Genomic DNA, 570,876 nt, shown 5'->3' with positions numbered 1-570,876 from the left:
AAATTTTTAACCTTGGCTGGATTCCTCCACAACTAAAGCTGGCAGCAACTAGGAGCTTGCAAGTCCTTAGAGGCCCAAAAGCCACCTTTCATTGATACCCAGACCCTGGGGACATGACTTCATTTTCCCCATGGAAAATTGGTTCAGTTTGAGGACACTCGGCCTGGCCATCGGCATCGTTCCCTGTGTGAAATTTGCAAACTTGGCTGATTTTCTCCAAAACTAAAGCTGCTGGCAACGAGGACCCTGCAAGTCCTTAAGGTCCCAGATGCCACCTTTCATCTGATACCCAGACCCTGGGCCAATGACTTCATTTTCCCCATGGAAAATGGCCTCCATTTCTGGCCTCTCGCCCTGAGCAATAGTGTCGGGTCCAGCAAGAAATTTGAAATCTTTGCTGCATTTCTCAAAATATAAAGCTCCCAGTGAGAAGTAATCTGCAAGTCCTTTGAGCTCCAAAAGCCACCTTTCATTGATTCCTAGACCCTGGAGACGTGACTTCATTTTCCCCATGGAAAATGGGGTCAGTTTGAGGCCACTTGCCCTGGCCATCTGCATCGTTCCCTGTGGGAAATTGGCAAACTTGGCTGATTTTCTCCAAAACTACAGCTGCTGGCAACGAGGACCCTGCAAGTCCTTCGTGCTCCAAAAGCCACCTTTCATTGATACCCAGACCCTGGGGACATGACTTCATTTTCCCCATGGAAAATTGGTTCAGTTTTAGGACACTCGGCCTGGCCATCGGCATCGTTCCCTGTGTGAAATTTGCAAACTTGGCTGATTTTCTCCAAAACTAAAGCTGCTGGCAACGAGGACCCTACAACTCCTTAGGGTCCCAGATGCCACCTTTCATCTGATACCCAGACCCTGGGCCAATGACTTCATTTTCCCCATGGAAAATGGCCTCCATTTCTGGCCTCTCGCCCTGAGCAATAGTGTCGGGTCCAGCAAGAAATTTGAAATCTTTGCTGCATTTCTCAAAATATAAAGCTCCCAGTGAGAAGTAATCTACAAGTCCTTTGAGCTCCAAAAGCCACCTTTCATTGATTCCTAGACCCTGGAGACGTGACTTCATTTTCCCCATGGAAAATGGGGTCAGTTTGAGGTTGCTCGACCTGGCCATCTGCATCGTTCCCTGTGGGAAAGTGGCAAACTTGGCTGATTTTCTCCAAAACTACAGCTGCTGGCAACGAGGACCCTCCAAGTCCTTAGGGCTCCAGATGCCACCTTTCATCTGATTCCCAGACCCTGGGCCAATGACTTCATTTTCCCCATGGAAAATGGCCTCCATTTTACGCCTCTCGCCCTAACCAAGAGGGTGGGGCCCAGCAATATATTTGCAATCTTTGCTGGATTTCTCCAAATCTAAAGGTGCCAGTAAGAAGTACCCTGCAAGTCCTTAAAGCCCCAAAGGCCACCTTTCATCTGACACCCAGACCCTGGGGATAGGACTTCTTCTTCCCATGGGAAATGGCCTCCGTTTGCAGCCCCTCACCCTGGCAGAAAGTGGGGAGCCAAGCTAGAATGACGCAATCTCTGCCGGATTTTTTCAAAAGAAAAGCTGGAAGCAACCTGGACCCTGTAAATACTTAGAGCCTCAAAGGCCACCTTGAACATATTACTGAGACCCTGGGTGAAGGACATTTTTCCCATGGAAAATGGCCTTCAATTTTGGCCATTTGGCCTGTCAGGCAGGGCAGTGTCAAGCGAGAAATTTGCAAACTGTGCTGGATTCTTCCAAAAGGAAAGCTGCCAGCAATGAGGATGCTGCCAGTCCTTAGAGCCCCAAAAGCCACCTTTCACCTGATACCCAGACCCTGGGCCAATGACTTCATTTTGCCCATGGAAAATGGCCTCCATTTCTGGCCTCTCACCCTGACCAATAGGGTGGGGCCCAGCAAGAAATTTGCAATCGTTGCTGGATTTCTCCAAATCTAAAGCTGCTGCCACTTGTTATTGTTCTATTTCTCTAGAGTCCCATAATGCTGTTATCAGATTTCTAAAGTCCATACCTCCTCGGTGTGTTCTTATGGCTGCAGATCTTCACAGCACAGACGCTTTCTTCTGCATGCTGTTCTTTCCCAGTTCAGGGCTCCTTCAAGGCTCTCCCTGAATGGCTAACCCGCCCCCTTTTATCCCAGTTCTCTTCAATGGTCCCAGCTTCAGTCCAACAAGGACAACCGGGAGCTCTGGGGCAAAGCCTCTATACAGATATTCAAATACAATACATTTCCTCTACTATAGCCACTAAGTACCCTGCAAGTCCTTTTAGCCTAAATGGCAACTCTTTCTTCTAGGGGGTAGGAAAATCAAACCAAAACTGAAAAGAAAAGGTCGAGCTACCTGCAGAATTCCTTGAGCCCAGATCCTTCTTCTCTCCCTTATCCTTTAAGGCAGTGAAACTACAGCATTTTCTTGGTCCATTCTAAGACGAAAAGCCCTGTGTCATTAGTGGAACAAGACCTCACCTCAGGGGAGGAAAAATCATCTCTCTGAAGGTCAATCTGTCTCTACAGGCAGGCTGACCAAAAAGTCCTTTGCCTTTTGTCAGAATGGGCAGAACTGCCTTGGGAGCACCTTTTATGTCCCAGTCATGTGGAACACCTTTGATGCTGAGGTGATAAGTGGATATGGTCAAGGTGCCTCTTCTCTCCCTTGTCTTAGAAGGCAGTGAAAGAGCAGCATCTTCTTGGTCCTTTTGAAGAGGAAAGCTCTGTGCCGTTAGTGCTACAGGACCTCAGCTCAAGGCAGAAAAAATCCTTGTCCCAGTGACACCAGGAAGGACAGTGGAGGCAAATGTCACAGGTTCTGTGAGGATGATAAACCTCTCTAGTTCATTCAATGATTTCCCTAATGAAACGAAAGATTGTTCTATTTCTTGATTTCCAATTTGTTCCTTGGATCCAGAGAAAGCTGCAACAGGATATGGTTTCCCCAGACACCAACTCATTCAGGCTCACTTTCAGATTAGTTTCAGGTTGTGTTTTAATTTGTAACAAAGCTAATGATAAGACCCGTGGCCATTTCCTGACAGTTTCCTGACATATTATGCCAATTTGTCTCTTTAAGTTTGATTCATTCACTCAAGCTTTCTGCTAGACTGAGGTCTCAATAGAGGTATAAACTGGGATATAAATCCCAATTAATACCCAACTGTTTACTAATTGCTGTAATACTTCAGATATAAAGTTGGGTCCTCTATAAGATGGCATCCCTAAAGGCACCCCAAACCTGGGCATGATTTCTTTGAGAAGTGTCTTGGTTACTTCCCTAGCCTTGCTGGTGTGGCATGGGAAAGCTGCCAGATCAGAATCTGGCAGATATCAGAAAAGATATCCACTAATACCAGGAGATGCCTGAATCCGTGTTGGCATGGTGACTCAAAAATCAATTTACCAGTGACCTCTGGGAGTGTTTCCTCTTTTAGTGATATCTGAAGGTGGCCTTTACAAGTTCAAAGGATTATTTTAAAGACATATCAGGTATTTTTCTGTAACAGACTTGACCATTTTTGTCATAAGAGCACTGGGTGTCTAAGCCCGCAGACTACTCACCATAGCATTGAAATCCCAGTGGGTTTGCTGGTGTTTCTCTTGAGAATTTGCAACACCAGTTGCGGTGGGACTCTGACAGGATTGTTGGGAGTTACCAGCCATTCTGCTCTTTATTCTGGGCTTTTAGAGAAGTAGCTAATTTTAAATCTGCTTGACAATATCCAGGGCTAACTTCTGGAAGAGAAATGGCTTTCTCAGGTATTAACACCAGGTTGTACAACCTCTTATGCAGCTTTATCTGCACATCTGTTCCCTGTAGGAATTTGGGAATCCCCTTGTTGGTGTTGTGCTTTGTGGTGTAGTGCAGCCACTTCTCTGGGCAGTTGAATGGCATCAAGGAGGAACAATATTTCTTTTTTATATTTAATTGTAAATCCAACTACGCACCCATAATCCCAGTGCTATTAATCAATTTTGGAAGCTTTCTCCACAGCCCCAGGTCAAATGCAGTGTTCTCTTGTGAGTCTGTGCCTTTCAGCACAGAAAGTTTAAAATTCTCAGCATTCAGGATTCCAACAGCCAGGTGTTGTCATGCCACCCCTCCTGGTAACAGTTTTGCCTCCTCCCAAATGCCCCATGCCAGGGGTACAGGCACTCACCCTCCCTCCACCTGTCCTGGCTAGCAAGATCCTCCCTGGGCAACAATTTGGGAGGGAAGGGGACTGTGGAGAGAAGAGAAGACATCTAAACAACAAATCACAAGAACATAACCAGAAATCAATAAAACTTCTCTTAACATTCACATAATATCCATCCTTTAATTGCAAGAGCCAGCTGTGGCATTACCCATTGAAAACAGCAATTCATTCCATTTCCCTCCTCTTCTACAAAACAACATCAGCTGTAAAAAGTTGTTATAAACTAAGGTACCATTCTCTGGCCACTTAGCCTGGGAGTTTAGCTTGTATGCTGACCAGCACTGATTACAATATTGGATTAGGTTTAGTTAGTGGGTCTGTTTCCAGTTTTTCAACAAACGTTTCAATGGAGAATTTGGAATATCATCTCCCACTTTAGCTTGAGAAGAAACTGGCCCCATATTCAATAATTACAGATATACAAGCTATTACCTCTGAAAGTCGTAATGGTATTTCCAGCTTTGTCATGGAGGGGGGAGAGGGGAAGAGGAAGGGGACTGCCAAACCTGCAATCACTCAAACTGACAAAAGAGGGGGCTTCAAGCCCACAAATGCCATCTCAGCCAGGCACACAAAAATAAAGCAACTCCAAACCACCAGCAAACATTCAGTCACGCTCCAACACTCTCAACACTCTGCAAATGAATTTTTGTATCAAGGACATCCCCATGTTGATATGCTGGCAAACTCACATCAAGGTACCACTCTCACATGAACATGCTCTCAGAGTTCAAGAAGAATGCAGAGAATGTGAGGAATGCAAAGGAATTAACCAATCTCCACCACAAAAGTGGCTCCAGATGAAGCTGTGGCCAGGCTTCAGTTGTAAATGAAGAATGTGGTTTTCTTTTTTCTTCTTTCCTTCATCCAAGTTAAGATGATTGCAGCCTATGCTACAAGACAGCAGAACAATGATTTTTCTTGAAACTATGATCTTGGTCTGATACAACAATTCCTGATACTGTTAGTGTTCAGGAACACATAATCACAGTATGATTATATGCAGGTGCTTTTATTAAGAGCTCTGGGTGTCAGGGGACACTACCCCAAATCTGACTCTGACATGCTTTGGGACTGAACATGTTTTATATTCTCTCATTATATAACTTACATATTAATTATTAAACGTACATTGTTCTATTGTATACATTGATATCATCCAAGCATGGATTCCTCGTGATTCCCTCAAACCTCTAACATAGTTTCTCATGATTCTTTACCAATAATTATATCTAATCTCATCTAACAATTGTATCATTTATCATATACTGACTACATGGCTGCAGTTTCACATGATCTAGCAAATACAAGGTCTAACATTTCCCAGGGCCTACCTTTAACATATTCCCAGGGCCTACTAAGCCTAACTTTATTTCTTGCTCCCCAAATTTTGTGATTTTAAAATCTTTTACTGTCAATACCTGCCGAAGACAACCTCTAATATTTCCTAGGGAACTCGAACTCCTGATAGTTCTTGGGGACCTGAACTCCAGAGAGGGGAAACTCTGACTCCCTGAGGTCAGGAACTCAAACTTCTCCCTGATAAGCTTACCCCGGGGCTCAAACCCCCCTTAGCTCTCAGAGTCTCTGCTGGTCAGAGTGACCCCGAGATAGGTTAGAAAGTCTCTTTTCCCAGCCTGGTGGTCGAAGAAGGAGTCAGAACTCTTCAGTTCTTATTCTCAAGGTAGTTCATTGTTTCTTATCTATAAAATTGTTTTTCCTGGCCTGCTGAAGTCTGCTCAGCAGGACAGACAGAGGCACTCTGGCCGCCCCTGGAGAGGTGTTATCTTTTATACTAAAAACTATGTGTACAATATTTACCATAATTTCCCAATACCTATCATCTACGTTAGACAGTGAGTTTCTACTCTAAACCAATCTAAAAATGACAACATCACCCAGAAGATGGAGGCTAGGAAGAAAAAGGAAAAAAGACAAGGCACACCCAAATTCCTCCATCTTGGGACCCCGAGCCCCCATCCTAAAATCCTCAAAAATCTATTTTTCACCCCTTGATGAATTCACTATCATTCTACTTAAACTTTCTTGACTAATAATTCTTCATATAAAGGTTGGTAATTTTTTCCATGGGTCAAAATCAAAGTCACAGGGGTCTTGGGCTCTGTGCCAAGGTCTCTGAGCCCCCTGGGCAGGGGCTGGAGCCCTCCAGGGCAGCCAGAGGAATTTCCTGGGTTCTGACACTTACCAGTAACTCTGTGTGGGGATTTGCATCCCTTGTCAATAACCCAAAGGAAAATAATTATAATGATGCCTTCACTTACGCCAGGGATCTTACCTTGAGTTCCTGAAGTTCTAAAATTGAGTTTCTCCCTGAAAATTCCTCAGTGCTGGCTGGAGATCTGTGGATTCATTGAAGCTCTAGGCTGATCTTCTGGCTGGCTCTCCAATTTACTGCCACAAAATCTCCAAAATATTGGAACAAGACCCCTTAACACTAATTTGGTTTAAAAAGACATAATTTATTCAGGCCTGAGGTCACACAAAGGATACTCCTAACCATTTGGGCACACATGATTTTACAAGTAAGCAATTTACATATTACAATTTACCCATTACCTTCAAGCCCAGATTCAGTCCTTGTTTTGTCTATTCCTACATTCTTGAGCCGGATATCTTCTTCTTCTCTTCCAACTGTTCTTGCTGGGAAAAGCAGTTTTTGGGTGCCTTGTTTCACTGTTCACAGGCCCAGTAAAAACTAAATTAATCCCTTTGCTGTCACATAGCATGGAAGCCTCTCTCCAGCTTCCTTCCCTGAGCCCTCCTGCTCCTGCAGAACCACCCTGATAATGGATCTGCGTGTGTTGGACATGGTGGCTGTCACCTTGACGTGGCCAACACTCACCTGGATGGGCTCCTGGCAGGTGTCCAGGGTGACGTGGCAGCACGCAGTGGTCCCGTTGGTGGTGAAGGATATCCTCATCTGGGACATGCGGTGGTAGGTGTCCTCCAACCTGCCCAGGTGAGCTCTGAGCAGGGACAGCTGCAGGCCCAGCTCCATGGCAAAGCGGTTGTAGTCCAGGGGGTTGGAGAAGAAGATGGCCACGGTGAAGGTGGGGGCCTCATAGACCAGGACTCCACAAGAGCCGCGGAACAGGGGGCTGGAGAACTGGCAGGTGTCAGAGGAGCCTGGGGGCACGGAGGGGCTGGGGGGGATGGAGCTGTGCCCGCTGTAGAAGTAGGTCCTGGTGAGGAGAAGTGGGGGTGTGCCATCAGGGGAGGATGGTGAGACCACCAGTGTCACAGACATCTTTTATGAAAAATCCTTTCCTTGGGATTTTTCCTCCTGAGAAGCTGAGAGGCCTCAGGAACAAAATGGAAACATTGATTATCTGCTGCTGTGGAATGCAACAGGTGCATCTGTGATTGGTCTCACAGTGTTATTTCTTATTCATGGCCAATCACAGTCAGCTGGCTCAGACTCTCTGTCTGAGACACAAGCTTTTGTTATTCATTCTTTCTTTTTCTATTCGTAGCTATCCTATTTATGAAATCCTTTCTTCTATTCTTTTAGCATAATTTTAATGTAATATATATCATAAAATAATAAATCAAGCCTTCTGAACCATGGAGTCAGATCCTTGTCTCTTCCCTCATCCTTGCACCCCTGTAAACACAGTCACACACCAGGAGATCATCGTGGAGCAAGTGGTAGGTGGTGGAACCAGCAGGAGACAGTCTCAGCACCACTGGGAGGTGCTGGGAGCACTGGGAGACAAGTAGGAGATTGACCAAGCCCTAGGAGATGCTCCCACCGTGGGATGATGACCCCACCCTGTGGTGGTGTTCACAGGGGTCTCAGGATGAGGCAAGAAATGATAATGTTGACTTTATGTTTCAGAAGGCTGATTTATTATTTTATGATATATTTTATATTAAACGAAAATGATATATTAAAACTTACTAAAAGAATAGAAGAAAAGATTTCATCAGAAAGCTCACAAAGAATAGAAAAGAATAGAATGATAATAAAATCTTGTGACTGACTAGAGTCTGAGACAGCTGGACTGTGATTAGCTATTAATTAAAAACAATTACATGAGACCAATCAAAGATGCACTTGTTGCATTCTAGAGCAGCAAATAATCATTGTTTACATTTTGTTTTTGAATTCTCTCAACTTCTAAAGAGAAAAAATCTTAACAAAAAGATTTTTCATTAAATATGTCTGCGACACCACCCTGTCCTGGTTTGGAATGGGAGGAAAATTCAGGGAAGTGATTAAAAGCTTTTTGTGTAACTGACGGGCTGCTGAACCACTGAGAAGCTGGGCACAACTCTGTGAAACACACACGTTAGAAACCAAAACCCTCAAAAACTCTCTCTTTCCTTTCCAATCAACAAAAAAGCAGCAAACCCCAACCTCAACCCCCATCTCAACCAAACCAAGCCAAACAGTGTCACCGTGATATTTTATGGAAAATTCCTTCACCAGGATTTCTTCTCCTGGGAAGCTGGGAAGCTTCAGGTTCTCCCTGTTTTGCTGCTTTGGAATGTGATTTGGAGAATTGTTTACCCAGCATGTGAATTGTTTTTAATTAATGACCAATCCCAGTCCAGCTGTGTCAGGACTCTGGTCAGTCATGGGTTTTTATTATTAATGCTTTTCCAGCCTTCTGATATATCCTTTCTCTTTCTTTAGTATAGTTTTAGCATATAATTTCTTTTAATATAATATTGAGGGAACCCAGGACATTCCTCTGGCTGCCCTGGAGGGCTCCAGCCCCTGCCCAGGGGGCTCAGAGACCTTGGCACAGAGCCCAAGACCCCTGTGCCTTTGATTTAGCCCTTGGAAAAAACAATTACCAACCTTTATAGGAAGAATTATTAGTCAAGAAAGTTTAAGTAGAATAATAGTTAGTTTGTCACAGGGGGAAAAATAGATTTTTGAGATTTTTAGAATGGGGGCTCGAAGTCCCAAGATAGAAGAATTTAAGTGTACCTTGTCCTTCCTTCCTTCCTTCCTTCCTTCCTTCCTTCCTTCCTTCCTTCCTTCCTTCCTTCCTTCCTTCCTTCCTTCCTTCCCTCCCTCCCTTCCTTCCCTCCCTCCTTTCCCTCCCTTCCCTTCTTCCTCCATCTTTTAAGTGATGTTGGCATTTCTAGATTAGTTTAGAGTAAAAACTCACTGTCTAACATAGGTGATAAGTATTGAGAAGTTATTGTAAATAGTGTACATGTAGTTTTTAGTATAAAAAGACAACACCACCCCAAGAATGGGCCGGGTGCCCCAACCTGACCTGCCAGACAGAGCTCAGCGAGGCAAAAAAAAATTTATAGATAAAAACACCAATAAACAACCTTAAGAACAAGAATAGAAGAGTTCTGACTCCTTCTTCAACTGCCGGGCTGGGAAAAGAGACTTTCTAACACATCTCGGGGTCACTGTGACCAGCAGAGATTCTGAGATAATATAATATAATATCATAAAGTCATTAATCAGCCTTCTGAGGACATGGAGTCAAATTCAAGTGTAATGTTAACCCTTTCAGTGCGTCAATCCTCCCTCAAATGAGAAGAAAAACCAAAATACAAACATGTAAAAGAACAGCAAAAAGACATCAAAGTCAGTGTAGAAGAAGTTAAGTTCCAAATAAGAAAGAAAAAGAAATGCCTTGTTTTTTAGAGCTAAAATCCTCTAATAAGCAATAGAGAAAAGGCTCTTTTTCCTTATAGCACATTGAACTATAAAGAGATAAAAGTGTTCAAATTGATATCAAACAAGAGCCTCCATACTAAAATAAACAAACGTTTATGGAGCTAAAATCCTCTTATAAGCTATAGAGAAAAGACTCTTTTTCCTTATAACACATAAAGCTATAAAGACATAAACGTGTTCAAATTGATAGCAAAGAAAAGCCTCCATACTAAAATAAAAAAATGTTAAAATAGCTGTAATCCCATAAAAAGTAAACAGAAAAAAAGAAAAAAAGAGTAGCCTTATGCTTCCAAAAAAAAAAGAAAATCTCTATTCCCAAAAATAAAAAAAAAATTAAAAATAGACAATAAAGAGAATTTTTGCCTTAGACAACTCATCTTTAAACAATACCCCAAAAACCAACATAACCCATCAGCAAGCTATAAAAATGCTTATAACAATAAGGAAAACTTCATCATAGCAAAATTCCCCAAACAACTCCTGTTCATAACAAATTAAGAACCACAAAAAGCCCTGTTTCCTTTCCTCTTATAAAAAAGTCTCCATAACCTTAACAAAAAAGACTTCTCTCCCTCAATAAACTAAAGAAAAACTATTTTAAAAGTCGTAAACTAACTAAAAATCTTAAATGCATTTTCTTTACATTTTCAGTGAGAAAGAAAAGTTGTGAGAAGCAAAGTGCTCTAAAAGGTTTGTTTTAATTCTTACTACTTTTTTCCTTATAATTACTTTAAATAAAATTTTCTTTATACCCTCTTAAAGTTTTAAACCTGCTTTACCTTTCTCCCAATCCTATCTCACAACAAAAACTAAATGTATCAGTAATTAGCCAACACCAAACCTACCACATTCTTTAGTATATCAGCCAAAAAAACTTCCAATTAAAAAAATCCTTAATTAGCAACCCTAAACCACAACACACAATTAGCTTTTCCACCCAATTTCAAACTAAAACCACCACATACCCAGGGGTCCTCCCACGGCTTCCCCTCACCTGGGGTTCTCCAGGGTGACATTCCCGCTGCTGTTGGATATCTGGATCTCCACAGCCCTCTCCAGGAAATTCCACATCTTGGCACGCGATTGGCTGCTCCAGGGGGACAGAATCTACTCCTCCAGTCTGGGGTTTCCTCAGATCTGGGATCGTGACCTTGGAGACAGAATTTTCTCAGCTCTGGGGTCTCCTTGAATCCGTAATCTTCTCACTCCAAGGTCTCCTCCTCAGCTCCAAATTCTCTCTGTTCCAGAATCTTCTTCCTGAATCCAGGATCTTTTCCGCAGCTCTGGGGTCTCCTTGGATTCAGAATCTTCTCAACTCTGGAATACTCTGGAATCTTGTTCCTGTCTCTGGAAATTTCTTGGATCCGGAATCTCTTTGGATCTGGAATCTCCTCAGATTCGGTGTCTCTTTGGATCCAGGGTCCCCGCAGCACCGAAATCTTCTCCTCAGCTCTGGGGTTTCCTCAGTCGCAGGCTCTTCTCAGCATTGGGGTCTCCCTGGATCCAGAATCTCCACCCCAGCTCCTGACCTTCCCTGTGGTCTCCCCCTCTGAGCACCTTCTGGGTCTCCACTGGCGTTGGGAATGTCCTGGGGCAGGGAAATCCCTCCCCTGGCTGGAAAAATCCTAAATTACAACTTCCTGGTGATAAAATGGAATCAACTTCCTGGTGGTGAAACTCCCCTGGGCCTGGCACCTGATGATATGGCACATACACTCTCTGGCCAAGGCTGGGGCTGGAACAAGACTTTCCCCTTACAATTTAAAGGAATTTTTTTTTTCCTTCTGGAGAAAATTAAGCCTTGACCCGAATTCCTGGCTGCCTCACAGCATCTCTCTTGTACCTCGGCTTTGGCTGCTCTTGGCTGGGAGCCTGGCTGGAAAACAAAGATCCTCTCTGCCCCCAGCCCCTGGGCTTTGGGACCGCTGGCGGTGGACATGCCGCCCCTCGCCAATCAGTGCTTGCAATAATATTTTTTTGGCGGATCTGCTGGAGGACAGGGAGGCTGCAGAGGGCCCTGGACAGGCTGGATCCATGGGCTGAGACCACTGGCATGAGGTTAAACAGCACCAAGTGCCAGGTCGGACACTTTGGCCACACGAACCCTCTGCAGCTCCCAGCTGTGGAAAGAGTGGCTGTGAAGCCGATTGACAACAACTGAACCTGAGCCCAGGTGTGCCCTGGCGGGCAAGAAGGCCAGTAGCACCAGGCCTGTATCAGCAATAGTGTAGCCATCAGGACCAGGGCAGTGATTGTCCTTCTGTGCTGGGCACTGGTGAGGCCACATCTCGAGTGCTGTGTCCCTTTCTGGGCCCTCAATAATAATTGAAGTTTCTCTAGCAATCACTTTATTCATTATTTGTCTCCCTTCCCTGCCTGGCTGTGGTGGGAACGACACCAAAGGGAAAGTGCTTGCAGCTGAGGGAAGGCTGTGCTTGGGTATCTGGTTCTGTTTGTTGTTGCTGCCAGTGGTGTTGTTTATTTGCCTTGTTGTACTGGCAAAGAACTGTTACTCCTTTTCCCATATCTTTGCCTGAAAGCCCCTTAATTTCAAAGTTATATTAATTTGGAGGGAAGGGGGTCACATTCTCCATTCCAGAGAGGTCCAGCAGACACCTGTCTTTCAAACCAAGACAAGCTGACAATTAACAATTTATTACAACTCTTTATTAACAATTAATTGACAATTATCAACTCCTTATCAATCTAACAAACAGTTAATTAACTTAGCTAACTAAAAGGTAAGCTAGAGCTTGGGAGGTCGCTGGTGAAGGGTGGGAGCCCATCAGCAGCAGAGGGCACGATGTCTCCGGCTCCTGCCGGATGCTCCAGCTGACACAAACGCTGTCCCTCGGGTGCTTGTCTCCAGAGCACCTCCTTCTTGGCTCCCTGGCCTTTCTCCCTCTACTCTAATGGTTCACCAAGATTCTTCCACTCCTGGACTCTGCCATCCACAGTCACCTGCCCTATCTTCTGAGTCGGCTCCAGGTTAGGAATCCTGGGAAGAAAGGGACTGCTATGAGCCAGACGAACATTTCCAGCCAGCCCCTTCTCTGTCTATTTGCAGAGCACACAGTGTTGCATCCTCTCTCTGTGCAAGCAGCGAGCAGCAAATTCAACAACTGCCCTCACTGCATGGAGGCTGCAGAGGTGCAAGGGCAGGAACATGACCAGTTAAATGCCTGGGGTGCAACTACAGCATGTGGGGTTCTATGTAGAGAAGCCTTGCTTGTCCCAAAAGGAAGCAGAGCTAGGGACTGGCTGGTTCCTGGATCTCTCATTCCAGATTTTGCAACTGTGGAAACCCAGGACAGAGGGAATATTTCTCTGTCTGTTCTGGGGTGTCCTGACCCCCAGGGGAGCACTGACTTTGTCCCTCATGCATAGAGAAAGTTTCCTAGACTTCAGGATAGACTAGAATCCACAAAAGTGTGCAGTAGATTATAGGGAGTAGTGTAGGTGTATCACTTGGTGAGAAATTTAGGTTTTGGGATTTTAGCATGTTGTGGATGGAAGCAGGATGGAGGGCACAGGGTGTCATCCTGAGTTTCTTCTTCGTGCTTCTTCTTCCTTCTTCTTCATGGGTTTGGGTGGCATTTTGTAATTGGACAGAAAAGTCTGCATTGCAGGCTCTTTGGGATCAGTTCTTGGGTTAAAAGGGAAAATAATCTAAGTGTTAGTTCTTAACTGGATAGTTTAGTCTTAAAAGACCTTGTAACAAGAGACAATCCGCTATTTTGTGCCTTGCTAATTAAAAGCTGCTGAACTCATGGTTGTAAGACTGCTTTACTAATAAAAAATAATAAACACCTGAGTCTGAACATGAACTACCATCTCAAGTGCCTTCAATCCAGACCCAGAGAAACCAACAGCAATCCTCCAGGAGCTTACTGTTCCATGCAGTGTCTTTTCCCAGTGCCTCCCTACCAAGGCCAGATGATCTTTCTGTGCTCCTCCTCTGCTGCCTCTCTGGGGCTGCCTGTCCCCCACCTCCCCATGCCAGTCAGAGGGACTGAAGGGAGGGTGTTAGGGGATGAACGAGGCTCTGCTTGGTGATGCCCAGCACTAGGATGAGAGGCAATGGGCAGAACCTGAACAGGAAATTCCACCTGAACCTGAGGAAGAACTTCTTTCCTGTGCAGGTGACGAGTTGCCCAGAGAGGGTGTGGAGTGTCCCTCACTGAAATTATTGCAGAGCCCTGTGGACACAACCCTGTGCCATGTGCTCTGGGATGAGCCCACCTGAGCAGGGAGGTGGGACCAGATGACCTACTGTGCTCCCTTCTCCCCTGTCCCACCCTGTGATTCAGTGACACCCATCAGAAGCAGGAGTTGGCAAGTGTGTCGACGTTTCCCACCTGCACAGCAGGGTGGTCTTAAACTTCCCCGCGTGCCTTGGGGAGAACTGCAGGTGAAAGGTCTCCTTCTGGCCAGGAGCAATGGTGCCACGGTAGGGGTTGATGGAGAACAGGTCATGGAAAGCATCTGGGAAGGCTTCCAGGGAGGAGCTGACACGCTTTGGAGAGAGGTTCTTTTGTTTTGAGCAGTGCAGCTTCTTGGAGCACTCCTGCTGCTCCGGCTGCTCCTGCTTCTGCTTGGAAACCTGCTCCTCCTGCTCCTCCTGCTGCTCAGAATCCTGCTCCTGCTCCTTCCCAGAATCCTGCTGCTGCTTGGCAGGCCGCCCCAGCTGCCACACTTTAGGAGGCCTCTCAGCAGGATGGTCCTGCTCCAACCAGAAAAGACACAGCAGCTTTTTCTGCTGCTTCACGGGATTGTAGGAGAGGAACCGACCTGTAGGGAGGAAGAGGACACCTTTCAAAGACAAAATCCTGTGTTCCCAGCAGCTCTGCCTCCTGCTGCAGGTCGGTGGAAGAGAGCTGGGATGCACTTGGAGCATCTCTGGCCAAGTCCTTTATTCTAGCAGGAAATAGAGCATCTGGGAGCAGGGTCTCTGCCTGCAGCACACACTCCTGTGCCAAAGCAGGAGAGTTGGTTTTAGACACTGACTTTGCATTTGCCCTGGAGTGCAGAACTGCACACAGACACTGGCTGCAGGGCAGCTCACTCCTTACACCACTGTTTTTCCCAGTGTCAGACTTCTCCAAGAGATGACCTGATGTCCCCCTTCCCAGTCCTGACCCAGCACGTGGCTGTCCCCAGAGCCTGGCTCAGCTCCTTTGCAGAGCAGAAGTGGCAGGCCAAGAACAGAAGGGGTTGAAAGGCAGAGGGGGACAAAGAGAAAACTCTCCAGAGCTGCAGCTGGGAAGATGCTGATGAGGGTGGATGTGTGGACAAGGATGAAAAAGCAATTCATGTTTGGCAGTGAAGTGGCAGGCTCTTCTCCCCAGGCCCTCAGCTACCAAGTGAAATGCTCTTATGCATCAGAGTGGTTGAGAATGGCTTCTTCACGGGTTCACTCTCTTCCACTTTCTCCCAGGAGTATTTCAGGGCTACCTCCCCTGTGTTGTGCATTATGAAACTGAAAAGCAAGGAGGAGGAATTAAAAAAAAAAGTCCAGTAAGTATAAAGGAAATAGTACAGTAATGTTGTCTGATGGACTCCTGGTACCACTTTCTGCTGAGGAGCATCTTCTTCCCCAGGCAACCCTGCCATGCTCAGACTGCTGTCCTGGGTGGCCCAGGAGAGCAAGAGAGTATTTCAAAGTCTGGAAGTTTAGGAGAAAAGGGACAACATGGTGCTCAGGACACTGAAGCTAAGGAGCTTCCTCTGGGCTTTAGGTCTTGGTTTGACTGCAAACTTCTTCTTGAGCAGATGAGGACAGGTGACATGCAGTGAAAGCCAAGCCATGGCTGTTCTCAGCACAAAGGTACGGCAGCATTGAGCCTCTCCTGACCACCATCTCCTGCTCGGCCTTGTGTGCACATAAAGGGACCTGTGCTGGTTTTGGTGGGAACCCTTAAAATCAGAGGGTTTTGGGAAAGCTACAAAAGGCAAGCCTCAGAGACAGCAGAACTGTGATTAGAGCTAAGCAGTAGCCATAAGATTTGCCACCAGAAAAATTATAGAATAAGTGGAAAGTAAATAGAGACAAATAGAAGAATGGTCTGTGTATTAACACTTGTCTAGAATAACTCCCTAAGCTACAGAAAAGTATAACTAGTGAGATATTAGAAAGTTCTAAGCTTAATCATGGAGCTCTGTGCATTGGGTTTTAAGGCTTACGAGCAGGTATTGTACTCAAAATAAGCAAGCATTATTTATACCAAAGGTACGTGTGCTTATAGTGGTTGGATGGAACTACTGTCAATGTGCTTTTGCTTTCTGTGATTGGTCACAAAACTTTGAAAGTGAGTTGTAACATGAAGTTCTTTCTCTACTGCTGGGGATGTGAGCTGCTGGCATCTTCCCATCGTCAGAACCATGTAATGGGGCTGATGCTGGAAATGAAGCAGCTCGAGGTGTGTTCCCCAGCATTCCCGTCCCGTTTGTGATTTGTACATAGAGCCTCAGGCAATGATAGTTTGGGCTGGGGGAGAGTTCTGGGAAGCAGGCACTGGGCCAGCCCTGGGCAAAGGCAGCTCCTGCTCCCAGGAGGAGCTGTGCCTGGCCTCCAGCACTCACGTGGCTGTCCTTGTCTGGAAGGGCAAGGTGTCCTTGAACTGAACCCTGATGGTGCTCAGTTGGAACTGGGCGTAGGCAACAACGGCATTGAGGTACACCTCGACCTCCTGGCTGCTCTCCTCCTGCACAGTGTGAGCTGGTTCTGGCACTGTCTTGACCACCTGCAAACACACGAGGGAGGAATCACTGAGCAGAGCCCACAAAGTCAGGCTCAGAAGGGCAATCTTCTGGCCTCCAGGATCAGCCTCATAGAGGGACTAGAAAGGACCATTCACTTTTACTTCCCTGCAAAGATGACACAATTGGGACTGTTCTGCTACAGTAGCTGTTTCTAGCCACTGATCCAAGCAGTCACTACCACAGCTGTTAATATCCCCATGGAGACTACAGCTGCATTCCAGTCCCTGTCCTTCAACCTTGTAGAGGGACTGGCGTTTTTCCTGCTCCCCTATACATCCAGCAGGTCTCAAAATTAGGTTTAAGTTCCCCTGCTGGAGCTCTGTGAATGGAGAAGGCCAAGACTGAAGAGTTCCAGAAAGCACCTTGTTCTTCTTGTCTTAGGAGAAAGTGCTCTCCAGATGTCATGTCTGGAGCAACAGCCACACTGCTGGGAGCTGGAGATGGGCATTTTGGGATGGGAAAGGTCTCACTGGGAAAGTCTCCAGCTGCAGATGTTCTGATAGAAAAGGGGATGGTTTAGAGGCCGAAAAATGGTCCAGAAACTCAGAAAGAACCTTCACCCAAGATGAGTGTGTTTGGCAATAATGACAATAAAAGCAAGAGTCTCTGGAGATGATCCTTCTCCAGACTCCTCCATAGAGTCATGCAGTGCCTGGGCTACTCCATGATGAGATATCCCACACAATACAGAGACCACAACCAAATCCTCATGCAGACAAAACTTGCAGTTCACCAGCATATGCAGGAGAAGTGGATTTCCCTCCATTTCAAAAGAAGAGACAGAGTGCAGCAGAATTAGCTCCTTGTTGGTGAGAAGGTACCAATGAGATGAAGAGATTTCTAACACCATAAAATGGGATAAAATCATAAAGCATTGCCTTCCATTCAACATGGGCTGCAGCACTTGTGCTTGTGGCCCAGACTGACAGCTGTGTGTGCCTAAAGGTCTCTTGTCAAAAGGCTTCCCCATCTTGTGTGAGTGTATCTGGTCACTGGGCATCCACCTCTCCCCTGGAATGCACTGCTGGTGAAGCTCACGGCTGTGCAATGCCAGAGGAAGCAGGAGCTGCTCAGCCAGCAGGGATGGTGTTATGGTGGTTCTTTTACAAAAAGCTGGGTTGGCTTTTTTTGCCATTCTGCTTCTTACCCTCTCTATTTTTGGCCACTTGGCTCCCGGCTCTTTCCTGGTGGTATTCTTCCACATGGTGATGGTCATTTGGTCATCCCAGTCCTGAACCTTCCTTTGTGGCTGCTCCAAGCTGATGGTGGTCACCTTACATTTCACCAGGTGCCTTCTGAAGGTGGCTGGGACATCTGATCGCAAGGTCACTGTGATGTCCTTGGCACAGCCAGGATGGAGGTGTCCCACCTAGGGAGAATCAGGGAGTCAAGACCAAACTGGAATCACTGCCAAGGGCAGGACTGATACCAGAAGGGACAGATGTGGTGAACAGCTGTGCCAGGAATCTGCACCTCAGAGTGGATTTACATGAAGTTTGATAGACAAAAGTGTGAACAGAAGGTGCCACCTGCCATAGCATGAAGCTTTTTCTGCATGGCTGGCAGCCTTGGCCCAGCCAAGCCAGGGACTGCATCTCCTACATGGCACTGGAATGGGCTGTCAGGGGCATGTGAGGACTCCCTGCCAGCTCCCAGGCACACCAGGGCAGGGCTTGAGCAATGGGGAGAGGCAGAGCAGTCCACGCTCACCTTGGGGGAGAACCGGAATGGGGCGTCTGCCTCCCACTCAAAGCGCATGACCTTGGTCTGCGTGTGGTTGGTGATGGTCAAGGCCCTCCAGCAGGGCTCCCCGACAGGACAGTGCCCAGACTCGATCTGATTGACTCTGACAGCTGTTAAGGAGGAGAGCAAGGGATCTCAGCATGCAGGGAGCTCCACCTGCCCCCCTCACATGCACAGACACCTGCATGTTCAAGGCTTCCTAGCTCCAAGCCTTCCTCCCTCTGCAGGGAGTTCCCCAAGCAGTTCCCCATCCCACCACTTCCAGGGAAACACCCTGACACATCCCTAAGCACAGCACACACTGCTCTGCAAGCATAGCTGCCATGCCCACAGGCCACCACGTCCCAAGGGTGACAGCCCAGGCCTGGCTAGAGGGAGGACACACATGATCAGACATTTTCCTCTTCCTTGCTCCACCTTGGCAGCCTCTCCTCTCTTACCATCAATGATGTTTTTCTTGGCAGTCCTCTCCTCTGTGTCTTCCTGCAGTCCATTGAGGGTGAATTCATCCTTGTGTCCTTCACCCACCAGCTCTATGAGGGCCCTGTCAGAGTAGGTGTCCCCCACCAACCCCCAAATCTTCCCTTCCACACATTGAGCCACATTTCCCCTCTTGCTCTGAGCACTCAGGCACACGACTGTCAGCTGTGGCTCGTGCCCCTCCCCACTGATTTTTCCCAGAGAAAGCAGTGAGAAAGCTCAGAGAAAGAAGAAGAAAAACAATTCTTATCTCTACTTGCTGCACCTGTTTTTTGGCACATGTGGAATGTGTTATGGAGATTGTTTAGCCAGAGTGATTTGTTAATTGGACTCTGCCGATGGTTGTTTGGATTGATTGGCCAATTAGGTCAAAGCTGTGTCCTGACTGTCTGGAGATAGTCACGGGTTTTTCTTTATTATCTTTTTAGTATAGTATCTCTTTAATATAGTACAGTATTAGTGTAATATAACATTGCTTAATAAAGCAATTGTTCCGCCTTCTGAAATCATGGAGTCAGAGCACATGATTCCCTGGCTGGGGTCTGCCCTTCATTGCTACCCTTTCTCTTCTGACTCAAAATATCTGCAGCCTTAGTAGGTAAGCTCAGCTCCCATTCCTCACTTCCAAGCACAAATCCAGTTCCTTTATATGCTGTGCTGAACCTGTGGGGGTTGCCAACTGCCTGTTCACATCACTGTTGTTTCAAACCCCCAGATCCAAACTGCACATGAAGCTGCACACTTTGAAGTTCAGAGGGGATAGACTTAAGGCTGTCAGAGCCCTGACAATGCTTTATTCCACACAGCTTGCAGGGTATGTGCTTTATGTATCTATCCTATCCCATCCCATCCCATCCCATCCCATCCCATGGTAATGCAGTACACTTGGACTGCTTTGTTTGGGAGGCACTCACTGACCTTCAGGCATGTCGATGCTCAGAGAAACATCACAGACCTCTGCAGAGATTTTGATGTTTTCAGCCTGAACAATCCCCAGGATGTTTTCTGTGTCTGAAACCTGAGGCAACAAGAAACAAACACTGTTCAGATTATTCTTTGGTAGACAGCCTGTAAGTCCTTGTCTCTCTGGCTGCTTCCCCTTTTGCCTTCCCAGCTTCACAAGCATTGGTGAACTCCCAAGCTTTGCTAACCTGTTCCTCTCATGGGCTGCCCCAGTGGGATCCTGCTGCAGTAAAAACCCTATCAGCCCAACTTTGCACTCCTACAGCAGGGAACGCTGTCTTGGAGAGGTACAGAGATGTAAGACCAACCACAAGAAGTGTGGGGTGTCTCAGAGCAGGTGGCATGGACAGCCCTCTCCAATCACCTAGCACCCTCTCTGAAATGCAGCCCCTAAACCATGGGGGACAAAATCCCAGGGGGAGAGTTTGTTGCACTATGCAAGAGCTTCAGACAAAGTCCAGTGTAGAGATCACGCTGCAGTCTGTGCAAGCAAACAACAACCTTCAGCCATGCACAGGGACAAGGCTGTGGCACAGGCTCAGGCTGCAGTGTCTGCTTGTCTGGGGGGATGTGGATGCACTGCGCGTTCTGGCAAACGCTGTGTAGAGGCAGAAGTTGGGGTCACAGCACCCTTGTGTCTGGCAGGTGCAGCTCTTCCTGACTCTGCCCCTGTGCTCACTGTGCCCTGCTGGGCCAGGCAGGACACAGCCCCTCTCACCTCTAGTCGGAGCATCCTCTCAATGCTCCCAATCTGCCTGGCCTGGAAACGCAGAGTCACTTCAAACTCCATGTGGGGATCAATGGTGCCATTATCTTGTGATAAGGACAAGTCCTCAGAGAGGTCATCCAGCCCTCTGAGCTGCCAAGCCATGGGCAGCAGGGTGTTGTTTTTCAGGACCAAGGTCCTGCTGTCAGTCCTGCAGAGACAGGAAGGCACTTGGCATCAGCTGCTGGGTGCCCACACCAGCCTGGCCACTGAATGCAACTTGGAGCAGCTCCATCCATGCCCTGGAAACCAGAGTGGGGCCACAGCTCTCTGCACAGAGAGCAGCAAGCACAAGTTCCCAAGGGTTTTTCCTGGAGAAGGCAGTGAGAACCTCAGAGAAGAAGAGAAAACAATTCTTATCTCTATTCACTACTCCTGCTGTTTTACACCTATCAAATGTGTTCTGGAAATTGTTTACCAAAAGTGGTTTAGTTATTAGACACAGGTAAAAGTTGTTTTGAGTGATTAACCAATCACTCAAAGCTGTGTCTAACTGTCTGAAGATAGTCACGAGTTTTTCTTTAATATAGTATAATATCTCTTTTGTTGCAGACATCTTTTATGAAAAATCCTTTCCTTGGGATTTTTCCTCCTGAGAAGCTGAGAGGCCCAGGAACAAAATGTAAGCATTGATTATCTGCTGCTGTGGAATGCAACAGGTGGATCTGTGATTGGTCCATGTTGGATGTTTCGAATTAATGGCCAATCACAGCCCAGCTGGCTCAGACAGAGTCCGAGTAGCTGCCTTTGTTATCATTCTTTCTTATTCTATTCTTAGCTAGCCTTCTGAGGAAATCCTTTCTTCTATTCTTTTAGTATAGTTTTAATGTAATATATATCATAAAATAATAAATCAAGCCTTCTGAAACATGGAGTCAGATGCTTGTCTCTTCCCTCATCCTAAGACCCCTGTGAACACCGTCACACTCTTTCATATAATTTTAATATAAAATTAGTGTAATATAATTTTAATAAAACAATTGTTCAACCTTCTAAATCATAAAATCAGAGCACATTATTCCCAGCATCAGGAGCTCCCTACAACACTGGAGTCAAACTTTTCCTCTTTGTCACAAGTCTTGGAGTGCTTGTGGGATGTGACTGACCTGTGCAGGAGCAGTTTGTCAAAGGACAGCTCCAGGGTGCTGACCTCCAGCTTCACGTCCACCCCATGGCAGCACAGGCTGAAGACCGCTGGCTCAGGGTTCTTCCCAATGCTGCAGATGAGTTTGTCTTCCAGGAAGCCAGGGCAAGTGGGGAATGCCCAAATGGTCAGCTCCTGGACACAGCCCCAGAGCAAGAAATAGAAAGAAGAAATAGAAAGAAATAGAAAGAATAGGAAGAAATAGAAAGAGCTCTGTATGTGAGCAGCAGGAGCAGCCCCTGGGCACTTCTATGGTGCCTGCTCTACCTGCCCTTCTCCCACCTGCTTCTCCTTTGGTTTCAGGCTCATGTTGGGAGGGTCCAGAAGGAATGTCTCTGCTTCCCCAGCACTCTCAAAGGAGAACTGGACCTCCACGTCCCTGGGGCAGTTGTTGAGGATGGTCAGATTCTCCGAGTTGCGGGGACAGTTCTGGGCCTTGTACCTGTCCACAAAAGGGAAAAAGGCTGCAGAGCAGACTCTTGCCTTTGCCACACACCCAGGAGAGCACTGTGTGCACCCAAGGAAGTGGTGCTGGAAGACCCTGCTCTAACAAACGAGTGAGGAAAATGGATCCCAGTCAGGGCCATGGGCCTGTGCTCATCCCTGCCTTACTCTGAGGCCTTCCCTGGACTTGGTGCCTCCAGCCCAGAAGTCTGATGATGCTCAGGCCACTTCCAGAGTTTTTAAGACAATGTAAATTCAAAGGTGCCTAGAAAAATAACAGTACACCAGGCACATGGGTTCTTTCCCCTTCTTTCTTGGGGTGCTTCCCTGCAGGCCATAAAGAAAGGCTTTTGGAAAAGGAGTTTAGCTCATTTCTTTCATAAAAGTCATGAAACTGCTTTGGATTTTATGGGTTAGCTCAAAGTCTGAGAAAGAAATATAAAGCATCAATTCCCAAGAGGAATGCAAACAAGATAACAAATGACCCTTCTCTCAGGCATGGAGATGACTTTGGAGTGAAAGGGTTAAAGAGGAAAACAGAAATCCCAGCCCATCCATCAGTCTGGCTAAAGATTGTTTGTTTTTTAAACTGCTTTGATTTCATTAAATTGGGTTGACAAAATAGCCGTAGCCCTCCAGAGCTCCCATGGAGACAAGAACTTAAATGGCATTAAAAATAAGTGACAGTAAAAGCAAAAATACACAATAGCTTCAATGACAAAGTGTTTAGGCAGACTTGATCCAGCAGTGAGGACGCAATGTCAGGAAAATACAGGAAAATGTAATTCCTGCTGTACGTTGCCCCAAACACCCACTGGCAGGTCAATCATAAAATCTTATTAATAATTACCGATTAATGAAAGGTTTACAAAATAATTTCTCAATCAGGCTACCTGCAGAACTCAAAGCACTTCAAAAACCACCATAAAGTTCATTTCCTAAGGGCTGAAGCTGAGATGTGGAGGGGGACACAGAAATTGCTCCCCCCGGTCACCTCTGGACTGGCAGCAGCACAGGGCTCTGGCCACCAAGGTGGCACAAAGGCACCCACTGGGCAGGCAGAGCAGCTCCTGCAAGGCTCGTTTGCCTCTTATCTGCTCAAGTTCACACATCTGTGGCCCTTCCAACCCATGTGTGTCCCAGGACAGTGCCCTGGATTGTGCCACCAGGACAGCCTGTCTCTCCAGGGCCAGCAGGGAGCACCTGCCACTCTCTTGATTTCCCACACAGCAGCGGTCCAAAGTGGAATTGCTTTGTGCTCTCAACATACTCCTTGAAGATGACTTCATCTTCCTTCATGGCTTTCCTCCACTGTGGAAACACCACTCTGGGCAGAGAAAGGGGGGAAGGAGGAGCTATGAGATGCTCCAACTAGGAAATGTGGTCAGAAAACCAAAAACCACCTTCCTGGTGGCTGAGGTACTGTGATGGTGTTCACAGGGGTGCTTGGATGAGGGAAGAGATGAGCATCTGACTCTATGTTTCAGAGGGCTTGATTTATTATTTTATGATATATATTATATTAAAACGATATTAAAAGAATAGAAGAAAAGGTTCTCATCAGAAGGCTAGCTAAGCTAAGAATAGAAAGAATGATAACAAAGCTTGGGCCTCGGACAGAGAGTCCAAGCCAGCTGACTGTGATTGGCCATTAATTACAAACAAGCCAACATGAGCCAATCACAGATCCACCTGTTGCATTCCACAGCAGCAGATAATCATTGTTTACAATTTGTTCCTGAGGCCTCTCAGATTCTCAGGAGGAAAAATCCTAAAGAAAAGCTTTTTTATAAAAGTTGTCTGCGACAAGGTACCATCTGCCTTCCCAGCTTCCAGCACAGGAAGAGATGCTGTGTGAGCCCAGGCAGCACGATGTGCCCAGGCCAGAAGCCCCAAGGGGCAGCCCTGGCTGTGAGTTCAGGGGCAGCTGTGGTGTGGGAGGCTGCCAGGGCCCAGCCTTATCGCTGGCAAGGGGGTTATTTACAGACCACAAACGGGACAGGGCTGCTGTGGAACTGCCTTGAGCTGTTTCATTTTTCAGCATCACTCTCATTACATGGTTATGACAATGGGAAGATGCCAGCAGCTCACATCCCAGGCAGCAGACCAAGAACTTAATGTTGCAACTTCCTTTATAAGTTTCTTGATCAATCACACAAAGCAAAAGCACATTGACAGTAGTTCTATCCAAGCACTACAAGCACACGTACCTTTGGTTAAAACAATGCTTGCTTATTTTGAATACAAGACCTACTTCTAAGCCTTAAAGCACAATGCACAGAGCTCCATTATTAAGCTTTAACCCTCCTAATATCTTGCTAGATAAAACTTTTCTGTAGCTTGGGGAGTTATTCTAGACAAGCGTTAATACACAGACCATTGTTCTATTTGTCCTTGCTTTTCTACTTTTTAAATAATTTTTCTGCTGACCTATCTCATGGCTGCTGCTTAGCTCTAATCACAGTTCTGCTGTCTCTGGGGCCTGCCTTTTGCAGCCTTCCCAAAACCTCTGATTTTGTGGATTCCCACAATTCCCCATCTCCTTCACCTAAAAAAGAAACCTTCATAATCGCGTTGTTTATTACTTGCGTTTCGTAGCCTTACTATAATATTTCTGCTTATTACCTGCTTAAAGCATATTCTTGCTTGCACTAAGCATTGCTATATTACAACACAGCAATTTAATGCTGTGAAAGTCTAATTGTTTCAATGCCATTGTTGAAGCCAGTTGGGGTAAAAACAAACCTGCTGAAACCCTTTTCACAGCCTTCCAAGGCATGAAATCACTTTTACAGTTCTCATCATAATGACGAGCAGATCTCGTTCTTCTTTGTTTCTTTTTAATGACTGCCTTGGCAGTAGGTGCAAACACAGTGAGCATTCCAATGCTACATTTTGTACATTTTGTAGATTCCCATAAGCCTTACCGAGGGTTCTGGGTGATGCTGGGGTACAGGCCGGTGGCACTGCAGGGCAGCTCGTACTGGCGCTTTGTCTGCACCAGCTCAAACCTCAAGGTCTGCTCAAACCTCCCCGGCTTTTTGGTGGAGAAGTGGCTCTTCAGTTCCACCTCACCCTGGGCAGGCACCATCCACCGGTGCTGTTTCAGCCTGGCAGGTAAAGAGGAGGCTTCAGACAAGGAGCAGATGAAGCAGGGAGGGTGCACTGGCCATCCCATGGAGGCACTGGCACGGGGTCACTGTGGAGCTGGGGACGATGGACCTTGTTTGGCAAGAGCAGCAAGAAGCTGAGGCATCACCTCCTCCCGGGCAGCTCACCTGAAGAATTCTGTGGGGACTGAGGCACTTTTCAGCATACTTTTGGATCTTGTTGTGGAGGAATCCTGGGGATTTTCTGTTCTCTGTGTGGACATCTGGTTGTCCTTTGAAGAGCTGTCTCCCCTGGCCGCTTTACCCGTCTTTGGTTGGCCCTTGGCAGAACTGCCCTTCACATCTGGAGCCTTGGCCTAAGGGCAGAGAGAAAAGGGAGGGAGAGCTGAGCCCTGAGACAACATCCTGGAAAGCAAAATGGGGCTTTGTTCACCAGCAGAAGAGAGAATAAAGAAAGAAGTCCACCTGCCCATGGACTTGGTCTTCCTTATTGGTGTTTGCTTTGCCTAGGACACCCCTGCTCCCTCAGGACCCTCTCCTCAAAGGAAGTTGAGGGTTTAAGGGGTTTTTTTCCCTCTTGTCTTACAGAACTGCTCTGTCTCCAGCTGAGCTGTCTCTTTTGTCCCAGCCCTGACAGAAAGGAGACCTGCAGACACGGGGCCCCATCACATCTTCACTACCTCTCCACAATGATCCTTTTCCACCCAGCCTGTCCCCCATGCCCCCATCCAGCCTGATCCCTGCCCTGGCACCTTCTGGAGCACACACCAGATTGTGTCCCATGGCAGCACCTCCTGGTGCCACAATGGTGAAGGGCTCCACACGCTCTGCAGGGCCCAGCCTCTCCTCTGGGTACTCAAATGTGGAGAGCACAGCAGTGGGGGGAAGGGGAGGCCCTTTGGGATGCAGTCCCAGATGTTCCAGCAGCTAAAACAGAAGAGAAAATCCTGCTCATCCTTCTGTCACCTTCATCCTCACAACTCCTTCTTTAAAGGCACTGAGCTTTTGGGCATGGGGTTTTTCACTTCTATGAAGTACAAGTGCTTTGTTATGCCCAGTGGGGTGAGCAGTGTGATAAACACCAATCACTTGTTTTTAAAATTTTAAAAGTTTAATAATAATAAAATGGTTATAAAAAAATAGTAATACAATTAGAGTAATATTAATTTGGACAAATTGAATTAGGACAATATGAGACAATAAATACAAAGAGTTATGGACATCCGGGTACCTTTTTCTGGGCAGCACGAGCCCAAAAATAGGACCCCCGTTAACAGAGGATTAACCCTTAAGAACAATAGCCTGTTGCATATTCATACACTTCATACATGATGCATAAATTCCATTCAAATACAGGATTCTGTCTGGTCATTGTCACCTTCTTCCTCGGCAAGAAGTTTGTTTCTTCTGATAAGAGGGCAATAAATTCTTTTTCTCTGAAAGATTTAGGTGTCCTGTGGCTGCTATCTTCCTGCAAGTCCTTTCTTTTTAAAAAAATATCCTACATAGCACAGTTTCTATTTTAACATTTTTTATAACCTAAAACTATATTTAACACACTACTTAGGAGAATTAATACAGCATTACTTTCTAACACAACACATATAATATTCATTTTAATATTTGCAAAAAGCCAATCATAAAATATGCATTTTTCACAGCAGGCTCCAGAGCAGAGGCAAGAGCTACAAGCAGGAGCAGGAGAGAAACCTCTCCCCGAGTGACTCAGCTGAAGGAAACAATGGCCATGAGCTGCCCTGTCCTGGACTGTTTATAATGATTTCCAGGCTGGGAAGCTCTGAACAGACTTGGACATAGAGCACTCCCACTTTCTGCCCATCTGAGGGATGGTGGTAACCTCGCCATCCACACAGATGATACAGAGTCATTGTGGAACATCATCAGGGGCCTGGACAAGGCTCTGTGCCATTATCACCTGTGGGGACACAATGCTCCCGGGCCCACGACCACGGCAAGCTCAGGATCTGAGCCTTGCAGGTTTTACCTGCTCTTTCGTTGGCAGCTTCCCATCCCTCAGGATGTCCCAGATTGTGGCCTTTGGATGGGTGACCTGCATGTCCAGGCCCTGCACCCTGACATGCTCATCTCTGACTGCCCCTTCTGCACCCTGGCTTTGTGTCTCCAGCTGAGATGACTGAAAACTCCTTTGGCTTCCATGTTTTTGTTTAGCCTTCTCCACCTTCTCCTTAGGCTCCTGACCTTTGTTTTCAGCTGAAGGCCGGGCCTCTGGCCTGGCCTTGAGCTTTGCCTGTTGAGTCTTCAGCCTCTTCTGTGCTTCATAGTCCTCCAGCACCTGTGGGGGCAGCGTCCCACCCACGGCACGTGGAGGCATCAAAAAGCTCTTTTGGTGCCCAGACCCCAGAGCCATCCACGGGATCTTTGTGTGTGTAGGGAAGAGAAACCACGGCAAGATTCCTTTTCTCATCTCACACACTCAACAAACTCCATTTCTGTCCTCTCCCTCCCTCCCAACAACACCAACTATTTAAGTCTTCCCACAGCGTGTCAGCAGAGATGGCCTTGCCCTGGGGATTGCCTCCATCTCCCTGGCACAAGCCTGGCAATGCTGGAGTGCTGTGAAGCTTGGGCAGCGTGTCCATGGGGACCAGACCTGCCTTCTCACCTTCTCCTCCTCAAGGTACTGCTCATCAAAGTCCAGGCAGTAAAACTCAATGGGGAAGGTGCATGGGTTCTTCACCACCACTGTGGCCTCCACGCCATCGCTGCCCACCAGCACCTGTCCCATCTTTAGTGCTGGGGGGTTGAACTCCAACCGTGGCTCCAGACCCTGTCCTGAGAGGTGCAGCTTTAAGCAATTGCTGCTCCCACAAATGTTGAGCTTCAGCTCATTCTTGTAAGATCTCTGAAAAGAGAAAAGTGCAGAAGAGTCGTCCATGAAGTCCCAGGTGACAGGACCCCAAATACAAAGCTTGCCCCAAGGTCAGGGTGTTATCAGTCCCTCCAAGGCGAACGGAAGCCAGATATTTATTTATGCTAGGGACTACATAAATTATAATTACCAAATATTTATTTATGCCTGGGACTACAGTGTCTGTGCCCTGGGTCTGAGTAACTGGCATGAACCCTGGTGTGCACTGAAACTGGGTATTTGGGTATCAGATGGATGTACAATGGACTGTCAGGCGTTTTCACCTAGTCATGCAGGAGTGCAGTGCTCATGGGAAGGGCCCTCGGGGCTGCAGTGTCCAGGCACAGTCCTGGCACTGCCGCATCAGGCAAATGCCAGCTCCAGCAGAGAGGCAAAGAGCTCTTGCTGGCCAGAAAAAAGGGTCATCTTCCTGCTTAGTGTTGAGCTCTGGCCCAAGCCAGACACAAGATGGTTATACCTCTCGAGCAATTAAAAGATCCCTGGGACTGTTTGTAGGCACAGAAGCACTTGTGTCCATGCTGGGACACGCTGCCAGTTTCTGAGACCCAGCAGACACAGGCAAACCACTTTTGGGAATGCTCCATCCTTTCAGCTGAATCCCCAGATGCACGGGAATGTGCAGGCAGGCCAGAGCCCCAGGGACTGCTGGCAGCACATCACTACAGGTGACTGTCCTGCCGTGCTCAGGAAGGTGTCTGGGGGCTGTTTTGTCTGTCAGTCCTGCAGCAGGATGAGCCTAGACTGGCCATTCCAGGATTATCCTCTGCAAGTGGGCAGCTGCTCTGCACCGAGTGCTGCAGCTGCAAATACAGCCAGGCAAGGGGGAGGCTGAGGGGAATTGGGCACATCCCCCCATGTGCCAAGAGGCAGCCTCAGAGCCCTGATGCTCTCTGTGCTCTTTGCTGTGGTCTTACACCACCTGTAATATGATACCCAGACCCTGGGGAAATGACTTCTTTTTCCATGGAAAATGGCCTCTGTTTGGGGCCACTCGCCACGGCCGACAATGCTGTGCCAAGGGAGAAATTAGCAAACTTTGCTGGATTTCTCCAAAACTAAAGCTGCCAGCAACTAGAATCCTGCAAGTCCTTAGAGCCCCAAAAACCTCTGAGCTGATACCCAGACCCTGGGGAAATAACTTCTTTTTCCCATGGAAAATGGGCATTTCAAAAGCACATCTCATGGGAGAGCTCTGTGGAGTGAACCGAGCCACGCTGAGTACAGGGCCTGCAGAAAACGCCCTGTGAAGGCAGAGCTCGCACCACACTCTCTGCACCAGGCCCTCAGTTCCAGATAGCCCTGACAGCCTCCCGGGCTGACACCTGCCAATCTCACCTCCTTCTTGGGTGTAAACTGGATTTGTAAATTCTGCCACCGTCCTGGATCAAGGGTTCCTTGGCAGGGTGTCACTTCAAAGGGACAGGGCTCATCCTCCAGCACCTGCTGCTTCTGATGTACATTTTTGTTCTGGGCACAGAAACCAATTGTGTGAGGTCTCCTCGTGCTCTGAGACACTGACACGGTGCTGAGAGCACCCACAGTCAAACCAAGTGTGGCCCCCTTAGCGTAGAGCTGAAGGAAAAACCTCAGCCAGGGCAGGCAGATAGGGAGCCACTGTCCTCAGAGGAGGAGGAATGGGTGAAGATGGCAGAAAAGCAAAGCATCTGCTAATGGAACAGCTCCAGGCAAACCAGCCTTGATCTAGACCCTCAGAAGCTTCCTCAAACACAATGTAGACCCAAGTGCTCAGGCAGCCACAGGAGCAGAAAGGGCAAGAGACACAAAGAAAACCCAACCCAGAAGTTATGTGTTCAATGTCCCCTGTGCTTTACCTCCAGAACAGGCTTGCTGGCAGTAATGAACCATGTGCAGGGCACTGGGAACCAGTTGTAGAGCTGGATGGTCTCAACCTGGTGCTGCCCAACGAGGATGTCAGAGAACTGCAGGGTTTTCTTGGAGAGCTCGAGCGACACTTCCAACACAGTGGCGCGGAGGCGGATGTGAGACGTGGGGCCTTTTATCACCTGGAGAAGGACAGAGAGTTCAGCAGAGGGTGCAGGTGACATCTGCTGCTGTGCCCAGCCTGCTGCCTGCCCCAGGAGCTGTGGTACCTCTATGGGCAGCAGCACATCCACGTCACCCTGGGGCTGCTGGGCGCTTTCAAAGCGCACATCAAATGCCACGCTGTGGCTGGGGGACAGGCACTTCATCAGGCCCAGGTCCACGCTGAAACCTGGAAGAGATGAGCATAAAGCAGCTGAGATATACTGTGGGAATCCACAAAATTATGAGGGTTTTGGGAAAGCTGCAAAAGGCAGCCTCAGAGACAGCAGAACTGTGATTAGAGCTAAGCAGTAGCCATGAGATAGGTCAGCAGAAAAAGTATTTAAAAAGTAGAAAAGCAAGGACAAATAGAACAATGGTCTGTGTATTAATGCTTGTTCTAGAATAACTCTCTAAGCTACAGAAAGTTTATCTAGCAAGATATTAGAAAGTTTGAAGCTTAATAATGGAGCTCTGTGCATTGTGTTTTAAGGCATACAAGCAGGTATTGTATTCAAAATAAGCAAGCAGCATTTTAACCAAAGGAATGTGTGCTTATAGTGGTTGGATAGAACTACTGTCAATATGCTTTTGCTTTGTGTGATTGGTCAAAAAACTTCTAAAGTGAGTTGTAACATTAAGTTCTTTGTCTGCTGCCTGGGATGTGAGCTGCTGGCATCTTCCCATTGTCATAACCATGTAATGAGAGTGATGCCGGAAAATAAAACAGCTCAAGGCAGTTCCACAGCAGTCCCATCCCGTTTGTGATTTGTACAGAGCCCCTGGCCGGCAATAGTTCCCAAGGCCCAGCTTGCACCTGGGAAAGGATCCCACCCTGCTCTTGTTGGGAGGGGGTGTGGGCTCCTCCTGTCTGGCTGCTCAGTGTCTGTGATACCTCTTGCTCTCTTAGCCAGGACCTCATCTCCAGGGAAGTAACTCCAGCATCTTTGCCTGCCCAGACACTGTTAGCAAAGCTGCTCTGGCCAGGCAGACAGACAAGCCAGGAACCCTCCAGAGCTCCAGATACTTGCCTGCCCCAGCCTGTACCAAGGCAGCTTGGACAAAAATTGTCCTGAAAGGGAACCAGCACCAAGCCTCTGGAGATGAGCAGGGCCAGCACAGACCCAGGGCACAATCAAGCAGGTGCTGTTAAGGTCCGTAAACCTGGCAGGGCTTGGGTTGGGACCAACAAACTGCCCAGCAATGACCTGCATCTCCTTCAGAGCACCATCAACTCCATCCCTGGAGCATGGCCTTCAGCATCTCTCCCTGGGGTAGCCAGCAAGCTGCTGCAGCCCAGAGGAGACCATGAGCAGAGGGGCAGCCCTAGGGCCAATGCTGAGGTGACACCTGGTTGTCAGTGGGCAGGGAGGTCCCAGGTGCCATCAGGGCACCAGGAAGCTGCTGTGGGCTGCAAGGGGCTCAGGTGACATGGGAGGGTGCCATGTGCCAAACGGGGCTGCAGCTGTTCTTACTGCAATGCCAGAGCCAAGCAAGTGGGGCTGCAGGTCCTGAGTCTTCAGATTCCAAGTCTCTGAGATCTGAGTCTCTGGTGTCTGAGTTTTCAGGCTCTGAGACTTCAAGGTCTCACTCTTCAGGCTCTGAGTCTTCTGCACAACTTGTAATTTACTCCTCTGCTTGTACTGTTGCAGGTGTTTTATGGGCTGTTTCAGTGGCTTCTCATCTTTTTCATTTTCTGAAGGAAGAAAACATCCACAAAGAGAAGTAAGAGCAAAGTGCCAGTCCCATTGAAGCTGGGAAGTCCCCACCTGCCAACGTTGGTTCCTTCCAGAAAGAAATCCCTCAAGCCATCTATGGGAAGTGGATGCTGCTGCTCCTCTCTGAATCCTCGTGTTCGCTCCCACCCACCTTCCTCCCCACAGAGAAGCATCTCATCCCCTGCAATGTCACACAAATCCAAGCCTGCCAGAAGCCTGCCAGCCTCTCTTACAGCCTTCCCAAGCCTGTCAGTCCAGCCATCACCCTTCAGGACCCTGCCAGATGTGCTGGCAAGCTGGTTCCTGGGACAAAGCTCACATGGGATCCTCTGCTCAAGACTCATGAAGCAACCAGGGGGCTTGACTTGGTCTGGGAGTCCTGCAACCCTCCAGGCTTGGTGGAGGTGAGCATGAGCTGCCCTATGGGCATCTGGTAGGGAACAAAAACAGAGGGGCCCTTCCTGAGGGCAGACAGGCAGTGCCCACCTTTGATGTTCCAGGGCAGGTTCACAGTGATCATGGGGCAGGTCGCTTCTCCTTTCAGGCAGATATTTTCTGCTTCCAGGTCACCCACTTGAAGCTGGTAAATCCTGCTGAAAGCTCCTGGTAATGCTGGCAGGTAAGAGAATTTCAGCACTTGCTTCTGGCCAGGTGCAAGGGAGCCCTGCAGGGACAGGAGGAGAGGGAGGGAATGCATCAGAGTGTTTGATGGGGATGGCTCAGGGGACAGACAGGCTGAGCAGACAGGTTCTCATCTAGAAAGAACCATCAGACCACATCACCTTTGTGATAAAGATATTACAGTGTTGGCTTTCACAACTGTTAGAGTAAATACTGTGTGGTTTATAATGTTGACTTTTGTAAAAGAAGTTTCACTAAAGTTTAAAGTTCTTTTATTGCAAATGTTGTGTTGTGATACCAATGTTGGTGAAGAGTTGTTGTAATATTAACATTTAACCAGTGAAGGAGTGGAAACCTGCTGAATGTGTTGAAAAGTAACAAATGACCACCACTAGGACAACTACACATGCTCCAAAAAGGTGGGACAGAGGAGGAACTAGGTTAAAATGTTTGACTATGTATAACCATTTGTAAATATGTATTAGGCTGATACAATGCCCAGGGTATATAAATGGTGTTGCTGTGTTGACTGCTGTGCCTCTGGCTGCAGCCAAGCACCCAGCACTGTTACTTCTGCTTTATTGACTTTGTCCTCTATTTTCTCTTCTTAAATTTTCTTTAAATTTTAACTGAGGAGTGGCCTTCCCTTCTCACACCTTCTGCCTTCCTTGTGCCCAAAAGGTCGAGCCTCTGACCCCAGGGTGCAGTGTGTCCTCCCCAGGGCTCACGAGGCTGCAGCCCCAGCACAGCCTGATGTGAGCACAGCTCTGCTGCTCATGGGGTTTGCCCTCTGCCAGCAAGAGCCTGCCTCAACCAAAAAAGGCTCTTCTGCTGCTGCTGCTGCTGTGGGAGGGAAGCTCCTGCTCTCAGCAGGGCCAGAAGCTCCTCTCATCTCCTGCAGGGGATGATTTATTAAAAATATGGATATTGATCCAGTAACGATATCCAACTGTGACAGACAAAGACTCTCTAACAGTTTAAAGTTACAAAGTGGATGTTTAGTGTGGGATAGCTCCCAAATACACACTGTGATTTACAGGTGACTACAGAGTGCTTTTATCTGCACAAGTATTGAATACCCAAAATACAAATGCATATTCATAACTTTGGTACATCCCAGTCCCTGCTTTGTATGGTAATTAGTTCAAAAGCTATTAAGCATGCATAGTTTGTTCCTTGAAATGGGTCGGTGGTCCCTTTCATGGGCAGGGGTGCCAAAATGAGGAAGTAAATGAAGTCTTCCTCATTCTGACCTTTCCACCTTTTCTTCAACTTTTCTTCAACTTCATCAAGGCCTACCCATTTATTTTGATTAACTCCAATAAAGCTTATCTCTAACTAAAACCTCAGCTCCTATAAAATCCCTAAATTCTTTAAAATTTATGTCTCAGGGACAGGCATGAAGAAATGGGAAAGCCAATTGCTTCCTATTCCCACTGCAAGGAGAGACAAAGGCAGGAGCACTGCTTTGGCTCCCTTCGTTTCAAAGACATCCAGGCAGGGCTAGCAAGCTTGGACGGTGGTGGGATGCTGCTAATACTTGGGTTTGTGCCTTATTTTTGTCTGAGAAATCCATCAAAAAGAATTCTCCTCTGGTCCCCTTACAGCAGGACAGGGCAATGACCAACACCCTTGTGCCTCCTGCTGGAGTCTGCCCTGTGACAGCAGAGCCACCCACCAGCCAAGGCCGTGGGGGAGTCTGTTAGGAGGGTGTGGGAATCTATAAAATCAGAGGGTTTTGGGAAAGCTGCAAAAGGCAGGCCTCAGAGACAGCAGAACTGTGATTAGAGCTAAGCAGCTGCCATGAGATAGGTCAGCAGAAAAATTATTTAAAAAGTAGAAAAGCAAGGACAAATAGAACAATGGTCTGTGTATTCACGTTTGTCTGAGTAGCTCTCTAAGCTGCAGAAAGTTTATCTAGCAAGATATTAGGAAGGTGAAAGCTTAATAATGGAGCTCTGTGCATTGTGTTTTAAGGCATACAAGCAGGTATTGTATTCAAAATAAGCAAGCAGCGTTTTAACCAAAGGTACCTGTGCTTATGGTGATTGGATAGACTACTGTCAATGTGCTTTTGCTTTGTGTGATTGGTCAAGAAACTTATAAAGGAAGTTGTAACATTAAGTTTTTCAACCTGCTGCCTAGATTGTGAGCTGGTGGCATCTTCCCATTGTCATAATCATGTAATGAGACTGATGCTGAAAAAATAAAACAGCTCGAAGCAGTTTCCATAGCAGCCCCATCTCGTTCGTGGTCTGTAAATAACCCCCCTTGCTGGCGTCAGAGGGCACTTGTTTGACCTCCTCTGCCCCCAGCAGAAATTGCTTATACCCCTCTCTCTCTCATGATTGGGTTTGGGTTTTCCCCTCTGACTTTTTTCTCCCTTTCCCCCCCACTCTTTGTTCCCTTTAACACTCTCCTGGGCCACCTGGCACAGGGCTGGGGTCATCACTTGTGCTACTTACCGTGGTGGGCTTGACCAGAAACACACCAGGCAGATGCTGGTCTGCAGAGCAAGGCTTTAGCACCCAGCTGAATTCACTCCTGCCAGTGTTCTCCAGGCTGATCTTGCTGTGACCAACTTCATTAAACATCTGGAGAGAAGGCACAGGAGAGGGAAGTTACAGACCCAGGCCTGCTGCTGGGAATCTCCTTCCTCTCTCCTGGGCTTGAAAGCAGACACATTGTGGGAGCTGGGAGCAGGGAGGAGATAGGGGCACTTGGGAACCTGGGGAACCCCCAGGCACAGGGCACCTGCACAGCACCAGGCAGCTCTGGCAGCACACAGAGGTGTGGTAACAACCATGTGAGGGCCAGCAATAAATGAACCAGGGGACACAGGCCCTCTGCACTCTGAGGGGTCACCAACAGCCAGGAGAAACAGAGACAGCACTGAGGCATTCCAGGAGAAAAGGCACCTGCGTGCAAGTCTTGGCAAGCAACATGCATGAAACAAGGGACTCACACAGGGCAACACAGACAGGGCCAGCAGCTGGAGATATCTGTGGGCTTTCAACTGGAAGAGAGTGAAGTGGGGATTATTCTGGGACAGTCTCTCCAACTAGAGTGACTGGAAGCCCAACTTCTTCCCTTGATTATTTGTGGATTAAGCAAGAGCTTTAGGCAAGAGCATCTCCTTGGAGGTCAGGCTTTAGGCGTGGATCAGCAGAAGGATGTCTCAGAGACATGGCTCTCAGAGCATCCCCACTGGGACCCTGCCTGGCCCAGGAGGCAGTGTCAGGTACCCTGAAGAAGAGGCATTCCCAACATTTTTGTGTGGGAATTCACAAAATCATGAGGGTTTTGGGAAAGCTGCAAAAGGCAGGCCTCAGAGAAAGCAGAACTGTGATTAGAGCTAAGCAGCAGCCATGAGATAGGTCAGCAGAAAAATTATTTAAAAAGTAGAAAATCAAGGGCAAATAGAACAATGGTCTGTGTATTAACGCTTGTCTAGAATAACTCCCTAAGCTACAGAAAAGTTTATCTAGCAAGATATTAGGAAGTTTGAAGCTTAATAATGGACCTCTGTGCGTTGTGTTTTAAGGCATACAAGCAGGTATTGTATTCAAAATAAGCAAGCATTGTTTTAACCAAAGGTACGTGTGCTTGTAGTGCTTGGATAGAACTACTGTCAATGTGCTTTTGCTTTGTGTGATTGGTCAAGAAACTTATAAAGGAAGTTGTAACATTAAGTTCTTTGTCTGCTGCCTGGGATGTGAGCTGCTGGCATCTTCCCATTGTCATAACCATGTAATGAGAGTGATCCTGAAAAATAAAACAGCTCGAGGCACTTTCCACAGCAGTCCTGTCCCGTTTGTGATTTGTATAGAGCCCCCGGCCGGTGATATTTTTGGAGATGGCCATTTCAAACCTGCTTGGATGCTGGGTGTGTCCTGTCGCTAAAGAGGGCAACACGGCCCAAAGCACCAAGACTCCATCAGAAGGGTGCACAAGAGGGATTTATTACAGCAACATGTTGCTTTCATAGTTTTTCAGGAGATTTACATTTACTGAACAGACACGTTCACTGCCCATTGGTCATAAGAAAGAAACAAAGTCCTCAATAGGTGAGCAAGGAGCCACGTCATTCTGGGAGCCAGCTAAAGTCCGCATCTTTTAACTTTCTCTCTTCCATCACCTTGTCATAGGGACAGCCTCAGTGTCTTCCTCAAGAGAGATACGAGGCTTTCCTTATCTTTAGGAAGCCTTCGCTGGCTCACAAGAACAGCACAAAAGGCCTTTCCTACATGTCCCTCAAAGGTTGTACTTCCAAGCCCCAGAGCCAACAAAGGGGCTGGGTGTGGGAGTGTCGGGGGGTAGCACGGTCAGGACGGACGGAGACAAGAGATCTCTAAAGCCAGGTCATGGAACTTGTGGCTTATTGCAGAGGGCCTGGGTGCAGGGGCCTTTTGGAACCTGTGGTTTATTGCAAAGGGCCTGGGTGCAGGGTCCTGCTGGGAGCTGCCAGCCACAGCTCAGAGCAGGCCCAAGAGAAGAGAGGGGTAGAGAGGATGAGAGGGTAAGAGAGTAAGAGGGTAAGAGAGCAAAAGCATAAGAGAGTAAAAGGGGTAAGAGAGCAAAAGGCAAGAGCGCAAAGTTCCTGTTACAATACAATAAATCATCTTCTGTGTTGAATATTCTGATTCTCACTAACCAATCTAGTACAATATACAAATCCTATAGCATTTCCATACAGCCTATAAGAATCACTACATTACCATACTGTGTTACATTTTAAACCTTAAAAACTACTCTTTGGACACCAAGCTGGCAGGGTCTGCTCTGACGCTTGGACCTGCGTGCAAGCAGAGGGTGTTGTTTCATCAATAGGGGATCACCTTCAGCTGGCCCTGCCATTGTTTTCCCGTTGTTCAGTAACTAAGGGATCTCAAAGCTTGCTTTCATTTCAATCTTGCTTATAGTTTCTATATTCTCAAAATCTTTTGCCAGACAATCATATTTATAAGGCTTTCCTGTTTCATCTTCCCCAACAACTGGGAAGAGGAGCCAGCCCTGGACTGAGGTGGGCATGAACCCGCTGGCCCTGGTTCTGAGGCAAGGAGCTGTGCCAGGGGCCGTGTGTGGTACCTGTAGGCCACAGTTGATCTCCCGGAGGCTCAGGGAGTAGCTGACCTGTGAGGCAATCAGCTTCACCTCGTAGCTGGGGCCTCCCTCCACGCAGCACAGCGCCCTTGCACCGGCCATGGTGTCCTGGTGGCCAGAGAAGCTGAAGGAGACCTGCTGTCTCTCTCCTGGCTGCAGCACACCCGACTGTGGCACGATGCTGAAAGCCTGCAGGGAGGACAGGAGAGATGGAGGTGTTGAGCGTGGAAATGTGTCAGGATCATTCGCTTGTCAGAGTGAACCCGAGAAAACTTCGAAAGTTTCTTTTCCCAGCCCGGCGCTTGAAGGAGTCAGAGCTCTTGACTTCTTGGTCTCAAGGTTGTTTATTGCGTCTTATCTATAAAAAATTTTCTCCTGCCCTGCCGAGGTCAGCTCAGCAAGACAGTTCCAGGCACTCTGCCTGCCCCCAGGGCGGTGTTATGTCTTTATACTAAAAACTACGTATACAATGTTTACAATTACTTCCCAATACCTATCACCTATGTTAGACAGTGAGCTTCTACTCGAAACCAATCTGAAAGTGCCACCATCACAGCAGAAGATGGAGGCCAGAAGAAGAAGGAGAAAGGCTGGACATGCCCAGTTCCCTCCATCCTGCCTCCTGGACCCCCATACCAGAAACTCTAAAATCTACTTTTCCACCCCATGATAACTTCACTATTATTCTACCTAAACTGTTGTGGCTTGCTGGTCTTCATATAAGGTTGGTAATTTGCTCCATGGGTCATAATCAAAACCACAGGCATTTTGGGCTCTGTGCCAGGGTCCCTGAGACCCCTGGCAGGGGTCTGGGCTGCTCAGGACAGCCAGAGGGATGTCCTGGGTCCTGACAGAAATGGATGCAGATGAGCATCTTGGAGCAAAGGGCAGCTGTAGCTGCAGGGGCTGTAAGACACGATCTGAAGTTTCCCTCATTTGCCTCACGACCATCTCAAGGACAGAGACCAAGACCCTGAAGAGCCTGACTGGAGTTCTGGCCTGCTTGGGGTGGATGCTCAGCAAGGGATTGTTTGCAGCTGTGTTTGCTGTGTCACCATGGTACACTGCTTCCAGCAGGGCTGGCCAGGAGCAGCTTGCTCTGTACACTTATACCTGCTTCACGATCCCCACTCATCACAACAGCCCAGGGATTTCCCTACCTCTGGGCCAGATGAACTTTCTGGGGTAACTTTGGTGATCCCCCACGGAAAATCCCTCATCTGCTCTAAGAGCCTGAATGAGGGATGAGGGACTCCAGGCAGCTCTCCAAAATGCAGTTTATTGTATCCAAGAGGTTACTGCAGTCCAGGGTCGTGGGTGACAGAGCCTGTGCCTACAGCTGTCAGCCCCAGCTGCAGGCAAGCCTGGAGACCCTTTAATTTTGGTTACAATGCATTATATACTTTTCTTTGCTCAGCATCTTCATACAGTAGAACCAATCTGTACCTTAACTATTATCTATAGCCTATCATAACTACTGTAATTACCATATTCATGTTACTATTCTCCAATCCCTAAAAGTTAGTACATTACAGTTTAAGCTAGAAGTTGTTTTTCAGTTTTCTTGCAGTGGAAAATTCTGAGACCTTTTTTCTACTTGCAACTTTGCTGACTTGTTTGCCTGTGCTATTTCCCTGCTGGGTAAAAACATTTTCTGTTTGGGGTGGATTTATCCTTTGCTCTAAGCCATAAAAACCCCTTGTAAGTAACATATCCTTTGCCTTCGTGGTTATCCAGTAAAACTGGCTCAGCAATTCTTTTCCATCTCTATTCCTTCATCAGTCTCTACATTTAAAAAATCTTTCTGATAAGCACACATATCTGTGAGAATTTCTTGTCAAACTTTCATCCTTCCCAACAATCTGCCTCACAACCCCTGTGACAGAGGGAGATTGAAGCCCCCTCCCAAGGACTGAGACTGAGACCCCTATAATTCTAACACAGGGGGTGCTGGCCTGACTGAAGTGGGATTTCTGCCAAGTGTTGCCTGCAGATGTGTTTGCTGGACCAAGACTGGTTTCTCATGGGAACCAGTCCTGAAACAATGGGTCCCACTCACTGCTGAGACTGACTTATCCTGTTTGGGAACATGGACTGTCTGCACCCGTTTTCAACAAACTTATTCTCCATTGTCTTTTACCTCTTCCCCCCTTGGCAGAGGACTATAAAAGACTCCTGAGTTAACCAAGACTTTGAGATTCTCCCTGCTGTGACAAGACAGATCTATAGGCCAGACCACAAGGATTTCATCTCTCCATTGGTAGCTATTCCCCCCTTCTCTCTCTCTCTCTATCCTTTATCTCCTTTCTAATCCTTCTATCACATTTGCTGTGGGCACTCAATAAAAGGTGCATTTGTTTTGATTAATACTGAAATCCCCTCTGTGTTGTTTTTTGCACTCTGAGATCAGTTAATGAACCATCACAACCCCCAGTTTGTACGAGTGGATTGTGACAGGGGCCAATTCCCCAAACACAGCCAGAATCACCCTAATCTCATCCTGCATCTGTGCCACTGACCAATGGAGGGACCATGGGGAAAATCTCCCATACTCAGGAATCAATGCATTAATTAATACACTACATTAAATGAACTGGGATGTCTCCTGGCAGTAGAAATTCTCTCTGATTCACAGATTGCCTTTAAAAAGCATTTCTTACTGCTTTTAGGAAAGGAGGAGACTCAGAGTGAGAGCTCTTGGAGCTCAGGGAAGGAGTCCAGCCCAGCTCATCTGACTCCTGAGACTTTTCCCCTCTCTCTCTCATTTATAGCCTCCTTTCTCAAGGTGCCTCAGCCAAAGCTCCCGCAAAAATTTCCTATGAACCACCTGATGAGGTCCAGTGTGGGAATCTACAAAATTATGAGGGTTTTGGGAAAGCTGCAAAAGGCAGGCCTCAGAGACAGTAAAACTATGATTAGAGCTAAGCAGCAGCCATGAGATAGGTCAGCAGAAAAAGTATTTAAAAAGTAGAAAATCAAGGACAAATAGAACAATGGTTTGTGTATTAACGCTTGTCTAGAATAACTCCCTAAGCTACAGAAAAGTTTATCTAGCAAGATATTAGGAAGTTTGAAGCTTAATAATGGAGCTCTGTGCATTGTGTTTTAAGGCATACAAGCAGGTATTGTATTCAAAATAAGCAAGCATTGTTTTAACCAAAGGAATGTGTGCTTATAGTGGGTTGGATAGAACTACTGTCAACATGCTTTTGCTTTGTGTGATTGGTCAAAAAACTTCTAAAGTGAGTTGTAACATTAAGTTCTTTGTCTGCTGCCTGGGATGTGAGCTGCTGGCATCTTCCCATTGTCATAACCATGTAATGAGAGTGATGCTGAAAAATAAAACAGCTCAAGGCACATTCCACAGCAGTGCCATCCCGTTTGTGATTTGTACAGAGCCCCCGGCTGGTGATAGTCCAGGGGGAGCAGTGCCCTCCACAGGTGCTGCACAGCGTCCTTGGGCAGCCCTGCAACGTGTCCTGCACGGCCTCTCCAACAAGCAGCTGCTTCAGCAGCTCTTTATGATGGGCCTGGAGGGACATGAGGCCCCTCTGTGGCCAATGCTGAGGGCCCCCAGTGGCCCTGGGAGTGCCAGCCCTGCCACACTGACCATGTGCAAGTGAGACAGATTCCCTCTTACCTTCTCCGCTTCCAGGGGAGTGTGCGGCACATCCAGGGAGGACGAGATTTCTGCCAACCCTGCTGGCAGCTGAGGGTGCTCAGGAGTTTCTGGAGGCACCTGAAAAACAAGCCATTTTCTGTGCCAGGAGGAAGAGACAACCAATTTGCAAAGTCTCAGTTTATGAGACAGCTTCAGTGTCACCCTGGTTTTTTAAGATTTTCTAAGCCTTCTGATGTTGACATTCTTGTAGTGAACTTTCTCACACACTTTTCTGTAAATAACTCATTGTTTTGCATTCCTTTATGGAGAAGGAGAAAGTTGATAGACTGTTAATTTGACCAGTGTCATTGGAGAGGTGGCACTGTCACCCTCCAATCCACTGTCACTCTTGGAAAACTGTAAATGTTTGAGTCAGAAAATAAACTTCCCTTTTCCTTCACCTTGAGAACAGCGGTGTGTGCTTGTGTTCTTTTGTGTCCTATAGAGACACTTCAGGGCCACCAGTGCAATGCCAGCCCTTGGGTGACAGCAGAGCCCTGCAAACAGGGAGTCTGGCTGCCTTGGGAAGAGGCTCCATGGAGATCAGGACTCATCCCAGCTTGCTCTGGGAAGGAAGCTGGAGGTGTTACCATCATGATGCAGATAAAAGCCTCATCTTACATTGTGAAGAAAACCAGATTAAAAAAAAATCCTCCACTCAGCACAGGTCTGTAGGATCTGAGTCAGCTTCTCCAAGGAAAACTCTCCTATTTCTCCCTCCCACACAGCCCATACCCAGCCACTGGCCCTGCTGCCCAGCTGTCAGGGCACAGCAGAGCAGGGCAGCAAAAAGGGAGCTCAGCACGAGCAGGACTTGGTGCTGGCAGGCTGGGGAGGCAACACAAGCAGTAGGGGTACAAGAAAATCTACCTCTGCTCCTGGAGATTGGGCAAAACCCCACGATTCTTTCAGGGCTGTGGCTGCCTCCTCCACATTTCTAATCCTCAAGCGTCTCCTTAGAGATGCTGAGGTATCCAAACAGGGTCTCTTCCCCTTTGGTGGTTGGGGTTTGAATTTAGATGCGTAAGGCTCACATCTGGAAAAGAACACAACTATGAACAGGGACCTGCAGTGGGAGGGAGGGACACCTGCACGAGCAGCTCCTGGTCAGGATGCAGCCCCTGGGTGGGACCGGATGCATTGACCTGAGAAATGGTTTGATCCAGCCCTTCCCAATCCAGGCTGGAGCAGGTCTGTTCTAAAGGCAGCCCAGGGATGACACTGAGGTGCTGCAGCAGCTGCAACTGCTTGCACTGAGCAACTGCAGAGGACAGGCATGAATGTCACAGACATCTTTTATGAAAAATCCTTCCCTTAGGATTTTTCCTCCTGAGAAGCTGAGAGGCCCCAGGAACAAAATGTAAGCATTGATTATCTGCTGCTGTGGAATGCAACAGGTGGATCTGTGATTGGCCCATGTTGGATGTTTCTAATTAATGGCCAATCAGAGCCCAGCTGGCTCGGACAGAGAGTCTGAGCCACAAACCTTTGTTATCATTCTTTCTTATTCTATTCCTAGCTAGCCTTCTGAGGAAATCCTTTCTTCTATTCTTTTAGTATAGTTTTAATGTATTATCTATCATAAAATAATAAATCAAGCCTTCTGAAACATGGAGCCAGATCCTCCTCTCTTCCCTCATCCTAAGACCCCTGTGAACACAGTCACAGATGAACACCTTGTGGGGATGCAAAAAGCACACTGGGAGAGGGAAAGACAGAGAAAGCAAGCAAAAAGGTGAGATTTGAGGCAAAAAGGTGAGATTTGAGGCACCAAGGGGCAGACCCAGCCAGTGGCGAGCCAGCACAGCAAATCCCAGTGCCCAACACCAGAAACTCTGCAGCTCCACTAGGGATTTATCAGGAATGTTCCCCTGACAGTGTTGGGGGGTTGGTTGACATTGTCCAACACTCCCAGGTGACTCAGGTCACATTCCCCATTTTAAATTGAAGCAGGTGCTCAGGGTAACTCTGTGTTTCTAATGCCACGCGAGGGACACAGCTGAGCCGTGCCTGCCTGTCACCCTGCTGAGCTGCAAGTGCTCCCCACAGTCAAACATGACCTGGATGCTCCATTTCCAGACAGGCATTCAGGGCCTGCAATGACCTGCTCCCCAAAGAACCACTGTCTTTAGCTCTAAGGCTGGGTTTCATTTCTGGATGAGGGTCAGTCTCATGATAACCCCCAAGAGATCCCCAATCATCCATCCCACTGTCTTTAGTTTTAATGAACGGTTTGAGGCAACTTCCCAGGACCATGGTACCCAGACAATGCCATTTTTCACTCTAAAGCAGAAACTCTCTGGGAGGCAGGGAGAGGAGATGATGTGATGAACAAGTCCTGCTGTCCAGCAGTACAGAACCCATAAGGGACATGTTGCAGGGGAAAAGTCAAAAAGAGCAACAAGTGTCACAAAAAAAGGAAGTGAAGAATCCAAGGTGTCCACTGAAAGCTGATCCCTGGGAAAGAAATCATCCTGGCACTAAAGGAGTTGTCTCAGAAAAGGAGGAAAGGGAAGGGAACAAGATGTTCAGCATCAGCCCAGGCACTGGGTAGCTCTCCCTCTGGTGTTGGGACTTTCTGGGCATCCTCCAGCACAATGCCAGGGAGGAAGGTGAGGAGCAGAGAGCAGCTCCTGCAGAGAGGACCCATCCCAAAGCAGAGGGGCCAGAAGGGTCTCCAGCAGCACTGTGGGAGCTGGGACTAGGAGCCCTTCATCAAAATGGACATTGCCTCAGGCCACAGAGGTCTGAGAAAGCAGCTTTCAGCCCAGCTTTCCTTCCCAGGGTAACCATTATGGGGACTGTGCACCACCAAACTGGTGGGAGACCTATTCCCTGAGCATCCAGCCTGAGCACAGCTGCTCAGTGTTATTGGTCAGATCCCAGGCAAACAGCTTTGTTCTTTGCCAAGCACATACAGGGCACCAGTGTAAGAGCCTGAATGAGGGATGTGGGACTCCAGGCAGCTCTCCAAAAATGCAGTTTATTCCATCCAAGCCCCAGCTGCAGGCAAGCCTGGAGACCCTTTAATTTTGGTTACAATGCATTATATACTTTTCTTTGCTCAGCATCTTCATACAGAAGAACTAATCTATATCTTAAGTATTATCTATAGCCTATCATAACTACTGTAATTACCATATTCATGTTACTATTCTCCAGTCACTAAAAGTTAGTACATTACAGTTTAAGCTAGAAATTGGTTTTCAGTTTTCTTGTAGTGGAAAATTCTGAGACCTTTTTTCTACTTGCCACATCAGCAGGCTTGTTTGCCTGTGCTATTTTCCTGCTTGGTAAAAACATCTTCTTGTTTGAGGTGGGTTTATCCTTTGTTCTAAGTCATAAAAACCCCTTCTAACTAACACACCCTTTGGCTCCTTGGTTAGCCAGTAAGACTGGCTCAGCAATTCTTTTCTTCTATATCAAAACTTGCTTTCATCTCTATTCCTTCAACAGCCGCTGATGGGCTTTGGGCACAGGGCAGGCAGGAAAAGCCCCTGAGCTGCTGGTGGTCCCATGAAGGACTCTGAACAAACACCCACTGAGGCTCCATGCCTCAGTTTCCCCAGCTGTAATGTGATGGACATAGAGGTGTCCCCACAAACTTCTGTAAGCAGCCTTTCCTGTTTGCTCCTTCTTAGCTGGAACTGCTGTTGCCATGGAGGAGCTTTCTCAGGAGAGTTTGACCCACACAATCATTACAGAGTTCTGAGACGTGAAGCCAGGGGAGCCCTAAACATCCTCTGAGCAGAGCAGCAACAGTTCTACCCAGGGGACAGATAAATCCTAGAGGAAAGGACCAGCCTGTCAGCAGTGCCCCAGCTGGCACAGCCAAGAGCAATAGCCTAAACAACCAAACAAGGCTGTCCTGAATCTAGCACAGCACCTCACCTGGCCTTGAGCTCAGTCTCCAAAAGTCAACAACATCCTCTGAAATCAGCACTTGAAGCTGCACAACACTCACCAGTTGATTTCATGGTTGATGCCAATCAGTGCCCACTCTGCCTTTTGGTTCAAAACCTAGGAGCAGTGACCTGGGCCTTGTGTTGTATTCACAGGACTGGCCCTGGCTCTGCTCTGCACATCTCAACAAGAGACACCTGCCCTCGCTCCAGGAGAAAGCTGCTTATGCACAAACACCCCATGACCACTTTGCGGGAGGGACAGAGGAGAATCAATTCTTTGATGGTGAAAGGTTCCCTCTTGATTTCCAAAGTAAAAAAGTAGCACTTTTCCTCCAAAAACAAAGCCAGCATCATTGTTTCTCCACTATGGGCAGACCTACTCACCACTTTTCTCTTGCCTAGTAATAACTTTCTTGCTGTTTTTAATCCATCTCCCTCATCTCATTGGTATAATCGACTGCAGTTTGCTTTCATTCCTTCACTGCCTTGAGCCAGTGCCTGCCAAGGGCAGCAGCCCAGCTCCAAAGCTGCAGAGCAGCCAGCATCAGCTCTCCTGCTCACACTGCATTATCCTCCCAGCACATGGCTCAGGCTGGCAGGGCCAAGCCCAGTGCTGCTGTGGTGCTGAGGATTGAGCTCTGCCTCCCCTATGACCACCCCTTCTCCCTTTTGCTGGGCCAGGACTGTCTCTTGCCATGTGTTCCAGATTGCAATGCAAGATGTTTTCCATTACCATCTGTATGGCAGATTACCTTTGTCAAGTGGGCAGTTTGCTTTATCTCTCTCTTTGAGCGACCACAATCACTCCTTCCTGGGGAGGGGACATCTGCTGATAACAGACTATTGAATGTCACTGCATGACTGATAAGAACTATAACATCCCATTGGGAGATGCTCCGCCCAGAGGGAGGAGCCAAGCATTGCTACCCAGATAGAATCCAGAGGTTTTGAAACACCAGCACAGCTTTCTCCACTGGATTCCCCAGAGGAACAGCAGCTGTCTCTTCTTCCACTGGATCTTCAGAGGAAGACTATACCCTTTTCTACAGAAGCCCTGCTGCAACAGACCCACATCTGACACTCCAGGAGGACTGCAGCCACATTTCCAATTGGATTGCTACCAACAATCTGACCAACAGGGTGTCAGGTTGTGTTCTGACTCTGTAAGTGTTGTTTTAGTTTACTGCATTGTTGATTTTATCCTTTTATTTTTTTCTTCCCTATGAAAGAAATGTTATTTCCTGCTCCCATATTTTTGCCTGAGAGCCCCTTAATTTAAAATTTATAGCAATTTGGAGGGGTGGGGAGGATTTACATTCTCCATTTCAGGAGAGGCTCCTGCCTTCCTTAGCAGACTCCTGTCTTTCCAAACCAAGACACCATGGCACCAGCCCACAGGATGATGCCCAAGTCCTTGGGACAGTTCCTGCTGCACAGTTCCTTGACTCCCACATCAGCCCTTTGCTGGCTGTGCAAAGGAGGCACCAGAGCACTCTGTGCCTGGTGTTCATGTGAGCCACTCTCAGCCACCCTGTTTATGTGGCTAAAACAACATCCTAGATATCTGTCTGTGTGTTCTTGTCAATCTGTATTCCACTATATTTTAGTAATGTTCTTGAAGTTTTTTAACTTCATAATCATCACCACTTTTACTACACTATGCTAACTATACAAATATTACTTGAGAAGTTTACATTTTAGAAATGAAAAACATGTGAATTTTTAATCAAATTACTTACTCTCATCTTGATAAACCATAACACCAGAATACTAGCAAAAACTACTCATGGGGATTTTTTTTTCCAAAATAAAACAACCTAAAAGTGAATAATTAAAGTATAAAGCTAAATGCTCTTAAGAGCTGAAGTTATGTCCTCAGGGGACATTTTGCTTCCATCAGCAAGACCTGGAACCAATTTTAGGTTTTTTTCAAGTGCATCTCAATGCATAATGACACATTTTAGTAACTGCTGAACACAATATGTAACAGAGGCCTGATTCCTAAATCATGTTCCTTGCAATACTTCTTATCTGGAAGCCTTCTTCTACTTTGTAACAGTATTGCTGCAGTGGAATTTTCTTGACGTATTTAAAATTACCAAACAGACACTAAGAATCTGTGAACACCCAAAGATAACTGCATGCATTGTTGACACGGTTTGCAATACACAGAATTTACTAAAATGTACTTGGTCATTTGTCTTCACTTTTTTTGATAGAGCACTTTTACAAGAACAACTTTTTAAATAAGTTTTTAATTTTGAGTACTTCCTATTGTTTGTAATAATCTTTTAGAAGTTTGGAAATAAAACACTGTGCACAGGAGCTGAGAGCACAGCTTGTGCCCCACAGCATGGCTGAGAGAGGTGAGGTGAGCTGAGGCTGCTGCTGCCCATCTGCCATGGATTGTTCACAGGAGATTTTACAAACACTGCTGCTGCCCATCTGCCATGGATTGTTCACAGGAGATTTTACAAACACTGCTGCTGCCCATCTGCCATGGATTATTCACACAAGTTTTTACAAACACTGCTGCTGCCCATCTGCCATGGATTATTCACACAAGTTTTTACAAACACTGCTGCTGGGGCAGAATCAGCCAGGCTGGCCCATCTGCAAAGCCCTGGGGGCCTTGCTGGGTGTTCAGCTGGGACATCCCAGAGCAGCTGCTGCCCAAAGCTGATCCATCCCACTGCCTGCCATGGCCCAAGGCACAGGGAGATCCCTGCAGGGAGGAGTCATTCCAGCTCCCAGGTACCACCAGGGCAGCAGGCATCCTCACACTAAGGCAATGCCAGGATCAGAGCAGACATTCAGACCTCAGGAAACACCTCTTTTCTCTGCTCAACCCCAAAAGGAGGTAGGTGGGGGATGTCCCAGAGACAGCCATAGATGCACCCACCAAGCTCCCAGGGTCCTTACCTGACAGCCAGGATTGCAGACATAGGAGATCCAGCCACACTGAACTGGAATTCTTCCTGAAACCTCCCAACTACAGTGGCACTGAAGAAGATGTGAACAGTCTGGCTCCCACCTGCTGCAATGATGCCCTGCTCGGGTGCAAACTTGAAGCAGAAGCCCACATTTGCAGCTGAAGGGATATAGGTGAAGGCAGCATCAATAGCTCCTAGGTTAATCAGTTCCACCTGCAGCAGCAAGAGAGCAAAGTGGAAATAAATGTGGAATCTTCCCTCCTTGTGAGTTATTGTCTAATGATGCAATTAATACCCAGAAGTGGCAGACGATGCTTTGAATGGCAGAAGTCAAAAAAATACAACAGGACAAGTTCTGCCTTTGAGCTTTCATGCAAAGCAGTGGTAACTCCACAGAACTGGAGCCCACAAGCCTGGGCTTATCCCATGGATACAGAGCAGTGCACCTCTGCTCAGCAGCACCAAGCTCATTGGGAGCTGGCCCTGAGAGCAACGTGGGCTGATTGCAGCTGCGGAGTGAATCACCCGGAGCTGCTGCTGCCCCACTGAGCACAGCTCCAACAGCACCATCTACTCATTCACCTTTTCCCATACCATGAAAACAATACTTTGATTATGAGGCATCAGCATCAAAATGTACAGACAGTACCATCTTTTGGTAAGAAAACTCAGGGTGTCTTTCCCTCCCACAGCCAAGCTTTTGGAAATGTCTGGCATGAGGTAGTGCCTCATTTTCTACCTCTTTCAGCTGCTCTCTCTTTGGCGCTTTTTTTTTTTTTTTTTGCAAACTTGACACTACTGGGGAGGAGGCAAATAGGTAGAAAAATCCTTTGCTTTATTCCCAGGAATACTTTTCTCTTTCTAGAGCCAGAGATGCACCAAGGCTGAAGTCTGGTGTGGGACTGCTCAGCAAGGGAGAGAACTCCCAAGGCTTTCCTGTGACTTGCAGCAATAAGCAGGAGACACTTTACTGGGAGCTGTTGGCAGTGGGCTGAAGCTCAAAGGCCAGTTTGTTGCAGCTGCTTCTGAACAGCCCAGTCCAAAGGTGCCTTGGGTCTGGCACTGCCACAAAAGCCTCTGAACATCCCTTTTTGACTCAGTGTTGGTTTCATGTGCCAAGGGGTTGTTTTTGCAGGAAGCCTCCTAGCTGATCCCCATAGAAGGGACTGGGGCTTCATGAACGACACACACACCTTTCACACTCCCCAGATTTCACCAGTATATCAAATATTCCCTGCTCACAACTGCCCATGTTGGCAGCAATTCCACAGCTCCACCAGGCTTGCTGCTGCCTCAGGAGCCATCAGGATCCATCCCAAGCCCTGCTGCTCACCTCATAGACATAGGAGTTGTCGATAGAAATGTTCCCAAGGTCCAGTCTAGGAGAGCTGAAGTCAATCAAGGGTCCTTGGCCTTCCCCTGAGAGGCGCAGGGGCAGCCTGCTCTCACGGCCTGGGGAGAGATGTCCATTGCAGTACAATCATTCCCTCTGTTACTCTGTATTTTCCAGGTTGCCTCAGCGCTAGTCCCTGACTCTGAGCTGGATGCAAGCAGCTCCTGATGCTGCAGGAGAAGATATGCACCCTTCTCTTCCCTCAGCCTTGGGGCTGACTTGCAATTTCTAACCCATTCCTTGGGCTGGTTTCCAACTCCAGCCACCAGTTTGCTGAGTTTAAAACATCTCTGGTGTCCTGTAGTGACAGGCCAAGGACTAATGGGTAGAAATTGAAAGAAAAGAAATTTAGGTTAGATATTAGGGAAGAAATTTTTACTGTGAGGGTAGTGAGTGTTCCAAGCCAGGCTGGATGGGGCTTGGAGCTACCTGCTCTAGGGGAAGGTGTCCCTGCCCATGGCAGGGGCCTTGGCACTAGATGATCTTTAAGGTCCATTCCATCCTTAACACACTGTGATTCTGTGGTTTCCTTCCCATGCACTTAGGGGAGCTTTGAAATCCATTCAGTGCAGGCACAAAGCTCATACAGAGTTTGGCAATTACCAAACTCCCTGGCCCAGGAGCACAGGACTTTGTTGCCCAAGTGCTCCCCTTCTGACACTCAGCCCTGTGTTCTATTTGCACAGACTGGGAGCTGCAAGGGGACAACTCCACACAGGGAAAGAGGCAAGGTGCTGGCCAAGGCCGCTCCTTCTACCAACACCCTGGGCTCAGGGGGCTCAGCCACCTCTGCTCTGCTGCTGTCTGGGCACTGGGAGGTGATCCAGGCTCAGGGAACACATTTCTAACTCAGTTCCTGCTGCCTGATGATGGATCCATGTCAAATGGACCCATCCTGGAGGCCAGGGGCCTGGAGGTGTAGCCATGATATTCTCTGAAAAATCCTTTCCTTAAGATTTTTCCTCCTGAGAAGCTGAGAGGCCTCAGGAATAAAATGCAAACAATGGTTATCTGCTGCTGTGGAATGCAACAGGTGCCTCTGTGATTGGTCTCCTAGAGTTGTTTCTAATTAATGGCCACTCACAGTCAGCTGGCTCAGACTCTCTGAGACACAAGCTTTTGTTATTCATTCTTTCTTTTTCTATTCTTAGCTAGCCTTCTGATGAAATCCTTTCTTCTATTCTTTTAGAATAGTTTTAATAGAATATATATCATAAAATAATAAATCAAGCCTTCTGAAACATGGAGTCAGACCCTTGTCTCTTCCCTCATCCTCAAACCCCTGTGAACACCATCACATGGAGGGGCTTAGTGCTTGTTCACTAAAGCTGTTCTGCTCTGGAGCTCTCTGGCCTTTGAGGGAATGCTGGCAAAGCCAAGGCATGAAAACCTCTTCCTGCACTGCCTGGGCTGTTCTGGGATCAGTAACCCACACACAGCATTCTGAGCCCTGGCCTGGCACAGGAGACTCCCTGGAAGCTGCAGGGCCAGGGGGGATGTGCCAGCACTGCCCTGCTGACCAGGGACTCTTCCCAGCACTTCCATGGGAGCCCAGTGGGCTCAGGCTTCCCCCATGGCTTCACTGAGGGGGAGAGAAGCAGGGCAGAGGAGCTGCACCTGAGATGCTGCAGTAAGCCACACTTAGATACTCCAGTCCTTCCAGAGGTTTGAAGGTCACCTTGATTTCGGCCGAACAATTCGGTCCAATTTCTCCCTCCTACAACAGAAAGAGACAGCAAAACTTTAAACTTCAAACTTCACATTGCTTGTTTTCAACCACAGTCCTGTAAGCCTTTGTTTAGAGCATCAGTGATGAGTGAACAACACAAGGAGCCAAGGAAACACTCCAAACCCAGCTCAACACAGCGCTGGAAGCTCTCAGTGCTCAGCTGATCAGCTCCCACTCTCCACAATATTCCTGCTGCTCTGACACAAGCTCTTGGCCACATCATGCTGCTGTCAGCTACAGTGGGATGCAACTGCCACTGTGCACTGCTGGCTCTTCACAAGAAGAGAACATGATCCTCTTCCTTGGGGATTCACCCAAATAAAAACATTACTTTAACCTCCTTTGAAAGAAAGCAGAGGTTGGCATTATTCTAGGGTTTATTCCAAGATGAGAAGGGATTTTGCACTGTCCAGACACCAGGCATTCATTGTCTCTCACAATGCCAGTACTCAGAATCAGGGCTCTGGTTGATGGGAGCACGTGGTGGTTTGCTTGCACAAACAGAAAAGGAAAAGGTTTTCTGTCCCTGTGTGTAGGAGAACTCCAAAGGCCCATTTCAACCTTGCACCCTCGTGTCCAGGTTCACAGAGGACACTGGAAGGGACACTCAGAAATAGTGCAAGGTGTGGTTACAGGAGGGGATTGGCATTTCTGTGATTAACCTTGGGCCGAATTTGGCCTCCTCCTTTTCCCAGCAAACCATTGCAAGCTTCAGGTCAGTGTGTGAGCTGGCAGTGCTCCAACAGTCTCTGCTGTACCCCACACACCACGTTTTGGGAGATCCCCTACCTACAATAGCTGCTCCCTGTGGACACTGCAAGGACATGCACAGAGTGCCCTTGAGCTCCAGCCTGGCAGCAGAGCTGGGCTTTGTCAGGCTCCCAGCCCTGCCTTGAGCCTGCAGGGCACAAATGCTTTGAGCAGGGAGCTCTGCAGCTGCTCCAGAAACTCCATGTCCTCTCTGCCAGCACATGGGGCCAGCTGAGGATCTGCCCAGTGACCGCAGCTGGGGGAAGGGGTGGGTGTAGGGAGTAGGGTGGGTGGGAGGAGGAGGAGGAGGAGGAAGAGAATGTTCTCAGCTATCACTTACCATTGGCTCAATGACAAAAACGTCATCAGAGAACAGCATGGGGTCTTCTGGCAACTTTGCCATCTCCTCGTGGACCATGTTGCTCAGGAGGGCACTGCGATCTTCACAAGATCTCTTATCCTTCTCTGTTTCTTTCTCCTTTGGGAAGTTTTCCTGGGACACCTCTTTCAGCAGCCTCAGCAAACACTGCCTGCAGCCCCAGGGAGAGACAAGGCCAGCAGATGGTTTCATGAGCCACAGATTTGCAGAGAGAAGTGGGAGCACAGGAGAGCAAAGCACCTGGGGAGGAGCAGCAGCAGCAGCTCTCCAGAAAGGGCTGACCCCAAGCCATGGGGATCCCAAATAGATCAGAGGATAACTTGCTGTTCACTGGCACAGCAGGGAGTTTTACTCCACACTTGCAAGCTCAGCAGAGGTTTCCAAAGCCAGCAGCCCTCTGGCAGAACCTGCTGGCTCAAAGCCCCTGCCAAAACTGAGGGAGAATCAACCAGCCACTTCAAGGGGCTTTTCCTACCACTGAGCTGCTCGGGGGAGGCAGATAAAGGTCATGGAGTAGGACTTCCCTGAGAAGGGGAGACCAAGCTGGCTTGCAGCTATGTGTTACCAGCATCACTCTTTGTTTCTTCCATTTTGGACCTGCCCTGTTCCCTGCTCTGCCTTTCACAAGAGCATCCCAGAGCACTTCCAAAGGAAATTGATTAATTCAGGCACCAAATCCCTTCAGTGACATTCAAGGTTTTATATGCAATATACATGAAAACAGAGGCTCTGAGAGGCAAAGGGACTTTGTTGTGCAGGAGGGAGACAGCAAACTCCTGGAGAGACCTTTTCATGAGCCAGAGCTTTTTGGGTCCCACCCCAGTGCATTGCAGTAGAATGTCCTGAGAGGGAACGTATCCTGCACTATCTCCTCTCATTAAAAATGTCCTGTCTGCTCTGAGATCTCAAAAGCTTCTCTGGCAGCAGGACAGTGGCCTTGGAGCTACAACTATGCCTAAGATTGGAAGTAAGGAAGAATAAAATGTTCTGGTGACAGTCTAGGACACAAACTGGCATGAAAACAGATGTAATTGGAAGAAACCCCACAAAACCAAAACCAGGTTGAATTTACTTTGGGGAAACCTAGTTGCTTCTGAGGGGAAAGAGGATCACTTGGGGTCCAGGCTGAGGCAGGAACGTGGGAAAAAATGGAAATAAACAGCCCAGGGAAGTAACCAGAGAAGGTCAAGGGATTTTTCTTTTGACACACAGAGCTTGTATGGAAGTCACACACTGTGTGAGTAGATGGAGAACAATGGAAAACCAAGAAGCCCAGGGCACTAAAGGACCCTCTCGCCAGCCATTCAAGCAGGCAAGGGTCAATCTCCTGGTCTTTTGCAGGCCATTTAAAATGGCTCTGGGGAGTGTAAGCAGCCTGACCCTCAGCAAACAGGGGCTTGCCATGGCAATTTGGGCATGGCAGTTCCAGTATGGAAGTTTGCGTGGCATTTTTTCAGGTTTTGCATTGCAGCTGGCGCAAGCAGGCTGAGCAGGAAGGGTGCAGCGACCCACCCTCCTTGTGTAGTGGGTTGTGTCTTTTGGCTGGTTGTGAGGTTCTTGCCTTTTTTTTTTCTTTCTTCTTTCTGCCTTTCTTTTTCCCCAGCTATGGTTTACGAATGATGAAAAGCCATTGCTGCTGCTACTGCCAGCAGGAGTGCACTAACTCAAAGAGAACCCCCCAGGAAGGATGCAGCTGTCCAGGCCCCTGGCTGCAGGGAGGGTCTGAGCCTGGTGTTAATATCAGAGGATATGCAAAAGACACCTGCGTGTGGTGGGAGCAGCTGAATGATCTGCTCTGCCCTGTGGCAGAGCCTATGGAAGAAGTAGAAAAGCTGAGGAGCATTAGGGAGAGTGAAACAGAAATAAACTGGTGAAGTTGCATCTGTCCAGCTCTGAGAGAAGCTCAGCAGGAGTCAAAGGAGCCCTGCCCTTCTTGTGAGCAGGCAGAAGGAGGAGACCTAGGAGACAGTGGGGAATGGAAATGGGTCTCTACTGGGGAGGCAGTAAAATTCCATCCTGACACCCACACCTATCCAGGTGCCCTAACAGAATATGTATGAGGCCCTGGCTCTAGAGGGCCAGGCAGATGACACTAAAGAAGAAACTCTGTCTGGAGAGTCTCCCAGTTGCACTTCATCTGTCAGACAGATCACAGCCTCAAGTGTTAAGAAGAAAAGAAGGGGAGTGGTAGTAGGTGACTCCCTTCTGAGGGGAACTGAGGGCCCTGGGTGTCAACTGGATCCATTCCACAGGGCAGCCTGCTGCCTCCCTGGGATCCAGGCACTGGATATCACCATGAGATTCCCTAAAGACTAAATGAACTTCATCTGTTCACCATTGTCTGGGGTACAGTGACTGTGAAATAATAGAGTTCTCAATATTTGGTGAAACGAGGGGCATCAACAAAACTTCCACTCTGGACTTCTGGAGGGCAGATTCGGCCTGAGATTCAAGGGCAGATTCAAGAGACTGATTTGGAGAGTACCCTGGGAAACAGCCTTAAAAACAAAGGGGTCCAGGAGGGATGGACATAATTCAAGAAAGAAGTCCTGAAGGCATAGGAACAAACTGTCCCTGTGTGTGGAAAGACAAGCTGACAGGGAAGACAACCAGCCTGGATGGGCAAGGAACTTTTGAAGGAACTAAGGGAAGAAAAGAAGGTGTACCACCTCTGGAAAGAGGGACTGGCAACTCAGGAAATGTTTAAGGATGTTGCCAGCTCAGGTAGGAAGAAGATTAGAGAGGCAAAAGCCCAATTAGAACTTGAGGAAATCAAGTCATTGCAATCAACCTTTCCTTCCCAAAATGCCATCCTTGGCTGGAGTTTAAATGGAACTGAAATGCTGAGTGCTGAGCTCCTGAAGCCCAGGGACACACACCCCAGTGCCAGGCATGGTTTACTTGGCCTAAACCATTCCAAAGCACCAACACCCCCTGAGGCCCAGTTTTAGTCTTGGGCCATGCATCTCACGGAAATGTATCTTTCAAACCAACCTCCTATTCTCTTTATTCTTGTCTTCCTCAGTAGGAAAAGCCTTCCACTGGAAGTGGGCTGTGATGTTACTCCTGTTTTCGATGAACAGGGTTCTGTGGCTTGACATGGTGATGAAAGTCTTGTCAACCTCCACGGAATTTGTGCTCAACCCAATGTTGACATCTACAGCTTCTCCATGGAGCTTTGTGTGGATTCTCTCTTCACCTGGAACAAAGCAAAGGGGAGTCTTTGCTCAGCTCACTGGCTGATGGAAGCACAAGGAACGGAGCAAACCACAGGGCACAGAAGAAAGTGTCACAGTTTTGAGCTGAATGAGCCATTCTGTGGATCAGTATGCTCATCACATCCTTCAGCTCTGTGTGTACAGCGTGAGGATGTCCTGGGCAGCTCCTAAAACATCTTATTTCTGAGGGTGTTTGTAGAGATTTGGCCCCAAGGTGACAGTGTGGGCTAGGAGATTGGTCCATGTGCTCTGGTGACCCACTCAGATCACCGGGATTTCTGCATCCAAGTCCTTCAGGTGACAGGGCTGAGGAGCCCAGTTCAGTCCTGGCTTGGAGACCCTGGAGGACCCTGGGTGTCCCACGAGACTCCTGTCTCTCCTGATCCCTTGGATCCCTTCTTGCTGACCCGCAAATATGCCTGGGGGCAGGTGGGCAGCAAAAGGAGGCCCAGAGGAACAAGTGAAGTGACAGCCCAGAGCAGGAGGGGACACAGGCGAGGAAACACAACCAGCCTGGCTCTGCAATGTGACAAACCACTACAAAATGAACACTGTGAAAATCATCATCATCATCATCTCCCTGTCCAAACCCACAGCCACATCAGTCTTGAAATATTTTATATTGTTCTGATCTCAAAAACCAAGCTGCAGCATTTCAAATTAAATAAAAAAGGGACAAAGGAAAGATTAGTAGATACAGAGCAGCTTCTATATGAAGACTGAATGGGATTCCTTAGTCTAGAAATCAAATAGGAGACAGATGTGAGAGGTCTGCAACAGCATGGATGGCCTGGAAAACAGGGATGAGGACAAATTTGTCTTGATTTGTCACCAAGCAGGAACTTGAGGGCCTGAAAACATTATTAGACAGAAACTAAATATATGTGTAGAGGGCAACATAAAAAAAGGATCTGTGACAAGCCAATGCAGAAGCAGCATATGGAACAGAGGTGTGCAAGAAATCCATTGCATTGGAGAGAATCTGATGGAGACCTCACACCTCACATACAGCACTGCCCAGGAATAAAAGAAAACTTCACCCAGGCATAGCCATACGGTAGTGGAGAATCAGGGTTCCTCCTTCCTCCACTCAGCAACTCCCAGCAAAACAGGATTCAAAAAATATTAGCCCTATCAGAAGGGATCCATTTTATCAATGCCCTAGAGATCAACGAGTTCTCAGTTGTTTTAGGGGTAAAGCTGAGCAGGGGAGGCACCTCTGGAGGGAATGCAGGGGATGGGACAGCAGGGAGCCATGTGGAGAACTGTCCTGTGCCCTGCAGGGCCCAGCACTCACCTGAGCTGCAGCGCACGGCCAGGGAGCCGCAATGGGCACCGCTGGCCAGCGGGTGAAATGCCACTGTCACCTGCACGGTGTCACCAGCGCCCAGAGCTCCTGTGGCCGGCACCACGGAGAAAGGACTGCAACACAAAGAGAGGCATCAGGGCTGGGGGACACCTGGCCATGAGATTCCTGCTGCACTGCAGCTCCCTGCAGCTCCCTTGGGCAAGCAGGGAGCAAACCAAGCACAGGCAGCAGAAGACAGCCAGAACAGACAGGATCAGAAACAGCTGCTGACCAGCTTCTGAGGAGATCCAGCCCGCAGAAGATCCTGTGGGATAAAATGACCTCAGCTCCCCCATACTCTGCATCCAGCCCTCTGCAATGAGGCTCAAGGGTCCCACTGCCAGCAATCCCATCAGAGAATGGTTTGTGAAGAGCACAGAAGGTTCAGAGCTATCTGCATGCACAACTTGACACTGACTGCTTCAGGAATTTCTCTTTTCCTGCTGCCTATAAACCTCATCTCAAGAGATGCAAATGTTAGGGCACTACCTGTCCTGGGAGATTACAGCCTAGGAATCAGACAGGGAGAAGGAACTTTTCCTTGAAGACCAAGGAATAGTTACTGTTGAATTTGCAGTGTGGTTCTTTCGTTTATTTTACCTTGAAAACATCCTGATTTAGCCTAAAAAGGGCAACTTTTATAAGCATTTCAATGAAAGCTGCTCTAAGAAAAGGAGCAATCAAAACTCTGAAATTCAGAGTGCAAATGCAGATTAGAGCGGTACAGTGACACAGAAACCCAAAAGGGGGATGCCATTTACAGTCTGAAGGGTCCAATCCCAGCTAAATGAAGCACCATGAGCAGGAGCACATCAAGGAAGCAGAACAGGAGGTTTCTTTGTATTTACCAGCAATGCAGTCTGTGACTCTGGGCTGTCATGCAGGCTGGTAACTGCTTGGCCCACCAGACAAACTCTGTGTAATGTGTTGGAAATAATGATGCAGATGTGTTGGTGCACTTTGGATTTACCAGGAGCAATCAGGATTGGCCACCAGGTAAACAGCTCTTGCCTGACAAACACAAGACTCTGTGCTTTCATGCTCAGGGACAGCTCAGGGGAAATGTGCTTGTGCCCAGCAGCTGCTGGGCTTTGTGCTCTTCTACAGCCCCAGGGAGGAAACAAAAGTTCCTGGCCTTGGTGCTTTGCTGCTGGTCAATCTGTCACTTCAAAGTGTCTTCTGGGGACTTTGGTGATGAATGCATCACACACAAAAACAAAGAGAGCATCTGGCAAGCTGAACTTTGTTCATGTCAGTAGTGACAGCTGATGAACTGGCTTGGCTCATTAAGGACCTATTGCTGTAATTATGGGCTGAGCTGTTCCCATTCCCACTGGTGAGAACATCACTGCTGGCTGATGGAGAAGCCTTGGGCCAGCAATGTTCATGTGCTGGACGTGAGACTTTGGAGGGAGGGGAGGAAAGACAAGGCCCCAGCAGCCCCAGAGCCAGATCAGTGCATGGGCTCCTGCACCTGCCCCGGGGCTGATGCCAGCACTGCTGCAGCTCTGCTGGGGCTCAGGGGCATCAGGGCCTGCTGGGGGCAAGGCACAGCATTCTTCTCTTAGTCTTCTGCCAGAAATTTCATCAGAACAGAGAAGCTGCCAGTAAGGGGAGTCCCTGGCCAGGCTTCAGCACTACCTTCCATTCCATTCCATTCCATTCCATTCCATTCCATTCCATTCCATTCCATTCCATTCCATTCCCACTCCTGCCCCATGTTACATGCTCCCATGCTCCTGCCCTCAGATGGCAGGATGGGAATAACATTCCTGGGGGTGACTTCAGGGGTTGCCTGAGAAAGAAGGTGTCTTCTTCTTTTCAAATTATCAGGAGAAGAGGATCCAGCCAAATTCAGGACTCAGTTGTCAGGACTGAAAAACTGAGTGCAAATCAGCCCCTGCATCTCCCACATCCCTGGGCTGTACCCACCAGACTCCTCTGTTCCTGCTGTAGCAGTCATCTCTCACACAGACCTGGCTCCCCAAGACCCAAGGACACAAGCTCTACAGCTAAACTTGACTCCTCTGAATGTCAGCCAACGTCACTAAGCTGCACCCTGAGCCCACAAATAGAAGAGCTGTGAAGGAGACATGCCTGACACTGTAAGAACCAAATGAAAACCACTGCCCCAAGAGATGGGGCTGGCAGGCTAAATTTTGGCCTTTTCTCTGTTAATTGTGAGCTGTTCCTTAAGATAGCTCTCATCCTTTAGATCTACCCTTTCAATGAATCACTACTGCACCCAATAGGCAGAAAAGATAAGGTATGGAGGGAGTTTTAATAGGTCGTTTTCTTCTGCTTTTTAACTAGGTCCATTTGTATGTTTGTTTTCTTGTATGGCATCTAAAGACAGGTCCAGATCTCCCAATGGCACCTTGCAATCCCCAGACACTGGTCTTGCTTTGAGCAGTGTGTGTGCTCAGATGATTTCCAGAGGTCCCCTCCAGCAGAAGTTATTCTATACTTTTCTCTTCTAAATCAGCCCAACTGCTTTTCACATATTCACTAAATGTCTCATATTTCCTACACACCTGTGCAGGTACCTATGGCCATGTGGTATATTGATAGGCATTAGAGGAGCTCGACCTTCATGAAAGTTCCCAATGAACAATTCATGATCTTTTGACAAACATTTAACACAAACCAAAATGAAAAAACAGCAGAAACACAGGAACTTCAGAGTATTTAAAAAGAAATCTCAATGAAAGGGGGCACGGCCTTATTCACAGATTTAAATCATCTGTTTGAAATTTTAAACTGCCTTTCAAAGGTTCACCATGGAATAGAAGAGGTGACTGAGGCCCTCAGCCAACAAGGGAAATCAGATCAGCTTTAAGTAACAGGAACTGCAGCAGCTGCCTGCAGCACAGCTCAGGTTGGGCATCTGATGCAGGGACCACTGCAAAACCACATGCTTGTGTTCTCCCAGAGAATGGCTCTGTTTGGCTGACAGTGCTGAGGAAGCATTTCAGAAGCTGCTTGTGCTCAGGAGGGTGCAATCTAGCTACCAGCATGTTTCAGCAGCCTCCAGGAAATCTAGGACGGAGAAAGCTCCAAGGCCACTGAAAGCAAGAGCAGATGCCATCCATGCTGCTCACTTCCAGCCAGGCTGCAGGGCAGCAGCTGCAATGCTCTGGCTCCTTTTGCTGCTCTTTCCCAACCCTGCTCTCTCCCAAAGGTGTTTTGCACAGGGACAGATGAGCTGCCTCGCCTCTGGGTGCTCAGCTGGTACTGAGCTGCCCGGGCACCGACATTGCGCACCAGCAGAGTCTGCTGGGTGCTGACCTTGACTGGACACTTGGAGAAGTCCAGCTGGGCAGGGAAGTCCAGCACAGCTCGGGCACCGATGGCCCGAATTGGCACAACTATCCTTTCCCTGGCAGTGATGCAGACCAGCTCGTGGCAATAATCCTGCAGGAAAAGAAACCGGCTCAGCACAGGGCATTTAGTGCCATCCCCATGGCAGAAGAAAAACCATTTCCTATAACCCTTCAAGGGCATCAATTTAGCTATTCCACCCCAAAATGAACACTAAGTTCTACTGATATGTCACATTTTAAAGGCAGCAGTGCACTTTGCAAAATCTATCTCAGTGGCATTAAGCTGTTGTGTCACTTGGGTTATACAGATAACAGCCCTAAGCCACCATAATTTTTACTCTAAATTTTAATGATGTTAAATAATTCCTAAGCCCCTTCTAAGGAACATGGAGCTGGGGAACACAGGACATTCCTCTTTAGGTTTCTATATTCCCACTGTCTGAGAATAGGACAAAGCGTTCAACTGACTCTAAGCAGCAAAAGGAAGATGAGAAAACAGCTGCACCCAAAGAGATCCTGCACCTCTGGCCTGGTGCAGAAACATCAGTTGGCTCAGAACTCCCCTCTAACTTTGCCTGTCCAGCCAAGTCAGGAGAAGAACAGTGCCAAGAGGCAGCAGCATGCTGTTGGAAAGGGCCTCTCTTTGTTTGCCTGCAAGGCTTCCTCCCTTCCATGCCATGTCCTAAACCCTTCTGTATGAACAAGCTTCCAGATCAGAACATGAACCCTCCAGATGCCAGCACTGAGATCAGACTTGCCAGGGCCTCAGCACTGCTGTTTAAACTTGCCCACAAAAGCACCTTTGGCACGGAATGGGTGCCAGCTGACAGAGCAAGCACAGTGACAGGCATGAAGACAGAGCCCCAGCAGTGTCACTGCCACGGGCTCTGGGCTCACAGCTCTGCCTGCAGCTTGTACCTGCCCTGCAGCAGCTCCTGCAGGCAGGTGTCCAAGTCCCCTGCAACTCAGCAACCTCCTGCTGACCAAGGGCACCCAGAGCCCAGTGTGCCTGTGCCAGGCTGGGCTCACGGGCACAGCACATCCTCTGCCCTGGCCCTGCAGCTGTGCCATGGTCACCTGTGCTCTGGGACAGCACAGCTGCAAGGCTGCAGAACAGAGGGGCTGAAAAAGCACCGTCTTTGCTCCAGCCCAGGGGCAGGCAGGGAAGCTGTTGCCAGTCAGCAAGGAGGAAAGCTCTCTGACCTCTTTGTTCCTCTGCTGTTTTCCATCATAATGATGGAACCCCTTCCACTGGACCTAGGGATGGCCCAACATCTATCAACAGCCCTCTGTCATTTTCATCCTGTTCCCTGTGCATCTTCCCTTGGCAATGCTCAGGGATGTGCAGGGAGGGGAAGCAGAGCCTGTCAGGCCTGGCTGCAGTGCCCTCATTTTCACTGTTCCCTGTGCATCTTCCCCTGGCAATGCTCAGGGATGTGCAGGGAGCGAAGCAGAGCCTGTCAGGCCTGGCTGCAGTGCCTGCCAGCAGTGCCAAGGTGTGACTGGCTGCAGGCTGCCTACCCACGGCCTGGAGCCCAGCTCACAGCATGCAATGGGCTGGAGCCAGAGTGCAGGGAAAACAATGGCTGTGGAGATCATTGTGTGCTTTGGCTCCTCCAGCCTCACCTTGTTCTCGTCGGGGCTGAAGCGGATGCGCACAGGGGCAGAGGCGCCTGGCGGCACGGCACGGTACGCATCGTTGGGGCTCACGAGCTGGAAGTAAGGTGAGCTCTCCATGGAGACCTTCACCACCTGAGGAACCTGCAGCAAAGACATGAAATGATGATTTTGCCACTTGTGGAAACAGGATGAGAGGAGATCTGTCCATGCCCTGCTGACATCCCTGCCTGGCCCCTTTCCCAAAGCACTTTCAGCTGTGCAGGCACAGGCACATCATTCACATGGCTGAACTTGAATCCCTTCTGTCTGGCTCCAGCATTTTGGCCAGGGCCAGCAGGGCAGTGCCTGCTGGGAAGGAAGGGTCCAGCAGCTCAGCACCAGCAGGATGGAGACAGAGCACCTGAACCAAGTCATCTGCATATTCAACAAGGCCAAAAAACCTGCTGGCTTCTGCCTGCACACAGCCATGAAGTTGTCATGGTCCAGAGGGGGAATGTGCTACCTGAAAGCAAACCAGCACATTATCCTGGGGGAAGGAAGAAATTCCCTTCTAGCAGATCAGGTTGAGGTAGGGACATTCTGGGGATAGAGTCAGGCAGGCAGAGCAGCAAGAGAGGACACCAAACCCTGTGGCCTTACTGGGAAGAAAAGCAAACCTGAAAAACCAAAGAAGGAACACAGCAAGACAATCCCTAAAACACGGAGATGGCAAAGAGAATTTAAATGGGCAGTAAAGCAGCAAGGAAGATTCATAAAACCATGAAAGCAATCAGCTGGCCAAAAGTGACAGAAACACTGACAGGCTGTGACTATGGACTCTGGGCTTCAAAGGCATTTTCTGCCTGGAGAACATGACCAGCACTGAGTGACAGTGTGGTTCCAGTATGAAAAGCCAATCTTGGCTCTCCAGGGCTTCCTGCTGCCTGTGCAGGCAAGCTGGGCTGCTGCATTCCTGCCTGCAGCCAGCAGGCCAGGTGCTGCCCTCTGGGATTCACAGACACAGCACACATGCATTTTCTAGCACACTGATATCGTCAACCCCTGAGCACCAAAATGCTCTCCAAAAGTCTAAATGATTTTTAGTCCCTCCTGTCTCTTCACACCAGCCCACTCTTGGCAAAAGCCTCACTTGAGAAAATGTTTCCCTGACTGAAATTCCAATGGTCTCAGTTCTCCTCTTTACAGTGGAACACAACTGCTGACATTTTTCAACTTTTTCCCTCTCAGCTCTCTTGAGAAACTGCAAAACACTCACAATTTCTTCAAGTGAAGGTAAAAACCTCCAGGAGCACATGGCTTTGGATGTGCTGTGGTTCTCCAAAGGGAAAGCAGAGCACTGTGTTGCTTTTGGAAAAGCTGAGCAGAGCTGGATGAAGCTGAGCAGGAGCCTCAAGTGGCACCTAAAGGCCTCTCAGTGCTTCTGCTCCATCAGTCTGATTGCAGGGCTCTTTCAGAACACGGTTCCTGCAGTGCCAATGCCATGAATGAGAAGCGATTCCAGCATAAAGTGGAGAAGGCTCAGCCCCTGAGCTCTGACTGTGAGCTGCACAAAGGGAGACAAACTGGCTGAGAGAGGCAGAGATTCCTACCAGGAGCCAAGATTAACCAAGGAGACACAGGGTATGCTATAGACTCAAGGCAAAGCATGAGAGCAGGTAAAAACTGTACAGCCCTCAACAATTCGTATCAATCCAGAGCTTGCAAGAGAAGGAAACTCCTTTTGGATAGACACCATCAATGCATGGCCAAAATCAGGGGACAATTCTCAGCACAGGAAGATTTCCACCATCTTGCAGAACAAAGGTGCTGAGACATTTTCTCCTGCATGTGCTGCAGCAGATAACTTGCTTTGCTGTACACTGGGGGAATGACAGCACTCTCCTCTTCCAGCCCAGTGTTAAAGCTCCATGTCCCAACACTTACCTTGTCTTTATTCATGAGAGACAGTGTCATTTCACAGACATCACAAGTGTCGAAGTTCTGAAACACCACCTCTGGTGGGGAAATCTGGAACGAGCTCTGCTTTGGGGGAACTGAGGGCAGCTGGAGAGGAGAGAGCAGGGAGAGCTTCAGCTGCTGGGAGGAAGGTTCATGCAGGAGAATCTTCCACTGATCCCCAGTGAAGTACAGACTCTGGGGGAGCATGTCTGCCCAACCCACACTGGGCAAACAGTGGCTCACCCACCTCTGCTCTGAACTGATCCAGAGCTGCTGGGCCACACAGAGCAGGCTCAAGCCAAGCTGCTCTTTTGGCATGGATTTCTCCAGGTTTCCTTCTCCAGAATGCCAGGCAGCACTTTCCTTAAGCACAGCCCTGTGCCCATGTGGTCACAGAGCTCTGGGGCACTGACTGTGCACTTATGAAGTACAACCCATGAATTTACATTAGACTCCATGGGAAATGATTTTGGGATGTCCTTTACTCTGAGACAGGGAAACCGAGGCCCACACAACTGCAAATATCTTTTTTGCTCTAGAATTTAGACATCAGTAAGAAGAGCACAGGACCAGAGGAGGTGTGAGAGATGAGGCGATATTTTGCTGAAGCTAAAAGGTTATTAAGTTAAAGAATGAAAGTTGTTGGTTCTGTGTGGTGTTGTTTGGATTGTTTGGAATTGTTCAGGTTTGCTTGTTGGGTGTCGCTGTGAGCTGGCAGAGGGACGGGGTTGAAGACCTGACCAAAAAGAAGCAGGATGAGAGGGGAGGGGACAGAAAGGCTGGCAATCTGAGAGAATGGAAGTTTCCGAGTACCCATCCAAGGGGAAAGGGGACAGGGACCACCCCGGCCGGGTACAAAGGGGATACAAAGATTGCCATTTTGTTGGAGGCTGTGTTTGTTCATCTCCGGAGGGGAGGGAGACACACCCAGCTCAGCTGAATCATTACTAATAAACAGTTTTCTTTTGCTTTAATGACTTTGTCCCCTTTAATTGTATTTAATAGTGCATTTCTAACAGAGGTAAAGGCAAAAATAAAGTAACACTGAAATTAGGAAAAAGACAAATGAGGTGAAAATAAAAAGACAAATGAGGTGAATGCTGAATGAGGATAAGGTTCAGTTATTTTCTCAGCAACTTGGGTAAAAATAGAGTTGGTATCTCCTTTTTCCATGGGCTTTAAATGGGTGCTTTCTTGTCATTATTGCTATCCTATTGAATGCCATTGTAGAGGCATGTCTGGAATGACACAATAACAGCAAATGCTTCTGGAGCAGAGACATTGCTTGGAGAAAACCCTGCCCTGCTTTGTCTGCCTTCTCCAGCCACACTGCTGTCACTGCAGAGACGCAAGCAGGTCTCCTCTGTGACTTCACAGCAGACACATTCTGCTGAAGGGAGTGGCTGCAGCACACTGTCCCTGAGCTGTGCCCTTCCCTGAGGTGTTCCCAAGGCCCCTCTCCAGGGCAATCCTTAACCAGTGTGTTCTGTGTCTCTTACTGACAATTTCCTGCTCAACAGCCCACCTCGGTCACCTACCCCTTTGGACTGTGCTTTATATCGAGCTAGTCCTGCCAGAAAAGCAGCTTTAAACACACCTCTGAGTAGGCACTGATCCAGATAAAGCACATCCATTCCCCTCTGCCCAGGGCCAGTCCCCTGTACATCTGGCAGCCTGCAAAATCTAACATCCCTCCAGAGTCCCAACACATTGTTCCAGCCCAAAGCAGTAATGCAATTTGTTTGGTTAAATCTGAAGTAATTCCTGCAGATCCTTGGCCTTCAAAGGCCAACGCTGCCACTCCGGAGGGAATCCTGTGACCCCAAGCATTTGATGGTGACCACACCAAAGCAAGAGGGGGCTCCTTCAGCAGGAGAATGGCAAATGGCAATGTTGTGCCTTTGTGTCCCCAGCCTTCCTCCCATTGTTTTAGCAATGGCAACTACCCTCCAGCACAGCCCAGCAGCTTCAGCAGAGGTTATTTGTGTTGGCTTAGTGCAGATCAGGACTCCCAGTCTACCACTCCCATCAGTTTGCAATAACAACAGGACCTGGACACTAAGGTACTTTGCTGGAGGCAAGCCTGTCACAAGCACACACCCACCTTCAAACTTCACATCAAACAGAAAGGAAAAGAGCAGGAAAAAGATACCTTTGGACCAGTCTCACTCCTGTCTATACATGGGCCAATTCTGGGCAGAATACTCCCCCCAGTGCTGGCCTTCTTCTTCATGTTGAGAAGCTTCTCCCACAGGAACTTAGGGGGAAGCAGCTGAAAGGCAAAAATAAACCAGCTAGAGCCTCAGAGATGTGCTTGTTCAGAAATGCTTTTCTTGAACAAGTGGCACTGGTGAACAATTTGTGATGATATTGTCTAGGACAGTTCTGGAAGCCCTGGAAGTTTCCTGCTGAAGTACTTAGCATCAGTGAATTAAAAATACAGAGTGCAATACACATACTCCAGCCACAAGGCTCTGTCCCATGAGCTTCTCTGTGATTTGATGTGACATGGTTGGGGATTTCTGCTCTTTGGGCATTTGTTTCCTCTTTAGTTCCATTGGACTGAGGCAGTGACCTTTTCAGAGAGTGGGGAGGAGCTCTCAGAACTCCCCTAACTCCATCCCTGCACAACACTCAGAACTCACAGCAAGGAGATATCGCTGCTGGCTGAGTCCAAGAGACGCAAGAAAGGAACGCTGTGCCAAGAGTGAGGAGCACAGGGATGTGTCCAAGTTTTCATTCTCTCTGTTAATTAACATGGGTTTTCTCTGTCTGGGCTCACAGAACCCTCCACAGAAGAAAACAGAGGCATCTCCTGGACAGAGCCTCAGCAGTGGGGCATCTTTAGTCAAGTGAGCTGCAGACAGCAAGGGACCTTTGTGGCCCTGGCCCCAGTGCTGCCTGCAGGGCTGGATCTGTGCCCACCCAGGAGCTGGGAGAGAACAGCTGCTTTGGAAGCTCTTCCAGCTGGGACCAGCCGTGGCTCTCAAGGCTTTGGGCAGAGTTTGAGCTTCCCCCCCACATGCCCGGGTGCCCAAGGGCAGGATGGTCAGAGCAGCATAGGTGAGTGCCCAGCCTGACAGAAGGAATTCCTGTGGCAAAGGGAAAGGGACACAACACATGCTCAGGGCTTCAGCTGTGCATTGGTGTTGCTATAGGACACAAAAGAACACACGCTCACAGCGTTCTCAAGGTGAAAGAGAAAAAAGGGCCGTTTATTTTCTGACTCCAACATTTATAGTTTTCCAAAAGTGACAGTGGATTGGAGGGTGACAGTGGCACCTCTCCAATGCCACTGGTTAAACCAACAGTCCATCAACTCTCTCCTCTTCCATAAAGGAATGCAAAACAATGAGTTATTTACAGAAAGTGTGTGAGAAAATTGACTACAAGAATGTCAACATCAGAAGGCTTAGAAAATCTTAAAAAACCAGGGTGACATCTCACCCTTTTTCCATTTAAAAAGAAAAAGAAAAGAAAATGAACAATGTAAAAAGGAAAAACATGAACAATGCTCAGTGTCCACTTGCGGACGAATCATCAGAGCGATCACTCCTGTCATCTGCATCTGAGTCATCACTCAATCATCTGCCCGCTTGATCCCTTTCAGGTTGGTCACGGTCTCCGTCTTGCTCATCGGCTGGATTCTGCCTCTGCGGTCGCAGGTCAGGGCAAACACATTTCGAAGGTACCCAGCGTACCCTAGTATCTGTGGATACACAAGCATACCCGTGCCCCGAAGCGATAAGGTCGTAGGGACCTTCCCACTGTTTGGTGACTAAATTCCGCACCCGAACCTTCGCTCGAGACTGATGTGCCTCGTCCGCAGCCTGCAACGAGAGATGGTGATTCAAAATGACAGGGTTATTTGAGTTCTGTGGCACAGTGAGATGATTGATTGTGTACAAAGCTTTTGCCAACCGACTGTGCGGGGTTTCACCCTGCATTCCCCGTTTTTGTTTTTGAAGAACCTGCTTCAGAGTACCATGAGCGCGTTCTACAATAGTTTGACCAGTCGGGGAATGAGGGATCCCGAACTTGTGCGAAACACCCCACAACTGCAGGAACTGCCGCGCCTTTTGCGATGCGTAAGCAGGACCATTGTCGGTTTTCACCGCAGAAGTTATGCCCAAAACGGCAAAGGCCTGCCTCCAGTGGGCAAGGACATCGCGGGCCTTCTCCCCAGTGTGAGCCGAAGCCCACATCGCAGAGGAGAACGTGTCCACAGTGAGATGCACATACTTGAGCCGGCCAAACTCAGCAACCAGGGTGACATCGGTCTGCCAAAGCTCCAAGGCCCTAAGGCCTCTGGGGTTCACCCCTGCCGGCAAAGGCGGAGCAAGTGCATGGCAGTCATCACATGACTCAACAATGTCACGAGCCTCAGTTGGCGTCAGCTGAAACTGTTTCTGCAGGGTATGTGCGTTTTGGTGGAAAAACCCATGCAATGCCTTGGCCTGCGCGAGTGTATCAGGCTGAGGCGCTACCCACGCTGGGTTAGCCAGCTTGTCAGCCCTCGCGTTACCTTCCACTATAAAGCCCGGCAAAGTGGTGTGACTCCTCACATGCAGAACATAGAATGGATGAACCCGGGCCTGAATGGCACACCACAAGGTCTTCAGTAAGTGAAACAAGGCAGGATTACTGACCTCCTTCAAGACCGAGTGACCCAACCGCTGTGCGATATCAGCCACATAGGCGGAATCCGTGACCAAGTTGAAAGGCTCCTGGGAGAATCTTTCAAATGCCATGACAGCAGCCCTCAGTTCAACCAACTGGGCTGACCCATCCTCGTGGCCTTCCAGAACCTGCCACTCAGATCCGTCCCTCCAGGTAACAATGGCCTTCCCAGTCCTCCCTGAACCATCAGTGAAGACAATGGGTCCTTGCACGGGTTCCTGGCTATTTTTGGGCCGCAAAGAGATTTTTGTGGATTTTGCCATATGCAGTAGCCTATGGCTGGGCAGATGATAAGTGATCTGCCCGGAGAAATTTTCCAGAGCACTCTGCAGGGACACACTGTTTGCAAAGCTCCAGTCAAAATCCTCCCATTGCATCGGGAGTATGATCTTTGCGGGATCCGCACCCATCAATTGCAAACACCGTTGCCGGCATTTGATTATCAAGCAAGCGATCAATTCAAACAATGCAGTTGCCGTCTTCTGTGGCTGATGGGGCAGGAAAACCCATTCCAAAATGTGCAAGGAATCAGACCAATTGTCACTCCACTGGCCAATGATATCCGTGGGATACGAATCTGGAGTGGTGACGAACACAGTGACATCAACGGAGGGATCAATGCGATAAACTTGGCAAGCCGAAACAGCTCGCTGAACCACCTCCAACGCCTTATGCGCCTCAGGGGTCAGTGTGCGAGGTGATTTTAGATCAGCGTCTCCTTTCAACAAATCATACAGAGGAGACAGCTGCGCATCGGTTACTCCCAAATACGGACGCAACCAAGTGATGACACCCACCAATTTCTGAACATCATTCAGTGTCCTCACAGGATGCACAAATTGCACCTCCTGGTGACGGATCGTCCGTTCCAGAATTTTGACCCCCAAATACTTCCAAGGTGGTTGCTGTTGGACCTTCTCCGGAGCCACCTGTGCAGTCCCTGAGCATGCAAAGCATCAAGCAACCGAGGCTGAATCCTCAGCAGCTCATCCTGGGTGGACGCGGCCACCAAAATGTCGTCCATATAATGATACAGACGTGCATCAGGAAACTGCCTGCGAACTCCAGACAAGGCACGGGCCACATACCACTGGCATATGGCCGGAGAATTGCGCATGCCCGGAGGCAATGTCCTCCATTGATACCTCTGTGCAGGCTCAGCCTCGTTAATTGCTGGCACTGAGAAGGCAAACTTCAGTCTGTCATCGGGATGCAAAGGAATTGCAAAGAAACAATCCTTCAGATCCACAATGAGGACCGGCCAGTCTGCAGGAAGCATGGTAGGCGATGGCATGCCCGCCTGCAATGTTCCCATGCTTTCCATCACGGCATTAACCTTTCAGAGGTCTTGCAACAACCTCCATTTCCCAGACTTCTTTTTGATGCAGAAGACAGGGGTGTTCCAGGGGCTGGTGGAAGGCTCCAGATGACCCTGGTCCAACTGCTCCTGCACCAGATTCCGAAGGGCATTCAACTTCTCTTGAGGGAGGGGCCACTGCTTTTCCCATACAGGTTTGTCAACCAGGCACCGTATAGGAGGCGTCGGACACTCTGTGCCCTTCACTGCAGTGGCCCCCATCAAAAATCCGTCCCAATGCGCACCCCCCAAGCAGACAGAACATCCCTCCCCCAAAGGTTGGCAGGAGTAGAAGTAACATGAGGCCTAACCCAGGCCACCTGTCCCTCTGGGTTCGTGACCAGGCCTTTGGCTCACATAACATTGCGCCGTCCCTCCCAGGCCAGCGACAGATGTCCCCACCAGATCCAAGGGCCACTCTGAGGGCCAGGTCACAAGGGAGAGAACCATGATGTCAGCACCACTGTCGAGAAGCCCACGAACGCGGACTTCTGGCGGCATCGCACCAGGAACAGACAGGGTGCACAGCATCTCGGGGAAGTCCTTGGTCAGGACAGCAGTCCAGTGAACTTGAGGCGGCCCAGTGGAGCCAAAACCGCCAGCTCCACGCGACTGATCAGCTGACCTGCAAACAGAGGACTTGAAAGGCACAAGTTGAGCAAGCCGCGTCCCTTTCGGGATCGTGACGGGGGGGTGGGTGTGGAGACCATGGCACAAATCTGCCCCGTGAAATCCGCATCGATGAGCCCCAGGTGCACAATGATGCCCTGAAGGGTGGCACTAGACCTCCCCATAAGGAGAGCACTCATGCCCCCACCCAAGGGACCAAAGGCATCCAGGGGAACCTTGCATATCTGAGAAGACTCTAACACAACTGTTGCTGCGGTGCAGACATCCACTGCTGCTGATCCACGGGTGCTGGCTGCAAGCCGGCAAAGGAGACCTCCATCGGCACCAGGGTCTGGAGAGAAGCTTGTGTCCGCACGCGTCCCCCCTGCGCGCTCCGCTTGCCGTTTCCCGAGCCTGGCAAAGCTTGGCCATTAGCATGAACAGTCGCCTTGCACACATCAGACATATGATTCGGCCTACCACACTGACCACACAAGAACATGGGGAACTTCACCTTCTGCGCTTTCTTCCCCTGCTTCTTGCCAGCCTGTGCAATCCCCCGCTGCGGCCGCTTGCCCTGCGGCACCGCCCAAACCAGCTGCACAGCGGCAGCCACGGCAGCCAACTTCCAATCCAGGGGGACGATGTCCGCACAGGCCTCCGCCATCTCAGAGACAGTAGGATCACCAGGCAGAGCCACTATGACTTTCCTACAAGCAGCATTGCAATTGCACTTGACAAGGTTCGTAATCGTAACGCTCCTTGCCACAGGATCAGGCACCTGCCTCTCCACGGATGCAATCAGCCTTTCCGCAAACGTCATGAAAGGCTCGTCATCCCCCTGGACAGTGGTCGGGAACGGCGGCCTCGGAGCAGCCATTTCCAGGGTCAGAACAATCGCAGCCATGCCCAGCAAGTGACACTGTTCAAGCACAAGGGGATCAAATCCAACCTGCCCTTGAACATCCTCATAAAGCCCTGTTCCCAGCAGCATGTCAGCGACAACCCCACGCCTGGGGTCCTGCGGACCCAGCGTAGCATTCCGCGACACTGCGTGGGCTGCCAACCGAGCCCACTTGGTTTCAAAGACACCATACTGCACAGGGTCAAAAAGAGAACGTGCCACACGACGGAGATCGTAAGGCGTCAGCCTATCTGAATCAACCCTCCGGAGAGTCCGCATAACCTCAGCGGACCCCAAACCATGCTGAGCAACTGCCTCACGGAGCTCCTTCTCCAGCTTATATGAAAGGGGTTCATGGGTGTTATGAGCAACACCCCTGAGCACAGGGAAAACCTGAGGATCCCCTGGCAAAGCCACCGCACCTGACGCTCCCTGGTCCTCAGGCCCAACAGGGGCAAAAGACGAAAATCGCCTGGGAGCCAGGCCAACACCACTCGGCCCTGTGCCCCCCGCAGCACCGGCAGAGCCAAAGGAGCCCGCCCCGCGACCCTGCAGGTGCCGCGAGGAAACAGGCTCATTCATCTCGTCAGTCTTGGTTTTCGCCTCTCGCCAAAAACGTTCGGGATGCCTGGGACGCACGGTCACCTGACAGGCAGGAAGCATCCACAAATTCGACGAGGAAGTGCCGTGGCCCCAGGCACCCACCGGCCTCCCGCTGGCCGTGTCAACAGGTGCGCTAAAGGTAAACACCCCAGTGCCCTGTCGTGTTACAGCTCCAGCAGGGGGCGCCCCGGCAGACGCAGGTACCGTCCCGGCCCGCAAATCCGGCGCGGGCCAGGACGAGACCGGCGCGGGGCCCCCGGCCCCCGACACAGGGGAGGGACGGGATGCCGAGAGAGACGCAGTCCGCGCAGCTGCGTCGCTGCGGGATGGCACCAGGGAGCCCGGCAAGCCCCCTATGAGGGTCCGTCCCAAACCACAAGACTGCCCAGCGGGTACCGCCCCCACCGAGCAGAGAGGGATGGGCTGCCCGCCCACCGGAGCGGGACCAGACAGAACGCCGACCGACGCCCCGCCCCCGGCTGCGTCCACCGACTGCGCACGCTCAGCAGGCTGCGCAGGCCCAGGGACGGGGGAAGTCGTTCCCCCCGCTGAGGAGCCCGGCTCGGAGGTGGGCGACCCCGCCACCGCCGTGGCCAGGGGGAACTTCGTGGAAACACCGCAATTCAGACACCAGGTCGTCACCGAACCAGACTCAAGCCGAGGCGGAGGCTGGCCCTCAAGAACCGGAAAGGCACAAAGAAAAGGCAACCCGTCCCCCACCCCACCGCCCACGCCGGGCGAAGCAGGACGAGGACGGCCCGCCGAATCCACAGAGCCCCCAGAAACCCACAGGGCTCTGCCCCCCAGCACACCGTCCGGAGGCGGGGAGGGGGACTCCACATCAGACAAAAACTCAAACTCCTAACCCTAACCCTCAAACTCCCCCTCCTACACGTCCGAGGCAGAAGAGCTTCCCCGGGAACTCTGAGGGGTACAAGAGCCAGACCCCTCCCAAAGCTCCACACATCTCTTCCACTGCACCAGCAGCGGTCCCGCATCTAGAGTCCAATCGTCAAAAAGGGCCTCCATGAGGCGGGTCCCCACACGAGACCACTCCTCCCTGGAGAACACCCTTTCAGGACCTGGAAGAAACCCTCGCTCCCGGGCCCACAGAAACAATCTCTCGAAGTCATCCCAGGAAACAGAAATCTGTTTCCACTCCAGGATCCCCCTCCAAAGATCCAAAAGGAGGAGATCCTCCTCAAAACCCACAGCGCTCGCCATTACCCCAAGAACCGCAGGCAAAGCACCAAAGGGGGGGGGGGGGAAACCTCACCGCAATCTGCTGCAATACACACGTCAGGGTCACCAAATGTCGCTATAGGACACAAAAGAACACACGCTCACAGCGTTCTCAAGGTGAAAGAGAAAAAAGGGCCGTTTATTTTCTGACTCCAACATTTATAGCTTTCCAAAAGTGACAGTGGATTGGAGGGTGACAGTGGCACCTCTCCAATGCCACTGGTTAAACCAACAGTCCATCAACTCTCTCCTCCTCCATAAAGGAATGCAAAACAATGAGTTATTTACAGAAAGAGTGTGAGAAAATTGACTACAAGAATGTCAACATCAGAAGGCTTAGAAAATCTTAAAAACCCAGGGTGACACATTGGTTTCACTTGGCTCCGCTGGCACAGCCAGGCAAGGCACAACTGAAACATCCCACAGTGTTCCCTACTGCACCAGGACAGCCCCAGCAGCAGGAGCACGGCACAAAGGGCTGGGGAGGGGCTCTGCAGCTTCACAGCACTGCCGGACAACAGGGGCAGGGAGAGCAGGGACACCAGGGCAGTGCCAGCCTGAACACAGCCCCAGTGGGTACTCACAGTAAAAGACTTCAGTCCTTCCCTGGACAAAAGACGAGGTGTTGTGGTCTTTTCTGGGAACCCAGAAGCCATTTTGAAGGAGGACGTCGCAGATGAGTGACAATGCCTCAACAAAACTGGAAGAAGCAACAATGGAATTCTGAAAATCCAGTACCCAGTTCATTGCAGATTCAAGAGATATACTGGTGCTAAAAATGTTATATTATTTGAAAGTAGCTAAGTGCTTGTTTGGTGTAAGTAGCTAGTATAGTTAGGCCTCTAGTTGGACTTTATTTGCTACCTTGTGCAATTCAAAGATGGATTGTACTGAAACCTGGAGCTAAAAATCTGAACATTAATAATAGTTCGAACAGGCAAAGCTGCAGCTTAAATATTACTTAAAGATAGCTAGAGTGGGCCTCCTCTTCTTTAGGCTAAAGCACCCCTGCTCTCTCAGCTGTTCCTCACAGCTGAGAGACTCGTGAGAGACTGGAATGTTATGGCTAATGGCTTAAATATCATCAGAAAGGACTTTCTGCCCATTGTGACAAAACTGTATAAAGAAGCTGCGACCACCGAAGTCCACCCCTCCCTGAAAATGCCTCCTGAGTGGAACTTGGCACTGTGAGTTAAGCTGCCTAAGGGAACTTGAGACAAGACAAAGGTAACACTATTGTCCCATTAGCTCAGGGCTGGGGAGAAGTAAACAAGGCTGAGGAGAAAAACCTATCCACAACAAAGCCAAACCCAGCAGCTGTCCTGAAAATCAGCTCTGTCTGGGTTCAGGCTGGGGAAGCCACAGCCACAGACTCGTCTGCTGAGGCCAGGTTTGCACACAAACCTCCCATCAAAGACCTCCACAGTGCCCCCAGACCCATTCCTGAGGCCTTGCACCACATGACTGCAGGGCATGCGAAGTAACACAACAAACCTGAAAATCCAGAACCCAACTCATGGCAGGCTCGAAGGATATACGGGTGCTAAAGATTTTGTATTATTTGAAAGTAGCAAGAGACAGAGTCAAACTTGCCCCACCCCAGGGAGGTACCTGGGCAGTCCCACCTTGCCCAAATCTGCATGAATCCATTGGAGTCTTACGTTTTGCCAGACCTCACCACAGAGAAGACCAGAAGAGGATTTAATGGTATGCCAATGGAATCCATGGAATGGTGATATTTTCTACTAAATCTGTTTCTGTCTCTTTCTCTCCCCTCCTTCCCAACCCCCATCCCCCTCCCACTTTTTCTTTTCTTTCTCTCTTTCTTCCTCACATTTACTGTTACATAAAATCCAGACTATTGACTTTGGCATATGGTCTCATTTGCACCTCAATACAGAGGCATCTCCCTAATAATTTTAATAACCAGATGATAACAACCCACTGAAACTTGAACAGAACTCATTCACCTTTAAGCAGTTTAAGCAGTTACTATTGGAAAAAAATGTATAGACTAGTATATTTAGAAAATGTTGCATTTCTTCAGTGAAAAAAAAGCACAATCAGTAGACCATTTATTGTTCATCCTCTCAGGTGTACATGTCACTGAACTACTGCGCCAGAAGACTGGCATGATCACATCCTCTATTTCCCTTTGGCATTCACATTCAGAGCACAGATGAAACAAAACCAAAAAGTTCAACTTTAGTCGGTCTTTACCTTCAAATGAAATTCAGGACTCCCTAGCAGAGACCAATGTTCTGCACGCTGAGGAACTTTTCGCAGAGGCCAATGCTCTGCACCTTTAGGAATTCTCTGCGCAGACCAATGCTCCGCCAACAATTCCCTTGGCGAATGGCCCGGAGCAGCCGCCTGCAGGAGCCCAGGCTGCGCACACCCAGCCAGGGCCGCGCTCTCAGGCGGCTGAGGCCGCGCCGCTGTCACAGACGCTGAGGGCCCGGGCGCGGTTACCGGGCAACCGCGGCACCGAGTGCGGGGCCGGGCCGGGCCGGGCCAGGCTGGGCCGCGGGGATTTCCAAAGGAGATTGTCACTCGAGCCACTGACTTCAGTTTGGTGCTTCCCGAGAATCTTTCTGTAAGCAATGAAAGGTTAAAATGTGGTGATAAAGGCACCCGTGTCAGGTCTATACATTGCTCTTTGCAGCACTAGCATTCTACCCTGGCTGGAACAGCAGGAGGGGCTGAGGAGCTGGGAAGGGGCTCAGCCTGGAGAAAAGGAGGCTCGGGGGGGACCTTCTGGCTCTGCACAATTCCCTGACAGGAGGGGACAAGAGGCTGCTTCAAGCTCAGGCAGCGCCGGAGCCGCGTGGTTCCCCCTCTCCTCCTCCGCTCCGCCTCTTCCTCCCTCCCTCCTCCTCCTCCCCCTCTCCCGGAGCCCTCGCAGCCCGCGGGAGGGGCGGGGATGGAGCCGGGACAGGTCGGAACGCAGAGAGGGCTGGTGGGGATGCCAGCAGTGGGAGTGACTGGGCTGTACTGGGATCATTCTGGGAGCAGCTCCTGGGAGACTGAGTTCTACTGGGATCATCCTGGGATCACACTGGCAGTGAGGAGGAGCAGCGCGATGGCTCCAGCGCTGGGGCTGGGGGCGCTCCTGGGGGGCCAGGGGGGAGTGGGACCCCCGGCACCGGGACTCTGAACCGCCACTGCCGGCACCGGGACCCCCCTGCTCCCCTTATCCTGCACAGAGACCCCCCCCTGGATCCCCCATTCCGGTCATCAGGAGCCCCTGCTCCCCTTTTCCCGGCCATCCCATGGCTCCCAGCCTCCAGACTTGGCGTAGGCTTGACTCTGGGACAACCTGGAACGCCTTGATCCCCCATTCCTGCCTTTCCGAGTCCCCAGCCCCACCTTTCTGCAAAACTAGAGACCCCCTGAACTCCTCGTTCTGGAACATCCTGGGTGTCCCCACCCTGGTACTCCCTTTTTGGGAAACCCTGGACTCCCCTTTCCTGGGCTCAAGGACCCCTGGAACTCCCTTCTACCTCTCCACGTCCCTGTCCCCAGTCCCTCAGCTGTCCCCTGTCCCTTGGCTCTGTGGGGCCAGGGGTGGCAGCAGAACCCGGGGCAGCCCTGGGGGAGAACAACCCTGAGCCCCAGCTGGGCCAGTTCCCCCAGTTCTCCCCAGGTCACTCCCAGCATGGGCCCTGTGGCTCCCAGTCATCCTCAGGATGGTCCCAGTCACTTCCAGTTACACTCAGTACGTTCCTAGTATCATCCCAGTCACTCCCACTATGATCCCTATGATCCCAGTATGATCCCAGGTGTTTCTATTCACCCCTACTGTAGTTCCAGGCACTCCCAGTATGGTTCCAGTCCTTCCCAGTATGATTCCAGTATGAACCCAGGCACTCTCAGTATGGTGCCATTTGCCCCCAGTATGGTCCCAGTCACTCCCAGACACACCCAGTATGATTCCAGTCACTCCCAGTAGGATTCCAGTCCCTCACAGATGCTGCCAGTATTATTCCAGTAACTTCCTTTATGGTTCTTTTGTGATTCCAGTCACTCCTGGTCTCTCCCAGTATATCCCAGTTGTCCCTAATGTGTTTCCACTCACTCCCAGTAGCTCCCAGTAGCTTCCAGTATGATTCCAGTTGCTCATAGCCACTCCCAGTCACCTCCAGCATGATTCCAGCTACTCAGTTACTTCCTGTATATCCCAGTTGCCCCAGCATGGTCCCAGTTGCCCTCAGCCTGCTCCCAGTCACTTCCAGTATGATTCCAGAATGACCCCAGTCACCCTCAGTGTGGTGCCAGTTGCTCCCAGTATGATCCCATTTGTCCCAGCATGGTTCCACTTCCTCCCAGTGTGATCCCAGTTGCCTCTAGCACAGACCCAGTCCCTCCAAGTATGATCCTACTCTGATGCCATGATGATCCCAGTTGCTCCCAGCATGGTCCCAGTTGCTCCCAGTCTGATCCCAGTTGCTCCCAGTGGCCCCTGTGTTATGTTTTGGAATGGGAGGAAATTTAGGGAAGTGATGCAAAGTTTTTTGTGTATCTGACAGTCTGTTGAGCTGCTGAAAAGCTAGACACGCTTTTGTGAAACACACATGGTAAAGACCAAAAAATTCGGAAACTTTTTTTCTTTGTTGGTCGGCAGGGAGGTGCTGGGATTTGGACTGGACTCTGTGTCTCGGCTGGACTGGGCTGGGCTGGGCTGGGCTGGGCTGGGCTGGGCTGGGCTGGGCTGGGCTGGGCTGGGCTGGGCAGTCTTGCTGCGGGCTGGGCTTCTTTTCTATGTTCTGGGCTGGTGCTGGCTTCTCTCTCCATGGGCTCTGGTTTGGCCAGGCTGGGCTTCAGCAGCTGCCGGGCAAGGAGCCAGGGGAGGCTGCGGAGCTTTAGCCAGAGCAAGGCTGGCTGTGCCTGGGAAGATCTCGCTCTCAGGCTGCTGCTGCTTCTTCTTAGCGTGGCTGAGACCAGAGACTCCTGTAGCTGGTGTAGAAAACTAAACACTAACTATAAAGCTGATCTGAACACAACTGAGCTGCAGTTTTCTGTTCTAAGTTATTGGTGGGTTAGGTAGGCTTCAGGCATGATGTTAACTTTTTCAGTACTTCAATCTTCTTTTGAGTGAGAGAAAAGAACAAAATGCAAGTATATTTAAAAACAACATGAAGACATTCAAGTTAATAAAGAAGGGGAGGGAGGGGTGAGAAGATGCTTTGGTTTTAGAGCTGAAATCCTCTTGTAAGATATAAAGACTCTTTTTCTTTATAACGCATAAAACTATAAGGAGATGAAAGTGTTTGAATTGATATTAGGTAAAGGCTTCTATGTTAAAGTAAGCAGATGTTAAAATAGCTGTAATCCCATGAGAAGTTTGTACAGAGAGAGTAGTCCTGTGCTTCTAAAAAAAGATCTCTGTTCCCAGAAATGAAGATGATTTTAGAGATAGATAATGAGAACTTTTGCCTTTGAACAGCTCATCTTTAAAACAATACCCCATAAATCAACATAGCCCATCTCCAAGCTGTGGGAAGGCTTGTAGAAAAAAGAAAGATTTCAGGATAGCAAGGTTCCCCTGGCGGTTGTTATTCATGACAAAATTGAGAACCATGAGAAATCTGTTTTTTCCTTTTGTAGAAAAGTCTCCATAACTTTAACAAGAGGGACTTCTCTCCCTAAGTGAACTAAAAAACTGACTATTTTACAGGTAGTAAACTGACTAGAAATCTTAAGTTTAGTTACTTTACACTGTCAGTGAGAAAGAAAAAGTTGTGGGGAGAAGTATTTTGAAAAGTTTGCTTTGATTCTTACCACCTTTTTTTTTTTCCTTTTAGTTACTAGTAATAATTTTTTTTATACCCATTTAAAGTTTTGAGCCTGCTTTACCTTTCTCCTAATCCTATCTCACAACAAAACATAAGTGTATTAGTAATTAACCAACACCAAACCCACCACATTCTTTAGTGCATTAGCCAAAAAAATCTCAAAATGAAAGAAATCTTAAATTAGCAAACCAAAACCACGACACCCTAGCACAGACCCAGTCACTCCCAGTATGATCCCAGTATGAATCCACTGTGATCCCAGTCTTCCCCAGCATAGTCCCAGTCAATCCCAGTTGCCCCCAGTGTAGACTCAGCGACTCCAGTCGCTCTCAGTGTGTTCCCAGTCACCCCCAGTATGGTTACAGTCACTCCCAGTCAATCCCAGTTGGTCCCACTGTGATCCCTGTTGCCCCAGTTCTGGCCCTGCTGGGTCCCAGTGTGCTCTGATCCTGCTCCCAGTGGGTCCCAGTGCTGGGTGGGGTGTATCCCAGCGTATCCTGGTGTATCCCAGAGTGTCCCGGTGTATCCTGATGTATCCCAGTGTATCCCAGTGTATTCCAGAGTGTCCCGATGTATCCTGGTGTATCCCAGTGTCCCAGTCCATCCCAGCCTGTCCCAGCCTGTCCCAGTCCCCTCCCTTCACTGGGAGTGACTGGGATCATACTGGTGGAAAGTGGAACCTTACTGGGCCAAGTGGATGTTATTGGGAATGACTGTGAGTGTGCTGAGGGCAACTGGGATATACTGGGAGTGTCTGTGACCATACTGGGGGTGACTGGGAACACACTGAGAGTCCCAGCGGGTGCAAGGACACCGTGGTGACACTGTGGAACCTCATGGAACCAAGGGGATCATTGTGGCACCACTGGAGCCCATGGAACCAAGGGGCCATCGTGACACAGCGGGTCTTCATGGAACCCAGAGACCATTATGGCTCTGTGGGGCCTGATGGAACCATGGAGACCATTGGGACCCTCCAGGGCCTGGTGTCACCAAGGGGGCATTATGGCACCTCAGGGACATATGGAAGCAAGGGACCATTGGGATACTGTGGGGCCCCATGGAACTGAGGGAACATGGAACAGGTCTGGCTGGTTTGGCCTCCCAGGGGCCACCTGACAGGTCTGGCTGATGTTGGGATGTCAAGAGCTGCCTCTCATCAGCTCCTGGAGCACTGGGGTCTGTGCTTTCCTTGCTGTGAAAAGAACTGTCCCCCTTTTCAGATGCCCATTGCCAAAATTGGTACTCTCCCTAAAACAATTCCTGAATGCAAGGGTACCTCTCAAAACAAAACCTGCCAGATCTTGCTGGCCTTGGCCTCTGGTGGTCGCCTCTCATCTGCCCCTGAAACACTGGGGCTCTGTTCCTTCCTTCCTATGGAAAGGAACTGGTTTTCATGTCCAGGGGCCATGGCGAAAATTAGAATTTGGCCTGCCAAATTCCGTATATCCAAGGATTGCTCCCAGACAAAAGTAGCCAGGACAGACAGGTCAGGCTGGCTGTGTCCTCTGGTGATTTTCTTAGAGTATGAGATGAATGTTTTCATATGAAAACACTTTGGAGACGGCCCAGAGATCTCTCAATGTGGGGTTTTGAGGCCTTGGGCACATGAGCACTACATATGGACAAAGGAGTGTGAAATACAAAGCTGTGTTTCATGTCAGGTACAAACAGGCGACGTATTTGTGAATGCGAAATGTGTGGACCCCGACAATGGGAGAGCTGTGAATTCTAATAATAACTAAGGAAAATAAAGCATGGAAAAAGGCCTTTGAACCTACCTTTTGTTTGCAATTAACCCTGGTTGATTTAGGAGCATTGGAATTAAGGTGTTAAGGATGTTGCTTTTTGCTTGCATTTAATCCATAAAGAGCTCTGCAATAATAACCTTTTGAAGTATAATTTTAGAATATTACTTGTATCCTTGAAACTATAGCTTTGGAATATATATAAAGGAAACATGCTTATCTCACGCCGTATGGAAGCAGAGAAAAACAGCTTGAGAAAGGAAGATGACCATCACCTCAAGGATTTATGGTTTTGACCAAAGGGAAGCTGGACATCACTGTTGTTAGATTTATAGTCTCTGCAATTAAAAGGTGGACCTACATCTGGGGAGCTGGACTCCACCAGATGGGATTCGTCTTTCTTCTTTCGGAAACTGGACAATCACCATCTGGGAATACTCCTTTTGAGATACATCCTGAGAAACTAAGATCACAATAGTGTATAGAATTGTGATGTAATAATTTGGAATAAAAATTGCTGATGAGTGAAAAAATTGGAAATAGAAACTGCTGAAAAAAGCTGATGAGTACCCCTATAAATACCTGTAACCCTCAATTATCGGTGTGTAGTTGGAGGGAAAACTTCCCCCACTGTAGCCAGTGCTGTATTGCTCATACTTTACCATATTAAATAATAAATTGATTGCTGCTTGAATATTGGCCTAGTCAAGCTTCTTATTCATAACACCCCCGAGCCCCGCCAGGCCCCGCAGGGCCACGGCCGGGCCGGGCCGCTCCCCTCGGAGCCCGCTGCGGACACGGCTGGGCCGGCCCGGCCACACGGACCCGCCTGCGCCGGGGGCCCACGGGCCGCCGAGCGTTGCCCGGGCCGCCCGGGCCTCGGCCCCGACCACAGAGCTCTGCCCGGGGGCTCCCCGCCCGAGGGGTGGCTCCGGGCCCGCCCGGCCGCTCCTGGCTCCCACAGCCCGCCCGGGGCCGCCAACAAAACATCCCAGCAACAAACCCACAAACCAACCACTGCCACCCCGTCCTGCTGCGCCTTCCCAGGGAGCCCAAGCCCGCGGCAATGTCCCCAGTGCAGCGGGACAAAAAGCTGCTCCAACCGAGCCCCTTGGAGCCCCCAGCTGCGGCCCGGCCCTGGCACAGCGATCTCGGCAGCTGCCCCCGGTGCTGCCGCAGCTGCGGCTCTGGAGCAGGGAGGCTCTGCGGGACCCCCGGGCTGGGCCCCCTCCCAGCCCCTGCCCGCCCCGCACCTTCAGCCCGGCCTCTCTCGCTGCTCCGGCTCCTGCACAGTGCCCGCTCTCCATTCCTTGGCCCCGGGCTCTCCTCGGGGTTCCTGGAACAGCCGGCAATGGAAAACCATCGATTTTGGTGCTCCCTGGCCAGGCCACAACTGAAACTTTGTTCCTTTAGCCTGGCTGCACAGACCCCCAGGGCGTTTTCTGCACCCAGTTTTCTGCACCCCAGGCTTGCTGAAGGCTCTCCCTGCAAATGTCCTGGAGCTGCCATAGCCCTGTCCTTGCTGTCACCTGCTGGGGCTGGCCACGGACAGAGCTCCTGGACTTGCATTTCCAGCTGCTGGGCAGCCAAAGCCGAGGGATCTGCAGCTGCCTACAATAAGAGCCTCTCTCCGGAGGAAATCTCCCCTCCTGTGCCAGCTCGTGGCAATGCTGAATATTAATCCATTTTTACGATCTTTTTAAATATTTACCTCAAATAGAAGAAGAAAGGCTCCAGAATAGACACCAAATGTTTAAAAAAGGATTAATTCTTGTGATAAATGAATTCACTGGATTCAAGGATCATACAATTATAAATTTATTATTATTATTATTATTATTATTATTATTATTATTATGCAAGCAAGAATAAGCAAAGTTCAGCGCTGGGCGGCCGGGAGTCTCTGCTCCTCTAGGCTCTCACTGTTCTGTCGCTGTCGAGGCGGTCACGACATAAAGCAGAGACCACAAGCAGTCTCAGTTGGCAACACTTTATTATTGAATATGGCTGATTTTTATACACTTTCCAGTTGTTTATCCTTCTTCTATCTTTACTATTGGCCACAATAGATCAACATAATACTATTGGTGAAAAAGTTATGGTGACTTAATTAACTTTCTAAAAATGTTTCATCCAGCTGCAAAGTTCTTCTATCTTTCTTCTCTCGGTCTCCTTGGTTACAGCCTTGGAGAGAGCTCCTTATCAGTTTCTTCTTACTTCTCAGCTTCTTCTCGCTCCTTTAGCTAACAGGCCCGCTGTTAGCCCCTTCCACAATTCCCCCTTTTTGTTTTTGGACTGTAAATACAGCTGCTATGGATTTTTGCAGGGCCCTTTGCAAAAATCCCAGCAGAGAGGGGACACACAAAACCCACAATCACAACCATCAACAAAATTCCCACTCAATACAATCATTCCTGTCCTTCATCCATCTTTGAGTACTGATATATGGTCTTAGCCGGTGTCATCCGCATGTTCTGCTTCAACTGCGGAACCATCCATCCTGTCCTTTCCTGCACGTTCTAGGTAAGGTTTAACACAGCGAGCAGGAACCCATCGAGGACCATTATCTGTCAAAACACAAGCATAACCCCTCCCCCAGGTTATCAGTTCCACTGGGCCAGACCATATACCAGTAATCAAATCCTTAACCCATATCTTAACATTTCTACGGAAATCTGGTTGCTTAGAATTCAAAGAGGAAAAATGGTAAAAGATTGGAGATAACTGTGAATCAGGTAGGGGACGCAAAAAGTTTAACACATAAACAGCTTTATCTAATCTCACTTGAGGTGACTCCTGTTGCATTCCCCCTTTTTGTTTTTGAACCTGACGTTTAAGAAGTCCGTGAGCTCTTTCAATAATTGCTTGGCCCGTGGGGACATGTGGAATGCCTGTAGAATGCTCAATGCCCCAAGCACGAAAGAATGCTTGCATTTTCTGCAAAGCATATGCTGGGCCGTTATCTGTTTTTACGTGACATGGAACACCTAGAATAGAAAAGGCATGATAAAAATGATGAATAGCATCACGAGTTTTTTCTCCTGTGAATGCTGAAGCAACCATTGCATGAGAAAAAGTATCAACTGTAACATGAACATACTTAAAGCGACCAAATTCTGGTATTTTAGTAACATCAGTTTGCCATTCTTCTAACGCCGAAAGGCCCCTAGGGTTGGTACCATAATACTGAGTGACATGAGTCATGTGACAGTCAGGACAAGAAGAAAGGATTGATTTTGCTTCACCAGAAGACAATTTGAATTGCTGCTGTAAAGCTTGAGCACTCTGATGAAAAAATTGATGAGATAAAATTGCCTGCTGCAACACATTGGGTACAGTTTTGATTGCAGCAGCAGCTACTAGATATTTACAAGACCAGGAAACAAAGTAAAAGCCAAAAGAACAGCAGAAAGTTCAACCAGTTGAGGAGATCCCTGCTGAATCATTGTCTCATATTCCCAGTGATCATCCTTTCTCCAAGCCACAGCTGCTTTTCCGGTTTTCCCGGATCCATCTGTAAAAACCGTTATACCTTCCACTGGAACAGGAGAACAAATTTGTTTCCCCTCAAAAGGAATCTCTTTAGTCAGGGTTAGAACAGGATGAGAAGGCAAATGGTATGCGATCTGGCCTGTAAAACAAGATAAGGCAGACTGCAATTCGTGATTATTTTGAAAGCACCATTCAAAATACCACTATTGTACAGGTATCACAATGGTCACAGGGTCATGTCCCAAAATCTCATGACATCGCCTGCAGCCCTTGATGATAATGTCTGCAAAAAGCTCATAAAGTCCTGGAGCTGTTTTCCGAGATCTGAAAGATAAAAATATCCATTCCAGAATATGCAGTTGATCTTCCCAATTATCATTCCATTGACACAGTATCCCACATGGTATTTCATGGTCTTTCAAAATAAACAATTGAACACCAACAGAGATATCTATCCTGTTAACAAATTTGTGTGCTAGGGCTAATTCTATTTCTTCTAGGGTCTTTTTTGCCGCTGAGGTCAATTGCCTCCTATCAGTAGAGGAGGTGATGCCTGACAGCAAATCAAACAATGGCTGCATCTGATGATTAGTTATACCTAAATATGATCGAATCCAACCTATCAAACCAACCAATTTCTGTACATCAGTAGCAGTTTTAACATCAATGTCTAACTTTACAGGTTGAGGCATAATTTGAGTGTTGGTCACCAACATACCTAGATATTTCCAAGGCATGTGTTCCTGCACCTTCTCTGGAGCAATGATCAGGCCAAAAGCCTTCAAATTTGTCACAGCACATTGTTTAAGAGCTGATAACTGTTGTTTGTTGTCAGATGCCAACAAGATATCATCCATGTAGTGATAACAGTAGCAATTTTTAAATTGCTCCCGCACTTTTGACAAGGCCTGTGCCACAAACCATTGACAAATAGTTGGCGAATTTTTCATGCCTTGGGGAAGTACCTTCCATTGATATCTTTTATCAGGTTCCGCATGATTTATAGAAGGCACAGTGAAAGCGAACTTTTCTTTGTCCTGCTCAGCCAATGGAATAGTGAAGAAACAATCTTTCAGATCAATGACAACTATTTGCCATTCCTGTGGAATCATTGTGGGTGTAGGAAGGCCTGGCTGTAAAGCTCCCATTGTTGCCATTACAGCATTTATCTGCCGTAAATCATGTAAAAGTCTCCATTTTCTCGATTTCTTTTTTATTACATGGGTATGGTATAAAAACATGGGTATTCCAGGGACTGAATGATTCCTCAATATGTCCTGCTTGCAATTTTTCTGTGACTAATTCTTGCAGGGCAGTAAGCTTTTCAGTAGTAAGGGGCCACTGGCGAACCCAGACAGGCTTATCTGTCAACCACGTCAGGGCTACAACTGGACGTTCATTGCCCTGCATCACAGTGGCCCCCATTAAAAATCCGTAGTAATTTTAACACCCCATTGAGATAAGCAATCTCATCCCCACAAACTCTGAGGAGCATCGGCAACATAGGGTCTGATGTTAGCTTGTTGGCCATCAGGATGTTTCACATTAATTACAATGGCTGACAGGCCACCTGTTGTAGCACCACCCAACCCCAGGAGTCCAAAACTTGCATGAGTGAGAGGCCACGATTGAGGCCAGCAAAGTCGCGAGAGTATTGTGACATCTGCTCCAGTGTCAATCAAACCTGTTACTGATATAGTTCCTGGATGACATCCACTGGCAGTGAGAGTGCATGTCTTTTCTGGACGGCTCTCCGTTACTTTCTCAGTCCAGAACACTTGAGGTACTCCTGTTAATCCAAAACTTCCTGCGCCGCGACTTCGGTCCACTGTATTTGAAACAAAACTTACAAAAGGTACAATTTGAGCAATGCAGGTTCCTTTCTGAATAGTGACAGGAGGGTCATCGATGGATACCATGGCATGAATCTGTCCTAAATAATCGGCATCAATAAACCCTAGATGCACATGAATACCTCTAAGTGTAGTACTTGACCTCCCTATTAAAAATGCACTCAATCCCCGTCCTATTGGACCATAGGCATTGAGGGGCACTTTACATATTTCTTTTGTCAGAATGGTTACTGTGTCAGTGGTGGGTATATCAATCCCTGCGGACCCGCTTGTTGCCCCTGAGTATTGCTCGCAAATGGGTAGCTTTGCAGTGCTGGGAAGGCCCGCATTTGCTGTTGTGGTAGTTGTTGTTGTTGGGGTATTTGTTTCCCCACGCGCCCCTTCGCGCTCCTCTTTGGGTTTCCCGGCAATAGCTGACCATTTGCGTGATATTTACTCCTGCAGTGTTTAGCATAGTGCCCAAGTTTAGCACAGCGATTGCACACAACATCGTTGCTTGCACTTGGCTTAAATGTTGTTTTCTGGACAGCATTTGACACTGTGGTACACTGTGATCTTACATGCCCTTGTTGTCCACAATTATAACATTTTGCTGAAGGTCTTAGCACTGCAGCAAGAGCTGCCATTTTATGCTCGACTGAACCAACTTTTGAGCAAGCAGTAACCATTTCAGACAAGGTGGGTTCCCCAGGTAAAGTATCAATAATCTTTCTGCAATCTGGGTTTGCATTTTCTTTAGCCAATTGTACACACAATTTGTCTCGCAAGGTTTCATCTTCTACCTGTTTCTCAATAGCTGCAGCAAGTTTTTCTGCAAATTGCAAAAATGGTTCTCTCGTCCCTTGCTGTATAGTGACATATTTCTGTTTTGGAGCTGCCATTTCCATTGTTTTAGTTAAGGCACTCATGCCAATTTGTTGAGCTTGTGCCAAAATCAAAGGATCCCACCTTGCCTGTAAATCTGGATTGGCAAAAGGCCCAGTGCCCAGTAGGGCATCAACACCCACAGCATGACGAGGGTCGTGTTGAGGCAACTGCATGTTTGTTAAAGCAGTGCGTTCAGCCGCTCGCCTCTAAGTTTCTTGAAATACACCGTATTGTACTGGCTGGAATAGAATTGTAGCAAGATGTGCGATGTCATAAGGTGAAAGCAAATCTGCATTAATCACACGTATTAATTGCATTACCTCTGAGGAATTAATACCATACTGAGCCACTTTCGATTGGAGGTCTTGCACAACCCTCCAGGCAAAGACGTGATGACTGTCATCCTGCCCTGTTCCAGGAGCTGCTTTAAAGACTGGAAAAGCCATAGGGTTATCACAAGCAACATTTGCATTGGCACTGTTCTCCTGAGGTACTCTTGGAGCACCTAACCTTTCTATGGTGTCCCAATTCTTTTCTTCAACTGCTTTCCTCCTAACAAATTCCCAAAACTCCTGAGGGTGTCGAGGAAGCACAGTTACTTGACATGGAGGCAAAGTCCATGGGGCAGCAAGGCTAGAGCTCTTTGGAGGTAAAGAGACCAGAGCTCCTTGCCCCAACTCAGGTGTTACTGCAGGCGACTCATCACTTGCTTCGCTGCTGCTGTCACTGTCAGGTAACGGAGGATACGGCCTCGCAGGTTGTTCAAGCCGCTCAGACGGGAGCGGGGGGGCGGACGGCTGGACTAGAGCGGAGGGAAGAGGGGGGGCAGATGGCTGGGTTTGTCTCTCTGCTAAAGACATTTCAGCTAACTGGCATAGCGGTGTAGTATATACAGGCACCCTTGCGAGCTGCTGTGCAGGTGTGAGATAGAGAGGTTTAGGGGTCTGATAAGAGGATGCTACGGCAGGTTGCCCAGAAGTTTTGGCAGCTTTCCCAGAAGCCTTGGCAGCTTTCCCGGAAGCTTTGGCAGCTTGCCCAGAAGCTCTGGCAGCTTTCCCGGAAGCTTTGGCAGCTTGCCAGGTAACTTGCATGGCACCCGGACTTTCTTCAAGTTCCCCATCAGAGGCCCCCTCTGCCTCATCCCCCCCATCAGGTTCTGTTATCAGCCCCAACTCTTCATCCGCATCCCGCTCTGCTTGTTCTCGCTCTGTTTTCCATTCCTTTAATGCCTCAAAGAGCAATTCCCAAGTAACTGCTAGATCGACAACCATTTTATCTCCCTTTCGGATGACTTCCCACAGTCTGTCCCCGACTTTTTTCCATGCCTTAACACTAAAAGCTGTGTGGGGATCAGTGCCAAAATTCTGTGATTTAGCCCACAGCAGTATATTTCGAAGGGCATAGTCTGACGTATTAATTCCCTTATTTCTTAACAAAACTTTCCATGTAGCCAGAACATTTTCTTCCTCTTTAGTTAAGTTATGTCCCATTATTACTAGTTGGTGGCTCACCTTCTTCCAGGTGTCTTGATTGGAGAAAATCAGATCCAGACCTCCCTGTGGCTTCCACCTGCCACTCTCAGCTGCACCAACGCCGCCTCCCCCACTACGTCCCAGTGGGTCACGGTTGCCAGTTGCTAGGACCTCGTATGGGCCCCCACCAACTTCTTATCACGTCGGGGATCACCAAATGTCGCTGTCGAGGCGGTCACGACATAAAGCAGAGACCGCAAGCAGTCTCAGTTGGCAACACTTTATTATTGAATATGGCTGATTTTTATACACTTTCCAGTTGTTTATCCTTCTTCTATCTTTACTATTGGCCACAATAGATCAACATAATACTATTGGTGAAAAAGTTATGGTGACTTAATTAACTTTCTAAAAATGTTTCATCCAGCTGCAAAGTTCTTCTATCTTTCTTCTCTCGGTCTCCTTGGTTACAGCCTTGGAGAGAGCTCCTTATCAGTTTCTTCTTACTTCTCAGCTTCTTCTCGCTCCTTTAGCTAACAGGCCCGCTGTTAGCCCCTTCCACACCGTTCCTATCACCAAAGTCCACCTTTTATTGCCTTTTTCTCCCGGGTCCAGGGATGACGTGGTCTGTCTTTTGCGCTTGCTCATTCAGTTGCTAGGGGGTCTTTTTCTGCCTTCTGGTGGTCGTGGGATGAAGGCTCCAAGTCTTCCTCTTTTAACCGCTGAGTGAACTTTCCCTTATAAGGCATACCTATACAGTGGAATTTCCAGAACACGATACGATTCCTGCAAGCCTAAGCAATTCTTGCGAGTTTAGGGATTGTTATTACAGCTCTCCTCTGTGATCTCTAGGTGAACTTTTCTTTACCATGGAACTCCCAAAGCACTTTACGATTCCTGCAAGCCAAGCAACAATATGTGAACCATATGTGGCTATACATTTAAAAATCAAGTGGTTTTAGCTATTTAGTTATTGCTTTGATATTGTATAATTATTTAGCTATTAATTAAATTAATGAATAAACGTATTGCACTTATTACAATCCCCCCCATTTTTTTTTACCCATTTTGTTCATTAAATCTTTTTAGTTCCTTCCTAGCAAGCGTTAACTCAGTTTCCTCATCAGTTAAGCTATGTGCACTAATTATAGATGCTAATTTCCTTAGCTTTTTCATCATATTCCAATTCATAACGAATAGAACTGCTGACAAAATAAAACCAAGCACAATCAGAATCAAAAGAACAACAATGGGATGGCATATACTGTTTAGGACACCTGTGGTAGTAGGAGACCACCCGAACAGGGTATCCCACCACCTGTGCTTGCCATCTTGCTTTACCCTCTCTATAACCCAGTGTATTTTTCCTACGTCATGATGAACAGTCACTAGGGTTTTCTGTCTGCTTTCCTTGATTTTCTCGAGGATTTGGATCAGGTCTTGATGGACCATCAGTTGTCTCACTAGAGTGAAGTCCATCCCAGTCAGGGTGGGCATTAGCTTGTGAAGCAGTGTGTAGTTGGATTGTAATAGGTGGTGAGAGGTGACTTTAGCTTCATAAGTGATATCACACCCTGCAATCTTAGTGAAGTTACAAGCACAGAAGTTTGAGTGATTCTTTGTATCCACCACAACATCATCTACAAGCACAGAATCACAAATAGTTCTAAAACACGCACATCCATTGCCTATGTATATAAGAACTGTTTTAGAAGTCTCGTTAGGACGAATCTCAAAATGACAAATGTTTTGCTCCGTGTCTAAACAGATATCTTGAGCTATAATTACATTGCCTTCACAGATGAACCCCAGTTGTTCTCGGATAATACAAGATTCCAAATCAACAGTTTGCCATTTGTCATCAAACTGATGGGCCCATCCCCTATGTTCTATAGGATAGAGAACAGCTCCGTCATGGTTTATTCCTAATGCAATAACAGGAAAAACTAGATGTACAGAGGCATTGTGTATGGTCAAGACAAAAGCAGTAGCTGTATTTGAAATAGCATTATAGGTAAAATTTACCCGTTTCCACCAGGATTGGAATTCTCTTTCAAAATCGTTGGCATTGTCCCAGATTATTTTCTGAATTTCTGTGGGGAAAGTGCCTTCCTCACCTTCTCTTATAATCAAGGCAGAAACTGACTGCATCCACAATTGTGCCTGGATACAGCTGAGGGCTAAGGAAACATTATTTTGTGCAGCACTGAGTGCATCTATCACCAATTTGTGATCGTTCACATTCACTCTTTCCCACTTTGGCAAAATGTTTGACAGCATCCACTGGTGTGTCCCCAAAGCTAACAGAGATGACTTCAGTGGTTGCTGTAATTTGGACAGATCTCTAGTCGTAGCAGCCAATTTGTTCATTAGTACTTCCGAATCAATGCTATTCAGGATTCCCAATCCTGTACCTAGAACACTGGTCACATCTCTAGGTTTCCTTGCTTTAATAGAGCTGCGTTTCCGGAGCCAAATGGTCAAGCCTTCAAAGGATGTTTGCAAAAACGGAGAACAAGCTGACTGGATGCCTGAAACATTGGTCTGCATCAGCAGTTGGACCTGTTTGAGAGACCATGCTGGATTGAATAATATTTGTTGTTGACCAGTTTTCCTGATTATATAAGGTCCAATTTTGAAAATTTTTGGGGTGAGTATAACTGGTGGTGCAGATGGAGTGATGATATTATGAGGTTCAGCAGTGGTAGAGTGCGTTTTAGTATCTATTATAAATTTAAAAGAAAGGCCCTGTGTATCTTTCGACCAGAGACAGACTACCTCTGTGGAGCAGTGGCTGGATGATAAGAATGCCCAGGCTAGAGAAGCAATGTCCAGCCAGCCTCCAGCCAGTCGAGCACTGCCTAGGCGCGAAACCCAGGCCCTGTGCCCAAGCGGTGTTGTGCTTGCGGGCAAGTGGCCGCAGGTAGAAAACTCCAAAGCTGCAGGGTGCTGAAGAAAGGGCGACTCAGAGCTTCTCGGGAAGGGAGCTTTATTGGAAGGGGAAGGTAACGGGTCGGGGAGCTGAAGTCTGAGCCCCGAGGCAAGGAAAAGCCTCAGGTTTTATAGGGAATGAGCGGGGTTGGGAACAACAAATCAGGAGAGGGGTACAAAAGATACATTGGAGACTGACAACAGTAAAGAGCCAACGGGGGTCAGTTGCGGGTGGGGCCCTGGCCCCTGAACCAATCACCCAACACCCCAGCCAGAAGCTTCTGGAAAAAGAGGCAGGGGTGCTGGGTGACAGGCAGGCGGCCAGGGGAGGGGAACAGACGAGATACATTGGGGTAACCAGGACAACGTGGGAGGGGTACAGAGATTGACACTTACTGGAACATTCGGGCAGAACCATTAATACAACAGTGGGGGGAAAACCAAACAAACACAAATGTAGTACAAACCACAACACCTCTGCAATGAGTTAATGTGAAGTTTTGCCAGCAGTCTCGTGTTATTGGGTATGCACAAGCTGCTATTTGTTTATCCTCCTGACCCATGGAAACACTGATTGCAATTGCATTAGTATGGTCAGACCCATTAGCCATTCGACATCCAATATTAATTTGTTCTCCCACTACTCCTTGAGGCTGCCAGGTTTTCTGCTTCTTCCATTCGTGTCTAGCGTACGGCAGCCTGTCATGCAGTACTGATGTTAGTAAACTTAAACCTGTGGTATTCCCCATAGATCCGGTAGATTGCAAAAAGGCCTGAGACCAGTCAGGGGTCAGGGTCCCTTTATTTAGGGGGATCATGTTCTCTTTGTAAGGCTGATGAGGGTTTCCCCAGGCAGCCGGGAGGCTCAGGGTTATAATAATTAAGGTAGCTCACCAAGCAGGGCAGGGTCCTAGCAACAAATTTCTTTCTCCTTTTGTACTCATATCTCTTTTACCTGGGGCTTTCCTGTGCGCTGTTCCTGTGGTCCGTTGCTCTCCCCCACTACTCCTTACCTCTCTGCCTCGCCTGCCAGCCCGGGTGCGTCGGTCTGCAGGGATCATTATCTTCTCGGCAGCAGGTGTAGTCTTCAGGGGGTGCATTATTTGGGCTTTCTCCTTAACTCCTGCCCCCACTCCTAAGGGCAGGCTGTCAGGCCTCCAGGCAAAGGGTCTCCTGTAAAGGATTTCTTTGATTTTACGACAGACTCACTGCCGTCCCTAGCGAGCTTTACAGGGCCTGAGTCCCACACCTATTTAGGGTCCACCCTCTGCCTTTTATTCCCTTTCTCCTGTCTTCCTAGAGTTACGTCGTTCTTCCCTACGTTCTCTACGTTTTTGTTGTTTATAGACTCGGGAATAGCGGCAAATCGTGCTATTCCACTCATCAGGCCTCTCTTGCCACCCCAGAGGAACCTGGATTCCCTTCTTACACAAGGTAGTTAATATGACTGTCTGGTTTTGGCATGTGATCCTATGCAATTGGTGTTGGAATTCCCATGCCAGGGCCCAATCTCTTCTCTGTTCTAGATTTTCAACTAGTGACGCTGCTTCTCTGTCAGGGATCTCCCACTCTCCAGGGATCCTTATAAATTCTCTTAAGGCCCTTAATGGATTTGCTCTGCTCCAATCCCAATCACAAGTAAGACACCCATGTACTCCCCACCAAATGTGACCGGAAAATCCACCATTTGTCTTTACAGCCACCGCAAAAGATTTTTACCCATGCCCAACAAGAAGATTCCCGACATTTAAGATACTCGGTGTAATTTAATAATTCTCGCCTCACTTCAGCCACTACTGAAAGAGCAAGCATCAGTTCAGTCCAGGTTTTCCACGGCAGAGGGCACTTTAACTCCTGTTCCAGTTCCTGTAGGGGTTTTCTTACCAAGAGTCTCAATCGGTATAGTTCTCTGTCCCCTAATTCAGTCATTCACGTTACCAGCTGGCGCAGGTTCCTGTGCCTTCCGAAGGGTTGGCCGTAGATCTCCAGGGTGACTGGTCACCTCCCAGGGGATGTCTGCAGGGATGGGTCCTTTCGCTCGACTGGCATGTGTCCAGCCTTTTTCAGCAGTTGGGATGGCTGTTTCTGTGGTAAACAGGACAACATAGGGACCTTCCCATTGGGGTGTTAGGGATGTCTCTTTCCAAGTCTTAATTAGGACCTATCTCTGGGTTTAAGCTTATGCATTATTATATCCAAAGGGGGTCTTTGTACCAACAGCCCTTTTCATCTTAATTCCTCTCTCTGTTTCATTAACTGTTGTATGTAACCCTGAATTTGACTATCTTGGATGCAAGGATGGTTCCCCGGGAGTTCTAAGTCGTAAGGCATTCCATAAAGCATTTCAAAAGAAGAGATTCCCACATCCGTCCTAGGTTGGGTTCTAATGTTTAGCAATGCCATGGGTAAACATCTGACCCAAGACATTTTAGTTTCTACCATGAGCTTGGTGAGTTGCTTCTTGATTTCTCCATTTGCCCTTTCCACCCTCCCTGAGCTTTGAGGGTGCCAAGGGGTGTGATATTGCCATTTAGTGCCTAAGGCCCTGGTTACCTCTCTCAGTACTTTGTTTGCAAAATGGGGACCTCTATCAGAGTCTAATATTTCTACTAGTCCATACCTAGGGATTATTTCTTCCAGCAGGGTTTTAATCACCACATTTGCAGCAGCCCACAATGTAGGATATGCTTCTACAAAGTGGGTTAGATGATCTACCAGTACCAATAAGTACTTGTATCTCCCTACTTTCGGTAGCTCGGTGAAATCTATTTGTACATGTGAAAAAGGTCGGTGTGCTAATTCCCTTCCTCCTGGAATCCTTTCTCGAGCCTGATGTCTGTTAACTCTTTGGCATGTTATACATCCCCTAACTACTTGTTTTGCTATATCGTAAATTCCTATACACATGTACTTAATAGTAATCTGGTCTACTAAGGCTTGGGTTCCCCAATGAGTCTGGTCATGCAGCTGCTGCACTATTCTTCGGGCTATAGATTTTGGCAGTACCTCCCTATCGCCTGGCAATTTTCAAATACCCCCATTCTCTTTTCTTCCCATTTTGTCTAATTTCTCCTTTTCCTGGGCTGTAAAGCTCAGGACTCGAACTTTCTCATCATCTCGCGTTCTCCTTATCCCCTGATCCTGGAATTTTCTGAGAGCAGCTTCCTTTGCCTCTCTGTCTGCTGTGTTGTTTCCTCTGATCAAATGGGAGAGAACCTTTTGATGTCCTTTAACATGTACTATTGCTATTTTCTTTGGGCCTCTTAAAGCTTGTAGTACCTGAGTAATTAGTTCCTGATGTATTAATTCTCTTCCTCAGGAGTTTATTAACCCTCTTTCTTCCCAAATTTTCCCAAAGGTATGTACCACTCTAAAGGCGTATTTTGAGTCTGTGTAGATGGTCCCAACCTTAGCTTCCAAGAATTTTAGAGCCCGCACTACTGCATACAGCTCACAGGCCTGGGCTGACCAACTAGGACTCAAAGATCCAGATTCTATTATTTCCAAATTTTCATCTCCTACAATCGCATACCCAGAGATTCGCTTTCCCTCAACAACTCTAGAGGACCCATCCATAAATAATCTTTCTCCCTCTTCCAGTTCTTCCTCTTCGAGGTCCGGCCTAATTTTTGTTTGTTTTTCTATGCTATGTAAGCAGTCATGAGTTAAATTCCCCTATGGATCTCCAAACAAGAATTCAGCGGGGTTTTGCAGAGAGGTGGTTTCAAGTATCAACCGAGGGGATGACAGTAAAATGCCCTCGTATTTCAAAAGTCTTGAGTCTGTTATCCATTTTTCTGCCTTTTGTTGCAATACTGCCCGTATGTTATGGGGGGTAAAGACTTTCAGTTCTCCTCCATAGGTAATTTTGAGAGCTTCTTCCACTAAGAGGGCTGTTGCCACTATAATCTGCAAACATGTTGGCCATCCTCTACTTACAGGATCTAGTATTTTAGAAATAAATGCTACTGGTTTTCGACTGCCGGCCCATTCCTGAGCCAGTACCCCAAATGCTACTCCTGCCTCAGTGTTAACAAACAAATAAAACGGTCTCCTAACATCTGGGAGGCTTAGCACCGGGGCATTAGCCAATTCCTCTTTTAATTGTTTTAATGATTCATCATCCTTCTCAGTCCATTTCATCAAACCTTCAGCAGTTAGTTTTTCATACAAAAATTTTACTTTACCACTAAAGTTTTCAATCCATTGTCTGCAGTATCCTACAAGACGCAATAGCTGCCTGATTTGTCTCTTATTTCTTGGGGGAGGAAGGGAGAGGATTCCCTTAACCCTCCCTGGGTCTAGTGTTTTAGTTCCTTTACTAAGTCGGTGTCCTAGGTACTTCACTTCTTCTTCTACAAATTGCAATTTACTTTTGGACACCTTCAGCCCCTGGATGCTTAAAAAGTTCAGAAGCTTAATGCTTTCTTCTTTAACTGATTCCTCGCTTTTTCCAGCAATTAAAAGGTCATCTACATATTGAACAATGGTTATTCCTTGGTTTGGGGTATAGGATTTCATTATTTACTCTAGTGCCTGCCCAAACAAATTCGGGGATTCTCTGAATCCCTGTGGGAGCACTGTCTACCTTAGTTGTTGCTTTCGGTGGGTATCGTGATCTTCCCATTCAAATGCAAAATAATCTCTACATTCTTCTTTCAAGGGGCACGCCCAAAAGGCGTCTTTCAAATCTATACCACTATACCAGTGATCATCTGGTTTCAATTGACTGAGCAATGTGTGGGGGTTTGCTACTACAGGGAACCGGGCAATGGTTCTCTTCTTTATTTCCCTTAGATCATGTACTAATCGGTATTTTCCGTCTGGTTTCTTTACAGGTAAGATGGGGGTGTCGAAGGGAGACATGCAAGGTTCCAAGAGCCCTTGTTGTATTAACCGTTCTACCTCTGGTTTTAGTCCCCTTCGCCCCTCATCTGACATCAGATATTGTTTTATCCTTACTGGGATTTCTGGGTTTTGAATGTTGACTGTGAAGGGCTCTATATTCAATCTTCCTGCTGTATCAGGGGTATGCCAGACTTCTGGGTTGATTTTCTCTTTGTCAGTGACCCGTAAGGGGCACAACCTGACTTTCAGCTGTTTTTCTTCAACATTTATGTTTATCCCTAATTCCACCATCTCTTCCTAATAAATTGTAATTGGCTTCGGGGACCAGTAGCAGTGATCCTACCCCTATTTTCTTCTCTGATTCTATTAAAACATCTTTAATTACAGGAGCCTTGAAGGGTTCTCCTTTTGCCCCAATAACCTGTACTGTGAAAGGTGAAATCTTACATCCCGGGGGCAAAGATTGAACTGTTGATCTCTTGGCCCCTGTATCTACAAGGAAGGTTGTGGGGGTTTGCTGGGCACCCACCTTAAGTTTTACCAAGGGCTCCGATGACATTTGCGTCCCCAATAGATAGAGCCCTTGACCCCCCTAATCCTCTTGGAACATTTTCTCATCCCTAAGCCTCTTTCGGCATTCCCTCTTTATGTGCCCTTTTCCACCACAATAGTAGCACACTACTCCTTCTCTCTCTCCAGTTGGGGGTCCTCCTAAGTCCTGGGGACTCTCCTCATGCCACTTCTTTCTCGTGGTGGAAGGTTGTTTCGCTGTCCCTCCCTGACTGCCGCCACCATCATCCGAACTTGTCTTTTGTGTGCCTCATCCTCCCGTCTAACATATACCTTCTGAGCCTCCCTGAGCAATTCATCAAGTCCTCTGTCCTGCCAATCCTTTAACTTTTCTAATTTCTTTCAAACATCCTCCCATGATTTGGCTACAAACTGTGTTTTAAGGAGTGCTTGCCCCATTGGCATCTCTGGGTCCACCCCTGAGTATAACTGAAAACTTATCCTATATCTTTCCAACCATTTAGTAGGGGGTCTCATCTTTTCCTTGGCACTCTTTGAATGCCTTGCTTATATTTTGTCCCTGGGGCACAGCCTCTCGTATGCCCTAGATTATGATGGTTCTTAAGTCCTGCATATGACCACGATGGTTGGGGTCCTGATTGTTCCAGTTGGGGTTTTGCAAGGGCCATTTCACATCAGCTGTGGGACCTTGAACATGTTGGGTGTCCGAAATCTTCATTCCTGCCCTTCTAATCATCCCTCTCTCCTCTGCTGTAAATAGGATGCCTAGAATGGATTGCATCTCCATCCAAGTATATATGTTTGGCCCTAGGAACTGATCCACTCTTTCTGCTACTCCTATAGGGTCTTCTAATAATTTTCTCATCTCTTTCTTAAACTCACGGACATCTCCCGAGTTCAAGGGGACAGTGACAAACCCCATCCCAGCTTGAGGTCCTCCTAATGCTATTTCTCTGAGAGGGAACAACCCACTGCTCTCTCCTTCCTCAATTACTGTTCTCATCTGACTCCGAGTACGCCTCCTGCAATCCGGGGAGTCCGTGACCTGCTGTCTATTAGGGGCCGATGCCGGGGGTGCGTTTAGGGGGGGTTCAGGGGGAGCTGGTGGTATATACGGGGGAGGATAAATAGGAACATATTCCTCCCGTCGAGACGTTTTCTTTTTTTCCTCCTCCCCTTGACTTCCCTTAAGGGGGAACAGCCTAGCTGTTTGCTCATTACTTTCTACCAACCATAATTTAGCATATGCACTCTCCTCTGAGTTCACCGGCTCTTTAGAATTCACATAAATGTTCAGGGCTTGACAGACCCAATCCTCGAAGGATCCGAAAACGGGCCAGTATATACTTCCTGAATCCAGATTCTTGCCTCCCCACACTACCATACAATAATTTATCATTTTTGCCTTATCCTTCCCCTTTCTGGAGGGAAAGTCATCCCAATACTTAATCATTAATCCTAACAGACTGTCCTTAGGTATTGGGGGTAACTGGGGACCCTCCCCCATGGGATCAGAAGGCTTGCTTTTCTTCTGCCCCATCTTCCAAGGCACCTCCACACACGCACACACACAAAACCCCTCGGTCGTGGCTCGCTCCCTCGCGGGCTACGAGAACCGCACTACTAGAGGGTCCCTCTCACGTCGTCCGGAGTTGGACGTCTCATTCACCCTGCCCCGGGATCCCAACCCCAACCGAGCGGTTCACCTCGTATACTCACGCGTCCTGCGTCATCACTCGGATCTTCGTGCACAAAGTTTACAGGGTTACCGGTGTTTTCCTTGCTTATTCTCGAATTTAGGTTCGTCAGTCCAGATGGGGGGTTAGGTGAGAAGGCCAGGGCCACCAGGTGGTGGGGCACCCCCGCAGGATTCTCAAACCAACCTGTTTTCTGGATCCGAGTCACAGCACCAAATTGTGATAAATGAATTCACTGGATTCAAGGATCATACAGTTATATTTTCTTTTATTATTATTATTATGCAAGCAAGAATAAGCAAAGTTCAGCGCTGGGCAGCCGGGAGTCTCCGCTGCTCTAGGCTCACACCGTTCCTATCCCCAAAGTCCACCTTTTATTGCCTTTTTCTCCCGGGTCCAGGGATGATGTGGTCTGGCTTTTGCGCTTGCTCATTCAGTTGCTAGGGGGTCTTTTTCTGCCTTCTTGTGGTTGTGGGATGAAGGCTCCAAGTCTTCCTCTTTTGACCGCTGAGTGAACTTTCCCTTATAAGGCATACCTATACAGTGGAATTTCCAGAACACGATACGATTCCTGCAAGCCTGGGATTTAGGGATTGACATTTACCCCTGAGAGGATGAACAATAGATGGTCTACTGATTGTAAGAAGTAGCAATACATTTGTTCATTAATTAAATCAATAGCTAAATAATTATACAATATCAAAGCAATAACTAAATAGCTAAAACCACTTGATTTTTAAATGTATAGCCACATATTGTTGCTTGGCTTGCAGGAATCGTATAGTGCTTTGGGAATTCCATGGTAAAGATATACCTTATAAGGAAAAGTTCACCCAGAGGTCACAGAGGAAGGCTGTAACAACAATCCCTAAACTCGCAAGAATTGCTTAGGCTTGCAGGAATCATATCGTGTTCTGGACATTCCACTGTATAGGTATGCCTTATAAGGGAAAGTTCACTCAGCGGTTAAAAGAGGAAGACTTGGAGCCTTCATCCCATGACCACCAGAAGGCAGAAAAAGACCCCCTAGCAACTGAACGAGCAAGCGCAAAAGACAGACCATGTCATCCCTGAACCCGGGAGAAAAAGGCAATAAAAGGCGAACTTTGGGGATAGGAATGGTGAGCCTAGAGCAGCGGAGACTCCCGGCTGCCCAGCGCTGAACTTTGCTTATTCTTGCTTGCATAATAATAATAATAAAAGAAAATATAACTGTATGATCCTTGAATCCAGTGAATTCATTTATCACAATTTGGTGCTGTGACTCGGATCCAGAAAACAGGTTGGTTTGAGAATCCTGCGGGGGTGCCCCACCACCTGGTGGCCCTGGCCTTCTCACCTAACCCCCCATCTGGACTGACGAACCTAAATTCGAGAATAAGCAAGGAAAACACCGGTAACCCTGTAAACTTTGTGCACGAAGATCCGAGTGATGACGCAGGACGCGTGAGTATACGAGGTGAACCGCTCGGTTGGGGTTGGGATCCCGGGGCAGGGTGAATGAGACGTCCAACTCCGGACGACGTGAGAGGGACCCTCTAGTAGTGCGGTTCTCGTAGCCCGCGAGGGAGCGAGCCACGACCGAGGGGTTTTGTGTGTGTGCGTGTGTGGAGGTGCCTTGGAAGATGGGGCAGAAGAAAAGCAAGCCTTCTGATCCCATGGGGGAGGGTCCCCAGTTACCCCCAATACCTAAGGACAGTCTGTTAGGATTAATGATTAAGTATTGGGATGACTTTCCCTCCAGAAAGGGGAAGGATAAGGCAAAAATGATAAATTATTGTATGGTAGTGTGGGGAGGCAAGAATCTGGATTCAGGAAGTATATACTGGCCCGTTTTCGGATCCTTCGAGGATTGGGTCTGTCAAGCCCTGAACATTTATGTGAATTCTAAAGAGCCGGTGAACTCAGAGGAGAGTGCATATGCTAAATTATGGTTGGTAGAAAGTAATGAGCAAACAGCTAGGCTGTTCCCCCTTAAGGGAAGTCAAGGGGAGGAGGAAAAAAAGAAAACGTCTCGACGGGAGGAATATGTTCCTATTTATCCTCCCCCGTATATACCACCAGCTCCCCCTGAACCCCCCCTAAACGCACCCCCGGCATCGGCCCCTAATAGACAGCAGGTCACGGACTCCCCGGATTGCAGGAGGCGTACTCGGAGTCAGATGAGAACAGTAATTGAGGAAGGAGAGAGCAGTGGGTTGTTCCCTCTCAGAGAAATAGCATTAGGAGGACCTCAAGCTGGGATGGGGTTTGTCACTGTCCCCTTGAACTCGGGAGATGTCCGTGAGTTTAAGAAAGAGATGAGAAAATTATTAGAAGACCCTATAGGAGTAGCAGAAAGAGTGGATCAGTTCCTAGGGCCAAACATATATACTTGGATGGAGATGCAATCCATTCTAGGCATCCTATTTACAGCAGAGGAGAGAGGGATGATTAGAAGGGCAGGAATGAAGATTTCGGACACCCAACATGTTCAAGGTCCCACAGCTGATGTGAAATGGCCCTTGCAAAACCCCAACTGGAACAATCAGGACCCCAACCATCGTGGTCATATGCAGGACTTAAGAACCATCATAATCTAGGGCATACGAGAGGCTGTGCCCCAGGGACAAAATATAAGCAAGGCATTCAAAGAGTGCCAAGGAAAAGATGAGACCCCCTACTAAATGGTTGGAAAGATATAGGATAAGTTTTCAGTTATACTCAGGGGTGGACCCAGAGATGCCAATGGGGCAAGCACTCCTTAAAACACAGTTTGTAGCCAAATCATGGGAGGATGTTTGAAAGAAATTAGAAAAGTTAAAGGATTGGCAGGACAGAGGACTTGATGAATTGCTCAGGGAGGCTCAGAAGGTATATGTTAGACGGGAGGATGAGGCACACAAAAGACAAGTTCGGATGATGGTGGCGGCAGTCAGGGAGGGACAGCGAAACAACCTTCCACCACGAGAAAGAAGTGGCATGAGAAGAGTCCCCAGGACTTAGGAGGACCCCCAACTGGAGAGAGAGAAGGAGTAGTGTGCTACTATTGTGGTGGAAAAGGGCACATAAAGAGGGAATGCCGAAAGAGGCTTAGGGATGAGAAAATGTTCCAAGAGGATTAGGGGGGTCAAGGGCTCTATCTATTGGGGACGCAAATGTCATCGGAGCCCTTGGTAAAACTTAAGGTGGGTGCCCAGCAAACCCCCACAACCTTCCTTGTAGATACAGGGGCCAAGAGATCAACAGTTCAATCTTTGCCCCCGGGATGTAAGATTTCACCTTTCACAGTACAGGTTATTGGGGCAAAAGGAGAACCCTTCAAGGCTCCTGTAATTAAAGATGTTTTAATAGAATCAGAGAAGAAAATAGGGGTAGGATCACTGCTACTGGTCCCCGAAGCCAATTACAATTTATTAGGAAGAGATGGTGGAATTAGGGATAAACATAAATGTTGAAGAAAAACAGCTGAAAGTCAGGTTGTGCCCCTTACGGGTCACTGACAAAGAGAAAATCAACCCAGAAGTCTGGCATACCCCTGATACAGCAGGAAGATTGAATATAGAGCCCTTCACAGTCAACATTCAAAACCCAGAAATCCCAGTAAGGATAAAACAATATCTGATGTCAGATGAGGGGCGAAGGGGACTAAAACCAGAGGTAGAACGGTTAATACAACAAGGGCTCTTGGAACCTTGCATGTCTCCCTTCGACACCCCCATCTTACCTGTAAAGAAACCAGACGGAAAATACCGATTAGTACATGATCTAAGGGAAATAAAGAAGAGAACCATTGCCCGGTTCCCTGTAGTAGCAAACCCCCACACATTGCTCAGTCAATTGAAACCAGATGATCACTGGTATAGTGGTATAGATTTGAAAGACGCCTTTTGGGCGTGCCCCTTGAAAGAAGAATGTAGAGATTATTTTGCATTTGAATGGGAAGATCACGATACCCACCGAAAGCAACAACTAAGGTAGACAGTGCTCCCACAGGGATTCAGAGAATCCCCGAATTTGTTTGGGCAGGCACTAGAGTAAATAATGAAATCCTATACCCCAAACCAAGGAATAACCATTGTTCAATATGTAGATGACCTTTTAATTGCTGGAAAAAGCGAGGAATCAGTTAAAGAAGAAAGCATTAAGCTTCTGAACTTTTTAAGCATCCAGGGGCTGAAGGTGTCCAAAAGTAAATTGCAATTTGTAGAAGAAGAAGTGAAGTACCTAGGACACCGACTTAGTAAAGGAACTAAAACACTAGACCCAGGGAGGGTTAAGGGAATCCTCTCCCTTCCTCCCCCAAGAAATAAGAGACAAATCAGGCAGCTATTGCGTCTTGTAGGATACTGCAGACAATGGATTGAAAACTTTAGTGGTAAAGTAAAATTTTTGTATGAAAAACTAACTGCTGAAGGTTTGATGAAATGGACTGAGAAGGATGATGAATCATTAAAACAATTAAAAGAGGAATTGGCTAATGCCCCGGTGCTAAGCCTCCCAGATGTTAGGAGACCGTTTTATTTGTTTGTTAACACTGAGGCAGGAGTAGCATTTGGGGTACTGGCTCAGGAATGGGCCGGCAGTCGAAAACCAGTAGCATTTATTTCTAAAATACTAGATCCTGTAAGTAGAGGATGGCCAACATGTTTGCAGATTATAGTGGCAACAGCCCTCTTAGTGGAAGAAGCTCTCAAAATTACCTATGGAGGAGAACTGAAAGTCTTTACCCCCCATAACATACGGGCAGTATTGCAACAAAAGGCAGAAAAATGGATAACAGACTCAAGACTTTTGAAATACGAGGGCATTTTACTGTCATCCCCTCGGTTGATACTTGAAACCACCTCTCTGCAAAACCCCGCTGAATTCTTGTTTGGAGATCCATAGGGGAATTTAACTCATGACTGCTTACATAGCATAGAAAAACAAACAAAAATTAGGCCGGACCTCGAAGAGGAAGAACTGGAAGAGGGAGAAAGATTATTTATGGATGGGTCCTCTAGAGTTGTTGAGGGAAAGCGAATCTCTGGGTATGCGATTGTAGGAGATGAAAATTTGGAAATAATAGAATCTGGATCTTTGAGTCCTAGTTGGTCAGCCCAGGCCTGTGAGCTGTATGCAGTAGTGCGGGCTCTAAAATTCTTGGAAGCTAAGGTTGGGACCATCTACACAGACTCAAAATACGCCTTTAGAGTGGTACATACCTTTGGGAAAATTTGGGAAGAAAGAGGGTTAATAAACTCCTGAGGAAGAGAATTAATACATCAGGAACTAATTACTCAGGTACTACAAGCTTTAAGAGGCCCAAAGAAAATAGCAATAGTACATGTTAAAGGACATCAAAAGGTTCTCTCCCATTTGATCAGAGGAAACAACACAGCAGACAGAGAGGCAAAGGAAGCTGCTCTCAGAAAATTCCAGGATCAGGGGATAAGGAGAACGCGAGATGATGAGAAAGTTCGAGTCCTGAGCTTTACAGCCCAGGAAAAGGAGAAATTAGACAAAATGGGAAGAAAAGAGAATGGGGGTATTTGAAAATTGCCAGGCGATAGGGAGGTACTGCCAAAATCTATAGCCCGAAGAATAGTGCAGCAGCTGCATGACCAGACTCATTGGGGAACCCAAGCCTTAGTAGACCAGATTACTATTAAGTACATGTGTATAGGAATTTACGATATAGCAAAACAAGTAGTTAGGGGATGTATAACATGCCAAAGAGTTAACAGACATCAGGCTCGAGAAAGGATTCCAGGAGGAAGGGAATTAGCACACCGACCTTTTTCACATGTACAAATAGATTTCACCGAGCTACCGAAAGTAGGGAGATACAAGTACTTATTGGTACTGGTAGATCATCTAACCCACTTTGTAGAAGCATATCCTACATTGTGGGCTGCTGCAAATGTGGTGATTAAAACCCTGCTGGAAGAAATAATCCCTAGGTATGGACTAGTAGAAATATTAGACTCTGATAGAGGTCCCCATTTTGCAAACAAAGTACTGAGAGAGGTAACCAGGGCCTTAGGCACTAAATGGCAATATCACACCCCTTGGCACCCTCAAAGCTCAGGGAGGGTGGAAAGGGCAAATGGAGAAATCAAGAAGCAACTCACCAAGCTCATGGTAGAAACTAAAATGTCTTGGGTCAGATGTTTACCCATGGCATTGCTAAACATTAGAACCCAACCTAGGACGGATGTGGGAATCTCTTCTTTTGAAATGCTTTATGGAATGCCTTACGACTTAGAACTCCCGGGGAACCATCCTTGCATCCAAGATAGTCAAATTCAGGGTTACATACAACAGTTAATGAAACAGAGAGAGGAATTAAGATGAAAAGGGCTGTTGGTACAAAGACCCCCTTTGGATATAATAATGCATAAGCTTAAACCCAGAGATAGGTCCTAATTAAGACTTGGAAAGAGACATCCCTAACACCCCAATGGGAAGGTCCCTATGTTGTCCTGTTTACCACAGAAACAGCCATCCCAACTGCTGAAAAAGGCTGGACACATGCCAGTCGAGCGAAAGGACCCATCCCTGCAGACATCCCCTGGGAGGTGACCAGTCACCCTGGAGATCTACGGCCAACCCTTCGGAAGGCACAGGAACCTGCGCCAGCTGGTAACGTGAATGACTGAATTAGGGGACAGAGAACTATACCGATTGAGACTCTTGGTAAGAAAACCCCTACAGGAACTGGAACAGGAGTTAAAGTGCCCTCTGCCGTGGAAAACCTGGACTGAACTGATGCTTGCTCTTTCAGTAGTGGCTGAAGTGAGGCGAGAATTATTAAATTACACCGAGTATCTTAAATGTCGGGAATCTTCTTGTTGGGCATGGGTAAAAATCTTTTGCGGTGGCTGTAAAGACAAATGGTGGATTTTCCGGTCACATTTGGTGGGGAGTACATGGGTGTCTTACTTGTGATTGGGATTGGAGCAGAGCAAATCCATTAAGGGCCTTAAGAGAATTTATAAGGATCCCTGGAGAGTGGGAGATCCCTGACAGAGAAGCAGCGTCACTAGTTGAAAATCTAGAACAGAGAAGAGATTGGGCCCTGGCATGGGAATTCCAACACCAATTGCATAGGATCACATGCCAAAACCAGACAGTCATATTAACTACCTTGTGTAAGAAGGGAATCCAGGTTCCTCTGGGGTGGCAAGAGAGGCCTGATGAGTGGAATAGCACGATTTGCCGCTATTCCCGAGTCTATAAACAACAAAAACGTAGAGAACGTAGGGAAGAACGACGTAACTCTAGGAAGACAGGAGAAAGGGAATAAAAGGCAGAGGGTGGACCCTAAATAGGTGTGGGACTCAGGCCCTGTAAAGCTCGCTAGGGACGGCAGTGAGTCTGTCGTAAAATCAAAGAAATCCTTTACAGGAGACCCTTTGCCTGGAGGCCTGACAGCCTGCCCTTAGGAGTGGGGGCAGGAGTTAAGGAGAAAGCCCAAATAATGCACCCCCTGAAGACTACCCCTGCTGCCGAGAAGAGAATGATCCCTGCAGAGCAACGCACCCGGGCTGGCAGGCGAGGCAGAGAGGTAAGGAGTAGTGGGGGAGAGCAACGGACCACAGGAACAGCGCACAGGAAAGCCCCAGGTAAAAGAGATATGAGTACAAAAGGAGAAAGAAATTTGTTGCTAGGACCCTGCCCTGCTTGGTGAGCTACCTTAATTATTATAACCCTGAGCCTCCCGGCTGCCTGGGGAAACCCTCATCAGCCTTACAAAGAGAACATGATCCCCCTAAATAAAGGGACCCTGACCCCTGACTGGTCTCAGGCCTTTTTGCAATCTACCGGATCTATGGGGAATACCACAGGTTTAAGTTTACTAACATCAGTACTGCATGACAGGCTGCCGTACGCTAGACACGAATGGAAGAAGCAGAAAACCTGGCAGCCTCAAGGAGTAGTGGGAGAACAAATTAATATTGGATGTCGAATGGCTAATGGGTCTGACCATACTAATGCAATTGCAATCAGTGTTTCCATGGGTCAGGAGGATAAACAAATAGCAGCTTGTGCATACCCAATAACACGAGACTGCTGGCAAAACTTCACATTAACTCATTGCAGAGGTGTTGTGGTTTGTACTACATTTGTGTTTGTTTGGTTTTCCCCCCACTGTTGTATTAATGGTTCTGCCCGAATGTTCCAGTAAGTGTCAATCTCTGTACCCCTCCCACGTTGTCCTGGTTACCCCAATGTATCTCGTCTGTTCCCCTCCCCTGGCCGCCTGCCTGTCACCCAGCACCCCTGCCTCTTTTTCCAGAAGCTTCTGGCTGGGGTGTTGGGTGATTGGTTCAGGGGCCAGGGCCCCACCCGCAACTGACCCCCGTTGGCTCTTTACTGTTGTCAGTCTCCAATGTATCTTTTGTACCCCTCTCCTGATTTGTTGTTCCCAACCCCGCTCATTCCCTATAAAACCTGAGGCTTTTCCTTGCCTCGGGGCTCAGACTTCAGCTCCCCGACCCGTTACCTTCCCCTTCCAATAAAGCTCCCTTCCCGAGAAGCTCTGAGTCGCCCTTTCTTCAGCACCCTGCAGCTTTGGAGTTTTCTACCTGCGGCCACTTGCCCGCAAGCACAACACCGCTTGGGCACAGGGCCTGGGTTTCGCGCCTAGGCAGTGCTCGACTGGCTGGAGGCTGGCTGGACATTGCTTCTCTAGCCTGGGCATTCTTATCATCCAGCCACTGCTCCACAGAGGTAGTCTGTCTCTGGTCGAAAGATACACAGGGCCTTTCTTTTAAATTTATAATAGATACTAAAACGCACTCTACCACTGCTGAACCTCATAATATCATCACTCCATCTGCACCACCAGTTATACTCACCCCAAAAATTTTCAAAATTGGACCTTATATAATCAGGAAAACTGGTCAACAACAAATATTATTCAATCCAGCATGGTCTCTCAAACAGGTCCAACTGCTGATGCAGACCAATGTTTCAGGCATCCAGTCAGCTTGTTCTCCGTTTTTGCAAACATCCTTTGAAGGCTTGACCATTTGGCTCCGGAAACGCAGCTCTATTAAAGCAAGGAAACCTAGAGATGTGACCAGTGTTCTAGGTACAGGATTGGGAATCCTGAATAGCATTGATTCGGAAGTACTAATGAACAAATTGGCTGCTACGACTAGAGATCTGTCCAAATTACAGCAACCACTGAAGTCATCTCTGTTAGCTTTGGGGACACACCAGTGGATGCTGTCAAACATTTTGCCAAAGTGGGAAAGAGTGAATGTGAACGATCACAAATTGGTGATAGATGCACTCAGTGCTGCACAAAATAATGTTTCCTTAGCCCTCAGCTGTATCCAGGCACAATTGTGGATGCAGTCAGTTTCTGCCTTGATTATAAGAGAAGGTGAGGAAGGCACTTTCCCCACAGAAATTCAGAAAATAATCTGGGACAATGCCAACGATTTTGAAAGAGAATTCCAATCCTGGTGGAAACGGGTAAATTTTACCTATAATGCTATTTCAAATACAGCTACTGCTTTTGTCTTGACCATACACAATGCCTCTGTACATCTAGTTTTTCCTGTTATTGCATTAGGAATAAACCATGACGGAGCTGTTCTCTATCCTATAGAACATAGGGGATGGGCCCATCAGTTTGATGACAAATGGCAAACTGTTGATTTGGAATCTTGTATTATCCGAGAACAACTGGGGTTCATCTGTGAAGGCAATGTAATTATAGCTCAAGATATCTGTTTAGACACGGAGCAAAACATTTGTCATTTTGAGATTCGTCCTAACGAGACTTCTAAAACAGTTCTTATATACATAGGCAATGGATGTGCGTGTTTTAGAACTATTTGTGATTCTGTGCTTGTAGATGATGTTGTGGTGGATACAAAGAATCACTCAAACTTCTGTGCTTGTAACTTCACTAAGATTGCAGGGTGTGATATCACTTATGAAGCTAAAGTCACCTCTCACCACCTATTACAATCCAACTACACACTGCTTCACAAGCTAATGCCCACCCTGACTGGGATGGACTTCACTCTAGTGAGACAACTGATGGTCCATCAAGACCTGATCCAAATCCTCGAGAAAATCAAGGAAAGCAGACAGAAAACCCTAGTGACTGTTCATCATGACGTAGGAAAAATACACTGGGTTATAGAGAGGGTAAAGCAAGATGGCAAGCACAGGTGGTGGGATACCCTGTTCGGGTGGTCTCCTACTACCACAGGTGTCCTAAACAGTATATGCCATCCCATTGTTGTTCTTTTGATTCTGATTGTGCTTGGTTTTATTTTGTCAGCAGTTCTATTCGTTATGAATTGGAATATGATGAAAAAGCTAAGGAAATTAGCATCTATAATTAGTGCACATAGCTTAACTGATGAGGAAACTGAGTTAACGCTTGCTAGGAAGGAACTAAAAAGATTTAATGAACAAAATGGGTAAAAAAAAATGGGGGGGATTGTAATAAGTGCAATACGTTTATTCATTAATTTAATTAATAGCTAAATAATTATACAATATCAAAGCAATAACTAAATAGCTAAAACCACTTGATTTTTAAATGTATAGCCACATATGGTTCACATATTGTTGCTTGGCTTGCAGGAATCGTAAAGTGCTTTGGGAGTTCCATGGTAAAGAAAAGTTCACCTAGAGATCACAGAGGAGAGCTGTAATAACAATCCCTAAACTCGCAAGAATTGCTTAGGCTTGCAGGAATCGTATCGTGTTCTGGAAATTCCACTGTATAGGTATGCCTTATAAGGGAAAGTTCACTCAGCGGTTAAAAGAGGAAGACTTGGAGCCTTCATCCCACGACCACCAGAAGGCAGAAAAAGACCCCCTAGCAACTGAATGAGCAAGCGCAAAAGACAGACCACGTCATCCCTGGACCCGGGAGAAAAAGGCAATAAAAGGTGGACTTTGGTGATAGGAACGGTGAGAGCCTAGAGGAGCGGAGACTCCCGGCCGCCCAGTGCTGAACTTCGCTTATTCTTGCTTGCATCATAATAATAATAGTAATAGTAATAGTAATAGTAATAATAATAATAATAATAATAATAATAATAATAGTAATAAATTTGTAATTGTATGATCCTTGAATCCAGTGAATTCATTTATCACAAGGCCAGCAAAGGCCAGTTGCAGAAACTCACAGCCAGGCCAAAGACACCCGTTTTGTCCCCATCAGAGGTGCACATGCTGTGCTCTGGCCAGCTCCCCAGCACATCCAGGAGAATCAGCTGCACTGGCTCCGCAGTCCTGAGCGAGCACATGATGGTCTTCCACATGGTGATGGCATCTTTTTGGGGTTAGAGCTCTGTCTCAGTGGGGTCTCAGACACGGTACCGTGGCCTGGGCATCCCTAGGGGCCCGGGCTGACGGCCGGCTCTGCCTCTGCCCACTGGCCCTCGCCAGCAGCAGCCAGGCAGCCCAGCCCTGTGGGGACAGAGCCCTGAGGGGCGGCAAGGGAGCATGGCATCAGGCTCGGGGGCTGACGTGCCAGGGCTGGGAAAGGCAGCAGCCAGAGGGCCCTGGAACTCTCTGTTGCTCAGACACCTGGGCCAGGCGGTACAGGCTGATGGGCTGGGGAGGCCTGAGCCCTCTGGGCAGGTGGGCCCCATACCTGTCACAGGACAGGGCCACACGCAGCAATGTCACCACTGCGTCACCCAGGTGTGCTTTGGTGAGATTCAGCAGGGCCTTGTCCAGCCTGTGCTGGGCAGAATCATTGGCCAGGAGCCATCAGTGAATGTACCTCACCATGGCGGGCACCTGGAGAAGGCACGGGGAGACTTGGAAAGCTGCCAGAGGGAGCAATGTCCCCAGGGTCCCCAGAGAATGCTTCCCTTCCCAACGCACTGCCATGGCCTCAAAGGCTCCCAGGGACTAGCAGGCCTGGCTGGAGAAGCCACGGGACTCATGGGGGAATTGAAGCCTGGCCCCAGGCTGCTTACTTGTTCTGGCCTGGCAGCACCCTTCTCCAGGAGCAAATCCAGCAGGGCGGCACTGGTCTCATGACTGAGGAGCTGGGAGTGAGCTCTGAGCCCAGTGCCCATGGTGCTGGTCTCTTCCCGCCGAATGCTCTGGATGAAGTCGCAAACGAGCTGTAGGAGAAGGGCAAGAAGCTGGGGATGTTGCATGGAGTGCTGCACACACGGTGCTGGGCTGAGCAGGGACAGCAGGCCCAGCCCAGGTGGGGATGGCTGCAGGTACCTGCGCTGTGCTGCGGAAGCAGCCACGGCTGGATTCCTGCTCTTGTGTGCGCTCCAGGGCTGCATCTGGCAAAGAGCAAGCGCAGCCAGAGCTGAGGGGCTGCGGGAGAGGATGGAGAACACGGCCCAGCCCTGCGCTGCCCAGGCAGGGAGAGCCCCCGGATGCTCCAAGGGGATGGAGCACGGCCACTGCCAAGTGTCTGCCCGGCCCCTCTTCCGTCCTGTCCGTGGGCATTTCCCCAGGGGACGGGATGGGATGGGATGGGATGGGATGGGATGGGATGGGATGGGATGGGATGGGATGGGAGGGATGGGGCCAAGTTGGCTGCAGGCTGCTCTGCCACTCACCCTCCTGCGGTGGATGGAAGGGCACCGCCTCTTCGGTCTCCTGTGCTGGGCCAACTCCAGGGCCTTCTTCCTCCTCCTCCTCCAGCCTGACCAGCTTGCACACTCTCGGCGCTCTTTGCTCCATGTCTGTGACTGGAGCGCGGCCCAGCAGCGAACCCAGCCGGTGCCGCTCCTGCAGGGCCTCGTGCGCCTTCCCTGCGGGCGGGACGCGGCTGTCAGTGCTCGGGCCGGGGCCAGCAACGGCCCCCGAGCGCCCCTCAGCCGCCCCGGGCTGGCCATGCCCAGGCGTTCGCTCTTTGGGAGGCTCGGGGCCGGCGGCCGCGCTGCCGAGCGGCGGAGCTCGGGCCGGGGAAGCCGCAGCAGAGGCGGCGGGAGTGGCCGCGACGCCTGTGTCCTCCGCGGGCCCCGGGAGCAGCCGGGGACGGGGCCGGGGCCGAGGCCGGGGCCGGGGCCGAGCTCGGGACTGGACCCTGTGTCGGGTCCGGGGCCGGGCTCGGGCCAGGCGGAGCCGAAGGGCGGCGATGCCGCCCCCGCACCAGGCACTGACACCCGCCCAGCAGCGCCACCACCAGTACGGCCAGAGCCGGGCGGAGGCGAGAGCGCGGCGGGACGGCCGGGGTCGGGCACGGGGCAGCCCCGCCCGGGGCTGGGGGCGGGCCGGGGGCATGGCCCGGCCCGGCAGGGGAGAGGGAGGCGGGGAGAGGAGAGGGACGCCGGGCAAGGGACCCCGAGAGAAGGGTGCCCGACCGCGGGAAAGGGAGAGAAAGAGAAACAAAAAGATAAAGAGAAAGAAAGAAAGAGTGCTCTAAAATATCTGTTTTTCTGCTGCCGCTGCTGCTGCTGCTGCTGCCGCTGCTGCTGCCGCTGCTGCTGCCGCCGCTGCCGCCACTGCAACTGAAGCACCGGGGCCGTTCGTCCCCGTGTCCGTTCCCCGCTCGCCCCACGAGCCCCACGTTCGAGCCCCGCGCGCCCCGGGCACAGCCCCTGAGTCTGTCCAAACACGGGAACTTTGCAGCGGTGAGCCCAGATGCAGAGCCCTGACTCCTGCACACCGGCACAGCAATCCCCTCGCTTGCTGCTCTGCATTGGCCTGGCTGAGGGTCAAACACTGTCGGGCCACCTTCCCTTGCTGTAGGATTCCTACCTGACCCAAGCACTGCACTTGTCGTAACGGCGGGAGAGATGCGACACACCATATGCGATGAATAGCAAATCTCGAAGTTTATTGAAAGCTTACACATTTTTATATTAGTGTTAATGAAGCTTATGCATATTGCAAAATCTAAGCTCATTATTGGTTAAAGCACACTATAATCAAACACACCTACTTCTATCTCTTAACAATTATTTTGCTTCTATGTGTACATTCTTCTAATTTCTCTACCTTGGGATAACTACATTTTCTGGCAAGCAATTTTCTCCCCCGTCTTCCCGTTTTAGAGAAGGTCACTGTGACCTTCGTCACTAATTGGGCACTGGTTGCTCAGTTCCCAGCTTGTTTCTCTTACCCTTATCCATCGGTATCACATCGGAATGTCCTTTCTCAGCTAACCAATTATCCAAAAAGCTCTCTACATCTCCCCTGTTTTTCTGTTGAACAAGCATAGTTTGATTAAATGCAGTAGTTATCATCTTTCTCACCATATTCTGTAAGCATATACAAAAACAAGGCAAGACTAATACTAACAGCAAAACTACAATAGCTACTACAATGCTAACCTTAATAAGTGAACGTAACCATGATCCTAAGTTTAAAGATTTGAGCCATCCATCAATACCAAGGCCTGATTCCACCTGTAAGTTCCCAGTTAACCTCCGTAACTCAGAGAGCTGTGAGTGTACAGACTGTGCATGATCAGAGAGATTCATGCAACACATGCCTTCAAATTCATCACAACCATGGCCTTGTGCAAGTAAGAGAAAATCAATCGCAGCTCTATTTTGAAGCGTTGCATGGCGAATAGAATCTACATCAAGCAAAAGACTGGAAATTGCTAAGGAAGTTGCATTTGTTTGTTTAGCAAGCCAACATCCTAACTTATTTAAAATAGCATGAGCACCTGCTGCTGATACCCCTGGAGTTAAGAAAGATGCTGCAACTATGGCTGCTGGGGACCAAAACTTTACATCGTCCTGGCAGTCAGCTGCAAATGCATACCACACAAGTGGAAAAAATATACTGTAGCCAAAATACCACTTTTGAAATGAACAAATAGTTTAGATGCCTGATCTGTGTGAAGCCTTTGTTTCAGTGAAGTCTGACGTATCAACAAAGTCTTTCAGCATCTTGGTTAAACACAGGAAACAGAGAAAAATAACTCAGAACTAACTCACCTATAAAATATTAAGAAATACAAATCAGATGATGTGTTTTAGATCGGATATTTGAGACAAATAAGCAGTGTAGAATAACTCATGTGCTTGTGAATCTCCTTATGCAAAGCCAGTGAAGAACTTAACACATGTGAGACAAGCTACAGCTCACACTGGTTATTTTCAGAGGGAAAAAAATATAAGAAGTGATGGAGAAGTTACAAGTTGAGTCAGGTGCTTAGAGTATTGCAGGTTTGCTTTAAATTGAACAGGTACAAGAAATATGTTTCTAAGTACAAAGGGACGTTAATGCTGTGGTATGATTTTTTAAACTCATATTCTCTTTCAGATTAAAATGTTAATTAAATGAGAGAATATTTTAAATGACATATTGTGTTCTCACTTGGACAAAGAAAAAGGATAACAACTAAGTACAAAATACTCTTTGTTCGATGTTACAGGAAAAGCTAAGCAACAGTTTTCCTGTAGACTGAAATCATTATTCAAACAATAGAATGAATGTTTTCTAGGCCTCAAACATCAGTGTTTATGCTTTATGTTTTAAAAGTCAATTGATGCTTAAACAGTAGGGATGAATATATTCTTTTTGGTAATTATTTATCAAAATTGTCCACAATAATAATAATAATAATATTAATATTATGGTTGGAAGTCTATTATATATTTTAGTATCTGTTTTGAGTGAGAATTTTGTTGTTTTTGTGCAAACTAACATTCAGATTAAATTATAATTCTAAATGTTACATGACATCCAGTCCAGTTTTCTAAACATATAAATATGTACAATGAGTAACAGTTGTTTGGATTTTCTTCTTGCATCTGTGTAAGCAGTTATAGCATCCGATAAGGGCTTTAGTGATCTTTTTGGGCATTAAATCTAACTCCACTGTCCTATCACGACCCTTTTGTGGTAGGCCAGGGACAGGCGCTCGGAAGATTTCGGGCTGTAACGGAAAGTTACAGGAATCCTTCTACCCCCCTCCCCATAGATAAGGATCACCCTTGGAATGTAGCCAGACGTGTAGCCCCCCTAACCTATGCATGCCAGTAACTTTCCACTCCATACTAACCCTAGAAAGTATAGCCAAACCCCTGTCTGACGTAGAGAGACCCCTTAGTCCATAAATACCCTTAAGACCCCTCAATAAACGCCTTTAACCGTCCACCACATTGGTGTCAGCGTCCGTTATTGGCCACAAGGGATCCCACAAAGGAGATCGAAGTGCTGGACCCCTGAAACCAGGTCGCCGTGGCCTTCACAAGAAGGCAACATAGTGGTGCCGAAACCCGGGATCGGGACGGAGGGACGAGTCCGGGCGACGGGAGTACTCCTGGCCAGGGGACAGCACTCAACGCCGGAACGGCCATAACGAAGAAGGGGGACACCCCAGAGACCCGCGATTCGTATGGAAGCGATAGCGAAGGTCGTAAGTTTGATACATATGCAATGGGGAATCGAATGTGAACTCAGGAATTTTAATCTCGCTTTGACGAGACTCCTAGAGATTGGGGTCATTTCTCGACCCATAGATATATTACACCCTGGGGTGTGGCAGAAATGTACTGTCGCGCTAGCAGAGGACACAAAAGCCACAGGCAGCAGCAAAAGCCTGAAAGCGTGGGGGAAGGCAGAAGCCGCCCTACGCAAAGCATTAGAAGAACAGGAGACGTGGAACGTTGCGCGCTCCTGTTTGTTAATCGCGCCACAGCTGGGGGAGGGGGCGGGAACGCGAAACCCCCCTGGTGGCGACTCGATTGAGAGCGGGGAGACGGGGGGGCCGGGCGCGACCCATCCCTCCTCCAGCCCAAAGCCCCCGGAGCCCTCGGAGCCCCCGGGGGACCCCCTGACCATTTCGGGGGACCCGCCGGGGCCCACACCACCTCCGGAGCCCCCCGGGGTGCCCGCGGACCCCTCGCCCAACCCTTCCCCGCCGCTAGCCGACTTAGCGCAAGAAGCGGAGGGACTCGCGCGGTCCTTTTGGGAGGGGTTGGCGACAGAAGCCCGAAATATCGAGAGGGCTAGCGCGCGGGCGAGCGGCGGAGGGGATCCGCCGCCCTACCCGTTTGAATATGGCGCGGGTGGCCGGGGAGAGGGGTGGAGCCCGCCGCCTCACGGCGGGAAGAACCCAGAACCGCGGCCAGCCGCGAACACGCATGCGCGGGAAACCAGCGCTGAGCCCATGCCCGGCCGAGAGCCGTGGGTCCCAGCAGACGCGCATGCGTGGGGGTGCAACAGAGGGCAGGCACTCGCTCGGGAGCCGCGCCCACTGATGCCACCATATATGGGAGAGATCCCTCCCTGCGGGAGGCAGGGCGAGCCCAGGGGGCGGCACCGCCAGCAACATCAGCACCGCCCCCGAGGGGAGGAGCGGGGCCGTAGCCGGACAAAACGGCAGCAGAGACCGGAAGTATATTGGCAGTCGACTTCCGACTCTGAAGGGAGCCACAGCTCCCCAGATCACTCTGCGGAGCCCACCGAGTCCAGCAGCGACTCGGAAGCAGAGAAAACAGAATCAATGCGGTTTCGGACGAAACCAATTAAAACTTTTAACACAACCGGGAACCAGCCCCAATACGAACTCACCGACTGGGGTAAAATCAAAATCGAATGCGCGGAATGGGCATCCGCAGCATCGGTGCATGCCTTCCCGGTGAGAATTACGGGACCCCAAGGAAACCAGCAAAGAACGTATACTCCCGTTAATTCCAAAGACGTTCAAACAATAGTAAAAGCCATTTCAGAAAAAGGAATTAACTCAGGGGTGGTTTCCACTCTCGTGGATGGTCTTTTTAGCAATGATGATTTACTCCCTTTCGATATAGTGCAAATAAGCCATATGCTTTTTGATGGGGCGGGTTTGATAATATTTAAACAGGAATGGACGGACCAATGTGCAACCATGCTCGCTCAGACGGCGGGGGAAGGGCAGCCACTCCACGGGTCGAGTTTATCTAGGTTGTTGGGGAAGCACGACGAAGTGGCCACACCCCAGCAACAAGCTGCCCAGCTCCGGATCGAGGAAGTCAGGGCGACTTCCCGGGCGGCCAGAGAAGCTATACGCGCCGCATCCAGGGTGGTGGCCAGACCGACGCCATGGTCGACCATCAAACAGGGGGAGAGTGAAAGCTTTACACAATTTGTTGACCGCCTTCAGGCTGCCGTGGACTCTTCTAGTCTACCCGCTGTCGCAAAAGGCCCGGTGGTAACTGACTGCCTTCGGCAACAATGTAACACCGTAACCAAAGATATATTGCGTTCCTTACCAGCCGGGGCCAGCCTGGCTGACATGATTAAGCATGTTGTGAGGGAAGAGCAGCTGACCCCACTTCAGGCAACCGTGCACACCCTAACCAGTGTGATGGCCTGCTTCAAATGTGGTCAGTCAGGTCATGTTGCGGCTAACTGCCCCCAGCCGGCACAGCGTCCCCAGGCAACACCCTCGCCCCAACAGCGCCCCAGAGGGACCTGCTGGAGCTGTGGGAAGAGAGGTCACCTCGCTAGGGACTGTAGATCCCGGCCTCGGGGAAACGGGAGAGGGGGGGGGCATGCGGGCCATATTCAGCCCCCTCCCACTATGGATGCGAGACGGCCCATCTATGCCAACCCACAGTGGGGCAGGGGATCCTCATACCCTATGCTCCCACAGGAGACAGTCAGTATTGCACCCCCGCCAGCGATACAATGGCAGAGCTATGCAGTACCGCCGACTGCACCCTCGCACCCCCCATCATCACAAGCCACGCAAGCGCTACAGGACCAGCAGGGGACGCCCCAAACCGGGACCCCTGGGTGGCCCTGGCCATGAGAATAGGGAAGGAACCCCCGAGGGTGTGGGGGACATGCCGCCTCTATGGCAGTCAGGACCCCCACATTGTAGGACTTCAGTTTTGGGTAGACACGGGATCAGACTGCACGATTCTCCCTCAGCGGCATTGGCCCAGACATTGGCGGTTTAAGGAAGTCCCCCCAGTGAACGGGGTGGGGGGACAAACCCGGGCGTGGAAAAGCACCCAGTTGGTGGCTATCACACTCCACACAAACAAGGGACCAGAACAGACAGTAGCAATTTACCCCTACATTTTGCAAAACTCTCCGCCACTAATAGGAAGGGATGTCCTTGCTATGCTAGGAGTCAAGATTACAAATTTATCATAGGGGCCACTGCTGTACACCCTCAGCTGCCGATCAAATTGACTTGGAAATCATCAGATCCTGTTTGGAGGGAGCAGTGGCCTTTGTCAGAGCCTCGAGTGGCAGTTTTGCTGGAACTGGTCAACCGTGAACTGCAAAAGGGTCACATAGAACCCTCCACCAGTCCATGGAACACCCCTGTGTTTGTAATCCCCAAAAGGTCCGGAGAGGGTTATCGTCTCGTCCACGACCTGAGAGAAGTGAACAAGACGATTCGACCCATGGGTCCGGTCCAGACACTGCTACCCATGAATTCAGCCATCCCTGAAGGACAGCCATGCGCAGTACTGGACATCAAAGACTGTTTCTTCTCGATACCCCTGCATCCGGACGACAGAGAACGCTTTGCCTTTTCCGTCGCGTTTCCAAACGGTAATCGGCCTAACCTCCGTTTCCAATGGAGGGTACTTCCCCAGGGCCTAGTGGACAGTCCGGTTATCTGCCAGATCACCGTGGACAGAGCACTGATGCCAGTCCGACATTCCTACCCTGCCGCAACCATCATCCAATACATGGACGACATCCTAGTCGCTGCACCATCGACGAGCCAGGTGGACCACCTGGTGTCTGCGATCACAGAAACCCTCCGGGCCAACGGCTTCGAGATCGCAAGCGCAAAGGTCAAGAGAGGACCCTGCGTGACCTTCCTGGGAGTGGGAATCACAAGCTCCTACGTGACTCCTCCCAAGGTAAGGATCAACCGGGACATCAGGACACTTCACGATGTGCAATGCCTGGTGGGATCGCTGCAGTGGGTCCGCAATGTCGTCCTGATCCCCCCCGAGGTCATGGATCCTTTATATGACCTCCTGAAGGGACAACACCCCTGGGAACCCAAGGAGCTGACACCACAAGCGGCGAGCTCCCTCGATTTCATCGATCAGCAGATGTCCACTGGCACGCTAGCCCGGTGGAACCCGGCCATGCCCCTGGACTTATACATACACTTCACGCCAAAGGGCAGAGTGGGGGCACTGGCACAAGGGCCTTCCGAAAAGGCCCGGCCGATCCAATGGGTGGTCCTCGGGAGACCTGCCCGTGCATTCTCCCCAGGAGTCGAATGCGTCGCTAACCTCATCAGGAAAGGCAGGAAACTCGCCCTGAGACACCTAGGAACTGAGCCGACAAGAATACACCTTCCCTTTCGCAAGCAACCGTCTGCAGAGTCACCCGCAATTTCAGAGCACCTAGCCCTTGCTCTCACCGGCTTCGGAGGAGAAATCTCCTACTCAGCAAAACCGCCCTGGACTCGGCTGCTGACCATCGTCGACATAGACATACTGCCAAAGGTCAAGGACCGACCGCAGCCAGGACCGACAGTCTTCACAGACGCTTCCTCCACGACTTCTACGGCAACGGCAGTGTGGCAGGCAGGAGAGCAATGGCATTGCATCAAAGCATGTGACCCCACACTGTCAGTGCAGCAACTGGAAGCAGCAGCAGTGGTCTTAGCGTGCGGACTTTTCAAAGATGAACACCTCAATATAGTAACAGACTCTATATTCGTGGCAAGGCTTTGCCTAGCCATGGCAGGACCAGGTGTGTCAACATCTACAGCAGCCCTAATGCTGGAAGAAGCGCTCTCTTCACGACAGGGCACCGTATCCATCATTCACGCCAACAGCCACGACCCAATCAAAGGTTACTTCCAGATAGGTAACGACAAGGCGGACGCCGCAGCAAAAGGCGTATGGACGTTGCAGGAAGCTCGCCAGCTGCATGAATCACTCCACATTGGGGCCAAGGCCCTGGCGAAGAGGTGTGGGATTTCAACAGCAGACGCAAGGCATGTGGTGGCTACCTGTCCCCACTGCCAGAAGTCACCCCTGTGGACCAGTGGGATCAACCCGAGAGGTCTCAAGCCTTCACAAATCTGGCAGTCGGACTTCACCTTGTGTCAACTGCTGAAGCCCCGAGCGTGGCTTGCCGTGACGGTGGACACTTTCAGCGGGATGATCGTGGCCACACAACACCCCAAAACTAACTCTAAAGCCACAATTCAGCACTGGCTGACAGCCATGGCGTGGCTTGGCATCCCCAGGCAGATAAAAACTGATAACGGTTCCAATTTCACCTCCAAACCAGTGCAAGAATTCGCCTCGAAATGGGGCATCACACTAGTACAGGGTATCCCATATAACAGTACTGGGCAGGCCATAGTAGAGCGGGCGAATCAGACCCTGAAAACCAGGCTGGAGGTGTTGGCAAAAGCAGAGGGTTTTGCCCATTCTATTCCCCCGGGAGATCAGGCACGCATACTAGCAACTGCTTTGCTAGCACTGAATCAGTTTCCCGGGGGGATGAGACAAACAGCCCTGTCCAAAAACACTGGGCCACCAGAGCTCTAGAGGAAGGCCCACAGGTTGCAATTAGAAATGAGCTAGGTGAATGGGAACAGGGCTGGAGGTTGATGCTCACGGGACGAGGGTACGCAGCTGTCAAAAAGGACGGCGAAATTAGGTGGTGTCCACTTAGGTCAATCAAGCCTGACCTTCATAGTGGGCGGGACAAGACTGATGAGAACTGTGAGTTTCTATTTACAGGACATGCTTATCGGCCGTCCCCGGGATGCGTACGTTCCCCTCCCAGAGGAAAGTGACAGCCCACCGAGCCACCGGACAGCACCTGAGAGACCCACACGGGCAAGACCCAAGCAAGCGCGGTGTTTCTGCGTGATCATGCTATTGGGGCTTGTCACCGGAGGACAAGCCAGCCCAGACTACTACCCTCATCAGCCCTTCAGGTGGGTCATGCAACATGTTGCTGGTGACAAGGTGCTCAGAGTCATCACCACGCCGAACGCCCCGTCCTTCATGCTTCACATCACCGACCTGTTTCCGGAACAACCAAAGGTAGACCCCCATTCTTCACACGCCACGCACATGTACCTATCTTACTGGTGCCCAGCCTCAAACCCAGGAAAAAGTTATTGCAATCGCCCAGGGTGGGGATACTGTGGACACTGGGGCTGCGAAACAATAGTTACAGACGCCAGGCCGTCAGGACCTGGGTGGGACCCACAAGAGCCCGACAGATTCCTACAGTTCACCTGGGCACCCGCAGGTTGCAAAACACCCGTCTTCCTCCAGGGAAGTTTCTATCGAAACCAACATAAAGTCCCCAAATTTCGGAAATGCACTCACTATAACATGACAGTTCTGCAGCCGAATCACCCTAGCTGGGCCGTGGGCAAAGCATGGACAGTAGTCCTTCAAGGGTCAGAAAAGTGGGTGAATGTGCGAATTACCAGATTCCCACCGTCAGCGCCCAGAGCAGTCGGGCCCAACAAAGTGATCAAAAGCACACAGAAAGGGAAAAATATGACCTACCCCAAACCCTTACCCACAAGGGTCACCGACGTCCTGACTGGCGATGAGGAAGCCTTCCAGATAGGCCAATCAGCCAGCTCAGGCTCGAACCCAATCCTTCGCATGTTAGAAGCTACCTTTCTATCCCTGAATGAATCTAACCCTAACCTAACCGATTCCTGCTGGCTTTGTTACGATGTTAAACCCCCCTTTTACGAAGGAGTCGCTTTAGATACCCCCTTTAGCTATTCCACAGCCGATGCCCCTCGCCAGTGCAGATGGGACACACCCCGCAAAGGAATTACCCTGAGTCAAGTCACAGGTCAGGGCAGATGCTTCGGCAATGCAACCCTAGCTAAGCGGAAAGGCGATGTCTGCACTGAAGTAGTTGAGCCCGACAGGAAGAATAACAAGTGGGTAGTCCCATCCGCATCTGGGATGTGGGTTTGCCAGAGATCTGGAGTAAGTCCCTGTGTGTCTCTTGCCAAATTCGATAACTCTAACGACTTTTGTGTTCAAGTTCTGATCATCCCTAGGATCCTGTACCACTCAGACGAAGAGGTGTATCACCTTTCCGAAAATAACAACCGGCTCCACAAGAGAGAAATATTAACAGGTATAACTATCGCAATGCTGCTCGGCCTAGGAGCAGCTGGAACGGCAACAGGTGTCTCAGCCCTAGCAACTCAACACCAAGGATTGTCCCAGCTGCAGATGACCATCGATGAGGACCTGCAGAGAATCGAGAAATCCATTTCCTTTCTAGAAAAGTCAGTCTCTTCACTCTCAGAAGTGGTCCTGCAGAACAGGCGAGGACTGGATCTCCTGTTCATGCAGCAAGGGGGCCTGTGTGCTGCCTTGAAAGAGGAATGCTGTTTCTACGCTGACCATACAGGAGTCGTTAGAGACTCCATGGCAGAACTCCGAAACAGACTGGCTCAGAGACAGAAAGACAGGGAAGCCCAACAGAACTGGTTCGAATCCTGGTTCAACCAATCACCATGGCTAACCACCCTGATTTCTACCCTAATAGGTCCATTGGCAATACTGCTTTTAGCTATTACCTTCGGGCCATGTCTGCTGAACAAGCTAGTCTCATTCGTTCAGGCCCGCATAGAACGGGCTAACATCCTGTTCCTGGGGCAGCCACAATTCCTGTGAATTCAACAGGGAACGCTGCCAGTCACGAGAGACTTGCCTGGCAGAAACTTACTCAGGTTTCCCAAGACCCTTTTCCCCTAATCAGATCTCAACTTCCTACCTCATTTTAGTGCCTAAGTATAAGACTACCTCGTTCATTTGTGAAAGAGGGGGGGGAAGTGTGGTAGGCCAGGGACAGGCGCTCGGAAGATTTCGGGCTGTAACAGAAAGTTACAGGAATCCTTCTACCCCCCTCCCCATAGATAAGGATCACCCTTGGAATGTAGCCAGACGTGTAGCCCCCCTAACCTATGCATGCCAGTAACTTTCCACTCCATACTAACCCTAGAAAGTATAGCCAAACCCCTGTCTGACGTAGAGAGACCCCTTAGTCCATAAATACCCTTAAGACCCCTCAATAAACGCCTTTAACCGTCCACCACATTGGTGTCAGCGTCCGTTATTGGCCACAAGGGATCCCACAAAGGAGATCGAAGTGCTGGACCCCTGAAACCAGGTCGCCGTGGCCTTCACAAGAAGGCAACACCCTTTTTGAGCAAATCAGCTAAAATTTCAATTTTCTGAAAAAGAGTTTTATGTTGTTGAAGTGGAGGAGATATCCATTCCAAGGCCCATATCTCCCCCGTTTTTCTGTTATGCTAAGTAAGTGCACCCAGTAAAAAATTTTTGTCCACACCAAACTGTCAGCTGTACAGGGAGATCAAGATCACGTCTCCGAACACTGCCTTGTGTAACACAGTCTAATATCTGCTGCAGTGTTCCAGCCCGTTCAGGGGTTATACGAACAGGCTGTGCTGGATTAGTTCCCTTTAACAAAGGTCAAAGTTCATCTAACAGTTCATTGTTCGATTCGCATAGGTGGAAAAAGAATATACAGCATAATAGAACTCTCCCCTACATAGCCAGCGTCCATTATTCTAGATAAAACAAACAATCCCAACACTGTAGCCGAGAAATGTCCTAAAAGCAAAACTCTCACAGATAATCCATCAATAATGAGTGGTCTCTTTACTCCCGTTGGGACTTTTGTGGGTGAATAGTCACCAAAGTTACTGTTTGCTGCTGCTGCTAGGTCCACTCCGAGGCTCCCGGCGGTTGCGGGCTGAAGGCAGGTTTAGCCGAAGTGGTGATAGCTGCTATCTGTGTCCGGGCGCGGAGAGCTGGTGGCCGGGAAGCAGAACTGCGCTGGGCAGCCGCGGGGCGGGCGGACTCACCGGAGCCCGCTTCCGCACGGGGGGCGGGAGGCCCGTCCTGCCGTCCCCCCCTCGGCTCGGGGACGGGGCGGCTGCGGAGCGGTGCTGGCGGCTGCGGAGCGGGAGGCGGCCATGCTGCAGCTGCTGAGTCGCCCAGGGCCGGGGCCGGCACGAGCCTCTCCGGCGGGGCGGCTGCAGGCTGTGCGCTGCGGCAGGGCGGCGGAGGGTGCGGGTCCGGAGCGGGAGGAGGCGGAGGCGGTGCAGGGTTTAACACCGGGGCAGGCGGCGCGGACGGCACGGCTGGAGTACGCGCGGGGGGGCTGCTGCCCGCGGCAGAAGCCGATAGCTGCAGGGAGCTGCTGTTTAGAGCAGGAGCTTGTATCGGCGGGGACCCAAACCAGTCTCTGCAACTCCTGTTGCTTTCACGGGCTGCACTAGTCTGCTGGGCAGCTCTTTCCTCTGCCTTGTATTTCAAGAATTCAGCATGCACGACCCGTCATAAATTTCCCAACTTTTTCGCGGCTTTATCAGCATCTATGACTGTCTGCCACAACTAATCCCCAAATATACGGCACTCTGATAACTTATGCACTGTGCAAGGAGTCCGAAAAAGTCTTTGAGCATACGCACGAGCTAACAACCCATGAAGCTCTTCCTACAAATCTATACCCATAACCGTACGCTTTCATAAAAAGCTAGGAAATAAATTATATGCTGCTTGCCTGACTTTATCCGTGTTGAACGATAATAGCGTGCTTCTTGCAGCCCTTTTCCAGCTTCGGCAGCACGTATCAGCCGGGCCCTGCTATCAGGTCGCCCGGGGCCTTCGCACCTTCCCTTTTTCAGCGGTGCTTTTGCCGTCCTCGGCTGCAGATAGGACCTGAACTTGACTTTTACGCCTCCGACCGTGGCTAGTCCCGAAGGAACATGTCCGGGGTCACCATTTGTCGTAACGGCGGGAGAGATGCGACACACCATATGTGATGAATAGCAAATCTCGAAGTTTATTGAAAGCTTACACATTTTTATATTAGTGTTAATGAAGCTTATGCATATTGCAAAATCTGAGCTCATTACTGGTTAAAGCACACTTAGATCAAACACACCTACTTCTATCTCTTAACAATTATTTTGCTTCTATGTGTACATTCTTCTACATTTTCTGGCAAGCAATTTTCTCCCCCGTCTTCCCGTTTTAGAGAAGGTCACTGTGACCTTCGTCACTAATTGGGCACTGGTTGCTCAGTTCCCAGCTTGTTTCTCTTACCCTTATCCATCGGTATCACATCAGAATGTCCTTTCTCAGCTAACCAATTATCCAAAAAGCTCTCTACATGCACTTACATCTCCAGTGTTGCCTTCCAGTAAAACCAGGGGAAGGAAAACTCTGTGTGGCTCATGGTATTTTCGAGTGTCTAAAAATCACTAAGTCACCGATCTTAGAGGTGCGGTGCATCTGGAATTCCTGGGATGGAGAAGTAGTGCAACATGGAAAAGGGGAGCATAGAAATAAATAGAGGAAAAGATCTTGGATTGTTTCTTTCATTTTCATTTCCCTTCTGGAAAGCTGTTTCAGTTTTCCAGGAATCTTCTCCTGTCTGCTCTTCCCAAGAATGTCTCATGGAGAACAAGGTCAAGCTTCTGTCACAAGATTTGCCAGCAGGAAATTATGCCACTGGTGAAATTTTCATTGTGACTGTTTGTGCTGGCTTAGGGCAAATTTTGGGAGGAAACCTCCAAAAGGGGTCTGCTTTGCAGAGATAGCCAAAAACTCCACAACTTTGTGTAAGTTGTAAAGCCGGTATGTTTATTATTACAGTGCCAGATGCATGCAGAGATTACTCTCCTTAAAAGGCATGCGTACCTCTGGGAACTTCAGGTCCCTTTTTATCCTCCTCTCAAATACATATCCATACAATTTCACAATAGGTTCATACATATTCATTTTTACAAATTTTGCATGACATTTGCCACTAGTTCTTCCTTATCAGAAAGAATTCTTAGGTCAGGTTGATTTGCTTTCACAGCAGTCTCTCTGTCTCTCTTTATCACCCTCTGTCCTGTCCCCCCCCTTATCTCTGTCCTTCACTGAATCAGTTTCCCTGAGCCTAGGCTTTGCAGTCAGGCTACATAGCTATGTTTTCTAACCACAGACTCAATGATATACATTTCACCTAAATCAAAATGGATTTCTACTCTGGAGAATTTCTACTCTGTCTCAGAAGCACTCCTCCCTCTGTCCCTCACACGCTGGCCCTTGTCTGGTGTTCCTCATCCCTTTCCCCACCGCTCTCCTGCCCTTCCCCTCTGCTAGAAGGCGGACAAAGCTGCCTTGGACAGCAAAGTCGATTGCAGCCAGTGTGAAGAGAACATGGAGGAGCTGGATGAGAGGATGCAGGAGTTGCAGAGCCAGATTTCAGGCCAGGAGCAGCACTGGAACAGTACCCAGCAGCAGTTCAGCGATGCAATTGAAGACAAGGTGAGGGGTACCTCGTCCCCACCACGAGGAACTGGCACCTTTGGGACTTGACAGCCTGAGGCAGCATCCCTCTGAGGATCCCCCTCCAGGCTTTTCCCTGGAGAGCTCCATGCCACATCCTGGAGCAGCTGGCTGAGGCTGTGCACCTGTTCACAGCTGGATCACCTGGAGCTGAAGACTTTCTGTAAACACCTGGAGGACTCCTGGAACAGGAACATGGAGGAACTTGAGGATAGGCTGTTGCGTGAAAACGCTGCTGGGATTAAGAAGTGAGTGCAATGGAGATTCTGATGGCTTTGGGGACAGCGATGGCAACTGCTCCTGCCAGGCAGGGCTGTCACACACCATGCCCCTGAGCTGGGTTGTGCCCTGCCCTCCTGGCCGTGCACACGGGGGAGCTTTGGTGCCAGAGAGGGGCTGAAAGCACTGCAGGGGCTGCTTGGGATGGTGGCATGGGTGCCTGGGCCCTTCATCTGGCATCAGCCAGCACCTTGGGGATGGGGAGAAACAGGCTCAAGAGCCCACGGTTCACCCTGCAATGGCCGTGACCCTGTGCAGTGAGCTGCCCAGCAGCTGGCTGCTGCAGGGAGCTGCTGCCTGTGTACTGCAGGGCTGTGGGCCCAGGATCTCAGCCAGCCCTCTTCCCTCCCCCTCCTTAGGCAGCTGCCAGTCCCTTTCTCGTGCCTGTCCTGTGACCGCATGCTCAGCGTGCAGGTTCCTGGCCAGTGAGTAGCACCAGTGCCTCGGGGGCAGCGGGGCTGGCATGGGGGGAGATGGGTGCCAGCAGTGACCCGCTGTGCTGGCACAGGGGGACAGTGTCTGCTTGGGAGGGGCTGATGTGGGGAGCCCCCTCGGCAGCCCTGCCCATCAGCAGGGGCTGTGGGGCTCATCCCAAGGGCTACAGGCTACAGGATGCCATGGGCTACAATCCCATGGTTTTGGGGGGGCTGCCTCCAACAGGAACAGGTTCTTTGTCCCCTGTCACACACCTGTGACTCCTGCCCTCCCCAGGTACCCCGAGACACTCCCGTATTTGCAGCCCATGCCCCCCAGCAAGGAGCCACCGCCCAGCCAAAGGTGAGGGCCCTGAGGACACAGCCCCAGCGCCTGGGGTGCAGAGCAGCCCTGACACAGCAAGGAGGGCTCTGCACCTGGGCTGGGGCAGAGCAGCCTGGGGGGACGGGGCAGGGCAGGGGAGCAGAGGGCAGCTGTGGAGGGCCAGTGCTTGCCCCAGGGCTGGGGGCTTTTGCATTCCTTGCCTTGCACTGCCCTGTCTGGCCCATCTCTCTGTCCCAAGGCTGCTGAAAGCACATCTGATGAGCTGCGTCTGTTTGCAGTCTGAGCTCAGGCTTGGAGGGCTTTTGGGGAATATGAAACAGGAAAGCCTTATAAATATGATTGCCTGGCAAAAGATTTTGAGAATATGGAAACTATAAGCGGGATTGAAATGAAAGCAAGCTTCGAGATCCCTTAGTTACTAAACAATGGGAAAACAACGGTGTGGCCAGCTGAAGGTAATCCCCTTTTGATGAAACAAGACCCTTTGCTTGCAGGCAGGTCCAAGAGTCAGAGCAGACCCTGCCAGCTTGGCAGAAAGGGTCCAAAGAGGAGTTTTTAGGGTTTAAAATGTAGCACAGTATGGTAATGTAGTGATTCTTATAGGCTGTATGGAAATGCTATAGGATTTGTATCTGGTACTAGATTGGTTAAGTGAGAATCAGAATATTCAACACAGAAGATGATTTATTGTCTTGTAAGGGGAACCTAGCTCTTACTTTTCTATGCTCTTAGCTCTTAGCTCTTACTCTTACCTCTTGTCTCTTAGCTCTTGCCTTTTATCCTCATACCCCTTTTACTCTCTTATGCTTTTACTCTCTTACCCTCTCATCCTCTCTACCCCTCTCTTCTCTCAGGCCTGCTCCGAGCTGTGGCTGGCAGCTCCAAGCAGGGCCCTGCACCCACGCCCTTTGCAATAAACCGTCCACGACCTGGCTTCAGAGATCTCTCGTCTCCGTTCGTCCCGACCGTGCTACCCCCGTCAATCCTACAGACGGGGATTGGGTGCCTCCTGTGAAAGGAGTTCCCAAAATCAATCCCAGCAGCTGGGACAGCCCAGCTCCTGCCAGTTGGTGTCCTGTGCACAGGGACCTGCCTGGTGCCATGGCCAGCACACGTGGCCATGGGGACAGAGCCAGCAGATGCAGCCTGGTGGGATGGGCTTGGGGCTCCTGCAGCAGGTGGACAGGAGCTGGCAGGGACATGCACCTGCAGGCAGCACTGCCAGTGCCCTCCCTGGCACAGCAGGGTGATGCCCTGCATGCCACAGGGCTGGGCACTGATTGTCCTGTGCCCCATCCCACAGGAGGCCACTGGTCCATGCCAGTGTCCCCGTGTGCCGCAGAGCTCTGGGGACCATCAGAGCAGCAGCTCCACGATGCAGAACATCAAGGCTTCCCCACATACAAGTGCACAGCTGCAGTGTCTCCTGGTACACAACAAGGTAGGTGTGATGAAGGTGGGGACACAGAATGGTGACTGAGGCTTGATGGCATTGCTGACTATCCAGGGGGAATCTGTGCCTTCAGTCTCCAGAGAGACCTGAGTTGGATTATTGGGGTGTGCTGGATTGGGCCCTGCATTGCAGCCAGCTGCCTTCTCCTCCTCAGCCCAGTGTGACCCTGCTACACGGTGATGGACACATCTCGAGGGGCCGTAATGACCAGCATCGTACGGTGATCAGGACACAGGATGCGTCAGGTATGGCCCTGTCAGGGCAAGGGGGTCAATGACGACAGGGGCTGATTATCTGCAGGGTGCCAGCTGGGGGATGAGTAGGGCTCTGTGTACAGAGCTGGGTAATGTGGCATGGGTATTTTGTGTCTGGGGTAAGAAGGAAGGGGCAGAATAGAGCAGGAGGACTGGCACATGGGGCAACTGAGCTTGGAGCTGGAGTAACGTGGGAGAATGGCCATGCCCAGTGTGGGACAAGAGCTTGAGTCCTGGTGCGCTGGGGCCAGCACCTTTGGCAGCTCACCCTTGCCCTTCACGCCCAGGCCCTGCCGCCTCAGGAGAGCACGGCCAGGCACAGCTCCTCGACAGGTCTCATGGGCCCCAGGGCTCGAGCAGCCTCTGCAGCCCCGCCAGACATCAACAGCCCCCGGCCAGCTGGAAAGGACTCAGCGCCCAGTGCTCGACCTGGGACATCTTGTCCAAAGCGAGAAACGCCTGTGACAATTGTCATAAGAAACTTGACTTTTTACTTGTATATAGTTATTAAGTTAGTTGTATATAGTTATTAGGTTAATAAAACCTGTTAAAATTATAGGCAGAGCCTTGTCTCACAGCCTGTCTCTCCCCGGGCTCCCTGGTGCTCCTTCAGCCCCTTCCCCCCTGCTGTGGCTCTGCCCCCGGGCTGAGCAGATGGAGCCCCGGGCCGGGCCCTGAGGCCGCTGCTGCTGCCGCGGCGCCTGCGGGGCAGCCCTGAGGCTGTGGGCCGGCTGTGGGAGCAGGAGCGGCGCTGCAGAGCCCGCGGCCCTCACGGGCTGCGAAGGCACGGGCAGGTGGCCGTGGGGCCCGGCTGGCACTGCCGGCGCTGCTGCTCTCGGCTGCCGCCTGCAATCCTTACAGGCAGCCCTTAGGCCGGCTCAGGAGCCGCTCGGAGCCGTGCCCGAGGGCTGGCCCCGACCCCCGGCCCCCAAGGGCACTTGTCCCTTCATCTCTGCACTGCCACATTCCGAGCTCATTTGTCAGCTTCCTCCTGCCCTTCCTTTCTGCGGGGCAGCGTTAGGGGCTGGCCCAGCGGCTTTCCTCCAGCACGGCTGCAGCCCCTTGCCCACAGCTCCCTGGCGGGAGCCAGAGCTGCTTTGCAGCCGGGCACCCCCGCCGTGTCCCGCAGCCCGCGCCGGCTCCTGCCCGCTGCCGGCGAGGCCCCGCGGCTGGGCCCGGCCATCCCGGGCCAGAGCAGCTCCCTGCCCGGGGGAACAGAGGGGGACACGGGGGGATGTGAAATACAAAGCTGTGTGTCGTGTCAGGTACACACAGGCAATGTGTGTATTTGTGATTGCGACATGTGTGGAGACCGACAATGGGACAGTTGTGAATTCTAATAATAACTGAAGAAAGTAAAGCATGGAAGAAGTCCTTTGAACCCATCTTTTGTTTGCAATTAACTCTGGTTGATTTAGAAGCATTGGCATTAAAGCATTAAGAATGTTGCTTCTTGCTTGTAGTTAATCCTTAAAGAGTTCTGCAATAATAACCTTTTGAAGTATAATTTTAGAATATTGCTTGTATCCTTGAAACTATAGCTTTGGAATATATATAAAGGAAACATGCTTATCTCATGCCTTAATAAAGCAGAGAAAAACAGCTTGAGAAAGGAAGATGAACATGACATCAAGGATTTATAGTTTCAACCAAGGGAAGCTGGACATCACTGTTGTTAGATTTATAGTCTTTGCAATTAAAAGCTGGACCCACATCTGGAGAGGCAGACCTCACCAGATGGGATTCGTCTTTCTTCTTTTGGAAACCAGACCACCACCATCTGGGGATACTCCTTTTGGGATACATCCTGAGAAAAGCTAAATCACAATAGTACATAGAATTGTGATGTAAAAATTTGGAATAGAAACTGATGATGAGTGAGAATTGGAATAGAAACTGCTGAGAAAGCTGGTGAGTACCCCTATAAATACCTGTAACCCTCAATTATCGGTGTGCAGTTGGAGGAAAAACCTCCCGCACTGTAGCCAGTGCTGTATTGCTCATACTTTACCATATTAAATGATAAATTGATTGCTGCTTGAATATTGGCCTAGTCAAGCTTCTCATTTATACCATCCATAACTGTAAAAGGAAAACTTCCCGCTGAACTCAACAAGACTAGAGGGAAAACAAGGCAGAGCCATGGTTTGTCAGGACTTGCTTGATCCTCATGAGCCCTGTGGTGCATTTGGAGCTGAGCCCTGGAACCTCAGGGCCTGAGAGGAGATTGCACAAACCATTCCAGGAGTCAAAGCCAGAAGAAAACCCCAAAATGTCTCAAAGCATGAATGGGTCCAACTGAGGTCCATCCCAACACAGGCCGCTCATGCACTCCTTGGAGGAGAGAACTGGAGGCCAGGATGGCACAAAAACTTCTCAGAGACTCAGTGTGGAAAGGAGAATCCAAAACACCTTAAAAAACCTTGAGTATATCAAAGCATTAATGAGCCCCACTGAGTGTCAGTGCAAAACCCACAAGGGACTCATTAAAGCAGATAATTGAAGGCCATGATTGCACAAACCTCTCAGAGACTCCAAGGCTAAAGCCAAAGCCAAAGTCCTTTGAAAAACCTGAAGTCCCTGCAGGGAGCATGAAGGAGCCCCCAGGGCCATTGCTGAGCAAGGCTCCCCAGGGACTCCTTGCAGCAGATCCTTGAGGCCACTGGGATGTGGGCTAGGGGGGGATGCTGAGGGCAGCACAAGGGGCTGACAGTGCCCAGCCTGGCTGGAGCTGTGCCAGGAGGCCCCAGGGCCTCAGGACAAGGTGTCTCCTCCCAGCCCTTGGTGGCACAGACCCTGCTGAGCCCTAGGGCACCAAGACTTGGCTTTCATTTTCATTTCCCTTCTGGAAAGCTGTTTCAGTTTTCCAGGAATCTTCTCCTGTCTGCTCTTCCCAAGAATGTCTCATGGAGAACAAGGTCAAGCTTCTGTCACAAGATTTGCCAGCAGGAAATTATGCCACTGGTGAAATTTTCATTGTGACTGTTTGTGCTGGCTTAGGGCAAATTTTGGGAGGAAACCTCCAAAAGGGGTCTGTCTAGAAAGCAAGTTCAAGCAGCCCCTCCCCCTACTAGTTCAGGAAAAGACTTCCCTCGAGAAAAGTGAAAAAACCCCAGTTTATTTAACAAGTAAAGTATTCAGAAGCATGGAAAATGAATAATATTGAATAAAACCTCTGACAGTGCTGAAGAGATGGCAAATTCAGAAAGTCCTTTTTGTGGGTTGTAGTTGGCTCACTCGGTCTCTTCTAAGTCCCTCAGGCGCTGGAATGCAGTGTCCCAGAGCTCGGTGGGCCACAGGTGTGAGCTGACGGTGTTTTTCTGGGTTTTCAGTCCAGAGGAGGTTTAAGCAGTTCCAAGAAAAAAGAAAGTCACAGTCCAAGGAACTTCTCTGCCTAAGCTAGCTAAAACCAAATTGCTGGACCTGGGCTGTGAAGGCATTGGGAAATTTCCAAATCTGGGCACTGGCGGTCCCAGCAAACACCAGATCTGGATGGTGCTGGAGCCAGAACCTGGAAATTTCCAAATTTTGGCTTTCTGTGCCAGCAAATCACTGGACTTGGGCTGTGCCAGCACCAGGAAGTTTTCAGATCTGGGCACTGGCGCTGCCAGCAAACACCAGATCTGGGTGGTGTCGTTGCCAGTGACAGAAATCTGCCGGATTTGGGCTCTGCTGGCACCGGGAAATTTCCAAATCTGGGCACTGGCGCAGCAAACACAGGATGTGGGCGGTGCCAGAGCCAGTAGCAGAAAGTTGCCGGGTTTTGGATTTCTGTGCCAGTAAATTGCTGCTGCACTTGGGCTGTGTCAGAATAGGGAAATTTCCAGATGTGGGCACTGGCGGTGCCAGCAAACACCAATGAAACCTTCTGGTCCTCATCCGGACCATTGGCCAGTGATTTCCCTGAGAACCAGCTCTGGCCACTTTACAGACAGAGACTGCTTTCATCTGGTGCTCTGGAAACAGAACTTTAATGAAGGCAAACACAACAAACAGGACGGTGTGCACAGTAGAGAGAGCAAAGCAGAAAAAAGCCTGGGTCCAGGGTGTAGCAGGGATATTTATCCATTTATTTATGGGGAGGGGTTAAGGTGGGATCTGAGGCAAGGATCCAAGAGGAAGGAAGGATTAAGAATATTACAATTTTTGCAGTGTAAAGTAACCAATGGTAGCAAAGAGAACTCAGAACTTTCTAGTAACAATCTGCATAACTGAACAAGAGGATTATGGGCGGGAGCTCCTGCTGACCCTGACTAAAGAGGGTTTTCCCATGGCCTTAAACCGAGGTGTCCCTCTTCTTTTAAACCAACCCCAACACACCAGATCTGGGCAGTGCTGGGTTGTGGCTTTCTTTGCCAGAAAATTGCTGGACTTGGCTCTGCCAGAACAGGGAAATATCCAGATCTGGGCACTGGCAGTGGCAGCAAACACCAGGTCTGGGCACCTGTATTGGCATCAGGAAATTGCCAGATTTTAGCTTTCTGTGCCAGCAAATTGCTGGACTTGGGCTATGCCAGCCCTGGGAAATTTCCGGATCGGGGCACTTGCGCAGCAAACACCAGATCTGGGTGGTGTGTTGTAGTGTGTTTTTATACTTTGAAATATTTGGTAGTGGTTTTGTTTTTGAATACCCACATTTTTCCCAAATGGTTAATCCCCGATGGTACCCCCCTCCCTTTACCTGTGTAATCCCTTTCCCTTGCTGAGATCATTCTGCCTTGGAGTTCTGGAGAGGTTTCTTCAGCTCCCTCTCAGGGACTGATGTCCAGGGCCTGAGCACAAAGCCCCAGAGGCTGATTAAAGTCCTTGTGCTGTGTCTGTGCTGCTGAGCTGGGCTGGGCTCCTGGCCCAGAGGCAGCTCCTGGTCACCAAGAAGAGCTTCAAAAGCACATTTCTCTGGATGAGCAGTTCTTGTGCCAGCCCAGCAGGGCTGAGGCACTGCCTGCAGCCAGCCCGGGCACAGCCCAGAGGCACAGAGAGCTTCAATCAGTCAGGGCTGGGAAGGGGCTGAGAAGTGCCTGGGGCACAATCACTGCCAGCCCTTGGCACAGGAACCTCTGGCTGCAGGACAATGCAGCTGCAGCTCCTGGAGCCATCTCCTCAAGCTGGAACATGCCAATGCCTGCAGAGCCTGTGAGTGCATTCTCTGCTTGTCTCTTGTGCAGAGCAGCCAGGGGTGCCCAGGGCTGTCCTGCAGAGCAGGGTCCTGCAGCCCAGGGCACTGTGCTGGGGCAGGGACTCTGCTGCCTGCCAGGGACAGCTCTCAGCCAGCCCTGGCAGCTGCTCCCAGCACTGGGGGACAAGATCTGGGTGGCAGGAGACAGCTGGTGAGGCTTGGAAGTGTTCTCCTTGTGTGGGGAGGATGCTGCATTGTTCAGGACTGCTCCCAGCATGACATTTAACTGCAGAATTTAGATTATATAGGGAGCACAGCAAGGCAGGGGATGCATAAAAGGGGAAATCCTGCTTTTCATTCTACTGCTCTGTGTTGCCTGGATGGGAAATTGTACATAGATATTCATCCCTCAGGTAAGGCTGAGGAAAGATAATAAATTATCTGAGATCTGAATAAAGCATGCAGTGAAAGAAATCAGTCCTTTGATGCAGCATCAGTGTCGCTTTTCCAGCCTCCTCAGGGTTGTTCTGATGTTTCCATCAGAGCCTGCAGAGCCAGAGCTGCCCCTGGGCAGTGCCTGAGCTGAGAGGGCTCTGCAGGGCAGAGCTGAGCCCCCAGGGCTGGGCTGGGCTTTGGCAGCACTGGCAGGGCCCAGCCCTGGGCACAGGGAAGCAGCTGCTGGCAGGGACAGCTCCAGGCAGCAGAGCCCTGGGCAGGCAGTGGGGGGAAATTGCCCCCAGGCTCTGCTGGGATATTTCAAGGCCTCTCCAAACCCAACTATTCCATGATTACTTTTTTTACAGATCCCCCTGCCAAGGCACAGCAAATGTCCAATAGCAGCTCCATCAGACACTTCCTCCTGCTGGCATTGGCAGACACGTGGCAGCTGCAGCTCCTGCACTTCTGCCTCTTGCTGGGCATCTCCCTGGCTGCCCTCCTGGGCAACGGCCTCATCATCAGCGCCGTAGCCTGCGGCCACCACCTGCACACGCCCATGTTCTTCTTCCTGCTCAACCTGGCCCTCAGCGACCTGGGCTCCATCTGCACCACTGTCCCCAAAGCCATGCACAATTCCCTCTGGGACACCAGCAACATCTCCTACACAGGATGTGCTGCACAGGGTTTTTTCTTTCTCTTCTTCATCTCAGCAGAGCTTTCCCTCCTGACCATCATGTGCTACGACCGCTACGTGTCCATCTGCAAACCCCTGCACTACGGGACCCTCCTGGGCAGCAGAGCTTGTGCCCACATGGCAGCAGCTGCCTGGGCCAGTGCCTTTCTCAATGCTCTCATGCACACGGCCAATACATTTTCCCTGCCCCTGTGCCATGGCAATGCCCTGGGCCAGTTCTTCTGTGAAATCCCACAGATCCTCAAGCTCTCCTGCTCGAATTCTTCCCTCAGGGAATTGGGGCCCATTGCGGTTAGTTCATCGTTAGCACTTGGATTTTTTGTGTTCATTGTTTTCTCCTATGTGCAGATCTTCAGGGCTGTGCTGAGGATCCCCTCTGAGCAGGGACGGCACAAAGCCTTTTCCACCTGCCTCCCTCACCTGGCCGTGGTCTCTTTGTTTCTCAGCACTGGCATATTTTCTTACCTAAAGCCCCCCTCCATGTCCTCCCCATCCCTGAATCTGGCCCTGTCAGTTCTGTACTCGGTGGTGCCTCCAGCTGTGAACCCTCTCATCTACAGCCTGAGGAACCAGGAGCTCAAGGCTGCAGTGTGGAGACTGATGACTGGATGGTTTTGGAAACATTAAACTGCTGGAAAAATACTGCATATCACTTGTAATAAAAGTCATCTTTGATACTTCTTGTTTGTTTCATTTTGAAAGTTCTTTGTATTTGTTTTAGTTTTTTAATTTTGTCCACAAATGAAGGTCATTGTGTCATTTTTCATTTTGTTTCTCTCCACTTTCCCTGTGGCCACAGACTGTGTCAATGAGGGTCTATGCTGTTGGTGCCCTTAAAGGAACGAAAGGATCTCCCAGCAGAGTTTTCTGCAGAGATGCCCTTTTGTTGCCTTCTCTGGAGCTGCAGCAGCAATGTCTGTGTGCAGAGCTGGGGCAGATCAGTGCTGGCCCAGCAGCTGTGCCCAGCAGCAGCAGCAGCAGCAGCACTTGGTGTTGCCAGTGCTGCTGCCGTGGCCCTGCCCCGCTGCCCTGGTGGCCCTGGTGTTGCTGCAGGGCCTGAGTGCTCTCGGGGCCAGGCACAGCCCTGGGGGTGGCAGTGCCGGGGCTGCAGCAGGGACAGGCCATGGGCACTGCTGGGGCAGCGCTGACGCCTCAGGCCAGGCCCTGGGGGCTCCAGGCTCCTTGCCCAGGCTCTCTCAAGAACACGGCCAGGCCAATGCTCAGCACAGAAACCCCCGTCAGCAGCCCCAGGCTGGCCGTGGGCAGGCTGGGGGCAAACAGCATGGCTGGGGCTCTGCAAGGGCCCTGGGCCAGACGGGAAGGAGCAGCAGAGCAGGGGCTGATCCATGCCCAGTGCGCTGCACAGCCCAGGGCAGCGTCCCAGAGCGTCCTCATGCAGCTGCCAACAACATCCCCCCTCTGCAGCCCTGGCCTCTCCCCCAGCTCACACAGGTGCCCCATCCTTGCAGGCACAGACACGGCAGCACTGCCTCAGCAGCCCCTGTTTGCATTGCACACAGCAGGGGCAGCACCCCCTTGCTGTTGCTGTGGGGACATGAACCTGAGGGAGCACAAATTCCATCAGCCCCTGGGGCCAGCAAGGCCTGGGGGACACCAGGGAAACCACTCAGCTTTGTCCTGGCCTCTGCACTCAGCCAGAAAGTTTGTTCCCATCAGCTGGGAGTTTCCTGTGCCACTGCAGACGCTGTTGCTCAGAGCCAGGGCTGCCTGGCAGCCACCCCCACACTGCCCTGAGCATTTCCTCTGCTTCACCTTTGCTTTCTTTACTTTTTCTTGGTACAAATTTCTTCCTCTGGCCCACCCCTGTTCCCTCCCCTGCAAACAGCCCATCCCTGCCCTGCTCCTGCTGGCCACCCTATTCCTGATCCAGGCCAGGAGCCATTGGCCTTCTTGCCCACCTGGGCACACTGCTGGCTCATGTCCAGCCTGCTGTCCATCAGTCCCTGCAGGTCCCTTTCTGCCTGGTTGACCCTGAGCTGTGAGGAATGCCCGGAGTCTAAGGTGCATCTCTCCAGGGGATTGTTGTTGATGTCTCCCCAGTAAGCTCACAGGCCTACACAAACACACACTGGAGTTCTCTGGGGCCGTTCATCATTTCTCTGCTCTTCAGCACCGAGGCAACGGACCCTGGCTACAGCTCTGAGCTCGTGCCCAAGCCAACCACCCCTGGCAATGGGGCTCCATGGAGCTGCTCTCAGGAAACCCCCCAAGAGCTGGGGAGTGCTCCAAAACTGCCTTGGAAACATGAGATACCTCAAAATCTCTTCATGAACATGGAATTTCCAAAAACTCACTCAGTAACAGGCTTCCCTTCCCTTCATCATCCCCAAACTTTGGCTGTCTCATTCCAGACCCCAGCCCACATCCCCAGTCCCAACCCCAACCCTTCCCACCCCTCCTGGACATCAAGACCCCCTTCCCAAGCTGTATTTCCCCCATTTTCCACCTCCCAAACCCCATCCTACCCATCCCGCCCCACCCAATGCTCATCTGCCACCCCTCCTGATTTGCATTCCACTTTGCCCAATCTCCTTCCAACCCCATTTCATCCTGAGGGGCTGTGGAATCAAGGAATTATGGGGTGGGATTGAGTAGCTTTCAGTGGCATTGAGTGGTTTTGAGTTGACAGATCAATCCCTCTCATCTTTTGGAGTGCCAAGAAATAAAGACAACTAAACCAAATACCCCCCAAACCCCCCCATATCCTCCCAGATATCTCCCAGAATGCAAGATTCCCCCAAAACACAAGTAAAATGTGATGCTTTAGATGCCTTTGATGAATTTGTTGATTTTTACCCTGGTTTTTTGTGTTTTGAAGGGAGGAAGATAAATCAAAAGATAATGAGAGGCAAAGAAAAAGGAATACCAGCCACTTCTGACTGTGTATCAGAGGGAATGTGGCTCACCAGGGCTCTGAGCAATGTGGGTCCTCTGATGGGGATGCAGTTGGAGCAGTGCATGAAGCTCCTCCTGCAGCCGGGGCTCTCGCAGGGCTTCCCTTACCGGTGCCTCCGTTGGTGTCGGGTGAAGAACGAGCGGTCTGAGAAGCTCTTCCCACACTGGGGACACTCGTAGGGCCTCTCCCCGGTGTGGATGCGCCGGTGGGTGATGAGGGTGGAGTTGTGCTTGAAGCCCATCCCGCAGTCGGGGCAGCAGAAGGGCCTCTCATCCGTGTGAATGCGCTCATGTACAAGGAGGTGGGAGCTGGTGTGAAACCTCTTCTGACACTGGGGACACTCGTAGGGCCTCTCCCCGGTGTGGAACCTCTGGTGGACAACCAGGTCGGACCTGTGGCTGAAGCTCATCCCACATTCCAAGCACTCATAGGGCCGTTCCCCAGTGTGGATCCTCTGGTGGCAGATCAGGTTGAATCTCTTCCTGAAGCTCTTCCCACACTCCAAGCACTCATAGGGCCTCTCGCTGTCATGAATCTGCTCATGGACCACCAGCTTGGAGCTCTGGCTGAAGCTCTGTCCACCTTCCTGGCTCAGGGTGGGTCTTTCCTCCTCAGAGTACCCTGGGCTGGGTTTTGAGCCCCTCCTCCTGCGGGATCTTTTGGGATTTTCCTCCCCATTGGATTCCTGTGCCATGGAGTCACTCAAAATGGCCTCTTCCATGAGGTTCTGCCAAGGAGATTTTTCCTCCCTGGTCTCCATCCTCAGCTCCTTCCCTGGGGGAGGAAGGCCAAGGAGAGGATGGGATTTGCCTCCGTGCCACAGGGAAGGGGAAGGAGATCCCCCCAGTGCATCCCCGGCAGGACGGGGTTGGCAGCAGGGTTGTCCTGCAGCCGGGGGCCGTGCTGGGCTGGGAGATGGAGCAGGAGAGAGGGGGAAAGGGGCACTGACTTCATCCTCACCTGCCTGTGTGTCCTGGGACATCTTCCTCTTCCTCGCAGCCTTTTCTTCCATTCAGCCAAGGTTTGGGAATGGGAAATCCTGGTTTGGGGAAAAACAAGGTGTGAGTAGCTTGGGTTGGGGCTTCCTCCCGCCCAAGTCCATCTCTACAAGTTGCTTGATGTCCATAAAAACCTCCAAAAATCAAGAGTGAATCAAAAAAAGCCACCAGGAGTGTCCCATTTCCAGTCTCATCCCCCTGGGGTTCTGGTGGTCCCCCATCTCAGGGCTGCTGGCGATCCCATGGGTCCTGGGGATCCCCCCTCTCCAGGGTCCTGCTTAGGGATTCTGGGGGGTTTTGGGGTCCCAGGGTTCCCTTCTCCAGCCTCCCCCCAGTCCAGTCACTTGGGGCTCCCCCCTCTTCCCACTGCCTTGTCCTGGTTTAGGGCAAATTTGGGAGAAAACTTCCAAAGGGGTTTCCTCTAAAAAGCAGATTCAAGCAGCCCTAACCTCCAGCCAGATCAGGAAAAGATTTCCATGGAGAAAAGGGGAAAAAAACTGTTTATTTAACAGGCAAAGCATTCACCAGCACAAAAATGAACAATACTAAACAATAAAATCTCTTGCCACTCCAAAAGAGATGACAAACTCAGAAAGTCCCTCCGTGGGCTGTAGCTAGGCTTACTCAGTCTCTTATCAGTCTCTCCAGCGCTGGAAATGCCGTGGCCCAGGCCAGGCCCAGTGGGCCACAGGTGGGAGCTGCCGGTGGTGTTCTGGTTGTTCAGTCCAGAGCAGGTTCAAACAGCTCCAAAGAAAAAGAAAAACCACAGTCCAGGTTCAACTTCTCTGCCTCAGCGAGCTAAAACTAACTAAAAGCAAAGGAGAGCTCTGTCCTGCTGTTTGTCTGTCCATAGACAACTGATACCTTAGGGTTTAAGTTTTTCTGCTCTGTTTTGGTGTGCAGCTTTAGCTTTATATTAAGTGTTACTGGGATCTTTTCACAGGGTGGTGTAGACAAAACAATCCTGTTCTAGCTGGAGACTCAAGGACAATCTCTTCAAATTTCAGGCCCAAAGCATAAACAATGTGAAAAGAGGAGGGCGGGCAAGGAAGCAAGGAGGATTAAAGTTCATAATTTGAAGCTATTAATCGGGCAGTTAACTCCTATATGGAAATGGGCTAAAACTTATAAAAATGAGAGATCTCGTGACCAAGCCCTCTTTTGCTCCCATCTCGGAGCCATCCAGGCAGAGCCACAGCTGTGGCTCCGGTACTGCCAGGGTGTGGCCTTTGAAGGCACTTCAGCAAAAATCCCCTTCATTCCTCTTAGCTCCGTGTGGCCTCTGTTCCAGCTCCTTAAGGCATCACAACAGCCCAGGAGCCGGAATGTGGAGGAGTGAGAGCAGTGTCTGAAAACAAACTGCAGCTTCTTCCTCCTCCCCTTGGCTCTCAGAACCAGCCTTAAAGGTGCAGAACTCATTTCTGGGCTAAAGGGACCGATGGGGCACGAGCATCATGAAGTCACCCCAGGACGCGCCCCTGTCAGGGTCAGGGGGTCCCGTCCCCGCCTCATCTCCGGGCTGCCGGGGGTGCCCCAGCTCCGGTATCGCCCCTTCCCCTCTCCCCGCCCCGGGGGTCCCCCGTTCCACAGCCCCGGCTCTCACGGGGATCCCCAAAACCAATGTCCCGCCCCGTCGGTACCGGGCCATCCCCACGTGGACCCCCCGGGACCCTCCCGAGGGGCGATGGCGGCTCCTCTGCCCCCGAAAAAGCTCCTCTTAGGGAGCCCGGAGATACCCGGGGCTCGAGTCCGGGATCTGCCGGCTCCGAACACGCTCCAAAAAAATCCTCCCGGACACCCCTGGCTGGAGCCGGGGCGAGCTCGGCCTCGCCCTCACCTGCGGCTCGGGGCTGGGGGCGATGCTCCCGGGGCAGGGGCTGCTGCAGGCTCAGCGTGCGGGCGCTGCGAGCGCCGGGATTCTCCCGCTCCCGCTCCTGCTCCTCCTCTCCCTCCTCTTCCTCCCGCATTTCCTCCGCTGCCAGCCCGGACCCCCCTTTCCCACCCCTCTGCCCCGCGGCCTCGCAGCCCCGGCTGCTGGGTGGGGGAGCCCCCGATCGGCCCCAGGGGTGGGCAGGGGGCTCGGGGACCCCCCCCGGGGCGGATCCGTGCCCCCGGCCCGAGCCCCAAACTCCGCTCCGGGGCCGCTGGGCTCTGCGGGTCCGCCTGGCAACCGGTGAGTCATCGGCGAGAAAAGCTCTGGTTGGCTGGAAATTGTTCAGCGCCTCCTCTGATTGGCTGGAATTGTGAAAGGCGCTGCGCCCTGCGGGTGTCCCCGGGAGCTGCGGAGTCCGGGCCGGAGCCTTTTCCTCTTTCTTTCTCCCCCTCTGAGAACTCTTTCCTATTTCTTTCTCTCTCTGAGATCTCTTCCCGATTTCTTTCTCTCCCTCTCTCCTCCCCATTTCTTGTTCAGTTCAATCCAAGTTCGAGCAGATCCACAGGTTGCGTTCCCATGGTTCTCATTCGCACCTTCCCTGGGGCAGAGGCGTCTCTCCCTCGCGAAATCGTAACCCATGGGCAGGGTCCCTTCCCAGCCCAATCCTTCCAAGATTTTGTTGGGGACTCGCTTCCATCTCCTCCCTCCCTCTGCTTCCAGCGAGGAAGGTGCTGGGAAATGTCCATCAAAGCCACCTTTGCCGTGTGCTCTGGGAGCCCACAGAGCTGCTGGACCTTGTCCCCTGGCCCTGCACAGCTCCTTGGGAGGCACGGCAGGAGCAGCACCCTGGGAACCTCGGGAATGCCCCTCTCGGATCCATGGCACACACTGCCAGGGGCTGGAATTCCAGTTCCCAGACAGGAAAAGATGTTCCTGCCCTTGAAGGCAAAGCTCTCAAGAAGGAGCCAAAAGCCAAGTGGAGCAAGATCTTACAGTGACATTTCACTGCCAGCCTTCATAACTTCACCCATGGTTGTTGTAGCTCCTGAATGGGGAATTAAATCAGGGCAGGGTCTTTGGTGGGAGCTGCCCTGGGTCAAGGGAGACACTGAGAGAGAAACAGAGCAGGCAAAGAGAGGCAGGAGAGAAAGGGGGACACAAACACAATCAGCTGAGAAGGTGGCACTCTGAAAATAGACCAGAACTGATGGAAAAGGAATATGACAGAAAGAAAACATTTTGCCCCTTTTATTTCCTATCAAAATACAATTTCTTCCCCTTCTCAGAAACCTCCTCCCGGTGTCATTCAGCAGGGCTGTCAGAAAGTCCTTCATTCTGGGTGGATGTTCCAGGCTGCAGCCACAAGCAAACAGGGAATGGGGATTTTCCTGCTCCTGGGGAGTTTGACATCCTCAGCTGAGGAGAGGAGGAGACACCAGAAGAAAAGGGCAGCCGGGCTTCATCCTCCCACAGGAAAGAGAGGGGGGAAATCTCTCAGCCTGTCTGCAGCTGCTCCCACAGGGATGTGAGGGCTGATCCCAGAGCCCCAAGGGTCACAGTCAGGGCTGCCATCAGGGAATGCTCACCTGGTATTGAGGGGCAGTGTGGGAGCACCTGGATCTTGGGGCACCCAGCTGTCCTCCATGTTTGGAGGTGCCTGAGGAGGGCTGGGACAATGCCAGGGACATCCTGCAGTGACATCCCCCCTGTCCTGCTCTGGGCGAGCTCAGTCCCAAACCTGACCCTGATCCTGGTCTCAATCTCACTCCATGTTTAGACACACTCACAGTTCTGTATTTAATCTCATCCCAGTCCCAGACTCGTCTAGCCCTCAGACCCAATCCCAAGCCCAGCCCTAAAGCCAATCCCGTGTCTAGCCTTAACCCCAATCCCAGCTCTAATCCAAATCTCAGCCCCAACTCCAAGCCCAGCCCCAATTCCAGCCCCTTCCTAAATCCTCAGCCCCAAACCAAATCCCAGGTTCAGCCCTTCTGGGGCTTTGGGGGTGTCTCTGTCCCTGTGACCCCGATGATGTTTGGGTGGGGTCCCAGCAGGGCTGAGAGGGACAGAGACCCCCCCGGCCTCGCCAGGGGTGAGAAGGTGGCAGAGCCCCCCCAGCCCCAAGCAGCCTCAGCGGTGAGAGGGACACAGAGCCCCTGGTGCCCAGCCCTGCACAGGCATTGCCTGAGGCCAGAGGGATGGAGACCCCCCGAGCATCCCCCAGGGCCAGGGGACAGAGAGCCCCGAGCATCCCCTGGGCTGAGAGGGACAGAGACTGCCCCAAGCACCCCCTGGCACAGGGGTGAGAGGGAGGGAGACCCCCCAGGCATTCCCTGGGGTGAGAATGATGGAGACCCCTGGGGAATGGCCTGGGGTGACAGGGACAGGGACACCCCTGGGGAATGGCCTGGGGTGACAGGGACAGGGACACCCCTAGGGAATGGCCTGGGGTGACAGGGACAGGGACACCCCTGGGGAATGGCCTGGGGTGACAGGGACAGGAACAACCCTCCCAAGCCCCTCCCACGCATTCCCAGGGCATGACATACAGAGATCCCTCGAGCATCCACTGAGCACTGTGTTATAAATGAGAAGCTTGACTAGGCCAATATTCAAGCAACAATCAATTTATTATTTAATATGGTAAAGCATGAGCAATACAGCACTGGGTACAGTGGGGGAAGTTTTCCCTCCAACTGCACATCCATAGTTGAGGCTTACAGGTATTTATAGGGGTACTCATCAGCTTTCTCAGCAGTTTCTATTCCCAATTTTTACTCATTAGCAGTTTCTATTTCCAATTTTTATATCACAATTCTATACACTATTGTGATTTAGTTTTTCTCAGGATATATCCCAGAAAGGAGTATCCCCAGATGGTGGTGTTTCGGTTTCCAAAAGAAGGAAGAAGTCTCCCAGATGGTGAGGTCTGGCTCTCCAGATGTGGGTCCACCTTTTAATTGCAAGGACTATAAATCTCATCTAATTCCATGAGCCCCTGCAATGTCAAAATGGACCTTTGGATCCCTGGGGGCCTGCAGTGTCACAATGGGCTCTTTTGGTTCTACAGCTTCCCTATGGCCCCTCGGTTCCATGTGTCCTGCACTGTTCCATGAATCCTTAGTTCTATGGGGTCCTGTAGGGTCACAATGGTCTCCTTGGTTTCATGGTGTCCCAGTTGCCATAATTTCCATGGTATCACAACTGCCCTTGGATCCCAAGAGGCCCCATCGTGTGACAATGGCCCCTTGCTTCCATGGCGCCCTGCAGTGTCACAATGGTGCCCATGATTCCATCAGGCCCTGCAGTGTCACCATGGACAGTTGGTCCAATGACACTCCACAATGTCACCACGGCCCCTTGGTTCCACAGAGCCCCACTGTGTCACTGTGGTCCCTTTGGTTCCAAGACTCAGAAGTGCCAGAATGACCCTTTGGTTCCATCAGGCCTTGAAGGTTCAAAATGGTCTCCATGGTTTCATGAGTACCCCCTGTGTCACAAGAGACTCTTGGGTCCCTGAAGTTCTTCAGTGTCACAATGGGCCCTTGGTTCCATGAGGTTTGGCAGAGTCCCAGTTGACTCCTTGGTTCCATGAAGCCCTGCTGTGTCACAATGCCCACGGTTCCATGAGTTTCCATGGTGTCACCACGGTCTCCTTGGATCCCCAGTATCACCATGGTCTCCTTGGTACCATCCAGGCCTTGTAACAAGAGACACTGAGCCATTTTGTGCCTTAGATGAAAGGCTGCAGAACTCACGGTTGTGAGGCTGTGTCACTGATAAGAAACAAAAACCACCTGAATCTGAATGCAAAATATCATCTCAAGTACCTTCAATCCAGGCCTCGACAGAGGTAGAAAACACAAACAGAGATTCCACAGTAAATCAAAAACAGGGACTGTACTTTGAATGCAGGCAAAATGCATTCAAGTGCATTCCAATGCACTCGATATGATGGGGAGGTGATGATCCCCTATTCCAAGAGTGAACTTAAGAAGGGCTGACTATTGAAGGAACCACAGAGAACCACAATATAAGAAAAGCAGGCGGCGTAGGTAATTCTGGGATAGGCAGACCAGAAAGCAAGAGCAGATGAGCCAGTGTAGTCGCCACCAAGAAGATCACGTTCACATGCTGTGGGCAGCAACCCCATCAGGCCGTGTCACCATCCCCTGGCACAAGGGGGGTCACGATGGTTCGTTTTACTGATCTCAGAGCCCAAAGACTCACAGCAGGGGACCTTCAGTATTAACCAAAACAAACGCACCTTTCATTGAGTGCCCACAGCAGATGCAACACAAGGATTAGAAAGCAGATAAAGGATAGAGAGACAGAGAAAAGGAGGGGGGGAATAGCTGCCATGAGAGAGATGAAATCCTCGTGGTCCGGCCAATAGATCTGTCTTGTCACATCGGGGAGAGTCTCAAAGCCTTTGGTTAACTCAGGGGTGTTTTATAATCTACCACCAGGAGGGGAGCAGGATGGCACATGGAGGGAACAGTGGAGAATAAATCCATTGAGAACAGGTACAGACAGCCCAGTTCTGAACAGCACAAACCGGTGCCAGCAGTGAGCGGGGCCCATTGTTTCAGGACTGGTTCCTATGGGAAACACCCCGCTCCCCATGGCAGACATCCCGCTCCAGTCCGGCCAGCACCCCTGGGTTAGAATTTGAAGGGTCTCAGTCTCAGTCCTTGGGGAGGGCTTCAAGCTCCGTCCTTGACAGCGGTTGTGAGGCACCTGAGGGATCTTTGGACCGTCTCTTACAGACAGACATCCCAACACATAAAAATAATCATGCATTTCCCCTTAAAAATAAAATTTACTGAATTAATAAAATTATAATTATTTTTCCTATACATAAAATAATTATTCTGTATTTGTACTACCAAATTTGAATATTTATATTAAAAAATCCATACCTTTTTAGCAAGCAAAAAATTTATTGGTCATTGGTTCTAAGTAACACAATTTCCTTCATTGATTTATTGACCAATGTGGCTGTTGATTTCTCCTTCTTTATGCTAATTAGTCCTATTTTAAATCTTTTGGTCATCTTTTTTATCATTTTCACAGACAGGATAAAAGGGGCCACTTTGGGGTCCAGGGAGAACTTTCTGGGGTACATTTGGGGCAGTTCTGGGTCTGGGGAGGGAATTCAGAGAAAATTTGAGGGTCTGGAGGACACTTAGGGGAGCCGGGTGGGCACTTGGAGGGGCACTCAGGGATTCCGAGGGACAGCTCGGGGTCCGGGGCAGCACTTGGGGGTCCCCGGGGGCCCTTGAAGGTCAGGGAGGGGAATTTGGGGCCCTTCGGGGTCCGGGGCAGCACTTGGGGGGCCCTGATGGGGCTCTCTGGGGCGCGGGGGGTGATGGGAGCTGTAGGCACGGGTCTAATACGGTTTAACGGGGCCGGGGAGCATCACGGGAGTTCAAAGCGCAGCTGCAATGGCTCTCGGTGGAAGCGCGGGGCATGATGGGAGATGAAGTCCTGGCTGGAAGATCGCTGGACGTGCGCCGCTGAGCATGATGGGAGCCGCAGTCCCGGAAGTGGTTCGAACGCTTTGTTTAGGGGTCTGGGAAGGTACTTGGGGGACACTTTTGCGTCCGAGCCGCGACTTGAGATCCTCGTGGTAACGTAAACGGTTCGAGAGAACTTGCGGGGATCTCGGGGAGCTCTAACCGGGCTCTTTAGGGCGTGGGGCACAGCAGGAGCTTTCGGCGCGGGACTGTGTTCTGAGGGGCTCTGGGGCCGCGGGGGAAGAGAGGAGATGAATTCCCAGAAGTGGCTGTACCGGCCATCTGTGGGGTTGGGAGCACTGGGGGGTCCGGGGACGCTTCTGGGGGGCCCCGAATGGGCGCTGGGGGGGCACTGAGGGATCCTGGAGGGTCTGAGGGACACTTAAGGGACAAAGAGGGGGCGGATCCCGGGTTTCTGTGAAGCGCGGGGCATGACGGGCGTTGTAGTCCCGGCTCCAATGGGGCTCAATCGGCCCGCGGGGCATGACGGGAGTTGTAAGCACAATGAAAATATGTCGCCCACCGTAGGCACTGCCCCCGAGGCCCCGCTCCCGGCGCTGATTGGCTGTGGGTGGTGATGGGCGGAAGCCTCGGCAAATGGGATGCGGAGGAGACCGGAACAGCCCATTCAACCTCTCCAGTCCCTCTCAGTACAGCGCAGTTCATCCCAAGTACAGCTCAGTTCATCCCCAGTACAACCCCATTGCCCCTCCAATCCCTCCCAGGACAGCCCAGTAAAACCCCAGTTCCTCCCCAGTCCCTCCCAGTACACCTGAGTGTACATTCCCTGTCCCTTCCAGTTCCCACCCAATGTCATCCACAGGATGCCCCAGTGTCTCCCAGTGTTCCCCCAATGTTCCCAGTGTCCCCAGTATGTCCTAGTCCTCCCCAGTGTCACTCACAGTATGTCCCAGTGTCTCCCACAGCGTTCCCAGTGTTCCCCAGTATGTCCCAGTCCTCCCCAGTGTTTCCAAGGACAGTTTAATTTCTCTCGGTGCCCATAGCAGCCAAACCCAGCAGTGGGGTCAGTGCAGTGCCCATGGCCACAGCCCCTTGCAGTGGCCCAGCTTGGGCTTCTGCAGCTTGGGCTGATGATCCACCCTCACAGCCGGCTCAGGGCAGCTCTGCAGTGGCTTTGGTGGCACCTGGGGCTGGCACACACCTGAGCAGTGTGTCTGTTTGCAGTGGGGAAACTCAGGAGTTTGAGATTGCTGCAAAAAGCACAAAAAAAAAAAAAAAAGCACCCTCTTAGGCTGGGTGCAGCCAGCTCTCCAAGCACAGCAGCTCCCAGGGCAGTGAGGACAGACAGGATGGGGCTGGGCAATGTGGAGCAAGGTTGTCCACACTGGGTCAGAGCTCCAGGCACAGCTTCTGTGAGCAGGCCAGAGCTGCTGAGGAGAGACCCTGGGTCAATATCAATCACAGAATGCTGCAATCACCTCTGCCCTAAAGAGAAATAAAAGACACCCTTTAAAATAGGAATGTGTATTTCTTACAAGTTCTTTCAAATCTTTTTCCATAACTGGACTAGGAAAACTTTAATGACCCTCTCGGGGCTTTGGTGTTGTTTACATCAGACTCAGTGCCTGAGAGTGTCTTGAAAAAACTTCTCAAGAACTCAAAGTTAAATTTAGACTCCAAATTTTCTTGAAGTTTTAATGGGTCCCACTGAGGGACACGACTGGGAAAGTGTCCCCAGGTTCCACTACGAGCAGAACACGGGAGGCAGTGATGGCAGCTGGGCACAAGCAAGGCAAAGGTGTCTCTGTTGCTGAGCAAACCTGGATGTGGTTCAGGAATGCAAAGGACCAAGGCCTGAGCCCCAGCCCCTGGCCAGGCAGATCCTGTCCCTCCCTCATTGCTCAGGGCCGACAGCCTGCAGGGACAGAGGCACAGGGCAGGGACACCGTAGGACAGCCTGGGCTGCACAGGGCACAGGGATGGGCAGCAGCTGCAAGACAGCCCTGACAGAGCCAACTTGGGCAGCACTTTGACCATGGCTGCTGGCCCTGGGCCTGAGGCCACGAGGGGACAAGTGACCCTTGCAGGCCTGGGGCCTCATTGCCTCCTTGTTCCTGCTCAGCAGCCTGGCAGGGGCCGCCCCATGCTCCTGCCCTTGGCCTTGCCCATCCCCACATGCCAGTGCCCATCCCGGGAAGAGCCCTGAGCAATGAGGGAGAGACAGGATCTGCCTGGCCAGGGGCTGGGGCTCAGGCCTTGGCCCTTTGCATTCCTGAAACACATCCAGGTTTGCTCAGCACCAGAGATGTTAGCATTCAAAAACACATAATCACATCAGCGATTATATGCGGTGCTTTTTATTCAAGAGCTCTGGGAATCGGGGTAGTTTCCACCCAGATCTGATTCCGACCATACATTCGAGGTGAACGTGTTTTATACTCTATCATTACATAACTTTCATGTTAATTATTAAACTTATATTGTTCTATTGTATACACAGATTTCAGCTAAACATAGCCCCCTTTAAATTTCCAACATAGTTTCTCACGATTCTTCTTATGGTTATATAATAATTATATTTAATTACTAAACAATCACCACATCTAACAATTATATCTTTTATCATACTGCTTATGCAGGTGCAGTGATCTGAGAAAACACAAAGCCCAATATTTTCAAAGACTATTTTTAACATTTTCCAGGGCTCCACTATCAGAGACACCTTTGCCTTGCTTGTCCCCAGCTGCCATCACTGCCTCCCGTGTTCTGCTCGTAGTGGAACCTGGGGACACTTTCCCAGTCGTGTCCCTCAGTGGGACCCATTAAAACTTCAAGAAAATTTGGAGTCTAAATTTAACTTTGAGTTCTTGAGAAGTTTTTTCAAGACACTCTCAGGCACTGAGTCTGATGTAAACAACACCAAAGCCCCGAGAGGGTCATTAAAGTTTTCCTAGTCCAGTTATGGAAAAAGATTTGAAAGAACTTGTAAGAAATACACATTCCTATTTTAAAGGGTGTCTTTTATTTCTCTTTAGGGCAGAGGTGATTGCAGCATTCTGTGATTGATATTGACCCAGGGTCTCTCCTCAGCAGCTCTGGCCTGCTCACAGAAGCTGTGCCTGGAGCTCTGACCCAGTGTGGACAACCTTGCTCCACATTGCCCAGCCCCATCCTGTCTGTCCTCACTGCCCTGGGAGCTGCTGTGCTTGGAGAGCTGGCTGCACCCAGCCTAAGAGGGTGCTTTTTTTTTTTTTTTTTGTGCTTTTTGCAGCAATCTCAAACTCCTGAGTTTCCCCACTGCAAACAGACACACTGCTCAGGTGTGTGCCAGCCCCAGGTGCCACCAAAGCCACTGCAGAGCTGCCCTGAGCCGGCTGTGAGGGTGGATCATCAGCCCAAGCTGCAGAAGCCCAAGCTGGGCCACTGCAAGGGGCTGTGGCCATGGGCACTGCACTGACCCCACTGCTGGGTTTGGCTGCTATGGGCACCGAGAGAAATTAAACTGTCCTTGGAAACACTGGGGAGGACTGGGACATACTGGGGAACACTGGGAACGCTGTGGGAGACACTGGGACATACTGTGAGTGACACTGGGGAGGACTAGGACATACTGGGGACACTGGGAACATTGGGGGAACACTGGGAGACACTGGGGCATCCTGTGGATGACATTGGGTGGGAACTGGAAGGGACAGGGAATGTACACTCAGGTGTACTGGGAGGGACTGGGGAGGAACTGGGGTTTTACTGGGCTGTCCTGGGAGGGATTGGAGGGGCAATGGGGTTGTACTGGGGATGAACTGAGCTGTACTTGGGATGAACTGCGCTGTACTGAGAGGGACTGGAGAGGTTGAATGGGCTGTTCCGGTCTCCTCCGCATCCCATTTGCCGAGGCTTCCGCCCATCACCACCCACAGCCAATCAGCGCCGGGAGCGGGGCCTCGGGGGCAGTGCCTACGGTGGGCGACATATTTTCATTGTGCTTACAACTCCCGTCATGCCCCGCGGGCCGATTGAGCCCCATTGGAGCCGGGACTACAACGCCCGTCATGCCCCGCGCTTCACAGAAACCCGGGATCCGCCCCCTCTTTGTCCCTTAAGTGTCCCTCAGACCCTCCAGGATCCCTCAGTGCCCCCCCAGCGCCCATTCGGGGCCCCCCAGAAGCGTCCCCGGACCCCCCAGTGCTCCCAACCCCACAGATGGCCGGTACAGCCACTTCTGGGAATTCATCTCCTCTCTTCCCCCGCGGCCCCAGAGCCCCTCAGAACACAGTCCCGCGCCGAAAGCTCCTGCTGTGCCCCACGCCCTAAAGAGCCCGGTTAGAGCTCCCCGAGATCCCCGCAAGTTCTCTCGAACCGTTTACGTTACCACGAGGATCTCAAGTCGCGGCTCGGACGCAAAAGTGTCCCCCAAGTACCTTCCCAGACCCCTAAACAAAGCGTTCGAACCACTTCCGGGACTGCGGCTCCCATCATGCTCAGCGGCGCACGTCCAGCGATCTTCCAGCCAGGACTTCATCTCCCATCATGCCCCGCGCTTCCACCGAGAGCCATTGCAGCTGCGCTTTGAACTCCCGTGATGCTCCCCGGCCCCGTTAAACCGTATTAGACCCGTGCCTACAGCTCCCATCACCCCCCGCGCCCCAGAGAGCCCCATCAGGGCCCCCCAAGTGCTGCCCCGGACCCCGAAGGGCCCCAAATTCCCCTCCCTGACCTTCAAGGGCCCCCGGGGACCCCCAAGTGCTGCCCCGGACCCCGAGCTGTCCCTCGGAATCCCTGAGTGCCCCTCCAAGTGCCCACCCGGCTCCCCTAAGTGTCCTCCAGACCCTCAAATTTTCTCTGAATTCCCTCCCCAGACCCAGAACTGCCCCAAATGTACCCCAGAAAGTTCTCCCTGGACCCCAAAGTGGCCCTTTTTATCCTGTCTGTGAAAATGATAAAAAAGATGACCAAAAGATTTAAAATAGGACTAATTAGCATAAAGAAGGAGAAATCAACAGCCACATTGGTCAATAAATCAATGAAGGAAATTGTGTTACTTAGAACCAATGACCAATAAATTTTTTGCTTGCTAAAAAGGTATGGATTTTTTAATATAAATATTCAAATTTGGTAGTACAAATACAGAATAATTATTTTATGTATAGGAAAAATAATTATAATTTTATTAATTCAGTAAATTTTATTTTTAAGGGGAAATGCATGATTATTTTTATGTGTTGGGATGTCTGTCTGTAAGAGACGGTCCAAAGATCCCTCAGGTGCCTCACAACCGCTGTCAGGGACGGAGCTTGAAGCCCTCCCCAAGGACTGAGACTGAGACCCTTCAAATTCTAACCCAGGGGTGCTGGCCGGACTGGAGCGGGATGTCTGCCATGGGAAGCAGGATTGTGATAAATGAATTCACTGGATTCAGGCATCATACAATTATAAATTTATTATTATTATTATGGAAGCAAGACTAAGCAAAGTTCAGCGCTGGGTGGCCGGGAGTCTCTGCTGCTCTAGGCTCACACCGTTCCTATCCCCAAAGTCCACCTTTTATTGCCTTTTTCTCCCGGGTCCAGGGATGACATGGTCTGGCTTTTGCGCTTGCTCGTTCAGTTGCTAGCGGGTCTTTTTCTGCCTTCTGGTGGTCATGGGATGAAGGCTCCCAAGTCTTCCTCTTTTAACCGCTGAGTGAACTTTCCCTTATAAGGCATACCTATACAGTGGAATTTCCAGAACACGATACGATTCCTGCAAGCCTAAGCAATTCTTGCGAGTTTAGGGATTGTTATTACAGCTCTCCTCTGTGACATCTAAGTGAACTTTTCTTTACCATGGAATTCGCAAAGCACTATACGATTCCTGCAAGCCAAGCAACCATATGTGAACCATAAGTGGCTATACATTTAAAAATCAAGTGGTTTTAGCTATTTAGTTATTGCTTTGATATTGTATAATTAATTAGCTATTGATTAAATTAATGAACAAACGTATTGCTACTTATTACAAGAATGCCAAAGGGAAATAGAGAATGTGATCATGCCAGTCTTCTGGTGCAGTAGTTCAGTGACATGTACCCCTGAGAGGATGAACAATAAATTGTCTACTGATTGTAATAAGTAGCAATACGTTTGTTCATTAATTTAATTAATAGCTAAATAATTATACAATATCAGAGCAATAACTAAATAGCTAAAACCGCCTGATTTTAAATGTATAGCCACATATGGTTCACATATGGTTGCTTGGCTTGCAGGAATCGTACAGTGCTTTGGGAATTCCATGGTAAAGAAAAGTTCACCTAGAGGTCACAGAAGAGAGCTGTAATAACAATCCCTAAACTCGCAAGAATTGCTTAGGCTTGCAGGAATTGTATCGTGTTCTGGAAATTCCACTGTAGAGGTATGCCTTATAAGGGAAAGTTCACTCAGTGGTTAAAAGAGGAAGACTTGGAGCCTTCATCCCACAACCACAAGAAGGCAGAAAAAGACCCCCTAGCAACTGAACGAGCAAGCGCAAAAGCCAGACCACATCATCCCTGGACCCGGGAGAAAAAGGCAATAAAAGGCGAACTTTGGGGATAGGAACGGTGTGAGCCTAGAGCAGCGGAGACTCCCGGCTGCCCAGCGCTGAACTTTGCTTATTCTTGCTTGCATAATAATGATAATAATAATAAATTTATAATTGTATGATCCTTAAATCCAGTGAATTCATTTATCACAATTTGGTGCTGTGACTCGGATCCAGAAAACAGGTTGGTTTGAGAATCCTGCGGGGGTGCCCCACCACCTGGTGGCCCTGGCCTTCTCACCCAACCCCCCATCTGGACTGACAAACCTAAATTCGAGAATAAGCAAGGAAAACACCGGTAACCCTGTAAACTTTGTGCACGAAGATCCGAGTGATGACGCAGGACGCGTGAGTATACGAGGTGAACCGCTCGGTTGGGGTTGGGATCCCGGGGCAGGGTGAATGAGACGTCCAACTCCGGACGACGTGAGAGGGACCCTCTAGTAGTGCGGTTCTCATAGCCCGCGAGGGAGCGAGCCACGACCGAGGGGTTTTGTGTGTGTGCGTGTGTGGAGGTGCCTTGGAAGATGGGGCAGAAGAAAAGCAAGCCTTCTGATCCCATGGGGGAGTTACCCCCAATACCTAAGGACAGTCTGTTAGGATTAATGATTAAGTATTGGGATGACTTTCCCTCCAGAAAGGGGAAGGATAAGGCAAAAATGATAAATTATTGTATGGTAGTGTGGGGAGGCAAGAATCTGGATTCAGGAAGTATATACTGGCCCGTTTTCGGATCCTTCGAGGATTGGGTCTGTCAAGCCCTGAACATTTATGTGAATTCTAAAGAGCCGGTGAACTCAGAGGAGAGTGCATATGCTAAATTATGGTTGGTAGAAAGTAATGAGCAAACAGCTAGGCTGTTCCCCCTTAAGGGAAGTCAAGGGGAGGAGGAAAAAAAGAAAACGTCTCGACGGGAGGAATATGTTCCTATTTATCCTCCCCCGTATATACCACCAGCTCCCCCTGAACCCCCCCTAAACGCACCCCCGGCATCGGCCCCTAATAGACAGCAGGTCACGGACTCCCCGGATTGCAGGAGGCGTACTCGGAGTCAGATGAGAACAGTAATTGAGGAAGGAGAGAGCAGTGGGTTGTTCCCTCTCAGAGAAATAGCATTAGGAGGACCTCAAGCTGGGATGGGGTTTGTCACTGTCCCCTTGAACTCGGGAGATGTCCGTGAGTTTAAGAAAGAGATGGGAAAATTATTAGAAGACCCTACAGGAGTAGCAGAAAGAGTGGATCAGTTCCTAGGGCCAAACATATATACTTGGGTGGAGATGCAATCCATTCTAGGCATCCTATTTACAGCAGAGGAGAGAGGGATGATTAGAAGGGCAGGAATGAAGATTTCGGACACCCAACATGTTCAAGGTCCCACAGCTGATGTGAAATGGCCCTTGCAAAACCCCAACTGGAACAATCAGGACCCCAACCATCGTGGTCATATGCAGGACTTAAGAACCATCATAATCTAGGGCATACGAGAGGCTGTGCCCCAGGGACAAAATATAAGCAAGGCATTCAAAGAGTGCCAAGGAAAAGATGAGACCCCCTACTAAATGGTTGGAAAGATATAGGATAAGTTTTCAGTTATACTCAGGGGTGGACCCAGAGATGCCAATGGGGCAAGCACTCCTTAAAACACAGTTTGTAGCCAAATCATGGGAGGATGTTTGAAAGAAATTAGAAAAGTTAAAGGATTGGCAAGACAGAGGACTTGATGAATTGCTCAGGGAGGCTCAGAAGGTATATGTTAGACGGGAGGATGAGGCACACAAAAGACAAGTTCGGATGATGGTGGCGGCAGTCAGGGAGGGACAGCGAAACAACCTTCCACCACGAGAAAGAAGTGGCATGAGGAGAGTCCCCAGGACTTAGGAGGACCCCCAACTGGAGAGAGAGAAGGAGTAGTGTGCTACTATTGTGGTGGAAAAGGGCACATAAAGAGGGAATGCCGAAAGAGGCTTAGGGATGAGAAAATGTTCCAAGAGGATTAGGGGGGTCAAGGGCTCTATCTATTGGGGACGCAAATGTCATCGGAGCCCTTGGTAAAACTTAAGGTGGGTGCCCAGCAAACCCCCACAACCTTCCTTGTAGATACAGGGGCCAAGAGATCAACAGTTCAATCTTTGCCCCCGGGATGTAAGATTTCACCTTTCACAGTACAGGTTATTGGGGCAAAAGGAGAACCCTTCAAGGCTCCTGTAATTAAAGATGTTTTAATAGAATCAGAGAAGAAAATAGGGGTAGGATCACTGCTACTGGTCCCCGAAGCCAATTACAATTTATTAGGAAGAGATGGTGGAATTAGGGATAAACATAAATGTTGAAGAAAAACAGCTGAAAGTCAGGTTGTGCCCCTTACGGGTCACTGACAAAGAGAAAATCAACCCAGAAGTCTGGCATACCCCTGATACAGCAGGAAGATTGAATATAGAGCCCTTCACAGTCAACATTCAAAACCCAGAAATCCCAGTAAGGATAAAACAATATCTGATGTCAGATGAGGGGCGAAGGGGACTAAAACCAGAGGTAGAACGGTTAATACAACAAGGGCTCTTGGAACCTTGCATGTCTCCCTTCGACACCCCCATCTTACCTGTAAAGAAACCAGACGGAAAATACCGATTAGTACATGATCTAAGGGAAATAAAGAAGAGAACCATTGCCCGGTTCCCTGTAGTAGCAAACCCCCACACATTGCTCAGTCAATTGAAACCAGATGATCACTGGTATAGTGGTATAGATTTGAAAGACGCCTTTTGGGCGTGCCCCTTGAAAGAAGAATGTAGAGATTATTTTGCATTTGAATGGGAAGATCACGATACCCACCGAAAGCAACAACTAAGGTAGACAGTGCTCCCACAGGGATTCAGAGAATCCCCGAATTTGTTTGGGCAGGCACTAGAGTAAATAATGAAATCCTATACCCCAAACCAAGGAATAACCATTGTTCAATATGTAGATGACCTTTTAATTGCTGGAAAAAGTGAGGAATCAGTTAAAGAAGAAAGCATTAAGCTTCTGAACTTTTTAAGCATCCAGGGGCTGAAGGTGTCCAAAAGTAAATTGCAATTTGTAGAAGAAGAAGTGAAGTACCTAGGACACCGACTTAGTAAAGGAACTAAAACACTAGACCCAGGGAGGGTTAAGGGAATCCTCTCCCTTCCTCCCCCAAGAAATAAGAGACAAATCAGGCAGCTATTGCGTCTTGTAGGATACTGCAGACAATGGATTGAAAACTTTAGTGGTAAAGTAAAATTTTTGTATGAAAAACTAACTGCTGAAGGTTTGATGAAATGGACTGAGAAGGATGATGAATCATTAAAACAATTAAAAGAGGAATTGGCTAATGCCCCGGTGCTAAGCCTCCCAGATGTTAGGAGACCGTTTTATTTGTTTGTTAACACTGAGGCAGGAGTAGCATTTGGGGTACTGGCTCAGGAATGGGCCGGCAGTCGAAAACCAGTAGCATTTATTTCTAAAATACTAGATCCTGTAAGTAGAGGATGGCCAACATGTTTGCAGATTATAGTGGCAACAGCCCTCTTAGTGGAAGAAGCTCTCAAAATTACCTATGGAGGAGAACTGAAAGTCTTTACCCCCCATAACATACAGGAAGTATTGCAACAAAAGGCAGAAAAATGGATAACAGACTCAAGACTTTTGAAATACGAGGGCATTTTACTGTCATCCCCTCGGTTGATACTTGAAACCACCTCTCTGCAAAACCCCGCTGAATTCTTGTTTGGAGATCCACAGGAGGATTTAACTCATGACTGCTTACATAGCATAGAAAAACAAACAAAAATTAGGCCGGACCTCGAAGAGGAAGAACTGGAAGAGAGAGAAAAGTTATTTGTGGATGGGTCCTCTAGAGTTGTTGAGGGAAAGCGAATCTCTGGGTATGCGATTGTAGGAGGTAAAAATTTGGAAATAGAATCCGGACCTTTGAGTCCTAGTTGGTCAGCCCAGGCCTGTGAGCTGTATGCAGTAGTGCGGGCTCTAAAATTCTTGGAAGCTAAGGTTGGGACCATCTACACAGACTCAAAATACGCCTTTAGAGTGGTACATACCTTTGGGAAAATTTGGGAAGAAAGAGGGTTAATAAACTCCTGAGGAAGAGAATTAATACATCAGGAACTAATTACTCAGGTACTACAAGCATTAAGAGGCCCAAAGAAAATAGCAATAGTACATGTTAAAGGACATCAAAAGGTTCTCTCCCATTTGATCAGAGGAAACAACACAGCAGACAGAGAGGCAAAGGAAGCTGCTCTCAGAAAATTCCAGGATCAGGGGATAAGGAGAACGCGAGATGATGAGAAAGTTCGTGTCCTGAGCTTTACAGCCCAGGAAAAGGAGAAATTAGACAAAATGGGAAGAAAAGAGAATGGGGGTATTCGAACATTGCCAGACGATAGGGAGGTACTGCCAAAATCTATAGCCCGAAGAATAGTGCAGCAGCTGCATGACCAGACTCATTGGGGAACCCAAGCCTTAGTAGACCAGATTACTATTAAGTACGTGTGTATAGGAATTTACGATATAGCAAAACAAGTAGTTAGGGGATGTATAACATGCCAAAGAGTTAACAGACATCAGGCTCGAGAAAGGATTCCAGGAGGAAGGGAATTAGCACACCGACCTTTTTCACATGTACAAATAGATTTCACCGAGCTACCGAAAGTAGGGAGATACAAGTACTTATTGGTACTGGTAGATCATCTAACCCACTTTGTAGAAGCATATCCTACATTGTGGGCTGCTGCAAATGTGGTGATTAAAACCCTGCTGGAAGAAATAATCCCTAGGTATGGACTAGTAGAAATATTAGACTCTGATAGAGGTCCCCATTTTGCAAACAAAGTACTGAGAGAGGTAACCAGGGCCTTAGGCACTAAATGGCAATATCACACCCCTTGGCACCCTCAAAGCTCAGGGAGGGTGGAAAGGGCAAATGGAGAAATCAAGAAGCAACTCACCAAGCTCATGGTAGAAACTAAAATGTCTTGGGTCAGATGTTTACCCATGGCATTGCTAAACATTAGAACCCAACCTAGGACGGATGTGGGAATCTCTTCTTTTGAAATGCTTTATGGAATGCCTTACGACTTAGAACTCCCGGGGAACCATCCTTGCATCCAAGATAGTCAAATTCAGGGTTACATACAACAGTTAATGAAACAGAGAGAGGAATTAAGATGAAAAGGGCTATTGGTACAAAGACCCCCTTTGGATATAATAATGCATAAGCTTAAACCCGGAGATAGGTCCTAATTAAGACTTGGAAAGAGACATCCCTAACACCCCAATGGGAAGGTCCCTATGTTGTCCTGTTTACCACAGAAACAGCCATCCCAACTGCTGAAAAAGGCTGGACACATGCCAGTCGAGCGAAAGGACCCATCCCTGCAGACATCCCCTGGGAGGTGACCAGTCACCCTGGAGATCTACGGCCAACCCTTCGGAAGGCACAGGAACCTGCGCCAGCTGGTAACGTGAATGACTGAATTAGGGGACAGAGAACTATACCGATTGAGACTCTTGGTAAGAAAACCCCTACAGGAACTGGAACAGGAGTTAAAGTGCCCTCTGCCGTGGAAAACCTGGACTGAACTGATGCTTGCTCTTTCAGTAGTGGCTGAAGTGAGGCGAGAATTATTAAATTACACCGAGTATCTTAAATGTCGGGAATCTTCTTGTTGGGCATGGGTAAAAATCTTTTGCGGTGGCTGTAAAGACAAATGGTGGATTTTCCGGTCACATTTGGTGGGGAGTACATGGGTGTCTTACTTGTGATTGGGATTGGAGCAGAGCAAATCCATTAAGGGCCTTAAGAGAATTTATAAGGATCCCTGGAGAGTGGGAGATCCCTGACAGAGAAGCAGCGTCACTAGTTGAAAATCTAGAACAGAGAAGAGATTGGGCCCTGGCATGGGAATTCCAACACCAATTGCATAGGATCACATGCCAAAACCAGACAGTCATATTAACTACCTTGTGTAAGAAGGGAATCCAGGTTCCTCTGGGGTGGCAAGAGAGGCCTGATGAGTGGAATAGCACGATTTGCCGCTATTCCCGAGTCTATAAACAACAAAAACGTAGAGAACGTAGGGAAGAACGACGTAACTCTAGGAAGACAGGAGAAAGGGAATAAAAGGCAGAGGGTGGACCCTAAATAGGTGTGGGACTCAGGCCCTGTAAAGCTCGCTAGGGACGGCAGTGAGTCTGTCGTAAAATCAAAGAAATCCTTTACAGGAGACCCTTTGCCTGGAGGCCTGACAGCCTGCCCTTAGGAGTGGGGGCAGGAGTTAAGGAGAAAGCCCAAATAATGCACCCCCTGAAGACTACACCTGCTGCCGAGAAGATAATGATCCCTGCAGACCGACGCACCCGGGCTGGCAGGCGAGGCAGAGAGGTAAGGAGTAGTGGGGGAGAGCAACGGACCACAGGAACAGCGCACAGGAAAGCCCCAGGTAAAAGAGATATGAGTACAAAAGGAGAAAGAAATTTGTTGCTAGGACCCTGCCCTGCTTGGTGAGCTACCTTAATTATTATAACCCTGAGCCTCCCGGCTGCCTGGGGAAACCCTCATCAGCCTTACAAAGAGAACATGATCCCCCTAAATAAAGGGACCCTGACCCCTGACTGGTCTCAGGCCTTTTTGCAATCTACCGGATCTATGGGGAATACCACAGGTTTAAGTTTACTAACATCAGTACTGCATGACAGGCTGCCGTACGCTAGACACGAATGGAAGAAGCAGAAAACCTGGCAGCCTCAAGGAGTAGTGGGAGAACAAATTAATATTGGATGTCGAATGGCTAATGGGTCTGACCATACTAATGCAATTGCAATCAGTGTTTCCATGGGTCAGGAGGATAAACAAATAGCAGCTTGTGCATACCCAATAACACGAGACTGCTGGCAAAACTTCACATTAACTCATTGCAGAGGTGTTGTGGTTTGTACTACATTTGTGTTTGTTTGGTTTTCCCCCCACTGTTGTATTAATGGTTCTGCCCGAATGTTCCAGTAAGTGTCAATCTCTGTACCCCTCCCACGTTGTCCTGGTTACCCCAATGTATCTCGTCTGTTCCCCTCCCCTGGCCGCCTGCCTGTCACCCAGCACCCCTGCCTCTTTTTCCAGAAGCTTCTGGCTGGGGTGTTGGGTGATTGGTTCAGGGGCCAGGGCCCCACCCGCAACTGACCCCCGTTGGCTCTTTACTGTTGTCAGTCTCCAATGTATCTTTTGTACCCCTCTCCTGATTTGTTGTTCCCAACCCCGCTCATTCCCTATAAAACCTGAGGCTTTTCCTTGCCTCGGGGCTCAGACTTCAGCTCCCCGACCCGTTACCTTCCCCTTCCAATAAAGCTCCCTTCCCGAGAAGCTCTGAGTCGCCCTTTCTTCAGCACCCTGCAGCTTTGGAGTTTTCTACCTGCGGCCACTTGCCCGCAAGCACAACACCGCTTGGGCACAGGGCCTGGGTTTCGCGCCTAGGCAGTGCTCGACTGGCTGGAGGCTGGCTGGACATTGCTTCTCTAGCCTGGGCATTCTTATCATCCAGCCACTGCTCCACAGAGGTAGTCTGTCTCTGGTCGAAAGATACACAGGGCCTTTCTTTTAAATTTATAATAGATACTAAAACGCACTCTTCCACTGCTGAACCTCATAATATCATCACTCCATCTGCACCACCAGTTATACTCACCCCAAAAATTTTCAAAATTGGACCTTATATAATCAGGAAAACTGGTCAACAACAAATATTATTCAATCCAGCATGGTCTCTCAAACAGGTCCAACTGCTGATGCAGACCAATGTTTCAGACATCCAGTCAGCTTGCTCTCCGTTTTTGCAAACATCCTTTGAAGGCTTGACCATTTGGCTCCGGAAACACAGCTCTATTAAAGCAAGGAAACCTAGAGATGTGACCGGTGTTCTAGGTACAGGATTGGGAATCCTGAATAGCATTGTTTCGGAAGTACTAATGAACAAATTGGCTGCTACGACTAGAGATCTGTCCAAATTACAGCAACCACTGAAGTCATCTCTGTTAGCTTTGGGGACACACCAGTGGATGCTGTCAAACATTTTGCCAAAGTGGGAAAGAGTGAATGTGAACGATCACAAATTGGTGATAGATGCACTCAGTGCTGCACAAAATAATGTTTCCTTAGCCCTCAGCTGTATCCAGGCACAATTGTGGATGCAGTCAGTTTCTGCCTTGATTATAAGAGAAGGTGAGGAAGGCACTTTCCCCACAGAAATTCAGAAAATAATCTGGGACAATGCCAACGATTTTGAAAGAGAATTCCAATCCTGGTGGAAACAGGTAAATTTTACCTATAATGCTATTTCAAATACAGCTACTGCTTTTGTCTTGACCATACACAATGCCTCTGTACATCTAGTTTTTCCTGTTATTGCATTAGGAATAAACCATGACGGAGCTGTTCTCTATCCTATAGAACATAGGGGATGGGCCCATCAGTTTGATGACAAATGGCAAACTGTTGATTTGGAATCTTGTATTATCCGAGAACAACTGGGGTTCATCTGTGAAGGCAATGTAATTATAGCTCAAGATATCTGTTTAGACACGGAGCAAAACACTTGTCATTTTGAGATTCGTCCTAATGAGACTTCTAAAACAGTTCTTATATACATAGGCAATGGATGTGCGTGTTTTAGAACTATTTGTACTTCTGTGCTTGTAGATGATATTGTGGTGGATACAAAGAATCACTCAAACTTCTGTGCTTGTAACTTCACTAAGATTACAGTGTGTGATATCACTTATGAAGCTAAAGTCACCTCTCACCACCTATTACAATCCAACTACACACTGCTTCACAAGCTAATGCCCACCCTGATTGGGATGGACTTCACTCTAGTGAGACAACTGATGGTCCATCAAGACCTGATCCAAATCCTTGAGAAAATCAAGGAAAGCAGACAGAAAACCCTAGTGACTGTTCATCATGACATAGGAAAAATACACTGGGTTATAGAGAGGGTAAAGCAAGATGGCAAGCACAGGTGGTGGGATACCCTGTTCGGGTGGTCTCCTACTACCACAGGTGTCCTAAACAGTATATGCCATCCCATTGTTGTTCTTTTGATTCTGATTGTGCTTGGTTTTATTTTGTCAGCAGTTCTATTCGTTATGAATTGGAATATGATGAAAAAGCTAAGGAAATTAGCATCTATAATTAGTGCACATAGCTTAACTGATGAGGAAACTGAGTTAACGCTTGCTAGGAAGGAACTAAAAAGATTTAATGAACAAAATGGGTAAAAAAAAAATGGGGGGGATTGTAATAAGTAGCAATACGTTTGTTCATTAATTTAATCAATCGCTAAATAATTATACAATATCAAAGCAATAACTAAATAGCTAAAACCGCTTGATTTTTAAATGTATAGCCACATATGGTTCACATATTGTTGCTTGGCTTGCAGGAATCGTATAGTGCTTTGGGAATTCCATGGTAAAGATATACCTTATAAGGAAAAGTTCACTCAGAGGTCAGAGAAGAAAGCTGTAATAACAATCCCTAAACTCGAAAGAATTGCTTAGGCTTGCAGGAATCGTATCACGTTCTGAAAATTCCACTGTATAGGTATGCCTTATAAGGGAAAGTTCACTCAGCGGTTAAAGAGGAAAACTTGGACCCTTCATCCCACGACCACCAGAAGGCAGAAAAAGACCCCCTAGCAACTGAATGAGCAAGCGCAAAAGACAGACCACGTCATCCCTGGACCTGGGAGAAGAAAGCAATAAAAGGCGAACCTTGGGGATAGGAACAGTGTGAGCCTAGAGGAGCGGAGACTCCCGGCCACCCAGCGCTGAACTTCGCTTATTCTTGCTTGCATTATAATAATAATAATAAAAAAAAATTGTATGATCCTTAAATCCAGTGAACTCGTTTATCACACTAATGATGATGTACATTGCTGAGCTTTTCCTTTTGTAATTCTTTGCAGATGTGCATGATATAAATGACACAATTCCTTAAGTTGATGTCTGTGTCTTTGATAGTGACCCTGCCCACTGGAGAAACAGGGCCCCCTCTTGCCTAATTTTTTGCTGGCAAGGGAGAAACCCTCCCTCCAAAATTCCCCCCTTCCTCCTTGTTCCCCCCTTCATACCCTGAGCATGATGTGCTCTGGTCTGGGCTGTGCCCGGGGTCAGTTGGGGTCACCTGTCCTGGCTGTGTCCCCTGCCAAGCTCCCCCGCAGCCCCAGCCCCTCCCCAGCGTGGCTGGACGAGGGGCAGGACAGGCCTTGGCTGTGCTGCAGCTCAGCAAGAACAAAACCATCTCTGCGTGCTCAGCGCTGTGCTCAGCACCCGGCCCAGCAGTGTCTCAGTGCCAGGGGCTGTGCCCTCAGTGCCTGCCAGGGCTTTCCATGGCAACTGCCAGGCCAGGTGACCCAGGTGTCCCCCCCCAGTGCCGGTTGCCATGGAAACAGTGCCCAGCGCTGCCCCTTTCTGTCTGGCTGACCTGGCCTTTGGCCCTGGCAGTGCCCTTGGCTGCTGGTTCCTGGTGCCCGAGCGGCCAGCGCGGCACAGAGCAGGTGGCCATGGCACAGCCCCAGCAAGGGATCCCCTCTGCCTCTGGGCACTGACACCAGCCCTGAGCAAGGGGCCCAGGGCAGCTTTCCATGGCCACCAACCACCACAACAGCTCTGGGCATTGGTTGCCATGGCACCAAACCAAGGAACGGGTCCCTGTGGCCGTTGCCATGGCACCTGGTGGCACCAACGAGTGTCACTGCAATTGTACCTGGAACAGCCCCGGCACCGCTTTGTCCTCAGGGTTGCCATGGCTGCCGAGGGCAGCAACAGCTCTGCAGGCAAGTGGCCATGGAACCTGGCTGCAGAAATGGCTCCTTGGGCTGGTTTCCAAGGAAACCTGAACTGATGGGGGTTGCCATGGCACCCAAAGCCAGCAGTGGGGTCCCTGCAGTGTCCATGGCAACAGTCCCTTGCAATGGCCCGGTGCAGGTTGGGATGATGATCCACCCTCACAGCTGGCCCAGAGCAGGTCTGCAAGTGCCCCTTCCCATAGCCTGTTTGCACAGAAACACTTCCAGGGATCTCTGCATTTCCCTTCCCTCACTCTTGGGTCACTCACACACCTCCCAGCCACCCACTTGGTGCTTTGAGCTGCAAAGAGTTCAAAGCTGGTCTGTCCTTCAGGAGCTGGTCTAATTCTGCTTTCAGCCAAGTTTGGATTAATGTTTATATTAGAACTTCCTTTGTGTCTGTGATAGATGAGTAATATGATGATTGCCTCTCACAATTAATGGACTAATATAATGTGTATATGTATATATAATATAATATAATATAATATAATATAATATAATATAATATAATATAATGTTATATTATATATAATGTATATATAAGAAAAGTTTTATAGATTTATAGTTGTACCTGCTCACGTGGTTATCAAGGGACAATGGGAGTTGGGACATCTGGGAGGGCTGGCTTGTCACTATGGCAACATCTGACCTCTAATCAGGATTTGAGGAAGAGATCTCCACCACTGGGCAGCGAAGAAGAGGTTGATGGACACAACTTTGGGAGGGGTTAAAGGGTTAAAAAGGGTAAAACCTCCATTGTGAGGGGGCTGAGCACATGGCGGGGAAAATCTTTTGCTCCCAGCGCCATAACCTTTTTTCTTTACTCAGTCTTCTGTTGTATTTTTGATAAGGTTTAATCAACCTTCCTAAACTATGGAAAGTGAATAGCTATTTCTCACAATTTTTGGGGGCTCTCCTGGGATAGACACCTCTCCCCGGTGGTGCTAGGAGTTTGCAAAAAGAAGTGCACCCACGCCACAAATTTGGTGGAGTCTTCAGATACTCCTGGGGCCACCGGTGGTTGCAGGCTGATGCTCAGAGACAGCAGGAGGCTGGATAAAGAAAAGAGAAAAGGGGTGAGCACTATTTTTTAGCCAGATAATTACTCTGTAATTCCAGTATAGGAAAGCAAACTCCAGCCAGTACTCCATACCAGACCCGTCCTGGTCCATTGGAGTTTTAGGATGCTGGGCAGTTGGAGGAAAAGGCAGGAATCATTATAAAGAGGAAAGCAGAGGTGTTTTTCCTCTGTGGACGGCGGGACACGTAGGACAGAGAAGTTTGAGAAGGGTTTTGTGGCACCGAGCCAGCGGTGGTCTCGGGGAGGCACAGCCAGCGCTGGGCTATTCTGGTAGGGAATGGCAGCACACGTAGTGGAGAGGAAAGCGGGGATTTTCCCCTGTGGCCAGTGGGACACGTGAGATGGGTTTGTGTAGGGTTTTGCAGCACTGAGCCAGCGGTGGTGTCGGGGGAGGCACGGCCAGGGCTGTGGTATCCCAGGCTGGCTGAGCAGCGATAGCCGGCAGCAGTTTTGGGGGAAGCGCCAGCGGCCAGGCACTGGTGGCACTGGCAGTGGCCGAGCTCAGTGGGGATGGCTCTTGGGCAAAACCAGCTCCAGGGTTCCTGGAGCCAGCTGAGATTGGGCTGGAAACAGGACAACCGCCGAGAGGTTTGCTGAGGTGGGGTTACCCTGTAGTAGGCGTAACACTTCACATGCCATGGCGAGTCGGGGCGGAGCTGCTGAGCCAGGGTGGGCTGGGGACGGAAGCCCCTGGACCATAGAGTTTTTTTCGGAGGAGAGGTAAAGCTTTGTTCTAGTTTTTTCTCTCTCTTCCCCTTTTCTTCCTCTCTCCCCTTTTTCCTCTCTCTCTTCCCTTCTCCTTCCTCCTTTCCAGGTTTCCTTTTTTTTCCCCTCTCCCTTCTTAGGGAGCTGGGCTCAGTTGGGAGGGCCTGTGCTTGGAAAGGCAGGCTCTGTCGGGGGCAGACCTGTTATAGGCTGGTCATGATGGGATCATGGGTGAGTAGTGAATCCCCAAAGGAAGACGCAGAGATTGAAGAGGAACCAATGGGCATCCCTCCAGACAGCCCACTAGGAAGGAAGCTAGCCCGGTGGAAATATGACCCCAACACCAAAGATAAGGACGAGAGCAAAATGGTTCAGTACTGCATGTTGGAATGGACCAGAAGGGAAATCAGGAGAGATCATGTCTACTGGCCGAGATATGGATCAGACAAAGGATGGATATGCCGAGCATTAAACATGTATGCAAGAGCTAAGGAACCATTCAATCAGGAGGAGAGTGACTGTGCTGCTTGCTGGGAAGGGGAAACCTCACCCTCGAAGGTGAGCATGTTTAAGGTAGCAGAACATACAGAGTGGGACCCGTTAGACCTGTTACCCCTCCCACTTCCAGCAGTCCCAACTGCACCTCCCCTACCCCCGATGGGCCTAGCCAGAACACCAGGAGCAGGGTAGCACAAAGAGAGGAAAGCAGATCAGAGGATGGGAGCCAAGCATTGGGACTGTACCCCCTGAGGGAGGAAGCCCTGGGGGGATACAGGGACAAATTGGATTTGTAACTGTACCTCTCAGTTCTTCTGACATGGGAATGTTCAAGAAATAATTGAAAGGATTACTAGAGGACATCACTGGATTAGTGGAACAGTTAGATCAATTTCTGGGGCCCAATATTGATATGTGGGAAGAGATGCAATCGTTAATGATTATGTTGTTCATACCAGAAGAAAGACAGATGATCCGAGCAGCTGAGATATGGATATGGGAAAGGAAGCATGTGCAAGGACCTCCTGGGGATCTGAAAATGCCCATAGTGCGCCCCACCAGGACCACAACAGCACTGGGGGGAGGCAAGACATGGAAGAAGAGAGAACACTGATTACAAAAGTCATCAAAGAAGCAGCTCCCTGTAACCAAAATGCCTGTAAGGCTTTCAATGAGCAGCAAAAGAGGGAAGAAACCCCAACAGAGCGGTTAGAAAAGCTGAGGAAAAATATAAGGCAATATTCAGGAGTTGACCCTGACACAGTGACTGGACTGATCTTACTGCACAGATAAATTTTGTCATTCATGCCTGGCCAGATATACGGAGAAAATTAGAGAAGTTAGATGGTTGGCTAGAAAAGAGGTTGGAAGATCTCTTAAGGGAAGTACAGAAGGTGTATGTAAAAAGGGATGAAGAGAAGGCCAAGACAAAAGCCACGGTAATGGCAACTGCCATTAGGGAAGGGAACCAGCATGCAAAGAACAACCCAGGTAAGGGAGGGGGATTCCAAGTACGGGAAGATAGAGGGGAGATGCATCTCCTTGGGACTGGGCAGAAAAAGGAGAGTTTGGGAAACAGGGGAACTTAGGACCAGTCTGCTTTTATTGTAAAGAGAGTGGGAATATTAGAAGGAATTGCCCCCAGAAGGAAAAGGATCTGAGGGTCTATGAGACTCAGCAAAAAGAAGTAGATTAGCGGTGTCAGGGGCTCTACCTCCTGGAATACCACCAGGAGCCCTTGATAACTTTAAAAATAGATCCCCAGGAGGAAGAATTTGAATTCTTAGTAGACAAGGGGTCTGAAAGAACTTGTGTTTGTAGAATCCCAAAGGGGTGCAAAAAGGGTCAAGATACCATGCGGGTAGTAGGTGCAAAAGGGGAGGGGTTCAAGGTCTCAGTTGTAAAGGAAGTAAAGTTTGAAGGGGCAAATAATGTAGGAATTGGAGATGTTCTATTAGTTCAAGAAGCAGGATGCAATCTATTAGATTGAGATTTACAAGTGCAGTTAAGCATTCGAGTAGTCCCAGAGGAAGGAAAAATGGTGGTTAAACTTCTCGAATTAGGAGAAGAGGATGAGGGCAACATTCATGAGATGGTGTGGGCAAAACCAAAAAATTGAGGCAAATTAAACATGAAACCTATAGTAATAAAATTACTTGATGACAGCTATCCAGTCCAGGTATGACAATATCCACTCTCCCTGGAGGGGAGACGAGGACTGCAGCTGGTGATCCAGGACCTACTTGAGGACAGGACCTTAGAACCATGTATGTCCCCCCATAATACACCCATATTACCAGTAAAGAAGTCAGATGGGACTTATAGGCTTGTCCAAGATTTGAGAGAAGTGAACAAAAGAACAGTGAATCGGTACCCAGTAGTGCTTAACCCCTCAACACGACTGAGTAATATCCCCCCAGCACACCACTGGTTTATCGTTATACACCTAAAAGATATTTTTTGGGCATGTCCACTGGCAGGGGAAAGTAGGGATATATTTACTTTTGAATGGGAGGACCCTGATTCTGGGAGGAGGCAACAGCTTTGGTGGACTGGGTTACCCCAAAGGTTTTCCGAATCCCCAAACCTCTTCAGTCAAGCCCTAGGAGAAGTACTACAACTCTTCTCCATTAAACCTGAGATGAAGCTCATCCAATATGTAAATGATTTCCTTTTCTCAGGACAGGAAGAAAAAGAAGTTTGGGAATCTTCCATAGCATTGTTAAATTTTCTGGGGGACCAAGGACTTCAGGTATCAAAAGGGAAACTCAAATTTGTAGAGAGAGAAGTAAAATATCAAGGATATGTGATTTGTCAAGGGAGCTGGCGGCTGAACCCTGAGAGAATCATGGGCATAGTCTCACTCCCATGGCCAAAAACTAAGAGGGAAGTCAGAAGGTTTTTAGGCCTGTTGGGATACTGTAGGCTATGGATTGAAGGATACACGCAGGCCATCCAGTTCTTGTATGAAAAGTTAGCAGAAGAAGAGATTAGGTGGGAAAAAGACGATGAACAAAAGTTTGAAGCTTTAAAGCAAAAATCAGTCAGTGCATTGGCACAGAGTCTTCCTGCCTTAGACAAACCCTTCTGTCTGTTTGTGGATATAGAAAAAGGAGTAGCACATGGAGTGTTAGCCCAGGACTGGGGAGGATCCAGGAAACCAGTGGCCTATTTATCAAAACTGCTAGACCCTGTCAGCCAGGGGTGGCCAACCTGCATTCAGGCTGTGGCAGTGACTGCCCTACTCATAGCAGAAAGCAAAAAATTACCCTTTGGGGGAAAATTGAAGATATATATCCCAAACTCAGTAAGGAGTATCCTGAGCCAAAAGGCTGAGAAATGGCTCACTGATTCCCGAGTGCTAAAGCATGAAGCGATCTTAATAGATAATGGTTTAGAGCTGATCATGAGTAACCAACTCAACCCTGCCCAGTTTTTGTATGGAGAACGAGATAAGGAACTAATACATAATTGCCTAGAGGTTATAAACTACCAAACTAAAGGAAGAGAGGACCTAACAGATCAACCACTCCAAGGTGGAAAACGATTGTACATCGATGGATCTTCACGGGTAATAAAGGGGCACAGGGTATTGGGGTATGGTATAGTGTGTGAAGGGTTGGTGGCCACAGAAGAGGGAAAGTTACCTTCCAACTGGTCAGCCCAAGGTGTGAGTTGTATGCCCTAAAATGAGCTCTGGAAATATTGGCACAGAAAAGGAGAACAATATATACAGGAATCAAAATGCACTTTTGGAGTAGTGCATACCTTTGGAAAAATTTGGGAAGAGAGGGGGCTAATAAATTCAAAGGGAAAGTGACTAATTCATGAAAAATTTGTCTTAGAAGAGTTAGAAACCTTACCATTACCAGAGGAAGTAGTGGTGGTATATGTTAAAGGACATCAAAAAGGGAACAAGGGAAAAATTTAGCCAATTTAGAAGCTAAAAATGCAACTGAATCAGAGACAGATAATTAATAATAATATTAACTCCCATGAGAGAAATGCAAAAAGTCCCTGTATTCAGTGGGACAGAAGAGGAAGAACACCTTAAAATAGGAGCCAAGAAAGATAACAAAGGGAAATGAGCAGATGGAAGGAAATAATAATAAACCCCTTGCCAAGAAAATGCTAGAAGGCATACATGGAACAACACATTGGGGTACACAAGTGCTCAGTGATCAATTTCTAAGGGACTGGGGATGCACAGGAATTTTCAGAATAGCTAAGCAAGTAACTGAACAGGGTGTGATATGTCAACAAGTGAATAAGAAGATCATGAGGAAAACACCCAGAGGAGGGCGAGAACTAACCTTACAGCCCTTCCAAAACATCCAAGGAGACTTTACTGAGCTTCCCCAGGTACAACGGTGGAAGTTTTTGCCAGTGATAGTAGATCACTTGACTCATTGGGTAGAGGTGGTACCCACTGTGAAAGCCAATGCCAGTGTTGTGAGTAAAACACTTCTAGAATCAATCATTCCCTGATATGGGATAGCAAACAGGATTGATTTAGACTGGGGAACTCATTTCACATCGAAGATGTTGCAGAAAATTTTTCAGGCCCTGGGAGTAAAATGGGAATTACATACTCCATGGCATCCACAGAGTTCCAGTCAGGTTGAGAGAATGAATCAAACTCTTAAAAGAGCTCAAGTTAACATAATGATTGAAACCTGAATGTCACGGATAAAATGTCTCCCTTTGGCCTTATTAAGAATTAGAACCAAACCCCAGTCAGATCTGGGGGTCTCACCCTATGAAATGATGTTTGGGTTTCCCTTCCTGACCTCACCCCAGAAGGCTGCCACCTATGAGGAAGGGGAAGCCAATGCCAAGAAATAAGTGATGTCTATAGCACAAACTTTAAAAGGGCTAAGACATAAAGGGGCAATTCCTCAAACTACCACTCTGGATTTCAGAATCCATAATATTAATCCTGGGGATTGGGTGATGATTAAGCCATGGAGAGATCAGCCTCTAACTCCTCAGTGGGAAGGTCCCTTTCAGGCACTGCTCACCACCGAATCGGCCGTGCAAGCTGCAGAGTGGGGATGGACTCATGGCAACAGAGTCAAAAGCCCAGGAGAAGAACCCAAAGAGTGGACTGTAACATCCAGGCTGGGTGAAACAAGATTGACTCTCAAGCAGAGACTGAGAGACAACCAGAAAAACACCAAGATGCCCAAAAAGAAGAGTCAAGCCTCCACCAACCAGCTCGAGAACTGTCTTCCTGTTTTCATGGGTGAGAATTACCAGCATCTGTTGAGGGGAAACACACAAGGGACTGTAAAAGGTAATGGGACAGCTTCTTTAAGAAAATAAAACAAAGGAAGGAGGGCAAGGCCGGGTTGGCCCCTTTGTTTGCTACCAAGAAGGCTCCATAGCCCTGCTGTGGATAGCAACCCCGTAGGCATGGTAAGATAGGGACAAAAGGCCATACCAGACCTCTGTAATTCCTCAGTTGTCTTTTAATTCAACAGGGACTGGAGGGCAGGACCGAGTTGGCCTCTGTACTCACCCCTAAGATGCACCAACTATGGGTAGCAGCCACATAGGCACAGTAGATGGGAGTCAAAACCATACTGGACCTCTGGGATGCCCTTTTGTCCATTCCAAATAAGTGTGTCTAAGGAAAACCTGAGATTTTGTCTTTTGTTCCCACTGTCCTTGTCCACATCAACAGATGCTGGTATGATTCATTCAAGAGACAAAGAAAATTTTTTACTTAACTGTTTGAGCAAAATGACTTATAGAAAAAGAAAAAGGGGGCTTGTTATAGATGAGTAATCCTATGGTTAACTCTCACAATTAAGGGCTGGATATTAAATACAAGTTAGGAGAAGTTTTGTAGCTGTATAGTTATCCTTCCCCTCCCCCTTGCATTGCTATCAGAGGATGGCCTCAGTAGTTGGGGCATTTGGGAGGGTTGGCTTGTTCCTATGGCAGCACCTGACTGTGGTGTTTGGGTTTGGGTTCTAATTCTGATGTTCACAAGGGTTCTTGGATGAGGGAAGAGATGAGAATGTTGACTCCATTTTTCAGAAAGTTTATTTATTATTTTATGATATATATTACATTAAAACTATACTAAAAGAATAGAAGAAAAGATTTCATCAGAAGGCTAGCTAAGCTAAGAATAGAACGGAATGATAACAAAAGCTTCTGTCTCAGACAGAGTCCAAGCCAGCTGACCATGATTGGCCATTAATTAGAAAGAACTCTATGAGACCAATCACAGATCCACCTGTTGCATTCCACAGCAGCAGATAACCATTGTTTACATTTTGTTCCTGAGGCCTCTCAGCTTCTCAGGAGGAAAAATCCTAAAGAAAGGATTTTTCATGAAAAGATGTCTGTGACACCTGACCTCCAATCAAGGTGTGAGACAGTGATCTCCACCACTGGACAGTGAAGAAGGAGTCGATTGACAAGACTTTGGGAGGGGCCAGAGGTATAAAAGACAGAACATCTATTTTGTAAATGAGCACACCCTGACTGAATCCTTTGCTCCTGGTACTGTGTTATTTTCTTTATTCAGTCTTCTGTTGTATTTTGATAAGATCTTAATATTTAAAATTTTTGAAAGTGAAAATTGTTTCTCACATGAGGTTGGGGAATGTGGGGCAAGGTTGTCCACACTGGGTCAACTCTCAAGGTAAAACTTCTCTGACATGGTGAGACCTCCTTAGGAGCGGCCCTACATCAATATAAATCACAGAAAGCTGCAATCAGCTCTTCTCTAAAGAGAATAGTAATAAAATACACTGTTTAAAATAGGATTACTTATTTCTTAGAAGCTCATTGAAATATTTCTTCACAACTGTAAAAGGAAATCTGCCTAATAAACACTCCAGAGCTGAGGGAAATCAAGGCAGAGCCATGGTGTGTCAGGACTTGCTTGACCCTAATGAGCCCCGTGGTGCATTTGGAGCTGAGCCCTGGAACCTCAGGGCCTGAGATTGCACAAACCTTTCCAGGAGTCAAAGTCAGAGGAAAAACTCAGAGTATCTCAAAGCATGAATGGGTCCCTCTGAGGTCCATCCCCAATACAACCTCCTCCTGGACTCCTTGGAGGGGAGAACTGGAGGCCAGAATTGGAAAAAACACCTCTCAGAGATTCAGAGTGGAAAGGAACATCCAAAGAACCTTAAAAACCTTGAGTATCTGAAAGTATTAATGAGCCCCACTGAGTGTCAGTACAAAGCTCTCAGGGGACTCGTTAAAGCAGATAATTGATACCATGATTACACAAACCTCTCACAGAGTCTGTATCAAAAGGGCAACACCAAATACTTTAAAATAACTGAAGTACCTTGAAGCACTAATGAGCCCACTGAGTGTCATTACTGAAAAAGGCTCTCAAGGGACTAATTAACGTAGATAACTGGGGGCTGTGACTGCACAATCTTTCTCATAGAGTCTGTATCAAAAGGGAAACACCAAGTACCTTAAAAACTGGAGTACCCTGAAGCATTAATGAGCCCCACTGAGTGTTGTTACTGACAAAGCCTCTCCAGGGACTAATTACAGCAGATAATTGGAGGCCATCATTGCAGGAACCTCTCAGAGACTCCAAGGCAAAAGCCAAACCCAAAGCCCTTTGAAAAACCTGCAGTCCCTGCAGGGAGCATGAAGGAGCCCCCAGGGCCATTGCTGAGCAAGGCTCCCCAGGGACTCCTTGCAGCAGATCCTTGAGGCCACTGGGATGTGGGCTAGGGGGGGATGCTGAGGGCAGCACAAGGGGCTGACAGTGCCCAGCCTGGCTGGGGCTGTGCCAGGAGGCCCCAGGGCCTCAGGACAAGGTGTCTCCTCCCAGCCCTTGGTGGCACAGACCCTGCTGAGCCCCAGGGCACCAAGACTTGGCTTCTCTTTGTCCCCACCTGTCATCACTGCCTGCAGTTCTCTGCTCTGCCTGGGGCCTGGGGACACTTGCTCAGTTGTGTCCCTCTCTGGGACCCATTAAAAGTCCAAGAAAGTTTGGAGTTGGATTCTGCCTTGGAGTTCTGGACAGGTTTCTTCAGCTCCCTCTCAGGGACTGATGTTCAGGGCCTGAGCACAAAGCCCCAGAGGCTGATTAAAGTCCTTGTGCTGTGTCTGTGCTGCTGAGCTGGGCTGGGCTCCTGGCACAGAGGCAGCTCCTGCTCACCAAGAAGAGCTTCAAAAGCACATTTCTCTGGATGAGCAGCTCTTGTGCCAGCCCAGCAGGGCTGGGGCACTGCCTGCAGGCAGCCTGGGCACAGCCCAGAGGCACAGAGAGCTTCAATCAGTCAGGGCTGGGCAGGGGCTGAGAAGGGCCTGGGGCACAATCACTGCCAGCCCTTGGCACAGGAACCTCTGGCTGCAGGACAATGCAGCTGCAGCTCCTGGAGCCATCTCCTCAAGCTGGAACATGCCAATGCCTGCAGAGCCTGTGAGTGCATTCTCTGCTTGTCTCTTGTGCAGAGCAGCCAGGGGTGCCCAGGGCTGTCCTGCAGAGCAGGGTCCTGCAGCCCAGGGCACTGTGCTGGGGCAGGGACTCTGCTGCCTGCCAGGGACAGCTCTCAGCCAGCCCTGGCAGCTGCTCCCAGCACTGGGGGACAAGATCTGGGTGGCAGGAGACAGCTGGTGAGGCTTGGAAGTGTTCTCCTTGTGTGGGGAGGATGCTGCATTGGTCAGGACTGCTCCCAGCATGACATTTAACTGCAGAATTTAGATTATATAGGGAGCACAGCGAGTCAGGGGCTGCATAAAAGGGGATATCCTGCTTTTTTATTCTGCTCTGGCTTGGAAATTGCACATAGATATTCATCTCTCAGATCAGGTTGAGAAAAATAAAAAACATTCTCTCGGATCTGAATAAACAAGGCAGCAACAGCAATCACCACAGGACCCCTTAGAGGCTGCATCAGTGACGCTTTTCCAGCCTCCTCAGGGTTCCTCTGACATTGCCATCAGAACCTGCAGAGCCAGAGCTGCTCCTGGGCAGTGCCTGAGCTGAGAGGGCTCTGCAGGGCAGAGCTGAGCCCCCAGGGCTGGGCTGGGCTCTGGCAGCACTGGCAGGGCCCAGTCCTGGGCACAGGGAAGCAGCTGCTGGCAGGGACAGCTCCAGGCAGCAGAGCCCTGGGCAGGCAGTGGGGGGAAAGTGCCCCCAAGCTGTGCTGGGATATTTCAAGTCCTCTCCAAACTCAACTATTCCATAATTACTTTTTTACAGATCCCCGTGCATAGACAGCACAAATGTCCAACAGCAGCTCCATCAGACACTTCCTCCTGCTGGCATTGGCAGACACGCGGCAGCTGCAGCTCCTGCACTTCTGCCTCTTGCTGGGCATCTCCCTGGCTGCCCTCCTGGGCAACGGCCTCATCATCAGCGCCGTAGCCTGCGGCCACCACCTGCACACGCCCATGTTCTTCTTCCTGCTCAACCTGGCCCTCGCTGACCTGGGCTCCATCTGCACCACTGTCCCCAAAGCCATGCACAATTCCCTCTGGGATACCAGCAACATCTCCTACACTGGATGTGCTGCACAGGGCTTTTTCTTTCTCTTCTTCATCTCAGCAGAGCTTTCCCTCCTGACCATCATGTGCTACGACCGCTACGTGTCCATCTGCAAACCCCTGCACTACGGGACCCTCCTGGGCAGCAGAGCTTGTGCCCACATGGCAGCAGCTGCCTGGGCCAGTGCCTTTCTCAATGCTCTCATGCACACGGCCAATACATTTTCCCTGCCCCTGAGCCATGGCAATGCCCTGGGCCAGTTCTTCTGTGAAATCCCCAAGATCCTCAAGCTCTCCTGCTCCAAATCCTATCTCAGGGAACTGGGGCTTCTTGCTGTTACTGTGTGTTTAAATTTCGGTTGTTTTGTGTTCATTGTTTTCTCCTATGTGCAGATCTTCAGGGCTGTGCTGAGGATCCCCTCTGAGCAGGGACGGCACAAAGCCTTTTCCACCTGCCTTCCTCACCTGGCCGTGGTCTCTTTGTTTCTCAGCACTGGCATATTTTCCTACCTGAAGCCCCCCTCCATGTCCTCCCCATCCCTGAATCTGGCCCTGTCAGTTCTGTACTCGGTGGTGCCTCCAGCCCTGAACCCCCTCATCTACAGCCTGAGGAACCAGGAGCTCAAGGCTGAAGTGAGGAGACTGATGACTGGATGCTTTCAGGAACATTAAACTTCTGGAGAATTTCTGCAAATCATTTGTAATAAAGTTATCTGTGATCCTTCTTGTTGATTTAATTTTGGAGGTTCTTTTCCTTTGTTTTAGTATTATTGTCCACAAAGAAATGTCATTGTTTGTGCCATTTCTCATTTTGTTTCTCTCCACCTTCCCTGGGGCCACAGACTGTGTCAATGAGGGGCTGTGCTCTTTGTGACTTTAAAGGAACTAAAAGATCTCCCAGCAGAGTTTTCTGCAGAGATGCCCTTTTGTTGCCTTCTCTGGAGCTGCGGCAGCAATGTCTGTGTGCAGAGCTGGGGCAGATCAGTGCTGGCCCAGCAGCTGTGCCCAGCAGCAGCAGCAGCAGCACTTGGTGTTGCCAGTGCTGCTGCCGTGGCCCTGCCCCGCTGCCCTGTTGGCCCTGGTGTTGCTGCAGGGCCTGAGTGCTCTCGGGGCCGGGCACAGCCCTGGGGGTGGCAGTGCCGGGGCTGCAGCAGGGACAGGCCATGGGCACTGCTGGGGCAGCGCTGACGCCTCAGGCCAGGCCCTGGGGGCTCCAGGCTCCTTGCCCAGGCTCTCTCAAGAACACGGCCAGGCCAATGCTCAGCACAGAAACCCCCGTGAGCAGCCCCAGGCTGGCCGTGGGCAGGCTGGGGGCAAACAACATGGCTGGGGCTCTGCAAGGGCCCTGGGCCAGACGGGAAGGAGCAGCAGAGCAGGGGCTGATCCATGCCCCGTGCGCTGCACAGCCCAGGGCAGCGTCCCAGAGCGTCCTCATGCAGCTGCCAACAACATCCCCCCTCTGCAGCCCTGGCCTCTCCCCCAGCTCACACAGGTGCCCCATCCTTGCAGGCACAGACACGGCAGCACTGCCTCAGCAGCCCCTGTTTGCATTGCACACAGCAGGGCCAGCACCCCCATGCTGTTGCTGTGGGGACATGAACCTGAGGGAGCACAAATGCCATCAGCCCCTGGGGCCAGCAAGGCATGGGGGACACCAGGGAAACCACTCAGCTTTGTCCTGGCCTCTGCACTCAGCCAGAAAGTTTGTTCCCATCAGCTGGGAGTTCCCTGTGCCACTGCAGATGCTGTTGCTCAGAGCCAGGGCTGCTGGGTACCCACCCCCAAACTGCCCTGAGTATTTCCTTGGCTTCACCTTTGCTTTCTCCACTCTTCCTGCTTCAAAAGTTTTCCAATTGCCCAGCCCTCTTCCCTGCCCTGCAAACAGCCCATCCCTGTTTGACCTTTCCTCTCTGGCCCCACTCCCCATTGCAGTTCCTGACTTGGCACCATGGGAACGTCCCTTGGGCAGCAGGATCATCCTACAAGAGCTGCAGGAATTGTCTGCAGGCTCCTGCAGTGCCTGCTGCTGCTCCCTTGCCAGGTGCACCCCAGGCCAGGGGGGCACATCTGGGCTGCTGTGTCTGGCTCTGGGGCTCCCTGTTCTGGGCAATGAGGAGGAGCTGCAGAGGCTCTGCAGGACTGACAGGATGGGCTTTGGGGCTGCCAGGAGAAGCTGAGGGACCTGGGCTGCTGGAGCTTCTGAAGAGGAGGCCCAGGGCTCATCCCGCAACTGCTCCAAGGTGGTTTCAGAGAATCCCAGAATCTGCAAGGTTGGTAAAGACCTTGGAGATCATCAAGTCCAACCTGTGCCCTGACACTGCCTTTTGTCCCCTGAGCCTCCTCTTCTCCAGGATAAACAACCCCAGAAGTTCCCTCAGCCACTCCTCACAGGTCTTGTGCTCCAGACCCCTCCCAGCCTTGTTGCTCTTCTCTGGACACGCTCCAGCCCTTCCAAGTCCTTCCTAAATTGGGGGGCCCAGAACTGGACACAGCACTCGAAGTGCTGCCCAACCAGTGCTGAGCACAGGGGAAGAATCCCTGCCCTGCTCCTGCTGGCCACACCATTCCTGATCCAGGTCAGGAGCCATTGGCCTTCTTGGCCACCTGGGCACACTGCTGCCTCATGTCCAGCCTGCTGTCCATCAGTCCCTGCAGGTCCCTTTCTGCCTGGCTGCTCTCCAGCCACTCTGTCCCCAGCCTGTAGAGCTGCAGGGGTTGTTGTGTCCAAAGTTTAGGACCCGGCCCTTGGACTTGTTAAACCTCACCTTGTTGGATTTGGGCCCTGGATCCAGCCTTTCCAGGACCCTGTGCAGAGCCCTCCTACCCTCCAGCAGATCCACCACCCAACTTGATGTCACCCCAGTTCCATGAGGCCCCAGAGTGTCCCATTGCTCTCCATCACTCCATGAGGCCTCCCAGTGTCACAATGTCCCTTTGGTTCCACTGGACCCCCTTGGTGTCACAAAGTCCCTTGGATCCTTGGGCCCTGCAGTGTCACAATGGCACCGTGGTCCCCCAAGGCCCTGCAGAGTCACAGTGGATCCTTGGTTCCATGAGGTCTGGCAGTGCAGCAATGCTCTCCTCGGTTCCACAGTGTCACAATGGCTTCTTGGTCCCAAGGCCCACCACAGTGTCAAACATGTTTCCTTCATTTCAGGAGTACCTGAGGAGCAGCCCTGGCCCCTTTGTTCCATGGGTCCCTGCAGTGTCACAATGGCCCCATCGTGACACCAGGTCCTGCTCTGTCACAATGCTTTGCATGGTTCTACAAGGCCCTGCAGGGTCACAGTGGCCTCTTGGTTCCAGGAGGCCTCAGAGTGCCACCATGAATTCCTTGGTGCTGCAGTGTCACAATGGAGCCCTGGTGACACAAGATCCTGCTGTGTCCCCAGGAACCCTTGGTTCCATGTGGCACCACAGTGTCACAATTGTTCCCTCGGTTTCCAGAGTCCTTGCAATGGAGCAATGGCCCCTTGATTCCATTGTCCCCAGGCTCTCCCAAGGGTCTCCTTGGTTCCACAGTGGCACAATGGCCCCTTGCTTCCCCATGGCCCTGCAGGGTCACAATCATCAGAGAATCAACCAGGCTGGAAAAGACCTTGGAGAGCATTAAGTCCAGCCTGGGACCCAACACCACCTTGTCACCCAAGCCATGGCCATGAGTGCCACATCCAGTCTTTCCTTAAACACTTCCAGGGATGGTGACTCACCCACCTCCCTGGACAGCCCATTCCAATGCCCAATCACCCTTGGTGTGACGAATATTTCCTAATGTCCAGCCTAAACTTTACCTGGTGCAGCTGAAGGCTGTGTCCTCTTCTCCTGTCACTGTTCCCTGGGAAAAGAGCCTGACCCACACCTGGCTGCACCCTCCTGTCAGGGAGTTGTAGAGAGTGATGAGGTCTCCCCTGAGCCTCCTCTTCTCCAGGATAAGCAACCCCAGCTCCCTCAGCTGCTCCTCACAGGACTTCTGCTTCAGACCACTGACCAGCCTTGTTGCCCTTCTCTGGACATGCTCCAGCCCCTCTGTGTCCTTCCTAAATTGGGGGGCCCAGAACTGGACACAGCACTCGAGGTGCTGCCCAACCAGTGCTGAGCACAGGGGAAGAATCATTGCCCTGCTCCTGCTGGCCACACCATTCCTGATCCATACGAGTGCCAGGGGTTGGATGAGGGAAATGGTGGAGAGGGGGTGGGGACAAAGTGTGATTGATTGTCAGCCATAAAGGGTCTTGATTTTCATATCTATTCAGACTGAATTAAGAGGTACTGGGTGTCAATATCAATTAGACATTGCTGATATCAAACTATAAACAGGAAAAGAAAACAGGACAAAGCAGTTGTCTCTGTTTTTTTCTTTCCAATATAGCAGATTCACATTGAAAACACTTCTGAAATTTGTCTAATTAACCAGAGAAGAATTGAAAACTTCAATTATTCCTAAGGGTTTGTGTTGTTTGGGTGTTTCGAACAAATATTTTTGATCCTTTTTCACTGAATTCCTGAACTGAAGGACTCAAGAAAGAAGAGGCCTCTGAAGTAGTAGAATTCATGATCAGCAACCTCCAAGTGGCTGAGGATCCATCCCCATCAGAGCATCAATGAACAGAAATGAGCACAGCTTTGTGGCTGCCCCAGCTTTGGCATGGGCCCTGGGCCTGGAGCAGGAGCAGCTCTTGAGGGCCCCAAGGCCGGGGCTCTTGTGCTGCTCTGGGCAGATGGGATGGCAGCAGGGGCTGCAGAGCTCTCAGCACCTCAGGCCGAGGGGAGCAGGGCAGCCAGGGAGCCTCCTTTGGCCTTGGCCAAGCACCTTCCCCCATGGCTGGGGCTGAGTCCTGTGGCAGCTGCAGCTGCTGCTGTGCCCTTGGCAGGGGCTGAGCCCTGGGGCCAGTGCCCAGAGCAGCCTGGCCTGAGCAGAGCTGTGGGGCCAGAGCCGGCTGGGCTGGGCTGGGCTCAGAGAGGCCCTTGCTGCTGCCCAGAGCTCAGGGCAGCTGGCAGAGCTTGCAGGGAGCTGGGCTGGGCTCCGAGAGCCTGGCCCAGAAACCATCAGTGTCCATCTCAGCCTGGCTGAGCGTGCAGGGGCAGGACTCAGGCCAGGCCTTGTGGGGCAGGGCCAGTGCCTGTGCAAGGCATTGCAAACAGGCAAGTGGCCCAGAGAGGAGGCTGCTCTGTGCCCTTGGTGGCAGGGACAGAGCAGGGAGGGGGCCCAGGACATTTGTCAGTGCCAGCCTCTGTGCCCAGCCCTCGGCAGCCCTGGCTGCTGAGCCCAGCTTTGGCCTGGGCTGGGTTTGGCTGTGGCCCAGCTCCATCCTCCTGCGGGGCTCAGGGCCTGTTCCCGGCCATGGCCAGCCCTGGCTGCCTCTCTGCTGGCCCAGAGGCCGGCAGAGCCCGGGGCAGGGCTGTCTGTGCAGCCCCACAGGTGCCAGGGGCTCTGCAGGAGCTGGCAGAGGCTGCCCAGCAGGGAGGCCATGGGGCACAGAGCCTGAAGGCTGCTGTGGGCACCACGGCACAGGGGCCGTTCCCAGCCGCAATGCTCCTGGCCTGGGCTGGGCCTGCACAGGGGCTGGGCCACCATGGCTGGGCCAGCACAGGACCACAAAGGGGCCACGCAGCCGCTGCCGGGGCTGACAGCAAGGCCAGGCACACACAAGCAATTGCTGAGCATGGCCTGCGCTGGCCAGGCCTGACTGTGCCAAAGGCAGAGCTCAGCTGCCCTTGGGGGCTGCAGCAACACTCCAGAGCCCAAAGAGCCTCCATGGCTGGGCTGGAGACCAAGGCTGCAGGAGGGAAATGCAGGGCTGCTGCGGGATGGGGAGGCCATTGAATTCCAGCACACACCTCAGCTCTCTGATGATCCCAGCACCATGCTGGGCCCTGTTTCAGACTGGAGCAGAGCAGATGTTGATGGCACAGGAGCCCTGCGGGGCTGTCAGGGACCTGCAGCTTGCAAGGTGCTCTGCTCTCCCTCAGGTGCTCTCAGAGAGATCCAATCCCATCTGGGCACCTCATGGCACAAGTGGCACTGCCTGTTCATGAGCACACAACTCATGTCTGCCTAGAAAGGGGCACAGGTTTTAATTCCTTTAAGTTTCATAATAAAAAAGCAAATCTTTATTATCTGGGTCACTTCAGTATTTTAAGAAATGGCAATGTTTTCCCACCAGGAACAGGAATTTCCTGGATCTACTGGATCCTTCTACTGATGGCAAGGGAAGAAATACAGATCTTCCCCTCTTCCTTTGCCACTGACATTCACTCTAATATTTAATGACCCCCTTCCTTGAGGTGTTTCCAACTTTCCTGTTTAAATGGCCGTGTCTAAGGACATCTCTTCACTGGATCAGCTTCCTTCTGCTCTCAGATTTCCTCCTCCAGATGCTCTCTGGTCATTTGAGCGCCTCTCAGCTGACTGGTTTCATGCTTTGAACTTCGGGGAGTGGCCAAATCTTTCAAGTTAAAAAAAACCCCATGAATTGAGTATCTCACTGTGGTTATACCTATCACAGAATTTCCATTTCTTATGGTTTTGCTTAAAAACTATTCCTGTTCAGAAAGCCGTTGGGGATGGTGGACATGTCAGATGCTGCTGGGACATCCCAGAGAGCTGAGGGAAGAGCTGTGATGGTTATTAAACTGTTCAAATGTTCAACTTGTCTTTGTTGGCAAGAAACCTTTCTGTGCCTCTGAGTGTCACCAGGCCCTGAGCCCAAAGGACACAAACCTGATGAGTTGTGGCTCTCACTGCAGGGGCTGCACTTGGACCTTGGCTCTGCACAGGAGAGCTCTTCATGCCCTTTCTCTCTTTTCCTCCCTCTGGGCATGGAGGGAGCTCCTGACTTCAGCGTGTGACTCGTGTGTGCAAAGAGCAAATCTGGGCAGAATCGGGGCAGGGAGGGCTTGGGGGGACCTTGGGATCTGTGCTGGGCACAGAAGGTGTTTTCCATTGCTCTGAGACTGTCTGCAGTGCAAAGTGGATTTAATATCCAGCAGAGGAATGACTTTTGCATTTGATGGAGCTGTGCCTTCCCTTGGCTTTGTTGGATGACAAGAAATGAACATCCCTCTGTGTCTCAGGCAGCTCCTTCTCCAAGGAAAGCAGGTGGGAGTAGAAGCCAAGGAGCTGAAAGCTGCAGGTGCAGCCTGGGCTGGAGGGAGCTGAGATTTGCACAAGGCTGCTCTGAGTGCCAGGGCTTGGATGGGGGAAATGGTGCGGTGGGGGTAGGGACAGAGTCTGATTGATTTTCAGCCATGAAGGGTCTTGATTTTCATATCTATTCAAACAGGAGGAGGTACTTGGATTCAGTATCAATTGGAGACTGCACATATCGATTTATAAAAGGAAAAAATCCTTAACAGGACTTAAAAATGTTTTCTCACTGTCTTTTTAAATATCATGTATTCAATTTGAATACACTACTGAGATCTACTTAACCACAAAGGATTTGAAAATTAAAATCAAATGATTCCCAGAGGCTTGGCTTGTTCAGGTGTTCTGAATGTTCATGAGCCCTGGGACACTGAATTCCTGCACTGAAGAGCTGAAGGCTGAACAAGCCTCTGGAGCAGTGAAATTCAGCAGCAGCCTCCAAGTTGCTGAGGATGTCAGCAGCCCCCAGTGAGGCCATCCCTGCCCAGAGACCGTGGGGGAATGGGCAGACAAGGAGAGCGTCCCTGGGGCTGGGGCAGCACAACTCAGAGGCACCAGCAGCTCCAGCTGGGCAATGGAGTGTGGAATGTGGCTGGGAAAGCCCTGCCTGGGCTGGGCCAAGCACAGACAAGCCCTGACCCCCATCCCCCAAACAATTCTCTCAAGAAGACCTTTAAAAGGAATTACAATTGTTTTTGTCCTCTGAGTTGGACGCACTGGAGAAATCCTGACAAGAAATCTTCAAGAGGTCAAAACAACAATACAGTCTTTACTGGCAACTTCAGAAAATCAGAGAAACTTTGGCAAATGGTTTAATGCCACATTCAATCAGCAGAAAACACTTCTCAAAGCATTAACTTGGCCCATTCAATTTCATAAACTCCAAGCCTGTTCAATTTTAAGATACTCAAAATTTGCAAGACGACAGAAATAGAAGAAGACACAGAGACAGCCAAAGACAGAAAAGATACAGAGAAGCACACACAGCGCTACCAACTCCTGGATTCCAGCAGTGTTCAGATTGAAATTCCAAGAGGAGGTAGGGTCAAGATGTGTGCTTGCCTTGTGGTCAGCCTTCAATAACCCTTGGTCTCCCTGGGCCATTCCCCCAGGTGGGGCTTGGGCTCATTTGGTCCCTCAGGAGCTGGGCTGGGGGCTGCAGAGGTGGCTGTGGAGCATTGCCTGTGCTGTGCCAGGGACTGGCAGCCACTGCTGGGCTGGGATAGAGGCTCTGGGGGGATTGGGGTTCCAGGGCAGGGCAGGGCTGGGCTTCCAGGGCAGGGCAAGGCTGGACCTGCCCCTTCCTCCCCCACACATGAAATGTTTCCAGCCAACAATCTCCTTCAGTCTCTCACAACAGAGAATGTTGGATGTGGAACCCCATTTCTGGCCATGGACACCTGGATGAGAAGGACAGTTCTTTTCTATAGGAAGGAAAGCACAGAGCTCCAGTGTTTGGAAGGCAGGTGAGAGCCTCTCTAGTCCAAGGCCAGCCAGACTTGTCAGGAATGGCAGATTTTGTCTGGGAGCAGTCTTTGGATATAGCGAATTTGGAGGTGGAAACCCAATCTTGGCGATGGGAACCTGGAGAAGCAGGAGAGTTCTTTCCTATAGAAAGGAAAACATGGAGCCTTCCCCAGAGTTTTTGGGACAGATGAGAGGTGACCCTTTTGAAACCATTGCCAGCCAGTCTTGTCCTGGCAATATTCCTATGTGAACAATCCTTGGATATAAGGAAATTTGGAGGTGAAACTCGAATTGTGGCCATGCGTGCCTGGAGGAGAAGGACAATTCTTTTCCATATGAAGGAATGCATGGAGCCTCAGTGTTTCATTAGCAGATGAGAAGAGACCCTCAACATGCCAAGGTCAGCTGGACCAGTCATGTGGCCCCTGGGAGGCCAAACCAGCCAGACCTGTTCTGTGTTCCCTTGCTTTTATGGGGCCCAATATTTTCACAATGGCCCCAACAATTTCATGGGGCCCCTCAATGTTATCATGGTTCCAATGATTCCATGTGCCCTTGCAGTGTCACAATGGTCTCCGTGCTTCCCCAGGCCCCACAATGTCACGGGACTCCTCTGTTCCATGAGCCCTTCAATGTCTCAATGGACCTTTGGACCCTGGGGTTTTGCTGTGTCACAATGGTCTCCTTTGGCTCCGCAGTGTGACAATGGACCCCTGATGACACAAGGCCCTGCAATGTCACCCTGGACCTTTGGTTCCACACAGCCCTGCAGTGTCACAAAGGCCCCTAGGTTTCACAAGGCCCCACAGTATCAAAATGATCCTTTTGGATCTATGGGGATCCCCAGGGTCACAATGGTCTCACTGGTTCCATGAGGCCTCACAGTCTCACAATGCTTTGCTTATTCCATGGAGATTCATAGTGTCACAATGGTCTCCGTGATTCCATGAGTCCCCACAGTGTCACAATGGCCCCTTGGTTCCATGAGGCTGTCGCCTCTTAATGGTGCCTCCATTGTTACATGAGGCCTTGTAATATCAAAATGGACCTTTGGCTCCATTAAGTCTCACCGTGTCACAATGGTCCCTTGGTTCCACGAAACCCCAAAGTGTTACAATGGTCTCCACAGTTCCATGAGGCCCTGTGGTGTCACAAATGGACCCTTGGTTTGATGGGGCCTCTCAGTGTTACAATAATGCCTAAATTCCATGGAGTCACACAGTGTCAGTACGGTCCCCATGGTTCCATGAGGCCCAGTAATGTCACAGTGCTCTCCATGATTCCGTGAGGCCCCACAGTGTCACAATGGTCCCTTGGTTCCATGGGCCCTGTGCTGCTGCATTCCCCCCTGCCCTTCTCAGGCCGCCCTGCCAGATGAGAAATGCTCCTTGGGGCTTGGCCAACAGCCCCTGGGCTCAGCTCCTCTGCAGCTCATCACAAACACTGTCTGTTCCAGGCACTGCTGCTGCCCAACCAGCTCCTGCTTTCTGGAGGAGCAGCCCTGGGAACTGGTTTTGTTCCCTCAGTGGCACAACATCCCTGTTCTCACCCTGCCAAAGAAAGCTGTTGGTGCCAAGTGTGGTCAGGATGAACCATTGCTGGCACTGAAGCCCCTCTCTTGGGGCCCTACAAACAGCGCTCCAAAAGGAGCCCTTGGAGCTCTCCTGGGCCAGTGACTCCCTCTGAGTGGGGCCTCTCCCAGCCGGGAACTCTCCCATTTGCTGCACTCGGGGATCCCCAACAATGATGGAGCCTGGGCCGATCCCCCCACTCCTCCAGGCTCAACCCTTCACCCGCTGGGGAGATGCCAAAAGATCCACAGGAAGCATTTCCCACCTTCAGGGGAATTTCTCCCAGGTGCCTTGCACTGACTCTGTGTCTGTGTGCATACAGGAGTGCCTGTGCTGGGGAAATATGGCAGAAATGCTGCTCTCTGAGGGGCTTGAGTGCCTTGGATAGCTGAGTCAGTCAGGCCTGTAGGTAAGGTTAAATCACAAGGTCTAAGTGATGTTAAATGCTGGTAAGATTTGCTCTTTTGCTAAGTTGTTATGTTTAATATAAGTTATAAGCTGAGTTAAATTCTGTTAAATGTTAATCCTCTGTTAAATTGCAAAGTCATAGGTTATGAGTTAGGTTAAATACTGTTAGTTGCTGGTTTTGGTTCATTGTGACATTTAAGGTACCAGTTAAGGTGTTAGTTAAGTCCAGTTAAGTTTGAGCTCAAGACTTAGGCCATATTCCTTTTATCCTTGCCCTCACTGTCCTTGTGTCACACACACACACAGGGACAGTTCTCTGTTCATTTCTGGTTTGATTGCCTGGATTCTGTTTGGTTTTGTTTTTGCTTTGTTTCCCTGGTGTGCCTGAAGTGTCCAGTCAGGAGCAGAGTGACTCTTGCCAAGGAACTTTGTGCTGCTGTCCCTTAATATTAAATCTGGTTTTTGCTGATCCCTTGCTGGGGATTTTTTCAGCGCTCTCAAGGCCTCGTTCGTACCAGGGTGAAGGAGCCCTGGCCCAGGCTCTGGCCCTGGGGGACACTGGGACGCTGCCGGGGGGTCCCTGTCCCCCTGTGCCACCCCCAGGCCCCAGCCCCCCGTCCCCGTGTCAGGCTCTGGGGTCGATCTCGTGGAACATCCTCTGGGGGAGGCTGCGGGGCCGGGGGCGGGGGGACCCGGGGGGACAGGGGACCCCGCTGTGCACGAGCAGGGTTGGACTGCTCTGGGGGGAACTGTGAGGGGGGCCGGGGCAGAGTGACCTCCCCAGTGACCTCATACAGCCCACTCTGTGCTGTCACACAGCCCCTTGCTGACATCACAGCTGCTCTGTGCCTCCATGACACAGGCACAGAGGAGCTGCTGTGACACAGCCCCCTCTGGGACATGCCACAGCCCCTGCCAGTGCTGAGCCCCTGTGAGCTCTGTCTGTGCCCTGCTGGTGTCCCTGAGGGGCCCCGGCAGTGCCCCAGCCCTGCTGGGCTGTGCACAGGAGCTGCTCCTGGCCAGAGCTGTCTCTCTGCAGCTCTGCTGCCCTTGCCAGGAGCTGCCTCTGGGCCAGGAGCCCGGCCCAGCTCAGCAGCACAGACACAGCACAGGGACTGTAATGACCCTTGTTGCAGTGTGTCGCCATTTCCTGTCTCACCTATCCCATCCCCCTCAGGTATGCCAACATTTCCCCCTCGCCTTTTGCCCTCCTGTCTGGGAGCTGTCCATCAATCTTCACCTTCCAGCAAGGCGTCGTGTGATTGGCAGATGCCCCCCAGGCCTGGGCTCATTGGTTTGTCCTAGCGTCCACATCCCCTGACCCTTCCCCTGCTCACACCTGGTTGGCCCTCACCTGTCCCTCCCCTCCCCCTGTCCCCGGGGTTTAAAAGAACACGAGACCACGCGGCCGGGTTGTCTGTCTGAGAGCTGTTACCACGTTCAGAGGCCTACCATGATGAAATAAAACTGGATTTAAGCTCCACGGCAGAACCCTCTCCTTTTCTCTTCACCGTCATCTGAACCTTTTCCACCAGAGGTAAACTGAGTTCCTATTTTACCTGGATTTGTTCTGAGCGCCCAGCTGCAGCACCCAGCCAGCCAAAGGTATCTCTGTGGTGAAAACACTACAGCTGCAGCCTTTGGTCCATCAGCGAGGCCAGACGAAGCCAGGCAGGACACACCCCGAAACATTCGGGGTCTAATATTTAATATATTGGCGCCCAACGTCGGGCTGCACGGACCTGCAGCCTCAGAAGGAATCTCAGAACCTTGGAAAAGCGTTACAGCAGCTTTGCTTCCACTGGAAAGAGCTGTGGTTGCACAGCTCTCCGGAGAGACTTGGGACTGATCCCACAAAAAGCCTCGAGGAACGCATTGCGCCTCTGGAAAGTGAAGCTCATTTCTGGTTAGTGAATTTTCCAGGGGAGAATAGGGGAGTCCCTCCTGCCCAAGGGGTCCTATTCAGTGAAGACCAGCCTGTGCCAGCAACAGCTTTGATTTCGGTGAGTATTTCTGCTCCTTCAGGGGGTAGTAGCTCAAAAATCCATCTTTACCGTGAGACGGGTTCCTTTTTGCTCTTTGCATTTTAGGCTGCGTAGCCCTGCGGAGCTAAGGTGGTTCCCTGTAAAGCTTTAACTCTGCGTCGTGTTCTCGCCGTTTTTAGAATTCGCGCGGTCAGTCGGAGGAGCGGGACGGCTCTGCCTGCCCCTCCCCCAGCTCGGCGTGGCGTGCCTGGCTTTCGGTGCAGGGGAGCTGCATTCTCGCGCAGGGGAGGCTTTGTCTGTCTCCACGCGGCCGGGGCGGGTCCTGATCCCCTGCTGCTGCGGCAATTTTAAAAGCAGTGTATACAGCTGATTGTGAAAGCTTTCGTCTGTTATCGCCTTTTAACCGTATTTTTTTTTTTAAATCGGTAACTGATTTTGGTTTTGTATTCGGTCGGTGGGAATTTGTTCTGTGCCATTTACATCTAACATGGGCTCGAAATTAAGCACAGCACAAAAAGGAGTGTATTATCATATTATTGGAATTTTAGTTAATGCAAACGTAAAATTCTCTAAAGGAAAATTGAAACAGTTTATAAGGTGGCTTTTTCTGCACTTCCCACAAACTTCTCCTGAAGAAGTCCACAATATTCAATTTTGGGATAAAGTAGGGCATGAATTGATAACCTTGGGACAGTCTGGGAACACATCCTCAGCTAAATTTGTGTTCTGGAGCTTACAAATTCGGACTGCTTTGCTCAAAGAAATGGAATTGGAGAAAAAGCCAAATATTAAGCCATGTACCTCTGCTCTCCCTATGTCCCCCCCTTCCAGCCCTGAACCTCCTACCCCAAAACTTGGTATTTTAAAGAGAGCAAATCCTGCTCATGCACTGGGAAGTCGACTCCCAGTGCAGGTTAAAATGCCTGAGTCCCCTTGTCCACAAAGCCCTGGCCAGGTCTCGTGGAAAACTTCCCAAAACCCTCTTTCCCCGGCTCTGAATCCCAGAGCACGTGTTAGCTTTTCAGAGAGCAGTGATCCCCAAAATGGCCCCCAGTGCCTAGGGGGTACCCAAGATGGAGGATGCCACGTGGCACCTTCCCAAACCTGGTCATCTTCTTCCCAAGATCCCCTTGAGTGTCCCAAAATTTCTTCCCCATCCCCCTCTCCTCCTGTTCCTTGTGACACCTTCCCTCCCCCTCCCTCACCTGCTGTACCCTCAGCTCCGCCCCTCTACTTCTCCCAGGGGGCATCTGCTGAGGTGATGTCACCAGGTGTCCCCGCCCCCTGTTCCCACGGTATCCCCGCCCCCTGCCTTCCCCCTGTCCCCGCCCCCTGTTCCCATTGCATCCCGGTCCTCTCCCCGGCTTCCCTTGGTGGGGGCACGCCCACTGCATGTACCTGAACCTGCTCTGCGTTCCCAATAATTCCAATGCAAGGGATACAGGGCAGGAAGCTGCAGACCCAATACAGGGTCCCACTTTATCATTCGCTCCTGTTTCGTATCAGCCTGCAGCACAAAGGGGAGTAGCCCAAACTGCTAATTGGAGCTCTTTTGGATGACAATTGATTAAAGAAATCTGTAAATCCCACAAGGAGTATGGCCCACACAGTCCATATTTCCGTGGCCTTTTAAATTCTGAATTGAGTAGAAATGTGGTAATCCCGCATGATTTAAAACAGCTTTTCTCATGCCTCATGACCTCTACAGAATTCAAATTATGGGAATTAGCATGGGAACAATTGCTAAAAGAGGCTCTCCCAGGCTTGCAGGCTGATCCAAACACAGCGAAAGATGCTAATGGCATGCCAATTACCATTGAGCATCTCTCCGGTGTAGGCCAGTGATCTTCACCCTCAATCCAAGCAACTGTAATTCCTGTACAAACACTCGAGAAAGTAAAGGAAGCAGCTGAAAAAGCATTCTTTTCCCTCCAACCTGAGGGGCCTTTTGAGCCCTACAATATGATTAAGCAGCTGCCATCAGAGCCTTTTCTGAAATTTGTCGAAAGGTTAACTAGAGCCATTGAAATCCAAGTCAAAAAAGAGAATGCAAGGGAAGAGGTTTTGGAGGAAATGGCATTTACAAATGCAAATGAACAGTGTCGAGCGGCAATTTTGAGCCTTCCTCTCGAATCCCCCCCTACACTAAAAGATATGCTTCTAGTCTGTAACAGGAAAGTGCCTCTGATGAGTGTGGCTGAAGACACCAGGCCAAAGCTGCTGCTGAGACCTCAGCGTGTCACCGTTGCCAGCCCTGCACCCATTCCCTCAGCACAGCAGTACCCTGGGCAGCAGCGACGACCAGCAATGGTTGACCCCACAAAGCCATGCCTGCTTTGCCACAACCTTGGGCATTGGAGTAGCCAGTGCCCCCTGAAAAAGCAACTTGATGAGTTTAGAAATGGCACGGGAGGGAAATTACAAACACTCCCAAGGGGTCAACAACAAAAAAACTGAATGGGGAGCGCCGGCCTGCCAGGCGTGCAGACACAAAAAGAGCAGGCCAAGGGAATAAGGGAACCAAAACAAACCAAGCGGGTGGTAATGTTACTGTTTCTGTAAGTGAAGCAGATGCTTCAAAGACCACGTCTGCTGGTACACTGTTAAAAATGCAACAAAATAACCTTTGTTATGATTTAAATGAACATATGTTAACCACATCTTCTGTCAACGAGCCTTTCAGGTTGCAGCTGACAGAATCACTCCATCTGAAAGACACAGACTGGCATTTTGTCTCTGTCAACCCAGAACAGAAGGGTACTTGGCACTGTATTTGTTTTAAGTACATCGTCATTGGGGGACACCAAACACACACCACATGAGATCGAAATTGCTCCAGGAATGACAGCATCAGATCCTGAGCAATTCCTTCTCGGGCTGCACTGTTTCCACCCACCCCTGTTTCTTCCTAAAGGACAAATTGTTGCACAAGCTATCCCTGTGCCGTTTTTGCCTGAAGGCACTGAAAAACAAGGGCCCACAGTCGCCCGGGTCCAAGTTATTGGGAGAGACAAACCCAAATTATGGTGTAATGTCAGTGGGGGTGGGGAGTCAGAACGCATTGAGATGCTTGCAGACACGGGTGCAGACTGCACAGTGATCCCAGTACATGACTGGCCAGCACATTGGCCTTTGCAAAACGTTGCTGGTCATGTTCAGGGTGTAGGAGGTCTGCAATTGGCAAGACAATCCAAAAGCATCATCCAAATAGAAGGACCAAATGGACAATTGGCAAATATCCGTCCATTTGTGTTAGATTATTCGGAACCTTTGCTAGGGAGAGATTTAATGGCCCAGTGGGGTGTCACAATTGATATTCCAGACTCCCCACAGGATTTTTGTACAGTGGTCATTGAACAACAGCGCCACACCCAAAAACTAAAGTGGAAAACAGACAAACCAGTTGAGGTGAAACAGTGACTGCTCAGTAAACAAAAAATAAGGGCGCTTGAGGAGCTAGTGGAAGAGCAACTGAAAAAGGGTCCCATTGTGGAGACCATGTCCCCGTGGAACTCTCCAGTGTTTGTCATTCAGAAAGCTGACAAAAAAAGATGGCGGCTCCTCCATGACCTCCGACAAATTAATAATGTCATTGAAGATAGGGGCTCTCCCCAACCTGGTATGCCATCCCCAACAATGCTTCCCCATGATTGGAAATTAGCTGTTATTGATATAAAAGATTGTTTTTTCCATATTCCCCTACACCCTGACGATGCACCACGTTTCGCATTCTCGGTCCCCACCATCAACATGGAAGCCCCTATGAAAAGGTACCATTGGACAGTTCTCCCTCAGGGCCTGAAGGTTTCCCCAGCGATCTGCCAGTGGTATGTCTCTTCCCTGCTTTCCCCAGTGCGTGCAGCTGCAGAGAAGGCCATCATCTATCATTATATGGATGATATCCTAGTGTGTGCCCCCAATGATGATCTACTCACACATGCGCTTGACCTAATGATCGATGCATTGATTGTTGCAGGGTTCAAGCTCCAAGAAAAGAAAATTCAAAAGATGCCACCTTGGAAATATTTGGGCCTATAAATTGGAAATAGGACTCAAAAACTAGAAATCAATCCAAGGATCAAGACCCTTGCGGATGTCCACAAGTTGTGTGGGTCTTTGAATTGGGTAAGACCATGGCTCGGTCTGACTAACGAAGACCTTGCCCCTCTTTTCGATTTATTGAAAGGGGGAGAGGACCCAGGTGCTCCTAGGTCTATTACCCCAGAGGCACGGAAAGCTCTAGAAAAGGTTCAGATTGCCATGTCCACAAGACAGGCCCACCGATGCCGGCCTGACCTGCCATTCAAATTTATCATCTTAGGTAAGTCGCCACACCTCCATGGGATCATTTTCCAGTGGGAGGAAAAACAAACTCCTAAGGTAAAGGGCACACCTAAAAAGGGCCAGGACAAGAGGGACCCTCTCTTGATCATAGAATGGGTTTTCCTCAGTCACAAAAGGTCCAAGAGAATGACAAAGCCTCAGGAGCTGGTAGCAGAACTGATCTGGAAAGCAAGGACCCGGATCAGGGAGTTAGCAGGATGTGACTTTGAGTGCATTCACATTCCAATTGAGTTAAAATCGGGTCAAAATTCTATGCAAATATTAGAACAATTGTTTCGAGAAAATGAAGTGTTGCAATTTGCTCTGGATTCCTACTCAGGACAAATTTCTGTCCACCGGCCTGCCCACAAAATGTTCGAACAAGATGTTCAATTTATTCTGAAATTGAGGAGTGCTCAGAGTAGGAGACCTTTAAAAAAGGCTCTGACTGTCTTTACTGATGCGTCCGGGAGGTCCCACAAGTCTGTTATGACTTGGAAGGATCCTCAAACCCAGCAGTGGGAGACGGACATTGCTGAGGTGGAAGGTTCACCTCAGGTTGCTGAATTGGCTGCTGTTGTTAGGGCTTTTGAAAGGTTCTCAGAACCATTCAATCTGATTACAGATTCTGCATATGTGGCAGGAGTAGTGTCCAGGGCAGATCAAGCAATACTGCAAGAAGTGTCTAACATGGCACTTTTTGAATTGCTCTCAAAACTGGTCAAGCTAGTCACCCACCGAGAGCAACCATTTTATGTGATGCACGTCAGGTCGCACACCGACTTGCCAGGGTTTATCGCTGAAGGCAACAGAAGGGCAGATGCTCTTGCTGCACGTGCAGTGATGGCCACTCTCCCAAATGTTTTTGAACAGGCAAAAATCAGCCACCAGCTTTTCCACCAAAATGCACCTGGCCTGGTTCCTCAGTTTCACATCACTCGAGAACAAGCCAAAGCGATTGTGGACACATGCCCAAATTGCCAACAATATGCACTCTCTACAATGAGTGCAGGAGCAAACCCTAGGGGGTTGAACAGTTGTGAACTGTGGCAAACAGATGTTACAAACATACAGTCATTTGGACAGCAGAAATACGTTCATGTTAGTGTAGATACCTTTCCTGGAGTGGTCTATGCTTCTGCCCACACAGGAGAGTCATCTATCGATGCCATTAAGCACCTCTTAAAGGCTGTTTCTTTCATGGGCATCCCCAAGGAGTTGAAAACTGACAATGAGCCTGCCTATAAATCCAAGGAATTCGGGAGCTTCCTGCAGCAATGGGGGGTAGAGCACAAAACTGGCATCCCCTACTCCCCTACAGGTCAAGCCATTGTAGAAAGGACTCACTGCAATATTAAAAGAGTCCTGGACCAGCAGCAACAGGTTCTGAAGGTGGAACCCCCCCACATCTGGTTGTCCAGGGCGTTGTTCACAATCAATTTTCTGAATTGTTCCTTTGGCAGCCTGAACCCACCCATCCTGCGCCACTTTGAGGGGAGCAGTGTCGCTATAGGACACAAAAGAACACACGCTCACAGCGTTCTCAAGGTGAAAGAGAAAAAAGGGCCGTTTATTTTCTGACTCCAACATTTATAGTTTTCTAAAAGTGACACTGGATTGGAGGGTGACAGTGGCACCTCTCCAATGCCACTGGTTAAACCAACAGTCCATCAACTCTCTCCTCCTCCATAAAGGAATGCAAAACAATGAGTTATTTACAGAAAGTGTGTGAGAAAATTCACTACAAGAATGTCAACATCAGAAGGCTTAGAAAATCTTAAAAAACCAGGTGACATCTCACCCTTTTTCCATTTAAAAAGAAAAAGAAAAGAAAATGAACAATGTAAAAAGGAAAACATGAACAATGATCAGTGTCCACTTGTGGACGAATCATCAGAGCGATCACTCCCGTCATCTGCATCTGAGTCATCACTCAATGATCCGCCCGCTTGATCCCTTTCAGGTTGGTCACAATCTCCGTCTTGCTCATCGGCTGGATTCTGCCTCTGTGGTCGCAGGTCAGGGCGAACACATTTTGAAGGCACCCAGCGTACCCCAGTATCTGTTTTCGCCTCTCGCCAAAAATGTTCGGGATGCCTGGGACGCACGGTCACCTGACAGGCGGGAAGCGTCCACAAATTTGACGAGGAAGTGCTGTGGCCCCAGGCACCCACCGGCCTCCCGTGTCAACAGGTGCACTAAAGGTAAACACCCCAGTGCCCTGTCGCGCTACAGCTCCAGTGGGGGGCGCCCTGGAGGACGCAGGTACCGGCGCGGCCCGCAAATCCGGCGCGGGCTGGGATGAGACCGGCGCGGGGCCCCCGGCCCCCGACACAGGGGAGGGACGGGACGCCGAGAGAGACGCAGTCCGCGCAGCTGCGTCGCTGCGGGATGGCACCAGGGAGCCCGGCAAGCCCCCTATGAGGGTCCGTCCCAAACCACAAGACTGCCCAGCGGGTACCGCCCCCACCGAGCAGAGAGGGATGGGCTGCCCGCTCACCGGAGCGGGGCCGGACAGAATGCCGACCGACGCCCCACCCCCGGCTGCATCCACCGACTGCGCACGCTCAGCGGGCTGCGCCGGCCCAGGGGCGGGGGACGCCCCGCGCCCGGGTGCTTCCACTGACTGCGCACACCCCGCAGGCTGCGCAGGCCCAGGGACGGGCGAAGTCGTCCCCCACGCTGAGGAGCCCGGCTCGGAGGTGGGCAACCCTGCCCCGCCGTGGCCAGGGGGAACTTCGTGGAAACACCGCAATTCAGACACCAGGTCGTCACCGAACCAGACTCAAGCCGAGGCGGAGGCTGGCCCTCAAGAACCGGAAAGGCACAAAGAAAAGGCAACCCGTCCCCCACCCCACCGCCCACGCCGGGCGAAGCAGGACGAGGATGGCCCGCCGAATCCACAGAGCCCCCAGAAACCCACGGGGCTCTGCCCCCCAGCACACCGTCCGGAGGCGGGGAGGGGAACTCCACATCGGACAAAAACTCAACCTCCCCCTCCTCCACGTCCGAGGCAGAAGAGCTTCCCCAGGAACTCCGAGGGGTACAAGAGCCAGACCCCTCCCAAAGCTCCACACATCTCTTCCACTGCACCAGCAACGGTCCCGCATCTAGAGTCCAATCGTCAAAAAGGGCCTCCATGAGGCGGGTCCCCACACGAGACCACTCCTCCCTGGAGAACACCCTCAGGACCTGAAAGAAACCCTCGCTCCCGGGCCCACAGAAACAATCTCTCGAAGTCATCCCAGGAAACAGAAATCTGTTTCCACTCCAGGACCCCCCTCCAAAGATCCAAAAGGAGGAGATCCTCCTCAAAACCCACAGCGCTTGCCATTACCCTAAGAACCGCAGGAAGAGCACCAAAGAGAGGGGGGGAAAACCTCACTGCAATCTGCTGCAATACACACATCAGGGTCACCAAATGTCGCTATAGGACACAAGAGAACACACGCTCACAGCGTTCTCAAGGTGAAAGAGAAAAAAGGGCCGTTTATTTTCTGACTCCAACATGTATAGTTTTCTAAAAGTGACACTGGATTGGAGGGTGACAGTGGCACCTCTCCAATGCCACTGGTTAAACCAACTCTCTCCTCCTCCATAAAGGAATGCAAAACAATGAGTTATTTACAGAAAGTGTGTGAGAAAATTCACTACAAGAATGTCAACATCAGAAGGCTTAGAAAATCTTAAAAAACCAGGGTGACAGAGCAGTCATACGATGTTGAGAGAAAAGCCTCCAGTTTTAGTAAAGGACCCTGAGACTTGGAAAACGGTGGGACCTTACAAATTGGTTACTTGGGGACGTGGACACGCCTGTGTGTCCACCCCCTCTGGGTTAAAGTGGGTTCCTTCCAAATGGGGGGGTAAGGCCCTATGTTCCCAAGGTCTCAGAGGAATCGACAGAAGTGCCCCAGGTTGCCAGTGCTGCCTGGAGAAGGAAACGCCACACGCGTTCTCTGGAGGAAATTCCATTTAAGCCTCCTTTCTGGAATAGTTTGTAATATGTTTGTCTTAAGTTTCCTTGTACCAGTTTGGATCCCATGGTTCGTGTGTAGCCTCAAGACGCCATGAGACCAAGCCTGCTCCTCTTCCTACTCGTGATCATCCCACCAGCGATCTCCTGGATAGTCCCTCAGCCCAAAGCACGTACGGACTACCTTGGCAAAAGCCCTTGGACATCAAGAGAGAAACTGACGACTGGCTGAATGGACTGTTCAAAGACTGGGGACTCTCAGGCTGGTTGGGATCTATTCCAAAAACTGTAATTTTAGGACTGTTTATATTAGTTGTTGTTGTTGTGGTTGTTAGCATTGTTTTTGGACTAGTCGACCGTATGGTTCTCAAGTTGATTTCAAGCTCATCTCCCCCCCTGAAGTTTACCGTTTAGAAGCCCTTAGTGCTCCAATGAATGACATGGAACCCTCAGTGGAAAGCACTGAACCTCCTGTAGAGGGGGAACTGATTTACCAACCATGGATTGGCAGGCATTCTGCACCACAAACCCAGTCCTCTTCTTTTTAAACAAAACTAGGGGGAGATGTTGCAGTGTGGTTTCCTGTCTCACCTATCCCATCCCCCTCAGGTATGCCAACATTTCCCCCTCGCCCTTTGCCCTCCTGTCTGGGAGCTGCCCATCAATCTTCACCTTCCAGCAAGGCGTCGTGTGATTGGCAGATGCCCCCCCAGGCCTGGGCTCATTGGTTTGTCCTAGCGTCCACATCCCCTGACCCTTCCCCTGCTCACACCTGGTTGGCCCTCACCTGTCCCTCCCCTCCCGCTGTCCCCGGGGCTTAAAAGGACACGAGACCATGCGGCCGGTGTCTGTCTGTGAGCTGTTACCACGTTCAGAGGCCTACCATGCTGAAATAAAACTCTGGATTTAAGCTCCACGGCAGAACCCACTTCTTTTCTCTTCACCGTCGTCTGAACCTTTTCCACCAGAGGTAAACTGAGTTCCTATTTTACCTGGGTTTGTTCTGAGCGCCCAGCTGCAGCACCCAGCCGGCCAAAGGTATCTCTGGGGTGAAAACACCACAGCTGCAGCCTTTGGTCCATCAGCGAGGCCAGACGAAGCCAGGCAGGACACACCCCGAAACATTCGGGGTCCAATATTTAATATACCTCTACCACTGCTTGAAGTCTAATCAACCTATTCAATGTGTAAATTGGGGTGCTATATCCCCAGCTTCCATCTTGAGCCCAAGTGGCTGGCCCCTAATAATCTATTATTCTTTCTGCTGGCCACTCTTCTTCTCCCCATTTTTGGTCCCCTCCTGCCCTTGGAAACTCAAGTTTTAATTCTCCTTTTTCCCTGTTCAGGTTTTCATATAAAGGTGCTCCTAACAGGTTACTCTTGGACTTTGGTAGTACAAAGAAGGAGGGTTGTATAATCCCTAAAGTACAGGATCCTTTCCATCTATGGGGCAGTTCGCTGTAAGCTTTTTGTCCACAAATCCAATATATACCATTTGGGGCTTTCCATGGGTCATTTACACCCTCAGGTTTTTCCCAGTACGTTCTTAGGGTCTCCAGGGATTGGTAAGGGTTAGCTCCGGGACTTTTATGCCAGCACAACTTCATTTTGTTGTTCCACTCACAATTTTTCTCTTTATTTAAGCTCCAATATCCAACAGGAGGTGTTGGCTGCCAAGTTCTAGCATTATTGTTTGAATTTACTGCTAAAGTAGACATGCAGGGAGTATACCCTACCACTTCAGTATATTTTCTCCCCTCCCTGCTGATGAAAACTGTGCCAATTATTCAATGATTCAAAATCCATCCCTCAGGCCATTTCAATGTTTTGGAAATTTCAGTATGGTTCCATTTTAGGAATTGCTCTGGAGCTAGACCTTCACCTCTCCATGGCCACTTTTCGGCTGATTTTAATCCCCCACAAATCCAACAGTTGGATAACTCTAATTCTGTGGCAATTTCTTGCATTAAATCTACAAAAAGGTTCCTATTTGAAGTCAGAAAACTCCAATCACCATACTGCTGTTCTAACTGTTTGTATTTTTCACTCAATTTCTTTAGCGTTTCTTGTTCTGCCCATTTCTTTTTTGCTGCTGATTCTTGCTTTTGTAATTTTTGAGTCATTTGTTTTATTTTACTCTCTGGGTCTCTTCCTTCTCTGTCCCTTGCTAAACAAAAGAATTTGGTGTATCTCAGACAAATTCGTTCATCATCATCTTTGAGAAGGTTGGTTAACACGGGCCCATCCTTGGGAGAAACCTTCAGTCCATGTTTTAAATTTTCTCCAACCCAGTATAATTTTCTACCCATAGTGCACATCTTTAATTGGTTATGGTCATAGCACACTTCACTAACATGGGAATGTGCCATGAACATTGATTCCATTTTTCCCCCGAACCAGACAGGGTGATTGCATTTGTCACAGACAGCTGGAGCAATAGGCTCTGATCCTGCAGCTCACTCGTGGATTTTGTGGAGTTCAGGAGTGAGGCTATTAAGGCCCATTGCCTGGGATGCAATGATCAATACAGTGAGAATAATCCTCAGGGGGTTTAACTCTCTACCTCTCTCAAGGCCCCTTGCGTTGCATCCAAGGGCCGAGATGTAGATCTTCTCGGTAGCAGAGTTTATACCTTGGGATTTAGTCACTGATATTTGCATTTTTGCCTTTTGCCTCATGAGCCTTCAGATCTCTATTTATCGTGGTTGTGGCCCGATTCTTTTTAATTTAGGCCAATTGGCCCCTGAGTTCGGGGGATGTGCGACTACAATAGGGTTGGTCTATGTGCCTCCCCCTCTTCCAGCGATACTTGGCTTCCTGCCACTCTTTTGCTTTAATTTGATATTCGTCAGGTATCAAATTGCCCCTGTCACACTCTACTTTTTCTAATTGGGCCTTTGGTACTTCCTGCAAATCAATTCCTGCTCTTGTTCTGTGTACCCAGGATCTCCACCAGTCTTTATCTCCTGTTTTAATATATCCTTTCCTTACTGCAGCCCACAAAGTTTTATCAGTTTCTTTCTCTATTTCTTTCATACAATTACAGCAGAGAGCATTAGGGATCTGTCCCCTTGGTAGGTTTGTATACCAAAATTCTTCACACTCTATACACTTAAAACAACCCCATGGATAACACTTACAGTTTGGAGCAGCACATTCTACCTCTCGTGAGTACAATTGGTTTTGCAGCTTAAGGTAGGAGCGTTTTCGTGACATACATCAGTCCCTTTTTAACTTGATTTTCAGTTCTCCGGGGGTAGATGCAATTCTCCACTGGGATTCAGCAGGCGTCTCTGTCGGTGGTTCCGTCTCTGTCGGTGGTTCCACTGGTCCTTTGACCTGCGACGCATGGGTCCAGCCTTTTTCTGCAGTTTGGACAGCTGTATCAGTGGTCAGCAGAGTTAAATATGGACCTTCCCACCTAGGAGACAAACTTTCTTCCTTCCTTCCAGCTTTTAATCAGCACCCAGTCACCCGGTTTTATTTGATGTATGCTAAATCCAAGAGGGGCTGATTGAGCAATTACCCCTTTCTCCCTTAGTTGTAGGACATGTTGTCCCATCTTCTGGATGTATTTTTGAATAGTCATATCGGCTATGACTACTGATGTTTGGGGTACTTCCTGGGAATAAGGCATTCCATAAAGCATCTCATATGCAGAAAGTCTCATATCTGCATTTGGAAGTGTCCTTATATTAAGCAATGCTAAAGGTAAACATTTTACCCATGACACTTGGGTCTCAATCATTAATTTTGTTAAATGCTGTTTTATTGTTTGGTTCATTCTTTCCACCCTCCCAGAGCTCTGGAGGTGCCAAGGGGTGTGATATTCCCAGGAAATCCCCATGGCTTATGTTACTCCTTTTATGATGCTGGAAGTAAAGTGGGAGCCTTGATCAAAATCAATGGCCCTGATAACCCCAAATCGAGGAATGATTTGTTCCAACAATATTTTAACCACAAACTTCGCTGTGGCTGAGGCAGCCGGGTAGGCTTCCACCCAATGAGTTAGTTGATCTACTAATACTAACAAGTATTTCCATCTGCCCACCCTTGGGAATTCAGTATAATCCACCTGAACCTTTTCAAATGGTCGGTAGGCTATTTTTCTACCACCAGTTGGAGCTTGTCTCATTACCTTTTTGTTAATCTTTTGACATGTCAAACACCCCTGTGTTATTTGTTTTGCTATCTCAAAAATTCCAATACATCCATAATATTTTAAAAAATTATCACATAAGGCTCTTGTTCTCCAATGAGTACGTTGGTGTAACTGGCTTAGAATCCTTCTAGCATAAGCTTTAGGTAAAATCTCTCTCCCATCTGATAGTACCCATTTTCCCAGCTCTTTCTTCTTAGCTTCTAATCTTTTTATAGCTTCCTCCTCTTGAGTACTATTTTTGAATTGCTCCTCTTGAATTTCCGCTATAGTGTTCAGCTGGATAGTTTCTTTTAATTTACAGGCTGCATCCTTAGCAGCTTGGTCAGCTGTGTTGTTTCCTCTTGCTAAGTAGCTTGACCCTCATTGATGACCTCTTACATGTACTACAGCTATTCTCTTAGGTCCTTTCAGGGCTTCAAGCACTCTGATTATTAACTCCTGATGGATCAGTTTCTTCCCTTGAGTGTTTATCAAACCTCTTTCCATCCAGATTTTTCTAAGTGTGTGTACAATTCCAAAAGCATATTTTGAGTCAGTGTAAATAGTCCCCACCTTATCTTTTAAAAGTTCTAAAGCTCGGTACAAAGCAAATAATTCACAAGCCTGAGCTGACCAGCTAGCACTTATTTTTCCTCGTTCTATTACAGACAAATTTTCTCTTTCTACAATAGCGTATCTTGAATTTCTTTTCTTTTCTATCACCCTTGATGAGCCATCGATAAAATATTTTTCTTCACCAGATAGCTCTGTCTCACTTAAATCTGGTCTCACTTTTGTTTGTAATTCAATTAATTCCACACAGTTATGAGCAAGCTCTTCAGCTGGCTCCCCATAAAGAAATTGGGCGGGGTTCTGAGCCAGAGTAACCTTAAGTTCCAGTTCAGGGGAATGTATCAAGATAGCCTCATACTTTAAAATCTGGCTATAAGTGAGCCATTTCTCTGCTTTTTGATGCAATATGCTTCTGACATTGTGAGGGGTATATACTGCTAAGGGAGCTCCAAATGTAACTTTCTTTGCTTCCTCTACCAGAAGGGAAGTTGCTACTATAGCTTGGCCATCCCCGACTAACAGGATCCAGTAATTTTGAATAATACCCCACTGGCTTTTTGTCTCCTCCCCAGTCCTGGGTGAGCACTCCATAAGCAGTTTGCTCAGCCATATTTACAAATAATTGAAAAGGTTTATCTAAGTTAGGTAGGCTGAGTACTGGGGCTTGAATTAGAGCATCTTTCAAATTCTTAAATTGTTTTTCATCCTCCTGGTTCCATTTCATTGTATTGACTGTTAGTTTTTTATACAAAAATTTCACTTTTTGACTATATCTATCTATCTATTGTCTACAATATCCCAATAACCCTAGGAGTTGTCCTACCCCCCTTTTGGTATTAGATGAAGGTAGACTTAGTATTCCTGATATTTTCTCAGGATCTAATTTCTTTGTTCTTTTACTCAGCCAGTGACCTAGATATTTCACTTCTTCTTCAGCACATTGTAACTTAGCCCTTGAAACCTTTAGGCCTTTCTTTCCCAAGAAATTCAACAGACTGATTGTTGCTTCTCTCACTTGCTCCTGATTCTCTCTTGCAATTAATAGATCATCTACATATTGTACTAGTTTAGTTCTTTCTGGTCTTTCAAAATCCTGTAAAATTCGTTCTAAAGCCTGACCGAAAAGATTTGGGGATTCAGTAAAGCCCTGTGGAAGTACCGCCCACCTTAGTTGTTGTTTTCTCCCTGTGTCTGCATCTTGCCACTCAAAGGCAAAATAGTCTCTGCATCCCTCCTCTAAAGGACAGGACCAAAAGGCATCTTTCAAATCCACTGCACTATACCAGGTATAGTCAGAGGAAACCTGACTTAGTAATGTATATGGGTTAGCTACCACAGGAAACCTTGTGGCTGCTCGTTGATTAACAGCCCTTAGGTCTTAGACTAAATGGGAGCTGCCGTCACTTTTCTTCACAGGGATTATGGGAGTATTGTAGGGTGACAGACATTCTTCTAACTTGCCCTGCTTTGAGAGTTCTTCAATTACTGGCTTCAGCCCTCGCCTCCCATCTAGTGGAATAGGGAATTGTCTCACTCTTATAGGAAACTCAGGGTTTACAATGGTGATTTTTAAGGGCTCTATATCCAATTTACCGATCTCCCCAGGAGTGGACCAGACATCAGGATATATTTTACTCTCATCCTGCTCTGTCAATTTGTACAGCTGTACCGTTAGTTGATCATTTTGGGGTTGCATGCCAATTTTTAACAAAAGAATCAGGTCTCTCCCCAAAAGATTGCATTCTGTTTCTGAAACTAGTAATAGATCCCTAATATCCACTTTTCCCTTTGCTTCAATTAATACTTGTTCAATAATGGGAACCTTAAAGGCCTCCCCTTTTGCTCCAATTACTTGAGCTGTTTTCCTGCTGATTTTGCATCCTTTTGGTAATCTTTGCACTGTTGATCTTTCAGCACCTGTATCTACTAAAAAGGTGAATTCTTCACCTTCGGGATCTATTCTAAGTTTTATCAAGGGCTCTTGCGATGGTCTGGTCCCTAATAAATAGAGCCCCTGACACCATTAATCCTGGTCAAACAGTTTTTGATCTGCCTCCCGTTTCTTGCAAACCCTTTTAACATGTCCTTCCTTACCACAGTAAAAGCAGGTAGGTTTTTTAGAACCTTCACCTGTTACTTTTCTCTTGGTTTTAGCCTTCCCTGAAGATGCACCACTGTTCTGTACCTCCTTTACCACAGCCACAAAGACCTTAGCTTTGGCTTTGGCCTTTTCTTCATCTCTGCGAATATAAATTCTCTGTGCTTCCCTTAACAATTCTTGCAAACCTCTCTCTTGCCAACCGTCTAACTTTTCAAGTTTCCTTCTTATATCCTCCCAGGACTTCGCCACAAACTGAGTTTTGATTAATGCTTCCCCCACTGCTGTATCCGGATCTAATCCCGAATACATTTGTATACTCTTCCTTATTCTTTCTAACCAATCTGTGGGTGACTCATCTTTCCCCTGACGTTCATTCAGGGCCTTGCTAATATTTTGCTTCTCGGATTCCCTGAATAATTATATTCCTGAGATCCACCATATTCTGCCTGTCTTGGTCATTGTTATGGTCCCAGTTAGGGACTGCCAGGGGCCATTTAATTTCTCCTAAAGGTCCTTGCTGGTGATCTCTATCCCAAATTCTCATGCCAGCCTGCCTTATCAGCTGCCTCTCCTCTGCTGTAAAATAAAATATTTAAAATTGACTGAATCTCTGTCCAGGTGTAAATACTGGGTCCTAGAAACTGATCTAACCTTTCAGACACCCCCAGGGGATCTTCAAGTAACCTCCCCATTTCTTTTTTAAACACCCTTACATCCCCAGTGTTCAGGGGTGCTGACACATACCCGATGACTGGTCTCCCTTGATTTCCTACTAATGGTACTTCCCTCAATGGGTACAGCTGCCCCCCCTTCCCTTCTTTATTGCTATCCCCACTGCTTTCTGCTCGTGCCTTTTCCTGGCTTCTTGTTCTGTGTGCTGGTGGTGAATCAAGTACCGGGAGCGGAGCCACCGGGGCTTGTGGTGCAGGGGGTGCTGGAATAGGTTCAAAGGGTGCCGGGTTAGGTGCTGGATGAGGCACCTCTGCCAGTGTAGCTGGCTGTGGTAGATAAGGCGGGGGAGGTTATTTAAGGGGTCCCACTGATCCCTTTTCTTTTTGGTTTTTAATGCATACGGGGGAGTAGGCCAGGACCCATGCCATAAAGCAGCATAATCGCTTTCTTCTTGGTTAATAGGGTCCTTTTTGTTTACATAGGCATTCAAGGCCTTACAGATCCACCCTTCAGATGACCTGTACATTGGCCAGTATAAATTATCAGGTCATATCATTTCCTTAGTCCATTCTACCATACAATATTGTTTCATTTTCTCTTTACTTTTTCCTCTCCTGGATTCACATTTGTCCCACAATTTTAACATTACCCCAAGGGGGCTGTCCTGGGGTATATCTGGCAAAAAGCTCCCTCTTTTTCCAGTACTTTCAGTACCTTTATTTTCCTGCTGGTTTATACCAGCTCCTGGGTTTTTGCTTTGGCATTGACCCATTTTTCCCGCGTGTACCCTCACTTGCTTTGACCTCACTTGTTCAGACCTTAGTCCCTTCTTGTCAAGAATTTCCTTAATAACAAGTCCCTTGTAACGCCTCTTGCCTCTGACTCTTTACCAGGAAAAAAAAAATCCTCTCTGTAACTATTATCTTATCTCACCCCCCCCTTGACCTTTTATATACAGAAAATCCTCCTCCACACGCTTTGTTCCTTCACCTGCCACGCCCCTCGCGGGGTAGCGGAACCAAGGTTAGAAGAACTCTCCTCTCTCGTGTCGTGACTAGGTCACGTCTCATACATGCACCATTCACACTCTCACACACCTACATCCAGCCGTTCTTATCCCACCAAACCAAGTGATACTCACAGCCTCCTTTTCTCGACTGGGTCTTCGTGCATGAGTTTTTACAGGTGAATTTACATCAGTCTACTCCAGGAGCTCAAAACTCTTTGCTCATAATTTACCTTATGGATTTCCTCTTCCCTGAGAGATTCCCCCGTCACTCAGGGCCACCGGAGGCAGAAGCCTCCAAGGTGGGGCGCCTCCCCGAGATCAGGAGTCTCCCTCAATGGATTTAGAAATTCCTGGCCAACGCACCAAATCTGTTATGAATAAGAAGCTTGACTGGGCCAATATTCAAGCAGCAATCAATTTATTATTTAATATGGTAAAGTATGAGCAATACAGCGCTGGGTACAGTGGGGGAAGTTTTCCCTCCAACTGCACACCTATAATTGAGGGTTACAGGTATTTATAGGGGTACTCATCAGCTTCTTTCAGCAGTTTCTATGTCCAATTTTTTTACTCATCAGCAATTTTTATTCCAAATTATTACATCACAATTCTATACACTATTGTGATCTTAGTTTCTCAGGATGTTTCTCAAAAGGAGGATCCCAGATGGTGGCGGTCCAGTTTCCAAAAGAAGAAAGACGAATCCCATCTGGTGGAGTCCAGCTCCCCAGATGTGGGTCCAGCTTTTAATTGCAAAGACTATAAATCTAACAACAGTGATGTCCAGCTTCCCTATGGTCGAAACCATAAATCCTTGAGGTGATGTTCATCTTCCTTTCTCAAGCTGTTTTTCTCTGCTTCCATAAGGCATGAGATAAGCTTGTTTCCTTTATATATATTCTAAAGCTATAGATTCAAAGATACAAGCAATATTCTAAAATTATACTTCAAAAGGTTATTATTGCAGAGCTCTTTATGGATTAAATGCAAGCAAAAAGCAACATCCTTAACACCTTAATTCCAATGCTCCTAAATCAACCAGGGTTAATTGCAAACAAAAGGTAGGTTCAAAGGCCTTTTTCCATGCTTTATTTTCCTCAGTTATTCTTAGAATTCACAGCTCTCCCATTGTCGGGGTCCACACATTTCGCATTCACAAATACACACATCGCCTGTTTGTACCTGACATGAAACACAGCTTTGTATGTCATAATATGGACAAAGGAGCTCTGTGCTCTGTGCTGTTGTGGTGGTTTTGCATCACGGAAGTGATGTTCTAAGAGAAGCTGCTAGCAGTTTCCTCCATGTCTGAAAAAAACCCAATCAGTAATTATCTTTGAAAATTGACAGTCTGTTAAACCACTAAGGAAACTGTACACGCCTCTGTGAAGACACATGTTAAAGATGGGAAAGCCTGGGAGGGTCTCTTTCCCTTCTGGCTGGCACAGAGGTAACAAGGCTGACCCGGCCCCGTCTCAGCCAGGCCGGGCCGGGCGGCTCCTGCCGTGGGGCCGGGCCCCTTCCCAGGGACCCCACCAGGCCCCATCGGCTGCCGGGCAGGGCAGGGGAGGCCGCGGGGCCGAGGCCGGGCTGGGCCATGGCTGCAGTTGGGAACATCTGGGCCCTGCTGAGCCCTGCCCCGCCGCCAGCCCGGGCCCAGCCAGGATCCGCCGGGCCCCAGGAGCAGCCCCGGGCCGGGCCGGCTCGGCCAAGATTCTGCCACCCTTGGGCTTCAGCCGCAAGCCCCGGGCAGGGGCAGGAGAAGCCATCGGCCCCCGGCCGTGCTGCTGCTGTGCTCTGGCCTGGCTGCTGAGATCCTGGCCCTGCCCCAGCGCGGCCCATCCTGACACAGCCCCAGCGCAGCCGCTGCAGAAACCTCCATCGTAAAACAGCTCCGGCCGCAAGCACCGAGCCCGGCCGGGGGCACGGAACCATCTGCAGGCCCCGGGTGAGATATGAACTCTTTCAGTGCTTCCATCCTCCCTCCAGTGAGAGAAAAGGACAAAGTGCAGGCACACAGAGGAGCAACATGAAGACACTGAGGTCACTGAAGGGGAAGTTGAATCCCAGATGGGAGGGATGAGGAAATGCCTTGATCTTGGGGCTGAAATCCTCTTGTAAAGCTATGGGGAAGGATGTAATTGATATATCAGACTCTCTTTTTCCCTATAACTAATTTAAAATATGGGTAGATGACCTGTTCAGCAAAAACCTCCATGCTAAAGTAGGCAAATGTTGAAGTAGCTGTGATCCCATGAGAAGTTTCAACAGAGAAAGAGAGAAGAGTGGTGAGATCCTGTGGCCTCAGGGAGAGAAGAAGAAGGTCTCTGTTGTCAGAGATGAAGATGATTTCAGAAATAGATTAAGAGAATCTTTGCTCTGGAACAGCTCATCTTTAAACTCGTACCCCATAAGCTGACATGTCCCATAAACACAGCTGTGGGAAAAGCTATGAAAAATGGAAGGGACTTCACAATTGCAGATTTTCTGGCAGCTTCTATTCGTGGGAATTGAGAGCCACGAGTGAACTATTTTCTTATGGAGAAGTCTCCATAGCATGAAAGAGAGACTCCTCTCCCTAAGTGAACTGAAGAAAGACTGTTCTAGATGGTGTAAACTGACTGAAACTTTCAGGTTTTGTCTCCTTGCATTGTCAGTAAGAAAGAAAAGGTTGTAGGGAGAGGAGAAGTGTTCATATTCTTATTACTCTTTCTTCTATTTACTGGTAATAAACTTTTCTATATACCCCTTTAAAATTTTGAGCCTACTTTGCCTTTCTCCTAATCCTGTCTCACAGCAGGAAATGAGTAAATATATTCCAGGGAGTGCAATGGTAATTAGCCAACACTGATCCCACTGCACTAATAGATGCATTGGCTGAGAAATCTCAAATTAGCAAACCAAAATCACTCCAGATACATTCCTGATAAACTGCATTAGAGCAGAGGGAAATCAAGGCAGAGCCATGGTTTGTCAGGACTTGCTGCATCCTGATGAGCCCTGTGGTGCATTTGGAGCTGAGCCCTTGAACTTCAGGGCCTGAGAGGAGGTTGCACAAACCTTTCCAGGAGTCAAAGTCAGAGGAAAACCCCAAAGTGTCTCAGAGTATGAATGGGTCAAACTGAGGTCCATCCCCAACACAGGCTCCTCCTGGACTCCTTGGAGGAGAGAACTGGAGGCCAGGATTGACCAAAAACCTCTCAGAGTCTCAATGTGGAAAGGAAATTCCAAACTACCTTAAAAATTTTGAGAAGCTCAAAGCATTACTGAGCACCACTGAGTGTCAGTACAAAGCTCTCCAGGGACTCATTAAAGCAGATAATTTGGGCCATGATTGCACAAACCTCTCACAGAGTCTGTATCAAAAGGGAAACACCAAGTACCTTCAAATAACTGGAGTACCCTGAAGCATTAATGAGCCCCACTGAGTGTTGTTACTGACAAAGCCTCTCCAGGGACTAATTACAGCAGATAATTGGAGGCCATCATTGCAGGAACCTCTCAGAGACTCCAAGGCAAAAGCCAAAGCCAAAGTCCTTTGAAAAACCTGCAGTCCCTGCAGGGAGCATTCAGGAGCCGCCAGGGCCATTGCTGAGCAAGGCTCCCCAGGGACTCCTTGCAGCAGATCCTTGAGGCCACTGGGATGTGGGCTAGGGGGGGATGCTGAGGGCAGCACAAGGGGCTGACAGTGCCCAGCCTGGCTGGGGCTGTGCCAGGAGGCCCCTGGGCCTCAGGACAAGGTGTCTCCTCCCAGCCCTTGGTGGCACAGACCCTGCTGAGCCCCAGGGCACCAAGACTTGGCTTCTCTTTATCCCCACCTGTCATCACTGCCTGCAGTTCTCTGCTCTGCCTGGGGCCTGGGGACACTTGCTCAGTCGTGTCCCTCTCTGGGACCCATTAAAAGTCCAAGAAAGTTTGGAGTTGGATTCTGCCTTGGAGTTCTGCAGAGGTTTCTTCAGCTCCCTCTCAGGGACTGATGTCCAGGGCCTGAGCACAAAGCCCCAGAGGCTGATTAAAGTCCTTGTGCTGTGTCTGTGCTGCTGAGCTGGGCTGGGCTCCTGGCACAGAGGCAGCTCCTGGTCACCAAGAAGAGCTTCAAAAGCACATTTCTCTTGATGAGCAGCTCTTGTGCCAGCCCAGCAGGGCTGGGGCACTGCCTGTAGCCAGCCCGGGCACAGCCCAGAGGCACAGAGAGCTTCAATCAGTCAGGGCTGGGAAGGGGCTGAGAAGTGCCTGGGGCACAATCACTGCCAGCCCTTGGCACAGGAACCTCTGGCTGCAGGACAGTGCAGCTGCAGCTCCTGGAGCCATCTCCTCAAGCTGGAACATGCCAATGCCTACAGAGCCTGTGAGTACAACTCTGGGTATTTCTGGTGCAGGGGAGGTGAAATGCTCATGAGGCTCTGACATTCTGAGGGGTTCTGGTCAGTCACAGCATATTTACAAGACAAGGACATTGTAAAAAATGAGGAAACTTGCAAAGACTTTGTATTCAGTTTCCCACTATTGGACAATGGCAGGGAGGGGGGGATAAGTATAAAGGTTGATTATGAATTATAATTATGAATTTTGACAAGTGCCTGAGACATCCAAACTGTTACTTTTTGTGATCAGTAGGAGATCCCTAATGTGCTTTCTGCCACTCTGCCCATGCACAGCAGCAGCATCACCTTTGCTGGAGCCATCACGCTCGGTCTGAGCTGTCCTTTCTCCAAGCTGCAAACAGAACCTGCCCCCAGCCAGTGCCCTGCAAGCAGGCAGGGTTCTGTAGGGCCAAGGAGAGTGCACAGAGATTTGGGGTCTGTGAGTGCTGGCAGGGAGAGATGAGGCACAGGGAAACACCTGCAGGAGGAAAATCTGCAGGAAGCAGAGAGAAGATCAGGCAATGAGAGAAAACAAAGCCCAGCAATGCTGTGGCAGGGAGAGTTTAGAGATGCCCACAGGAGCCCCTGCAGTGCAGCCCCTCCCTCTGAACAAGCCCCCTCCCTCCTGTGCCCCAGCCAAGCCTCTGCCCTCAGGGCCAGGGCTCCAAGGCGTGCAGCCCCTCCTGTGCAGGCAGAGCTGCAGCAGAGCCGTGGGGCAGCTCTGCAGCCCCGGGCCCAGTTCCCTCTGCAGAGCACAGGGCTGGGAGCAGCTGCCCGGCCCTGGGGGCTCTGGCAGGGGCACAGCTGGCTCAGGGTGACGCTGTCCCCAGTGCCCGGCTCTGGGCAATGCTGTCAGTGCAGCCAGGGAAGGAGCTGCATCTCCCTTCAGCCAATGCCAGCAGAAGGACACTTGGAAGTCTCCCTGAGATTTCAGTCCAAGCTGGGAGCTTCAATCCAGGGTGCAAACCTGTCCTAGAGCATCTCTGAGTTATGAGATTGATGGGGAAAGGCAGAGGTGTTGTGAGACTGAAAATGCTGCTGGGTTGGTGAAATGAGCAACGTGAGTCCTTGTCTACAAATGTGGAACTGGGCTGTGGTGGATCCATCTGCTCTCAGCAGTGCTTGGGGGTTTTTAAGAGAAACATGGGAGTGTGCACATTCTCCATTTCAGAAAAGTGAAAGCCCACAGAAACTCCAAACAGAATAAAGGGACAGAGCATCTCCCCTCACTCTCCACTCATCATCTTACATCAGGGAACCCACTCTGTTCTACCAGGGGGGAGCAGAATTGCTGTGGGTTTCTACTATCCAAGAATAGCAGGAGAGTCATGGCGGGAGATTAAAAAGAAAACCTCAGAACTCTTAAACACAAAAGCATGTACATGAATGTTATAGAGGATGGTATATGGGAAATAGCTTTCATTTTGGGTGCAGCTATCTCCTCTAACACTTCACTTTCCTTTTCTCCATGAACAGGTGCCCATGTGCAGCCCCAGCAAATGTCCAACAGCAGCTCCATCAGGCACTTCCTCCTGCTGGCATTGGCAGACACGCGGCAGCTGCAGCTCCTGCACTTCTGCCTCTTGCTGGGCATCTCCCTGGCTGCCCTCCTGGGCAACGGCCTCATCATCAGCGCCGTAGCCTGCGGCCACCACCTGCACACGCCCATGTTCTTCTTCCTGCTCAACCTGGCCCTCAGCGACCTGGGCTCCATCTGCACCACTGTCCCCAAAGCCATGTACAATTCCCTCTGGGACACTAGGAACATCTCCTACATAGGATGTGCTGCTCAGGTCTTTTTCTTTATGTTCTTCCTCTCAGCAGAGCTTTCCCTCCTGACCATCATGTGCTACGACCGCTACGTGTCCATCTGCAAACCCCTGCACTACGGGACCCTCCTGGGCAGCAGAGCTTGTGCCCACATGGCAGCAGCTGCCTGGGCCAGTGCCTTTCTCAATGCTCTCATGCACACAGCCAATACATTTTCCCTGCCCCTGAGCCATGGCAATGCCCTGGGCCAGTTCTTCTGTGAAATCCCCAAGATCCTCAAGCTCTCCTGCTCGAATTCTTCCCTCAGGGAATTGGGGCCCATTGCGGTTAGTTCATCGTTAGCACTTGGATTTTTTGTGTTCATTGTTTTCTCCTATGTGCAGATCTTCAGGGCTGTGCTGAGGATCCCCTCTGAGCAGGGGCGGCACAAAGCCTTTTCCACCTGCCTCCCTCACCTGGCCGTGCTCTCCCTGTTCCTCAGCACTGGCATATTTTCTTACCTAAAGCCCCCCTCCATGTCCTCCCCGTCCCTGGATCTGGCCCTGTCAGTTCTGTACTTGGTGGTGCCTCCAGCCCTGAACACCCTCATCTACAGTCTGAGGAACCAGGAGCTCAAGGCTGAAGTGTGGAGACTGATAACTGGATGGTTTCAGAAACATTATTCTGCTGGACAATTTCTAAAGTTAAGTTGAAATAAAATAATCTTATTACTTGCTGGTTTGATTGTGGCTTTTTTTCCTTTATATTACTATATCTTGTTGTCCACAAAGAAATGTCATTGTTTGTGCCATTTCTCATTTTGTTTCTCTCCACCTTCCCTGTGGCCACAGACTGTGTCAATGAGGGGCTGCACTCTTGGTGGCTTTAAAGGAACTAAAGGATCTCCCAGCAGAGTTTTCAGCAGAGATGCCCTTTTGTTGCCTTCTCTGGAGCTGCAGCAGCAATGTCTGTGTGCAGAGCTGGGGCAGATCAGTGCTGGCCCAGCAGCTGTGCCCAGCAGCAGCAGCAGCAGCACTTGGTGTTGCCAGTGCTGCTGCTGTGGCCCTGCCCCGCTGCCCTGGTGGCCCTGGTGTTGCTGCAGGTCCTGAGTGCTCTCGGGGCCGGCCACAGCCTTGGGGGTGGCAGTGCCGGGGCTGCAGCAGGGACAGGCCATGGGCACTGCTGGGGCAGCGCTGACACCTCAGGCCAGGCCCTGGGGGCTCCAGGCTCCTTGCCCAGGCTCTCTCAAGAACACGGCCAGGCCAATGCTCAGCACAGAAACCCCCGTCAGCAGCCCCAGGCTGGCCGTGGGCAGGCTGGGGGCAAACAGCATGGCTGGGGCTCTGCAAGGGCCCTGGGGCAGACGGGAAGGAGCAGCAGAGCAGGGGCTGATCCATGCCCCGTGCGCTGCACAGCCCAGGGCAGCGTCCCAGAGCGTCCTCATGCAGCTGCCAACAACATCCCCCCTCTGCAGCCCTGGTCTCTCCCCCAGCTCACACAGGTGCCCCATCCTTGCAGGCACAGACACGGCAGCACTGCCTCAGCAGCCCCTGTTTGCATTGCACACAGCAGGGCCAGCACCCCCATGCTGTTGCTGTGGGGACATGAACCTGAGGGAGCACAAATGCCATCAGCCCCTGGGCCCAGCAAGGCCTGCGGGACACCAGGGAAACCACTCAGCTTTGTCCTGGCCTCTGCACTCAGCCAGAAAGTTTGTTCCCATCAGCTGGGAGTTTTCTGTGCCACTGCAGACGCTGTTGCTCAGAGCCAGGGCTGCCGGGCACCCACCCCCAAACTGCCCTGAGCATTTCCTTGGCTTCACCTTTGCTTTCTTTACTCTTCCCTGGTACAAATTTCTTCCTCTTGCCCAGCCCTGTTCCCTGCCCTGCAAACAGCCCATCCCTGTTTGACCTTTCCTCTCTGGCCCCACTCCCCATTGCAGTTCCTGACTTGGCCCCATGGGAACGTCCCTTGGGCAGCAGGATCATCCTACAAGAGCTGCAGGAATTTTCTGCAGGCTCCTGCAGTGCCTGCTGCTGCTCCCTTGCCAGAGGCACCCCAGGCCAGGGGGGCACATCTGGGCTGCTGTGTCTGCCTCTGGGGCTCCCTGTTCTGGGCAATGAGGAGGAGCTGCAGAGGCTCTGCAGGACTGACAGGATGGGCTTTGGGGCTGCCAGGAGAAGCTGAGGGACCTGGGCTGCTGAAGCTGCTGAAGAGGAGGCCCAGGGCTCATCCTGCAACTGCTCCAAGGGTGGTTTCAGAGAATCCCAGAATCAGCAAGGTTGTAAAAGGCCTTGGAGATCATCAAGTCCAGCCTGTGCCCTGACACTGCCTTTTGTCCCCTGAGCCTCCTCTTCTCCAGGATAAACAACCCCAGCTCCTTCAGCCACTCCTCACAGGACTTGTGCTCCAGACCTCTCCCCAGCCTTGTTGCCCTTCTCTGGACACTCTCCAGCCCTTCCAAGTCCTTCCTAAATTTGTGGGGCCAGAGCTGGACACCGGACTCAAGGTGCTGCTCAACCAGTGCTGAGCACAGGGGAAGAATCACTGCCCTGCTCCTGCTGGCCACACCATTCCTGATCCATAGGAGTGCCCAGGGGTTGGATGTGGGAAATGGAGGAGAGGGGCTTGGGGACAAATTTTCAAGCCATGAAGGGTCTTGATCTTTAGAGTGCATTAGAAGTTGTTGCAGGTCAATATCAATTGTACATTGCTGATACCAAACTATAAACAGGAAAAGAAACCAGGACAAAACAGGACAAAACAGTTCTCTCTGCATTGTTTTAAATACAATATATTCACATTAAATAAACTACTGAAATCTCTTTAATTAACCAGAGAGGAATTGAACATTTAAATGATTCCCAGGGGCTTTTCTAGTTCATCTGTTTTGAACACGTGTGTATGAGACTTTTTCACTGAATTCCTGTAGTGAAGAGCTCAAAAAAGACAAGGCCTCTGGAGGAGGAAAAGTCATCAGCAACCTTCAAGTGGCTAAGGATCCATTCCCATGAGAGCAGCAATGAACAGAAATGACCACAGCTTTGTGGCTGCTCCAGCTCTGGGATGGGCCCTGGGCCTGGAGCAGGAGCAGCTCTTGAGGGCCCCAAGGCCAGGGCTCTTGTGCTGCCCTGGGCAGATGGGATGGCAGCAAGGGCTGCAGAGCTCTCAGCACCTCAGGCCGAGGGGAGCAGGGCAGCCAGGGAGCCTCCTTTGGCCTTGGCCCAGCACCTTCCCCCATGGCTGGGGCTGAGTCCTGTGGCAGCTGCAGCTGCTGCTGTGGCCTTGGCAGGGGCTGAGGCCGTGGGGCCAGTGCCCAGAGCAGCCTGGCCTGAGCAGAGCTGTGGGGCCAGAGCCGTCTGGGCTGGGCTGGGCTCAGAGAGGCCCTTGGTGCTGCCCAGAGCTCAGGGCAGCTGGCAGAGCTTGCAGGGAGCTGGGCTGGGCTCCGAGAGCCTGGCCCAGAAACCATCAGTGTCCATCTCAGCCTGGCTGAGCGTGCAGGGGCAGGACTCAGGCCAGGCCTTGTGGGGCAGGGCCAGTGCCTGTGCAAGGCATTGCAAACAGGCAAGTGGCCCAGAGAGGAGGCTGCTCTGTGCCCTTGGTGGCAGGGACAGAGCAGGGAGGGGACCCAGGACATTTGTCAGTGCCAGCCTCTGTGCCCATGCGTTGGCAGCCCTGGCTGCTGAGCCCAGCTTTGGCCTTGTGTTTGTTGGCAAAAAACAACTTGTGTTTGTTGGCAAAAAACCTTTCTGTGCCTCTGAGTGTCACCAGGTCCTGAGCCCAAAGGACAGAAACCTGACACAACCGCCATTGTGCCATGGCAATGCCCTGGGCCAGTTCTTCTGTGAAATCCCACAGATCCTGCTCAGACACATACCTGAGGGAATTTGGGCTTCTTGCTTTTAGTGCTTTTCTTTTTTTGGGTTGTTTTGTGTTCATTGTTTTCTCCTATGTGCAGATCTTCAGGGCTGTGCTGAGGATCCCCTCTGAGCAGGGGCGGCACAAAGCCTTTTCCACCTGCCTCCCTCACCTGGCCGTGCTCTCCCTATTCCTCAGCACTGCCACATTTGCTCACCTGAAGCCCCCCTCCATCTCCTCCCCATCCCTGGATCTGGCCCTGTCAGTTCTGTACTTGGTGGTGCCTCCCTCCCTGAACCCCCTCATCTACAGCCTGAGGAACCAGGAGCTCAAGGATGCCCTGAGGGAAATGATTACTTTATCTTTTCAGAAACAATAAACTCTCTCTTTTCTGATTCAGAACCTTCAGAATTTAACTCTTTACAATCTCTCAGCCAGTTTTTCCTATTTGTCCATTTTTTCATTGGGACTTTTTCTTATTATTTTTCCAGTGTTATAATGTTTTTTATAAAATGCTGTAATACTACACTGAGCATTTCTGCATGAACATCTACTTTTTTTTGAAACACAAAGACTTTCAGGAGGCTTGATCCCTGTGAATTTGAATAAAAACCAGTGTCTGCCCTGCCTTGTGTGTCCAAGGCATTTCCTCAGCCCTTCTCTGGCTCTGCAGGGGCAGTGCCTGTGAGCAGAGGCTGAGGGAAGGGGCTCCCAGCACAGCAGCACGGCCAGGGACAATGGCCCTGCCTCTTTGCACATCTGCTCCCCCCAGCTCCACACTCCCCTCCCCAGCCCTGCTGTGGGTGCAAGGCCAGAGTGCTCTGGCAGCTTGGTCCCTGTCCTGCTGCGTGTCCCTGCTGTGACCCCAGGCAGGGACAGGCCATGGGCACTGCTGGGACACAGCTGGGTTCCAGCACAGCAGCTCCATCAGCAAAGGGCATCTCCTGAGGGCAGGGCAGGGAGGCTTTGCTCCCCTCCAGAGTCACTCTCAGGCCTCTCAAGAGGCTCCTTGTGTTCCTTGCTCTCCCAGGGCTCAGTGGGATGAGATCAGGGTCTCACTGGGGCCTTCAGGGGACTCAGGTCTGGGTCAGGTTTTGCTTGTTGGTGGCCAGTGCCCATCAGATGCTGAATGGTCTGTGCTGAACCTTCCTGGGGCTCTGCAGCTTGTGCCAGGACTGATGGCAGGGGAATGTTTGTCTGGAGGGCCTTGGGAGCTGCAGGAGAGCACAGGGGACCTGCAGGGACAGAGTGTGCCAGGGACCAGCAGGGAGTGGAGCTCACTGGGCACAGGCCTGGCCAGGGTGGGGTCACCCTGAGATCAGGGCCTGAATGTCTGCTGTGAGCCAGGAGAGCTCTGCAGCCCAGGGACACAGCAGGCACAGGGAAAGGAGTCTGGGCACTGACTCCTCTGCCCCTCAGGGATCTCCCCCAGGAGGATCCAGGGCAGCCCTGAGCCCCTCTGGCAGCCCTGGAACAAGGCAGGCACCTCTGAGCCCCTCCATGGCCCCGCAGAGCCCGTGTGGGAGGGGGTCAGGGCAGGAGCACCCTCAGCTGCCTCTGTGTCCCAGGCTGAGCAGCAGAGCCCAGCAGAGGCAGCCCAGGGCCCCGGGCAGCACAGCCCCCGTGCTCTGCAGAGCAGCAGCCCCAGCTCGGGGCTCTGGGCAGCAGGGCAGGGCTGCAGCAATGGCTGCTCGGGCCAGCACAGACGTGTTCCCCTGGGAAAGGCTCTGGGGGCAGCTGGCATGGGCCAGGAGCAGGGCAGGAGCCCGTGGGGGTGCAGAGGAGCCCTGGCAAGAGGCTGCCCTGTCCCTGAGCCAGCAGGAGCTGCCCGAGGAGCCCCGGGGCCAACTCTGCTGCTGGGCTGGGCAGTGGGGCTGGCCCTGGGGCTGCAGGAGCTGCCCGAGCTGAGCATCTGCTGAGCATCCCAGACACAGAGTGGCTGTCCCTGACCTCCAGGGCCTCCAGTTCCTGCTGCAGGGCCTGACCTGACTCTGCTGCTCTGCTGGGCTGGGGCAGGGGCACGGAGGGAAAAACAATGGACCCTTGTCCCCACGAGTCCCCACAGAGTCAGAATAGTCTCAGTGGTTCCATGGAGCCCCATAGTGTCACCATGGCCCCTTGGTTCCATGGAGCCCCATAGGGTCACCACGGTCCCCTGGTTACAGGAGGCCCTTCAGTGTCACAAGGGTCCCCTTGGTTCTATGGAACCCCACAGGGTCAGTTTTGCCAGTGGGCAGGGTCAGCACCAAAGACACAGACACCAACTGAAGGAATTGTGTAATTTATATAATGTAAATCTGCAAAAAATTACAATAGGAGAGGCTCAGCAAAGCACATAATCATTAGAAAATAATTACAAAAGCAGAAGCTCAGCAATGCACCCAACCATCCCCAGGAAAGATTGCCTGCAGTGATTGAGAAAGATCCAGCCCCAGTTACCCTCAGCCTTTACCATCCCCCAGACCCACACAGCAGCTGGGGAAGCTGTCACAGCCAAGGGCTGCAGAGCCACTCCTGGGCACTGGCAATTCCTGCAGGTGCCTCCAGCCCCAGGTGAGGCTCCAACCCTGCTGGGAGAGGGCCCAGCTCTGACAGTGCTGAATGAACAAACTGACAGCACTTCTAGTGTGGCAACATCTGGTTTCATCCTCCTCTTGGGTCCCTCCCAAAGGCTGGCCAGGGCCCCAGGAGGAACCAAGGGAGGTGACTTTGGCCATTCAGCCCCAAACAAGGCCAGATGTCAGATTTCATGGCCTGGTCTGGCTTCTAAACACACAGAGGTCAATACATGTTTCACTAATGAGTGACTACATCTATCACAGTGCTAATGACCATGCATATTTCATTAGGGAGCAGATACAAAGATAACCTTTGGTTGGAAGGTTCATCCAGAGGCCACCTTTGGCTCAGGACCTGCTGTTCAGGCCTCACTCAGGGCTGCTGTCCAGGCCTTGGCACTTCAGAGATGTGGTTTAGTGCTGGGCTTGGCACTGCTGGGTGAGCGGCTGCACTGGGTGAGCTCAGAGGGCTTTTCCAACAGAAAGGATTCTGTGATTCCATGATTCTATCCACTGCATTCAGCTGGGTCCATGTTAGCAGCATTACTTTGCTCAGAAAGTCTCCTCTTGCCCAGCTCCTGTGGCCTGAGGCTTCAGCTCCTTCAGCTCCTGGTGCTGAGCTGCTCATGCTGAGCAAGACAACTCGGAGAGAAGAGCACAGTCCATGCAATTCCTTCTGGGACACGGAGAGGGGAGGCTGTGCAAACAGGAGCATTATTGGCTGTGGCCTCCTCTCTGCCCTTCACGCCTTTCAGCGCTTTGAACCAGCCCAGAGCTTTCTCCAAGAGTGCAATGGAGCAGCTGTTCCTGCTCCTGGCTCTGGCTCTCTCCAGTCTCTGCCCTTGCCTGCTTCTGTCCCTCGTGCTGTGCCCTCTGTTCCCCCAGGGCTGGCTGGCTGCTGCCCAGGACTGTGGCACTGGCACAGATCCAGTGCTCCAGAGCCTCCTTTCTGTGCCCTTGGAGCTGCCTGGGCACAGCAGCCTTTTCCATCTGCAAGTTCCCCATGGACAGGGAGTGCCCAGCTCCGTTCCTTGCACAGCCTCCAGGAGCCCAGGGCTGCCATCTCAAGTCCCTGCTGGCACTGGGGGCTCCCAGGTGCCTCAGGCTGCTGTGACACCGCTGCACAAGGGAGGGAACAGGGGCAGGGCTGTGCTGAAAGTCAGCTCCATCTGCTGCTGCTGCTGCTGCTGCTGCTGCTGTGGGGTCATTTGTGCAGCCCTGGCCCAGAGTCAGGGATCAGATCCTGCCAGTCTCTTCCAGCCCTGGCTGCTCAGAGTTTGGGCCTTGGAGCCTCAGGTGGCCAAAGGCAGCTGCTCCTGGTCCCTCTGTGTGCCCGTGTTCAGCAGTGCTGCTCCATCAGTCTGTGCCCAGCAACGGGGAAGAGCCTCAGCCCTGCAGGGCCAGGAGCTGCCGGGCTCTGCCTGAGCAGCTCAGCCAGCAGGAAGGGAGCTGCTCCACACAGGAACCAGGAGCAGAGGACATTCCTTTTATAGGACATGTTTTCTATTTAAAGGAAAAAAAAAGGAAAAGGAAAAAAATAGGTAAATTGTAAAAAATAAGAATAAAATCCAAGTGTTAGTGAAAAAACATAACATAATGTTAGTGAAAAAAACAAAACATAAATGCAAAGTTACATTCTTTGCATTAAGAAGTAAATTATTTTAAAAAGAGAACTGAGTTATTTACATTGTAAATGTGCTGATGGCATGGATCCATCTTACTGACCTCAGCAGCCTTTTAAAAGATTTTGGGCTTTCTTTCCAACACTGGTATTTGAAATTGTGGTCGAAGCAAGAGGAAATTGCTTTGTGCCCTTCCAGCTCCAAGCAGGACTGGGAATGGAAACTCTGTCAAACCCCAAATCCTTTAGAAGATGCCCTTCCTTCTCAGCCTGGAAATGAACTGCACATTCCTGTTGAAACTGTCAGGGATTTCTTAAAGACACAAAGTCCCACTTAGGGCTTTTTGCTCTGGTTTGGCAGTGCAGAAGGGCAATTCTCCATCCACCAGCTCCAGACTGCACTGCCTCAGGAGCACGGCCCACTCGCCAGCTTTGGCCCACTCGTGGCACTGCTAGAGGAGGAAGAAAGTGCAACTGCATAATTCCAGCCAATCAAGAAGGAAGAATGGGACAGACAAAACACCCTGTGCAGATCCAGGCGTTCAGCTGGGACTGTGGAGAGTTTGGGTCCTTGCCAATTGGATGTGTGTCCCCAGCTGCAATCTCTGGGCCTGCAGCAGAGTCTCACTCACCTGCCAAAGCAGAAAGCTCAGGCGCTGTGCTCGCAACGGGCTCGTCTGATGCAGAGCTGTCAGAGCAATGTGAGGGCAGAGCCAGCCCAGCTGGGCCCAGGGCTGAGCCCAGCAGAGCCCTGGCAGAGCCCAGAGCAGCCTCAGCAGCCGCAGAGCCCGGCTGCAAGGAGAGAAAGCAGAAACCGCTCGTCAGCTGAGGGCTCCTGTGCCCTTGTGCCAAGGCCTGCGGGGCCCAGGCCGTGCTGACTGTGCCCAGAGCTGTGCCCAGAGCTGCCCATCCCTGCTGCCTTTGGCAGCAGAGCAGGAGGGCAGGACATGTGCCCAGCCTGCAGCCAGCCAGGGCACATCCAGCCCTCAGCAGCAGCCCAGAGCAGGATGCTCCTGTGCTCGCTGCCATCTCCCAAAAGCTCTGATCCCACCCTGCCAAGCACACAGGGACCCACTTCATGCCATCCATGGCTGCAAGAAAAGCTGCTCCCAAACCATGGCCTCAGCCTTCTCCAAGGGCACGGCCCATCCACGTCACAGCTGCTCCCAAGCACTTCCCCACTGGACCACCTAGAACGCTTCCTCTGGAAAAACAAACAACACATTCTTGAAAAGAGATTAGATGCAAAAAGGGAAAACAAGAAAAATGGGAAAAACTCTTATCTCTGTCAGGGCCTTGAGGAAGGCCCAACTCCTACATGGTAGGGAAAAACCCAGACATGGCTGAGGGAAGCCCACACTTTCTCTCTTCCCCCCTGCACTGCCCCCCAAAATCACCGTGATCCCAAAGCAAACAAGGGCAGTGCAGTAGCCCAGCCCTTCCTTGCCTGCAGAGCAAAGCAGCCCCTGCACAGGTTCTGGAGTCCCACCTCTGCTCCCACCATGGGGCTTTGTTTGTGTCGGGCTGGCTGCCCCAGCCCCAGCCCCAGCCCCAGCCCCAGCCCGGGGCACGGTGGCTGCTGGGGGCTGTTGGCAGGGCCAGGAGCCCACTCCCATTTCGTACCCAGCCCAGCCCATCCCCCCAGCCCTACCAAAAAGCAGCTGGGCAGCGACTGAAGGATGAGTTGCATCTGCCCCAGCAAAGGGGGAACCTTTGCTTCCCAGCCAGGCTGGGCCATGCCCAAATCTGGCAGCATTTCCCTGGGTGTGGACTCATCTGCAAATTCCCTGTGGAGTTTGGCTTTGAAGAAGGTGCCAGAATCAAAGTCCATCACCTTCAGCCTCCAGTGGCCAGGCTGAGGAAGAGCTTGTCATCCTTGATGTCATCCTGGCTGTCTCCAGCAGCAGCAGCAGCAGCAGCAGCAGCAGCAGCAGCAGCAGCAGCAGCAGCAGCATCCCCAGCCAGTACAGCTTCTCCAGGGTCTCCTGCTCCTTCCCTGGGGGGAGACCAGGCTCTCAGGGCTCTGCCCAGGGCCCCAGCTGTCAGGGAACCAGCACAAGCAAAACCAGCTTGGATGGCGGCCACCAGTGCTGGGCAGAGCAGCTCAGCTCCAGCACAAGGGCTGCGTGTGCCCATCCCATGACCCCGGTGCAGTGACACAGGCAGCACAAAAAGGTCTGGGTTCCTTTGCTTCTGATTGCCACGGCATGTGTGGAGCTGCAACTTACCAGGGCCCTGGATCAAAGTGTGCCTGTGGCTCCCTCCCTTCTTCTATGGCAGAGGAATATCCTGCACCCAAGAATCACAGACCAGGTCTTCTAATGTGGGTCTGTCCAAGGAGTTCAGGGATAAACACCACCTGATCAGATCTTTGCACTCTGGGGAGAGAAAGCAGAAACTGCCGGTCAGCCAGAGAAGGCTCCTGTCTGCTTTGCCCCACTATTGCCATGGCCAGGCCATTCTGGATGCGCTCAGGTTTGGGCCTAAACTTTCCCATCAATTCCCTGTTTTGGAGGAGAGCAGGACATGTGCCACCTCCTCAGCAGCTGCCAGAGCGGGATGCTCACGAGCCCGCTGCTGGCTCCCAGCACTGGGATTCCCCCCGTGCCCAGAGAAGAGGATCCACCTTGAGAGAGCCCTTGTGGCAACGGGAGCTGGCCCCAGCTGAGGTTCCGGCCCCTCCTGAACGGGTGCTCCCCGCAGACCATCTGGTGCAGCAGGATGCCCAGGGACCAGATCGTTGCTGCCTCGCCATGGTACCAGCCAAAGTCGTTCCATTCCGGGGGGCTGTAGGACAGTGTTCCTATGGAATACAGATGGAGTTCAGCAGGGGGATGCTGCTGCTCCCACAGCCTGGCCCCAGCATCCCTGGGCCTGCGGGGGCTGCATCAGTGGCACACAGGGTGACCACTGCCTTCTCGCCAGCACCTGGGACTTGTGCACAAACTTAGACTTGGAAAAGAAGCCACTGGTGTCAGAAGAGGGCAGAGGAAGCCCTGGCTAAGCCTGACCATGACCTGCAAAGGAAAAACCCTCTCTGTGCTGGGGAAAACCTGCCCTTATCCTCCCTGCCTGCATTGCCCCAAAAATATTAGGAAGCCAAGGCAAACAGGGAGAGTGGATCAGTCCAAGCCCTTCCTCTCACCTGCACACCAAACTGGCTGGGGCACAGGTTCTGCCCCCCTCTCTGCTACCCCCACCCACGGGGGTTTTGGTCGGGCTGGCTGCCCCAGCCCAGCCCCAGTCCTGGGCAGAGTGGCTGGCAAAGGCTGCCAGCAGGGCTGGAAGATGGCTCCCCACCCAGCCCCGCTCTAAAGCAACTCAGCTGAAGACTCAGTCCCCTGACTGGCAGCAAAAGGGAGAATCCCTGCTGCCACAGCCAGCTTGGGCTGGGAGATGTTGGGCCATGAGATGCCAGCAGCGGGAGCACAGCCCTGAGTAGGCTCACCTGCAAAGTGGGTGTAGGCTGTGTCTTGCAGGTAGGTGCCACAGCCAAAGTCGATCAGTTTGGCCTGCCCGGTGTGCAGGTCAAGCAGGATGTTCTCAGGCTTGATGTCGCGGTGCAGGACCCCGCAGCTGGTGCAGTGCTGCACGGCCTCCAGCACCTGGCGGAACAGCGCCCGCGCCTCCTCCTCGGGCAGGAACCGCCGTGCCCGAATGCAACGCTGCAGGTCCTGACAGCGCTCTGGCCGCTCCAGCACCATCACGATGTGTTCGGGGAGCTCGAGCCACTCCAGCAGCTGCACCACACCAGGGAAGCCAGTGGACACCTTGGCCAGCAGCACGATCTCCAGAGGGGCCCTGCTGCCGTCGGGCTGCGGGAGGAGCACGATGCCTTCAGTGGGGCTGATGCCATGCCGGGGCTCGGGGAGCCCTCAGCCAGCCCGGGATGCTCTGCGCCCTACGCTGGACCCACGCCCGCTCTCCCTCGAGGCGTCCTGGCGGCTTCCACCGTGCCGGGCCTCGGCTCATCCCCGCCCGGCAGCCCCGGCTGCTGCCGCTGGCCCCGCTCACTCACCAGCTCGCCCCAGTGCCGGACGCGGTTCCGTGGCACCCTTTTGATGGCCACCTGCAAGCCAAGGACAGCAGCGGGCTCAGCTCGCCGCCCGCCCTGCCCAGCCCCATCCTCCTCCTCCTCCTCCTCCGCCCCCTCCTCCTGCGCCCGCCGCCGGCCCCGCCGCTCACCGGGGCGCCGTCCGAGAGCCGCGTGGCCGCGAAGACGCTGCCGAAGCCTCTGCGCCCCAGCAGCGAACCCACTCGGTACCGCTCCTGCAGGGCCTCGTGCGCCTTCCCTGAGGGCGGGACGCGGCTGTCAGAGCTCAGCCCGGGGCCAGCAACGGCCCCCGAGCGCCCCTCAGCCGCCCCGGGCCGGCCATGCCCAGGCGTTCGCTCTTTGGAACGCGGCACGGGAGGCTCGGGGCCGGCGGCCGCGCTGCCGAGTGGCGGAGCTCGGGCCGGGGAAGCCGCAGCAGAGGCGGCGGGAGCGGCCGCGCCGCCTGTGTCCTCCGCGGGCCCTGGGAGGTTGTGGCTTTCTTTGCCAGAAAATTGCTTGACTTGGCTCTGCCAGAACAGGGAAATATCCAGATCTGAGCACTGGCAGTGGCAGCAAACACCAGGTCTGGGCATCTGTAATGGCATCAGGAATTTGCAGGATTTTGGCTTTCTGTGCCAGGAAATTGCTGGACTTGGGCTGTGCCAGCCCTGGGAAATTTCCGGATCTGGGCACTTGCGCAGCAAACACCAGATCTGGGTGGTGTGTTGTAGTGTGTTTTTATACTTTGTAATACTTTGTAATAGTTTTGTTTTCGAATCCCTGTATTTTTCCCAAATGGTTCATCCCAGATGGTACCCCCCTCCCTTTACCTGTGTAATCCCTTTCCCTTGCTGAGATCATCCCCAAATCCCCACCCTGGCTCTCTGTCAATCACTCAGCATCCCATCCCCTCCATCCAGAAGCTTTGTTCCAGGATGTCGAGTGATTAGCCAGAGGCCAGGGGTCAGCCCCCCAAGCCCTGCCCCATATGCTGTCCTAAATGTCCATTCCCCAGTACCCATCCCTTAGGGTCACTTCTTGGTTAGTAAAATGTTATCTACTTTGGGTTTCCACCTCCCTTTAAATGTAACCTTGGCACATCTCCCGGGGCTGTAGGCAGGAGGCCCCTGAGGTGTAGGGGCTCCTTTGGGACTCCTAGAATAAAACCTTGGATTAACCCCTGCTAAGAGTGGGCCCTTTATCTTCTACCAATGTCTCTGGTGTCTCTTGTGCTGCAAAGGCGACCAGCCCAGGTGCCCTCAGTACCCTCGGGGCACAGAGAGTGTCTCCCCGCTGTCGGCCGTGTCGGGGCTGCCCCCGGTGTCTGCCGACTCGGGACTGGCCCAGGGTTCCTGAGAGGCTCCCAGAGGGACAGAGACAGCGCCCGTATAGGTAAACTGAATCGCTCTGGGATTTTGGAGGTAATTACAAATGGGCCCGAAGGTGAGAATTTTGGTGTCACCGATGAAGAACAAGAACCAGTGACATGGGCTGAAGAGGCTCCTCCATATAACCAACTGCCCCCAGAGGAAACATGCTCTGCTCTTTTCACTGACGGTTCCTGTCACATCTTAGGGATGAACAGGAAGTAGAAAGCAGCCATATGGAGCCCCACACGACAGGTCCTGAGACGACTGAAGGAGAAGGTGGATCAAGCCAACTTGCTGAACTCAAAGCCATTCAGCTGGCCCTGGACATTGTAGAAAAAGGGAAGTGGCCGAAGCTCTACCTCTACACTGATTCATGGATGGTAGCCAATGCTCTGTGGGGATGGCTGGAGAGGTGGAATGAGTCCAACTGGCAGCATAGAGGAAAACCAATTTGGGCTGCTGATGAGTGGAAAGACATTGCTACCAGGGTAGGGAGGCTACCTGTGAAGGTCCACTATGTAGATGCCCATGTCCCCAAGAGTAGAGCTAATGAGGAACACCAAAACAACAAACAGGTAGATCAGGTAGCAAAAATAGAGGTGTCAAAGATAGACTTAGATTGGCAACAGAAGGGAGAGTTATTCCTAGCTCGATGGGCCCATGATGCCTCAGGCCATCAGGGCAGAGATGCCACCTAGAAGTGGGCAAGAGACCAAGGGGTGGATTTAACCATGGACAGTATTTCTCAGGTCATCCATGACTGTGAGACGTGTGCTGCCATCAAGCAGGCCAAGCGAGTGAAGCCCCTATGGTATGGTGGGCGGGGGTCCAAGTACAAGTATGGGGAGGCCTGGCAGATTGATTCCATCACACTGCCCCAGACATGCCAGGGCAAGCGCTACCTGCTGACCATGGTGGAAGCCACCACTGGATGGTTGGAAACCCACCCTGTGTCTCATGCTATTGCCTGGAACACCATCCTGGGCCTTGAAAAGCAAATCCTGTGGTGACATGGCACCCCTGAGAGGATTGAGTCAGACAATGGGACTCATTTCAAGAACAGCCTTATCAACACCCGGGCTAGTGAACATGGCATTGAGTGGGTGTACCATATCCCCTACCATGCACCAGCTGCAGGCAAAGTGGAGAGGTACAGTGGACTACTAAAAACCCAGCTGAAAGCTTTGGGTGGGGGATCTTTCAAAAATTGGGAGCAGCATTTAGCAAAGGCCACCTGGTTAGTTAACACCCGAAGTTCCACCAACCATACAGGTCCTGCCCAGTCTGAGTCCCTGAATATAACAGATGGAGGTAAAATCTCAGTGGTACGTGTCAGAGGTTTGTTGGGGAAGACCGTGTGGATCAATTCTGCCTCGAGTACAGACAAACCCATTTGTGGGGTTGTCTTTGCTCAGGGAGCAGGTTGCACATGGTGGATAATGCAAAGAGATGGAGCAACACGATGTGTACCTCAGGGAGATCTGATTGTGGGGTGAGAATGATATGCAAATATCACTGTTTGTTGGATGTTACTGCCATTGTCTGTACATTAAACCATACAGACATGAGACAGAAGGAAATGTGTAAGTGTTGAAGGTCTGGGCAAGTGGAAGATGGAGAAGGAGATGTGCAAGTGTCGAAGGTCTGAGCAAGTGAAAGATGGAGCTTTGAGTGAGTAAGGTGAAAGGGGTGAAATCCTGCCACTCTGTGGTATAGGGCATGGATTCAGCGGTCCAGGGTGGGGATGTGATGAGGGCATGATGGGTATTGCTTGTAAATTTTGGGGGAGTGTAGAGAGCTTTTTGGATAATTGGTTAGCTGAGAAAGGCCACTTCGATGTGATACTGTTAGATAAAGATAGCGGAAACAAGCTGGGGATTATGTAACCGGTGTCCAATCACTGACAAAGGTCATAGTGACCTTCGCTGAAACGGGAAGACGGGGGAGAAAATCACTTGCCAGAAAATGTAGATATCCTAGGTAGAGAAGCTAGAAGAATGCAAACATAGAAACAAAATAATCATTAGAGCATAGAAGTAGGTGTGGTTGATCTAAGTGTGCTTTAACCAATAATGAGCTCAGCTTTTGCAATATGTATAAGCTTCATTAACACCAATATAAATATGTGTGAGCTTTCAATAACCTTGGAGATTTGCAATTCATGCATATTGTGTGAGGCATTTCTTCCGCCGTTCACGACAAATGGCGACCCCGGACGTTCTTTCGTCGGTAGCCACGGTCGATCGGTGTACAGGGTTCGGGTCCTATCGCAGCTGAGGACGGCAAAAGCACCGCTGAAAAAGGGAAAGTGCAGTGCCCCGGGTGACCTCAGCGGAGAGCCCGGCCGATACGTGCTGCCGGAACCTGCAAGGGCTGCAAGAAGCACGCTGTTATCTTTAACACGGATAAAGAAAGGCAAGCAGCATATGATTTATTTCCTAGCTTTTTATAAAAGCGTAAGGTTAAGTGTTGTAGTGCGTTCTTATATTTTGGAATACTTTGAAGTAGTTTGTTTTGTATTCCCATATTTTTCCCAAATGGTTTGTCCCAGACTGTACCCCCTCCCTTTCTTTTACTTGTGTTATCCCTTTCCCGGGATGAGATCTCCAAAACCCCCGCCCTGGCTCTCTGTCAGTCACTTGGCATCCCATCCCCCTATCCAGAAGTTTCGGTCCAAGTTGTCGAGTGATTAGCCAGAGGCTAGGGGTCAGCCCCCCAAGTCCTGCCCCATACGCTGTTTTGTATGTCTGTCCCCCCAGCACCCATCCCCCAGAGATACCTATTGGTCAGTAGGATGTTATCTATGTTGGTTTCCTCCCCCCTTTAAATATGAACTCCGGACATCCCCTGGGGCTCTCGGCAGGAGGCCCCCTGAGGTACAGGCGCTCCCTCGGGACTCCTTAATAAAAACCTTGGAATATCCCCTGCTGGGAGTCAGCCCCTTTCTCTTCCACCGATGTCTCTGTCGTCTCTGCTGCAGCAAAGGCAATCAGCCTGAGTGCCCTCAGCACCCTCGGGGCACAGAGAGTGTCTCCCCGCAGTCGGCCGTGTTGGGGCTGCTCCCCCCATTCTCTGCTGACCCGGGTAAGGCCCAGGGACATTGAGAGGCTTGCAGAGAGACTGAGACAGTTAAGGGTATAGAGTTGCAGAAAGAGCTTCATGGGATTGTTAGCTCATGGGTATGCACAAGGACTTTTTCGGAATCTTCACACAGTGCATAGGTTATCAGAGTGCCGTATATTTGGGGATAAGTTGTGGCAGGCAGTCATAGATGATGATAAAGCCGCGAGAAAGTTGGGAAAGTTATGGCGAGTCGTGCATGATGAATTGTTGAAATATCAGGCAGAGGAAAGAGCTGCCCAGCAGGCTAGTGCAGCCCATGAAAGAAACAGGAGTTATGGAGACTGGTTTGGCTCCCCGCCGACACTAGCTCCTGCTCTAAACGGCAGCTCCCCGCCACTATCAGTTCCTGCTTCAGGCAGCAGCCCCCGCCCCCCCCCCCCCCCCCCGCGCATACTCTAGCCGTGCCGTCCGCGCTGCCTGCCCTGGTGTTAAACCCTACACCTCCTCCGCCTCCTCCCGCTCCGGATCCGCGCCCTCGGCCTCCCCGCCGCGGCGCGCGGCCCGTGGCCACCCCGTCGGGGCGGCTCATGCCAGCCCCGGCCCTAAGCGGCTTAGCAGCCACAGTGCGGCTGCCTCCCGCTCCGCTCCGCAGCCACCCCGACCCCCGAGCCAGGGGGGCGGCAGGATGGGCCTCCCACCCCCCCGTGGGGCAGCGGGCTCCGGGAGGTCCGCCCGCCCCGCGGCTGCCCAGCGCAGTTCTGCTTCCCGGTCACCAGCCACTGCGCCCGGACACAAGTAGCAGCTGTCACCGCTTCAGCTTGACCTGCCTCCAGCCCGCCACCGCTGGGAGCCTCGGATTGGACCCGGCAGCAGCAGCAACCACAGTAACCCTGATGTCTACTCACCCGGAAAAGGTTCCAACTGGGGTAAAGGGACCACTCATTATTGATGGATTACCTATGGGAGCCTTACAACCAGGATTACCTAATCCGGCTATGCTGCCAAGGGACTAGCCACTTTTGATTATTGATCTGAAGGACTGCTTCTTTACTATTGCTCTTCATCCTTGAGACACTGCAGCAGATATTGGACTGTGTTACACAAGGCAGTGTTTGGAGACGTGATCTTGATCTCCCTATACAGCTGACAGTTTGGTGTGGACCAAAATTTTTACTGGGTGCACTTACTCAGCATAACAGAAAAATGGGGGAGATATGGGCCTTGGAATGGATATCTCCTCCACTTCAACAACATAAAACCCTTCTTCAGAAAATTGAAATTTTAGCTGATTTGCTCAAAAAGGGTTGTGATAGGACAATGGGGTTGGATTTAATGTCCAAAAAGATCAGTAAAGCCCTTATCAGATGCTATAACTGTTTACACAGATGCAGGAAGAAAATCCAAAACTGCAGCAGTGACCTGGCAAGAAGAGGGACAATGGCATCATCATATACTCCAAGCTACTGAGTTGGACACTTTACAAACGATGGAGCTATTGGATGTTGTATAGGCCATGATGCATTTCTCTGGACCTCTTAACATTGTAACAGATTCTTTGAATGTTGCAGGAGTGTGTGAGCGAATAGAAGATGCCTCTATAAAAAAAGTTCAAAACAGGACGTTACATGAGCTGTATATGCAGCTGCAGAGAGCAAATGGTACCTTGGAAAGATATTTGAGTAAATATATAGATACCAGAGAGCCACAAGAAAGATTATTAAAGTGTTTGTTTGTTTTGAACCACCTGTGTGTTTTTGGGGAAAATAAGGTTCCTGCTGTGATTTGTCACTATGTACAAGAAACAGATGATGTAAAGAAAGATGTATGGGTGAGATACAGAGATCCTAAAACAGGACAATGGCAAGGTCCTGCTAAGGTGTTATACTGGGGCCGTGGATATCTTTGTGTTTCTACCCCTACAGGATCTCTGTGGGTACCTGCTAAATGGACCCGAGCAGCTGTGTTTGATGGAAACTTTATGTTATTGCTTTATCAATTTTTGCTTCTTTTGTGGACAGTGTAGACTATCAGGCATGGGCCCCACCTCAGCCCAAGACTAACATATGGGTCACCCTGGCAAACTTGACTAAACAAGAGACTATTTGCCTGTCATTATCTTCTCCTGGCAATCCGTTCACAACTTGTTTGGTTAGATTACCAGCAGATCCCTGGCCGTGCCCTTCACATGTACCAACTTGTAAGGTCAGCAATGCTAGGACGAGTGTGGATAATTGGGATCAGTGGATTTCCCACTTTCCTATAGCACCACAAGAGCCCCAAGAGTTGGAGTTGTTAGGGTCAGTGATGGCAGATGCATGTATTCATTTTAACTATAGAAGCCTGCTGTCAGTCAAGAACCATTCTAATGTTGTAACTTCCAGCATGGCTGTCTACCGAAATGCATCGGCCTGGTGCAATTATACAACAAAGAGAGTGTCAGTCTCATCAAATGACCCTATTCAATTGCCAGCAGGATATTTCCTGATATGTGGAGACCGTGCTTGGGCCGGTATCCCATCAATGCTGCACGGGGGACCATGTACACTTGGTCGGCTGTCTCTACTTACACCTAACATGTCCATGATACTAAACATGAGCCGGCGCCATCGTAGAAGCAAATGGATGGCTCGTGCATTTGCAGCAGACTGCCGGGATGATGTAAAGTTTTGGTCCCCAGCGGCCATAATCGCAGCATCTTTCTTAGCTCCAGGGGTATCAGCAGCACGTGCTCATGCTATTTTAAGTAGGTTAGGGTGTTGGCTTGCTAAACAAACAAATGCAACTTCTTTAGCGATTTCTAGTCTTTTGCTTGATGTTGACTCTATTCGCCATGGGACACTTCAAAATAGAGCTGCAGTTGATTTTTTCTTACTTGCACAAGGCCATGGCTGTGATGAATTTGAGGGCATGTGTTGCATGAATCTCTCTGATCATGCACAGTCTGTTCACTCACAGCTCTCTGAGTTACGAAGGTTAACTGGGAATTTACAGGTAGAATCAGGCCTTGGTATTGATGGATGGCTTAAATCTTTAAGCTTAAGATCATGGTTACGCTCTATTGTTAAGGTTAGCATTGTAGTAGCTATTGTAGCTTTGTTGTTAATATTAGTTTTGCCATGTTTTTGTATATGCTTACAGAATATGGTGCGAAAGATGATAACTACCGCATTTAACCAAACCATGCTTGTTCAACAGAAAAACGGGGGAAATGTAGAGAGCTTTCTGGATAATTGGTTAGCTGAGAAAGAACATTTCAATGTGATACCGTTAGATAAAGATAGGGGAAACAAGCTGGGGATTATGTAACCGGTGTCCAATCACTGACAAAGGTCATAGTGACCTTCGCTGAAACGGGAAGACGGGGGAGAAAATCACTTGCCAGAAAATGTAGATATCCTAGGTAGAGAAGCTAGAAGAATGCAAACATAGAAACAAAATAATCATTAGAGCATAGAAGTAGGTGTGGTTGATCTAAGTGTGCTTTAACCAATAATGAGCTCAGCTTTTGCAATATGTATAAGCTTCATTAACACCAATATAAATATGTGTGAGCTTTCAATAACCTTGGAGATTTGCAATTCACGCATATTGTGTGAGGCATTTCTTCCGCCGTTCACGACAGGGGAGCAGATGGAAATTTTGTGTGAATAAACGCATGATGTGTGGTAGTATGTTGATGATATGGGGATAAGGGGTGGAATGTCCTAGGGTGACGTTATGATGCTTGTATCCCCATTCATGTGTTCTGTTAATGTTGGATATTATGTTCTGTACCTTTAAGACTGGCTCTGAGGAGGGAAAGTTTTGTTTTGGTTTTCTTATCAGCCTGGCGGGACACAGAGACTGCAGCTTTTGCTTTTTCTGCTTTTGCTTTTCGCTTTGCTCTCTCTTGCTCCTGCTTGCTTCTCTTCTGCTTGCTTCTGCTCATTAGCTAGTTTAGCTAAACTGTCCAATTTCTTCCTGGACTGTTTCTCCTTTCCTTTTTCTGACCATTTCGAACCTGCTCCGGGCTGGGACCTGGGAAACACCAAGATCCTGCACCTTGTGGCCTGCAGCAGCTGCCCCAGCACTGGAGGGACTGAGAACAGAGTGACCACTTCCCAGGAGAGACTTTCTGAATTAGTCATCATTTTTCAGAGCGGTATCATCCGGTATTGTTCATTTTGTGTGCTGGGGGGTGCTGTGCCTATTACATAAACAGGTTCTTTCCACTCCTCTCCGAGGAATCCTTCCCAAACCGGTTGGGGGGAGGGGCTGTGTGGGTTTGCTTACTGGAGGGGCCCTAATTTGGAAATTCTCCTCCAAATTTGCCCTAAACCAGGACAGAGACCAAGAAGAAGAAGGAGAAAGACTGGACAACACCCAGATTCCTCCATCTTGCCTCCTGAACCCCCATCCTAAAAACTCCCAAAAATCTATTTTTCACCCCATGACTAACTATTATTCTACTTAGAATTTCGTGGCTTGCAGATCTTCATATAAAGGTTGGTAATTTTTTTTTCCATGGGTCAAAATCCAAGTTACAGGGGTCATGGGCTCTGTGCCAGGGTCTCTGAGCCCCCCAGGCAGGGGCTAGAGCCCTCCAGGGCAGCCAGAGGAATTTCCTGGGTTCTGACACTTACCAGTAACTCTGTGTGGGGATTTGCATCCCTTGTCAATAACCCAAAGGAAAACAATTTAAATGATGCCTTCACTTAGACCAGGGATCTTGCCTCAAGTCCCTGAAGGTCTAAAGTTGAGGTTCTCCCTGAAAATTCCTCAGTGCTGGCTGGAGATCTGTGGATTCATTGAAGCTCTAGGCTGATCTTCTGGCTGTCTCTCCAATTTACTGGCACAAAATCTCCAAAATACTGGAACAAGACTCCTTAACACTAATTTGGTTTAAAGAGGGCATAATTTATTCAGGCCTGAGGTCACACAAAGGATACTCCTAACCATTCGGGCACACATGATTTTACAAGTAAGCAATTTACATATTACAATTTACCCATTACCTTCAGGCCCAGATTCAGTCCTTGTTTTGTCTATTCCTACATTCTTGAGCCGGATGTCTTCTTCTTCTCTTCCAACTGTTCTTGCTGGGAAAAGCAGTTTTTGGGTGCCTTGTTTCTCTGCTGGAAGTTCACAGGCCCAGTAAAAACTAAATTAATCCCGTTGCTGTCACATAGCATGGAAGCCTCTCTCCAGCTTCCTTCCCTGAGCCCTCCTGCTCCTGCAGAACCACCCTGATAATGGATCTGCGTGTGTTGGACATGGTGGCTGTCACCTTGACGTGGCCAACACTCACCTGGACGGGCTCCTGGCAGGTGTCCAGGGCGACGTGGCAGCACACAGTGGTCCCGTTGGTGGTGAAGGACGTCCTCATCTGGGACATGCGGTGGTAGGTGTCCTCCAACCTGCCCAGGTGAGCTCTGAGCAGGGACAGCTGCAGGCCCAGCTCCATGGCAAAGCGGTTGTAGTCCAGGGGGTTGGAGAAGAAGATGGCCACGGTGAAGGTGGTGGCCTCATAGACCAGGACTCCACAACAGCCACGGAACAGGGGGCTGGAGAACTGGCAGGTGTCAGAGGAGCCTGGGGGCACGGAGGGGCTGGGGGGGATGGAGCTGTGCCCGCTGTAGAAGTAGGTCCTGGGGAGGAGAAACAGGGGTGTGCCATCAGGGGAGGATGGTGAGACCACCAGTGTCACAGACATCTTTTATGAAAAATCCTTTCCTTGGGATTTTTCCTCCTGAGAAGCTGAGAGGCCTCAGGAACAAAATGGAAACATTGATTATCTGCTGCTGTGGAATGCAACAGGTGGATCTGTGATTGGTCTCATAGTGTTATTTCTTATTCATGGCCAATCACAGTCAGCTGGCTCAGACTCTCTGTCTGAGACACAAGCTTTTGTTATTCATTCTTTCTTTTTCTATTCGTAGCTAGCCTTCTGATGAAATATTTTCTTCTATTCTTTAGTATAGTTTTAATATCATATATATCATAAAATAATAAATCAAGCCTTCTGAACCATGGAGTCAGATCCTCGTCTCTTCCCTCATGCTAAGACCCCTCTAAACATGGTCACACACCAGGAGATGCTCGTGGAGCAAGTGGTAGGTGGTGGAACCAGCAGGAGACAGTCTCAGCACCACTGGGAGGTGCTGGGAGCACTGGGAGGTGCTGGGGGCACTGCTGGGAGGTGCTGGGAGCACTGGGAGACAAGTAGGAGATTGACCAAGCCCTAGGAGATGCTCCCACCGTGGGATGATGACCCCACCCTGTGGTGGTGTTCACAGGCGTCTCAGGATGAGGGAAGAAATGAGAATGTTGACTTTATGTTTCAGAAGGCTGATTTATTATTTTATGATATAGATTACATTTAAAGAAAATGATATATTAAAACTTACTAAAAGAAGAGAAGATTTCATCAGAAAGCTAGCAAAGAATAGAAAAGAATAGAATGATAATAAAATCTGGTGACTGACCAGAGAGTCTGAGACAGCTGGACTGTGATTAATTACTAATTAAAAACAATTACATGAGACCAATCAAAGATGCACTTGTTGCATTCTACAGCAGCAAATAATCATTGTTTACATTTTGTTTTTGAATTCTCTCAACTTCTCAAGAGAAAAAATCTTAAGGAAAAGATTTTTCATTAAATATGTCTGCGACACCACCCTGTCCTGGTTTGGAATGGGAGGAAAATTCAGGGAAGTGATGCAAAGCTTTTTGTGTAACTGACGGGCTGCTGAACCACTGAGAAGCTGGGCACAACTCTGTGAAACACACACGTTAAAAACGAAAAACCCCAAAAACTCTCTCTTTCCTTTCCAATCAACAAAAAAGCAGCAAACCCCAACCTCAACCCCCATCTCAACCAAACCAAGCCAAACAATGTCACTGTGATATTTTATGGAAAATTCCTTCACCAGGATTTCTTCTCCTGGGAAGATGGAAAGCTTCAGCTTCTCCCTGTTTTGCTGCTTTGGAATGTGATTTGGAGAATTGTTTACCCAGCATGGGAATTGTTTTAATTTAATCACCAATCCCAGTCCAGCTGTGTCAGGACTCTGGTCAGTCACAGGTTCTTATTATTCATTCTTTTCCAGACTTCTGATGTATCCTTTCTCTTTCTTTAGTGTAGTTTTAGTATATAATTTCTTTTAATATAATATTGAGGGAACCCAGGACATTCCTCTGGCTGCCCTGGAGGGCTCCAGCCCCTGCCCAGGGGGCTCAGAGACCTTGGCACAGAGCCCAAGACCCCTGTGCCTTTGATTTAGCCCTTGGAAAAAACAATTTCCAACCTTTATAGGCAGAATTACAAGTCAAGAAAGTTTAAGTAGAATAATAGTTCGTTTGTCATGGGGTGAAAAATAGATTTTTGAGATTTTTAGAATGGGGGCTTGAAGTCCCAAGATAGAAGAATTTAAGTGTGCCTTGTCCCTTTTCCTTCTTCTTCCTTCCTTCCTTTCCTTCTTCCTCCATCTTTTAAGTGATGTTGGCATTTTTAGATTAGTTTAGAGTAAAAACTCACTGTCTAACATAGGTGATAAGTATTGAGAAGTTATTGTAAATAGTGTACACGTAGTTTTTAGTATAAAAAGATAACACCACCCCAAGGATGGGCAGGGTGCCTCAGCCCGACCTGCCAGACAGAGCTCAGCAAGGCAAAAAAAGAATTTTATAGATAAAAACACCAATAAACAACCTTAAGAACAAGAATAGAAGAGTTCTGACTCCTTCTTCAACTGCAGGGCTGGGAAAAGAGACTTTCTAACACATCTCAAGGTCACTGTGACCAGCAGAGATTCTGAGATAATATAATATCATAAAATAATAAATCAGCCTTCTGAGGACATGGAGTCAAATTCAAGTGTAATGTTAACCCTTTCAGTGCCTCAATCCTCCCTCAAATGAGAAAAAACCCCAAAATACAAACATGTAAAAGAACAGCATAAAGTCATCAGTCAGTGTAGAAGAAGTCCCAAATAAGAAAGAAAAAGAAATGCCTTGTTTTTTAGAGCTAAAATCCTCTAGTAAGCAATAGAGAAAATGCTCTTTTTCCTTGTAGCACATAAAACTATAAAGAGATAAAAGTGTATCAAATTGATATCAAACAAAAGCCTCCATACTAAAATAAACAAATGTTTATGGAGCTAAAATCCTCTTATAAGCTATAGAGAAAAGACTCTTTTTCCTTATAGCCCATAAAACTATAAAGAGATGTGTTCAAATTAATATCAAACAAAAGCCTCCATACTAAAATAAACAAATGTTAAAATAGCTGTAATTCCATAAAAAGTTTAAACAGAAAAAGAGTAGTCCTATGCTTCCAAAAAAAAAAGAAAATCTCTATTCTCAAAAATAAAAGTAATTTTAAAAATAGACAATAAAGAGAATTTTTGCTTTTAAACAACTCATCTTTAAAACAATCATCATAAATCAATATAACCCATCAATAAGCTACGAAAGTGCTTATAACGATAAGAAAAACTTCATCATAGCAAAATTCCACAAAGAACTGTTGTTCGTCACCAATTAAGAACCACAAAAAACCCTGTTTCCTTTCCTCTTATAAAAAAGTCTCCATAACCTTAAAAGAAAAGACTTCTCTCCCTCAATAAACTAAAGAAAAACTATTTTAAAAGTCGTAAACTAACTAAAAATCTTAAGTGTAATTTCTTTATCAGTGAGGAAGAAAAGTTGTGAGAAGCAAAGTGCTCTAAAAGGTTTGTTTTAATTCTTACTACTTTTTTGCTTCTAATTACTTCTAGTAAAATTTGCTTTATACCCTCTTAAAGTTTTAAACCTACTTTATCTTTCTCCTAATCCTATCTCACAACAGAAACTAAATGTATCAGTAATTAGCCAACACCAAACCTACCACATTCTTTAGTACATCAGCCAAAAAAACTTCAAATTAAAAAAATCCTTAATTGCAAACCTAAACCACAACACACAATTAGCTTTTCCACCCAATTTCAAACTAAAACCACCACATACCTAGGGGTCCTCCCGTGCCTTCCCCTCACCTGGGGTTCTCCAGGGTGACATTCCCGCTGCTGTTGGATATCTGGATCTCCACAGCCCTCTCCAGGAAATTCCACATCTTGGCACGCGATTGGCTGCTCCAGGGGGACAGAATCTACTCCTCCAGTCTGGGGTTTCCTCAGATCTGGGATCGTGACCTTGGAGACAGAATTTTCTCAGCTCTGGGGTCTCCTTGAATCCGTAATCTTCTCACTCCAAGGTCTCCTCCTCAGCTCCAGATTCTCTCTGTTCCAGAATCTTCTTCCTGAATCTAGGATCTTTTCCGCAGCTCTGGGGTCTCCTTGGATTCAGAATCTTCTCAGCTCTGGAATCTTGTTCCTGTCTCTGGGAAATTCTTGAATCTGGAATCTCTTCAGATCTGGTATCTCCTCAGATTCAGTGTCTCTTTGGATCCAGGGTCTCCTCAGCACTGAAATCTTCTCCTCAGCTCCGGGGTTTCCTCAGTCCTGGGCTCTCATCAGCACTCCTTGGATTCAGGGAGATCCTGGATCCAGAATCTCCACCCCAGCCCCTGACCTTCCCTGTGGTCTCCCCCTCTGAGCACCTTCTGGGTCTCCGCTGGTGTTGGGAATGTCCTAGGGCAGGGAAATCCCTCCCCTGGCTGGAAAAATCCTAAATTACAAATTCCTGGTGATAAAATGGAACCAACTTCCTGGTGGTGAGTCCGGGGCAAAGTCCTCCAGGGCCTGGCACCTTCAGCTGGTGTAACTGGTTAAAGTGGCTGAATTGTCTAATGTAACTTGTTTAATTGATTTCTCTAATTTAAGTAATTGAATCTAATCTATTTTACCAGATCTAACTCAGCTGGTTTAAATGTTTTAAATTATGTAAATGGTTCCACAATAAGTTTATAACTGGTTCAACCAGTTTAACTGGTTCATCTAATTGAACGAGTTTAATTGGTTTATCTAGTTAAACTGGTTGAATTCTCTCACTGCCTGAATTGGTCTAAGTGGTGTAGCTGACCAGAGGAGCAGATGATTGGCTCAAAGCAACCCAGTGGGGAGTGGTGGCTGATTTGTGGAAAAAAAATCCTCAACTTGTAAAAGATGTAAAGCTGGTATGATTTATTTCATTGCTGGACATGCTCCCCAAGGACATGAGCACCCCTGAAAATTCCCGAGTCTACTTTATCCCCTAATCTGTGCATTTGCATTAAAAATATGCCTATGTATTCAACTTATCAATTTTATGAGCCTGTGCAGTTCTTCAGTCACGTAGTTGTAATGTGGTGTTTATCACCCAGATTCAGTTTTTCTGTTTGCTTCAGTCTCAAGATCAGCAGGGAGCCTCTTCTTATCTCCAGCATTACTTTCTTGCCACATTCACATTTTCTGAAAAATCCCTTGGCCTAGGATTTTTCTCCCGGGAAGCTGAGAAGCCTCAGAGGAAAAGGAAAACAATAATTATATGATTTGCTTCTCCTGTGTTTTGCTGCTTTGGAATGTGTTTGGAGATTGTTTATCCAACAGGTGACTGTTTCATTGGTTTCATGTGATTTGTTTTGACTTATTGACCAATCAGGGTCAAGCTGTGTTGGAGCTCTGGAAAGAGTCATGAGTTTTCATTATTATCTTTTTAGCCTTCTGTAAGAATCCTTTCTGTATTCTTTAGTATAGTTTCCTATACTATTCTTGAATATAATATACTATCTTAAAATAATAAATTAGCCTTCTGAGGACATGGAGGCAGATTCATCATTCCTTTCTTCATCTGGGCACCCTGCAAATCAAATACAATATTTTCTAAGTTGCCTTGAGTCTCCTTTGTTCTCTCTCTGCAGGCCTTTTGGCGAGCATGCAAGTTAAAAGACTAAACAAAAAAGTAAAAAATTGGTTTCTACCCTGAGTTAAATTTCCAATCCCCTGTTTCATTCCTCCCTTTTCTAGAAAGAAGTAAATTATTTTACTTAGTACAAATTTCTACGATAATAGGTGTCCCTTAATGCTTTGCCATGTACATTTGATAAGGAGGTCAACACTGCTATTTGCTGTAGTATTCTCCATTTCCAAATTATCACTATAAAAGATAACCCTAAACTCACCCTAACTAATACCAATAAATTTGTAAGGCTGCCAACAACAGTCTCCTTGGTTCCACAACAGTCTCCTATGCTTCCTCCTTGGAAGCATAGGACTACTCTTTTTCTGTTTAAACTTTTTATGGAATTACAGCTATTTTAACATTTGTTTATTTTAGTATGGAGGCTTTTGTTTGATATTAATTTGAACACATCTCTTTATAGTTTTATGGACTATAAGGAAAAAGTGTCACAACGAACCCTTTGCTCCATGAGGTTCATTGGTGTAACAGGGATGCCCTGATTCCATGAGGTTGTGTAGTGTCACAATGATCTCCTTGGTTCTGCAGCCCTGCTGTGGCTGCCATGTAACAATGGACCTGTGGTACCATGAGGTTCCATGGTGTCACCATGGTCCCTTTGGTTCCACAAGGCCCTGCTGGGCCACAATGGCCCCTTGGTTCCATGAGGTTCCGTACTGTCAAAAATGATCTCCTTGGTTCCACAGTGTGACAATGGCCCCTTGGTTCTATGGGGTGCCTGGCCTCTCACAGCCCCTCACAGACTCTTATGGCCCTTCATGGCCCCTCACAGCCCCTCATGGCTCCCTCACAGTTCCCCATTGCCCTTCATGGCCCCTCACAGCCTCTCACAGCTCATGGCCCCTCACGGCTCCCTCACAGTTCCCCATGGTCCCTCACAGGCTCCCCATGGCCCCTCACAGTTCCCCAAGACCCCTCACAGCCCCTCACAGCACTTCATGGATCCTCACAGACCCTTATGGCCCTTCATGGCCCCTCACAGCCCCTCATGGCTCCCTCACAGTTGCCCAAGACCCCTCACAGCCCCTCACTGTGGATGCCATGGCACAGAGAGAGAGAAACAGCAAGTGTTTCTCACAGCAGCTTGTGAGAATTATTAGCAAGTTGTAAGAATGTGAGAACTTAAGTATAAACAATCTGCAGGTGGTGTTCTACTTCGTCTTTCTCTTCTTCTCAAGGACGGTGTATAAAGAATGTTTTTTGTTAACTAGCCAATCAAACAGAATATATCATATCACTCTGTAAAAACCGCACGGTTCTCTTGAATAAAACCTTCTTTTAGTCTTTCTGCAATACTGCCTCCTGCCTGTTCCTATGTCATTCTCGGCGCAAGAGTGACACTTCATGGCCCCTCACAGCTCAAGGCTCTTCACGGCCCCTGAGCCGCCTCCGGCCCCGCCATTGGCGCCGCTCTTTGCTGCCCGCCAATGGCGGCCCGAGTCTGCAGTGACGTCTCCGGTCGCCGGGCAAAGGAAGGCCTGGGGCTGAGGTGCCCCGGGCTGGCCGGGAATGGGGTCCGAGAGTCCCCGGGCTCATGGAAACGGAGGATCCAGGGGCTGAGAGAGGAGGACACCCGGGAAAGGGGGTGCAGGGGGTGTCGGGGCAGGATAAGGGGGTGCAGGGGGTCCTGCAGCTGGGGAAGGAGATGCGAAGGGTCCCAGTGCCCAGGAATGGGCATTCAAGGGGTTCCCCGGGGGGCTCCCCAAAGCCCCTCCCAGGGGGCAGCAGGAGCTGGCTCAGGAGCTCTGGGCAGAGAAAAGGGGGTGACCCCGGCTTGGGGGGGACATGGGGGACTCACCCACGCTCCCGGGGGGACACGACCCCCGGGGACCCCCCCTCACCTTGTCCCGCAGGGGAGGCCGAGCCCCAGCCCAGGCAGACGAAGCCCCCGAGCCCCGGCAGCATCTTGGGGGGCGTGCGGGGCCGGGAGGGGCAGGATCCGGGAAAGGGCGGCGGCTGCCGGGTTCCGCGGGTGCCTGGAAACCACGAAGGCGGCGGCAGCGTCTGTGACAGCGGCGCGGCCTCAGTTGCCTGAGAACGCGGCCCTGGCTGGTTGTGCGCAGCCTGGGCTCCTGCAGGCGGCTTCACCGGGCGATTCGCCAGGGGAATTGTTCGCGGAGCATTGGCCTGTGCAAAGTTCCTGAACGTGCAGAGCATTGGCCTCTGCAAGGAGTTCATCAACGTGCAGAGCATTGGCCTCTGCAGAAAGTTCCTGAATTTCCTTTGAAGGTAAAGATTGACTCAAGTTGAACTTTTTGGTTTTGTCTCATCTGCACTCTGAGAGAGAATGCCAAAGGGAAATACAGGATGGGATAATGCTCGTCTTCTGGTGCAGCAGTTCAGTGGTCTGCACTGTCACAGACATGTTTTATGAAAAATCCTTTGGGTTTTTTTTTTTTTTTTTTTTGAGAAGCTGAGAGAGCTCAGGAACAAAATGTAAACAATGGTTATCTGCTGCTGTGGAATGCAACAGGTGCATCTGTGACTGGTCTTCTAGAGTTGTTCCTAATTAATGGCCACTCACAGTCAGCTGACTTGGACTCTTTGTCTGAGACACAAGCTTTTGTTATTCATTCTTTCTTTTTCTATTCTTAGCTAGCCTTCTGATGAAATCTTTTCTTCTATTCTTTTAGTATAATTTTAATAGAATATATATCATAAAATAATAAATCAAGAGTCAGATCCTCATCTCTTCCCTCATCCTAAGACCCCTGGGAACACCACCACAATGCACAGCTGAGTGGATGAACAATATATGCTCTACTGATTGTGCTTTTTTTTTTTGCACTGAAGGAATGCAACATTTTCTAAATGTACTGGTCTATACTTTTTCTCCCCATATAGTGGTTGCTTAAACTGCTTAAAGGTGAATGAGGTCTGTTCAAGTTTCAGTGGGTTGTTATCATCTGGTTATTAAAATTATTAGGGAGAGGCCTGTGAATTATGGTGCAAACGAGACCATATGCCAAAATCAATAGTCTGGATTTTATGTAACAGTAAATGTGAGGAAGAGAGAGAGAACGGAAAAGAAAAAGAAGCAGGGGGGTGGCAGGGGGGGGATGGGGGGTTGGGAAGAAGGAGAGTGACAGAGACAGATTAAGTGAAAAACATCACCATTCCATGGATCCCATCAGCATACCATTAAATCCTCTTCTGGTCCTCTCTGTAGTGAGGTCTGGCAAAACGTAAGACTCCAATGGATTCATGCAGATTTGGGCAAGGTGGGACCTCCCAGGTGCCTCCCTGGGGTGGGGCAAGTTGGACTCTGTCTATTGCTACTTTCAAATAATATAAAATCTTTAGCATCTGTCTGTCCTTTGAGTCTACCATGAATTGGCTTCTGGATTTTCAGATCTGTTGTGTTACTTTGCGTGCCCTGTAGTCTTCTGGTGCAAGGCCTCAGGAATGGGTCTGGGGGCACTGTGGAGGTCTTTGATGGGAGGTTTGTGTGCAAACCTGGCCTCAGCAGACGAGTCTGTGGCTGTGGCTTCCCCAGCCTGAACCCAGACAGAGCTGATTTTCAGGACAGCTGCTGGGTTTGGCTTTGTTGTGGATAGGTTTTTCTCTTCAGCCTTGTTTCTCCCCAGCCCTGAGCTAATGGGACAATAGTGTCACCTTGATCTTGTCTCAAGTTCCCTTAGGCAGCTTAACTCACAGTGCCAAGTTCCAGTCAGGAGGCATTTTCAGGGAAGGGTGGGCTTGGGTGGTTGCTGCTTCTTTTTACAGTTTTGTCACAATGGGCAGAAAGTCCTTTCTGATGATATTTAAGCCATTAGCCATAACATTCCAGTCTCTCACGAGTCTCTCAGCTGTGAGGAACAGCTGAGAGAGCAGGGGTGCTTTAGCCTAAAGAAGAGGAGGCCCGCTCTAGCTATCTTTAAGTAATATTTAAGCTACAGCTTTGTCTGTTCAAACTATTATTAATGTTCAGGTCTTAGCTCCAGGTTTCAGTATGATCCATCTTTGAATTGCACAAGGTAGCCATAGAGTTCAAATAAAGTCCAACTAGAGGCCTAACTATACTAGCTACTTAGACCAAACAAGCTCTTAGCTACTTTCAAATAATATAACATTTTTAGCACCAGTATATCTCTTGAATCTGCAATGAACTGGGTTCTGGATTTTCAGAGTTCCATTGTTGCTCCTTCCAGTTTTGTTGAGGCATTGTCGCTCATCTGCGACGTCCTTCTTCAAAATGGCTTCTGGATTCCCAGGAAAGACCACAACACCTCATCTTTTGTCCAGGGAAGGACTGAAGTCTTTTACTGTGAGTACCCACTGGGGCTGTGTTCAGGCTGGCACTGCCCTGGTGTCCCTGCTCTCCCTGCCCCTGTTGTCCAGCAGTGCTGTGAAGCTGCAGAGCCCCTCCCCAGCCCTTTGTGCCGTGCTCCTGTTGCTGGGGCTGTCCTGGTGCAGTAGGGAACACTGTGGGATGTTTCAGTTGTGCCTTGCCTGGCTGTGCCAGTGGAGCCAAGTGAAACCAATGCACAGCTGAAGCCCTGAGCATGTGTTCTGTCCCTTTCCCTTTGCCACAGGAATTCCTTCTGTCAGGCTGGGCAGTCACCTGTGCTGCTCTGACCATCGTGCCCTTGGGCACCCGGGCATGTGGGGGGGAAGCTCAAACTCTGCCCAAAGCCTTGAGAGCCATGGCTGGTCCCAGCTGGAAGAGCCTCCAAAGCAGCTGTTCTCTCCCAGCTCCTGGGTGGGCACAGATCCAGCCCTGCAGGCAGCACTGGGGCCAGGGCCACAAAGGTCCCTTGCTGTCTGCAGCTCACTTGACTGAAGATGCCCCACTGCTGAGGCTCTGTCAAGGAGATGCCTCTGTTTTCTTCTGTGGAGGAGTCTGTGAGCCCAGACAGAGAAAACCCATGCTAATTAACAGAGAGAATGAAAACTTGGACACATTCCTGTGCTCCTCACTCTTGGCACAGCGTTCCTTTCTTGCGTCTCTTGGACTCAGCCAGCAGCGATATCTCCTTGCTGTGAGTTCTGAGTGTTGTGCAGGGATGGAGTGAGGGGAGTCCTGAGAGCTCTTCCCCACTCTCTGAAAAGGTCACTGCCTCAGTCCAATAGAACTAAAGAGGAAACAAATGCCCAAAGAGCAGAAATCCCCAACCATGTCACATCAAATCACAGAGAAGCTCATGGGACAGAGCCTTGTGGCTGGAGTATGTGTACTGCACTCTGTATTATTAATTCACTGATGCTAAGTACTTCAGCAGGAAACTTCCAGGGCTTCCAGGACTGTCCTAGACTATATGATCACAAATTGTTCACCAGTGCCACTTGTTCAAGAAAAGCCTTTTTGAACAAGCACATCTCTGAGGCTCTAGCTGGTTTATTTTTGCCTTTCAGCTGCTTCCCCCTAAGTTCCTGTGGGAGAAGCTTCTCAACATGAAGAAGAAGGCCAGCACTGGGGGGAGTATTCTGCCCAGAATTGGCCCATGTATAGACAGGAGTGAGACTGGTCCAAAGGTATCTTTTTCCTGCTCTTTTCCTTTCTGTTTGATGTGAAGTTTGAAGGTGGGTGTGTGCTTGTGACAGGCTTGCCTCAAGCAAAATACCTCAGTGTCCAGGTCCTGTTGTTATTGCAAACTGATGGGAGTGGTGGACTGGGAGTCCTGATCTGCACTAAGCCAACACAAATAACCTCTGCTGAAGCTGCTGGGCTGTGCTGGAGTGTAGTTGCCATTGCTAAAACAATGGGAGGAAGGCTGGGGACACAAAGGCACAACATTGCCATTTGCCATTCTCCTGCTGAAGGAGCCCCCTCTTGCTTTGGTGTGGTCACCATCAAATGCTTGGGGTCACAGGATTCCCTCTGGAGTGGCAGCGTTGGCCTTGGAAGGCCAAGGATCTGCAGGAATTACTTCAGATTTAACCAAACAAATTGCATTACTGCTTTGGGCTGGAACAATGTGTTGGGACTCTGGAGGGATGTTAGATTTTGCAGACTGCCAGATGTACAGGGGACTGGCCCTGGGCAGAGGGGAATGGATGTGCTTTATCTGGATCAGTGCCTACTCAGAGGTGTGTTTAAAGCTGCTTTTCTGGCAGGACTGGCTCAGTAGAAAGCACAGTCCAAAGGGGTAGGTGACCGAGGTGGGCTGTTGAGCAGGAAATTGTCAGTAAGAGACACAGAACACACTGGTTAAGGATTGCCCTGGAGAGGGGCCTTGGGAACACCTCAGGGAAGGGCACAGCTCAGGGACAGTGTGCTGCAGCCACTCCCTTCAGCAGAATGTGTCTGCTGTGAAGTCACAGAGGAGACCTGCTTGCGTCTCTGCAGTGACAGCAGTGTGGCTGGAGAAGGCAGACAAAGCAGGGCAGGGTTTTCTCCAAGCAATGTCTCTGCTCCAGAAGCATTTGCTGTTATTGTGTCATTCCAGACATGCCTCTACAATGGCATTCAATAGGATAGCAATAATGACAAGAAAGCACCCATTTAAAGCCCATGGAAAAAGGAGATACCAACTCTATTTTTACCCAAGTTGCTGAGAAAATAACTGAACCTTATCCTCATTCAGCATTCACCTCATTTGTCTTTTTATTTTCACCTCATTTGTCTTTTTCCTAATTTCAGTGTTACTTTATTTTTGCCTTTACCTCTGTTAGAAATGCACTATTAAATACAATTAAAGGGGACAAAGTCATTAAAGCAAAAGAAAACTGTTTATTAGTAATGATTCAGCTGAGCTGGGTGTGTCTCCCTCCCCTCCGGAGATGAACAAACACAGCCTCCAACAAAATGGCAATCTTTGTATGCCCTTTGTACCCGGCTGGGGTGGTCCCTGTCCCCTTTCCTCTTGGATGGGTACTCGGGAACTTCCATTCTCTCAGATTGCCAGCCTTTCTGTCCCCTCCCCTCTCATCCTGCTTCTTTTTGGTCAGGTCTTCAACCCCGTCCCTCTGCCAGTTCACAGCAACACCCAACAAGCAAACCTGAACAATTCCAAACAATCCAAACAACACCACACAGAGCCAACAACTTTCATTCTTTAACTTAATAACCTTTTAGCTTCAGCAAAATATCGCCTCATCTCTCACACCTCCTCTGGTCCTGTGCTCTTCTTACTGATGTCTAAATTCTAGAGCAAAAAAGATATTTGCAGTTGTGTGGGCCTCGGTTTCCCTGTCTCAGAGTAAAGGACATCCCAAAATCATTTCCCATGGAGTCTAATGTAAATTCATGGGTTGTACTTCATAAGTGCACAGTCAGTGCCCCAGAGCTCTGTGACCACATGGGCACAGGGCTGTGCTTAAGGAAAGTGCTGCCTGGCATTCTGGAGAAGGAAACCTGGAGAAATCCATGCCAAAAGAGCAGCTTGGCTTGAGCCTGCTCTGTGTGGCCCAGCAGCTCTGGATCAGCTCAGAGCAGAGGTGGGTGAGCCACTGTTTGCCCAGTGTGGGCTGGGCAGACGTGCTCCCCCAGAGTCTGTACTTCACTGGGGATCAGTGGAAGATTCTCCTGCATGAACCTTCCTCCCAGCAGCTGAAGCTCTCCCTGCTCTCTCCTCTCCAGCTGCCCTCAGTTCCCCCAAAGCAGAGCTCGTTCCAGATTTCCCCACCAGAGGTGGTGTTTCAGAACTTCGACACTTGTGATGTCTGTGAAATGACACTGTCTCTCATGAATAAAGACAAGGTAAGTGTTGGGACATGGAGCTTTAACACTGGGCTGGAAGAGGAGAGTGCTGTCATTCCCCCAGTGTACAGCAAAGCAAGTTATCTGCTGCAGCACATGCAGGAGAAAATGTCTCAGCACCTTTGTTCTGCAAGATGGTGGAAATCTTCCTGTGCTGAGAATTGTCCCCTGATTTTGGCCATGTGTTGATGGTGTCTATCCCAAAGGAGTTTCCTTCTCTTGCAAGCTCTGGATTGATACGAATTGTTGAGGGCTGTACAGTTTTTACCTGCTCTCATGCTTTGCCTTGAGTCTATAGCACATCCTGTGTCTCCTTGGTTAATCTTGGTAGGAATCTCTGCCTCTCTCAGCCAGTTTGTCTCCCTTTGTGCAGCTCAGAGTCAGAGCTCAGGGGCTGAGCCTTCTCCACTTTATGCTGGAATCGCTTCTCATTCATGGCATTGGCACTGCAGGAACCGTGTTCTGAAAGAGCCCTGCAATCAGACTGATGGAGCAGAAGCACTGAGAGGCCTTTAGGGGCCACTTGAGGCTCCTGCTCAGCTTCATCCAGCTCTGCTCAGCTTTTCCAAAAGCAACACAGTGCTCTGCTTTCCCTTTGGAGAACCACAGCACATCCAAAGCCATGTGCTTCTGGAGGTTTTTACCTTCACTTGAAGAAATTGTGAGTGTTTTGCAGTTTCTCAAGAGAGCTGAGAGGGAAACAATTGAAAAATGTCAGCAGTTGTGTTCCACTGTAAAGAGGAAAACTGAGACCATTGGAATTTCAGTCAGGGAATCATTTTCTCAAATGAGGCTTTTGCCAAGAGCGGGCTGGTGGGAAGAGACAGGAGGGACTAAAAATCATTTAGACTTTTGGAGAGCATTTTGGTGCTCAGGGGTTGATGATATTAGTGTGCTAGAAAATGCATGTGTGCTGTGTCTGTGAATCCCAGAGGGCAGCACCTGGCCTGCTGGCTGCAGGCAGGAATGCCCAGCAGCCCAGCTTGCCTGCACAGGCAGCAGGAAGCCCTGGAGAGTCAAGATTGGCTTTTCATACTGGAACCACACTGTCACTCAGTGCTGGTCATATTCTCCAGGCAGAAAATGCCTTTGAAGCCCAGAGTCAATAGGCACAGCCTGTCCATGTTTCTGTCACTTTTGGCAAGCTGATTGCTCTCATGGTTTTATGATTCTTCCTTGCTGCTTTACTGCCCATTTAAATTCTCTTTGCCATCTCCGTGTTTTAGGGATTGTCTTGCTGTGTTCCTTCTTTGGTTTTTCAGGTTTGCTTTTCTTCCCAGTAAGGCCACAGTGTTTGGTCTCCTGTCTTGCTGCTCTGCCTGCCTGACTCTATCCCCAGAAGGTCCCTACCCCAGCCTGATCTGCTAGAAGGGAATTTCTTCCTTCCCCCAGGATAATGTGCTGGTTTGCTTTCAGGTAGCACATTCCCCCTCTGGACCATGACAACTTCATGGCTGTGTGCAGGCAGAAGCCAGCAGGTTTTCTGGCCTTGTTGAATATGCAGATGACTTGGTTCAGGTGCTCTGTCTCCATCCTGCTGGTGCTGAGCTGCTGGACCCTTCCTTCCCAGCAGGCACTGCCCTGCTGGCCCTGGCCAAAATGCTGGAGCCAGACAGGAGGGATTCAAGTTCAGCCTTGTGAATGATGTGCCTGTGCCTGCACAGCTGAAAGTGCTTTGGGAAAGGGGCCAGGCAGGGATGTCAGCAGGGCATGGACAGATCTCCTCTCATCCTGTTTCCACAAGTGGCAAAATCATCATTTCATGTCTTTGCTGCAGGTTCCTCAGGTGGTGAAGGTCTCCATGGAGAGCTCACCTTACTTCCAGCTCGTGAGCCCCAACGATGCGTACCGTGCCGTGCCGCCGGGCGCCTCTGCCCCTGTGCGCATCCGCTTCAGCCCCGACGAGAACAAGGTGAGGCTGGAGGAGCCAAAGCACACAATGATCTCCACAGCCATTGTTTTCCCTGCACTCTGGCTCCAGCCCATTGCATGCTGTGAGCTGGGCTCCAGGCCATGGGCAGGCAGCCTGCAGCCAGTCACACTTTGGCACTGCTGGCAGGCACTGCAGCCAGGCCTGACAGGCTCTGCTTCGCTCCCTGCACATCCCTGAGCATTGCCAGGGGAAGATGCACAGGGAACAGGATGAAAATGACAGAGGGCTGTTGATAGATGTTGGGCCATCCCTAGGTCCAGTGGAAGGGGTTCCATCATTATGATGGAAAACAGCAGAGGAACAAAGAGGTCAGAGAGCTTTCCTCCTTGCTGACTGGCAACAGCTTCCCTGCCTGCCCCTGGGCTGGAGCAAAGACGGTGCTTTTTCAGCCCCTCTGTTCTGCAGCCTTGCAGCTGTGCTGTCCCAGAGCACAGGTGACCATGGCACAGCTGCAGGGCCAGGGCAGAGGATGTGCTGTGCCCATGAGCCCAGCCTGGCACAGGCACACTGGGCTCTGGGTGCCCTTGGTCAGCAGGAGGTTGCTGAGTTGCAGGGGACTTGGACACCTGCCTGCAGGAGCTGCTGCAGGGCAGGTACAAGCTGCAGGCAGAGCTGTGAGCCCAGAGCCCGTGGCAGTGACACTGCTGGGGCTCTGTCTTCATGCCTGTCACTGTGCTTGCTCTGTCAGCTGGCACCCATTCCGTGCCAAAGGTGCTTTTGTGGGCAAGTTTAAACAGCAGTGCTGAGGCCCTGGCAAGTCTGATCTCAGTGCTGGCATCTGGAGGGTTCATGTTCTGATCTGGAGGCTTGTTCATACGGAAGGGTTTAGGACATGGCATGGAAGGGAGGAAGCCTTGCAGGGAAACAAAGAGAGGCCCTTTCCAACAGCATGCTGCTGCCTCTTGGCACTGTTCTTCTCCTGACTTGGCTGGACAGGCAAAGTTAGAGGGGAGTTCTGAGCCAACTGATGTTTCTGCACCAGGCCAGAGGTGCAGGATCTCTTTGGGTGCAGCTGTTTTCTCATCTTCCTTTTGCTGCTTAGAGTCAGTTGAACACTTTGTCCTATTCTCAGACAGTGGGAATATAGAAACCTAAAGAGGAATGTCCTGTGTTCCCCAACTCCATGTTCCTTAGAAGGGGCTTAGGAATTATTTAACATCATTAAAATTTAGAGTAAAAGTTATGATGGCTTAGGGCTGTTATCTGTATAACCCAAGTGACACAACAGCTTAATGCCACTGAGATAGATTTTGCAAAGTGCACTGCTGCCTTTAAAATGTGACATATCAGTAGAACTTAGTGTTCATTTTAGGGTGCAATAGGTAAATTGATGTCCTTGTAGGGTTATAGAAATGGGTTTTTCTTCTGCCATGGGGATGGCACTAAATGTCCTGTCCTGAGCCGGTTTCTTTTCCTGCAGGATTATTGCCACGAGCTGGTCTGCATCACTGCCAGGGAAAGGATAGTTGTGCCAATTCGGGCCATCGGTGCCCGAGCTGTGCTGGACTTCCCTGCCCAGCTGGACTTCTCCAAGTGTCCAGTCAAGGTCAGCACCCAGCAGACTCTGCTGGTGCGCAATGTCGGTGCCCGGGCAGCTCGGTACCAGCTGAGCACCCAGAGGTGAGGCAGCTCATCTGTCCCTGTGCAAAACACATTTGGGAGAGAGCAGGGTTGGGAAAGAGCAGCAAAAGGAGCCAGAGCATTGCAGCTGCTGCCCTGCAGCCTGGCTGGAAGTGAGCAGCATGGATGGCATCTGCTCTTGCTTTCAGTGTTCTTAGCAAGATACAGCCTTGGAGCTTTCTCCATCCCAGATTTCCTGGAGGCTGCTGGAACATGTTGGTAGCTGGCTTGCACCCTCCTGAGCACAAGCAGCTTCTGAAATGCTTCCTCAGCACTGCCAGCCAAACAGAGCCATTCTCTGGGAGAACACAAGCATGTGGCTTTGCAGTGGTCCCTGCATCAGATGCCCAACCTGAGCTGTGCTGCAGGCAGCCGCTGCAGTTCCTGTTACTTAAAGCTGATCTGATTTCCCTTGTTGGCTGAGGGCCTCAGTCACCTCTTCTATTCCATGGTGAACCTTTGAAAGGCAGTTTAAAATTTCAAACAGATGATTTAAATCTGTGAATAAGGCCGTGCCCCCTTTCATTGAGATTTCTTTTTAAATACTCTGAAGTTCCTGTGTTTCTGCTGTTTTTTCATTTTGGTTTGTGTTAAATGTTTGCCAAAAGATCACGAATTGTTCATTGGGAACTTTCATGAAGGTCGAGCTCCTCTAATGCCTATCAATATACCACATGCCCATAGGTACATGCACAGGTGTATAGGAAATATGGGACATAGGAAATATGAAATATTCACAATTAGTGAATATGTGAAAAGCAGTTGGGCTGATTTAGAAGAGAAAAGTATAGAATAACTTCTGCTGGAGGGGACCTCTGGAAATCATCTGAGCACACACACTGCTCAAAGCAAGACCAGTGTCTGGGGATTGCAAGGTGCCATTGGGAGATCTGGACCTGTCTTTAGATGCCATACAAGAAAACAAACATACAAATGGACCTAGTTAAAAAGCAGAAGAAAACGACCTATTAAAACTCCCTCCATACCTTATCTTTCCTGCCTGTTGGGTGCAGTAGTGATTCATTGAAAGGGTAGATCTAAAGGATGAGAGCTATCTTAAGGAACAGCTCACAATTAACAGAGAAAAGGCCAAAATTTAGCCTGCCAGCCCCATCTCTTGGGGCAGTGGTTTTCATTTGGTTCTTACAGTGTCAGGCATGTCTCCTTCACAGCTCTTCTATTTGTGGGCTCAGGGTGCAGCTTAGTGACGTTGGCTGACATTCAGAGGAGTCAAGTTTAGCTGTAGAGCTTGTGTCCTTGGGTCTTGGGGAGCCAGGTCTGTGTGAGAGATGACTGCTACAGCAGGAACAGAGGAGTCTGGTGGGTACAGCCCAGGGATGTGGGAGATGCAGGGGCTGATTTGCACTCAGTTTTTCAGTCCTGACAACTGAGTCCTGAATTTGGCTGGATCCTCTTCTCCTGATAATTTGAAAAGAAGAAGACACCTTCTTTCTCAGGCAACCCCTGAAGTCACCCCCAGGAATGTTATTCCCATCCTGCCATCTGAGGGCAGGAGCATGGGAGCATGTAACATGGGGCAGGAGTGGGAATGGAATGGAATGGAATGGAATGGAATGGAATGGAATGGAATGGAATGGAATGGAATGGAATGGAATGGAAGGTAGTGCTGAAGCCTGGCCAGGGATTCCCCTTACTGGCAGCTTCTCTGTTTTGATGAAATCTCTGGCAAAAGACTAAGAGAAGAATGCTGTGCCTTGCCCCCAGCAGGCCCTGATGCCCCTGAGCCCCAGCAGAGCTGCAGCAGTGCTGGCATCAGCCCCGGGGCAGGTGCAGGAGCCCGTGCACTGATCTGGCTCTGGGGCTGCTGGGGCCTTGTCTTTCCTCCCCTCCCTCCAAAGTCTCACGTCCAGCACATGAACATTGCTGGCCCAAGGCTTCTCCATCAGCCAGCAGTGATGTTCTCACCAGTGGGAATGGGAACAGCTCAGCCCATAATTACAGCAATAGGTCCTTAATGAGCCAAGCCAGTTCATCAGCTGTCACTGCTGACATGAACAAAGTTCAGCTTGCCAGATGCTCTCTTTGTTTTTGTGTGTGATGCATTCATCACCAAAGTCCCCAGAAGACACTTTGAAGTGACACATTGACCAGCAGCAAAGCACCAAGGCCAGGAACTTTTGATTCCTCCCTGGGGCTGTAGAAGAGCACAAAGCCCAGCAGCTGCTGGGCACAAGCACATTTCCCCTGAGCTGTCCCTGAGCATGAAAGCACAGAGTCTTGTGTTTGTCAGGCAAGAGCTGTTTACCTGGTGGCCAATCCTGATTGCTCCTGGTAAATCCAAAGTGCACCAACACATCTGCATCATTATTTCCAACACATTTCACAGAGTTTCTCTGCTGGGCCAAGCAAACAATTACCAGCCTGCATGACAGCCCAGAGTCGCAGACTGCATTGCTGGTAAATACAAAGAAACCTCCTGTTCTGCTTCCTTGATGTGCTCCTGCTCATGGTGCTTCATTTAGCTGGGATTGGACCCTTCAGACTATAAATGGCATCCCCCTTTTGGGTTTCTGTGTCACTGTACCGCTCTAATCTGCATTTGCACTCTGAATTTCAGAGTTTTGATTGCTCCTTTTCTTAGAGCAGCTTTCATTGAAATGCTTATAAAAGTTGCCCTTTTTAGGCTAAATCAGGATGTTTTCAAGGTAAAATAAACGAAAGAACCACACTGCAAATTCAACAGTAACTATTCCTTGGTCTTCAAGGAAAAGTTCCTTCTCCCTGTCTGATTCCTAGGCTGTAATCTCCCAGGACAGGTAGTGCCCTAACATTTGCATCTCTTGAGATGAGGTTTATAGGCAGCAGGAAAAGAGAAATTCCTGAAGCAGTCAGTGTCAAATTGTGCATGCAGATAGCTCTGAACCTTCTGTGCTCTTCACAAACCATTCTCTGATGGGATTGCTGGCAGTGGGACCCTTGAGTCTCATTGCAGAGGGCTGGATGCAGAGTATGGGGGAGCTGAGGTAATTTTATCCCACAGGATCTTCTGCGGGCTGAATCTCCTCAGAAGCTGGTCAGCAGCTGTTTCTGATCCTGTCTGTTCTGGCTGTCTTCTGCTGCCTGTGCTTGGTTTGCTCCCTGCTTGCCCAAGGGAGCTGCAGGGAGCTGCAGTGCAGCAGGAATCTCATGGCCAGGTGTCCCCCAGCCCTGATGCCTCTCTTTGTGTTGCAGTCCTTTCTCCGTGGTGCCGGCCACAGGAGCTCTGGGCGCTGGTGACACCGTGCAGGTGACAGTGGCATTTCACCCGCTGGCCAGCGGTGCCCATTGCGGCTCCCTGGCCGTGCGCTGCAGCTCAGGTGAGTGCTGGGCCCTGCAGGGCACAGGACAGTTCTCCACATGGCTCCCTGCTGTCCCATCCCCTGCATTCCCTCCAGAGGTGCCTCCTCTGCTCAGCTTTACCCCTAAAACAACTGAGAACTCGTTGATCTCTAGGGCATTGATAAAATGGATCCCTTCTGATAGGGCTAATATTTTTTGAATCCTGTTTTGCTGGGAGTTGCTGAGTGGAGGAAGGAGGAACCCTGATTCTCCACTACCGTATGGCTATGCCTGGGTGAAGTTTTCTTTTATTCTTGGGCAGTGCTGTATGTGAGGTGTGAGGTCTCCATCAGATTCTCTCCAATGCAATGGATTTCTTGCACACCTCTGTTCCATATGCTGCTTCTGCATTGGCTTGTCACAGATCCTTTTTCTATGTTGCCCTCTACACATATATTTAGTTTCTGTCTAATAATGTTTTCAGGCCCTCAAGTTCCTGCTTGGTGACAAATCAAGACAAATTTGTCCTCATCCCTGTTTTCCAGGCCATCCATGCTGTTGCAGACCTCTCACATCTGTCTCCTATTTGATTTCTAGACTAAGGAATCCCATTCAGTCTTCATATAGAAGCTGCTCTGTATCTACTAATCTTTCCTTTTTTATTTAATTTGAAATGCTGCAGCTTGGTTTTTGAGATCAGAACAATATAAAATATTTCAAGACTGATGTGGCTGTGGGTTTGGACAGGGAGATGATGATGATGATGATTTTCACAGTGTTCATTTTGTAGTGGTTTGTCACATTGCAGAGCCAGGCTGGTTGTGTTTCCTCGCCTGTGTCCCCTCCTGCTCTGGGCTGTCACTTCACTTGTTCCTCTGGGCCTCCTTTTGCTGCCCACCTGCCCCCAGGCATATTTGCGGGTCAGCAAGAAGGGATCCAAGGGATCAGGAGAGACAGGAGTCTCGTGGGACACCCAGGGTCCTCCAGGGTCTCCAAGCCAGGACTGAACTGGGCTCCTCAGCCCTGTCACCTGAAGGACTTGGATGCAGAAATCCCGGTGATCTGAGTGGGTCACCAGAGCACATGGACCAATCTCCTAGCCCACACTGTCACCTTGGGGCCAAATCTCTACAAACACCCTCAGAAATAAGATGTTTTAGGAGCTGCCCAGGACATCCTCACGCTGTACACACAGAGCTGAAGGATGTGATGAGCATACTGATCCACAGAATGGCTCATTCAGCTCAAAACTGTGACACTTTCTTCTGTGCCCTGTGGTTTGCTCCGTTCCTTGTGCTTCCATCAGCCAGTGAGCTGAGCAAAGACTCCCCTTTGCTTTGTTCCAGGTGAAGAGAGAATCCACACAAAGCTCCATGGAGAAGCTGTAGATGTCAACATTGGGTTGAGCACAAATTCCGTGGAGGTTGACAAGACTTTCATCACCATGTCAAGCCACAGAACCCTGTTCATCGAAAACAGGAGTAACATCACAGCCCACTTCCAGTGGAAGGCTTTTCCTACTGAGGAAGACAAGAATAAAGAGAATAGGAGGTTGGTTTGAAAGATACATTTCCGTGAGATGCATGGCCCAAGACTAAAACTGGGCCTCAGGGGGTGTTGGTGCTTTGGAATGGTTTAGGCCAAGTAAACCATGCCTGGCACTGGGGTGTGTGTCCCTGGGCTTCAGGAGCTCAGCACTCAGCATTTCAGTTCCATTTAAACTCCAGCCAAGGATGGCATTTTGGGAAGGAAAGGTTGATTGCAATGACTTGATTTCCTCAAGTTCTAATTGGGCTTTTGCCTCTCTAATCTTCTTCCTACCTGAGCTGGCAACATCCTTAAACATTTCCTGAGTTGCCAGTCCCTCTTTCCAGAGGTGGTACACCTTCTTTTCTTCCCTTAGTTCCTTCAAAAGTTCCTTGCCCATCCAGGCTGGTTGTCTTCCCCGTCAGCTTGTCTTTCCACACACAGGGACAGTTTGTTCCTATGCCTTCAGGACTTCTTTCTTGAATTATGTCCATCCCTCCTGGACCCCTTTGTTTTTAAGACTGTTTCCCAGGGTACTCTCCAAATCAGTCTCTTGAATCTGCCCTTGAATCTCAGGCTGAATCTGCCCTCCAGAAGTCCAGAGTGGAAGTTTTGTTGATGCCCCTCGTTTCACCAAATATTGAGAACTCTATTATTTCACAGTCACTGTACCCCAGACAATGGTGAACAGATGAAGTTCATTTAGTCTTTAGGGAATCTCATGGTGATATCCAGTGCCTGGATCCCAGGGAGGCAGCAGGCTGCCCTGTGGAATGGATCCAGTTGACACCCAGGGCCCTCAGTTCCCCTCAGAAGGGAGTCACCTACTACCACTCCCCTTCTTTTCTTCTTAACACTTGAGGCTGTGATCTGTCTGACAGATGAAGTGCAACTGGGAGACTCTCCAGACAGAGTTTCTTCTTTAGTGTCATCTGCCTGGCCCTCTAGAGCCAGGGCCTCATACATATTCTGTTAGGGCACCTGGATAGGTGTGGGTGTCAGGATGGAATTTTACTGCCTCCCCAGTAGAGACCCATTTCCATTCCCCACTGTCTCCTAGGTCTCCTCCTTCTGCCTGCTCACAAGAAGGGCAGGGCTCCTTTGACTCCTGCTGAGCTTCTCTCAGAGCTGGACAGATGTAACTTCACCAGTTTATTTCTGTTTCACTCTCCCTAATGCTCCTCAGCCTTTCCACTTCTTCCATAGGCTCTGCCACAGGGCAGAGCAGATTGTTCAGCTGCTCCCACCACACGCAGGTGTCTTTTGCATATCCTCTGATATTAACACCAGGCTCAGACCCTCCCTGCAGCCAGGGGCCTGGACAGCTGCATCCTTCCTGGGGGGTTCTCTTTGAGTTAGTGCACTCCTGCTGGCAGTAGCAGCAGCAATGGCTTTTCATCATTCGTAAACCATAGCTGGGGAAAAAGAAAGGCAGAAAGAAGAAAGAAAAAAAAAAGGCAAGCACCTCACAACCAGCCAAAAGACACAACCCACTACACAAGGAGGGTGGGTCGCTGCACCCTTCCTGCTCAGCCTGCTTGTGCCAGCTGCAATGCAAAACCTGAAAAAATGCCATGCAAACTGCCATACTGGAACTGCCATGCCCAAATTGCCATGGCAAGCCCCTGTTTGCTGAGGGTCAGGCTGCTTACACTCCCCAGAGCCATTTTAAATGGCCTGCAAAAGACCAGGAGATTGACCCTTGCCTGCTTGAATGGCTGGTGAGAGGGTCCTTTAGTGCCCTGGGCTTCTTGGTTTTCCATTGTTCTCCATCTACTCACACAGTGTGTGACTTCCATACAAGCTCTGTGTGTCAAAAGAAAAATCCCTTGACCTTCTCTGGTTACTTCCCTGGGCTGTTTATTTCCATTTTTTCCCACGTTCCTGCCTCAGCCTGGACCCCAAGTGATCCTCTTTCCCCTCAGAAGCAACTAGGTTTCCCCAAAGTAAATTCAACCTGGTTTTGGTTTTGTGGGGTTTCTTCCAATTACATCTGTTTTCATGCCAGTTTGTGTCCTAGACTGTCACCAGAACATTTTATTCTTCCTTACTTCCAATCTTAGGCATGGTTGTAGCTCCAAGGCCACTGTCCTGCTGCCAGAGAAGCTTTTGAGATCTCAGAGCAGACAGGACATTTTTAATGAGAGGAGATAGTGCAGGATACGTTCCCTCTCAGGACATTCTACTGCAATGCACTGGGGTGGGACCCAAAAAGCTCTGGCTCATGAAAAGGTCTCTCCAGGAGTTTGCTGTCTCCCTCCTGCACAACAAAGTCCCTTTGCCTCTCAGAGCCTCTGTTTTCATGTATATTGCATATAAAACCTTGAATGTCACTGAAGGGATTTGGTGCCTGAATTAATCAATTTCCTTTGGAAGTGCTCTGGGATGCTCTTGTGAAAGGCAGAGCAGGGAACAGGGCAGGTCCAAAATGGAAGAAACAAAGAGTGATGCTGGTAACACGTAGCTGCAAGCCAGCTTGGTCTCCCCTTCTCAGGGAAGTCCTACTCCATGACCTTTATCTGCCTCCCCCGAGCAGCTCAGTGGTAGGAAAAGCCCCTTGAAGTGGCTGGTTGATTCTCCCTCAGTTTTGGCAGGGGCTTTGAGCCAGCAGGTTCTGCCAGAGGGCTGCTGGCTTTGGAAACCTCTGCTGAGCTTGCAAGTGTGGAGTAAAACTCCCTGCTGTGCCAGTGAACAGCAAGTTATCCTCTGATCTATTTGGGATCCCCATGGCTTGGGGTCAGCCCTTTCTGGAGAGCTGCTGCTGCTGCTCCTCCCCAGGTGCTTTGCTCTCCTGTGCTCCCACTTCTCTCTGCAAATCTGTGGCTCATGAAACCATCTGCTGGCCTTGTCTCTCCCTGGGGCTGCAGGCAGTGTTTGCTGAGGCTGCTGAAAGAGGTGTCCCAGGAAAACTTCCCAGAGGAGAAAGAAACAGAGAAGGATAAGAGATCTTGTGAAGATCGCAGTGCCCTCCTGAGCAACATGGTCCACGAGGAGATGGCAAAGTTGCCAGAAGACCCCATGCTGTTCTCTGATGACGTTTTTGTCATTGAGCCAATGGTAAGTGATAGCTGAGAACATTCTCTTCCTCCTCCTCCTCCTCCTCCCACCCACCCTACTCCCTACACCCACCCCTTCCCCCAGCTGCGGTCACTGGGCAGATCCTCAGCTGGCCCCATGTGCTGGCAGAGAGGACATGGAGTTTCTGGAGCAGCTGCAGAGCTCCCTGCTCAAAGCATTTGTGCCCTGCAGGCTCAAGGCAGGGCTGGGAGCCTGACAAAGCCCAGCTCTGCTGCCAGGCTGGAGCTCAAGGGCACTCTGTGCATGTCCTTGCAGTGTCCACAGGGAGCAGCTATTGTAGGTAGGGGATCTCCCAAAACGTGGTGTGTGGGGTACAGCAGAGACTGTTGGAGCACTGCCAGCTCACACACTGACCTGAAGCTTGCAATGGTTTGCTGGGAAAAGGAGGAGGCCAAATTCGGCCCAAGGTTAATCACAGAAATGCCAATCCCCTCCTGTAACCATGACTTGCACTATTTCTGAGTGTCCCTTCCAGTGTCATCTGTGAGCTTGAAAACAAGGGTGCAAGGTTGAAATGGGCCTTTGGAGTTCTCCTGCACACAGGGACAGAAAACCTTTTCCTTTTCTGTTTGTGCAAGCAAACTGCCATGTGCTCCCATCCAGCAGAGCCCTGATTCTGAGTACTGGCATTGTGAGAGACAATGAATGCCTGGTGTCTGCACAGTGCAAAATCCCTTCTCATCTTGAAGTAAACGCTAGAATAATCCCAACCTCTACTTTCTTTCAAAACAGGTTGAACTAATATTTTTATTTCCAAGGAAGGGGATTACATTCTCTTCTTGCTTACTCCTACGGCTCATCTAAGGCTGAGAGCCAGCAGTGCACAGTGGCAGCTGCATCCCACTGTAGCTGACAGCAGCATGATGTGCCCAAGAGCTCGTGTCAGAGCAGCAGGAATATTGTGGAGAGTGGGAGCTGATCAGCTGAGCATTGAGAGCTTCCAGTGGTGTGTTGAGCTGGGTTTGGAGTGTTTCCTTGGCTCCTTGTGTTGTTCACTCATCATTGATGCTCTAAACAAAGGCTTACAGGACTGTGGATGAAAACAAAAAACATGAAGTTTGCAGAGCAATGTTTTGCTGTCTCTTTCTGCTGTAGGAGGGAGAAATTGGGCCCAACTGTTTGGCTGAAATTAAGGTGACCTTCAAGCCCCTGGAAGCACTGGAGTATCAAAGTGTGGCTTACTGTAGCATCTCAGGTACAGCTCCTTTGCCCTGCTTCTCTCCCCCTCAGTGAAGCCATGGGGGAAGCCTGAGCCCACTGGGCTCCCATGGAAGTGCTGGGAAGAGTCCCTGGTCAGCAGGGCAGTGCTGGCACATTCCCCCTGGCCCTGCAGCTTCCAGGGAGTCTCCTGTGCCAGGCCAGGGCTCAGAATGCTGTGTCTGCCTGACTGATCCCAGAACAGCCCAGGCAGTGCAGGGAGAGGTTTTCATGCCGTGGCTTTGCCAGCATTCCCTCAAAGGCCAGAGAGCTCCAGAGCAGAGCAGCTTCAGTGAACAAGTACTAAGCCCCTGCAGGCCCCTGGCCTCCAGGATGGGTCCATTTGCTATGGATCCATCATCAGGTGGGAGGAGCTGAGTTAGAAATGGGCTCCCTGAGCCTGGATCACCTCCCAGTGCCCAGACAGCAGCAGAGCAGAGGTGGCTGAGCCCCACTGAGCCCAGGGTGTTTGTAGAGGGAGCAGCCTTGGCCAGCACCTGCCTCTTTCCCTGTGTGGGAGTTGTCCCCTTGCAGCTCCCAGTCTGTGCAAATAGAACACAGTGCTGAGTGTCAGAAGGGGAGCACTTGGGCCACAAAGTCCTGTGCTCCTGGGCCAGGGAGTTTGGTAATTGCCAAACTCTGTATGAGCTTTGTGCCTGCACTGAATGGATTTCAAAGCTCCTCTAGGTGCATGGGAAGGAAACCACAGAATCACAGTGTGTTAAGGATGGAATGGACCTTAAAAGCCTCTGGGCAGGGACACCTCCCAGTAGATGAGGTAGCTCCAAGCCCCATCCAGCCTGGCTTTGAAGACTTTCAGGGCTGGAACCTCCACAATGCCCCTGGGGAACCTGCTCCAGTGTCTCTTTTTTACCCTCACAGTAAAAAATTTCTTCCTAGTATCTAACCTAAATTTCCTTTCTTTCAATTTCTACCCATTACTCCTTGGCCTGTCACTACAAGACACCAGAGATGTTTTAAACTCAGCAGACTGGTGGCTCCAATTGGAAAGCAGCCCAAGGAATGGGTTAGAAATTAGAAGTCAGCCCCAAGGGATTTCTCCTGAGGGAAGAGAAGGGTGCATATCTTCTCCTGCAGCATCAGGAGCTGCTTGCATCCAGCTCAGAGTCAGGGACTAGCGCTGAGGCAGCCTGGAAAATCCAGTGTGACAGAGGGAATGATTGTACTGCAATGGACATCTCTCCCCAGGCCGTGAGAGCAGGCTGCCCCTGCAGCTCAGAGGGGAAGGCCAAGGACCCTTGGTTGAACTCAGCTCTCAGACTCTGAACATTGGGAACGTTTTTGTCAACACCCCCCATGCCTATGAGGTGAGCAGCAGGGCTTGGGATGGATCCTGATGGCTCCTTTGGCAGCAGCAAGCCTGGTGGAGCTGTGGAATTGCTGCCAGCCTGGGCACCTGTGAGCAGGGAATATTTGATGCACTGCTCAAACCTGGGGGGTCAGAAAGGTGTGTCTGTTGTTCATGAAGCCCAGTCCTTTCTTTGGGGATCATCTGGGAGGTTTCCTGCAAAACAACCCATTGGCACATGAAACCAACACTGGCTCCAAAAGCTGCATGTTCAGAGGCTTTTGTGGCAGGGCCAGACACAAGGCACCTTTGCACCGGGCTGTTCAGAAGCAGCTGCAACAAACTGGCTGCCTTTGAGCTTCAGCCCACTGCCAACAGCTCCCAGTCAAGTGTCCCTGCTTACTCCTGCAAGTCACAGGAAAGCCATCCAGCCTCCTGGCTCAGTGCTGGCCCTTGCAAAGGGCTTGGGAGTTCTGTCCCTTGCTGAGCAGTCCCTCACCACACTTCAGCCTCGGTGCATCTCTGGCTCTAGAAAAACAAAAGTGTTCCTGGGAATAAAGCAAAGGACTTTTTCTACCTATTTGCCTCCCCCCCAATAGAGTCAAGTTTGAAAAAAAAAAAAAGAGACCAACTGGAAGAGGTAGAAAATGAGGCACTGCATCATACCAGATACTTCCAAAATCTTGGCTGTGGAAGGGAAAGACATGCTGAGTTTTCTTACCAAAAGATGGTGCTGTCTGTACATTTTGATGTTGATGCCTCATTCTCAATGTGTTGTTTTCATGGTATGGGAAAAGGTGAATGAGTAGATGGTGCTGTTGGAGCTGTGCTCAGTGGGGCAGCAGCAGCAGGTCTGGGGTGATTCACTGGGCAGCTGCAATCAGCCCATGTTGCTCTCAGGGCCAGCTTCCAATGAGCTGAGTGCTGCTGAGCAGAAGTGCACTGCTCTGTGTCCATGGGATAAGCCCAGGGTGACTGCAGTTCTGTGGAGTTGCCACTGCTCTGCATGGATACCCAAAGGCAGAACTTGTCCTGTTGTATTTTTTTGATTTTTGCCATTCAGCAGCACAAAGCACCTTCTGTTTTTTCTGGGTGTTAATTGCATCATTAGACAATAACTCACAAGAAGGGAACAATCCACACGTATTTCCATTTTGCTTTCTTGCTGCTGCAGGTGAAACTGATGAACCAAGGAGCTATTGATGCTCCTTTCATCTGTATCCCTTCAACCACCAACGTGGGCTTCTGCTTCGAGTTTGCACCCAAGAAAGGAATCATTGCACCAGGTGGGATCCAGATTATTCTGATCTCCTTCAGTGCCAGCATACTGGGGAAGTTTGAGGAAGAATTCCAGTTCAGTGTGGTTGGATCTCCTACACCTGCAATCCTGACCATCAAGTAAGGACCCTGGGAGCTGGGTGGGCACATCTGTGGCTGTCTCTGGGACATCCCCCACCTACCCCCTTTTGGGCTGGATCAGAGAAAAAAGGTCTGAATCTCTGCTCTGCTGCTGGCATTGCTTTAGTGTGAGGATACCTCCTGCCCTGGGTGGTGCCTGGGAGCTGGAATGACTCCTCCCTGCAGGGATCTCCCTGTGCCTTGGGCCATGGCAGGCAGTGGGATGGATCAGCTTTGGGCAGCAGCTGCTCTGGGATGTCCCAGCTGAACACCCAGCAAGGCCCCCAGGGCTCTGCAGATGGGCCAGCCTGGGTGATTCTGCAGCAGCAGCAGTGTTTGTAAAACCTTGTGTGAATAATCCATGCCAGATGGGCAGCAGCAGCCTCAGCTCAGCTCTCATGGCCATGCTGTGGGGCACAAACCGTGCTCCCAGCTCCTGTGCACAGAGTGCTCTGGTGCCTCCTTTGCACAGCCAGCAAAGGGCTGATGTGGGAGTCAGGGAACTGTGCAGCAGGAACTGTGCCAAGGACTGGGGCACCATCCCGTGGGCTGGTGCCATGGCAAGAGACAATCCTGGCTCAGCCAGAGGGAGAAGGGCTGATCATAGGGGATGCAGAGCTCAGTCCTCAGCACTACAGCAGCGTGAGGCCTTGTCCCTGCCAGCCAGAGCCATGTGCTGCTAGGATAATGCAGGGGAAGCAGGAGAGCTGATGCTGGCTGCTCTGCAGCTTTGCAGCTGGGCTGCTGCTCTTGGGGGGCACTGGCTCAAGGCAGTAAAGAAATGAAAGCAATCTGCACTGGATGATACCAATGAGATAAGGGAGATGGATAAAAAAGAACAAGTTATTACTTAGCAAGAGAAAAGTGGTGAGTAGGTGTGCCCATAGTGGAGAAACAATGATGCTGGCTTTGTTTTTGGAGGAAAAGTGCTGCTTTTGTCTTTTGGAAATCAAGAGGGAACCTTTCACCATCAAAGAATTGATTCTCCTCTGTCCCTCCCGCAAAGTGGTCATGGGGTGTTTGTGCATAAGCAGCTTTCTCCTGGAGCGAGGGCAGGTGTCTCTTGTTGAGATGTGCAGAGCAGAGCCAGGGGCAGTCCTGTGAATACAACACAAGGCCCAGGTCACTGCTCCTTGATTTGGAACCAAAAGGCAGAGTGGGCATTGATTGGCATCAACCATGAAATCAACTGGTGAGTGTTGTGCAGCTTCAAGTGCTGATTTCAGTGGATGTTGGTGGCTTTTGGAGTCTGTCTGCTGAGTTCAAGGACAGGGGAGGTGCTGTGCTAGATTCAGGACAGCCTTGTTTGGTTGTTGAAGCTCTTGCTCTTGGCTGAGCCAGCTGGGGCACTGCTAACAAGCTGGTCCTTTCCTCTAGGATTCATCTGTCCCCTGGGTAGAACTGTTGCTGCTCTTTCCAGAGGATGTTTGGGGCTTCCCTGGCTTCATGTTTCAAAACTGTGTCTAATGATTGTGTGGGTCAAACTCTCCTGAGAAAGCTCCTCCATGGGAACAGCAGTTGCAGCTGAGAAGGAGCAAAGCAGGGAACCTGTGGCTGGAAGGGCTGCTTACAGAAGTTTGTGGGGACACCTTGATGTCCATCCCATTGCAGATGGGGAAACTGAGGCACAGAGCCATGTCTGGAGGTGTGTTCAGGGTCCTTCATGGGACCCCCAGCAACTCGAGGGCTTTTTCTGCCTGCCCTGTGCCCAAAGCCCCATCAGTGGCTGTTGGCTGCTGGTTACTTGGCTTTAGCTGCCTCCATAGGCACCATGCTGAGAACATGGTGGTGTGTTGATTTGAAACCCATGGTGCCCCTGACACCAGGTTTTATGCCTCTGAGCCACGATAGCCAGACCTTTGCAATTCCTTTAACCAAGCCATTTCCTCCTCTGTCCTCGCCATCCAGGGGCAGCGTCACTGAACAGACTCCACACTTCAAGGTGGATAAGCTCAGCTTTGGTGACGTCTCCTTTGGTGAGTGTTCCCTGGGCTTGGACACAGCATGAGGGATCTGTGCATTCCAAACTGGAGCACTTGAACATAAAAGCATTCATCACTCATGGTCTGCCACAGCAGCCTCTTCAGGGTGTGAACTCCAGGGCTGCTGGGTGCCTCAGGCAGCATTTTGTCATTGTGAGACCAAATAGAATCAAGGAATAGAAAGTCAGTATTTTCTGGTGTCTCTGACCTGGTTTAAAAGACAGATGTCTGCCAAGGAAGGTGGGAATCTTCCTGGAATGGAAAGATGACCCCTCTCCCTCCAAGTTATTATACCTTTGAAATTGCAGGGCTTCCAGGGAAAAAGATGGGAAAAGGAATAACAGTTCTTTACTGGAATATATCAGCACAAACAACAACACAACAACAGAAGTTTCCAACCCACCAAGTGCTGTTTCTCCCCTTTGGTGTAGTTATGATCACAGGCAGGAGGAGCTGTGGAGAAAGGAAAGGGAAAGGAAAGGGAAAGGGAAAGGGAAAGGGAAAGGGAAAGGGAAAGGGAAAGGGAAAGGCCCTACAGTCAAAACCCCTATCCCCCTTCCCAGACCAAGGGGAACATTCACTACGAATCCTAAACCCATACCAATGAAGTTCATGAACTTTTTAAAGTTGCCTTTCCTGAGCTGCTTCTTCCCCATCCTGCATCACCACTGAGGCACTTATTAAGTTGCCGTTTGAATAAACGAAACAAGAAAGGCAGCAGCAATCACAGTGGCCACCGTGGGTGGGAACTCATGTTAATATATCCTGAAAACGGGAGTGTTGGCAGACTTAGCAGAGAATTTTACAGCTTGAATTTTCAGAGTAAATGCTCAGTCTGGGTGCACACTCATCACTGAGAAATAACTGGTGCTGGTTTGGGGCAGGTGAGGGAGCTCCTCCACATCAGAGAGAGAGAAGCTTGCAGTGTTCAGCAGGGCTAAGAGTGGGCATTTTCAAGGCTGCAGTCTGGAATCAGTGTCAAAGGGAACTCAGTATCAATTAATTCCTCCAATCACACTTTCATCCTACCAGGATATTCACACCAGGAGTCATGACATAACTGGGGCCTAAATGGATATTTGTGTCCTTTTCCTAGGCTCTCCCTACACCAAGACCCATCGCCTCCCTAACATCTCCCCAGTGTCCCATATCACCCTTCGGGGACAAGCCCACTTCCCAAGACTCCAAATCCAGCCCAGCACCCTGGAGTTTGGCTGCATCGTGGGTGGCACTGAAGAAGTGCATTCTCTGGAGATGACCAACTGCAGCTCACTCCCTGTCCAGTTCCACTGGTCAATCTGCTTGGACAGCCAGGGGAACAGGTCGAGGTATGCGCACCTTTGCCCTCTCCTTGAAGCTCTTCTTCCTGGTGCCCTGTTTGTACTTGGCAAAGAACAAAGATGTTTGCCTAGGATCCAACAGACTGCTTCTGGCTTCTCCTTGTTCAAATAACACTGACCAGCTGTAATCAGGCTGGTTGCTCAGGGAATAGTTTTTCCACCAGTTTAGTGCTGCATAGCCCCCATAGTGGTTTCCCCTGGGAAGGAAAGCTGGGGTGAAAGCTGCTTTCTCAGACCTCTGTGGCCTGAGGCAATGTCCACCTTGATGAAAGGCTCCTAGTCTCAGCTCCCACAGTGCTGCTGGAGGCTCTTTTGGCCCCTCTGCTTTTGGATGGGTCGTCTCTGCAGGAGCTGCTCTCTGCTCCTCACCTTCCTCCCTTGCATTGTGCTGGCGGATGCCCAGAAAGTCCCAACACCAGAGAAAGAGCTACTTAGTGCCTGGGCTGATGCTGAACATCTTGTTCCCTTCCCTTTCCTTCTTTTCTGAAACAACTCCTTTAGTGCCAGGACAATTTCTTTCCCAGGGGTCAGCTTTCAGTGGACACCTTGGATTCTTCACTCTTTGTTACTCATTTTGACATTTCCCCTGCAACATGTCCCTTATGGATTCTGTGCTGTTTGACAGCAGGACTTGTTCATCACATCATCTCCTATTCCTGCCTCCCTGAGAGTTTCTACTTTAGAGTGAAAAATGGCATTATCTGGGCACCATGGTTCTTTGAGGGAAGTTGCCTCAAGCCATTCATTAAAACTAAAGACAGTGGGATAGATGATTAGGGGTCTCTTGGGGGTTATGATGAGACTGACCCTCATCCAGAAATGAAACCCAGCCTTAGATAACAAGCTACCAAGCTAAAGACAGTGATTCTTTGGGGAGCAGGTCATTGCAGGCCCTGAATGCCTGTCTGGGAATGGAGCACCCAGGTCATGTTTGACTGTGTGGGGAGCACTTGCAGCTCAGCAGGGTGACAGGCAGGCACGGCTCAGCTGTGTCCCTCGCGTGGCATTAGAAACACAGAGTTACCCCGAGGACCTGCTTCAATTTAAAATGGGGGATGTGACCTGAGTCACCTGGGAGTATTGGAAAATGTCAACCAACCCCCCCCAACACTGTCAGGGAAACATTCCTGATAAATCCCTGGTGGAGCTGCAGAGTGTCTGGCCTTGGGCACTGTGGGGGCTGTGCTGGCTCGTCACTGAACGGGTCCACCCCTTGCTGCCTCAAATCTCACCTTTTTGCTTGCCTTCTCTGTCTTTCCCTCTCCCACTGTGCTTTTTGCATCCCCACAAGGTGTTATTCCCTGTCTTCTGTAGTTCCTCAATGTAGCAGTTACAGCTCAGTGTCATCCCTGGGCTGCCTTTAGAACAGACCTGCTCCAGCCTGGATTGGGAAGGGCTGGATCCAACCATTTCTCAGTTCAATGTGCCAGCACCCACAGGGGCTGCATCCTGGCCAGGAGCTGCTCGTGCAGGTGTCCCTCCCTCCCACTGCAGGTCCCTGTTCATAGTTATGTTATTTTCCAGATATGAGCTCTACCCACTTAAATTCAAACCCCAACCACCAAAGGAGAAGAGAAGCACTTTGAATTGCCCGGCATCTCGATGGAGACACATCAAGATTGGAAAGGAAGAGGCAGCCACAGCCCTGAAAGAAGAGCAGGATTTTGCCCAATCTTCAAGAGCAGTGGTAGATTTTCTTTACACCTACTGGTTGTGTTGGCTCCCCAGCTTGCCACCACCAAGTCATGCTTGTCCTGAGCTCCCTTTTTGCTGCCCTGCTGTGCTGTGCCCTGACAGTGGGCTGGGCAGCAGGGCCCATGGCTGGGTGTGGGGTGTGTGGGAGGGAGAAACAGGAGAGTTTTCCTTGGAGAAGCCTGCTCAGATCCTACAGGCCTGTGCTGAGTGTGGGATATTTTTGCCTTGTTTTCTTCACAACGTAAGATGAGGCTTTTATCTCTATCATGATGGTAACACCTCCAGCTTCCTTCCCAGAGCAAGCTGGGATGAGTCCTGATCTCCATGGAGCCTCTTCCCAAGGCAGCCAGACTCCCTGTTTGCTGGGCTCTGCTTTCACCCAGAGCTGCTATGGCACTGCTGGCCCTGAAGCTGTCTTACAAAATGAGACTTTGCAAAGTGGCTGTCTCTTCCTCCTACCATAGAAAATGGCTTGTTTTTCAGGTGCCAGCACCAACTCCTGAACACCCTCACCTCCCACTAGGGTTGGCAGGAATCATGTCCTCTGTGGATGTACTGTGCACTCCCCTCAAAGTGGAGAAGATAAGAGGGAATCTGTCTCACTTGTCAGTGTGGCAAGCAGGGCTGCAGCTCCCAGTCCCATTGGCGGCCCTCAGCATTGCCCACAGAGGGGCCACACATCCCTCCAGGCCCATCACAAAGTGCTGCTGAAGCAACTGGTTCTTGGAGAGGCCATGCAGGAGATGTAGGGCTGCCCAAGGATGCTGTGCAGCACCTGTGGAAGGCATTGCTCCCCCTGGACCTCCTCAGGTGGTTCATAGGAAATTTTTGCAGGAGTTTTTGCTGTAGAGAAAGCAGGCCATAAGTTGTGCATCAGAGAGAATTTCTACTGCCAGGAAACATCCCAGTTCACTTTAATGTAGTGTATAATTAATGCATTGACCCATGAGGATGGGAGAAGATTTTCCCCATGGTCCCTGCACTGGTCAGTGGCATGGATGCAGGATGAGGTGAAGGTGATTCTGGCAGTGTTTGGGGAACAGGCCCCTCTGGCTACAGCTGCACTTTGCTCCAAGATGCTCTTCTGCATCCATTTCCACGCTCAACACCTCAGTCTCTCCTGTCCTCCATCCAGGCTTTCAGTATCATGCCGCAGTTGGGTGTGCTGCAGCCAGGAGAGAGACAGAAGGTCTCCTTCACCTACTCTGGCCACCTCAGCATCATCGCCGGTGCCAGGGCGCTGTGCTGCGTGGAGGGAGGCCCCACCTACGAGGTGAAGCTGATTGCCTCACGTGTCAGCTACTCCCTGAGCCTCCGGGAGATCAACTGTGGCTCTCAGGTACCACACACGGCCCCTGGCACAGCTCCTTGCCTCAGAACCACAGCCAGGGGGTTCCTGCCCACCTCGGACCAGGGCTGCCTCCCCTTTCCAGCCCCTTTGTTGGCTCTGGGGCTTGGAAGAACAGCCTTTGAGGGACACATCTGGCATCCAAGGTGCTTTAAAATGGCCATCTCTAAAAATATTGGGAATGCCTCTCTTTCAGGGTACCTAACACTGCCTCCTGAGCCAGGCAGGGTCCCAGTGGGGATGCTCTGAAGGCCATGTCTCTGAGACATCCCTCTGCTGATCCACGCCTAAAGCCTGACCTCCAAGGAGATGCTCTTGTCTAAAGCTCTTGCTTAATCCACAAATAATCAAGGAAAGAAGTTGGGCTTCCAGTCACTATAGTTGGAGAGACTGTCCCAGAATAATCCCCACTTCACTCTTTTTCAGTTGAAAGCCCACAGATATTTCCAGCTGCTGGCCCTGTCTGTGTTGCCCTGTGTGAGTCCCTTGTTGCATGCATGTTGCTTGCCAATACTTGCATGCAGGTGCCTTTTCTCCTGGAATGCCTCAGTGCTGTCTCTGTTTCTCCTGGTTGTTGGTGACCCCTCAGAGTGCAGAGGGCCTGCATCCCCTCTGTTCCCATTTATTACTGGCCCTCACGTGGTTGTTACCACACCTCTGTGTGCTGCCAGGGCTCCCTGGTCCTGTGCAGGTGCCCTGTGCCTGGGGGTTCCCCAGGCTCCCAAGTGCCCCTATCTCCTCCCTGGTCTCTGCTCCCAGCTCCCAGCAGGATGTGTCTGCTTTCAAGCCCAGGAGAGAGGAAGGAGATTCCCAGCAGCAGGCCTGGGTCTGTAACTTCCCACTCCTGTGTCTTCTCTCCAGATGTTTAATGAAGTTGGTCACAGCAAGGTCACCCTGGAGAACACTGGCAAGATTGAATTCAACTGGGTGCTAAACCCTAGCACTGCAGACAAGCATCTGCCTGGTGTGTTTCTGGTCAAGCCCACCACGGTAAGTAGCACAAGTGATTGACCCCCAGCCCTGTGTCAGGTGGCCCAGGAGAGTTTTAAAGGGAAAAAAAAAGGAGGGGGGGGGGGTGGCATAAAAGGGGGAAAAAAGTCAGAAAGGAAAACCGAAACCCAGCCATGAGAGAGAGAGGGCTGTAAGCAATTTCTGCTGGGGGCAGAGAAGGTCAAACAAATGCTCTCTGGATAGACTCCTCCATGGCCTTGGCTGGTGGGTGGCTCTGCTGTCACAAGGCAGACACCGCTTGGAGGCACAGGTGTGTTGGTCGCTGTCTGTCCTGCTCTATGGGGACTAGAGGAGAATTCTTTTGGATAGATTTCTCGGACGAAAATAAGGCACAAACGCAGCAAATATTATATCTGAAATTTGTTTCTCGATAAAGAGAGGGCATGGTCCCGACCAGAAGGGGATAGAAAAGAGAGCAGAGAGAGAAAATGAGAAACGGAGAGAGCAACAGAGGACAGGGACGGAGCATTACCGCTAGAACCCTGGGGCGCTCTGTCGGGTCCTGCTCAGCAGATGGAGCAAGTGCGCTGCCAGCCGCAGCGAGCGTGTGTGCCCCGCTATGGCGGGCGGGGCTCCGTGGGCCGGGCAGAGGGGCCGGGCTCCGCGGGCCGGCGGCAGGGCTGAGGCTCCATGGGCCGGCAGCGGGGCCGGGCTCCGTGGGCCGGGTAGCGGGGCTGAGGCTCCATGGGCCGGCAGCGGGGCCGAGCTCCGTGGGCCGGCGGCGGGGCCGGGCTCCGTGGGCCCGCAGCAGGGCCAGTTGTCCCGCAGGCTGCGGCCACCGGGCTCAGCAGCCGCCGCTTGTCACGGTCGGGGCGCGGCGACGGCTCCCTCGGGGGAGCAGCGGAGCACTGGGTTGCGGTGGTGAGCGGGGAAGCGGCGAGAGCAGCGTAGACAGACAGGGAAGAAGTGGCTCTGCAGGGAGCCGGACCCTCCAGGTGCTCCCAGCCCAACAAAAACCCCAAAAATGGCGGGGAAAAACTGGCAGTGTTTTAACTGCTTTTATATGCTAAGGTTCCCCCCATAACTCAGCCCTTTTAGGAAGACTCTTGCTCAGACGGGCAAAATTTTCCCGGGCTTCGGGGTCTGCCCACCTCCACGGGGGTGGTCGCTTGTAGCCCCCCAGGCACGGAGCCTGCCTGCATTTTCTCCTAGCGATCTCCTTTACACGTGGGATGTATTAAGGCTCCCAGCATGTGTACAGCCCCTCTAGTAATTTTTCACCCCATGTCAGAAAATGAATTTATAACATATGTTCAGGCATAACTAAAAATTTAATTGGTTCCTCACAGTCACTCTGGGGACCCCGATGGCTGAGATCTCAGGCTGTGCTGGCACTGGAGCGTTTCTGAGGGTCACCTTACCCAGGCTGTGTGATCACACAGGACATTGTCCGTGGCCCTGCCTCCCCACTGCCATTGCTAAAGCACCACTTACATGTTCCTCACGAAGGCTTGCTGGTCCCTGCCTCCTCCAGCTTTGCTGCTGTGCAGCGGCTTTGTGGGGCAGTAGCGGCTTTGTGGGGCAGTGAGGGCGCCAGGGAGCAGCGGGACTGGAAGAGCAAGGAGAAAAACTAGCAGCATCCCACCGCTGTCCAAGCTTCTCAGTCCTGCCTGCATGTCTTTGAGCCGAGGCAGCGCTCCTGCCTTTGTCCCTCCTTGCAGTGGGAAGAGGAAGCCGATTTGCTTTCCCATTTCTCCATGCCTGTCTCCTACAAGGGATGAAAGGAGCTGGTGGCCCAGTTCAGTGCAAGGACTTCCCATCCACAGAGGCAGCAGAAGAGCCTTTTTTGTCGAGGCGGGCTTTTGCTGGCAGAGGGCAAACTGCATCAGCAGCAGAGCTGTGCTCACATTAGCCTGTGCTGGGGCTGCAGCCTTATGAGCCCTGGGGAGGACACACTGCACCCTGGGGTCGGAGGCTCGACCTTTTGGGCACAAGGAAGGCAGAAGATGTGAGAAGCGAAGCCCACGCCTCAGTTAAAATTTAATAAGAGACAATAGGGAACAAAGTCACTAAAGCAGAAATAACAGCACTGAGTGCTCAGCTGCAGCCAGAGGCAGACCAGTCAACACAGCAACAGCCCTTATATACCCTGGGTATTGCATCAGCCTAATACATATTTACAAGTCGTTATACATATTCAAACATTTTAACCTAGTTTCTCCTCTCTCCCACCTTTTTGGAGCATGTGCAGTTGTCCTAGTGATGGTCATTTGTTGCTTTTCAACATATTCAACAGATTTCCATTCCTTCACTCGTGAAATGTTAATATTACCACAACTCTTCGCCAATATTGCTATCACAAAAGAGCTCTAAACTTTAGCAAAATTTCTTTTACAAAAGTCAACATTATAAAAGAAATAGTATTTACTCTAACAGTTGTGAAAGCCAACACTGTAATACCTTTATCATGAAGGTGATGTGGTCTGATGGTTTCTTCTAGATGAGAACCTGTCTGCTCAGCCTGTCTGTCCCCTGAGCCATCCCCATCAAACATTCTGATGCATTCCCTCCCTCTTTTCCTATCCCTGCAGGGCTCCATTGCACCTGGCAAGAAGCAAGTGCTGAAATTCTCTTACCTGCCAGCATTACCAGGAGCTTTCAGCAGGATTTACCAGCTTCAAGTGGGTGACCTGGACCCAGAAAATATCTTCCTGAAAGGAGAAGCGACGTGCCCCATGATCAGTGTGAACCTGCCTTGGACCATCAAAGGTAGGCACTGCCTGTCTGCCCCCAGGAAGGGCCCCTCTGGTTTTGTTCCCTGCTCTATGCCCATAGGGCAGCTCATGCTCACCTCTACCAAGACTGGAGGGTTGCAGGATTCCCAGACCAAGTCAAGTCCTTTGGTTGCTTCATGAGTCTTGAGCAGAGGATCCCATGTGGGCTTTGTCCTGGGAACTGTCCTGCAGAGCTTGCCAGCACATCTGGCAGGGTCCTGAAGGATGATGGCGAGCGTGAAAGGCTTGGGAAAGCTATAAGAGAGGCTGGCAGGGCTTCTGGCAGGGTTGGATTTATGTGACATTGCAGGGGATGAGATGCTCCTCTGTGGGAGGGAAATGGGTCGGAGCGAACACGAGGATTCAGAGAGGAGCAGCAGCATCCACTTTCTATAGGTGGATTGAGGGATTTCTTTCTGGAAGGAACCAACGTTGGCAGGTGGGGACTTCCCAGCTTAAATGGGACTGGCACTTTGCTCACACTTCTCTTTGTGGATGTTTTCTTCCTTCAGAAAATAAAAAATATGAGAAGCCACTGAAACAGCCCGTAAAACACCTGCAACAGTACAGTCAGAGGAATAAATCAGAAGTCCTTCAGAAGAAGACTCAGAGCCTGACAACTGAGACCTTGAAGTCTCAGACCCTGAAAGCTCAGACCCTGAAAGCTCAGACCCCAAAGACTCAGACCTTGGAGACTCAGAATCTGAAGACTCAGGACCTGCAGCCCCGCTTGCTTGGCTCTGGCATTGCAGTAAGAACAGCTGCAGCCCCGGTTGGCACATGGCACCTTCTCCATGTCACTTGAGCCCCTTGCAGCCCACAGCAGCTTCCTGGTGCCCTGATGGCACCTGGGATCTCCTTGCCCACTGACAACCATGGGTCACCTAGGGCTGCCCCTCTGCTCATGGTCTCCTCTGGGCTGCAGCAGCTTGCTGGCTACCCCAGGGAGAGATGCTGAAGGCCATGCTCCAGGGATGGAGTTGATGGTGCTCTGAAGGAGATGCAGGTCATTGCTGGGCAGTTTGTTGGTCCTGACCCAAGCCCTGCCAGATTTACAGCCCTTAACAGCAGCTGCCTGATTGTGCCCTGGGGCGGTACTGGCAGTGCTCATCTCCAATAGGCACCAGCTTGGTCCCGGTTCCCTTTCAAGACAGTTTTTGTCTGAGCTGCCTTGGTTCTGGCTGGGGGCAGGCAAGTATCTGGAGCTCTGGAGGGTTCCTGGCTTGTCTGTCTGCCTGGCCAGAGCAGCTTTGCTAACAGTGTCTGGGCAGGCAAAGATGCTGGAGTTACTTCCTTGGACATGAGGTCCTGGCTAAGAGAGCAGGAGGTGTCACAGACACTGAGCAGCCAGACAGGAGGAGCCCACACCCCCTCTCAACAAGGGCAGAGTGGGATCCTTCCTCAGGTGCAAGATGGGCCTTGGGAAGGACCTTTGCTAACCAGCCACTGTCTTCCCTTTCTCAGCCAAACACTCAGCTGCAGATAAAGACGATGAAGATGCTGATAGAGAAGGCTGCTCTGGAGCTGCAGAAAAAGCTCACATCCCATCCCCGGAAGAGCAGGTTCCCTGACAAGGAGCTGTGCCAGAGCCTTGTCAAGTGAGTAGGGACTCCCATCCCCATCTCCAGGTGCCCCGTGGGAACACCCAGCAATGTCCCCTTCTCCCGAGAGCTGCTTGGGTCTGCAGAGCTGGGAGCAGCCTGGACCCAAGCAAGGGTCAGGTCCCTGTGGCTGTGACACGCTGCACAGGAGCAGTGGAGTGTCCTCCCTTCCCCAGCACCACGCTGAGCTTTGGCCCGCTCAGCTCCCCAGAGGTGTGGGGCTCTGTCCCTAGAGCTGGGGACCCAGTGCAGATCTTCAAGCCCTTCCAGACAGCATAAATTCTGTCCCTGCTGCCTAGCTCTGAAAGAAAAACCTCCCAGCTGATGTTTTGGTTCCAACTAACAGAGCACACTAAACAAAAGGAGAAGGGAACTGTGGCTGTCAGCAAATGTTTTAACACCCAAAATCAGATGGCTTGAATCCTGATGGGGTGACAGGGCTTATCTAGGTAATGTGGTGGGTCCCTTTGCACCATCATGAGGCAGCACAAGCACCAGAGGCTTCAATTCAGAAAGATGCTCTGCACAACAGGTCATGTGATCTGTTTGCAGAACAGTGATGATTTCCTGTGCAGGCAAACCTTATCCTAGGCCCCAAAGCAAGGGCTCAGGCTGTACACCAGGCTAAGCAGTTTCACTGAGACCAGTGGAGGCCCGGTGGACTCACCTATACTGGCTTTTCATGGCAGAGGAGGTGTGGCCAGTGTCCATTTTAAATAATTTTATTTTCAGGTACCATTAGTAGCTGATAAAACCTAGGACCTGTACTCCTCCTGACTTCCCAAACTCTTTGCCAGGTGGTCAGGCCATGGGTTTCATGGGCTTGAGCTGAGTTTTTACAGCAGTGAATAAAGAAAGAGCCACTTTATTTGTATCCTCGGCCCACTTGGCCATGTAGCCAGGCTGTTGTTTAAGGACTGTCCTTAATCCTCCAGAGTTGAGCTGCCGGAGTATGTCCTGGACATGGGCACTGTCCTTAAGGGTTTCACTGAGAGCAGCACTCTGGAGATCACCAACCCTGGGCAGATCCCAGTGTTCTTCCAGGTCAATGTATCTGTCCTGCAGGACACAGGTAAGCAGTGCTGGAGATGCTTCCTGTGGGCTTGAAGGTGTCTCAGACAGATTAGCTGAAGCCACTGAACTTGGGGAGGTATTTGAGCTTTTTCTTCTCAGTGCCTCTGCTGGGAGCTTTAGAGGCAGAGCTCTCCTGGCCAGCCATGCCCAGGAACCTCTCCTGGCCTGCCTGTGACTGCCCTAACACTTCAGTGCAGGGGGCAGATGGGCTCATCATCCTCATGGGGTGGTCACCTCTCAGCATCCTCTGCCCTTGGCTCCCACGAGCATCAAGTTTCTTTGGGCACTCTGTGGGCTTGTTTTGCCAACCAGTGGGATTTTCTGTGTTTTGGAAGTGCTTTGTTTGGAGTTCATACTGTCACAGCACTTGTATTCAGCCTTTATTGAGGAAACAGCCCGTGAGATCCTCTGGTGGATCAAAAGAGGCTTCCAAAAGAGGCCTTGAGGCAAGGCTGCGCTTCCATCGTGCAGTGGCTCGCTGTGTCTGAGGGGTGTTCAGGTGCACTCTAAGTTTTTGTCCAGGTCACAGCACAGTGTGGGGCTTTTCCCAGACCTCTCAGCCAGGACACCTGTAAGGCCTAAAGGTGCTTAGGACACATTTTGTGTTTCTGGTGTATCTCAGCTGCTTTGTTTTCATCCGTTCAAGGTTTCAGCGTGGACCTGGGCCTGATGAAGAGCCTGCCCCCCAGCCACAGCGTGGCGCTTGACGTGCGCTTTGAAAGCGCCCGCTGGCCACAGGGTGACGTGGATGTGCTGCTGCCCATAGAGGTACCACAGCTCTTGGGGCAGGCATCAGGCTGGGCAAAGCAGCAGATGTCACCTGCACCCTCTGCTGAATTCTCTGTCTTTCTCCAGGTGAGAAAAGGCCCCACATTTCACATCCGCCTCCATGCCACTGTGTTGGAAGTGTCGCTTGACCTCTCCAAGAAAACACTGCAGTTCTCTGACATCCTCGTTGGGCAGTGCCAGGTTGAGACAATCCAACTCTACAACCAGTTCCAAGTACCCTGCAAATGGTCCATCAAGCCTGTTCTGAAGGTAAAGCACAGGTGACATTGAACATGTAACTTCTTGGTTGGGTTTTCTTTGTGTCTCTTGCCCTTTCTCCTCCTGTGGCTGCCTGAGCACTTGGTCTACAGCGTGTTTGAGGAAGTTTCTGAGGGTCTAGATCAAGGCTGGTTTGCCTGGACCTGTTCCATTAGTGGATGCTTTGCTTTTCTGCCATCTTCACCCATTCCTCCTCCTCTGAGGACAGTAGTTCCTTATCTGCCTGCCCTGTCTACAGGTTTTCCCTCCAGCTCTAGCCTACGGGGGCCACACTTGGTTTGGCTGGGGGTGCTCTCAGCACCATATCAGTGTCTCAAAGCACTACAGGAACTGAGACTCTGTCCTCACAGATCAAGGAGACCTCACAGGATTTGTTTCTGTGCCCAGAAAAATCAACTGAAACACACGACACCAGCCATACGTCAGAAGCGGCTGGCACTGGAGGATGAGCCCTGTCCCTTTGAAGTGACACCCTCCAAAGGAACCCTTGATGCAGGAAGGTGGCAGAACCTGCAAATCCAGTTTACACCCAATGAGGAGGTGAGATTGTCAGGTGTCAGCCCGGGAGGCTGTCAGGGCTATCTGGAAATGAGGGCCTGGTGCAGAGAGTGTGGTAGGAGCTCTGCCTTCACAGGGCGCTTTCTGCAAGCCCCAGACTCAGCGTGGCTCAGTTCACCCCTCAGAGCTCTCCCATGAGACGTGCTTTGAAATGCCCACCGGGTGCTTGCACAGAGAGCATCAGGGCTCTGTGCCTGCCTCTCAGCACATGGTGGGGATGTTCCCAACTCTCCTCAGCCTCCCCCTTGCCTGGCTCTATTTGCAGCTGCAACACTCGGTGCAGAGCAGCTGCCCACTTGCAGAGGATAATCCTGGAATGGCCAGTCTAGGCCCATCCTACTGCAGAACTGACAGACCAAACAGCCACCAGACACTTTCCTTGGCATGACAGGACAGTCACCTGTAGTGGTGTGCTGTCAGCAGTTCCTGAGGCTCTGGCTTGCCTGCACATTGCCATGCAGCTGGGAATTCAACTTTTAAAGGGTGGAGCATTCCCAAAAGTAGTTTGCCTGTGGCTGCTGGGTCTTGGAAGCTTGACAGTGTGTACCAGCATGGACACAAGCACTTCTGTGCCCACAAACAGTCCCAGGGATCTTTCAATTGCTCAAGAAGTGTAACCATCTTGTGTCTGGCTTGGACCAGAGCCAAACACTAAGCAGAGATGACCCTTATTTCTAGCCAGTGAGAGCTCGTTTGCCTCTCTCTTGGAGCTGGCGTTTGCCTGATGCGGCAGTGCCAGGACTGTGTCTGGACACTGCAGCCCCGAGGGACCTTCCCATGAGCATTGTACTCCTGCAAGACTAGGTGAAAATGCCTGACAGTCCATTGTACATCCATCTGATACCAAACACCAGTTACAGTGCACACCAGGACTCATCCCAGTTACTCAGACCCAGGACACAGACACTGTAGTCCCTAGCATAAATAAATATCTGGTTTCCATTCACCTTGGAGGGACTGATAACACCCTGACCTTGGGGCAAGCTTTGTATTTGGGGTCCTGTCACCTGGGACTTCATAGATGGGTTTTCCGCGCTTTTCTCTTTTCAGAGGTCTTACAAGAATGAGCTGAAGCTTAACATTTGTGGAAGCAGCAATCACTTAAAGCTGCACCTCTCAGGACAAGGTCTGGAGGCACGGTTGGAGTTCAGCCCCCCAGCACTAAAGATGGGACGGGTGCTGGTGGGCAGCGATGGGGTGGAGGCCACAGTGGTGGTGAAGAACCCATGCACCTTCCCCATTGAGTTTTACTCCCTGGATTTTGATGAGCAGTACCTTGAGGAGGAGAAGGTGAGAAGGCAGATCTGGTCCCCATGTCCATGCTGGCCAAGCTTCACAGCACTCCAGCATTCCCAGGCTTGTGCCAGGAGATGGAGGCAATCCCCAGGGAAAAGCCAACTCTGCTGACATGCTGTGGAAGAACCTAAATCGTTTGTATTGTTGGGAGGAAGGGAGAGCGTGTTGGGGTGCCGTGCCTGGACATGCAGGTCACAAATCTGAAGGCCATGATTAGGGAGATCCTGAGGGATGGGAAGCTGCCAATAGAAGACCAGGTAAAACCCTGCAAAGCTCAGATCTCGAGCTTGTGTGGCCCTGGAGCATTGTGTCCCCCAGGTGATAATGGCACAGAGCCTTCTCCAGGCCCCTGATGATGTTCCACAATGACTCTGTATCATCTATGTGGATGGGGAGGTTATCACCGTCCCTCAGATGGGCAGAAAGTGGGAGTGCTCTGTGTACAAGTATCCCCTCTGTTCAGAGCTTCCCAGCCTGGAAATCATTATAAACAGTCCCAGGACAGGGCAGCTTATGGTCATAATTTTCTTCAGCTGAGTCACTTGGGAGAGGTTTCTCTCCCAGTCCTGCTTATAGCTCTTACCTCTGCTCTGGAGCCCGCTCACCCCACTGGGCATGACAAAGCACTTGTACTTCATATAAGTCAAAAACCCCATTGCCAAAAACTCAGTGCCTTTAACTAAGACGTTGTGAGGATGAAGGTGACAGAAGTATAAACAGGATTTTCTCTTCTGTTTTAGATGCTGAAACATCTGGGACTGCATCCCGAAGGGCCTCCCCTTCCCCCTGCTGCTGTGCTCTCCATGGTCAAGTACCCAGAGGAGAGGCTGGGCCCTGCAGAGCGTGTGGAGCCCTTCACCATTGTTGCACCAGGAGGTGCTGCTATGGAAGACAATCTGGTGGGTGCTCCAGTTGTGCTGGCACTGAAGGTGCAAGGGCAGGGACCAGGCTAGATGGGGGCATAGGGGACAGGTTGGATGGAAAAGGATCATTGTAGAGAGCTTGTGAAGATGTGATGATGGGGGCCTGTGACTGTAGGTCTCCTTTCTGTCAGGAGTGGGACAAAAGAGAGAGCTCTGCTGGAGACAGAGCAGTTCTGTAAGACAAGAGGTAAAAAATTACTGAAACCATCAATGTCCTTTGAGGAGAGGGTCCTGAGTGAGAAGGGGTGTCCTAGGCAAAACACCAATAAAGAAGACCAACTCCATGGGCAGGTGGACTTATTTATTCTCATGTTGGTGACCAAAACCTCATTTTGCTTTCCAGGATGGGAATGTCTCAGGGCTCACCTCTCCCTCCCTGTTCTCTCTCCCCTTAGGCCAAGGCCCCAGATGTGAAGGGCAGCTCTACCAAGGGCCAACCAAAGACGGGTAAAGTGGTCAGCAGAGACAACTCTTCAAATGAGAACCTGATCTCCACACAGAGAAGAAAAAGTCCCTGGGATTCCTTTGCAACAAGATCCAAAAGTATGCTGAAAAGTGCCTCAACCCCTACAGAATTCCTCAGGTGAGCTGCACGGGAGGAAGTGATGCCTCTGCTTCTTGGTCCTCTTGCCAAACAAGGTCCATCGTCCCCAGCGACCCTGTGCCAGTGCCTCCATGGGATGGCCAGTGCACCCTCCTTGTTTCATTTGCTCCTTGTCTGAAGCCTCCTCTTTAACTGCCAGGCTGAAACGGTACCGGTGGACAGTCCCTGCCCATGGTGAGGTGGAACTGAAAGTCCACTTCTCCACCAAAAAGCCAGGGAGTTTTGAGCAGACTCTGAGGTTTGAGCTGGTGCAGACGAAGTGCCAGTACGAACTGCCCTGCCGTGGCACCGGCCTGTACCCCAGCATCAGCCAGAACCCTCGGTAAGGCTGGCCCCTGGCAGCCTCCCACAGCACAGCTGCCCCTGGACTCACAGCCAGGGCTGCCCCCTGGGGCTTCTGGCCTGGGCAGATGGTGCTGCCTGAGGTGGCCCAGCATCTCTTCCTGTGCTGGGAGCTGAGAAGGCAGATGGTACCTCAGCCACCAGGAAGGGTTATGGCTTTCTGACTACATTTCCTGCTTGGAGCATCTCATAGCTCCTCCTTCCCCACTTTCTCTGCCCAGGCTGGTGTTTCCACAGTGGAGGAAAATCATGAAGGAAGATGAAATCATCTTCAAGGAATATGTGGAGAGCACAAAGCAATTCCACTTTGGACCGCTGCTGTGTGGGAAATCAAGAGAGTGGTATGTGCTCCCTGCTGGGCCTTGTCCTTTTCTGGACACGCCTGGAGAGACAGGCTGTCCTGGTGGCACAATCCAGGGCACTGTCCTGGGAGATACATGGCTTGGAAGGACCACAGGTGTGTGAGCTTGAGCAAATAAGAGGCAAATGAGCCTTGCAGGAGCTGCTCTGCCTACACAGTGGGTGCCTTGGTGGCGCCTTGGTGGCCAGAACCGCGTGCTGCTGCCAGTCCAGAGGTGACTTGGGGGGCAACTTTTGTCCCCCACCCCACATCTCAGCTTCACCCCTTAGGAGATGAACTTTATGGTGGTTTTTGAAGTGCTTTGAGCTCTGCAGGTAGCCTGATCGAGCAATTATTCTGTAGAAGGTTTTGTAAACTTTTCAATAATCTGTATTCATGAATAAATTTTATTATTGACCTGCCAATAGGTGTTGGAGGTAATGTACAGCAGGAATTACATTTTCCTGTAATGATATTGCATCCTCACTGCTGGATAAAGTCTGCCTAAACACTTTGTCATTGAAGCTATTGTGTATTTCTACTTTTACTGTCACTTTTTTTTAATGACATTTAACATTAAGTTCTTGTCTCTGTGGGAGCTCTGGAGGGCTAGGGCTATTTTGACAACACAAGTAAATGAAATCAAAATAGTTTAAAAAACAGACAATCATTAGCCAGGTTGATGGATGGTCTGGGATTTCTATTTGCCTCTTTAACCCTTTCACTCCAAAGCACTTTCCACGGCTGAGAGAAGGGTAATTTCTTATCTTTTTTCATTCCTCTTGGGAATTGATATTTTATATTTCTTTCTCAGACTTTGAGCTAACCCATGAAATCCAAAGCAGTTACATGACTTTTATGAAAGAGATTAGCTAAACTCTTTTTCCAAAAGCCTTTCTTTATACCCTGCAGGGAAGGCACCCCAAGAAAGAAGGGGAAAGAACCCATGTGCCTGGTGTACTGTTATTTTTCTAGGCATCTTTGAATTTACATTGTATTAAAAACTGTTGAATTGGCCTGAGCATCATCAGGCTTCTGGTCTGGAGGCACTAGGTCCAGGGGAAGGCATCAAAGTAAGGCAAGGATGAGCACATGCCCATGGCCCTGACTGGGATCCATTTCCCTCCCTTGTTTGTTAGAGCGGGGTCTTCCAGCACTGCTTCCTCAGGTGCACACAGTGCTCTCCTGGGTGTGTGGCAAAGGCAAGAGTCTGCTCTGCAGCCTTTTCCCTTTTTGTGGACAGGTACAAGGCCCAGAACTGTCCCCGCAACTCGGAGAATCTGACCATCCTCAACAACTCCCCCGGGGACGTGGAGGTCCAGTTCTCCTTTGAGAGTGCTGGGGAAGCAGAGACATTCCTTCTGGACCCTCCCAACATGAGCCTGAAACCAAAGGAGAAGCAGGTGGGAGAAGGGCAGGTAGAGCAGGCACCACAGAAGTGCCCAGGGGCTGCTTCTGCTCACACACAGTGCTCTTTCTATTTCTTGCTCTGGGGCCGTGTCCAGGAGCTGACCATTTGGGCATTCCCCACTTGCCCTGGCTTCCTGGAGGACAAACTCATCTGCAGCATTGGGAAGAACCCAGAACCAGTGGTCTTCAGCCTGTGCTGCCATGGGGTGGACATGAAGCTGGAGGTCAGCCCCCTGGAGCTGTCCTTTGACAAACTGCTCCTGCACAGGTCAGTCACATCCCACAAGCACTCCAAGACTGGTGACAAAGAGAAAATGTTTGACTCTGGTTTCTGGGGTACGGATGGAGCTGCTCCAAGTTGCATTCAGTGGTGAGGCTGGTGTGACCACCCAGCAGCTGATGCCAAGTGCCTTCCTGTCTCTGCAGGACTGACAGCAGGACCTTGGTCCTGAAAAACAACACCCTGCTGCCCATGGTCTGGCAGCTCAGTGGGCTGGAAGACCTTGTTGAGGCCTTCTCCTTGTCACAAGAGAGTGGCACCATTGATCCCCGCTCAGAGCTTGAAGTGACACTGCATTTCAAGGCCAGGCAGATTGGCAGCATTGAGAAGACCCTCCAACTAGAGGTGAGAGGGACTGTGTCCTGCCTGGCAGAGCGGGGCACAGTGAGCAGCCATGTGCTCCTAGGGACAGAGTCAGGAAGAGCTGCACCTGACAGACACAAGGGTGCTGTGACCCCAACTTCTTCCTCTACACAGCGTTTGCCAGAACGTGCAGGGCATCCACATCCCCCCAGATAAGCAGACACTGCATCCTGAGCCTGTACCACAACCACCTTGTCCCTGTGAATGGTTGAAGGTTGTTGTCTGTAGCTAAGGTTGAAGGTTGTTGTTTGTAGCTTGTATAGACTGCAGCGTGATCTCCACATTCCTCCTGGACTTTGTCTGAAGCTCTTGCATAGTGCAACAAACTCTCCCCCTGGGATTTTGTTCCCCATGGTTTAGGGGCTGCATTTCAGAGCGGGTGCCAGGTGATTAGAGGGGGTTGTCAATGCCACCTGCTCTGAGACACCTCATACTTCTTGTGGTTGTTCTTACATCTCTGTGCCTCTCCAAGGCAGCATTCCCTGCTGCAGGAGTGCAGAGTTGGGCTGATAGGGTTTTTTACTGCAGCAGGATCCCACTGGGGCAGCCCATGAGAGGAACAGGTTAGCAAAGCTTGGGAGTCCACCAATGCTTGTGAAGCCAGGGAGGCCATAGGGGAAGCCACCTGCAGAGACAAGGACTTAGAGGCTATCTACCAAAAAATAATCTGAACAGTGTTTTTTTCTTGCTGCCTCAGGTTTCAGATACAAAAAACATCCTGAGGATTGTTCAGGCTGAAAACATCAAAATCTCTGCAGAGGTCTATGATGTTTCTGTGAGCATCGACATGCCTGAAGGTCAGTGGATGCCTCCCAAACAAAGCAGTCCAGGTGCACTGCATTACCTTGGGAGGTGGGCAACCAAAGCACATGGGATGGGATGGGATGGGGTGGGATGGGATGGGACAGGACAGCATGCAAGGAAGGCATGGATACATAAAGCACATACCCTGCAAGCTGTGTGGAATAAAGCATTGTCAGGGCTCTGGCAGCCTTAAGTCTATCCCTTCTGAACTTTGTAGTGTGCAGCTTCATGTGGAGATTGGATCTGGGGGCTTTGAAACAACAGTGATGTGAACAGGCAGTTGGCAACACCCACAGGCTCAGCACAGCATATAAAGTAATTGGATGTGTGCTTGGGAGTGAGGAAATGGAAGCTGAGTTCCTTAGCTACTAAGCCTGCAGATATTTTGAGTAAGAAGAGAAAGGGCAGACAAGTAGCTGGAAAACACTTTCAAGAGCAGAAACTTGCTGAAAAGGGTTTTTGCTGAGACTTCCATGTTGCTTGTGACCTGGTGTATTCTGCAGCAGCTCACAAATACCGTGTTTGACCTCGCTCTGTGGGTTTTCTGCAGGTCTAGATGGAAGCTTGGAATTTGGAACTATTAATGTCCTGGATAATGTGAAGAAAGTCCTGAGTCTCAAGAACAAAGGGCTATACAACATTGAGTACAGGTGAGTCCAGCTGCCTGGTAGTGAGCATTTCCTCGGGTTCCCAGGTCTGAATTTGCTCTCTGTCAGTGGCTAGAACCTGTTTCCATGCTGGCTACCTCACGGTAAATACAAAACCTGGGCTCTCTAATCTCAATTATTTTACCAGAGAATCCAGCCACAAACCAGCAGTTCTTCACAGCTCAGCTGGAGCCCAAAGGAGAAAATTCAGAAATTTCAGGCACTGAAATGCTGAGATTCATTGCCTTTCTTTGATGGTCACCTCCTTTTGCTTTCTGAGACTCTGTAAAGGAGTGAATGAAAACTTTTGGTGTCCAGGTTTGTTGCAGTGACTTCATGATTGTCTGCAATCTCTGTCAAGATCCAGGGCTCCCTGAGCAGAGTGGGACTCTCCCTTTTCTGTTTTTTCTGGTCCTATGCAAAGTCCTGGCTGTGTTGGTGGCACCTGTACTTTTAACTGCAGAGATCTCCATTCCTTCCCTTCCTCTCCAGGTTCACACTGAAGGGTGCAGGTCCCAGGATGCGAGACCTGGCATCCCACTTCACTGTTGTGCCTCAGTCGGGCGTGCTGATTGCCTCCCAGCCTGCTGTGAATGTTGAGATGCTCTTCCACCCCACGAGTGAAATCTTCCTCAAGAACAAACCCATCCTGTACTGCCAGGTGAGCCGCCTGGGCCGGGCTGCATTATCACATGGTGTTTTGGGAGCACAAACAGGACAGGTGTCTAATGGAAGGAGGGCTTTAACTGGAGAATCCTCTCTCCCACATACACAAACAAAGTCTTTCAAAACCATTTGGGAGGCTTCCTAAGTGGAGCTGAGAATCTGACTCTAGAGGAGGTGTTTAAACAAGGAGGATAAACTGATGGACGCCTGGGATGGAGGCTGGGGACTGGGTAGAGGCTGGCCTCTTAGCTTTGTTTACCAGCCTTCCTGTGGGTGCAGGTGATGGATGCCAGCTCAGGCCGAGGGGGCCAGGCTGTCGCCAACATCCCAGTGAGGGTGTCGGCGACAGCCGAGTACAGCAAGTACAGCATTGAGCCTGCCTCACCCATCGACTTTGGAGCCATGGCCAAGGGCACCAAGAAGAGCCAGACTGTCTTGCTGGAGAACAAAGGCACGCTCAGCTTCAAATTCCGAATCCGCCAAGCACCCGAGCTTGCATCTGCATTGGAAAGCAAAAGGTATAAGAAGCCCTGCCCCACCCTTCCTGTCTGAGGAGGCACCATCCCACAGCTGGTATGGGGCAGGCAGCCAGGAGACCTGGGCTGTCATGTGTTTGCATCCCTGGCTTGGGGAGAGGAAGCAAAAAAGCCACCTCAGTATCCCCATGTGTAGCATGAAGCTGGTGACAGAGCTGCCCTGTCCAGCAGTGGGAGCTGCTGGCTGCTCTCTGGGAGCCATCAGGAGCAGGAAGGCTTTCTTCTCTGAGGAGGAAGGCCAGCTCTGGCCTCAGAGGAAGGCAGGGGAGCTCAGCATGACAGATACCTCTGCTTTCTCCTCTTAGTTCAAAGGAAGGGGAATCTGCTCCATCGGCTCCAAAGCGCTCAATGAGACGGAAATTGAGCTCCTCGACACAGGTGGGTGACTCCTGCTGCCCAGCAATGCTGCTGCAGGGGATGTGACAAGATGCTGCTGTGCCCAGGCTGGGGGCTCATCGCCACAGGGTGGGACATGGTCTGCAGGATGGAGTCCAGTATCTGCTCAGTTCCCCCTGGCAGTCCTGTACTCTGGCTCTGACCTGGAGTTGTGGGGTCCACAGAGGGGAAAAGGTCCTGTGTTTGGTAGCTGCTAGCCAGCATAGGTCTGTGAACACCACAGAAGAAAAACCATCCCCCACTGAACTCCCAGTCCAGACAACATTGCTTTTCTTCTTCCCAGTCCCCTACCTCACTCCCATCATTTCTCAGCTACTTCTGCTCTCCTGTGTTACCTCTGGAGGTTGAAGGACCACCACTACCACCCTCACTCTTTACACTCAAACTCCTTTCTCTCTGCCACTTGGGACAGGCTTGCAGCTCCTCTTGGTTTGTTGCTCTCAGCCTGTGGCTGCCTTTGGGCCATGCAGTCATCCTTCCCTGCCCTGGGACTGGCTGCTTGGGCCCAGCTGGAGGCCACGGCAGGACGTACTCTTTGCTGGGGTGCTCAAGGCACAGCTATTAGCCATCAGCTTCTCCTGGAACTTTTTCTGCAGGCTCGCCTCAATCTTGGCATGTTCACGGTGTCCCCCTGCTCCGGCTCCATCCGTCCGTGGGGCCAGCAGAAGATCACAGTGGAATGCCTCGCAAGGCAGGAGGGGACATGTGAGGAGCAGCTCTACATTGACATCACGGGCACAGACCCCAGGGACAATCCCCTTGGCATTCCCGTCACCCTGATTGCTGAGTCCTGCCTCCCAGGTACACACTGCCCACAGTGCCTTGGTCACACCTGCTGCTGATCAGCACCTCAACTTGCTGCTGGGATAGAGAGGCACGCTAGCCATGGTGTCCCACCTTAAAATTCTCAGAGGTTCCAGCCCACTTTGAGTCTACCAGGAGACTCATCCCTCCCAGGGTGAGAGGGATGCATGGAAGGATAAAAGGAATGCAATGCTCTCTAAGACTGAGGTTGACTGAGCTCCATCCTCACAGCCAGCTCCCCTACCCAAGGCTGGGTTTAGCAGTCACTTGGGCAGAAAGGGCTTATCAAGCCTTCTGAGAGGCCAGCAGGGTCCAGATAAATTCATCAGGGATGCTTCTCCATGCTCATCTCTCTGGTGTGTCCACAGCCCTTGTTGAGGATGTCGCGTCAATCTTCAAGGAGTACCTGATCTGCAGCAGCGCCGACCTCGACCACAAGCTGCAGTCGGTGAAAGGCACCGGCCTGTTTGTCAGAAATGAGAACAGATTCATCTTCAGCAAGGTTCAAGTTGGGCAAGAGACTGAAGCTCATTTCAATATCTACAATGCAAGCCGTTTGCCATGTGACGTGGTCCTCTCCATCAAACCCCTGCCTGGAGAGGTAAGAACAGGAGCCAAGGTGGTGGTTGCCCTCTAAGGGCCGGGTGAGAGCCTGTTGTGTTCTCCAGATGCATTGCTTCCTGTGGCCCAGACTAGGCTAGCTCAGTGCAGGCCAAACTGCAGGGGAGAGCAGCAGAGCCAGGGAACAGTTGTGTTGAATTCTGCATGTCTCGGGCAAGGTTTTGGCTCTCACCTCTGGGTCTTTGGTGGGAGAAGTGAATCCTTCTGAACCTCTCCTGGAAGCACATGCAGAGAGGGGCTGTTATGAACTGACATGCCAGGGCTTAAAGCAGAGCATTTCCTCAGGCTCCCCGGCTTTTCCTTCTCTTTGAAGGCCAGTTCTAGATTATTTGCAGAGTTTTCCATTAAGTGGCCACTTCCCATATATGCTGGGGCAGCTGCCAGCACTCAAACCACACAAGGTCAGCGTTCTCTGGGAGGGAGGGAGCCTGCTCAGGGAAGTAGGAAGGAAGACGCAGTGTCTGGGGCTGCTCTCAGTAATGCATTTATTAATAAAACTGCGTCATGTTGAAAGGTGTTTTCTCCTAACACTTGTCTCTGGGTTCCCCCAAGGAAAAAAGCTCTATCAACAATATTTTCAAGTTATATCCAGTCAAGATGTCCATTCCAAGCTCATCCTGTGCCGTTGCTACAGTGACCTTCACCCCGCCAGATGAGCAGAACTACCACTGCACTTTCAAGGCTTCCCTTGTCATCCCAAAAGGGTAACTGACCCTGTGAAATATTGGGGGAGGCCTCACTGACAGCTGCCTCTCCACTGAGAAGGCACAGGCCTCTTGTTAGCTCTAATGCTTTCAGTAGCCTCAGGCAGAGAACTTGGCATGAGATGATCTGGGAGGCAGTAACTGTTAGAGCAGAAGAGTGAGGCTGATGGTTTAGCCTGTGTGAGGAACTATGAAGACAGGGAAATATTAGGTAGCCAACTGGAAGTTACTGAGATGTGCTGCAGCTGAGCTGGGGGTTTCCAGCAACAAAGGCTTAGATGAAGCAGTTCCTGTGCCAGCAAGTCAGCAGTCACATTTTCATCTTTGTTTCTGTAAAATTAAGTGATCCTCTGTGACTCCCTGGCATTCATTGAGCTATTTTATGTGAGTGGTTGGAGCTGGTATGAAAGAGGAGCCCAGTTCCTCTGCCCTGGGACCTGTGGAGTGGGGCTTTGACCTGTCCTTCCTCAACCCTTTAGTGGCTGAATTGGAACAAGTCTAATTGCTAATAAGCAACTTGCTTTTTTACTGTTCTTGGAAAAGATCTTTACTGATAGTGACAATGATTTCTTTTTGCCTTCTTGCTTTTGTACTAATTTCATGCTGTGCTTTTGCTTGTTGTATGTCTCATCTCACTGCAACCAAGGGATTTGCCATATCCCATCTGGTGCCTCCTTATTTACCTGTTGTGCTGCATGATTCAATTAAGTGAAATTATTTTTAACTGTTATTGTGGAAGGCTCAGGCTCTTTGGAGCAGGTTCCTCTTGTGAATGGCCCTGAGTGGATTGGGAAGAGGCTGGTGGGGGGCTGTGTTGTGGGGTACAGGAGCACCAGGCAGGGAAAACACTGTGGGTGGCCCTTGCCCAGTGAGAAATGGGTCAGTGCCAGCTGAAATTGTTTCTGTGCCTCTCCTGCAGCTCTGTGGAAATTAAACTCCAAATGCTGACCTTCACCATCAGTGGGAAGGGGCATGAGCCACAGCTGACAGTTGTGTGCCCAAGTGCTCGCAGCAAGAGGGGAAATGCTGTGCTGTGCTTCAAGAGGCTCCGGCTGGGGGATTCAGAGATGCTGCCCCTGGTCGTCTGTAACAACGGCATCATACCTGTCAAGGTGAGGAGGACCTGCTCAAGGAATGGTCTGGTTTGGGAACAAGTGCTTGCAGCACAGGGGAAGGGTCCCAAAATACATGGCAGACCTGGGGAGAGGTGTCAGAAATTCTTTTTAAACAAGTGACTGACATCTGTTCTCCAAGAAGGGAGTTGTTGGAAATTTTCCGTCCAGTCTATCTTCTTTAAGTTGAACACAAGAAAGGTGGTGGAGTATTTTCCCCCTGTCTCTCAGGTCACCTTTTTTTCTCATGGACGTGTGCAATTTCCTAGTTCCATTAGATTGTATTTGATCCCAGTTTACTACATTTTAAGTAAACTTAGTTGTGGTTTAATTACATTCTGCTCATTACTTTCTGTGCTGTTTGACTCTGTGTCAGTTCTATCCAGATGCCTCTGAACATCCTTTTTTCCCGGCTAGTTTGACTTAGGTTTTGTTAAGTTTTGTTAAGTGCTGTTTGTAGTGGGAGAGGTGCTGTGCTCCCACTCTAAACAGCGTGACCAGCAGCACTGCGGTGTCAGTCCCCGTGCCATCCTGTACTCACACCAGCATCATTGTGCTCTGGGTTCCTTTTTCTCAGTTTATGTTACGCCTGGAGGATGAGCATGGAGCGTTCTTCTTGAGAGGCAGAGCCTCTACACCTGAGATGTTCCACACTGGAGATGTGGAAGAGGACTCTGTTGGAAACGGTAAATTCATGAACCATGAAGTGCGATCATGCACAGAGGGAAAACGTGTGCCCTGCTCTTGGCTTCTCTGAGCAGCAGCCACATGTTAGGCACAGTTTCTTTCTTTGGGCTCTCTGTCCTCCAGTCATTCTTGGAGACCTTTTGCAGGGTCTCCTCCTAGCAAGTTGTAGGAAGTTCTTCTGTTCTTCTGGACATGGTGGGTTGAGTTGTGGGGCACTGTCACTACCTCAGTGGACCCTCTGAGGTATCTGCTGCATGTGGGATGGTACCAGCTGAATGGACACAGCCCTTGAGCACACAGACAGCCAGCAGAAGCCAAAAGCACTCTTTGGCTCAGCTTTCCATATGGCTGGAGCTGGCTGCAAGCAGGTGGCATGAGGGCTGGGCATCAACCTGAGGTTAAGCTGCTTCAGTGGTGATGTGTCTGGAGGTGGCAGTCCTGTGAACATAGCAGGAGAGTCTGGAACCACTGGAGGTAGAACCTGTGCTTAGAAGGCAGCTAGTTTCAACCTCTTATTCCTCATTTATCCTATGGAAACGTTTCCTCTGTACAGCTGTATTACTTTTACTGTGATTTCCATTGCTGTGCAGAGAGCAAGCCCCCTGAGAAGCCCTTCTTCCTTCTGCATCGCGGGCAATCAGCAGAGTTTGATGTAACTTTCAAACCCACTCTGACTCAACATCTGGAAGGGAAGATTTGTGTGTTGGTGGGGGACACCTACTCTAACAAGACCCTAATAGAGCTGGTGGGTGAAGGCCACAAGGACGAATTCACCCTCGATGGACTAGAGGAAGACACACACGAGAGGAATGCTAAGTGCAGACTGAAGAAAGACATCACTGATGGTAAGAAAGGAGAGGCTGCCAAGGTGGAGCAAGGAAGAGGAAAATGTCTGATCACGTGTGTCCTCCCTCTAGCCAGGCCTGGGCTGTCACCCACAGGCCTTGGTGGTCTGTGGACATGGTAGCCATGCTTGCAGAGCAGCGTGTGCTGTGCTGCATGTCGCTGGCTTAGGGATGTGTCAGGGTGTTTCCCTGGAAGTAGTGGGATGGGGAACTGCCTGGGGAACTCCCTCTCAGAGGGAGGAAGGCTTGGAGCAAGGAAGCATTGAACGTGCAGGTGTCTGTGCATGTGAGGGGGGCAGGTGGAGCTCCCTGCATGCTGAGATCCCTTGCTTTCCTCCATAACAGCTTTCAGACTGAATCACATCCAGTTTGGGGACTGTCGTGTCGGGAAGATCTGCTGCAGGACCTTCACCATCACCAACCATGCCCAGACGAAGGTCATGCGCTTCGAGTGGGAGGCAGATGCCCCATTCCAGTTCTTCCCCAGGGTGAGCATGGACTGCTCTGCCTTTCCCCATTGCTCAAGCCCTGTCCTGGTGTTCCTGGGAGCTGGCAGGGATCCCTCACATACCAGTGATAGCCCATTCCAGTGCCATGTAGGAGATGGAATCCCTGGCTTGGCTGGGCCAAAGCTGCCAGCCTTGCAGAAAAGGCTTCATGTTATGGAAGGTGGCACCTTCTGTTCATACTTTTGTCTACCAAACTTCACATAAATCCACTGTGAGGTGTCCTTTGCTGCTCATCACATTGGTTCCTTTTGCTGTCAGTCCTGCCCTTGGCAGTGCTTCCAGTTTGGTCTTGACTCCCTGATTCTCCCTAGGTGGGACACCTCCATCCTGGCTGTACCAAGGGCATCACAGTGACCTTGCAATCAGATGTCCCAGCCACCTTCAGGAGGCACCTTGTGAAATGTAAGGTGACCAAGATCAACTTTGAGGTGCCAGGAACAAAGGTTCCAGACTGGGATGACCAAATGTTCATTGTCCCATGGAAGAGTACCACCAGGATAGACCCAGGACACAAATTTCCTAGAATGCAGAAGGTAAGAAGCAAAACGGCAAAAAAAGCCAACCCAGCTTTTACAAAAAGAGCCACCATAACACCATCACTGCTGGCTGAGCATCTCCTGCTTGCTCTGGACATTGGACAGCCATGAGCTTCACCAGCAGTGCATTCCAGGGAGAGGTGGAAGCACAGTGACCAGATACACTCACACAAGGCAGGGAAGCCTTTTGACAAGACACCTTCAGCCGCACACAGCTATCAGTCTATGCCACAAGCACAAGTGTTGCAGCCCATGTTGAATAGGTGTCTTGGTTTCAGTTTGCCAATTTGAGATTCCACCAATTTTAAGATTCCTGGCCCAATGCACCAAAGAGTGTGGCAGGCTTTGGTGCTGGCCAATCGCCAATGCACTCACTTCCTGCTGTGAGATAGGATTAGGAGAAAGGCAAAGCAGGCTTAAAACTTTAAAAGGGTATAAAGAAAATTTTATTAAAAGTAACTGAAGGAAAAAAGTGAGAATCAAACCAAACCCTTTGGAACACTTCTCCCCCCACAACCTTTTCTTTCCCACTAACAATGTAAAGAAACAAAACATCAAATTTCTAGTTAGTTTACCACCTCTAAAATAGTGTTTCTTCGGTTCACCTAGGAAGAGAAGTCCTTCTTGTTAAGGTTATGGAGACTTCTCCACAAGAGGAAAAAACGGTTCTCTCGTGGCTCTCCATTTCATCTCGAATAACAGCCACCTGGGGGCAAAACCTGCTATCATGAAGCCCCTCCCATTTTCCATCAGCCTTCCCACAGCTTGTTGATGGGCCATGTTGACTTATGGAGTATTGTTTTAAAGATAAGCTGTTCAAAGGCAAAAGTTCTTATTATCTATCTCTAAAATCATCTTCATCCCTGGGAACAGAGATCTTCTCCTGGGGGCATGGACTACTCTTCTCTCCTTCTCTGTTCAAACTTCTCATGGTATCACAGCTACTTTAACGTCTGCTTACTTTAACATGGAGGCCTTTGCTTGATGTCAGTTGAACACTTTCATCTCCCCATAGTTTCATGCGTTACAGGGAAAAAGAGTCCTCCATATATTACAAGAGGATTTCAGCTTCAAAAACAAGGCATCTCCTCAGCCCTCCCATCTGGGACTTGACTTCTTCTTCACTGACCAGGATGTCTTCATGTTGTTCCTTTACATGCATCTTGTTCCTTTCTCTCACTCGCGGGAGGACTGAAGTACTGAAAGGGTTAACATCCCGCCTGGAGCCCGGTCGGGCTGGGTGCTACGGACGGCGGGAGTTGCGGTCAGGGAAGCGGCTGGGATCGAATTAGCCAGGCCAGAACTCAGCAGGCTTCTCCTTCCCCGTGCCCGATGGTTGTGGGCAGCTTCCACGGGAGCAAAGGCCCGGCACAGGCCGGGGCTGCTGCCGGGGCCCGGCGGGTTCGGCTGGGCCCCGGGCTGTGGGGGCTGTAGCGAGCAGCCGATGCTGGCAAGGCCGTTCCGTCCGGCCCCGCGGCGCCCCCCTCTCCCTGCCCGGCAGCCGACGCTGGGGCCGGCAGGCGGCCCGGGAAAGGGGCTCAGCCCCGCGGCTGCGGCCTCCCAGCCGCGCTACCTCGCTCCTGAGCGCAAGGGAAAGAGCAACTTCCCTGCTTCCTTTCGTCTTGTACGTGTGTGTTTCACAGAGGCGTGTGCAATTTCTACTGGATGGGAGTTTTGCATCACTTCCCTACATTTCCTCTCATTCCAAACTGCGACAATCAGAGACAATGTTTTATGATTTTATCCCATTTTATGGTGTTAGAAATCTCTTCATCTGATTTGATGCCTTTTCATCAACAAGAGGTTAAGTCTGCTGAACTCTGTCTCTTCTTTTGAAGTGGAGAGAAATACACTTCTCCTGCATATGCTGGTGAATTCCAAGTTTTGTCTGCAGGGGTACCAGAGAATTTGGTTGTGGTCTCTATCGTGAGGGATATCTCATCATGGAGTAGCCCAGGCATTGTATGACAGTATGGAGGAGTCTGGAGAAGCATCATCTCCAGAGACTCTTGCTCTTGTCATTATTGTCAAACACACTAATCTTGGGTGAAGGTTCTTTCTGAGTTTCTGGGCCATTTTAAGGCCTCTAAACCATCCTCTTTTCTATCAGAACATCTGTGATTGGAGACTTTCTTAGTGAGATCTTTCACATCTCAAAATGTCCATCCCCAGCTCCCAGCAGTGGCTATTGCTCCAGACATGACATCTGGAGAGCGCTTTCTCCTAAGACAAGAAGGAAAAGGTGCTTTCTAGAGCTCTTCAGTCTTGGGGTTCTCCATCCACAGAGCTGCAGCAGGGGAACTTAATCCTAATTTTGAGACCTACTGGATTTATAGGGGACCGGGATAAAAGCCAGTTCCTCTACAAGGTTGAAGTACAGGGACTGGAATGCAGCTGTAGTCTCCATGGCTATATTAACAGCTGTGGCAGTGGCTGCTTTGAGCAGTGGGTAGAAACAACTGCTGTAGCAGAACAGTCCTAATTTTGTCACCTTTCCAGTGAAGTAAAAGTGAATGGTGCTTTCTAGTCCCTCTGTGAAGCTGATCTTGGAGGCCAAAAGATTGCCCTTCTCAGCCCGACTTTGTGGGCTCTGCTCAGTGATTCCTCCCTCCTCTGTTTGCAGGTGGTCGAGATAGCCATGGAACCAGCTCACACTGTGCTGGAGGAGAGCAGCCAGGAGGTCGAGGTGTACCTCAGTGCTGTTGTTGCCTACACCCAGTTCAAACTGAGCACGACCATGGTTCAGTTCAGTGATACCTTGCCCTTCCAGACAAGGACAGCCATGTGAGTGCTGGAGGCCAGGCAGGGCTCTGCGGGTGGGAGCTGCCTTTGCCCAGGGCTGACCCAGTGCCTGCTTCCCAGAGCTCTACCCCGGCCCAAACCAGCACAGGCCCTTTTACGTGCACGCAAAGCCAAGTGGGAGATGGTGGTCAGGAGAGGTTCAATGCTGCCATACCTTTCTCCTGAGAGCAGCCATGGGTTTGCTTTCACTGCATGTCACCTGTCCTCATCTGCGCAAGAAAAACTTTGCAGTCAAACCAAGACCTAAAGTAAGAGTGAGCATCTTAGCTTCAATGTCCTGGGCACCATGTTGGCCCTTTCCTCTTAAACTTCCAGACTTTGAAATACTTTCTTGGGCCACCCAGGACAGCAGTCTGGTCACGGCAGGGTTGCCTGGGGAAGAAGACGCTGCTCAGGAGAAAGTGGTACCAGCAGTCCATCAGACAATATTAGTGTAATATTTGCTTTATACTTACTGGACTTTTTTTTTTTTTATTCCTCCTTCTTGCTTTTCAGTTTCAGTATTCACAACACAGGGGAGGTAGCCCTGGAATACTCCTGGGAGAAGGCTGCAGAGAGTGAACCAGTGAAGAAGCCGTACTCAATCACTCTGATGCGTAAGAGCGTTTCACTTAGTAGCTGAGGGCCTGGGGAGAAGAGCCTGCCACTTCACTCCAAAACTTGAATTGCTTTTTTATCCTTGTCCACACATCCACTTTCATCAGCATCTTCCCAGCTGCAGCTGGAGAGTTTTCTCCTTGTCCCCCTCTTGCCTGTCAGCCTCTTCTGTTCTTGCCCTGTCACTTCTGCTCTGCAGAGGAGCTGAGCCAGGCTCTGGGGAGAGCCACGTGTTGGGTCAGAACTGGGAAGGGGGACATCAGGTCATCTCTTGGAGAAGTCTGAGACTGGGAAAAACAGTGGTGTAATGAGTGAGCTGCCCTGCAGCCACTGTCTGTGTTCAGTTCCCCACTCCAGGGCAAATGCAAAGTCACTGTCTAAAACCAAACTCCTTGCTTTGGCACAGGAGTGTGTGCTGCAGGCAGAGACCCTGCTCCCAGATGCTCTATTTCCTGCTAGAATAAAGGACTTGGCCAGAGATGCTCCAAGTGCACCCCAGCTCCCTCCCACCGACCTGAAGCAGGAGGCAGAGCTGCTGGGAACACAGGATTTTGTCTTTGAAAGGCGTCCTCTTCCTCCCTGCAGGTCGGTTCCTCTGCGATGATACCGTAAAGCATCGCAGAAAGCTGCTGCGTCTTTTCTGGTGGGAGCAGGACCATCCTCATGAGAAGCCTCCTAAAGTGCGGCGCCTGCGGCAGCCCGCCAAGCAGCAGCAGGATTCTGAGCAGCAGCAGGATTCTGAACAGCAGCAGGAGCAGCCCAAGCAGCAGCACCGCTCCAAGAAGCTGCGCCGCTCAAAACAAAAGCACCTCTCTCTGCAGCGTGCCACTTCTTCCCTGGAAGTCTTTCCAAATGTTATCCATGACCTGTTCTCCATCAACCCCTACAATGGCACCATTGCTCCTGGCCAGAAGGAGACCTTTCACCTGCAGTTCTCCCCAAGGCACGCGGGGAAGTTTAAGACCACCCTGCTGTGCAGGTGGGAAGCATCTTCGCCCTTGCCAACTCACACTTCTGATGAGTGTCACTGAATCACAGGGTGGGACAGGGTGGAAGGGACCACAGTAGGTCATCTGGTCCCACCTCCCTGCTCAAGTGGGGTCATCCCAGAGCACGTGGCACAGGGTTGTGTCCAGAGAGCTCTGGAATAATTCCAGTGAGGGACTCCACACCCTCTCTGGGCTATCTGTCACCTGAACAGAAAGATGTTCTTCCTCAGGTTCAGGTGGAATTCCCTGTTCAGGTTCTGCCCATTGCTCTTGTTCTATTGCTGGGCATCACCAAGCACAGCCTGGTTCATCCCTTAACACCCTCCCTTCAGTCCCTCTGACTGGGATGGGGAGGTGGGAGACAGGCAGCCCCAGAGAGGTGGCAGAAGCACCCACAGGAGCACAGAAAGATCATCATCTGGCCTTGGTAGGGAGGCACTGGGAAAAGACACTGCATGGAACATTGAGCTCCTGGAGGGTTGCGAAATCTGGCAGGAGAGATCCAGGGACCAGCCAGTCCCTAGCTCTGCTTCCTTTTGAGACAAGCAAGGCCTGTTTCTCTGCATGGAACCCCGTGTGCTGTGGTTGGTCCCCAGGCATTTAACTGGTCACATTCCTGCCCTTGCACCTCTGCAGCCTCCATGCAGCAAGTGCTGTTGTTCAATTTGCTCCTTACTGCTTGCACAGAGAGAGGATGCAACACTGTGTGCTCTGCAAGGAGACAGAAAAGTGGCTGGCTGAAAATACTCGTCTGGCTCATAGCAGTCCCTTTCTTCCTAGGATTCCTAACCTGAAGCCGGCTCAGAAGATGGGGCGGGTGATTGTGAAAGGCAGAGCCCGGGAGGAGAAGACTCTTGGTGAACCATTAGAGCTGACAGAGAAAGGCCAGGGAGCCAAGAAGGAGTGGCTGTGGAGAGCAGCACCCGAGGGACAGCGTTTGTGTCAGCTGGAGCATCCGGCAGGAGCTGGCAACACCGTGCCTTCTGCTGCTGATGGTCCCTTCAGCAGGGACCCCTGCAGTACCCTTTCAAGCTCCAGTGAAGACCTGTATCTTACCTTTTAGTTACCTAAGTTAATTAGCTGTTTATTAGATTGATAAGTAATTGATAATTCTCAATTAGTTGTTAATAAACAATTGTTAATAAATTGTTGATTGTCAGCTTGTCTTGGTTTGAAAGACAGATATCTGCAGGACCTCTCTAGAATGGAGAATGTGACCCCCTTCCCTCCAAATTATTATAATTTTGAAATTGAGGGGCTTTCAGGCAAAGATACGGGAAGAGGAGTAACAGTTCTTTACCAATATGTACAGCAAGGCAAACAAACAACACCACCAGCAGCAACAAACAGAAACAGATACCCAAGGGCAGCTTTCCCTTGGCTGCAGGCACTTTCCTTTTGGTGTAGTTCTGGTCACAGCCAAGCAGGGAAGGGAGGCAAATAAATAATGAATAAAGCAATTGCTTGAGAAATTTTAATTATTATTGAAGGCCCCAGAAAGTGACACAGCACTCGAGATGTTCTTCATCAGTGCCCAGCACAGGACAATCACTGCCCTGATCCTGATGGCTGCACTATTGCTGATACAGGCCAGGATGCTGATTGGCCTTTTTCCCCACCTGGGCACACCTGGGCTCAGGTTCATGTGTTGTCAATCAGCTTCAGAGCCACTCTTTCCACAGCTGGGAGCTGCAGAGGATTAGTGTGGCCAAAGTGTACAACCCAGCACTTGGTCCTGTTTAACCTCATGCCAGTGGTCTCAGCCCATGGATCCAGCCTGTCCAGGGCCCTCTGCAGCCTTCCTGTCCTCCAGCAGATCTGCCCTCTGACCCATCCTGGCATCATCCAAGGGAGGACATTGAGGATCTGGACCAAATCCAGAGAAGAGAAAGGAAGTTGGTTAAGGGTCTAGAGAATAAGTCTGATGAGAAATGCCTGAGAGAACTGAGGGAGCTCAGGAGGGCTCAGTCTTGAGCAAAGGAGGCCCAGGGGGAACATTGTCACTGTCTACACCACCCTGACAGGAGGTTGTAGTAAGATGGGGATTGGGCTCTCCTCACAGACCAGCAGTGACAGGACAAGAAGACACAGTCTTCAGCTGCACCAGGGAGGTTAAGTTGGACATCAGAGGAATTTCTTCACAGAAAGGTTTCTTAAGCATTGGAAGGCACTGCCCAGGGTCTCTGAATATGTTCAAAGACCAGCTGGATGTGGCACTCAGTGCTCTGGTCTGTTTGACAAGGTGGTGTTTGGTCCAAAGCTTGAGGCAATGATCTCAGTGATCTCTTACAACCTCATTGATTCTGGGATTCTTTGAAGTTAACACCTGGTAAAGACAGACAATCCTTTCAAGTTAAGTATGTGTGCTGGTTCAGGGTAAATTTGGGAGAGAATCCCCTAAGGGGTTCCTCTAGGAAGCCGATTCAATCAGCCTCTCCCCTGGCCAGTCGGGGAAAAATACCTCCTTGGAGAAAAGTGGAAAAACCTGTTTATTAAACAGGAAAACCTAAACAAGATTAATCAATAAAACCTCTTACTGCTGGAAAAGAGATGACAAACTCAGAAAGCCCCTCCCCAGGTTGCAGCTCAGCTCACTCAGGCTCTGATCAGTCCCTCTGGTGCTGGAAATGCCGCAGCCCAGGCCTGGCCTGGTGAGCCACAGGTGCAGCTGCCGGTGCTCTTCCGGGTGTTCAGTCCAGAGCAGGTCTAAACAGGTCCAAAGAAAAGTAAAAAAACCCACAGTCCAGGGAACTTTTTTGCTTCGGCTAGCTAAAACTAACTAAAACAAAGGAGAGCTCTGTCCCAGTGTCTGTCCATCTGCAGACAACACAGTCCAGGAGCAGGAATGTGGAGGAGTGAGTGCAGTGTCTGAAAACAAAACTCTGTGCTTCTTCTCTCCCCACTTCGCTCTTGGAACAAGTCTTAAAGGTGCAAAACTTATTATTCAGCATAAACAGAACAGATTATTGGGGATAAAAGCATCATATAGTCAGCCTAGGACAGTATGATAAACTATAATGTTTTGTAGAAGGATTTTACAGGAGCTCACATGTTACCCTGACCAATCAATATGATAGACATAAATCCCTAGAATTGTTAACTGTTCCCTGGCCTATTTACCCAAAAAGCACACAGTATTCTACAGTTTTAGAGCCATAATGAATCTTTAAAATCATATTAAGGTAGAATTAAATAATAATTTAATTGCCAATAGCAAGAATCCTGTTAAATTGTTTGAGCAGGAAGAGCAAATCCACCTGCCTTTGAAAATTTGTAATAAAGTTAATGGTATAAGTTCTTCAGCCGCAATTGTTTGAGTTGTCCCTGGATATAACATATAGGTAATTTAACCATGATTTTCTTGAATGGTTCCTAAATTGCACTGTGTTTTCTTTATCATTGTGCATGTTTTCCTTAATTTTCTAGCTTGTGTGGGCAAGGACAAAATACACAAGATACAAATTCATGAAGAATTCAGGAGGTTCTGGATTGTTCATGCATAATCTGTGACCAAAGCCTCGTGTCAGCCATACAGTGCAGTCTCAAGCTCAGCACAAAGATTTTCAGCTTTGAAAAGCATAGTTTTTATAATAAAATATGTTACCTTTTTTATATAGTAGCTATTTCTATGATGCCTGCCTTTGACTTGCTCTTGCATGGTTTAAATATAAGACACTCCAAACACATGCCAAAAGAACTCAGTCAGGGGGCTCCAGCCTGAAGCAGGTACACCAGTGCTCTGGCCAGAATCTGCTTATCAGCTTTCATGTGACATTCTCACGTGTTACGAGTTGAAAGTGAAGTCTTGTCTTGAATTAGTCTAATGAAACATTTTCCATTTGGAGTAGAGAAGACCATAATTCTAATCTTTTATGAAAGCCTTACAAATTAACTTGGGAAGAATAAATAGAAGATCTTTTCATGTATGTAATTGGAAGAGAATTTTGTCTTCTAGCAGCTTCTCATGATTTATCTTAATGGTGGCAAATTTATTGAGACGACAAAGAGAGGAGCAAGGAATCTGCCTGCCTATATGTTTCCTCTTGTTGTCTAACAGTAGCTGCATCACTGGAAAATGTGTTGTAATGAGAATATTTATTTTATCAGTAGGAGATTAAACTGTTTTCTGGATTGAGCTAAATAACTTTTAAAGCCCAGAAATTAAATTTTGAAATGTGTCAACTTAGATTCTAGCTTTGTTTTCAGCTGCTGCTGATGCAGGTATTCTTTTTTGGTGTCCAACTGACATACTGTATGAATACTTAATAAATAAGTTGCATATAGGGTGGTGGGAAAAGATATTGGTATATTGCCATACTTTCTTTGACTTAATCACAGCCTGTGCAGTACTTCTAAGGATCTGTAGGGAATAAAGTTATCCCTATAGGTATGTCTTTAAAAAGATTTTACCCTAGAGAGTTGCCAGAATGTGATGTGTATCTGTTATTGATTGTGAAAAATGCGTATTATGTGATTGGCCCTTCACAGGTATTAAAATGAATACTACATATGTTAAGATTGGAAAGTTTTCTTGTATTAATTTTTTTGTAGTGCTGTATTAATCTTTTTAAGCAGTGTGGTAAATATAGTTTTAGGCTATAGCATAGTATTAAAATAAAAATTATGTGATGTAAGATACTTTTTGTAACTAGCACAAGGAATGGGTAAGATAACCAAGAAACTCTTCACAAAAAGATAACAGCAAAAAGACGCCAGAAGAAGAAGTATTGCCCCCTTATCGGGACAATCCAGACTTCTTCCAGACTTCTAGGAGCCAAGAAATTGATTTACAAGATGAGGGGGGGCAGCAGAAATTAAGCAGAAGACACCCTTTGTGTGAAAGGAATGTTTGAATCGTGTATGAGATATATGAATATGCGACAGGCGATTTCTTTTAAGGGTTCCTTCCTTTGTTCGCAAAGTGTGCTTTTGTGGCAGAGCAAAGCACCTGGACATCCCTAATTCTTTGCTTTTATTGTCTTTTATTGTCCTAACTTTGATTGTCCAAATTCTTATTGTTCTAATTTTTATTACTGTTTTATTACTATTAAACTTCTAAAATTTTAACATGTGATTGGCATGTTTCACACTGCCACTGGGTGAGTTCCCGCCTCAGGGAATGGGAGGAGGTGATGATCCCACCCATGGCTGCTGCTGGGTCTGAGATAAAGCTGAGCCAGAGCTTCAGCATCTCTCCCAAAAATCACAGAATCACAGAATGGCTTGGTTTGAAAGAGACCTTCAAGTTCATTTCATTCCACCCTCTGCCCTGGGCAGGGACACCTTCCACTATCCCAGGCTGCTCCAAGCCCTGTCCAGCCTGGCCTTGGACCCTGCCAGGGATCCAGGGGCAGCCACAGCTGCTCTGGGCAAGCTCTGATCTCTGCCCAGGTGAGCAGGGACAGGACCCGAGGGAACGGCTGGAGCTGGGCCAGGGCAGGGCTGGGCTGGGGATCAGCAAAAGCTTCTTCCCCCAGAGGGGGCTCGGGCACTGCCCAGGCTCCCCAGGGAATGGGCACAGCCCCGAGGCTGCCGGAGCTCCAGAGGCCTTTGGACACCGCTCCCAGGGCTGCCCAGGCTGCGATTGTTGGGGGGACTGTGCAGGGCTGGGGGCTGGACGGGCTGATCCCAATGGGCCCTGCCAGCTCAGCCCCTTCTGCAATTCTCACCCTTTGGCTCAGCCTTTGTGTCCCCTAAAGGCACTGGCAGAGCTGTTGGGGACAGGGCAGGAGCGGGGCAGCCCCAGCGTTGCCCTGTGTGTGACACCCCAGCGGTGACAGACCCAGCATTGCCCTGTGTGTGACACCCCAGCAGTGACAGCCCCAGCGTTGCCCTGTGTGTGACACCCCAGCAGTGACAGCCCCAGTGTTCCCCTGTGTGTGACACCCCAGCGGTGACAGCCCCAGTGTTCCCCTGTGTGTGCCCTGGGGCACTGCCAGGGCCCCTCAGGGACACCAGCAGGGCACAGACAGAGCTCACAGGGGCTCAGCACTGGCAGAGGCTGTGGCATGTCCCAGAGGGGGCTGTGTCACAGCAGCTCCTCTGTGCCTGTGTCATGGAGGCACAGAGCAGCTGTGATGTCAGCAAGGGGCTGTGTGACAACACAAAGTGGGCTGTGTGAGGTCACAGACAGGGCTATGACATCACAGAGTTTGTTGTGTGAGGTCTGCTGTCACTGAGCAGCTGCAGCATCATAGAGGGGATTCTGTGTGACATCTCAGAGCAGGCTGCGACATCATGGCATGGCTGCATGACATCATAGAGCTGGCTGTGAGGTCAAAGTGTGTGCTGTGACATTACAGAGTGGCAGTATGACATCACAGAGAGGGTTTTGTGACATCACTGAGGGGGGTGTTACATCACACAGCTGTCTGTGACATCATAGTGTGAGGCCATAGAGCAGATCTTGCCAGCATAGAGGGTGGCTCTGTGACATGAGGGAGTGGGTTGTGACATCACCGGGTGGCTGTGTAACATCATAGAGCAGCCTGTGACATCACAGAACAAACTGTGACATCGCAGTGTGACTCGTTGACATCAGAGTCTTCTGTGACATCACAGAGCAGCTGTGTAACATCACTGGGGACTATATGACATCACAGGGGCTGTGTGACATCACAGAGATCCCTGTGTGACATTACAGGGGCTGTGTGAGGTCACTGGGGAGGTCACTCTGCCCCGGCCCCCCTCACAGTTCCCCCCAGAGCAGTCCAACCCTGCTCGTGCACAGTGGGGTCCCCTGTCCCCCCGGGTCCCCCCGCCCCCGGTGCCGCAGCCTCCCCCAGAGGATGTTCCACGAGATCGACCCCAGAGCCTGACACGGGGACGGGGGGCCGGGGCCTGGGGGTGGCACAGGGGGACAGGGACCCCCCGGCAGTGTCCCTGTGTCCCCCAGAGCCAGAGCCTGGGCCAGGGCTCCTTCACCCTGGATGAAAGGAATGCGGCCCGAAAGCTTAACAGAGCTCAAACTTAAAAGGACTTAACTTATACCTTAACCTTAACTGACACCTTCAATTTCAAATTTTAGCAAAAGAACAGCATTTAGCAGGATTTAATCTTATAACCTATGATTATAACCTATATAACTTATAGGTTATAATCTTATAACCTATGATTTTGCAATTTAACAGAGGATTAACATTTAACAGTATTAACTCAGCTTATAACTTATATTAAACAGGAAAAAAAACAACTCTTAGCAGGAAAAAAAAAAACTCTTAGCAGTGTTTAACTTCACTTAGACCTTGTGACTTAACCTTACCTACAGGAAATGTAGGAAAGGTTAAGTCATCCTGGCCGCACTTGGCATCCACAGCTTTCTTTGGCAGTGCGAGAACAGGGATGTTGTACCACTGAGGGAACAAAAGCAGTTCCCAGGGCTGCTCCTCCAGAAAGCAGGAGCTGGTTGGGCAGCAGCAGTGCCTGGAGCAGACAGTGTTTGTGATGAGCTGCAGAGGAGCTGAGCCCAGGGGCTGTTGGCCAAGGCCGAGCCCCAAGGAGCATTTCTCAGCTGGCAGGGCGGCCTGAGAAGGGGAGGGGGGAATGCAGCAGCACAGGACCCATGGAACCAAGGGACCATTGTGACACTGTGGGCCCTGTGAGACCAAGGGACCATTGTGACACTGTGGGGCCCTATGAGACCAAGGGACCATTGTGACACTGTGGGGCCTCATGGAATCAAGAGGGCCATACTGGCGCTCTGAGGCTCCATGGAATGTAGGGATCATTGTGACACTTAGAGGCCCCATCAAACCAAGGGTCCATTTGTGACACCACAGGGCCTCATGGAACTGTGGAGACCATTGTGACACTTTGGGATGTCATGGAACCAAGGGGCCATTGTGACACTGCGAGACCCCATGGAGCCAAAGGTTCATTGTGACATTGCAAGGCCTCATGAAGCAATGGAGAGACCACTAAGACACTTCACAGCCTCATGGAATCAAGGGGCCATTGTGACACTGAGGGGACTCATGGGATCATGGAGACCATTGTGACACTATGAGGCCCCATGGAATAAGCAAAGCATTGTGACACTGTGAGGCCTCATGGAACCAGTGAGACCATTGTGACCCTGGGGGTCCCCACAGAACCAAGAGGACCATTGTGATGCTGTGGGGCCTCGTGAAACCAAAAGGCCTTTGTGACACTGCAGGGCTGCATGGAACCAAAGCTCCAGTGTGACACTGCAGGGCCTTGTGTCATCAGTGGTCCATTGTGACACTGTGGAGCCAAAGGAGGCCATTGTGACACAGCAAAATCCCAGGGTCCAAAGGTCCATTGTGACACTGCAGGGCTCATGGAACAGAGGAGTCCCATGACATTGTGGGGCCTGGGGAACCAGGGAGACCATTGTGACACTGCAGGGTCTTTGGAACCTAGGGACCATTGCGACACTCTGGGACCCCATTGAACCAAGGGTCCATTGTGATACTGCAGGTCTTCTTGTAATCAAGCGGCCATTGTGACATTGTGGGGCCCCATAAAACCAAGGGGACAAAGAACAGATCTGGGTAGTTTGGCCTCCCATGGACTGCCTGGCTGGTCCAGCTGACCATGGCATGTTGAGGGTCACTTCCCAACTGCTGCTGAAAAACTGGGGCTCTGTGCTTTCTTTCCTATGGAAAAGAACTGTCCTTGTCTTCCAGGCAGCCATGGCCAGAATTGGGATTTCACCTCCAAATTTCCATATATCCAGAGATTGTTCCCAGAGGAATATTGCCAGAACAAGTCTGGCTGGCAATGGTTTCACAAGGGTCACCTCTCATCTGTCCCCAAAACATTGGGGAAAGGTCCATGCTCTCTCTCCTTCCTATGGGAAAGAACTGTCCTGCTTCTCCAGGTACTCATGGCCATGACTGGGAACGCACCTCCAAAATTCCTTATGTCCAAAGACTGCTCCAAGACAAAATCTCCCATTCCTGACAAGTCTGGATGGCCTTATCCTAGTGAGGGTCCCCAAACACTGGGTTTCTGTGCTTTCCTTCCTAATGAAAAGAACTGTTCTTCTCAGCCAGCTGTCCATGGCCAGAATTGGGATTTCATCTCCAACATTGCCTTACTGTGAGAGAGAGACTGGAGGAGATTGTTGATTCAAAATATTTCATATGTGGGGGAGGAAGGGGCAGGTCCAGCCTTGCCCTGCCCTGGAAGCCCAGCCCTGCCCTGCCCTGGAACCCCAATCCCCCCAGAGCCTCTATCCCAGCCCAGCAGTGGCTGCCAGTCCCTGGCACAGCACAGGCAATGCTCCACAGCCACCTCTGCAGCCCCAGCCCAGCTCCTGAGGGACCAAATGAGCCCAAGCCCCACCTGGGGGAAGGGCCCAGGGAGACCAAGGGGTATTGAAGGCTGACCACAAGGCAAGCACACATCTTGATCCTGCATCCTCTTGGAATTTCCATCTGAACACTGCTGGAATCCAGGAGTTGGTAGCTGTGTTTGTGCTTCTCTAAAACACATTTTTCTCTCTTCCTGGGACTTCTTCTATTTCTGTCCTCTTGCAAATTTTGATTAACTGAAAATTGAACAAACTACGAGTTTGTGAAGTTGAATGGGCCAAGTTAATGCTTTGAAAAATGTTTTTTTTTTGTTGATCGAATGTCCTACTAAACGTTTTGGCAAAATTTATTTGATTTTCTAATTTTGGCAGTAAAGGCTTTGTTCTTTTGAGCTCCTGAGAAGCTCTTGTCAGTATTTCTCCAGTGAGTCCAACTCAGAGCACACAAACAACTGTAATTCCTTTTAATGTCTCCTCGAGAGAATTGTTTGGGGGATGGGGGTCAGGGCTTGTGTGTCCTGCTTGGCACAGCCCAGGCAGGGCTTTCCCAGCCACATTCCACACTCCATTGCCCAGCTGGAGCCGCTGGTGCCTCTGAGTTGTGCTGCCCCAGCCCCAGGGATGCTCTCCTTGTCTGCCCATTCCCCCACGGTCTCTGGGCAGGGATGGCCTCACTGGGGGCTGCTGACATCCTCAGCAACTTGGAGGCTGCTGCTGAATTTCACTGCTCCAGAGGCTTGTTCAGCCTTCAGCTCTTCAGTGCAGGAATTCAGTGGCCCAGGGCTCATGAACATTCAGAACACCTGAACAAGCCAAGCCTCTGGGAATCATTTGATTTCAGTTTCCATATAATTTGTAGTTAAGTAGATCTCAGTAGTGTATTCAAAGTGAATACATGATACTTAAAAAGACAGTAAGAAAAGATTTTTTACGTCCTGTTTAGTTTTGTTTTACTGTTAATTCATTGATATGTGCAGTCTCCAATTGATACTGAATCCAAGTACCTCCTCATGCAGTTTGAATAGATATGAAAATCAAGACCCTTTATTGCTGACAATCAATCAGACTCTGTCCCTACCCCCAGCCCACCATTTCCCCCATCCAAGCCCTGGCACTCAGAGCAGCCTTGTGCAAATCTGAGCTCCCTCTAGCCCAGGCTGCACCTGCAGCTTTCAGCTCCATGGCTCCAATTCCCACCTGCTTTCCTTGGAGAAGGAGCTGCCTGAGACACAGAGGGATGTTCATTTCTTGTCAGCCAACAAAGCCAAGGGAAGGCACAGCTCCATTAAATGCAAAAGTCATTCTTCTCCCTGGCTCTGCCCTGCCCCTGATCCCCACAGCCTGGCCTGTTTCCTTCATCCCTGCATTGCCAGGGACTCTCTGGGACAAGGGAGTTCTGCTCTGGCTATGGAGGAATGCCCAAGTGCCACCACTGGAGTGGGAGCCACAACTCATCAGGTTTGTGTCCTTTGGGGGTCAGGAACTGGTGAGACTCAGAGGCACAGAAAGTTTCTCTTCATAGCAAAGAGACCATGGTTGAACAGGACACAATTTAATAACAATCACGCTCTTCCCTGAGCTATGCACAATGTCCCAGCTGCATCTGATGAGTCCACCATCCACAAGTGATTTACATACTAAAATTAATTTCAGATAAACATGGTTCTGTGATGGATATAAACACAATTAAGTTCTTGTATCAGGATGCTCATCCTGAAGTGGAGGCAAAACAGCTCAGAACAATTCCTGATTTGCAAAGCTGTCAGTGGTGGATGGAGAAGGGAGGTCAGGCTGCTTTTGATGTTGAGGAAATGCTGAAACCAGCCTGACTCATTTCATCTCCTCCTGTCCTGGCTGATCTCCCCTCTTTCCCCTTCCACCCATTGGCTTTTGTCTCCCACCAGGCCCCCGGTGAAGAGCCTGGCTCTGTGTTCTCCATCCCCTCCTCGCTGGCACTGCCAGGCTGGGATGAGGAGCCCCTCAGCCTTCCCTGCTCTGGGCTGGACAAGCCCAGCTCCCTCAGCCTCTGCTCACAGCCCAAGGGCTCCAGCCCCACCTTGGAGGCCCTTCCCAGACCCTGCTCCAGCTGCCAGACATCTTTCCTGCCCTGGGCAACCCAAACCAGGCCACAGTGACCTGGAGAATCCCCGTCCTTGATGTCCTGGTCACACAGCCCTGGCCCCTTGTCCCCATGTCAGGCTCTGGGGTGGATCCTGTGGAACATCCTTTGGTGGAGGCTGTGGCTCCAGGTGGGCCGGGGGGATCCCGGGGGACAGGGACCCCGCTGGGCATGGACAGCATTGGACTTGTTGGGAGAAACTGTGAGGGGGAGCTGGGGCCGAGTGAGCAACCCAGTGACCTGACACAGCCCCGCTGGGATGGCACACAGCCCCTCTGGGATGTCACACAGCCCCTCTGGGATGTCACAGCCTGCTCTGTGAGCTCACAGCCCCTTCTCTAATGTCACACAGCTGGTCTCTGATGTCACAGCCAAATCTCTGATGTCATCATCTGCTCTATGATGTCAGAATTCTGCCGTGTGGTGTCACAGATATGGCCTATGATGTCATAGCTTCTCAATGACCTCACATACCCCACTCTGTGATGTCATAGCCCACTCTGTGACCTCATGTTACCAGATGATCAATTGCCTACACAAGGTGAGCTGACACCTGGAGCTTGTTCTCCACATCCCCAGGCCTGTGGAAACCACACAAGGCCCATTGTGTGAGAAGGGGAACTGGAAGTTCAGCAGCCTCAGGGTCCTGCCAGCTCAGCCAGGCCCACTGGAACATTGGGGTCCACAACCACCAGGGATCACCAGAGAGACCCCCAGGACAGAAGAACGCATGGGTAAAGGGGAGGGGGAATATGTTAATGATTTTGGGGAAATGATTATCATATGTGTGTTTAGTCCAGGACAATCAATGAATGTGTGTGCAAAATACAGAAAATAAACAGAAACTTTCCTGTACTTAGCCTGCAGGGCTTTGGGAGGAGCTCTCCCCCGTGCATCCAGCTGAATAAAGAATGCTGCTTCTTAATGCTACACTGGGGTTAAGGAGTTTTCTGTTTTACCGAATTTTTGGTAACACTCCCACTGCCAAGGAAAGCTCTGTCTGCTGCTGTTCACAAACAGAGAAGGGCTGGTGGCAGATGTGGGGCTCAGAGGCTGCCTGGGGCACACAGAAAACTTGAAATAATCAAGTTTTCAATGTTCCACGAAAGAAGGAGGGGCAACAACATAACTTCTACACTGGAATTAGGAAGGGCAGACTTTGGCCTATTGAGGATGCGGATTTGGGGAGTATCAAATCACGTCCTGATTAATTTTAAGGGAAACAGCCCTTAAAAACAAAGGGGTCCAGGAAGGACACACATTTCAAGAAGGTGATTTAAGGGGGAAGGAGCAGCCTGTCCCAGTGTGTCAAAAGATGAGCTGGTGATGAAAATGACTGGCCTGGCTGCCCATGGAGCTTTTGTGGAAACTCAGGGGATAAAAGGACTGGCAACTTAGGAAGCATTTAAGGATTTTGATGGGTTATTCAGAAAGAAAAGTTGAGATGTGAAAGCTCAATTAGAACTTAACCTGGCGGCTTCTGTAAAAAAAAATGCTATTATAAAAAAAATATTGTTGCAAAAGTAGGGAGAAGAAGAACCTCTTCTATTTATTGGATGCAGTAGAGAATATAGTAACTAAAGATAAGAAAAAGGCTGAGCTACTTAATACTTTGTTTGTCTCAGTTTTCAATATTAGGACAGGCTGTCCTCAGGACAAGTCTTCTCCTGAGCTGGTAGATGGGCACAGGGAGTAGAACAGCCCCCTGGAATCCAGGAGGAAGCAGCTGGGGACCTGCTGAGCCACTCAGATGCTCACAGGTGTCTCTGGGAGCAGATGGGATCCATCCCAGAGGGATGAGGGAGCTGTGGATGAGCTCCCCAAGCTGCTCTCCATCATTTACCATCAGTCCTGGCTCAGCAGGGAGGGCCCAGAGCACTGGAGGTGCCAGTGTGAGCCCATCCCCAGGAAGGGCTGGAAGGAGGAGCTGGGGAACTCCAGGCCTGTCAGCCTGACCTGGGTGCCTGGCAAGGTTATGGAACAGATCACCTTGAGTGCCATCACAGGGCACCCACAGGATGGCCCAGGGATCAGAGCCAGCCAGCACGGATTTCAATATCTGCATTGATGGTCTGGATGAGGGGACTGAGTCAATGATCAGCAAATTTGCAGATGGCACCAAGCTGGGTGTGAGTGTAGATCTGCTGGAGGGTAGGAGGGCTCTGCACAGGGCCCTGGACAGGCTGGATCCAGGGCCCAAATCCAACAAGGTGAGGTTTAACAAGTCCCAGGGCTGGGTCCTGAACTTTGGACACAACAACCCCTGCAGCTCTACAGGCTGGGGACAGAGTGGCTGGAGAGCAGCCAGGCAGAAAGGGACCTGCAGGGACTGATGGACAGCAGGCTGGACATGAGGCAGCAGTGTGCCCAGGTGGCCAAGAAGGCCAATGGCTCCTGGCCTGGATCAGGAATGGTGTGGCCAGCAGGAGCAGGGCAGTGATTCTTCCCCTGTGCTCAGGACTGGTTGGGCAGCACCTTGAGTGCTGTGTCCAGTTCTGGGCCCCCCAATTTAGGAAGGACCTGGAGGGGCTGGAGCATGTCCAGAGAAGGGCAACAAGGCTGGGGAGGGGTCTGGAGCACAAGTCCTGTGAAGAGTGGCTGAGGGAGCTGGGATTGTTTATCCTGGAGAAGAGGAGGCTCAGGGGAGACAAGGCAGTGTCAGGGCACAGGTTGGACTTGATGATCTCCAAGGCCTTTTCCAGCCTTCCTGATTCTTGGATTCTCTGGAACCACCCTTGGAGCAGTTGCAGGATGAGCCCTGGGCCTCCTCTGCAGAAGCTCCAGCAGCCCAGGTCCCTCAGCCTCTCCTTGTGGAAGGGGCTAACAGCAGGCCTGTTAGCTAAAGGAGCGAGAAGAAGCTGAGAAGTAAGAAGAAACTGATAAGGAGCTCTCTCCAAGGCTGTAACCAAGGAGACCGAGAGAAGAAAGATGAAAGTACTTTGCAGCTAAATGAAGCATTTTTTGAAAGTTAGTTAAGTTACTATAACTTCTCACCAATAGTATTATGTTGATTTATTGTAGCCAATAGTAAAGATAGAAGAAGCATAAACATTTGGAAAGTATATAAATATCAGCCATGTTCAATAATAAAGTGTTGCCAACTGAAACAGTTTGTAGTCTCTGCTTTATGTCGTGACCTCCCGACAGCAACATCTCCTGGCAGCCCCAAAGCCCATCCTGTCAGTCCTGCAGAGCCTCTGCAGCTCCTCCTCACTGCCCAGAACAGGGAGCCCCAGAGGCAGACACAGCAGCCCAGATGTGCCCCCCTGGCCTGGGGTGCACCTGGCAAGGGAGCAGCAGCAGGCACTGCAGGAGCCTGCAGACAATTCCTGCAGCACTTGTAGGATGATCCTGCTGCCCAAGGGACGTTCCCATGGTGCCAAGTCAGGAACTACAATGGGGAGTGGGGCCAGAGAGGAAAGGTCAAACAGGGATGGGCTGTTTGCAGGGCAGGGAACAGGGCTGGGCAAGAGGAAGAAATTTGTACCAGGGAAGAGTAAAGAAGGCAAAGGTGAAGCCAAGGAAATGCTCAGGGCAGTTTGGGGGTGGGTGCCCGGCAGCCCTGGCTCTGAGCAACAGCGTCTGCAGTGGCACAGGAAACTCCCAGCTGATGGGAACAAACTTTCTGGCTGAGTGCAGAGGCCAGGACAAAGCTGAGTGGTTTCCCTGGTGTCCCGCAGGCCTTGCTGGCCCCAGGGGCTGATGGAATTTGTGCTCCCTCAGGTTCATGTCCCCACAGCAACAGCATGGGGGTGCTGGCCCTGCTGTGTGCAATGCAAACAGGGGCTGCTGAGGCAGTGCTGCCGTGTCTGTGCCTGCAAGGATGGGGCACCTGTGTGAGCTGGGGGAGAGGCCAGGGCTGCAGAGGGGGGATGTTGTTGGCAGCTGCATGAGGACGCTCTGGGACGCTGCCCTGGGCTGTGCAGCGCACTGGGCATGGATCAGCCCCTGCTCTGCTGCTCCTTCCCGTCTGGCCCAGGGCCCTTGCAGAGCCCCAGCCATGCTGTTTGCCCCCAGCCTGCCCACGGCCAGCCTGGGGCTGCTGACGGGGGTTTCTGTGCTGAGCATTGGGCTGACCGTGTTCTTGAGAGAGCCTGGGCAAGGAGCCTGGAGCCCCCAGGGCCTGGCCTGAGGCATCAGCGCTGCCCCAGCAGTGCCCATGGCCTGTCCCTGCTGCAGCCCCGGCACTGCCACCCCCAGGGCTGTGCCCGGCCCCGAGAGCACTCAGGCCCTGCAGCAACACCAGGGCCACCAGGGCAGCGGGGCAGGGCCACGGCAGCAGCACTGGCAACACCAAGTGCTGCTGCTGCTGCTGCTGCTGGGCACAGCTGCTGGGCCAGCACTGATCTGCCCCAGCTCTGCACACAGACATTGCTGCTGCAGCTCCAGAGAGGGCAACAAAAGGGCATCTCTGCAGAAAACTGCTGGGAGATCCTTTAGTTCCTTTAAAGCCACCAAGAGTGCAGCCCCTCATTGACACAGTCTGTGGCCACAGGGAAGGTGGAGAGAAAGAGAATGAGAAATAGCACAAAAAGTGACATTTCTCTGTGGACAATATGGAAAACCTTAACCAAAGGAAAAAAAACCCACAATCAAACTAAAAGGAAGTATAGAAGATGACTTTTATTTCAATTGATTTAGAGAAACTGTCCAGCAGTTTAATGTTTCTGAAAGCATCCAGTGATCAGTTTCCACACTGCAGCCTTGAGCTCCTGGTTCCTCAGGCTGTAGATGAGGGGGTTCAGGGCTGGAGCCACCACCGAGTACAGAACTGACAGGGCCAGATCCAGGGATGGGGAGGACATGGACGGGGGCTTCAGGTAGGCAAACAATGCAGTGCTGACAAACAGGGAGATGACAGCCAGGTGAGGGAGGCAGGTGGAAAAGGCTTTGTGCCTTCCCTGCTCAGAGGGGATCCTCAGCACAGCCCTGAAGATCTGCACATAGGAGAAAACAAACACAAAACAGCCAAGTCCTAAACAGGTACTAACAGCAAGAAGCCCAAGTTCCCTGAGATAGGATTTTGAGCAGGAGAGCTTGAGGATCTGTGGGATTTCACAGAAGAACTGGCCCAGGGCATTGCCATGGCACAGGGGCAGGGAAAATGTATTGGCTGTGTGCAGCAGTGAATAGAGAAAGGCACTGGCCCAGGCAGCTGCTGCCATGTGGGCACAAGCTCTGCTGCCCAGGAGGGTCCCGTAGTGCAGGGGTTTGCAGATGGACACGTAGCGGTCGTAGCACATCACGGTCAGGAGGAAATACTCTGCTGAGATGAAGAACATAAAGAAAAAGAGCTGAGCAGCACATCCTGAGTAGGAGATGTCCCTGGTGTCCCAGAGGGAATTGTGCATGGCTTTGGGGACAGTGGTGCAGATGAAACCCAGGTCGCTGAGGGCCAGGTTGAGCAGGAAGAAGAACATGGGCGTGTGCAGGTGGTGGCCACAGGCTACGGCGCTGATGATGAGGCCGTTGCCCAGGAGGGCAGCCAGGGAGATGCCCAGCAAGAGGCAGAAGTGCAGGAGCTGCAGCTGCCGCGTGTCTGCCAATGCCAGCAGGAGGAAGTGCCTGATGGAGCTGCTGTTGGACATTTGTGCTGTCTTGGCATAGGGATCTGAAAAAAAAGTAATCATGGAATAGTTGAGTTTGGAGAGGACTTGAAATATCCCAGCACAGCCTGGGGGCACTTTCCCCCCACGCCTGCCCAGGGCTCTGCTGCCTGGAGCTGTCCCTGCCAGCAGCTGCTTCCCTGTGCCCAGGGCTGGGCCCTGCCAGTGCTGCCAGAGCCCAGCCCAGCCCTGGGGGCTCAGCTCTGCCCTGCAGAGCCCTCCCAGCTCAGGCACTGCCCAGGGGCAGCTCTGGCTCTGCAGGCTCTGATGGCAACGTCAGAGTAACCCTGAGGAGGCAGGAAAAGCAACACTGATGGTGACTCTGAGGGGACCTGTGCTGATCTCTGTAACTGCCCAGTTGTTTCAGATCTAAGAGAATTTTTTTATTTATTTTTCTCAGCCTGAACTGAGAGATGAATATCTATGGGCAGTTTCCCATTAAGGCAACCCAGGGCAGTCGATTTAAAAAGCAGGTTTTCCCCTTTTATGCAACCCCTGCCTCACTGTGCTTCCTGTGTGATCTATTTGGAAATGTTTTGCAGTTAAATGCCATGCTGGGAGCAGCCCTGAACAATGCAGCATCCTCCCCACACAAGGAGAACACTTCCAAGCCTCACCAGCTGTCTCCTGCCACCCAGATCTTGTCCCCCAGTGCTGGGAGCAGCTGCCAGGGCTGGCTGAGAGCTGTCCCTGGCAGGCAGCAGAGTCCCTGCCCCAGCACAGCGCCCTGGGCTGCAGGACCCTGCTCTGCAGGACAGCCCTGGGCACCCCTGGCTGCTCTGCACAAGAGACAAGCAGAGAATGGACTCACAGGCTCTGCAGGCATTGGGATGTTCCAGCTTGAGGAGATGGCTCCAGGAGCTGCAGCTGCATTGTCCTGCAGCCAGAGGTTGCTGTGCCAAGGGCTGGCAGTGATTGTGCCCCAGGCACTTCTCAGCCCCTTCCCAGCCCTGACTGATTGAAGCTCTCTGTGCCTCTGGGCTGTGCCCGCGCTGGCTGCAGGTAGTGCCCCAGCCCTGCTGGGCTGGCAGAAGAGCTGCTCATCCAGAGAAATGTGCTTTTGAAGCTCTTCTTGGTGACCAGGAGCTGCCTCTGTGCCAGGAGCCCAGCCCAGCTCAACAGCACAGACACAGCACAAGGACATGAATGAGCCTCTGGGGCTTTGTGCTCAGGCCCTGAACATCAGTCCCTGAGAGAGAGCTGAAGAAACCTCTGCAGAACTCCACGTCAGAATCCAACTCCAAAGTTTCTTGGACTTTTAATGGGTCCCACTGAGGGACACGACTGAGCAAGTGTCCCCAGGCCCCAGGCAGAGCAGAGAACTGCAGGCAGTGATGACAGGTGGGGACAAAGAGAAGCCAAGTCTTGGTGCCCTGGGGCACAGCAGGGTCTGTGCCAGCAAGGGCTGGGAGGAGACACCTTGTCCTGAGGCCCTGGGGCCTCCTGGCACAGCCCCAGCCAGGCTGGGCACTGTCAGCCCCTTGTGCTGCCCTCAGCATCCCCCCCTAGCCCACATCCCAGTGGCCTCAAGGATCTGCTGCAAGGAGTCCCTGGGGAGCCTTGCTCAGCAATGGCCCTGGGGGCTCCTTCATGCTCCCTGCAGGGACTGCAGGTTTTTCAAAGGACTTTGGCTTTGGCTTTTGCCTTGGAGTCTCTTAGAGGTTTGTGCAATCATGGCCTCCAATTATCTGCTGTAATTAGTCCCTGGAGAGGCTTTGTCAGTAACAACACTCAGTGGGGCTCATTAATGCTTCAAGGTACTCCAGTTATTTTAAGGTACTTGGTGTTTCCCTTTTGATACAGACTCTGTGAGAGGTTTGTGCAATCATGGCCCCACTTCTCTACTTTAATGAGTCCCTTGAGAGCTTTGTACTGACACTCAGTGGGGCTCATTAATGCCTTTAGATACTCAAGGTTTTTACGGTACTTCATGGATTTAAGAAGACTTTTAGGTAATTTCAAGGATTTTCCTTCCCACACTGAGTCTCTGAGAGGTTTTTGTTCCATCCAATTCTCTCCTCCAAGGAGTCCATGAGGAGCCTCTGTTGGGTATCTTCCCCCTTTCTGTTTTACAACAAAGATGGAACTGAAGGAATTTTGTAAGACTTTCTAGAAGCATGCAAACAAACATGGGACAATTAACAATACACCAACAACCACTAAGAGAATGAATAGTCTGGTTTTAGCTAGACATCACCCAACCCTTTAGTCCCATGGATTGGAAGAGTTTATGGACCCAGTCTTTGTTTTCCACTTGAAGCTTCTTGCACCCTTCCTTCAGTACCTGAATGCTCTTGTGGATTGACTCGCTGTGGCTGGAGAGGTTCATGCAGCACATGCCCTCAGAGTCTACACAGCCATGCCCACGTGCCCAGAGTAAAAACTCTATCGCTGTTCTGCAAGGTGGCGTGTCTGATGGTCTCTGTGTCTGAGAGCAGCCACTCAATGTGAGGGAGGCAGCATTGGTTTGCTTACTTAACAGGCACCCAGGATGGTCTGATTGTCCTAAAGCTTTAGCTGCAGCCACCCAAGGTAGTCCAAATTGGGGGTGCTACCATCCAATACCTGGATTAAAGCTGTCAAAGCCATCTCTTTGATATCATCCAATACTTCTCTGGGGATACCTGCTGCTTGATCATCTGGTAGGCTGTGTTGTCCTTCTCCAGCTAGATGGTTGATTGTCAATTCTGCCCTTGCCTCATTATTAGCATAATCTGCTATAAATGGATTTAGTAAACACTTCCATCCCCCTTCCCACAGGGTGTATTCTGTAGGTGACAACAACATGGTCATAATATATTTTAAATCATAGGGAGTTAAGACATGTGCTGTAAACATGGCCCTCATTAGGCCATTAAAACAAGGTAAGTCCTTCCTATGGTCTTTAGCTGCCCTACACAGATCCTTGATTTCCCCGTAAACCAATGGCTGATACCTGGGATTCTGCCCTATTCTTTCATAACATACCAGGGCATTGAGGAGTTTCGAGGTTATTTGCCAGTCTCCTTCCTTAACTGGAGGCATAGCCCAGGGTGGAGGTGGAATGATTGACAGTGGGGGCGTGACCCGCAGGTTTGGGGGTGGAGTCTGGAGGTTCATTCAGGGCAGAAGAGAAGGCTGTGGTAGCAGGAAGTGGAGGAGCCAAGATGGAGGGAGGATGGTCGGGCTTCCAAGCCACATTCGGGCTCCTTCCATCTTGAGTCTCCAGGGCATGATGCTCCAAGACAGCGTGGCCATATCCATCTTGGACCATCGTGGAAGGTCTGAGAAAGGCAGGTTTGAGGGGAGGTCCCGAGTTAGGAGTGAGCAACAGATTGAGTTTTCAACAAACTGCTTGCTGGTGAAGGGTCTCAAGGATGGTGTGGAAGATGGGGAGCATGCAGAGTGCAATGGGGTCCCTTTTGATCGAAAGGTTGTACAATTTAACTCTGAGTCTCAAAATTCAGTGATATGGATTTCGTCAGCAGAGGCGTCTGGAAAATTTTTAATGATCCATCTCATGATTGATTTTAATTCATTCTTTGAAAATATTATGTCATGATCAGTGAGAATTAAAGCATCCATATATGCTCCTTTCTACTTTGGACATCTGGCTGCCCATTTTTCTCTTTCTCTGCCTTATGGGGAAGAGCCACCAGAACACCCCAAATCAAATATGGGATGTGGGTGCATATTGTAAAAACACAGTGGCAAAATGGGCAATATAAATGTCTTGCATTTCCTCAAACCCACCTGCAATCCTATGCAGGTGAAACCATTGTTGTCCCTGCTGATCCTGGGCAAGGTCACTTGAAGCAACGATGAATCCTCTGGGCCTGGCACAATCCAAAATCCCAGGGAGGACTGGCCTATCCATCAGCTAACCCCAGCTGACGTGACTGACACAGGGAGCCCTGCGTGTCAGGGTCCCTGTTCGGGCGCCAAAGGTCACAATGAGGGTGGCTGTGACAAACCTCTCTGGTTCCCTGACTTCAGGGCGAGGGTGGCAAAAATGAAAAGGAGCAGGATCAATAGAGTTGTTTAAAAGGAACTTTAATAACAGAGCGAAAAACAATAAACATGGAGAAGTCGAGAACAGTATGAGGGGCAGGTTCCAAAGACCCAAGACAAAGGGGAGCAACAACATGTACACTTGGGGGTAGAACACTCTAGAACAATAACCATATAGGGGAAACAAGTAACCAATAGGGGAATAGAACTTGGACAACTTAGCATAGCAACACTAAAGGCTTTTTGGAGAACTTTCAAGCTCACCTTAATTTAAACAAATGATTCCCAGGGCTTGAAACTCATGCCCAATTCTTTTGGGGTATAATCTGTCTGACTCTGAGTTACAGCTGGGCTAACTCCCACACCGCTGCTTTGCTCTGGCCCCTTGGGACCACGTGGCCCAACAGAGCCACAATGATGTCCTTGGTTCCACGAGGCTCCACAGTGTCACAATGGTCCCTTGGATCCATGGTGCTCTGCGGTGTCACAATGGCCCCTGCATTTCACCAGGCTCCCAAGTATCACATTGGTCTCCATAGGAAGGAAACCATGGAGCCCCCATGTTTCAGGAGCTGAATAACGGCAGCCACCAGAGGTTTGTCCAGGACTTTGAGACAGGTAAGTATTCACCAAAGTGTGAAATAGATAAGAGGGTAGTATAGCATTTCACTAGAGTGAGAAATTCAGGTTTTGGGATTTTTAGTATGGTGTAGATAGGAAGCAAGATGCAGGAATTGGGGTGTAGTCCCTGTCTTCTTCATCTACTCCATTTTCTGCAGTGTTGGTGGCACAGGGTGATTGGTCAAGGAAAGCACAGTGCAGAGGATATGTGGACAGTCAAGGGATGAGTTATTGGTCGATAAGTAGAAATAACGTATGTTTTAAGAGTTGATTGGATGAGACAACTTTAAAAGACCTTAAAACGATACATTTTGGGGCCGTTTTGCGGTGCTTTTCCAGCGTGCTGAGCCTGGTGTGCACAGCAATGCAGAACTTTAGATCAGATAACAATAAACAAGAAGCTGAAGACTGAAAAAGTCCCATGCATCTCCTTTTACCTGGCACAGAACTGCTACTGGAGGGTTTCTCCCCCCCCAGAAAGGCCCAACATGAAACAAACACCAATAACTGGTGCCCCAAAAATGTTTGAAATAAGTTGGCTTTTTCCCAGAAAGTTGTTTACTGAAGGGTGTTGTCTTAATTGGCCAATCATGTGAAATGTGTTGATTAAATGACCAATGAGGTCCACCTGTAGCAAACCAAGATATAAAAGAAGGAGATTGGAAAAATGGGTGACTTTTAGCCCTTAGCCTTCTGATCTCTGTCATCTCTGATTCAATGGTGAAATTTGGGAATCTGTGGGGGCTGCTGGGGATCTTTTCTGAACCTTGTGACCCAACAGGAGCTCCTCTATTAAACGTTGCCTGAAGCTCCCACTGTGCCCATGACGGGAACCCCTGTGAGTGTCTGGGACATCCCGGCTCTTTGGCAGCCTGGGGACTCCTGGGATATCACCGTGGAGCCCCCGTGAGTGCCTGTGACAGATCAGTGCCTTTGCAGCCCAAGGTGCCCTGGGATGTCACCATGGAATGGCTGTGACTGCCTCTGACCACAGGGCTCTTTACCATCCCCAGAAAGCCCTGGGAGGTCTCCATGGAGCCCCTGTCTGTGCCTGTGACATTCCAGCTCTGGAACAGCCTGGAGACTCTTGGAAAGATCCCATGGAACTCCTCTGAGGGCCTGTGACAAATCTGATCCTTAGCAGGCAACCATCACCAGCCCCCTGTTGCTATGCTCAGTCCCTTGGCAGCTCCATGGAGACCCCATGCCAGGGGTGGTTGCCATGAACACCAGGGCTGGCACCTGCTGGGATGCTCGGTTTCCACGGGCCGGGCTTCAGGAATGGGATTCCCCAATTTCCTGCTCCCGCTAAAACCGCGCTGCCCTCGCTGCCCTCCCGCCTGCCATGGAAAGCACAAAAGGCAAAGATCCCGGGCTGGGATAAGAACAATTTATTGGGAACAGCAACGCGATAAGGAAAAAATGGAACAGAAACAATATTGATAACAGAAGGGATAAACAAAACTTTGACAGGGAAAACTAAACACAACTGACTGTCTCTTCCCAGCCACAATTTCCCCTGTCTGGAAAGGACACCCTTCTCCTCAGGGAGAGAGAGAGAGAGTCCCTTTCCTGCCCCTGGCAATGGCCTGAGGTGGGAGTGAATGTAATGAAAGGGCCATGGCCAGAACCTCATGTTCTTCAATCCCACACCATGTCACGGGCAGGAAAAGGGAATGGTGTCTTCCCAGCATGGATCATGGGCAAAACGGATCCCCAGGACTCTTCCCAACGTGGGTCCTCTAAAGGGGGATGAAGCTGGAGCGGTGCATGAAGCTGTTCCTGCAGCTGGGGCATTTGCAGGCCTTTCCTTACTGGTGTCTCCGTTGGTGTCTGGTCAAGCGAGAGCTGCTGGTGAAGCTCTTCCCACACTGGGGACACTCGTAGGGCCTCTCCCCACTGTGCATGCGCTGGTGGATGACGAGGGTGGAGCTGTGCTTGAAGCCCTTCCCACAGTCAGGGCAGAGGACGGGCCTCTCCTCTGAGTGAATCCGCTGGTGTTGGAGGAGATGGAAGCTGGTCTGAAACCTCTTCTGACAATTGGGACACTTGTAGGGCCTCTCTCCAGTGTGGATGTGCTGGTGCCTGATGAGGTGGGATTTCAGCTTGAAGCCCTTCCCACAGTCAGGGCAGTGGAAGGGCCTCTCCTCTGAGTGAATTCGCTCATGCAGGTGGAGACTGGAGCTGGTCTGAAACCTCTTCTGACACTGAGGACACTCGTAGGGCCTCTCCCCAGTGTGGATGCGTTGGTGGATGATGAGGTGGGAGCTGCAGCTGAAGCCCTTCCCACACTCCCCACACTCATAGGGCCATTCCCCAGTGTGGATCATCTGGTGGCTGATCAGGGTGCTGCTCTGCCTGAAGCTCTTCCCACACTCCAAGCATTTGTGGCGCTTCTCCCCATCATGAAGCTGCTCATGGACCACCAGCTCTGAGCTCTGGCTGAAGCTCTGTCCACCTTCCTGGCTCAGGGTGGGTCTTTCCTCCTCAGAGCACCCTGGGCTGGGTTTGCAGCCCCTCCTCTTATGGGATCTCTAGGGCTTTTCCTCCCTGTTGGAATTAGGCAGCGTGGAGCCACTTAAAATGGCCTCTTCCATGATGTTCTGCTGTGGGGATTTGTCCTCCCTGGTCTCCATCCTCAGCTCCTTATCTGGGGAAGGAAGGCCAAGGAGAGGATGGGATTTGCCTCCGTGCCAGAGGGAAGGGGAAGGAGAACCCTCAGTGCATCCCCAGCAGGACGGGGTTGGCAGCAGGGTTGTCCTGGAGCCGGGGGCTGTGCTGGGCTGGGAGATGGAGCAGGAGAGAGGGGGAAAGGGGCACTGACTTCCTCCTCACCTGCCTGGGTGTCCCGGGGCATTGTGTCAGTTTGAAAAGACAGGTGTCTGCTAAGGAAGGCAGGAGACTCCCTTGAAATGGAAAATGTTAATCCCTTCACTTGGAATTATAATTTTCAAAACAAGAGGCTGTCAAGCAAAGTCTATGGGAATAGGAATAACAGTTCTTCAGAAGGAAAATTAAAAATACAAATGCAGTAGTACTAAAAACTACTTACAGACTAAGAATACGACCTGACACCCTGTGGGTCAGAGTGTTGGTAGCACTCCTGTTAAATGGTGGCTGCAGTGCTCCTGCAGGGACAGGTGTGGTTCTGTTGGAGCAGTGATCCTGTAGGAGGGTGGAGTTTTCCTCTGAAGGTCCAGTTGTGGTGTCGATCGGCCTGGTCTTCCTCTGGGATCCAGTGGAGCTGAAAGCTGCTCTTCTGGGAATCTTGTGGGAGAAGGCTGACTCTGTTGTTCACATTCTCAGATTATATCCAGGTAGGAATGCTTGGCTCCTCCCTCTGGGCAGAGCTTCTCACAATGGGATGATGGAATTTTTATCAGTGACACTCAATGGCCCATTAACAGAAGATATCTCCCTGGAGGGAGGATTCCTAGTGGAAGAGACAAAGTAAACTGCTCAATTAACAGATGATAATTGCCCCAACTTTAACAGAGGGTAATTGAATACACACCCAGCTAAACCTGAGACACTGTTCCAGCCTTGGAAAGCAGGATTTGGTACCAGATTCTTTAGGGAATGCAACCCTGATTGAAGGCAGAGATAGAATCTCCAGAGCCTGCAGCCAGAAATGGACAGTTGTGTGATACTCATTTCAACATCTTCTCTTTCGGAATTATTTACTAATGATTATTTGCTTTGCCTACCTAATATTTTTGTAATTTTTTGCAAATTTGCATTATCTAAATTACACTGTTCCTTAAGTTAAGTTGGTGTCTGTGTCTTTGGTGCGGGCCCTGCCCACTGGCGAAACAGGGCCCAATCCTGCCTAAGTGTTACCTGGGGAGACAAAACCCTCACTGCAAATGTGCCCCCTTCCTCCTTGTTCCCCACACTTCATGCACTGATCATGATGTCCTATGGTCTGGGGTATCCCTGGGGTCAGCTGGGATCTCCTGTCCTGGCTGTGTCCCCTCCCAAGCTCCCCCACACCCTCAGCCCCTCCCCAGCGTGGCCGAATGAGGGGCAGGACAGGCCTTGGCTCAGTGCGAGCTCAGCAAGAACAAAACCATCTCTGTGTGCTCAGCCCTGTGCTCAGCCCCCGGGCCCGGCATTTCCTCCACTGCCACCCCGGAGCCCCCTTTCCCACCCCTCTGCCCCACGGCCGCCACAGCACCGGCTGACAATAGAAGCAATTCTGGGGCAATTCCAAGTTTCCTTGGTTCCTGCACAGCTCCAGCTCAGCTGCTGGCAGGTTACAATTAAAGAAAAGTGCAAATTCGGCCCAATACAGATATTGTTAAAAGGAAGTGGAAGCTCTGTGTAGCTGTCACAAAGGTGACAGGGATGAAGAGAAAAATGATTCTCACATTTGGAAAAAACCCAAGCCTGGGAATTCAGTAGTTATTTGGGAATTTAGCTACTTGAGCTGGGCTTCTTGTGGGACTTTTAGCAGCCTTGTGTTCCTCACCATGTGGTGAATGAACCTTGTCAGTCTTGCTGGTATCATTTGCTCCATTTCCTCCAGCGATTTTAACAAACTTTTCAAGGAGGGACAACAAAATATTTTCTTTACACTCCAGTCCCACAATAGCCATTTTCCTCATCAGTTCTCCCATAGGTCGCTCAAATGAAGCTGCATCCAAGTTTCCAAGAGTTCCTCCAGAGAGACCCACAACCTCCTCAGAGGAAGGAACCATGCTGTTGTCAAAGGCAACTGGGGTAGAAGAACAGTGCCGTGAACTCACTGTGCCAAAATAATTTTGCAATCTGGTTCAGAAAATATTAGAGAGATGACATTTGCCCTGGAGCAGGGCAAGTGTGACATTGTCCCTTGTGTGTGTGGCCTTCCCGGGGTGGGGGTTTTACACCTGAGCCAGTTTGGGTAAGGGGGGTGGTGTTCACCCCCTGAGCAGGGATTCCCCCACTGTTTCAGGCTGCAATGTAAGATGGAACCACATGCATGTTTTCAATGCCCATCTTCATCAACTGCTATAAACAGGTGGGGCAGTGTTCTTGATCTCTTCCATGACTCAGCCCTGATAACGCCCTCCAGGGGAGATATCTTCTGTGAATCGGCCATTGAGTGTCACTGCAGGACTGATAAAATTCCATCATCCCATTGTGGGATCCTCTGCCCAGGGGGAGGATCTAAGCGTTCCTACCTGCATATAAGCTGAGCCTTGCAACACCAGGAGCAGCTTGCCTACTGGATTCCCAGAGGACAAGAGCTCCAGAACCACCCCTGGACCTTCAGAGGAAGACCAGACCCTTCTACAGGATCACTGCTTGGACAGAATCACGTTCATCACTCACACAGGACTGCAGCCACCATTGAATGGGACTGCTGCCACCACCCTGAGCAGCAACAGGGTGTCAGGTTATATCCTGACTCTGTCAGTTTAAGGCAGTGTTTCTGTATCATTGCCTTGATCTTCATTTTCTTATTAAATTGTAATTCTGGCTTAGACTCTCCCCCAGGTTTCCCTTAAATCCTGTGCAAAAGACAATGTGTGCACCCTTTGTTTTCTTCCCAGAACAGGATTTCCCATTCCCAAGTCTTGACTGGATGGAGGAGGAGGCTGCGAGAAACAGGAAGGAGCCCCAGGAGCCCCAGGCAGGTGAGGAGGAAGTCAGTGCCCCTTTCCCCCTCTCTCCTGCTCCATCTCCCAGCCCAGCACAGCCCCCAGCTGCAGGAAAACCCTGTTGCCAACCCCTTCCTGCTGGGGATGCACTGGGGGGATCTCCTTCCCCTTCCCTCTGGCACGGAGGCAAATCCCATCCTCTCCTTGGCCTTCCTTCCCCAGATAAGGAGCTGAGGATGGAGACCAGGGAGGACAAATCCCCACAGCTGAACCTCGTGGAAGAGGCCATTTTAAATGGCTCCACGGTGCAGAATTCCCACGTGGAGGAAAAGCCCTAGAGATCCCACAGGAGGAGGGGCTCAAAACCCAGCCCAGGGTGCTCTGAGGAGGAAAGACCCACCCTGAGCCAGGAAGGTGGACAGAGCTTCAGCCAGAGCTCAGAGCTGGTGGTCCATGAGCAGCTTCATGATGGGGAGAAGCCCCCCAAGTGCTTGGAGTGTGGGAAGAGCTTCAGGCAGAGCAGCACCCTGATCAGCCACCAGATGATCCACACTGGGGAATGGCCCTATGAGTGTGGGGAGTGTGGGAAGGGCTTCAGCTGCAGCTCCCACCTCATCATCCACCAACGCATCCACAAGGTGGGGGGGCCCTACGAGCCTACAAGTGTCCCCAGTGTCAGAAGAGGTTTCAGACCAGCTCCAGTCTCCACCTGCATGAGCGAATTCACTCAGAGGAGAGGCCCTTCCACTGCCCTGACTGTGGGAAGGGCTTCAAGCTGAAATCCCACCTCATCAGGCACCAGCACATCCACACTGGAGAGAGGCCCTACAAGTGTCCCAATTGTCAGAAGAGGTTTCAGACCAGCTTCCATCTCCTCCAACACCAGCGGATTCACTAAGAGGAGAGGCCCTTCCTTTGCCCAGACTGCGGGAAGGGCTTCAAGCACAACTCCACCCTCCTCAACAACCAGTGCATCCACCCTGGAGAGAGGCCCTACGAGTGTCCCCAGTGTGGGAAGAGCTTCACCAGCAGCTCTCATTTTACCAGACACCAACGGAGCCACCAGTAAGGGAAGCCCTGCAACTGCCTCGTTTGCAGGAACAGCTTCATGCACCACTCCAGCTTCATCCCCGATGGGAGAACCCACATTGGGAAGAGTCCTGGTGGTCCCTGTTCCCTGTGATCCATGCTGGGAAGACACCTGTACCTTTTCCTGTCCCTGCCGATGACATGATATGGGACGGAAGAACGTGAGGGTCTGGCCATGGCCCTGTCATTACATTCACTCCCACCTCAGGTCCTTCCCAGGGGCAGGAAAGGCAATCTCTCTCAATCCTGAGGAGAAGGGTGTCCTTTCCAGGCAGGAGAAATTGTGGCCAGGCAGACCCAGTGAGTTGTGTTTTAGTTTTCCCTGTAAACAGTTTTATTTATCCCTTCTGTTATCAATACTGTTTTTGTTCTGTTTGTTCCTTATCTGGTTGCTATTCCAAATAAATTGTTCTTATCCCAACCCGGTATCTTTTCCTTTTGTGCTTTCCATGGGAGGTGGGAGGGCAGTGAGGGCAGCACGGTTTTAGCGGGAGCAGGAAATTGGGGAATCCCATTCCTGAAGCCCGGCCCGTGGAAACCGAGCATCCCAGCTGGTGCCAGCCCTGGTGGCCATGGCAGCAGCCTTGGGAGCGGGTCCCTGGCTGGGGCTGTGGGAACCTCTTCCCTCTGGTGCCCAGGGACAGGAGTGGAGGGAGCGGCTGCAGCTGAGTCGGGGCAGGCTCAGGTTGGATGTCAGGAAAAGGTTTTTGGCCAGAGGCTGCTGGGGCCCTGGCCAGGCTCCCCAGGGAAGGGTCCCAGCTCCAGGGCTCTCTGAGCTGCAGCAGCGTTTGGCCAGCGCTGCCAGGCCCAGGCTGGCATTGTTGGGGTGTCCTGTGCAGGGCCAGCAGCTGCACTGGAGGATCCTGATGGGTCCCTCCCAGCTCAGCCAATTCTGTGCTTCTGGGATCCCATCAGCCTGGGGATGGGGGCTGCCAATGGTTGCCATGGCAACGGGCTCTGGCTGCAGGCCTGAGCTGGTGTCCATGGCAACCACCCCTGGCATGGGGTCTCCATGGAGCTGCCAAGGGTCTGAGCATAGCAACAGGGGGCTGGTGATGGTTGCCATGGAAACTGACCATAGCAACAGGGGGCTGGTGATGGTTGCCATGGAAACTGACCATAGCAACAGGGTTGCTGGTGATGGTTGCCTGCTAAGGATCAGATTTGTCACAGGCCCTCAGAGTGGTTCCATGGGGACTTTCCAAGGGTGTCCAGGCTGTTCCAGAGCTGGAATGTCACAGGCACAGACAGGGGCTCCATGGAGACCTCCCAGGGCTTTCTGGGGATGGTAAAGAGCCCTGTGGTCAGAGGCAGTCACAGCCATTCCATGGTGACATCCCAGGGCACCTTGGGCTGCAAAGGCACTGATCTGTCACAGGCACTCACGGGGGCTCCACGGTGATATCCCAGGAGTCCCCAGGCTGATAAAGAGCCAGGATGGCCCAGACACTCACAGGGGTTCCTGCCATGGGCACAGTGGGGGCTTCAGTCAAAAGCTTTGTTTCTTAATTGGAGAAACTCCTGCTGAGTCATTAGATAGATAAATGACACTCAACAGCTACCATGGATCCCCAAACCCCTGCAGGGCCCCTAGACTTCTCAAATTCCTTCTAAGAGAGGAGACTGGGAGGGCCTGGATCCAATCCCAGCCCCAGAATTTTTCAAAGGTTTACATATAAAGGATCGGACAGGTGGAATTGAACTTTTATACAATTTGTCCCACACGATTAATGATAGAACACCAGATATATTTATATAAATATGGCTCTGTCTGATTCTGATGATGATCAAACAGAAAGATCTTAACCAGAGTTATTTACTCCACAGTGCAGGAACTATAACAATTATTAGAATATCATGCTCTAGGTAGCAATTTTGAAGTCAGCAGGGCCTTTCTGGAGCTGTTGGAGCCCATTGCAGGCAGAGCCTCCTGCTCCAGCAGGAACTGCCTTTCCTGTGCCATCAGCAGGGCAGGTCCCACTGCAGGAAAAGCCCCAGGCCAGCCCCAGCACAGGGAAGGCCTCGGGCACAAGGGCAGAGTGCCGTGCTGGGAGCTGTGCCAGGGAGAGCCTGAGGCACCAAAGGCACCTTGGCAGCAGCAGCTGCTTGCAGGCCATGGCCAGAAGCCTCCCTTTGGCAGCCCGGCCTGGTGGCCACCACTGCAGAGCTGCTGCCTCAGGGCTCATTCCTGGCTGGGCTCTGAAAAGCCACTTCTGCTTCAGGAGCCTGACTGGGAAGCCATTGGCCCCAGTACCTTGGGGACAAGATATCAATGACTAAACTCTTCATGCCAGCAGAGCCAAGGCAGGGGCAGAGGAAAGGGCAGAGCCAGGCCAGGGGACAGGGCTGCCATGGTGATGGCTGTGAGGTAGAAGAAGAATAGGCTCGGAAGGATGGAAGGGTGGTTTCAGAGAGTCTGGAGCTTTTCTTCCTAGTTGGAATGAACCTGAAGAAGACATAATAGCACCAAGGGCAGCTGGGGAGGTCCAGACTGGACATGAGGAGAAAGGAATTTCCCTGCCAGAGCAGGCATTTTGTGCAGCACGTCCCCCAGCAGGAGCCTGGAATAGCGCCAGGCTTTGTGTGGGCAGGCAGAGGCAGGCAGGAGGCAGAGCTGTCAGCAAAGGAAGGGCCCAGCCAGGTGGGGCAGCCGGGGTATGCCCACAGCCTGCAGGGACAGAGGCGCAGGGCAGGGACGCCGTAGGACAGCCTGGGCTGCACAGGCCACAGGGATGGGCAGCAGCTGCAAGACTGCCCTGACAGAGCCAACTTGGGCAGCACTTTGGCCATGGCTGCTGGCCCTGGGCCTGAGGCCACGAGGGGACAAGTGACCCTTGCAGGCCTGGGGCCTCATTGCCTCCTTGTCCCAGCTCAGCAGCCTGGCAGGGGCCGTCCCATGCTCCTGCCCTTGGCATTGCACATCCCCACATCCCAGTGCCCATCCCGGGAAGAGCCCTGAGCACTGAGGGAGGGACAGGATCTGCCTGGCCAGGGGCTGGGGCTCAGGCCTTGGCCCTTTGCATTCCTATGTCTGTGCTGCTGAGCTGGGCTGGGCTCCTGGCCCAGAGGCAGCTCCTGGCAAGGGCAGCAGAGCTGCAGAGAGACAGCTCTGGCTAGGAGCAGCTCCTGTGCACAGCCCAGCAGGGCTGGGGCACTGCCAGGGCCCCTCAGGGACACCAGCAGGGCACAGACAGAGCTCCCAGGGGCTCAGCACTGGCAGGGGCTGTGGCATGTCCCAGAGGGGGCTGTGTCACAGCAGCTCCTCTGTGGCTGTGTCATGGAGGCACAGAGCAGCTGTGATGTCAGCAAGGGGCTGTGTGACAGCAGAGTGGGCTGTGTGAGGTCACAGATTGGGCTATGGCATGACAGAGTTTGTTGTGTGTGGTCATTTAGCAGCTACGGCATCATAGAGGGGACTGTGTGACATCACAGAGCATGCTCTGACATCATTGCATGGCTGTATGGCATCATAGAGCTGGCTGTGAGGCCAAATGTGTACTGTGACCTTACAAAGTTGCAATATGACATCACAGAGAGGGTTTTTTGAGATCACTGAGGGGATTGTGACATCACACATCTGTCTGTGACATCATAGAGTAGAGTGTGAGGTCATAGAGCAGATCCTGCGTTCATAGAGGGTGGCTCTGTGGCATCAGAGAGAGGGTTGTGACATCACTGGCTGGCTGTGTAACATCATAGAGCAGCCTATGACATCACAGAACAGATTGTGGAATCACAGGGTGACTTTCTGACATCACAGAGTCTTCTGTTACATCACAGTGCAGCTGCATGACATTCCAGGGTGACATCCCAGAGTTGGCTGTGTGACATCACAGGAGTCTGTGTGACATCACAGGAGTTGTCTGATATCACAGGGGGCTGTGTGACATCACAAGTTCTGTGTGACATCACAGGGGCTGTGTGACATCCCAGGGGCTGTGTGAGGTCACTGGGGAGGTCACTCTGCCCCGGCCCCCCTCACAGTTCCCCCCAGAGCAGTCCAACCCTGCTCGTGCACAGTGGGGTCCCCTGTCTCCCCGGGTCCCCCCGCCCCCAGCGCCACAGCCTCCCCCAGAGGATGTTCCACGAGATCGACCCCAGAGCCTGACACGGGGACGGGGGCCGGGGCCCTGGGGGTGGCACAGGGGGACAGGGACCCCCCGGCAGCGTCCCCGTGTCCCTCAGGGCCAGAGCCTGGGCCAGGGCTCCTTCACCCTGGTACCAACGAGGCCTTGAGAGCGCTGAAAAAATCCCCAGCAAGGGATCAGCAAAAACCAGATTTAATATTAAGCAACAGCCCCACAAAGTTCCTTGGCAAGAGTCACTCTGCTCCTGACTGGAAACTTCAGGCACACCAAGGAAACAAAGCAACAACAAAACCAAACAGATTCCAGGCAATCGAACCAGAAATGAACAGAGAACTGTCCCTGTGTGTGTGTGTGTGTGTGTGTGTGTGTGTGTGTGTGTGTGACACATGGACAGTGAGGGCAAGGATAAAAGGAATATGGCCCAAAAGTTTAACAGAGCTCAAACTCAACAGGACTTATCTCAGACCTTGACCTAAACTGATACCTTCAACTTCACAATTTAGCAAATGAACAGCACTTAACAGTACTTAACCTAAGTCACAACCTATGACTTAATGATTTAATGGTGGAATAAAAATGAAACTATATTCAACTTAGATTATAACATAATAAACTTAGCAAAAATATGCTCTTAACACCATTTACCTTATTCCTCATGATGTAACCTCACTTAGAGGCCTGACTGACTCAGCTATCCAAGGCACTCAAGCCCCTCAGAGAGCAGCATTTCTGCCACATTTCCCCAGCACAGGCACTCCTGTGTGCACACAGACACAAAGAGTCAGTGCAAGGCACCTGGGAGAAATTCCCCTGAGGGCAGGAAATGCTCCCTGTGGATCCTTTGGCATCTCCCCAGCGGGTGAAGGGTTGAGCCTGGAGGAGTGGGGGGATCGGCCCAGGCTCCGTCGTTGTTGGGGATCCCTGAGTGCAGCAAACGGGAGAGTTGCCGGCTGGGAGAGGCCCCACTCAGAGGGAGTCGCTGGCCCAGGAGAGCTCCAAGGGCTTCTTTTGGAGCGCTGTTTGCAGGGCCCCAAGAGAGGGGCTTCAGTCCCAGCAATGGTTCATCCTGGCCACACTTGGCACCAACAGCTTTCTCTGGCAGGGTGAGAACAGGGATGTTGTGCCACTGAGGGAACAAAACCAGTTCCCAGGGCTGCTCCTCCAGAAAGCAGGAGCTGGTTGGGCAGCAGCAGTGCCTAGAGCAGACAGTGTTTGTGATGAGCTGCAGAGGAGCTGAGCCCAGGGGCTGTTGGCCAAGGCCGAGCCCCAAGGAGCATTTCTCAGCTGGCAGGGTGGCCTGAGAAGGGGAGGGGGCAATGCAGCAGCACAGGGCCCATGGAACCAAGGGACCATTGTGACACTGTGGGGCCCTGTGAGACCAAGGGAGCATTGTGACACTGTGGGGCCTTGTGAGACCAAGGGAGCATTGTGACACTGTGGGGCTCTGTGAGACCAAGGGACAGTTGTGACACTGTGGGTCCTCATGGAATCATGGAGAGCACTGTGACATTGCTGGGCCTCATGGAACCAAAGCGACTGTACTGACGCTCTGAGGCTCCAAGGAATGGAGGGATTATTGTGACACTGTGAGGCCCGATCAGACCAAGGGTCCACTGTGACACCGCAGGGCCTCATGGAACCGTGGGGACCATTGTGACACTTTGAGGTGTCATGAGACCAAGGGGCCATTGTGACACTGCGAGACCCCATGGAGCCAAAGGATCATTGTGACATTGCAAGGCCTCATGGAACCATGGAGACACCATTAAGACACTTCATGGCCTCATGGAGCCAAGGGGCCATTGTGACACTGTGGGCACCATGGAACCAAGGAGACCATTGTGACACTGATGGGGCTCATGGAATCCTGGAGACCATTGTGACCCTAAGAGGCCCCATGAAATAAGCAAAGCATTGTTACACTCTGAGGCCTCATGGAACCAGTGAGACCATTATGACCCTGGGGGTCCCCACACACCCCAGAGGACCATTGTGATACTGTGGGGCCTCATGAAACAAATAGGGCTTTGTGACACTGCTGGGCTACATGGAACCAAATGTCCATTGTGACATTGCAGGGCCTGATGTCATCAGTGGTCCATTGTGACACTGTGGAGCCAAAGGAGACCATTGTGACACCAAAAACCCTCACAGTTCAAAAGTCCATTGTGACACTGCAGGGCCTTCTGGAAACTTGGACCCACTGCAACGCTGTGGAACTCCATTGAACCAGGGGTCTATTGTGACACTGCTGGACCCCATGGAATTAAGGCACCATTAAGACATTATGGGGCACCATAAAGCCAAGGGAACATGGAACAGGTCTGGCTGGTTTGGCCTCCCAGGGACTACCTGACTGGTCTAGCTGGCCTTGGCATGTTGAGGGGCTCTTCTCATCTGCTGCTGAAACCCTGGAGCTCCATGCTTTCATTCCTATGGAAAAGAACTGTCCTTCTCATCCAGGTGCCCATGGCCAGAATTGGGATTTCACCTACAACATTCCCTGTTGCGAGAGACTGGAGGAGATTGTTGGGTCAAAAAAATTTATGTGTGGGGGAGGAAGGGGCAGGTCCAGCCTTGCCATGCCCTGGAACCCCAATCCCCCCAGAGCCTCTATCCCAGCCCAGCAGTGGCTGCCAGTCCCTGGCACAGCACAGGCAATGCTCCACAGCCACCTCTGCAGCCCCCAGCCCAGCTCCTGAGGGACCAAATGAGCCCAAGCCCCACCTGGGGGAAGGGCCCAGGAAGACCAAGGCGTATTCAAGGCTGACCAGAAGGCAAGAACATATCTTGACTCTACCTACTCTTGGAATTTCCATCTGAACTCTGCTGGAATCCAGGAGTAGGTAGCTGTGTGTGTGCTTCTCTGTATATTTTTTGTTTTTCTCTGTCTGTGTCTATTTCTTCTATTTCTGTTCTCTTGCAAATTTTGATTAACTTAAAACTGCACAGGCTTAGAGTTTGTGAAGGTGAATGGTCCAATTTAAAGCTTTGATAAGTGGTTTTTGTTTTTCATTGAATGTCATATCAAACCATTTGCCAAGTTTCCATCATTTTCTCATATTACTAGTAAAGGCTGTTTAGTTCTTCTTAGCTCCTGAGGATCTCTTGTCAGAATTTCTCCAGTGTGTCCCACTCAGAGGACACAAACAAATGTAATACCTTTTAAATGTCTCCGTGAGAGAATTGTTTCCGGATTGAGGGTCAGGGCTTGTGTGTCCTGCTTGGCACAGCCCAGGCAGGGCTTTCCCAGCCACATTCCACACTCCATTGCCCAGCTGGAGCCGCTGGTGCCTCTGAGTTGTGCTGCCCCAGCCCCAGGCACGCTCTCCTTGTCTGCCCATTCCCCCACGGTCTCTGGGCAGGGATGGCCTCACTGGGGGCTGCTGACATCCTCAGCAACTTGGAGGCTACTGCTGAATTTTCCTGCTCCAGAGGCTTGTTCAGCCTTCAGCTCTTCAGTGCAGGAATTCAGTGTCCCAGGGCTCATGAACATTCAGAACACCTGAACAAGCCAAGCCTCTGGGAATAATTTGATTAAATTTTCCAAGTCACTTGTTCAGCCTTCAGCTCTTCAGTGCAGGAATTCATTGTCCCATGGCTCATTAACATTCAGAACACCTGAACAAGCCAAGCCTCTGGGAATAAATTAGGTGTTCAAATCTTTTGGGGTTAATTTGACAGATTTCAGTTGTGTGTTCAAAGTGAATGCATTATATTTAAAAAGACAGCAAGAAAACATTTTTCAGGTCCTGTTAAGGATTTTTTCCTATTTATAAATCAATATGTGCAATCTCCAATTGACACTGAATCCAAGTGTCCACTGAATCCAATCTCCAATCCACTGAATCCTCATGCAGTTTGAATGGATATGAAAATCAAGACCCTTCATGGCTGAAAATCAATCAGACTCTGTCCCTACCCACTCCCCACCATTTCCCCCATCCAAGCCCTGGCACTCAGAGCAGCCTTGTGCAAATCTGAGCTCCCTCCAGCCCAGGCTGCACCTGCAGCTTTCAGCTCCTTGGCTCCAACTCCCACCTGCTTTCCTTGGAGAAGGAGCTGCCTGGGACACAGAGGGATGTTCATTTCTTGTCAGCCAACAAAGCCAAGGCAAGGCACAGATCCATCAAATGCAAAAAGTCATTCCTCTGCTGGATATTAAATCCACTTTGCACAGCAGACAGTCTCAGAGCAATGGAAAACACCTTCTGTGCCCAGCACAGATCCCAAGGTCCCCCCAAACCCTCCCTGCCCCGATTCTGCCCAGATTTGCTCTTTGCACACACGAGTCACAGGCTGAAGTCAGGAGCTCCGTCCATGCCCAGAGGGAAGAAAAGAGAGAAAGGGGATGAAGAGCTCTCCTGTGCAGAGTCAAGGTCCAAGTGCAGCCCCTGCAGTGGGAACCACAACTCATCAGGTTTGTGTCCTTTGGGCCCAGGGCCTGGTGACACTCAGGCACAGAAAGGTTTCTTGCCAGCAAATAGAAGATGAACATTTGAACAGTTTAAGAACCATCACAGCTCTTCCCTCAGCTCTCTGGGATGTCCCAGCAGCATCTGACATGTCCACCATCCCCAAGGGATTTCTTCCAGGAACAGTTTTAGACAGAGACATAAGCGAAGGTAATTCTGTGATACATATAAACACAATTAGGATGTTTATATGTAATGTGGAGTTGTATATGTAATATGGGAAGTTCAAATATATACCACTAATGTGGTATATATTTGAACTTGAGAAAGATTGTCAACTAGCTGAAGCTCAAAGCATGAAACCAGTCATTTCAGAGGCACTTGAATGACCAGAGAGCATCTGGATGAGAAAATCTGGGAGTGACGGAAAGGACATAGATCCAGTTGCTCTAAATGAAGAGATATTCTTAGACATGGACATTTAAAAAGGAGAGCAAAAAACACATGAAGGAGGTGGGGCCATTAAATATTAGAGTGAATGTCAGTGGCAAAGATAGAGGGGAAGATGAGTAATTCTTCTCCCATCAGTAGGAGAATCCAGTAGATTCAGGAAATTCCTGTTCCTGCTGGGAAAAGTTTGCTGTTTCTTAAAAGTACTCAAGTGACCCAGATAATAAAGATTTGCTTGTATATTATAAAACTAACAGGTATTGAAACCTGTGCCCCTTTCCAGGAAGACATTAGCTGTGTGCCCATGAACAGGCAGTGCCACTTGTGCCCTGAGGTGCCCAGCTGGGATTGGATCTCTCCCAGAGCACCTGAGGGAGAGCAGAGCACCTTGCAAGCTGCAGGTCCCTGACAGCCCCACAGGGCTCCTGTCCCATCAACATCTGCTCTGCTCCAGTCTGAAACAGGGCCCAGCATGGTGCTGGGATCATCAGAGAGCTGAGGTGTGTGCTGGAATTCAATGGCCTCCCCATCCCGCAGCAGCCCTGCATTTCCCTGCTGCAGCCTTGGCTCCAGCCCAGCCATGGAGGCTCTTTGGGCTCTGGAGTGTTGCTGCAGCCCCCAAGGGCAGCTGAGCTCTGCCTTTGGCACAGTCAGGCCTGGCCAGCGCAGGCCATGCTCAGCAATTGCTTGTGTGTGCCTGGCCTTGCTGTCAGCCCTGTGAGCGGCTGCGTGGCCCCTTTGTGGCCCTGTGCTGGCCCAGCCATGGGGGCCCAGCCCCTGTGCAGGCCCAGCCCAGGCCAGGAGCATTGCAGCTGGGAACGGCCCCTGTGCCGTGGTGCCCACGGCAGCCTTGGGGCTCTGTGCCCCATGGCCTCCCTGCTGGGCAGCCTCTGCCAGCTCCTGCAGAGCCCCTGGCACCTGTGGGGCTGCACAGACAGCCCTGCCCCGGGCTCTGCCGGCCTCTGGGCCAGCAGAGAGGCAGCCAGGGCTGGCCATGGCCGGGAACAGGCCCTGAGCCCCTCAGGAGGATGGAGCTGGGCCAGAGCCAAACCCAGCCCAGGCCAAAGCTGAGCTCAGCAGCCAGGGCTGCCAAGGGCTGGGCACAGAGGCTGGCACTGACAAATGTCCTGGGCCCTCTCCCTGCTCTGTCCCTGCCACCAAGGGCACAAAGCAGCCTCCTCTCTGGGCCACTTGCCTGTTTGCAATGCCTTGCACAGGCGCTGGCCCTGCCCCACAAGGCCTGGCCTGAGTCCTGCCCCTGCACGCTCAGCCAGGCTGAGATGGACACTGATGGTTTCTGGGCCAGGCTCTCGGAGCCCAGCCCAGCTCCCTGCAAGCTCTGCCAGCTGCCCTGAGCTCTGGGCAGCACCAAGGGCCTCTCTGAGCCCAGCCCAGCCCAGACGGCTCTGGCCCCACAGCTCTGCTCAGGCCAGGCTGCTCTGGGCACTGGCCCCACGGCCTCAGCCCCTGCCAAGGGCACAGCAGCAGCTGCAGCTGCCACAGGACTCAGCCCCAGCCATGGGGGAAGGTGCTTGGCCAAGGCCAAAGGAGGCTCCCTGGCTGCCCTGCTCCCCTCGGCCTGAGGTGCTGAGAGCTCTGCAGCCCCTGCTGCCATCCCATCTGCCCAGGGCAGCACCAGAGCCCCGGCCTTGGGGCCCTCAAGAGCTGCTCCTGCTCCAGGCCCAGGGCCCATGCCAGAGCTGGGGCAGCCACAAAGCTGTGCCCATTTCTGCTCATTGCTGCTCTCATCGGCATGGATCCATGGAGGTTGCTGATGAGTTTTACTACTCCAGAGGCCTCTTCTTTCTTGAGCTCTTCAGTTCAGGAATTCAGTGAGGAAAGCTCATAAACATTTGTGCAAAAAATCAAGAACAACAAAAGCCACAGGGAATATTCTATGTTTTTATTTATTCTGAGAATAATTAGACAGATTTCAGACATGTATTCTAAGTGAATACACTGTCTTGAAAACAATGCAGAGAGAAGTGTTTTGTCATGTTAAGTTTTCTTTTCCTATTTGTAGATTGGTATCAGGAATGTCCATTTGATTTTGACTTCTAGCACCTCGTAATCCAGTCTGAACAGATATCAAAAACAATCAAAACCCTTTATGGCTGACAATCAATAACGCTTTGTCCCCACTCCCTCCCCACCATTTCCCTCATCCAACCCCTGGAATTCCAATGGATCAGGAATGGTGTGGCCAGCAGGGGCAGGGCAGGGATACTTCCACTGTGCTTGGCATTGGTTCTGCAGCACCTCAAATGCTGTGTCCTGTTCTGGGCCCCCCAATTTAGGAAGGACATGGAGGGGCTGGAGCGTGTCCAGAGAAGGGAAATAAGGCTGGGGAGGGGTCTGAAGCACAAGTCCTGTGAGGAGCAGCTGAGGGAGCTGGGTTTGTTTATCCTGGAGAAGAGGAGGCTCAGGGGAGACCTCATCACTCTCTACAACTCCCTGAGAGGAGGGTGCAGCCAGGTGGGGGTTGGCTCTTTTCCCAGGGAACAGTGACAGGACAAGAAGACACAGCCTTCAGCTGTACCAGGGGAAGTTTAGGCTGGACATTGGAAATATTCTTCACACAGAGGGTGATTGGGCATCAGAATGGGCTGTCCAGGTAGGTGGGTGAGTCACCAGCTGTGGTGGTGTTGAAGGAAAGACTGGATGTGGCACTCAGTGCCATAGTCTGGGTGACAAGGTGGTGTTGGGTGCCAGGTTGGACTTGATGCTCTCCAAGGTCATTTCCAGCCTGGTTGAGTCTCTGATGATTGTGACACTGCAGGGCCCCGGGGAAGCAAGGGGCCATTGTGACACTGTGGGGCCTGGTGGCACTAAGAGGACCATGGTGACACTGTGTACGACATGGCATCACAGCGCACTGGGCCATGGTGACACTGTGGGGCTGAATGGAAGCAAGGAGTCCATGGTGACAGTCTGGGTCCTGGTGGAACCACAGAGGCTACTGTGACCCTGCAGGGCCTTGTGGAACCAAGGGGCCCTTGTGCCACTGTGGAACCAAGGAGAGCCTTGGGAGAGCCTGGGGACAATGGAATCAAGGGGCCATTGCTCCATTGCAAGGACTCTGGGAACTCAGGGAACAATTGTGACCCTGTGGTGCCCCATGGAACCAAGGGTCCCTGGTGACACTGCAGGATCTTGTGTCACCAGGGCTCCATTGTGACACTGCAGCACCAAGGAATTCATTGTGGCACTCTGAGGCCTCCTGGAACCAAGAAGCCACTGTGACCCTGCAGGGCCTTGTGGAACCATGCAGAGCATTGTGACAGAGCAGGACCTGGTGTCACGATGAGGCCACTGTGACACTGCAGGGCCCCATGGAACCAAGGGGCCAGGGCTGCTCCTCAGGGACTCCTGGAATGAAGGAAACATGTTTGACATCGTGGTGGCCCTTGGGACCAAGAGGCCATTGTGACACTGTGGAACCAAGGAGAGCATTGCTGCACTGCCAGACCTCATGGAACCAAGGATCCATTGTGACACTGCAGGGCCCAAGGATCCAAGGGACTTTGTGACACCAAGGGGTCCCATGGAAACAAAGGGACATTGTGACACTGGGAGGCCTCATGGAAATCATGGAGACCATTGGAACACTCAGGAGCCTCATGGAACCATGGTGACACCAAGTTGGATGTGAGTGTTGATTTGCTGGAGGGTAGGAGGGCTCTGCACAGGGCCCTGGGCAGGCTGGATCCAGGCCCCAAATCCAACAAGGTGAGGTTGAACAAGTCCAAGTGCCGGGTCCTACACTTTGGCCACAACAACCCCTGCAGCACTACAGGCTGGGGACAGAGTGGCTGGAGAGCAGCCAGGCAGAAAGGGACCTGCAGGGACTGATGGACAGCAGGCTGGACATGAGGCAGCAGTGTGCCCAGGTGGCCAAGAAGGCCAATGGCTCCTGGCCTGGATCAGGAATGGTGTGGCCAGCAGGGGCAGGGCAGGGATTCTTCCCGTGCTTAGGACTGGTTGGGCAGCACCTCGAGTGCTGTGTCCAGTTCTGGGCCCCCCAATTTAGGAAGGACATGGAGGGGCTGGAGCGTGTCCAGAGAAGGGAAACAAGGCTGGGGAGGGGTCTCAAGCTCAACTCTTGTGAGGAGCAGCAGAGGCAGCTGGGGTTGTTTATCCTGGAGAAGAGGAGGCTCAGGAGAGACAAGGCAGTGTCAGGGCACACGTTGGACTTGATGATCTCCAAGGACTTTTCCAGCCTTGCTGATTCTGGGATTCTCTGAAAACACCCTTGGAGCAGTTGCAGGATGAGCCCTGGGCCTCCTCTTCAGCAGCTCCAGCAGCCCAGGTCCCTCAGCTTCTCCTGCCAGCCCCAAAGCCCATCCTGTCAGTCCTGCAGAGCCTCTGCAGCTCCTCCTCATTGCCCAGAACAGGGAGCCCCAGAGGCAGACACAGCAGCCCAGATGTGCCCCCCTGGCCTGGGGTGCCTCTGGCAAGGGAGCAGCAGCAGGCACTGCAGGAGCCTGCAGACAATTCCTGCAGCACTTGTAGGATGATCCTGCTGCCCAAGGGACGTTCCCATGGGGCCAAGTCAGGAAATGCAATGGGGAGTGGGGCCAGAGAGGAAAGGGCAAACAGGGATGGGCTGTTTGCAGGGCAGGGAAGAGGGCTGGGAAATTGGAAAACTTTTGAAGCAGGAAGAGTGGAGAAAGCAAAGGTGAAGCCAAGGAAATGCTCAGGACAGTTTGGGGGTGGCTGCCAGGCAGCCCTGGCTCTGAGCAACAGCGTCTGCAGTGGCACAGGAAACTCCCAGCTGATGGGAACAAACTTTCTGGCTGAGTGCAGAGGCCAGGACAAAGCTGAGTGGTTTCCCTGGTGTCCCCCAGGCCTTGCTGGCCCCAGGGGCTGATGGCATTTGTGCTCCCTCAGGTTCATGTCCCCACAGCAACAGCATGGGGGTGCTGGCCCTGCTGTGTGCAATGCAAACAGGGGCTGCTGAGGCAGTGCTGCCGTGTCTGTGCCTGCAAGGATGGGGCACCTGTGTGAGCTGGGGGAGAGGCCAGGGCTGCAGAGGGGGGATGTTGTTGGCAGCTGCATGAGGACGCTCTGGGACGCTGCCCTGGGCTGTGCAGCGCCCTGGGCATGGATCAGCCCCTGCTCTGCTGCTCCTTCCCGTCTGGCCCAGGGCCCTTGCAGAGCCCCAGCCATGCTGTTTGCCCCCAGCCTGCCCATGGCCAGCCTGGGGCTGCTCACGGGGGTTTCTGTGCTGAGCATTGGCCTGGCCGTGTTCTTGAGAGAGCCTGGGCAAGGAGCCTGGAGCCCCCAGGGCCTGGCCTGAGGCGTCAGCACTGCCCCAGCAGTGCCCATGGCCTGTCCCTGCTGCAGCCCCGGCACTGCCACCCCCAGGGCTGTGCCCGGCCCCGAGAGCACTCAGGCCCTGCAGCAACACCAGGGCCACCAGGGCAGCGGGGCAGGGCCACGGCAGCAGCACTGGCAACACCAAGTGCTGCTGCTGCTGGGCACAGCTGCTGGGCCAGCACTGATCTGCCCCAGCTCTGCACACAGACATTGCTGCTGCAGCTCCAGAGAAGGCAACAAAAGGGCATCTCTGCAGAAAACTCTGCTGGGAGATCCTTTAGTTCCTTTAAAGCCACCAAGAGTGCAGCCCCACATTGACACAGTCTGTGGCCACAGGGAAGGTGGAGAGAAACAAAATGAGAAATGGCACAAATAATGACATTTATTTGTAGATAACATGAAAAAAGTAAAAAAAAAGAAAAAGAAATTCCAAAATGAAAACTACAAGAAGTATCAAAGATGAATTTTATGACAAGTGATTTGCAGAAATTGGCCAGCAGTTTAATGTTTCTGATACCATCCAGTCATCAGTGTCCACACTGCAGCCTTGAGCTCCTGGTTCCTCAGGCTGTAGATGAGGGGGTTCAGGGCTGGAGGCACCACCGAGTACAGAACTGACAGGGACAGATCCAGGGATTGGGAGGAGATGGAAGGGGGCTTAAGGTAGGAAAATGTGGCAGTGCTGAGGAACAGAGAGACCACGGCCAGGTGAGGGAGGCAGGTGGAAAAGGCTTTGTGCCGTCCCTGCTCAGAGGGGATTCTCAGCACAGCCCTGAAGATCTGCACATAGGAGAAAACAATGAACACAAAATATCCAGAAGATAAACACACACTAACAGCAAGAAGCCCAAGTTCCCTGAGAGAGGATTTGGCACAGGAGATCTTGAGCATCTGTGGGATTTCACAGAAGAACTGGCCCAGGGCATTGCCATGGCACAGGGGCAGGGAAAATGTATTGGCTGTGTGCATGAGAGCATTGAGAAAGGCACTGGCCCAGGCAGCTGCTGCCATGTGGGCACAAGCTCTGCTGCCCAGCAGGGTCCCGTAGTGCAGGGGTTTGCAGATGGACACGTAGCGGTCGTAGCACATCACGGTCAGGAGGAAATACTCTGCTCCAAGGAAGAAGAAAATCAGAAAGACTTGGGCAGCACATGCTGTGTAGGAGATGTTGCTGGTGTCCCAGAGGGAATTGTGCATGGCTTTGGGGACAGTGGTGCAGATGGAGCCCAGGTCAGCGAGGGCCAGGTTGAGCAGGAAGAAGAACATGGGCGTGTGCAGGTGGTGGCCGCAGGCTACGGCGCTGATGATGAGGCCGTTGCCCAGGAGGGCAGCCAGGGAGATGCCCAGCAAGAGGCAGAAGTGCAGGAGCTGCAGCTGCCGCGTGTCTGCCAATGCCAGCAGCAGGAAGTGCCCGATGCAGCTGCTGTTGGACATTTGCTGGGGCTGCACATGGGCACCTGTTCATGGAGAAAGGACAGTGACAAATCAGCAGAGGCTGCTTTGGGACAAACCTAGGCCATTCCCTGCAGACTGCCCTGCTGTGACTCACCCACCCTTGTTCCTGCTCTGGGAAATCCTTCACCCAGGTCCCTGCCTGAGCTCCAGTTGTGCTGGCTGAGTGTGCCAGGAGCAGCCAGGCCTGTGCATGGGGGCTCTCGAGGAGCCATCCCTGCCCTGCTGCCCTGGGTTTGTGGCCATGGGGCAGAGGGACAAGGCTGGATATCCAGGATTTGTCAGGGGAATCACTCCTAATGCAGACAGGCTTGATAGCATCTGCATTCCCTGTTCTATAGGACATGGATGGCAGGAGCTGGTTTAAGTAATTTTTTCTGCCCACACACCATTTCTGGCTCTCTGAGGACAGAAATCCCCAGCATTTCTGCTGCACTCAGAGTTTGCCACTGAGAGATGGGAGAGATAAAGGATTCCCTGTGGCTCAGGGAAGGTGAGGGGCTGGATGGGCTTGTTCCCAACTGCCCTGGCTTTGCACCTTGGGCTGCAATCAGAGCACAGTCACACTCCCGGGTCACCCTGGGATAAACCAGACCCTGCCCAGAGCAGAGGGATCCCTGAGTGTCTCACCCTCTCTCAAGGTCTCTGGGCAAGGTCTCAGCACCCCCTTGTGCCAAGGACACTCACAGCTCCCTGGGCAAACCCAGCAGCATTTCCTCAGCTGTGGCAGCTCTGCCCTTCCCCATGGGACATTCAGGGAACTCCCAGAGGCTCTGGCACAGATTTGCAGCCAGGAGGGCAGCTCAGAGCCTGGCAGGGCACAGCAAGGAGATCCCTGGCTGTGCCCATGATGGGATCTCAGGGAGGAGGCTCAGCTCATTCCCCTTTGCCATGGACTGCTTTGCCCACAGCCCCACAGGTGCCAGGGAAGCTTGGACACCCCATTGCCATGGACAGCCCTGCCTGGCAGGAATGCCAAGGGCAGTGCCTGACTCAGCTGCTGCAAATGCCAGATCCTCCCTGAGAGCAGCAGATAACAGTGCCAATGTCAGGGCAGTGCAGAACCAAGAGCAGATGTTGTGGTGCTGTGCCTGAGAGGGCAGGGCAGAGACAGCCGGGCACTCAGGACAGTGTTCCCGTGCCCAGCTGTGCCCGGCACCTCCCACACACCAACAGTGCCCTCCTGCCCCAGCCCTGCTCTCTTCAGCCCTCTCTCCTTCCCTGAGCATCTCCCTGGGCCTGGACATTCCCTCCTGAGAGGAGCCTTGTCCCTGCCAGCGCTCACAGAGCCCATGCCAGCCTGTGTGCCCTGGCTGGGGCCCTACAGAAACCTGCCTGTGTGCAGGGCCCTGGCTGGGGCAGGCTCTGTGTGCAGCTGGGCAAGGGCAGCTCAGGAGAGCCCTGCTGGGCCCTGCAAAGGTGCTGCTGCTGCTGTGCAGGGCTGAGGAGTGGCTGAGGGCCCTTTGGGAGGCTCCCAGCAGAGACACTGATCAACTCAATTTACAGTTCTGCAGTCCCTGTAAATGCTCAAACATTCCTTTGGTGATCCTGTGTGTCCCTTTCAACTCAAAATGTTCTGTCATTCTGAGATTACAATTCCTATTCTGCTTCTCTCATCCCCCTGTTGTCTATAATCCAAAGAGAAAAAACCCCTTTCAACAATGTTAGAACAGTAAAGTAAAAACCAGACATTAATTGGAAGCTTTCAGGTGTCCCAGTGGGGATGGGGCACACCCGGCCCCTGATTTCAGAAATTTATTAAGGTTGATTAATTAGGAAATTTAACAGGAATATCCAATAGGAGATTTAGTTGCCCTGGTTACACACCCCTGGCTCAACCCGTTGAAATAGGTCCAAAGGCTTCTTTGCCAAAAATTTTGGTTATGACTGCTCACATTCTGGTGAAAAACCAAAATGTTCTTGTAGGTTCTCTTCCTGATAATAAGACTATTTCATAATAAGACTGATAATAAGAAAGTATTTCAGGAACATTGATCATCAGCTTATTGTTCTAAAATCTAAGAGAATGGTTAGGAAGTGTACTTGAGTTAATTAATTATTATAGTTATAAAAGTATATAATAGTAGCTTTATTGAGTTAGTTAAGAGTTTAATAGAATAAAGTAAGGATTATAGTTTTATAACCATATAATATTAATTTACAGAGCTATGAATATATAAAAATGTAAAAAAAGCAAAAATCTTTGTCATCACCCCAACTTTCCCATCCTTCTCCAAGAAAGAAATTGAAAACACTCTCAGGAAAGCTCCTGATCTTTCCAGCAATCCCAGGCTTACCTTCTTTGGGAAGTGCCCTCCGGAGCTGTGCCCAGACTGGTCTGGAGCTGGGAGCAGCCCTGCCCCACCCAGCCCCTCTCAGCAGCAGCCCCTGCCCTGCTCAGGGCGGTTCCTTCCCCCCAGAGCTTCTCCCCAGTGCTGGGAGCAGCTGCCAGGGCTGGCTGAGAGCTGTCCCTGGCAGGCAGCAGAGTCCCTGCCCCAGCACAGCGCCCTGGGCTGCAGGACCCTGCTCTGCAGGACAGCCCTGGGCACCCCTGGCTGCAGCCCCGGCTGCTCAGCCCTGCAGCAGAGCCTGGCAACAGGAGCTGCCTTGGGCTGTGCCTGGGCTGGGGCAGCAGGGAAAGCCAGCCCTGCGCTAGGGCCACAGCCCTGCCCTGGAGCAGCTCTGAGAGTCCTCCTGAAAGGTCCTAAAAGCTCTGGGCTGTGCCAGCTCCAGGAGATCCCTGCAGGAACTGCGGTTTCTCTTCCCACAGCCAGGGAATGACTGTTTCAAACCTGGGCTTATTTCTGCTCTAGTGAGCCCTGAGTGAGCTCTGCTCTGTGCTCCCAGCCCTGGCTGAGTTTAACCCCTCTGTGCCTCTGTGCTGTGCCCGGGCTGGCTGCAGGCAGTGCCCCAGCCCTGCTGGGCTGTGCACAGGAGCTGCTCCTGGCCAGAGCTGTCTCTCTGCAGCAGTGCCCTTGCCAGGAGCTGCCTCTGTGCCGGGAGCCTCTCTGCAGGTTTTTCAAAGGATTTCAGGTTTTTCTTTTGTCTTGGAGTCTCTGAGAGGTTTGTGCAATCATGGCCTCCAATTATCTGCTGTAATTAATCCCTGGAGAGGCTTTGTCAGTAACAACACTCAGTGGGGCTCATTAATACTTCAAGGTACTTCAGTTTTTTAATGTACTTGGTGTTTCCCTTTTGACACAGACTCTATGAGAGGTTCCTGCAATCATGGCCCCAATTATCTGCTTTAATGAGTCCCTGGAGAGCTTTGTACTGACACTCAGTGGGGCTCATTAATGCCTTGAGATACTCAAGGTTTTTAAGGTACTTTGGATTTTTCTTTCCACACCGAGTCTCTGAGAGGTTTTTCAGCCATCCTGGCCTCCAATTCTGTCCTCCAAGGACTCCATGAGGAGCCTGTGTTGGGGATGGACCGCAGTGGGACCCATGCATGCCTTGAGACACTTTGAGGGAAACTTGGGTGCTCAATATGAGTGTGTAGCAAGCTTCGTTTATTGAAGAGAGCATCAAACTTTTATGCACAACAAGCAATAAGCACATACATATTTTGCAAGCTAAGCAATCTATTGGCTATACTACAATATCAGCTCTTCCTCATACCTTAGGGATTACATCTTTCTTTTCTCATGTCTCTCTCACTGCTTGTTATTGTACCACAGCTATGCTCAAGGACACAGTGTTTTGCAGGTGCAGGGACCCAGATTAGCTGCATCCTCCCGATTCTTGGTCCAGAACGTGGCCCCTGTCATGTAGCCATTCCTAGTTGCTGGGGGCAGGGGACAAGAGGATGTAGATGAGAGCTGTAAAACACCCTTTTGCAACTCCATATGGAAGCAATCCTGGGAGTTCTTTTCTCAGGTCAATACCCTGTAATCCCTGCTTTTGTAAAAAGCATTTTAAAAGGTCATATGCCTCTTGTCTCTCCATTACCTTCTAATTTAGTCGTCAGCGCTGTTTCAGCCCTTGCAAGATGGTGGCACTTAGTCGGCCGAGACCCTTCTCTAAGGTCGCTCGGGGCACCGGCCGAGACCCTTCTCTAAGGTGGCTCGGGGATGCGGAGCCCACTCTTTCACCAGACGAGACCCTTCTCTAAGGTGGCTCGGGGCACGGAGCCCACTCTTTTGCCAGCTGAGACCCTTCTCTAAGGTGGCTCGGGGATGCGGAGCCCCCTCTTTTGCCTCCTGTGCTGCATCAGGACCGACACGGAATACTGCACCGGACCATGGCTCGCAGGTGCAAGCCCTCTGTAGGGTCCCTGTTCAGGGGCCATTTGTCGCGGTGAGGGAAACTTGGATGCTCAATAGGAGTGTTTAGCAAGCTTCATTTATTGAAGAGAGCATCAGACTTTTATGCACAACAAGTAATAAGCTCATACATATTCTGCAAGCTAAGCAATCTATTGGTATACTACAATATCAGCTCTTCCTCATACCTTAGGGATTACATCTTTCTTTTCTCATGTCTCTCTCACTGCTTGTTATTGTACCACAGCTATGCTCAAGGACACAGTGTTTTGCAGGTGCAGGGACCCAGATTAGCTGCATCCTCCCAATTCTTGGTCCAGAACGTGGCCCCTGTCACGTAGCCATTCCTCCACACCTTATTCTCTTCCCCTCTGATTTTCCCACACCCTCCCCAGGCCCTGCTCCAGAGTAGTGTTGGCCATGCCACCCTGGTTCCTCCTTTCCAAGATGGTGATGGCCACACCACTTGGAACCTGTTCTCCTGCTCTTCACCTTCTCTTCCTGGCCCTGATCTTGCCTCTGGCTCCACCTCTGGAGGGACCACTCCATCACAGGACACGTCTGTTCCAGGGAAGATGGAACCAGAAACCCCACTGCAGAAACCTTCTTTTGTTTACTCCCCCAAAATGGTGATGCCCATAACCCTCCTAGCAGAGCCCCAGACAACTTGCTGCAGTTACGCAGCACAAACATCAGGGCTTCCACTCCTTCTCTTGAGAGGATCTCCCACTTCATTGCCTCTGCCGGCACCATAGAGCCCCTCCAAAGCCAGGCGAGTCCATCAAACAGTTTGGGACCTGTGTTTCAGCATCGAGAGCCTCCTTTGAATGCGGCCACTGCCATCCGGACTCCCCAGAGAAACTTTGTGTTCAACCAAATTGTGCCTGTGCCAGTACCCACCGCCATGGATTGCAGCGGCAGGCACCTCCAGCACGCCATGGCAAACTGCACTCAACAAAGTTTGACACCCAGCGCTCCCAAGCACAGCTGGTGGAGAAGGAGAAATCATCACCAAGCCTGCTCCAGACAGCAAATTAATGTAACTGTGCAAGTTTTCTGTAGAAACCCTAACACTTCCCTTTTTATTCCCCCTTCCTGGTAAATATATTTTCAGTTGTATTTAGATCATTTTAATTTTAAGCGAGTTCTAGATCATGTTTATATCACAAAAGATATGTTTGTTTGGTTAACCTTTTCCAACCCCCCAGTCTTCATTAGAAAGGAGTAGCTTGATTTAATAGTACTAATTTAACTCATGTAAGCTATTAAATACCAGAATTATTATTTCATTTGTTAATGTTAATTTAGTTTTTACAGACTATTATTATCTCTTTTCATTTTAATATATACATAAATGTAAATAGTTCTCAACTAATATTACAAGAAGTTAATATGACACAAACAATCCTAACTCCCATTACTCATGTTAAGTTTTTAAATCTCTTTATTTTAATTAATTGGAAAAATCAAGTTTCCAGAATACACTCTTTATACCCTATTATCCTTTATGGAAGAAACCCTGCAGAAAAACAATATCTCATGATAAATGTGTAAGTCTAATTTGATGCTTGATTTTTGACTGGTTTAAAAAGTTTTTTACAAATGATGAGTTTCATTTTGTGTTTTTATAAATTATGTGTTTTACTTTCGTACTTGATCTTGCAAATGACAATTTTTTGTTAGCAGAAAAATAACATAAGTTTTAATTAGAGTGAAAAGCAAGTGAAAAGAAGGTGTGCATAAGCTGTGTGATTGTAAGTCAAGAAGTGATAGTATAGAATACTTGAAAGATGTTTAAAGGGAAGAGAAAAAGGGGAAAGAGGAAAAAAGGAAAAAGAGAAAGTAAGAGAGTGAGCAAAAAAAAGAAGGACTAATTTACTAAGAATAAGGGTATTAAGTTGAGAGCAAAGAAATGAAAGAAAAGGCTTAAGTGTTACTTTAATTATTACATTAAACTTACTTTCTTACCTATATCTTTTAATCTTCTTGTGTGTACCCCCTTCATGTTTAGTCTTTCCATTAAGATTGTTTATTGTCTCAAGTTTAGCTAAAATTATCAGTTTTATAATTGTTATTGTCATGTTAATAGTGTTTTACTGTTCATTATTATGTCCCTGGGAATCCCTTTATGAGTTGTCATAATCTATCTATAAGTCACCTCATAAGTATTAACTAATTTAAGGGATATAACTTTAATTTTTCCCCTGTTTCTAAAAGAAAGAAAAAGGGGGAGGTATGGGGTTCCCCCGCCCCAGGAGGTGGGGATTCTACCCAGACAGAGAGCATCAGGCGAGGGGTGTGATTTAAAGAAGATTCCACCCCTCCATCCTGTGGGCTGTGACCCCGGAAGCCCAGGAAGAAACACTCCACTCCATTTTGTCAAATAAGGAATGGCCCCAGAATGTTCTTCTTTTCCTGTACTCCCATTAGTGTAAATTCTACTGCAATGTCCCCGCCTTAGTTTTTTCTATTGATTTTTTTCCTTAGTTTTTTCCTTGGTCCACCCCTTTGCAGTCCCCTGCTCCTCCTGCTATTGGACCCCAACCCTAAACACCACCCCTACCCTTTCATGTAAAATCCATGACCCTCCGCCCCTCGTTTCTTGTCTTGGTCCCTGGCACAATAAAGGATCCTGGGTTTTGCTAAACCCAGACCGGTCCTGTTGCCTTCCTGTCCCTGTTGGTCACCAGTGGCTGCCTGAGGTCTGAGACTCTGGGGCCTGGGGGAGTTGTTACACCACAGGCCCCTGGACCCGAATGCCAGCCCTTTGCCATGGGAAACCAAACTCACCACTCCAGTGTCCTGATGTCAGTTTGCAGGAGGCGCTTGGCACTGCCAGGGCAGCCCGAATTGGAGGTGGTGGCAGGTTGGATCTGGGAGACATCCTGAGCTGTTCGGGATTTCAGGAGGCAGCAGCCCAACTGGGGCCACAGGCCCCTGGGCTGAACGCAGGCCTTTCTCCATTGGAAACAAAACTCACCACCCCAGTTTCCTGATGTCATTTTGCAGAAGGAGCTTGGCACTGCCAGGGCAGCCCAAGTTGGAGGTGCTGGCAGCTTGAGTCTGGGAGATGCTGTGCGCCATTCGGAATTTCAGGAGGCGGCAGCGCAGTTGGGGCCATGGGCCCCTGGACACGAATGCCAACCCTTTTCATGGGAATCAAAACTCACCAATCCAGTTTCCTGATGTCAGTTTGCAGGAGGCGCTTGGCACTGCCAGGGCAGCCTGAGTTGGAGGTGGTGGCAGGTTGCCTCTGGGAGACACCCTGCGCTGTTCGGGATTTCAGGAGGCAGCACCCACTCGGGGTCACAGGCCCCTGGACATGAACACTGGTGGAGGAAAGATCCAATGTTAAAAGCATCACCCAGGCAATGCTCTTTTGACAAGTTCTGCCCTGAGCTTTCCTTAAGAAGATCTGAAACGTTCAATGTCACCAGCAAAAGCTCCTGCAATGGCTGCAGGCCAGCAGAGCAGGGCTGTCAGCTGTGAAACAAGTGCTGCCACAAGCAGCAGCTCCCCCAGGGCAGCAAATCAAGAGCTGGGAAGGAGCTGATCTGACGGCCAAACCTCCTTAGCTCCTTCTGAAAGAGCAGGAACAGTTCCTCATTCCAGTGAGGTGGAATGCTGGGCAGCACAGCTCCAGGTGAGGACTGGACACAAGTTTGCTCCCACTGAGTGCTGTGATGGTTTCTGCAGGAGCTCTGGGCCCCTGTGCTTGACAGGCACAATGAGGAGAGAAGGAGCTGAGTGCACTGATGTGGAAAAAGGATATGTAAAAAGTTTTTAGAGCCTAATAGAAGGCCCACACAGTATGAATCTGTATATAAATCTTGAGACAAGAAATGCTGACTTAAAAATGCCCTGGAATAGGACAGATATTGTTGAGAGAGAAATGGAGCTAGAAAAAAATTTCGAAAGATGGCCTTGCAAATAAGACTTTGGAAAAATAAAGCTATGAAAGATGCATTGTAGTGGGACCCACAAGGGGTAGTTTGAAATAATTGGCTTTAAGGCATCTACAACATGGCGTGGAAAAAAACAGATAGACCAAGAAACACTTAAAAGGTATTATAATTAGGAAATAGTCAGCTTCTGATTGTGATGGTGTGAATTATAAGATCTGTATTGTCTCACCCTTCTCATGAGACTGAAAATGGAATAAAAGTTTTTAAAACACCTCTCAGTTGTCCCATTTCTAGGTCCTGAAAAGAGTATTATCCAACACACTGACACACCTTTGCCTCGAGCATAACCCAGCCTGCACCAAACACACTGAAAGTTTTCCCCTTTGGCCCGTGTCTTGAAACATCAGGTCTGCTGTTTGACAGCTCAGGTTGGTTTGGTGTCAAGGAGTTTCCCTCAGAAATACTGGGTTTGTCTTCCTCTGTGCCTTCCCCTCAGCAGCCTTGGGCATGCTCCTATGTGAAGCCATCTGTCTCACACAGTTTGAAACAATTTAAAACAGGACATTGTGCAATAAGTCATCTCCTCTATAGTGTTCCAACAATCCCTTTCCAGCAATATGAAGTTATTACTAATAGATGAAAGTGGAAAAACCCCAACAGTTTATTAACAAACAGAATTCCCCCATGACACGTGTTCCAAGAAGGCGCTGGGTTCTCTCTCGGGAAGAACAGGAGCTGTCACGGAGCAGTTCCAGCAGCTGATGGAAGCTCGGTGGCTCGTGCGGCGTCGGCTTTCTCCCATGGCAGAGCTCCCTGGAACGGTCAGGGCAGGGGAAGCAGCTGGGCTGGAGCCCCTCGCTGTCTTTTCTCCCCGGCGTGGCTCTGCTCACAGACTCTCGGGCTGGGAGCGGGGCCGCTCCGCTTCTGCCGGCACCATGTCCCTGGGCTTGGACAAACAGTTTTCTGCCAGGAGAGCCCTGCACACTGCTCCACTGATCCCTCATAAAGGCCCAAACCAACTCCAAACACTCTGTCTGCAGCAGCTTTTCACAAAGGGCTGCAGAAATCCAGGACAGCTGCAAGTGAGTGTCGGAAGGCTCTTGTCTTGCTCCTGACAGCAGAATTCTTGATGATCTTATGCAATTTAATTCAGATGTAACATGAGAGCTGGGGTTTTTTTGTTAAAATATTTCATGATGAGTAACAAGCCTTGGGAGCATGAGGTACAGGACTGACATGTGAAAGCATGAGCATATCCTCCAAAGTGGCCAGTTTAACTGTCCATTTTATTATTCTTCTATTTACTCCACACTAATAAGGAAAACCAAGCTTTGCTTGGAGGCAAAACAGGCATGGGATACACTACAGTCCCTCGCAGGCTCACCAGGGCTGGGAGTGACAAAGCAGGCAGTCTGCTTCATTGTGAACCACTACAGAGCCACATCCCAATCTGGTTTAAGCAGCGTGGTATTATTAAGAGCTCCTTTTCTGCATGAGATACACAAAGGAGATCCCAAATGGTTTTCATGCAAGCATGCAGTAAAGAACTGGTCCTGCTGTCCTAATGAAGGATGGCTTTGGCAATTACACTCTTCCCATTCATCTTTTGATGCAGACACTTCAGGTTTTCCCCCACACCCCTGCAGGGCTGGCAGTTGCTGTTTCCCATTTCCTGTTCTTCCCTAGAGATGGTGCAGTGGCTGCTTTGAAACAAAAAGCCCTGAGATCTGGACAGCTCGAAGGAGCGTGAAATGCTAATTAAGTGCTCATATTGGTAATACCCAGGTCTGTCCTTCCCAGTCCTCTGAAGCAGCAGCAGGAGGACCATGCATCATTCCTGTTGGTGGATGGTCATGTTTCTGATGTGCAAGAACAATGGCTTTGAGGAGGGACAAAAATGCCCCTATTCAAGCAGTGGGTGTGCAAGGAAATGTGAAATTTCACAGCCTTTTCTAGGATATTTCAGAAAGAACTAAGAGAATATTGTGGCATGGAGTAGGTCCCTAATTTTGTCTCCAGAGAAATCCCCAAAGGGCACATTCACTCTGCTGCTGATGGCAACCCCATAAGCTCATGGACCCGTTTTCCCTGCAATGTGCCACCCTGCCTGGGCTTTATTAGGCCAGGACTAGACCCAGAGCAAAGCAAACACATGCAGCCCGGTGACATTGTGTGACATTAGAACCTGGCAACCAAGAGTACAGTTTGCACTGGGGCCAGAAGTGTTTTTCCCTAAGACAAAGCAAATTGAAATGTGAAATTTAATACTTCAAATGATTATGAAAGGAAGCTGCAGAATAATTTCTGGAAGGGCAGCATTGTCAATGATCATGCAGCCCACCAAGAGCTGGAGCTGAATCCAGAATTGCTTCTTCCAGCTGTGCAGGAATTCATTACACGGGCAAGCACTGGTCCATGGGAACAAATGATGCCCTAGCTCTGGGCTGAATGGCACCCAGGCTGCAGTACAGATTGGAGGAACCCTTGTCACTTGTTATTGGCCTCCCAGGGCACTCATCCTTCTGCAAACAAGGTGCAAACAACACAGCTGGACTGCTGTCCCAGGTAAATATACATACAGGTGACTTTTCTAAAGCAGTGCATCATTTCCCAGTGAAATACATGACCTCTTCTTACCTATGAAATTGTGATTGAAGACACCTGTGAGCCAGATCTGTGGGAGACTGCAAAGGAGCAAAGCTTTGGGATTTGGGCACACTTCTCTTTGTTTCTTTGCTCAGGCCTTTGGTGAGCACAGAACACACCTAGGTAGAAAACCTTTGACTAGACAGGATCTTTTGGATCCATTGTCCCCAAACAGGTCAATGGTGGCCCCATTGTAATGCCAAGTAACAAAGAGCAGCACAAATGACACAAAGAAAACATGGCCAAAGAGGAAGAGGAGAGGCCCAAAGAGGAAAGGATGTGGTGAGACACTGGCACATTGAGTGAGCTGCACTCCCATAATCTCTAGGCTAGCAGGTCCTGGTATCACGTTCTCCTCTTGGTTTATTTAAGTTTTATTTGTTTATTTACTTTTTTCATCATCAAAAATATATATAGTTAAAAATATGTCAAAAATTTTAAAGATACAATCAAAACACATTAATTGAAAACTACATCTAAAGATCAGAACATATGTACAGCTGTAACTATGAAGCCTAAGGCATCAATCCTATTCTTCAAACACTCTTCATGCAGGCAGCAGCTTCTTCCTGAGCTTGGAGGAAAGAGAGCTCTTCTGGACGGGAGGCGAGGACTTTGTGGGTGAGGGAACATCGGAAGTGTCTGGAGAAAACTTCTCGGTAAGACTGTAACCAGCCAGATCTGCAAAATGGAGACACAAAGTTTAACAGCGGCCACCATGCAAACCTAAAGCATCTGAAGCTCCATATTTCATGGGACACATTTCCTGCCAACTTCTAAACAGCTGCACAGGGAAACATGCTCCTGCTGGCAGACACTTGAGGCAGGCCAGGGCAAAACCCTGAGCCACTTGCCCAGAGCTAGCACAGGCACAGCCTGGCCTCTGGGCTGCCCTGGGACAGCAGGGAGCCCAGAGCCCTGTGCTCTCCAGGAATGGCTCAGCTGCACCTGCACCCTCCTGCTCCTCTGCCTGCCCCACAGCTCAGCAGCCCTGCAGCTCCAGGGGCACTGGCAGCAGCACAGCTCATTGCAGGGCACATGCAGGGCACAGCTGTTCCCTGGCAATGTGCACAGCCTCTCTGCGCTGCCACAAGACCCTTCCTCCCAACAGAGACTGGCCCAGCTCCCCCCTCACCTCTGTGTGAGGTTGAGCCATGATTCCCTTCACCTTGTCCTCCACCTGGAGCTGCTTCAGGCCCCCCATGCCATGACTAGGAAAAGCAATGGAGAGAGCGGGGGCAGATGCAAAACCTTCCTTTGGATTTCATCTTTTTTGGCACAGCTAAAAAGGCAAATCCAGGGTGTCCAACTCAGCGCTTCCTCAGCTTTCTGGAGAACATCTCGCCCTCACCAGCCCAGCATTTTGGAGAGGTTTTCCCGCACGTGTGGAGGCTTGCTGGCAGCACATTTCTTCAGCTGGGTGCCCATCACCTTGTAGAGGGCAGAGGCGAGCTTGGTGGCCACGGTGTGGACACTGGCGCTCCGCACGGGCAGCGCCTTGTTCTCCAGGAAGGACCAGAGCACGGGCAGGGCGTCGCGCTGGACGACTGCAGGGCTCCTGGCATGGACCCACTGCACAAGCACTGCCGGGACAGAGACACAGCTCCTTAGCCACAACCTCAATGCAAACAAGGATCTACCTCTGCTTTTGCTTCTGGCAAGCTTCTCTGGCCAAGATCAGCAAAACAGCACACAGAGCCCCTTGATCCAGAAACGGGCAAAGCAGCTGATCATCCTGGAAACAGAACCACCAACCCCTCAGGACTAATTGCTCCAACCAGAGCCTTGTCCCTGTGGCAGACTTTGCACATTTATTAAATTATTTCATAATCTCTTTCTGCATAAACAATGAATGAAACGTCCAACTGCCTTTTATTTCCATTAAGAACTTGTCTAAATCCACACTGAAGATTTGGAAATGCACCATAGAGAGGAAATGGAGAGATTTCTAATAAAGGGATGATTCCATTTTTGTAACTTTGATGTCAAGTTCCAAATGTCTAATCTGGCTCTTCCCTGTGCTCAGTGGCACACAGCAAAGGGCAGGATTAGAACACACCTCAAAACTCCAGCCCACCAGAGATGGCTGCTGCCTGACAGCTGGATGAGAAACATCAGTGACCAGCTGGTGTCTTTGGCTGAATGCTTTTGGGGCTTCCAAGAAACAGCTGTTTCAAACCTCAGGGTGTCTTAGAGAATTACCCAGATCCCATTGCTGTGGCATTTGAGCATCTCCACATTTTATTGCCACTTCCCCTCCCAATGTTAATGGCATTTTTTCTTTTAATGTCCACTGAAATAGGGGCATAGAGAAAGAAAAATGCTACACAGGGGACTGAAATGCAACCAAAACACGAGTGTTTTCTCATATTGTCTCTGAAATGTGCTCTCTGCCCATTTTTTGAACTGAACTATATCAAACACAGACAAAATTTTACTACCAACAGGCTTCTTGCATGGCAGATTTGGCTGAGAGACCAAAACCTGAATGGCTCTGGAGACCATTCTTATTTTCTGATCAGACAAAATGTTATCTAGCAGCCATTTAATATTCTGTGGTGGAAGAGACTTCATTTTCTCGATGCTGTTAATCCACCACCAGTCATCAACATTGAAAGAGTTCCTGCAAGTACCCAAAACCAATTTTGCTAAGCAGGAAAAGGTTATGGTACCCATTTTAAAATGGGAATTAATTTGAGTTTAAATGCAGTTAAAGACATCGGTGACTACTGAACGTGAGGAACAGCTGTCTGTTTCTACTAAATCTCAGAGACAACATCTGCTCTTTCTAAAGTAATCCTAATTTATGGTTAATTCCTTTATTTGAAAAAGAGATCAAAAGAACTGCTAAACTAAATTCCCTATTGCTGGAGATCTACTTTATTCAAATGCTCTTTAAAGGGCCTTTGACATTCCCAGTCACTGAACATGCCCTTTTGAGATTCCTAATGGAGACACAAAGTGTATTAAACCTTGCATTCAAAGATGTTGGCATAATTAGCAGTGGATTTAGCCCCAGGTAAAGCAAGGTGATCAATTCTCCTCTCTACTATATATTGAGATTATCCTTTTTCCATTCCTTGTCTCTTGCTGACATAGCAAGCTCCTCTGAGGAATCAATTATCAGCTGCATTTGTAGCATTTTGGACAGTGCTGGCACAGGCAGACACTGTTTGCACACCCTGAAAGGCTCAGTCCAAGCCACTTTGACAGCACAGGCAGGGAGCCTCAGCACTCTGCTTCTGTCCCTGTGCCCCAGAGGCTGCCTTGCACTAAACCCCTGCCTCTGATGCCTCTGTTGAGTTTTGACCTGAGCTGTGACCCCCAGGCTCTGCATGGTTCAGCCTCAAAACTTTCCAACAGAAAAACAAGAATTTTGTGAGGACAGAACAAACTGATGCCCTGAAACAGCATCTGCCACCATTTCCCCTCAAAGATCACAGATGTCCCTGAGCTTCCCAGAGAGGAACCAGCTGGGGTATTTTCAGCCCCTCCCTTTGCTGGAGGTGGTTCTGAGATGCCCCAGTGAGAGCTCAGCCCCGAGGCCGAGCGCTGCCCCCATCTCAGATCTGCCCAGCTCTGCAGCAGCCAGGGCAAACCTGCCAAATCCACCTGCCTGGGCTATTGGGCAGCAGGGACAAGCTCAGCACCTCCTGATGTGGAGGAGCTGCTCTGCTGTCTGTTCACAGGCATTCCCTGTCAATACTCCCTGGGCAGAGCTCTTGGCTTAGAAGGGGAGGCCATACCTGTGATACACTCAGTGACATCCAGCAGAGCTTGGCCACTCAGGTGATTCCATTGGTAGCTGAACTCTTTCAGCAGTGACACTTGATCTACAAGGGAAACACATGTTTCTGCTCACTTTTCTCAGGTCATAGGAGAAAGGACAGTGAGGAGGGAAAGGGCAGGGCCAACCCCATTTTATAAAATAAAGTACATTTCTGTGGATTTTTGAATCCTTTTCTTCTTTCCTTCCAGCCTGCTTGGCAGGGTTTAAAATTCCAAAAGAAAAGCTCTCCTTTCACATTTGTAAATCCAAACTTGTCTGCTATAGCAGGAGCTATGTTAAAACATTTCACATCAGGGACCTCAAGAGTTCAGTCACATGGAAGCAGTGAAAAGGTTTTGCATCCCAGAGCAAAAAGGAAGAAGCCCATACTTGGGTCACAGAAAGGCACTGAGTCAGGCAGTTCCTGAGTTTACAGAGCAGCTGGGGAGGAGAAAGTGGAAACTCCTCTTGAAGACCTGCCTCTTCAACACTCCTTTTTCCAGGCATATTCCCCCAGTGAGCATTCTCAGAGCTGACATAAATCTGTGTGGCAGAGGAATTTAGAGCAGCCCTTGCCTATGTAGTTAATTGCTGTGGCCATCTTGCCCCATGCAAAACAACATGTGGAACAAGGCATCATTGACAGCTGGGTTTATACCTGTTTGTTCTAAAGAAATGAACTTGGTGAATCATAAGTTCCCCTTTGAACATGGAAGACAAAGAAGAAAAGTGGAAGATAGGCAGCTGATGCCTCTAATGTAGAGCCTCCCAGGTGGCTGCTCTGCAGAAGCTCTGATGGGCCAGTGTCCCTTCATGCCAACAGCAAAGCTGTTCATTTGGGAAGTCAGACAGGGCCCAAGCACACTCCAAAACCCCCTTTTCCTCTGAACTGTAGCAAAGCTGTAGCCCAGGACTTGCTCTTCAGACAAGCGGCACAGAGCCAAGGGAGCCTGGGACTGTTGGGAAATGCTGCTGCACATTCCAGCCTGTTGGGGATGGTGCATAAGGACTGCAGCTGCACAGCTTCTGGTGGGTGTCAGCTGGAGTGTTCCACAGACAAGAGCAGCTGTCAAGGCACTCAGCGCTCTCTTGTGCAGGAGAGACAGAGACGAAGTTGAGGAGAGTCCCTGCCAGGGCTCAGCCTTACCCAAATGAGCAATGGATTCTTCCAGTGCTTTCACAGCTGCCCCACGAACCCTGGGATCCTTTGAGTTCAGGTTCTTTGTTATTCCTTCCACCAAACCAATGATCACTGGGTTCAAGGCATCTTTCAGGACTCCTGTGATTTCAGCCAGCACATCCAGTGCCCTCTGCTTCACTTTCTTGTGGCTGTCAGATATCCTCAGGAAAAAATAATCAAAAATCTGTGAAGAGAACAAGCAACGTGAAAGCTGGATTCAAATGTCCTTGTTTGAAGAGTGGCTGTCACAGTCAGCAATGTCAAAGATGAAAGTGATCCTTTCTGTCAGGTCAGCACTCGCTTGCACAATTTCACTGTTTTCCTGTGGGCCACTCACTGGAATGGTGGCGCAACCTCATGCTGGTTGAAAGATTTTCTTCTGTTTTTAAGAGATTGGGCTGGGGACAGAGTAGCCCCTATGGTATTTCTCTCCATCTCTAAATCATTAAATCAATTCCATTTATTAATGCTAAAGAGTACCTTTGCTTTGAATGGAAGCAGATGTTTACAATGCCTGGTTTTCTATACAGTTGCCTCAAGTACTGAGGGCAGTTATGATTTTGCCAAAACTATGGCTGGAGGAGATCTAAGTTTTATTTTGTTTGTCTCAGAGCCAGTGTCTGGAGAAGTGCAGGGCTCTGGTCAACTCTTCCAGGATCCAGACTATTTCTCTAAGTAACATGTGGACTTCTGAAATGGAATGTGCTGTACAGCTCTCATTAGAGCACGTTCAGTCCCTTGACAGCCACATTGTCAGGCACCTTTTCCTGGAAAAAGGGAAAAAGCAGCTACTGGGAGGAGAAGGCAGAGATGAGTCCTTAGCTGTTTCCATCCTTTTCCAAAGAGAAAAAAAGACCCCCCCAAGAAGGGTGAGCACTGTCTTTACCAAGAGGAATAGGAACAAGGATGGAAATGAGTAGCCAGAGTTGTGCCTGTGCAAGACAAGATGGAGTATATAGAAGTGTTGTTTTTTGAAAAACCAACTGGGTTTAAACCAACCCAGCCTGATACTTCTCTTCCCTATGCAAACCCATTTTTGGTCTAGAGAACAATTGCCATGCTTTCAGGGGCTGGATTCCCTTCACTTAACCCAACTGGGAGTAGGAGACAGCAGCAGTTACACCAGCAGAAAATTCTGCCATCATCTGATAAACAGCATCAATAGGCACCTGCCGGACAAATACAGCTGGACTGAAATAACTTGTCCTGAAGCCTGGACCTGAATTACATTTGTCTGGGTAAGAGGGACCAGCATGTCCCAAACAGCCAGGACAGAGTGCCAAGACACACTGAATTAACTTTGCTGCTACAGGCTTAGGAAAGGAGCTAAAGGAAAGGAGCAGTGAAGATACCCTACGTACTTGGACAATGTTGGTGGAGATGAGCTGGGGGCTGGTTTTGCACAGGTCTTGGAGGAGCTCCACTCCTTCCATCCTTGTCTGAAACCCCTTGGCTTCCAGGAGATGGTAAAGCTTCTGCAGCAGCTCTGTTTCTTCCACAGCTGGAGGTGACGTGACCTGGGCTTTTGCACAGTGTAGGAGGTGGCCATCAGAGAGAGATTTCACCCTGGAAAATAAAACCAAATGAGGACCTGTTGGTGATAATTATTGTAGCATGGCATCCCTGTCAAGGAAATAATTAGCATTGACTCCATGATTCCAGAAAGCTGAGGCTGATCAATCACTTTATTACACTATACTATACTATACTATACTATACTATACTATACTATACTATACTATACTATACTATACTATACTATACAGAAACTCATCGCCCTTACAGACAGTCTGATACAGACAGACCAGATTGGTCAATTGAATCCGAAACACCATCACCAGTAGCCAATTAAGAAATTACCCTTTAGTAAACAAATCTCTATAACACATTCCACATGTTCACAACAACAGGTGCAGCAAGGGCAGATAAGAATTGTTTCTGATTCTTTTCTCTGATCTTCTCACAGCCTTCCCCAGGACAATGCCTGGGAAAGTTGTGCCTTCTGCTCTCTATGGAGAGAGCTGCAGCCACAGACAATACCTTCAGTTAATTGTGAGCAAAACATCTTGAGCAGCTTTCCTATTATGTGATTTCAAGCTGGAAAGTCATGAGGGTCTGAAGAACAATGTGGACCTCATGACAATGATTACCGGAGACAATCTGCAGGTAACATTCTTGCTGGAGCTCACTGAGGAAAACCAAGGATGAGATGCATCTGATCTATCTTCAGATGGCTGCCAGGGCACACAGGTCACATTGCTTTGTGGAGAAAGAGAGACACTGCTTCCAAGTCTAAATGCTTCCTCATAAGGGACATGTGTGTCTTAGAATAAGGAAACTCATGACTCTGGAGAAGTGTCTCTACACCAGGCATGACAATCTGGAAAAGTAGCTCAGATGCATCTGAACAGATCAACAGGGGTATATTTGAAGGATTCAGAAAATCAGTAAGAGAGATAAAAATGGAAGCCAGACATCCCAGAACTACACTCCACTCACATTTCATTTGCTTCCCTAGAGCCTAGATGCACAGGTTAACAAACCCCCTGGGAACAATTCTCCTGGATCAACCTGTCTCTTCCATGAGCACAGGAAGATGCTAGCTGTGCTATTGAGGCATGTGGTCACTTTCCTGCCACTGCTGAGCAGGACAGAGCTAAATTCTGTTATCAGAGGAGAAGAGGTACAAGCAGCTCTGCAACTGCCATGAAAGAGACAGCAAGGAGCAATTCCTGTCTTAAATGCTGATTGCAGCACAGGGGGAAATAAACCAAACATGCTGTCCATCAAGCAAATTACATGAAGGACAGGAATATCAAGACAAAAAGTCCACATTGAGACACCTGTTGACTGAAGTTGTTCAGGAATTGCCTTGCTCCTTACTACTCAAACTTGATACTGTTTGAGTGTAAGAAAACCATGATTCAGCCAGACCAAACCACATGGATGAGAACTGCATCTTTGTGGAATGGCATCTTGCTTCCAGACTGAGATTTCTCATCAAAACACCCATCTGAAAAAGACTCCACTCAGATGAAAAAAAAGCCCTGGTTGAATTTACTTGTCCCAAGTCAGGCAGCAGAAACTTGGCCCTTTCCCAGCCTCCACAACACTGCCCTTGCCACTGCACTGCATTGTCTGAGCTGCAACCAATGGGTGTCTTTTTGTCTCTCCATTTTTGTGGAAACCCCTCCAGAGAAGTTGTGTTCAGCACAATGCAGAAGTAGATATTTTTTATCCTAGAGCATTTGTAGGGAAAGGAAACAATCTGTGGCACTGGTCATCTCTGCCAGAAAGTTTTTCCTGAGGAAGAGACATGTAAAGCTTGTCATGTGCTTTGTCTCATCTAAAAAAAGTGCTCAGTACCATTTGCTAGAAGACAATGTGGCCTGGGGCTTCTTTGGGCCACCGTTCCTCTCCTTCACCGGCTCCTTGACAGATGGGCCTTCAGCCTTCTGGTTTGCCATCCCCTACAAAGACATAGAGAAACCCCATCAATCTTTGGAGTATAAAATTGGAAATTCCCTGTTGAAAACACAAATTAGAACCAGGATCACTGCTACCAAGGCTTAGGGAAACATTTCCTAACTTACAGATGGAAACAGACCAGAGATTCAGTGATGCCAACTCTTTGTTTTCAGTAGGTAGCCCAAGGCAGGTTATGGGTGCTACCAGACTGAGCAGCAATATAAAATCCCAAATTCCTTAGTCTTGAGCATAAATGGGAATAATGCAAACTGGCAGGCAATGAGTGTTTGTGAAGGAAGCAGCAGAACAAACTGGACTCTTTGGGGGTTGGCCCATTGTGTTGGAAGTTGATTTGGTTCAACACTCATTCTCCCTGTGCCTGCACAAAGGCAGGCTCCCTTCTATAATGTCGATAGAAAAATAAAATCCTCCCCCCCCCAAGCAAACAAAGGATTTTCCACTGGATGCTGCTGAATTCACCAAGCTTCTTCCAGCTCCACAGGGCTTGACAGCAGGGCAGCATTCCCAAAAGACAGACAGTAATTGAAGTAACTAGGATTGACTTGGACATCTTTTGTGTATTTGCAAATTTTCTTGGTACTACTATTTCCAGTGTCCTTTGCAAAGACTCTGTTATGTTCAGAAGCACAATTCTCACTTAATTCCTTTACAGGGGCAGAGTAGGGAGAGCATGGTGGAGGCTTACGCTTAAATGTAAACCCATTTTCTCCTCTTTCCCTTTCCTCTTTGTGACCGATATTGAAAATATTCAAACCCCACTTTTTCCCTAATAATATCAATTCCTTTGTGATCTGCAGATGAACAGGCTGAGGATTAACAGCTCATTCCCAGGAGCAAAATGATTCAGCAGAAGAGGAATGAGCTAAAGACAGATTGGGTATGTTTGATCTCATATTAGCAGCGGCAATACTTGCACAAAGGAGACATTTCTCCTGCCAAGCACTTACTTTCTTCTTGATTCTTGTCAGAATATCTTCCAGGTCACGGGTGGAAAGAGATTGTTCCAAAAGCTTTTTAAATTGTTGATGATTGAGCAACATCTTCACCATCTCCTGTCCATAATGCCTAAGGAAGGAAGGAAGGGAGGACAGAAGAAAGGAAGGAAGGAGGCAAAAAGGAAGGCAGGAAGGCATGAAGGAAGAAAGGAAACAAAAGAAAAGTGAACAAACACAGGAAGAGTGTTAACAGAAAAGGCTGATACCTTAAACTCATCAGGTGCAATCCTTGCACAAGAAGGCATTACCTGCTCAGCAAAGAGGGAGATTTACCTCACTTGACACTGCACAGTGCTGTCAGCTGAACACAAGAGGCAAGAGGAGAATGTGGGGCAACAGAAAAATACCATTTCACTCTGAAACTGTGGGTGTGCTTCTGTGGCATCAAAGGATCTCAGGGAACAAGCAAAACACATCTGCTTTGTTGTCAGAGCCTATTAGCAGTGTCTTGCTGCCATTGCACAATAATTTGCCTTTCTTTAACTGGCAGGGAAGCCAGAACAAAACACCTCATGCATCCTATTGATTATTCTATACTATGTGTTTGCAGAGGGGCAGCTAGTTGCTCTGGTGTTCTTGGCAGCTATTCATGGGAATTTCATCATCAAAGGAAGGGGATTTTGGTGGTTTGGGTTGATTTTGCCACAGTTTTCTTCAAGAAGAAATGTGGAGTTCACTGAGCCACAGATAACAGCATTCTAGAAATCTGCAGAACAGGTTTAGAAAGACTGAATATGTTGGCTGAAGACCTCTGAAATATTTCTAGGAAAGTCTGAAGTTAATGAGAAATGGATGTTTGGGATCCTTCAGTGATGAACATTAGCCAACACTTTGGCTTTGTGTTGTGCACCTAAGGCCAAACAAAACTGTTGGACTGGCTGACCTGAGCTCTTTTCATCTCACTAAAGAATCCTTCAAGCCACAGGAAAAAGTTGGCAATGCTCCTTTTTGCTGGTCAACCTCAGGTTCCCCAGTACAGCCATTTGCCCAGGCAACACAGAGCAGTGGTCACAGTGCCAAGGCTGACAGAGCTCAAGAAGTGTTTGGACAATGCTCTCAAGCACATGGAGTGACTCTTGGGGTCATTGCACATGGCCAGGAGCTGGACTTGACCCCATCAGGGTCCCTTCCAACTCAGCATATTCCATTATTTACACCATGAGGAAACTTCATATTCCCTTTAGTTTCCACTCTTGTGTGGTTTCACCTTTATAGCCAGACACAAAATGGTTTTGCTGTTTTAGGAGGTGAAATGAAGATCATTACCTTGTGTCCTTGTGACAGTCCTGAGCAAGCTTCCCTGCCACGTGTGCCAGCCTCTCAGCCCTGGCTGTGCCTGCGAGCTTGGTGGCTCCAATTCTCTGCATCAGGGACAGGAGGAGTTCGGCCGCACGCTTCCGCACCGGGGCGTGGCGGCTGCTGGGGAGGAGAGAGCAAACCCTGGGCCACAGGGACCAGGAGCAGCAGCAGCAAAGGCCTTGGCCAGAGCCTGCTCCCTGCCCTTGCTGGGGGAAGGAGCCTGGGCTCTCCCTGCACCTTCAGACACCTGCAGAAGGTTCTGTCCTCAGGTAAACACAAAGTTAGCATGGTACACAAGGCCTGCCTGCACGGAAGAGGGAGGAATTCAGTCTCCCTGCACTGTCTGATACTCAATTCTTTCTCAGTTTTTATTCTGAGAAAGATTAAAGAAATAGATGACATATGAATAATTTAGAAATTAAGGGCAATTGATGCTGACCCATCAGAGGGCACCCAGTACACAGAGCTGCAGCAGGATTGAGGCTCTTTCCACCCATTTATCCCCAAATCTGCAGACCTTTGGAAAACAACAAATGCAGGGAAAACACATTGTGGGCCATGAAGTTGCAGAATATCCAGCAATGCAGCCTGTTTCTTCTGTGAGGCTTGGCAATGGATCCGTCTGAATGTTTTTCCCTATTCCAAAGCTGGGGAAAGGGTGGCAGGCAGTTTAGCCAGGTTGTCCTGTTCTAGAGAGTGTCTCTTGGGAACTATCACCAACATTTAAGGCAGCATTTGCTTCAACTGTCCCATGGCACTCGGCCTGTGAAGGTGCCTTTAGAGTGATTCATCATCTCAAGGCTAACACGAAACATCAGTTTGAATGGAAAGTAGAGCTCTAAGGCCAGGACAGTCATACAAGACTCCTTTGGCAGGAGCTGCCCCTGCTGTGCAGGCTGTGCCACACCCAGCAGATTGTCCCCCATGTGCTCCATGCCCCAGCAAGGACCCTCCTCATTTCTCAAGTTAATGGCATCATGAGGATAGGTGGTTTTCCCCAGGGCCTCTGTGGTTAGTGCTGTGAAATACCAAACACTGCTCACAGCTGCAATTGCAATTGTCCCTCTTCCCACAAAAGCACAAGGCTCTATCCTTGGCCCTTGCAGGCACTTTCCCTTCCCCACCAGTCACCATATCTAGGAAAATCTGACGGACTGGGAGAACTCCAGGAAGCAGCAGGAAGCTGAGTCAGAGGAGCTTTAGTTTGGATATCAGGAAAAAGGGTTTTTCACCCAGAGGGTGGCTGGGCACTGGAACAGGCTCCCTAGGGCAGTGGTCACAGTGGTGACAGGGTTGAAGAAGCATTTGGACAACAATCTCAGGCACTTGGTGTGACCCTTGGGCTGTTCTGTGCAAGGCCAGGAGCTGGACTTGATGGTCCTGATGGGCCCCTTCCGACTCCCCATATTCTACAGTTCTGTGATTCTGAGAACTAATAATAGGCTGCAGGAGGGCAGAAATAGGTGACAAGAGGAAAGAAGTGAGGGTGGTCGGAGAATCAAGTCACTGAGTCCACAGAAGATGCAGGATACAGGACCCTTCCCTCCCACCATTCCCATTCTCTGTCTCATCCCTTCTCCCTCCCACACACACAAAGGTGAAGAACATCACTAAAAGAAGAAGAACCTACTTGACTCCCATGTCCATGAGAGCAGCCATTGCTCGTGCAGGAGTCACATTCTCCACCATGATCCCCAGGGTCTCACTGGCTGCTTTCTGAACAAATTCTGGCGAGTTGGACACCATCTGGAGAAGGACCCGAGCAACCTCATCCACCTCAGAGTCCATGTCCTTCTTCAAGGTCACAAAGAGCTCTCCCAGAGTGACAATGGCAGAGTAGGACACCTTGGAACGGAGGTTGGTCACCTGGGGAAGTCATGAGGGGAAGTATAAGAATCACCTTGAAAAGAAAACCAGTTACCTTCAACAGAAGTCCCAGGAAATGACAACACATCCCACTGTGTCCAGAGGAACATACAAATACAAGAAGAGCAGGAGAGCACAAGCACAGAAAGGCACTTACTCTGGCACCAATTTCTGGCCTCAGACCTGCTTACTGCAGGCCTAAAAAAAATTTGACCAAAGTGTTCTACTTAACCCTTCTAAAATGTCCACAGCTTTGATTTTAGGCCCTTTTACTAGAAAATAAAAGCAAGAGCTGCTTTCAGATCATAAAGGCACAAGTCATAAAGATTAAAGAGTCAGGTGCTCCTGTTCAAAAAAGCAACACCAGCAGCTGAAGCACTCAGCCAGGAAACAGAAAACACAGGCTCTGGTCTACAGAATAATTTGCAGTGTTGAATTACAGTTTGGGCAGAGATTGGGACTCTGGAAAATAATGTCATTAGTGTCTCAGTTTCTGCCTTTGCACATTGCATTATAAAGGCACCACAATCAAAGATGAGTGTCAGATACCTGACCTGCCAGTAGATACAGCTGCATGTACCCACGGATCCTACAGATAGCTGACAGACATTAGAAATATCAGGTCTAAAACCAGAAATGAAGGCAGACCTTGAGCACACATGGAGATGAGCAAGCACATACCTACTCTACACACCGTGTATGAAGTATGGAGGACAATTCAGAACAATGTTCTCACCTCGCTGGTAACTGCCAAGCAAATGTCACGAAGTCTACAAAGCAGGACCTCTGAATGGGACCCAGCCAGGTGTTTGATGGTGAAGAGTCCCTTCTCCTTCAGCTCCCTGAAAGGCAGAAGATTGATTTTTCTCTCCACCAAGGCAGCACCCTCTGAAATGACCAGGCTGGCAGCTCAGTTGAACAATGGGAGGTGCTTTTCAAGGAGTGCTTATTGAAATCCTGGAACGCGTTGCCCCAGGATGCTGTGGCTGTCAAAAGCATTCACAAACCCAAGAGGCAAAGAGAGGGGTTTCAGAGTGGCCATTTAAGAAGACAGCCTTTCTGAAATCTCTGGCACATGAGGCCCCTCTGTCACTGCTTCCTAGAAGCTGTGAGACCGGGCCATGCTGCTGTTTCTTGTCACCTCTCTGTACCTGTCCCTGAGGCACAGTGCCACCGGGCTGTTATTGGGGCATTTTCCTTCTTTGTCAGCCCCAGCAGGCATTCAGCAGGGAGAGTCTGCACTGCCACTCTGGAGCTGAGTTTCCACTCTACAATCTCAGCCTCTCTGTCACCCCCTCCACTCCACCTCACACATTCCCCAAAAAAGCAGCAGGATGACCCAGGAGATTCCACCCCTGGGCAAACTCTGGGCAAACTCTGGCTTTTCCCAAAACCCCCTACCTAAAACAACCCCCCACAACAGCAACAAGTTATTTAAAAGGTGCAAACAACTCTGTCTCTGAGCACTTGCTTTGTGCAAGCCCTCAGCTACAGGAAGGTCTGTGAGGCATCAGGGCTGCAGCCCAGGGCTGGTGACCGATCCCACGGGCACCCCTGAGTGCCATCCAGACCCCCCACACCTGCAGAAGCTCTCTGCACCTCACAGGGCACCAAAGAGAAATGGGGAAGAGAAAGCAGAAGTGAAAGGGCAAAACAAAGGTGATTCCACAAGGAGATGCATCATGGCAGATTTTTCATGCTTATCCTGGTGTGAATGGAGTCCTTACCCCTGTGTGAATGAAGCATCCACCAGGGAGTGATAAAAAAAGACATCAAAAAGAAAACCAGTATCAGCTAAAATTTGTAGGGTTATCACCTCTGGACCTCCTTCTGCCTGTGTATAATTTTGGGACACATTGGGAGTATTGGCAAAACATCTCAGGTCCATATGAAGCAGTGAGAGGTAAAAAGTTGAATTCCAAAAGTTCAAGATTCCTAGAGGGTTTTCTTTCTTTTTCCTTCTCTTCTGCCATGAGCCCTTCAGGAGTAATGGCAGGCTGAGGGACTTGAAAGCACAACTCAGTCCATTTCTCAGAAAAAGGAACTCCCTGGAGCTGCTTCTGGGACTCCCATGCAGGAGGTCACAGGGAGACCCTGTCACCTGCCATTGCTGTCAGCAGTGGGAGCAGAGAGGAATCTTACTCAGTCCCACTGGGCCAGTGGCCCAAGGCACCCAAATCTCTACACTCAAAACTGCTGCCATCCTGCTTCTGCCTTCAGCCAGCAAATCATCTCCTTCCAGAGCTTTCTCTCTTCCCTCAAGGTTTCCTTTGCAGCTCCATGGAGCAGAAGGCAAAGCGAGGAAACAGCACGGACCTGCTGCAGCTGCAGCACTGCTGCAGAGCAAGGCCAAGAAAAGGCTGCTCCCCAGTCTTCATCCTCTCCCTGCTCTGCAGGGGTTTCACCAGTGCCCTTTGGCCCTCTGGGCTCTCGGGGCTCCGAGGCACGAGCAAGACACGCTTCTGACTGACCTTAACGCCGAGAGGGACACAGAGGGAACAGGGCCTTTCTTACCAGTCATCGCTGCCCAGCAAGGAGAGCGCCTCCTGCAAGGACTGCTGTGGGTCTGAAGAGGCTCTGTCCTTCCGCCCACGCCCACGGAGCGGCTCCTCTCGGCGCCTGGCACCAGGGGCCGTCTGCGAGGTCACTGTGAGGAGAGGGTCGGCCATGGGCGCTGCAGCCCCGGGCAAGGCCCCGCCATGGAGCGGCCTCAGCCCCATCTCCCAGCCAGGGCTCCGTGTGCTACAAACTGGCACTGGCTCAGAGGCCTCCCTGCTGTCTGGCTTCTGGGGCTCCTTGCTTGCTCCCAGCCTCTCCCAGCTGGGCCCAGTTCCAGGCTGAAGCTGACAATTGCCTCGCAGCGCCAGCTCCCAAGTGCCATAGGTGCCCAGATGGTGAGTGAACAACTGATCCTGGTGGTTCTCATACGAGCACAGTGAGCACAGCCTGGCAGACTGCCCTGCAGCTCATCCCTGCAGTCCCAGCTGCCTCCTGGCACCAGTGCTGTAGTTTGGACGATCAGGATGGGCAAAAGCCAGAGATTAGGCCTTTACCACTACTTTATTCAGCTCAACTTTCCAATGGATCTCTAAGAACCAACTGCTCCAGTACTTCCAAGCTGGAGTCACTCAAAAGTAGATTTGCTGTTCACTCTCAGGACAGACTATGGAGCCAAGATCCCAGCAGTGCTGGCTGAGGCAGGAGGCAGTTTGTGCTCCTTGTGCAAGGACAAACCCGTGTGGAAAAAGCTGCCACGGAGCAGGCTTACCTGAGGAGCTGTGCGGGAAGCTGCCATCCCCATGGATGATGGGTGTATTGGGCAGTAAGGGAACATTGTCCTGCTTCCTCACGACCTCCTTCTTCAAGGCACCACCAGGGTGTGTTCTCTGCACTCTAGAAGCTGTGCCATCAACAGGTGGTAGGCTAAAGGCTGCAGGGACCAAAGAGGAGCTTGTAAGGGGAGAATGCTGGACAGGGCGATGATGGAAAGGGCCAGAAAACTTGCTGGAGCTGCGTAACATCTCTTTGTTATCCCAAAGAACTTCAAGTATAACAATGAAATACCACTTTATACCAAGTATAACACTAACATGGGACAATGAGCACAGAGTCCTAGAAGATTTTGGGTTGGAAGGCACCTTTAAGCACTATCTAGTCCAACTCCTGTGAGCAGGGACATCTTCATCCTGATCAGGTTCCTCAGAGCCCCATGTAAGATGGCCTTGAACACCTTCAAGGATGGACCAACAACAGCTTCTCTGGGAAAACCCTTCCAGCTTTTCATTCCCTTCATTATAAAAAAAATTCTCCCTTATGTCTAATCTAAATCTACCCTATTCTAGCTTAAAGCCAAACTGCAGTGATGCTTTCCCTAAGAAACAAGGAAACCCAGCATTGCTTTGCCTTTGTTCTCCTGTTGCAGAGGCTGGCAGGGGCAGTTGCCAAAGGAAAGTGCAGATAACCTTGCGTGCTGGCCTCGGGCTGAGTGCTGCCTCCTCAGGGCCCCGCTGCCGCCCTCGGGCAGCGCTCACAGCCCTGCAGGCAGAGCCCCTCAGCCGGGATTCAGTCGGGAACGCTGCTGCCTCCTGGGGCTACAGCAGAAGCCCTGGCTGGGGCTTCAGCACAGCTCTACAGCACCAGCTCCTCAGCAGGGAGTGGCAGGAGAAGGATCTCTGGTGCCTTCATTACAAGGAGCTGAATTTTGTTTCTTCCAGGCTGCACCCCGGTTGAAAAGCATTCTTTTGGACTCCCCTTCCCTGGAGGCTGCTCTCCAGGAGAGAGTCTGAAGCCCCAGTGTACTTTGCAAGACAGAGTTTTCTACTCTAAAAGACTTTAGAGGTCAAGGGAGGAAGCTGATATTCTGTTACTGACTCAGTGAGGTCATGGGCAAGACACTTCATGCCTCTGTATTTTCCTTTGAGAAACAGAATTAAATCCCAAGCAAGCTTCCACTCAGATGCAAGCAGAACAACTCCCCAGTCTGATTGCAACGCTGTGCAAAGGGCAAGCAAGTGGTCAAAAAGGACCACCACAAGTGTAGCCACCACTTACTTGCTTCAGCTGCATCCCCAGGCTCGACTGTCTCAGGAATAGGCTGCAAGGATGTTTTCCTTTGTCTCCTATTCTTCATCTCTCTCTTGAAAAGCTCTGCGTCCTTCTGCTCCAAGTTCTTTTGAGCCAACATACACAAAGCAGCACGGATCTGGGTGCAATGGAAATACATCATAGACTGCAAGCAGAGACACACAAACCACACACAACATCTCATCAGGAGCACAGAGTCCACAGAGTGCCATAGGCTTCAATGCAGCTCCAGCCACATTCCAATAGTTTCAGAGGAATGCCTCCAGTCCTCACCTTGGCCATTACACACAGTGAGGGGGAACACTTCAGTGCCACAACCTTCCACTGCTGCAACTGCAACCTATGTCAGGAAGCCCTGCTTGAAGCATCAAAGTCATAGGAGTGCTCCAAGACACAGGAAGAGCTGACATGGCCAGTGAGCAGGCAGTTCAGTTCCTACAGGCCATGGCAGGAGAATAAAAACCATGTGCAATACCCAGCAAGGAGGGCTAATGAGCTGTTGCTTAACACTCATGGCCAGGAATTGCAGCTGTTTCTCACTTCCTGGCTTCTGAACAACTCAGCTCTGAAGGGCTCTGAAGGACTTGGTCTCTCAGACCAGGAGACCAAAAGGAGAATTCATGTGAAAACAAGTTGCAGAAACACTGATGATAATGAGCAGAAAACTTGAGAATGAGAGGGCTGTGAGATACAGCCACAAAGGTAACCAGGAAAAATCAACCTCTCCCATTTTCTTTTGCAGCCTTGCTTACACCCAACATTAGAATCTTTGCTTCTCTGCTTTCGAGGGTGCACTTTGCCCACGTGCACTGATGTGTAGCTTGCTCTGCCATTCAGAACTTCTCTAAAACAGCCTTTGCACATAAAGAATGCTTCTGGCATGACCTTAGCACCATCTCCAAACCAGGGACCTTGGCACCACTGGAAATAGCCAAGCAATGGTTCTGTAGCTGTCCAATATATTCCCAAGGGAATCCCCATCCCCCAAGAGTGGCAGATGATGATTTTCAGTGACATTTTGGGCCAAGCACTAAACAGCCACTGGAAAGGAAGTCTGCTCACCCCTGTCCTTATCCCTTACCTTTCCAAAGCCGTCCCTCAGCTCTCTGTCCCTCGTTAGACCAGGACTGGTGGGATGATCTGTCTCCTTGGCCTGGCTCAGTGGGCGGCCTGGGAATGGAAGCAAAGCTTTGTGTCAATCTCTGGCAGACTTCAAGCCCCCAAAAATGCAATGCTGGGCAACAGGCAAGACAGGTTCCAGAGTGCAGAGCTCTCAAGACACAGAGATTGTGACTGAGAGCAGCAAGGTACAATGCCTGGACCCTCTCCCAAGGGAAGGGCTACTGGCAGCAGACACGACATGGCTCTGTTGGCCAGCAGACTGAAACCTGCTGCATGGTGAAGGCCTCAGCCCCTGCAGGCTGGAGAGCCTCTGTGTCTGATAGAGAAGGGCAGAGACAGAGATTGCTCTTGACAGAGATTCTTTTCTGCCCTTTTTCACACTGATTTTAGTAAACATCATCTTTCTGGTTCCTGAAAGAAGCCCCAGGTTCTAATACCTGGATGCATTTAGATCAACATTGTCTTCTTTTTGTTGGAATATTTTAGAGGACATTCAAAGAAAATCTGAGCATTGCAGGAGTGTTACCCAAATGTGAACTGTGTTCTTGACACTAGATATTTCATTTTCCCCAAGGATTTTCATTCTAAACTGTATGAGCTTGGGCCACTTTTGGGCCAGCCTGACTAAAGGCTGATTTTCTGTCACAGACATCTTTTATGAAAAAGCCTTTCCTTAGGATTTTTCCTCCTGAGAAGCTGAGAGGCCTCAGGAACAAAATGTAAACAATGGTTATCTGCTGCTGTGGAATGCAACAGGTGGATCTGTGATTGGCCCATGTTGGTTGTTTCTAATTAATGGCCAATCACAGTCAGCTGGCTCGGACACAGAGGAAATCCTTCTGAGGAAATCCTTTCTTCTATTCTTTTAGTATAGTTTTTCTTCTATTCTTTTAGTATAGTTTTAATGTAATATATATAATAAAATAATAAATCAAGCCTTCTGAACAATGGAGTCAAATCCTCATCTCTTCCCTCAACCTGAGACCCCTGTGAACACCGTCATAATTTTCTAGTTGCAATTCTATACAACAGCTTCACAGAGGATAAATTAAGTGGCAACGCAGTAGAAAAAAAGCAATGTCTTAAATCAGGACTTTTTGCCCCTGCAGAATGGTCAGCATAATAAAAAAAGGAGACTTAACTAGTGGCTCTTTCAAAGGAGGGCCTTGGAAGGTAAAAGCCTTTGGGATATTGGCAGGGAAACTACAGATCCCAAGGTAACCTCCTTGGGACCACTGCTGTCAGTCAGGCCAGCAAAATGGACACACAAAATATAACAGAGGTGACGACACAATCTAAAGCATCTGAAGCTCCATATTTCATGGGACACATTTCCTGCCAACTTCTAAACAGCTGCACAGGGAAACATGCTCCTGCTGGCAGACACTTGAGGCAGGCCAGGGCAAAACCCTGAGCCACTTGCCCAGAGCTAGCACAGGCACAGCCTGGCCTCTGGGCTGCCCTGGGACAGCAGGGAGCCCAGAGCCCTGTGCTCTCCAGGAATGGCTCAGCTGCACATGCACCCTCCTGCTCCTCTGCCTGCCCCACAGCTCAGCAGCCCTGCAGCTCCAGGGGCACTGGCAGCAGCACAGCTCCTTGCAGGGGCACATGCAGGGCACAGCTGTTCCCTGCCAATGTGCACAGCCTCTCTGGGCTGACACAAGACCCTTCCTCCCAACAGAGACTGGCCCAGCTCCCCCCTCACCTCGGTGTGAGGCTCAGCCGTGCTCACAAGGGAAGAAGTGAGTTAGGTGAACTCCCACCCTTACAATCAATCCATCCAAAGATTGATGAGGCGTCCAAGGTGTTTTTACTATTCAGAAGATCACTCTGTTTTTTTATTTCATGAAACTAGCATCACTAGAATTCCTCTACTGTATGGAGCAGGGAAGCCAAGAGACAAAGCTTCTACTGCTTTGCTTAGGTGTTACTCATTGCCCATCCACTACTTTGAAATCCCTTTCCTTCCAAACAGTTGGCAACCCACAGTGGTCTCCAGAATTTGACAATTACACCTAGGAAATAATTGGTTTCCAAAGCTAGTTTTCATGGCCTTTGTTTCTGTAACTCCCACTCAGTTCTGGGTTGGGTTTGGTTGGTTCCAAAACTCATTCCATTTCTCTTCACAAGGAAGGAAGTGCTGGTACGTGAACAATGGCACCCCATGTCAGAAGTAAAAGAAGCTTTGCATACCCATTTCAAGTCCCCAGTATTCAAGGACCCAAATCTGCAGGGAACAAATTAGCTTTCAAATATTTTGGTTTTGCTCAGCTTCATTGCTCCATGGCTGTATTTCCTGCTTTCTTTGCTGCACAGACCCAAACCCCACATAATCATGACCTGGTTGAAAACATTTCTGATCATGGCAGTTCATAACAATTAAAAAAATTTTAGTGGAGATTACAAAGGGCAGATCATTAAAAAAAGACCATTCTCCAATCTGTATTTTTTTATCCCTGTAGAATGGCCTGATCATTTTTAAAACCACAACAGGTAAGGTTTAATGAAATAGATAATTTCTAGTACAGAATTAATCCAGAAAAATTGTCACCTTACTTAGTGAGCAATACTATTCCCTAGCTGCATTAAGCATTCCAGCTGCATATGAGCGAGTAAAGAGTCATTCCAAAGGGGCCACAGCCAGGATTTGGCAGAACTAACCCTGATCCCCAAAGGAACCAGGGGATCTGATCCCTTTTTCTGCATCAGCAGAATTATTTCTCCAAGTCTCATCTCTCCTATCATTACACACCCAGAGATGACACAGGAACAACAACAGTGTCATTGGGGCTTTCAACTTGAAAGCATTGCCTGACCCAGATGCACCGGGGACTGCATTTTGTCTGGCACAATTCCACTTGTCAGGGATCAGGCAAGGCAGGGACAGGGACAAGGCAGAAGGCATCTCCTGCCCCAGCCTCAGCCTGCAACACTGACACAGGCAGAGAGAGCCAGGGAAGAGATTTGTCACTGTGAACCTGCCATGGGTGGCTGTGGGCTTGTGCTGTCACAGCATGACAAACTCACACCCTGCATAGGCTGCATCCATTTGGAAGCCACCTTCTCCTTCATTGGAAAATTCAACAGGACTTTCTATCATAGGAAATTTCCAGATTTCTGCCAGTGCAAAACCAGGCAATGTCCATGAATCCTCTTCAGATCTCAAAGGGTTCGGCTCAGAAACTGCCCCAAGGAAAGGTTTTCTTCTTCAAAAGCAGGAGGAAGGAGTGGGAACATCTCTCATTTCATGATAAATGCTTTCTTTACCCTAATTGTGACACTAGAAAGGCTGCAGGAGATAAAAGGCATGTGCAGGATGGAAAGGAATGTTTCCTTGCCCTGCACTGCATCTCCAGGGCCCCAAGGCACGACTCCAGCTCCTGCCACTCAACACTTCAAACTGGAGGAATTTTCACTGCACCACTGGAGCACAGTCCCAGGGACCGGGCTCTGGAAGAGTCCAGTGAGCCCACAAAAGAATTGAAATGAATTTAAAGAAATTTTTAAAACAATGGGTTTTAACCAGGCTTTCCAAATATCACCTCTGAGTCAAGACTACAATGGTCATTTTAGGACAGACATGCCCTGTACCCACCTGCATGTTCAAAGTTCTTCTCTTTGTTTATGCTGCTGGGTCTTGGCCTGGAGAAAATGGAGGACAAAAGAACATGTGAGGAGGTAGAAAGAGAAGGGAGGGAATGGGTGTACCATGAAAGGAGGCAAAACTTCTTAGCATGGTCACTCTGATGAAGGAGGAAATGCAACTCATAAACCAACAGGATGCAAAGCTGATTCATTGTCCTTAAGCTTTCAGATGCTGGAGTCACACAGAGTTGACCAAGTTCTGTGTGAAACAATAGCCAAGTCCAGCAGAGGAACCATCAGGAGGTGCTTTGAAGCCCTGCCTCCTCTTCCCCACCACCACCTCCTCTGCTCTTGGGACATTGCTGTTGCCTTTGACATTGTGCTGGATCATCATAGATGGGCAAAATAGTGAATACACAGAGGCTTGCCTAAGTACATGGGACACCTGACTGGGCAAAATAACCACACGAGATGGGAAGAGAGAGCTGAACAGCACACTGCAGCAGCAGACACCTTGGCTCACCTCATCTCCTGGGACTCCTGGAATTCCAGCTGGGGAGAGCTTTCCAGAGACCCTGCAGCACTGCCCACAGGGGGACTGCCTGCCCTGCGTATGGGGGGGATCAAAGGTGGTGCCAGTGACCCCTTCTTCATATCCCCACCACTGGAATAGAGCAAGGAAGTCTGGAAAGAGGAGAATACAGTGCTCAGGTCAAGCATCCAGCCTTGCCCCCATTCATGCTTCAAGACATTTAGCCATGCATTTAACTGGGACCTGGCAGGAAAAGCCAAACTGATGAAGCAGCTTGGCCCAGGATGAGGAAGGGTGACCTAGTAAAGGGAGGAGGTGAGGGTCAGCCCATGTCACACATTTGCCACCTCTCCCCTTCTGCTCAGGTTTCTCCAAGTGTGGCTGCATTCCCAGCTGGCATTCACATGTTTGACATCAAGATGTTCTGAGGTGCCCCTGCCTCCACTGCCCTTTTGGATGGCATGGCAGTGGCTTTAGATCACTGTTCTCTCCCTGCCCCTGAGGTGTCTCACAGCCACTGCTGATCTCCAGCCACGTCCCCACAAACCATTCTGCAGGATGTCCAAACCTGCTTTTCTCAAGCCCCTCATTTCTCCTGCTGCTGCCCTTCCCTCCTACACTTCCCCAGCAGCCTTGGAGCCCAGATGCTGCTGAGCTCTCGGGATGCTGGCTGCTCTCCAGCTCCCACACATCCATCATCTCAGGCTCCCTGGCACTGAGGAAGTTCAGCAGAGCTCCCTGCCCTGCTGCTCTCTGCAAGCTCTCTGCCTGCCCACATTGCTCCAGGGCCCCCATGCCATGGCCAGGAATGGGGCTGGGGGCAGCAGGGGCAGGTGCACACCCTTCCTTCATATCCCATCATTTCTGGCCCAGCTAAAGAGCCAAACCAGGACCTGTTCACCTTCAGTGAGAGGGTCAGTTCCTGTCAGGGAAAAGGTCTCAGAGCTCTGCCCACAGCACATCACCTGAACATTTACCACACTGCACTTGGTTTGGTCTCCTTACCTTACATCCTTTTCCCTCTGAAATCAGCTCCTGTTTTTTTACCCTGGACCCATCCCAGCCGGTGCCATTTTCCCCATTCTCCTGCTCTCCGCTGCATGTTGGGCCTGGCTCGGTAGAAGGAGAGCTCTTCTGGATGGGAGGCAATGGCTTGGAGGGAAGGAGCATGGAGGGACTTGCCAGGGAAAACCTCTTGGCAAGAGGGTAGCCAGTCAGGCCTGCAAAGTGGAGACACAAAATAGAACAGAGGCCACCATGCAAACCTAAAGCATCTGAAGCTCCATATTTCATGGGACACATTTCCTGCAAACTTCTAAACAGCTGCACAGGGAAACATGCTCCTGCTGGCAGACACTTGAGCAGGCAGGGCAAAACCCTGAGCCACTTGCCCAGAGCTAGCACAGGCACAGCCTGGCCTCTGGGCTGCCCTGGGACAGCAGGGAGCCCAGAGCCCTGTGCTCTCCAGGAATGGCTCAGCTGCACCTGCACCCTCCTGCTCCTCTGCCTGCCCCACAGCTCAGCAGCCCTGCAGCTCCAGGGGCACTGGCAGCAGCACAGCTCCTTGCAGGGGCACATGCAGGGCACAGCTGTTCCCTGGCAATGTGCACAGCCTCTCTGGGCTGCCACAAGACCCTTCCTCCCAACAGAGACTGGCCCAGCTCCCCCCTCACCTCTGTGTGAGGCTCAGCCGTGCTCACAAGGGAAGAAGTGAGTTAGGTGAACTCCCACCTTTATCATCAAGAAATCTAATGGGTGTGGCACTCAAGGGGAATAATTTCTAATTATTGAAAAAATTTATTTGGTTTTATTTCTCATGGAACTGGCCTGCATTTAATTTTTCTGAAGTGTATTGAGTTAGCAAGTCTGAAGGTAATGGTGGAAGGCTCCAATGATAAGAGGGGAAAAAAGATTCTTTCTTAAGGCTGGCCTGTGAATCCACTGGAAAAACCCACACTAGCTGTGACTGCTAGTTCTGCAAACCACAAAAACCTTCCCACAACAGGCAGGCATTATTGGTGTTTCTAGTGCACCGTAATACCATCCTGAGGGTTGGACCCAACCAGCAAGCAGAGGAAGAACAGGAAATTTATCTGTAGTGAGACCTAACGTTGATGGCAAAGAAAGCAACAGGACTTGCATCTCATGACCATGTCCAATCTGTGGTCAGCTGTGGCCACAGTCCCTGTCCTGGCTGACAGTATGAGTGATTTGGCCACTGTCAAAAAGGAGAAAGAAGAGTAAACTAATGATAGAATGTTGTGATGCCTCAGGGCATCCTTTCAGGATCATCTGTAGCTGTCAGCCACCTACTCTGACACAGAGACAGCACTGACCACCACAGACCAGTTTTCTCTGAAATCTGGTGGGATTTGTTTTCCATTTGGCTTCAGCCTTTCAGCTCCTTTCTATCCTCACCTTTTCCTTCAGGGGTCTTTCCTTTTCCAGTGAAATCCATGTTTGAACCCGTGTTTCTGCCTGGCAGAAGTGCCTGAGTTGGAATTTGGGAACGCTCTCAGAGCAGTCAGCACCGGGAGCTTGGTGCCAGCCTTTGAACAAGGCCGGGTGACTCCAATCGCCAGCGCTCGGCACAGAGAGGCAGAGCCGGACGCGTCTGCTGCCACTGGGGCCGTGCCAAGCACAACCTGCACCAGCCCAGCCTGGGGCTGCCCCTTTGTGACACGCTCACCATGGTTCTCTCGTTTCCATGGCTGCAAAACCCCACCCCGACTCCATCCCCTTCCATTCCCTTGCCAAGTGCAGCCAGCCCTAAGCCCAGCCTGGCCAGGCCTGAGGCTTTCACACTGTCTAGGATATAGACCCTTTCCAAAGCTACTTTTCAAGGCCTTTATTTCTGTAATTCCCACTCAGTTCTGGGTTGCAGCTTGTTGGTGTGGGATTTTGTTTATTTGTCTTCACATCAAACCAAGTGCTGGGACACAAACAATGGCACCAGGAGGTGGAAGTTAAAGAAGCTTTGCACTTCCCAGTAGATGACCCCGTAATTCAGATGGCCAATAGCTGTAGGGAACAAATTGACCATCCAAACGTTCCACTTTTGCTCTGCTTCATTTTTCCATGGCTTTATTCCCTGCTTTCTTTATTGCAGAGAAACCCAAGCCCAACATAGACATGATCTGCTTCAAAATATTTCTGATCTTGGCGGTTCCTGACAATTCCAAATTTCTTAGCAGTAATATCACAATAGGCAGGTCATTCTGAAATACACTCCAACAGAAAAGATAAAACTAATCTAAAATAGATTAAAATAAAACTAAGATAATGCTTGATTTGGCAGAACTAAGCCTGAGCCATGGGACCCGTGGGTCTGATCCCCTTTTCTGCATCTGCAAAATCATTTCTTCAAGTCTTATCTCTCCTATCTATTCAAAGAAGCTTTGCTCTCTGCATTAGATGCCCCCAGTATTCAGTGGGCTGATATGATCAGTGTATCTGTAGGATGTAAATTTGCCATGAAAAGTTCTCCTTTGTTGCTCAAGGGTTTTTTTCCTGCTTTCTTTCCTGCAGACAGACCCAAAACCAACATTACAACACCTGCCTCAAAGCAATTCTCATTTGGACTGTCCCTGAAAATTCAAACCTACCCTCAGAGCGTTTCCCTGTCCCCAGGGACAGGCTCCAAGGCTGGGCTCTCACCTGCACGGAATGAAGAAGAGCTGCTGCCCTTGCCAGCGGCTCCGGGCTCTCGCCATCAGCGCTTTGAATGCAGCTTTTGCACACACTCTGCCTCTCTGAGCCCAGCAGCATTCCCGGGCATCAGCAGAGCTGCTGCAGGCCAACATCCTCCAGGTACAGCTGCAGCAAGGAGATTGCAACAAGGCCTGGCTGCAGGAGTCTCCAGCCTGCAGCAGCCCTTCCCCTGTGGGGAATCATCTTGCGCTGCCATGGGGGAGCAAAGGGGGTGAGGGGCTCTTTGCAGATGAGGGTCCCCTCCATGTGCTGCTGCTCGCTGGGCTGATACAGCTGCTGCTGCCCTCCCCCACAGCTGTACCAGGAGCCTGCCTGGGAAAATAACTGGGCACTGCCAGTGCCAGTGCCAGCCACCCATCCCTGCCATGGCCCTGCCCACAGGGCGTCCTGCCCACCAAACTGCTCCAGTCAGGTGATGTCAGACACCATCAAAATACATTCAAACAATGCATTTTCCACACTCTGGCAAAATCATGGCCATACAGGCCACATGCTGGAGGCAGACTGCTGTTGGCAGAATGGGGGAAGCCCCAGCAGCTGCTCTCCCCAGGCTGGATGGCCATGGCAGCAGAGGCAAGTCTCTCACTGTTCCCACTGCTGTGGGACCCAGTGCTTTGGACATGTTCCCACTGAACTCAGGCTGCTGCTACAGCAGCACCATGCCTTCACACATTTGATAACAAAGAGTTGGAATGGCACACAGGATTCCCCATGAGCTACAAAAAAAAAAAAAAAAAAAAAAAAAAGAGGAGCACATTGAGGAGACCCTCATCTGCAAAGAGCCCCTCACCCCCTTTGCTCCCCCATGGCAGTGCAAGTGAGGAGGCAAGTGAGTTAGAATAGTTTGCTGCTTTTTAATACAAGCATACCTGGATTTAGGCAGGGACACTGGGCTAATCATACTGGGGCCTGGTTTGTAAGCTTTGTTGTTGCAGTGTGATGCCATTTCCTGTTTCAGCTCCCAGGTGTGGCAATACCTTCTCCCTTCCCCTCCCCCTTGCCTCCTTGCTAAGCGCTGTCAGTCAATCTTAACATTCCAGCAAGGTCTGGTTGGTGCAGTTCAAAAGATGCCCCTCAGCCCTGGGTCATTGGCTGGTCCAAGTGTCATTGTCCCCTGAGCCTTCCCCCCCTCCCACCTGGTTGGTGGCTCACCTACCCCTTCCCCTCCCCCTTTCCCCGGGCTTAAAAAGAGACGGGACCATGCGGCCGGGATTCTGTAGAGCTGTTACCAAGATTCAGACATCTGTGACCCTGAAATAAAACTCTGGATTAAACCCTCTGCAGAATCCATCTCCTTTTCCTCTTCAACTAGCCTGGAGCCTTTCCATCAAAGGTAAACTGTCGGGTCCGGCTGTCTGTCTCTGCCCCGACACGGGTAGGGTGGTTCTTTGGTGGGCGCGATGCAAAGGACGAGTCTGGACTCTTCAGCTTTCGGTCTTCAGGTTGTTTATTATTTCTTATCTACAAAAATTTTCTGTCTGCCCAACAGAGGTCTGATCTGCAGGCAGTCACAGGCACTCTCTGACCACCCACGGGGCGGTCATGTCTTTTTATACTAAAACCTACGTATACAATATTTACCTTTATTTCCCAATGCTTTTCGCCCATGTTGGCAAGTGCACCTTCACTAGAAACCAATCTCTAAGTGCCAACATCATCACAGGAGATGGAGGACAAGAAGAAGAAAGAAGAAGGACAAGACACGCCCCGATCTCTCCATCTTGTCTCCATAACCCCCCTGTACCAAAAACCTTAAAGTCTATATCTCACCCTCTAAATGTGTCTCTTTTACACTTTTTACTCTAAAGTGATTCTCTTGTCCTCAGACTCTTGTTACTTCTGTGGATGGATCAAAATCAAGCCACCAAGCACTCTTGGCAACATTCCAGGGTTTCCGGGACCCCCAAGGGTTCTCCTGGCATCTCTGGACATCGGGAACGATGTGCTGAGATCCCACATCTCCCCCTTCTGTTTGCACCAAGAAGACTTCTTTGGCAACTTGACTCATGACACGTCTCACACACATAAAGATGCATGGGACAATGAGCATGAGGACTAAGAGTATCATTAAAATATAAAATCCCATTTTTAAAAACCCTCTCCATAAGGGAGAAAGATCAAAAAATCCCGCCACATCATCAATCCATGACCCAGTGATCTCGCCTAATTTCTTTATACTGTCTTTTATATTTTGAATGCTTTCATGAATTGATCTCGAATGATCTGAGAGATTCATGCAGCACATCCCCTCAAACTCTTCACATCCATGTCCATGAGCGAGCAACAGATAATCGATTGCTGCTCTATTTTGAAGAGTTGCCTCTCTCACACTGCTTACATCTTTTAACATGTCACTCAAAGCAAGAGAAACTGATTGAGCATGCTTGCTCAACCAACAACCCATGTGGTCCAGTTGAGTCAAGGCCACCCCCGACGCTGTCTGAGGTGAGAAAATTGCTGCTGCAATTCTCCTTGCCTTGTCCCAGGTGTATACTTCATCATCACAGTCTGCACTGTAATGTTGCAAGGACCTTTTCTCTTTGTGTTTTTGTTCTCTCAACACTTTTAAATCTGGTGACAACATTGAAATCCTCCCAATGCTGCATGGACCTCCCTTGGCATTTGCAGGAATGCCGTGCCAAATTCTGTCCCCACAAATTAAAAACAACCCACGTGGCAATTGCACTGGGACCTGGATTGATCCTTTGGCTGTCGTCACAGTGTGATTGCACCAAGCTGATGCATTTCTATAATATTCATGATTTGGTGTGACATCAATGCTATTGTTTGTCCTTGACACATTCGAATTTTCAAATTTCATGCATAGCTCCATTGTTGTGGACCCAAAAATCTCCAATTCCTGTGGTTCAGTAGAAACTACAGGTAAAAGATGTGTCCACGCACACCATTCACTCACAGGATCTTTGATGACCTGTGAAATCTCCATTGGAGGATGCCCTGGAATTGGCCATTCGCCCACTGGCAACCCAACCATGCATGCCGTGAATGGTTTCACTGGTTTCGAATGTGTCAGGCAGATACTTTCTAAATTTGCTGCCTGGGCTAACGTTTTCCAAACATTTTGTTTCGGCTGACTGACTGAGCTGGCATTGAGGGTTGAATATTTGAGCGTTTCTTTTGAGTGGAAAGGGTTTGAACCATAGGGATTGAGGCTAAAGGCATCGGGCTCAGAGAGGGGATGGAGCCCCGGGATGCCGAACCCCGAGTGTGGCCCCTCCTTTTCACCCCAGACGTCACAGAGGATCGGACCCGCCCCTGACCTCGCTCCGCCGGCACTTCCCGCACATGCGTGCCTTCGGGGACGCCCTCTGCCTCCCCTGTACTGACGTCACTGTCTCCGTCCCGCTCCACCTCCGAAGTCTCCTCCCTATTGTCTGTTCCTGCCCCTCTCTCCTCCTCCTCTGACGCTGTATCCACACCCCCCGCCGAAACACGCAGCCCCCCCGCCGCGGGTGTCCCCTTTCTCGCAGCGATTCGAGCCGATCTCCGGGTCCAGACTTCCGGGTCTGACGTCACCACCGCGCGTCTCCTGCGTCCCTTCACAGCAGCTCTCCGGAGCTCTGCAGCTGCTCCGTCCTTGCCGCCTGTGTCTGACGCTCCCGCGCTGGTTTGAGAGGTCTCTCCGGCCACTCCCTGAGCCTTGCCCGACCCGCGCGTTTTTGGCACCGCTCCAGAGGCGACTGTCGCTTTCGGCGTTGCGCTCGCAAGAGTCGCATGGAAACCCGTGTCTCCCATTGCCTCCCCGCCCCCCCCGCCGGCCGCCGCCGCTTCCGCGCCGCCGTGCCTGCCGCGAGAGAGCGCATCCCCCCTCCCCGCTTGTTCCCTTTGAACCCCCCTCCCCGACTCCGCCACGTTTTCCACCTCCTCCCCCCCTGATTCCTGCGAATCGGGACAGTACACTCCGGAAGGGTGGCCTGTCTCCTCGATGTCGCTGGGAGAAAACTTTATTTCATCAGGAAGAGGAATGGTATCATCAGTGTCTGAGTCGGAGTCTGAAGTCCCTGTATTCTCTGTGGTTTCAGGGTGCTTTAGGGTTCCCTTGGGTTTTCGGGATGGTGGGACTGAGGGCAATGACATTTTCCCTTGTACCCTTTTCTCGGGCACCTTTTCCCCCGGGCTAATTGAGATCAGAGCCAATTTCTGCTTGGAACCTTGCTCTGCTCCCTCCGCCCCTCTGGGACCTGCAACAACTTGTTGCCTGGCTGACCCCCTAAATTGAGTCGAGGTCGCCTCTAACATAATTCTTGCTGAGGACAGCAATTTTAAGGCTGTTTTATCCTCATTGATGGCTAGAAAATATAGGTGTCTGTTAACTTCTTGCCAAAAGCCTACTTCAAATAACAGCCTTGTTTCGGAGTACGGGTAATTACACCGCACCCATAGCAATAATTCTCTAAGCTTTTTCTTTGGGATCCCCTTAGTGTGTGTGTCTGCCACGCCTTGTAGGTCGGACAGAATTTCTATTTGTTCCTGGGAAAGTGTACCCCCCATGTTCTTAATTCTTGACCTTCTCACCGAATTCCTGTCGTCAGAGCAGTCCGGAGGCTCCTGGTCTCTGGCCTGCAGGTCACAGGAGATGGATCCGGAGGCGCCTTTCCGATTCCGATCCGGGCTGTTCTGCTACGAACTTTCTTCGGCTGAGGTGGAGTGCGATGTTTTCTGCGGCTGCTGCGTTTTCAGAGTCTCCTGGCTGCTTTCTGGCTGTTTTCCCAAGGAGTTATCAGGCTCTCCTGGGAATGAGTCCAACTCGGGAGCTGCCCACTCAGTGCTTCAAGGCTGCCCCTGTGCAAGAGGTGCACAGCAGAGCTCACCGTGGCTCAGTGAAGGCTGCTGGATGCTGCTGGATCGCCGGTCGCTGCCGAGCTGCTCCCGGGTCGCCGCCGGGTGCCCACCGGTGCCGGTGCCCACGGGGTGCCCACCCAGGGACGCCAAATGTCGGGTCCGGCTGTCTGTCTCTGCCCCGACATGGGTAGAGTGGTTCTTTGGTGGGCGCGATGCAAAGGACGAGTCTGGACTCTTCAGCTTTCGGTCTTCAGGTTGTTTATTATTTCTTATCTACAAAAATTTTCTGTCTGCCCAACAGAGGTCTGATCTGCAGGCAGTCACAGGCACTCTCTGACCACCCACGGGGCGGTCATGTCTTTTTATACTAAAACCTACGTATACAATATTTACCTTTATTTCCCAATGCTTTTCGCCCATGTTGGCAAGTGCACCTTCACTAGAAACCAATCTCTAAGTGCCAACATCATCACAGGAGATGGAGGACAAGAAGAAGAAAGAAGAAGGACAAGACACGCCCCGATCTCTCCATCTTGTCTCCATAACCCCCCTGTACCAAAAACCTTAAAGTCTATATCTCACCCTCTAAATGTGTCTCTTTTACACTTTTTACTCTAAAGTGATTCTCTTGTCCTCAGACTCTTGTTACTTCTGTGGATGGATCAAAATCAAGCCACCAAGCACTCTTGGCAACATTCCAGGGTTTCCGGGACCCCCAAGGGTTCTCCTGGCATCTCTGGACATCGGGAACGATGTGCTGAGATCCCACAGTAAACTGAGTTTCTACCATGCCTGGACTTGTTCCGAGTGCCTGACTGCAACTTCCAGCCAGCCAAAGGTGTCTCTGAGGTGAAATACCACAGCTGCCGCCTTTGGCCCAGCAGCCAGGGTCAGACGAGCCCAGGCACATTCCACCTGGTAATATTGGGATAATATTCCAATACTTTGTCTCTAGCAATTCCACCAGTCTGCAAGCATGTTTCAGCAGAAAGGGGTAGGTAAGACTTTACAGCATATGCAGGAGCAAGTCTGAGCAGGAACTCAAAGTACAAGACAAATACTCCCAAATCGGCCACCCATGGGGAAAGGAAGAAGAAAAGCAGATGAAACAAGTGCCATTGTGGCTGAATTGCCTGCATTTATCCCATGATCAGACCTTTCTGTACAAAAGCACCTCAATTCAAACACAGAGCTTAAGATAAGGAATTAAAGCATTTCAAGAGCATTTAAAGCCTGATTCCTATTACTTTCAAGGAAAGGTAGATGCTAAATTCCTTAAAAACACAAATGTGGGTCTATTTGGGAGTGCATCCTTCAAAAGCAGGAATGGAAGTTTAGAATTGCAGAACTATTTCCACTGGAAAAGACCTTCAAGATCATAGAGTCCTCCCAGTAACCTGAGAACACTAACACTGCCAAGGTCACCACCAAAGCATATCCCAGGAAATGTCGTGGGATGGGACATCCTTCTTGTCTCCTTTGTCTCCCCAGGAGCCCCTAGGAAAGAGAAATGCCCACACAGGCTTTATCTGATTCCTTCCCAGACAGCCCTTCCCTCACTCCTGGGTCTCATTTGCTCCACAGGCTTCACCAGCTCGCTCAGCTCAGAGGAGCTGTCAGAGGAGAAAACGCTGCCTGGTGTGGGTCTGTCTGATCCCTGTCTCTTCTTGATTCCATCTGCCCCGCTCCCTCCCCCATCAAAGAGACCGAAGGATCCCCCCAACCCCATGGTTCTGCACCAGATCCCGGGCACGTTCCCTCCTGTGCTCCTTGGTGGCCCCGGGGAGGCTCCAGAGCCCTCCCTTTGTGCGGGACAGCTGCTGCAGCACCGCTGCGCCTGCGTGCGAGCAGCGCCCAAGGAGCAGCTGCGCCAGTTCAGAGTCTGAAACGGAATCTTCAGTGCACACAAATGACAACTGGCATTTCAGGGCTGGCAGGAGAAGCTAAATCCATCTGCTCGCTGCCCTTTCTAGCCATGGCTATGCTGATGCAATTGGAAGAATTGCCCCTGCCCAGGAAGATCTCAGGTGCAAGAGAGGAGCAAAAGCCAGGTGTTTCTGAGGTGCTAGCTGCCAGTGCCTCAGGTTTTCCTTCCAAGTTCTAAGGGATTTGGACTATTTTTACCATTTCATACTTTCTGTGCATCCCTGCGAGTGAGTAAGCACCACAAACCCTCTCCCTCAAAGCCCTGAGGTACTGCCAAAACAGAACTTGTTCATGCTCTTTTCTCCTGGTGATTTATAATCCCGTGCAGACTCTGATAGCAAACCCGTGCTGTAGAGAAAAGATTGACCTTGGCATCCTGGGGCACTTTCTGGGTGGGTGTTTGAATCTGCTTTTCCAGGCCTCGGGCTGAGCAGGGTGAGGCCGAGGCCTGGGCCCCTCCAGCCGGCGCCGGGAGCCCCCGGGGCAGCGGCGAGGGGCGGCCCTGAGGGGCGGCACAGGGGGCATTTCCCCCGAGTGGGCGGGCGGGCGAGCGGCGGGGAAAGGCGCCCTGGCCACAAGGGCCGGCACAAGGGCCCCGGCTCTCTGCAGTGCGGGCGGCCCAGCGCCAATCGCTGCTCCCGGAGCCGCTGCCAGGGCCGGGTCTCCTCCCCGCCGCTGACCCTGCACCTGCAGCACTGCCTCTGGCTCTGCTGGGCTCCCCGGCACGGACGGCAAGGACGTGGACACGCTGCAGCAGGGGCCCAGCAGGGACACCCAGATGGTGCCGGGGCTGCAGCTCCTCTCCTGCAAGGAAAGGCTGACACAGCTCGGCTTCTTCAGCCTGGGAAAGAGACTTAGAATTGATCGAGCTGTGGCCTTCCAGTACCTGAGGGCAACCTACAAGAAAGCTGGACAGGGACTTTGTATGAGGGCAGGCAAAGACAGGACAAGGGAGAATGGACTCAAATGGAGAGAGATTAGGTTCAGGTAAGGGATTCAGAAAAAAGACTCTCCTGGAACAGGTTGCCCAGAGATGGTGTGCGTGTCCCATCCCTGACAGTGTTCAAGGCCAGGCTGCATGGAGCTCTAGAGAAGTCGGTCTAGTGCAAGGGGTCCCCAGCCACAGCAGGGGGGTTGCAGCCATGGGATTTTTCAGATCCCTTCCAAGCCAAACCATGCCACAACTCCATGATTCTGGGATTCTTCCCCTCCTCATCCTCTGGCAGAAAAAGAAACTTGGCCCCAAGTTCCACACTGCAGACCATGTCTTTTGGCAGCCTGCAACTATGTCAACAGAGGATGAAAAGAGATTACGTTACTGACACGATTTCCCTTTTCTACTTGAAAATTAAATGCTCTGCTCCTGTCCACTCTGGCAAAATTGTCAGAAGAGGATATTCTTCCCCATGAAATGCTTCGTCTCACACAAAGAAGAAAGAAGCCACAAGCCAACACTCTTCTTTATTGCTACATTGTTTTATTTGGTTACCTTTCTAATAGGAATTACTTTGGGGTGTGATTTGTTTGTTTCTCTCTCTCGTTCCTTGGGGCACGCAGCGGCTCCTCAGTTGGGTTTGTGGGGCCAATGGAGGAATGGCCGTGAGCTCCGGCAGCTCCGCAGCAGCATCAGCGGCAGCATTAGCAGCGCTTCTCTCGATCGGTTTTCCGCTCGACTTTTCACTCACTCCCCATCCCCTTCTCCCTCTCACACTCATTCTACTTCCATCCCGTCCCATCCCCCGCCGTCCGTGTTCTGCCTCTCCCAGTCCGGCTGATGCCGCGTCCCGCAAGGCGCCCCTCGGCGGGGCTGCCCTGTGCCCGCCCCTGCCCGGCCCACCGTTCCGCCTCAGCCGGGGTCTCACCATCCTGGCTCTGGTGCCGCTGGAAGAGCCGCTCGCTCTGGTGCTGGCAGAGCAGCACGTTTTTTTGGCTGCACCTGGCGAGGGCCCTGGCCCCGAACGAAGCCCCTGCCGTGGCTCTGCCCACAGCTGCCCTGCTGCCGCCCGGCTCCTGCCCCATGGCCGACAGCGTGGCCGGCAGCTGCCCCGCTCCGAGCTCCGCCGCTCGCCAGCTCAGCCGCCGGCCCTGAGCCGCTGCAGCCCGGGGCGGCTCGGCAAGCAGCAGTGCACCGGGCGGGCGGGTGCCCCAGGCAGAAGAGCGGGATCGCGGTGCCGCCCACACGGGCGGAGAGGCCTCCCCTGGAGCAGCTCTACCGGGAGGGCCCGCTGCTGGGCAGCGGCGGCTGCGGCAGCGTTTACTCCAGGACCTGGCTCGCCGACAGCACCCTGGTAAGAGATGGGGCCGGGTCCAAGGGTGGCAGCCAGCAAGCGAGTGTCCCAGGAGCGCATCTCGGAGTGGGCGTGGCTGGTGAGTGAGCAGGGCCAGCGGGAGGAGCCGGCGGGGCATTCCGGGCAGGGCTGAGGCGAGGCCTGGCAGGGCAGCAGCTGGAACGCTGTGAGGGGAGTGAGTGTGGAGTGAGCGGGGGGCCATGGCGAGCCACAGCAGGGCAGGGGCTGCCTGAGGCATGGTGCAACATCGGCCCCACTGACAGCATTGCAGTCCCCCCGCAGCGCAAGGGCGCCCTTGTGCCCCTGGAGCTGGCGCTGCTGTGGATGGTGTCGCGGCCTGGCTTCCGCAGCGTCGTGCAGTTCCTGGACTGGTTCGAGGTGCTCAAGGGCTTCGTGCTGGTCATGGAGCATCTGCAGCGCTGTCAGGACCTCTGGTACTTCCTGCACAAGCGGCGGTTCCTGACGGAGCCCGTGGCGCGGGGGCTGTTCCGCCAGGTGCTGGAGGCCGTGTGGCACTGCAGCAGCCGCGGCGTCCTGCACCGCCACATCAAGGCCGAGAATGTCCTCGTTGACCTGGCCATGGGCAAGGCGAAGCTCATCGACTTCGGCTGCGGCACGATCCTCCAGGACATGTTCTACACCCGGATGTCAGGTGAGCCCGAAGCTGGCACCCAGACAGGCAGCAGAGGTTCCCCTTTTGGCTGGCAGAGGGGAAAGAGGGAGGGAAGGAAGGAGGGGGAATCCATCTCAGCCAGCTGCAGCCAAGTTGCTTTTTGGCAGGGCAGGGGCTGGCTGTTGTGCAACGGGAGCTGGCTGGGAGGGAGGGAGCAGCATGGGCCTGATGAGCTGCACCCATGTCCCATAGGAACGCCGGAGTACAGCCCACCAGAGTGGATCCTCTTTGGCTGCTACCATTGTGAGATGCAAAGCTGTGTTTCATGTCAAGTACAAACAGGCAAAGTGTGTACTTGCGAATGCGAAATGTGTGGACATCAACAATGGGATAGTTGCAAATTCTAATAATAACTGAGGAAAATAAAGCATGGAAAAAGGCCTCTGAACCTATCTTTTGTTTGCAATTAACCCTGGTTGATTTAGGAGCATTGGAATTAAGGTGTTAAGGATGTTGCTTTTTGCTTGCATTTAATCCATAAAAAAGCTCTGCAATAATAACCTTTTGAAGTATAATTTTAGAATATTACTTGTATCCTTGAAACTATAGCTTTGGAATATATATATAGGAAATATGCTTATCTCACACCTTATTGAAGCAGAGAAAAACAGTTTGAGAAAGGAAGATGAACATCACCTCAAGGATTTATGGTTTTGACCAAAGGGAAGCTGGACATCACTGTTGTTAGATTTATAGTCTCTGCAATTAAAAGGTGGACCCACATCTGGGGAGCTGGACTCCACCAGATGGGATTCGTCTTTCTTCTTTTGGAAACTGGACCGCCACCATCTGGGGATACTCCTTTGAAAATACATCCTGAGAAATTCAAATCACAATAGTGTATAGAACTGTGATGTAATAATTTGGAATAAAAATTGCTGATAAGTAAAAAAACTGGAAATAGAAACTGCTGAAAAAGCTGACGAGTGTAATGAGTTAATGTCTCAGTTTGTTCATCAAGTGTCTAAAAAGACTCTAAGAGGGGGAAAAGCCAGTAATAGAAAAAAACGCAAGGATAGACGTAACCAGCTAATATGTTGCAAGATGAATATAACGGGCTAATATATTGCAAAATAACTGTCATAAGGCTTAAACCACAAACTGTCAGAAGCTAATATGTTGAAAGGCTAACTAAGCAAATGTGTAATTATATGTAGCTATGTGCCTATATATGGTAAAGGCTATTGTAAGACCTCGAGGAAGAGGACCGGAGCCTTCGTCCAGACGACCACCAGAAGGCAGAATAAGACCCCCTAGCAACTCTCGGGGCAGACGCAGAGAATGCCAGAAGGACACCCAACAACAACAGATAAAAAGGAGGACTGAACTGCCGAGTGGCGTGGGCCGATGGTGGAGCGGTGACTCCCGGGTGGGTGCAAGCCTTTTGTTGGCTGCACCCAGTGCTGTAATTTGCCTATTATCGCTTGCTCTATCAATTAATAAATTACATTTGATTTGGACTCACTTGTTGGTGGTTGGTTCCTCACCGCAACGTGTAACAATGAGTACCCCTATAAATACCTGTAACCCTCAATTATCGGTGTGCAGTTGGAGGGAAAACTTCCCCCACTGTACCCAGCGCTGTATTGCTCATACTTTACCATATTAAATAATAAATTGATTGCTGTTTGAATATTGGCCTAGTCAAGCTTCTTATTCATAACAAAACTTTGTTCCTTTAGCCTGGCTGCAGAGACCCCCAGGGCCTTTTCTGCACCCAGTCCCAGCCCCCAGCACTTGCTGAAGGCGCTCCCTGCAAATGTCCTGGAGCTGCCAGGGCCCTGTCCTTGCTGTCACCTGCTGGGGCTGGCCATGGACAGAGCTCCTGGACTTGCATTTCCAGCTGCTGGGCAGCCAAAGCTGAGGGATCTGCAGCTGCCTGCAATAGGAGCCTCTCTCCAGGGGAAATCTCCCCTCCTGTGCCAGCCCATGGCAATGCTGAATAATCCTCCATTTTTTAGATCTTTTTAAATATTTACCTCAAATAGAAGAAGAAAGGCTCCAGAATAGACACCAAATGTTTAAAAAAGGAATTATTCTCTTTTTCTTTGTTTCTCCAGTCTCCATACTTTCTCTCTACTATTCTTCATTTTCCTAGGAATTTCTCAGCACCCTCTGTCTCCTTTTTCTATCCAACACACCTTTAAACTTTAAACAGCAGCATTTGAAGTTTCCTGTCCTGGTGTAACATGTGTTTTGGGTTTGGGTATCCCAGGACATGCACTCTTGAAGATTCCAAATTACTTTGTGCTGTTCCTGCTGTCTCCTGGAATGATTTCACCCCAGCCATAGCTGGAACAGTTAATGTAAAAATATTTATTATCCATTTACCACTGTCCCTCTGCTCTTGACACGATTCTTTCTTCATCCTTATGGATGGAGAAAATGTGCTCTCTCCAAGGGATAGGAGGGAATAAAAACTGCTCTGGAACTCCAGCCAGAATGTGCCTATGAGGAGGAAAAAATGCCTTCAATATGTTTTTTATCTGTCCAATCTTAGCCAGGCCTGGTGTCTTCTCCCAACCAGTCATTTCAATCCATGAAGACATAAGAGAGGAATATTGACCTCATTTTCTCTACTGTTGAATATGGTGATATTTTTATTTAGCCTTACAAGATAAAAATTAATTAAATTCTTCCTGTGGAGAAGGCACAGGAGAAGACTGGGATTCATCTGCATAATTTGGGGTGTCTGTAATTTATTCATCTTGATTTAATTATCATCAATTAAAGACAATCTAATCAACAAACTGAATAGAGTTTAGAGTGTGAATCACCTAACAAAGTGCACGTCTGGTTTAGGGTGAAATAAATCACAGAATGGGTTGGGTTGGAGAAACCCTTCAAGATCATCCAGTTCTCTACAGCCTGAGTGTGATCCAGCTGCCTTGGCACTGAATTTATTGAAACTTTAGTCAACCAATCTATGCATTTACATATTGCTGGTCAACAGGACAGGGAGCCAAGAGGAGCCCCATTCCCTCCTACAGCCCATTGGACACTTTGGGACACCTAAAATAGCTCCAGGAACCAAAGACCAGGCCAAAGTGGTGACTCCACACATCACTTCTGCAGCCGGGGCAGAGGGACCTGGGAGATCACCCAAATCATGGAATTGAAGAATTGCAAAGGTTGGAAAAGGGCTCCAAGTTCATCCAGTCCAACTGTCAACACCATTAAACCCTGTCCTCATCCACACCCCCTCTGAACACTTCCAGGGATGGTGACTCCACCACTACTCTGGGAAGCCTGTTCCAATGCCTGATAATGTAAATTAAAATTCCCAGATTTTAGTGCTCAGAATAATTTTCCCAAGGTTAATTCTGATACCTAAAGATACTGAAATCACATCATCCAGCACTGGGGGTCACGAGCTGTTCACTGTGCCCTGGGATACTTGATGGGGCTTTGGTAAGAGAGGAAAACAGCTGGAAAAGGAATTGTCCAGCCCTTGGTCACCCATTACAGTAATGGCTTGAGGAAGACCTTAAAAAGGAGAAAATGAGGCTCAGGGGAGACCTTATTGCTCTCTACAGCCACTGAAAGGAGGTGAGTGAGGTCAGGGTTGGTTTCTTCTCCCAGGAAAGAAAAGCACATGGAGAAAGGGCCTCAAGCTGTGACACAGCAGGTCCAGGTTGGATCTTATGAAAAATTTCTTCACTGAAAGCATGGTTAGGCATTGGAATGGACTGCCCAGGGAAATGGTGGAGATATCATCCCTCAAGTGCTCAAAAATGAGTAGGCATTGCACTTGGGTTGGTGGATGTGGTGGGATTCATTCAAAAATTGGACCCAATGATCTTGAAGGTCTTTTCCAACCTGAAGGGTTCCATGAAAGCAGAACTGCTGCAAAGCCTCCAGCTCCCTGGCAGGCTGTGGCTCTGTGTGTGGCTGTCTGGGCTGCGAGCACGAGGCGTTGGATGTCTGTTTATTTGTATTATTTATTAAGCAAATTATTTCTGTGCCCAGCATCTGGAAACACGCCATAAATAAAACACAGCAGAGTCTTAAATTTTGCTGCTATTCACAGGCAAATGTCCCTCAGCCCTCCTTGCAATGCCACAATAAACCTCTGTAAATAACATGCCCAGCTTGCTGTCAGTGCCAAAAGACATTGCAGAGCAAATCCAGCCTCCTGCCATCTTCTGGAGGAGAATTGGCAGGAGTCACCGACACCAAAAATGCAGTTGTGCACCTCCAGGAGAAACTGCCTAATGAGGAGAGTGGAGCACAGGAAGAGCAGATCCTCTTACATTTGGGGATTGCCACATGACCTCTAAAGACAATTCTATCTCCAGCTGTCGTCCAAATGGCTTTGAACAAAGCTCCAAGAGGGAATATTTTAGGTAGGGGCGTTTCCCTAAGGAACTAAAATCTGTCATGACGTGCAGCACAAAATATAAATCCACACACACTGGATCAGACTGCATTCCAGGTTCAGCCTAAAGTCCAGACTCTTCCACTCTGCACCAGCATTGAATATGTTCTTATGGAGAGACGGCTCTGATTGAATTAAGGTGCCAAGGAGATCATCTACCAAAGTCAAACCCAGGGATTTTATTTAACAATAAATGTTAGGTAGAGAAATTGAAGCAGATTGGAAACAGGAGAGTGAGAAGGAAAGAGAGGGAAAAGTGAGGGTGGGGTGGATTGGGGAAGAGATCAAACAGTGGACAGTACAAGACTCTTGTCTCCGGCAGTGTCCCATCAGTCCCTCCTCGCCCTGTGCTTCTCTGCACTGGGGTCCCGGTGGTTCTTGTGGAGGTGAGGACCCCAGGCCATCCATCCAGGGTTTACACCTTTCTCCACTCTATTTTAAGGGTACCCAGGGAGGCACTTTCCTAGTTGCCCTGTGAAAGGAGAATGGGTTTGCCTTCATTTACCTGCAATGCTGAGGCCCAAGGAGCATTTCTCAGCTCCCAAACCCCCCTCCCTGGGGGCAGGGTGGGGATGCACCCCCACAATGCAGCCCAGGCCTAAAGTCAGCTTCTGTGGAGTGCACGAGGCAGCGCTGTCATCCTTCCTCAGCCGGCTCTGCCTGACCAGGCTGCCTTGCTGTTGGCTTGGGGCTGAGGGGCTGGGGCCGGCAGCAGGACCTACCTTTGGCAAGTGTTTGCCTTGGCCACCACCCACCCATCCATGGCTGTGTGCCCAGGGTTGGTCTGTCCCTGCTGCCGGCGGCTCTGGGACCGGCCGCTGCCCCCGGGAGCTGGGCGTGCTCAGGGGAGCCGGCGTCTCTGGGCATCGTCCTGGTGCGGGCCCCGGGCTCACTGCTCTGGCTGCCCCCTGAGGCAGCTGAAGGAGAAAAGGCGGCGCAGAGCCCGCCGGGCCGTCCTGGCCATGGAGCGCCGTGGCCGCGGGGCCGGGGGCTGCGGGGCGGCTGCGCTGCCAGCGGGGCGGGCAGGAACGCTGCGTGCCAGGGGCTGGGCAGGCTCCGGGCAAGCTCCTGCCGGCGGCTCCTGCCCGCAGGGCTTTGCCTGGGCAGGGGCGGCCTGGGCACGGCCGGCCTCCATGCCTGCTGCTTCTGCCTCCTCCGCAGGGTCAGCAGGCAGGGCACAACCCACAGACACATTCGGGTCTTTGAGCAAAGCCCTGCGGAGAGGCTCGCCGTGCCCCTGGTCGCTGAGGTCACTGTCTGGAGACGTAGGCACTGGCTCTAACTCTCGGTCTCGCGGTGGGAGTGACAACGGGCTCTCTACCTCTCTGGCCCTCTCTCTTGCCACTTCTTGCTCCCCCTTCTCCAGGAGCTCTTTCAGCAGAGTTTCCAGGCACGGCAAGTCCTCAGAGTCAGAGCCCCAGTCTGCAAACAGCTCAGGAGACACAAGCTCTGCGTTTTGTGTCTCTGCTGTGACATCTCTGGTCATACAGCAAGAGCTGAGTGGCACCAAGGGGTCTGCAGCTGGTTCCAGGGTGGCACCTGATGGATCCCTGAGGTCACAGCTGGATGTCATGGGGCTTTCTTCATTGCTCATGGAGGAGGAGATGTCTCCAAAGAGCTCTGAATGCATTTTCTCTTCCTCCAGCTTCTCCAGCCCCTCTCTCTTTTTGCTCGGAAGTTGTAGCAAATCCTCAGGCCCCATGCACAGCTGCTTGTGAAGTGCAGCATGCTTGGCTGGCCGACCAGTTGCCCTTTGCTCACAGGGGCCTCCAGAGAAAGGAGAAGCTGAGAAGCCTGAGCTTTCCTCAGGTGCTGATGTGAGGAAGAGCTTGCTGTGGCCCCTGTCCCAGGGATCTCCAGCCAGGGCAGAAGCTTCTGCCTCTACCTCATTCTCCTTCAAGAAAAGGGCAAGGCACAAACTCTGCAGGTCGCTGTCCCACTGTCCTGTAGCCTGTGCTTCTGGGAGCTCTTCCTCCTCTCGCTTTTCCTCCAGCCCCTTGACAGGAGTGTCCCAGGGCTGTGAGTTTCCAGAGACAGAGCTCTGCTCTGCCAACTGGGCAGAGGAAGGGAGCTCAGAGCACTTTGCTGCCTCTTCTGCGGAGCCTTTGGTTGAGCTGGAAGCACTGGGCAGCTCCTGGGGCTCTGCATCCACCTCTTGGTGGGCGCTTGACTGTTTGTGACTGCAGGTGGACATGATGGACCTGTCTTCTGACAGGTGTGGGCTGAGGCCTCCAAAAAAGTCTTTGTAGGTGTGGACACCATGCCCTTCCTGCACCTCAATGCCCCCCTCTTTCCCAGAGCGTCCCAGGTGCTTCCAGGCCGGCCGGGCCCCAGTGCGGAGCGGCGCGCCACGTGCAGGTGTCACGGGGGGCAGGCGGTGGCCCTGCCTTGCCGCTGACCCCTGCCAGAGCCCTTCCGTTCTGCTCCCCAGGGAAGGCGTTCCCTGGGCTCTGCCTGCAGCCAGAGTGCCCCATGGAGAAGGTGGCACACGCTCTGGCTGGCCCCGGGCCATGGGGCCCACAGCACGGGCTGTGCCACTGGGAGAGGATCCAGAGGCTGCTGCTGCAGGTGCTGCTGGCAGAGGGGGCAGCTTGGCACTGCCAGTGGACACGCTGGACATTTGACCACTGAGCTGGCCTGGAGGTGCCAGTGTTACCTTAGGGCCGTGGAGAGGTGGCAAGTCCGACACGGACAATCTCTGTGGCCCTGTGACACGGCTGTGGGGCACTGAGCGCCCGCCCTCCTGGCTGCCCCTGCGTGTGCAGGACCAGGTGGGGCTCCGTGACCGGATGGGTTTGGGGAACAGAGTGGGCCTGTCCCCAGGGATGGGCGTGATGGTCGTCCAGGTGACCTGAGGTGCCGCCTGTGGCTGCCTGTGGGTCACCTGTGGGAAGCAGGAGGAGGCACAGGATGGAGCTGGCTGTGTGGGCACAGTGTCCCTCATCAAGCCCAGGCCTGGCCCCAAGGCAGGTGCTGGCCACAGCAGCCAGGCCGGGCTGGGTTCCCAGCTGGGCTCGCTGCCTCTGGGCATTGCTGTGCCTGGGCCATCCCAGTGCTGTGCCCTCCGCAGAGCATGGCCTGGTGCCAGGCCTGGCTGTCTCTGCCCCAGGGCTTCCCCCAGGTCCCACTGCAGGCTCTCCTTCCATCCCTGTCCCTCACCTGTCGCCGCCGGTACAGCAGTGGCTGCCCCTCACGGGGCTGGCCGTGGGCATTCACCTCCTCCTTCTTCCACATTGTGGTGAACACTGGCCACAACTGCCCAGGGGAGCTGCTGCCTCCAGAGAAGCTGCTGCCTCCTCAGAGAGCTGCTCTCCTGGGAGTGGCCGCTGCAGGGATTGGCAGCCCCAAGGCCCATGACATGCACCCGGGTCACAATGGCCTCTGGGCCCGATGTCACCGCAGGTCACAAAGGCCTGGTGGGCATGGCCACCCTTTCTCCCAGAGGCCTGGCGGTTTCCATGCTGATGCCCCTGGGCACAAAGGCCTTTTTAATGCCTTTGCCCCTCAACTTTTCCTACTTTTGTTCCTCTCTCAATGTTCTGCAGCTCTCTCTTGTTCCACCTTGTGTTCCTCCCCTAAACATCCCCAAGGAAGCCCTGAGCCAAAGTGCCAAAGGGCTTTTCCCACCCAGCCCACCATGGTCCCAGCCCTCGGCCCTGACCTCCTGTAGAAAGATCATCAGGAAGGCAAAAGCTCCATTTGAACTTAATCTGGAGGGTACTATAGAAAGGAAAGGAAATCTGGATGGTACTATAGAAAGGAAAGACTATAGAAAGTGTGTTTTTTAAAAAACATTAATAACGAAGGAGGGCCAAGGAAAATGTCCATTCTTTATTTCATAGGGTGGGTGGGGAAGGGTGGAATTATGGTCAGGCATATGCCAGGGGCATCCTGGTATTCTGTGTCAGCCATAGTGTGGCCAGCAGGACCAGGGCTCTGACTGTCCCTCTGTGCTGGGCAGTGGTGAGGTCACACCTCATATCCTGTGCCCAGCTTTGAGTCTCTTTACCCTGTGCCTACATTTAATAAACATTACCATCTCCTTGAGTGGTAAGAATCTCTTGTGTCTTTGTCATAACTATATGGCCTATTGCAGATTAGAGGTAAGGGTACAATTAATTGATAGGTTTTCTTATTAATGGGTCAGAAATAGTGAAATTATATAACATTTAATGCACTGAGTTTGTTGTAGGTGGTTTACATGTTTGATGGATATAATTTGGTTTATCTTTTGTCAGGGCATACAGGATGATTATAAGCAGTGAACACAATAAAGCCAAAACTAACAAAACTACAATTGGATGCAACATTAAATTCAAAATTCCAGTTGGTCTAGGTGGCCATCCAAAAATAGTTCCCACCAGCAGCTATTCTTTCTTCCCTCTTTCCAGGACATGGTGCATCTTCTCTGCCTGACGATGGGTGGTAATGCGGGTTCTTTGTCTCTTGTGCTCTTGTCCATTTCAGCATGGACTCAGATCATCACATTGCAACAGTTTCTTGCCAATGCCAGATTCACTCCAGCAGTGACAGGCAATGAAACTTTACACAGTGTGCACTTGGATTGTAGCAACTGGTGAGTTGTGAGGGAGCTGAATTGTTCAAGCTGTATCCCATCATTTTGCTAAAACTACAGATACCACCATTAGAGCGATCAGATGTCTCTCAGGTGGTGTTTTCTGTAAACATAGAATCACACTGAGTTCTCATACAGATACATCCATTTCCAGCATATGCAAGTACAGTTGCTGGGGTTTCAACATGATATTGGCATTTTCTTAAAAATCAAGGCAAATGTCTTAGTTGTTAATAGTATTATTTTCACAAATAAATCCTTGCTGCTCCTGTCCATCAGGCATCAACATCCACAGTTGGCCATTTGCTCCCATTTGGGGCTCACACTTGTATGTTCTAACAGATAGAGGACAGTTCCATTGGGATTCAATCAGCAAAATATTTGGGTATAAGGCATAGAGTATTGTAAAAGAAAAGCTGTGGCTTTACCATCAATGGGACAATAAGTGTCATTAACAAGATGTCACCAAGATTGGAAACGCTTTCAAAGAGAGTGTCATAATCCCAAATTACCTTTAGTTTATCACTGGTCTGGGTGCCCTCATTTCCTTCCCTTTTAATTGCTATTACAGCAGATTGCAGCCACATCTGAGGAAGACATGTGGTGCATGGTTTAGAATTTAACTAAAGTTCTGTTTATTATGATTTATGCTTATCAATTGCATAAATAAAGAAGTGAGGATCTTTAGCATGTGGGTCAAGCTGTGTCGATGTGTATTTTGGGTTCTCCTTTGAGAACGATGAGCAATCCAGGAGATCATGTAAAAAGTCAACAACAGGGAATTTACTGAAGAATAAATGGGCAGTAGACAGATAGAAAGGGATAGGAAACAGGAGAGTGAGAAGGAAAAAGGGGGAAGATGGAATACGGGGTGGGGAAGGAAAGAGTAGGGGTGCACGGGTGTGGGGAAGATCAGGACTGGGGTGGGAAAGAGACCAAACAGAGTACAAGACTCTTGGCTCCAGCAGTGTCCCATCTGTCCTTGGTGACCCTGTGCTTCTCTGCAATGGGGTCCTGGTGGTTCTTGTGGAGGTGGGGAAACAAGGTCATTCACCTGGGGTTAACATCTTTCTCTGGTCCATGCTGTGGGTATCCAGGGAACTGTTTTCCTCTTTGCCATGTGAAGAGAGAATGGGTTTGCCTTAATTTACCTGCAATGCTGAGGCCCAAGGAGCATTTCTAAGCTCCTAAACCACCCTCCCTGGGGGCAGGATGGGGCTGCACCCCCATAGTGTCACTTAGCAGGTGGGTTGTGTTGTGCTTGTTAGTCCACACAGGTGCTCAGAGGGGTTTTTCTTGGCTGCAGCATGAGATGGGGGCTTTAAAAGAGGCCTCTGGGGAGCAGGGTGACCCAGAGTGGGCAAACAGGGGCGTGGCAGGGCAGTTTGTGGGCAAACAGGGCCCTGACACGGCTCTGAGGGTGTGGCACAGCAGTTTGTGGGCAAACAGGGGCCTGGCACGGCTCTGATGCTGTGGCAGGGCAGTTTGTGGGCAAACAGGGCCCTGACACGGATCTGAGGGCGTGGCAGGGCAGTTTGTGGGCAAACAGGGGCGTGGCACAGCTCTGAGGGCATGGCAGGGCAGTTTGTGGGCAAACAGGGGCCTGGCACGGCTCTGAGGGTGTGGCACAGCAGTTTGTGGGCAAACAGGGGCCTGGCACGGCTCTGAGGGCGTGGCATGGTATTTGCGCAGCAGTTCACACCGGCAGGGTTGCAGGTTTCCAGGAGTCCCCTGTTCAAAACGTTTGCTGTGTGTTGCTGTTGGTGTTTTTGTTGTTTGGTTCCAGGGTTTCTGTTAGTAATGGTCCTCACATGATCAAAACCCCTAGTTAGTGCAAATCTGTGTAACCAAATGGAACCCTCCAAAAAGGATGTGTCTGCACAGACTCATTCCTGTGCGGAGTGTTTGAGCTTCTCTGTGGTTTCAGGGGGGCTGAGGACAGAACTTGCCTGATGTGTGAATAGGTGGATGATCTTCTCACATTGGTGGCTGACCTTAGAGAGGAAGTTGAAAGAATAAGGAGTATCAGGGAAAGTGAAAGGGAAATAAATCAGTGGATTGTCCTTCCATCCTTGAGGGAAGCCCACCAAGGGTCAGAGGACTCCTCTGCCTTCCACTGTCAGGCAATAGAAGAACGCTTGGTAGATGAAGGGGACTGGAACTGGGTCCCTGCTTGAGGAAAGGGGCCCTTAATAATTATAGTATTAACAAAAAACTCCTTTTATAAATAAGTATTAATAAAAACCCCTCCCAACCCCCATCCCCTAGCCAGGTCCACTTCAGAATAGGTATGAACCCCTGGATCTGGAGCATCAGCCAAATGATTTAGAAGAAAATTATCTGCCTAGTGAGCATCCCAATTATGATTGATCTGTGAGAGGGATTGCCACCTCTAACATCCAAAAGGAAAGAAGGGTAATCATGGTGGGTGACTCCCTTCTGAGGGGAACAGAGGGCCCCATGTGTCGACCAGACCCACCCCACAGAGAGGTCTGCTGCCTCCCTGGGGCCTGGTTATGGGATATTACTGAGAGACTGCCTGGGGTGATTCAGCCCTCTGATTATTACCCACTACTGATACTCCAGGCTGGCAGTGATGAGATTGAAAAGGGGAATGTCAGGACAGTTAAAAGGGACTTTAGGGCACTGGGACAAGTGGTTGATAGGACAGGGACACAGGTAGTCTTTTCCTCAGGCCCTTTGGTGGCTGAGAAAAACGGTGAAAGGAATAGGAGAGCTCACATTATTAACAAGTGGCTCAATGGTTGGTGTCATCAGCAGAATTTTGGATTCATTGATCACGGGGCAACTTTTACAGCACCTGCTCTACTGGAACCAGATGGGATCCATCTCTCTGTTAAGGGCAGAAAATTTTTTGCTCATGAACTGGCAGAACTCGTTGAGAGGGCTTTAAATTAGGTTTGAAGGGGGAAGGGGATGCATCTGGCAGTCTGGAAGCAGGCCCAAGGGTGGTAAGCTTGAGTTAGGGCTGAAATCAGCTGAGGTGCATGTATACCAGTGCATGCAGCATGGGTAACAAACAAGAAGAGCTGGACGCCATGGTGCAGCAGCAAAGCTGTGATGTAATTGGCATCAGGGAAACGTGGTGGGATGACTCACATGGCTGGAGCGCTGCAGTGGATGGCTACAAGCTCTTCAGGAGAGACAGGAAAGGGAGAAGAGGTGGAAGGGTGGCCCTTTATATTAGGGAGGCTTTGGACACCATAGGTATTGAAACTAATGATGATGAAGTTGAATGCCTGTGGGTGAGAATTAGGGGGAAGGCCAACAAGGCTGACATGCTACTGGGAGTCTGTTATTGTCCACCCAACCAGGAAGAAGAGATGGACAACTTATTCTATAAACAGCTAGAGAAAGTTTCTGGATCATCAGCTCTTGTTCTTGTTGGTGATTTCAACCTGCCAGACATTTGTTGGGAAATCAATACAGCTGAAAAAAGGCAGTCCAAAAAATTTTTTGAGTTTGTGGAGGACAACTTTTTGTTGCAGCTGATGGGTAAACCCACCATGGAAGGGACTGTGTTAGATCTGTTGTTTGCAAGTAGAGATGGGCTGGTGGGAGATGTGGTGGTCGGAGGCTGCTTGGGGGATAGCTATCATGAAATCACAGAGTTCTAAATATTCGGTGAAGTCAGGAGGAACATCAATAAGGCTTTTACATTGGACTTCTGGAGGGCAGACTTTGGCCTGTTTGGGAGACTTATTCAGAGAGTTCCTTAAAAACAAAGGAGTTCAGGAAGGGTGGGCATGCTTCAAAACAGAGATCTTGAGGGCACAGGAACAGACTGTCCCTGTGTGCCAAAAGACAAGTCGATGAGGCAAATGCCCAGCCTGGATGGGCAAGGAGGTTTTGGAGGAACTTAAGAATAAAAAGAGGATGTATCATCTTTGGAAGGAGGGTCAGGTTTCTCAGGTAGTTTTTAAGGGGGCTGCGAGAGCATGAAGGAAAAAACCTAGGGAGGCCAAACTCAGTTAGTACTTAAAATGGCAACTTTTGTAAATGTCTTAAGTTGAAAGATGTAGCTGGGTGTATATCCTATTCCTACCTCTTAGAGATGGGGCAGTTTTTCTGTTAATTGGGCAGTTTTTTTTTATCTTTGCCTCAATCAATCCCCCTCTGGGGAGGTATCTTCTGTCAATGGGCCATTGAGTCTCACTGTATGACTGATAAAAATTACATCATCTCATCGTGAGATGCTCTGCCCAGAGTGAGGAGCCAAGCATTCCTACTGAGATATAATCTGAGATTTTGGGACACCAGTACAGCTTTTCCACTGGATTCTCAGAGGAGCAGCCTTTTCCCCACCGGATTCCCAGAGGAGCAGCTTTCTTCCCCACTGGATTCCCAGAGGAAGACCAGGCCCATCTACACCACCACTCGACCTTCAGAGGAAAACTCCACCCTTCTGCAGGATCCCTGCTCCAACAGAACCACACCTGTCACTGCAGGAGCACTGCAGCCACCATTGAATGGGACTGCTACCAACACCCGACCAACACGTATTCTGACTCTGTCAGTAGGTTGTTATTTTTTTATTTGTACTATTACATTTGTATTTTTAGTTTTCCTAGTAAAGAACTGTTAGTCATATTCCAATATCTTTGCCTGAGAGCCTCTTAATTTCAAAATTATAATAATTCAGAGGGAGGGGGTTTACATTTTCCATTTCAAGGGAAGCTCCTGCCTTCCTTAGTGGACACTTGTCTTTTCAAACCAAGACATTAACCTTTATGGGAAAATTGAAAATATATACCCCACACTCAGTTAGAAGTATCCTAAGCCAAAAGGCTGAGAAATGGCTCACTGATTCCTGTATGTTAAATTATGAAGCGATCTTAATAGCTAATGATTTAGAGCTAATTCTGAGTAACCAACTCAACCCTGCCCAGTTTTTATATGGAGAACCACATGAGGAACTAATACATAATTGCCTAGAGGTTATAAACTATCAAACTAAAGGAAGAGAGGACCTAACAGATCAACCACTCCAGGGTGGAAAACGATTGTACATCGATGGATCTTTATGGGTAATAAAGGGGCACAGGGTATCGGGGTATGCTACAGTGCATGAAGGGTTGGTGGCCATAGAAAAGGGAAAGTTACCTTCCAACTGGTCAGCCCAAGGTGTGAGTTGTATGCCCTAAAGTGAGCTCTTGAAATATTAGAACAGAAAAGGGGAACAAAATATACAGACTGAAAATATGCTTTTGAAACAGTGCATATCTTTGGAAAAATTTGGGAAGAGAGGGGACTATTAAATTCAAAGGGAAAGTGACTGATTCATGAATAATTTGTCTTAGAAGAGTTAGAAACCTTACAATTACCAGAGGAAGTAGTGGTGGTATATGTTGAAGGACATCAAGAAGGGAGCAAGAGAACAATTTAGTCAATTTAGAAGCTAAAAATGCAACTGAATCAGAGACAGAATAACTAATAATAGTATTAACACCCATGAGAGATATGCAAAAAGTCCCCGTATTCAGTGGGACAGAAGACGAAGAACTCCTCAAAACAGGAGCCAAGAAAGATAATGAAGGGAAGTGGAGATGAGCAGATGGGAGGCAAATGTTGAATAAACCCTTTGCCAGGAAAATGCTAGAAGGCATACATGGAACAACACACTTGGGTACAGAAGTGCTCAGTGACCAATTTCTAAGGAATTGGGGATGCACAGGAATTTTCAAAATAGCTAAGCAAGTAACTGAACAGCATGTGATATGTCAACAACTGAATAAGAAAATCATGAGGAGAACACCCAGAGGAGGGCAAGAACTGGCCTTACAGCCCTTCCAAAACATCCAAGTAGACTTTACTGAGCTTCCCCAGGTACAACAGTGGAAGTTTTGCCAGTGATAGTAGATCACGTGACTCATTGGGTAGAGGTGGTACCCACTGTGAAAGCCAATGACAATGTTGTGAGTAAAACACTTCTAGAATCAATCATTCCCCAATATGGGATGACAAAAGGATTGATTCAGACTGGGGAACTCACTTCACATCAAAGATATTGCAGAAAGTTGTTCACGCCCAGGAGTAAAATGGGAATTACACACTCCATGGCATCCACAGAGTTCTGGTCAGGTTGAGAGAATGAATCAAACTCTTAAAAGAGATCTAGTGAAGCTAATGAGTGAAACCCAAATGTCATGGATAAAATGTCTCCCTTTGGCCTTATCAAGAATTAGAACCCAACCCCAGTCAGATCTGGGGGTCTCACCCTATGAAATGATGTTTGGGTTTCCCTTCCTGACCTCACCCCAGAAGGCTGCCACCTATGAGGAAGGGGAAGCCAATGCCAAGAAATAAGTGATGTCTATAGCACAAACCTTAGAAGGGCTAAGACATAAAGGGGCAATTCCTCAAGCTACCACCCTGGATTTCAGAATCCATAATATTAATCCTGGGGATTGGGTGATGATTAAGCCATGGAGAGATCAGCCTCTAACTCCTCAGTGGGAAGGTCCCTTTCAGGCACTGCTCAGCACCAAATCGGCCGTGCGAGCTGCAGAGCGGGGATGGACTCATGGCAACAGAGTCAAAGGCCCAGGAGAAGAACCCAAAGAGTGGACTGTAACATCCAGGCTGGGTGAAACAAGATTGACTCTAAAACAGACTGAGAGACAACCAGAAAAACAACAAGATGCCCAAAAAGCAGAGTCAAGCTTCCACCAACCAGCTCAAGAACTGTCTTCCCGTTTTCATGGGAGAGAATTACCAGCATCTGGAGTACACAAGGGACTGTAAAAGGTAATGGGACAGCTTCTTCAAGAAAATAAGACAAAGGAAGGAGGGCAAGACCAGGTTGGCCCCTTTGTTCGCTACCAAGAAGGCTCCATAGCCCTGCTGTGGGTAGCAACCCCATAGGCATGGTAAGGTAGGGACAAAAGGCCATTCCAGACCTCTGTAATTCCTCAGTTGTCTTTTAATTCAACAGGGACTGGAGGGCAGGACCGAGCTGGCCTCTGTGCTCACCCCTAAGATGCACCAACTATGGGTAGCAGCCACATAGGCACGGTAGATGGGAGTCAAAGCCACACTGGACCTCTGGGATGCCCTTTTGTCCATTCCAAATAAGTGTGTCTAAGGAAAACCTGAGATTTTTTCTCCTGTTCCCACTGTCCTTGCCCACATCAACAGATGCTGGTATGACTCATTCAAGAGAGAGAGAAAAATGTTTTTACTCAATTGTTCAAGCAAAATTACTTATAGATAAAGAAAAGGGGGGTTTATTATAGATGAGTAATCCTATGGTTGACTCTCACAATTAAGGGGTGCATATTAAATCTATGTTAAGAGAAGTTTTGTAGATGTACAGTTATCCTTCCCCTCCCCCTTGCATTGCTATCACAGGATGGCCTCAGTAGTTGGGGCATTTGGGAGGGTTGGCTTGTTCCTATGGCAGCACCTGACCTCCAATCAAGGTGTGAGACAGTGATCTCCACCACTGGACAGAGAAGAAGGAGTAGATTGACAAGACTTTGGGAGGGGCTAGAGGTGTAAAAGACAGAACATCCATTTTGTAGATGAGCACAGAGTGACTGAATTCTTTGCTCCAAGTGCTGTATTCTTTTCTTGATTCAGTCTTCTGTTGTATTTTGATAAGGTCTTAATAAACCATTTAAATTTTTGAAACCAGAAATAATTTCTCCCATGGGGTTGGGGAATGTGGGATAAGGTTGTCTATGCTATATCAGCTCTCAAAGTACAACTTCTCTGACCTGGCCAGACCTCCTTAGGAGAGACCCTGGATCAATATCAATCACAGAATGCTGCAATCAGCTCTTTGATAATATGAACAGCAATAAAGGCACCCATTAAGATAGGAATACATATTTCTTAGAAGCTCTTTGAAATATTTCTCCATAACTGTAAAAGGAAAACTTCCTGATGAACTGCACAAAAGCAGAGGGAAATCAAGGCAGAGCCATGGTTTGTCAGAACTTGCTTGATCCTAATGAGCCCTGAGGTGCATTTGGAACTGAGCCCTGGAACCTCAGGGCCTAAAAGGGGATTGCACAAACCTTTCCAGGAATCAAAGTCAGAGGAAACACCCAAAGTGTCTCCAGGAATGAGTGGGTCCCACTGAGGTCCATCCCCAACACAGGATCCTCATGGACTCCTGGAAGAGAGAATTGGAGGCCAGAATTGGACAAAAACCTCTCAGAGATTCAGAGTGGAAAGGAACATCCAAAGTACCTTAAAAACCTTGAGTATCTAAAGGCATTAATGAGCCCCACTGAGTGTCAGTACAAAGCTCTCCAGGGACTCATTAAAGCAGATAACTGGGGCCATGATTGCACAAACCTCTCACAGAGTCTGTATCAAAATGGAAACACCAAGTACCTTAAAATAACTGAAGTACCTTGAAGTATTAATGATCCCCACTGAGTGTTGTTACTGACAAAGACTCTCCAGGGACTAATTACAGCAGATAATTGGAGGCCATGATTGCACAAACCTCTCAGAGACTGCAAGGCAAAAGCCAAAGCCAAAGTCCTTTGAAAATCCTGCAGTCCCTGCAGGGAGCATGAAGGAGCCCCCAGGGCCATTGCTGAGCAAGGCTCCCCAGGGACTCCTTGCAGCAGATCCTTGAGGCCACTGGGATGTGGGCTAGGGGGGGATGCTGAGGGCAGCACAAGGGGCTGACAGTGCCCAGCCTGGCTGGGGCTGTGCCAGGAGGCCCCAGGGCCTCAGGACAAGGTGTCTCCTCCCAGCCCTTGCTGGCACAGACCCTGCTGTGCCCCACGGCACCAAGACTTGGCTTCTCTTTGTCCCCACCTGTCAGCACTGCCTGCAGTTCTCTGCTCTGCCTGGGGCCTGGGGACACTTGCTCAGTCGTGTCCCTCTCTGGGACCCATTAAAAGTCCAAGAAAGTTTGGAGTTGGATTCTGACGTGGAGTTCTGCAGAGGTTTCTTCAGCTCCCTCTCAGGGACTGATGCTCAGGGCCTGAGCACAAAGGCACAGAGGCTGCTTAACGTCCTTGTGCTGTGTCTGTGCTGCTGAGCTGGGCTGGGCTCCTGGCCCAGAGGCAGCTCCTGCTCACCAAGAAGAGCTTCAAAAGCACATTTCTCTGGATGAGCAGCTCTTCTGCCAGCCCAGCAGGGCTGGGGCACTGCCTGCAGCCAGCGCGGGCACAGCACAGAGGCACAGAGAGCTTCAATCAGTCAGGGCTGGGAAGGGGCTGAGAAGTGCCTGGGGCACAATCACTGCCAGCCCTTGGCACAGGAACCTCTGGCTGCAGGACAATGCAGCTGCAGCTCCTGGAGCCATCTCCTCAAGCTGGAACATGCCAATGCCTGCAGAGCCTGTGAGTACAACTCTGGGTATTTCTGGTGCAGGGGAGGTGAAATGCTCATGAAGCTCTGACATGCTGAGGGGTTCTGGTTAGTCATAGAATGTTTCCAAGACAAGGATTTTAAAAGAAAAAAGGATGTTCCTAAGACTTTGTATTCAGTTTCCTACTATTGGAACACGGCCGGGAGAGGGGGAATAAATATTAAAGGTTGATTAGGAATTATTAATTATGAATGCTGACAAGAGCTTCAGACATCCACACTGTTACTTTTAGTGATCAATAGGCTCACAGGAGATCCCTAATGTGCTTTCAGCCACTCTGCCCATGGACAGCAGCAGCATCACCTTTGCTGGAGCCATCAGGCTCAGTCTGAGCTGTCCTTTCTCCAAGCTGCAAACAGAACCTGCCCCCAGCCAGTGCCCTGCAAACAGGCAGGGTTCTGTAGGGCCAAGGAGAGTGCACAGAGATTTGGGGTCTGTGAGTGCTGGCAGGGAGAGATCAGGCACAGGGAAACCCCTGCAGCAGGGAAATCTGCAGGAAGCAGAGAGAAGATCAGGCAATGAGAGAAAACAAAGCCCAGCAATGCTGTGGCAGGGAGAGTTTAGAGATGCCCACAGGAGCCCCTGCAGTGCAGCCCCTCCCTCTGAACAAGCCCCCTCCCTCCTGTGCCCCAGCCAAGCCTCTGCCCTCAGGGCCGGGGCTCCAAGGCGTGCAGCCCCTCCTGTGCAGGCAGAGCTGCAGCAGAGCCGTGGGGCAGCTCTGCAGCCCCGGGCCCAGTTCCCTCTGCAGAGCACAGGGCTGGGAGCAGCTGCCCGGCCCTGGGGGCTCTGGCAGGGGGCACAGCTGGCTCAGGGTGACGCTGTCCCCAGGGCCCGGCTCTGGGCAATGCTGTCAGTGCAGCCAGGGAAGGAGCTGCATCTCCCACAATCCAATGCCATCAGAAGGACACTTGGAAGTCTCCCTGAGATTTCAGTCCAAGCTGGAAGCTTCAATCCAGGGTTCAAACCTGTCCTAGAGCATCTCTGAGTTATGAGATTGAGGGCGAAAGGGAGAGGTGTTGTGACACTGAAAATGCTGCTGGGTTGGTGAAATGACCAATGTGAGTCCTTGGCTACAAATGTGGAGCTGGGCTCTGGTGGATCCATCTTCTCTAACCAGTACGTGGTGACATTTCAGGGGAAGCATAGGAAGGTGATCACCCTCCACCTGAGAAAGGTTAAAGCCCAATGAATCTCTGAACAAGTCAGAATGACAGACCATCTCCCCTCCGTCTCCACTCATCATCTTGCCCCAGGGGAAATCACTCTTCTCCCTGAGGGCAGCAGAAATGCTGAAGGTTTGATACCCAAAACTACCAGCAGAGACATGGGGGGAGCTTATAAAGAAAACCTCAGAACTCTGAAACACTAAAGACCATGTCTGAGTGTTACAGAGGAGGATGTATGGGGAATGTCTTTGATTTTGTTTACAGGTATCTAATCTAAATCTTCACCGTCCTTTCATCCATGGGCAGCCCCAGCAAATGTCGAACAGCAGCTCCATCAGGCACTTCCTCCTGCTGGCATTGGCAGACACGCGGCAGCTGCAGCTCCTGCACTTCTGCCTCTTGCTGGGCATCTCCCTGGCTGCCCTCCTGGGCAACGGCCTCATCATCAGCGCCGTAGCCTGCGGCCACCACCTGCACACGCCCATGTTCTTCTTCCTGCTCAACCTGGCCCTCAGCGACCTGGGCTCCATCTGCACCACTGTCCCCAAAGCCATGCACAATTCCCTCTGGGACACCAGCAACATCTCCTACACTGGATGTGCTGCTCAGCTCTTTTTTTTTGTTTTCTATGCTATAACAGAATTTTATCTCCTGACTGTGATGTGCTACGACCGCTACGTGTCCATCTGCAAACCCCTGCACTACGGGACCCTCCTGGGCAGCAGAGCTTGTGCCCACATGGCAGCAGCTGCCTGGGCCAGTGGCTTCCTCAATGCTCTGCTGCAAACAGCCAATACATTTTCACTGCCCTTGTGCCATGGCAATGCACTTGGACAGTTCTTCTGTGAAATCCCACAGATCCTCAAGCTCTCCTGTTCAAAATCCTACCTCAGGGAATTTGGGCTTATTGCTGTAAGTGTGTGTTCAGCATTGTGTTGTTTTGTGTTCATTGTTTTCTCCTATGTGCAGATCTTCAGGGCTGTGCTGAGGATCCCCTCTGAGCAGGGACGGCACAAAGCCTTTTCCACCTGCCTCCCTCACCTGGCTGTGGTCACCCTGTTCCTCAGCACTGCAGTCTTTGCCTACCTAAAACCCCCCTCCATCTCCTCCCCATCCCTCGATCTGGCCCTGTCAGTTCTGTACTCGGTGGTGCCTCCAGTCCTGAACCCCCTCATATACAGCCTGAGGAACCAGGAGCTCAAGGCTGCAGTGTGGAGACTGATGACTGGATGCGTTCAGGAACATTAAACTCCTGGCCAATTTCTGCAGCTCACTAGTAATAAAAGTCATCTTTGATACATCTTGTTGAACTCATTCTGGAGGTTCTTTTTCTGTGATTTACTTTTTTGACATTGTCCACATAGAAATATCATTGTTTGTGCCATTTCTCATTTTGTTTCTCTCCACCTTCCCTATAGCCACAGACTGTGTCAGTGAGGGGCTGCGCTCTTGGTGCCTTTAAAGGAACTAAAGGATCTCCCAGCAGAGTTTTCTGCAGAGATGCCCTTTTGTTGCCTTCTCTGGAGCTGCAGCAGCAATGTCTGTGTGCAGAGCTGGGGCAGATCAGTGCTGGCCCAGCAGCTGTGCCCAGCAGCAGCAGCAGCAGCAGCACTTGGTGTTGCCAGTGCTGCTGCCGTGGCCCTGCCCCGCTGCCCTGGTGGCCCTGGTGTTGCTGCAGGGCCTGAGTGCTCTCGGGGCCGGGCACAGCCCTGGGGGTGGCAGTGCCGGGGCTGCAGCAGGGACAGGCCATGGGCACTGCTGGGGCAGCGCTGACGCCTCAGGCCAGGCCCTGGGGGCTCCAGGCTCCTTGCCCAGGCTCTCTCAAGAACACGGCCAGGCCAATGCTCAGCACAGAAACCCCTGTCAGCAGCCCCAGGCTGGCCGTGGGCAGGCTGGGGGCAAACAGCATGGCTGGGGCTCTGCAAGGGCCCTGGGGCAGACGGGAAGGAGCAGCAGAGCAGGGGCTGATCCATGCCCAGTGCGCTGCACAGCCCAGGGCAGCGTCCCAGAGCGTCCTCATGCAGCTGCCAACAACATCCCCCCTCTGCAGCCCTGGCCTCTGCCCCAGCTCACACAGGTGCCCCATCCTTGCAGGCACAGACACGGCAGCACTGCCTCAGCAGCCCCTGTTTGCATTGCACACAGCAGGGCCAGCACCCCCATGCTGTTGCTGTGGGGACATGAACCTGAGGGAGCACAAATGCCATCAGCCCCTGGGGCCAGCCAGGGCTGGGGGACACCAGGGAAACCACTCAGCTTTGTCCTGGCCTCTGCACTCAGCCAGAAAGTTTGTTCCCATCAGCTGGGAGTTTCCTGTGTCACTGCAGACGCTGTTGCTCAGAGCCAGGGCTGCCTGGCAGCCACCCCCAAACTGCCCTCAGCATTTCCTTGGCTGCACCTTTGCTTTCTTTACTCTTCCTGCTACAAATCTCTTCCTATTGCCCAGCCCTGTTCCCTGCCCTGCAAACAGCCCATCCCTGTTTGGCCTTTCCTCTCTGGCCCCACTCCCCACTGCAGTTCCTGGCTTGGCACCATGGGAACATCCCTTGGGCAGCAGGATCATCCTACAAGTGCTGCAGGAATTGTCTGCAGGCTCCTGCAGTGCCTGCTGCTGCTCCCTTGCCAGAGGCACCCCAGGCCAGGGGGGCACATCTGGGCTGCTGTGTCTGCCTCTGGGGCTCCCTGTTCTGGGCAGTGAGGAGGAGCTGCAGAGGCTCTGCAGGACTGACAGGATGGGCTTTGGGGCTGCCAGGAGAAGCTGAGGGACCTGGGCTGCTGGAGCTGCTGACGAGGAGGCCCAGGGCTCATCCTGCAACTGCTCCAAGGGTGGTTTCAGAGAATCCCAGAATCAGCAAGGTTGGAAAAGACCTTGGAGATCATCAAGTCCAACCTGTGCCCTGACACCGCCTTGTCTCCCCTGAGCCTCCTCTTCTCCAGGATAAACAACCCCAGCTCCCTCAGCCACTCCTCACAGGACTTGTGCTCCAGACCCCTCCCCAGCCTTGTTGCCCTTCTCTGGACACCCTACAGCCCCTCCAGGTCCTTCTTAAATTGGGGAACCCAGAACTGGACACAGCACTCGAGGTGCTGCCCAACCAGTGCCGAGCACAGGGGAAGAATCCCTGCCCTGCTCCTTCTGGCCACACCATTCCTGAACCATGGAGTGCCAGGGGCTGGATGAGGGAAATGGTGGGGAGGGGGTAGGGACAGAGTCCGATTGATTGTCAGCCATAAAGCGTCATGATTTTCCTATCTATTCAAACTGCATGAGGAGGTACCTGGATTCAATGTCAGATGGAGAGTGCACATATCAATGTATCAACAGGAAAAGAAAACCTAAATAGGACCTAAAAATTCTTTTCTCAGTGTCTTTTTAAATAGAATATATTCGGTTTGAATACACTACTGAAATCCGTAAAATTAACCACAAAAGACTTGAAAATTAAAATCAAATGATTCCCAGAGGCTTGGCTTGTTTAGGGCCTGGGCCACTGAATTCCTGCACTGAAGAGCTGAAGGCTGAACAAGCCTCTGGAGCAGTGAAATTCAGCAGCAGCCTCCAAGTTGCTGAGGATGTCAGCAGCCCCCAGTGAGGCCATCCCTGCCCAGAGACCGTGGGGGAATGGGCAGACAAGGAGAGCGTCCCTGGGGCTGGGGCAGCACAACTCAGAGGCACCAGTGGCTCCAGCTGGGCAATGGAGTGTGGAATGTGGCTGGGAAAGCCCTGCCTGGGCTGGGCCAAGCAGCACAGACAAGCCTTGACTCCCATCCACTAAAAAACTCTATTGAGGGGACATTTAAAAGCAATTACAATTGTTTCTGTACTCTGAGTTGGACATACTGGAGAAATACCAGTACAAGAGATTTTCAGGTAATCAACAACAAAACAACCAAACGGCCTTTACTGGCAAATTCAGAAAATCAGGGAAATTTTGGCAGAATGTTTAATATGACATTCAATCAACACAAAACACTTCTCAAAGCATTAATTTGGCCCATTCACCTTCACAAACTCTAAGCCCGTTCAATTTTAAGTTAATCAAAATTTCCAAAAAGATGGAATTAGAAAGAAAGAAAGACATAAAAAGATACAGAGAAGCACACACACAGGTACCAACTCCTGGATTCCAGCACTGTTCAGATGGAAATTCCAAGAGGATGCAGGATCAAGATGTGTGCTTGCCTTGTGGTCAGCCTTCAATAGCCCTTGGTCTCCCTGGGCCCTTCCCCCAGGTGGGGCTTGGGCTCATTTGGTCCCTCAGGAGCTGGGCTGGGGCTGCAGAGGTGGCTGTGGAGCATTGCCTGTGCTGTGCCAGGGACTGGCAGCCACTGCTGGGCTGGGATAGAGGCTCTGGGGGGATTGGGGTTCCAGGGCAGGGCAGGGCTGGGCTTCCAGGGCAGGGCAAGGCTGGACCTGACCCTTCCTCCCCCACACATGAAATGTTTTGAGCCAACAATCTCCTCCAGTCTGTCAGAACAGGAAATGTTGGAGGTGGAAATCCCAATTCTGGGCATGGGCGCCGGGCCAAGAAGGGCAGTTCTTTTCCATAGGAAGGAAAGCCCAGAGCTCCAGTGTTTGGAAGGCAGGTGAGAGCCTCACTAGGCCAGGGCCATCCAGACTTGTCAGAAATGACATATTTTGTCTGGGAGCTATCTTTGGATGTAGGGAATTTTGGAGGTGGAAGCCCAATCTCGGCCATGGGCACCTGGAGAAGCAGGACAATTCTTTCCCATGGGAAGGAAAGCTCAGAGCCTTCCCCAACGTTTTGGGGACAGATGGGAGGCAACCCTTGTAAAACCAATGCAAGACAGACTTGTCCTGGCAATATTCCTATGGGAACAATCCCTGGATATAAGGAAATTTGGGGGTGAAATCCCAGTTCTGACCATGGGTGCCTGGCGGAGAAGGATAGTTCTTTTCCATTGAGAAGGAAAGCACAGAGCCCCAGTGTTTTAATAGCAGATGAGAAGAGACCCTCAACATTCCAGGGTCATTTGGACCAGTCAGGCTGTCAACAGGAGGCCCAACCAGCCAGTCCTGTTCCGTGTTCCCTTGCTTTTATGAGGTCCTGCAGTATCACCATGGTCCCCTTGGTTCCATGGGGCCCCACAGTGTCCCAGTGGTACTTTTATTCCATTGGGTCCAACAGTGTCACAATGGACCCTTGGTTTGATGAGGTCCAAGAGTGTCACAGTGGCCCCTAGGTTCCAGAAGGCCCTGCAATGTCACAATGGTCCCAATGATTCCATGAGGCCTTGCAGTGTCACAATGGTCTCCGTGGTTCCACAGGCCCCACAGTGTCACGGGACTCCTCTGTTCCATGAGCCCTACAATGTCACAATGGACCTTTGGACCCTGGGGGTTTGCAGTGTCACAATGGTCTCCTTTGGCTCCACAGTGTCACAATGGACCATTGATGACTGGAGGCCCCTCTGTGTCACCCTGGAGCTTTGGTTCCATGCAGCCCTGCAGTGTCACAATGAACCCTTGGTTGAATGGGGTTCCACAATGTCACCATGGCCCTGAGGTTCTATGCAGCCCTGCAGTGTCACAATGGTCTCCTCTGGCTCCACAGTGTCACAATGGACCACTGATGACAAGGCCCTGCAATGTCACCCTGGACCTTTGGTTCCATGCAGCCCTGCAGTGTCACAAAGGCCTCTTGGTTTCATGAGGCCCCACAGTATCACAATGATCCTCTTGGTTGTGTGGGGACTCCCAGGGTCACAGTGGTCTCACTGGTTCCATGAAGCCTCACAGTGTCACAATGCTTTGCTTATTCCATGGATCCGCATAGTGTCACAATGGTCTCCGTGATTCCATGAGTTCCCTCAGTGTCACAAGGATCTCCTTGGTTCCATGGTGCCCCACAGGGTCACAATGGCCCCTTGGCTTCATGAGGCCATGAAGTGTCTTAATGGTGTCTCCATGATTCCGTGAGGCCTTGCAATGTCACAATGGACCTTTGGATCCATCGGGTCTCTCAGTGTCACAGTGGCCCCTTGGTTCCATGACACCCCAAAGTGTAAAAATGGTCTCCACGATTCCATGAGGCCCCGGGGTGTAACAATGGACCCTTGGTCTCATGGGGCCTCTCAGTGTCACAATGATCCCAACATTCCATGGATCCACACAGCCTCCGTACTGTCCCCTTGTTTCCATGGGGCCCAGCAATGTCACAGTGCTCTCCATGATTCCATGAGGCCCCACAGTGTCACAATGGTCCCTTGGTCTCACAGGACCCCACAGTGTCACAATGCTCCCTTGGTTCCATGGCTGTGTGCTGCTGCATTCCCCCCTCCCCTTCTCAGGCCGCCCTGCCAGATGAGAAATGCTCCTTGGGCCTCGGCCTTGGCCAACAGCCCCTGGGCTCAGCTCCTCTGCAGCTCATCACAAACACTGTCTGCTCCAGGCCCAACCAGCTCCTGCTTTCTGGAGGAGCAGCCCTGGGAACTGGTTTTGTTCCCTCAGTGGCACAACATCCCTGTTCTCACCCTGCCAAAGAAAGCTGTTGGTGCCAAGTGTGGCCAGGATGAACCATTGCTGGGACTGAAGCCCCTCTCTTGGGGCCCTGCAAACAGCGCTCCAAAAGGAGCCCTTGGAGCTCTCCTGGTGCCTTGCACTGACTCTTTGTGTCTGTGTGCACACAGGAGTGCCTGTGCTGGGGAAATGTGGCAGAAATGCTGCTCTCTGAGGGGTTTGAGAGCCTTGGATAGCTGAGTCAGTCAGGCCTGTAAGTGAGGATAAGTCATGAGGTCTAAGGGAAGTTAAATGCTGCTAAGAGTTGTTCCTTTGCTAAATTATTTAATATAAGTTATAAGCGGAGTTAAATACAGTTAAATTTTATTCCTCTGTTAAATTGTAAAGTCATCAGTTAAAAGTTAGGTTAAATACTGTTAAGTGCTGTTCTTTTGCTAAATTGTGAAGTTGAAGGTATCAGTTAAGGTTATGTTAAGTCCTATTAAGTTTGGGCTCTGTTAAGCTATTGGGCCATATTCCTTTTACCCTCACTGTCCTTGTGTCTCATACACACACAGGGACAGCTCTTGATTCATTTCTTGTTTGATTGCCTGGATTTGGTTTGGTTTTGTTGTTGCTTTGTTTCCTTGGTGTGCCTGAAGTGTCCAGTCAGAAGCAGAGTGACTCTTGCCAAGGAACTTTGTGCTGCTGTCCCTTGATATTAAATCTGGTTTTTGCTGGGGATCCCTTGCTGGGGATTTTTTCAGCGCTCTCAAGGCCTTGTTGGTACCAGGGTGAAGGAGCCCTGGCCCAGGCTCTGGCCCTGGGGGACACGGGGACGCTGCCGGGGGGTCCCTGTCCCCCTGTGCCACCCCCAGGGCCCCGGCCCCCCGTCCCCGTGTCAGGCTCTGGAGTCGATCTCGTGGAACATCCTCTGGGGGAGGCTGCAGCGCCAGGGGCGGGGGGACCCAGGGGGACAGGGGACCCCGCTGTGCACGAGCAGGGTTGGACTGCTCTGGGGGGAACTGTGAGGGGGGCCGGGGCAGAGTGACCTCCCCAGTGACCTCCCACAGCCCCTGTGATGTCACACAGCCCCTGTGATGTCACACAGTCAGCTGTGATGTTACACAGCTGCTCTGTGATGTCACAGAAGACTCTCATGTCAAAGAGTGACACTGCAATGTCACAGTTTGTTCTGTGATGTCACAGCCTCTTCTGTGATGTTACACAGCCACCTAGTGATGTCACAACCCACTCCCTCATGTCACAGAGCCACCCTCTATGATGGCAAGATCTGCTCTATGGCCACACACCCTACTCTATGATGTCACAGACAGCTGTGTGATGTCACAACCCCATCAGTGATGCCACAAATCCCTCTCTGTGATGTCATACTGCCACTCTGAAATGTCACAGCACACACTTTGACCTCACAGCCAGCTCTATGATGTCATACAGCCATGCCTTGATGTAACAATCTGCTCTGTGATGTCACACAGTCCCCTCTCTGATGCTCAGTCACCACAATGACCTCACAAAACAAACACAGTGATGTCACGGCCCAATCTGTGACCTCACACAGCCCACTCTGTGCTGTCACACAGCCCCTTGCTGACATCACAGCTGCTCTGTGCCTCCATGACACAGCCCCAGAGGAGCTGCTGGGACACAGCCCCCTCTGGGACATGCCACAGCCCCTGCCAGTGCTGAGCCCCTGGGAGCTCTGTCTGTGCCCTGCTGGTGTCCCTGAGGGGCCCTGGCAGTGCCCCAGCCCTGCTGGGCTGTGCACAGGAGCTGCTCCTGGCCAGAGCTGTATCTCTGCAGCTCTGCTGCCCTTGCCAGGAGCTGCCTCTGGGCCAGGAGCCCGGCCCAGCTCAGCAGCACAGACACAGCACAAGGACTGTAATGACCCTCTGGAGCTTTGGTGCTCTTTGCATCAGACTCAGTCTCTCAGAGTGAGCTCAAAGAACTTCTCAGGGACTCAGAAATAGGGTGAAACACTGAGGTTTCTCATATTTTAAATAGATCCATCTGAGGGACAGGACTGAGAAAGTGTCCCCAGGTTCCAGGTAGATCAGAACACTGGTGGCAGTGATGACAGGTGGGGACAAGCAAGGCAAAGGTGTCTCTGGTGCTGAGCAAACCTGCGCCTCTGTCCCTGCAGGCTGTGGGCATCCCCCGGCTGCCCCACCTGGCTGGCCCCTTCCTTTGCTGACAGCTCTGCCTCCTGCCTGCCTCTGCCTGCCCACACAAAGCCTTGGGCTGCTCCAGGCTCCTGCTGGGGGACGTGCTGCACCACAGCCCTGCCCTGGCAGGGAAATTCCTTTCTCCTGGTGTCCAGTCTGGGCCTCCCCAGCTGCCCTTGCTGCCATTATTTACTTCTCATGCTTATATGCTCTAGGAAGAAAAGCTCCAGCCTCTCTGAAACCACCCTTCCATCCCTCCCAGGCTATTCCTGTTCTGTCCTCAGTCTCCACACCACTGAGCACGGAGCCCTCAGCCTCTACCTCCTGATTTTGTGATGAGGCCTCCAAAGCTCATATTGCGAGATTTTTCGTCCTCTCCAAGGTCTGTGAAAATGGAAAAATAGAGATCAAAGTTATTTTCTCCCAAATCTTGCAGTGATAAAAGGGTCAATACCTTTAAACTGAATGAGGGAGAATTTACATTTGTTAGAAGAGAAAATAATTTTCAAGGATGAGAGTGGCACAAAACTGCAACTGTATTTGCAGAGAAGTGGATGCCCCATCCCAGGAATTGTCCAAGAGCAGGAGCTTTGTGCAACCTGACCCAGTGAAACCCTCTCATCCCCAGTGACAGAATTCCTGTAGTGTGGGTTCTCTGCTGTGCTGGGTGCCCTCACAACGCTTCTGGCCAGAATGTCTGCTGAGGGCAGCCAGGCTGCTGCAGGGGCACTGCCCTCACAGCCATCACCATGGCAGCCCTGTCCCCTGGGCCTGGCTCTGCCCTTTCCTCTGCCCCTGCCTTGGCTCTGCTGGCATGAAGAGTTTCGTCATTGATATCTTGTCCCCGAGATGCTGGGGCCAATGGCTTCCCAGTCAGGCTCCTGGGGCAGAAGTGGCTTTTCAGAGGCCAGCCAGGAATGAGCCCTGAGGCAGCAGCTCTGCAGTGGTGGCCACCAGGCCGGGCTGCCAAGGGAGGCTTCTGGCCATGGGCTGCAAGCAGCTGCTGCTGCCAAGGTGCCTTTGGTGCCTCAGGCTCTCCCTGGCACAGCTCCCAGCACGGCACTCTGCCCTTGTGCCCGAGGCTTTCCCTGTGCTGGGGATGGCCTGGGGCTTTTCCTGCAGCGGGACCTGCCCTGCTGATGGCACAGGAAAGGCAGTTCCTGCTGGAGCAGGAGGCTCTGCCTGCAATGGGCTCAAACTACTCCAGCAAGGCCCTGTTTGCAAAGCCCCCAGTGGGAAATGAAGAGGGCTGGGGGTCACAGTGCTCTTGGGGTGAATAATGCAGAATCCAGCCTGACTCCTCCATCCCAAAGTTGAACATCCTCAGAGGGAGCTGAAGCTGTGACAGTGCTGGAAAATCCCCAGAGTAAGGAACAACCAAGTGACACCACTGAGAGCTTCAGCAGAGCTGCTGAGCTGGCCCAGCCTGGGCACATCTGACTGACGGGGCAGCACCTCAGACTAGAAAAGCCCCATCCCAAATTTTAAAGGCAGCATCCCTTGACATTTCCTTTCCTGGGGGGAGTGGAGATTCCTCCCTGCAGTCGGGACACCCCTCAAGGTCACTGCTTCAGGCTGAGCCAAAGGGATTTGCCCATGGTCATTGGTCTGTGGGAGTGACATCAATCTCTCCTTAAAAACAGCTTCTTTTCCTTTAATAAAATTGCTTTGAAATCCCTTCTGAGTGCTTTCTATAAATTAATATAATATAATATAATATAATATAATATAATATAATATAATATAATATAATATAATATAATATAATATGGTACAGCTCCTATACCTTGGACTAAATATTTCTGATTAAGATAAGATAATTTTGTCTAATTGTTACCATAAGAGATAATAGAAATTTTTTATAAATATATATGCTTTGTCATCCTTAATCCTGTGGGACAAATGCTAAAGGTTAAATTTCACCTTGATAATTCTTTACCCATGAACTCTGTAAAAGTCTGAGGCTGGGATTGGAGCCAGCTGCTTCAAGGCTCCTCTCACAGAAGGAGATTACAAAGCCTGGAGGTCCTTGGGGCTATTTTTCTGTGGATATGAGAGTCTGGTCAGAGACAGAGAAAGCAAGAGAGTTTTCCCATTAATTAGATTGGGAACCATTAGGAAGCTGGAGAGAAAAAATTCTAAATTATCGACAGGTGGTGTCTGTAATAGGTTGTTTTTTCCATAAAGTTGTTTACTGAAGGGGGTTGTCTTTATCAGCCAATCATATGAAATGTGTTGATTAAATGACCAATGAGATCCACCTGTAGAAAACCAAGGTCTAAAGGAAGAGGATTGAAAAAATGGGTGGCTTTTAGCCCTTAGCCTTCTGATCTGAGTCTGTGTCATCTCTGACTCAATGGTGACATTTGGGGATCTGTGGGGACTATTGGGAATCCTTTCTGCACCTCGTGACCCAACAGGAGCTTCTCTAATAAACGCTGCCTGAAGCTCCCACTGTGCCCATGACAGGAACCTCTGTGAGTGTCTGGGACATCCCGGCTCTTTGGTAGCCTGGGGACTCCTGGGATGTCACCGTGGAGCCCCCGTGAGTGCCTGTGACAGATGGGTGCCTTTGCAGCCCAAGGTGCCCTGGGATGTCACCATGGAATGGCTGTGACTGCCTCTGACCACAGGGCTCTTTACCATCCCAGCAAGCCCTGGGAGGTCTCCATGGAGCCCTTGTCCCTGCCTGTGACATTCCAGCTCTGGAACAGCCTGGAGACTCTTGGAAAGTCCCCATGGAACCCCTGTGAGGGCCTGTGACAAATCAGATCCTTAGCAGGCAACCATCACCAGCCCCCTGTTGCTATGGTCGGTTTCCATGGCAACCATCCCCAGCCCCCTGTTGCTATGGTCAGTTTCCATGGCAACCATCACTGCACCCCCTGTTGCTATGCTCAGTCCCTTGGCAACTCCATGGAGACCCCATGCCAGGGGTTGTTGCCATGAACACCAGGGCTGGCACCAGCTGCGATGCTTGGTTTCCACGGGCCGGGCTTCAGCAATGGGATTCCCCAATTTCCTGCTCCCGCTAAAACCGCGCTGCCCTCGCTGCCCTCCCGCCTCCCATGGAAAGCACAAAAGGCAAAGATCCCGGGCTGGGATAAGAACAATTTATTGGGAACAGCAACCAGATAAGGAAAAATTTGAACAGAAACAATATTGATAACAGAAGGGATAAATAAAACTTTGACAGGGAAAACTACAACACAACTGACTGTCTCTTTCCAGTCACAATTTCCCCTGTCTGGAAAGGACACCCTTCTCCTCTGGGAGAGAGAGAGAAGGTCCCTTTCCTGCCCCTGGCAATGGCCTGAGGTGGGAGTGAATGTAATGAAAGGGCCATGGCCAGACCCTCATGTTCTTCAATCCCACATCATGTCACAGGGCAGGAAAAGGGACAGGTGTCTTCCCAGCATGGATCATGGGCAACACGGATCCCCAGGACTCTTCCCAATGCGGGTCCTCTAAAGGGGGATGAAGCTGGAGCGGTGCATGAAGCTGTTCCTGCAGCTGGGGCATTTGCAGGGCTTTCCTTACTGGCGGCTCTGTTGGTGTCTGGTCAAGTGAGAGCTGCTGGTGAAGCTCTTCCCACACTGGGGACATTCGTAGGGGCTCTCCCCAGTGTGGATGCACCAGTGGGTGACGACGGTGGAGTTGTGCTTGAAGCCCTTCCCACAGTCAGGGCAGCAGAAGGGCCTCTCCCCAGTGTGAATCTGCTGGTGGCAGAGGAGACTGGAGCTGGTCTGAAACCTCTTCTGACACTGGGGACACTCGTAGGGCCTCTCCCCAGTGTGGATGCATTGGTGGGTGATGAGGGCAGAGCTGCAGCTGAAGCCCTTCCCACACTCCCCACACTCATAGGCCCATTCCCCAGTTTGGATCATCTGGTGGCTGATCAGGGTGCTGCTCTGCCTGAAGCTCTTCCCACACTCCAAGCACTTGTGGGGCTTCTCCCCATTGTGAAGCTGCCCAAGGACCACCAGCTCTGAGCTCTGTCCACCTTCCTGTCTCAGGGTGGGTCTTTCCTCCTCAGAGCACACTGGGCTGGGTTTGGAGCCCCTCCTCCTGTGGAATCTCTGGGGCTTTTCCTCCACGTTGGAGTTCTGCACCGTGGAGCCACTTAAAATGGCCTCTTCCACGATGTTCTGCCTTGGGGATTTGTCCTCCGTGGTCTCCATCCTCAGCTTCTTCTCTGGGGGAGGAAAGACAAGGAGAGGATGGGATTTGCCTCCGTGCCAGAGGGAAGGGGAAGGAGATCCCCCCAGTGCATCCCCAGCAGGACGGGGTTGGCAGCAGGGTTGTCCTGGAGCCGGGGGCTGTGCTGGGCTGGGAGATGGAGCAGGAGAGAGGGGGAAAGGGGCACTGACTTCCTCCTCACCTGCCTGGGGCTCCCAGGGCATTGTGTCAGTTTGAAAAGACAGGGGTCTGCTAAGGAAGGCAGGAGACTCCCCTGAAATAGAAAATGTTAATCCCTTCACTTGGAATTATAATTTCCAAAACAAGGGGCTGTCAAGCAAAGTCTATGGGAATAGGAATAACAGTTCTTCAGAAGGAAAATTAAAAATACAAATGCAGTAGTACTAAAAACTACTTACAGAGTAAGAATACGACCTGACACCCTGTGGATCAGAGTGTTGGTAGCACTCCTGTTAAATGGTGGCTGCAGTGCTCCTGCAGGGACAGGTGTGGTTCTGTTGGAGCAGTGATCCTGTGGAAGGGTGGAGTTTTCTTCTGAAGGTCCAGTTGTGGCGTCGATCGGCCTGGCCTTCCTCTGGGATCCAGTGGAGCTGAAAGCTGCTCTTCTGGGAATCTTGTGGGAGAAGGCTGACTCTGTTGTTCACATTCTCAGATTATCTCCAGGTAGGAATGCTTGGCTCCTCCCTCTGGGCAGAGCTTCTCACAATGGGATGATGGAATTTTTATCAGTGACACTCAATGGCCCATTAACAGAAGATATCTCTCTGGAGGGAGGATTCCATGCGGAAGAGATAAAGTAAACTGCTCAATTAACAGATGATAATTGCCCCAACTTTAACAGAGGGTAATTGAATACACACCCAGCTAAACCTGAGACACTGTTCCAGCCTTGGAAAGCAGGATTTGGTACCAGGATTGTTTAGGGAATGCAACCCTGATTGAAGGCAGAGATAGAATCTCCAGAGCCTGCAGCCAGAAATGGACAGTTGTGTGATACTCATTTCAACATCTTCTCTTTTGGAATTATTGACTAATGATTATTTGCTTTGCCTACCTAATATTTTTGTAATTTTTTGCAAATTTGCATTATCTAAATTACACTGTTCCTTAAGTTAAGTTGGTGTCTGTGTCTTTGGTGCGGGCCCTGCCCACTGGCGAAACAGGGCCCAATCCTGCCTAAGTGTTACCTGGGGAGACAAAACCCTCACTGCAAATGTGCCCCCTTCCTCCTTGTTCCCCACACTTCATGCACTGATCATGATGTCCTATGCTCTGGGGTATCCCTGGGGTCAGCTGGGATCTCCTGTCCTGGCTGTGTCCCCTCCCAAGCTCCCCCACACCCTCAGCCCCTCCCCAGCGTGGCCGAATGAGGGGCAGGACAGGCCTTGGCTCAGTGCGAGCTCAGCAAGAACAAAACCATCTCTGTGTGCTCAGCCCTGTGCTCAGCCCCCGGGCCCGGCATTTCCTCCACTGCCACCCCGGAGCCCCCTTTCCCACCCCTCTGCCCCACGGCCGCTGCAGCACCGGCTGACAATAGAAGCAATTCTGGGGCAATTCCAAGTTTCCTTGGTTCCTGCACAGCTCCAGCTCAGCTGCTGGCAGGTTACAATTAAAGAAAAGTGCAAATTCGGCCCAATACAGATATTATTAAAAGGAAGGGAAAGCTCTGTGTAGCTGTCACAAAGGTGACAGGGATGAAGAGAATAATGATTCTCACATTTGGCAAAAACCCAAGCCTGGGAATTCAGTAGTTATTTGGGAATTTAGCTACTTGAGCTGGGCTTCTTGTGGGACTTTTAGCAGCCTTGTGTTCCTCACCATGTGGTGAATGAACCTTGTCAGTCTTGCTGGTATCATTTGCTCCCTTTCCTCCAGTGATTTTAACAAACTTTTCAAGTAGGGACAACAAAGTATTTTCTTTACACTCCAGTCCCACAAGAGCCATTTTCCTCATCAGTTCTCCCATAGGTCGCTCAGACGAAGCTGCATCCAAGTTTCCAAGAGTTCCTCCAGAGAGACCCACAACCTCCTCAGAGGAAGGAACCATGCTGTTGTCAAAGGCAACTGGGGTCAAAGAACAGTGCCCTGAACTCACTGTGCCAAAATAATTTTGCAATCTGGTTAAGAAAATATTAGAGAGATGCCATTTGCCCTGGAGCAGGGCAAGTGTGACATTGTCCCCTGTGTGTGTGTGGCATTCCCAGGGTGGGGGTTTTACACCTGAGCCAGTTTGGGTAAGGGGGGTGGTGTTCACCCCCTGAGCAGGGATTCCCCCACTGTTTCAGGTTGCAATGTAAGATGGAACCAAATGCATGTTTTCAATCCCCATCTTCATCAACTGCTATAAACAGGTGGGGCAGTGTTCTTGATCTCTTCCATGCCTCAGCCCTGATAACGCCCTCCAGGGGAGATATCTTCTGGGAATGGGCCATTGAGTGTCACTGCAGGACTGATAAAATTCTATCATCCCATTGTGGCATGCTCCGCCCAGGGGGAGGATCCAAGCATTCCTACCTGCATATAAGGTGAGCCTTGCAACACCAGGAGCAGCTTGCCTACTGGATTCCCAGAGGACAAGAGCTCCAGAACCACCACTGGACCTTCAGAGGAAGACCAGACCCTTCTACAGGATCACTGCTTGGACAGAATCACGTTCATCTCTCCAACAGGACTGCAGCCACCACCCTGAGCAGCAACAGGGTGTCAGGTTATATCCTGACTCTGTCAGTTTAAGGCAGTGTTTCTGTATCATTGCCTTGATCTTCTTTTCTTATGAAATTGTAATTCTGGTTTAGACTCTCCCCCAGGTTTGCCTTGAAACCAGTAAAAAATTCAATGCGCTCATCCCTTGCTTTCCTCCCAGAACAGGATTTCACATCCCCAAACCTTTGCCAGATGGAGGAGGAGGCTGCAAGGAAGAGGAAGGAGCCCCGGGACATTCAGGAAGGTGAGGAGGAAGTCAGTGCCCCTTTCCCCCTCTCTCCTGCTCCATCTCCCAGCCCAGCACAGCCCCCGGCTGCAGGACAACCCTGCTGCCAACCCCGTCCTGCTGGGGATGCACTGGGGGGATCTCCTTCCCCTTCCCTCTGGCACGGAGGCAAATCCCATCCTCTCCTTGTCCTTCCTCTCCCCAGGAAGGAGCTGAGCATGGAGACCAGAGAGGAGAAATCCCCACAGCAGAAACTCATGGATGAGGCCATTTTGAGTGACTCCAGGGCACAGGAATCCAATGGGGAGGAAAAGCCCCAGAGATCCCACAGGAGGAGGGGCTCCAAACCCAGCCCAGTGTGCTCTGAGGAGGAAAGACCCACCCTGAGGCAGGAAGGTGGACAGAGCTTCAGCCAGAGCTCAGAGCTGGTGGTCCATGGGCAGCTTCACGATGGGGAGAAGCCCCACAAGTGCTTGGAGTGTTGGAAGAGCTTCAGGCAGAGCAGCACCCTGATCCGCCACCAGATGATCCACACTGGGGAATGGGCCTATGAGTGTGGGGAGTGTGGGAAGGGCTTCAGCTGCAGCTCTGCCCTCATCATCCACCAACGCATCCACACTGGGGAGAGGCCCTACGAGTGTCCCCAGTGTCAGAAAAGGTTTCAGACCAGCTCCAGTCTCCTCCAGCACCAGCAGATTCACACTGATGAGAGGCCCTTCCGCTGCCCCAGCTGTGGGAAGGGCTTCAAGCGCAACTCCACCCTCATCAGGCACCAGCGCATCCACGCTGGGGAGAGGGAGAGGCCCTACGAGTGTCCCCAGTGTCAGAAGAGGTTTTACACCAACTCCGATCTCCTCCTGCATGAGCGGATTCACACGGATGAGATGCCCTTCCGCTGCCCTGACTGTGGGATGGGCTTCAAGCGCAACTCCCACCTCATCAGGCACCGGCGGATCCACACTGGGGAGAAGCCCTACGAGTGTGGGGAATGTGGGATGAGCTTCAGCCAGAACTCTAACCTGATCTCCCACCACAAGACCCACACCAGGGAACGGCCCTATGAGTGTGGGGAATGTGGGAAGAGCTTTAGGCAGAAGTCTCTCTTGATCTGCCACCAGAGGATCCACACTGGGGAAAGGCCATACAACTGCGGGGAATGTGGAATGACCTTTAGTAGGAAGACCCAAATGATCATCCACCAAATGATCCACACAGGGGAGAGGCCCTACCAGTGCCCCGAGTGTGGGAAGAGGTTTCACACCAGCTCTCAGCTCCTCCAGCACCAGCGCATTCACACGGATGAGAGGCCCTTCCTCTGCCCTGACTGCGGGAAGGGCTTCAAGCACAACTCCACCCTCGTCACCCACCGGCGCATCCACACTGGGGAGAGGCCCTACAAGTGTCCCCAGTGTGGGAAGAGCTTCACCAGCAGCTCTCACTTGAGCAGACACCAACGGAGGCACCAGTAAAAGAAGCCCTGCACATGCCCCAACTGCAGGAACAGCTTCATGCACCGCTCCAGCTTTATCCCCCATTGGAGACACCACGTTGGTCAGAGCCCTGGTGATCCATGTTCCCCATGATCCATGCTGGGAAGACACCTGTCCCTTTTCCTGCCCTTGCCAATGACATGATGTGGGGTTGGAGAACATGAGGGTCTGGCCATGGCCCTGTCATTACATTCACTCCCACCTCAGGTCATTGCCAGGGGCAGGAAAGGGACTCTCTCTCTCTCTCCCTGAGGAGAAGGGTGTCCTTTCCAGACAGGAGGAAATACATTGCCAGGAAGAACTAGTTGTTGATGTTGTAGTTTTCTCTGTAAACAGTTTTATTTATCCCTTCTGTTATCAATATTGTTTCTGTTCCTGTTTGTTCTTTATCTCGTTGCTGTTCCCAATAAATTGTTCTTATCCCAGCCCGGGATCTTTGCCTTTTGTGCTTTCCATGGGAGGCGGGAGGGCAGCGAGGGCAGCGCGGTTTTAGCAGGAGCAGGAAATTGGGGAATCCCATTCCTGAAGCCCGGCCCGTGGAAACCGAGCATCCCAGCTGGTGCCAGCCCTGGTGGCCATGGCAACCACCTCTGGCATGGGGTCTCCATGGAGCTGCCAAGGGACTGAGCATAGGGACAGGGGGCTGGTGATGGTGTCCATGGAAACTGCCCATAGCAACAGTGGACTGGTGATGGTTGCCTACTAAGGATCAGATTTGTCACAGGCCCTCAGAAGGGTTCCATGGGGACATTCCAAGAATCTCCAGGCTGTTCCAGAGCTGGAATGTCACAGGCAGAGACAGGGGCTCCATGGAGACCTCCCAGGCGTTTCTGGGATAGTAAAGAGCCCTGTGGTCAGAGGCAGTCACAGCCATTCCACAGTGACATCCCAGGGGTTCCCAGGATGCCAAAGAGCCGGGATGTCCCAGACACTATGGGTTCCTGTCATGGGCACAGTGGGAGCTTCAGGCAAAGTTTATTAGAGAAGCTCCTTTTGGGTCACGAGGTGCAGAAATGATCCCCAATGCTTCCCATAGATCCCCAAATGTTACTGTGTAATCAGTGTTCCGTGCTTTGTTTCCAATGGAAAACAACCATCCTTATCCTCTAGGTGTCCATGTCTGAAATTGGGATTCCACCTCCAAAATTCTGTATATCCAAGGATTGCTCCCAGGCACAATCTGCCAGTACCATCAAGCCTGGCTGGCCTTGGCCTCTGGTGGCTGCCCCTGCAACACTGGGGCTGGGTTCTTCCCTTCCCATGGAGATCACTGGGACACTGTGGGGACCCCATGGAACCAAGGGGATCATGGTGGCACCACTGGAGCCCATGGAACCAAGGGGCCATGGTGACCCAGCGGGGCTTCATGGAACCCAGAGACCCTTATGGCTCTGTGGGGCCTGATGGAACCATGGAGACCATTGGGACCCTTCAGGGCCTGGTGTCACCAAGGGGGCCTTATGACACCTCAGGGCCTCAGGGAAGCAAGGGACCATTGGGACAATGTGGGGCCCCATGGAAGTGAGGGAACATGGAATAGGTCTGGCTGGCTTGGCCTCCCAGGGCCCCTGACAGGTCTGGCTGATGTTGTGATGTCAAGGGCTGCCTCTCATCAGCTCCTGGAACACTGGGGCTCCGTGCTTTCCTTGCTATAGAAAAGAACTGTCCCTCTTTTTAAATGTCCATTGCCAAAATTGGTATTCTCTCTAAAAATTTTCCTATATGCAAGGGTTTCTCTCAGAAAAAAACCTGCCACTTCTGGCTGGCCTTGTCCTCTGGTGGTCACTCTCTTCTGCCTGGCAAACACTGGGGCTCTGTTCCTTCCTTCCTACAGAAAAGAACCAACCTTCATGTCCATGGTCCATGGCCAAAATTAGAATTTGGCCTCCCAAATTCCATATATCCAAAGATTGCTCCCAAGGACAGACAGGTCAGTCTGGCCATGTCTTCTGGTGATTTTCTTAGACTCTGAGCTGAATGCTTTCAGTTGAAAAAACCTTGGAAAGTGCCCAGAGATCTCCCAAGAAGAGTTTTTGAGGACTTGGGCACATGACTACTACATATGGACAAAGGAACTCTGTGCTCTGTGCTGTTGTGAGGGTTTGGCATCATGGAAGTGATGTTCCAAGAGAAGCTGGTAGCAGTTTCCTCTGTGTCTGACTAAAAAACCAATCAGTAATTAACTTTGAGAATTGACAATCTGTTAAACTGCTAAGGAAACTGTACACGCTTCTGTGAAGACACATGTTAAAGATGAGAAAGCCTGGGAGGGTCTCTTTCCCTTCTGGCTGGCACAGAGGTAACAAGGCTGACCCGGCCCCGTCTCAGCCAGGCCGGGCCGGGCGGCTCCTGCCGTGGGGCCGGGCCCCTTCCCAGGGACCCCGCCAGGCCCCATCGGCTGCCGGGCAGGGCAGGGGAGGCCGCGGGGCCGAGGCCAGGCCGGGCCATGGCTGCAGTTGGGAACATCTGGGCCCTGCTGAGCCCTGCCCCGCCGCCAGCCTGGGCCCAGCCAGGATCCGCCGGGCCCCAGGAGCAGCCCCGGGCCGGGCCGGCTCGGCCAAGATTCTGCCACCCTTGGGCTTCAGCCGCAAGCCCCGGGCAGGGGCAGGAGAAGCCATCGGCCCCCGGCCGTGCTGCTGCTGCTGTGCTCTGGCCTGGCTGCTGAGATCCTGGCCCTGCCCCAGCGCGGCCCATCCTGACACAGCCCCAGCGCAGCCGCTGCAGAAACCTCCATCGTAAAACAGCTCCGGCCGCAAGCACCGAGCCCGGCCGGGGGCACGGAACCATCTGCAGGCCCCGGGTGAGATATGAACTCTTTCAGTGCTTCCATCCTCCCTCCAGTGAGAGAAAAGGACAAAGTGCAGGCACAGAGAGGAGCAACATGAAGACACCGAGGTCACTGAAGGGGAAGTTGAGCCCCAGATGGGAGGGATGAGGAGATGCCTTGATCTTGCAGCCTGAAATCCTCTTGAAAAGCTATGGAGAAGGATGTAATTAATATGTCAGACTCTCTTTTTCCCTATAACGAATTGAAAATATGGGGAGATGACCTGTTCAGCAAAAACCTCCATGCTAAAGTAGGCAAATGTTGAAGTAGCTGTGATCCCATGAGAAGTTTAAACAGAGAAAGAGAGAAGAGTGGTGAGATCCTATGCCCTCAGGGAGAGAAGAAGAAGATCTCTGTTCTCAGAGATGAAGATGATTTCAGAAATAGATGAAGAGAATCTTTGCTCCTGAACAGCTCATCTTTAAACTCATACCCCATAAGCTGACATGGCCCATAAAAACAGCTGTGGGAAAAGCTGTGAAAAATGGGAGAGACCTCACAATTGCAGATTTTCTGAGCAGCTGCTATTTGTGGGAATTGAGAGCCACGAATGAACTTTTTCCTTATGGAGAAGTCTCCATAGCATGAAAGAGAGACTCCTCTCCCTAAGTGAACTGAAGAAAGACTGTTCTAGATGGTGTAAAGTGACTGAAACTTTCAGGTTTTGTCTCCTTGCATTGTCAGTAAGAAAGAAAAGGTTGTAGGGAGAGGAGAAGTGTTCAGATTCTTATTAATCTTTCTCCTATTTACTGGTAATAAACTTTTCTATATACCCTTTTAAAATTTTGAGCCTACTTTTCTTTTCTCCTAATCCTATCTCACAGCAGGAAATGAGTAAATATATTCCAGTGAGGGCAATGGTAATTAGCCAACATTGATCCCACTGCACTAATAGATGCATTGGCTGAGAAATCTCAAATTAGCAAACCAAAATCACTCCAGATAGGTTCCTGATAAACTGCATAAGAGCAGAGGGAAATCAAGGCAGAGCCATAGTTTGTCAGGACTTGCTGCATCCTGATGAGCACTGTGGTGCATTTGGAGCTGAGCCCTGGAACCTCAGGGCCTGAGAGGAGATTGCACAAACCTTTCCAGGAGTCCAAGTCAGAAGAAAACCCCAAAGTGTCTCAAAGCATGAATGGGTCTCAGTGAGGTCCATCCCCAACACAGGCTGCTCATGGACTCCATGGAAGAGAGAACTGGAGGCCAGGATTGACCAAAAACCTCTCAGAGTCTCAATGTGGAAAAGACAATTCCAAACTACCTTAAAAAATTTGTGAAGCTCAAAGCATTACTGAGCACCACTGAGTGTCAGTACAAAGCTCTCCAGGGACTCATTAAAGCAGATAATTGGAGCCATGATTGCACAAACCTCTCACAGAGTCTGTATCAAAAGGGAAACACCAAGTACCTTCAAATAACCGGAGTACCTTGAAGTATTAATGAGCCCCACTGAGTGTTGTTACTGACAAAGCCTCTCCAGGGACTAATTACAGCAGATAATTGGAGGCCATGATTGCACAAACCTCTCAGAGCCTCCAAGGCAAAAGCCAAGCCCAAAGTCCTTTGAAAAACCTGCAGTCCCTGCAGGGAGCATGAAGGAGCCCCCAGGGCCATTGCTGAGCAAGGCTCCCCAGGGACTCCTTGCAGCAGATCCTTGAGGCCACTGGGATGTGGGCTAGGGGGGGATGCTGAGGGCAGCACAAGGGGCTGACAGTGCCCAGCCTGGCTGGGGCTGTGCCAGGAGGCCCCAGGGCCTCAGGACAAGGTGTCTCCTCCCAGCCCTTGCTGGCACAGACCCTGCTGTGCCCCACGGCACCAAGACTTGGCTTCTCTTTGTCCCCACCTGTCATCACTGCCTGCAGTTCTCTGCTCTGCCTGGGGCCTGGGGACACTTGCTCAGTCGTGTCCCTCACTGGGACCCATTAAAAGTCCAAGAAAGTTTGGAGTTGGATTCTGCCTTGGAGTTCTGGAGAGGTTTCTTCAGCTCCCTCTCAGGGACTGATGTTCAGGGCCTGAGCACAAAGCCCCAGAGGCTGATTAAAATCCTTGTGCTGTGTCTGTGCTGCTGAGCTGGGCTGGGCTCCTGGCCCAGAGGCAGCTCCTGCTCACCAAGAAGAGCTTCAAAAGCACATTTCTCTGGATGAGCAGCTCTTGTGCCAGCCCAGCAGGGCTGGGGCACTGCCTGCAGCCAGCGCGGGCACAGCCCAGAGGCACAGAGAGCTTCAATCAGTCAGGGCTGGGAAGGGGCTGAGAAGTGCCTGGGGCACAATCACTGCCAGCCCTTGGCACAGGAACCTCTGGCTGCAGGACAATGCAGCTGCAGCTCCTGGAGCCATCTCCTCAAGCTGGAACATGCCAATGCCTGCAGAGCCTGTGAGTACAACTCTGGGTATTTCTGGTGCAGGGGAGGTGAAATGCTCTTGAAGCTCTGACATGCTGAAGGATGCTGATCAGTCATAGAATATTTCCAAGACAAGGATTTCATTAAATATTAAGACATTTCCAAAGACTTTGTATTCAGTTTCCTAATATTGGAGAATGGCAGGGAGTGGGGGGATAATTATTAAAGATTAATTATGAATTATAATTATGATATTTTGGAAGTGTCTAAGACATCTGAACTGTTCCTTTTAGTGATCAATAGGTTCACAGGAGATCCCTAATGTCGTTTCAGCCACTCTGCCCATGGACAGCAGAAGCATCACCTTTGCTGGAGCCATCAGGCTCAGCCTGAGCTGTCCTTTCTCCAAGCTGCAAACAGAACCTGCCCCCAGCCAGTGCCCTGCAAACAGGCAGGGTTCTGTAGGGCCAAGGAGAGTGCACAGAGATTTGGGGTCTATGGGTGCTGTCAGGGAGAGATCAGGCACAGGGAAACACCTGCAGGAGGGAAATCTGCAGGAAGCAGAGAGAAGATCAGGCAATGAGAGAAAACAAAGCCCAGCAATGCTGTGGCAGGGAGAGTTTAGAGATGCCCACAGGAGCCCCTGCAGTGCAGCCCCTCCCTCTGAACAAGCCCCCTCCCTCCTGTGCCCCAGCCAAGCCTCTGCCCTCAGGGCCGGGGCTCCAAGGCGTGCAGCCCCTCCTGTGCAGGCAGAGCTGCAGCAGAGCCGTGGGGCAGCTCTGCAGCCCCGGGCCCAGTTCCCTCTGCAGAGCACAGGGCTGGGAGCAGCTGCCCGGCCCTGGGGGCTCTGGCAGGGGGCACAGCTGGCTCAGGGTGACGCTGTCCCCAGGGCCCGGCTCTGGGCAATGCTGTCAGTGCAGCCAGGGAAGGAGCTGCATCTCCCACAATCCAATGCCATCAGAAGGACACTTGGGAGTCTCCCAAGATTTCAGTCCAAGCTGGGAGCTTTAATCCAGGATGCAAACCTGTCCTAGAGCATCTCTGAGTTATGAGATTGATGGGAAAAAGCATTGGTGTTGTGACACTGAAAATGCTGCTGGGTTGGTGAAATGAGTGATATGAATCCTTGGCTACAAATGTGGAGCTGGGCTGGGGTGGATCCATCTGCTCTCAGCAGTACCTGGGGGTTTGTAAGAGAAACCTGGGAGTGTGAACAACCTCCATTTGAGAAAAGTGAAAGCCCAGAGATACTCCAAACCGAATGAAGGGACAGAGCATCTCCCCTCACTCTCCACTCATCATCTTATGTCAGGGAACTCACTCTGTTCTACCAGAGGGCAGAGGAATTGCTGAGGGTTTCTGCTATCCAAGAATACGAGGAGAGTCATGGCGGGAGATTAAAAAGAAAACCTCAGAACTCTTAAACACAAAAGCATGTCCATGTAAGTTACAGAGGATGGTGTATGGGAAATGGCTTTGATTTTGCTTGCAGCTATCTCCTCTAACACTTCACTGTCCTTTTCTCCATGAACAGGTGCCCATGTGCAGCCCCAGCAAATGTCGAAGAGCAGCTCCATCAGGCACTTCCTCCTGCTGGCATTGGCAGACACGTGGCAGCTGCAGCTCCTGCACTTCTGCCTCTTGCTGGGCATCTCCCTGGCTGCCCTCCTGGGCAACGGCCTCATCATCAGCACCGTAGCCTGCGGCCACCACCTGCACACGCCCATGTTCTTCTTCCTGCTCAACCTGGCCCTCGCTGACCTGGGCTCCATCTGCACCACTGTCCCCAAAGCCATGCACAATTCCCTCTGGGACACCAGCAACATCTCCTACACTGGATGTGCTGCTCAGCTCTTTTTCTTTGTGTTCTTCATCTCAGCAGAGTATTCCCTCCTGACCATCATGTGCTACGACCGCTACGTGTCCATCTGCAAACCCCTGCACTACGGGACCCTCCTGGGCAGCAGAGCTTGTGCCCACATAGCAGCAGCTGCCTGGGCCAGTGCCTTTCTCAATGCTCTCATGCACACGGCCAATACATTTTCCCTGCCCCTGTGCCATGGCAATGCCCTGGGCCAGTTCTTCTGTGAAATCCCACAGATCCTCAAGCTCTCCTCCTCCAAATCCTACCTCAGGGAACTGGGGCTCATAGCTGTTAGTGCCTGTTTGGTACTTGGTTGTTTTGTGTTCATTGTTTCCTCCTATGTGCAGATCTTCAGGGCCGTGCTGAGGATCCCCTCTGAGCAGGGACGGCACAAAGCCTTTTCCACCTGCCTCCCTCACCTGGCTGTGCTCTCCCTGTTCCTCAGCACTGTAATGTTTGCCTACCTGAAGCCCCCCTCCATGTCCTCTCCATCCCTGGATCTATCAGTGTCAGTTCTGTACTCGGTGGTGCCTCCAGCTCTGAACCCCCTCATCTACAGCCTGAGGAACCAGGAGCTCAAGGCTGCAGGGTGGAGACTGATGACTGGATGCTTTCAAAAACGTTAAACTGCTAGCAAATTTCTGCAAATCACTTTTAAAAAAAATAATGTTTGATACTTCTTGTTGGTTTCATTTCTGAGATAATTTTTCTTAGTTTTACTTTTATAATATAGTCCACAAATAATTGTAATTCCTTGTGCCATTTGTCATATTGTTTCTTTCCACCTTCCCTGTGGCTACAGACTGTGTCAATGCGGGGCTGTGATCTCTGTGGCTTTAAATGAACTAAAGAATCTCCCAGCAGAGTTTTCTGCAGAGATGCCCTTGTGTTGCCTTCTCTGGAGCTGCAGCAGCAATGTCTGTGTGCAGAGCTGGGGCAGATCAGTGCTGGCCCAGCAGCTGTGCCCAGCAGCAGCAGCAGCAGCAGCACTTGGTGTTGCCAGTGCTGCTGCCGTGGCCCTGCCCCGCTGCCCTGGTGGCCCTGGTGTTGCTGCAGGGCCTGAGTGCTCTCGGGGCCGGGCACAGCCCTGGGGGTGGCAGTGCCGGGGCTGCAGCAGGGACAGGCCATGGGCACTGCTGGGGCAGCGCTGACGCCTCAGGCCAGGCCCTGGGGGCTCCAGGCTCCTTGCCCAGGCTCTCTCAAGAACACGGCCAGGCCAATGCTCAGCACAGAAACCCCCGTCAGCAGCCCCAGGCTGGCCGTGGGCAGGCTGGGGGCAAACAGCATGGCTGGGGCTCTGCAAGGGCCCTGGGGCAGACGGGAAGGAGCAGCAGAGCAGGGGCTGATCCATGCCCAGTGCGCTGCACAGCCCAGGGCAGCGTCCCAGAGCGTCCTCATGCAGCTGCCAACAACATCCCCCCTCTGCAGCCCTGGCCTCTGCCCCAGCTCACACAGGTGCCCCATCCTTGCAGGCACAGACACGGCAGCACTGCCTCAGCAGCCCCTGTTTGCATTGCACACAGCAGGGCCAGCACCCCCATGCTGTTGCTGTGGGGACATGAACCTGAGGGAGCACAAATGCCATCAGCCCCTGGGGCCAGCAAGGCCTGCGGGACACCAGGGAAACCACTCAGCCTTGTCCTGGCCTCTGCACTCAGCCAGAAAGTTTGTTCCCATCAGCTGGGAGTTTCCTGTGCCACTGCAGACGCTGTTGCTCAGAGCCAGGGCTGCCTGGCAGCCACCCCCAAACTGCCCTGAGCATATCCTTTGTCCCACCTTTACTTTCTTTACTCTTCCCTTGGACAAATTTCTTCCTCTTGCCAGGCCCTGTTCCCTGCCCTGCAAACAGCCCATCGCTGTTTGCCCTTTCCTCTCTGGCCCCACTCCCCATTGCAGTTCCTGACTTGGCACCATGGGAACGTCCCCCAGCCTTCTTGCCCACCTGGGCACACTGCTGCCTCATGTCCAGCCTGCTGTCCCTCAGGCCCTGCAGGTCCCTTTCTGCCTGGCTGCTCTCCAGCCACTCTGTCCCCAGCCTGTAGAGCTGCAGGGGTTGTTGTGGCCAAAGTGCAGGACCCGGCACTGGGACTTGTTAAAGCTCACCTTGGTGGATTTGGGCCCTGGATCCAGCCTTTCCAGGGCCCTGTGCAGAGCCCTCTTACCCTCCAGCAGATCCACACTCCCAGAAAACTTGGGGTCACCAGGGTTCCGTGAGGCCCTCGAGTGTCCCAATGGTCTCCATGATTCCCTGAGGCCTCCCAGTGTCACAATGTTCCTTTGGTTCCAGGGGACCCCTTGGTGTCACAAAGTCCCTTGGATCCTTGGGCCCTGCAGTGTCACAGTGGATCCTTGGTTCCATGAGATCTGGCAGTGTAGCAATGCTGTCCTTGGTTCCACAGTGTCAAAATGGCCTCTTGGTCCCAAGGGCCACCATGGTGTCAAATATGTTTCTTCATTGCAGGAGTCCCTGAGGAGCAGCCCTGGCCCCTTGGTTCCATGGGGCCCTGCAGTGTCACAATGGCCCCTTGGCTCTGTGCTGCCATGTCATACACAGTGTCACCATGGTCCCCTTAGTGCCACCAGGCCCTGCAGTGTCACAATGGCCCCTTGCTTCCCCAGGGCCCTGCAGTGTCACAATCATCAGAGAATCAGCCAGGCTGTAAAAGACCTTAGAGTGCAACAGGTCCAACCTGGGACCCAGCACAACCTTGTCACCCAAACCATTGCACTCAGTGCCACATCCAATCTTTCCTTAAAAACCTCAAGAGACGGTGACTCACCCAACTCCCTGGGCAGCCCATTCCAATGCCCAATCACCCTTTGTGTGAAGAATATTTCCTAAAGTCCAGCCTAAATGTCCCCTGGTACAGCTAAAGGTTGTGTCCTCTTTTCCTGTCACTGTGCCCTGGGAAAAGAGCCTGACCCCCACCTGGCTGCACCCTCCTGTCAGGGAGCTGTATAGAGTGATGAGGTCTCCCCTGAGCCTCCTCTTCTCCAGGATAAACAACCCCAGCTCCCTTAGCTGCTCCTCACAGGACTTGTGCTCCAGACCCCTCCCCAGCCTTGTTGCCCTATTCTGGACATGCTCCAGCCCCTCCATGTCCTTCCTAAATTGGGGGGCCCAGAACTGGAAACCGGACTTGAGGTGCTGCCGAACCAATGCCAAACACAGTGGAAGAATACCTACCCTGCCCCTCCTGGCCACACCATTCCTGATCCATTGGAATTCCAGGGGTTGGATGAGGGAAATGGTGGGGAAGGAGTGGGGACAAAGTGTTATTGATTGTCAGCCATTAAGCGTTTTGATTTTTTTTTATATCTGTTCAGACTGGATTAGGAGGTGCTAGAGGTCAATATCAATTGGACATTGCTCATACCAATCTACAAATAGAAAAAGAAAACTTAACATGACAAAACACTTCTCTCTGCATTGTTTTCAAGACAGTGTATTCACTTAGAATACACCTCTGAAATCTGTTAATTATTCACAGAATAAATAAAAACATAGAATATTCCCTGTGGCTTTGGTTGTTCTGGAGTTTTTGCTCAAATGTTTATGAGCTTTCCTCACTGAATTCCTGAACTGTAGAGCTCAAGAAAGTAGAGGCCTCTGGAGTAGTAAAATGCATCAGCAAACACCAAGTGGCTGAGGATCCATGCCCATGAGAGCAGCAATGAACAGAAATTGGCACAGCTTTGTGGCTGCCCCAGCTTTGGCATGGGCCCTGGGCCTGGAGCAGGAGCAGCTCGTGAGGGCCCCAAGGCCGGGGCTCTTGTGCTGCCCTGGGCAGATGGGATGGCAGCAGGGGCTGCAGAGCTCTCAGCACCTCAGGCCGAGGGGAGCAGGGCAGCCAGGGAGCCTCCTTTGGCCTTGGCCAAGCACCTTCCCCCATGGCTGGGGCTGAGTCCTGTGGCAGCTGCAGCTGCTGCTGTGCCCTTGGCAGGGGCTGAGGCCGTGGGGCCAGTGGCCAGAGCAGCCTGGCCTGAGCAGAGCTGTGGGGCCAGAGCCGGCTGGGCTGGGCTGGGCTCAGAGAGGCCCTTGGTGCTGCCCAGAGCTCAGGGCAGCTGGCAGAGCTTGCAGGGAGCTGGGCAGGGCTCAGAGAGCCTGGCCCAGAAACCATCAGTGTCCATCTCAGCCTGGCTGAGCGTGCAGGGGCAGGACTCAGGCCAGGCCTTGTGGGGCAGGGCCAGCGCCTGTGCAAGGCATTGCAAACAGGCAAGTGGCCCAGAGAGGAGGCTGCTCTGTGCCCTTGGTGGCAGGGACAGAGCAGGGAGGGGGCCCAGGACATTTGTCAGCGCCAGCCTCTGTGCCCATGCGTTGGCAGCCCTGGCTGCTGAGCCCAGCTTTGGCCTGGGCTGAGTTTGGCTGTGGCCCAGCTCCATCCTCCTACAGGGCTCAGGGCCTGTTCCCGGCCATGGCCAGCCCTGGCTGCCTCTCTGCTGGCCCAGAGGCCGGCAGAGCCCGGGGCAGGGCTGTCTGTGCAGCCCCACAGGTGCCAGGGGCTCTGCAGGAGCTGGCAGAGGCTGCCCAGCAGGGAGGCCATGGGGCACAGAGCCCCAAGGCTGCTGTGGGCACCACGGCACAGGGGCCGTTCCCAGCCGCAATGCTCCTGGCCTGGGCTGGGCCTGCACAGGGGCTGGGCCACCATGGCTGGGCCAGCACAGGGCCTCAAAGGGGCCACGCAGCCGCTCACAGGGCTGACAGCAAGGCCAGGCACACACAAGCAATTGCTGAGCATGGCCTGCGCTGGCCAGGCCTGACTGGGCCAAAGGCAGAGCTCAGCTGCCCTTGGGGGCTGCAGCAACACTCCAGAGCCCAAAGAGCCTCCATGGCTGGGCTGGAGACCAAGGCTGCAGCAGGGAAATGCAGGGCTGCTGCGGGATGGGGAGGCCATTGAATTCCAGCACACACCTCAGCTCTCTGATGATCCCTGCACCATGCTGGGCCCTGTTTCAGACTGGAGCAGAGCAGATGTTGATGGGACAGGAGCCCTGTGGGGCTGTCAGGGACCTGCAGCTTGCAAGGTGCTCTGCTGTCCCTCAGGTGCTCTTGGAGAGATCCAATCCCAGCTGGGCACCTCAGGGCGCAAGTGGCACTGCCTGTCCATGGCCACACAACTGATGTCTGCCTGGAAAGGGGCACAGGTTTTAATACTTGTAAAATTCATAATATGCAAGCACATTTTCATAATCTGGGTCGTTTGAGTACTCTTAAGACATGGCAAAATTTTCCCACCAGGAACAGCAATTTCCTGGAAGTGTACTGATGGCAGGAGAAGAAATACTGATCTTCCCCTCTGCTTGAGTCTCTAATAATCTGTGTATTATATCATCTCCCTTTTCCTTCAGGTGTTACCAGTTCTCCTGTTTAAATGGACGTCTCTCTGTATATCTCTTCACTAGACATACTGGATCTTTGTCCTTCCCATTGCTTCCAGATTTCTTCCTCCAGTTGCTCTCTGGTCATTCAAGTGCCTCTCAACTGACTGGGTTCCAGCTTTGAGCTTCAAGGACTTTCCCAATTTTTACAATATTCAAATAAATATCACAGCAGTCAACATCCTAAATGTCTTTACATCTATCATAGAATTACCTTTTCTTATGTCTTTATCTAAAACTGTTCCAGTACAGAAATCCCTTGGAGATGGGGGACATGTCAGATGCTGCTGGGACATCCCAGAGAGCTGAGGGAAGAGCTGTGATGGTTATTACACTGTTCAAATGTTCAACTTGTGTTTGTTGGCAAGAAACCTTTCTGTGCCTCTGAGTGTCACCAGGCCCTGAGCCCAAAGGACACAAACCTGATGAGTTGTGGTTCTCACTGCTGGGGCTGCACTTGGACCTTGGCTCTGCAGAGCAGAGCTCTTCATGCTCTTTCTTTCTTTTCCTCCCTCTGGGCGTGGAGGGAGCTCCTGACTTCAGCCTGTGACTCATGTGTGCAAAGAGCAAATCTGGGCAGAATCGGGGCAGGGAGGGTTTGGGGGGACCTTGGGATCTGTGCTGGGCACAGAAGGTGTTTTCCATTGCTCTGAGACTGTCTGCTGTGCAAAGTGGATTTAATATCCAGCAGAGGAATGACTTTTGCATCAGATGGAGCTGTGCCTTCCCTTGGCTTTGTTGGCTGACAAGAAATGAACATCCCTCTGTGTCTCGGGCAGCTCCTTCTCCAAGGAAAGCAGGTGGGAATTGGAGCCAAGGAGCTGAAAGCTGCAGGAGCAGCCTGGGCTGGAGGGAGCTCAGATTTGCACAAGGCTGCTCTGAGTGCCAGGGCTTGGATGGGGGAAATGGTGGGGTGGGGGTAGGGACAGAGTCTGATTGATTGTCAGCCAGGAAGGGTCTTGATTTTCATATCCATTCAAACTGCATGAGGAGGTACCTGGATTCAGTGTCAATTGGAGATTGCACATGTCAATGAATTAACAGGAAAAGAAAGCTAAACAGGACCTACAAAATGTTTTCTCGCTGTCTTTTTAAATATCATGTATTCAGTTTCAATACACTACTGAGATCTACTTAACCACAAAGGATTTGAAAATTAAAATCAAATGATTCCCAGAGGCTTGGCTTGTTCAGGTGTTCTGAATGTTCATGAGCCCTGGGACACTGAATTCCTGCACTGAAGAGCTGAAGGCTGAACAAGCCTCTGGAGCAGTGAAATTCAGCAGCAGCCTCCAAGTTGCTGAGGATGTCAGCAGCCCCCAGTGAGGCCATCCCTGCCCAGAGACCGTGGGGGAATGGGCAGACAAGGAGAGCGTCCCTGGGGCTGGGGCAGCACAACTCAGAGGCACCAGGGGCTCCAGCTGGGCAATGGAGTGTGGAATGTGGCTGGGAAAGCCCTGCCTGGGCTGGGCCAAGCAGGACACAAGCCCTGACTCCCATCCCCCAAACAACTCTCTCAAGGAGACATTTAAAAGGAATTTACAGTTGTTTGTGTACTCTGAGTCAATTGCACTGGAGGAATACTGACAAGAGATCCTCAGGAGCTCAAAACAACAAAGTAGCATTTACTGGCAACTTTAGAAAATCAGAGAAACTTTGGCAAAATGTTTATCATTATATTTTAGTGGTTCTGGTTATTAATTTAAGATTTTTCTTATCTTGAGATTTCTTAATGTATTGATGAGTGTGATGTGTTTTAATGTCGCTTAATATTTATGTATTTTGTTCTGAAATAGGATTATGGGAAAGGTAAAGTAGGTCTAAAATTTTAAAAGGGTATAAAGAAAATATCAATAAAAGCAGCCTAAAGAAAAAAGGTAGTGAGAATAGAAATAAACTCTTTGGAACAATTTTTTTCTTTACAACTTTTTCTTTTTACTGACAATGTAAAGAAATTAAACTTAAAATTTCTAGTTAGTTTACTATTTCTAGAATAGTTTTTTTTTAGTTTACTTTGGGAGAGAAGTTTTTCTTGTTAAGGTTATGGAGATTTTTTTGCGAGTGGAAAAATTACGGTTTTTGTGGTTCTTAATTCTGTCATGCATAAGAGTTGTCTGGGGAACTTTGTTATTGTGAAATTGTTTTTATTGCCAGAAGCTTTTTTACAGCTTGTGGATGGGCCATGTGAACTTATGGGGTACTGTTTTAAAGATGAGTTCTTTAAGGGTAAAAGTTTTTATTTTTTACTTTTAAATTTTTTTTTATCTCTAGAAATAGAGATCTTCACTTGGGGGTACTGGATTATGTTTTTATCTTTTCCTGTTTAAACTTTTTATGAAATTACAGTTATTTTAACTTTTTTTTTTTAGTATGCAGGTTTTTGTTTGATAATAATTTAAATATTTTTATTTTTTCATAATGGTAAGTGCTATAAAAAAAGAATTTTTTTCTTTATCATTTATAAGAGGATTTTACTTTTAAGATTAAGGTATTTTTTCTTATTTTTTATTAGGGATTTCATTTCTTCTTTACTGACTTTGATGCTTTTATAATTTTTTTATATGTTTGTATTTTGTTTTTTCCTTTTACTTGATGGAGGATTGAAGTATTGAAAGGGTTAACACCTCACCTGCCAGTAACTTGTAGTTGAAGTTGTGGTTGGGTTGTGTTAGGATTAGTTTTATGGTTGATTTTTGTGGGGTTTTTTGTTTAATTTTAGTTGTAGGGTTATTTTGTATGGGTTGTAAGTTTTAGGGGTTTTTGGTTTTAGTTGTGTTGGGGGGAGGGGACTTGATGGTAAGATTTTAATAGCTGTGGTTGGCTTTGTTCTGGTTGGGGGTTTGTAGCCTCTTTTGTTTTCCTGTTTGGGAGTTGTTGGGGTTTGGTTTGGTCAGAATGGGGCCGATGGGGGTGGGGGGGCAGCCTGGGGAGTGGGGAAGGGGCTCAGCCCATGGCAGGGTTGCTTGTTTTGGTTTGGTTTTGTTTGGTTTGGTTTGGTTTGGTTTGGTTGAGATGGGGGCCAGGGCCGGGGCCCGCTGCTTCTTTGTTGACTGGAAAAGAAAGAGGAGGTTTCTGGGTTTTTCCATCTTTAATATTTGTGTTTAACAGAGGCATGTTCAGTATCTCAGTGGTTTAACAGATTGTCAGTTACACAAAAAGTTTTGTATTACTTTTTAAAATTCTTCTCATGTCAAACTACAATAGACATTCAATCAACAAAAAACATTTCTGAAAGCATTGACTTGGCCCATTCATCTTCACAAAGTCTAAGCCTGTTCAATTTCATGTTAATCAAAATTTGCAAGAGGAAGAGAAGAAGAAGACACAGAGAGAGAGAGAAAGACAAAAAAGATGCAGAGAAGCACACACACAGCTACCAACTCCTACATTCCAGCACTGTTCCGAAGGAAATTCCAAGAGGAGGTACGGTCAAGATGTGTGCTTGCCTTGTGGTCAGCCTTCAATACCCCTTGGTCTCCCTGGGCCCTTCCCCCAGGTGGGGCTTGGTCTCATTTGGTCCCTCAGGAGCTGGGCTGGGGCTGCAGAGGTGGCTGTGGAGCATTGCCTGTGCTGTGCCAGGGACTGGCAGCCACTGCTGGGCTGGGATAGAGGCTCTGGGGGGATTGGGGTTCCAGGGCAGTGCTGGGGTTCCAGGGCAGGGCAAGGCTGGACCTGCCCCTTCCTCCCCCACACATGAAATGTTTCAAGCCAACAATCTCCTCCAGTCTGTCACAACAGGGAATGTTGGAGGTGGAACCCCATTTCTGGCTATGGGCACCTGACCGAGAAGGGCAGTTCTTTTCCATAGGAAGGAAAGCCCAGAGCTCCAGTGTTTGGAAGGCAGGTGAGAGCCTCACTAGGCCAAGGCCATTCAGACTTGTCAGGAATGGCAGATTTTGTCTGGGAGCAGTCTTTCAATTAAGGGAATTTTGGAGGTGGAATCCCAATCTCATCCATAGGTTTCTGGAGAAGCAGGACAGTTCTTTCCCATAGGAAGGGGAGCACGGAGCCTTCCTCAGTTTTTTGGGGACAGATGAGAGCTGACCCTTGTGAAACCAATGCCAGCCAGACTTGTCCTGGCAATATTCCTATGCGAACAATCCCTGGATAGAAGGAAATTTGGAGGTGAAATCCCAAATCTGGCCATGGGTTCCGGGAGAAGAAGGACAGTTCTTTTCCATAGGAAGGAAAGCACAGAGCCCCAGTATTTCAGCAGCAGATGAGAAGAGAACCTCAATATGCCAAGATCAGCTGGACCAGTCAGGTGGCCCCTGGGGGGCCAAACGAGCCAAACCTGTTCCCTGTTCCATTGGTTTTGTAGGACCCCATAGTGTCACAATGACGCCTTGGATCCATGAGGCCCCACAGTGCCCTAATGGTGACTTGGTTCCATGGGGTCCCACAGTATCACAATGTCCCCTAGGTTCCATAAGGCCCTGCAGTATCACAATGGTCCCAACAATTCCATGGGGCCTTGCAGTGTCACAATGGTCTCAGTAGTTCCCCTGGCCCCACAGTGTCACATGACTCCTCAATTCCCTGAGCCCTTCAATGTCACAATGGACCTTTGGACCCTGGGTGTTTGCAGTGTCACAATGGTCTCCTTTGGCTCCACAGTGTCACAATGGACCATTGATGACATCAGGCCCTGCAATGTCACACTGGGCCTTTGGTTCCATGCAGCCCTGCAGTGTCACAAAGGCCTCTTGGTCTCACAGGGCCCCACAGTGTCACAAGGGTCCCTTGGTCTCACAGGGACCCACAGTGTCACAATGGTCCCTTGGTCTCACAGGGCCCCACAGTGTCACAATGGTCCCTTGGTTCCATGGGCCCTGTGCTGCTGCATTCCCCCTCCCCTTCTCAGGCTGCCCTGCCAGCTGAGAAATGCTCCTTGGGGCTCGGCCTAGGCCAACAGCCCCTGGGCTCAGCTCCTCTGCAGCTCATCACAAACACTGTCTGCCCCAGGCACTGCTGCTGCCCAACCAGCTCCTGCTTTCTGGAGGAGCAGCCCTGGGAGCTGCTTTTGTTCCCTCAGTGGCACAACATCCCTGTTCTCACCCTGCCAAAGAAAGCTGTTGGTGCCAAGTGTGGCCAGGATGAACCATTGCTGGGACTGAAGCCCCTCTTTTGGGGCCCTGCAAACAGCGCTTCAAAAGGAGCCCTTGGAGCTCTCCTGGGCCAGCGACTCCCTCTGAGTGGGGCCTCTCCCAGCCGGGAACTCTCCCGTTTGCTGCACTCGGGGATCCCGAGCAACGACGGAGCCTGGGCCGATCCCCCCACTCCTCCAGGCTCAACCCTTCACCCACTGGGGAGATGCCAAAGGATCCACAGGGAGAGTTTCCTGCCCTCAGGGGAATTTCTCCCAGGTGCCTTGTAGTGACTCTTTGTGTCTGTGTGCACACAGGAGTGCCTGTGCTGGGGAAATGTGACAGAAATGCTGCTCTCTGAGGGGTTTGAGTGCCTTGGATAGCTGAGTCAATCAGGCCTGTAGGTCAGGCTAAATCACAAGGTCTAAGCTAAGTTAAATGCTCCTAAGAGTTGTTCTTTTGCTATATTGTTATGTTTAATCTAAGTAATAAGTTAAGTTGAATATTGTTAATTATTATTCCTCTGTTAAATTGCTAAGTCCTAGGTTTTATGTTAGGTTGTTACTGTTTAATGCTGTTCTTTTGCTAAATTTTGAAGATAAACGTATCAGTTAAGGTTAAGGTGTAACTTAAGTCCTGTTAGTTTTGACCTCTGTTAAGCTTTTGGGCTGTATTCCTTTTATCCTTGCCCTCACTCTCCTTCTGTCATGCACACACATGGCTTATTTCTGGTTTGATTGCCTGGATTCTGTTTGGTTTTGTTGTTGCTTCGTTTCCTTGGTGTACCTGAAGTGTCCAGTCAGGAGCAGAGTGACTCTTGCCAAGGAACTTTGTGCTGCTGTTGCTTAATATTCAATCTGGTTTTTGCTGCTCCCTTGCTGGGGATTTGTTCAGCGCTCTCAAGGCCTCGTTGGTACCAGGGTGAAGGAGCCCTGGCCCAGGCTCTGGCCCTGGGGGACACGGGGACGCTGCCGGGGGGTCCCTGTCCCCCTGTGCCACCCCCAGGGCCCCGGCCCCCCGTCCCCGTGTCAGGCTCTGGGGTCGATCTCGTGGAACATCCTCTGGGGGAGGCTGCGGCGCCGGGGGCAGGGGGACCCGGGGGGACAGGGGACCCCGCTGTGCACGAGCAGGGTTGGACTGCTCTGGGGGGAACTGTGAGGGGGGCCGGGGCAGAGTGACCTCCCCAGTGACCTCACACAGCCCCTGGGATGTCACACAGCCCCTGTGATGTTACCTTGCCTCCGATGATGTCACACAGTCCCCTGTGATGTTACACAGCTGCTCTGTGATGTCACAGAAGACTCTGATGTCAAAGAGTCACACTGCAATGTCACAGTTTTTCTGTGATGTCATAGCCAGCTCTATGATGTTACACAGCCACCCAGTGATGTCACAACCCACTCCCTCATGTCACAGAGCCACCCACTATGATGGCAAGATCTGCTCTCTGGCCTCACACTATGATGTCACAGATAGCTGTGTGATGTCACAATCCCCTCAGTGATGTCACAAAAACCTCTCTGTGATGTCATACTGCCACTCTGTAAAGTCACAGCACACACTTTGACCTCAATGCCTGCGCTATGACGTCATACACCCATGCCATGATGTCACAGCCTGATCTGTGATGTCACAGAATCCCCTCTATGATGCCATAGCTGCTCAGTGACCTCACACAACAAACTCTGTCATGTCATAGCCCAATCTGTGACCTCACACAGCCCATTCTGTGCTGTCACACAGCCCCTTGCTGACATCACAGCTGCTCTGTGCCTCCATGACACAGCCACAGAGGCGCTGCTGTGACACAGCCACCTCTGGGACATGCCACAGCCCCTGCCAGTGCTGAGCCCCTGGGAGCTCTGTCTGTGCCCTGCTGGTGTCCCTGAGGGGCCCCGGCAGTGCCCCAGGCCTGCTGGGCTGTGCACAGGAGCTGCTCCTGGCCAGAGCTGTCTCTCTGCAGCTCTGCTGCCCTTGCCAGGAGCTGCCTCTGGGCCAGGAGCCCAGCCCAGCAGACACAGCACAAGGATTTGAATAACCCTCTGGGGCTTTGGTGCTTTTTGCATCAGACTCATCAGTGCCTCAGTGTGTGCTCAAAAACCTCTCAATAATTCAAAGTCAGATTGAAACATGGCAGTTTCTTGTACTTTAAAGTGATCCTTATGAGGAATATGACTGAGAAAATGTCCCCAGTTCCAGGTAGAGCAGAACCCTGGAAGCACTGATGGCAGCTGGGGACAAACAAGGGAAATGTGTCTCTGGTGCTGAGCTAACCTGAATCTGTTTCAGGAATGCAAAGGGCCAAGGCCTGAGCCCCAGCCCCTGGCAGATCTTGTCCCTCCCTCATTGCTCAGGGCTCTTCCCGGGATGGGCCCTGGCATGTGGGGATGTGCAAAGCCAAGGGCAGGAGCATGGGGCGGCCCCTGCCAGGCTGCTGAGCAGGGACAAGGAGGCAATGAGGCCCCAGGCTTGCAAGGGTCACTTGTCCCCTCGTGGCCTCAGGCCCAGGGCCAGCAGCCATGGCCAAAGTGCTGCCCAAGTTGGCTCTGTCAGGGCTGTCTTGCAGCTGCTGCCCACCCCTGTGCCCTGTGCAGCCCAGGCTGTCCTACGGTGTCCCTGTCCTGCGCCTCTGTCCCTGCAGGCTGTCGGCATCCCCCGGCTGCCCCACCTGGCTGGGCCCTTCCTTTGCTGACAGCTCTGCCTCCTGCCTGCCTCTGCCTGCCCACACAAAGCCTTGGGCTGCTCCAGGCTCCTGTGGGGGGACGTGCTGCACCACAGCCCTGCCCTGGCATGGAAATTCCTTTCTGCTGCTGCCCAGTCGGGGCCTCCCCGGCTGCCCTTGCTGCCATTATTTCCTTCTCATGCTTATATCCTCTAGGAAGAAAAGCTCCAGCCTCTCTGAAACCACCCTTCAGCCCCTGCCAGGCTACTCCTGTTCTGTCCTCAGTCTCCACCCCACTGAGCCCAGAACCTGCAGCCTCTATCTGCTGGTTATGCGATGAGGTCTCCAAACCCCATCTTGGGAGATTTTTGGGTCCTCTCCAAGGTCTGTGAAAATGGAAAAATAGTGGTCCAAGGTATTTTCTCCTAAATCTTGCAGTGACAAAACAAGGGTCAATATCTCTAAACTGAATGAGGATAGATGTACATTTGTTAGAAAGAGGTAAAATTTTAGAATTATAAGAGTGGCAAAAGACTGCAAGAGTTATTCCTGAGAAGTGGATGCCCCATCCCAGGAACTGACCAAGATCAGGAGCTTTGTGCAACCTGACCCAGTGAAACCCGCTGCCCTCCCCAGTGACAGAATTCCTGCAGTGTGGGTTCTCTGCTGTGCTGGGTGCCCTCACAACGCTTCTGGCCAGAATGTCTGCTGAGGGCAGCCAGGCTGCTGCAGGGGCACTGCCCTCACAGCCATCACCATGGCAGCCCTGTCCCCTGGGCCTGGCTCTGGCCTTTCCTCTGCCCCTGCCTTGGCTCTGCTGGCATGAAGAGTTTTGTCATTGATATCTTGTCCCCGAGATGCTGGGGCTAATGGCTTCCCAGTCAGGCTCCTGGAGCAGAAGTGGCTTTTCAGAGGCCAGCCAGGAATGAGGCCTGAGGCAGCAGCTCTGCAGTGGTGGCCACCAGGCCGGGCTGCCAAGGGAGGCTTCTGGCCATGGCCTGCAAGCAGCTGCTGCTGCCAAGGTGCCTTTGGTGCCTCAGGCTCTCCCTGGCACAGCTCCCAGCACGGCACTCTGCCCTTGTGCCCGAGGCCTTCCCTGTGCTGGGGCTGGCCTGGGGCTTTTCCTGCAGCGGGACCTGCCCTGCTGATGGCACAGGAAAGGCAGTTCCTGCTGGAGCAGGAGGCTCTGCCTGCAATGGGCTCCCACAACTCCAGCAAGGCCCTGTTTGCAAAGCCCCCAGTGGGAAATGAAGAGAGGTGGGGGTCACGGTGCTTTTGGGGTGAATAATGCAGAATCCAGCCTGACTCCTCCATCCCAAAGTTGAACATCCTCAGAGGGAGCTGAAGCTGTGACAGTGCTGGAAAATCCCCAGAGTAAGGAACAACCAAGTGACACCACTGAGAGCTTCAGCAGAGCTGCTGAGCCAGCCCAGCCTGGGCACACCTGACTGACAGAGCAGCACCTCAGACTAGAAAAGCCCCATCCCAAATTTTAACGGCAGCATCCCCTGACATTTCCCTTCCTGGGGGGTGTGGAGATTCCTCCCTGCAGTCGGGACACCCCTCAAGGTCACTGCTTCAGGCTGAGCCAAAGGGATTTGCCCATGGTCATTGGTCTGTGGGAGTGACATCAATCTCTCCTTAAAAACAGCTTCTTTTCTTTTAATAAAATTGCTTTGAAATCCCTTCTGAGTGCTTTCTATAAATTAATATAATATAATATAATATGGTACAGCTCCTATACCTTGGACTAAATATTTCTGATTAAGATAAGATAATTTTGTCTAATTGTTACCATAATAGATAATAGAAATTTTTTATAAATATATATGCTTTGTCATCCTTAATCCTGTGGGACAAATGCTAAAGGTTAAATTTCACCTTGATAATTCCTTACCCATGAACTCTGTAAAAGTCTGAGGCTGGGATTGGAGCCAGCTGCTCCAAGGCTCCTCTCACAGAAGGAGATTACAAAGCCTGGAGGTCCTTGGGGATATTTTTCTGTGGATATGAGAGTCTGGTCAGAGACAGAGAAAGCAAGAGAGTTTTCCCATTAATTAGATTGGGAACCATTAGGAAGCTGGAGAGAAAGAATTGTAAATTATCGACAGGTGGTGTCTGTAATAGGTTGTTTTTTCCATAAAGTTGTTTACTGAAGGGGGTTGTCTTTATCAGCCAATCATGTGAAATGTGTTGATTAAATGACCAATGAGATCCACCTGTAGAAAACCAAGGTCTAAAGGAAGAGGATTGAAAAAATGGGTGGCTTTTAGCCCTTAGCCTTCTGATCTGAGTCTGTGTCATCTCTGACTCAATGGTGACATTTGGGGATCTGTGGGGACTATTGGGAGTCCTTTCTGCACCTCGTGACCCAACAGGAGCTTCTCTAATAAACTTTACCTGAAGTTCCCACTGTGCCCATGACAGGAACCCCTGTGAGTGTCTGGGACATCCCGGCTCTTTGGCAGCCTGGGGACTCCTGGGATGTCACCGTGGAGCCCCCGTGAGTGCCTGTGACAGATGGGTGCCTTTGCAGCCCAAGGTGCCCTGGGATGTCACCATGGAATGGCTGTGACTGCCTCTGACCACAGGGCTCTTTACCATCCCCAGAAAGCCCTGGGAGGTCTCCATGGAGCCCCTGTCCATGCCTGTGACATTCCAGCTCTTGAAGAGCCTGGAGACTCTTGGAATGACCCCATGGAACCCCTCTGAGGGCCTGTGACAAATCTGATCCTTAGCAGGCAACCATCACCAGCCCCCTGTTGCTATGGTTAGTTTCCATGGCAACCATCACCAGGACCCTATTGCTATGGTCAGTTTCCATGGCAACCATCACCAGCCCCCTGTTGCTATGCTCAGTCCCTTGGCATCTCCATGGAGACCCCATGCCAGGGGTGGTTGCCATGGACACCAGCTCAGGCCGGCAGCCAGAGCCCGTTGTCATGGCAACCATTGGCAGCCCCATCCCCAGGCTGATGGGATCCCAGAAGCACAGAATTGGCTGAGCTGGGAGGGACCCATCAGGATCCTCCAGTCCAACTGCTGGCCCTGCACAGGACACCCCAACAATGCCAGCCTGGGCCTGGCAGCGCTGGCCAAACGCTGCTGCAGCTCAGAGAGCCCTGGAGCTGGGACCCTGCCCTGGGGAGCCTGGCCAGGGCCCCAGCAGCCTCTGGGCAAAAACCTTTTCCTGACATCCAACCTGAGCCTGCCCCGACTCAGCTGTAGCCGTTCCCTCCACTCCTGTCCCTGGGCACCAGAGGGAAGAGGTTCCCACAGCCCCAGCCAGGGACCCGCTCCCAAGGCTGCTGCCATGGCCACCAGGGCTGGCACCAGCTGGGATGCTTGGTTTCCACGGGCTGGGCTTCAGGAATGGGATTCCCCAATTTCCTGCTGCCGCTAAAACCGCGCTGCCCTCGCTGCCCTCCCGCCTCCCATGGAAAGCACAAAAGGCAAAGATCCCGGACTGGGTTAAGAACAATTTATTGGGAACAGGAATGAGATAAAGAACAAACAGGAACAGAAACAATATTGATAACAGAAGGGATAAATAAAACTGTTTACAGGGCAAACTACAACACAACTCACAGGGTCTGCCTGGCTACAATATTTCCTGTCTGGAAAGGACACCCTTCTCCTCAGGGAGAGAGAGAGAGTCCCTTTCCTGTCCCAGGCAATGATCTGTAGTTGGACTGAATGTAATGACAGGGCCATGGCCAGACCCTCATGTTTTTCAATGCCACATCAGGTCATTTGCAAGGGCAGGAAAAGAAACAGGTGTCTTCCCAGCATGGATCACAGGGAACATGGATCACCAGGGCTCTTTCCAATGTGGGTTCTCCCATGGGGGTTGAAATTGGAGTGGTGCATGAAGCTGTTCCTGCAATCAGGGCATTGGCAAGCCTTTCCTTACTGGTGACTCCGTTGGTGTCTGGTCAAGCTAGAGCTCTGGGTGAAGCTCTTCCCACACTGGGGACACTCGTAGGGCCTCTCCCCAGTGTGGATGCGCCAGTGGGTGATGAGGGTGGAGTTGTGCTTGAAGCCCTTTCCGCAGTCTGGGCAGAGGAAGGGTCTCTCCTCTGAGTGAATCCGCTGGTGTTGGAGGAGCTGGAAGCTGGTGTGAAACCTCTTCTGACACTGGGGACACTCGTAGGGCCTCTCCCCAGTGTGGATGCGCTGGTGCCTGATGAGGTTGGACTTCTTCTTGAAGCCCTTCCCGCAGTCAGGGCAGCAGAAGGGCCTCTCCTCTGAGTGAATTCGCTCATGCAGGTGGAGACTGGAGCTGGTCTGAAACCTCTTCTGACACTGGGGACACTCGTAGGGCCTCTCCCCAGTGTGGATGCGTTGGTGGATGATGAGGGCAGAGCTGCAGCTGAAGCCCTTCCCACACTCCCCACACTCGTAGGGCCATTCCCCGGTGTGGATCATCTGGTGGCTGATCAGGGTGCTGCTCTGCCTGAAGCTCTTCCCACACTCCAAGCACTTGTGGGGCTTTTTCCCATCATGAAGCTGCTCATGGACCACCAGCTCCAAGCTCTGGCTGAAGCTCTGTCCACCTTCCTGGCTCAGGGTGGGTCTTTCCTCCTCAGAGCACCCTGGGCTGGGTTTTGAGCCCCTCCTCCTGTGGGATCTCTGGGGATTTTCCTCCACGTTGGAATTCTGCACTGTGGAGCCACTCAAAATGGCCTCTTCCACGAGGTTCTGCTGTGGGGATTTTTCCTCCCTGGTCTCCATCTGTAGAGAGCTTTTTGGATAATTGGTTAGCTGAGAAAAGACATTCCGATGTGATACCAATAGATAAGGGTAAGAGAAACAAGCTGAGAACTGAGCAACCGATGCCCAATTACTGATGAAGGTCACAGTGACCTTCTCTAAAACGGGAAGACGGAGGAGAAAATTGCTTGCCAAAAAATGTAGTTATCCCAAGGTAGAGAAATTAGAAGAATGTATACATAGAAGCAAAATAATTGTTAAGAGATAGAAGTAGGTGTGTTTGATTATAGTGTGCTTTAACCAATAATGAGCTTAGATTTTGCAATATGCATAAGCTTCATTAACACTATTATAAAAATGTGTAAGCTTTCAATAAACTTCGAGATTTGCTATTCATCGCATATGGTGTGTTGCATCTCTCCCGCCGTTACGACAAATGGTGACCCCGGACGTGTACCTTCGGGACTAGCCACGGTCGGAGGCGTAAAAGTCAAGTGCAGGTCCTTTCGCGGCTGGGGACGGCAAAAAACACCGCTGAAAAAGGAAGGTGTTCGTGCCCCGGGCGACCTGATAGCAGGGCCCGGCTGCTACGTGCTGCCGGACCTGAATAGAGCCGCAAGAAGCGCGCAATCGTCGTTGAAATGGATAAAGACAGGCAAGCAGCATATGATTTATTTACTGACTTTTTAAGAGGGCGTCAGATTAGAGGGATAGATTTACAGAAAGAACTTCCTGGGTTGTTAGCTTATGGGTGTGCACAGGGGCTTTTTCGTAATCCACATACAGTGCATGAATTGTCAGAGTGGCGTATATTCGGGGATAAGCTGTGGCACGCAGTCATAGATGACGATAAGACCGCGAAAAAGTGGGGGAAGTTATGGCGAGTCGTTCATGATGAATTGCTAAAATACCAGGCAGAGGAAAGAGCTGCCCGGCAGGCCAGTGCAGCTCATGAAAGGAACAGGAGTTATGGGGACTGGTTTGGTTCCCCGCTGCCTCCTGTTACGTCCACAGTCAATCTGCCGCCGGCATCGCCTTCTACCTTAAACGGCAGTTCCCCACCCCCATCGGTGCCTCCTTTAAGCAGCACGGCCCCGCCAGCTTCGGCACCGGTTTTGACGGGCACCCCCTCATCGATTTCGGTTCCTGCCTCAGGTGGCGGTCTGCCGCCGGCACCGGCATCTGCAATAAGCGGCGGCTCCCCGCCAGCCCCAGCCCCCGCTCCAGACAACGGCTCCCCGCCGCTACCAGTTCCTCTTTCGGGCAGCAGCCCCCCCCCTGCGTGTCCTCCAGCCGTGCCGTCCACGCCGCCTGTCCCGGTGTTAAGCCCTACACCTCCTCCGCTTAGCGGTTCGACCGTCCCCGGGTCGAACGGTGACCTTGCAAGGGCCGTTGCTCAGCAGCGAAGGGAGGCATGGGCGGCGGTAGCTAAAGAATTTATGGACACGGGGGATGAGGAGGCAAGATCGGCTGCTATGGAAATGGCCTGCCCGGTGATCTATTCTCCCCAGCCGGGCGGAGGGTTTCAGGCCACGATAACTGCCCTGGACTGGAAACTCTTGTCGCAGTTACGGTCCACAGTTAGTCAATTTGGGGTAACTAGTGAGCCCACAAAACAAATGCTGGATTACATCTGGGGCACTCAGGTTTTGCTGCCGGCAGATTGCAGGACGGTAACGCGGCTCATTTTTACTCAACACCAACAGCTTTTATTTAATGCCCATTGGCAGGCGATTTGTCAGCAATATGTCGCAGTGGTACGGCAGCCAGGAGACCCGTTATATGGGGTGACCCTGGAGGAGTTAATGGGGTTCGGGCCATTTCTTAGAACAGAGGCACAAGCATTGATTGGGCCCGAAAAGTGCAGAGAGGCTATGCGCTTAGCACGTTTAGCTATCGATAGAATTAAGGATCCAGGAGGAATTCCTTCTTACATGGGAATGAAGCAGGGTACTGAAGAGTCTTTCGGAGCTTTTATAGACAGGGTAGCCAGCGCTATTGAACGAGCAGGAGTCCCTGAATTCATGAAAGGGTCCATGCTTAAACAATGCGCACTTCAAAACGGCAATCAGCTTACCAAGAATGTGATAAATACCCTGGGGGCTAATTGGTCTATAGAGGAAGCTTTAGAGCGATTAGCTAATGTCCCGCTGGGATCACAGGCAATGTTAGTAGATGCTATTAAAGAGCTAGGGGTCGGGTTGCAGAGGCAGGCAGAGTCCTCTCAAAACCAAGTACTGGCAGCCCTCGCCCCGCTCCAAGCAGCTGCAATAAATGCTCCACGAGCTCCATCCACTAGCCGATGCAGGTGCTACCGATGTGGAGGAACGGGACATACGCGACGGGACTGTCCCGCCGTCAGTGTTTGGTGTAGCCGTTGCCGCCTGGACACCCACAATACCGGAGTCTGCAGACGCCGCTCGGGAAACGGCAGAGCCAGCGCGCCCGCCAGCCGCCGCGCCCAGACACAAATAGCAGCTGTCACAACTTCGACTCAACCTGCCCCCAGCCCGCAACTGCCGGGAGCCTTGGACTAGATCTCGAAGCAGCAGCAGCCGTGACGTTGATGACTACCCACCCGGAGAAGGTTCCAACTGGGGTAAAAGGACCACTCATTATTGATGGATTACCTATGGGAGCTCTGCTTTTAGGCCGTTCCTCGGCTACGATGATGGGATTATTTGTTTTACCTGGAGTAATAGATGCTGATTACACGGGAGAGATTTCTATTATGGTGCATACTCTTTTTCCACCGATAAGGATCGAAAAGGGACAGAGGATAGCTCAATTAATTCCTTTGCAGCAGTTGGCTAAGACTGTACCCCCTCGTCAGGCACAGTCCAGAGGAGAACATGGATTCGGATCCACGGGGGGCCTTGCCCTTTTGACAATGAACTTAAATGAACGGCCAAAGCGCACTGTCATTTTGGACTATCAGGGCGAAAGGCGAACCTTGGAAGGACTGTTAGACACTGGCGCAGACTCCAGCATTGTGAGTCCGGATTTTTGGCCCCACGCTTGGCCATTGCAGTCAACTACTATGCCAGTAACCGGAGTTGGAGGCCTGACATTTGCAAGGAAGACACCCATGTTAACTGTGACTATTGAGGATAAAGCTGTACGGGGTGTTTTGTCAGTTGTACCTTTGCCTCCTACTGTGCAGTGTCTAATCGGTCGGGACATTTTGGCTCAGATGGGTGTGGTTTTGACAAATGAGCACCCTTTAGGCTAAGGGCCATTGCATGGACTTTCCCAATCCCATTGACCTGGACCACGAACACACCGGTATGGGTTAAGCAGTGGCCTTTAAAAAGGGAAAGTCTCGAGCAGGTTCACATGCTGGTATACGAACAATATACACATGGACATTTACAGCTGTCAACAAGTCCATGGAACACGCCGATCTTTGTGATTAAGAAGAAGTCGGGAAAGTATCGCTTGATACATGATTTGCGAGCTGTGAATGAACAGATGGAGCCAATGGGGGCCCTACAACCTGGTTTACCTAACCCGGCTATGCTACCAAGGGACTGGCCACTTCTGATTATTGATCTGAAGGACTGCTTTTTTACTATTGCTCTGCATCCTCGAGATACTCGGAGGTTTGCATTCACTTTGCCGTCTTTAAACAGAGCGGAGCCGGACAAGAGATTCGAATGGGTTTCTCTTCCCCAGGGAATGCGGAACAGCGCCACCTTGTGTCAACTTTATGTCGCTGCAGCTCTACAGCCCTTGCGACATGCCTGGCCTGACACAATTATTTATCATTATATGGATGACATTCTATTTGCACAACCAGAACCTTTTGCGCGTCAACAAATTCAGGCAATACATGATGCTCTGAAGCTCCATGGACTGGCTGTAGCTCCTGAAAAAATTCAGTTGTCTGCACCGTGGAAATATTTGGGGTGGACACTTACTGATCAAATTGTTACCCCTCAGAAATTGAAATTAAACATCAAATTGCATACATTGCATGATGTTCAGAAGTTACTGGGGGATCTACAGTGGCTACGCCCCATTGTGGGTATCCCTAATGACCTCTTGGACGAGCTTCGACCTTTACTGAAGGGGACTGATCCGGCACAGCCTGTTCGTATAGCCCCTGAACAGGCTGAGACACTGCAGCGGATATTGGACTGTGTTACGCAAGGCAGTGTTCGGAGACGTGATCTCGACCTTCCTATACAGCTGACAGTTTGGTGTGGACAAAAATTTTTACTGGGTGCACTTACTCAGCACAACAGAAAAACGGGGGAGACATGGGCCTTGGAATGGATATCTCCTCCACTTCAACAACAGAAAACCCTTCTTCAGAAAATTGAAAGTCTAGCTGATCTCCTTAAAAAGGGTCGTGAACGGACAATACAGATTATGGGAAAGGAACCTGATCAGATACAGATACCAATGAAAAAGGATACATTGACATGGTATCTGGCAAACAGTATGGAGTTACAAGAGGCTCTGTTGGGAGCCGGTAGTGTGACTGCCACTGATGATATTCCCAATGTACCATTGAATTGGGTAGGACAATGGGGTTGGATTCAATGCCCAAAAAGATCACTGAAGCCCTTGGCGGATGCTACAACTGCCTACACTGATGCAGGAAGAAAATCTAAAACTGCTGCAGTGACCTGGCGAGAAAAGGGACAATGGCATCATCACATACTCCGAGCTACTGAGGTGGACACTTTACAAACGATGGAGCTTTTGGCTGTTGTATGGGCTATGATGCATTTCTCTGGACCTCTTAACATTGTAACAGATTCTTTGTATGTTGCAGGGGTGTGTGAGAGAATAGAGGATGCCTCCATAAAAGAGGTTCAAAACAGGAGGTTACACGAGCTGTTTATGCAACTGCAGAGAGCAATTAGGCTAAGAAAGCATTCCTTTTGTGTTATCCATATCAGAAGTCACAAATGGAATATTGGCCTGGGAGAAGGTAACATGCGAGCAGATAAGTTAGTCTCAGTCACACAAGCAACTCCGATTCCCAAACAGACCATAGCCAGAGAGGCACACTCCATGTTCCATCAGAATGCAAAAGGCCTTCATAGAGAATTTCAAATATCTATGGAGGAGGCACGGGCAATAGTCAAAGCCTGTCCTATATGCAGTCATCACAATGGAGGCTGTGGTTTAGGTCTGGGAGTTAACCCAAGAGGGCTGAGCACAAATGAGACCTGGCAAATGGATGTCACACATGTGGCAGAGTTTGGGAGGTTGAAGTATGTACATGTTACCATAGACACTTACAGTCACTTTATATGGGCCACAGCGCAGACTGGTGAGAAAGCAGGGCAGGTAGAGAGACATCTCAGCAGTTGTTTTGCAGTAATGGGAGTACCACAGCGTATCAAGACAGACAATGGGCCTGCTTACAGTAGCAAAAGAATAAAGCAATTTCTGCAAATGTGGGGAATAGAGCACATAACCGGCATCCCCAATTCTCCTACAGGACAAGCGATTGTTGAGAGAGCAAATGGTACCTTAAAAAGATATCTGAGTAAATATAAGGATACCAGAGAGCCACAAGAGAGATTGTTAAAGTGCTTGTTTGTTTTGAACCACCTGTGTGTTTTTGGGGAAAACAAGGTTCCTGCTGTGATTCGTCACTATGTACGTGAAGCAGATGGTGTAAAGAAAGATGTGTGGGTGAGATACAGGGATCCCAAGTCAGGACAGTGGCAAAGTCCTGCTAAGGTGTTATATTGGGGCCGCGGATATCTTTGTGTTTCTACTCCTACAGGACCTTTGTGGGTACCTGCTAAATGGACCCGAGCAGCTGTGCTTGATGGAACAGCTCGACCGGCTGAGCGAAGAGGATCGTCAGCGGGTGGGGACGAAGCTGCTGATCATCCTTCGACCGATACTTCTCAAACTGAAAGGACACTGTGATGCTGCCATCGATCGAGCAATTGATCGGTGCAAGTCTCTTGATAACATATTAAGTTTGTATTCGATGCTTACTGAGTTGGAATTTAAGGGGCCTAGAAATTTAGCTTGTATTAAGTGTCAAGATAGACGCTGTACTGCATGGGTGCTGCTTTTCTGTGGAGGTTGTCAGGAGACTAAGTGGGTACACCAAACTCGTTTACCTGAGTTGTGGTGTGAACACTGTAAGTTCTATTGGCGGTTTAACTCTTGGCAGAGGGATCTTACATCATTCACAGGGCTGCCCGGTTTCCAGGGGTTACAATTGTATGAGTCCCCAGAACAGAAGATCCTTGCATGGTTTAGGTGGGAAATACAACATTTAGTCAGACGTATTCTGGGGATATCCCGGTCCTGTATCTTGCAGACTAAGTGTGGTAGAAATATTCCTCTGGCACAAGCAAACGTGATAGGTCCTATTTTGGTGGGTCAGGATCCCAATCAAGTGTGGGACGATTGTCTGAGAAGCTTAAAGGGGCTGAAGCTAAGGAGAAAGAGACGTTCTTAAGAGTTTATGACAGGCTTGATGGCCGAGTGGCCCAAAAGGGTGCCTGAGGAAATCAGGATGGGATGGAGACTTTATGTTGTCGCTTTATTAATTTTTGCTTCCTTTGGGGACGGTGTAGACCATCCAGCATGGGCCCCACCTCAGCCCAAAACTAACATATGGGTCACCCTGGCAAACCTAACTAAACAGGAGACTATTTGCCTGTCGTTGTCTTCCCCTGGCAATCCTTTCACAACTTGCTTGGTTGGATTGCCAGCAGATCCCTGGCCGTGCCCTTTACATGTGCCAACTTGTAAGGTCAGCAATGCTAGGGTGAGTGTGGACAATTGGGACCAATGGATTTCCCGCTTTCCTCTAGCACCACAGGAACCCCAAGAGTTAGAATTGTTAGGGTCAGTGATGGCAGATGCATGCATTCACTTTAACCATAGAAGCCAGCTGTCAATCAAGAACCACTCTAATGTTGTAACTTCCAGCATGGCTGTCTACCGAAATGCATCGGCCTGGTGCAGTTATACAACAAAGAGAGTGTCAGTCTCATCAAATGACCCTATTCAATTGCCAGCAGGATATTTCCTGATATGTGGAGACCGTGCTTGGGCCGGTATCCCATCAATGCTGCACGGGGGACCATGTACACTTGGACGGCTGTCTCTACTTACACCTAACATGTCCATGATACTGAACATGAGCCGTCGCTATCGTAGAAGCAAGCGAATGGCTCATGCTTTTGCAGCCGACTGCCGGAATGATGTAAAGTTTTGGTCCCCAGCGGCCATAGTTGCAGCATCTTTCTTAACTCCAGGGGTATCAGCAGCAGGTGCTCATGCTATTTTAAATAAGTTAGGATGTTGGCTTGCTAAACAAACAAATGCAACTTCTTTAGCAATTTCTAGTCTTTTGCTTGATGTAGATTCTATTCGCCATGCAACGCTTCAAAATAGAGCTGCAATTGATTTTCTCTTACTTGCACAAGGCCATGGTTGTGATGAATTTGAGGGCATGTGTTGCATGAATCTCTCTGATCATGCACGATCTGTACACTCACAGCTCTCTGAGTTACGGAGGTTAACTGGGAACTTACAGGTGGAATCAGGCCTTGGTATTGATGGATGGCTCAAATCTTTAAACTTAGGATCATGGTTACGTTCACTTATTAAGGTTAGCATTGTAGTAGCTATTGTAGTTTTGCTGTTAGTATTAGTTTTGCCTTGTTTTTGTATATGCTTGCAGAATATGGTGAGAAAGATGATAACTACTGCATTTAATCAAACTATGCTTGTTCAACAGAAAAACAGGGGAGATGTAGAGAGCTTTTTGGATAATTGGTTAGCTGAGAAAAGACATTCCGATGTGATACCAATAGATAAGGGTAAGAGAAACAAGCTGAGAACTGAGCAACCGATGCCCAATTACTGATGAAGGTCACAGTGACCTTCTCTAAAACGGGAAGACGGAGGAGAAAATTGCTTGCCAAAAAATGTAGTTATCCCAAGGTAGAGAAATTAGAAGAATGTATACATAGAAGCAAAATAATTGTTAAGAGATAGAAGTAGGTGTGTTTGATTATAGTGTGCTTTAACCAATAATGAGCTTAGATTTTGCAATATGCATAAGCTTCATTAACACTATTATAAAAATGTGTAAGCTTTCAATAAACTTCGAGATTTGCTATTCATCGCATATGGTGTGTTGCATCTCTCCCGCCGTTACGACATCCATCCTCAGCTTCTTCCCTGGGGGAGGAAGGACAAGGAGAGGATGGGATTTGCCTCAGTGCCAGAGGGAAGGGGAAGGAGATCCCCCCAGTGCATCCCTGGCAGGACGGGGTTGGCAGCAGGGTTGTCCTGGAGCCGGGGGCTGTGCTGGGCTGGGAGATGGAGCAGGAGAGAGGGGGAAAGGGGCACTGACTTCCTCCTCACCTGCCTGGGTCTCCCAGGGCTCCTTCCTCTTCCTCGCAGCCTCCTCCTCCATCCAGTCAAGGTTTGGGAATAGGAAATCCTTTTCTGGGAACCAAACAAAGGGTGCACATATCGTCTTTTTACAGGATTTAAGGGAAACCTGGGGGAGAGTCTAAATCAGAATTAGAGTTTAATAAGAAAATGAAGATCAAGGCAATGATACAGAAACACTGCCCTAAACTGACAGAGTCAGGATATAACCTGACACCCTGTTGCTGGTCAGGGTGGTGGCTGCAGTCCCATTAAATGGTGGCTGCAGTCCTGTTGGAGTGATGAACGTGATTCTGTCCAAGCAGTGATCCTGTAGAAGGGTCTGGTCTTCCTCTGAAGGTCCAGTGGTGGTTCTGGAGCTCTTGTCCTCTGGGAATCCAGTAGGCAAGCTGCTCCTGGTGTTGCAAGGCTCACCTTATATGCAGGTAGGAATGCTTGGATCCTCCCCCTGGGCGGAGCATCCCACAATGGGAGGATGGAATTTGATCAGTCCTGCAGTGACACTCAATGGCCCATTCCCAGAAGATCTCTCCCCTGGAGGGCGTTATCAGGGCTGAGTCATGGAAGAGATCAAGAACACTGCCCCCCCCACCTGTTTATAGCAGTTGATGAAGATGGGCATTGAAAACATGCATTTGGTTCCATCTTACATTGCAGCCTGAAACAGTGGGGGAATCCCTGCTCGGGGGGTGAACACCACCCCCCTTACCCAAACTGGCTCAGGTGTAAAACCCCCACCCTGGGAAGGCAACACACACAGGGGACAAAGTCACACTTGCCCTGCCCCAGGGCAAATGGCATCTCTCTAATATTTTCTTAACCAGATTGCAAAATTATTTTGGCACAGTGAGTTCAGGGCACTGTTCTTTGACCCCAGTTGCCTTTGACAACAGCATGGTTCCTTCCTCTGAGGAGGTTGTGGGTCCCTCTGAAGGAACTCTTGGAAACTTGGATGCAGCTTCGTCTGAGCGACCTATGGGAGAACTGATGAGGAAAATGGCTCTTGTGGGACTGGAGTGTAAAAAAAATATTTTGTTGTCCCTCCTTGAAAAGTTTGTTAAAATCACTGGAGGAAAGGGAGCAAACGTTACCAGCGACACTGACAAAGTTCATTCACCCCAAGTTGAGGAACACAAGGCTGCTAAAAGTCCCACAAGAAGCCCAGCTCAAGTAGCTAAATTCCCAAATAACTACTGAATTCCCAGGCTTGGGTTTTTTCCGAATGTGAGAATCATTATTCTCTTCATCCCTGTCACCTTTGTGACAGCTACACAGAGCTTCCCCTTCCTTTTGATAATATCTGTATGGGGCCAAATTTGCACTTTTCTTTTATCAGAAACTGCCAGCAACTGAGCTGGAGCTGTGCAGGGACTTATGAATCTGGGAATTGCCACAGAATTGCTTCTATTGTCAGTTAGTTTATTCATGTTTGGGATTTGTTTGTGTTTTCATCACATGTGACTTGTGGGAAAATTAAATATTCATCAAAGTGATTTATGCAGTGCTAAGTTTGATTTCTGCCAAGTTTGTTTTGTCCAGTGTCCAGGGAATGCTCAAGGGGTCTCTGAGCCTCTCACACTGGGAGATGTTTGGGAGGGGTTTGGGGGGGTTGTCCCTGTCCCTGTCACCTCAGGCCATTCCCCAGGGGTTTCCCTGTCCCTGTCACCCCAGGCCATTCCCCAGGGGTGTCCTTGTCCCTGTCACCCCAGGCCATTCCCCAGGGTGTCCCTGTCCCTGTCACCCCAGGCCATTCCCCAGGGGTCTCCATCATTCTCACCCAGGGAATGCCTGGGGGGTCTCCCTCCCTCTCTCCCCTGTGCCAGGGGGTGCTCGGGGCAGTCTCTGTCCCTCTCAGCCCAGGGCATGCTCGGGGCTCTCTGTCCCCTGGCCCTGGGGGATGCTCGGGGGGTCTCCATCCCTCTGGCCTCAGGCAATGCCTGTGCAGGGCTGGGCACCAGGGGCTCTGTGTCCCTCTCACCGCTGAGGCTGCTCGGGGCTGGGGGGGCTCTGCCACCTTCTCACCCCTGGGGAGGCCAGGGGGGTCTCTGTCCCTCTCAGCCCTGCTGGGACCCCACCCAAACATCATCGGGGTCACAGGGACAGAGACACCCCCAAAGCCCCAGAAGGGCTGAACCTGGGATTTGGTTTGGGGCTGAGGATTTAGGAAGGGGCTGGAATTGGGGCTGGGCTTGGAGTTGGGGCTGAGATTTGGATTAGAGCTGGGATTGGGGTTAAGGCTAGACATGGGATTGGCTTTAGGGCTGGGGTTGGGATCAGGTCTGGGGCTAGACGAGTCTGGCACTGGGATGGGATTAAATACAGAACTGTGAGTGTGTCTTAATGTGGAGTGAGACTGAAACCAGGATCAGGGTCAGGTTTGGGACTGAGCTCACTCAGAGCGAGAAAGGGGGGATGTCAGTGTGGGAAGGTTTGGGGAAAATCCTGTTTTGGGGAAAAACAAGGTGTGAATGCCTTGGGTTGGGGATTCCTCCCACCCAAGTCCATTTCTAGAAGTCACCTGATGTCCAAAAATCAAGAGTGCATAAAAAAGCACCACCAGGAGTGTCCCATTTCCAGTCTCATCCCTCTGGGGTTCTGGTGGTCCCCCATCTCAGGGCTGCTGGGGATCCCATGAGTCCTGGGGATCCCCCCCTCTCCAGAATCCTGCTTAGGGATGCTGCGGGGTTTAGGGGTCCCGCTCTCCAGCCCCCTCAATCCAGTCACTTGGGGCTCCCCCCACTCCCCACCACCCTACCCTGATTTAGGGCAAATTTGGGAGAATATCCCCAAAAGGGGTTTCCTCTAGACAGGAGATTCAAGCAGATTCTTCCACAGCTGATTCAGTAAAATATTTCCTTGGAGAAAATTGTAAAAACTCTGTTTATTTAGCAGGCAAAGCATTCACCAGCAAAACAAATGAACAATATTAAACAATAAAAACTCTTGCTGCTCCAAAAGAGATGACAAACTCACAGTTCTTCCGTGCACTGTAGCTGGGCTCACTCAGTCTCTTATCAGTCTCTTACCAGTCTCTTATCAGTCCCTCCAGTGCTGGAAATGCCATGGCCCAGGCCCCGCCAGGTGGGCCACAGGTGGGAGCTGCCGGTGGTGTTCTGGGTGTTCAGCCCAAAGCAAGTTTAAACAGCTCCAAAGAAAAAGAAAAATCACAGTCCAGGGAACTTCTCTGTCTCAGAGAGCTAAAAACTAACTAAAAGCAAAGGAGAGCTCTGTCCCGCCCTCTGTCCATCCAGGAGCCGGAATGTGGAGGAGTGAGTGCAGTGTCTGAAAACAAACTGCAGCTTCTTCCTCCTCCCCTTGGCTCTCAGAACCAGCCTTAAAGGTGCAGAACTCATTTCTGGGCTAAAGGGACCGATGGGGCACGAGCATCATGAAGTCACCCCAGGACGCGCCCCTGTCAGGGTCAGGGGGTCCCGTCCCCGCCTCATCTCCGGGCTGCCGGGGGTGCCCCAGCTCCGCTATCGCCCCTTCCCCTCTCCCCGCCCCGGGGGTCCCCCGTTCCACAGCCCCGGCTCTCACGGGGATCCCCAAAACCAATGTCCCGCCCCGTCGGTACCGGGCCATCCCCACGTGGACCCCCGGGACCCTCCCGAGGGGTGATCGCGGCTCCTCTGCCCCCGAAAAAGCTCCTCTTAGGGAGCCCGGAGATACCCGGGGCTCGAGTCCGGGATCTGCCGGCTCCGAACACTCTCCAAAAAAATCCTCCCGGACACCCCTGGCTGGAGTTATTTGGGAATTTAGCTACTTGAGCTGGGCTTCTTGAGGGACTTTCAGCAGCTTTATGTTCCTCACCTTGGAGTAAATGAACTTTATCAGTCACTCTGATATCATTTGGTCCCTCTCCTCATGTGATTTTAACAAACTTTTCAAGGAAGGACAACAAAATATTTTCTTTTTCACTGGCCACCCACGACAGCCATTTTCCTCATCATTTCTCCCATAAGTTCCCCAGGAGGAAGGAGGGACTGTGTCCAAGTTTCCAAGAGTTCTTCCAGAAAAAAACACAACCTCCTCAGAGGGAACCAGGCTGTTGTCAAATGCACGTGGGGTCAGACAACAGTTCCCTGAACTCACGGTGACAAAATAATGTCGCAGTCTGGTTACGCGAATTGTTAGAGAGATGCCTCTGCCCCAGTTAAGGTGCTAACAAGACCAAATCCAAAGTGGATTTTATTGAACAGTAAATGTGATGTAGAGAGAGAGATGGAAAGAAAGAGAAAAGGGGGGACAGCCACAGAGTGACAGGGACAGAGACCTCCCCTGGGGCAGGGCAAGTGTGACATTGTCCCCTGTGTGTGTGGCCTTCCCGGGGTGGGGGTTTTACACCTGAGCCAGTTTGGGTAAGGGGGGTGGTGTTCTCCCCCTGAGCAGGGATTCCCCCACTGTTTCAGGCTGCAATGTAAGATGGAACCAAATGCATGTTTTCAATGCCCATCTTCATCAACTGCTCTAAACAGGTGGGGCAGTGTTCTTGATCTCTTCCATGACTCAGCCCTGATAACGCCCTCCAGGGGAGATATCTTCTGGGAATGGGCCATTGAGTGTCACTGCAGGACTGATCAAATTCCATCCTCCCATTGTGGGATGCTCCGCCCAGGGGGAGGATCCAAGCATTCCTACCTGGATATAAGCTGAGCCTTGCAACACCAGGAGCAGCTTGCCTACTGGATTCCCAGAGGACAAGAGCTCCAGAACCACCACTGGACCTTCAGAGGAAGACCAGACCCTTCTACAGGATCACTGCTTGGACAGAATCACGTTCATCCCTGCAACAGGACTTCAGCCACCATTTAATGGGACTGCTGCCACCAGCCTGACCAGGAGGGTGTCAGGTTATATCCTGACTCTGTCAGTTTAAGGTAGTGTTTCTGTATGTGGTGGTTTGACAGGAAATGTGTTTTTTGGGATGCTGTGTTTTTGGCCAATGGATATTCAGACTTTAATATTGGCATTTAACCTGGCCATTGGGACATGGACACGCCTCTGAGAACACGGGGTTAAAAGCAGGGCTCTCCCCTGGGAGGGCCCTCTTGGTTTTCCGGCGGGAAAGAGTTCGGGTCTCTCCCCCGGCCCAGCTGCTGGCTGGGCAGGGGGAGGGGAAAAGCCATGTGGCCGGGAGAGGTAGGCCTGAGCCCCGGGGTGGAAGGGTGGAAGAGAGAAAGAGAGAGAGAGACACCGGGAGCCATCGGGCAGCCCCCCCCTGAGAGACAGAGAGAGAGAGAGAAAAAGCCGCTGCCTGAGACTGTGACCTTGAAGCTTGATAAACATGGGCCTGTGCCGGCAGCACGGCTGGGACGGAGAAGAAGGGGGGGGTTCAGCCGGCCGCTTGTAGGAGCTTTTAACCCCTTTTTGGAAAATGAGAACTTTACAGAACATTGACCTTTCCTAGAAGATAGAATGGAAGATGAAAAAGGAAATGGGCCAGTGTGAGAGAGGTCTGGGCGAGTGAGAGATAGTAGAAGAATAGAGAAGAATCCTAGTGGGAAGAGATGATGGAGTGGCTTTTGCTGGACTCTTTTTGTATAGCCATGGACAGACCCATGTTCTTTGTGATACAGAGACTGCATTCTAGGGGGAGGCAATGGCCTCAGAACCAAGAGGGTTCAGTGTTGATGCCCCTCGGCCCCAGGGGGTGAAAAAAAATATGGGGGGGACAGGTGTCCCAAAGGAGAGATTGTGGGGACAGGTGTCCCAAAGGAGAGACTGTGCCTTTTTTGGATCGGGACAGAGCATCCTTAAAAGACAACCCTAGAAGCAGTTCTGGTCCGTGTTCAGTGGTGAGAGCACTGGACATGAAAAGGAAGAAGTCACGATGGCAGATGTACTCCGGGCGGTGCCACAAGTGACACAGGAACACATGAGGCTTCGATTGTGTTTCCAGGGGAAGCCCATGGCACAAGAAGGACTCCTCTCCTCTTGATGAACTGAGGATTGATTGTTTGAAGGGTGGTGCTGGACCAAGAGTTGGTGATTTGAGGAATAGATGTATTGTGTTGGAAATTTGGTGGGGGGAGGAGGAAATGCATTTGTGAGGTTTTCATTTTCCCTATGTGTGTGTTTTATTTTATCTGTAGTTGTAGAGTAGTTAATAAAGTTCTGGTTCTTTTTTCCCTAAGTAGGAGCCTGCTTTGCTTATTCCTGGTCACATCTCACAGCAGAAACCAGGGAGAAGGTATTTTCATGGGGGCACTGGCATTGTGCCAGTGTCAAACCATGACACTGTATCATTGCCTTGATCTTCATTTTCTTATAAAATTGTAATTCTGGCTTAGATTCTCCCCCAGGTTTGCCTTCAAACCAGAAAAGACGACAATGTCCGCACCCTTTGTTTGGTTCCCAGAACAGGATTTCCATTCCCAAGTCTTGACTGGATGGAGGAGGAGGCTGCAAGGACGAGGAAGTGTAGAGAGCTTTTTGGATAATTGGTTAGCTGAGAAAGGATATTTCGATGTGATACCGATGGATAAGGATAGGGGAAACAAGCTGGGGATTATGTAACCGGTGTCCAATCACTGACAAAGGTCATAGTGACCTTCGCTGAAACGGGAAGACGGGGGAGAAAATCGCTTGCCAGAAAATGTAGCTATCTTAGGTAGAGAAGCTAGAAGAATTCAAACATAGAAACAAAATAATCATTAGAGCATAGAAGTAGGTGTGGTTGATCTAAGTGTGCTTTAACCAATAATGAGCTCAGCTTTTGCAATATGTATAAGCTTCATTAACACCAATATAAATATGTGTGAGTTTTCAATATACTGGGGGATTTGCCATCCACGCATATTGTGTGCTGCAATTCCTCCGCCGTTCACGACAAGGAAGGAGCCCTGGGACACCCAGGCAGGTGAGGAGGAAGTCAGTGCCCCTTTCCCCCTCTCTCCTGCTCCATCTCCCAGCCCAGCACAGACCCCGGCTGCAGGACAACCCTGCTGCCAACCCCGTCCTGCCGGGGATGCTCTGGGGGGATCTCCTTCCCCTTCCCTGTTGCACGGAGGCAAATCCCATCCTCTCCTTGTCCTTCCTCCCCCAGGGAAGCAGCTGAGGATGGAGACCAGGGAGGACAAATCTCTGTAGCAGAACCTCGTGGAAGAGGGAATTTTGAACAGCTCTATGGAACAGGAATCCAACCTAGAGGAAAAGCCCTGGAGACGCCACAGGAGGAGGGGCTGCAAACCCAGCCCAGGGCACTCCAAGGAGGAAAGACCCACCCTGAGCCAGGAAGGTGGACAGAGCTTCAGCCAGAGCTCGGAGCTGGTGGTCCATGAGCAGCTTCATGATGGGGAGAAGCCCCACAAGTGCTTGGAGTGTGGGAAGAGCTTCAGGCAGAGCAGCACCCTGATCAGCCACCAGATGATCCACACTGGGGAATGGCCCTATGAGTGTGGGGAGTGTGGGAAGGGCTTCAGCTGCAGCTCTGCCCTCGTCATCCACCAACGCATCCACACTGGGGAGAGGCCCTACGAGTGTCCCCAGTGTCAGAAGAGGTTTCAGACCAGCTCCAGTCTCCTCTGCCACCAGCAGATTCACACCAAGGAGAGGCCCTTCCGCTGCCCTGACTGTGGGAGGGGCTTCAAGCGCAACTCCCACCTCATCAGGCACCAGCGCATCCACACCGGGGAGAGGCCCTACAAGTGTGGGGAATGTGGGATGAGCTTCAGCCAGAACTCTAACCTGATCTCCCACCACAAGACCCACACCAGGGAACGACCCTATGAATGTGGGGAATGTGGGAAGAGCTTTAGGCAGAAGTCTCTCTTGATCTGCCACCAGAGGATCCACACTGGGGAAAGGCCATACAACTGCGGGGAATGTGGAATGACCTTTAGTAGGAAGACCCAAATGATCATCCACCAAATGATCCACACAGGGGAGAGGCCCTACCAGTGCCCCGAGTGTGGGAAGAGGTTTCACACCAGCTCTCAGCTCCTCCAGCACCAGCGCATTCACACGGATGAGAGGCCCTTCCTCTGCCCCGACTGCGGGAAGGGCTTCAAGCACAGCTCCACCCTCGTCACCCACCGGCGCATCCACACTGGGGAGAGGCCCTACGAGTGTCCCCAGTGTGGGAAGAGCTTCACCAGCAGCTCTCACTTGAGCAGACACCAACGGAGGCACCAGTAAAAGAAGCCCTGCACATGCCCCAACTGCAGGAACAGCTTCATGCACTGCTCCAGCTTTATCCCCCATTGGAGACCCCACGTTGGTCAGAGCCCTGGTGATCCATGTTCCCCATGATCCATGCTGGGAAGACACCTGTACCTTTTCCTGCCCTTTGCCAATGACATGATGTGGGATTGGAGAACATGAGGGTCTGGCCATGGCCCTGTCATTACATTCACTCCCACCTCAGGTCATTGCCAGGGGCAGGAAAGGGACTCTCTCTCTCTCTCCCTGAGGAGAAGGGTGTCCTTTCCAGACAGGAGGAAATACATTGCCAGGAAGAACTAGTTGTTGATATTGTAGTTTTCTCTGTAAATAGTTTTACTTATCCCTTCTGTTATCAATATTGTTAATGTTTCTGTTTGTTCTTTATCTCATTGCTGTTCCAAATAAATTGTTCTTATCCCAGCCCGGGATCTTTGCCTTTTGTGCTTTCCATGGGAGGCGGGAGGGCAGCGAGGGCAGCGCAGTTTTAGCAGGAGCAGGAAATTGGGGAATCCCATTCCTGAAGCCCGGCCCGTGGAAACCGAGCATCCCAGCTGGTGCCAGCCCTGGTGTCCGAGGCAATCCCCCCTGGCATGGGGTCTCCATGGAGATGCCAAGGGACTGAGCATAGGAACAGGGGGCTGGTGATGGTTGCCATGGAAACTGACTATAGCAACAGTGGACTGGTGATGGTTGCCTGCTAAGGATCAGATTTGTCACAGGCCCTCAGAAGGGTTCCATGGGGACATTCCAAGAATCTCCAGGCTGTTCCAGAGCTGGAATGTCACAGGCAGAGACAGGGGCTCCATGGAGACCTCCCAGGGCTTTCTGGGGATGGTAAAGAGCCCTGGGGTCAGAGGCAGTCACAGCCATTCCATGGTGACATCCCAGGAGTCCCCAGGCTGCCAAAGAGCTGGGATGTCCCAGACACTCACGGGGGCTCCTGTCATGACCACAGTGGGAGCTTCAGGCAACATTTATTAGAGAAGCTCCTGTTGGGTCACGAGGTGCAGAAACGATCCCCAATGCTCCCCATAGATCCCCAAATGTCACTGTTGAATCAGTGTTCCATGGTTTCTTTCCAATGGAAAACACCCATCCTTATCCTCCAGGTGTCCATGTCTGAAATTGGGATTCCACCTCCAAAATTCTGTATATCCAAAGGTTACTCCCAGGCACAATCTGCCAGTACCATCAAGCCTGGCTGGCCTTGACCTCTGGTGGCTGCCCCTGCAACACTGGGGCTGGGTTCTTCCCTTCCCATGGAGATCACTGGGACACTGTGAGGACCCCATGGAACCGAGGGAACATGGAACTGGCCTGGCTGGCTTGGCCTCCCAGGGCCACCTGACAGCTCTGGCTGATGTTGTGATGTCAAGGAATGCCTCTCATCAGCTCCTGGAACACTGGGGCTCCGTGCTTTCCTTGCTATAGAAAAGAACCCTCCCTCTTTGTAAATGTCCATTGCCAAAATTGGTATTCTCTCTAAAAATTTTCCTATATGCAAGGGTTTCTCTCAGAAAAAAACCTGCCACTTCTGGCTGGCCTTGTCCTCTGGTGGTCACTCTCTTCTGCCTGGCAAACACTGGGGCTCTGTTCCTTCCTTCCTACAGAAAAGAACCAACCTTCATGTCCATGGTCCATGGCCAAAATTAGAATTTGGCCTCCCAAATTCCATATATCCAAAGATTGCTCCCAGACAACAGTAGCAAGGACAGACATGTCAGGCTGGCCATGTCTTCTGGTGATTTTCTTAGACTCTGAGTTGAATGCTTTCAGTTGAAAAAACCTTGGAAAGGGCCCAGAGATCTCCCAAGAAGTGTTTTTGAGGACTTGGGCACATGACTACTACATATGGACAAAGGAGCTCTGTGCTCTGGGCTGTTGTGGTGGTTTTGCATCACGGAAGTGATGTTCTTAGAGAAGCTGCTAGCAGTTTCCTCCATGTCTGACAAAAAACCAATCAGTAATTAGCTTTGAGAATTGACAATCTGTTAAACCACTAAGGAAACTGTACTCGCCTCTGTGAAGACACATGTTAAAGATGGGAAAGCCTGGGAGGGTCTCTTTCCCTTCTGGCTGGCACAGAGGTAACAAGGCTGACCCGGCCCCGTCTCAGCCAGGCCGGGCCGGGCGGCTCCTGCCGTGGGGCCGGGCCCCTTCCCAGGGACCCCGCCAGGCCCCATCGGCTGCCGGGCAGGGCAGGGGAGGCCGCGGGGCCGAGGCCGGGCCGGGCCATGGCTGCAGTTGGGAACATCTGGGCCCTGCTGAGCCCTGCCCCGCTGCCAGCCCGGGCCCAGCCAGGATCCGCTGGGCCCCAGGAGCAGCCCCGGGCCGGGCCGGCTCGGCCAAGATTCTGCCACCCTTGGGCTTCAGCCGCAAGCCCCGGGCAGGGGCAGGAGAAGCCATCGGCCCCGGCCGTGCTGCTGCTGTGCTCTGGCCTGGCTGCTGAGATCCTGGCCCTGCCCCAGCGCGGCCCATCCTGACACAGCCCCAGCGCAGCCGCTCCAGAAACCTCCATCGTAAAACAGCTCCGGCCGCAAGCACCGAGCCCGGCCGGGGGCACGGAACCATCTGCAGGCCCCGGGTGAGATATGAACTCTTTCAGTGCTTCCATCCTCCCTCCAGTGAGAGAAAAGGACAAAGTGCAGGCACACAGAGGAGCAACATGAAGACACCGAGGTCACTGAAGGGGAAGTTGAGCCCCAGATGGGAGGGATGAGGAGATGCCTTGATCTTGGGGCTGAAACCCTCCTGTAAAGCTTTGGGTAAGGATGTAATTAATATATCAGACTCTCTTTTTCCCTATAACTAATTGAAAATATGGGAGATGACCTGTTCAGCAAAGGCCTCCATGGTAAAGTAAGCAAATGTTGAAATAGCTGTGATCCCATGAGAAGTTTAAACAGAGAAAGAGAGAAGAGTAATGAGATCCTGTGCTATCAGGGAGAGAAGAAGAAGAAGATCTCTGTTGTCAGAGATGAAGATGATTTCAGAAATAGATGAAGAGAATCTTTGCTCTTGAACAGCTCATCTTTAAACTCATACCCCATACATTGACATGGCCCATAAAAACAGCTGTGGGAAAAGCTATGAAAAATGGGAGGCACTTCACGATTGCAGATTTTCTGGGCAGCTGCTCTTCGTGGGAATTGAGAGCCATGGGAGAACTGTTTTCTTATGGAGAAGTCTCCATAGCATGAAAGAGAGACTCCTCTCCCTAAGAGAACTGAAGAAAGACTGTTCTAGATGGTGTAAACTGACTGAAACTTTCAGGTTTTGTCTCCTTGAACTGTCAGTAAGAAAGAAAAGGTTGTAGGGAGAGGAGAAGTGTTCAGATTCTTATTACTCTTTCTTCTATTTACTGGTAATAAACTTTTCTATATACCCTTTTAAAATTTTGAGCCTACTTTGCCTTTCTCCTAATCCCATCTCACAGCAGGAAATGAGTAAATATATTCCAGTGAGTGCAATGGTAATTAGCCAACATTGATCCCACTGCACTAAGAGATGCATTGGCTGAGAAGTCTCATATTAGCAAACCAAAATCACTACAGATACAGCCCTGATAAACTGCATAAGAGCAGAGGGAAATGAAGGCAGAGCCATGGTTTGTCAGGACTTGCTGCATCCTAATGAGCCCTGTGGTGCATTTGGAGCTGAGCCCTTGAACCTCAGGGCCTGAGAGGAGATTGCACAAACCTTTCCAGAAGTCAAAGTCAGAAGAAACACCCAAAGTGTCTCAAAGCATGAATGGGTCTCAGTGAGGTCCATGCCCAAAACAGGCTCCTCATGGACTCCTTGGAGGAGAGAATTGGAGGCCAGGATTGACCAAAAACATCTCAGAGTCTCAATGTGGAAAGGAAATTCCAAACTACCTTAAAAAATTTGAGAATCTCAAAGCATTACTGAGCACGACTGCGTGTCAGTACAAAGCTCTCAAGGGACTCATTAAAGCAGATAATTGGGGCCATGATTGCACAAACCTCTCACAGAGTCTCTATCAAAAGGGAAACACCAAGTAACTTCAAATAACTGAAGTACCCTGAAGCATAATTGATCCCCACTGAGTGTTGTTCCTGACAAAGCCTCTCCAGGGACTAATTAGAGCAGATAATTGGAGGCCAGGATTCCACAAACCTCTCAGAGACTGCAAGGCAAAAGCCAAAGCCAAAGTCCTTTGAAAAACCTGCAGTCCCTGCAGGGAGCATGAAGGAGCCCCCAGGGCCATTGCTGAGCAAGGCTCCCCAGGGACTCCTTGCAGCAGATCCTTGAGGCCACTGGGATGTGGGCTAGGGGGGGATGCTGAGGGCAGCACAAGGGGCTGACAGTGCCCAGCCTGGCTGGGGCTGTGCCAGGAGGCCCCAGGGCCTCAGGACAAGGTGTCTCCTCCCAGCCCTTGCTGGCACAGACTCTGCTGTGCCCCAGGGCACCAAGACTTGGCTTCTCTTTGTCCCCACCTGTCATCACTGCCTGCAGTTCTCTGCTCTGCCTGGGGCCTGGGGACACTTGCTCACTCGTGTCCCTCTCTGGGACCCATTAAAAGTCCAAGAAACTTTGGAGTTGGATTCTGCCTTGGAGTTCTGGAGAGGTTTCTTCATCTCCCTCTCAGGGACTGATGCTCAGGGCCTGAGCACAAAGCCCCAGAGGCTGATTAAAGTCCTTGTGCTGTGTCTGTGCTGCTGAGCTGGGCTGGGCTCCTGGCCCAGAGGCAGCTCCTGCTCACCAAGAAGAGCTTCAAAAGCACATTTCTCTGGATGAGCAGCTCTTCTGCCAGCCCAGCAGGGCTGGGGCACTGCCTGCAGCCAGCGCGGGCACAGCCCAGAGGCACAGAGAGCTTCAATCAGTCAGGGCTGGGAAGGGACTGAGAAGTGCCTGGGGCACAATCACTGCCAGCCCTTGGCACAGGAACCTCTGGCTGCAGGACAGTGCAGCTGCAGCTCCTGGAGCCATCTCCTCAAGCTGGAACATGCCAATGCCTACAGAGCCTGTGAGTCCATTCTCTGCTTGTCTCTTGTGCAGAGCAGCCAGGGGTGCCCAGGGCTGTCCTGCAGAGCAGGGTCCTGCAGCCCAGGGCGCTGTGCTGGGGCAGGGACTCTGCTGCCTGCCAGGGACAGCTCTCAGCCAGCCCTGGCAGCTGCTCCCAGCACTGGGGGACAAGATCTGGGTGGCAGGAGACAGCTGGTGAGGCTTGGGAGTGTTCTCCTTGTGTGGGGAGGATGCTGCATTGTTCAGGACTGCTCCCAGCATGGCATTTAACTGCAGAACATTTCCAAGTAGATTATACAGGGAGCACAGCAAGGCAGGGGCTGCATAAAAGGGAAAATCCTGTTTTCTTAATCTACTGCTCTGGGTTGCCTGGATGGGATATTGCACATAGATATTCATCTCTCAAATCATGTTGAGAAAAATAAAAATATTTTCTCTCAGATGTTAGTAAACCAGGCACTTAAGGAAATCAGCACAGGGCCTCTCAAGGGCATCCTCAGTGTCGCTTTTCCAGCTTCCTCAGGGTTGCTCTGACGTTGCCATCAGAGCCTGCAGAGCCAGAGCTGCCCCTGGGCAGTGCCTGAGCTGGGAGGGCTCTGCAGGGCAGAGCTGAGCCCCCAGGGCTGGGCTGGGCTCTGGCAGCACTGGCAGGGCCCAGCCCTGGGCACAGGGAAGCAGCTGCTGGCAGGGACAGCTCCAGGCAGCAGAGCCCTGGGCAGGCAGTGGGGGGAAAGTGCCCCCACGCTGTGCTGGGATATTTCAAGTCCTCTCCAAACCCAACTATTCCATGATTACTTTTCTTACAGATCCCCATGCCAAGGCATCACAGCAAATGTCCAACAGCAGCTGCATCAGGCACTTCCTCCTGCTGGCATTGGCAGACACGCGGCAGCTGCAGCTCCTGCACTTCTGCCTCTTGCTGGGCATCTCCCTGGCTGCCCTCCTGGGCAACGGCCTCATCATCAGCGCCGTAGCCTGCGGCCACCACCTGCACACGCCCATGTTCTTCTTCCTGCTCAACCTGGCCCTCGCTGACCTGGGCTCCATCTGCACCACTGTCCCCAAAGCCATGCACAATTCCCTCTGGGACACCAGCAACATCTCCTACACTGCATGTGCTGCACAGGTTTTTCTGCTGATGTTCTTCATGGGAGCAGAATATTTTCTTCTCACTACGATGTGCTACGACCGCTACGTGTCCATCTGCAAACCCCTGCACTATGGGACCCTCCTGGGCAGCAGAGCTTGTGCCCACATGGCAGCAGCTGCCTGGGCCAGTGCCTTTGTCAATGCTCTCATGCACACGGCCAATACATTTTCCCTGCCCCTGTGCCATGGCAATGCCCTGGGCCAGTTCTTCTGTGAAATCCCACAGATCCTCAAGCTCTCCTGCTCAAATTCCTACCTCAGGGAACTTGGGCTTCTTGTAGTTACTGGTAGTTTATAATTTGGTTGTTTTATGTTCATTGTTTTCTCGTATGTGCAGATTTTCAGGGCTGTGCTGAGGATCCCCTCTGAGAAGGGACAGCACAAAGCCTTTTCCACCTGCCTCCCTCACCTGGCCGTGGTCTCCCTGTTCATCAGCACTGTCATGTTTGCCTACCTGAAGCCGCCCTCCATGTCCTCCCCATCCCTGGATCTGGCCCTGTCAGTTCTGTACTCGGTGTTGCCTCCAGCCCTGAACCCCCTCATCTACAGCCTGAGGAACCAGGACCTCAGGGCTGCAATATGGAGGCTGATGAATGGATGGTTTCAGAAATATTAAACTGTTGGCCAGTTTCTGCAACTCACTTGTAATAAAAGTCATCTTTGATACTTTTTGCTGGTTTCACGTTGGAGGTTCTTTTCCTTTTCTTTTACTTTTTGAGTATTGTCCACAAATAAATATCGTTTCTTGTGCCATTTCTCATTTTGTTTCTCTCCACCTGCCCTGTGCCCACAGACTGTGTCAATGAAGGGCTGCGCTCTTGGTGGCTTTAAAGGAACTAAAGGATGTCCCAGCAGAGTTTTCTGCAGAGATGCCCTTGTGTTGCCTTCTCTGGAGCTGCAGCAGCAATGTCTGTGTGCAGAGCTGGGGCAGATCAGTGCTGGCCCAGCAGCTGTGCCCAGCAGCAGCAGCAGCAGCAGCACTTGGTGTTGCCAGTGCTGCTGCCGTGGCCCTGCCCCGCTGCCCTGGTGGCCCTGGTGTTGCTGCAGGGCCTGAGTGCTCTCGGGGCCGGGCACAGCCCTGGGGGTGGCAGTGCCAGGGCTGCAGCAGGGACAGGCCATGGGCACTGCTGGGGCAGCGCTGACGCCTCAGGCCAGGCCCTGGGGGCTCCAGGCTCCTTGCCCAGGCTCTCTCAAGAACACGGCCAGGCCAATGCTCAGCACAGAAACCCCCGTCAGCAGCCCCAGGCTGGCCGTGGGCAGGCTGGGGGCAAACAGCATGGCTGGGGCTCTGCAAGGGCCCTGGGGCAGACGGGAAGGAGCAGCAGAGCAGGGGCTGATCCATGCCCAGTGCGCTGCACAGCCCAGGGCAGCGTCCCAGAGCGTCCTCATGCAGCTGCCAACAACATCCCCCCTCTGCAGCCCTGGCCTCTCCCCCAGCTCACACAGGTGCCCCATCCTTGCAGGCACAGACACGGCAGCACTGCCTCAGCAGCCCCTGTTTGCATTGCACACAGCAGGGCCAGCACCCCCATGCTGTTGCTGTGGGGACATGAACCTGAGGGAGCACAAATGCCATCAGCCCCTGGGGCCAGCAAGGCCTGCGGGACACCAGGGAAACCACTCAGCTTTGTCCTGGCCTCTGCACTCAGCCAGAAAGTTTGTTCCCATCAGCTGGGAGTTTCCTGTGTCACTGCAGACGCTGTTGCTCAGAGCCAGGGCTGCCTGGCAGCCACCCCCAAACTGCCCTCAGCATTTCCTTTGCTCCAACTTTGCTTTTATTAATCTTTCTGCTGGAAATTTTATCCTCTTGCCTATCTCTGTCCCATCCCCTTCAAGAAGCCCATCCCTGTTTGCCCTTTCCTCTCTGGCCCCACTCCCCATTGCAGTTCCTGACTTGGCACCATGGGAACGTCCCTTGGGCAACAGGATCATCCTACAAGTGCTGCAGGAATTGTCTGCAGGCTCCGGCAGTGCCTGCTGCTGCTCCCTTGCCAGAGGCACCCCAGGCCAGGGGGGCGCATCTGGGCTGCTGTGTCTGCCTCTGGGGCTCCCTGTTCTGGGCAGTGAGGAGGAGCTGCAGAGGCTCTGCAGGACTGACAGGATGGGCTTTGGGGCTGCCAGGAGAAGCTGAGGGACCTGGGCTGCTGGAGCTTCTGAAGAGGAGGCCCAGGGCTCATCCTGCAACTGCTCCAAGGGTGGTTTCAGAGAATCCCAAAATCAGCAAGTCTGGAAAAGTCCTTGGAGATCATCAAGTCCAACCTGTGCCCTGACACTGCCCTGTCTCCCCTGAGCCTCCTCTTCTCCAGGATAAACAACCCCAGCTCCCTCAGCCGCTCCTGACAGGACTTGTCCTCCAGACTCCTCCCCAGCCTTGTTGCCCTTCTCTGGACACGCTCTGGCCCCTCCATGTCCTTCCTGAATTGGGGGGCCCAGAACTGGACACAGCACTCGAGGTGCTGCCCAACCAGTGCCCAGCACAGGGGAAGAATCCCTGCCCTGCTCCTGCTGGCCACACCATTCCTGATCCAGGCCAGGAGACATTGGCCTTCTTGGCCACCTGGGCACACTGCTGCCTCATGTCCAGCCTGCTGTCCATCAGTCCCTGCAGGTCCCTTTCTGCCTGGCTGCTCTCCAGCCACTCTGTCCCCAGTCTGTAGTGCTGCAGGGGTTGTTGTGGCCAAAGTGCAGGACCCGGCACTTGGACTTGTTAAACCTCACCTTGTTGGATTTGGGCCCTGGATCCAGCCTGTCCAGGGCCCTGTGCAGAGCCCTCCTACCCTCCAGCAGATCCACACTCACACCCAGCTTGGTGTCATCTGCAAATTTTCTGATGCTGAACTCAATCCCCTCATCATCATCATCATCATCAGTGCAGATATTGAAATCCACGCTGGCTGGCTCTGATCCCTGGGCCATCCTGTGGGTGCCCTGTGATGGCACTCAAGGTGATCTGTTCCATAACCTTGCCAGGCACCCAGGTCAGGCTGACAGGCCTGGAGTTCCCCAGCTCCTCCTTCCAGCCCTTCCTGGGGATGGGCTCACACTGGCACCTCCAGTGCTCTGGGCCCTCCCTGCTGAGCCAGGACTGATGGTAAATGATGGAGAGCAGCTTGGGGAGCTCATCCACAGCTCCCTCATCCCCCTGGGATGGATCCCATCAGATCCCAGAGACACCTGTGAGCGTCTGAGTGGCTCAGCACGTCCCCAGCTGCTTCCTCCTGGATTCCAGGGGGCTGTTCTGCTCCCTGTGCCCATCTACCAGCTCAGGAGAACACTTGTCCTGAGGACAACCTGCCCTAATATTGAAAAGTGAGGCAAACAAGTGTAAAGTAGCTTAGCCTTTTCCTTATCTTTAGTTACTGTATTCCCCACTGCACTCAAAAAAAAGTAGAGGTTCTTCTTACCTTATCATTTGATATTAATTTATTTATAGAAATATTTTCTATTGTTTTTCACAGAAGTGGCCAGGTTAAGCTCTAATTGAGCTTTCACATCTCAACTTTTCTTTCTGCATAACCTAACACCATCCTTAAACACTTCCTAAGTTGCCTGACCTTCTGTCAATAGTTCATGCACCCTTTTCATTCCCGAGTTCCCACAAAAGCACCATGTGGAGCCAGGCCAGTCATTTTCCTCACCAGCTCATCGTTTGCCACACTGGGACAGGCTGCTCTTCCCCCTTAAGATTACTTTGTTGAAATGTGTCCATCCTTCCTGGACCCCTTTGTTTTAAAGGGCTCTTTCTCTTTAAAAAAGTCAGTACCTGATTCGGTACTCCCCAAATCTGCATCCTAAACAGGCCAAAGTCTGCCCTTCCTAATTCCAGTGCAGAAGTTTTGTTGCAGCCCCTCCTTCTTTCACAGAACAGTGAAAACTTGATTATTTCATGGTCACTGTGCCCCAGGCAGCCTCTGAGCCCCACATCTGCCCCCAGCCCTTCTCTGTCTGTGAACAGCAGCAGACAGAGCTTTCCTTGGCAGTGGGAGTGTTACCAAAAATTCAGTGAAACAGAAAACTCTTTTTAACCCCAGTGTAGCATTAAGAAGCAGCATTCTTTATTCAGCTGGATGCACGGGGGAGAGCTCCTCCTAAAGCTGTGCATGCTGAGTACAGGAAAGTTTCTGTGTATATTCTGTATTTTGCACACATATTCATTGATTGGCTTGGACTAAACATACATATGATAATCATTTCCCCAAAATCATTAGCATATTTCCCCTCCCCTTTACCCATGCGTTTTTCTGTCCTGGGGGTCTCTCTGGTGGTCCCTGGTGGTCGTGGACCCCAAAGTTCCAGTGGGCCTGGCTGAGCTGGCAGGACCCTGAGGCTGCTGAACTTCCAGTTCCCCTTCTCACACAATGGGCCTTGTGTGGTTTCCATAGGCCTGGGGATGTGGAGAACAAGCTCCAGGTGTCAGCTCACCTGGTTGATCATCTGGTAACATGAGGTCACAGAGTGGGATATGACATCACAGAGTGGGTTATGTGAGGTCATTGATCAGCTATGACATCATAGACTGCCTCTGTGATATCACAGAGCCAGCTGTGTCATCACAGGACTGAGGTCTGACATCACAGAGCAGGCTGTGACATCCCAGAGGGGCTGTGTGACATCCCAGAGGGGCTGTGTGACATCCCAGCAGGGCTGTGTCAGGTCACTGGGTTGGTCACTCTGCCCCAGCTCCCCCTCACAGTTTCTCCCAACAAGTCCAATGCTGTCCATGCCCAGCGGGGTCCCTGTCCCCCGGGATCCCCCCGGCCCACCTGGAGCCACAGCCTCCACCAAAGGATGTTCCACAGGATCCACCCCAGAGCCTGACATGGGGACAAGGGGCCAGGGCTGTGTGAGCAGGACATCAAGGACGGGGATTATCCAGGTCACTGTGGCCTGAGTTGGGTTGCCCAGGGCAGGAAAGATGTCTGGCAGCTGGAGCAGGGTCTGGGAAGGGCCTCCAAGGTGGGGCTGGAGCCCCTGGGCTGTGAGCAGAGGCTGAGGGAGCTGGGCTTGTCCAGCCCAGAGCAGGGAAGGCTGAGGGGCTCCTCATCCCAGCCTGGCAGTGCCAGCGAGGAGGGGATGGAGAACACAGAGCCAGGCTCTTCACCGGGGGCCTGGTGGGAGACAAAAGCCACTGGGTGGAAGGGGAAAGAGGGGAGATCAGCCAGGACAGGAGGAGATGAAATGAGTCAGGCTGGTTTCAGCATGTCCTCAACACCAAAAGCAGCCTGACCTCCCTTCTCCATCCACCACTGACAGCTTTGCAAATCAGGAATTGTTGGAGCTGTTTTGCCCCCACTCCTGGACGAGCATCCTGATACAAGAACTAAATTGTGTTTATGTCTGTCACAGAACCATGTTTTGTCTGAAATTAATTTTAGTATGGAAATCACTTGTGGATGGAGGAGTCATCAGATGCTGCTGGGATGTTGCACATTGCTCAGGGAAGAGTGAGATTGTTATTAAATTGTGTCCTGTTCAACTGTGGTCTGTTGGCCATGAAGAGAAACTTTCTGTGCCTCTGAGTCTCACCAGTTCCTGACCCCCAAAGGACACAAACCTGATGAGTTGTGGCTCCTGCTCCAGTGGTGGCACTTGGGCATCCCTCCATAGCCAGAGCAGAGCTCCCTTGTCCCAGAGAGTCCCTGGCAATGCAGGGATGAAGGAAACAGGAGAGGCTGTGGGGAACAGGGGCAGGGCAGAGCAACGGAGAAGAATGACTTTTGCATTTGATGGAGCTGTACCTTCCCTTGGCTTTGTTGGCTGACAAGAAATGAACATCCCTCTGTGTCTCAGGCAGCTCCTTCTCCAAGGAAAGCAGGTGGAGCCAAGGAGCTGAGAGCTGCAGGTGCAGCCTGGGCTGGAGGGAGCTCAGATTTGCACAAGGCTGCTCTGAGTGCCAGGGCTTGGATGGGGGAAATGGTGGGGTGGGGGTAGGGACAGAGTCTGATTGATTGTCAGCCATGAAGGGTCTTGATTTTCATATCTATTCCAACTGCATGAGGAGGTACTTGGATTCAGTGTCAATTGGAGACTACACATATCAATTTATGATCAGAAAAAAAAACCCTAAACAGGACCTAAAAAATCTTTGCTCACTGTCTTTTAAAATAGAACATATTCAATTTGAATACACTACTGCAATCTGTCTAAGTAACCACAAATGATTTGAAAATTAAAATCAAATGATTCCCAGAAGCTTGGCTTGTTCAGGTGTTCTGAATGTTCATGAGCCCTGGGACACTGAATTCCTGCACTGAAGAGCTGAAGGCTGAACAAGCCTCTGGAGCAGTGAAATTCAGCAGCAGCCTCCAAGTTGCTGAGGATGTCAGCAGCCCCCAGTGAGGCCATCCCTGCCCAGAGACCGTGGGGGAATGGGCAGACAAGGAGAGCGTCCCTGGGGCTGGGGCAGCACAACTCAGAGGCACCAGGGGCTCCAGCTGGGCAATGGAGTGTGGAATGTGGCTGGGAAAGCCCTGCCTGGGCTGGGCCAAGCAGCACACACAAGCCCTGACTCCCATCCACTAAAAAACTCTCTCAAGGAGACATTTAAGAGGAATTACAATTGTTTGTGTACCCTGAGTTGAAAACACTGGAGAAATATTGACAAGAAATTCTCAGGAGCTCAAAACAACACAGCAGCCTTTACTGGCAACTTTAGAAAATCAAAGAAATTTTCACAAAAGGTTTAATAGGACATTCAATTAACAAAACAACACTTCTCAAAGCATTAATTTGGCCCATTCAACTTCACAAAGTCTAAGCCTGTTCAATTTCATGTTAATCAAAATTTGCAAGAGGACAAAAATAGAAGAAGTATTTTTCTTTCTCTCTCTCAAAGAGATAGAAAGACAAATAAGATTCAGAGAAGCACACAAACAGCTACCAGCTCCTGGATTCCAGTGCTGTTCAGATGGAAATTCCAAGAGGAGGCAGGGTCCAGATGTGTTCTTGCCTTGTGGTCAGCCTTCAATACCCCTTGGTCTTCCTGGGCCCTTCCCCCAGGTGGGGCTTGGGCTCATTTGGTCCCTCAGGAGCTGGGCTGGGGCTGCAGAGGTGGCTGTGGAGCATTGCCTGTGCTGTGCCAGGGACTGGCAGCCACTGCTGGGCTGGGATAGAGGCTCTGGGGGGATTGGGGTTCCAGGGCAGGGCAGGGCTGGGGTTCCAGGGCAGGGCAAGGCTGGACCTGACCCTTCCTCCCCCACGTATGAAATGTTTTGGGACAACAATCTCCTCCAGGCTGTCACAGTAAGGCAGTGTTGGAGGTGGAATTTAATTCTGGCCATGGGCACATAGACAAGAAGGACAGTTCTTTTCCATAGGAAGGAAAGCACAGAGCCCCAGTGTTTGGAAGGCAGGTGAGAGCCTAAGTAGGCCACGGCCAGGCAGACTTGTCAGGAATGGCAGATTTTGTCTGGGAGCAGTCTTTCAATTTAGGGAATTTTGAAGGTGGAAACCCAGTCTCAGCCATGGGCACCTGGAGAAGCAGGACAATTCTTTCCCATAGGAATGAAAGCATGGAACTTTCCCCAGTGTTTTGGGGACAGATGAGAGGTGACCATTGTGAAACCGTTGCCAGCCAAACCTGTCCTGACAATATTCCTATTGGAACAATCCCTGGATATAAGGAAATTTGGAAGTGAAATCTCAAATCTGGCAAGGGTGCCTGGAGAAGAAGGACAGTTCTTTTCCATAGGAAGGAAAGCTCGGAGGCCCAGTGCTTCAACAGCAGATGAGTGTCGTGGTTAAGGGCAAATTTGGAGGAGAATTTCCAAATTAGGGCCCCTCCAGTAAGCAAACCCACACAGCCCCTCCCCCCAACCGGTTTGGGAAGGATTCCTCATAGAGGAGTGGAAAGAACCTGTTTATTTAACATGCACAGCACCCCCCAGCACACAAAATGAACAATTCTGGATGACACCGCTCTGAAAAAAAATGACAAATTCAGAAAGTCTCTCTTGGGGGGTGGTCACTCTGTTCTCAGTCCCTCCGGTGCTGGGGCAGCTGCTGCAGGCCACAAGGTGCAGACTCTTGGTGTTTCCCAGGTCCCAGTCCGGAGCAGGTTCAAAATGGTCAGGAAAAAGGAAAGGAGAAACAGTCCAGGAAGAAATTGGACAGTTTAGCTAAACTAGCTAATGAGCAAAATCAAGCAGAAGCGAAGCAAGCAAGAGCGAGAGAGAGCAAAGCAAAAAGCAAAAGCAGAAAAAGCAAAAGCTGCAGTCTCTGTGTCCTGCCAGGCTGATAAGAAAACCAAAACAAAACTTTCCCTCTTCAGAGCCGGTCTTAAAGGTACAGACCATAATATCCAACATTAACAGAACACATGAATGGGGATACAAGCATCATAACATCACCCTAGGACATTCCACCCCTTATCCCCATATCATCAACATACTACCACACATCATGCATTTATTCACACAAAATTTCCATCTGCTCCCCCAAAATTTACAAGCAATACCCATCATGCCCTCATCACATCCCCACACTGGACCACTGAATCCAGGCCCTATACTACAGAGCTGCAGGATTCCCCCCTTTCACCTTACTCACTCAAAACTCCATCTATCACTTGCTCAGACCTTTGACACTTGCACATTTCCTTCTCCATCTTCCACTTGCCCAGACCTTCAACACTTACACATTTCCTTCTATCTCATGTCTGTATGGTGTAATGTACAGACAATGGTAGTAACATCCAACAAACAGTGATATTGCATATCATTCTCACCCCACAATCAGATCTCCCTGAGGTACACATCGTGTTGTTCCATCTCTTTGCATTATCCACCATGTGCAACCTGCTCCCTGAGCAAAGACAACCCCACAAATGTGTTTGTCTGTACTCGAGGCAGAATTGATCCACACAGTCTTCCCTAACAAACCTCTGACATGCACCACTGGGACTTTATCTCCATCTATTACATTCAGGGACTCAGACTGGGCAAGATCTGCTCGGTTGGTGGAACCTTGGCGGTTAACTGACCAGGTGGCCTTTGCTAAATGCTGCTCCCAATTTTTGAAAGATCCCCCACCCAAGGCTTTCAGCTGGGTTTTTAGTAGTCCATTGTACCTCTCCACTTTGCCTGCAGCTGGTGCATGGTAGGGGATATGGTACACCCACTCAATGCCATGTTCCTTAGCCCGGGGGTTGAGGAGGCTGTTCTTGAAATGAGTCCCATTGTCTGACTCAATCCTCTCAGGGGTACCATGTCTCCACAGGATTTGCTTTTCCAGGCCCAGGATGGTGTTCCAGGCAGTAGCATGAGACACAGGGTAGGTTTGCAACCATCCAGTGGTGGCTTCCACCATGGTCAGCAGGTAGTGCTTGCCCTGGCGTGTCTGAGGCAGTGTGATGGAGTCAATCTGCCAGGCCTCCCCATACTTGTACTTGGACCCCTGCCCACCGTACCATAGGGGCTTCACTCGCTTGGCCTGCTTGATGGCAGCACACGTCTCACAGTCATGGATGACCTGTGAAATACTGTCCATGCTTAAATCCACCCCTCGGTCTCTTGCCCACTTATAGGTGGCATCTCTGCCCTGATGGCCTGAGGCATCATGGGCCCATCGAGCTAGGAATAACTCTCCCTTGTGTTCCCAATCTAGGTCTATCTTTGACACCCCTATCTTTGCTGCCTGGTCTACCTGCTCATTGTTTTGGTGCTCCTCATTGGCTCTACTTTTGGAGACATGGGCATCTACCTGGCGGACTTTCACAGGTAGCCTCCCTACCCTGGTAGCAATATCTTTCCACTCATCAGCAGCCCAAATTGGTTTTCCTCTACGCTGCCAGTTGGACTCTTTCCACCTCTCCAGCCATCCCCACAGAGCATTGGCTACCATCCATGAATCAGTGTAGAGGTAGAGCTTTGGCCATTTCTCTCTTTCTGCAATGTCCAGCGCCAGTTAAACGGCTTTGAGTTCTGCAAGTTGGCTTGATCCACCTTCTCCTTCAGTAGCTTGTGCAACCTGTCATGTGGGGCTCCATACGGCTGCTTTCCACTTCCGGTTCATCCCTACGATGCGACAGGAACCGTCAGTGAAAAGAGCGTAGCGTGTTTCCTCTGGGGGCAGTCAGTTATATGGAGGAGCCTCTTCAGTCTGTGCCACTGGTTCTTGCTCTTCATCTGTGACACCAAAATTCTCAACTTCGGGCCAATTTGTAATTACCTCCAAAATCCCAGGTCGATTCAGTTTACCTATATGGGCGCGCTGAGTGATAAGAGCAATCCACTTGCTCCATGTGACACTGGTGGCATGATGAGTGGCAGGAACCTTGCCGTTGAACATCCACCCCAGCACCGGTAGTCGGGGTGCCAGGAGGAGTTGTGCTTCTGTACCAATCACCGCTGAGGCAGCTTGGACTCCTTCATAGGCAGCCAAGATTTCCTTCTCTGTGGGAGTGTAGTTGGCTTCAGAGCCTCTGTAGCCTCGACTCCAAAATCCCAGCAGTTGACCCCGAGTCTTCCCAGGCACCTTCTGCCAAAGGCTCCAGGACAAGCCATGGTTCCCGGCTGCAGAATAGAGCATGTTCTTCACATCTGGTCCTGTCCTAACTGAGCCAAGAGCTACTGCATGAGCGATCTCCTGCTTGATCTGGACAAAGGCCTGTTGCTGCTCCGGGCCCCAGTGGAAAGTGTTCTTGCGGGTGACCAGGTAAAGAGGGCTCACGATCTGACTGTACTCAGGAATGTGCATCCTCCAAAAGCCTATGGCACCTAGGAAAGCTTGTGTCTCCTTCTTATTGGTGGGTGGAGACATTGCTGTGATCTTGTTGATGACATCTGTAGGAATCTGACGTCTGTAGGAATCCGTCCATCTTGCCACTTCACTCCCAGGAACTGAATCTCACGAGCTGGTCCCTTTACTTTGCTCTTTTTGATGGCAAAACCAGCTCCCAGGAGGATTTGGATGATTTCCTTTCCTTTCTCAAACACTTCCGCAGCTGTGTTCCCCCACACAATGATGTCATCAATATATTGCAGATGTTCTGGAGCCTCACCCCTTTCTAGTGCAGTCTGGATCAGTCCATGGCAGATGGTGGGGCTGTGCTTCCACCCCTGGGGCAGTCGGTTCCAGGTGTACTGCACTCCCCTCCACGTGAAAGCAAACTGAGACCTGCATTCTGCTGCCAAAGAAATGTAGAAAAATGCATTGGCAATGTCTATAGTGGCATACCACCTCGCTGCCTTGGACTCAAGCTCATACTGGAGCTCTAATATGTCTGGCACGGCAGCACTCAGTGGTGGAGTCACCTCATTCAATGCACGGTAGTCCACAGTCAATCTCCATTCTCCTTCAGATTTTCGCACAGGCCAAATGGGGCTGTTGAAGGGTCAGTGGGTCTTGCTGACCACCCCTTGGCTCTCCAGCTCATGGATCATCTTATGGATGGGGATCACAGCATCTCGAGTGGTTCTATACTGTCGTCGATGCACTATGGAGGTGGCAATTGGCACTCGTTGCTCTTCTCCCGTCAGACATCCTACTGCAGATGGATTCTCAGACAGCCCAGGCAAGGTGTTCAATTGCTGGATGCCCTCTGTCTCTACAGCAGCTATCCCAAATGCCCACTTGAGTCCTTTTGGGTCTTTGAAATACCCACTTCGAAGGTAGTCTATGCCCAAAATACATGGGGCCTCTGGGCCAGTCACAATAGGATGTTTCTTCCACTCATTCCCAGTGAGGCTCACATCAGCTTCCACCAAAGTGAAATCCTGGAATCCCCCTGGCACACCAGCAATAGAAACAGACTCTGTTCCCACATGTCTCGACGGAATTAATGTACATTGAGCACCAGTATCAACCAAAGCTTTATACTCTTGTGGTTCCGATGTGCCAGGCCAACGAATCCACACAGACCAGAAAACACGATTTTCCCTGGCCTCTACCTGGCTAGAGGCAGGGCCCCTCTAAGCCTGGTTATCCTTCTTTCCCTGGGCATATGTCTTGGATGTTCCTTCAAGGGGATCAGACGTGGCATCATCAGCATCATACCTGGTGGTTCAGCTATGGGCAACTGGAGCTGCTTTCTTCCTGGTGGCTTCCTTCAATTCACGCACCCGTCGTGCCAGAACAGCAGTAGGTTTTCCATCCCACCTCCTCATATTTTCTCCACAGTCACGCAGGTAGAACCACAGCTCTGTTCGTGGGGTGTACCTTCTCTGGCCATCTGGGGAACGTCTGCCTTGGATACCAGAACCTCTGATCTGTACTGCTGAGATTTGGAGAAGGTCTTCTTTAATCTCCTCTATGAGCTTCTTATGATTCTCCTCTATCTTATCCTCTAAGTTCTGCAGACGTGTTTCTACCGCTGCAATTCTGGCATGTGTTGGGCCATGCACAGCATCTGCATATGCTCGGAGCTTCCTTGCCATATCCAGCACAGTCTCGTCCCTCTCATCCCTCTTCATTATGGCTAGGGCAGAAGCATATTCGTGTGGCCCAAGTCGCACAAGTTTCCGCCACATCACAGACGTGCATGGCACCAAGTCTGGGTTCCTAGTTGTCGCATCATCTGAGAAGATAATCTCTGCCACTGCCATCTCTCTCAGGCATTGGATCCCTTGCTCTATGGTCTTCTACTGTGCTTGTTGCATGTAAAGATCATCTGCACACAGGTATCTTTGTGCAACACTTTCCAAGACCCGTGCCCAGAGGCTCTGAGGGTTTGCCCCCCTCATCATTCCTTGGTCAATGATAGGATCATGTGACAGGGATCCCAAATGCCTCGCTTCTGTGCCATCCAGAATTGTACCCTCGCCTGCAGCATCCCAGAGACGGACTAACCAACCAATTATGGATTCATCAGGTCGTCGGGTGTAATCCTTCCGTAAGCCACGAAGGTCCTTCAGGGAAAAGGACTCAATATTTGCATCTGGTCTTGCACCTGCTGCTTTGACTCCTGATTTTATGTCAGGAGGCATTGAGGTTCCTTCTGCTGCATCATCATCATCATCATCATCCACTGGTCGATTGATCTTGTCCGTGCATTTCCCACTTCTGGTACTGGTAGCAACAGCCATTGGTTTAGCTGCTGGCTTAGGCTCACTATCTGGTTTGGCTGCTGGCTTTGAGCCTGTGGTGTTGGCTGCAGCCTGAGTGACTGGGATAGCTGCTGATTTATCTCCCTGCCCCCCTTGCCTCTGTCTGCTGTCCTACAGTCTCCAACAGAGTGCGATAAGCATATGCCAGGGCCCAGCTCACTGCAATGCCCTTTCTCTCCTTAGGCTCATCCTGGTATTTCTCTTTCAGATATTTCCCCACCTCAGCTGGGTTCTGAATTTGTTTATGGGGAAAATCCCAGACTATAGGGTCGGAGAATTCCTTCAGGATGTGGCCCATTTCCTCCCATTTCCCACACCACTCAGGATGTTTCACACCTGGGTCTACTCCTAAGTCAGGGGTCTCATCAGCCCGTCTAGAAATCTCAGCCCTCATTCTGGAGAGACATCAGACTGTATAGAGGAAGGTTACCAGATTGAATACAAGAAAGATGGTTTCTCTAACATTCAGGGGAAACTGAACATCCTTTACTACTGATGCAACCGATTCATAGGAGAAGAAGGAAAGCAAAGGCTGAAAAGCCTCATTCCCTGCTGCTCCTCCTCTAACAAACTGGATGAATAACCATAGCCAAGAACCATTCATACCTGGAGCAGATCCCAACATGTTTATAAACTTCTTGCAAATCATTGCCATCAAGCCCAGCAGGATAGCTATTCTGGTCATTGCCCCTCTGCTGTAAAAACTACGTATGAGGGACAATACTAGAACTATTTCAGGATAGGAAAATAAACCTAAGGACCACAGAGGTATTAAAATCTCGAAAAACCCTAGGGACCAGAAGCACATGCAAGCCTTCACCCCAACACTCATCATGAATTCAAAAAGCATGGCTATTAACTGCTTCAAACAGAGAGTAATGGCAACCAAAATACCCTCAAAACAGGGTTTTTCCACTCACTCTCTCGAGCCCAGCGTTGGGCACCAAGATTTTGTCGAGGTTTAGGGCAAATTTGGAGGAGAATTTCCAAATTAGGGCCCCTCCAGTAAGCAAACCCACACAGCCCCTCCCCCCAACCGGTTTGGGAAGGATTCCTCGGAGAGGAGTGCAAAGAACCTGTTTATTTAACAGGCACAGCACCCCCAGCACACAAAATGAACAATACCAGATGACACCACTCTGAAAAAAGATGACAAATTCAGAAAGTCTCTCTTGGGGGGTGGTCACTCTGTTCTCAGTCCCTCCGGCGCTGGGGCAGCTGCTGCAGGCCAGAAGGTGCAGGATCTTGGTGTTTCTCAGGTCCCAGTCCGGAGCAGGTTCGAAGTGATCAGAAAAATGAAAGGAGAAACAGTTCAGGAAGAAATTGGACAGTTTAGCTGAATTAGCTAAAGAGCAAAATCAAGCAGAAGCAAAGCAAGCAAGAGTGAGAGAGAGCAAAGCAAAAAGCAAAAGCAGAAAAAGCAAAAGCTGCAGTCTCTGTGTCCCGCCAGGCTGATAAGAAAACCAAAACAAAACTTTCCCTCTTCAGAGCCAGTCTTAAAGGTACAGAACATAATATCCAACATTAACAGAACACATGAATGGGGATACAAGCATCATAACGTCACCCTAGGACACTGTGGTAAGGGCTTCAAGCGGAAATCCACCTCATCAGGACCCAGCGGCGCATCCACACTGGGGAGAGGCCCTACGAGTGTCCCCAGTGTGGGAAGAGCTTCACTTTCAGTTGTAACTTGACCAGACACAAACAGAGTCATGGGTAAGAGAATCCCTGCAAATGCCCCAGTTTCAGGAGGAGCTTCCTTCACTGCTCCAAATACGGTCCTCCATTAGAGGTCCCACATTGGGAAGAGCCCCAGTGATCCATGTTTCCTGTGATCCATGCTGGGAAGACACCTGTCCCTTTTCCTGCCCCTGCCAATGACATGATGTGGAATTGAAAAACATGAGGGTCTGGCCATGGCCCTGTCATTACATTCACTCCCACCTCAGGTCATTGCCAGGAGCGGGAAAGGGACTCTCTCTGTCCCTGAGGAGAAGGGTGTCCTTTCCAGGAGGGGGAAATTGTGGCCCGGCAGACCCTGTGAGTTGTGTTTTAATTTTCCCTGTAAACAGTTTTATTTATCCCTTCTGTTATCAATATTGTTTCTGTTCCATTTGTTCCTTATCTGGTTGCTGTTCCCAATAAATTGTTCTTATCCCAGCCTGGGATCTTTGCCTTTTGTGCTTTCCATGGGAGGCGGGAGGGCAGCGCGGTTTTAGCGGGAGCAGGAAATTGGGGAATCCCATTGCTGAAGCCTGGCCCGTGGAAACCGAGCATCCCAGCTGGTGCCAGCCCTGGTGGCCATGGCAGCAGCCTTGGGAGCGGGTCCCTGGCTGGGGCTGTGGGAACCTCTTCCCTCTGGTGCCCAGGGACAGGAGTGGAGGGAGCGGCTGCAGCTGAGTCGGGGCAGGCTCAGGTTGGATGTCAGGAAAAGGTTTTTGGCCAGAGGCTGCTGGGGCCCTGGCCAGGCTCCCCAGGGCAGGGTCCCAGCTCCAGGGCTCTCTGAGCTGCAGCAGCGTTTGGCCAGCGCTGCCAGGCCCAGGCTGGCATTGTTGGGGTGTCCTGTGCAGGGCCAGCAGTTGGACTGGAGGATCCTGATGGGTCCCTCCCAGCTCAGCCAATTCTGTGCTTCTGGGGTCCCATGAGCCTGAGGATGGGGCTGCCAATGGTTGCCATGGCAACGGGCTCTGGCTGCAGGCCTGAGCTGGTGTCCATGGCAACCACCCCTGGCATGGGGTCTCCTTGGAGCTGCCAAGGGACTGAGCATAGCAACAGGGGGCTGGGGTTGGTTGCCATGGAAACTGACCATAGCAACAGGGGCCTGGTGATGGTTGCCATGGAAACTGACCATAGCAACAGGGTGGGTGGTGATGGTTGCCATGGAAACTGACCATAGCAATAGGGGCTGGGTGATGGTTGCCATGGAAACTGACCATAGCCAGAGAGTGCTGGTGAGGGTTGCCATGGAAACTGACCATAGCAACAGGGGGCTGGTGATGGTTGCCTGCTAAGGATCAGATTTCTCACAGGCCCCCAGAGGGGTTCCATGGGGACTTTCCAAGAGTCTCCAGGCTGTTCCAGAGCTGGAATGTCACACACAGAGCCAGGGGCTCCATGGAGACCTCCCAGGGCTTTCTGGGATGGTAAAGAGCCCTGTGGTCAGAGGCAGTCACAGCCATCCCATGGTGACATCCCAGGGCACCTTGGGCTGCAAAGGCACCGATCTGTCACAGACACTCACGGGGGCTCCACGGTGACATCCCAGGAGTCCCCAGGCTGCCAAAGAGCCGGGATGTCCCAGACACTCACAGGGGTTTCTGTCATGGGCACAGTGGGAGCTTCAGGCAAAAGCTTTATTTCTTTATTGGAGAAACTCCTGCTGAGCCATGAGGTGGAGAAATTACACCCAGCAGCCACCATATATGTTCAAACCCCTGCAGGGCCCCTAAACTTCTAAAATTCCTTCTAAGAGAGGAGACTGGGAGTGGCTGGATCCAATCCCAGCCCCAGACTTTTCAAAGGTGTAAAAGATTGGACAGGTGGAATTGAATTTTAAGCGATTTGTCCCACAGGATTAAAGATTTTATACCAGATAGATTTATATAAATACAGCTCTGATTTTTTTCTGATCATGATTATATAGAATGGTTCATTTACACCACAGAGTAAATGAAGAAAAGGAGTTATTCCTGTGGTCCGTGGTGGTGGTGGATACAACCTTGTGCCAAGGGGCAGAAGCCATGGGAACACCAGTACAGACAGACACACACAGACACACAACCAGACACACAGACACACACTGCCACTCTTTGGACCCCTTCTGCCAAGCTAGTAGGGTCTGCTCTGACCCTTGGACCTGTCTGCAAGCAGAGGGTGTTGTTTCATCAAAAGAAGATTACCTTCAGCCGGCCATACCATTGTTTTCCAGTTGTTCAGTAACTAAGGCTTGGTATCTCAAACCTTGCTTTCATTTCAATCTCACTTATAGTTTCCATATTCTCAACATCTTTTGCCAGGCCATCATATTTATAAGGCTTTCCTGTTTCATCCTCCCCAGCATCTGCTCCTTTTCATTTTCACCACCCTTGCCCTGAAGATGAGGAACCAGAAAGGTTTGTCACAGCCACCCTCATTGCGACCTTTGGTGCCCGAACAGGGGCCCTGACATTCAGTCATGTCAGCTGGGGTTAGCTGATGGATAGGCCAGCGCTCCCCGGGATTTTGTATTGTGCCAGGCCCAGTGGATTCATCGTTGCTTTGAGGGACCTCAGCCAGGATCCACAGGGACAGCGACAGTTTCACCTGCATAGGATTGCAGGTGGGCTTGGGGAATCATAAGACATTTATTGCCCATTTTGCCACTGTGTTTTTACAATATGCACCCACATCCCATAACTGATTCGGGGTGTTCTGGTGGCTCTTCCCCATAAGGCAGAGAAAAAAAAAAGGGTAGTCAGATGTCCAAAGTAGAAAGGAGCATACATGGATGTTTTAATTCTCACTGATCATGACTTAATATTTTCAACGTACGAATTAAAATCAATCATGAGGTGGATCATTAAAAATTTTCCAGATGCCTCTGCTGATGAAATCCATACCACTGAATTTTGGGACTCCGTCGGAGTTAAAAGGGACCCCATTGCACCCTGCATACTCCCCATCTTCCACACCATCCTTGAGACCCTTCACCAACAAGCAGTGTGTCAGAAACTCAATCCGTTGCTCACTCCTAACTTGGGACCACTCCTCAAACCTGCCTTTCTCAGACCTTCCACAATGGACCAAGATGGCAATGGCCACGCTGTCTTGGAGCATCATGCCCTGGAGATTCAAGATGGAAGGAGCCTGAATGTGGCTCAGGATCCCAACCATCCTCCCTCCATCTTGGCTCCTCCATTTCCTGCTACCACAACCTCCTCTTCCGCCCTGAACGAACCTCCAGACTCCACCCCCACTACTGTGGGTCACACCCCCACTGTCAATCATTCCACCTTCACTCTGGGCCATGCCTCCAGAACTCCACCCCCAAAGTCCACCATCCTAAATCAAGGCCCTTCATCCCCAACACCTGACAAAATGGCAGAGCCCTCTGCCTCACCCTCCAGCAACAATATAACCCCATGGTCAAAGATACTAAGCCCAACTGTCACACTATTTCTAATCCAAATGTTTCTCCCCCAAGTTATTCTTCCTCCCAGGAAGACAGTTTGGACCTCCCAGAGCCACCTTGCCCATCAGCCCCAGAAGATCCCTAGGAAAGGATCTGGAAAGAAGCAGTTAAGGAAGGAGACTGGCAAATAACCTCGAAACTCCTCGTTGCCCTGGTATGTTATGAAAGAAGGGGGCAGAATCCCAGGTATCAGCCATTGGTTTATGGGGAAATCAAGGATCTGTGTAGGGCAGCTAAAGACCATAGGAAGGACTTACCTTGTTTTAATGGCCTAATGAGGGCCATGTTTACAGCACTTGCTTTAACCCCCTATAAAGTAAAATATATTATGACCACGATGTTGTCACCTACAGAATACACCCTGTGGGAAGGGGGATGGAAGTGTTTACTAAATCAATTAATAGCAGGCTATGCTAATAATGAGGCAAGGGTGGAATTGACAATCAGCCATCCAGCTGGAGAAAGACAACACAGCCTACCAGATGATCAAGCAGCAGGTATCCCCAGAGAAGTATTGGATGATATCAAAGAGATGGCTTTGCAAGCTTTAATCCAGGTATCGGATGGTAGCACCCCCAATTTGGACTACCTTGGGTGGCTGCAGCTAAAGCTTTAGGACAATCAGACCATCCTGGGTGCCTGTTAAGTAAGCAAACCAATGCTGTCTCCCTCACACTGAGTGGCTGCTCTCAGACACAGAGACCATCAGACACGCCACCTTGCAGAACAGCGATAGAGTTTTTACTCTGGGCACATGGGCATGGCTGTGTAGACTCGGAGGGCATGTGCTGCATGAACCTCTCCAGCCACAGCGAGTCAATCCACAAGAGCATTCAGGTACTGAAGGAAGGATTCAAGAAGCTTCAAGAGGAAAACAAAGACTGGTTCAATAAACTCTTCCAGTCCAAGGGACTAAAGGGTTGGATGATGCCGAGCTGAAACAGGACTATAATTATCTTAGAGGTTGTTGTTGTATTGTTAATTGTCCCATGTTTGTTTGGATGCTTTTAGAATGTCTTACAAAATACTTTCAGTTCCATCTTTGTGTTAAAACAGAAAGGGGGAAGATAACCAACACAGGCTCCTCATGGAGTCCCTGGAGGAGAGAATTGGAGGCCAGGATGGCACAAAAACCTCTCAGAGACTCAGTGTGGGAAGGAAAATCCTTGAAAGTACCTAAAAGTATTCTTAAATCCATAAAATACCTAAAAATCCTTGAGTATCTCAAGGCATTAATGAGCCCCACTGACTGTCAGTACAGAGCTCTCCAGGGACTCATTAAAGCAGATAATTGGGGCCATGATTGCACAAACCTCTCACAGAGTCTCTATCAAAAGGGAAACACCAAGTACCTTCAAATAACTGAAGTACCCTGAAGTATTAATGAGTCCCACTGAGTGTTGTTACTGACAAAGCCTCTCCAGGGACTAATTACAGCAGATAATTGGAGGCCAGGATTGCACAAAGCTCTCAGAGACTGCAAGGCAAAAGCCAAACCCAAAGTCCTTTGAAAAACCTGCAGTCCCTGCAGGGAGCATGAAGGAGCCCCCAGGGCCATTGCTGAGCAAGGCTCCCCAGGGACTCCTTGCAGCAGATCCTTGAGGCCACTGGGATGTGGGCTAGGGGGGGATGCTGAGGGCAGCACAAGGGGCTGACAGTGCCCAGCCTGGCTGGGGCTGTGCCAGGAGGCCCCAGGGCCTCAGGACAAGGTGTCTCCTCCCAGCCCTTGCTGGCACAGACCCTGCTGTGCCCCAGGGCACCAAGACTTGGCTTCTCTTTGTCCCCACCTGTCATCACTGCCTGCAGTTCTCTGCTCTGCCTGGGGCCTGGGGACACTTGCTCAGTCGTGTCCCTCTCTGGGACCCATTAAAAGTCCAAGAAACTTTGGACTTGGATTCTGCCTTGGAGTTCTGCAGAGGTTTCTTCAGCTGCCTCTCAGGGACTGATGTTCAGGGCCTGAGCACAAAGGCCCAGAGGCTGATTAAAGTCCTTGTGCTGTGTCTGTGCTGCTGAGCTGGGCTGGGCTCCTGGCACAGAGGCAGCTCCTGCTCACCAAGAAGAGCTTCAAAAGCACATTTCTCTGGATGAGCAGCTCTTCTGCCAGCCCAGCAGGGCTGGGGCACTGCCTGCAGCCAGCGCGGGCACAGCCCAGAGGCACAGAGAGCTTCAATCAGTCAGGGCTGGGAAGGGGCTGAGAAGTGCCTGGGGCACAATCACTGCCAGCCCTTGGCACAGGAACCTCTGGCTGCAGGACAATGCAGCTGCAGCTGCTGGAGCCATCTCCTGCAGCTGGACCATCCCAATGCCTGCAGAGCCTGTGAGTACATTCTCTGCTTGTCTCTTGTGCAGAGCAGCCAGGGGTGCCCAGGGCTGTCCTGCAGACCAGGGTCCTGCAGCCCAGGGCGCTGTGCTGGGGCAGGGACTCTGCTGCCTGCCAGGGACAGCTCTCAGCCAGCCCTGGCAGCTGCTCCCAGCACTGGGGGACAAGATCTGGGTGGCAGGAGACAGCTGGTGAGGCTTGGAAGTGTTCTCCTTGTGTGGGGAGGATGCTGCATTGTTCAGGACTGCTCCCAGCATGGCATTTAACTGCAGAACATTTCCAAGTAGATTATACAGGGAGCACAGCAAGGCAGGGGCTGCATAAAAGGGAAAATCCTGTTTTCTTAATCTACTGCTCTGGGTTGCCTGGATGGGATATTGCACATAGATATTCATCTCTCAAATCATGTTGAGAAAAATAAAAATATTTTCTCTCAGATGTTAGTAAACCAGGCACTTAAGGAAATCAGCACAGGGCCTCTCAAGGGCATCCTCAGTGTCGCTTTTCCAGCTTCCTCAGGGTTGCTCTGACGTTGCCATCAGAGCCTGCAGAGCCAGAGCTGCCCCTGGGCAGTGCCTGAGCTGGGAGGGCTCTGCAGGGCAGAGCTGAGCCCCCAGGGCTGGGCTGGGCTCTGGCAGCGCTGGCAGGGCCCAGCCCTGGGCACAGGGAAGCAGCTGCTGGCAGGGACAGCTCCAGGCAGCAGAGCCCTGGGCAGGCAGTGGGGGGAAAGTGCCCCCACGCTGTGCTGGGATATTTCAAGTCCTCTCCAAACCCAACTATTCCATGATTACTTTTCTTACAGATCCCCATGCCAAGGCATCACAGAAAATGTCCAACAGCAGCTGCATCAGGCACTTCCTCCTGCTGGCATTGGCAGACACGCGGCAGCTGCAGCTCCTGCACTTCTGCCTCTTGCTGGGCATCTCCCTGGCTGCCCTCCTGGGCAACGGCCTCATCATCAGCGCCGTAGCCTGCGGCCACCACCTGCACACGCCCATGTTCTTCTTCCTGCTCAACCTGGCCCTCAGCGACCTGGGCTCCATCTGCACCACTGTCCCCAAAGCCATGCACAATTCCCTCTGGGACACCAGCAACATCTCCTACACTGGATGTGCTGCTCAGCTCTTTTTCTTTATGTTCTTCATCTCAGCAGAGCTTTGCCTCCTGACCGTGATGTGCTACGACCGCTACGTGTCCATCTGCAAACCCCTGCTCTACGGGACCCTCCTGGGCAGCAGAGCTTGTGCCCACATGGCAGAAGCTGCCTGGGCCAGTGCCTTTCTCAATGCTCTCATGCACACGGCCAATACATTTTCCCTGCCCCTGTGCCATGGCAATGCCCTTGGCCAGTTCTTCTGTGAAATTCCCCCAGTCCTCAAGCTCTCCTGCTCCAAATCCTACCTCAGGGAAATTGGGCTTATTGCTGTTAGTGTGTGTTTAGTGCTTGGTTGTTTTGTGTTCATTATTTTCTCCTATGTGCAGATCTTCAGGGCTGTGCTGAGGATCCCCTCTGAGCAGGGACAGCACAAAGCCTTTTCCACCTGCCTCCCTCACCTGGCTGTGGTTTCTCTGTTCCTCAGCACTGCCACATTTGCTCACCTGAAGCCCCCCTCCATGTCCTCCCCATCCCTGGATCTGGCCCTGTCAGTTCTGTACTCGGTGGTGCCTCCAGCTCTGAACCCCCTCATCTACAGCCTGAGGAACCAGGAGCTCAAGGCTGCAGTGTGGAGACTGATGACTGGATGGTTTTGGAAACATTAAAATGCTGGCCAATTTCTGCAAACTACTTGTAATTAAAGTCATCTTTGATACTTCTTCTTGGCTTCATTTTGGTGGCTCTTTTTCTTTATTTTACTATTTTCATATTTTCCACAAAGAAAGGTCATTATTTGTGCCATTTCTCATTTTGTTTCTCTCCACCTGCCCTGTGCCCACAGACTGTGTCAATGAAGGGCTGCGCTCTTGGTGGCTTTAAAGGAACTAAAGGATGTCCCAGCAGAGTTTTCTGCAGAGATGCCCTTGTGTTGCCTTCTCTGGAGCTGCAGCAGCAATGTCTGTGTGCAGAGCTGGGGCAGATCAGTGCTGGCCCAGCAGCTGTGCCCAGCAGCAGCAGCAGCAGCAGCACTTGGTGTTGCCAGTGCTGCTGCCGTGGCCCTGCCCCGCTGCCCTGGTGGCCCTGGTGTTGCTGCAGGGCCTGAGTGCTCTCGGGGCCGGGCACAGCCCTGGGGGTGGCAGTGCCGGGGCTGCAGCAGGGACAGGCCATGGGCACTGCTGGGGCAGCGCTGACGCCTCAGGCCAGGCCCTGGGGGCTCCAGGCTCCTTGCCCAGGCTCTCTCAAGAACACGGCCAGGCCAATGCTCAGCACAGAAACCCCCGTCAGCAGCCCCAGGCTGGCCGTGGGCAGGCTGGGGGCAAACAGCATGGCTGGGGCTCTGCAAGGGCCCTGGGCCAGACGGGAAGGAGCAGCAGAGCAGGGGCTGATCCATCCCCCGTGCGCTGCACAGCCCAGGGCAGCGTCCCAGAGCATCCTCATGCAGCTGCCAACAACATCCCCCCTCTGCAGCCCTGGCCTCTCCCCCAGCTCACACAGGTGCCCCATCCTTGCAGGCACAGACACGGCAGCACTGCCTCAGCAGCCCCTGTTTGCATTGCACACAGCAGGGCCAGCACCCCCATGCTGTTGCTGTGGGGACATGAACCTGAGGGAGCACAAATGCCATCAGCCCCTGGGGCCAGCAAGGCCTGCGGGACACCAGGGAAACCACTCAGCTTTGTCCTGGCCTCTGCACTCAGCCAGAAAGTTTTTTCCCATCAGCTGGGAGTTTCCTGTGCCACTGCAGATGCTGTTGCTCAGAGCCAGGGCTGCCTGGCAGCCACCCCCAAACTGCCCTGAGCATTTCCTTGGCTTCACATTTGCTTTCTTTACTCTTTCCTGATACAAATTTCTTCTATTGCCCAGCCCTGTTCCCTCCTTCTGAAGAGGAGGCCCAGCGCTCATTCTGCAACTGCTCCAATGGTGGTTTCAGAGAATCCCAGCATCAGCAAGGCTGGAAAAGACCTTGGAGATCATCAAGTCCAACCTGTGCCCTAACACTGCCTTTTCCCCCCTGAGCCTCCTCTTCTCCAGGATAAACAACCCCAGCTCTCTCAGCCGCTCCTCACAGGTCTTGTGTTCCAGACCCCTCCCCATCCTTGTTGCCCTTCTCTGGACACGCTCTGGCTCCTCCATGTCTTTCCTGAATTGGGGGGCCCAGAACTGGACACAGCACTCGAGGTGCTGGCCAACCAGTGCCGAGCACAGGAGAAGAATCCCTGCACTGCTCCTGCTGGCCACACCATTCCTGAGCCAGGCCAGGAGCCATTGGCCTTCTTGCCCACCTGGGCACACTGCTGCCTCATGTCCAGCCTGCTGTCCATCAGTCCCTGCAGGTCCCTTTCTGCCTGGCTGCTCTCCAGCCACTCTGTCCCCAGCCTGTAGAGCTGCAGGGGTTGTTGTGGCCAAAGTGCAGGACCCAGCACTGGGACTTGTTAAACCTCACCTTGTTGGATTTGGGCCCTGGATCCAGCCTGTCCAGGGCCCTGTGCAGAGCCCTCCTACCCTCCAGCAGATCCACACTCCCAGACAACTTGGTGTCACCACAGATCCATGAGGCCCCAGAGTGTCCCAAAGGTCTCCATGATTCCATGAGGGCTCCCAGTGTCACAGTGGTGACAGTGTCCCTTTGGTTCCTTGGGACCCCTTGGTGTCACAAAGTCCCTTGGATCCTTGGGCCCTGCAGTGTCCCAATTGCACCGTGGTCCCCCAAGGCCCTGCAGTGTCACAATGGATCCTTGGTTCCATCAGGTCTGGCAGTGCAGCAATGCTCTCCTTGGTTCCACAGTGTCACAATGGCCTCTTGGTCCCAAGGGCCACCACGGTGTCAAACATGTTTCCTTCATTCCAGGAGTCCCTGAGGAGCAGCCCTGGCCCCTTGGTTCCATGGGGCCCTACAGTGTCACAATGGCCCCATGATGACACCAGGTCCTGCTCTGTCACAATGCTCTGCATGGTTCCACAAGGCCCTGCAGGGTCAAAGTGGCTTCTTGGTTCCAGGAGGCCTCAGAGTGCCACAATGAATTCCTTGGTACTGCAGTGTCACAATGGAGCCCTGGTGACACAAGATCCTGCAGTGTCACCAGGGACCCTTGGTTCCATGGGGCACCACAGTGTCACAACTGTTCCTTCAGTTCCCAGAGTCCTTGCAATGGAGCAATGGCCCCTTGATTCCATTGTCCCCAGGCTCTCCCAAGGGTCTCCTTGGTTCCACAATGGCACAATGGCCCCTTGGTTCCACAAAGCCCCACAGTCTCACCAGGGCCCCTTGGCTCTGTGCTGCCATGTCGTTCACAGTGTCACTATGGTTCTCTTAGTGCCACCAGGCCATGCAGTGTCACAATGGCCCCTTGCTTCCCCAAGGCCCTGCAGTGTCACAATCATCAGAGAATCAGCCAGGCTGGAAATGAACTTGGAGAGCATCAAGTCCAACCTGGGACCCAACACCACCTTGTCACCCAGACCATGGCACTCAGTGCCACATCCAGTCTTTCCTTAAACACCTCCAGGGATGGTGACTCCCCTACCTCCCTGGGCAGCCCATTCCAATGCCCAATCACCCTTTGTGTGGAGAATATTTCCTAATGTCCAGCCTAAACATCCCCTGGTGCAGCTGAAGGCTGTGTGTTTTGTCCTGTCACTGTTCCCTGGGAGAAGAGCCCGACCCCCACCTGGCTGCACCCTCCTTTCAGGGAGTTGTAGAGAGTGATGAGGTCTCCCCTGAGCCTCCTCTCCTCCAGGATAAACAACCCCAGCTCCCTCAGCCACTCCTCACAGGACTTGTGCTCCAGACCCCTCCCCAGCCTTGTTGCCCTTCTCTGGACACGCTCCAGCCCCTCCATGTCCTTCCTAAATTGGGGGCCCAGAACTGGACACAGCACTCGAGGTGCTGCCCAACCAGTGCTGAGCACAGGGGAAGAATCCCTGCCCTGCTCCTGCTGGCCACACCATTCCTGATCCATAGGAGTGCCAGGGGTTGGATGAGGGAAGTGGTGGGGAAGGGGTGGGGATAAAGTGTTATTGATTGTCAGCCATGAAGGGTCTTGATTTTTATATCTCTCCACATAGCATTAGGAGGTGCTGGGGGTCAATATCAATTGGACATTGATTATACCAAACTATAAACAGGAAAAGAATACTGGATAAAATAGTTCTCTTCCTTTTTTTTTTCAATACAGCAGATTCACATTTAAAACACTTCTGAAATTTGTCTAATTAACCACAGAAGAATTGAAAACTTTGATTATTCCTCGGGGCTGTTCTTGTTCAGGTGTTTTAAACAAATGTTTATGAGCCTTTTTCACTGAATTCCTGAACTGAAGAGCTCAAGAAAGAAGAGGCATCTCGAGTAATAAAATTCATCATCAACCTCCAAATGGCTGAGGATCCATCCCGTGCAGAGCAGCAATGAACAGAAATGGGCACAGCTTTGTGGCTGCCCCTGCTTTGGCATGGGCCCTGGGCCTGGAGCAGGAGCAGCTCTTGAGGGCCCCAAGGCTGGGGCTCTTGTGCTGCCCTGGGCAGATGGGATGGCAGCAGGGGCTGCAGAGCTCTCAGCACCTCAGCCCCAGGGGAGCAGGGCAGCCAGGGAGCCTCCTTTGGCCTTGGCCAAGCACCTTCCCCCATGGCTGGGGCTGAGTCCTGTGGCAGCTGCAGCTGCTGCTGTGGCCTTGGCAGGGGCTGAGGCCGTGGGGCCAGTGGCCAGAGCAGCCTGGCCTGAGCAGAGCTGTGGGGCCAGAGCCGGCTGGGCTGGGCTGGGCTCAGAGAGGCCCTTGGTGCTGCCCAGAGCTCAGGGCAGCTGGCAGAGCTTGCAGGGAGCTGGGCTGGGCTCCGAGAGCCTGGCCCAGAAACCATCAGTGTCCATCTCAGCCTGGCTGAGCGTGCAGGGGTAGGACTCAGGCCAGGCCTTGTGGGGCAGGGCCAGCCCCTGTGCAAGGCATTGCAAACAGGCAAGTGGCCCAGAGAGGAGGCTGCTCTGTGCCCTTGGTGGCATGGACAGAGCAGGGAGGGGGCCCAGGACATTTGTCAGCACCAGCCTCTGTGCCCATGCGTTGGCAGCCCTGGCTGCTGAGCCCAGCTTTGGCCTGGGCTGAGTTTGGCTGTGGCCCAGCTCCATCCTCCTGTGGGGCTCAGGGCCTGTTCCTGGCCACGGCCAGCCCTGGCTGCCTCTCTGCTGGCCCAGAGGCCGGCAGAGCCCGGGGCAGGGCTGTCTGTGCAGCCCCACAGGTGCCACGGGCTCTGCAGGAGCTGGCAGAGGCTGCCCAGCAGGGAGGCCATGGGGCACAGAGCCCCAAGGCTGCTGTGGGCACCACGGCACAGGGGCCGTTCCCAGCCGCAATGCTCCTGGCCTGGGCTGGGCCTGCACAGGGGCTGGGCCACCATGGCCATGTTTCAATCTGACTTTGAATTATTGAGAGGTTTTTGAGCACACACTGAGGCACTGATGAGTCTGATGCAAAAAGCACCAAAGCCCCAGAGGGTTATTCAAATCCTTGTGCTGTGTCTGCTGGGCTGGGCTCCTGGCCCAGAGGCAGCTCCTGGCAAGGGCAGCAGAGCTGCAGAGAGACAGCTCTGGCCAGGAGCAGCTCCTGTGCACAGCCCAGCAGGGCTGGGGCACTGCCAGGGCCCCTCAGGGACACCAGCAGGGCACAGACAGAGCTCCCAGGGGCTCAGAACTGGCAGGGGCTGTGGCATGTCCCAGAGGGGGCTGTGTCCCAGCAGCTCCTCTGTGCCTGTGTCATGGAGGCACAGAGCAGCTGTGATGTCAGCAAGGGGCTGTGTGACAGCACAGAATGGGCTGTGTGAGGTCACAGATTGGGCTCTGACATCACAGAGTTTGTTGTGTGAGGTCATCAAGCAGCTACAGCATCATAGAGGGAACTGTGTGACATCACAGGGCAGGCTGTGAGATCATGGCATGGCTGTATGACATCATAGCACTGGCTGTGAGGTCAAAGTGTGTGCTGTGACATTACAGAGTGGAACCATGATATCACAGAGAGGGTTTTGTGACATCACTAAGGGGGTTGTGACATCACACAGCTGTCTGTGACATCATAGAGTAGGGTGTGAGGCCATAGAGGAGATTCTGCCATCATAGAGGATGGCTCTGTGACATGAGGGAGGTGGTTGTGACATCACTGGTGGATGTGTAACATCATAGAGCAGGCTGTGACATCACAGAAAAGATTCTGACATCACATGGTGGCTTTCTGACATCAGAAAGTCTTCTGGGACATCACAGTGCAGCTGTATGACAGCACAGGATAACATCACAGAATTAGCTCTGTGACATCAGAAGGGTGTTGTATGATGTCCCAGAGTGGGCAGTGACATAACACTAGGTTGTGTGACATCACAGGGGCTGTGTGACATCACAGGGGCTGTGGGAGGTCACTGGGGAGGTCACTCTGCCCCGGCCCCCCTCACAGTTCCCCCCAGAGCAGTCCAACCCTGCTCATGCACAGCGGGGTCCCCTGTCCCCCCGGGTCCCCCCGCCCCCGGCGCCGCAGCCTCCCCCAGAGGATGTTCCACGAGATCGACCCCAGAGCCTGACACGGGGACAGGGGGCCGGGGCCCTGGGGGTGGCACACGGGGACAGGGACCCCCCGGCAGCGTCCCCGTGTCCCCCAGGGCCAAAGCCTGGGCCAGGGCTCCTTCACCCTGGTACCAACAAGGCCTTGAGAGCGCTGAAAAAATCCCCAGCAAGGGATCAGCAAAAACCAGATTGAATATTAAGGGACAGCAGCACAAAGTTCCATGGCAAGAGTCACTCTGCTCCTGACTGGACACTTCAGGCACACCAAGGAAACAAAGCAACAACAAAACCAAACAAAATCCAGGCAATCAAACCAGAAATTAACTGAGAACTGTCCCTGTGTGTGTGTGTGACACAAGGACAGTGAGGGCAAGGATAAAAGGAATAGGGCTAAAAAGCTTAAAAGAGCTCAAACTCAACAGGACTTAACTGATACTTTAACCTTTACTGATTCCTTCAACTTCACAATTTAGCAAATGAACAGCACTTAACAGTACTTAACCTAAGTCATAACCTATGACTTAATGATTTAATGGTGGAATAAAAATGAAACAATGTTCAACTTAGATTATAACATATTAAACTTTTACTTAGCAAAAAAAAGCTCTTAACACCATTTAACTTATTCCTCGTGAGGTACCCTCACTTAGAGGCCTGACTGACTCAGCTATCCAAGGCTCTCAAACCCCTCAGAGAGCAGCATTTCGGCCGCATTTCCCCAGCACAGGCACTCCTGTGTGCACACAGACACAAAGAGTCAGTGCAAGGCACCTGGGAGAAATTCCCTTGAGGGCAAGAAATGCTCCCTGAGGATCCTTTGGCATCTCCCGAGTGGGTGAAGGGTTGAGCCTGGAGGAGTGGGGGGATCGGCCCAGGCTCCGTCGTTGTTGGGGATCCCCGAGTGCAGCAAACGGGAGAGTTCCCGGCTGGGAGAGGCCCCACTCAGAGGGAGTCGCTGGCCCAGGAGAGCTCCAAGGGCTCCTTTTGGAGCGCTGTTTGCAGGGCCCCAAGAGAGGGGCTTCAGTCCCAGCAATGGTTCATCCTGGCCGCACTTGGCACCAACAGCTTTCTTTGGCAGGGTGAGAACAGGGATGTTGTGCCACTGAGGGAACAAAACCAGTTCCCAGGGCTGCTTCTCCAGAAAGCAGGAGCTGGTTGGGCAGCAGCAGTACCTGGAGCAGACAGTGTTTGTGATGAGCTGCAGAGGAGCTGAGCCCAGGGGCTGTTGGCCAAGGCCGAGCCCCAAGGAGCATTTCTCATCTGGCGGGGCAGCCTGAGAAGGGGAGGGGGGAATGCAGCAGCACAGGGCCCATGGAACCAAGGGAGCATTGTGACACTGTGGGGCCCTGTGAGACCAAGGGACCATTGTGACCCTGAAGGGCCCCATGGAATGATGAGACCATTATGACACTTTGGGGTGTCATGGAACCAAGGAGCCCTTGTGACACTGTGGGACACCATGGAATCATGGAGACCTTTGTGAGCCTCAGAAACCAAGAGGATGTTCTGACACTGCAGGGCCACATGGAACCAGTGAGACCATTGTGACACAATGAGGTCCCATGGAACCAAGTAGAGCATTCTGACATTGTGTGGCACCCTGGAACCAAGGACCCTTGTGATGCCATGGGGCCTCATGGAACCAAGGGCACCATAGTGACACTGGGGGGATCCATGGGACCAAGGGGATCATTGTGACATTGTGGGGCCTGTGGAACCACAGAGACCATTGTGACACTGCAGGGCCAATGGAACCAGGAGAACACAGCACAGATGTGTCTTGTTTGACATCCTGGGGGCTACCTGACTGGTCCAGCTGACCGTGGCATAAGGAGGGTCTCTTCTCATCTGCTACTGAAAATCTGGAGATCTGTGCCTTCCTTCCTATGGAAAAGAACTGTCCTCCTCCAGGTGCCCATGGCCAGAATTGGGAGTTCCGCCTCCAACATTCCCTGTTGTGACAGACTGAAGGAGATTGTTGGCTCGAAACATTTTTTGTGTGGGGGACGAAGGGGCAGATCCAGCCTTGCCCTGCCCTGGAACCCCAGCCCTGCCCTGCCCTGGAACCCCAATCCCCCCAGAGCCTCTATCCCAGCCCAGCAGTGGCTGCCAGTCCCTGGCACAGCACAGGCAATGCTCCACAGCCACCTCTGCAGCCCCCAGCCCAGCTCCTGAGGGACCAAATGAGCCCAAGCCCCACCTGGGGGAAGGGCCCAGGGAGACCAAGGGGTATTGAAGGCTGACCACAAGGCAAGCACACATCTTGACACTGCATCCTCTTGGAATTTCCATCTGAACACTGCTGGAATCCAGGAGTTGGTAGCTCTGTGTGTGCTCCTCTGTATCTTTTTTGTCTTTCGCTCTTTCTGTGTATTCTTCTTCTGGTTCTGTGCTCCTGCAACTTTTGATTAACATTCTATTGAACAGGCTTAGAGTTTGGAACTTGAATGGGCCAAGTCAATGCTTTGAGAAATGTTTTTTATTGATTGTCATAGTTTGACATGAGGAGAATTTTAAAAAAGTAATACAAAACTTTTTGTGTAAGTGACAATCTGTTAAACCACTAAGATACTGAACACGCCTTTGTTAAACACAAATGTTAAAGACAAAAATGCCAGGAATCTCCTCTTTCTTTTCCAGTCAACAAAGAAGCAGCGGCCCTGGCCCTGGCCCCCATCTGAACCAAACCAAACCAAGCAACCCTGCCATGGGCTGAGCCCCTTCCCCACTCCCCAGGCTGCCCCCTCCATCGGCCCCATTCTGACCAAACCAAACCCCAACAACTCCCAAACAGGAAAACAAAAGAGGCTACAAAACCCCAACCAGAACAAAGGCAGCCACAGCTAATAAAATCTCACCATCAAGTCCCCTCCCCCCAACACAACTAAAACCAAAAACCCCTAAAACTTACAACCCACAAAAAATAACCCTACAACTAAAATTAAACAAAAAGCCCCCAAAAATGAACCATGAAACCAATCTTAACACAACCCAACCATAACTTCCACCACAAGTTACTGGCAGGTCAGGTGCCAACCCTTTCAATACTTCAATCCTCCATCAAGTAAAAGGGAAAAACAAAATACAAATATAAAAAAATTATAAAACCATCAAAGTCAGTAAAGAAGACATGAAATCTCAAATAAAAAAAAAAAGAAAAAGTACCTAAATCTTAAAAATAAAATCCTCTTATAAACTATAAAGAAAAAACTCTTTTTTATAGCACATAAAAATATAAAAAAATAAAAATATTCAAAATATTATCAAACAAAAAACCTGCATCCTAAAACAAACCAAATGTTAAAATAACTGTCATTTCATAAAAAGTTAAAACAGGAATAGATAAAAACATAATCCAGTACCCCCAAGAGAAGATCTCTATTCCCAGAGATAAAAATAATTTCAAAAGTAAATAATAAAAGCTTTTACCTTTAAATGACTCATCTTTAAAACAATACCCCATAAGTTGACATGGCCCATCAACAAGCTGTAGAAAAGCTTCTAGCAATAAAAACAACTTAACAATACCAAAGTTCCACAGAACTGATATCCTTGACAAAATTAAGAACCACAAAAAAACAATTTTTTCCTTTTGAAAAAAAATCTCCATAACCTTAACAAGAAAAACTTCTCTCCCTAAGTAAAATAAAAAAAGACTATTCTAGAAATAGTAACCTAACTAGAAATTGAATTTTTACTTTCTTTATATTGTCAGTAAAAAGAAAAAGTTATAAAGAAAAATAAAGTGTTCCAAGAATTTAATTCTTACTCCTTTTTTCTTTCTTAATTTACTGTTAATAAAAATTTCTTTATACAGTTTTAAAATTTTGAACCCACTTTACCTTTCTTGTAATCCAATCTCAGAACAAAATAAATACATAAATAATTAACCAACAGTAAAACCCACCATACTCATCAAATGATTGGTTAAGAAATCTCAAGATAATAAAAATTTTACATTAACAAACCAAAACCACTACAATGTCCTAATAAACCTTTTGCCAAAGTTTCCCTGATTTTCTAAAGCTCCCAGTAAAGGCTGTTTTATAGTTTGGAGCTCCCGAGAATCTCTTGTTGGCATTTCTCCAGGGAGTCCAACTCAGGGTACAGAAACAATTTTAATTCCTTTTAAATGTCTCCTTGAGAGAGTTGTTTGGGGAATGGGAGTCAGGGCTTGTCTGTCCTGCTTGGCCCAGCCCAGGCAGGGCTTTCCCAGCCACATTCCACACTCCATTGCCCAGCTGGAGCCACTGGTGCCTCTGAGTTGTGCTGCCCCAGCCCCAGGGACGCTCTCCTTGTCTGCCCATTCCCCCACGCTCTCTGGGCAGGGATGGCCTCACTGGGGGCTGCTGACATCCTCAGCAACTTGGAGGCTGCTGCTGAATTTCACTGCTCCAGAGGCTTGTTCAGCCTTCAGCTCTTCAGTGCAGGAATTCAGTGTCCCAGGGCTCATTAACATTCAGAACACCTGAACAAGCCAAGCCTCTGGGAATCATTTGATTTTCATTTTCAAATCTTCTGTGGTTAATTAGACAGATTTCAGTAGTGTATTAAAACTGAATAGATTCTTTTTAAAAAGACAGTGAGAAAACATTTTGTAGGTCCTGTTTAGGTTTTTGTTTTTCCTGTTAATACAATGATATGTGCAATCTCCAACTGACATTGAATCCAAGTACCTCCTAGTGCAGTTTGAATAGATATGAAAATCAAGACCCTTCATGGCTGACAATCAATCAGACTCTGTCCCTACCCCCACCCCACCATTTCCCCCATCCAAGCCCTGGCACTCAGAGCAGCCTTGTGCAAATCTCAGCTCCCTCCAGCCCAGGCTGCACCTGCAGCTTTCAGCTCCTTGGCTCCCACTCCCACCTGCTTTCCTTGGAGAAGGAGCTGCCTGAGACACAGAGGGATGTTCATTTCTTGTCAGCCAACAAAGCCAAGGGAAGGCACAGCTCCATCTGATGCAAAAGTCATTCCTCTGCTGGATATTAAATCCACTTTGCACAGCAGACAGTCTCAGAGCAATGGAAAACACCTTCTGTGCCCAGCACAGATTCCAAGGGCCCCCAAACCCTCCCTGCTCCGATTCTGCCCAGATTTGCTCTTTGCACACACGAGTCACAGGCTGAAGTCAGGAGCTCCCTCCATGCCCAGAGGGAGGAAAAGAGAGAAAGGGGATCAAGAGCTCTCCTGTGCAGAGCCAAGGTCCAAGTGCAGCCCCTGCAGTGGGAACCACAACTCATCAGGTTTGTGTCCTTTGGGCTCAGGGCCTGGTGACACTCAGAGGCACAGAAAGATTTCTTGCCAACAAACACAAGTTGAACATTTGAACAATTTAATAACCATCCCAGCTCTTCCCTCAGCCCTCTGGGATGTCCCAGCCGCATCTGACATGTCCACCATCACCCATGGCTTTCTGTACAGAACAGTTTTAGGCAAAGACATAAGAAAAATTCAGTGATAGATAGAAACACTATTAAGATGTTGACTAGTGTGGTATTTATTTGAACTTCAGAAATATTGGGCAATCCCTGCACCTCAAAGCATGAAACCAGTCATTTGACAGGCACTTGAATGCCCAGAGAGCATCTGGAGGAGGAAATTTGAAAGCAGCAAGGTGGACATAGATCCAGCTAGTCTAGTGAAGGGGTGTCCTTAGACATGGACATTTAAACAGGAGAGATGGAAACACCTGAAGGAAGAGGGAGAGGAAGTAATACAGACGATATTGCTGACACAAGTCCACAGGAAGACCAGCATTTCTTCTCCTTCTGCCATCAATACACTTCCAGGAACTTCGTTTTCCTGGTCGGAAAATTTTGCCATTTCTTAAAAGTACCCAAAAATAAAGATTTGCTTGTATATTATGAAACTAACCGGTATTAACACTTGTGCCAGTTTCTACGCAGACATCAGCTGTGTGCCCATGAACAGGCAGTGCCACTTGTGCTCTGAGGTGCCCAGCTGGGATTGGATCTCTCCAAGAGCACCTGAGGGACAGCAGAGCACCTTGCAAGCTGCAGGTCCCTGACAGCCCCACAGGGCTCCTGTCCCATCAACATCTGCTCTGCTCCAGTCTGAAACAGGGTCCAGCATGGTGCCGGGATCATCAGAGAGCTGAGGTGTGTGCTGGAATTCAATGGCCTCCCCATCCCGCAGCAGCCCTGCATTTCCCTGCTGCAGCCTTGGTCTCCAGCCCAGCCATGCAGGCTCTTTGGGCTCTGGAGTGTTGCTGCAGCCCCCAAGGGCAGCTGAGCTCTGCCTTTGGCACAGTCAGGCCTGGCCAGCGCAGGCCATGCTCAGCAATTGCTTGTGTGTGCCTGGCCTTGCTGTCAGCCCCGGCAGCGGCTGTGTGGCCCCTTTGTGGCCCTGTGCTGGCCCAGCCATGGTGGCCCAGCCCCTGTGCAGGCCCAGCCCAGGCCAGGAGCATTGTGGCTGGGAACGGCCCCTGTGCCGTGGTGCCCACAGCAGCCTTGGGGCTCTGTGCCCCATGGCCTCCCTGCTGGGCAGCCTCTGCCAGCTCCTGCAGAGCCCGTGGCACCTGTGGGGCTGCACAGACAGCCCTGCCCCGGGCTCTGCCGGCCTCTGGGCCAGCAGAGAGGCAGCCAGGGCTGGCCATGGCCGGGAACAGGCCCTGAGCCCTGCAGGAGGATGGAGCTGGGCCACAGCCAAACTCAGCCCAGGCCAAAGCTGGGCTCAGCAGCCAGGGCTGCCAACACATGGGCACAGAGGCTGGCGCTGACAAATGTCCTGGGCCCCCTCCCTGCTCTGTCCGTGCCACCAAGGGCACAGAGCAGCCTCCTCTCTGGGCCACTTGCCTGTTTGCAATGCCTTGCACAGGCGCTGGCCCTGCCCCACAAGGCCTGGCCTGAGTCCTGCCCCTGCACGCTCAGCCAGGCTGAGATGGACACTGATGGTTTCTGGGCCAGGCTCTCGGAGCCCAGCCCAGCTCCCTGCAAGCTCTGCCAGCTGCCCTGAGCTCTGGGCAGCACCAAGGGCCTCTCTGAGCCCAGCCCAGCCCAGACGGCTCTGGCCCCACAGCTCTGCTCAGCCCAGGCTGCTCTGGCCACTGGCCCCACGGCCTCAGCCCCTGCCAAGGGCACAGCAGCAGCTGCAGCTGCCACAGGACTCAGCCCCAGCCATGGGGGAAGGTGCTTGGCCAAGGAGGCCAAAGGAGGCTCCCTGGCTGCCCTTCTCCCCTCGGCCTGAGGTGCTGAGAGCTCTGCAGCCCCTGCTGCCATCCCATCAGCACAAGAGGGCAAGGCAGCACAAGAGCTCCGGCTTTGGGGCCCTCACGAGCTGCTCCTGCTCCAGGCCCAGGGCCCATGCCAAAGCTGGGGCAGCCACAAAGCTGTGCCCATTTCTGTTCATTGCTGCTCTGATGGGGATAGATCCTCACCCACTTGGAGGTTGCTGATGAATTTTACTCCTCCAGAGGCATTGTCTTTTTTGAGCTCTTCACTTCAGGAATTCAGTGAGAGGAGCTCATAAATATTTGTTTGAAACACCTGAACAAGAAAAGCCCATGGGAATAATTGAAGTTTTCAATTGTTCTGTGGTTAATTAAACATATTTCAGAAGTGTATTCAAAGTGAATATGCTATTTTGAAAATAATGTGGACAGAATGGTTTTGCCTGTTTAAGTTTTCTTTTCCTGTTTATAGATTGATATCAGCAATGTCCAATAGATATTGGCCCCCAGCATCTCCTCATCCACTCTGAACAGATATGAAATCCAGACCCTTCATGGCAGACATTCAATCACACTTTGTCCCTATCCCCTCCCCACCATTTCCTTCACCCAACCCCTGGCACTCAGAGCAGCTGAGGAATGGAGTCACATCCAGGGGTGGCCTCAGGGCTCAGGATTGGGGACAGAACAATTCAATCTCTTTATTGCTGATCTGGATGAGGCCATCGAGGGCACCCTCAGTCAGTTCCCAGGTGAGCCCAAGCTGGGTGGGAGTGTGGCTGTGCTGGAGGGCAGGAAGCTCTGCAGAGGGATCTGGACAGGCTGGAGCCATGGGCCCAGGACAATTGGATGAGGTTCACCAAGGCCAGGGGCTGGATCCTGCCCTGGGCTCACAACCACCCCAAATCCCTGGCATGCCCTGCCCCTGATCCCCACAGCCTATCCTGTTTCCTTCATCCCTGCATTGCCAGGGACTCTCTGGGACAAGGGAGCTCTGCTCTGGGGATGGAGGGAGGTGCAAGTGCCACCACTGGACTGGGAACCACAACTCATCAGGTTTGTGTCCTTTGGGGGTCAGGAACTGCTGAGACTCAGAGGCACAGAAAGTTTCTCTTCATGGCAAAAACACCATGGTTGAACAGGACACAATTTAATAAAAATCACACTCTTCCCTGAGCCATGTGCAACGTCCCAGCAGTGTTTGATGAGTCCACCATCCACAAGGGATTTCCATCCTAAAAGTAATTTCAAACAAATGTGGGTCTGTGATCGATATAAACACAATTAAGTTCTTGTATCAGGATGCTCATCCTGGAGTGGGGGCAAAACAGCTCCAACAATTCCTGATTTGCAAAGCTGTCGGTGGTGGATGGAGAAGGGAGGTCAGGCTGCTCTTGGTGCTGAGGAAATGCTGAAACCAGCCTGACTCATTTCATCTCCTCCTGTCCTGGCTGATCTCCCCTCTTTCCCCTTCCACCCATTGGCTTTTGTCTCCCACCAGGCCCCCGGTGAAGAGCCTGGCTCTGTGTTCTCCATCCCCTCCTCGCTGGCACTGCCAGGCTGGGATGAGGAGCCCCTCAGCCTTCCCTGCTCTGGGCTGGACAAGCCCAGCTCCCTCAGCCTCTGCTCACAGCCCAGGGGCTCCAGCCCCACCTTGGAGGCCCTTCCCAGACCCTGCTCCAGCTGCCAGACATCTTTCCTGCCCTGGGCAACCCAACCCAGGCCACAGTGACCTGGAGAATCCCCGTCCTTGATGTCCTGCTCACACAGCCCTGGCCCCTTGTCCCCATGTCAGGCTCTGGGCTGGATCCTGTGGAACATCCTTTGGTGGAGGCTGTGGCTCCAGGTGGGCCGGGGGGATCCCGGGGGACAGGGACCCCGCTGGGTATGAACAGCACTGGACTTGTTGGGAGAAACTGTGAGGGGGAGCTGGGGCCGAGTGACCAACCCAGTGACCTGACATAACCCTGCTGGGATGTCACACAGCCCTGCTGGGATGTCACACAGCCCCTCTGGGATGTCACACAGCCCCTCTGGGATGTCACAGCCCATTCTCTAATGTCACACAGCCCCTCTGGGATGGCACAGCCTGCTCTGTGAGCTCACAGCCCCTTCTCTAATGTCACACAGCTGGTCTCTGATGTCTCAGCCAAATCTCTGATGTCATCATCTGCTCTATGATGTCAGAATTCTGCCGTGTGGCGTCACAGATATGGCCTATGATGTCATAGCTTCTCAATGATCTCACATTACCCACTCTGTGATGTCATACCCCACTCTGTGACCTCATGTTACCAGATGATCAATTGCCTACACCAGGTGAGCTGACACCTGGAGCTTGTTCTCCACATCCCCAGGCCTATGGAAGCCACACAAGGCCCATTGTGTGAGAAGGGGAACTGGAAGTTCAGCAGCCTCAGGGTCCTGCCAGCTCAGCCAGGCCCACTGGAACTTTGGGGTCCACGACCACCAGGGACCACCAGAGAGACCCCCCAGGACAGAAGAACACATGGGTAAAGGGGAGGGGGAATATGCTAATGATTTTGGGGAAATGATTATCATATGTGTGTTTAGTCCAAGACAATCAATGAATATGTGAGCAAAATACAGAAAATAAACAGAAACTCTCCTGTGCTCAGCATGCACAGCTTTGGGTGGAGTTCTCCCCCGTGCATCCAGCTGAATAAAGAATGCTGCTTCTTAATGCTACATTGGGGCTAAAAAGAGTTTTCTCTTTCACTGAATTTTTGGTAACACTCCCACTGCCAAGAAAAGCTCTGTCTGCTGCTGTTCACAGACAGAGAAGGGCTGGGGGCAGATGTGGGGCTCAGAGGCTGCCTGGGGCACAGTGACCATGAAATAATCAAGTTTTCACTGTTCTGTGAAAGAAGGAGGGGCAGAAACAAAACTACACTGGAATTAGGCAGGGCAGACTTTGGCCTATTTAGGATGCTGATTTGTGGAGTACTGAATCAGGTACTGATTTTTTAAAGAGAAGGAGCCCTTAAAATCAAAGGGGTCCAGGAAGGATGGACACATTTCAAGAAAGTAATCTCAAGGGGGAAGGAGCAGCCTGTCCCAGTGTGGCAAAAGATGAGCTGGTGAGGAAAAGGACTGGCCTGGCTCCACATGGAGCTTTTGTGGGAAGTTAAGGGAAAAAAGAGGATGCATCATTTTGAAAAGAGAAACAGGCAACTCAGCAAGTGTTTAAGGATGTTGTTAGGTTATGCACAAAGAAGAGGAAAGAGGTGAAAGCCCAGTTAGAGCTTAATCTGGCCACTTGTGTGAGAAATAATAGAAAATGTTTCTATAAATAAATTAGTAGCAAAACACCAGATAAAGAGAACCTCTACTCTTTATTGGATGCAGTGGAGAATAGAGTAACTAAAGAAACGCCTGAACAGTTTAACACCTTGTTTGTCTCCATTTTCAATATTAGGACAGGTTGTCCTCAGGACAAGTGTTCTCCTGAGCTGGTAGATGGGCACAGAGAGCAGAACAGCCCCCTGGAATCCAGGAGGATGCAGCTGCTGACCTGCTGAGCCACTCAGATGCTCACAGGTGTATGGGATCAGATGGGATCCATCCTAGGGGGATGAGGGAGCTGTGGATGAGCTCCTCAAGCTGCTCTCCATCATTTACCATCAGTCCTGGCTCAGCAGGGAGGGCCCAGAGCACTGGAGGTGCCAGTGTGAGCCCATCCCCAGGAAGGGCTGGAAGGAGGAGCTGGGGAACTCCAGGCCTGTCAGCCTGACCTGGGTGCCCAGCAAGGTTCTGGAACAGATCACCTTGAGTGCCATCACAGGGCACCCACAGGATGGCCCAGGGATCAGAGCCAGCCAGCATGTATTTAGGGGTGGCAGGTCCTGCCTGACCAACCTGGTCTCCTTTTATGCCCAGGTGTCCCACCTGTGGATGTGGGAAAGGCTGTGGATGTTGTGTGCCTGGACTCCAGCAGAGCCTTTGACTCTGTCTCTGACAGCATTCCCTGGAAAAGCTGCAGCCCACGGCTTGGGCAGGTTCCCTCCTGGCTGGGAGATTTAAGAGCTGGCTGGAGGCTGGGCCCAGAGAGTGGTGGGGATGGTGCTGCACCCAGCTGGTGTCCAGGCACTGGTGCTGTCCCCAGGGATCTGTGCTGGGCCCAGCCCTGTTTAATATCTTCACTGATGGTCTGGGTGAGGGGATCGAGTCCAGCATTCACAAATTGCAGATGGCACCAGGCTGGGTGTGAGTGTGGATCTGCTGGAGGGCAGGACAAGACGACACAGCCTTAAGCTGCACCAGGGGAGGCTCAGGCTGGACAATAGGAAGGAGTTCTTCACAGAAAGGGTGAGTGGGAACTGGAATGGGCTGGCCAGGGGGCAGGTGGCAGAGTCACTGTCCCTCTCCAGTGGCACTCAGTGGCATGGTCTGGGGGACAAGGCAGTATTAGGGCATTGGTTGGACTTGATGATCCCAAAGGTCTTTTCCAGCCTATTTGATTCTGTCATTCTCTGATGATTGGGACACTCTGGGGCCCTTGTGACACTGCAGGGCCTCGTGGAACTAAGAGGACCATGGTGACACCGTGCAGCCCCACAGAACCAGGGCTCCATGGTGGTGCTCTGGGGCCAAATGGACCCAGGGAGTGCCCCGTGACACTCTGGGTCCTCGTGGAACCACAGAGGCCATTGTGACACTGCAGGGCCTCGTGTAACCAAGGGGTTTCACCATTTTGACACTGCAAAACCAAGGAGACCATTGGGAGACTGCAGGGCCCAGTGGAACCAAGGGGTCGTTCTGACACTGCGGGGCCTCATGGAATCAAGGGGACATTGTGACACTGCAGGATCCTGTGTAACCAAGGGGCCACTGTGACACCATGGGGCCTCAAGGGATCTGGAATAATGCTGTGACACTGTATGGCCTTGTGGAAACAAGGAGTCCATTGTGACACTGAGGGGACTTGTGGAACCCCAGAGACCATGGTGACAGTGTGGGATCTCATGTGGCCATGGGGCCATTGTGACACCCTGGGACACCATGGAACCAAGGGGCCACTGTGAAACTGCAGCACCAACAAGAACCTTGTGACACTGTGAAGCCCCGTGGAACCAAGGAGTCCAGTGTTGCTCTGCATGGTCTCATGGAACCAAGGAGACCAGTGTGACAGTGCAGGGCCTGGTGTAACCAAGAGGCCATTGTGACACTGAGGGGCCCCATGGAACCAAGGACATCTTTGCAAATGTCACCAAGCTGGATGTGATGTTGATCTGCTGGAGGGTCGGAGGACTCTGCAGAGTGACTTGGACAGGCTGGATCCAGGGGATGAATCCAACAAGGTGAGGTTTAACAAATCCAAGGGCCAGGCCCTGATATTTGGCCCCAGTGCTACAGGCTGGGGACAGAGTGGCTGGAGAGCAGCCAGGCAGAAAGGGACCTGCAGGGACTGATGGACAGCAGGCTGGACATGAGGCAGCAGTGTGCCCAGGTGGGCAAGAAGGCCAATGGCTCCTGGCCTGGATCAGGAATGGTGTGGCCAGCAGGAGCAGAGCTGCTGTGCCAGCACTGATCTGCCCCAGCTCTGCACACAGACATTGCTGCTGCAGCTCCAGAGAAGGCAACAAAAGGGAATCTCTGCAGAAAACTTTGCTGGGACATCCTTTAGTTCCTTTAAACCCTCCAAGAGTGCAGCCCCTCATTGACACAGTCTGTGGCCACAGGATAGGTGGAGGGAAACAAAATGAGAAATGGAACAATAAATGACATTTTTTTGTGGACAAGATTAAAAACCTAAAAGAAAAAGAGAAAGAATCTCCAAAATGAAGCCAACTAGGAGTATCAAAGATGACTTTTATTACAAGTGATTTGCAGAAATTGGCCAGAATTTGAATGTTTCCGAAACCATCCAGTCATCAGTCTCCACACTGCAGCCTTGAGCTCCTGGTTCCTCAGGCTGTAGATGAGGGGGTTCAGGGCTGGAGGCACCACTGAGTACAGAACTGACAGGGCCAGATCCAGGGATGGGGAGGACATGGAGGGGGGCTTCAGGTAGGTAAATATGCCAGTACTGACAAGGAGAGAGATCACAGCCAGGTGAGGGAGACAGGTGGAAAAGGCTTTGTGCTGTCCCTGCTCAGAGGGGATCCTCAGCACGGCCCTGAAGATCTGCACATAGGAGAAAACAATGAAAACAAAACAACCAAAAGCTAAAGAGGCACTGAGAGCAATGAGTCCCAATTCCTTGAGGTTTGAGTGTGAGCAGGAGAGCTTGAGGATCTGTGGGATTTCACAGAAGAACTGGCCCAGGGCATTGCCATGGCACAGGGGCAGGGAAAATGTATTGGCCGTGTGCATGAGAGCATTGAGAAAGGCACTGGCTCAGGCAGCTGCTGCCATGTGGGCACAAGCTCTGCTGCCCAGGAGGGTCCCATAGTGCCGGGGTTTGCAGATGGACACGTAGCGGTCGTAGCACATGGTGGTCAGGAGGGAATACTCTGATCCAAGGAAGAACAGAAAGAAAAATACTTGGGCAGCACATCCAGTGTAGGAGATGTTGCTGGTGTCCCAGAGGGAATTGTGAATGGCTTTGGGGACAGTGGTGCAGATGGAGCCCAGGTCGCTGAGGGCCAGGTTGAGCAGGAAGAAGAACATGGGCGTGTGCAGGTGGTGGCCACAGGCTACGGCGCTGATGATGAGGCCGTTGCCCAGGAGGGCAGCCAGGGAGATGCCCAGCAAGAGGCAGAAGTGCAGGAGCTGCAGCTGCCGCGTGTCTGCCAATGCCAGCAGGAGGAAGTGCCTAATGGAGCTGCTGTTGGACATTTGCTGGGGCTGCACATGGGCACCTGTTCATGGAGAAGGACAGTGACAAGTCAGGAGAGGCTGCTTTGGGCCAAACCTGGGCCATTCCCTGCAGACTGCCCCGCTGGGACTCACCCACCCTTGTTCCTTCTCTGGGAAAACCTTCACCCAGGTCTCTGCCTGAGCTCCAGTTGTGCTGGCTGAGTGTGCCAGGAGCAGCCAGGCCTGTGCCTGGGGGCTCTTGAGGAATCATCCCTGCCCCACAGCCCTGGGTTTGTGGCCATGTGGCAGAGGGACAAGGCTGAATGTTCAGAATTTGTCAGGGGAATCACTCAGAATGCAGACAGGCTTGGCAGCATCTGCACTCCCTGTTCTATAGGACATGGATGGCAGGAGCTGGTTTAAGTAATTTTTTCCTACCCACACATCATTCCTGGCTCTCTGAGGTCACAAATCCCCAGCATTTCTGCTTCACTCAGAGTTTGCCACTGAGAGATGGGAGAGACAAAGGATTCCCTGTGGCTGAGGGAAGGTGAGGGGCTGGATGGGCTTGTTCCCAACTGCCCTGGCTTTGCACCTTTGGCTGCAATCAGAGCCCAATCACACTCCCAGGTCACCCTGGGATAAACCAGACCCTGCCCAGAGCAGAGGGATCCCTGAAGGTCTCACCCTCTCTCAAGGTCTCTGGGCAAGGTCTCAGCACCCCCTTGTGCCAAGGACACCCACGGCTCCCTGGGCAAACCCAGCAGCATTTCCTCAGCTGTGGCAGCTCTGCCCTTCCCCATGGGACATTCAGGGAACTCCCAGAGGCTCTGGCACAGATCTGCTCCCAGGAGGGCAGCTCAGAGCCTGGCAGGGCACAGCAAGGAGATCCCTGGCTGTGCCCATGATGGGATCTCAGGGAGGGGCTCAGCTCATTCCCCTTTGCCATGGACTGCTTTGCCCACAGCCCCACAGGTGCCAGGGAAGCTTGGACACCCCATTCCCATGGACAGCCCTGCCTGGCAGGAATGCCAAGGGCAGTGCCTGACTCAGCTGCTGCAGATGCCAGAGCCTCCCTGAGAGCAGCAGATAACAGTGCCAATGTCAGGGCAGGGCAGAACCAAGAGCAGATGTTGTGGTGCTGTGCCTGAGAGGGCAGGGCAGAGACAGCCGGGCACTCAGGACAGTGTTCCCGTGCCCAGCTGTGCCCGGCACCTCCCACACACCAACAGTGCCCTCCTGCCCCAGCCCTGCTCTCTTCAGCCCCCTCTCCTTCCCTGAGCATCTCCCTGGGCCTGGACATTCCCTGCTGAGAGGAGCCTTGTCCCTGCCAGCGCTCACAGAGCCCATGCCAGCCTGTGTGCCCTGGCTGGGGCCCTACAGAAACCTGCCTGTGTGCAGGGCCCTGGCTGGGGCAGGCTCTGTGTGCAGCTGGGCAAGGGCAGCTCAGGAGAGCCCTGCTGGGCCCTGCAAAGGTGCTGCTGCTGCTGTGCAGGGCTGAGGAGTGGCTGAGGGCCCTTTGGGAGGCTCCCAGCAGAGACACTGATCAACTTAATTTACAGTTCTGCAGTCCCTGTAAAAGATCAAACATTCCTTTGATGATTCTGCTGTGTCCCTTTCAACTCAGAATGTTCTGTCATTCTGGGATTACAATTCCTGTTCTGCTTCTCTCATCCCCTTGTTTTTTAAAATCAAAAGAGAAAAAAATCCCCTTGCAACAGTGTTAGAACAGTAAAGTAAAAACCAGATATTAATTGGAAGCTTTCAGTTGTCTCAGTGGGGATGGGGAACACCCGGCCCCTGATTTCAGCAATTTATTAAGGTTGATTAATTAGGAAATTTAACAGGAACATCCAATAGGAGATTCACTTGCCCCAGTTACACACCCCTGGCTCAAACCTTTGGAATAGGTGCAAGGGCTTCTTTGCCTTCACTTTTTGTAATGACTGCTCAGATTCTGGTTAAAAACCAAAATGTTCCTATAGGTCCTCTTCCTATAAGACCATACAATATTTCAGGACTATATAAGAGAATAAGACCATACAGTATTTCAGGACTGTATTTAGACAGTCAGGTTATTGTTCTAAAATCTAAGAGAGAGGTAAGGAAACATACTAGACTAAATTAAGGATTAAAGTTATATAGGTATATAATAGTACTTTAATAGAGTTAGTTAAGAGTTTAATAGATTTAAGTAAGGATTATAGTTTTATAACTATATAACAGTAATTAACAGATCTATGAATATATAAAAATATTTAAAAAGCAAAAATCCTTTTGTCATCACCCCAACTTTCCCATCCCTCTCCAAGCAGAAAATTGAAAACACTCTCAGGAAAGTTCCTGATCTTTAGAGCCATCCCAGGCTTACCTTCTTTGGGAAGTGCCCTGCGGAGCTGTGCCCAGGCTGGTCTGGAGCTGGGAGCAGCCCTGCCCCACCCAGCCCCTCTCAGCAGCAGCCCCTGCCCTGCTCAGGGCGGCTCCTTCCCCCCAGAGCTTCTGCCCAGCGCTGGGAGCAGCTGCCAGGGCTGGCTGAGAGCTGTCCCTGGCAGGCAGCAGAGTCCCTGCCCCAGCACAGCGCCCTGGGCTGCAGGACCCTGCTCTGCAGGACAGCCCTGGGCACCCCTGGCTGCTCTGCACAAGAGACAAGCAGAGAATGGACTCACAGGCTCTGCAGGCATTGGCATGTTCCAGCTTGAGGAGATGGCTCCAGGAGCTGCAGCTGCATTGTCCTGCAGCCAGAGGTTCCTGTGCCAAGGGCTGGCAGTGATTGTGCCCCAGGCACTTCTCAGTCCCTTCCCAGCCCTGACTGATTGAAGCTCTCTGTGCCTCTGGGCTGTGCCCGGGCTGGCTGCAGGCAGTGCCCCAGCCCTGCTGGACTGGCAGAAGAGCTGCTCATCCAGAGAAATGTGCTTTTGAAGCTCTTCTTGGTGAGCAGGAGCTGCCTCTGTGCCAGGAGCCCAGCCCAGCTCAGCAGCACAGACACAGCACAAGGACTTTAATCAGCCTCTGGGCCTTTGTGCTCAGGCCCTGAACATCAGTCCCTGAGAGGCAGCTGAAGAAACCTCTGCAGAACTCCAAGGCAGAATCCAAGTCCAAAGTTTCTTGGACTTTTAATGGGTCCCAGAGAGGGACACGACTGAGCAAGTGTCCCCAGGCCACAGGCAGAGCAGAGAACTGCAGGCAGTGATGACAGGTGGGGACAAAGAGAAGCCAAGTCTTGGTGCCCTGGGGCACAGCAGGGTCTGTGCCAGCAAGGGCTGGGAGGAGACACCTTGTCCTGAGGCCCTGGGGCCTCCTGGCACAGCCCCAGCCAGGCTGGGCACTGTCAGCCCCTTGTGCTGCCCTCAGCATCCCCCCCTAGCCCACATCCCAGTGGCCTCAAGGATCTGCTGCAAGGAGTCCTTGGGGAGCCTTGCTCAGCAATGGCCCTGGGGGCTCCTTCATGCTCCCTGCAGGGACTGCAGGTTTTTCAAAGGACTTTGGGTTTGGCTTTTGCCTTGCAGTCTCTGAGAGGTTTGTGCAATCATGGCCTCCAATTATCTGCTGTAATTAGTCCCTGGAGAGGCTTTGTCAGGAACAACACTCAGTGGGGCTCATTAATACTACAGGTTACTTCAGTTATTTGAAGGTACTTGGTGTTTCCCTTTTGATAGAGACTCTGTGAGAGGTTTGTGCAATCATGGCCCCAATTATCTGCTTTAATGAGTCCCTGGAGAGCTTTGTACTGACACTCAGTGGGGCTCAGTAATGCTTGGAGATACTCAGATTTTTTAAGGTAGTTTGGAATTTCCTTTCCACACTGAGACTCTGAGAAGTTTTTGGTCCATCCTGGCCTCCAATTGTCACCTCCAAGGAGTCCATGAGGAGCCTGTGTTGGGATGGACCTCAGTTGGACCCATTCATGCTTTGAGACACTTTGGGGTTTTCTTCTGACTTTGACTCTTGGAAAGGTTTGTGCAATCTCCTCTCAGGCCCTGATGTTCAAGGGCTCAGCTCCAAATGCACCACGGGGCTCACTGGGATGCAGCAAGTCCTGACAAACCATGGCCCTGCCTTGATTTCCCTCCAGTTTTGTTCAGTTCAGCAGGAAGTTTTCCTTCTACAGTTATGGATGATATAAATAAGAGGCTTGACTAGGCCAGTATTCAAGCAGCAATCAATTTATTAATTAATATGGTACAGTATGAGCAATACAGTGCTGGGTACAGTCAGGGAAGTTTTCCCTCCAACTGCACGTCAATAGTTGAGGCTTACAGGTATTTATAGGGGTACTCATCAGCTTTCTCAGCAGTTTCTATTCCAATTCTTACTGATCAGCAGTTTCTATTCCAAATTTTTACGTCACAATTCTATGTACTATTGTGATTTAGCTTTTCTCAGGATGTATCCCAAAAGGAGTATCCCCAGATGGTGGTGGTCCGGTTTCCAAAAGAAGAAAGACGAATCCCATCTGGTAAGGTCCAGCTCTCCAGATGTGGGTGCTCCTTTTAATTGCAAAGACTATAAATCTAACAACAGTGATGTCCAGCTTCCCTTGGTTGAAACTATAAATCCTTGAGGCGATGTTCATCTTCCTTTCTCAGGTTGTTTTTCTCTGCTTTATTAAGGCGTGAGATAAGCTTGTTTCCTTTATATATATTCCAAAGCTATAGTTTCAAGGATACAAGCAATGTTCTAAAATTATACTTCAAAAGGTTATTATTGCAGAACTCTTTAAGAATTAACTCCAAGCAAAAAGCAACATCCTTAATGCTTTAATGCCAATGCTCCTAAATCAACCAAGGTTAATTGCAAACAAAAGATGGGTTCAAAGGACTTCTTTCATGCTTTACTTTCCTCAGTTATTATCAGAATTCACAACTGTCCCATTGTCGGTCTCCACACATATCGCAATCACAAATACACACGTTGCCTGTGTGTACCTGACACGACACACAGCTTTGTATTTCACATCCCCCCGTGTCCCCCTGTGTTCCCCCGGGCAGGGAGCTGCTCTGGCCCGGGATGGCCGGGCCCAGCCGCGGGGCCTCGCCGGCAGCGGGCAGGAGCCGGCCCGGGCTGCGGGACACGGCGGGGGTGCCCGGCTGCAAAGCAGCTCTGGCTCCCGCCAGGGAGCTGTGGGCAAGGGGCTGCAGCCGTGCGGGAGGAAAGCCGCTGGGCCAGCCCCTAACGCTGCCCCGCAGAAAGGAAGGGCAGGAGGAAGCTGACAAATGAGCTCGGAATGTGGCAGTGCAGAGATGAAGGGACAAGTGCCCTTGGGGGCCGGGGGTCGGGGCCAGCCCTCGGGCACGGCTCCGAGCGGCTCCTGAGCCGGCCTAAGGGCTGCCTGTAAGGATTGCAGGCGGCAGCCGAGAGCAGCAGCGCCGGCAGTGCCAGCCGGGCCCCACGGCCATCTGCCCGTGCCTTCGCAGCCCGTGAGGGCCGCGGGCTCTGCAGCGCCGCTCCTGCTCCCACAGCCGGCCCGGAGCCTCAGGGCTGCCCTGCAGGCACCGCGGCAGCAGCAGCGGCCTCGGGGCCCGGCCCGGGGCTCCATCTGCTCAGCCCGGGGGCAGAGCCACAGCAGGGGGGAAGGAGCTGAAGGAGCACCAGGGAGCCCGGGGAGAGACAGGCTGTGAGACAAGGCTCTGCCTATAATTTTAACAGTTTTTATTAACCTAATAACTATATATAACTAACTTAAAAACCATATACAAGTAAAAAGTCAAGTTTCTTATGACAATTGTCACAGGCGTTTCTCGCTTTGGACAAGATGTCCCAGGTCGAGCATTGGGTGCTGAGTCCTTTCCAGCTGGCCGGGGGCTGTTGATGTCTGGCGGGGCTGCAGAGGCTGCTCGAGCCCTGGGGCCCATGAGACCTGTCGAGGAGCTGTGCCTGGCCGTGCTCTCCTGAGGCGGCAGGGCCTGGGCGTGAAGGGCAAGGGTGAGTCACCACAGGTGCTGGCCCCAGCGCACCAGGACTCAAGCTCTTGTCCCACACTGGGCATGGCCATTCTCCCACGTTACTCCAGCTCCAAGCTCAGTTGCCCCATGTGCCAGTCTTCCTGCTCCATTCTGCCCCTTCCTTCTTACCCCAGACACAAAATACCCACGCCACATCACCCAGCTCTGTACACAGAGCCCTGCTCATCCCCCAGCTGGCACCCTGCAGATAATCAGCCCCTGTCATCATTGACCCCCTTGCCCTGACAGGGCCATACCTGACGCATCCTGTGTCCTGATCGCCGTACGATGCTGGTCATTACGGCCCCTCGAGATGTGTCCATCACCGTGCAGCACGGTCACACTGGGCTGAGGAGGAGAGGGCAGCTGGCTGCAATGCAGGGCCCAATCCAGCACACCCCAATAATCCAACTCAGGTCTCTCTGGAGACTGAAGGCACAGATTCCCCCTGGATAGTCAGCAATGCCATCAAGCCTCAGTCACCATTCTGTGTCCCCACCTTCATCACACCTACCTTGTTGTGTACCAGGAGACGCTGCAGCTGTGCACTTGTATGTGGGGAAGCCTTGATGTTCTGCATCGTGGAGCTGCTGCTCTGATGGTCCCCAGAGCTCTGCAGCACTCGGGGACACTGGCACGGACCAGCGGCCTCCTGTGGGATGGGGCAGAGGACACTCAGTGCCCAGCCCTGTGGCATGCAGGCCATCACCCTGCTGTGCCAGGGAGGGCACTGGCAGTGCTGCCTGCAGGGGCATGTCCCTGCCAGCTCCTGTCCACCTGCTGCAGGAGCCCCAAGCCCATCCCACCAGGCTGGATCTGCTGGCTCTGTCCCCATGGCCACGTGTGCTGGCCATGGCACCAGGCAGGTCCCTGTGCACAGGACACCAACTGGCAGGAGCTGGGCTCTCCCAGCTGCAGGGATTGGTTTTGGGAACTCCTTTCACAGGAGGCACCCAATCCCCGTCTGTAGGATTGACGGGGGTAGCACGGTCGGGACGAACGGAGACGAGAGATCTCTGAAGCCAGGTCGTGGACGGTTTATTGCAAAGGGCGTGGGTGCAGGGCCCTGCTTGGAGCTGCCAGCCACAGCTCAGAGCAGGTCTGAGAGAAGAGAGGGGTAGAGAGGATGAGAGGGTAAGAGAGCAAAAGCATAAGAGAGTAAAAGGGGTATGAGGATAAAAGGCAAGAGCTAAGAGACAAGAGGTAAGAGTAAGAGCTAAGAGCTAAGAGCATAGAAAAGTAAGAGCTAAGTTCACGTTACAATACAATAAATCATCTTCTGTGTTGAATATTCTGATTCTCACTTAACCAATCTAATCCAACATACAAATCCTATAGCATTTCCATACAGCCTATAAGAATCACTACATTACCATACTGTGCTACATTTTAAACCCTAAAAACTCCTCTTTGGACCCCTTCTGCCAAGCTGGCAGGGTCTGCTGGGACCCTTGGACCTGCCTGCAAGCAGAGGGTGCTGTTTCATCAAAAGGGGATTACCTTCAGCCGGCCACACCATTGTTTTCCCGTTGTTCAGTAACTAAGGGATCTCGAAGCTTGCTTTTATTTCAATCTCGCTTATAGTTTCCATATTCTCAAAATCTTTTGCCAGGCAATCATATTTATAAGGCTTTCCTGTTTCATCTTCCCCAACAGCCCTCCAAGCCTGAGCTCAGACTGCAAACAGACGCAGCTCATCAGATGTGCTTTCAGCAACCTTGGGACAGAGAGATGGGCCAGACAGGGCAGTGCAAGGCAAGGAATGCAAAAGCCCCCAGCCCTGGGGCAAGCACTGGCCCTCCACAGCTGCCCTCTGCTCCCCTGCCCTGCCCCGTCCCCCCAGGCTGCTCTGCCCCAGCCCAGGTGCAGAGCCCTCCTTGCTGTGTCAGGGCTGCTCTGCACCCCAGGCGCTGGGGATGTGTCCTCAGGGCCCTCACCTTTGGCTGGGCGGTGGCTCCTTTCTGGGGGCCATGGGCTGCAAATACGGGAGTGTCTCGGGGTACCTGGGGAGGGCAGGAGTCACAGGTGTGTGACAGGGGACAAAGAACCTGTTCCTGTTGGAGGCAGCCCCCCCAACGCCATGGGATTGTAGCCCATGGCATCCTGCTGCCTGTAGCCCTTGGGATGAGCCCCCACAGCCCCTGCTGATGGGCAGGGCTGCAGAGGGGGCTCCCCACATCAGCCCCTCCCAAGCAGACACTGTCCCCCTGTGCCAGCACAGCGGGTCACTGCTGGCACCCATCTCCCCCCATGCCAGCCCCGCTGCTCCCGAGGCACTGGTGCTACTCACTGGCCAGGAACCTGCACGCTGAGCATGCGGTCACAGGACAGGCACGAGAAAGGGACTGGCAGCTGCCTAAGGAGGGGGAGGGAAGAGGGCTGGCTGAGCTCCTGGGGCCACAGCCCTGCAGCACACAGGCAGCAGCTCCCTGCAGCAGCCAGCTGCTGGGCAGCTCACTGCACAGGGGCACGGCCATTGCAGGGTGAACCGTGGGCTCTTGAGCCTGTTTCTCCCCATCCCCAAGGTGCTGGCTGATGCCAGGTGAAGGGCACAGGCACCCATGCCACCATCCCTAGCAGCCCCTGCAGCGCTTTCAGCCCCTCTCTGGCACCAAAGCTCCCCCGTGTGCATGGCCAGGAGGGCAGGGCACGACCCGGCTCAGGGGCATGGTGTGTGACAGCCCTGCCTGGCAGGAGCAGTTGCCATCACTGTCCCCAAAGCCATCAGAATCTCCATTGCACTCACTTCTTAATCCCAGCAGCATTTTCACGCAACAGCCTATCCTCAAGTTCCTCCATGTTCCTGTTCCAGGAGTCCTCCTGGTGTTTACAGAAAGTTTTCAGCTCCAGGCGATCCAGCTGTGAACAGGTGCACAGCCTCAGCCAGCTGCTCCAGGATGTGGCATGGAGCTCTCCAGGGAAAAGCCTGGAGGGGGATCCTCAGAGGGATGCTGCCTCAGGCTGTCAAGTCCCAAAGGTGCCAGTTCCTCGTGGTGGGGACGAGGTACCCCTCACCTTGTCTTCAATTGCATCGCTGAACTGCTGCTGGGTATTGTTCCAGTGCTGCCCCTGGCCTGAAATCTGGCTCTGCAACTCCTGCATCCTCTCATCCAGCTCCTCCACGTTCTCTTCACACTGGCTGCAATTGACTTTGCTGTCCAAGGCAGCTTTGTCCATCTTCTAGCAGAGGGGAAGGGCAGGAGAGCGGTGGGGAAAGGGATGAGGAACGCCAGACAGGGCCAGCGTGTGAGGGACAGAGGGAGGAGTGCTTCTGAGACAGAGTAGAAATTTTCCAGAGTAGAAATCCATTTTGATTTAGGTGAAACGTACATCTTTGAGTCTCTGGTTAGAAAACATAGCTATGTAGCCTGACTGCAAAGCCTAGGCTCAGGGAACCTGATTCAGTGAAGGACAGAGATAAGGGGGGGACGGGACAGAGGGTGATAAAGAGAGACAGAGAGACTGCTGTGAAAGCAGGTCAACCTCACCTAAGAATTCTTTCTGATAAAGAAGAACTAGTGGCAAATGTCACGCAAAATTTGTAAAAATGAATATGTATGAACCTATTGTGAAATTGTATGGATATGTATTTGAGAGGAGGATAAAAAGGGACCTGAAGTTCCCAGAGGTACGCATGTCTTTTAAGGAGAGTAATCCCTGCATGCATCCAGCGCTGTAATAATAAACATACCAGCTTTACAACTTACACAACGTTGTGGAGGTTTTGGCTATCTCTGCAAAACAGACCCCTTTTGGAGGTTTCCTCCCAAAATTTGCCCTAAGCCAGCACAAACAGTCATCATGAAAATTTCACCAGTGGCATAATTTCCTGCTGGCAAATCTCGTGACAGAAGCTTGACCTTGTTCTCCATGAGACATTCTTGGGAAGAGCAGACAGGAGAAGATTCCTGGAAAACTGAAACAGCTTTCCAGAAGGGAAATGAAAATGAAAGAAACAATCCAAGATGTTTTCCTCTATTTATTTCTATGCTCCTCTTTTCCATATTGCACTACTTCTCCATCCCAGGAATTCCAGATGCACCGCACCTCTAAGATCGGTGACTTAGTGATTTTTAGACACTCAAAAATACCATAAGCCACACACAGTTTTCCTTCCCCTGGTTTTACTGGAAGGTGACACTGGAGATGTAAGTGCAGTGCTGGGCTCAGGTAGGAATCCTACAGCAAGGGAAGGTGGCCCGACAGTGTTTGAGCCTCAGCCAGGCCAATGCAGAGCAGCAAGCGAGGGGATTGCTGTGCCAGTGTGCAGGAGTCAGGGCTCTGCATCTGGGCTCACCGCTGCAAAGTTCCCGTGTTTGGACAGACTCAGGGGCTGTGCCCGGGGCGCGCGGGGCTCGAACGTGGGGCTCGTGGGGCGAGCGGGGAATGGACACGGGGACGAACGGCCCCGGTGCTTCAGTTGCAGCGGCGGCAGCGGCGGCAGCAGCAGCAGCAGCAGCAGCAGCAGCGACAGCAGCAGCAGCGACAGCAGAAAACCAGATATTTTAGATCACTTTTTTTTTTTCTTTCTTTCTTTCTTTCTTTCTTTCTTTCTTTCTTTCTTTCTTTCTTTCTTTCTTTCTTTCTTTCTTTCTTTCTTTCTTTCTTTCTTTCCTTTCTTTCTTTCTTTCTTTCTTTCTTTCTTTCTTTCTCTTTCTTTCTTTCTTTCTTTCTTTCTTTCTTTCTTTCTTTCTTTCTTTCTTTCTTTTTCTTTCTTTCTTTCTTTCTTTCTTTCTTTCTTTCTTTCTTTCTTTCTTTCTTTCTTTCTTTCTTTCTTTCTTTCTTTCTTTCTTTCTTTCTTTCTTTCTTTCTTTCTTTCTTTCTTTCTTTCTTTCTTTCTTTCTTTCTTTCTTTCTTTCTTTCTTTCTCTCCCTTTGTTTGTTTCTTTCTTTCTTTCTTTCTTTCTCTCCCTTTGTTTCTTTCTTTCTTTCTTTCTTTCTTTCTCTCCCTTTGTTTCTCTTTCTCTCCCTTTCCCGCGGTCGGGCACCCTTCTCTCGGGGTCCCTTGCCCGGCGTCCCTCTCCTCTCCCCGCCTCCCTCTCCCCTGCCGGGCCGGGCCATGCCCCCGGCCCGCCCCCGGCCCCGGGCGGGGCTGCCCCGTGCCCGGCCCCGGCCGTCCCGCCGCGCTCTCGCCTCCGCCCGGCTCTGGCCGTACTGGCGGTGGCGCTGCTGGGCGGGCGTCAGTGCCTGGTGCGGGGGCGGCATCGGCGCCCTTCGGCTCCGCCTGGCCCGAGCCCGGCCCCGGACCCGACGCAGGGTCCAGTCCCGGCCCCGGCCCCGACCCCGGCCCCGGCCCCGGCCCCGGCCCCGGCCCCGGCCCCGGCCCCGGCCCCGGCTCCTCCCGGGGCCAGCGGAGGACGCAGGCGGCGCGGCCGCTCCCGCCGCCTCCGCTGGGGCTTCCCCGGCCCGAGCTCCGCCGCTCGACAGGGCGGCCGCCGGCCCCGAGCCTCCCGTGCCGCGTTCCAAAGAGCGAACGCCTGGGCATGGCCGGCCCAGGGCGGCTGAGGGGCGCTCGGGGGCCGTTGATGGCCCCGGACCGAGCTCTGACAGCTGCGTCTCGCCCGCAGGGAAGGCGCACGAGGCCCTGCAGGAGCGGCACCGGCTGGGTTCGCTGCTGGGCCGCGCTCCAGTCGCAAACATGGAGCAGAGAGCGCCGAGAGTGCGCAAGGTGGTCTGGCTGGATCAGGAGGAGGAGGACGAAGGCCCTGGAGCTGCCCCAGCACAGGGGACCGAGGCGGTGCCCGTCCATCCACTGCAGGAGGGTGAGTGGCAGAGCTGGGCTGCAGGGCTGGAGCCTGCAGCCAACTTGGCCCCATCCCATCCCATCCCATCCCATCCCATCCCATCCCATCCCATCCCATCCCATCCCATCCCATCCCATCCCATTCCATCCCATCCCATCCCATCCCATCCCCTGGGGAAATGCCCAGGGACAGGACGGAAGAGGGGCCGGGCAGACACCCCGCAGTGGCCGTGCTCCATCCCCCTGGAGCATGCCAGGGCTCTCCCTGCCTGGGCAGCGCAGGGCTGGGCTGTGTTCTCCGGCCTCTCCCGCAGCCCCTCAGCTCTGGCTGCGCTCGCTCTTTGCCAGATGCAGCCCTGGAGCGCACACAAGGGCAGGAATCCAGCCATGGCCGCTTCCGCAGCACAGCGCAGGTACCTGCAGCCACCCCCACCTGGGCTGGGCCTGCTGTCCCTGCTCAGCCCAGCACCGTGTGTGCAGCACTCCATGCAACATCCCCAGCTTCTTGCCCTTCTCCTACAGCTCGTTTGCGACTTCATCCAGAGCATCCGGCGGGAAGAGACCAGCACCATGGGCACTGGGCTCAGAGCTCACTCAGAGCTCCTCGGTCATGAGACCAGTGCCACCCTGCTGGATTTGCTCCTGGAGAAGGGTGCTGCCAGGCCAGAACAAGTGAGCAGCCTGGGGCCAGGCTTCAATTCCCCCATGAGTCCCGTGGCTTCCCCAGCCAGGCCTGCTGGTCCCTGGGAGCCTTTGAGGCCATGGCAGTGCGCTGGCAAGGGAAGCATTCTCTGGGGACCCTGGGGACATTGCTCCCTCTGGCAGCTTTCCAAGTCTCCCCGTGCCTTCTCCAGGTGCCCACCATGGTGAGGTACATTCACCGATGGCTCCTGGCCAATGATTCTGCCCAGCACAGGCTGGATGAGGCCCTGCTGACTCTCACCAGAGCACACCCGGGTGATGCAGTCGTGACGCTGCTGCGTGTGGCCCCGTCCTGTGACAGGTATGGGGCCCACCTGCCCAGAGGGCTCAGCCCTCCCCAGCCCATCACCCTGTACTGCCTGGCCAAGGTGTCTGACCAACAGAGAGTTCCAGGGCCCTCTGGCTGCTGCCTTTTCCAGCCCTGGCACGTCAGCCCCCAAGCCTGCTGCCATGCTCCCTTGCCGCCCCTCAGGGCTCTGTCCCCACAGGGCTGGGCTGCCTGGCTGCTGCTGGCGAGGGCCAGTGGGCAGAGGCAGAGCCGGCTGTCAGCCCGGGCCCCTAGGGATGCCCAGGCCACGGTGCCGTGTCTGAGACCCCCCTGAGACAGAGCTCTAACCCCACAGAGCTGCCATCACCATGTGGAAGACCATCATGGGCTCGCTCAGGACTGCGGAGCCAGTGCAGCTGATACTCCTGGATGTGCTGGAGAGCTGGCCCAAGCATAGCACTTGCACCTCTGATGGGGACAAAACGGGTGTCTTTGGCCTGGCTGTGAGTTTCTGCAAGTGGCCTTTGCTGGCCCCAAGGCCGCCTCTCCAGCAGCTCTCCATTCCCCTTCCCCCACTGCATCTCCCTGCCTCAGGCGCTGGCCTGAAACCCGGCCCAGGGGCAGCTTCAGGCCCAGCAGGCCCCGTGCTCCCCCTGCCAAGGTCTCTCTGGGCCTCTCCCTGCCAAGCTCTGGCCCTGCCACTTGGACACCTCAGCACTGAGCGCTGTCTCGGGGGGCTTTGTCCCTTGCAGGCAACCATGGTGATGTGGAAGATCCTCCAGGAGCCCCCTGTCCCACGTGTAGTGGCTCCGTATTTCCCCCGCCTATTTTTGCATCTGCTCTTCCAAGTGTTCTTCAGCACAGAAGAGATGCCAGAGGAGGTCGATGCCTTCTGGAAGGGATGCCAGGAAGAGCACGGCCTTGCCACCAGCCCCAACAGGTGCTCCATGCCAGTCCTCCTGTCCCTGCCACATGGCCTGCCAAGGAGCCAGTGCTGCCAGTGTGACCTGGGCTTTGCTGTGTACACAGGTTTGCAGTGCAGACCCTGAAGTCCCTGCTCTGCCTTGTCCAGTGTGAGCACATGGTGGTGTCAATGGAAGGCAAGCGTGGCTGGGACACGCTGCTCTGCGTTGATACCCACCACTATGCCGTGGCTCTGCTGGCCAGGTGAGACCCCCCCCTTGTCCCCATTGCTCCCAGCATTTGTGCCCAGAGCCCGGGCTGTCCCACACGGTCCCCGTGGCTGTGGGCCAAAGGGACGAAGGACAGCCAAGCAGACTGGGAAAGGCTGGGAAAGGAGGGTGCCCAGGAGCGGCCACATCTCAAAGGGCCCAGGTCCCCTGGCAGGGTGGTGAGGAAAGACAAGAACCGTGTGAGTCAGTGCTGGGAGAGGCTCCCCCCCGGCTCAGGGTCTTAGTGCCATTTTCCACCTTCCAGGGAGATTCGCCATGCATCCAGGCCCTTGTGTAAAAGGATCTTATGCTGCCTCCTTGAGATGCTCAGCAAAGAGATGCCATACTGGGATTTCCCTGCCCTGGCATTCCTTGTGGAGGTGAGCCCAAAGGCCAGCATGACCTGGCTGAGCTGCCTCCCAGCTCTCTGCCCTCTCGTCGCCGCAGCCGCCTGGGACGGTGCCCGTGCCCTGTGCTGCTGCCTGGGCCCAGCCCTGTGCGGCTCCGGGCTCCTGCCAGCCGGCTCCCCCATCACTGGCCTGTGCCTTTCAGCTCCTCGAGTGCCTGGACTTGAGGGAATGCAGGGACAGCATCATGGATCTTGTCTTGTCATGGCACCTGCGGAGGGAGCGCGCAGACATTGGCAGCCAGCTTCTCAGGGCCCTCCTCCCGCTCAGGGACCATTCCCCGCTGGTGAGAAGGGGGCAGTGGCTGAAGCCCTGCAGGCAGCGTGGGGCTGGGCAACGCAGTCGCTTGGCCTTGCCTGGCCTTTGGGCGCTGGGGCAGCTGCTCCCAGCTCTCCTGCCTCCCGCTTCAGCTGCCCGAGTGCTTCAGGACAGGCCTTTGGCCTCTGGGCCCCATGGCAGCAGGGTGGCCTTTCACAAACTTGCCTTCCGCACAGGCCGAAAGAATGTGGAGCCTGACAGAAAGGCTCGTGGAGCTCCTGCAGGTCAGGATGACCACCATGCTACTGGGCTATCTGTTCCTGGATAATGGTGCCCGCATACCCAGCCCCATCGCCCTGCATTTGGCTAACGTGTTCCTGCCACTCTTTGACTACGTAAGGCTCTGTGTCCCCAGCCATGGCCACTGGCTGCTGCCCGGACACTTGGTGCCCTGTGGAGATGCAGGCCTGCACCAGTGTGGGCCAGAATCAGCTGATGCTGAGCTCTTGCTGCCTTCCTGTTCTACAGGGTGATAGCCAGGTGCAGCAGCTCTCCATGATTGTCTTTCACACCTTGATGTCTGCTGTAGAAGAAGAAGGAAAGAAGCCCCTGATGACACAAGTGTGGCAGAGCCTGCTCCCACTGCTCTTCCACTGCCACGATGAGAATCTGCGTGTGGCACAGGTGAGGACTCGTGAGCTGCTGCTGTCCCCCTGGCAGGGGGCTCGGCTGCCTCCTGCCCTGCGCCTGCTGGACTGCAGCCTCCTCTAGGCTGCGGCTCCTGTGCCCTGGGCTCTGGGGCCATCTCTGCGTCTCTGCTGCTCTCCAGACTTCTCGGGAAACGCTGCTTTGTGCGGTCAAGTTCCTGAAAAGGAACGATCTTGAAAAAAGTGTGAAGAAAGAGAAACTCTGGAAGTTCGCTGAGCTCCTGGTAAGGAGGGCTTGCAAGCCCCAGCCTCAGGCTGGAGAAGGCCCCTGAGGGCGGTGCTCAGTGTGGGGGGCTGGCAGCTGTGCCCCTGCCCGCTGCTGCAGCCAGAGGCCACACGGGCTCTTCTCCAGGCTCCTGTGGGCCCGAGCCGGGTGCCCATGGAGTCCCGGCCTGGCGGGGCTGCGGGGCGGCACCGCGGCTCCCCGGGCAGCAGCCGGCCCTCTGCCCCCTGCCCTCGGGGGCCCTTGGCCAGCGGCTGCTGGCCGCGCCTCAGGGCTGTGCGGGCAGGGGAGGCCGGGGCTGGGCGCAGGCAGCGCCCGGCCCCGGGGCTGAGCCCGCGCCAACCCTTCCCTCCTGCCGCTCTCTGCAGCTGGCAGAGGACAGGAGCCGAGCGGCCGAGCACCTGCGCCGGGCCCTGCGCTACCTGCAGAGCCCACAGGAGCCCCTGCGAGAGGCGGCCATCAGGTTCATGGGTGAGTCCCGAGCCCGGGCTCCCTCCCCGGCCCGCCGCAGCTCGGCCCCGGCCCCGCCTGCTGCCCCGGCAGCGCCAGCCGGGCCCGGAGCCATGGAGCCCCGCCTGGGCTGGGCATTGCTGCTGCCGCCCTCTGGCAGCCGTGCCCTGGGGCGGCAGCGTGCACCAAGGGCCGGGCTGAGCCCTGCCGGGCCAGCAGCCCGTGTGGCCACAGCGCCGGCAGCGCCGCCGGCAGGGAGCTGTGCCGCTGGGGCCGTGACAGGCTCTGTGTTCACAGGCATGGCCGGGCGGCGCCTGAGGGGGCCGCAGCGAGAGCTGCAGCTGATCTGCACTGGTGAGTGAGGGCAGCGGGCTGGCAGCGGGGGCTGCCGGGGGGAGAGCTGCAAGCCCTGCCCCGGCTGCGGAGGGCTCTGCTCCCGTGGCCAGAGCACACGGAGCTTTCAGGGCCACGTGGGCCATTGGTGGCCAGCAGCTTCGGGCTGGTCCCCTTGCTCGCTGCTCCCTCCTGGCCATGGCCAGAGCCGGCTGGGATGGCCCTTGCCGGGGGCTCTCCTCGGCTCCCCACAGATACAGCTCTGACAGTGGCTCCGTTCCTCTCTCTTGCAGCCCTGGAACGCCTGACGGAGGACGTGAGCAGTGCCGTGTCACAGCTGGCACTTGAAACACTGCATGTCCTCCGGGCAATAGAGCGTGGGCGATATTCCACCATCCAGAGGCTGCAAGATCAGCTGCGCAGGGCATGGAGGACTCGGCCTCGCCTGTCGGGGGTCGGCTGCCTGCACTGCCGGATGACTTAGGAGGAGAGCTGATCTGGGAGGCTGTCTTTGCTGGGGCAACCTGAGCCAGAGGTAATTTTCTTTAAGATTTTTCTTCTTTTCTATTTTTTATCTATATTGTAGAGTATATCGAATTATATATATTATTATAGATTATGGATTACTGTAAATAATTCTAGAATGTGTTATGATACACAGACTGCCAGGAGCTTTTCTTTGCTGCCCAGGGTCTGCAGGGCAAGAGGCAGGAAAGGGTGAAAAGGGAGCTTGTGCTCAGCAGCACAGCAGGCTGAGGGGTCCTGAGGCCCTGAAGGGGGAAAGGGTGCTTGTGCTCAGCCAGCTGCCCAGGCGTGCAGCGGGCAAGGGGAAATGGCCAGAAGCCCCTTGGCCTGTGGTGGTTCTGCTGAAGCCTTTGTGCTGCCCACAGAGCGGCTGGGCAGGGGCCGGAGCTGCGGGGATCCCTGCCAGAGCGGTGCCTGGAGATGGCCACAAGCCCTGTGCCAGGCAGGAAGCGCCATCCGTGCCCTCCTGCCCGTGTGCTGCTGGCTGCCTTGCTGAGGGCTCCCAGGTGCCTCTGGCTGGGGCTGCTCTGGAGCTGCTGTGGGGCTGCGGCGCTGCTGCCGGGCAGCTTGGCCGGGCTGGGGCAGGGCCTGAGGGGCTGGGGCGCTGGCAAGCCCTGAGCAATGGGGCTGTCAGAGGCCACAAGCAGCCCCCGGCAGCCGCCTTGTTCCTGCCAGAGTTGACTTGCAAGAGGGATCCTGGGCACTGTGGAACTAACAGCATCAGTGTTGTTGAAACCCAAATGCAGGGAAATCTCAGATCTTTGGTCTTGTCAGCAAAGCTTAGAATTAAACCCAGGATTTGATCTGAGACCTTGGAAAGGGCTTCCAAACTTAGGTGCTAGAAGCGAAAATGCAGATTTCTAGTTTCTAGCAGAGACACGGGGAGGAAAGTTGAAATGGAGGAAAGTTTAGAGTTTTAGAGTTCAAGATGTAGAAAAAATCAAAGTAGTTACAATGGTAAAGAAGAAGTGTAGGATGCAGTGCTGTAGGTTTGTGTGTCATAACATGATTGGCTAAGGAAGCTTACACTGTAGCATGAGTCCATAAGAGGAAAGATTGAAGGATTGGCTCCAAAACACAAATATCCTTGTTGGAGGTGTCTTCTTGGCCAAGAAATCCTTCAAAGCTCTTGTAACTACAAGTCTTGCGGCCTTGTGAGCCATGTGGTGCAGATGGGAGCCAAACTCACCCTTCCTGTCTATGTAGAAGAGAAGAAAAAGCAATGGCATCATCTAAAAAACTCAGAGGTCCGTTCTCTAGCTCGTTCCAAACTCCTTCAACTCCTCCAATGTGGGATTTAGCTACAAACACATGACAAGGACACTTAGTGCTGCCTCTTTGACTCCAGAGCAGCTGCTTTAGAATCTTTCCCATAAGCCTGTGTAGTTATGTGCCAGAAATGTATCATTTGAAGAAACTTTCCCAACTGACTTGCATGGAGGTTTGTTTGAAGGGTATTTGAGGAGAAAGGCTCCCAGCAGAGGTCTGGGCTTTGGCCAAGCTGTGTCCCCTGCTGATTGTGAAGTGTGCCATCAGCTGCAGGGCTTTCTGGGCTAAAAATATCATCAAGTCACTTGGACTTGCTCATTTTGGCCTCTAAAAGCTGGACCCACTTTCGGGGCAAATTTGGAGACCTCATCTGTGGGTGGATGGAGCACCTAGGATTTTCCCAATTGCCTGGAATGGTTCTCCAGGTCCCTGGAATATCCAGGGCCCTGGTAAGTTGCAGCTCCACACATGCCGTGGCAATCAGAAGCAAAGGAACCCAGACCTTTTTGTGCTGCCTGTGTCACTGCACCGGGGCCATGGGATGGGCACACGCAGCCCTTGTGCTGGAGCTGAGCTGCTCTGCCCAGCACTGGTGGCTGCCATCCAAGCTGGTTTTGCTTGTGCTGGTTCCCTGACAGCTGGGGCCCTGGGCAGAGCCCTGAGAGCCTGGTCTCCCCCCAGGGAAGGAGCAGGAGCCCCTGGAGAAGCTGTACCGGGTGGGGATGCTGCTGCTGCTGCTGCTGGAGACAGCCAGGATGACATCAAGGATGACAAGCTCTTCCTCAGCCTGGCCACTGGAGGCTGAAGGTGATGGACTTTGATTCTGGCACCTTCTTCAAAGGCAAACTCCACAGGGAATTTGCAGATGAGTCTCCACCTGGGGGAATTCTGCCAGATTTGGGCATGGCCCAGCCTAGCTGGGAAGCAAAGGTTCCCCCTTTGCTGGGGCAGATGCAACTCATCCTTCAGTCGCTGCCCAGCTGCTTTTTGGCAGGGCTGGGGGCATGGGCTGGGCTGGGTATGAAATGGGAGTGGGCTCCTGGCCCTGCCAACAGCCCCCAGCACCCACCGTGCCCAGGCTGGGGCTGGGGCTGGGGCAGCCAGCCCGACACAAACAAAGCCCCATGGTGGGAGCAGAGGTGGGACTCCAGAACCTGTGCAGGGGCTGCTTTGCTCTGCAGGCAGGGAAGGGCTTGGGCTGCTCCACTGCCCTCGTGTGCTTTGGGATCACGGTGATTTTGGGGGCAGTGCAGGGGGGAAGAGAGAAAGTGTGGGCTTCCCTCAGCCATGGCTGGGTTTTTCCCTACCATGTAGGAGTTGGGCCACCCTCAAGGCCCTGACAGAGATAAGAGTTTTTACTGTTTTTCTTGTTTTCCCTTTTTGCATTTAATCTCTTTTCAAGAATGTGTTGTTTGTTTTTCCAGAGGAAGCGTTCTAGGTGGTCCAGTGTGGATGTGGAAGTGCTTGGGAGCAGCTGTGGCGTGGATGGGCGGTGGCCTTGGAGAAGGCTGAGGCCATGGTTTGGGAGCAGCTTTTCTTGCAGCCGTGGCTGGCGTGAGGTGGGTCCCTGTGTGCTTGGCAGGGTGGGATCAGAGCTTTTGGGAGATGGCAGCGAGCACAGGAGCATCCTGCTCTGGGCAGCTGCTGAGGGCTGGATGTGCCGTGGCTGGCTGCAGGCTGGGCACATGTCCTGCCCTCCTGCTCTGCTGCCAAAGGCAGCAGGGATGGGCAGCTCTGGGCACAGCTCTGGGCACAGCCAGCACGGCCTGGGCCCTGCAGGCCTTGGCACAAGGGCACAGGAGCCCTCAGCTGACGGGCGGTTTCTGCTTTCTCTCCTTGCAGCCGGGCTCTGCGGCTGCTGAGGCTGCTCTGGGCTCTGCCAGGGCTCTGCTGGGCTCAGCCCTGGGCCCAGCTGGGCTGGCTCTGCCCTCACATTGCTCTGACAGCTCTGCATCAGACGAGCCCATTGCGAGCACAGCGCCTGAGCTTTCTGCTTTGGCAGGTGAGTGAGACTCTGCTGCAGGCCCAGAGATTGCAGCTGGGGACACACATCCAATTGGCAAGGACCCAAACTCTCCACAGTCCCAGCTGAACGCCTGGATCTGCACAGGGTGTTTGTCTGTCCCATTCTTCCTTCTTGATTGGCTGGAATTGTGCAGTTGCACTTTCTTCCTCCTCTAGCAGTGCCTGAGTGGGCCAAAGCTGGCGAGGGGGCCGTGCTCCTGAGGCAGTGCAGTCTGGAGGTGGTGGATGGAGAATTGCCCTTCTGCACTGCCAAACCAGAGCAAGAAGCCCTAAGTGGGACTTTGTGTCTTTAAGAAATCCCTGACAGTTTCAACTGGAATGTGCAGCTCATTCACAGGGTGAGAAGGAAGGGCATCTTCTAAAGGATTTGTGGCTTGACAGAGTTTCCATTCCCAGTCCTGCTGGAGCTGGCAGGGCACAAAGCAATTTCCTATTGCTTCAACCACACTTTAAAATAACAATGTTGGAAACAAACCCCAAAAATTTTTTTGTAAAATTACTAAGGCCAGTAAGATGCATCAATGCCATCATCACATTTATAAAGTAAATACCTGAGCTCTCTGTTTCAAAAGATCAGTTACCTCTTAATTTAGAGTTACAGAAGATTTTTCATTGCACACTTGGGTTTTGTTTTTATCTTTCAAATTTAATAAACATTTTCTTCTTTTCGTTTTCCTTTCTTTTATCTGTGAACCACAAAGCATGCTGTAAAAAAGGAGTGTCCTTTGCTCCTGGTTCCCGTGTGGAGCAGCTCCCTTCCTGCTGGCTGAGCTGCTCAGGCAGAGCCCGGCAGCTCCTGGCCCTGCAGGGCTGAGGCTTTTCCCCGTTGCTGGGCACAGACTGATGGAGCAGCACTGCTGAACACGGGCACACAGAGGGACCAGCAGCAGCTGCCTTTGGCCACCTGAGGCTCCAAGGCCCAAACTCTGAGCAGCCAGGGCTGGAAGAGACTGGCAGGATCTGATCCCTGACTCTGGGCCAGGGCTGCACAAATGACCCCACAGCAGCAGCAGCAGCAGCAGCAGCAGATGGAGCTGACTTTCAGCACAGCCCTGCCCCTGTTCCCTCCCGTGTGCAGCGGTGTCACAGCAGCCTGAGGCACTTGGGAGCCCCCAGTGCCAGCAGGGACTTGAGATGGCAGCCCTGGGCTCCTGGAGGCTGTGCAAGGAACGGAGCTGGGCACTCCCTGTCCATGGGGAGCTTGCAGATGGAAAAGGCTGCTGTGCCCAGGCAGCTGCAAGGGCACAGAAAGGAGGCTCTGGAGCACTGGATCTGTGCCAGTGCCACAGTCCTGGGCAGCAGCCAGCCAGCCCTGGGGGAACAGAGGGCACAGCACGAGGGACAGAAGCAGGCAAGGGCAGAGACTGGAGAGAGCCAGAGCCAGGAGCAGGAACAGCTGCTCCATTGCACTCTTGGAGAAAGCTCTTGGCTGGTTCCAAGCGCTGAAAGCGTGAAGGGCAGAGAGGAGGCCACAGCAAACAATGCTCCTGTTTGCACAGCCTCCCCTCTCTGTGTCCCAGAAGGAATTGCATGGACTGTGCTCTTCTCTCCGAGTCGTCTCATTCAGCATGAGCAGCTCAGCACCAGGAGCTGAAGGAGCTGAAGCCTCAGGCCACAGGAGGTGGGCAAGAGGAGACTTTCTGAGCAAATGAATGCTGCTAACATGGACCCAGCTGAATGCAGTGGATAGAATCATGGAATCACAGAATCCTTTCTGTTGGAAAAGCCCTCTGAGCTCACCCAGTGCAGCCGCTCAGCCAGCAGTGCCAAGCCCAGCACTAAAGCACGTCCCTGAAGTGGCAAGGCCTGGACAGCAGCCCTGAGTGAGGCCTGAACAGCAGGCCCTGAGCCAAAGGTGGCCTCTGGATGAACCTTCCAAGCAAAGGTTATCTTTGTATCTGCTCCCTGATGAAATAGGCATGGTCATTAGCACTGTGATAGATGTAGCCACTCCTTAGTGAAACATGTATTGACCTTTCTGTATTTAGAAGCCAAACAAGGCCATGAAATCTGACATCTGGCCTTGTTTGGGGCTGAATGGTCAAAGTCAGCTCCCTTGGTTCCTCCTGGGGCCCTGGCCAGGCTTTGGGAGGGAGCCAAGAGGAGGATGAAACCAGATGTTGCCACACTAGCAGTGCTGTCAGTTTGTCCATTCAGCACTGTCAGAGCTGGGCCCTCTCCCAGCGGGCTTGGAGCCTCAGCTGGGGCTGGAGGCACCTGCAGGAATTGCCAGTGCCCAGGAGTGGCTCTGCAGCCCTTGGCTGTGACAGCTTCCCCAGCTGCTGTGTGGGTCTGGGGGATGGGAAAGGCTGAGGGTAACTGGGGCTGGATCTTTCTCAATCACTGCAGGCAATCTTTGGTGGGGATGGTTGGGTGCATTGCTGAGCTGCTCCTTTTGTGATTCTTTGCTGCTCTGAGCTGCAGGAAATGACACTGATTCCTTCAGTTGGAGTCTGTGTCTTTGGTGCTGACCCTGCCCACTGGCAAAACAAAACTGGCCCAGTCTGGCCAGATCCCAACAAAATGTCACTTGTTCAGTGTAAATGTGAGGAATCAGTGCCATCAGAAATTCCCAGATGGGAAGCCCTTCCCTGGAGTTCCCTGGCTCTGGAGTGGGCTGAGGTCAGAGCCCCGTGGGAGCAGTGGGGCAGTCGGGTAAAAGAGGCTGCAGCCCTGGATGGCTTCAAATGCATCCAAAAATTGCACATGGAAAAGGAAAAGAACTTGTGGGTGTTGGCAGACAAAGATGAATTTGTTAAGAGTCCATTGGAAACAGCACCTTCAGAAGGAACAATTATTGTTGGATTGCTCCAACATGGAGCAAGAGAAGAAGGTTTTAATCTTGAGCTCAGCTGCATTTGTTCCAGTGAAATATCAATATAATAAATAACTATATGTATTTATTGTATAATTAGACCTTAATATATATATATTTGTATATTTATATATATATATATTATATATGTCTGTATCTATCTGTCTATATGTATATCAATATGTATATCTACATATGAAATAATAATAATGTGAAATAGTGCTGACAATACTAATTTGGTAGCTTTGGCTGCTCAGGGATGTAACTCTAAATACCCTACAGAACAGGACTGGCCAGGGCCCTACTGTCAGTGGTCAATATGTGAGATTGTATACAATGAAAAAAGGAGGAAGGGAGGAAATTGGCTGTTTTCCCAGGGTTTGCTGATACTGTGATGCAGAGTGCTTTGTTTGTTCCTGTGAAAAATTCAGTGATGAAGCCTGCAGGGTTTTTCATGTACCAGACTATGCACAAGCTGCAGGATTGGTTGCATGGGTGAAGGGGTTGTTAAAAGAGCAGTTGAAAAAATGAGGAGATGGGAACCTTTGCCCATGGAGAACCCATCTCCCAGATGTGCTCCATGCCCTTAACAATGGCCCATGGGGAAATGGAAACCCCCTGGCTGTGCATGGCTGACCCCAATTTGCAAATCCAGCCATGGGCAGTGAGACTTGGGCTGGCTGGGAAATTGTTCTGGCTGTGATGGCCCCTGGCAGGGCCAGCCCAGAGGCTGCAGGGCTGGGCCTTCATGCACTGGAATTAGTTTGGATAAATTCAAAGCAAATGAGAGCTATCAATACTGAAACAGGAATTCAGATTCCTCCAGGACACTTTGATTTCATAACTGCTCACTCGAGCTTGGCCTTGCTAAGTGTTCATGTCATGGCAGGAGGAATTATTGTTGCAGATATCAAGGAGAAATTAAAGGAATTGTGTTAAACAATAGTGACCAGGATTGGATTAGTCAACCCCATGACAGGGTAGCACAATTATCAATATTGCAATGTTAAGAAGGATTGTGAAAAAAGGAGATCCACCTGCAATCACCACCGTTTGTGGAGATAAAGGGTTTGGATCCAGCAGCCCTAATAATGGAGCCCGAGTGTGGGTCCAGAGGCCAAATGGCCCTCCCGAGGCAGCTGAAGGAGCAGCTCCTGGGAAAGACAACTCTGAGTCCTGAAACCTGGGCAGGAACAATGGGAATGTGTCCCTGCAGCCAAGTGTTCTGTGTGAGAACAAGGAGATCTGACAGGATATTGTTTTACACATGCTGCCAGACCAAATCTCCCTGTTTGCCCCAAGGGCCCCTTTGGGAAATGCTCTGATCCACGGGGCTCCATGTGAAGGCTGCTGTGACACTGAGGGACTTGCACAGGAATTGCATCCAGGAGCCTGGGTGCCCCTCAGGGACTGGGACCCGGCCCCTTCCAGCCAGAGGGGAAAGGGCCCCCCCAAGCCTTGTTAGCCCCAGACAGCATGGTAAAGCTGAACAGCAAAGGGCCCGGGGACATTATTCTGGAATTAACATGGTGCCAGCTCCATGGACAGCAGAATTCTTGTTCCTAACTCAAATGAGTTTGAGAAAAATGAATGAAGAACGGTGTCACTAAAGTACTGCTGGTGTCTGTAAGGTGTACCTTGATAGTCAGCCAGAATCTTTGTCTGCCACAAACACCTCTAGTGTTTGACCAAGGGGTTAGTCATCAAAATGTAATGATGAGTTCTGATGGATTGCTGAGCTACTTTTGTAATTCTTTGCTAATGATGATGTGCTTTGCTGAGCTTATCCTTTTGTAATTCTTTGCAGCTGTGCATGATATAAATGACACAATTCCTTCAGTTGGTGTCTGTGTCTTTGGTAGTGACCCTGCCCACTGGAGAAACAGGGCCCCCTCTTGCCTAAGTGTTACCTGGGAAGGCAAAAACCCTCCCTCCAAAATTCCCCCTTCCTCCTTGTTCCCCCCTTCATACCCTGAGCATGATGTGCTCTGGTCTGGGGTGTGCCCGGGGTCAGTTGGGGTCACCTGTCCTGGCTGTGTCCCCTGCCAAGCTCCCCCGCAGCCCCAGCCCCTCCCCAGCGTGGCTGGACGAGGGGCAGGACAGGCCTTGGCTGTGCTGCAGCTCAGCAAGAACAAAACCATCTCTGCGTGCTCAGCGCTGTGCTCAGCACCTGGCCCAGCAGTGTCTCAGTGCCAGGGGCTGTGCCCCCAGTGCCTGCCAGGGGTTTCCATGGCAACTGCCAGGCCAGGTGACCCAGGTGTCCCCCCCAGTGCCGGTTGCCATGGAAACAGTGCCCAGCGCTGCCCCTTTCTGTCTGGCTGACCTGGCCTTTGGCCCTGGCAGTGCCCTTGGCTGCTGGTTCCTGGTGCCCGAGCGGCCAGCGCGGCACAGGGCAGGTGGCCATGGCACAGCCCCCAGCAAGGGATCCCCTCTGGCTCTGGGCACTGACACCAGCCCTGAGCAAGGGGCCCAGGGCAGCTTTCCATGGCCACCAACCACCACAATGGGTCTGGGCATTGGTTGCCATGGCACCAAACCAAGGAACGGGTCCCTGTGTCCATTGCCATGGCACCTGGTGGCACCAACGAGTGTCACTGCAATTGTACCTGGAACAGCCCTGGCACCGCTTTGTCCTCAGGGTTGCCATGGCAGCCGAGGGCAGCAACAGCTCTGCAGGCAAGGGGCCATGGACCCTGGCTGCAGAAATGGCTCCTTGGGCTGGTTTCCAAGGAAACCTGAACTGATGGGGGTTGCCATGGCACCCAAAGCCAGCAGTGGGGTCCCTGCAGTGTCCATGGCAACAGCCCCTTGCAATGGCTCAGTGCAGGTTGGGATGATGATCCACCCTCACAGCTGGCCCAGGGCAGGTCTGCAAGTGCCCTTCCCACAGCCTATTTGCACAGAAACACTTCCAGGGATCTCTGCATTTCCCTTCCCTCACTCTCAGGTCACTCACACACCTCCCAGCCACCTGCTTGGTGCTTTGAGCTGCAAGGAGTTAAAAGCTGGTCTGTCCTTCAGGAGCTGGTCTAATTCTGCTTTCAGCCAAGTTTGGATTAATGTTTATATTAGAACTTCCTTTGTGTCTGTGATAGATGAGTAATATGATGATTGTCTCACAATTAATGGACTAATATAATGTGTATATGTATATTATATTATATTATATTATATTATATTATATTATATTATATTATATTATATTATATATAATGTATATATAAGAAAAGTTTTATAGATTTATAGTTGTACCCCCTCATGTGGTTATCAAGGGACAGTGGGAGTTGGGACATCTGGGAGGGCTGGCTTGTCACTATGGCAACATCTGACCTCTAATCAGGATTTGAGGAAGAGATCTCCACCACTGGGCAGCGAAGAAGAGGTTGATGGACACAACTTTTGGAGGGGTTAAAGGGTTAAAAAGGGTAAAACCTCCATTGTGAGGGGGCTGAGCACATGGCAGCGAAAATCTTTTGCTTCCAATTCCATAACCTTTTTTCTTTATTCAGTCTTCTGTTGTATTTTTGATAAGGTTTAATCAACCTTCCTAAACTATGGAAAGTGAGTAGCTATTTCTCACAATTTTTGGGGGCTCTCCTGGGATAGACACCTCTCCCCAGTGGTGCTAGGAGTTTGCAAAAAGAAGTGCACCCACGCCACAAATTTGATGGAGTCTTCAGATACTCCTGGGGCCACGGGTGGTTGCAGGCTGAAGCTCAGAGACAGCAGGAGGCTGGATAAAGAAAAGAGAAAAGGGGTGAGCACTATTTTTTAGCCAGATAATTACTCTGTGTGGTGGTTTGACAGGAAATGTGTTTTTTGGGATGCTGTGTTTTGGGCCAATGGATATTCAGGCTTTAATATTGGCATTTAACCTGGCCATTGGGACATTGGACACGCCTCTGAGAACACAGAGTTAAAAGCAGAGCTCTCCCCTGGGAGGGCCTCTTGGGTTTCCGGCGGGAAAGAGTTCGGGTCTCTGCCCCGGCCCAGCTGCTGGCTGGGCAGGGGGAGGGGAAAAGCCATGTGGCCGGGAGAGGTAGGCCTGAGCCCGGGGGTGGAAGGGTGGAAGAGAGAGAGAGAGAGAGAGAGAGAGAGACACCGGGAGCCATCGGGCAGCCCCCCCTGAGAGACACAGAGAGAGAGAGAGAGACACAGAGAGAGAGAGAGAGAGACACAGAGAGAGAGAGAGCCGCTGCCTGGGACTGTAACCTTGAGACTGGATAAACATGGGCCTGTGCCGGCAGCACGGCTGGGACGGAGAAGAAAGGGGGGTGCAGCCGGCCACTTGTAGGAGCTTTTAACCCCTTTTTGGAGAATGAGGACTTTACAGAACATTGACCTTTCCTAGAAGATAGAATGGAAGATGAAAAAGGAAATGGGCCAGTGTGAGAGAGGTCTGGGCAAGTGAGAAATAGTGGAAGAGTAGAGAAGAATCCTAGTGGGAAGAGATGATGGAGTGGCTTTTGCTGGACTCTTTTTGTACAGCCATGGACAGAACCATGTTCCTTGTGACACAGAGACTGCATTCTAGGGGAAGGCAATGGCCTCAGAACCAAGAGGGTTCAGTGTTGATGCCCCTCGGCCCCAGGGGATGAAAAAATATGGGGGGGACAGGTGTCCCAAAGGAGAGATTGTGGGGACAGGTGTCCCAAAGGAGAGACTGTGCCTTTTCTGGATTGGGACAGAGCATCCTTAAAAAGACAACCCTAGAAGCAGCTCTGGTCTGCGTTCAGTGGTGAGAGCACTGGACATGAAAGGAAGAGGTCACAATGGCAGATGTACTCCAGGCGGTGCCACGAATGACGCAGAAACACACGAGGCTTCAGCTGTGTTTCCAGGGGAAGCCCATGGTACAAGAAGGACGGACTCCTCTCCTCTTGATGAACTGAGGATTGATTGTTTGAAGAGTGGTGCTGGATTAAGAGTTGGTGATTTGAGGAATAGATGTATTGTGTTGGAAATTTGGTGGGGGGAGGAGGAGGAAAAGTATTTGTAAGGTTTTCATTTTCCTTGTGTGTGTTCCTTTTTATTTGTAGTTGTAGTGTAGTTAATAAAGTTTTGTTTTCTTTCTTCCCTAAGTAGGAGCCTGCTTTGCTTATTCCTGGTCACATCTCACAGCAGCTACCAAGAGAGGGTATCCTCATGGGGGCACTGGCATTGTGCCAGTGTCAAACCATGACAAAAAGATTGGACAGGTTGGATTGAACTTTCACCCAATTTTTCCCACAGGATTATTGATGGAATACCAGATAAAATATATATATATGGCTCTGATTGATTCTGATCTTTATCAGACAGAAACATCTTAACCAGAGTTTTTTGCTCCAAGTTCAGGAGCTATAACAATTATTAGAATATAGTGCTCTAGGAAGCAATTTTGAAGTCAACAGGGCCTTGCTGGAGTTGTGGGAGCCCATTGCAGGCAGAGCCTCCTGCTCCAGCAGGAACTGCCTTTCCTGTGCCATCAGCAGGGCAGGTCCCGCTGCAGGAAAAGCCCCAGGCCAGTCCCAGCACAGGGAAGGCCTCGGGCACAAGGGCAGAGTGCCGTGCTGGGAGCTGTGCCAGGGAGAGCCTGAGGCACCAAAGGCACCTTGGCAGCAGCAGCTGCTTGCAGCCCATGGCCAGAAGCATCCCTTGGCAGCCCGGCCTGGTGGCCACCACTGCAGAGCTGCTGCCTCAGGGCTCATTCCTGCCTGGGTCTGAAAGCCACTTCTGCCCCAGGAGCCTGACTGGGAAGCCATTGGCCACAGCACCTTGGGGACAAGATATCAATGACAAAACTCTTCATGCCAGCAGAGCCAAGGCAGGGGCAGAGGAAGGGCAGAGCCAGGCCCAGGGGACAGGGCTGCCATGGTGATGGCTGTGAGGTCACTGCCCCTGCAGCAGCCTGGCTGCCCTCAGCAGACATTCTGGCCAGAAGCGTTGTGAGGGCACCCAGCACAGCAGAGAACCCACACTATAGGAATTCTGTCACTGGGGAGGGCAGGGGGTTTCACTGGGTCAGGTTGCACAAAGCTCCTGCTCTTGGACAATTCCAGGGATGGGGAATCCCCTTCTCTGGAAAAACAGTTGAAGTTTCATGTCACTTTCATAACTGCAAAATATTTCCTCTTCTAACAAATGTAAATGCACCCTCATTCAGTTTAAAGATATTGACCCTTGTTTTGTCACTGCAAGATTTGGGAGAAAATAACTTTGATCACTATTTTTCCACTTTCACAGACCTTGGAGAGGACCCAAAAATCTCCTAAGATGGGCTTTGGAGGCCTCATCACAAAACCAGCAGGGAGAGGCCGAGGGCTCTGTGCTCAGCGGGGTGGAGACTGAGGAAAGAACAGGAATAGCCTGGGAGGGATTGAAGGGTGGTTTCAGAGAGGCTGGAGCTTTTCTTCCTAGTGGGAATGAGCCTGAAGAAGACGTAATAGCACCAAGGGCAGCTGAGGAGGCCCAGAGTGGACACCAGGAGAAAGGAATTTCCCTGCCAGGGCAGGGCTGTGGTGCGGCATGTCCCCCAGAGGGAGCCTGGAGCAGCCCCAGGCTTTGTGTGGGCAGGCAGAGGCAGGCAGGAGGCAGAGCTGTCAGCAAAGGAAGGGCCCAGCCAGGTGGGGCAGCCGGGGGATGCCCACAGCCTGCAGGGACAGAGGCGCAGGGCAGGGACACTGTAGGACAGCCTGGGCTGCACAGGGCACAGGCATGGGCAGCAGCTGCAAGACAGCCCTGACAGAGCCAACTTGGGCAGCACTTTGGCCATGGCAGACACAAAGAGCACCAAAGGCCCAGAGGGTCATTAAAGTCCTTGTGCTGTGTCTGTGCTGCTGAGCTGGGCTGGGCTCCTTGCCCAGACGCAGCTCCTGGCAAGGGCAGCAGAGCTGCAGAGAGACAACTCTGGCCAGGAGCAGCTCCTGTGCACAGCCCAGCAGGGCTGAGGCACTGCCAGGGCCCCTCAGGGACACCAGCAGGGCACAGACAGAGCTCACAGGGGCTCAGCACTGGCAGGGGCTGTGGCATGTCCCAGAGGGGGCTGTGTCACAGCAGCTCCTCTGTGGCTGTGTCATGGAGGCACAGAGCAGCTGTGATGTCAGCAAGGGGCTGTGTGACATCCCAGAGTGGGCTGTGTGAGGTCACAGATTGGGCTGTGACATCACTGTGTTTGTTTTGTGAGGTAATTTTGGTGACTGAGCATCATTGAGGGGACTGTGTGACATCACAGAGCAGATTGTTACATCAAGGCATGGCTGTATGACATCATAGAGCTTGCTGTGAGGTCAAAGTGTGTGCTGTGACATTAAAGAGTGTTAGTATGACATCACAGAGAGGGTTTTGTGGCATCACTTAGGGGATTGTGACATCACACATCTGTCTGTGACATCATAGTGTGAGGCCATAGAGCAGATCTTTCCTTCATAGAGAGTGGCTCTGTGATATGAGAGAGTTGGTTGTGACATCACCAGGTGGCTGTGTAACATCATAGAGCAGCCTGTGACATCACACTGCAAACTGTGACATCGCAGTGTGACTCTTTGACATCAGAGTCTTCTGTGACATCTAAGAGCAGCTGTGTAACACCACAGGGGACTGTGTGACATCACAGAACAGCTGTCTGACATCGCAGGGGGCTGTGTGACATCACAGGGGCTGTGTGAGGTCACATGGGAGGTCACTCTGCCCCGGCCCCCCTCACAGTTCCCCCCAGAGCAGTCCAACCCTGCTCGTGCACAGCGGGGTCCCCTGTCCCCCCGGGTCCCCCCGCCCCCGGCGCCGCAGCCTCCCCCAGAGGATGTTCCACGAGATCGACCCCAGAGCCTGACACGGGGACGGGGGGCCAGGGCCCTGGGGGTGGCACAGGGGGACAGGGACCCCCCGGCAGCGTCCCCGTGTTCTCCAGGGCCAGAGCCTGGGCCAGGGCTCCTTCACCCTGGTACCAACGAGACGATGAGAGCGCTGAAAAAATCCCCAGCAAGGGATCAGCAAAAACCAGATTTAATATTAAGGGACAGCAGCACAAAGTTCCTTGGCAAGAGTCACTCTGCTCCTGACTGGACACTTCAGGCACAGCAGGGAAACAAAGCAACAACGAAACGAAACAAAATCCAGGCAATCAAACCAGAAATGAACTGAGAACTCTCCCTGTGTGTGTGACAAGGAACAGTGAGGACAAGGATAAAAGGAATAAAGAGATAAAAGCTTAGAAGAGCTCAAACTTAACAGGACTTAACTTACACCTTAACCTTAACTGATACCTTCAACTTCACAATTATGCAAAAGAACAGCACTTAACACTATTTAACCTAACTTTTAACCTATAACTTAATGATTCAATAATGGAATAACACATACCAATATTCAACTTAGCTAATAACTTATATTAAACTTAAGAACTTAGCAAAAGAACAACACTTAGGAGCATTGAACTTTGCTTAGACCACATGACCTAACCTCACTTCCAGGCCTGAGTGTCTCAGCTGTCCAAGGCTCTCAAACCCCTCAGAGAGCAGCATTTCTGCCACATTTCCCCAGCACAGGCACTCCTGTGTGCACACAGACACAAAGAGTCAGTGCAAGGCACCTGGGAGAAATTCCCCTGAGGGCAGGAAATGCTCCCCATGGATCCTTTGGCATCTCCCCAGCGGGTGAAGGGTTGAGCCTGGAGGAATGGGGGGATTGGCCCAGGCTCCGTCGTTGTTGGGGATCCCTGAGTGCAGCAAACGGGAGAGTTCCCAGCTGGGAGAGGCCCCACTCAGAGGGAGTTGCTGGCCCAGGAGAGCTCCAAGGGCTCCTTTTGGAGCGCTGTTTGCAGGGCCCCAAGAGAGGGGCTTCAGTCCCAGCAATGGTTCATCCTGGCCACACTTGGCACCAACAGCTTTCTTTGGCAGGGTGAGAACAGGGATGTTGTGCCACTGAGGGAACAAAAGCAGTTCCCAGGGCTGCTCCTACAGAAGGCAGGAGCTGGTTGGGCAGCAGCAGTGCCTGGAGCAGAAAGTGTTTGTGATGAGCTGCAGAGGAGCTGAGCCCAGGGGCTCTTGGCCAAGGCCGAGCCCCAAGGAGCATTTCTCAGCTGGCAGGGCGGGCTGAGAAGGGGAGGGGGGAATGCAGCAGCACAGGGCCCATGGAACCAAGGGACCATTGTGACACTGTGGGGCCCTGTGAGACCAAGGGACAATTGTGACACTGTGGGGCCCTGTGAGACCCGGGGACCATTGTGACACTGTGGGGCCTCGTGGAATCATGGAGAGCACTGTGACATTGCTGGGCCTCATGGAACCAAGGGGACAGTACTGACACTGTTTGGCACCATGGAATGCAGGGATCATTGTGACACTGGGAGGCCCCATCAAACCAAGCGTCCATTGTGACACCACAGGGCCTCATTGAACTGTGGAGACCATTGTGACGCTTTGAGGTGTCATGGAACCAAGGGGCCATTGTGACACTGGGAGACCCCATGGAGCCAAAGGTTCATTGTGACATTGCAAGGCCTCATGGAACAATGGAGACACCATTAAGACACTTGACAGCCTCATGGAACCAAGGGGCCATTGTGACACTGAGGGGACTCATGAGATCATGGAGACCATTGTGACACTATGAGGTCCCATGGAATAAGCAAAGCATTGTGACACTGTGAGGTCTCATGGAACGAGTGAGCCATTGTGACCCTGGGGGTCCCCACAGAACCAAGAGGACCATTGTGATTCTGCGGGGCCTCATGAAACCAAGAGGCCTTTTGATACTGCAGGGCTTCATGGAACCAAAGGTCCAGGGTGACATTGCCGGGCCTGATGTCATCAGTGGTCCATTGTGACCTTGTGGAGCCAAGGAGACCATTGTGACACTGCAGGGCTTCATGGAACCATAGCTCCAGGGTGACAGAGAGGAGCCTCCTGTCATCAATGGTCCATTGTGACACTGTGGAGCCAAAGGAGACCATTGTGACACTGCAAACCCCCAGGGTCCAAAGGTCCATTGTGACATTGCAGTGCTCATGGAACAGAGGAGTCATCTGACATTGTAGGTCCTGGGGAACCACTTGTGATACTTGGTGGCCTTCTGGAACCTAGGAGGAATTGTGACACTCTGGGACCCCATTGAACCAAGGGGACAACAGTGATAATGCAGGGCATCATAAAACCAATGGAACATGGAATAGGTCTGGCTGGTTTGGCCTCCCATGGACTGCCTGACTGGTCCAACTGACCTTGGCATGTTGAGGGTCTCTTCTTATCAGCTGCTGAAACACTGGGGCTCTGTGCTTTCCTTCCCAATGGAAAAGAACTCTCCTTCTCTGCCAGGTACCCAGGGCCAGAATTGGGATATCACCTCCAAATTTCCCTATATCCAGGGATTGTTCCCATAGGATTATTGCCAGGACAAGTCTGGATGGCAGTGGTATTACAAGGGTCACCTCCCATCTGTCCCCAAAACATTGGGGAAGGCTCTGAGCTTTCCTTCCCATGGGAAAGAACTGTCCTGCTTCTCCAGGTGCCCATGGCTGAGATTGGACTTCCACTTCCATAATTCCCTACATCCAAAGATAGCTCCCAGACAAAATATGTCATTTCTGACAAGTCTGGATGGCCTTGGCCTGGTGAGGCTCTCACCTGCCTTCCAAACACTGGAGCTCTGTGCTTTCCTTCCTATGGAAAAGAACTGTCCTTCTTGTCCAGGTGACCATGGTCAGATTTGGGATTTCACCTCCAACACTGCCTGTTGTGACAGACTGATGGAGATTGTGGCTCAAAGGAGTTTGTGTTTGGGGGAGGAAGGTCCAGCCCTGCCCTGCCCTGGAAGCCCAGCCCTGCCCTGCCCTGGAACCCCAATCCCCCCAGAGCCTCTATCCCAGCCCAGCAGTGGCTGCCAGTCCCTGGCACAGCACAGGCAATGCTCCACAGACACCTCTGCAGCCCCAGCCCAGCTTCTGAGGGACCAAATGAGACCAAGCCCCACCTGGGGGAAGGGCCCAGGGAGACCAAGGGCTATTGAAGGCTGACCACAAGGCAAGCACACATCTTGACCCTGCATCCTCTTGGAATTTCCATCCTAACACCACTGGAATCCAGGAGTAGGTAGCTGTGTGTGTACTTCTCTGTATCTTTTTTGTCTTTCTCTCTTTCTGTGTCTTCATCTTCTAATTCCCTCTTCTTGCAAATTTTGATTAAATATAAATAGAAGTGTCTTAGAATTGGCGAAGCTGAATAGGCCAAGTCAATGCTTTGAAAAGTGGTTTTTGTTGAATGAATGTTGTATTAAACGTTTTTTCCAAAGTTTCTCTAATTTTTTAAAGCTCCCGGTGAAGGCTGTTTGGTTGTTTTGGGCACCTGAGAATGTCTTGTTTTTATTTCTCCAGCACATAAAACTCACAGGACACAATTGTAATTCCCATTAAATGTCTCCTTGAGGTAATTGTTTTGGAGATGGGAGTCAGGGCTTGTGTGTGCTGCTTAGCCCAGCCCAGGCAGGGCTTTCCCAGCCACATCCCACACTCCATTGCCCAGCTGGAGCCGCTGGTGCCTCTGAGTTGTGCTGCCCCAGCCCCAGGGACGCTCTCCTTGTCTGCCCATTCCCCCACGCTCTCTGGGCAGGGATGGCCTCACTGGGGGCTGCTGACATCCTCAGCAACTTGGAGGCTGCTGCTGAATTTCACTGCTCCAGAGGCTTGTTCAGCCTTCAGCTCTTCAGCGCAGGAATTCAGTGTCCCAGGGCTCATGAACATTCAGAACACCTGAACATGCCAAGCCTCTGGGAATCATTTGATTTTAATTTTCAAATAATTTCTGGTTAATTAGACAGATTTCAGTAGTGTATTGAAACTGAACATGTTTTATTTAAAAAGACAGAGAAAAGATTTTTTAGGTCCTATTTAGGGTTTTTTTTTGTCCTGATCATAAATTGATATGTGTAGTCTCCAATTGACACTGAATCCAGGTACCTCCTCATGCAGTTTGAATGGATATGAAAATCAAGACCCTTCATGGCTGACAATCAATCAGACTCTGTCCCTACCCCCACCCCACCATTTCCCCCATCCAAGCCCTGGCACTCAGAGCAGCCTTGTGCAAATCTGAGCTCCCTCCAGCCCAGGCTGCACCTGCAGCTTTCAGCTCCTTGGCTCCAATTCCCACCTGCTTTCCTTGGAGAAGGAGCTGCTCGAGACACAGAGGGATGTTCATTTCCTGTCAGCCAACAAAGTCAAGGGAAGGCACAGCTCCATCCAATGCAAAAGTCATTGTTCGCCCTGGCTCTGCCCCTGATCCCCCCAGCCTGTCCTGTTTCCTTCATCCCTGCATTGCCAGGGACTCTCTGGGACAAGGGAGCTCTGCTCTGGGGATGGAGGGAGGTGCAAGTGCAGCCACTGGAGTGGGAACCACAACTCATCAGGTTTGTGTCCTTTGGGGGTCAGGAACTGCTGAGACTCAGAGGCACAGAAAGTTTCTCCTCATGGCCAACAGACCACAGTTTAACAGGACACAATTTAATAACAATCTCACTCTTCCCTGAGCTATGCACAATATCCCAGCAGCATCGTATGACTCCACCACCCACAAGGGATTTCCATACTAGAATTAATTTTAGACAAAACATGGTTCTGTGAAAGGTATAAACACAATTTAGTTCTTGTATCAGGATGCTCATCCTGGAGTGGGGGCAAAACAGCTCCAACAATTCCTGATTTGCAAAGCTGTCAGTGGTGGATGGAGAAGGGAGGTCAGGCTGCTTTTGGTGCTGAGGAAATGCTGAAACCAGCCTGACTCATTTCATCTCCTCCTGTCCTGGCTGATCTCCCCTCTTTCCCCTTCCACCCATTGGCTTTTGTCTCCCACCAGGCCCCCGGTGAAGAGCCTGGCTCTGTGTTCTCCATCCCTTCCTCGCTGGCACTGCCAGGCTGGGATGAGGAGCCCCTCAGCCTTCCCTGCTCCGGGCTGGACAAGCCCAGCTCCCTCAGCCTCTGCTCACAGCCCAAGGGCTCCAGCCCCACCTTGGAGGCCCTCCCCAGACCCTGCTCCAGCTGCCAGACATCTTTCCTGCCCTGGGAAACCCAACCCAGGCCACAGTGACCTGGATAATCCCCGTCCTTGATGTCCTGGGCACACAGCCGTGGCCCCTTGTCCCCATGTCAGGCTCTGGGGTGGATCCTGTGGAACATCCTTTGGTGGAGGCTGTGGCTCCAGGTGGGCCGGGGGGATCCCGGGGGACAGGGACCCCGCTGGGTATGGACAGCATTGGACTTGTTGGGAGAAACTGTGAGGGGGAGCTGGGGCAGAGTGACCAACCCAGTGACCTGACACAGCCCTGCTGGGATGGCACACAGCCCCTCTGGGATGTCACACAGCCCCTCTGGGATGTCACACAGCCCCTCTGTGATGTCACACAGCCTGCTCTGTGATGTCACAGCCCATTCTCTAAGGTCACACAGCTGGCTCTGTGATGTCACAGAGATAGTCTATGATGCCATAGTTTATCAATGACGTCACATAACCCACTCTGTGATGTCATATCCCACTCTGTGACCTCATGTTACCAGATGATCAATTGTCTACACCAGGTGAGCTGACACCTGGAGCTTGTTCTCCACATCCCCAGGCCTATGGAAACCACACAAGGCCCATTGTGTGAGAAGGGGAACTGGAAGTTCAGCAGCCTCAGGGTCCTGCCAGCTCAGCCAGGCCCACTGGAACATTGGGGTCCACAACCACCAGGGACCACCAGAGAGACCCCCCAGGACAGAAGAACACATGGGTAAAGGGGAGGGGGAATATGTTAATGACTTTGGGGAAATGATTATCATATGTGTGTTTAGTCCAAGCCAATCAATGAATATGTGTGCAAAATACAGAAAATAAACAGAAACTTTCCTGTACTCAGCCTGCAGGGCTTTGGGAGGAGCTCTCCCCCATGCATCCAGCTGAATAAAGAATGCTGCTTCTTAATGCTACACTGGGGTTAAGGAGTTTTCTGTTTTACTAAATTTTTGGTAACACTCCCACTGCCAAGGAAAGCTCTGTCTGCTGCTGTTCACAAACAGAGAAGGGCTTGGGGCGGATGTGGGGCTCGGAGGGCACACTGACCATGAAATAATCAAGTTTTCAATGTTCTGTGAAAGAAGGAGGGGCAGCAACAAATCTTCTACACTGGAATTAGGCAGGGCAGACTTTGGCCGGTTTAGGATGCAGATTTGGGGAGTATTGAATCAGGTACTGACTTTTTTAAAGAGAAACAGCCCTTAAAAACAAAGAGGGCTGGGAAGGATGGACACATTTCAAGAAAGTAATCTTAAGGGGGAAGGAGCTGCCTGTCCCAGTGTGGTAAAAGATGAGCTGGTGAGGAAAATGACTGTCCTGGCTCCACATGGAGATTTTGTGGGAAGTCAAGGGGAAAACGGACTGACAACTCAGGAAGTGTTTAAGGATGTCATTAGGTTATGCAGAAAGAAAATTTGAGAGCTGAAAACTCAAGCAGAACTTAACCTATCAGCTTCTGTAAAAAAATAAAAATGTTTTTATAAAAAAAATTATAGCAAAAGGAGGGAGAAGGAGAACCTCTACTCTTTATTGGCTGCAGTGGGGAATACAATAACTAAAGATAAGGAAAAGGCTGAGCTACTTAAAACCTTGTTTGTCTCATCTTTTAATATTAGGACAGGTTGTCCTCAGGACAAGTGTTCTCCTGAGCTGGTAGATGGGCTCAGGGAGCAGAACAGCCCCCTGGAATCCAGGAGGAAGCAGCTGCTGACCTGCTGAGCCACTCAGATGCTCACAGGTGTGTGGGATCAGATGGGATCCATCCTAGGGGGATGAGGGAGCTGTGGATGAGCTCCCCAAGCTGCTCTCCATCATTTACCATCAGTCCTGGCTCAGCAGGGAGGGCCCAGAGCACTGGAGGTGCCAGTGTGAGCCCATCCCCAGGAAGGGCTGGAAGGAGGAGCTGGGGAACTCCAGGCCTGTCAGCCTGACCTGGGTGCCTGGCAAGGTTATGGAACAGATCACCTTGAGTGCCATCACAGGGCACCCACAGGATGGCCCAGGGATCAGAGCCAGCCAGCCAGAGTGGATTTAGGGGTGGCAGGTCCTGCCTGACCAACCTGGTCTCCTTTTATGCCCAGGTGACCCACCTGTGGATGCGGGAAAGGCTGTGGATGTTGTGTGCCTGGACTCCAGCAGAGCCTTTGACTCTGTCTCTGACAGCATTCCCTGGAAAAGCTGCAGCCCACGGCTTGGGCAGGTTCCCTCCTGGCTGGGAGATTTAAGAGCTGGCTGGAGGCTGGGCCCAGAGAGTGGTGGGGATGGTGCTGCACCCAGCTGGTGTCCAGGCACTGGTGCTGTCCCCAGGGATCTGTGCTGGGCCCAGTCCTGTTTAATATCTTCACTGATGGTCTGGGTGAGGGGATCGAGTCCAGCATTCACAAATTGCAGATGGCACCAAGCTGGGTGTGAGTGTGGATCTGCTGGAGGGCAGGACAAGAAGACCCAGCCTTAAGGTGCACCAGGGGAGGTTCAGGCTGGACAATAGGAAGGAGTTCTTCACAGAAAGGGTGAGTGGGAACTGGAATGGGCTGGCCAGGGGGGAGGTGGCAGAGTCACTGTCCCTCTCCAGTGGCACTCAGTGGCATGGTCTGGGTGACAAGGCAGTATCAGGGCATTGCTTGGACTTGATGATCCCAAAGGTCTTTTCCAGCCTATTTGATTCTGTCATTCTCTGATGATTGGGACACTCTGGGGCCATTGTGACACTGCAGGGCCTCGTGGAACTAAGAGGACCATGGTGACACCGTGCAGCCCCACAGAACCAGGGCTCCATGGTGGTGCTGTGGGGCCAAATGGAACCAGGGAGTGCCCTGTGACACTCTGGGCCCTCGTGGAACCACAGAGGCCATTGTGACACTGCAGGGCCTCGTGTAACCAAGGGGTTTCACCATTTTGACACTGCAAAACCAAGGGGACCATTGGGAGACTGCAGGGCCCAGTGGAACCAAGGGGTCGTTCTGACACTGCGGGGCCTCATGGCACCAAGGGGACATTGTGACACTGCAGGATCCTGTGTAACCAAGGGGCCACTGTGACACGATGGGGCCTCAAGGGATCTGGAAGAACGTTGTGACACTGTGTGGCCTTGTGGAAACAAGGAGTCCATTGTGACACTGAGGGGACTTGTGGAACCACAGAGACAATGGTGACAGTGTGGGACCTCATGTGACCATGGGGCCATTGTGACACCCTGGGGCCCCATGGAACCAAGGGGCCACTGTGAAACTGCAGCACCAATGAGAACATTGTGACACTGTGAAGCCCCATGGAACCAAGGAGTCCATTGTCACATTTTGAGGCCCCATGGAACCAAGGAGACCAGTGTGACAGTGCAGGGCCTGGTGTAACCAAGAGGCCATTGTGACACTGAGGGGTCCCATGGAACCAATGGAACCCCATGGACATCGTCGCAAATGTCACCAAGCTGGATGTGAATGTTGACCTGCTGGAGGGTCAGGGGACTCTGCACAGTGACTTGGGCAGGCTGGATCCAGTGGATGAATCCAACAAGCTGAGGTTTAACAAATCCAAGTGCTAGGCACTGATATTTGGCTCCAGTGCTACAGGCTGGGGACAGAGTGGCTGGAGAGCAGCCAGGCAGAAAGGGACCTGCAGGGACTGATGGACAGCAGGCTGGACATGAGGCAGCAGTGTGCCCAGGTGGGCAAGAAGGCCAATGGCTCCTGGCCTGGATCAGGAATGGTGTGGCCAGCAGGAGCAGAGCTTTTGTGCCAGCACTGATCTGCCCCCAGCTCTGCACACAGACATTGCTGCTGCAGCTCCAGAGAAGGGAACAAAAGCAGTATAGCCGCAGCTGTCTCTATAGAGAGCAGCAGACATGATTTTCTTAGTATTTTCTTGGGGAAGCTTGTGAGAAGATTGGAGAAAAGAGTAAGAAATTATTTTTATTTTTATTTGTTATACTTATTGTGTACACGTAGAATGTGTTTTAGAGATATGTTTATTAAATGGTGATTTCTTATTTAGACAATAGTAATAGTGTTTTAGATTCATTGACCAATTCAGTCAATGCTGTATTGGACTGTTGGTAAGGGGTTAAGTTTCTTAAGAAGTACAATATTATAAGATAATAAAGTGATTGATCAGCCTTTTAGAATCATGGAGTCAATGCTAATTATTACCTGGGTGGCAGCAGCCGACAACAAGGAGAATCTCTGGAGAAAACTTTGCTGGAAGATCCTTTAGTTCCTTTAAAGTCACCAAGAGCGCAGCCCCACATTGACATCGTCTGTGGCGAATGGGAATGTAGGGAGAAACAAAATGAGAAATGGCAAAAACAATGACCTTTCTTTGTGGAAAATATGAGAAAACTAAAACAAAAGAAAAATATTGCCACATAAATAAAAGCCCCCAGCCAAACCAACTCGAAGTATGAAAGATGACTTTTATTACAAGTGATTTGCAGAAATTTCCAGCAGTTTAATGTTTCTGAAAGCATCCAGTCATCAGTCTCCTCACTGCAGCCTTGAGCTCCTGGTTCCTCAGGCTGTAGATGAGCGGGTTCAGGGCTGGAGGCACCACTGAGTACAGAACTGACAGGGCCAGATCCAGGGATGGGGAGGACATTGAGGGAGGCTTCAAATAGGCAAACATGAGAGTGCTGAGGAACAGAGAGACCACAGCCAGGTGAGGGAGGCAGGTGGAAAAGGCTTTGTGCCGTCCCTGCTCGGAGGGGATCCTCAGCACAACCCTGAAGATCTGCACATAAGAGAAAACAATGAACACAAAAGAACCAAGTCCTAAAGACGCACTTAAAACAATGAGCCCAAATTCCCTGAGGGAATTGGAGTGTGAGCAGGAGAGCTTGAGGATCGGGGGCACATCACAGAAGAACTGGCCTAGGGCATTGCCATAGCACAGGGGCAGGGAAAATGTATTGGCTGTGTGCACGAGAGCAGTGAGAAAGGCACTGGCCCAGGCAGCTGCTGCCATGTGGGCACAAGCTCTGCTGCCCAGGAGGGTCCCGTAGTGCAGGGGTTTGCAGATGGACACGTAGCGGTCGTAGCACATCACGGTCAGGAGGAAATACTCTGCTGAGATGAAGAACACAAAGAAAAAGAGCTGAGCAGCACATCCAGTGTAGGAGATGTCCCTGGTGTCCCAGAGGGAATTGTGCATGGCTTTGGGGACAGTGGTGCAGATGGAGCCCAGGTCAGCGAGGGCCAGGTTGAGCAGGAAGAAGAACATGGGCGTGTGCAGGTGGTGGCCGCAGGCTACGGCGCTGATGATGAGGCCGTTGCCCAGGAGGGCAGCCAGGGAGATGCCCAGCAAGAGGCAGAAGTGCAGGAGCTGCAGCTGCCGCGTGTCTGCCAATGCCAGCAGCAGGAAGTGCCTGATGGAGCTGCTGTTGGACATTTGTTCTGTCTTGGCAAGGGGACCTGTAGAAAAAGTAATCATGGAATAGTTGGGTTTGGAGAGGACTTGAAATATCCCAGCAGAGCCTGGGGGCACTTTCTCCCCACTGCCTGCCCAGGGCTCTGCTGCCTGGAGCTGTCCCTGCCAGCAGCTGCTTCCCTGTGCCCAGGGCTGGGCCCTGCCAGTGCTGCCAGAGCCCAGCCCAGCCCTGGGGGCTCAGCTCTGCCCTGCAGAGCCCTCCCAGCTCAGGCACTGCCCAGGGGCAGCTCTGGCTCTGCAGGCTCTGATGGCAATGTCAGAACAACCCTAGGAGGCTGGAAAAGCGACACTGATGCTGCATGTGAGCGGCCCTGTGCTGATTTCTTTCACTGCCTTGTTTAATCAGATAAAAGAGAAACTTTTTTTTTTTTATTTTTCACAGGCTGAACTGAGAGATGAAGATCTATATGCAATTTCCAACCCAGAGCAGTTGATGAAAAAAGTAGGATATCCACTTTTATACAGCCCCTGCCTTGCTGTGCTCCCTGTATCATCTAAATTCTGCAGTTAAATGTCATGCTGAGAGCAGTCCTGAGCAATGCAGCATCCTCCCCACACAAGGAGAACACTCCCAAGCCTCACCAGCTGTCTCCTCCCAGCCAGATCTTGTCCCCCAGCGCTGGGAGCAGCTGCCAGGGCTGGCTGAGAGCTGTCCCTGGCAGGCAGCAGAGTCCCTGCCCCAGCACAGCGCCCTGGGCTGCAGGACCCTGCTCTGCAGGACAGCCCTGGGCACCCCTGGCTGCTCTGCACAAGAGACAAGCAGAGAATGTACTCACAGGCTCTGCAGGCATTGGCATGTTCCAGCTTGAGGAGATGGCTCCAGGAGCTGCAGCTGCATTGTCCTGCAGTCAGAGGTTCCTGTGCCAAGGGCTGGCAGTGATTGTGCCCCAGGCACTTCTCAGCCCCTTCCCAGCCCTGACTGATTGAAGCTCTCTGTGCCTCTGGGCTGTGCCCGCGCTGGCTGCAGGCAGTGCCCCAGCCCTGCTGGGCTGGCAGAAGAGCTGCTCATCCAGAGAAATGTGCTTTTGAAGCTCTTCTTGGTGAGCAGGAGCTGCCTCTGGGCCAGGAGCCCAGCCCAGCTCAGCAGCACAGACACAGCACCAGGACTTTAATCAGCCTCTGGGGCTTTGTGCTCAGGCCCTGAACATCAGTCCCTGAGAGGGAGCTCAGGAAACCTCCTCAGAACTCCAAGGCAGAATCCAACTCCAAACTTTCTTGGACTTTTAATGGGTCCCACTGAGGGACATGACTGAGAAAGTGTCCCCAGGCCCCAGGCCGAGCAGAGAACTGCAGGCAGTGATGACAGGTGGGGACAAAGAGAAGCCAAGTCTTGGTGCCCTGGGGCCCAGCAGGGTCTGTGCCACCAAGGGCTGGGAGGAGACACCTTGTCCTGAGGCCCTGGGGCCTCCTGGCACAGCCCCAGCCAGGCTGGGCACTGTCAGCCCCTTGTGCTGCCCTCAGCATCCCCCCCTAGCCCACATCCCAGTGGCCTCAAGGATCTGCTGCAAGGAGTCCCTGGGGAGCCTTGCTCAGCAATGGCCCTGGGGGCTCCTTCATGCTCCCTGCAGGGACTGCAGGTTTTTCAAAGGACTTTGGCTTTGGCTTTTGCCTTGCAGTCTCTGAGAGGTTTGTGCAATCATGGCCTCCAATTATCTGCTGTAATTAGTCCCCGGAGAGGCTTTGTCATTAACAACACTTAGTGGGGCTCATTAATGCTTCAAGGTACTTCAGTTATTTGAAGGTACTTGGTGTTTCCCTTTTGATAGAGACTCTGTGAGAGGTTTGTGCAATCATGGCCCCAATTATCTGCTTTAACGAGTCCCTTGAGAGCTTTGCACTGACACTCAGTGGGTCTCATTAATGCTTTGAGATACTCAAAATTTTTAAGGTAGTTTGGAATTTCCTTTCCATATTGAGACTCTGAGAGGTTTTTGGTTAATCCTGGCCTCCAATTCTCTCCTCCAAGATGTCCATGAGAAGCCTGTGTTGGGGATGGACCTCAGTGGGACCCATTCATGCTTTGAGACACTTTGGGGTTTTCTTCTGACTTTGACTCCTGGAAAGGTTTGTGCCATCTCCTCTCAGGCCCTGAGGTTCAAGAGCTCAGCTCCAAATGCACCACAGGGCTCATCAGGATGCGGCAAGTCCTGACAAACCATGGCTCTGCCTTGATTTCCCTCTGCTCTTATGCAGTTTATCAGGAATGTATCTGGAGTGAGTTTGGTTTGCTAATTTGAGATTTCTCAGCCAATGCACCTATCAGTGCAGTGGGATCAGTGTTAGCTAATTACCATTGCATTCACTGGAATATATTTACTCATTTCCTGCTGTGAGATAGGATTAGGAGAAAGGCAAAGTAGGCTCAAAATTTTAAAAGGGTATATAGAAAAGTTTATTACCACTAGATAGAAAAAAGAATAATAAGAATCTGAACACTTCTCCTCTCCCTACAACCTTTTCTTTCTTACTGACAATGCAAGGAGACAAAACCTGAAATTTTCAGTCAGTTTACACCATCTAGAACAGTCTTTCTTCAGTTCACTTAGGGAGAGGAGACTCTCTTTCATGCTATGGAGACTTCTCCATAAGAAAAATGTTCTCTTGTGGCTCTCAATTCCCATGAAGAGCAGGTGCCCAGAAAATATGCAAGTGTGAAGTCCCTCCCATTTTTCACAGCTTAACCCACAGCTGGTTTTATGGGCCATGTCAACTAATGGGGTATGAGTTTAAAGATGAGCTGTTCAAGAGCAAAGATTCTCTTCATCTATTTCTGAAATCATCTTCATCTCTGAGAACAGAGATCTTCTTCTTCTCTCCATGAGGCCACAGGATCTCACCACTCTTCTCTCTTTCTCTGTTTAAACTTCTCATGGGATCACAGCTACTTCAACATTTGCTTACTTTAGCATGGAGGTTTTTGCTGAACAAGTCATCTCCCCATATTTTCAATTACATATAGGGAAAAAGAGAGTCTGATATATTAATTACATCCTTCTCCATAGCTTTACAAGAGGATTTCAGCCCCAAGATCAAGGCATCTCCTCATTCCTCCCATCTGGGACTCAGCTTCCCCTTCAGTGACCTGGGTGTCTTCATGTTTGTCCTTTTCTCTCACTGGAGGGAGGATGGAAGCACTGAAAGAGTTCATATCTCACCCGGGGCCTGCAGATGGTTCCGTGCCCCCGGCCGGGCTCGGTGCTTGCGGCCGGAGCTGTTTTACGATGGAGGTTTCTGCAGCGGCTGCGCTGGGGCTGTGTCAGGCAGGGCCGCGCTGGGGCAGGGCCAGGATCTCAGCAGCCAGGCCAGAGCACAGCAGCAGCACGGCCGGGGGCCGATGGCTTCTCCTGCCCCTGCCCGGGGCTTGCGGCTGAAGCCCCAAGGGTGGCAGAATCTTGGCCGAGCCGGCCCGGCCCGGGGCTGCTCCTGGGGCCCAGCGGATCCTGGCTGGGCCCGGGCTGGCGGCGGGGCAGGGCTCAGCAGGGCCCAGATGTTCCCAACTGCAGCCATGGCCCGGCCCAGCCTCGGCCCCGCGGCCTCCCCTGCCCTGCCCGGCAGCCGATGGGGCCTGGCGGGGTCCCTGGGAAGGGGCCCGGCCCCACGGCAGGAGCCGCCCGGCCCGGCCTGGCTGAGACGGGGCCGGGTCAGCCTGGTTACCTCTGTGCCAGCCAGAAGGGAAAGAGACCCTCCCAGGCTTTCTCATCTTTAACATGTGCCTTCACAGAGGCGTGTACAGTTTCCTTCATAGTTTAACAGATTGCCAATTCTCAAAGATAATTACTGATTGTTTTTTTTGTCAGACACGGAGGAAACTGCTAGCAGCTTCTCTTAGAACATCACTTCCGTGATGCAAAACCAACACAACAGCGCAGAGCACAGAGCTCCTTTGTCCATATATAGTGCTCATGTGCCCGAGGTTTCAAAATACCTCCCTGGGAGATCTCTGGGCCCTCTCTAAGGTGTTTTCAAATGAAAACATTCAGCTCAGAGTCTAAGAAAATCACCAGAGGACAGGGCCAGCCTGGCCTGTCTGTCCTGGCTACTTTTGTCTGAGATCAGTCCTTGGATAAACAGAATTGAGAGGCCAAATTCTAATTTTGGCCATGGTCCCTGGACCTGAAAGCCGGTTCTTTTCCATAGGAAGGAAGGAACAGAGCCCCAGTGTTTCAGGGGCAGATGAGAAATGGCCACCAGAGGCCAAGGCCAGCCAGAGCAAGCAGGATTTTGTTCTGAGTGATATCCTTGCATATAGGAATTGCTTTAGGGAGAGTTTCAATTTTGGCAATGGGCATCTGAAAAGGGGGGCGGTTCTTTCCCATAGCAAGAAAAGCACGGAGCCCCAGTTTTCCAGGAGCTGATGAGAGGCGGCCCTTGACATTGCAACATCAGCCAGACCTGTCAGGGGACCCCTGGGAAGCCAAACCAGCCAGGTCTGTTCCATGTTCCCTCAGTTCCATGGGGCCCCACAGTGTCCCAATGGTCCCTTGCTTCCCTGAGGCCCTGAGGAGTCATAATGCCCCCTTGGTGACACCAGGCCCTGAAGGGTCCCAATGGTCTCCATGGTTCCATCAGGCCCCACGGAGCCATAATGGTCTCTGGGTTCCATGAAGCCCCACTGTGTCACCATGGCCCCTTGGTTCCATGGGCTCCAGTGGTGCCACAATGATTCCCTTGGTTCCATGAGGTCTCCACAGTGTCCCAGTGTTCTCCATGGGGAGGGAAGAACCCAGCCCCAGTGTTGCAGGGGCAGTCACCAGAGGTCCAGGCCACCCAGGCTTGATGGTACTGGCAGATTGTGCCTGGGAGCAACCCTTGGATATCCAGAATTTTGGAGGTGGAATCCCAATTTCAGACATGGACACCTGGAGGATAAGGATGCTTGTTTTCCATTGGAAAGAAAGCACGGAACACTGATTACACAGTGACATTTGGGGATCTATGGGGAGTATTGGGGATTGTTCCTGCACCTCGTGACCCAACAGGAGCTTCTCTAATAAATGTTGCCTGAAGCTCCCACTGTGGTCATGACAGGAACCCATGTGAGTGTCTGGGACATCCCGGCTCTTTGGCAGCCTGGGGACTCCTGGGATGTCACCATGGGATGGCTGTGACTGTCTCTGACCCCAGGGCTCTTTACCATCCCAGAAAGCCCTGGGAGGCATCCATGGAGCCCCTGTCTCTGTGTGTGACATTCCAGCTCTGGAACAGCCTGGAGACTCTTGGAAAGTCCCCATGGAACCCTTCTGAGGACCTGTGACAAATCTGATCCTTAGCAGGCAACCATCACCAGTCCACTGTTGCTATGGTCAGTTTCCATGGCAACCATCACCAGCCCCCTGCTGCTATGCTCAGTCCCTTGGCAGCTCCATGGAGACCCCATGCCAGGGGTGGTTGCCATGGACACCAGCTCAGGCCTGCAGCCAGAGCCCGTTGCCATGGCAACCATTGGCAGCCCCCCATCCCCAGGCTGATGGGATCCCAGAAGCACAGAATTGGCTGAGCTGGGAGGGACCCATCAGGATCCTCCAGTCCAACTGCTGGCCCTGCACAGGACACCCCAACAATGCCAGCCTGGGCCTGGCAGCGCTGGCCAAACGCTGCTGCAGCTCAGAGAGCCCTGGAGCTGGGACCCTGCCCTGGGGAGCCTGGCCAGGGCCCCAGCAGCCTCTGGCCAAAAACCTTTTCCTGACATCCAACCTGAGCCTGCCCCAACTCAGCTGCAGCCGCTCCCTCCACTCCTGTCCCTGGGCACCAGAGGGAAGAGGTTCCCACAGCCCCAGCCAGGGACCCGCTCCCAAGGCTGCTGCCATGGCCACCAGGGCTGGCACCAGCTGGGATGCTCGGTTTCCACGGGCCGGGCTTCAGGAATGGGATTCCCCAATTTCCTGCTCCCGCTAAAACCGCGCTGCCCTCGCTGCCCTCCCGCCTCCCATGGAAAGCACAAAAGGCAAAGATCCCGGGCTGGGATAAGAACAATTTATTGGGAACAGCAACGAGATAAGGAACAAACAGGAACAGAAACAATATTGATAACAGAAGGGATAAATAAAACTGTTTACAGGGAAAACTACAACACAACTCACAGGGTCTGCCTGGCTACAATATTTCTTGCCTGGAAAGGACACCCTTCTCCTCAGGGAGAGAGAGAGAGAGTCCCTTTCCTGTCCCTGGCAATGATCTGAGGTGGGACTGAATGTAATGACAGGGCCATGGCCAGACCCTCATGTTCTCCAATCCCACATCAGGTCATTGGCAAAGGGCAGGAAAAGGTACAGGTGTCTTCCCAGCATGGATCACAGGGAACATGGATCACCAGGGCTCTTTGCAATCTGGCTTCTCCCATGGGGGATGAAGCTGGAGTGGTGCATGAAGCTGTTCCTGCAATCGAGGCACTTGCAGGGCTTCATTTACTGGTGGCTCCGTTGGTGTCTTGTCAAATGAGAGCTTCTGGTGAAGCTCTTCCCACACTGGGGACACTCGTAGGGCCTCTGCCTCTCCCCAGTGTGGATGCGCTGGTGCCTGATGAGGGTGGAATTGTGCTTGAAGCTCTTCCCGCAGTCAGGGCAGTAGAAGGGCCTCTCATCCGCGTGAATCCGCTCATGCAGGAGGAGATTTGAGCTGGTCCGAAACCTCTTCCCACATGTGCGGCACTCGTAGAGTCTCTCCCCAGTGTGGATTACCTGGTGCCTGATGAGGTGGTACTTGCGCTTGAAGCCCATCCCGCAATCAGGGCAGTTGAAGGGCCTTTCCTCTGTGTGAATCTGCCGGTGCCTGGCGAGATCAGGGCTGGTGTGAAACCTCTTCTGGCACTCAGGACACTCGTAGGGCCTCTCCCCAGTGTGGATGCACTGGTGGGTCAAAAGGGTGGAGCTGCAGCTGAAGCCCTTCCCACACTCCCCACACTCATAGGGCCATTCCCCAGTGTGGATCATCTGGTGGCTGATCAGGGTGCTGCTCTGCCTGAAGCTCTTCCCACACTCCAAGCACTTGTGGGGCTTTTTCCCATCATGAAGCTGCTCATGGGCCACCAGCTCCGAGCTCTGGCTGAAGCTCTGTCCACCTTCCTGGCTCAGGGTGGGTCTTTCCTCCTCAGAGCACCCTGGGCTGGGTTTGGAGCCCCTTCTCCTGTGGGATCTCTGGGACTTGTCCTCCACGTTGGAATTCTGCACTGTGGAGCCACTCAAAATGGCCTCTTCCACGATGTTCTGCCTTGGGGATTTGTCCTCCGTGGTCTCCATCCTCAGCTTCTTCCCTGGGGGAGGAAGGACAAGGAGAGGATGGGATTTGCCTCCGTGCCAGAGGGAAGGGGAAGGAGATCCCCCCCAGTGCATCCCCAGCAGGACGGGGTTGGCAGCAGGGTTGTCCTACAGCCGGGGGCTGTGCTGGGCTGGGAGATGGAGCAGGAGAGAGGGGGAAAGGGGCACTGACTTCCTCCTCACCTGCCTGGGGCTCCTGGGGCACCTTCTTCTTCCTCACAGCCTCCTCCTCCATCTGGCCAAGTTTATGGGATGGAAAATCCTGTTTTGAGAAGAAAACAAGGGATAAGTACATTGAATTTTGTACTTGTTTGAAGGCAAACCTGGGGAGGGTCTAAACCAGGATTACAATTTAATAAGAAAATGAAGATCAAGGCAATGATGCAGAATCACTGCCTTAAACTGACAGAGTCAGGATATAACCCGACACCCTGCTGGTCAGGCTGGTGGCAGCAGTCCCATTAAATGGTGGCTGCAGTCCTGTGGGAGTGATGAACGTGATTCTGTCCAAGCAGTGATCCTGTAGAAGGGTCAGGTCTTCCTCTGAAGGTTCAGTGGTGGTTCTGGAGCTGTTGTCCTCTGGGAATCCAGTAGGCAAGCTGCTCCTGGTGTTGCAAGGCTCACCTTATATGCATGTAGGAATGCTTGGATCCTCCCCCTGGGCGGAGCATGCCACAATGGGAGGATGGAATTTGATCAGTCCTGCAGTGACACCCAATGGCCCATTCCCAGAAGATATCTCCCCTGGAGGGCGTGATCAGGGCTGAGTCATGGAAGAGATCAAGAACACTGCCCCACCTGTTTATAGCAGTTGATGAAGATGGGGATTGAAAACATGCATTTGGTTCCATCTTACATTGCAGCCTGAAACAGTGGGGGAATCCCTGCTCAGGGGGTGAACACCACCCCCCTTACCCAAACTGGCTCAGGTGTAAAACCCCCACCCTGGGAAGGCCACACACACACAGGGGACAATGTCACACTTGCCCTGCTCCAGGGCAAATGGCATCTCTCTAATATTTTCTTAACCAGATTGCAAAATTATTTTGGCACAGTGAGTTCAGGGCACTGTCCTTTGACCCCAGTTGCCTTTGACAACAGCATGGTTCCTTCCTCTGAGGAGGTTGTGGGTCTCTCTGGAGGAACTCTTGGAAACTTGGATGCAGCTTCCTCTGAGCAACCTATGGGAGAACTGATGAGGAAAATGGCTCTTGTGGGACTGGAGTGTAAAGAAAATACTTTGTTGTCCCTACTTGAAAAGTTTGTTAAAATCACTGGTGGAAATGGAGCAACTGATACCAGCAAGACTGACAAGGTTCATTCACCACATGGCGAGGAACACAAGGCTGCTAAAAGTCCCACAAGAAGCCCAGCTCAAGTAGCTAAACTCCCAAATAACTACTGAATTCCCAGGCTTGGGTTTTTTGCCAAATGTGAGAATCATTATTCTCTTCATCCCTGTCACCTTTGTGACAGCTACACAGAGCTTCCACTGCCTTTTAATAATATCTGTATTGGGCCGAATTTGCACTTTTCTTTAATTGTAACCTGCCAGCAGCTGAGCTGGAGCTGTGCAGGAACCAAGGAAACTTGGAATTGCCACAGAATTGCTTCTATTGTCAGCCGGTGCTGCGGCGGCCGTGGGGCAGAGGGGTGGGAAAGGGGGCTCCGGGGTGGCAGTGGAGGAAATGCCGGGCCCGGGGGCTGAGCACAGGGCTGAGCACACAGAGATGGTTTTGTTCTTGCTGAGCTCGCACTGAGCCAAGGCCTGTCCTGCCCCTCATTCGGCCACGCTGGGGAGGGGCTGAGGGTGTGGGGGAGCTTGGGAGGGGACACAGCCAGGACAGGAGATCCCAGCTGACCCCAGGGATACCCCAGAGCATAGGACATCATGATCAGTGCATGAAGTGTGGGGATCAAGGAGGAAGGGGGCACAGTTGCAGTGAGGGTTTTGTCTCCCCAGGTAACACTTAGGCAGGATTGGGCCCTGTTTCGCCAGTGGGCAGGGCCCGCACCAAAGACACAGACACCAACTTAACTTAAGGAACAGTGTAATTTAGATAATGCAAATTTGCAAAAAATTACAAAAATATTAGGTAGGCAAAGCAAATAATCATTAGTAAATAATTCCGAAAGAGAAGATGTTGAAATGAGTATCACACAACTGTCCATTTCTGGCTGCAGGCTCTGGAGATTCTATCTCTGCCTTCAATCAGGGTTGCATTCCCTAAAGAATCCTGGTATCAAATCCTGCTTTCCAAGGCTGGAACAGTGTCTCAGGTTTAGCTGGGTGTGTATTCAATTACCCTCTGTTAAAGTTGGGGCAATTATCATCTGTTAATTGAGCAGTTTACTTTATCTCTTCCACATGAATCCTCCCTCCAGGGAGATATCTTCTGTTAATGGGCCATTGAGTGTCACTGATAAAAATTCCATCATCCCATTGTGAGAAGATCTGCCCAGAGGGAGGAGCCAAGCATTCCTACCTGGAGATAATCTGAGAATGTGAACAACAGAGTCAGCCTTCTCCCACAAGATTCCCAGAAGAGCAGCTTTCAGCTCCACTGGATCCCAGAGGAAGACCAGGCCAATCGACGCCACAACTGGACCTTCCGAGGAAAACTCCAATCTTCTAAGGATCCCTGCTCCAACAGAACCACACCTGTCCCTGCAGGAGCACTGCAACCACCATTTAACAGGAGTGCTACCAACACTCTGACCCACAGGGTGTCAGGACGTATTCTTACTCTGTAAGTAGTTTTTAGTACTACTGCATTTGTATTTTTAATTTTCCTTCTGAAGAACTGTTATTCCTATTCCCATAGACTTTGCTTGACAGCCCCTTGTTTTGAAAATTATAATTCCAAGTGAAGGGATTAACATTTTCGATTTCAGGGGAGTCTCCTGCCTTCCTTAGCAGACCCCTGTCTTTTCAAACTGACACAATACCCTGGGACAGCCAGGCAGGTGAGGAGGAAGTCAGTGCCCCTTTCCCCCTCTCTCCTGCTCCATCTCCCAGCCCAGCACAGCCCCCGGCTGCAGGACAACCCTGCTGCCAACCCCGTCCTGCTGGGGATGCACTGGGGGGATCTCCTTCCCCTTCCCTCTGGCACGGAGGCAAATCCCATCCTCTCCTTGTCTTTCCTCCCCCAGAGAAGAAGCTGAGGATGGAGACCACGGAGGACAAATCCCCATGGCAGAACATCGTGGAAGAGGCCATTTTAAGTGGCTCCACAGTGCAGAATTCCAACGTGGAGGAAAAGCCCCAGAGATTCCACAGGAGGAGGGGCTCCAAACCCAGCCCAGGGTGCTCTGAGGAGGAAAGACCCACCCTGAGCCAGGAAGGTGGACAGAGCTCAGAGCTGGTGGCCCATGAGCAGCTTCATGATGGGAAAAAGCCCCACAAGTGCTTGGAGTGTGGGAAGAGCTTCAGGCAGAGCAGCACCCTGATCAGCCACCAGATGATCCACACTGGGGAATGGCCCTACGAGTGTGGGGAGTGTGGGAAGGGCTTCAGCTGCAGCTCTGCCCTCATCAACCACCAACGCATCCACACTGGGGAGAGGCCCTACGAGTGTCCCCGGTGTCAGAAGAGGTTTCAGACCAGCTCCAGTCTCCTCTGCCACCAGCAGATTCACACTGGGGAGAGGCCCTTCTGCTGCCCTGACTGTGGGAAGGGCTTCAAGCACAACTCCACCGTCGTCACCCACTGGTGCAGCCACGCTGGGGAGAGCCCCTACGAATGTCCCCAGTGTGGGAAGAGCTTCACCAGCAGCTCTCACTTGACCAGACACCCATGGAGCCGCCAGTAAGGAAAGCCCTGCAAATGCCCCAGCTGCAGGAACAGCTTCATGCACCGCTCCAGCTTCATCCCCCTTTAGAGGACCCGCATTGGGAAGAGTCCTGGGGATCCGTGTTGCCCATGATCCATGCTGGGAAGACACCTCTCCCTTTTCCTGCCCGTGACATGATGTGGGATTGAAGAACATGATGGTCTGGCCATGGCCCTTTCATTACATTCACTCCCACCTCAGGCTATTGCCAGGGGCAGGAAAGGGACCTTCTCTCTCTCTCCCAGAGGAGAAGGGTGTCCTTTCCAGACAGGGGAAATTGTGGCTGGAAAGAGACAGTCAGTTGTGTTGTAGTTTTCCCTGTCAAAGTTTTATTTATGCCTTCTGTTATCAATATTGTTTCTGTTCAAATTTTTCCTTATCTCGTTGCTGTTCCCAATAAATTGTTCTTATCCCAGCCCGGGATCTTTGCCTTTTGTGCTTTCCATGGGAGGCGGGAGGGCAGCGAGGGCAGCGTGGTTTTAGCAGGAGCAGGAAATTGGGGAATCCCATTCCTGAAGCCCGGCCCGTGGAAACCGAGCATCCCAGCTGGTGCCAGCCCTGGTGGCCATGGCAACCACCCCTGGCATGGGGTCTCCATGGAGCTGCCAAGGGACTGAGCATAGCAACAGGGGGCTGGTGATGGTTGCCTGCTAAGGATCAGATTTGTCACAGGCCCTCACAGGGGTTCCATGGGGACTTTCCAAGAGTCTCCAGGCTGTTCCAGAGCTGGAATGTCACAGGCAGAGACAGGGGCTCCATGGAGACCTCCCAGGGCTTTCTGGGGATGGTAAAGAGCCCTGGGGTCAGAGACAGTCACAGCCATCCCATGGTGACATCCCAGGAGTCCCCAGGCTGCCAAAGAGCCGGGATGTCCCAGACACTCACAGGGGCTCCTCTCATGACCACAGTGGGAGCTTCAGGCAACATTTATTAGAGAAGCTCCTGTTGGGTCACGAGGTGCAGAAACGATCCCCAATGCTCCCCATAGATCCCCAAATGTCACTGTGTAATCAGTGTTCCGTTCTTTCTTTCCAATGGAAAACAAGCATCCTTATCCTCCAGGTGTCCATGTCTGAAATTGGGATTCCACCTCCAAAATTCTGGATATCCAAGGGTTGCTCCCAGGCACAATCTGCCAGTACCATCATGCCTGGGTGGCCTTGACCTCTGGTGACTGCCCCTGCAACACTGGGGCTGGGTTCTTTCCTTCCCATGGAGATCACTGGGACACTGTGGGACCTCATGGAACCAAGGGGATCATTGTGGCACCACTGGAGCCCATGGAACCAAGGGGCCATGGTGACACAGTGGGGCTTCATGGAACCCAGAGACCATTATGGCTCTGTGGGGCCTGATGGAACCATGGAGACCATTGGGACCCTTCAGGGCCTGGTGTCACCAAGGGGGCATTATGGCACCTCAGGGCCTCAGGGAAGCAAAGGACCATTGGGACACTGTGGGGCCCCATGGAACTGAGGGAACATGGAACAGACCTGGCTGGTTTGGCTTCCCAGGGGTCCCCTGACAGGTCTGGCTGATGTTGCAATGTCAAGGGCCGCCTCTCATCAGCTCCTGGAAAACTGGGGCTCCGTGCTTTTCTTGCTATGGGAAAGAACCACCCCCCTTTTCAGATGCCCATTGCCAAAATTGAAACTCTCCCTAAAGCAATTCCTATATGCAAGGATATCACTCAGAACAAAATCCTGCTTGCTCTGGCTGGCCTTGGCCTCTGGTGGCCATTTCTCATCTGCCCCTGAAACACTGGGGCTCTGTTCCTTCCTTCCTATGGAAAAGAACCAGCTTTCAGGTCCAGGGACCATGGCCAAAATTAGAATTTGGCCTCTCAATTCTGTATGTCCAAGGACTGATCTCAGACAAAAGTAGCCAGGACAGACAGGCCAGGCTGGCCCTGTCCTCTGGTGATTTTCTTAGACTCTGAGCTGAATGTTTTCATTTGAAAACACCTTAGAGAGGGCCCAGAGATCTCCCAGGGAGGTATTTTGAAACCTCGGGCACATGAGCACTATATATGGACAAAGGAGCTCTGTGCTCTGCGCTGTTGTGTTGGTTTTGCATCACGGAAGTGATGTTCTAAGAGAAGCTGCTAGCAGTTTCCTCCATGTCTGACAAAAAAACAATCAGTAATTATCTTTGAGAATTGACAATCTGTTAAACTATGAAGGAAACTGTACACGCCTCTGTGAAGACACATGTTAAAGATGGGAAAGCCTGGGAGGGTCTCTTTCCCTTCTGGCTGGCACAGAGGTAACAAGGCTGACCCGGCCCCGTCTCAGCCAGGCCGGGCCGGGCGGCTCCTGCCGTGGGGCCGGGCCCCTTCCCAGGGACCCCGCCAGGCCCCATCGGCTGCTGGGCAGGGCAGGGGAGGCCGCGGGGCCGAGGCCGGGCCGGGCCATGGCTGCAGTTGGGAACATCTGGGCCCTGCTGAGCCCTGCCCCGCCGCCAGCCCGGGCCCAGCCAGGATCCGCCGGGCCCCAGGAGCAGCCCCGGGCCGGGCCGGCTCGGCCAAGATTCTGCCACCCTTGGGCTTCAGCCGCAAGCCCCGGGCAGGGGCAGGAGAAGCCATCGGCCCCCGGCCGTGCTGCTGCTGTGCTCTGGCCTGGCTGCTGAGATCCTGGCCCTGCCCCAGCGCGGCCCTGCCTGACACAGCCCCAGCGCAGCCGCTGCAGAAACCTCCATCGTAAAACAGCTCCGGCCGCAAGCACCGAGCCCGGCCGGGGGCACGGAACCAATCTGCAGGCCCCGGGTGAGATATGAACTCTTTCAGTGCTTCCATCCTCCCTCCAGTGAGAGAAAAGGACAACGTGCAGGCACAGAGAGGAGCAACATGAAGACACCGAGGTCAGTGAAGGGAAAGTTGAGTCCCAGATGGAAGGGATGAGGAGATGCCTTGATCTTGGGGCTGAAATCCTCTTGAAAAGCTATGGAGAAGGATGTAATTAATATATCAGACTCTCTTTTCCTCTATAACTATTTGAAAATATGGGGAGATGACTTGTTCAGCAAAGGCCTCCATGGTAAACTAGGCAAATGTTGAAGTAGCTGTGATCCTATGAGAAGTTTAAAGAGAGAAAGAGAGAAGAGTGGTGAGATCCTCTGCCCTCAGGGAGTGAAGAAGATCTCTGTTCTCAGAGATGAAGATGATTTCATAAATAGATGAAGAGAATCTTTGCTCTTGAACAGCTCATCTCTAAACTCATACCCCATTAGTTGACATGGCCCATAAAAACAGCTGTGGGAAAAGCTATGAAAAATGGGAGGGACTTGACAATTGCAGATTTTCTGGGCAGCTGCTCTTCGTGGGAATTGAGAGCCACGAGCAAACGTTTTTCTTATGGAGAAGTCTCCATAGGATGAAAGAGAGACTCCTCTCCCTAAGTGAACTGAAGAAAGACTGTTCTAGATGGTATAAACTGACTGAAACTTTCAGGTTTTGTCTCCTTGCATTGTCAGTAAGAAAGAAAAGGTTGTAGGGAGAGGAGAAGTGTTCAGATTCTTATTACTCTTTCTTCTTTTTACTGGTAATAAACTTTTCTGTATACCCTTTAAAAATTTTGAGCCTACTTTGCCTTTCTCTTATTATTCTTTTTTCTATCTAGTGGTAATAAACTTTTCTATATACCCTTTTAAAATTTTGAGCCTACTTTGCCTTTCTCCTAATCCTATCTCACAGCAGGAAATGAGTAAATATATTCCAGTGAATGCAATGGTAATTAGCCAACACTGATCCCACTGCACTGATAGGTGCATTGGCTGAGAAATCTCAAATTAGCAAACCAAAAATCACTCCAGATACATTCCTGATAAACTGCATTAGAGCAGAGGGAAATCAAGGCAGAGCCATGGTTCGTCAGGACTTGCTGCATCCTAATGAGCCCTGTGGTGCATTTGGAGCTGAGCCCTTGAACCTCAGGGCCTGAGAGGTGATTGCACAAACCTTTCCAGGAGTCAAAGTCAGAAGAAAACCCCAAAGTGTCTCAAAGCATGAATGGGTCTCAGTGAGGTCCATGCCCAACACAGGCTCCGCATGGATCCCTTGGAGGAGACAATTGGAGGCCAGGATTTGCCAAAAACATCTCAGAGACTCAGAGTGGAAAGGAAATTCCAAACTACCTTAAAAATTTTGAGAAGCTCAAAGCTTCTGAGCCCCACTGAGTGTCAGTACAAAGCTCTCCAGGGGCTCATTAAAGCAGATAATTGGGGCCATGATTGCACAAACCTCTCACAGTCTGTATCAAAAGGGAAACACCAAGTACCTTAAAATAACTAAAGTACCTTAAAGCATTAATGAGCGCACTGAATGTTGTTACTGATAACGGCTCTCCAGAGACTCATTAAGCAGATAATTGGAGCCTGTAAATGCACAATCTTTTTCATAGAGTCTGTATCAAAAGGGAAAGAGGAAGTAGCTTAAAAAACTTAAGTACCCTGAAGTATTAATGAGTCCCAATCAATGCTGCAACAGGCAGAGAATCTCCAGGGACTAATTACAGCAGATAATTGGAAGCCATGATTGCACAAACCTCTCAGAGACTGCAAGGCAAAAGCCAAAGCCAAAGTCCTTTGAAAAACCTGCAGTCCCTGCAGGGAGCATTCAGGAGCCCCCAGGGCCATTGCTGAGCAAGGCTCCCCAGGGACTCCTTGCAGCAGATCCTTGAGGCCACTGGGATGTGGGCTAGGGGGGGATGCTGAGGGCAGCACAAGGGGCTGCCAGTGCCCAGTCTGCCTGGGGCAAAATCACTGCCAGCCCTTGGCACAGGAACCTCTGGCTGCAGGACAATGCAGCTGCAGCTCCTGGAGCCATCTCCTCAAGCTGGAACATGCCAATGCCTGCAGAGCCTGTGAGTACATTCTCTGCTTGTCTCTTGTGCAGAGCAGCCAGGGGTGCCCAGGGCTGTCCTGCAGAGCAGGGTCCTGCAGCCCAGGGCGCTGTGCTGGGGCAGGGACTCTGCTGCCTGCCAGGGACAGCTCTCAGCCAGCCCTGGCAGCTGCTCCCAGCATTGGGGGACAAGATCTGGGTGGCAGGAGACAGCTGGTGAGGCTTGGAAGTGTTCTCCTTGTGTGGGGAGGATGCTGCATTGTTCAGGACTGCTCCCAGCATGACATTGAACTGCAGAACCTTTTCAAGTAGATTATACAGGAAGCACAGCAAGGCAGGGACTGCATAGAAGGGAAAATCCTGCTTTTTTAATCTACTGCTCTAGGTTGCCTGGATGGGAAATTGCACATAGATATTCATCTCTTACTTCAGATTGAGAAAACAAAAAATCTATCAGATGTAATAAACCAGGAAGTCACAGAAATCAGCACAGAGCCCCTCACAGGCAGCATCAGTGTCACTTTTCCAGCCTCCTCAGGGTTGCTCTGACGTTGCCATCAGAGCCTGCAGAGCCAGAGCTGCCCCTGGGCAGTGCCTGAGCTGGGAGGGCTCTGCAGGGCAGAGCTGAGCCCCCAGGGCTGGGCTGGGCTCTGGCAGCACTGGCAGGGCCCAGCCCTGGGCACAGGGAAGCAGCTGCTGGCAGGGACAGCTCCAGGCAGCAGAGCCCTGGGCAGGCAGTGGGGGGAAAGTGCCCCCACGCTGTGCTGGGATATTTCAAGTCCTCTCCAAACCCAACTATTCCATGATTACTTTTCTTACAGATCCCCATGCCAAGGCATCACAGCAAATGTCCAACAGCAGCTCCATCAGGCCATTCCTGCTGCTGGCATTGGCAGACACGCGGCAGCTGCAGCTCCTGCACTTCTGCCTCTTGCTGGGCATCTCCCTGGCTGCCCTCCTGGGCAACGGCCTCATCATCAGCGCCGTAGCCTGCGGCCACCACCTGCACACGCCCATGTTCTTCTTCCTGCTCAACCTGGCCCTCGCTGACCTGGGCTCCATCTGCACCACTGTCCCCAAAGCCATGCACAATTCCATCTGGGACACCAGGAACATCTCCTACACAGGATGTGCTGCTCAGCTCTTTTTCTTTCTGTTCTTCATCTCAGCAGAGTTTTATTTGCTGACGATCATGTGCTATGCTACGACCGCTACGTGTCCATCTGCAAACCCCTGCACTACGGGACCCTCGTGGGCAGCAGAGCTTGTGCCCACATGGCAGCAGCTGCCTGGGCCAGTGCCTTTCTCAATGCTCTCATGCACACGGCCAATACATTTTCCCTGCCCCTTTGCCATGGCAATGCCCTGGGCCAGTTCTTCTGTGAAATCCCTCAGATCCTCAAGCTCTCCTGCTCAAAATCCTACCTCAGGGAATTTGGGCTCATTGCTGTAAGTGTGTGTTTAGATTTTGTTTGTTTTGTGTTCATTGTTTTCTCCTATGTGCAGATCTTCAGGGCTGTGCTGAGGATTCCCTCTGAGCAGGGACGGCACAAAGCCTTTTCCACCTGCCTCCCTCACCTGGCCGTGCTCTCTCTGTTCTTCAGCACTGGTGCTTCTCTGTACCTGAAGCCCCCCTGAAAGGAAGGTGTAGAGCTACCAGACGTAGAACGGCGAAGTCCTTCAATGTCCAGCCAATGGAGTTCACCAGGTCACGTCTGGGGAGGTCTCCGGGTTGCAGTTCATCCAAACTCTTATTATACTCTTTTTCTTTATGGGGGAAGGGGTAAAACTTGAAACTGAATCAAAGGTAGTCTATTGTATTTTGGGGGGAAAATGGTATTTAGAGAAGGGTACACACAGTCCATGTTCTCTGCAGTGGGTGAGAGCCATTGTCTTCTTGGTCCACTGCTCACACCTGCAACATCCATCTTGCTTTGGTCAGCTTGCCTCCCCCACACACCTCCCCCAGGTTGGGGGTCTCAGTCCCAGTCCTTGGAAAGAGTGGGGGGGACCTTTTCCCATAGGGATTTCATGTCCTGGTCTTTGATGGAGAGGCTTCTTACATCTCAGTCTGTCTGTCACAGTGGTTGTAAGACAAGTGAGGGGTCTGTGGAGAGCTAGGGATCTGCCTGCGGAAGATCTCAGGCTGTACGGGTAGATAAGAAGGCCCCCCTCACCCTGCAGTCTGACCTTTGCTCTGTACCCGGCCGCACCCGGCCGGATGTGAGCAGAGGGAAGTGACACAGACTGCCCAAACCATAAATACCCCTGAGACCCGTCAATAAACGCCATTTGCTGTCCACCACATTGGTGTATGTAGCATTGGACCGAGTGACCCTGGGCCTTGGGTCACCGTGCCGGACCTCCCGAACCAGGTCGCTATGCCATAACGGCAACATCTGATGCCGAAACCCCGGGAAAATCGCAGCGCCCGGAGTTCGGGATTTCGCCTGGACAGGGGACCGGCGGCTGCACAGCAGGCCTAGTGCAGCGGGGGGGACGCCCCCGGACCAGCGTGGACCATGGAAGCCATAGCGAAGGTCGTAACTCAGATGCATGCTCAATGGGGGATTGATTGTAAGCTAAAAGATTTATGTCTTGCTATACCGAGACTTATTAAGCTGGGGGCGATAGACAGCCCGGTGGACATTCTCCATTCGGAGATATGGGATACTTGTACAAAGGTTTTAGCTGAGGAAACTATGTCCGCAGGCTCAGGGGAAGCTCTAAAGTCATGGGGCAGAGTCGTGCAGGCTCTGCAGAAAGCTAGAGAAGAGCAGGAGACCTGGAAAGCCGCGCAGGCTTGGCTATTAGCCACGCCGCAGTTGGGGGTGGGCGCGGCAATGCAAACCACGGAGGGCTTCGATCAGATCAGCACCGC

At 51.0% G+C, this 570,876-nt stretch overlaps 6 protein-coding genes, 2 long non-coding RNA genes and 2 pseudogenes across 8 annotated transcripts; 7 read left to right on the top strand and 3 right to left on the bottom strand.

Moving 5' to 3' along the window:
- Positions 1 to 99,728: 99,728 nt before the first annotated feature.
- Positions 99,729 to 105,298, top strand: LOC143692760 (uncharacterized). Its single transcript, XR_013180335.1, has 2 exons — positions 99,729 to 99,946; positions 104,960 to 105,298. It is a non-coding gene; the product is annotated as an uncharacterized LOC143692760 (long non-coding RNA).
- A 31,934-nt stretch (positions 105,299 to 137,232) lies between these two features.
- On the bottom strand, positions 137,233 to 317,926 carry LOC143692754 (uncharacterized). The gene is made up of 3 exons (XM_077172996.1): positions 317,918 to 317,926; positions 317,200 to 317,740; positions 137,233 to 138,216 (listed from the first exon to the last, which is right to left on the bottom strand). Exons 1-3 carry the CDS (start codon positions 317,924 to 317,926, stop codon positions 137,738 to 137,740), a joined length of 1,029 nt encoding a protein of 342 aa, XP_077029111.1. The 3' UTR covers positions 137,233 to 137,737.
- Positions 152,609 to 162,570, top strand: LOC143692739 (uncharacterized). The gene is made up of 3 exons (XR_013180333.1): positions 152,609 to 152,891; positions 157,893 to 158,964; positions 162,175 to 162,570. It is a non-coding gene; the product is annotated as an uncharacterized LOC143692739 (long non-coding RNA).
- Positions 174,426 to 175,358, top strand: LOC143692615 (olfactory receptor 14J1-like). Its single transcript, XM_077172865.1, has one exon. It carries the CDS (start codon positions 174,426 to 174,428, stop codon positions 175,356 to 175,358), a length of 933 nt encoding a protein of 310 aa, XP_077028980.1.
- Positions 237,506 to 294,779, top strand: LOC143692614 (hydrocephalus-inducing protein homolog). The gene is made up of 47 exons (XM_077172864.1): positions 237,506 to 237,532; positions 245,073 to 245,192; positions 246,970 to 247,104; positions 248,546 to 248,745; positions 251,938 to 252,062; positions 253,371 to 253,575; positions 256,419 to 256,608; positions 257,725 to 257,824; positions 259,036 to 259,154; positions 260,310 to 260,533; positions 262,442 to 262,509; positions 263,612 to 263,843; positions 266,694 to 266,889; positions 267,760 to 267,888; positions 270,441 to 270,618; positions 271,136 to 271,374; positions 272,088 to 272,221; positions 273,160 to 273,296; positions 273,945 to 274,066; positions 274,154 to 274,336; positions 274,733 to 274,885; positions 275,954 to 276,193; positions 276,940 to 277,098; positions 277,518 to 277,705; positions 277,866 to 278,048; positions 278,290 to 278,409; positions 279,652 to 279,811; positions 279,914 to 280,086; positions 280,245 to 280,443; positions 281,159 to 281,258; positions 281,816 to 281,915; positions 282,405 to 282,573; positions 282,858 to 283,096; positions 283,420 to 283,492; positions 284,107 to 284,311; positions 284,683 to 284,915; positions 285,488 to 285,639; positions 286,559 to 286,751; positions 287,329 to 287,437; positions 288,029 to 288,283; positions 288,629 to 288,771; positions 289,104 to 289,325; positions 291,952 to 292,112; positions 292,626 to 292,726; positions 293,313 to 293,335; positions 293,474 to 293,706; positions 294,497 to 294,779. The coding sequence occupies exons 1-47, from the start codon at positions 237,506 to 237,508 to the stop codon at positions 294,777 to 294,779; spliced, it is 7,632 nt and encodes a 2,543-aa protein (XP_077028979.1).
- Positions 317,927 to 320,898: 2,972 nt separating the features above from the next.
- Positions 320,899 to 421,087, top strand: LOC143692753 (uncharacterized; annotated as a pseudogene).
- Positions 349,080 to 363,810, bottom strand: LOC143692613 (TOG array regulator of axonemal microtubules protein 2-like). The gene is made up of 12 exons (XM_077172863.1): positions 363,656 to 363,810; positions 361,878 to 361,983; positions 360,906 to 361,141; positions 359,243 to 359,395; positions 357,929 to 358,046; positions 356,859 to 356,962; positions 354,854 to 355,058; positions 353,460 to 353,676; positions 352,290 to 352,376; positions 349,895 to 350,090; positions 349,679 to 349,754; positions 349,080 to 349,208 (listed from the first exon to the last, which is right to left on the bottom strand). Exons 1-12 carry the CDS (start codon positions 363,808 to 363,810, stop codon positions 349,080 to 349,082), a joined length of 1,782 nt encoding a protein of 593 aa, XP_077028978.1.
- A 24,026-nt stretch (positions 421,088 to 445,113) lies between the features above and the next one.
- On the bottom strand, positions 445,114 to 446,825 carry LOC143692752 (uncharacterized). The gene is made up of 2 exons (XM_077172995.1): positions 446,769 to 446,825; positions 445,114 to 445,852 (listed from the first exon to the last, which is right to left on the bottom strand). The coding sequence occupies exons 1-2, from the start codon at positions 446,823 to 446,825 to the stop codon at positions 445,181 to 445,183; spliced, it is 729 nt and encodes a 242-aa protein (XP_077029110.1). The 3' UTR covers positions 445,114 to 445,180.
- Positions 446,826 to 461,503: 14,678 nt separating this feature from the next.
- LOC143692751 (uncharacterized) lies at positions 461,504 to 483,442 on the top strand. Its single transcript, XM_077172994.1, has 2 exons — positions 461,504 to 462,510; positions 483,334 to 483,442. The coding sequence occupies exons 1-2, from the start codon at positions 461,504 to 461,506 to the stop codon at positions 483,440 to 483,442; spliced, it is 1,116 nt and encodes a 371-aa protein (XP_077029109.1).
- Positions 468,360 to 469,292, top strand: LOC143692612 (olfactory receptor 14A16-like; annotated as a pseudogene).
- Positions 483,443 to 570,876: the final 87,434 nt, after the last annotated feature.

Source organism: Agelaius phoeniceus (assembly GCF_051311805.1).
Source record: "Agelaius phoeniceus isolate bAgePho1 chromosome W unlocalized genomic scaffold, bAgePho1.hap1 SUPER_W_unloc_2, whole genome shotgun sequence".
NCBI classification, from domain to species: domain Eukaryota; kingdom Metazoa; phylum Chordata; class Aves; order Passeriformes; family Icteridae; genus Agelaius; species Agelaius phoeniceus.
The sequence above is the reverse complement of the archived record's forward strand: the minus strand, read 5'-3'. Positions and strand labels throughout refer to the sequence as shown.

Bases quoted from the DNA above. Each gene is read 5' to 3' on its own strand.
- LOC143692615 (XM_077172865.1), top strand. From the start codon at position 174,426: ATGTCCAACAGCAGCTCCATCAGACACTTCCTCCTGCTGGCATTGGCA.
- LOC143692614 (XM_077172864.1), top strand. From the start codon at position 237,506: ATGCAAGTTAAAAGACTAAACAAAAAA. The intron at 260,534-262,441 runs GTAAGGACCCTG...CTCGCCATCCAG, and splicing joins CCTGCAATCCTGACCATCAA to GGGCAGCGTCACTGAACAGA. The intron at 288,772-289,103 runs GTGAGCATGGAC...GATTCTCCCTAG, and splicing joins CATTCCAGTTCTTCCCCAGG to GTGGGACACCTCCATCCTGG.
- LOC143692754 (XM_077172996.1), bottom strand. The intron at 138,217-317,199 runs GTGGGAAGAGCT...TGAGCCAGGAAG, and splicing joins GCCCTACGAGTGTCCCCAGT to GTGGACAGAGCTTCAGCCAG.
- LOC143692613 (XM_077172863.1), bottom strand. From the start codon at position 363,810: ATGGCCGACCCTCTCCTCACAGTGACCTCGCAGACGGCCCCTGGTGCC. The intron at 352,377-353,459 runs GTAAGGCTGAGC...TTTCCCTTGTAG, and splicing joins AGAATCCATTGCTCATTTGG to ATCAAGTGTCACTGCTGAAA. The intron at 349,755-349,894 runs GTGAGGGCGAGA...TGCTTTTCCTAG, and splicing joins CTCTCCAAAATGCTGGGCTG to TCATGGCATGGGGGGCCTGA.
- LOC143692752 (XM_077172995.1), bottom strand. From the start codon at position 446,825: ATGACTGCGTGCCACAGCTTATCCCCGAATATACGCCACTCTGACAAT. The intron at 445,853-446,768 runs GTATGTGGATTA...TGCTCTGAGGAG, and splicing joins ACTCTGACAATTCATGCACT to GAAAGACCCACCCTGAGCCA.
- LOC143692751 (XM_077172994.1), top strand. From the start codon at position 461,504: ATGGAACAGGAATCCAACCTAGAGGAAAAGCCCTGGAGACGCCACAGG. The intron at 462,511-483,333 runs GTAAAAGAAGCC...CCACCTCATCAG, and splicing joins AGACACCAACGGAGGCACCA to GACCCAGCGGCGCATCCACA.